This window comes from Leopardus geoffroyi, chromosome E3 (assembly GCF_018350155.1).
Source record: "Leopardus geoffroyi isolate Oge1 chromosome E3, O.geoffroyi_Oge1_pat1.0, whole genome shotgun sequence".
In the NCBI taxonomy this organism is placed as follows: domain Eukaryota; kingdom Metazoa; phylum Chordata; class Mammalia; order Carnivora; family Felidae; genus Leopardus; species Leopardus geoffroyi.
In genome coordinates this window covers 8,400,450-8,966,228 of record NC_059340.1, presented here as the reverse complement: position 1 = coordinate 8,966,228, position 565,779 = coordinate 8,400,450, and the positions used below count along the sequence as shown (strand labels likewise).

The following is a 565,779-nucleotide window of genomic DNA, read 5'->3' as shown; positions in this document are numbered from 1 at the left end:
ACTCCTACACCCAGCAGACGCTCACTGACTTCAGGCTCGCCGGGCACGAGACATGGAAACCTGGCCTCGTGGGGGCTAGGTATGCACAGAAGTAACAAGGGGGCCTTTATGTGATGGAGCAGGAGCTGGTGGGGTGACACTGACCGCTGACCCACTCAGCATGCCTGCTGTCAGGGGCATAAACCTGGGGAACACGGGCTTGGGGACAATCGTCTTGAGCCATGAAATGATGTCCAGTGGGTCCCCACGTCACCTGCTATCAGGCTGAAAAACGGACAAATGGATCCAGGCAGGGGCCTTTTTCTGTCTTGCTAGCTGTTTCACTTTTTCTTTTCTTTTCTTTTTTTTTTTAAGTTTATTTTTGAGAGAGAGAGTGAGCTCGAGCGGGGGAGGTGCAGAGAGAAGGGAACAGAGGATCTGAAGCAGGCTCTGCACTGACAGCACGGAGCCCGACGCTGGGCCCGAACTCACAAACGGTGAGATCACGACCTGAGCTGAAGTCAGACGCTCAACCGACTGAGACCCCCAGGACAAGCCATGGGAACTTGGCTCGCTTCCTGGAGGAAGCTGTCTGAGCCGGCCCAGAGACGGGCATGACCGTCTCCCAGTGGACACGGGATAAAATCAGAGAGCTGGCTTCTGTTCCCGGGTTGGGCTCAGTACAGGAAGAGGACAAAAATGGAGCAGACACCCAGACACCCAGCTGTCCCCTGCAGCAGGAACCCAGGTGGCCCTCGTGGACTGTCACGGGAATGTAGATGGCTCCACCCCCTCCTCCCTGCCCGTGGGTATTTGCACCCCATCTTTGGCACAGGACCCAGCTCCGCTGGGAACACTGGCTCGCACAGAGGGGTCTGAAGGCCTGGGTGGTGCCAGAAGCCAGGCAGGCAGGAAGGGCTGCGAGGCCCCGGAGAGGAGGGAATCAGCTAGTCCTGGAGTCCGGGAGGGGGCTGCTTCTGCATCTGACCCTATCCTCTTAAACTCCCTGGGGGATGTTTCCACCCTGAGCCGCCAAAATGCACCCCAACTTGAGAAGAGGGGTCTCTCTAGGGTCCCAGTCACCCAGTTGGGAGGCCTCTCCCAGGGAGGACAGTCCAGCCAGGGGGGTGGTCTCCTCCACCCTCCCAGGATCCGTTGGTGAATCCCAGGCCAAGGAGAAGGTGCTCCTGGGATCCCCCTGGGGATGTGCTGTTTCAGGGGCCAGAATCTCTGCTTGCTGGGTGGGTCTGAGCCGCCCAGAGTCAGGTCTAAGGTTCCTGTCAAGATGGCCCAGGGGCTCACACGTGATGGTCCCCTTGCCCTGCTGATGCTGTTCCCGCCTCCTGCCACCTTCATGGAGACCCCAAACCCTCCTGGCCCTTCAAGCCCAGCTTGTACGTCTCCCTTCTCCTTGTGGCCACCTGTGACCCCTTCACTGCAAGTTATTTGTCCCCCCTGAATCTCAAGGACTCCAAGAATATTCCCCGGTTGTCCATCCATCCCTAGTGGGGTGAAGGGTCCAAGAAAGACAGACGCGGAGCAGGGGAAACAGACAGGAGACGCAAACCACCCTTGTCAGCCACCCCTGGTCACTCCAGCCCAACCCAGCGAATGCCACCCACAGAGGGCTCGGTGAGTCACAGGAGGGACTGACCCATGGCACAGCACTTACTGGGTCCCAGGAACGAGCCGAACAATTCCCAGACGTGAACCCCTAAATCCTCAGGCAAGCCCATGATAAACTCATTTTACAGATGAAGAAATGGAGGCATGGTGAGAGCCACCAGGGCAGGAAATACAGGGGAAGGGAACCCAGCTTGGGGTGGGGCAGGGAGGGTCTCAGAGCTTGGCTGGCGGGGATGGGGCTGGAGGGCTCCTGGAGGGGACTCAGGGTGCCCAAGGCTCCCACCCCTGCCTCTGATCTAGACAGCAGCTTGGGTGGTCCCCTCACCACCCCCAACTCCCTCCCCCAGCTTCCTCAGCGGGAGGATGGGGCAGGGCTTTCCACTCCTTTCGGAAAGGTTCAGGAGGTTAATGAGAGCCAAGCACGGAACTGCAATCAGGAGATGAACTTCGCGGAAGACAGGAATCTGGATCTGGGCTGAAGGCCAAGGGTGGGGTGGCCAACGGCATCTCTGGTCACGGAGCCTGACTACCCGCTGTCCCAGGGCCACAGCTGAGCCCCTCTGACCAGCCAAGGGCCCCCACGGAATCCCCAAGAATGTCAGAGACCCCTTCTCTTCCACTGCGCACCTGCTCCAATCAGGGTTATTTGGGAAGTGGGCCCTCAGGGCTGACAGACTCTGCTTGTCCCCAACTCACCTGCCTTGAGTCTAAGGCCTGGTTGACAGGGGTAAAGGGGAGAACAGGTTCGGAATCCCACCAGGACCCTGGAGGGATCCCAGGCCTGTGTTAAGGTCCCAAGGCATTAAGAGCGGCACACAGACTGGACCTTGAGTCTCCGTCTTCGGGCTTCGGACATTTATCTCTCGACCTTTCTCCATGTCCCCAGCTGCCTGTTGTCCTTCCCAGGCTGCATGCTGGGCACCGGGGGCAGAAACAGCTTAGCCACAGTCCCTGTCCTAGGGGGCAGAGGGTAGCCAAGACAGAGGGGTGTCCTCTTGGGGGTAAGGAAGCGCTCTGTCCTTGCTGACCAGTCAGGCGGGCCCTTTGGCTGGGGGGGGGGGTTCATGAGGTGGCCGGAATGATGCCAGAGGTGTCCTTCTCTGCCAGACAAGGCTGAAGAATCTGGGCCGGTGGAGGAGACATCTGGTAGGTCCACTGGGCAGAGGTGGGGACAGGCGTGAAATGCCCTGGGAAGGACCTTAAGAGTTGACCCGTTTAGGATTCTACCCTAGGACCTCGTAATTCCGCTCAGAGGTATTTCCCCAAGGGAAGCGAGCACTCGTGTCCAGCAGAAGACACACGAGCTATGTTCACCGCCGTCTTACTCGTGACAGCCCCCAAACTGAACACAGCGCGGGTGTCTCTCCACGGGCCAAGGGAGAAGAAATTGGAGGAAATTGTGGGAAGCCAGGAACACAGTACATTCTGTACGGTTGCATCCATCTGAAGGTCAAAAGCAAGCAGGACTGTCAGGATAGCTGTTGTCTCTGGGGGAGGCAGTGACTGGACGGGGGCACGAGGAAACCAGCTCGGGGCTGGGAATGTCCTAGATCTCCGTCTTGGGGATGGTTACCCAGGTGTATGCATGTGTGAAAAATTAAGCTGCTCGCTCAAGATCTGTGTGGGTTTGGTGGCACCTGGCAGCTCAGGGAAGCGTTAGATTTCTGGGTTGTGGCTCAGGGCGTGATCTCGCGGTTTGTGAGTTCGAGCCCTGCGTCTGGCTTTGTGCTGACAGCTCGGAGCCCGCTTGGGATTCTGTCTCTCCCTCTGCCCCTCCCCAACTCGCTCGCACATGCTGTCTCTCTTTCTCTCTCTTTCTCTCAAAAGTAAATAAACATTAAAAAAGAAGAGATTTGTGTGTTTTACTGTAGGAGAAAGGGTCCGTGTTTATTCATGAGCCTCTATGGACGGCACCACGGCCACGAGGCCCTGACCCAGAGAGGAGCTTGTACCCCACCCCCCACCACGCCCGCCCTCACCATCAGCCAGGCTGCCCCTCCCCCCAGGCGCAGGCCAGAGAGACGTGGGCCAGGAAGAGAGCGCGTGGGGTCCGGCAGGGGAAGAGGGGACAGTCACACAGAAGGTGTAGGAGGACGGTGGAGATCCTGCAGGGGGCAGCTAGGGCAGGAGACCCCAGTGAGGCCGGGGGGCCCGAGTGCCCGCTACACCCCAGAAGCAACCGGAGTGGAGGAGGGGGCGGTGGGGAGCACTGCCCGTGGTTGGGTGTGAGGGGTGCGTTGGAGCCTCCGGGCAGGAGTCAGGCTGAGAACCGGGAGCCGCCTCCACCTCCTGTGTACCCCCCCCCAACCCTGCACCTCCCTTCTTTACCCCAAGACCCCTGGTTCCTGTCAGCCCAGTCAGGGTCCTGTGCGGAGGGGAGAGGGGAGGCGATGGCGCCAGAAGCCACAGCAGGTTTATGTCCTGGCTGCGGCTGCCCTGCTCTCAAGCCAAGTTCCTGTCTCACACATACATCCTTCTCCCCTTGGAGCCGGAAGAGGCCCGGTCGGGGCCCAAGAGGCCAGGGTCTCCCCGCGATCATGCCGTCCCCACAATCTTAGGCCATTTCTGTTCAGGGGACACCCCGAGAGCTGGGCCTGGCCCCTTCATCCCTACTTCCTGGCCCCATCTCTACTCCTTCAAATCCAGCCCGGTGTCACCCCTTCCAGGAAGCCCACTCGGAACACCGCCACCCTGTGTAGGAAGGGTGTGCTTTGGTTTTCTTAGAGGCCCTGGCGGAGATCTGGACCCAAGACCGTGGACTCCTGGCCTTCAGCTTGCAACACCCAGGACTCCTGGTTTCTCACTTGCCTTGCCGTGCCTCAGTTTCCCACTTTGGGGGTGGTGGGAAAGTAGTTTTTACCCACAGGGGCTGAGGCTGAGGGGGTTCACAGAAAGGGGCCTCTGAGCTCCCTGCTGGCAGCCACCCTCTGTCACTGGTGGGATCTCCATGCCCACAGGGTGCCTGAGGGACACCTGTCACCAGCCCTGTGCCTGCCTCGGCCCACCTCGGCTTCTTGCCCGAGACCACTCTCAGCCACTTTGGAAAGCCCAGAGGGACCCGCAGCCTGTTCCCACCCCAGCCCCCAACAAGGGGTCCCTGGGGAGAATTGAGGGGCCATATCGTCCTTCCCTCTGTCCCCACCTCAGTCTGGGGGCTAGGACGTTCCCCTCTCTTTCTGTATTTTCTCTTTCTGACTTCCTGTCTCTCTTGCTCTGTTTCTGAATGTTTTTCTCCACCTATTTCTCTCTCTGTCTTTCACTCCGGGCCGGGTCTTCTCTCTGTCCTGCCAAGGACAAGGACAGGGCCCTGCTAGGAGAGGACAGCTTTGTCAAAGCGACGTTGCAGCTCCTTGTTTATAAAGCAGACGTGATGCCAGCACTTAGTCCCGAGTTGTGCTGTGGATCCAGAGCCGATGAGGCCTGTCCGCAGGGGCTCTGTCTGTGGTTTCCTCATCCCCTCGCACTGAAAAAAGAATGTCCCTGACGTGCTCCGCACTGGAAGGTGCCTCCTGAGGTCTGGTGACATCAGCATGCCGTCTTCACAGCCACTCACTCTATGGGGTGCAACCACCACTGTCCCACTTTACAGATTAGGCAAGTGAGGCCCAGAGAGGCAGAGTTACTCGCCTAAAATCACACAGCAAGTCCTAATGGAGTAGTGGATTCAGGATTTGAACTCAGTGCTACAGCTCCAGTGTCCACACTCTTCACCACGGGCCTCAGTTTTAAAAACCGTATTTAAAAAAAAATTTTTTTTTAATATTTATTTATTTTTGAGAGACAGAGCACGGGTGAGGGAGGGGCAGAGAGAGAAGGAGACACAGAATCCGAAGCAGGCTCCGGACTGTGAGCTGTCAGCACAGAGCCGACGCGGGGCTCGAACCCACGAACCGTGAGATCCTGACCTGAGCTGAAGTCAGCTGCTTAACCGACTGAGCTGCCCCGACGCCCCTTAAAAATTGTATTTAACGCTCTCTGTCTACATGGGGTGGGTGGGGTGTCAAAGCCAGCCGAAAGAGGGGAAGCTGGGAACAGAGCCCCCTCTGGCCTGTGAATGCCCTTCCACCTGCCCCCCCAGACTTCTCATGGCTGTTGAGTCCACACTGCCTGGCACACTGCTTCACTCGGCCCAGAGCCTGCCAGGGCTCCCTGCGGCCCCAGGCTCAGTCCAGAGTCCTGCGCCCGGAATTTGCAGGTGCCCAGCTGGGCCTCTCTGACCTTTGTGTGGGGGCGGCCCTCCCCACCTTCAGCACCTCTGCCCAGCTGCTGGGATCCCCATTCCCTCTCCTTCCTCTGACCCAGTGTCTCAGCACCCCCTTTGAGCTGCAATGCCCGAGTGCCATTGCCCCCGTCCTGTCTCCTCCCCGTAGAAGGGACGGTACCAGCAGCCACTGTGTGGGGGGTGGGGGTGGGGGGTGGCATGACAAGGCCTTTCCTCTGGGCAGTGACAGTTTTCCCCAGGAAGCGCTGTGGGCGTGGGCCTCCAGCTCAGGAAAATCCACAAGGTCTGGTTGGGGCAAATGCAATGGCTCCAAAATATTGAAACCACAAAACCGAAAACAATAGTAAATGTTTACTTAAGTTTCTTCTAGAAGTAACACTCTGTCAGGCCTCACCCACTGTTACACTTAGTATTTTAAAACATGTCACTGCGCGTGAAAACAATTTGTAGGTCACATTTTCTCACTTTGGAAAAATCCCCAAGATTCCCAAGAATGCATGGCGTTTGTAGAAAAATCAAGGCCAGCAGCAAATCACAAGAGCTACTTGTACCCAGATAGCTTCAAAAGCTAAGTTAGAACATTATTTTCAAATATGTTTATTGCCAAAATATACATATAAAGTTGGGGTATATTTGCAATTTTTATTTTTTACTTAAAAAATTTTTTTTCATTTATTTTGAGAGAGAGATAGAGAGCAAAGGAGGGGCAGGCAGAGAGAGGGAGGGGGGGAGAGAGAGAGAATCCCAAGCAGGCTCTGCCCTGTCAGCGCAAAGCCCGACTCGGGGCTTGAACCCGCGAACTGTGAGATCGTGACCTGAGCTGAAATCGAGAGTCGCCTGAGCCACCCAGGTGCCCCTGAACCAATTTTTTTTTTAAGCGCACTCTTCAGCGGTTTCAAGTGCATTCGCATTGTTGGGCAACCCATCTCCAGAACGTTCTCATCTTGCAAAACTGAAACTCTATACCCATGAAACAACAACTCCCCATCCCCCCTCCTTCCACCTTCCGGTCCCTGGCAGCCACCATCCCACTTACTATTTCTAAGAATTTGACGACGCCAGGTATCACATATAAGTAGAAGCATGCCGTGTTTGCCTTTTCATGGCTGGTTGATTTCACCGGGCGTGATGGCCACAAGGTTCATTCGTGTGGTAGCATGTGACCAGATTTCCTTCTTTTCTTTTTTTTAATGTAAACACTACCCCCAACGCGGGGCTCGAACTCACAGCCCTGAGATCAAGAGTTGCATGTTCAGGGCGCCTGGGTGGCTCAGTCGGTTGAACGTCTGACTTTGGCTCAGGTCATGATCTCTCGGTTCGTGAGCTCGAGCCCCATGTCGGGCTCTGTACGGACAGCTCAGAGCCTGGAGCCTGCTTCGGATTCTGTGTCTCCTTCTCTCTCTGCCCCTCCCCTGCTCATGCTCTGTCTGTCTGTCTGTCTCTCTCAACAATAAATAACCTTTTTTTAAAAATTAAAATAAAAAAAAGAGTTGATATTCTCCTCTAGCCTCCAGGAGTCCCTTCTTTGTTTGAGGCAGAATATTCCCGTGAGTGTGCATGCACGCGTGTGTGTAACACATTGTCTCTGTCCATTCTCCTGCCGATGGACATTCAAGTTGCTTCTATCTCTTGGCTATTACCAAAAATGCTGCAATGAGCTTGAAGGTACAGATAGATACCTTTTCAAGACCCTGGTTTCAGTTCTGTTGGCTAGATACCCAGAAGTGGGATTGATGAATCATGTGGTAATTCTATTTTTAATTTTTGGAGGAATCTGGTATGGGTGCGTTTAATCGATTTTGTTCCAGTTTTACAAGGATGTGAGCGACTTATAACCTCGTATTCGTTTTTGGTACACAACACGATGATGTGACACAGGTATGCATTGTGAAGTGATCACCACCAGAAGTTTCCTTAATGCCCACTACCTCACGTAATTATCATTTTTTTTTTTCTTGTGATGAGAACTTTTAAGATCTACGCCCTTTGCGACTTTCAAATACGCTACACGGTATTGTTAATTACAGTCACCAGGCCGTACGGTTAGGTCCTCAGGGCTTATTTGACCTTATGTCTGTTAGTTTGGAACTTTTGACCAGCTTCACTCATTTCATCTGCCCCGCACTGGGTGCATTTTTAAATGTTTTTATTGGGATGTGGAGTGGAGCCCTGGCTGAGGCAGGTGTAAAAATAGCCCCGTGTGTGGGCAAGGCATTCAGCTGCAAGCTGGTGGAGGGGGGGGGGGGTCCCCAAGTAAGACTATTTTTCTATCACTCAATGTCATCTTAAAGTTTTTAAATTCATTTTGACAGAGGGAGAGAAAGCAAGTGGAGGAGGGGCAGAGAAAGGAGACAGAGAGAGAGAGAATCCCAAGCAGACTCCTACTGCCAGGATGGAGTCCTATGTGGGGATCGAACCCACGAACCATGAGATCTTGACCTGAGCCAAAACCAGGAGTCGGACACTTAACCGACTGAGCCACCCAGGCGCCCCATCACTCAATGTAATCTCGATCGAACACTCATTTTTTATCTCAAGGCTGTCCCTTGTCCAGGGCTCTTTCCCTATCCCTGCGGAGCCCGGAGGCCGTCACTGGTCCTGCCGGCCCCTTGCAAGGCTCCTCTGAAGCTCCAACATCCAGACTCTGCAACTCCAACACGTTCTTCTTCCCACCTTTCTGATCCGCTGTGAATTGGCTTTCATGAGCCCTGGGCACTTTTGACTGGCATGGGTCAAGATATTAAAACCTATTTAATGACTGGGCACCTGGGTGACTCTGTCGTTAAGCATCTGACTTTGGCTCAGGTCGTGATCTTACAGTTTGTGAGTTCAAGCCCCATACGGGGTGAGCTTGAGCCCCACACGAGGTGAGCCCTGCTTCTCTCTCTCTCTCTCTCTCAAACAAAACAAAACAAAAACCAAAAGACGTATATTTTATGACTGCTTTGGTATAAAGATGAACACAGTCCTGACTGGACTCATTTGTTATATATTCACTAGATTATATTCATTTTTTTGTCCTTCTAAAACATTTCTGTGGGTTCCTAAAAACAGGTGCGTGGAGATACTCCATGCGCCCGACCACGTGGGGCAGGGGCACAGAAGTTCAGGGTGGGAGGGAGACCCGTATGCTAACGCCTCAAAATGTCAGCCTCCTGCATCTTCCAGCACCCACGTCCACCCACGTCGCTCCTCTGCTCCAAACCTTCTCTCCGCGGGGAGCATTCCCCTCCCACCCGTGACCGCATCATGCACCGCCTCCCCATGCTTCCAGACCAGCTCAGTGTCACAGCCTCCGAGAGATCTCCTGAGCCCACACCACCTCCATACCTCTCATTCATTTCTCCACCCTCCACTTACCCACCCCTGCATGTCCATTTCTTCCCTTCAGCTGTGAACCCCTTGAGGGCACGGACCACAGCTGGCTGTTCTCTGGGTCCCCAGTGCCCAGCAGGCGGCCTGGCACACAGCAGACACTCAGTGAATGCCGAACACATAAGCGGGCGGCCGAGTGAATGAATGAGTGAGTGAGCAAGGAGGATGGGAAAGGAGGGCAGTGGTCTGCTCCACAAAGGGGTCCGCTCTGCAGGCCTCCACAGACGGAGGGTCCGGGCCGATGGGGGAGCCAGGGCTGGGCTCCCCTCCCGGCCCCGCCCTCTGACTCACCCCTCCCCAGAGACCGATTTCTGGGAACACGCCGACAGCTTGGCTGGCCTCCCTGGCTGAATCCTCAGTGTTGACCATGTTCTGCCCCGGGAGTCCCCGCGTTCAGAGGCTGTGCTCCCAGGCTGCAAGGCTAAGGCCAAGGTGGTGCGGAGGGAGAGCAGTCATGTGTCAGCAGGAGGGGCGGGAGCAGCCCCCATACAGCCTCCTCCTTCCTTGTAAAGTGGGTGCGCTGCAGGACGCTGAGCACCCCGCGGGCGTCTCTGGGGGAAAGGGGGTGACAGCACCTGAGGCTCGGGGTGTCACGCGAATCAAATGAGAAACCTGTGTGGGTGGCATCTAGAGGAACCAGGTGGCATCTAGTGGGTGCTAAAGAGATGTCATCCGGGTGCAACATGGCAATTCGAGACCGTGCGGTGAATATCGTCACTCCCGGGGATGCCCGGCCCCTCAAGCCCCTTCCTCTCCGCAAGCCCCTCCTCCCTCCCCCCCCCCCCAACCCATCTTCTGAGGTAGGTCCCTCCCAGGACAGATGTGTGCTGTCATTGGCTTTCCCAGCCCTGTGGTGACCAGGGGGGATGCCACAGTTCAGTGCTTGTGACTCCAACACCCTGGCTTCCGGTGTCAGCGTGAGATGAGGGGTCTGTGGTTAGGGCCGGCGCTGGGGGTGTCTGCACAGAGTCACTTCCGGCATGTGCTTTGGGGCGTTGTTTTCGGCTGGGTGTGGCCTTTGGGCCTGGTTCTCTGGCCCTCCCACAGAATCTGTGACATGCTCAATGGCCTTCTAAGGAATCCCTTTCTGTTTAAATTAGTCAGAGCTGGTTTCTGTTGTTTGGAAGTAGAAACCAGGGCAGTACGGCCCAAAAAAGCTAAGGGGGGAGGGGTTGTGGGTGGTATCATTAAAGGTCTAGCGCCCAGACAAAAGGAGGGTTTGGTCTGTTCATGTTTGCTCTGCGTGGCACAGCACAGCAAGGAGGCCCAGCCCCTCTCTGAAAGCTCCACTCCAGAAAGGCCTGTGACAAACTGGAGGCTTTCTAGGGAGAGTGACCAGGGCAGCGTGGGATCTAGAACTCATGGCAGGGGAGGGGAGCCTGGCTTGGGGCTGAGGCGGCTGGGGAGAACAGCCATGGTTTAGGCTTCGAGGGCCACTCTGGCAGCTCGGAGGGGTGGGGATCCAGGCCTTGTTCACATCTGGAACAGTCTTTGAAGATGGACAGGGCTGCCTGTGGAGGAGGTGGGCTCCCCAGCACTGGGGGTGAGCAGGGACTAGATCCTGAAGTGGACAAGAGAAGCCTGGCTTCAGGGCACCTGGGAGGCTCAGCTGGTTAAGCATCTGACTTCAGTTCAGGTTACGATCTCGCAGTTCGTGGGTTCGAGCCCCGCGTCGGGCTCCGTGCTGACAGCTCAGAGCCTGGAGCCTGCTTCAGATTCCGTGTCTCCCTCTCTCTCTGCCCCCCGCCGGCTCGCACACACACGTGTGCTCTTGCTGTCTCTCACTCTCTCTCAATAGTAAACTCTAAAAACAAATTTTAAAAAATAAAGAAAAACATATATGTCTGCTGTACCATTGTGACAGAGACTGTCTCCAGTAGGCAGTACAAGGAATTAGGGATGTGGATTCGCTGGAGGAGGGGATTTGTGGCTGGGAGAGAAGAAAGACTGACTCTTCATTGAAAGCATTAAAAAATTTTTTTTAATGTTTATTTTGGAGAGAGAGAGAGAGAGAGAGAGACAGAGTGTGAGTTGGGGAGGGGCAGAGAGAGAGGGAGCGAAGAGAGGGAGACACATAATCCGAAGCAGGCTGCAGACTCCCAGCTGTCAGCACAGAGCCGGATGTGGGGCTTGAACCCACAAACTGTGAGATCATGAACTGAGCTGAAGTTGGGTGCTTAACTGACTGAGCCACCCAGGCTCCCCAAATGCATTTTTGTTATGTTTGTTTTTTATGTTTGAGAGAGAGGGGGAGAGAGAGAGAGAGACAGAGACAGAGAGAGAGAGAACAAGTGGGGGAAGGGCAGAGAATAAGGGAGACAGAGGATCTGAAGCAGATTCTGTGCTGACAGCAGAAAGCCCGATGTGGGGCTCGAACTCACAAACCGCGAGCTTGTGACCTGAGCTGCAGACGCTCAACTGACTGAGCCACCTAAGCACCCCTGAAAGCACTTTTTTAAAAAGCAATCTCTACACTCAAGGTGGAGCTTGAACTCAAAACCTCCAGGCCAAGAGTCACATGCTCTACCAACTGAGCCAGCCAGGCACCCTCTTTCTTCTTCTTTTCTTTCTTTTTTTATTTTTATTATTTTTTTTTCAACGTTTATTTATTTTTGGGACAGAGAGAGACAGAGCATGAACGGGGGAGGGGCAGAGAGAGAGGGAGACACAGAATCGGAAACAGGCTCCAGGCTCCGAGCCATCAGCCGAGAGCCCGACACGGGGTTCGAACTCACGGACCGCGAGATCGTGACCTGGCTGAAGTCGGACGCTTAACCGACTGCGCCACCCAGGCGCCCCTCTTTTCTTTCTTTTTAAAGGAAGCATTGTAAATATCCAACGGCTTTTGAACTTGGTAAAGTGTGCGTGTGTTGTACAAATAACAAAATAGGAAAAGAAAACAGAAGGTAAGAGAAAATAGAACCTGTGCTAGGCACCCACACATAGTGTTTCCTGGGCATCCTTGGCAGGTGTCACTGCGCCCTTGTTGCTGGTGATGAAATGAAACCAGCTCATGGCAGTTCAGAAAGCCACCCAGAGTGACCCAGCAAGGGAGTGGTGAAGCTGGGTCTAGGATCCAAGTCTGCAGTGATGTTTCAGACGGTGCCCTCAGAGCCGGAAGGGCGGGGGAGGGGGGACAGATGCCCAGGGCCAGTTATGGCTGTGCCAGTCCCAGGACTGTGACCTCTAGATCTGGGAGAAAACCGCGAGGGGCCAATTCTAGAAACCTGAGCTCCTCATCCAAGTTCCCACATCGGGGGAGGGAGGAGGCGTTAAGTGAGGTGATCACTGAGAAAGCCCCCTCCTGACAAACAGGTTCTCAAAAAGAATCCTGGTCTTTCAGACTCAAATACACTGTCCCCAAAGCTCTGGACTGCCCTGGCTCTGGCTGCCTCCTTCTGTGTCCAGGTGGCTCTAACATAAACACACATATTGTTTGCTAAGTTCGTCCGATTGTTCATTCATTCATCTTACACCTACGCAGCGCGTCCCACGCGTCAGGCTCCGGTGGCCAGGGCTGTCCTCCTCTCGCGTCCCCTGCCCGCGTGTCCCCGCACTTGCCCGCGCCTCTGAGTACACACTAGGGCCCACGGTCCCCGTGCACCTGGGAACTGGCATTGGGACCACGCCCGCCGCCCACACATACCCGTGGCACGGGCCACCTGGCGCCGACCGTAGCCCCCTAGCCCCACGGCGCCCCCGAGCCAGCAGGGCAACAGATCTCGGCGCAGGCCCCGCCCATCCCCCCAGGCAGCCAATGAGCGCGGCGGTCTGGGCCGGCCCCGCCCACTCCGGGGAGCCCCGGCCGCCGATTGGCCCTCCGGGGAACACTGGCCCCCGCACGTGGGGCGGGGGCGGGGGTGAATGAAGTGGAAGCGATTCCCCCGCCCCCGCGCTTACCTCCCGCGCCCGGCGCAGCCCGCCCCCCCGCCCCCCGGCGCCCAGTCCCGCGCTGGCCGCCCGCTGCAGCCGACCCCGGCGTCCGGCTTTCCCGGACCCGCATCCCGCGTCGCGGACCCGCGATGGCCAAGCGCAGCTCGCTGTCCATCCGCATCGTGGAGGGGAAGAACCTGCCCGCCAAGGACATGTGAGCGCTGCCGCGGGTGGGGGCCCCAACTTTCTGGGGAGGGGCGCTGCCCCTTGTGCCTGACCTTTTTGGGGTCCGCACGGCCCGCCCACAAGTGGAGCAGCGGCGAGGGTGTGGCGAGTGTGGCCGCGGTCGGGGACTGGAAGGGAAATGGGGACAGTTAAGATTTGTTGCAGGCACCGGGCAGGGGGTGACAGGGAAGGGCTGTGGACTGGGGAGGGGACGGGGGTCTATAAGGGGCCTTAGTTAGCAGGGAGACAGCGAACGGCGGCTCAAGAAAGGAAGGGTAGAGCTTTAACTGGACAGGGGCTGAGCGTGGGGGAGACCTCGCTAGGAGATGCCTCAGTGAACTGCGGGGGGTGTGGCTGGGGGGCGGTGGGGGTGCCCCCTGGAAACTAGGGGTCTTCCTCAGTAATTCCGAAACCTTTAGTACCCGGGAGTGTGCACCTGAAACACGCCCCCAGGGCGGGGGGCTGTCCCGGGGCTTCCAGCTGCGCGCTGGCGTGGAGGGTGAACCTGTAGGTCAGGAGGCCGGTACCGTGCAAAGATGGGGTGGCTGAGCCATGCGGTGGCTTTACCTCCTCACAACTGCCCAGCAAGGCCGTTCTCATCGTTCCATTTTACAAACAAGGAAACTGAGGCTCAGAGACGTGAAATGCTGGCTCCAAACGGCTGAGCACCATCTTGGGGCCAGGGCTCCTAACCAACACCAACATCTAGGGCTTTCCCTGGTCCCTGGCCAGATTTGAGGAGGTTTTAGGGGCCCCTTGTCCCAGCCCCTTTCTCAGTAGGTTCCAGAGCTGAGTTGCCCCATCCAATCCTTGCCTCCCTCGCATACAGCCTTAGACAGCATCTTATCTCTGAAGCCTCAGTTTCCCCTTCTGTAGACTGGAGGTCAGAATCCCTTAAGCACAGGGGTGTCTGGCTGGCTCAGTCAGTAGAGCATGTGACTCTTGATCTCGGGATTGTGAGTTCTAGCCCCAGGTTGGGTGTAGAGTTCACTTAAAAATGAAATCTTAAAAAAATAAAATAAAATCTCTTAAGCACAAAGCTCCAGGTGCGCTGGCTGCCTGGAGCAGGGTGTGGGGGAAGGGGAGCCCAGAGGCGGCATTGGGTCCAAAGTCTACTGTTGGGAGCCCCCCTCCACACCCCTCCTCTGCCCAACCCCGGCTCCTCAGCAGGCACCTGGATGCGAATGGGGAGGGGTGCAGGAGGCTGGGGCGCGGGCATCTCTCCCATAGGCGCAGTGGCCCCTGGCCCCCGTGAATTTCCCCGCTCTCTCAGCGCCTTGAGCAGTTCTAGTTCAAGGCCCCCTGGGCCAGGCGAGGCCAGACTCAGCAGTTGCTATGGCAATGGGTGAGGGAGGGGGCTGCGAGGGCCATCTCCAGGTGGGTTTCTGAGCTTGTAGGTGGGGCGGGAGCTGAGCCTGTGGTCTCTGGGGAGAGCAGGCAAATGAACTCCGAGGAGGGTCTTAGCCTCCAGGCCCAGCCTCTGAGCACCCCCCTTGCTGGCTCTGGTAACTAGGTCAGCTGGGCCTCCTCTGGCTGGTGGCTGCCGGGAGGAGCATCCCCTCCGTCTGTCACCTCCCCCCCCCCCCCCCCCCCCGCCATCCCCGCAGGCCCTAGTGCCTGGCCATAGGCTTTCCCCAGCCCTGGGTGGTGAAGCCGTGGACTTCGTCTACCAGGGGGCCAAGGTGCCGGCTTCTTTGGCCAGCCCTGCCTCTGCACAGCCGAGGGGCCTTGGGTCTCCTTCCCCGGGGGAGTGGCCACCGAGGCCTGTTGGTTTGCCTCCGGGATCTCTTTCCTTGCCCTGCCCCCCTCCCTACTCACCTCCCCTCACCTCCTTTCCTCCGCCCTCCCCTTAGTGGCTCTGTGGCTCTGACCTGTCACCTGGCTCTTAAATCTAGCTGTGACCCCGCCTCCCGCCCCCCCCCCCCCCCCCCCGCCAGCCTCTCAGGTTGGGCTCTTCCTGGCCCTGCTTTTGCACACGTTTAGGATCTTCTGCCTCCAAACACGCCCCTTCAGAGTCCTCCAGAAAACTCCTGGTCATCCTTCAGGACCCCTCTCAGACGTCCGCTCTGGCTTTCCCTGGTGCCCTCCGGCAGGGCTGTTCATTTGTTGTTTTGTGTCCTCCAGCGGTTTGGGGGCAGTTAGGATGAAGCCCTGGGTGGCAGCTGCTGCTTCTTGGGCAGCCTGGGGGTGAGGGTAGGAACCGGGACACATTCATCTTGGCATTCCTGGGGCTCTGGGGTCGCCTGGTCCACAGTAGTGGGGGGGGAATAAGGGGGGTGGAGGACCTTTCCATTTAATCCTTTTATTTGTCCTATAAAGTAGATATGCTCAATTTGTAGAAGGGGAAACTGAGGCTCAGGGTGTGCAAGTCACCTGCCAAGGCCACACAGCATTTGGGTAGGGAAGTCAGCATTCAAACCCACTCTTTCTGCTGCTGACAAGCCAAGAATCCTGGCTGGACCAAGGTTTCAGGCCTGCTGTGGGGCTCTGTGGGGACTGAGCCTTGCAAATGCCATGCAAATGATTTAGCTCCCGGATGTCAGGGGTTTGAAGATCACCGGAGGCCCCGCACTGAGTGCTGGAGGCAGGGGTGGTGGTGAGCCTGCCTCACTGTGCCTCATCGGCCTGTCTCTTGAGTAGCATCTCTTCCAGCCGGGACTCGCACACCTCTGAGGACGGGGAGCTCACTACCTTTATAGTGGCCCATGTTGACTGAGACTGTTCTAAAGAGGGAGACATCATCACACGGCTGCGGCCTGCCTCCCTGCCACCTCCATTCATGGGCTTTTCGTTCTCTTAAGGGCACAGAGCACAGCTGTGCTCCCCATCACCGACAGCTTTTAGAGCCCACCTGTTCCTGTTTTGTTTCCCTCTACCGTCTCCCATCCTTGGGTGCCTGGGTCAGCCAGACAGGAGCTAAGTCTCATAATGACTGGTGACTGGCTCCCACGCCCAGTGGCCCTGGGGACGGGCCCGGAACTATTTCAGGGTTTGCCCTGATCCTTCCCCTTCCACAGCCTGGAAACTGCCAAAGGCCTAAATATAGAGACCCTGCAAGTAGCCAGGCTGGGGAAGGAGAAGTCAGACAGGGGACCAGCCCAGGGGCCTCATCAGGGCAGAGGGCACTGGGCAGGGCCACAGGTCCCAGCAGCTGGCCAGGGATCGTGGTCGGGCCTCTGGCTTCAGCCCGCTCTTGACACCGGCCCCTCTGCCCCCCTGTGACCCAGCCACCCAGCTCACCCTGCCCCTGCACACGCAGGTCTGTTCCAGCCTCCGGGCCTTTGCCCACTCCAGCGACCTTGCCTGTAACACAAGCCACAGACCTCACTCTTCATTCAGAGATTCATTTGCTGAGTGGGAACTGCGCTGTGGGCAGAGCTGGGCTACAGGGGTGCCAGGGGTGAAGGCAGAGGCGGGGTAGAGGGGGTCCACCCCCCAGAGGCCTCAGCCCACACCGATGTCTCCCTCCTTCGGAGTTCCTGGTGCAAACATGCATGCAGCTGCCGGGGCCCTGCCGCCCAGCCCAGCTCCTGGGGCGCACAGGGCCCTGATTGCTGGAGGCCTAGGGCCCCCTGGCTTTGGGGTGGTGGGATGCAAGCTGGGGTGTTCCCCAGGGGCTCTTTGGAGGAGGGGGCTCCTAAAGGACAAGGGGAGGGGTTACAGGAAGAAGAGCTAAGGCGTCTAGGGCGGTGCCAACATTCACTGAAACTCTCCCACCGGCTGGCCCTCTTCGAAGGTCAGGGCCCGAGGCAGCCGTGAGCCACCGTCGTGGCCCCACTGTGCCGTGTGGGGAACTGAGTCTTGGCAGACATTTCCGGTCAGCATCAGGAGGACCTTTGGAGATGTTTGCATCTCGTGGCTTCCTCTGCAGGAAGGGCCCCTTCTGAGAAGGGAAGCAAGACTTGGAATTTCCCCAACCTCCAACAAGCAAATACACTTCCTTTTAATGGACACTGGGCCTGAAAGGCACTTCTGGAGACAGTCCTCACCCCCTTACTTGCCTGGGACCAGCCCTAGGCCTAGACCACCCCAGGAATCCCCCACCAACGGAGACCAGGGCGCCTGAGCAGTCCCAGGTTGGTCTGCCCCTTCCTTCTTTCCCGGGTGGCTGAGAGCTCGGGGGCAGACTGTTACATTTGTTCATTCATTCGTGTATCCAGGAAACATTCCTGGGACCCCTGTCCTCGCCCCTGGGGGGATGCAGAAGTGGCCCCTGCGCTCAGGTAGTCAGGTGGGGATGGCAGCTGAGGACAGTACTCACGAGCAGTCCCGGGATGGAGAGAAGATGGAGAGTTTGTAGGCAGTGGGACCCAAGGGGAGACCTTACTTCCTGCCTCTGGGACGGGGCAGGGCTCTTGGGGGGGATAGGTGGGGGAGGGGGGAATGGGGGAGGCTGAGGCTGGGAGGTGGGCCTCGCTGTCCAGGCTGGGGAGCAGCAGTAGCAAGGGGTAAGGGTTCAAGGGCTCAGAGGAGAAAAACGGCTGACTTGGGTGTTGAGGATAGGGGTTTCTCCAGCTTGCCCGGGGCTGTTCCTTGGGCACCGTTACAGGGCGGGGTGGGAGGAAAGGGTGGCAGGAAGAGGCATCCATTCATGAGCAGGGGGGGCAGTGAGCCGTTTCTCCCCTTCCCCTGCATCTGGGCAGGGGAGCCTCGGTGCCTCCCACACTGATGGCGGGGCACACGTTTTGGCCTGAGGAGCCTTCAGGCACCAGCCCGGGCCCTGGTACCTCAGACTTGATTGTCTTTCTCCTGGGGTCACCGAGGGGAGGGCTGGGAACCCCTACCCTCACCCTGCCTGCAGCTGGACGCCAGTCCGCCCCTCCCTGGCCTTCTGTCTTGCAGCACCGGCAGCAGCGACCCCTACTGCATCGTGAAGGTGGACAATGAGCCCATCATCAGGTATGGGGGTGGGGGTGGGGGGTAGAAGGGGGAGGTCTTGGAGCATCTAATCCCCTGTCCCCCCCCCGCACCCCCAATGCCCTGACAACACCCGCTTGGAGGGGAAAAAGACCCGACCTCCTCATGCTAATGACTGACCTTGACGCCCATCCAGGGATTATATCCAAGGGCTTCTCACCAACTCTGCCCTTTTTTTTGTTAACGTTTATTTATTTATTTATTTATTTATTAATTATTTTTTATAAACATAGGGGCGCATGTGTCTCTTTGTTTTTTTTTTTATTTATTTTTAATGTTTATTTTTGAGACAGAAAGAGACAGAGCATGAGTGGGGGAGGGTCAGAGAGAGAGGGAGACACAGAATCTGAAACAGGCTCCAGGCTCTGAGCTGTCAGCACAGAGCCAGACACGGGGCTCGAACTCACAGACCGTGAGATCTTGACCTGGGCCCAAGTCGGAAGCTCAACCGACTAAGCCACCCAGGCGCCCCTAACGTTTATTTATTTTTGAGAGACAGAGAGTGAGCGGAGGAGGGGCAGAAAGAGGGAGACACAGACTCCGAAGCAGGCTCCGGGCTCCGAGCTGTCAGCACAGGGCGCGACGTGGGGCTTGAACGCACGAACCGTGAGGTCATAACCTAAGCCGAAGTCGGCCGCTTAACGGACCGAGCCACCCAGGCGCCCCGTTTACAATCTTTACAGCCCTCAAAAGGGACAGAGGATGATGATTAGGACCAGCAGCTGTCATTTACGGAGTACAGCCTGCCGGGCCCTGTGCTACACCTTTTGCAGCCCATTTGAAAACTTACAACGAGCTGGCTGTGATATTATTAAATCGCGTTTGCAGATGAGGAGCCCGGAGGCTCAGAGAGACTAAGTAACCTGCCCAGGGTCACCTACCTAGGAGGTGGCAGATTCGGACTGGAACCCAAATCTGGCAGAGCCCAAAGCCAGAGCTCCTTCCCCCTCCCCGGCCCTTGCTCCCGCTTCCTGAGAGACTCCCACAGTGGTTGTACCCCAGAAAGGCTGCTCCAGCCTGGGGGCCCCAGCCTGTACCCAGAAGGGCCACTTCCCCTGGGTGTGGACAAAAGGGCTCCACGATTCTGGGCAGGGCCTTTGCAGTCTCGTGCCCTCCGTGTCCCGGACTTCGTGGCCAGAGCCGCCCCCCTGTTCCGCCCACCTGAGCGCCCATGGCTGACCGCCAGCCAAGGCTGACAGACTCGCGGTTCTTCCCCCCACTGCAAACAGGACCTCAAGTCTTTTGCCTCATTCCCTCCAAACCACGATACCAAGAGGGGGCAGGCAGGATGGCTCTGGTTGCCTCTGTGACAGACAGGGAAACCGAGGCTCCAGAGTTCAAGTTACCTGAGAAGTGGTTGGGGTGAAGGTGACGCCCTGAGCCTTCATCCGGGTCCTTGGGGGTTTCAGCTCTGCCCCACCCCCACCCCCACATGCCCTGCTGAGTCCCGTGAGCTGAGGGGCACTGCCCTGGGGGTTTGGCCAGAGCTGGGTGAGGCTCTGCCCACGCAAGACCTCTCTGGGTCAGGCTCTGGACCGTGGCTCCCAGGCCCCCCCAGGAGGATTGTCTTGCTCCCGGGTCAACTTGGCCATCCCCCTGTTCCCACCCTTAGTAAGTCTGTTCAGCATCAGGAGCCAGGGTGAGGCTGGGAGGCCGGGCTTCTGGTCCTGGCTCTGCCACTGCCCCGTTATGGGACCGGAGGCCAGCTATGGCCACCTGTGGTCTCAGTGTCCCCAGATGGAAAATGGCCTGATGGATGCGGCCCTGTGCCCTGCCCAGAGCAGCAAGGAAGGTCAGGAAGGAATGATTAATGGTGGGCAGTAGGGTCCAGGACAAGGAAAACCATCCACTGGCAGAGCACTTGTTCCCGGGAGTGGAAGGAGATGTGGGGAAAGGTGGACTTAGGTCACACGGCCCCGTCTTGCCGTGGCCTGGGGCCTGCGGGGGGCCCAGACAGGTGCTGAGGGTCCTCTCCTGTAGGACAGCCACTGTGTGGAAGACCCTGTGCCCGTTCTGGGGTGAGGAGTACCAGGTGCATCTGCCGCCCGCCTTCCACGCGGTGGCCTTCTACGTCATGGATGAGGATGCCCTCAGGTGGGTGGGCCCCCGCTCTTTGGCTGGGGCCCAGACCCCACCACCTGCCCATTTCACTGCTGGGACTGCTGGTCGCTTTGCATCCTCTTTACAGCCTGGCGGGAGGGGGAGCCCAGAAGGGTCTGGAAGGGATCGGAGTTTGAGCGTGTGGGTGTCTGTGGGGGCAGAGGGTTCACTGGGCTCACACCACATCGTACGTGTGCGTGTGCGGGGACACAGGCACGGGTGTGCTGGGCCGCGCGTGGGGGCTGTGAGCTGGAGAACCCACAGAGCATGAGCTCGGCAGATGCGTGGGCACACGTGTCTATCCCCGTGCGCAGAAACGGGGCACATACCCGCGAGAGGGTCCAGAATGCAGGGCCTACGGGAGGGTCACGGGTCCTGCTGCAGTAGGCTCCTGTAAGTGACGAGCGTCAGCCTCCCTGCTTCCCACAGGGCCCCTGAACTGGGCAGGAGGGGGGTCCTGAGCCCCCTGCAGAGCCCTGCCCAGCTCTGGTTCCCTCTTCATCCTCCAGCCGGGACGACGTTATTGGGAAGGTCTGCCTTACCAGGGACACCCTGGCCGCTCACCCTAAGGGTAAGACCCCCGGGAGGGAGCCTGTGGCCCACTCTGGCCTCCCTCCTCTCTTGCCCCGCTGCTCTGCTTGTCCCTGGCCTTCCCCCATCTCAGAGACGCTTCTTCTAGGCTGCTTCAGGGCCCGTGCTCACGGAGAGCCATGTCTGCCCTCCCTAGAAGGGCCTCTGGCCAGCTCCGGCACCCTGGCCTCTGTGCCCTGGGCCCCATTCTGCCCCCGGGCTGGGACGGCACCCCCCTAGGGCCGAGGGGGGCTGCTAGCAGTGGGATCTGAAGCCTCGGCAGGCAGAAGATGGGCCTCTCTATGCTCCGTTGCTGAGGTGTAGAGGCCCCCTCCTCCCAATCGGGCTGGCTCTTTTCTGTACCCCTGGAGTCCCCCCAGCTTGGGCCCCAGTGCCACCGTGTCCTAAGCCTGTGAGGGGTCAGCCTGTGGCTGGGCTGGGCCCCTTTGGTGACTGCCGGGATGCTGACATTGTTTCCAGGGTCAGCTCTTTCCCAGCCTCACTGTGTGACCCGGGGCCTCCTCTGGGCTGGGTCCCTATCCGCCAGGGAGGGTTCAGGCCAGGAGCTCTCAGACAGTACAGGTTCCGCTTGTCTGAGTCCCCGGGACTCTCCCGGGGCCTTCCCGGCACGCACCTGCTCCTGTCTGTGAGGCCGGGCAGGCATGCGGGGGTGGGGGGGACTTTGCTGACTCATGGAGCCTCTTGGCCCCTGCCAGGCCAGAGGCCTTTCCTGCCCGCTGCCCCCACCAGCCCCTCGGGGTCCAGTGGCCCAAGTGATGCTATTCCCTTGCTGCTTCCCCGTCTGGCCTTAGTTCCTCCTCCAGCAGCCCTAGACAAGAGCCATTGTTTTAAGTTGGAGAAACTGAGGACAGAGAAGGCAGTCCCGTCGTGAGTCAGGGTCAGAGCCATCACATGCCTTGTGACACAATAGTAAGGACACGGGGGTCACCGGATTTGGATGCTCATCAAGCCTCTTCCAAGTGCTGTTGCTCAGCTGCTGAGCCTCAGTTTCCTCATCTGTCAGTGGGGACGACAGCCCCCGCCTCACGGAGCTTGAGAGGACCCCGAGGGGCCTGCAGAGGGGGCCGGGTGGCGCCTGGCGGGGCTGAGGGAGAGGGCCAGGCCCCCGGCTGAGCCGCCAGCCCTACAGGTTTCGGCGGATGGGCGCACCTGACGGAGGTCGATCCCGATGAGGAGGTGCAGGGCGAGATCCACCTGCGCCTGGAGGTGGTGCCGGGGCCGCGGGCCCGCCGGCTGCTGCGCTGCTCTGTGCTGGAGGCCAGGTGAGACGGGAGGCGCGGGGGAGCGGGGCGGAGGGCCCCACACAGCTAGGGACACCGGCTAGGACTCCCGGTGTGCCGTCCCCGCCTCCATGTCCTGGCCCTGCACCTCCTCCCACGAGGAGGGCCTCGGACCCGAAGAGGTTTCCTGGGTGACCGCACACGGGAGGCTATGTCTCTTGGAGAAAGGGGTGAGGTTCTAATGGTGGAGCTTCGGGCATCACAGAGGGGACCCCAAACTCTGAACGTGCAGGCCCAGTGCTAAGACTGGGCTTCTGCTGCCTTTAACTCCGGTATGAACTTGACCTGATACGGCGTGGATGTGTAGCGGGGTCCTCAGTGGGGGGGGGGGGGGGGGGGGGGGTGGAAGGAGTTGCTGGAAAACTCCAGATGGGAGGGGTGGGGTTCTCTCCAGGAGGGAGGCTTGGGTGGGAAGGTGGGCCTGAGTCACCTGTGACAGGGTTCCCCCTCCCCCCCCCCACCGGCTATTTTTAGCTGCAGGCTCCCCTCCCTTCTGGGCCTGAGTGTGAGTCACACACGTTCCATGAGAAGCGTCTTCCTTTCTGGCTCCAGCCCACCTCCACAGGGTCCTTGCTTGCCTCTGGGGCGGCAGGGTGGGGAGTGGAACCCCATGTGGGTGGGTGGCTTCCCTGGGAGGAAGATCTCTCTCCTGCAAATGAGGACTGTGGCTCCCCTGGGCTTTATTTTCTGTCCTGGGGCTGGAACGTGGAACAGCCACAAACACATGGAAAACTTGTGGGTGGCCGAGGCTCCAGCCTGGCCTCCACTCAGCAGGTGCCTGGGTGGGAGGAGTGGTCTGTCCAGACCTCTCTGTAAAGTGTGAGGGGCCTTGGCCCCCGCCGCCCCCAGCTCAGACCCTGCTGGGGTCCTGAGAGGCCTACGAAGCTGCCTTTGCTGCAGAGGCAGAAAGAACATTTCTCATCTTTCTGGGCAGGCCCTCAAGGCCAAGCTCTGGGATTCCTATTAGACGGTTCTGAGGAAGAAAAAAAACCAGGCATGAGAGGCTTTGAGCTGAAAATACCAAAAAGAGCAGAAGCCAGTATTTATAGTAGATGGAAGAAGGATGGGCTTTGTTGTTTTGGCGCAAAGGGTCCTGAGCTGGGGGCGCCTGACCGCCCTTGGGCCTTGCAAAGGACCAGCTGTGGAGACAGGGCAGGATGGCCTATCGGGGCTGCTCATGAAACCCCCCTGGCCCTGTGGGGCAGGCCTTCTAGAAGCCCGTGATCTCAATTGTTGGGGCGATCTTCTCCATTCCACTGACAAGGAAACTGAGGCTCAGAGAGGTGGCCCCAGCTCAGTCCTGCCCTGGCAACAGATTGGGGGTGGGGCGGCACAGCCCGGGCTGTTCCACGGATGCGCTCGTCTCCCCCAGTCCCCAGAGCAGCAGCTAGTCCTGCCGAGTCAGAGGATCCCTGGTCTGGTGTGGGTGCCCCCGGAGGCCCATGGGGTGAACGCTGTGGGAATCAGGGTCCAGAAAAGGGAGGGGCGCTGTGCGTAGTTACCCGGCGGGCCCGGATGACCCCCGCAATGGTCATGTGACAAGTGGATGCTCCACTTTCCCCAGGGACCTGGCCCCGAAGGACCGGAATGGTGCCTCTGACCCCTTTGTCCGAGTGCGCTACAGCGGCCGGACACAGGAGACCTCGGTGAGGGGGCTGGGGAGGGGGCAGGCAGGCTCAGGGTCTGGCCTGGGCCCTCATCACCCGGGAGGTCAGGCTGGGACTACGGTCCCACAGAAGAGGCTTGGAAAAGCGGGGTGACCTGTGTGAGGGTGTTAACAGATCCCAGCCCTTCTGGCACCAACCCCTGCAGGCTGGGCCGAGACAACCAGTGTGGGGTTCATCTGCACAGTCCAGCAGCTCCCCGCATGCCTTTCCTCACCTCCAGCAAATAGCTGGGGTGGTGGGCGCAACCCTGGGAGGAGAAGGGGGTGGAGTCTTGGCTTCTCAGTGCCATCTGCTACCTTTTTGCTGTGTGGCCTTGGACAAGTGCCTTACCCACTCTGAGCGCCAATTTCTCCCGGTTTGGGGAAGGTTTGAACGGGAAGTTTATACCTCTCCTGCTGCAAGGCCCCTGCAGGGATCCCACGTGGGGTGTTTGGGGTGGCTGGGCCTTGGGGGGGCCCCTTGGGGTCACCCCACCCCTACTCACCCTGTTTTGGGCAGATCGTGAAGAAATCACGCTACCCACGCTGGAACGAGATGTTTGAGTTTGAGTTGGAGGAGGGGGCCGCGGAGGCGCTGTGTGTGGAAGCCTGGGACTGGGACCTCGTCAGCAGGAATGACTTCTTGGGCAAAGTGAGCACCCTGCCCCTTCTGGCTGCACCTGCCCCGCCTCCATTCCAGCACCACCCCCCTTCTCCCCTCCTCCCCTCCTCCGCCACCCCGCCCTGCTGCTGCTTCAAAGGGGCACTCCCCAGGGCCAGGCACTGGTGCTCAGGGACCCCCGGAAGGGACTCCCCCAAAGGAAGATTCCTTGGCAAGGAAGAGCGCTGAGGGCCCCAGCCCCAGCCCCAGCGCGGCCCCCCTGCCTCTGCCTTGTCCCCAGGTGGTGTTCAATGTCCAGAAACTGTGCGCGGCCCAGAAGGAGGAGGGCTGGTTCCGGCTGCAGCCCGACCAGTCCAAGAATCGGCGGGGAGAGTGAGTGCCTGGGGCTCGGTGGTGGGGCTGGTGGGCTCGGGGGTCCCCAGGGCAGGGGGGCGCGGACAGTGGCTCCAATAGGCGGGGCTGCGTGTGGTGGGGGGAGGGGCTGACGCAGCTCCAGGCTTCTTTCTGCGCTTGCCCGGTGGCCCAGGCTCCGTTATCCTGGCCTATCCTGCCGCCTCGAGCTTCTCACAGCCTTGGACTCAGCCCTGTCCTCCGAGGCAGTCTCCTGCTTTCCACCTTCTGGCAGATTCTGGAACAGGCCTTCAGCCCTTTCCCTTTAAGGGTTTCTCTGCAGACCTCAGACCATAGTTTGAGTCCCCAGAGCTCTGACTCTCCCCCCAAATTCTCCAGGAATAAGGTTGCCAGATAAAATACAAGCTGTCCCCTTAAAGCTGAGTTTCAGACAAACAATGAATAATTTTTAGTGTAAGTATGTCCGTGCGATGTTGGGGACCGACTTCTACCAAAGATATTCAGATTTAACTGGGTTTCTTGTATTTTTACTTTGGTAAATCTGGCAACCCCCTCAAGGAAGCCCTCTGGCCTCCTCGCTCACCACTCAGCCCGGAAGTAGGGGATCGGCAGTGTCCCCCACCTTGGATGGTTCACTCTGTCTCTCTGCAGAGGACCCCAGACCCCCCCATCCCCACCATCAGCGGGGCAGGAGCAGGGCAGGGGCTGAGTCCCGCAGCAGGCATTTCCATAGGACGAGCCGTTTTGGCGGCTTCTACTGTGTATGAGGCCATGTGCTGGTGCATCACTTAGTGAACTGTCCTGTGCTGCTGGACGTGGGGGCCTTAGAGAGGTTAAACCGTGGTCAGCACCCTCCCCAGAAGGGGTCTGAGCAGAGGAGCTTGGTAGTTAGATCCATTATGGCGAGTTGCTTAATCCCCTCGAGCCTCAGTTTCCCCTGGCAGGTTGTTATGACCGTTGGGGATTGTGTATGTGGAGGAGCGGATCTCTGAGAGTTTACAGATTCAAAGCTGGGAGCCCCGCGTGTCCATATGGGTCAAGCGCAGAGTTCAAGGCGCCTAGAAGTGACAGGGAGCCAGGCGGTGAAAATGGGTGGTGTTCCCCTGAGTTTGGAGGCGGGAAGGGCTTTCCAAGCAGAGAGCACCTTGGGGAAAAAGTGGGAGGGGTGCAGTGCAGGGAACCAAGGTGGAGGGCAGGCCCCAAGGGGGAGTATGGAGGCAGTGCGGGAGGGGGCATGGCGCAGGTGGCCTGGGTCCCTGGTGGAGAGGTCACAGGCTGCCCGTTCCAGGGGCAACCTGGGCTCCTTGCAGCTGGAGGTGCGGCTGCGGGACGAGACGGTACTGCCCTCCGGCTGCTACCAGCCCCTGGTGCAGCTGCTGTGCCGTGAGGTGAAGCTGGGCACCCAGGTGAGGGGGCCCCGGGGGAAGGTGGGAGGGTCCAGGGACAGCAGGCCTGTTCTCCCTGTCCTTCTAAACCTGCTCTGAAGAGCAAAACTCTCAGTTCTCAGGATGGTAAGGAATTAACCAATGCCCAGGGCCCCTCGCCATTCTGTGGGAAAGCACCCCTCCCCCTTCCCCGTGGTGGTCCCAGGCCCTCAGAGTGAAGGGTTTGGGTTCCCCTGTGCGTCTTCTGACCCTGCCTCTCCTTGCTGCCTCCTGCAGGGCCCAGGGCAGCTGATAGCACTTATCGAGGAGACAACAAGCACCGAATGCCGCCAGGATGTGGCCACCAACCTGCTCAAACTGTTCCTGGGGCAGGGACTGGCCAAAGACTTTCTGGACCTGCTCTTCCAGCTGGAGCTGGGTCGTACCAGTGAGGCCTGGCAGGGAGTGGCCTGTCTGAGGGTGTGGTGGAGAGGGGAGCCAGGAGCCAAGGACTCCAGAGATGCTGAGAGGGGAGAAATCTGGGAAGTCTTCCTGTAGGAAGTTGCCTGATCTGATTAGGGGGCAAAGGAAAGAGCAAAAGGCAGAGTTGGGGCAGTGGGCTGCGGGCTCCCAAGGTCCTCTGTCCTCCCCAAAGCCTGGTCCCTCTCTCAACCCCCCTACCCACTAGAACCTCTGCTTGTAGGTGAGGCTAACACCCTGTTCCGGAGCAACTCTCTGGCCTCGAAGTCCATGGAGTCTTTTCTGAAGGTGAGGTTGAGTGATATGTGCTCTTTGTTTCATAGATGAGGAGTTTCAGAAGGGCCAAGAAGCAGAGTGGGAGCTTAGATTCCAGTCTCCTGTGTCCAGGGCCCTTTAAGGCTAAGAATTGCCTTCATCCGTCCATGCAGTCATCCTGTGGCAGCAGTGTGTCGCGCCGTCCCCATCGTGTGCCCCGCTCTCTCCTGAGTAGACACAGCAGGCAGATGGTGTAGGGGGTGGCTGGGAGGTCAGCTGCAGGGAGATGGCAGGCAGCTGGAGGTGGGAGACGGGACCAACGCCACTCACCGCCGCCCCCAGGTGGCTGGGATGCGGTATCTGCACGGCGTCCTGGGCCCCATCATTGACAAAGTGTTTGAGGAGAAGAAGTACGTGGAGCTGGACCCCAGCAAAGTGGAAGTCAAGGACGTAGGGTGAGGCCGGGGGCGATCCCTGGGGGCGGGGGTGTCAGGCCCTTTATGCAAATGTATGTTTTTCGCCCTTTCTGCCTGGGCCTGGGTCTACCTTTTCATCGCTCTGCCCACCTGTGCGTTGCCTGTGTGCCCCTGTCTCCGCTGATGCCTTACTGCGCCTGTCTCCAGGAGCCCCTGTGCAGCCGTGTGCACGGGCGCTGACCTCGACCTTCTCTTGCGGGTCCCCTGCGGGCCAACGCAGGTGCTCGGGGCTGCACCGCCCGCAGACAGAGGCCGAGGTGCTGGAGCAGAGCGCGCGGACGCTGCGCGCCCACCTGGCGGCGCTGCTGAGCGCGCTCAGTCGCTCCGTTCGCGCATGCCCCGCCGTGGTCCGCGCCACCTTCCGCCAGCTTTTCCGGCGCGTGCGCGAGCGCTTCCCCAGCGCCCAGCACGAGGTGCGCCCTCTGCCGGTGGGGCCGGGCGGAGGGAAGAAAGCGGTGGGGAAGGGGGCAGCTGTGGCGCCCGGAGGCGCGGTGTTGGGGGGGGGGGGGGGCTTCGAAGCGCCTGGCGGGGTCGTGGGGAGAGGGAGAGGCGGGGACAGCACCAAAACCCAGCGGGCTGTTCCGAGCCCCGGCCTCGGGGAGTCCAGCCCCTGCTCTCCCGCACCCCCTAGAATGTGCCATTCATCGCCGTCACCAGCTTCCTGTGCCTGCGCTTCGTCTCTCCCGCCATCATGGCGCCCAAGCTCTTCCACCTGCGGGAGCGGCACGCGGACGCCCGCACCAGCCGCACCCTGCTCCTGCTGGCCAAGGTGCGGGCCCGTGGACACTGGCGAGATGCCCGACCGGGTGCCCGGGGGGCCCTTGCCTGGACAGCGGTGTGCCCCCCACTGGCTCCAGGAACACCTGTAGCACCGCACTTTATAGTTTGCAAAGCGTTTTCACGGGCACCGATCTCGTGTGGATGAGAAAACGGGTCTCCGAGGGGCAAGAGGTTCCCCAAGGCCGTGTAGCCTGCGTGTGAATAGGGGGCCTTGTAGCTCCAGCTCTACTCACTCCCAGGCTGGGGTCGTCACACCCAGTGGAACTGGCTGATATTAAACTTGCTGTGAAAGGCCAGCCGGTTGGGCTCAAGTAGCCTCGACTGTCGGGTCCCGAAAGGCTTCAGACTCCATGGGGTGCTCGGCGCCGAGTCCCAATGGGGATGGAATGGGCCTGTGAGCAGTGCGTGTGCTGCCTCCACCTCTGCTTCTACAGTGGGGGTAGCACAGATTTGGTGGTGGGGCGGGGGAGGTTGCAGGGGTGGGCCCTTGACCCAGCAGAGCCTGGCCCTCGGCGGCTGTCCCCCCTCAGGCGGTTCAGAACGTGGGCAACATGGACACGCCAGCTTCCAGAGCCAAGGAGGCTTGGATGGAGCCGCTGCAGCCCACCGTGCGCCAGGGCGTGGCCCAGCTGAAGGACTTCATCACCAAGCTGGTGGACATCGAGGAGAAGGAGGGTGAGCTCTCCCGGAGAGAGAAGCCCCGCGCCCCGCGCCCCGCGCAGCCGCCCCAGACACGCGTTTGCTCCGCCCCCCGGCTGGTGGCCCCGCCCACACCGGATCCTCCTCCGGCTCCGCCCACAGCCCTCCAGGTGTCGTCGCCCCGCCCTGTGTTTCCGGTCCCCACCTACCTCTGCGCCTCTCTGGTTGCGTCCACGGCCTCTTGGTCATGTTTGCCCCGCTCCCTGCCCCGTGGCCTTGCCCGCTGCCGCCTGTGCCCCTCGAGGCCCTGCCCCCTGCCTGTTGTTGATGTTTGCTCTGCCCGAGTCCCTGCTTCAGCTTGGTCTCGGCTCACGTTTTGCCCTCCCTCCCTTGCCCGCCAGAGCTGGGCCTGCAGCGGGCGCTGAGCTTGCAGGCGCCGCCGGTGAAGGAGGGGCCGCTCTTCATCCACAGGACCAAGGGCAAGGGTCCCCTCATGTCCTCCTTCAAGAAACTCCACTTTTGCCTCACCACCGAGGCCCTCAGCTTCGCCAAAACGCCCAACTCCAAGGTGGGTGAGGAAGGAGGTGGGCAAGCGGGGGCACCCTGGAGGCACCTGTCCCTCCCTTGGAGCCCATCCCAGGGTCCACTGGGATCAGAGAATAAAGCCGGGCAGGACCCTGTTTGGGTGGCAGCCACAGTATCTCTTAAGACTCACGGGAGGGAAGCTTCTCTTCCCCAAGGGCTGGGGGTGGGGGGACAGTGCTGCAGTGTCAGTCCTGGCTTCCTGGTGCATGAATTGGGTGGGGGGCTGAGGGGTGCTTCCGGGAAATCAAGGAATTAGAGAGGCTCTGGGAGGAGTCCTGGTTTCCAGCTCTAGGAAGGGTCTCAGTCCCTCTGAGCCTTGTTGCCTTGGCCTTCAAGTTGAGGATGATGGTCCCTATGTGCCAGGCTGTTGAGGGTAGAGGAGATGGTCGCTCTGAGGTGCAGCGCCTGGGCCCTGCACGGGGCGGGATCTTGGCCAGTGGAATGACTGAAGGCCCTGGGCTGGTCCCTCTGTGCTTTTCTCCCAGGAGTGGCGGAGGGCATGCTTCTTGGGCAGACCTGCTGACCCCGAGCTGGGCCGACCCGGCCCCCAGTCAGTCAGGCTCTGGGGACAGTCTTCCGGGGATGCCCAATCCAGCCCTGAGCAGTCGATGGGGGAACTGAGCTCCCTGGGTGACTCCTCAGCCTGGGCCTCTCGCTTTCCAGCGTATTCCACTCTAAGCAGCTGCCTGGCCACTGAGTCCCCTCAGGACTTTCTGCAGCCTCAGCAGAGCCCAGCAGGACCTTCCCTCATCCCCCTCTGGGCTCAGCATTGAGCTCTGCCCTGTTGTGGACATACCGCCTATCCCCCTGTGCAGCACCACCCCTGTCTGCCCCCCTCCTGTCTCCCCGCCAGCAGGTGTACCCCAGAATGGGCAGCACATCCTCTGCCCTTTTCTTTTTTTGATTAAAAAAAATTTTTTTTTTAATTTTTTTTTTTTCAACGTTTATTTATTTTTTTGGGACAGAGAGAGGCAGAGCATGAACGGGGGAGGGGCAGAGAGAGAGGGAGACACAGAATCGGAAACAGTCTCCAGGCTCTGAGCCATCAGCCCAGAGCCCGACGCGGGGCTCGAACTCACGGACCGCGAGATCGTGACCTGGCTGAAGTCGGACGCTTAACCGACTGCGCCACCCAGGCGCCCCAAAAAAAAAAAAATTTTTTTTTAATGTGTGCTTATTTCTGAGAGAGAGAGGAGAGAGAGAGAGAGAGAGAGAGAGAGAGAGAGAGAGCATGAGCAGGGGAGGGGCAGCAAGAGAGAGACACAGAATCCGAGGCAGGCTCCAGGCTCTGAACTGTCAGCACAGAGCCTGACGTGGGGCTTGAACTCACGAACCGTGAGATCATGACCTGAGCTGGTCAGACGCTGAACTGAGCCACCCAGGCGCCCCTGATTTTTTAAAATTGAAAAAAAAAAAATTTTTTTTTTAATTTTAGAGACAGCACATGTAAGAGGGGCAGAGGGAGAAAGAATCTTAAGCAGGCTCCACGGTGAGCATGGAGCCTGTGCAGGGCTCGATCCCACAACCCTGGATCATAACCTGAGCCGAAATCAAGAGTCAGATGCTTAACCGACTGAGCCACCCAGGTGCTCCTCCATCCTCTGCCCTTTGGGAGGCTCTGCCCCAAGATGGCTCAGATGTGTGTCCCCAAGTCTCCCCTCCAGGTTTCCCCACTCCCCACTCGTCACTGAGGCCAGCAGGGGTTGGTGGGCTTGGATGCCAGGCTGGGGGGTGTGGGTGCTCTCCAGAGGGCCGCGGGGACTGGTTATTTGTGTGCTAAGGGCCCCGGCAAGCTCTGATGGGAGAGACGAGGGGCTGGGGGCCGCTGGCACAGGCGGAGTTTCAGCAGCTTGGGGGCCCCTCGGGGATGTGGATCTGTTAGGCGCAGAACTCCCCATCATCCCGTTTGTGTCTTACCATATTGGATGACGACAGGAGTGAGAAGGGGCCAGGAGGTGGGTGGTGACTCTTAGAGCTGGGCAAGGTAAAGGCAAGTTGGGAAATTATTCATAAGGGAAAAGGCACAGGGTCTGATCCCGGCAGGTGCTACCTTCCAGCCCTGGGGAATGCTGGGATTCCAGACAATGTTTCCCATGCTCAGACCTCCCGGGGCCGCCGGGAACCCTCGAGAGGCCAGGCATCGGTCACCATCTGTCTGCACTGCATCTGGCCGAGGTCACTCACAGAGCTGGGTCCTCTACGCCAACCCCCGCTGCTGCAGAAAGGGAGACTAAGGCCCAGAACTAGGAAATGGCGGGGCCCCGGCTGGGACCCTGAGTCTGCCCACTCCACCCACTCCAGAAAAGTGCCCTCATCAAGCCGGCCAACATCCGGGCGGCGGAGAAGGTGGAGGAGAAGAGCTTCGGCAGCTCGAACGTCATGCAGCTCATCTACGAGGACGATGCGGGCAAGCCCCAGACGGTCTACCTGCAGTGCAGGGTGGGGGCTGTGGAGGGCCCTGGAGGGGAGGGGCGCTGTGGGAATGGCCACCTGGGGGGCAGCTACACGGAGGCCCCAGGGAGTCCCCTACCCCTTTGTTGGCCACATCGGGTCCAGCAGGGTGTGAGATCCGGTGTGTGTGTGTGTGTGTGTGCGCGTCTCGTGTGTCTGTGTCCTAGACTCGGGGTGCCGTGCCTGCCTTTCCCTGGGCCTGTCCGGTTACCCACATGTAGGTCCCCATGATTTGGAGCTTCGTGTTGTACCTGTTTGCGGGAAACTGGATTTCTGAGTATGTGTGTTGGTGCCTGTGTGTTTGTGTGTGTGTATCAACACGTCATAATCACACGTTTACGGAAGTGTGTGGCCCCGAGTGCGTGACCTCAAACCGCCTTCTCGTCTTTTCATGTATCAACTCATTCACTCATCTAAAAAATACCTGGTGAGCACCTGCAAGGTCCCCGGCTGTTCCCAGCGGTGGGGGTTCAGCGGCAGGCGGAACACAGCCTTGCCCTGGTGGAGCTCGTGTCCCAGGGGAGCAGATGGATGTTAAATAAATATTTAAAATGTCAAATGGTGGCAGTGCCTTCAAGAGCACAAAGGAGACTTCGGGAGGGAAATAGGACGAAGTAGGCTTCGGTGGGGGGAGGACCCCTGACGCGTGGCATTTGAGCAGGGCCACTGTGAAGGAGGGACCATCTAGGGGGGACGCAGGGACCAGGAAGGAAGGCTGAAGTGGGAGGGGTTTGGCTTGTTGTGGGAAGTGACTGTCCCAAGCCACAGGGGGAAACAGTGACAGCAGGGCCACCACGTATCGTCGGCAGGGGGTATGCTGCCCCAAGGACAGCGGAGGGGGCCGGTGGTGGCCGCGGTCCAGCCCACGCTTTGCGCGTTGGCCCACGTGCCTGGGAGTGCCAGGGAGGGAGGGCTTCCCAGAGGGGGTGACCTCTGACCGCCGCCCCCCCGTGTCGCCTGTAGTGCGTGAACGAGCTGAACCAGTGGCTGTCTGCGCTGCGGAAGGTGAGCATCGGCAACCCTGGCCTGCTCGGCTCCTACCACCCTGGCGTCTTCCGCGGGGACAAGTGGAGCTGTTGCCACCAGAAGGACAAGTCAGGTAGGAGAGGAGGCGCGGGCCCCTACCCTGCACCCATCCACGCGGGGCCTGGGAGCCCTGGCTTGCTGGCCTGGCTTGGGGGGCCGCCTGTGCGCCTGCGGGAACTCGCCAGAGGCCGGCCGGCCCCTGCGGGTGCTCCGGGCAAGGAGGGTTCGTGACTGGCTGGTTTGGGAAATGCCGTGTGGTGTGTGTGCCGCGTGAGGGGACACGGAAGGCCCTGTGGTGGCCTGAAGCCCAGTTGGGATCCCGTTTCTAACACCTGTGACCCAGGGCTCCCTAACTCACTTGACAGGAAGCCTTGTCTCGCCCAGTGACCGAGGTTCTTGCAGAACCAGGGTTCCAAGGAACGCGCTTTAGGAATTCCTTGCTGATGAGGGCAAGAGAGGGCCCCGGAGTTCGCAGTCGGGTACCGGAGCTGTGGGCAGGGGGACCCTGGGCACTAGAGGGCTGGCCGGGAGGAGCCTCTGCTAGAACTTTCGGTGATGACGGAAATGGTATGTGTCTGTGCTGCCCGGTACTGAGCACGTGCTGGTCGTGAGCGTGTGTCTAGGCTTGAAATGTGGCTAGTGTGGCCCGGGAACTGAGTTTTAAGTTTGTTTTCTCGTATATAATTTTATTTTAGTATTGCTATTTTTTTAACGTTTAATCGAGAGAGAGCGGGAGCAGGGGAGGGGCAGAGAGAGAGGGGGGCAGAGGATCTGAGGCAGGCGCTGCGCTGACAGAAGAGAGCCCAATGTGGGGCTCGAACCCATAAACCGCGAGATCGTGACTTGAGCCGAAGTCGGATGCTCAACTGACTGAGCCCCCCAGGCGTGGCTAGTGGCTACCCTGTCGCACAGCTCAGTTCTGGAACTGTGACGATCTTCCCTTACCTCCGGCTGCTTCACAAAATTCTTGCTCCCCAGTCACAGAAGAGCCTCAGCCCTTGGAGCCCCCCCGCCTCCAGGCCGGGCCCCTGGAGCCTGGCACGGGAGGCCCTCGGAGGCTGACCCACCCACTCTAGCCCGGGCCCACGTGTGGGACTGAGCAGTGGTGGGTCTTTACAAGGGTGTCGCTGGTCGGTTGGCCTGACCTGGAGCCGTTGGCTTTGACCTTCTTGGTGACAACCCTCGTCACTGGTGAGGGGGGCTCCCCAGGGCACTAGGTGGCAGGGTCTGGTAGCCCATTTTATGGAGGCGGAAACTGAGGCTTACCAAGGGCCAGTACCTCTGCCAAGGTCGTAAAGCCAGCAAGTGGCAGGGCCAGCTCATTCCAAGGCACAAACCCCTCAGCTTCCCTCCTCGTGATCTTACGGTTCCAGGGCACTCCCTTCTTCCTTCCAGAAGGTTGTGCAGCTCCCACGCTCTGCCTTCGTGTGTCCCAGGGCTCAGGAGCGAATCCGAGGGATGAGCTGCTGCCCTCCTGGGGCCCCTGAGCGTATTCCTGTCCCTCTCCCGGCCTCAGTGTCCCCACCTGCACTCCCAGGAAGTTGGACATAAGCTCTCACAGGGCCTGCCCACACCCTGCCCTCTCTGTGCCCCCAGATCTGGGCTGTGACAAGACCCGGTCACGGGTGACCCTGCAGGAGTGGAATGACCCTCTCGATCACGACCTGGAGGCCCAGCTCATCTACCGGCACCTGCTGGGCGTGGAGCCCGCGCTGCGGTGAGGGGGCCCGTGCAGCCCCAGGGAATGTGCCAGGCGAGGCCCAGAGTTGGCACTCGGGCTCAGGGCTGCTCTGTGTGGCTGGTCTCTCCCTTCGCATCAGGCCCGGCACGGGCCTGCCTTTGGTGGCCACACCTGGGGAGGGACACATAGGTCTCTGTGGCATGAGGCACTTAGGGCAAAGGTCCATGGGCTGTGGAAGCCCCAGCCTCCCAGCCTGTCCAGCCTTCCTGTTGTGCCCTCGGGGCTCAGGGGTTGCCCTCGGCCACCTCTCCGAGTTCCTCAGCCACCTCCGTGGTGCCCTGGTTCCCAGCCCTGGCCCCAGCTCCCCAGCTCCCCAGCTCAGGAACCAACGGGATGCCTGCGCCCTACCCCACTGACTCAGAGGCTCTGGAGGACGAGGCCAGCATGGCGATATTTTTAAGCAACCCAGTGTTTCCTGAGAGTACTGCCTCCCCGAGTCTGCGGAATGGGGGCGGTTTTCTCTCCCACACTCCTGTCCCCGGGCCCTGGGGGAGGGGGGCTACGGTCCTCGCTCCTTCACGACTTTTCCTTGTTTCCAGCGGTTAACTCTCTTCCTCAAAACCCTTCAAAGCTCATGCGGTCAGATTAGAACCACTTGCCCCCTTGTGAGCCACAGTCACCAGTAGCCTCCAGGCCACCCTGCAGCCACCTCCTTTCTGCCGGTGCGGCCCTGTCACCAGCTCCCTCTCCACCCCTACTCTGGCCCCCTTGTTCAGGGACGTCATCCTCCACCTCCAAGATGAAGCCACCACCTTGTCTGCTCTGTTCCTGGGACCCACGGTTACCCCCACTTAAGCCAGGAAGTGGCAAAGGTTTGAACCCAAGCAGCCTTGTGTTCGGGTGGTCCCAACACGGGACCAGGGCTCATAGTCCCAATCACAGCACCCTGCCTGGAGAGCCTCTCCCACCTCCAGAACGCCTCGGCCACCCTTCTCATTGCGCCCACCTCCTTGCCACCCACACCACCAGACCTCCTGCCTCACCCGCACCTCTGATCCACTGACACGGTGGCCTGTCCTCAGCCCTGCTGTACCCACTTCCCATGGCTGCTGGTACCAATTACTGGACACTTGGTGGCCAGAAACAATGCAGATGTATTCTCTCGCGGTAAATGTCGAATAAGTAAATGAACAGAGCAGGTGAGGGCCTGGACTGACCCCGCAGGACCTAGAAGGCATCTGAGGAAGAGGACCCCGTTAGATCTTAGCACAGGGACACCTCTCTTCCAAAACAGATCAGGAAGACCATCCAAAGGGCCAAGCCAGTCGAATTCCTAACTAAGGAACTTCAAGCCTGGGGTCCACTTGGCCGCCCACTCTCCCTCTGTGCAAACTCACAGGACTGTACCCGAGAGGGCCCAGGGTGGCCCAGGTCTGGTGGACCCTGGTTAGGAACCGTGCTTGAATTGTCAGTTTCCTATTTCCAGAAGAAAGAAGCTGGTTCCACAGCCAGTTAATAGTGGGGACTTTCAGGCCCCAGTTGGCCCCTTTCCCCAGGGCCCTCTGAAATAGGAGTGGTGCCTTCTGATGACCACCACCCCCCCGCTCCCCCCCCCCCCCCCGCTGCCCTGTTTTGGAAGTGGGGAGGACCAGAGGAGGCTGGAAGAGGAAAAGTGCCAGGGGACCAGGGGACCAAGACCTGGGCCTCTGTTTCTTCCCCACAGACTGAAAGGGTCAGCCCCCCAGTCCCAGGACCCCGTCCAGCTCAGGGGGGTCACCCAGCCTTCCTGGCCAGGGCACCAGGAGCCCTCACTCTGTCCTCCCCCGCAGGGAGAAGCACCGGGAGCTGAGCGCGGGCACAGAGGCGGGCTCTGTGCTCACAGGCCCTGGTGGAGGTAGGTCACCCCCCCGTGTGGACTCTTGCAGGGGCCCGAGCTCCCTTCAGGGCTGCTATGGGCGGGGCCCCACTCCCAGGGGCTCTCTGGCCTTTGGCCCCACCTTGCCCCCATCCCGCATCTGCCTCCAGCCCCTGAGGACCCACTGGCCCAGCTGCTGCAGGTGCTGCGGGACCTCCAGGAGGCCCACAGATCCAGCCCAGCCAGCTCACCGCCTTCGGAGCCCAGCTGCCTCGTGGAGCTGCAGACGTGAGGCCTGCCCCACACTCCCTGCCGCTCCCCCTGACCGGTGCTTGGAGACCCCGCCCCCCGCCCCCATGTGCTTCTGGCTCTTCACTTCAGTCCCCCTTCCTGGGGAGCAAGGCTCAGGGCTCTCCTGGGCTGGGTGAGTCCGAAGGGACCAGGCAGCAGGGGGTCCATTGTCACCCACCTCAAGTCTCTAGGGGACTTGGGGAGCTCCTGCTTCTCCGTGAAGCCTGGCTGCTCCCCGCGGGCCCTGCAGCCCTTGCTGCTACTGGCCCAGACTCTGGGGACCCCTCCTGCCCAGGACAGATCTAGCCAGAAACCACCCCTAGGATGGCCCCTGCCTGTTGGACTGATGCTCCTTGGGCCCAGAGAGGTGGGAGGGGACACGGATCCTAGGAGGCCAGGCCTCGACCTCAGCATCCCCTTCGCTCCTGGCCACCCCCACCTGCTCCCCTGCGGCCACTGCCTGGGCCCCCGGGAGAACTTCGCGGTGCTCTGTCGCTGACAATAAACCTGCTGTGACTGCCTGGCCTCTGGGGTCTTGTGATGGGGGTCGGTGGAGGGAGTGGGCCTGGGGACTCCAGTGGCTCTTGTGGGTGGCCAAGGACTGGGGCCACCAGCATAGCCTTTGTGTATCCCTTCTGTCTCCCACCCCCAAATCCCGGGGGGGATTCCCTCCTCCCCACAACTGTTGTCCCCACCACACCCCTGGGTCCCACGGCTCCATCCCCCACAGGCTCCAGAGCCTGACTTGTCTCCCCTTCCCTTCCTGGCATAGGGGGTGCTGAGGCTGCGCCGCCCCCCGCCCCCCAGCAGCGTCTGTTCTCTGGCTGCTTCCTTAGGGCCTCACACAAGTCTGCACACCTGTTGAATCTCCTTGGGTTTCAAGAACCTTGTGGTCAGGGAGTATGGACCCCAGGGTCTGCTGTGCCCTAATGCAGAGTGAAGGGGAAAGAGGTGTGCACTTAAGGGGCTGCCACAAGTAGAAGCCCAGGCTTTAACCGCATACACGCGGCCCGGTAGTGGCACCCACCACCCTCTCCTCCAAAAGGGTCCTGGGGTGGGGCGGCTGCTGCAGCCCAAAGGGCGTTACAACAAAGTGCCTGGCCATGTACCCCCGCACCCTCAGGGTCTCTCAGGCAGGGAATGAGGTCCCGTTTGGGTGAAAACGACATCCCCTTTTCCCCTCACCCCCGCCCAGAACAGTTAAGTAGCAATCCCTGGTCCAAACTTTCCCAGGATGGCCCAGAAGGGCGGGTTACAGCCTCAGGGCATCGTCACCCTCCTTGCCTTTCATTCCTCCCCACCTACTTAGCCTGTTGTGGCCTGGCTTGCAGGCCGCTGTCTCCACTTCCTCACCCCAGGGGCCCAAAGCTCGAGGAGGAAGCAGCCCCTCCCAGGAAGTGGTGTGGAAGCTCCAGGTTTCCTTGGGGGCTCCTCCGCTGCTGAGGCTTCGGTAGCTTATGGGAGACCCAGGCCCTTGGTTCAGCCAGCTCAGGCAGGGCCTTTAAACAGTAGTAGGGGCGCCTGGGTGGCTCAGTTAAACCTCTGACCTTTAAGTTTCCGACTTTGGCTAGGGTCATGAGCTCCCGTCTCCTGAGTTCAAGCCCCACGTGGGGCCCTCTGCTGTCAGCACAGAGCCACTTTGAATCCTGTCCCCCTACCCCTCTCTCAAAAATATTAAAAAAAAAAAAAGATTAAATTGGCTTTGGGATAGATCTCAACAGCAGTCATTAAAAAGCAAAAACCCCTAAACCGTAGCCTGCCGAATACCAACCAATCAAAACGGACTCCTACACTTGCCCCTCCAAGCTCTTCTCTCCCCCTTGGATACACCTGTCCCCAGCCCTTACCCGCTGTCTGGCTAACAAGAAGCTCAGGCCACAAGCCCCCTTGGCCAGCCAGGGACGGCACAGCCGGGGGCCCGTGGCAGGCGGCCTTGGCGTGGGCTTCACAACCCACTGGCCCGGGGACCGGGAGCCCGTGAGGCGTCTTCCGCCCCCCGCCGGCCACAGCTGCCCACTGCGCCCTGGCTCCACCCTCCGTTCGAGGGCCTCGCTGGGTACTCCGAGGGCACATCTCCAAAGAAGGATCAAGGGGCACGGGGAAGCGGAGAGGGGCACATTGCCGCTTAGCCCGGTGAGGCCCTCTCAGCACCAGCAGAGCAGCTCCCAGCACCGCGAGTGGGGGCCGAAGCACGCCCACAGGGGAACGAGCACACGGAGCCGACTCCGGGTTTACGCATGCGCAGAACCACCAGCCGCCCCCCCCCCTCCCCCGCCGCCTTCGGTCCCATGGGCTTTTCTCGTGCCTGCGGTACATCCTCCAGGCCGATAGGGGGCAATCAGCCGGTCTTCACACGGGTTCGGCCTGGCCGGAGTAACCCGGAAACAGCCTCTAACCCGGAAGAGGTGGTGTTATAGGATTCTGCCGGCGGCGGTGGTGGCGGCTGCGACGCTGAGATGAATGCCCCTCCCGCCTTCGAGTCGTTCTTGCTCTTCGAGGGCGAGAAGAAGTAAGTGGAGGCGGGGCGGGCCGGGGGTCGGAGGGCAGAGTCTGGGGTTCCGCCGGCTCGTCCACTGCCGGGAGGACGGAAGGAGCTTTTACTGGGCGTCCCGTCCGCTTCGCCCTGCGTACGCCAAACTTGATACTGCCCTGCCGGGCGGTGGTGAATGTCTCCATTCTGCAGAGGAGGAAACTGAGGCTCAGAGAGGCTAACTGCCCCGGCACACAGGAAGTGGCGGTCTGTATCGGAACTCAGTACCTGATGCCAGAGTGCTTTTCCTCTGGGATCCGACAGCCTCCTCATTTCTCTTCCTGGCCGCCGCTTTCATCCTCCTGATGCAGCCAGAGTGATGACTCCTGGGCTTTAGTCCGATCTTCACTCGCCCGTGGGGAACCCTGGGTGACCCCTCGCCTGCAGAGGGAAGGAGAAGGGTGTCTCGTGGTCTCAGACTGGACTTGGCTCCTGGATCCCCCACTTAACGTCTCCATACCTTTGGGCAAGTGACTTAATCTGCTTGAAGCCTCCTCTGGAAAATGGGCTTCTTGCTGTATTCAATCACAGGATTTTCTCTTAGGGGAGCTTAACGAGGTAATTTACGGAAAGCCAATTAAGCATCGGCTTTTCCTTCTCTTAACAGCCTGGCATGCAGGGAGGGCTCTGTGGTCTAGCCCTTACCAGCCACTTAGTCTCTCTTGGGAGCAGGGGTTGTCGGCTGGGGCCCATTTTGCCCCCCACGGGGGCTTTGGCAGTGTCTGCATTTTTCGTTGTCATGAAGGGGGTGCTCCTGGCAGTTAGTGAGTAGGGACCAGGGATACCGGTCGTGTCCTGCGGTGTACAAGACAGCCCCCGACAAAAACGAACTATCCGCCCTTAAATGCCAGTGGTGCCAAGGTGGAGGAACTCTGCTTTAGGAACAAGGAACAGTCCCGAGTAGGTGAGGGTCCCGGCAGAATCAGGGCGTAGCCACCCTGCGCTCTGAGTCAGAGGTCTTTATGGTTGAAGAGATTGAGGAAGGCTTCCAGGAGGAGGTAGGACTTGAGCCAGTGTTGAAGGGCAGGGTTTAGACTTGGGGGAGGAGAGACCCTGTTCCCCATCAGTTGCTCTTGTCTCTTCCTAGGATTACCATTAACAAGGACACCAAGGTACCCAATGCCTGTTTGTTCACCATCAACAAAGAAGACCACACGCTAGGAAACATCATTAAATCGTAAGTTCCAAGTCAAAGGCTCTTGGGCAGTGTTTAGGGGGCTCTCTGAGGCAGAGCAGAAATTCCAGATTTCCTGGTCTTTCTGAGCTACTGGAAGATCTGGGTGCTTGTTCTGGCAACTCCCATGTAAACGTGCATTTTCTGCAGGACACTGACCCGTGTCGGTTCACGTAGCCATGTTTCTGTGTTGGCTCATCTAGCTAAGGAAAGGAAGCGAACGCACAGTGAGCCAGAGGAAAGCAGACCTACTTGTGTTTTGGGGCTGGGCACGGAGCAGCAGCCAGGATTAATGGCCCCCCACCCCAGCCACCCCGGTTTGTCACGGTGACCTCAGTAACACCTGGCATGCAAAGATAACACGTGCCAGAGACTGTAACGTACAGAGTAAAGGAAAGAGGTGGGAGAGAGGCTGTGGTGATCTGGCGCCCCTGTGGACAGAGCGCGGATATTGGTTGGTGGGTGTTTGTTTACACCAGTGGGATCCCGGCCAGATGCGATTGCTGTTCTGGCCCAAGGATTTGTTTCACTGCTGAAAAGCACTATCGGTGAGGCCGGGTCTTTCCAAGCTTTGAGGCCCTGGGCAGGAGCCTGCCCGGTCTCCCGGCTGAAAGGAGGAGGTGGACTTGGCCGCCCGTCTTCTCTCTGGCCGAGTCCTGCCCTGAGCCGGGTGGTGGTGCTCAGGCCCTCCTGGGGCCTCGCCGCTCCCATGCAAGGCGAGGCACGTCCCCCGGGCTTCAGTTCACTTCGCCACAGCCTTGCAGAACGGGGCCCTCTGTGTGTGGGCAGCAGCTGCCAGCCCGTGTTGCCCAGAGGACTTCGATTTCTCCCTCTGCTGCCTTTACTGCTCTCATCGGGCTGGAAGCCGGGCTTCGTATTTTGTGTTCTGGTTTACTGAATCCTGGCTGCCTAGGGAGGGCTCTTTTGACTTCCCCTGAGGGAAGTTTTCTGGAAATCCTGCTTACCACGTGGGATTCCCACAGATGTGTTTATGAGAGGCTTCCCCATGTGGTCTATCTTCCAAACGTTTTCTTTCAGGATTTTTTTGGGGAAATCAAGAGCAGGGAGCCACCTGGGGTCAGCCCCCCGGCTGTATTTGCTTCTGGGTTTCAACCCAATGGGAAGATTCCTTGGTTATAGGCCTGGTAATCCCCAGGGGTGGTAGGCTCAGCCTCCCTGCGTCACACTGGCCATCTGTGTGTCCCAGACAGCTGCTGAAGGACCCCCAGGTGCTGTTTGCGGGCTACAAAGTCCCCCACCCCTTGGAGCACAAGATCATCATTCGGGTGCAGACTACACCGGACTACAGCCCCCAGGAGGCCTTCACCAATGCCATCACAGACCTCATCAGCGAGCTCTCGCTGCTGGAAGAGCGATTCCGGGTGAGGAGCCAGCTGTGCAGGGGAGCGGGGATGTTCTCGTGCCCACATCCGGGGCAACCATTGGGGGCAGGTGGTGACAGAGCAGGGATGTGACTATAGTCTCGAGCAAGTGTGGACTAAGGGGTTATGGAGTTGAGGTCTGGAGCCTGCTGTCTGCACGCATGGGTGGGACCTTACTGAGGGCTCCAGGCTTTCCTTGGGTGCTCTTATGGCCCCTTGGGGCTCCTCCCCCAAGTCTTCTCTGTGGTGCCGGCTACTCTGGTTTGTAAGGCCTGGCTGCTTCCAGGGCATTTCTGGAGGGGGCAGCTCATCCTGGGGTGGGGGTCCCATAGTTAGGGGGGATGGCCACACTTGTCCCTGCAGGGGGGCTCAAAGTCTAGACCCAAGATAGAGCGGGAAAGATCCACGGCTTGTCAGATTTTAACATCTGTGTCATCTGCACAGATGGGGTGGGGCCGCTGCTGACTGCCCGGCTCCCAGGAGAGGGGCCAGGGTGGCAGTTCCCTGGCAGACCTCTGTCAGGGACCCTGGGGTTGTGTTCCTGGCACCCAGCCCCGGGCCTCTCTGGCTAAGTGCGCTGCTGCCCCTCTCTGCTCAGGTGGCCATCAAAGACAAGCAAGAAGGCATCGAATAGAAAGCTGGAGGGGTCTTGCTTGGCACCTGCACTGGAACCTTCTCCAGGCCCCAAGTAGAGAGCTGCTTCCCCAGCTTCGGGGACATCCTGGTGAGCCCCTCCCTCCAGAGCCAATGTGTACGTACATAGAGTCTGTTTTACCTTCCAAATAAAAGTGTGGCTGGAAGAGACCTGGTTGTGGGCTAAAGCAAGGTGACCCCACCGCACGTGGATCGCGAGGCTCCATGGAGGTAGATGACCTCTTGCACGGTTACTCTGGGGCTGTATTTCAGAGTGGAAGACTCAGAGTTTTGTCTGAGAAGGTGGCGCGATCCCTCATTCTACACCAACAACTGCAAAGCTGGGGGACGGCCAGGGAGGCAGTGCTTCCAGGAGTCCCTCAGCTGCCAGGCCCGCCTGCCCGTCTCAGACTAGGAACGCCAGACGGGGCCACAAACCGCTCTCCAGTCTTCTCTTAAACAGTAGAGACTTTAATAAAAACATTTGCCGATAAAAAGCTCCCTGTCATTAGCCCCAAAGCTGAATAAGTTAAGTTGTGTCCCTGGTGCTCCGCGACAGGCAGGAGGCCCTGCTCTGGCTACGGTCTCTTCCAGATGGCCACGATATTGGAGTCTGTCAGAGCGGTGAGGTAGGTAAAGGTGGGGTTGGCCACCACTGTGTTCACCATGGTCTTGGTCACCATCTGGCCGAGGGCCCAGGGCTGGGGCCACTTAAGGATCTGGGGGGAAGAGAAGGGGGGCTGGGCTCCTGCTTCCTACACAGCAGTCCCGGCGGCAGGAGAGGGACACACGGTGCCTACCTGCGTCGGGGCGTGCGGAGCTGCCGGCAGTGGAGGCTGCTGGGTCAGGATGTGCCTGACGTCGTAGACCCACACGTTGCCCTCCTCGTCTCCACACAGCACGATGCCCTCATCTGCCAGGACATACACGTTGAGATCAAAGGTGGGGCGGAGCTTCCGGGAGGTGGATGGCAGGATGGGGGGGCGGGGGGAGGCTCACCAGGACAGGTGCTGAGCGAGAAGTAGGCCAGCTTGGTGGGTGACCACTGCAGCCGAGCCAGGACCACCACGGCCAGCGTGGACTGCTTGCCCCGGCCCACCCACGTCTGGCTCCAGCTCCACAGGCAGATGGTGCCCAGGCTGTTCCCCTTGGAGGCTGCGGGCGAGAACTGGGGTTGGGGGAGGCCCTCTCCACATACACTTCTGTTGCATAGCGGGGACCCCTCAGGAGCCCCTAAACCCCAGCCCAGGGAGGGGCGCCTGAGTGGCTCAGTCGGTTAAGCATCCGACTCTTAATCTCAGCCCAGGTCACGATCTTGCAGTTGGGGAGTTTGAGCCCCACGTCGGGCTCTGCACTGATGGTGCAGTGCCTGCCTGGGATTCTGTCTCTCCTCTCTGCCCCTCTCCCGCTTGTGCTCTCTCTCAAAATAAAAAAATTTTAAACCAAAAAACCCAGCCCAGGGAGAAGCGACCCACAAAGGCCTTACCGGGGCCTATCCTTGGTTCTCAGGAAGCCAGGCTGTCCCTGAGCAGGGCTCACTCACCCACGACATCCTCATTCACAAACGCCAGCCCGTCCACTCTCCGCCCAGGTGCCTCCGTGCCCTCGGAGAAGACAAACTCCACCTCACACACCCTGCGGGGCAGCAGCAGATGCCGGTCAGCTACCCCTGCATGGACAGGAGCCGTGTGCCTCTAGACGTGCCCTCTGCCCCAACTAGGAGATGTGACAAAATCTGTCCCGGGCCCTGGAGGGGTTCGGCTTTGCCCTGGAAGGGGAGCCAGCACCTCTGGGGACACGGCCACAGGTGGTGGGAACTCAGGAGCAGGAGGGGCTGGTTCTCCCACCCCATCCTGGGGGGCAGGGCCGGGAATGGTCTGGAGAGGCAGGCAGTTCTGGGCCGGTGCCGGGAGCCAGAGGGTGGTGGGAAGTGACTGCTGCACTTCTCCAAGCTGAGAAGCCTATGGGGTCGACGCTGCTTGGAAAGGCCGCCCGGCAGCTGCCCACGGTCCCCGTGCCACCTGGAGCCAGATAGGCGGCTGAGGAGCAGCAGACCCATCTGAGACGTGGGCCGCCACAGGGCTTGGACCCCAGACAGATGTGGGTGGGCAAAGGGTAGGGGGCAGGCCCAGGGCTTAACCAGGTGTGGCACAGGGCCACCACAGGCACTGGGCCAGACAACTGCTCCAGCCCGTGCTGAAGCTTCTGGGATTTGCCTCCATGTAGCAGCTGCCTCACTCCTGTCACCCACCTCTAAGGTTCTTCCCAGGCCATCGACTGCATTTAGGACAAAATTCACAATCTTACCGGGGCCGACGGCCAGTGGCCCCGGCCAGAGCAACCTCCCCACCTCCTGTGCCATCTCCTCCAGCTTCCCAAGCTGGGCCAGACCTCCCAGGTCAGGCAGCTGTCCCCACCCTGTGCACAGGCTGCTGCCTCTGTGTGAGCACCTCCCCCCTCTGCCTGACTCCCTGCTAGGCTCACATGGTACCTTAGTCTTCCTTTGCACCCGACCTCACACCTTGGGGGTAACGGGCCATCTTTTTTAATGCCTGTCTCTGCCACAAGGCTGTGGGCCCCGCAAGGGCAGGGATGCTATGCTGAGCTCAGTCTCTGGCCTACCAGGTGATACAGATGAGCCCCGCGCCTCCCCATTGCCCTCGAAGGTGAGGTGATCACAGCTCAGAGAAGTGACCTGGCCTGGTCCCCCCCCCCTCCCCACTGAACACCAGGGAAGGAATGGGTCACGAGGCTTTCCTCGAGAGACTGGCAGGAGGTGGGGACAGACCAGACTTGGGAAGAGGCCCCTGAAAACAGCCTCTGGCTGCCCAGAATGGGGCACAGCTTGGGCACCACCCCCCGGCAGACCCGCTCAGGGTCAGACGTCTGGACTGGCCGCGGCCAGGCTTTTGAGGCCTCCCGGGCCGGCCTCACCTCCTCTTCTGAGGCTGGTCCAGCCGCACGTCCCAGCAGCAGCAGCCACCCTCGCAGCCAGCCAGCAGGTAGGCCTCCGGGCAGGACGCCACAGGGCAGAGGCGCAGCGGGATGGAGGCAGCATCGAGTGTGAGCAGCTGGCTGCCGGCAGGTGGGGAAGAGTGTGAGGCTTCGGCCCTGTGTCGGCGCCCCGCCTCCCCCACCCCGCCCCTCAGCATCATCACCTGGCCTGGAATTCATAATCGTGGTTGGGCACCCCGACGTCCCAGAGGATGATCCGCTTGTCATAGGAGGCCGCTGGGCAGGGTATGGGAAGGGGAGAGGCGGCTCTGAGGAGGCCCTGCTCCCTCCCGCGGACTCCATTCCAGGCTGAGGCCGTGGTCACAAGGCCAGCCCGAGGCAGGCCGGGCCACAGCTGGGCCACGGAGGGCTCGAGTGCCTACGCTGCCTACCTCGCCCTAATCTAACGTGCCCCACGGCAGGCAGCCATCTTCTAAGGCCTCTGCTCACACATCACCCTTGTCTGGCTTACCACTCTTGGGGGGGAGGGGTGTCCACCCAGGTCACAGAGCAGCCCAGGCTGTGGGAAAGCTTCAAGGCCATGGAGCAGCTGGGGGCAAAGCCAGGATCTGACGCCCTGTCAGTCGTCCGCAAAGCCACGCTGTTTCTACTACGGCCAGAGCAGAGCGTGGCGCCAGCCATGAAGCCCGCCAGCCGCAGGAGCTCCCTACCGTGCTGGGGAGGGCGCACTGAGGCGTCTGGGTGCTGGGGACACCTCAGGGGTGTGGGAGAGGGTCTTACTGAAGAGGTGGGTCTCGTGGGTGGGGCTGAAGCAGAGGGTGGCGATGGCCTTCTTGTGGGCCCGGATGACTCCGCAGCAGAAGCCAGCACGCACGTGCAGCAGCCGGACCAGGCCCCGCAGGCCTGCAGCCGCCAGCACACTCCAGCGCTTCTTGTGGCCTGCCTGCGTGACCACCGTCAGGGCTGTCCAGGCCACCGAGAAGAACTCCTGGGGGAGAGGAGGGAGAGGGCGTCACTAAGGGGCAGGGCTACGTGCGCACGGTGCCTGCAAGGTCAGGCCTGCGGCACTGAAGCCCGGCAGAACAGAGTCACCTAGCGAGCGGGTGGCCGAGCCTGGGCCCCCAACCCCGGCACTCTGCCCACAGTCCCGCACGAGCAGGGCCCCGGCACTCACCTCGCCAGGCGCCTTGTACTTGTGCAGTACGATGCCCGTCTGGCAGTCTATCACACACACGGCCTCCCCGCCACACGTGGCCACGGTCTGTGATGTGGCCCCTGCCTGCCCTGTTGTGGGGGGTCAGCCTAAGTAAACGCGTTTCCTGTGAGGTTTGCCCCAGCAGCTCCTTCCTGGCCTTGACGACACTTCATGAGCTGTCTCTCGCAGGTCCCCCATCCACCGAGGCGGCCCCCTGACCAGAAAGCTTGTTCCTGCTCGTTCCCTTGGCTGTCACCCTGGCCCTGCCTGCCCCACAAGGATGTACCCTCCTCCCAGGCCGGCTCGAAGGCGCAGGCCCAGAGCTGGGTCTCCAGGTCCCGAGGGCTGTTGTTCTTGCTGTGACATTGCAGAAAGTGCAGGGGCTCCAGGTCCAGGGCAGGCTGTGGGGGCAGAGGTGGGGTTCACAGCTGCCCCAGCCCGCACTCCCTGCCAGCTGCCCAGCTGCTTCCTGGCCCCTGCGAGCTTACCTGGCTGCCATCGGAGCCCATGGGGCTGCCCTCCACGTGGGCCGGTGGGGAGGGGCATCCCCGCTTGCTGGGAGACAAGCTGAGTGAGACGTCACCCGACCGTTTCAAGGCCATCGGTCTGGCCTGTGGAGGGGGTCAAGGCTGGGCTGAGAAGAGCCTGGTGACCATGGGCCCATCTGCCCAGGGCTTCCTTCCTCTGCATCACTCTCCCACGGGTGTAGAAAGCCAGGGTTGGCCCCCAAGGTCAGCTTGAACTCGCCCAGGCATCAGAGGCCATCTCCTGGGCTCATTTCCAGGACCCCTCCCCTTCCCTCCTCTAGTCTCCCTAGGCGGGAAAGGCCAAGACAGGCCTGTGAAGCCTTGACAGCTGCATGATACACCTACCCTGGGCTCCTGGGCGGCTGTGGCTTTTGAAGGCCTCTCCGGGATGCCGGTCTCATGCACCTGGGTCCCACCAGAGGCCACCAGCGCCTCAGAAATCATCTGCACCTACGTGGGGCCGGGACATCAGGAAGCTGGGTACATGCAGTCCTAGGGGCCCCCAGCCCCTCCCCAACTGCTGGCACAAACAGCCTGTGCTTCCCATGTAACCATTAAGTCAGCCTTCCCTGACCCATGCCACTCTCCCATAAAGCCTTATGGCCAGAGGCTTCCAGGGCAGCTGAAGGCATGGGAGCCATAGAGGATCTGGGAGAACCAACTCCCAGCACAGCAGGGTGACGCCATACCCGCCACTGGGTGAACTCGCTGAGGGACTCAGGCCCATAGCGGACGTTCCTGACTGCGGACTTCACAAAGTCAGCCTGGGCCTTCTCTGCCTCCTCCTCTGGGCTCCGTGTGGCCATGAACTTCTCCCAGTGAGCGGTGACCTGCCACCAGAGGGACCAGATTCAAGCCCAGCCCACCCCAGATCTCCTGGACCCTCTGTGGAACCTCTGCATCCAATCTTCTGGCCCCAATTGTCTCCACCTCACTGTCTCCTGGAAGTCTCCCTGAACCACAGCCTTCTTAGCTGCAGCATACACAGTCCTAAACAACCCACACGTGAGCAACAGCCCCAAGGAGAAGCTGGCCCAGAGTAAGGTTACTTGAAAGTGTCTTAGCCTCCCTGGCCGGGCCCCGCCCCCACACCTGGAGAGCCAGACCTCTCAGGACAAGAGATCAAGCACCACTGCCAGGCTCAGAGCAACATGTCAGGCTAGGACATAAAGGCCACTCAGTATCAGGGCAGAGCACTCCCGTGACCCTCTCTCGGGGTTCCCCCAGTGTTGCTCATTCCTCAAGGTCCCCAAGCGTTTCCAAACACCAGAGAAGCCTGCTGGCTCCCTTACCCTGCTGGTCAGCTCCCGGTTTAGATTCTCCACCTGAGAGGAAGTGGAGGAAGCATCCTTGCCATTGACCTTACGGAGCTTGGGCAGGAGAAAGGAGACTTTCAGGTTGTCACTGACCTGGGGGATGAGGGAGAGTGGCTCAGTGTCCACCTGTGGCTCAGCCCAAGCGTGCCGGCCCTGGGTACAGGGCAGGTGGGGGAGGGGGTACCCTACTTACAGTCAGGAAGGGGTTGCCTTCCAGGCTCAGCTCCTCAAGCTGCGGGAATTGACACAAGGCAGTGACGTCTCCCAGCTGGTTGTTGGCGCAGCGGAGGATGCGCAGGTGGGACAGGCCCAGATTGGCGGGCAGCGTCTCCAGCTGGTTGTTGGAAAGGTCCAGCTCTTGCAGCTGCGTCAAGCGGCTCAGGAGCTTGGGGTCCAAGTGCTCCGAGAGCAGCTTCAGGCCAGACAAGCTGGGTGGGGGCAGACAGGGAGGGCTGAGGGGAGGGGAGAGGAGGAGGACCCCCCCCCCCCTCCAGGACAGTCCAGGGTGCCTCCGAAGCCTTTTCCAGCAGAGGATCACCTTCGTGCACAGCTTTTCCTTCTTAAAATCTAATAACTACTTTACAACTGAGTACAGCTGGCACCTCCAGAACGCTTTCCCTCATCCTCTATGGGAACTCCTCTGTGCTGCCCTGGGCCTCGGGAATTAGCTCAACAGGTTGCTCAATACCCTTTCTGCAGGACTGTCTCCCCCTAAGTCCGGGTCCCCTTCAGGGAAAAGGCCACTCAGGGCCCAGCCGGCCCCTCTCATAACGGCAGCCCTGAGTTTGGCCCGAGTGATCAGCCTCCGCCTAACCGACAAGGCGATAACGGGGCCAGGGAGGGAGTGGGCATGGGTCGCAGACTTTCTTCACTCCCAGCGGGCGACGCAGGCCCGGGTGGCGGGCTGTGTGTCCCCCGCCCCCCCCCCCCCGGCCCGGCGGACCCCCGTCGCCCCCGGTCCGCCTCTTACTCCAAGCTCCGGATTTTCCCCAGCCGGTCGCTCTTGGGACGCCCCCGCTGCATGAGCAGCCGCGCCGAGAGGGGGCCCATGGCGAGGAGACGCGACCCGCGCTGGCCGGTCGGCGGCACCGGCGTCCGGCCGAGTCCGTGCCTCCTGGAGACCGAAGTCAACGTCCACGGCTGGCGGAGCTCTGGAGGCGGCGCCGCGCGAGCCCGTCGCTGGCGACGACCGGAAGGAAGCGGCCCGGCGGACCTCGTGCCCCGCGGGCTGACTACGACTCCCAGCGGCCCCCGCGGCCCCGCGCCTGCGCTTTGGCCGCCAGGACGCGGCGATGGCGGCTGCGGCGGTGGCGGCCCCCGAAGTCCTCCGGGAATGCGGCTGCAAGGGCATCCGGACCTGTCTGATCTGCGAGCGGCAGCGCGGAGGTGACCCGCCATGGCAGCACCCCCCGCAGGTGAGGGTTGGGGGAGGGGCCGTGCCATAACTCCCTTCTTCAGATAGGGAAACTGAGGCCCAAACTGGCTACGAAGATGGGCCCCGGTTCAACCCGTGTCAGAGACCCTCGCCGTGGGGGCGTTGCAGGATCAGATGAGTGCTTTGAGGGGGGTTTGGATTGGGGAAGGGGCTGGAGTGGGTGCCATCTGACTGCAGCTCCCCTCTGAGCCCTGGGGGTGGGGGGTAGTGTGACAGCGGACCTCCACGTAACCCCCGTGGGGCCAGGAGCTTCACGGAGTGGGGAGACGAACCGGAAAGAGGAAAGGATGCCGAAAACCAGGCAAGGCGAAGGTCCCAGAAACCGTTGAGCAGAAGTGGGCAAGGAGGAAATTAATTCCTGTTAATTAATGAAAAAGTACTTAGAACCTTTGAGGTGGACGAGGACATTTCCACTGGGGGAGCTGCTTAGATAAAGGCCTGGGGTAGGTGCGTGCGTTTGGAAGGAGGGTGATGCTTGGGGGGGGGTGGTCAGTGGGGCCTGATCACAGAGGGCTCTGTGTGATCTCTGATGGATAGCCTGGATTTGTCCTGAGGGCCATGGAGAGCTGCTGAGGGTTTTAAAGGAAGTGAACACGTGAGTTTTAGAAAGATCCTGGGAGGGGGAGGGGTAGGATAGGAAAGTATGGAGCCTGGGAAGCCAAGGAAGAAACTGTCACAGTGTCCCTGGCAAAAGCTTGGAAGGGTCAGTGGGAAACAGTGTGGTGATTCCTCAGTAAATTAAGAGTAGAATTACTGTATGATCCAGCAATTCTGGGTATACACCCAAAAGAATTGAAAGCAGACACTTGAAGAGAGATTTGTACACCCACATTCACAGCAGCCTCATTCCCAGTAGGTAAAAAGTGGAAGCGATGTAAGCATCCATCAGTGGATGAGTGGATAAACAAAACGTGACACAATATGTACAGTAGAATATTGTGCACCTTAAAAGGGAAGGGCATTCTGACACAACATGAATGAATCCTGAGGTCATTATACTGACTGAAATGTCAGTCACAAAAGGGTAAATGTTGTAGGATTCCACTTATATGAGGTTCAGAGAGTAATCAGATTCTTAGAGTCAGAAAGTAGAATGATGGGTGCCTGGGCCTGGGGGAAAAGAAGGAGTTGTGGTTTAATGGGTACAGAGGTTTGCTTTTACGTGATGAAAAAATGCTGGAGATTGGTGCGCAACGTGAAGGTTTGGTGGTGAAGGCGGTGAATACGTTTTACATATATATATACACGTATACATATGTATATATATATATATACATATATATATGTATACGTATATATATATATATATGTATATACTTACATGTGTACATATAGGTACATATGCGTGTGTACATATACATCCTTTTTTTTTTTCCTTCCGCAATTAAAGCGTGAAAAGTGCCAAAAGTCTGAACTTTGCCTGTGACCATGGGTGTGGAGACACAGGGCACTGTGGGGTAGCACCTGCTCAACTTGATGTCTGTGGGATGAGCAGAAGGTCCAGGATGGCTCCCTAACTGTAACATGTCCGTGTGAAGTGCTAGAAGACAGAGGACAATGGGGTGGGTAGCAACAGGCCATGAAATGCAAAAGGGGAGGGAGCAGAATTAATTGGGCAGGGAGGGCTTCGTGCTGCCACGCCGCTGGGACAGAGTCATGGCCAACCCAGCTGGGAGCTCCGGAGCAGACTGACTGGTAGAGGAGTCCCATGTTGGCTATGAAAAGCCAGACCTGCGCTGAGTCATTGGCCGGGGGCTGCCTGGGACCAGGATGGCCTCTGGCCGAAACCTGGGGCAGATTCTGAAGGCACTGCAGCAGGAGGGGGTCAGCAGGGCACTCCTCCAGGATGACTGGCAAGTTCTCTCCTTCGAAGGGAGATTGAGGCAGTGCCTGTGCAACCACAGAGGAGGGCCGGGCCCGGAGTCCTCCCCACCTCTCCCTCTAGCTGTCCAACGTGCTTGCCCTCTGAACAGCTCCGGGGTCCTTTCCTTTAGACGCTGGGGAGGGGAGGAGACACCCCACAGTGACGCTAGAACAGTGTGAACTCGCGGGCAGCCTTGGGCTGTGTAGCCTTCAGCCGGTTCCTTAACTTCATTCGTCCTGGGTCACCCCATCTTTAAAACAGAACAGAATATGGTTACATGGATGCTCTTCCCACCTACAGCTGAGGAATGTGACAAAGGAGAGGGCCCCAGGCAGGGCTTCTGCATCACTGCCTCTCTCAGCCTAGTCTGGACTCTAGCTGCTTCCCAAAGTGGCACCAGGGGAGGGAGAAGCTCTCGGCAGGGGCCGCTCCTAAGAAGGGGCCTCCGGAAGGTGCACACACAGTGTGAGGAAGGGCTTCGGCGGCTCCAGGTCCCTCGTCTTTCTTTTGCAGAAAACACACCGCTTCATTTACTACTCTGACACTGGCTGGGCCGTGGGGGCTGAGGAGTCTGACTTTGAAGGCTGGGCCTTCCCGTTCCCCGGTGTGACGCTGATAGAGGACTTCGTGACCCGGGAGGAAGAAGCTGAGATGGTACAGCTGATGGACCGGGAGCCTTGGAAGCTCTCCCAGTCTGGACGGAGGAAGCAGGTAGGACGGCCCAGAGCCGGGGACTCCAGGAGGGCCAGGCTGGCTGGTCAGGAGTCACCCTGCTGGGCCCCTGCACACTCCTTGCCCCGTGCCTTGCTCACCTCCCTCCCAGCGCCTCTCTCGGCAGCCACAACCCGTGACACCCCCTCACCAGGGCCGCTAGGGGGCGAGCTCCTCTGACCTTGGGGCTCTGGCAGCTGGGGCGTGGGTGTGCTGGAGGGAGGGGCGGAGGGGGGGCAGAGGAGGGCCCAGCCTGCTCTGCTTCCCCAGACGCACCAGACTCGGTGAGGCGGGGCCGTAAGGCAGACTGGTGCCCAGCTCAGAGGGTTTCTGGAAGGCTGCCGCTCGCCTTCCCACCGAAGTCCTCTCCCCATCCGTTTCGAGATACTTGGGCCTCGGAGTCCTGGGCCTCCTCTTTGTCAGGAATGACAGCCCCTCTTTTCTGCAGCCTTGTCGGCCAGGACCTGAGAGCCATCCATCGGCCGCCTTCTCTCCTTCCCTCCCCCTCCTCTGGGCTTTTCCGTCCCCACTTCGGTGCCTGGCCAGTTATCACACCACTTCCTCTGCTGCTCCTGTGCCCTTTCGTCCCTCGCTATCCTCCTTCCGCTAAACCACAGCCCCCGTCAAGTCTGGCTCCTCTCGCTGGGCACCTCCCAGCCCTGGCTCTCCAACCCTGAGCTGGGCCGTCCTGCTCTGGAGGTCATGCCAACCTCCCCCAAGGTGGCCCTTTTGTGGCTCTCCTTCCAAACCTTCCCTTCCCCCCCTCCCCGCCGGCTCTCCGCCGAGCCCCCTCTGACTCAGAAGATGCTGGCGGGTGTTGCTCCCCTCTCTCCGACGTTAGTTTTGCCTCAACTGGGTCTTTTCCACCAGACTGCCAGTAAGCTCTAGCTCTCTCCTCTGCGGCCCGATTCCTCAGAAGAGTTGTTTATTCCGTCTCCAGCTCCTCTCCTCCTGTTCCGCTTACTGTACTCAGCACTTCCATCCCGGCCTCTGCGCCCTAAGCCCTGTGGCCGACTTTCAGGCTCAGTCCTGGGATCTCTTCTCTTCCAGACGCCCCCTCGCCGGGCTCCATGAGTCACGGCTCTGACACGAGTGTGTGTTTGCGACTCCCACGTTCGTGTCTCTGGCCGGCTTCTCCTATTTGTCAGACGTGAACTGAGCTTTGAGTCTTCATCCCCACCCCCGTGCCCCCCTGTAGTGTCCCCACCTTGGCAAATTCCAGCTTCCATCTGCTCAGGCTGGCGACCGTGGAGCTTTCCAGATTCCTCGCTGTGTCTCATTGGTAATCCCCATCAGCTCTCTTCCTTCAAACATACTCGGGATCTGAGAACACAGCACCCCTACCACTGCCACCCCCTTAGGTCCCAGCCCCCAGATCTGTCACTGGGATTCCCACAGGAGCTTCCCTTACCCCTCTTCTGTCACTTTCCACTGGAGAGGAAGGTGACCCCCATTGACGCCCCCTCAGATGGACTCGCTGCTCTGCTACAAATCCACCAGGCCTTCCACCCCAGCCTGGGCTTCCCCTGCTGCTTGGTGCTCCTGGGATGTCCCCACAGCAGCCTGCTCGGTACTCCTGAGATGCTCCAGCGTCAAGCCCTTCCTTCTAGCCTGCCACCGCCTGGGGGACCCAGCCACTCAGTCGTGCCAAAGCCGGCAGGAGAAAGATGTTTCCACCAGACATTGCCCCCCTCCACTAGAGGGGGACTGCAGGGGCCAGAAGGCGGTGGATAAATGCTCATCCCTTGGGCCACAGGTCTGAGGTGTATTCTAGAAGCTTCCTCCCTAACACTTGTTTTGGGGTTATTTTTTTTAGATAGAACCCACACACTGTAAAATCCGCCCATTTAACACGTACGGTTTGTTTTGGTATATTCATAATGTCACACAGCCATCTCCACTGCCTTACTTCTGGAACGTGCCCATCACCCCAGAGGCAACCTGTACCCATTAGCAGTCGCTCCCCGTTCCCCTGTCCCCTGGCAACCACTAATCTACTTTCTTTCTGCATTTGCCTGTTCTGGATATTTCATGCAAATGGGATTGTATCACATGTGGCCTTTTATGTCGGCTCCTCTCACTGACCATAACGTCGGCCTGTGTCGGTGCTACGCTGTTTGCAGCTGGACAAACAGCTCCTCTGTCATGTGGCTCTGCCACCATTGCTTCATCCATTTGTCCGATTGCGGACACTGGGTTGTTTCCGCTTTCTGGCCATTGTGCCCTAGTGCTGCTTTGAATGCCCACGTGGCAAGTGTCTGCATGGCCGTGTTTTTGGGACTGGGCGTGGAGCTGGGAGTTTGACTCCTGGGCTGTGTGCTAATTTCTCTCTCGTGGTTCTGATCCCCAGCTTCGATCAGCTTGATGAGGCTGCCTCGGGCTAGCCCGCCCTCCCTCGCCGCTCCTTCTACCCACATCCCGACCCCTTGGTCTCCCGTCCCAAAACACCCTACCTGCATATGGGCCTTCTGTCTTTAGCTCTGCTTTCGGGGGCATGTAGTCTAAGACATCCCCCTGAGCACATCACGTCCTTTTCCTGCTTTATTTTCTCCCTTAGCGTTTACCAACGTCTGAGTGTTGGCTGTTTGTCATTGGTGCAGGCCTCCTGCTGCTGGAGAGCAAGATCCTGATCCACGGAGTCAGGAGTTTTTGCTTGTCTTGGTCACCGCGATCGGATTCTTCAGCCCTGGTCTGTGATAGCCATTCCTATAAACTCAAGACGCTTCTCTGCTTCTTTTTTGTCCGCCCCCTTCAGGACTATGGCCCCAAAGTCAACTTTAGGAAACAGAAGCTAAAGACCGCTGGCTTCAGAGGCCTCCCCAGCTTCAGCCGGGAGGTGGTGCGGAGGATGGGCCTGTACCCCATCCTGGAGGACTTCCGGCCCGTGGAGCAGTGTAACCTGGACTACTGCCCTGAGCGGGGCTCGGCCATCGACCCCCACCTGGACGACGCCTGGCTGTGGGGGGAGCGGCTGGTGAGCCTCAACCTCCTGTCCCCGACCGTGCTGTCCATGTCCCGGGAGGCGCCCGGCAGCCTGCTGCTCTGTCTGGCCCCATCCGGCTTCCCGGAGGCCTTGGTGGAGGGTGTGATGGCTCCCAGCAGGTCCGTCCTGTGCCAGGAGGTGGAGGTGGCCGTCCCCTTGCCCCGCCGCTCTCTGCTCGTGCTCACGGGTGCCGCGCGGCACCAGTGGAAACACGCCATCCACCGCAGACACATCGAGGCCCGCCGCGTGTGCGCCACCTTCAGGGAGCTGTCGGCCGAGTTCCGTCCCGGCGGGAGGCAGCAAGAACTGGGGCAGGAACTCCTGCAGATCTCTCTCTCCTTTCAAGGGAGACCTATGTGAGCCACCTCCCCGGGGCCGAGAGCTGGCGCTGGGCCTGGCCAGGGCGCCGGCTCCAGAGTTGACTGCCTGCCAGGACGGAAGGGCGGGAAGCCCAGCACAAGGGGCTTTCTCCCCAGCCAATTAGCTTTTCAGAGAAGACTGCTCAGCACCCTGACATCACGACAGCGTGAGCCCTGCCCGGGAGCTGGTTGTGATGGGAATGCGCCTCGGGTCAGTCCTCTTTGACCCGCGCTGCGGCCACCTGTGTGGCTTGTCACAGTTTGAGGGCAGTGGGATCGTTTGAGCTTAAACACGTTGGTACCACCTGAAACCGTTTTCTCCTTTATCCCTCGCTCTTAATGAAGTTCCCTGATAGCCCATTCTCCAGTCCTTTCATTTGGGAAGTGAGTTGGAGAACAGAATCGACAGAACATTTGAAGTTATGTCCGACTTCAGAGCTGGTGATGGCCTCTGAGCCAGGCTCTGCCCAGGTCATGCTTGACCCCAGGGAGGTGGGCGATGCAATGAGGAGAGGGAAGTCTCCGGAGAGTCTGGTCCCACCTCCCCATCCCATGCTGTTAAAAAGTAGGGGAAGGCGCAGTGTAGTTCGCTTCCTGGCACTGGTGTTTCGTGGGGTGCTCACCTTGGATGCTCAGCCAGCCCTCTTCTGCTTATGAGACAAAATATACTCGCTAGCCACGTGCTCAGTGCCAAACTTTGGAACCAGGACCCCATCGTAGCCCAGAAAGGTTCATGGTAGGCACTGGTCTTCATTCTAGAACCTTCTATCACCTGTCAGGTTGGGGGAGTCACTGGCCACCACACACTGTGAAGTGGCATTGATCTGGAGACCCATGGAGAGGCTGCTGAGTTTCCAGTGGCTATATGAGCCCGGCTGCAGGGCGGGTGGCTCCCTAAGCTCACTTGGAGCAGGAGGGTAGAGGATAGCTTCTTCCCAAGGTCGTGACCCTCCCAGACCCCGCACTGGGCATTTAGATGTAGGCCTGCTGGTGAGCAACGCAGTAGGCTTGCAAGCTGGAGGGGCAGGGGGGTCTACCCCATGGGGCCTGTGAGGCCTTTGCCCTGACAGGCTGGGCCTTGGAGCACCGTGTACGCGGAGCCTGCAAGGTGTTCTGCCAATGAAGGGCTCCACAGGAAACGTACATCTGGGAAACTGCACACCCAGGCCTGCTGGGGAGAGGCCCGTTAGGGCCGGGAGAGCCACTAAGCAAAGCAGCCCACTTCCCCCAGAATCACCCAGTGCTTGCCAGACATCTGACAGTGGGCCCTTCCTCCAGCCCTACCGAGTGCACCTCAGGTCCACCTGGTCCGCACAGTCCACAGAGCCCACCTCGGGACGTGCATCGTGTCACGTTCAAACCGGTGACCCTGCATCGGGTTTGTTCTTGAAACTACACCATGAAGACCATCAGATTCCGTGTGTCCACCTAAGCATCCACTGCTTGCGCCCTCAACTAGGATGGGGCTGGGGATGGCCAGGTTGGGCGGTTCAGCCACTGCCTGAGGGGTAGTAACCCTGTATTTCAGGTGGCCGTTTCTGCAGCCAGCGTGCTCTCAAAACACCACACGTGTGTCGTGCAGACAGTCGTGTCTGTTGCAATGGTCTGACCGTCTCAGGCGACAGGAAGGGATGAGCCTTATGGGATTGTATTCCTGTGGAAGCATCCGCTCTGAGGGTGGCTTCCTGCACGGTCTTCCAGAGTAAGCCAGGGAGAGCTCAGCTGATACTCCTCAGCCTGGCTTGTTTTGAAAGATGTTAAGGAAGCTCAGGGCCATTTGCTTGTTTGGAGCTGGGGGCTGGGAGACGCTGAGCTCTGTTCAGGAAGCATCCTCTGGGTTATCCCTGTTGAGATGGATATCCCTGTTTGTACCGTCCCCAGTAACCGTGGGGGCGCTGGAGACATCGGGGTTGGAAAGCGGGTTCAGCAGGTTCTAAAAGGGTCTAACAAGGAATCCCGGGTCGGTCCCGTGCCACTCACCCCGCTGAGCCCCTACACCCGGCTCTGTGGACCCTACCTCTCCACCTACTGGGGGCAATGAGTCAAGACTTTGATGAGCCTTCTATGGGTTGGCCGCACTCACTGGGAAATGGTCCATGGAGTGGGCTCGCTGGACACAGGCTTCTTTAGACCCGGGGGGCCTTGGAAGTCATCCTCCGGAGCTGCAGCGGCAGGGCCCCCCTCGGCTGGCAGAACCTGTCCATACAGCAGTGTTGGTTGCTTTGCACACCTGATTCCTAGGAGCCGCTAGGTTCAAGGGCCTGCAAGTTAAAAATAATACAAGACATCTTTTCCTAGGTGGAGGCCTCCGTGGAAAACAGTTACAAAACAGAATGGGAGCTTCCTCATGAGTGTCACTGGGCTGTGGGAGGGATTCCTGCTGCCTGGCTGGCTGGACCCCACAGCCACAGGTACCTGGGATGGAAAAGGCGCCGTGAGACCACAGCTTCAGCAGCTCCCCAGCGTTTTCACCTGGGGGATCTGGGGACCTTCAAACCGACCCCTTCAGCACTTAGCCCTGAGGCCGTCTCTTGCAGTGTTTCTGGAAAGGGAGAGCCCGCTGGGGAAGGGAAGCAGCAGGCAGAGATGCCCCATTCTCCCGGGGCCCCGCCAGAAGGGAGCCTCGCAACGTGCCCGGGTCCAGGCCTCCCCACTTGTCCATTCCAGAAAAGTCCACCGCCGTGGCCTGGGGAGACACATGGCCGGTGACCAGCCATCAGGAAGAGGCAGGAGGGGCTTCAGGCGAAGCAGTCTTCCAGGATGCATCAGACACTAGGGGAGAGCCAGGGGCTTCATAGCTTTACCTGTTTATTCAGCTCACTCCAGGGCAACTGTTTTAAAAACCCACACGCGGGACGGGGGTTATGTACACCGCACGTGATCTCCGCAGCGTCATGCAGAATGAGTCAATCAGTGCAAGACGGAACAGCCGCTGACACCCGGGCTCACGCGGTTTTAGCCTCAGCAGGCTTTCCTAGAAGACACTAGGATACGTCCTGCCCTCGCAGTTTCTAAAATAGAAGCACCTGGAGTTTTGAAACTTCTGGTCAGGTATTAAATGGAGACCGTGTTCCGCTCTGGAAAGGGCCCCAGCGTACCTGTGGGGGAGGCTCCGCTCAGAGGAAAATAGGGCAAGCCCATGCCGGCTCCGGGGCGGCCTGCGTGGCCTCACCACCCGGCGGCCGCTGCACTTGGAACGCTTCACAATCAGGTTAAGCCTCCAGAAAGTGACTTTCTAGTTTGTAATGTGCCTTCCCCTCCCCCCAGCCCACCCCGCTGAGTCGTGTCTGCAGCTCCAAATAGCAGCTGGTCCCTCCATCACCCCAGAAGCTCTGGGGCCACCAGGAAGGTTCCCTGCTGACCACCAGTCCCCAGACCATGGTCCTCTCTGTCCCCACAGAAATTCCTCTGCTTGCCCCCTGCCTCTGGGAGCTGGGAGAACGCTCTGGATGAAAGAGAGCAAGAATTACACTCTTCCAATCGTTGTTAAAAACGAGATGTGGCACCTTTCCTGCCCATGTGCCAGTCACAGGTAACCCAGTGTGTAGCCCTGTGCGGTCAGGCCCGAGGCTCTGCCCATGGAGCAGGCATTAACAGCTGGCTCCTAGCTGGAACCGGGGGGTGCTTTCTAGTCTTGGGAGCTTGGCACATCTGGTGCACTTGGGGCGGAGGCACCAGATAGCCCAGGACAGTGAGGCCAGCATGGCCCCTCTTAAAAGGCCCAGGCTGGAGGAAGGGCCTACTGCCCACTCCCAGCCGTGGGGAGAAGCCAGCCTGTCTTGTCCAGGACAGAGTGGCTGTCTTACAGAGACGCAGACACAAAGCAAATACACAGTAAGCCAGACAAGCCTTTTCAACAAGGCCCCAAGAAAGAACAGACATGCACCAGAGAGCAAGCAAATTAACGACAGACATCTGCAGGATGCAAGGAACATGCCCTTTGGAAGATGCCAGGCTCTTGTCCAGGCTCCCACAATGTCCCGACTTAACGGTTGATTCTCGGCACAGCTCCCAGGCAGCCCCTTGGCATTTTGGTTACGTGTTAAGGTTTGTGTCCTCAACAGTGTGTCACATTCCCAGCAACCTCCGCCAGGCCAGCCAGGATTTCTTGGCGTGGGCGACTCAGACCCCACAGAGAGTAAGCTGTCCACAGAAATGCCATCAGAGCATGACGTCCGAGGACTATGAAAAGAAAAGTCTCCCTCTCTAGGTGGCTGTTGGCCAGTGTGGTAAGCCTGGTTTTTGAAAGCAGCTCAGGATGTGGCATGCTTCCCCCTGAGCTGAGCTGTAGTATGTATGTTCATGACCCAAGAACATGGGCTGTGGTCTAATGAAAACAGCAGAACCCACGCTGCACAAGGCCCGGGAAATGTAGGAGCTGGGCCCCTGCGTGGGGCTGGGAGGACTGGGGGTTGCTGCAGGGGAACACTATATGGGGATTCGCCTTCCACTAGAAGCGGGACCCGCATTTGGCCAGGGCCGGCCAATGGCCTTGTCTAAACAGAAAGTCCCCCAGGCTGCCCGCTCCCGCCTCCTGGGGTCACAAGGCAGCAGGGAGACAGGAAGCAGGCTCTGCTTCCTGAGCAAGTGACTTTGGCAGCCATAGCCTGGAGAGGCAGCTGACTTGGGCTCCAAGGCCATTTTGTAGCCCAAACATGGAGAACTCTGGACTTGAGCCCTTTCCCCGACCCAGTGGCTTTGCTGGGTCATTGTGACTGGGCTCCAGGCTGGCTAGAGAGAATTTGAGCCCAGTGTGCCTCAGAGCACCCCTCAGTTAAAAGTCTCCTCAAGAGGGCCTTTCCACGGGATGCCCACAGATGTGCCTTGCCAGCCCCAGCAGGCCTCCATCCTTGGATGTCTTCCCAGGGGCCTGACAAGTCTGATGGCCGGCTGAGCACCGGCAGCACCAGCTGAGCAGACCCATGCTCCAGGTTCCTGCCCTCCTCCTGTGAGCCAGGCCACTGATTCCCCCGAGGGCAGCAGAGGAAACCACCAGGCAAAGCTGTGGGTCTGTACCCCATCTCATCAGACACCCAGCCACCAGGAGACCCACCTCACGTGTCACCGGGCAATCCCTTCTCTGAAACTCTCCGCCCTCCCCTTGCTCTCCCACCTCTGCTGGCCGCCTGTTCCACGTGTCTGAGATTGCCCTTGCCCATGACGCCTGGGTGCTGCCTGGAGCCCTGTCCCCTGCCGCAGAGAATCCCCAGGCCCAAGGACTCAGGTTTTTGTTTTTGTTTTTTGTTTTTTTTTTTTTTTTTTTGCTCTCAGCTCTTGGCAACAGAGTCTCTCTTTTAACTACAGATTTCCACTTTCTGCGGGAGCATCCTCCAGCCAGGTTCTCCGACATGAAGACAGGGACGAGACTTTGGTCTGGAACTTTCTGGCAGTGCCTAGGCAGCCTTGTCAGGAATCCCCACGTTCCCGTGTGATGCTCCCCAGAAGGCAAGCAGCTCATTGCTGGCTCCCGGGGGGTGGGAGGGTGGGGGTGGGGGGGGCTGCTGGCCTGTGCCCGGGGCGCCGCGCCCTCACACGACCTGCAGGCTGCGTTCGTGCCCGTCCAGCTGCACCTTGAGCTTGTGCAGCTCCTCGATCTCGCGGTTATGCCGCTCGGTTTTGTGGCGTACCAGCGAGCGGTAGAAGTGGATGGTGAAGACCACAAAGATGAGACCTACGGGCACCATGATGATGGTGGACACGAGTGCGGCCTGCCAGCCCGTGTGGCCGCCGGGGCCGGGCGGGGGGCCGGGCTGGCGCCGCGCGTCCACGGGCAGGAACTTGATCCAGCAGAGCAGCACCACCTCGGCCAGGAAGAGCAGGATCCCCAGCACGGTCGAGAAGCCCCAGGCCAGCTCGATGTAGGGGTGCATGCGCTCGTGCGGGGACTCGCTGATGGAGTTGAGGTTGTGGATGTTGCTCACGGCCTCCACGTTGGGCAGGATGCACGTGCTGATGAGCAGGGCAAAGAGGTGCACGGCCACCAGCACCGTGGTGCAGGCGCTGAAGGCGATGAGCAGCGGCCGCGGGTACTGGTACTGCGTCTCCAGCTGCACCTCCACCATGGCCACCTGCAACGCAGAGCAGGCGAGGCTGGGCCGGGGTGCCCGCAGCCGCCCCCCCACCTCCCCGTGCCGGGCCCACTCGGGGCAGAGGGCTCCCACCTCACTGTCCACATACTTCCAATTCTCCTGTTTTCTGATGAGCTAAAGGATACATCTCACTAAGGAAGAATCTAGAAAATGCAGGAGAGATTAAAGCACAAGGTGGGGGGCGGTGGGGCTCACCCCCTGGGGGGGCCCTCCCAGCCCAGAACTAAGAGTGTACCTGGGGTACCTGGGGTACCGAGCTCTGACCCAGGAGGCCACCCTTCCCTGGGAACAGGTGGCTTTGCTGCTGACTTAGCTGCAAGACAATGGCTGTTTTTCAAAAACTAAAAGCTAACCTTTCAAAAAGTGAAAAAAAAAAAAAAAAAAGAAAAAAAGAAATCATGGAGGCTCCCGTGGGTCCCCAGGTTCCCAGACTCGGAGGTGCACGCCCAGACAGCCTCACACAGGCCACAGGGTGCAGCTCACAGCCCTAGAAGCCCCGGGGGAGAAGCCCGCATCTCAAAGGCCAGGAATGGAAACAAAAACGAGGGCAACGGTGAGGGGGGGAGGCTGTGGGGAGGGGGCTGGGCTGGGAAAAAAGCTGAGTCATCAACCGCAGTCACAGGAAGCCCGGGCCAATAGGTAATGCCTGAGATGGATAAATCGAGAAACAGCAGTCTGGAGAAAGTTTTTCAGAACGAAGAGCCTGAGGGCGCCGCAGCTGGCCGGGGGTGGGCAGCCAGGGTTGCTGGGGTGGCTTATCTGCCCTGCAGCAGCAGTTTGGTTTTAAACTGCATGCACGTATTCATTTTGATAAAATAAAAAAGACTTTTTTAATTAAAAAAAATTAATTTATTTTGAGAGAGCGAGCACAAGTGACGAAGGAACAGAGCAAAAGGGAGAGAAAGCCCAAGTGGGGGAGGAACTTACAGGGAGGGGGACAGCGAGAATCCCAGGCAGATTCCACACTGTCAGCGCAGAGCCCAATGTGGGGCTCGAACCCACGAACCATGAGATCATGACCTGAGCCGAAACCAAGAGTCAGATGCCTAACCGACTGAGCCACCCAGGTGCCCCCGACAAAAAAAAAAATTTTTAATCCATGACCCCGAGATCAAGAGTCACATGCTCTACCAACTGAACCAGCCAGGTGCCCCAAAACTAATTTTAAATAAAAGGGAAAAATGACCCACAGAGGGAACCAGAAGCCCCAGCCTAGCTCTGTAGTAGTGAATGTCTACAGCCAGTCAGGCAGGATTTGCTCACCACAGGCCCTAAAGGGCATTCACACTACAGGCCGGGCAACGTGGCCCTCCCCCACTTCCCCCAGGGCAGACCCAGGCTACCGAGAACTTCTCCCTCTGTGGCCTGGCATTCCCCTGCCCCTCAGCACAGTGGACCACCCCCAGCGGATGGTGCAGTCCAGGCCTGGCAAGGACTCCGGGGCTCACCAAGGGTCTTCCCCCAGGTGCCCACAGGTAAGAAACCAGACCAGTCAAGGAAGGGGGATGGGGAGGCAGAAAGAGAGAAGGCAGAGGAAGGCTTCTCCACCCACTGTGTTCGCTTCCTAGATCCGAGCCATCTTCTGTTTTTACATTTTTACAAGAAAGACAACTTCACAACTTCTAGCAAGTCCTGCCTCCTAGAGTGAGAGACTCATCCTTTCAGCACAGATGGAACATTTGGTTGGTAAAAAGAAGATACGGCAGTGCCAGTGGACCACAGCTGAACAGAAACTCAGAACTGACCACTGCTCCGTACAGTTGCCACAGGACACGCGTTGAGGGGGTGGTCTTTTCTCAGTGACCCCTGTGGCCTGGGCAGGCTCTCGTTACCACAAAGGACATGGCTCAACAAAAAGGCGTTGTAAAACACAGAGGGCATTGAGGTAAGAAACAAAGATAATTAAAGGGCCTGCAGTAGGAAAGCAGTTTTGTTCAGCCTCATGGAGAGAAAAGGCCGAAAGGCCATTTTTCAATGTGTTTATGCAAAGATTTTATGAGGCAGCCACGGTTCACTGGCTCTCTGTGTTAGCAGAAGGATAAACATGAACAAACGGGCTTAAAGTTAGGCATAAATGCTCGCTGTGGGGCAAAAGAACAGCTTTGCAATTCTAATCGGGGACACCTAGCAAACGGACTCTTCACTTTTTCTTGGCCCGCCCTTGTTCAGCCATGGTTTCCACTGTTGATATCCTATCCGATGATCTGTGTTGGTCTTTTTTCTCGCAAGCTGCTCCACAGTCTGAATAGTTACCTGGCCTGCAGGTGGCGTGTTAATCTAGTGGGCCCACTGCTGCTTTCCCACCCCTGGTTCTGCTGCTTTCCAGTTTTCACCATTACCACTGAATGTCCGGTGCGTATTAGGCCGTGGCCGCCCCCATGAGAGGAACCTTCTAGAAGAGAAGGTGAGGGCACCGCATGGCTTCTGAAGTGTATCCCAGGTTGCTTAAGGAAGCATTTGCTGGTAGAGGAGATGCCCCATAAATGTTGAAGAAACGAACGACTGATCACTGGCAAGTGTGACTGCCATTGCCGAGCTAAGGACAGACAGCAACCTGCAGGATGCATCCAGGCCCTGCCATCCTGGTCTCTGCCTGCGGTCACTATCTTCAACCTAAGAGCACTTCGTACCCCTGCGGGCTGCCGGTAAGTGTCAGACTAGTCCTCCAGAATTCGATCTAGGTTTTAGAACCTTATGCACAGGGCCTTTAAACAAGCAGTTTGGGAGGCTTCAACTTGGGTGAGCCTTTCGTTGGCTGGGGAAGACCGCGAAGCTTCTCAGAGTTTGGAGATTGAGTGTTGGGAAGGCGGGGGTCTAAGAAGACGGCTGCAGACAGGAAGTGACTTCGGAGACCCGGGCCCCGCGCACAAAGGAAACTGTCTTACTGCATCACATCACGCAGCACTTCTCACAGTGTGTTTTCCAGAGTTAAAAACACAAGCGCGAGCCAGACAAACCTAACCTGAGACTATAATTCTGCCATGTGGAAAACAAGCCTTCATAGAGTCGTTTAAACTTCTTACCCGCATTCCGTACAATTAAGCTTGAGAAAACATTCTATCTTTTGCATGTGATGGAAACCACAGGAAGAAAATAACTATATGCCAAAGTTGTGCACCATATGATTTTATGCTTTTGGTGTTATGTTAAAAATAAATAAATAACACAATACAACACAAAAATAAAGCCTTTGCTTTAAACTACTGACCTGGGGGTGCCTGGGTGGCTCAGGTGATTAAGTGTCTGACTCTTAATATTGGCTCAGGTCATGATCTCACGGTTTCTGGGATGGATCCCCAAGTGGGGCTCTGTGCTGACAGACAGCATGGAGCCTGCTTGGGATTCTGTCCGTCTCTGCCCCTCCCCCGCTTGCATGTTTGCTTTCTCTCAAAATAAACATTAAAAAAATTTTTTAAAGGGGCACCTGGGTGGCTCAGTTGGTTAAGCATCCGACTTCAGCTCAGGTCATGATCTCACTGTTCAGAGTTCGAGCCCGGTGTCGGGCTCTGTGCTGACAGCTCAGAGCTTGAAGCCTGTTTCAGATTCTGTTTTCCTCTCTCTCTCTGCCCCTCCCCTAATACTCTCTCTGTCTCTCTCTCAAAAATAAACTTTAAAAAAAGGGGGGGGGGAGGTGCCTAGGTGGCTCAGTCAGTTAAGCATTTGACTTCGGCTCAGGTCATGATCTCGCGGTCCGTGAGTTCGAGCCCCGTGTCGGGCTCTGTGCTGACAGCTCAGAGCCTGGAGCCTGCTTTGGATTCTGTCTCCCTCTTTCTCTGCCCCTCCTTCACATTCTCTCTCTATCTCACTCTCAAAAATAAATAAATAAACTTAAAAAAAAAATTTTTTTTTAAAAGAAAAAAATTATTTCCACTCAATGGAGAAGAAAGAGGGGGTGGCCCTCCCTGCGTTCTCACTCTGAACCCTGGCATCTTCACCTTCTGGGACAATTCCCTGAAGGGATGTGAGTCAGGGACTTTGAGGTCAACCGGTGACATGGCCCTTCTCAGGGCCCGCAGTTTGGCCCAAGACTGACTCCTGTGCTGGGGAATGACTCAGAAGGAAGGCAGTGGCCTGGCAGCCAGGAGTCAGGTCAGAGGCTCTGCTTCGTGACCCCAGAGGCCACATTTGGGGGGCATCTGCGTCCTGAGTTGGGCCAAACTGAGCAAACCCCAATCATTGCAAGAGTCCTGCTCAAATCCTTCAGATTTTCCAAAGTCTTGAGGGGTGCCCAAGGTGGGAGCACACAGGGGGTACTTCTCTCCCTGCATACTGAAGCTATTTTGATTACTCTCAACCTCCTTGCCAGGTAACTGCTTGGGGACCATCCTTGGCGGCCAGCCTGTCTGCCAGTGGGGCCTAGAGGGAGTGCTTTGCTCCCTGAAGCATCATAGGATCTCGACAGCAAAAGCCCATTTGCAGGCCGCGTTCCCCACCACGTGTCTGCACTCACCATAGCGAAGCCTGACAGCAGGGCAGAGGTCCGGCTGGAGGCCTTCAGCTTGGCTCTGCTCAGGTAGAGCTTCCTCCAGGAGAGCGCCTGCACAGAGTGGTGGTTGGACGTGACCAGTTCCAGGTAGCTGCGGCGGACCCAGTCCCGGTAATCCATGCCCTTGTGGCCGGGTTCAGAGCAGGCAGGAGTGGAGGGGTCCACAGGCACGTTGAGCTCAGCGCTCATGGTGGGAGCCAGGCTGGGGGCAGGAGGCAGATACACTCAGGCATCCCAGAGGGTTCCCGGGACCTGGAAAAGCCAGAAGCCAAGCAAGTTGACCTTCTCTGGGACCTGCTGTCTATACCTGACACTGGGGGGTAGTGGGAGTATGGGACCCCGATCCCTAACACAGGACCGTGGGGACCATCTGTGGGAGAGGAGGGTCAGGAGTACACTTCCAGGAACCACCACAGTGTCCACTGTGCCTCCCTCCACAAAGCTAGAATCCGGCCTTCCATCCCTATGTTAGAAAGGCTCCAGTCAAATGTGGGTGAATGGAATTCTAAGGCCAGCCCCAAAGCACCTAAGGAACCTTCCAATCTGTTGCTATCCTCAGGGAACAGGGAGCTATAGCATTTACAGAGACCCTAGGACCTAGTGGCTAGGCCTGGATTTTAATCTACCATGTGATCTTGAGCACGACATCTGAACTTTCTGACCTTGTGCATCTTCAGATGGGGGACATCCCCACCCTTACAAGGCTCTTAAACAAAATAACAGACCCAAAGACTCAAAACTGCTTTTCAGTGTCTAGGGTCCAACCACAAGAAAAAGAAAATAATAATTCCAAACAGCAGCTAATTTCTCAAATCCAATTTAAATTTTAATCAGCGCAGTTCACCCCCCAAAATACTTGGTTTATATAACTGAAGGAAAAGCCACATCCAGGCTGCGGTGGAAACCCTGAGCAAAAGGAAAAGCTGAATCCACCAACTGACATGAGCACATGTCACAGAGAAACGGAGACCAGAGACCTCTGCGGTCATCCCAGGTAGATATCAGGTTTGACAATAACACGGAATGAAAATCAGAAGGGCCGATCTGTCAAGACTTGTGAATTTAAACCCAAATCTCCACTAATCCAAATAGGGGATTGGCGGTCTCATGTGGCCCAAGGGACCGGCCCGCGCAGCAGCACGCCAGGATCGGTTCTAATTAATCTGCAGGACAGACTTCAAGGGCATCGGCACCTCGCAGCTCACTTGGCATCAGATGTGAACTTGTATGTTCAGGCCCGCATAGGCCCCACAAAAAGCCAACCTAAGGCTATTACAAACAGATCAGTGTTTCTAGGTCCCAGGGAGCAGAGCTGGGGGTGGGTAGGTGGTGTAAGGGGTGTTTACCAGGGTCAGTGGCTGTGGAAATGCCCCAAACTTGATCTATCCACACCAATCTCTGAAAGGGTTCTATGGGAGGGTCCTAGAGGTGGAGAAGAGCTCTCTCTTTTGGGGTGCCTTCCTCTTTGTTCTCTACTAGGCTGCAGAGGTACAGCTTTTACTGGCCAACAAGACCCTGGGGAACAGTTCTGTGTTCTCCTATTTCTGCCAGGGGATACCAATTACTAGGTTGTTTCTAGGAAAGTTGGCTTGGGAGCCCTGGTCACTGCCCCATGCCCCTGTCTGCAGCCAGAAGCATTGCTTTCCAGCTCTTCAATCACTGGACCGTCCCTTCCTTCGGGGAGAATTAAGAGAAACGTTGCTCACTAACTAATCCATTGGTTAGCACCAAATAATTTAGAATGGCATCATTTGGAAATTGCCGTTTCCTCTTTTCTTTATCCACACATAACGGAAGCCAGCCAACAGGTATGAGGAAGACAGCATATGGCAGGTGGATGGGTGAAAGGCACAACCTTTGCCCTCACAGAGTATCCATCTCTCCATTCTCCATCCAAAAGACACTTCTTACTGGGCTTTAAGGTCAGACTGCATTTGGTACTTAGGCATCAGAGATGAAAATGGTGAGGATCCTGTGAGTTGGGTGGGGAAGCAACATAAGGGGGGGGATTTTCACCCAATGAGCTAAATGCTGCTTTCGTGGAGGGGGTGTGAGGACAAAGGAGCAACTTTGGCAAGGGAGAAGGTCCCTGCTAGGGAGCAAGGACAGGAGTCAAGGACATAGGTAGTAAAGGCAGTACTTGCAAAGAGGGACCCTCCCTCAAAGACGAGGTTCTGCCCTCATGGGAGGGTTCTGAGAGGCAAGGGACGTGGCAGGAAGGCTGGCTGCAGAGGGAGTCAGGGAAATGTAGGTGGAAAGCAGGATGTGGTAAGTGTGTGGAGCCCAAGGCAGCCCAGGCAGTGTGACCGTGCTGGACTCCATGGTGGTGCCAGGCTGCAGGGGCTTTGAAGGAGCTAGTGAAGGGAGCAGCAGCCTGGGGTCGGTGTGGTCTGGGTGGTTGTCCGCTGAAATGTTTGGCTGCCTGGGAGGAGCAGGAGGACCTGGTTGCCTCCAAAGGGTGAAAAGACAAGCCCAGGGGCCATCAGTGGGCCTGGGCTGGGCTCAAGTTGGAGGGTGGAGAGGGAGGGCTTTGGGGGCAATGAGGGCTGACACTGGCCTCTGGGTAGTGCCTGGGCAGTCTTGGCCCTGAAGATGTCCTCTGAGTGGCAGGGAGTGGAAGGAAGGGCAGGCTGTCCGTCTACTTGGAGCCTGGGTCTTGAGGCAGGCCTGTGGGTCCTGGAGATAGAAAGGCCACTTCCTGCTGAAGGAGTAGCCTGGACTGGATTCATATCCCACCTAACCGTCCCAGTCCAGGTGTCCTACCTTCTGCCAGGCCTCCTCCCCCTGCCCCAGGAGAGGCAGAGTTCTCACACTCTGGGCTGGGGTAGCGGTGGGGTGGGACAAGATGAAAATTGACATCTCTGTCGGGTGACAGAGGCTTCAAAGGATGCCCTCCTGGCTAAACTTCACGGAGGCTTTTTTGTTTGTTTTTTATATATAAGGAGCAGTCAGAAAAAAAAAAAAAAAAAAAAACTCTTGAAGAATAATGGTGTCTCTAAAGATGAGCTATTTATTCTCCTTGGCAGGCCTGCCTGAAACATTTCTAGGCGGTAGGTTTGGGGTTTGCCTGTCTTAACTTCCTTTAAACATCTGGGGCATGAGCAATGGCGAGTCTGACTCCGTCACACCCGCGCGGGGCGGGGGCGCAGGGGCCCCCCGCAGCCTCCACAGGGTTCTCCCAGAAGCGTCTACCTGCATCTCTGTCCCTTCCCCTAGGAAAGCCTCAGTAGAAGCAGGACCCGCACTCGGCCCCTGTTCTGGACTTCCAAGTCTTCTCAGCGCCGCACTCCTCCCAAGGATCCCTTAGGGTTGGGGTCACCTGGCCACCCACCAAATCCGCAGCCACCCCATCCCAAACCAGCCCAGGAGAAAGCCCACCCCCTCCCCCGCGTCGAGTCTCCCATTGCAATTTTGGTCCCCCAACAGGGCGGGGTACCTCCCCCCCCCCCACTCCGCCAACCGCCCCCCACGGCCAGCACTCACCGAGCTGCCCTGCCTGCCGGCCGGCTCCGCTCCCACTCAGGCTTGTGGCATGCGGCGTGGCCGTGTTGCCCCGTGGCCCCGTGGCCCGGCCGGGGCGCTGAGCACGGCCCCCTCCCTCCTTCCGTGCGTCCCGCCGTGTCCCCCCCTCCCCGGCCCCGCCCCCGCGGGCTGCCCCACCCCCGCAGGCCACCGCAGCCGCTGCCAAGGCAACGGCGAGCCGCCGTCACGTGGCTGGCCCTTGGGGGCGCTACGGACCACGTGATCTGGCTGGCCGGGAGGGGAGGAGAGGGGAGGGGCGGGACTCGCTGCCCCTCCTGCCTTACACCCCGGCTTCGGGGATCGGCTTCGGGGATCCGTTCTAGCCAGGACCACCCGGCCGGAAGCCGGGGAGCGGAAACCGGTAAAAGGTGCGCATCTCTCCCGTTTCCCCGGCGGGCGTGCCGTGGGCCACAGTGCACTCGGATTGGCGCTGCCGCGAAGGGGGCCGGAAGCCTGGGCATCCCTCGCTTTCACCATCCTCCCTTCCTTTTCCCCCCAGCCGCGCGGGCGCCCGGCCCTGAGGACGGAACACAGGACGATGTGGTAGCGCTGCTCTGGGTCCCTGGATCTGGACAACAGGTCCAGGACAGGGTGAGCCCTGCTCGGCCCGAGTGCGTGGGTCTGAGTAGAGGAAGGGAGCACAGAATCCCCAGGGTGAGCCGCAAAGGATGCCCAGGACTGGCTGTGGGCCAGGTGGAGGGCTGGGGAGAGACCAGAAGGGCACGCCCCGTGGGGAGAGGGAACAGGTATCCCATTACCAGGCCACAAGGGCGGGTGGGTGTGAGGTGAGTGCGGTAAAGGGCTGGAAGGTGAAGCTCTATTTGGTAAGGGTTCAGGCAGCCACACCCGCTCGCCAGGGTGGACCGTGGCACTCCGTAGAGTGTGTGCAGGAGCTGGTCAGGTGGTCATCCGCAGCACCCCCTACCCACAGGCCCAGGGAGACACTTGGGGTCCTAGGCTGGGTGCAACTTGCTGGGCCCCTGATAGACCTCCACCAAGCTGTTATACTGAGATCTAAAACAGGAACGTTTTTCAGGAAGTGCACACGAATAATTAACGAAGAGGCAGGATGGGTTCATATCAACCCCTGTGCCAGAGGGCCCCTCACAGTCCTTCCTCACAGTCCTTCCTGCGTGCCCTACATAGGATTTTTCCATCTGTCACAACAGCATCTGACAGTGACACATTTATCCAAATGAAAGAAAAATTCCACTCGTGTCAACCAGTCCAAGTTTTCTGACAATTGTAAGAGGAGAGGTTAACGGATGTCAGGCCAAATCCATTAATCTCTCAAGGCGCATTTTAGAGGCCATTGCTGAGAGCCAGAACGACATCTTTTAATCCAGGAAGACACTTAAAAACAGACCACAGCATAGGGAAATCCCAGGGTCTGATTACCGACCTTCCCCCATCAACACACACACATTATAGATGGCTATAGGAAAGGGATCATCTGAATTTCACAGGGCAAAATCCTCAAAAAGCAATAGCTCTTTGTAAAATGATGTGGAAAACAGGAAGACGACACTTTGTAAACTAGAGTAATTGCATCACAGATGAACATTCTTTCCACAACAGAGTCACTTGCTTAAGTTTTCACCGTTGGAGTCTGATCTGACTGCACATCCTTTAGAAGGCTTTCGGTACTAGTCAGTGATGCCTCCACCCTCAAGCACATTTATCCAGCATGTCTGGACAAAAGGAAAATCTAAGTCATAATTACCTGTGCTTTTCAGAGTCCATTTCCTAACCAAACACAGAAAATGGCTCCCTCCCCCTCCACCCCCGCCTAGACGAGTAAGGAAGGTGCTGGCACCATGCTGAAAGGTGGTACAAATTACAATACTAATAGTTGGAGGGCCCCTCAGGTGCACAGGTAGTTGAGCGTGAGTTACACAGAAGTGAGGGAAAGGCTCACAGGGACCAGCCACCCAGTTGGGATGTCTGGGTGACAGTCTGGGCTGTGATTTCCCTAGCTGTTTGGCCATGGCAAGTTGCTCCCTTGCCCAAGGCCTCAGTTTGAAAAAGACCGATTCTTGGAGGCACATCCCGGGGGGCCTATCGCGTTCATCTTCCCCATCAATGCATACCCTTATTCAGCTAAGACTGTGGCCCTGCTGTCCCCTTCCCTGAGTCTTCTCATCCAGAGGGCCTCTCAGCTGCCCTGGACTATGTAACCAGTCCGGACAGTTCTGTCCCCTTGGCCATATGGCTGAGTCCTCGTCACTACCCCTTATGAGATCTTCAGTTCCCATCTCTCACTTTCTGACCCTTTCTCACCCAGTCCTCAGCCGACCACCTCGCTTCCTGGACTCTGCTGAGACCCGCTTTTTGCCCCCAGCCTCCTTTCTGACTCAGCCTGAGCCCTCGCAACCTCTCCTTCCACCACCTTCCACTTCACGCCCAACTTCTCAAGTGACCTGTCCTTACCATCACCTTCTCGGCCCCTCTGCAGCTGCCTGCCAGCATGGTGCTGACTCTGGGACAGATGTCAGCCGTGCCCTTTTCTGTCTTTGGGAACCCATCGTTCCAGCTAGAAACATCTCTTTCCTTGTTCTGGTGACCTCACCTCTGTGCAGTCTCCTCCTCTTCTGTCCCCTAGATGTGGATGTCTCTCCACTTTCCCCTGACTGGTTTCATCCATTCCCCTTGTGCCAAGCAGCCTGTTGACTCCAAATGGTCACCCCAGCCCGGCAGGGCGTGGCCCAAGGGCCCCCACCTCACCATGCTCACAGCTGAATTCCCCATCTTCCCTCACATGCCTTCTCTACATCCTGGGTTACCTGTGTCAGGAAGTCCCAGCAGCTACGCAGCTGGTGACATTACAGATCTGTTATTAATGATTACTCCCATCCCCATCCAGTCCTGTGAAGTCTCCCATTTGTCTCCACAGGTCTCAGACTAATTCAGGCCCTCGTCACCTCTGCACTGTGTTACTGCAAGTGCCTTCCACCTGTCCCCTTCCCATCTAATCTGCACACTACAAAGTGGAGAATTCCCGTCTCTCCCCTGCCCCCACTGAGCCCTTCAGTTTTCCCTGGGGCCTTAGATCAACTCCAGTCCCCTCACCTAGTGACTGAGGGCCATGACAGGGCATCTGCTTCTCCTCGGCTTGGTTTCTTAGAACTCCTGCATTACTGGGCTACCCAGGAGTTCAGCTCAGACCTGCCCTCATCCCCGAGGCCTGGGTCACATGCCACGCTGTACTCTGTGCTGTGTGCAACTGTGCTGACCTTTTTCTTGTCTGTGTCTTATCAGATCTGGAGCTCCTTAAAGGCAAGGCCTGTGTCTTGCTCACCATCGTCCCCACTGCTGAGCCAGGTACACTCAGGAAACCTTCAGATTAAGCTTTCAGTCATGTTCAACAATTTGCTATATTCTGTGGAAAAAGAAAACTGCTTCAGGACTTGCGCCGGGGTGTTCTCTTGACTGAAATATATTAAAATACGGTAACGGTAGCTCACTTTAATCAAGTGTGCCAAAGACTAAACATAAATAAACTTCCACGGGGAGGAGAAGGCACACCTGTCCTCACAACTCTCCTTCCATGCAGCCTCGAAACTGATTTAGCGATATTCCCATTCCCAAAAGCAACATCGCTCCTCTAACTCAATTAAGTAACACGCTTTTTCCAGAAGGGTTAATGTTGAAAACAGGAGAGTAAGCTAGCAACAGTCCTTGATAGGTTAAACCAGTGTTTCCGAAGGGGGGCCTGTGGCAGAATCTGCTGGGGTGCCTGTCCCAAATGCCTGAGCTGCCACGAGGTGGTCTCTGGGGCGCGGCCGGGGAGTCCAGATGTCAGAGGTGGGCTCCGCGGTGGCCGGGGCCCTGGCACCAGTGGCCTCCGGCAGACATGACCACGTGCGCCTGTTCAGGCTCTTCCTGCTGTAGCGGCCATTTTTCTGGTATGAGCAACTTCCCCGCCTGCTTTCCGTCACAGATCTGCTCAGTCACCCCTCATTTATCGAGCACCCGTGGTGTCTCGGGCACTGTGCTGGCACTAGAGGTACAGCAGAGGACAGAACAGGCAGGTCCTTGCTCTCGTGGTGCTCTGAGGTGGGGAGGGGAGGGGTGCTAGTGGGGCAGGGTACAGACCAGTAAACGAGATGGATGCTAGGAAGAGAATGGAACAGAACAGGGTGGGCGGAAAGCTGAGGTCCGACAGCACAGGAAGAGGCAGAGCAAGAGGGGAGTGGGGTACGGACCCGGGCTGAGGCTCCAAAGGGAACCTGAAGCCACAAACCCAGAACACATCAGCGAGGATGGTATTCGAAGCCCGGGTCAGGTTAAGATCTCCTGGGGCCTGGGTGTCGACGACAAAAGGCAGCGCACTGGGTCACCCAAACATATAGAGTTTGAGCAGAGAAGCCAGCCAGGGAAAGGCAGGAAGAAAGGCAGGAGGCAGCACTGTCAGAGATGCTGAGAGTTCAGGCTTCTCTACTGTGCAGATGCCTCCACGGGCTGGATGTGGTGAAACTGAAGGCTTTCAGTTTGGGGGTGAAACCTTGCAGAGGCGGAAGAACTCTGGGATTTGGGCTGAGAAGGGAGGAGATAAATGGCGTGGTAGGTGCAGGAGAACCTGGAACTTTGCTCTGTTGCCACAAATGGGAGACCCCAGAACTGCTGGAGGTTGTTGGGGCGGGGGTGGGGGGACAGTGGCTCCAGCAACAGGGAGGGCGACCAAGGCAGGTGTGTGAAGTCCTGGGGCATGAGGGCTTGGCCTGAACTCCTGCTCTCTCTGCTCTAAGAGAGCTACTCGCTGAAGGGGGAGGTGCTGTAAAAGCACCTTTCAGATGGTGGGAGATGAGCCTGTTCGGGAAGACCTAAGGATGGGTGGGGGGGTGCCGGTTCCCAGGTGACACCTGTGGTCTTGCATGCCAAGCGGGACTGAGGAGTTCAGCTCCTGATGCCCAGTGAGATAAGTACCGTTCACGCAGGGAACACACCAGTCAAGTCCAATCCCCTGCATTAGCAAACACCACTCTCTGGAAGCCCAGGCTCGCTCATACTTGACACATGCACAGCCGTTTCTCATTATTCCTGGTAGTTCCATTCTGCAAAGTCACTGCGAGCACTGAGTGTTAATTAGTGACTGCCCGGCCGCTGCCATCTGGGGAAACATGGGACTTGGTCACGTCAACTGATCAACACATAACCTTGTTTTATGTGTTTGTTCAAAAGCACTCCTGGTTGGGGGTGGCTGGCTGGCTCAGTCAGCAGAGCACACGACTCTTGATCTCGGGGTTGTGAGTTCAAGCCCCACACTAGCTGAAGAGATTAAGAATAAACTCTTTAAAAGATAAACTAAAAAAGCCTTCGTTTATATTGATTCACTAACAACGAACTTGCAGCCAACAGCACTGTAACTCATGCCCGGACAAAGCTTACGTAAGGAAAGCACATCCTGGCCTTCTTGCTCTTAGGACACTAGACAAAATACTTTGAGCACTATGCTTCGGGGCCGTTTTAAAAATGGCAAAATCGGGGCACCTGGGTGGCTCAGTCGATTAAGTGTCCGACTTCGGCTCAGGTCATGATCTCGCGGTCCGTGAGTTTGAGCCCCGCGTCGGGCTCTGTGCTGACAGCTCAGAGCCTGGAGCCTGTTTCAGATTCTGTGTCTCCCCCTCTCTCTCTGACCCTCCCCCATTCATGCTCGGTCTCTCTCTGTCTCAAAAATAAACGTTAAAAAAAATTTAAAAAAAAAAGGCAAAATCAAGAAAAAGCCAAAAAAACTGTTACTAAATGATGTGTTTGAGCTGAACAAGAAAAACAATGTTTTTTCTTGAACTCAGCTGGGAACAGGGCATTAGGCAACTCCGATTTCTTACCACTCTGTGCCTGCAAATGACCACAGAGCACCATGAGTACTGATCTTAGGGTTACAAATAAGTGTTAATGAACAGGAGACTTCACAAACAGAACCTGTGAGTGGGTAAGGGGCAACTATATTTAATTTTTTTTAACGTTTATTCATTTTTGAGAGACAGCATGAGTAGGGGAAGGGCAGAGAGAGAGAGGGAGACACAGAATCTGAAGCAGGCTCCAGGCTCCGAGCCGTCAGCAGAGCCCAATGTGGGGCTCGAACTCACGAACTGTGAGATCATGACCTGAGCCGAAGTCAGACGCTTAACCGGCTGAGCCACCCAGGCGCCCATGGGGGGGCAACTGTATTTAAAATTATCATATATAATCACATGTACGCATGTGCAGGCACGCACCAGGAGGTTACTAAAGAAGCAGCCTTCCTCATCAGGGAAATACAAATCAAAACCACACTGAGATACCACCTCACGCTGCTCAGAGTGGCCAAAATGAACAAATCAGGAGACTATAGATGCTGGAGAGGATGTGGAGAAACGGGAACCCTCTTGCACTGTTGGTGGGAATGCAAACTGGTGCAGCCACTCTGGAAAACAGTGTGGAGGTTCCTCAAAAAATTAAAAATAGATCTACCCTATGACCAGCAATAGCACTGCTAGGAATTTACCCAAGGGATACAGGAGTGCTGATGCACAGGGGCACTTGTACCCCAATGTTTATAGCAGCACTTTCAACAAAAGCCAAATTATGGAAAGAGCCTAAATGTCCATCAACTAAGGAATGGATAAAGAAATTGTGGTTTATATACACCATGGAATACTACGTGGCAATGAGAAAGAATGAAATATGGCCTTTTGTAGCAACGTGGATGGAACTGGAGAGTGTTATGCTAAGTGAAGTAAGTCATACAGAGAAAGAGAGATACCATATGTTTTCATTCTTATGTGGATCCTGAGAAACTTAACAGAAGACCCGGGGGGAGGGGAAGGGAAAAAAAAAAGAGAGGGAGACTCCTAAAAACTGAGAACAAACTGAGGGTTGATGGGGGGTGGGAGGGAGGGGAAAGTGGGTGATGGGCACTGAGGAGGGCACCTGTTGGGACGAGCACTGGGTGTTGCATGGAAACCAATTTGACAATAAATTTCATATTAAAGAAAAAAAAAGCGGCCTTCAGCCTATAGCTCTGGCACTAAAAGAGCAGTGCACGGGCACCCCTTGTCACTAGGTCCGGGCCGCACACAGCGTCTCCCCAGAGCAGCACAGTGCTGTGGTGCAGGAGCTAGAATGGTGGGTTCTGGAGTCACACTGCTGGGATTCAAATGCTAGCTCTACACTTACTGGCTGGGTGACCTGGGCAAGTTTCCAGACCTGTGTTCATGAATCTTGTCTGGTAAACCTATAAGGCCATCTAATCAAAGGACAGAGTATTCTAATATGACTACGTTGGCTGGCGCAGGGCTGTCTCGTTAAGTGGTCAATAAAAGTGTGGGGAGGAAGTCCGAATTCCTGTACCTGAGGTTTCCTGACATGACCAAGTTATGCACACCTGTGTCGATCAATTCCAGAGTTTTCTCCACCCACAACCCAATGAATGAGGACATTACTGAATGATTCCCCCCTCATCATGGCTTTTTTGAGGCGGGGGGGGGGGGGGTTCTCTATCTCCCACTCCCTTCTCAATGATGACACCTAACTGTTCTCTTTTCTCAAACAATACACCGAAGACCAAGAGTCATTCAACCGAAGGTATGACGGCACCTTAAAAATCGCCAGAAATTGCCACAGACATTTCCTAGCTAAGCATCCTCTTCTGAAATGCAGGAAAGGTGCAGAACATAAACCTCCAGTCTGGCACCCTGTTACCTGCTCTGGCACATGCCGCCCCGTCCAACACAATCTGCTCTGCTGTGTCACTAAGCTCTTGGCCAGGTGTACCGGGCAGAGGTGGTGTCAGAACTGGAATCCTTAGGTCTTTGGGTTCCAAGCTCTGGCACCCTCGACAGCCTCCAGGGCAAGCGAACACCCACAAGATCCAGGCTGCAGATTCAAAGCGAGAGTTGTGACACACATCTTGTGGGGAGATAAGGAGACCAACGGCTCAAAGACAGCAGAACAAAAAACCAGCACAGAACTAACCAGCCAGTTCCTGATGAGAGAAACACAGGTTCCAAATGTACAGCCACGGGGCGTGCCCATTTATTAGGGCTGATTTTCCATTTCAGCTTCCTGGGAAAGAAAAATTCCTGTGGCTTGAATTGCTTAAAGGACAGAAGTTATCACAGATGTCGCCCGGCTCAGGGCAGGGCCGGGAAATCCATACCGCAGAAGTGAAAAACAAGTAGAATGTTTCTCAGTTTCCCTTCACTCAAAACCACTATATCTTTAATTCTATCAGACTCCATAAAAGGCACAAAATATACTTAGAAACTTGGAATTGGAGATAAATCATCCAAAAAGTGAGCAAAGGCTCTCATTCACACCATCTCTGTCCCTCCCGCTGGCCTGAAAGGCTGCCCCTGGCCACCTCCCACTTTACTTAGCCCCCCTTTTCTGCAGGATGAAGACACAGCTTTTGGTTACCACCCCCCCACCCCACCCCCCCACTTCTGGTTGGGCCAGGACTCCTCATACTCTGCTCTGGTTCAGCCCAGCCTGGATTCTCAACCTGCTTATTTTTCTCATTTTCCTCAAAGCTCTCTTCACACTCCAAGTCACCCTTCCTATGGCTCGGCCCCCTGGTTAAGCCCCCCATCTCCCCTTGCACACGTGCGGGGCTTCCCGATTCACACCTGTGGACAGGGGGCAGCCAGGCGGCAGCACGTATCACAGGGTACAGTCTGCCCCGCAGCTGAGGGAAATGGCGGTCAAGCACCCTGCGGTGCGCCGTTGGCCCCAGAGCCAAGGCCATTTCCTTCAGCGTGGAAAACAGGTCCATGTTACAGGACCATCCCTGTCACACCATTTCCCAGCCTTCCCTATAGCTTCTGAACAACATTTCACAGGTCTGAACAAAATCTAAGATGTTTCTGCTCTTTACTAAACATTTCTTTCACAGAAGCCTAAACTCATCACTGTCCAAATAGCAGAACAGTGATCAGGGGCAGAAGGTTACGCATCTTCCCCATCAGCAGGAACATGAATGAACTCTGCTTGGCAGCCCTGAGTGTCCAAGAGACAGTGTCCAACAGACGGTCCTCTCTGTCCCACAGGCTCAGCGTCCTGCTGACAGGTGGGGCTGGGAATGATCAGGAGGGCATCCCACTTGCTTCTCTCCAGCAAAGCATTGGGAGGGAAACGGAGTTGAAACACACATTCCTTTTCCCTCGGGTTGTGTGGACAGTTTCCTGAGGTCCTGGTCACAGCATGGGTTAGGCCGCAGAGAGTTGCTACAGCAAACACTGTCATCGACCCATAATGAAGCTGGGCTGCTCCTCCTCCTCCTCCTCCGTTCCAGACGCTTCCTCAGAGCTACTGGATGGCTGCTCCTGGGACTGACTGGATCCTGTAATCACATGACATTTGATTAGAGACATACAAATTCACCCAGAGAAGCAAAGGGCACTTTAAAAATGGAGGAGCACTGAGGAAAAATTAGGATCTACAGTTTGCTCTAGAACAATGCAGAGCTTAGGGGCACCAACCCCTCACCCCCCACAGTAAAAAGTCCTTATATAACTCTTGACTCCCAAAATGTAACTATTAACAGCCCACTGCTGACCAGAAGCCTTATCAATAACGTAAACAGTCCATTAACATATTTTGTATGTTGGGGCGCCTGGGTGACCCAGTCAGTTGGGCGGCCGACTACAGCTCACGTCATGATCTTGGGGTCTGTGAATTCGAGCTCCGCATGGGGCTCTGTGCTGACAGCTCAGAGCCTGGAGCCTGCTTCGGATTCTGTGTCTCCCTCTCTCTGCCCCTTCCCTGCTTGCTGTCTCTCTCTCTCTCAAAAGTAATAAATATTAAAAAAAAATTAAAAAAAACATTTTGTATGTTACGTGCATTGTATACTGTATTCCTACAATAAAGTAAGCTAGAGAGAAAAAATGGTATTAAGAAAATACATTTAGGGGCGCCTGGGTGGCGCAGTCGGTTAAGCGTCCGACTTCAGCCAGGTCACGATCTCGCAGTCCGTGAGTTCGAGCCCCGCGTCGGGTTCTGGGCTGATGGCTCAGAGCCTGGAGCCTGTTTCCGGTTCTGTGTCTCCCTCTCTCTCTGCCCCTCCCCCGTTCATGCTCTGTCTCTCTCTGTCCCAAAAATAAATAAACGTTGAAAAAAAAAAAAAAAAAAAAAAAAAAAAAAAAAAAAAAAAGAAAATACATTTATAGTGCTGCACTGTAAAAAAAAAAAAAAAACCCATGTCTACATGGACCCACGCAGTTCAAACCCAGGTTGTTCAAGGGTCAGCTGTAGTTGTTGCCGTACAGTAGAGCGAGGGGCTAGAGGGGGTCCTCATGTCCATCGGTCCCTCATGCCACTTCTCGGGTATAAAGGGTCAGTCACAGAACTGCTCTACCACTGCTGGCAGGTGGACCTCATCCTTGTGAAGAAGGTCCAGGAGCATTCATAAAGAGAGCCCAACACCCCATCTAGTGGGCCTCACTGTCTTTTTTTGAAAGGCAATTCCTTTCATTTTTAAGGTATTATAAAGTATTTATTAAAAAATTTTTTTTAACATTTATTTATTTTTGAGAGACAAAGGAGACAGAGCATGAGCAGGAAAGGGGCAGAGGAAGGGAGACATAGAATCCGAAGCAAGTTCCAGGCTCCAAGCTATCAGCACAGAGCCTGATGTGGGATCGAATTCACAGACCACAAGATCGTGACCTGAGCCAAAGTCGGACGCTTAACCGACTGAGCCACCCAGGCGCCCCATAAGGTATTTTTTTAATTTATTTTTTTAATTTACATCCAAGTTAGTTAGCATATAGTGCAACAATGGTTTCAGGAGTAGATTCCTTAATGCCCCTTACCCATTTAGCCCATCCCCTCCTCCCACAGCCCCTCCAGCAACCCTGTTTTTCTGCATATCTAAGAGTCTCTTATGGTTTGTCCCCCTCCCTGTTTATACATTATTTTTGCTTCTCTTCCCTTATGTTCATCTGTTTTGTATCTTAAAGTCCTCGTATGAGTGAAGTCATATGATATTTGTCTTTCTCTGACTGACTGATTTCACTTAGCATAATACCCTCCAGTTCCATCCACGTAGTTGCAAATGGCAAGATTGCACTGTTTCTGATTGCCGAGTAATACTCCATTGTATATACAGACCGCATCTTTATTCGTTAATCCATCGATGGACATTTGGACTCTTTCCGTACTTTGGCTACTGTCCATAGTGCTGCTATAAACATTGGGGTGCATGTGCCCCTTCGAAACAGCACACCTGTATCCCTTGGATAAATACCTAGTAGTACAATTGCTGGGTTGTAGGGTAGTTCTATTTTTAATTTTTTGAGGAACCTCCATACTGTTTTCCAGCGTGGCTGCACCAGTTTGCATTCCCACCAACAATGCAAAAGAGATCCTCTTTTCTCCGCATCCTCGCCAAATGTGTCATTGCCTGAGTTGTTAATGTTAGCCATTCTGACAGGCATGAGGTGGTATCTCTTTGTGGTTTTGATATTTATTTCCCCGATGATGAGTGATGTTGAACACTTTTTCATGTGTCGGTTGGCCATTTGGATGTCTTCTTTGGAGAAGTGTCTATTCATGTCTTATGCCCATTTCTTCACTGGATTCTTTGTTTTTTGGATGTTGAGTTTGGTAAGTTCTTTATAGATTTTGGATACTAACCCTTTATCTGATATGTAGTTTGCAAATATCTTCTCCCATTCCATCGGTTGCCTTTTAGTTTTGCCGATTGTTTCCTTCACTGTGCAGAAGCTTTTTATTTCGATGAAGTTCCAACAGTTCATTTTTGCCTTTGTTTCCCTTGCCTCCGGAGACGTGTTGAGTAAGAAGTTGCTGCGGCCAAGATCAAAGAGGTTTTTGCTGCTTTCTCCTCGAGGATTTTGATGGCTTCCTGTCTTACATTGAGGTCTCTCGTCCATTTTGAGTTTATTTTTGTGTCTGGTGTAAGAAAGTGGTCCAGGTTCATTTTTCTGCATGTCGCTGTCCAGTTTTCCCAGGACCACTTGCTGAAGACACTGTCTTTATTCCATTGGATATTCTTTCCTGCTCTGTCAAAAATTAGTTGCCCATACGTTTGTGGGTCCATTTCTGGGTTCTCTATTCTGTTCCGCTGATCTGAGTGTCTGTTCTCGTGCCAGTACCATACTGTCTTGATGATTACAGCTTTGTAATACAGCTTGAAGTCTGCCTCACTGCTTTTTATATGCCCCCCCGCCACCCAGGTCTCTCAACATGGCAGGGCGATGTCCCCGGCCAGCCCTTTAGCATTTAACACTAGGCTGACAATGCTCCTGTGGAGGTCTCAAGCTCTCACTACAGTCCACAAAAGGATTCGAAAACTGTTTTGCAGCGGGCTCTGCCCACAACAAATAGGCCAGCTTCCCGGCTCTTCCCACAGACCCAGAAACCTTCTCTCTTGACACTCCACGTGCAGCTCCGAATTCCAGTGCTTCCCCGGCACGACTGCCGGTTCCCACAGTGCAGCTGAGCTGGCCGACAGCAGAGCAGAGAGACAACTTATTCCCAACTCCTCCTCCTCTCTTCTCTCCACGGGAGCAGGGCAGTGGGCGAGAGCTGGAACAGCAGAGCCAGAGCCACCAAAGCAGCCGGGTCCTCCAGCCCCTTGCGGGCACAGTGGGCTCCCGGGGCCCGCCTACGGACCTCCTCCCTGCAGACGCACAGGAGCTCAGCCCAGCACCCCCAGAGCACAAGGCACCCGGAGCTTTGCTACGCTGTCATCACCGCATCAGACAGAGAGCTTCAAGGCAGGAGGTGTGGGGTGCCTAGGACACAGCAGAGCCTACGATTCACCCGCACGCCCTGGGACACGACACTAAAGAGCACTCACGGCAGTGGGTGGAAACCTCTCAGATTTAATGACTTTCGGGTATTCCTCCTCCTCCTCAACCTCCTGCCAAAAGTACAAACAGTGAGCACTGAACACCTCTCCACGCAGCGCCCTGCTTCACTCTAACAGAAGTCTCTGGACAAGTCCCACGACAAGAGATCCGGTTCGCGGATGAGGAACAGGGTTCAGAGAGATTAAGTAGCTGCTACTCAACGTGTCATAAGCGGTAAGACCCAGGCCTCTAACCTGACTGATTCTCTAGGACTCGGCCTACCTTGCATGCACAAGTGCACAGGGAAACTGAGGCAAAAGAATAACGAGAAGGAGACAGGAGTGAGGTGAGCACACTGAGTGGATAAGCAGGGTGTGGTCTGTGGTCTGTGACTGGAATACCAGTCAGCCTTAGAAAGGGACATCGTGACGCCTGACAGACACCACATGGAGAAAACTTGAGGACACGACACTAAGTGAAATAAGCCAGAGAAAAAGATACCTCTGGGTCCTCTTCTGTGAGGCGCTCAGAGTAGTCCAATTCTCAGAGACGAGAGTAAATGAGCGGTGCGTGCCAGGGGCTGGCAGGAGGGAGAAGGGGGAGTCAGGGTTGAATAGATACAGTTCCCGTTTCACAAGATGAAGAGTTCTGGAGACGGATGGCGGCACCATGAGAAAGTACTTAACACCACTGAACTGGTTAAGATGGTAAATGTTAAGGGGCACCTAGGTGGCTTAGTTGGTTAAGCATCTGACTTCGGCGCAGGTCACGATCTCACGGTTTGTGAGTTCAAGTCCTACATTGGGTGAGCTTGGGCCCTGCTTCTCTCTCTCTGCCCCTCGTGGGGTTCTCTCTCTCTCTCCACCCTCACTCGCACACACTCTCTCAAAAAAAAAAAAAAAAAAAAATAAATAAATGTTATTTCACCACAGTTAAAAAAAAAAGAGAGAGACACGCATACCATGGAAAGACGATGAAAAACTAGAGATGGACTGAAAACCCGGCTCTGAGCCCCAGATGCTAGGGCAGTACCCCTCAGCTCTCTGAGCACATCACTGAACGGAAAAGGACGTTATTTCTATGGCACACGGTGCGATGCCTACAAGACCTTGGGCACTCGGTCTCCACCCTGAAGAACAAGGAGGCAGAGTCTTTGCCGCTTGTAGCCCATTCCCCACATACCAGCTGGGAGTCCTGCTCTAGAACGTGGGCTCCAACACGGAGCCCATATTCTGTCCGTCTCAAGGCTCTCTAAGAACCACCAACCACCCCTGCACAGGTCTGAACACAGGAACACAGGATTTGATCTTCCACTCTGATCTTTTTTTAAAAATTTCTATTTAAACCTATTTTATTTCTACTTTTTATTATTTTTTTAAAGTTATTTTAAGAGAGTGAGCGAGAGACAGCGCACATATGCAGGAGGGACAGAGAGACAGAGAAAGAGAGAATCCCAAGCAGGCTCTGTGCTGTCAGTGTGGAGCCCAACTCGGGGCTCGATCTCACTACCTGTTGAGTTCATGACCGGAGCTGAAATCAAGAGTTAGATGCTCAACCAACTGAGCCATCCAGGTGTCCCTTCAACTCTGATCTTGAAGAAACCGTGAGACGCTGACTAACCTGGGTGTTTGTGCAATGGGTGTTTTGAAAGCCTGAGATGCTAACAAGAAGAGGAGGGCTCGAATCATCCCTTGTGATGGAAAAACCCCTGAAAATGTGGTACCTCACCTAATAGTAAACACAACTGATTTCTATGTGTGGGAAACATGTCAGGTCCTAGAAGCGTCGCTCTCAAAGAGGAGAAACCTAGGAGTCTGGTGCACATTCGAGTCCTTTGGTAATTCAATAAAATTATTTCACTCGCTCCATCTTTCAACGTAGTAAAGAAATAAAAAACGAAGTGCTCATTACTACTGTGTTTAGTATCTAGGACCTAAGAATTCAGAAAGATGCTGTCCCAAATGAAAACAACGAGACACTACAACACACACCCCAGAATGGCTCAATTATGCAAACTGACGCTACCAATTGCTGGCGGGGATGTGCAGCACTGGCAGCTCTCACTTGCTGGAGGGACGGCGACACGGAACAGCAGTTCTGCAGACCATCCGTCCGTTTCTTATGCGGCTACACGCGCTTATCATGTGACCCAGCAATCACCTCCTAGCTACACAGTCAATTGACCTGGAAACACATCCACACAAAAGTCACACATAAGTGTTTGTAGAGGTTTTCATCACGATCACCAGAAACAGAAGGCCACCAAGATGTCCTTTAATAGACGAATGGACAAAGAAACCATGGTGTATCCGTACAACGGAATGGTGGAATATTATTCCACAATAAAAAAGAATGAGCTATAGAGCCGGGCCAAAGCATGGATGGATCTTAAACATATTTCTGAGTGAAAGAAGCCAGTCTGAGAAGGCTGCGTGCTGCAGGACCCCGGCTATCTGGTACTGTGGAACACGGTGAAGAGATCGAGGCTGCCAGGGACTGCGGGTGGCAGGAGGCTGGAGAGGTGAAGCACAGGGGATTCTTTTTAAGGCAGTGAAGCTATTCCGTGTGATACTGTAATAGTGAACACATGACGTCGTGCCTTCGTCAAAACTCACAGAACTTCACAGCACAAAGAATCAATCTTAACGTGTGCAAATGTAAAGAGTTATTTAGGATGTCAAGGATCCCAGGATGAATACAAAAAGTGGCACATGAATCCAACTGTGTAACAAATGGAGGAAACAACCTCTGTGAAGGGGGTGGGGTGCCGCCCCGATGTACTTTTGGATACGGCGGTGTCTGTAAGACCAAAGGCAAAGGAACTGTGCGTAACACTGCACCAGCTGATAAAAGTTGTGTTGCATGGGTAACGGGTTACCAATTCTGAGCCACGATCCACGTCCATCGGAACTGAACAACTGAATAACTGAAAGGTAGGTACTAGGGGCCAGGTTACTCACTGTCACAAGTGGGAGGTTATAGGCAAACAAGTGAGAAGGCTGGAATGATCCATGTGGCAATGAATTAGGGTTGGAGACATCGAGATAAACTCACCTTGAGTGAAATATAGATTAATACGGATGGTTATATATAGAAATAACTATAAAAATGCACTTATACACTGGTCAGTACACGTGCACTTTTCCTTGGCCTACAAACAACCACACCCCAGTAGCGAAGAGCACACCTAACCCCCAGATCTCGGTTTGTACTACCATTCCCCAATAAAACAAACCAAGACTCCTCAGAGAAATGGCTGCTTCTAGGTCTGGGGCAGGAAATACACGAGGTAAGTCTGGAATAGCTTGTAGTGCCAGGAAGGAAGGAAGGAAGGAAGGAAGGAAGGAAGGAAGGAAGGAAGGAAGGAAGGAACAAAGGGAGGCAGGGAGGAAGGGAGGAAGGGAGGAGGGAGGGAGGGAGGGAGGAAGGGAGGGAGGGAGGGAGGGAGGGAGGGAGGAAGGGAGGAGGGAGGGAGGGAGGAAGGGAGGAGGGAGGGAGGGAGGAAGGGAGGAAGGAAGGTAGGAAGGAAGGAAACCCCACCTAAATCCCACAGTAACGGGAGTATGTAAAAGGGACACAGGAGCCAAAGCAAAGTGCCCCCAATGGCCAAAGCTGTAACAATTTGAGTGACAAATAAAGTGGTACTGGATTCGACCTAAAGTATAAAATAAATATCCACAAGTCCATATTGATATAAATAGACAAACAGGGGAGAAGAGACAAATCTGTGAAGGATTTCCAATAATTCATGTAGCATTCCCACCCACACAGAGAGGGTGCATAATCCCCCACTCCATACGTGCGGGCTGCACATAGTGACTTCTTCCCAAAATGTACAGTGTGGGAAGGAGGGAAAAGGAGTAAATTTACAGTAGGCAATCCTGACAAGCACTGCCTCAGCCAGGTGATCAAGGTCAACACATCAACAGTGCCAGTCATCTTGACGGTATACAGCCTTGACATGATGTCATTAAGAATGGAACTTTACCTCTTTGGCCTTCCTCCCCAAAATAAGTAACTCCAGTCTCATCATGAGAAACATATCAGACCAATCCCAATCGAGGGACACTCTACAGGACACCAGACCCTCAAAACTCTCAGAGGCCACAACAAGCAAAGTCTGAGAAACTGTGACTGAATGTAACATGATATCCTGGATGGGATTCTGGAACAAGAAAAAGGCATTAGAGGTGAAAACTAAAGAAGTCTGAATAAAGTATGGACTTTAGCTAATATGTCTATCAATAATTGGTTCATTAATTGTGACAAAGGAACGGTTAACTTCAGATGTTAATAACAAAGGAAGCTGAGTATATGGAAATCCTTTGGACTATTTTTGCACTTTTTCTGTAAATCTAAAACCATGTTAAAAAGTTTTTATTAAAAAAAAAAAAAAAAAAAAAAGGACACTGTACCACATTCATGGAACTGGGATTACGGCTGAATAGTGTTGGGAGGAAGAATTTCTTCTGCCCTTCAAGGTCCCTCTAGCTGGATTAAGAATCAAATTGACATGGGACAGTAATAGGAGAAAATCAAATTTAGTTTTGTCTGTATGGGGAATCCAGACAGATACAAAATTCCAAGAACACGCAACATGAAGGTGTGAGTGACATCCTGAGCATAGGAGAGGGCAGGAGCCTGAGGATACAAAGAGGTGGAAACTCGTTAGCAGGAAGGTAATAGGAGATGTTTGGAAAACAAAGGTTGTCCTATTGTGCAGATAATTTCTTAGGTAATGAGGAATCTCTATTAATAGCTCTCTTCCTGACAGAGCAGGCGGTTGAGGGGGGAGGTAAAGAGCTTTTCCTGAATCTGTTAGGTTTTGGTTGCTTTTAACTTACGAAAACTAGTAACAGGAAACCTCACCAAAATGGAGTTGAGGGGTTTTGGCAGGGGAGGTCTCACACCCTACCATTCAAGGTCAGCTGCAGACCCAACAGGGAGAGATGGGCTTGACTTTGCACGTGTTACTACTCTTCTATCCCAGGCAGAGGAAGAAATGCTTTACTGTGTATCCCCCCAAAAGCCCAGCCACTGAGAAGCCACCATACTTTGAATTCTCAGTTTACTCCACTGGACTTCCAGTTTGTAACGGCCTTCCCAACTTACCCCTGTCCTCTTAAAAAAGCATTACCTCGCCTTTGTTCCCCAGGCTTGCCTATGGTTTTCTGCAGCTTGTCTGCCCCGACTGCAGTTCTTTTCTATTTCCAAATAACCCCCCTTTGGCTGCTAAGATAACTAGCAATTTTTTTAAATGTTTTTATTTATTTTTGAGACAGAGAGAGACAGAGCATGGGCAGGGGAGGGGCAGAGAGAGAGGGACACACAGAATGTGAAGCAGGCTCCAGGCTCTCAGCTGTCAGCCGAGAGCCCAACGCGGGGCGCAAACTCCTGGACTGTGAGATCATGACCTGAGCTGAAGTCAGACGCTCAACCACCTGAGCCACCCAGGCGCCCCAGATTACTAGCAATTTTTATTTTTAAGGTTAACAAACTCAAAATAATGTTCCTGCCAACGTGGCCCATCTTGGGACAGCCCGATCCTGGCTCCTTCAATAGACAACTACATTACAGGATTTAGCAGATTCTATAAACCGAGTAAGCATGTGCAGCACCCTCTGGGAGCAAGGTGGAGGGGACAGTTTGGTTAGGTTGAGGAGGGAGGTTAGGTAAGGCTTTACAAAGAGAGAAAACATGGCAAGAGGAAGGTGGGGGATGACTACAAGCCCTTTGGGCAGAGGGGGATTCAGGGGGCGGGAAAAAGGAAAGAGCACAGAGCCCAGAGCGCATGAAGTGAGGTGGAGAACAGAGGGGTACACCTGGCGAGGGCAGAGAACGGCTGGAAGGGAGTGGCCAGACCCAACTGGTGGAGAGGCTGGAAAGGAAGAATGGGAACGCGGGAGCTGCTGACTAGATCTCAAGCAGGGTCACCTTGTGGGTAAACACGGAACGTGGAGCCGCATCACCTGGGGTCAAATCCTGCCCTGTCCCCTCCCTCCCTCCCTCCGGCTCTGTGGGTGCCAGCACTGTTTGGTGCCTAAGGTCCCTCAACTGTAAACTGGGGATACCACAGTGCCTGTCTCTCAGGGTCGTCGGGAGGATCATGTTAATATTCACAAAGCTCGTACAGCTGGGGGTACATAATAAATTTTCAATAAATGTTAGCTATTGTTGTAATTTTTTTTTAAGTAAACTCTACCCCAGGGCTTGAACTCATGACTCTGAGATCAAGAGTCACATGCTCTACCGACCGAGCCAGCCAGGTGCCCCTGGTATTACATAATGTTAAAAAAGAAAAAAGAAGCCCAAAATTGAGTCATTTGCCGCCCCCAACGACCGCAAACAAGACTTAATGACAGTTTCAACCTATGCCAGGAATGTGACTTTTAAACAGTGGACCTGAAATTTCCAGATCTACACGGGAGAGGTCATCTGAATGATAAACACCCTGCCATTCCCTTTTGCCCTCCCCACAAAGATTTCCCAGCTTGAAACAATCCTTTCTTTTCTTTTGCTTGTATCTTCTTGCCTGACCCTCCTTCCAATAAAAACCTTCCATTTTGTACACCTCCTGGGGGCATCTCTCCACTTGCTAGATGGGATGGTGTCAGTTTCATGAATCGCTTAAAATTAAGCCAATTTGATCCTCAAATTGACTCAGATGAATTTTGTTTGAAGTCACATTCTTATCCATGCGGAGGAACATAAAACTTTTTTTTTTAGTTTATTTATTTATTTTGAGAGAGACAGAGCAAGCAGGGGAGAGACAGAATCCCAGGCAGGCTCTGCACTGTCAGCACAGAGCCCAATGCGAGGCTCGAACTCACAAACCGTGAGATCGTGACCTGAGCCAAAAGCAACAGGCAGACACTTAGCTGACTGAGCCACCCAGGTGCCCCTGGAGGAACAATTTTTTAAAAGCCAGCGCTGGCAAGGATATGGCAGAAGTGTACCCCACTGCATTCTGTAGGTGACAGTAACAACTGGAACTACTCCTTTGGAAAGTAGCGTATTTCAAGAGGCACGGAATCTTTTTAGATTCGATGATCTAGTAATTCCCACTGCTAGAAATGTATCTTAAGGAAATAAACCATAAAGGGGGAAGGGAGACAGGTATATAATAGTCGCTAACGTGTCTTCTAAAGAAGACAAAAACCAAATCAAGCTAATGTCTAACAAAAGGGAAAAAAGTTAGACGTATCATAGCATGTCAACTGCTGGATGTCATCAGTCACTGAAAAAATTAGGAAGGACTGGAAATTCTCACCATATTAAATAAAATAAGCAAAACAGAAAACTGTTCATACACTGTAACTACATACAAATGACACGTGCATGTGGCAAGAGACTGAAGCAAAAGAACAGAAAGAGGCTTTATTAGGATAACATTTGAGCTGTTTCCATTAGTGCTATACTATTGTTTACATAACATTTTAAAATCCAGGAATCTGACTTTATTCACATATTTTAGGAATACTAAGTAAATGCCACTGAGTGTAACTGAAAGGGATACTTTTTATTTTTTGCTTATTTACTTTTTATTTTTTACTTAAAATTTTTTTTTAATTTTAGTTTTTTAATTTTTTTTTTTACATTTTACTTATTTTTGAGAGAGAGAGAGAGAGAGAGCGTGCGCGCACAAGTGGGGGAGGGGCAGAGAGAGAGGGAGACACAGAATCCCAAGCAGGCTCCAGTTTCCAAGCTGTCAGCACAGAGCCTGACACGGGGCTCAAACCCACAAACCATGAAATCATGACCTGAGCCGAAGTCAGATGCTCAACCGACTGAGCCACCCAGGTGCCCCAACTTTTTAAAGTTTATTGGTCTTTGTGATCTCTGTACCCAACGTGGGGCTTGAACTCATGACCCCGAGGTCAAGAGCCACAGGCTCTTCTGACTGAGCCAGTCAGTGCCCCAAAACTAGTATTAACTTTTTAAAAGAACAAATGAAAGAATAGACTAGGAAAAAAAAAAAAAATCCTTCCTTGTACTACTGAATTGTAAGGATGTGGGAAAATATTTGAGACAATGTTATGTGATAAAATTAGAATAACTATAAATATAGCATTTATATAAATGGATTTATATAATATACACTTAAAAACTGGGATTAAAAAACATGTCATTACAGTGTTAAAGTCACTATTTTCAGTAAGGATTAAAGTTTTTTTGTGTGTGTTTTCTTAATGTTTATTGATTTTTTGAGAGAGAGACAGAGCGTGAGTGGGGGAGGGGCAGAGAGAGAGGGAGACACAGAATCCCAAGCAGGCTCCAGGCTCTGAGCTGTCAGCACAGAGCCCGATGAGGGGCTCAAACTCAAACCCCAAGATCATGACCTGAGCCAAAGTCGGAGACTCAACCAACTGAGCCACCCAGGAGCCCTAGGATTAAAGTTTTGACTTTATTCTTTTCTGCATATTCCAAAAATTTTTATTTTTTAAAAGTTATTTATTTTGAAATCCAGAGACAGTGTGAGCAGGGGAGGGGCAGAGAAAGAAAGAGAGAGAGAGAGAGAGAGAGAGAGAGAGAGAGAATCCCAAGCAGGCTCTGCACTGTCAGCACAGAGCCCAATGTGCAGGAACTCACAAAATTGTGAGATCATGACCTGAGCCAAAACTGAGAGTCAGACGCTTCAATGACGAAGCGACCCAGGCCCCCAGATTTCTTTTTTGTAATCGATTAATTTCGAGAAAGAGAGAGCGAGTGAGTGAGCGCAAGTGGCAGGGCTCGAGCTCACAAACCTTGAGATCATGAACTGTCTGCACATTCCAAAAATTTCTAAAATGACCATATATTATCTTTATTCTCAAAAGACACAAACAATACGAATAGTTTCTCAACATAGCGCATATAAGAATTCTGGCACTGAAACAAACAGTTCAATCCAAAACATATATTGAGTTCCTTCTGAACACACCAGTTGACGTGAGTCTTGACCGGGGCAATTTTGTCCCCCCTTCCCCACTGGCAATGTCTGGAGACCTTTTTTTTTTTTTTAAAGTTTTATTTATTTTCAAGAGACCGCATGTGGGGGAGAGGCAGGCAGAGAGAGGGAGACAGAGAATCCCAAGCAGGCTCCGCACCGGCAGTGCAGAGCCTGATGTGGGTGGGACTTGAACTCACAAACCGTGAGACCATGACCTGAGCCAAAATCAAGAGCTGGATGCTCAACCGACTGAGCCACCCAGGCGCCCCAGTCTGGAGACCTTTTTGATTGTCAGTAACCTAGGTAACAGTGGGTCCTACTGGCCTCTAGCAGGTAGAGTTAAACATCCCACAGTGAACAGGATATAGCCCCTCCCAGCAAAGAATTCTTCAGCCCAAAATGTCGATAGCAGGATAGCACAGAGGATGAGAAACTGCTCTTGACATACCTAACAACAAATCACCTGAGGCCACCCTGGGTTTCTTTGATAGGGAGGCCTATGTCAGGACAAGTAACATTGGTGTTAGAACACATCGTTTCAGGAGTTCAAGGTTTCAAAAATCCAGATTGGCTTAATGCCATCCCGTGGTGTTGTTCAGACTGCACTACAGGGTGTCTTCACTGAATTACTGGACCGGCAAGGACAACAAACGGGGAGATTTCCTCGTGAACAACAGAATGAAACTCGTAGCCAGCTGTCCCTTGCTGCTTTTTAGAAGGGCCTAAAAAGCTGGAACGATTTCAGTCCAAGCCCATCAAGAACCCAGCGGTGCACAGAAGCCACCTTGTGGCACAACTCGGTATCACCATATTAAGTTTCTATTCATTTCAATCAGACAACAAGAAGATCTATTTTGTCTTTCACAATGTGAAAAATAAGGAAGGAAACTGAGAAGGCACAGTAAAAGGCACACACACTGTCTTTATGACCAGCACTCTATCCTGCTCACTGGTACCAAGCACACACAACCATGTATTATTACTGATCACTGTTTAGTACGTACAGGTGCTAACTTCACAATTAAGGATAAGAACAGGGCCCATGAATCTGAACAATGATTTTCAAATTTGTCAGTCTGCAGCCCATAGCTGACACAGAATCTGAAAGAAAATTTCACAAATACTTAACCAGAGTGTGATGCACTCTGACAATTTCTAGTCTGTTCTATCGATGTCTGGAAAAATGACAGCTGCAGCCTCAAAACTAACTGCATGACTTAGCGAGTGAAGATCACACCCTCGGCTCGAGAAAACACCGTGTTACTGTGGTGTGACTCCGGGATGTGGCATTATGACAAACATCTGTCTTTTTGATAGAACTGAAGTTTAAGACAGGCGGAGACCCAGGGAGAGGGCACAAGGCTGCTATAAAGAGGCTGGAGGCTCCAGATGAAATCTCCCCGAAAACACTAAAGCCTGCTGTAAGATCTCAAATACACTTCATAGCCTCGGGCAAATTAAAGAAAGGCGACAGAAAACTGTACGGTCAGGTGCACCAAATGTCTAGAAGAGGTTAGAAAAGGAGGATTCAAGAGGCCCCAGCTCTGTGATGGTGCCACTGGTCCCCTTCAATTATAGAAGCGATTACTAAAAAGTTTATATGCCATTCCAAAGACCCAATACAGGTTCGTTCATTAAGTGCAAACTAAAACCTGTTTCTTGTTCTGAAAGAGTTTTTAGACTCACTGGTGAGGGACCACCCCACGCCCCCAAATATGGTAATTATAGCAAGGCATTTGGCAAAGTTAATCAAACTACAGAATTTTAGATCGAGAAAGAGCTTATCAGTTATAAGCTAAAAAAGAAATTTCAAATAAGAGAACCCAGATGTTTGAGGTCAGGGTGAGCCAGAGGGAGAGCTAACTCTAGAACTTACCTCTACTGTACTCACTCCATGATCTCATATTACCACTTAGTTTCTTATGCCACGTCTGTTGGTAAGAGGAAAGAAGAGGGAGTCTGGTTGATTTCTTAGTGGGAGAATTAACTCCACACTAAGAGTGTTAACAAACCAGTTCCTGCCAGCCTACAAGGAGGAACTCTCCTGTGGATGTTAAAGGGCTCTGGCCCCCACCCAGGCTCAGTCTGGTTCAACATTTTTATCAATGACAAGGGAATTATGTTTATCAAATCTGCCTATGACAACATCAGAAAGACATGGTAGGCAACATGCTGATTTCAGGATATGAATTCAAAAGGATTTTGGAACCTGAATCAACAGAGCCAAGAGCACCAAGTTAAAACGCAAAAGAGCTACAGTCCTGTGTTTGAATTAAAAACAAAACAAAACAAAAAACAAATAGAAGGTTCCAGGTAAGATAAAGCAAGCACACGGACTCCTTCTCTCCACTGAATATAGTGACAGGACCTGGACAGAATGATGGACTCTTGAGAAGCAAGCAGACTGCGGAAAAAGACCAGCCTACAAAGTGCCACTGGAACGGTTTGAATTCCTAGGGTTTTTCCCCACTCCAGTATCCCTCAGTCCAGACTCAGATGTTCAACATGCAGAAGTGAAGTCTGAGCTCAGACAGAACACAAGAAACCCTCCGCTTGTAGTCTGAGGAGTAAGAAAGGGGGTTCCCGATGCTCAGAGTAAGGGAAATTCTGTGCTTCTTTGTTCTCCATTCTCTCACACCCTAGCTCCCAGGCCATTCTGCCAGAGTCGCAGCGGCAACAGCAACTGCGGCGGCAACGGGGGCCTGCTGGCACAAACACTTCAAAAGAGGGGAGCCTTTCTCTCCCATCAGAGGAGCTGTGGGTCCTAAGATAGCTGGGCAAGCCTGCCGCTTTCCCCCTCCGCCCTGGATGCAGGGGCAACTGGAGGAAGGACGAACCAGAGTGGTAACTAAAGCCCCGGCTTTCTGCCTGGAGTTCTGAAAAGAAGAGTCCTAGGGATACGGAGAGTACAGGAGCAGTCATGGAGAAAAAGATTAGAACCTCCCGAATCCCTGGGCTCACGCTGACAAGCACCCGTATGGATGTGGCCCTAGTCATCATACCAAATGCTCTGAGAACCCAACCGACACTGGAGCCGCAACCACAACCTACAGAAGGTTGGCGAGAACCAGGCTGCCTGCCTGCTAAAATAAGTATCAACAAGACCAAAGCCTCATGATAGAGTATTCAAAATGCCCAGGATACAGTAGACAGTTACTTGACATATGAAAAATCAGGAAAATCTCGACTTGCACGGGGAAAGACAATCAACAAATGCCAATGCTAAGATGACTTAGATGCTGGAGTAACCAAATACTTTAAAGCAGTTGCTTAGAAATCTTTCCGGGAAGAGTGAACACTCTTGAAATGAATGGAAAGAGAGAAAATTGCAGCTAATAGAAGGCATATAAAGAAGAATCTACTGGAAATTTCAGGACTTTTCTGAAAAAACACAGTAACTGAGATAAAAAAAAAAATCCATTGGAAAGGATCAACAGCAGAATAGATGGCATAGGAAAGAGACAGTTTGAAGTCAGATCAGTAGGAATTATCCAATAGGAAGACCAGAAACAAAAACGATTGAATAAAAATTTTTCCAAAAAAAATTTTTTTTTAATTTAATTTACATCCAAGTTTGCAGCATATGGTGCAACAATGATTTCAGGGGTAGATTCCTTAATGCCTCTTACCCATTTAGTCCATCCCCCCTCCCACAACCCCTCTAGTACCCTCTGTTTGTTCTCCATATTCAAGAGTCTCTCATGTTTTGTCCCCCTCCCTGTTTTTATATTCTTTTTGCTTCCAAAATTTTTCCAAATTTGACAAAAGACAAACAGGCCTACAGACTGGAGTAGCTCAGTGAAATCCAAACAGGATTAAACCAAAGAAATGCATGTGCAGACCCATCATAATCAAACTGTTGACATCTAAAGACAGAAATATTAAAAGCAGCCAGATAAAAATAATGATAGAACAATCTCAATAGTTATAAAATTTTCATCAGAAACCATGCAGGCCACAGAAAGTGGCATGGTATTTCTAAAGTGCTGGAAGAAAAAACTGCCAACCCCAAATTTTTTTTTAAGTTCATCTATTTTAAAGAGGGGTAGGGGGAGAGATTGAGAGTGAGTAAGCGAGTGCAGGTAGGGGAGGGGCAGAGAGAGAGAGAGAGCAGGCTCCACAATGACAGTGAGGAGCTCAAACAGTGAGATCATGACCCAATGTGGGGCTCGGACTCACAAACAGTGAGATCATGACCTAAGCCAAAATCAAGAGTCAGACACTTAACCGACTGAGCCACCAAGGTGCTCCCGAAATTTTATATCTAGTGAGAATGTCCTTCAGGAACAAAGGTGATATAAAGACAGCCTCATATGAAGAAAAGCAAAGAAAATTCACAGCCAGCAGACCTCTTCTAACCAAATGACTGAAGGAAGTTCTTCAGACAGAAAGGAAATGATGCCAGAGGTAAGCTTGGAACATCAGGGACAAAGGAGGAACAACAGAAATGTAACTATCTGGTTACTATTATTATTCTAGACAATTCTCCTCCTGATCTTCAAAATGTACTGGATGATTGAAAACAAAAATAACATTATCCACTAGGGTTTTCAATGTATGTAGATGTAATACTTAAGACAACCGCAATATAAAAGGTCAAGAGACCTATATGGTGACAAGTTTCTACATTCCACTTAAATACCGATTCTAAGTAGACTGTGAAAGGAGTACATATATAGCAAGCTGCAGAGGAACAACTAAAAAGCTAGAAAGAGGGATATAGTTAAAAACACAATACATTAAAGTGAGATAAAAAAATGTTCAAATAATACAAAAGACAGAGAAAAAGAAACAGAGAAATACAGAAGGAACAACAGAAAAACCCCCAACTAAAATGGTAGCCCTAAAATCCAAACATATCAATATAAAAAGGTAGAGACTCTAAGAATGGGGGGGAAAAAAACCCCATGACTCGAACATCTGATATCTACATGAAACATTTATTCAGAAGAAAAAATTTTTTAAGTTTATTAGTGCATTTTATTTTTAAATGTTTATTTATTTATTTTTTTTTAACGTTTTTATTTATTTTTCAGACAGAGAGAGACAGAGCATGAACGGGGGAGGGTCAGAGAGAGAGGGAGACACAGAATCGGAAGCAGGCTCCAGGCTCTGAGCCATCAGCCCAGAGCCTGACGCGGGGCTCGAACTCACGGACCGCGAGATCGTGACCTGGCTGAAGTCAGACGCTTAACCGACTGCGCCACCCAGGCGCCCCTAAATGTTTATTTTTGAGAGAGACAGAGGCACGCGCACAAACAGGGGACGGGCAGAGAGAGAAAGCGAGACATAGAATCTGAAGCAGTCTCCAGGCTCTGAGCTGCCAGCGCAGAGCCTGACACAGGGCACAAACCCACAAACTGTGAGATCATGACCTGAGCTGAAGTCAGACACCCAAGTGACCGAGCCACTCAGGTGCCCCCAAGAAACATTTCCAATATAGGCAGGGTAAAGTCTAAAGGGATGCAAGCACTTTCAGAATGGCAGAGTAAGGATCTCTAAAAATCTGCTCCTCCATAAAAATAATTAAGAACATCAACAATTGTCAAAACCAACTTTTTCAGAACTCTGGAAACGCTCCTTGGATTGTTCAAGAAAAATGGCTGAACCTTGGTAAGTACAGCAAGTTCTGTGGCATTCTAACATCTCTCTCTCACCATATCCAAGGTAGCCCTCATCACCACAGCAGTTGTGGAAGCCAACCGCCTGGCAGCCACTGGAGGAAGTAAACTGTTGGAAGGTCCTCAGAGGTTCCATACTCAGAGCACTGTCCCTACGTGAGCTGTCCAGCTGCTCCCCAGAAACTTCCATTCCCAAGGCTTATCTTCATTCAACCTTAGTGCAAACAGCCCTTTCTCAAGGGTGGTCGTCAAAAACAACCAGTGGCAACTGTTTAACATTGCAGCTGCCTAAGGTATTAACAGTTGGAGCAATCAAGAAATCCATCAAAACCTGAGGAAAAGCTGGGAATTTAGACAGTCACATGCAGAGCTGTGTACATGTCTAAGAAAGACAAGTGATGGTCCTAATCTCACCTCTGGCTGACCTTGAAGCTCTGTGCAAGGAGGGCATGAAGGCTAAAGCAAATTGTGAACCGCCTGCCAAAACGTTGAAGGCATGTTCCTACAGATACATAGAGCCCCTCGGCAAAGGCTGTGAGACTTGGAAGTTCAAAGAAATCTCTACTCTTCAGCTGACCACTAAGCTAACAAAGCAGACTTGAGAAAGAATGCAGGCTTTACAAAATTAGCTCAGGAAATTCACTAAACACTAAATAATAGCAATGACATCACAAAGAAAAAATAAATCACCTAGAGCCAAGGACCTTTCTATATCCTGATGTCATGGGTCCAAGTTACAATACCTCCTTCAATATAACATGAGACTGGCTCGGGGCGCCTGGGTGGCTCAGTCGGTTCAGTGTCCGGCTCTTGATTTTGGCTCAGGTCATGATCCCAGGGTCATGGGATCGAGCCCTGCATCAGGCTTTGCACTGAGTGTGACGCCTGTTTGGGATTCTCTCTCCTTCTTTCTCTCCCCTACTCACACATGCGCTCGCTCCCTCTAAAATAAATAAAACAAAAAACCAAAAACCGTGAGATTGGCTCCTGTGCCCAATCCTCCAGCCCTTGGATCCGTACTGGATGTTCCTGTGGGGGGGGGGGGGGGGAGGAAGAGGGCTGGGAAAGTAATGAGGTGGTTTCTTTCAGGGATGAGGTCCTAGCAATCATATTTCAGTGTTATAAAAGAAATGATTCTAAGAAATGGGGAGGAAGAGTCTAAGACTATACCATACAGAGTGTGTCACGCAGTATATTTACAAACCATAAGGAAACTGATCCTGGAAGGGACGAATCATATTTAGTGTGTCAGTGAAAGTCTGACTTTATCTTAAGACCAAAACTCACAACCGTCTAACCAGGAACCATGCCTAGTCAATCAGGGAACAACCACCAATTCAGTAATGTGTACGCACTTGTCATTTTTTGGTCTCTTAGCATCTTTGGTCCTTTCCATCTGAGGCCCCTCTTTCCCGGGTTCTCAGCTCAGGGGCTCTCAGGGGAGCGGCTGGCACCTCTGGCCATGTGGAGTGCTCAGAGGTGGACAGGACTGGTAGCACTGTGGGACACTGACACGTGACTCACCCCTATTCCTCCTCGTTAACAAAATCTCATCCCAGTCCGGGGTGGCAATGTACCCGGCTCCCAGGGATAAATCACGACAGGTTAAACACGGTCACAACAGTTCGGTTTTCTATTCGTCTAGCCTAATAGCAGCAAGAGATGGCAAAGGGACCAGTGAAATATAAAATGCCATCTGTTGGGCACTTCTGGGGGATCTTCTGCTCTTCTGTTAAAATACCAGCATCCCCTGCACTTCTCTCCCCTTTGGACACAGGTATGATGCCAGGAGCCAGAGCAGCCATCTCACAGCCACAAAGTAAAGGCCAAGAGAAGTGCAGGGGATACTGGGCCTGCCACTCCTGAGCTGCTGAACCACAAGAGGCTGCCACCTACCACCAGATTTCTTATTACGTGAGAGAAATGAACTCTTCTTTGTTTAACTACTGCTAGTTTTCTGTTGCCGTGTTTTGTTTTTTTTTATAGCCCAAAGCATTCTTAACTGACTTGCCAAGTGACTCCATCAGGGCCAAAAAAACACAAAAGCACTTTTGCGAGGGACATCCCCTCAGTCTTTCCTACTGGACAAGAATGAGGCATGGTGCAGCCCCAGGTACCCCACAACCACAGGGAGGACATGCACCTGCCTGAGGACAAGGAGCCAGGGGACAGAGGGAGACAAAGAAGGCCAGTAACATCACTGAGCTCATTTACGAGCCATCCCTGAAGGGAGGTCTGTCCTGACTTAATGCCAGTCAGCATCTTTCTTTTTGCTTACACCATTTAACATTCTGACACTTGCAATTAAATGCGTCCTAACTAATGGAAGTAAGTCCTCGTGTCTTCAGTAGCCAGCCAACCGGCTCCAAACTCTAAATCTCACTCCTGATAGGTGAGAAAGATCCCAACCAAGAAAAGCAGGTACCACTCACCTTCTTTTTGTTTCTTCTGTTCAAGTTTCATCTTCTTTGCCAATAATTTCTTCTCTTTTAACTTCTGGCTACAAATATAAAATAAATCTATTAAGTCCCCCACTACCTTACTATATATTTTAGAAAACCAACAACTACTCATGGAATGTTTAAAGACCTTACAATTACACAAACGCTACAATAATGAAATGGAAGAAATACTTTCTCATGCTTCTGCTACTCCAACACCATCAACATTATCAAGCTGTTTTCTTCTTGAATCAAAATGAAATAACCTTTCAGAGTCTTGAGGTGATTAAAACAATCTCAGAAATATTGGAGAGATTTTTCATTCCAAGATGTTTAGGGACTGTTTTTATTTATTTATTTTTATTTATTTTTTTAGGTGACACTTCATTACAGCCATCAGCAAAGGTCAGATTTCCGAAGCTGGTGAAGGCTGGGCAGCATTTCCATGTGAAATGTTACAGCTTTACAGGTTTTGTTTCTTATTTAATTCTACATGCAGAAACTGGAACATGATAAAAGAAAAAATACAAACAGAAAAAAAGATGTAATCAAGTTGCAACATACAGATGTGCTCTTTAACTACCTTTACTATGCCTATTGAAAAGCAAATGAAAAAGAACTATCTCAATACACGAACAGATTGCCAGAAACAGACTAAGAATTAAGGACCCTTCAGGAGCCCCTGCGCGGCTCAGCTGGTCAAGCGTCTGACTCTTGATTTTGGCACAGGTCATGATCTCATGGTTAGTGAGTTCGAGCCCCACGTTGGGCTCTGTACTGACAGTGTGGAGTCTGCTTGGGATTCTCTCACCCCTTCTCTTTCTGCCCCTACCCTGCTCGTGCTCTCTCTCTCTCAAAATAAATAAATAAAATTAAATAAGTAAGTAAATGAATAAATAAGAATTAAGGACTGTTTTCAGAATCCTGCTCAGCTCTTTAAAGGTCGAGGGAGTATTTATTAAAACACACACACACACATGCAGTCTACACGCTCGCATGATGTCACTGAGGGAGGTCACACACCCTAATTTAAGGAACAAGCTAAGGCAACCTTACTCACAGCATATTGTTAAACTTGGTGTTAAAATACAGAAGGGAAGGAGACCCAGAAATCCATGCGAGCACCAAAGTGCTGACCTGAGCTATGGAGAATCTGTATGGGGGAAGGGGGATGTAGTGGTAGTAAGTGACTTAATGTTTTCTCAGTTATTGGAAGAAAGGCCATTCCTCTACTGGGTAACACCTAAGACCTTGACAGGTCATAAGGTGAACTTCTGACCGCAAGGACGACTCATTCCCCAGCTTTCACATTTCTGCCTTTAAGTTTCATCGGTTATGAGAAGCCACAAAACCCTTACCGCTTTTTTCGGCGCTTTGCTGTCTGCTCTTCTGCAGCAATTTTATTTCTCTCCAGTCTCTTCTGAAACTCTGCATCCAATTTTTGCTGTGAAAAAACACATCATTTAGACACACTCTGGGCTGGGTACGGGAGCTCTGGAAGTCACACCACTGGGGGTGCCATAGGTACATCCGGGTCTCTGGGGCCACTGTAACCATTAAGAGGATGCCCCCAGTATCTGGTTCTCCGATGGCGAAAGTTACTTTGTTCCGTAGGGTGGCAGTCATACACAAAATACGAGAGCATGAGAAGGTGCACACTGTGTATTCCCTGAAGGCAGAGGAAGAATTACCGGCTACGTAGCCAGGGCCTTGGCTAGTGTGACATTGTGATTTATAACAAGAAACGTACACAGCTGACCTTTGAACAACACAGGTTTGAACTGTGCGGGTCCACCTACGTGCGGATTTTTTCGATAAATACAGTCCAGTACTGTATTTTCTCTTCCTCGGGAAGAGAAACATTCTTTTCTCTAGCTTACTTTATTATAAGAATACAGTATATAATACATGTAACCAAATATATGTTAACTGACTACATTATCAGGCTTTGGGTCAATAGTTAAGGCTATTAGAGTTTTAGGAAAGTCAAAAGTTATATACAGATTTTACTGCATAGTGGAGGGGTTGGTGCCCCTAATCACCTGCTAATAGTCAACTGTATTTGGTCTTCATCCATTACTTCTGGAACGTGGTTCCAAAAGCTCCTATAAATTTCCTATTCAAGAGCCACAGGGGCACCTTTTATTATAATACTTAATTATGTTCCCAGTTTCTGAAATAGCTCCCAAGAGAAAGGTGAAATGGTGTCTTTTTTTTATAACAAGCCCCTTTTCAACCACAGGAGTTTAAGTTAACGAGTGAGTTCTGGAAAGCCCTTAAGGAGCAGGGCTGGTCACCAGGGTAACTTTCAGCCCCACCTCCTGTGCTCCAGGGAGGGAGAGGAGCTGCAGGCTGAACTAACTGCCAAATGCCAATGATTTGATCAATTGTGCCTTAGTAGTAATGCCTCCAAACCCCCCAAAAGATGGGGTTCAGATGGTTTCCGAGTTGGTGAACATGTGGAGGGGCTGGGAGGGGACAGAAACTCTGTGCCCCCTTCTTCCACCTGGCTTCTCCTGAGTTCTGTGAGTCCCTCTGAGCAACTTAATTGAACCTGAGGAGGGAGTGGTGGGAGACCTCTAATCCACAGCCAGTCGGTCAGAAGGACAGGGGACAACACCTGGGCCTGGGACTGGCCTTTGAGGTGGTTGGGGGCGGGGAGGCAGTCTCACGGGACTGAGCCCGTTGAACATGTGGCATTGGACGTTCTTGCCTGGTGGATGGCATCAGGATTGAGTTAAACTGTAGGATGCTCAGCTAGAGTCACAGAATTGCTTGGTGTGAGAGAAATCCCCACATACATGGTGACCAGAAGTGTCAGAAGAGGAGCAGAGAACTGAGAGTAGAGGAGACACACAGGAGCACATTTTTCCTTACGGTGACCTGGGCTCATCAGATGGAACAGCCAGAGAGGTGGAACTATGGGATTTTCAAGTCCTAATGATGACAGTCATCAGGTGACTGAATCCACAACTGAATCCACAGGTGGACTGAATCCAGCAAGACAACACCCAGTGCCATCACTGCTACTAAGCACATACATGTGTCACACAGGAATACGTGAGTGTACACACGTCCATACAAAGCCAACCCTTGCCCTTGTTGGCTAATAATTCCCTTCCTAGCAGCTCCCTGTCTCTGAGCCTTTGTTTTCTCACCTATAAAATGGGGAAAAGACCAATTCCTCTCTCCCAGAGCCTTTAGAAAGGATAACATACGATAACCTACTAGAAAGCACTTGTAAACCACAAAGATACAATGATCTAAAATGCCGTCTCTGAGGCGCGTAGGTGGCTCAGTTGGTTAAGCGTCCAACTCCGGTGCGGGTCATGATCTCACAGTTCGTGAGTTTGAGCCCCGCATCGGGTTCTGTGCTGACAGCTCGGAGCCTGGAGGCCTGCTTCGGAGTCTGTGTGTCTCTCTGCCCCTCCCCCACTTGCACTCTCTCTCCCTCTCAAAAAATTAAATTAAATTAAAAAAAATAATAAAATGCCATCTCGTTCTTCTAGTCAAAGCCTTAAAGGTCAACAGAGTAAATAAGGGGCCAGCAGAGGACAAGGTGGCTTCAACCCCTCTGCTGGCCTGCACTGCCAGGGCTGTGTGGCTCTGCTTAGAGTGACGCAGAAACTCTCTGAGAGCAGAGATCATGAAATAAGAGGAGTCAGGATGCCTGGCTGGCTCAGTCCGAAGAACGTGCAACTCTTGATCTCGGGGTGGCGAGTTCCAGCCCCCTGCTGGGTACAGAGATCACTAAAAAAAATAAAATAAAACAGGGTACCTGGGTGGCTTAGTCAGTCGAGCGTCTGACTCTTGATTTCGGCCCAGGGTTGTGGGATGGAGCCCCGAGTTGGGCTCCGCGCTGAGCACAAAGCCTGCTTAAGATTCTCTCCCTCTCCCCCCACTGGGCCCTCTCCCCCACTCACACTCTAAAATAGAAAGTAAAAAATAATAAATAAGTAAATAAGAAAAAAAAGAGAGAAGGGTTTCCTTTCAAGGAACTCAGCTCCGATTAGAGCACCAGAAAGCAAACGACTTAAAAGGAAAAGCATGTGGTCTGTTCACAGCTGGACCGTAAACTCACTCTGCTGCCGGAGCAGCTGCAGCCAACAAGTGACCCACCAGAGCCCCGCCGGGCTTGGCAGGACTTGAGCTCGCCACGAGCTCTTCCAGTAGCGACGCCCTGTTAGTCCCGTGAAAGGTGAGGACACCCTTGCCTCTTTGTTTCTTCTAACCTCAGAGCCTGTCTTTCGCCGTGTGAAATAAGAACCTGCGTGTCTGTGTGGATCCAAGGTCTGTGAAACATTTTTCTGTATTTTCCCTGGGTCTTTAATCGATGAATAAAAACCAGACTAGCTGATGGTAGTTGAGCCAACAGCCTGCTGTTTCCTTCCCTCTACAGTAGTTTCAATATGTAAAGTGGTTTCAAAATGAAGCCAAAGTAGCTTCAGATAGTTTCTACATAGAGTTTTATTCATTCTTGGTAGTGGAAAACCCACTACAGTGACCAGGTAGAGGTGTGACCAGCCACCAGAAACTCCCCCCTAGAATTGAGAATGCCACATCCAGAGGACGGCAGTAGCTGGAGAAGACCCACCAACAGCTGGGGGGCCAAGACAGACGCAGGACAAACAGCAGGTGAAAACCACCATGGCAATGATTCCCTTCTGTTCCAAAATCATAAGGGTATTTTTCAAACTCAGTTTTTGGCCATTCCAGTAAATTTTTACGTATTTTCTTCTGTATCGTATCTATCCCTTTAATAATTTCCCTGGCGTTTTATGTTGGAAAATTTCCAACAGAAAAGTTGAAGGAATCCTACAGTCCGTATACCCACCACTAAATCCTACAGACATTTTGCTACTTGCTTTAGCACATGCCTGTCCACCTATCTATCCCTCTATCCTTCCATCAATCCATCTTATTTCTTTTTAACACATTTCAAAGTAAGTTGCAGACACCAGGACATTTCGCCTCTAAAGATTTAAGCATGCATATCATCAACTAGAGTTTAATATTTGTTAACAGTTTTTGTTTTTTTCCACTTAAGGTAATACATACAATAAAATGATCAAATCTAGAGTGTACAATGTAATCACACCAGAAAGTTCCCTCGTACCTCTTCCTATCCAACTCTCAGAAACAACTATTCTGATTTTTAAAAGATGTTTATTTTGACAGAGCGAGAGAGCTCAAGAGAGAGCTCGAGAGAATCCCAAGCAGCCTCTGCTGTTAGCATAGAGTCAGGTGCGGGGCTTGAACCCACAAACCGTTGAGACCACGACCTGAGTGGAAATCAAGAGTCGAACGCTTAACCAACTAAGTCACCCAGGAGCCCCTGATTTTTTTTTTTTTTTTTTACATACATTAGTTTTCCCTCTTGTAGAACTTCATATAAATGGAATTTTACAGTGTGGTCTCTTTTACGCAAGGCTTCTTTCACTCAGCATATGTTTTAAGAATCATCCACACTGTTGCATATATCAGTTTATTCCTTTTTATTGCTAAGTAGTATTCTATTTTTGTGAATGATTATTTTAATGTTTGTTTGTTTTTGAGAGACAGAGCATGAGCTGGGGACAGGCAGAGACAGAGGGAGACACAGAGTCTGAAACAGGCTCCTGACTCTGAGCTGTCAGCGCAGAGCCTGATGCAGGGCTAGAACTCACAAACTGTGAGATCATGACCTGCATCGAAGTTGGACGCTTAACCAACCGAGCCACCCAGGTACCCCTTGTGAATGATTATTTTAAATTTTTAAAGCATTTTATTTCCTTTATATAGGAAGAAGTTCTACAGTGAGTTAATTTTTTTTTAAGCAAATTATTGGAAAATCACACGCTGTTGCCCAAAGTGGTTTCCTCCTTTATAAAAAGCAAATAAGGGATACCTGGGTGGCTCAGTCAGTTAAGTGTCTGACTATCTCAGCTTAGGTCTTGATCTCAAGGTGGTGACTTCACAATACAAATACATATCATTTTAAAGCATGTGAATCTCTAAAACACACAAACGTATTCCATGAAAAAATAGGCACCATAGTCAGAGTGAGGAAAAGGTCTTACATCGCATGTTGTAAGATTAAGAATGAGAGGCAATCTCTCATGCATGTTAAAAGGAGAAATCAGGGGCGCCTGGGTGGCTCAGTCGGTTGGGCGTCTGACTTCGGCTCGGGTCATGATCTCGCGGTTCACGAGTTCAAGCCCTGTGTCGGGCTCTGTGCTGACAGCTCAGAGCCTGGAGCCTGCTTCGGATTGTGTGTGTGTGTGTGTGTGTGTCTCTCTCTCTCTCTGCCCCTACCCCACTCGTGCTCTGTCTCTCTCTCAAAAATACATAAAAACATTAAAAAAAAATTTTTTTTAATAAAAAATAAAAAAAATTTAAAAAGGAGAAATCAAATGTGGGAAATCACAAAGAATTTGCCAAATAATATTTGGTTTTTATTAATAGCCAGGTTGGAAAATAGAAGAGCCCTAAAACATCAGGATTTTTTCTGATTTTTACTAATAGTCAAGAATAAAATATAAAGGAGCACCTAGAACCACTGCAATAAAAAAACCCCTTAAAATCTTGGGGGCGCCTGGGTGGCTCAGTTGGTTAAGTGTCCACCTTCGGCTCAGGTCATGACTTCACAGTTCATGGGTTCGAGCCCTGCACCAAGCTCTGCACTGACAGTGTGGAGCCTGCTTGGGATTCATTCATTCATTCTCTCTCTCTCTCTCTCTCTCCCTCCTTCCCTCCCTCCCCAACTTGCCCTCTCTCTCTCAAAATAAATAAACTTAAAAAAAAAAAATTTAAAATCTTTGGGGCACCTGGCTGGCTCAGTCAGTAGAGCACGCGACTCTTGATCTCAGGGTCTTGAGTTTGAGCCCCACGTTGGGCATGGAGCCTACCTAAAAACAAGCCCCGCCAAAATTAAAATCTATGAACAAATACAGTGAGATAAGTGTCAAATCTCCAAAAGTCATCATTGAGAGACACAGAAATTTTTAAACAAAAAAAGATAAAAGTTTCTAGAGGGGATAACTAAACACTATAACATCTATTCTCATTCAATTTAAGTGACAGATTCAACTCAATTCTAGTAAAAAAAAAAAAAAAAAAATCCAACACAATTTTTGGTGTGGATAAAATAACTCCAAAACTCTCTCTGAAAAATAAATAAAATAAGCGAAATGTCCAAAGAGCATTTTTTAAGAGCAATAAAAAAGAGGTTTCTGGCCCTTCCAGTCAGGTAGTAAAAACCTTAATAGTTCTTTAAAAAAATTTTTTTTAATGTTTATTTACTTTTGAGAGAGAGAGAGACAGAGCATGAGTGGGGGAGGGACAGAGAGAGGGAGACACAGAATCTGAAGCAGGCTCCAGGCTCTGAGATGTCAGCACAGAGCCAGACGTGGGGCTCGAACTCATGAATTGTGAGATCATGACCTGAGCCAAAGTCGGACACTCAACGGATTGGGCCACCCAGGCATCCCTTATGATACAATTTCTGATTTTATTTTTGAGAAAGAGACAGACACAAAGCATGAGTGGGGGAGGGGCACAGAAAGAGGGAGACACAGAATCTGAAGCAGGCTCCAGGCTCTGAGTTGTCAGCACAGAGCCTGACATGGGGCTGGAACCCACGGACCATGAGATCATGACCTGAGCCAAAGTCGGATCCTTAACCACCTGAGCCACCCAGGTGCCCCTCAATTTCTAACGCCATTCCCAATTCTTATTTGACACCTGTCATGAAGAAATGCCAGTCTCTACGCTAGACAACTCAAAGTAGACACACGCACACACACTATCCACGCTAAACACATAGCTGAATGGAATTATAGGCATTTAGCCAAAAAGAGAACAACAGAATTAGAAATAATAACTCAAGTGATGCGGGACATCTTGCTTTCTATTCCATTTCACGGCAAATGGCCTGGAAGGGAGAGGCGCCTCTGCTGTCCTTTCTGCCCAACTGGAAGTCTCCCTTCTCTCATACATCTCCCAGTGGGAGCATCCTGATGTGCTGAATCTGACCTAGGACTAACCTGGATTTACTTGACGTCTGTTTCCCATGCTGACTTAAGAAGGCAGCCTTCACACCAGGTGTATCTTCTCTTCTTTAAATGCCTCTTCCTGGGGAGCCTGGGTGGCTCCGTTTAGCGCCCAACTCTTAATTTCAGCTTAGGTCATGATCTCATGGTTCCTGAGATCGAGTCCCACATCAGGCTCTGTGTTGCAAGAGCCTGCTTGGGACTCTCTCTTTCTTTAAAAAAAAAAAAGCCAAAAACAGCAGCAGCAGCTTTTTCCTAAAAGTCCCAAGTGTACATTGTCCAAACCCAAGGGCTCAGCCAGCCTTGTCACTCACTGACCTTCTCAGCCATGGCATCCATGTAGTCCTGTCGCTGGTACTCTCTCCGGCGCAGATGCCTGTACACATGGAACTCTCCACTGCCAGCCCCAGCGCTGGAACCTATAGCCAGGAGAGTCCAGAGTTCTTAATGAAATCCAGTTACCGACACGGGTGACCCTTGATCAAAAAGGACCAAAAAAACAAACTAGAAGTAATGGAAAGGACTATGCCCCACTGAACTCCAGAATCTAGCAGTGACTTGCATAGTGTCGGCATCATTAAAGAATTGTTGCATGAATGTTGAAGGGGAAGTCACTAAAAATTCCACCCTAACACAGTAGTAAGAGGAGAAACAGTCTGCAGTTAAGTGACCAGAAACCTAGAAGATCGCTTAAGACCTTTTCCTCCCCTGCCAGATGACTTCACACTTGACACACTAAATTTCTACTGAGCTGAAAAGATGTCCATGTATATTAAAGGAAAAAAGTAGGTTACTAAATAGTATGTGTAGAATGGCCACATTTTTAAAAATCATTTTTCCGGGGTGCCTGGGTGGCTCAGTCGGTTGGGCGTCCGACTTTGGCTCAGGTCATGATCTCACGGTCCCACGGTCCGTGAGTTCGAGCCCCGCGCCGGGCTCTGTGCTGGCTGCTCGGAGCCTGGAGCCTGTGTCGGATTCTGTGTCTCCCTCTCTCTCTGCCCCTCCCCTGTTCACGCTCTGTCTCTCTCTGTCTCAAAAATAAATAAAAAAATTAAAACGTTAAAAAAAAATTAAAAAAAAATAAATAAAAATCATTTTTTCTTACACGAGTGATTTTGACTAGGGGAGTTTAGAAGGCTGTAGCAGCATGCTACAAGGGGAATGATGGAATTATGGGGGTTCAAAATTTTTCAGACCTCTGTTACTTAGTCCTCCTTATAATCAGTATGTTAATTTACAACCACCCAAAATAATAAAGCTATTTCCAGTTAGATTTAAAAAAATATGTTATTTAAACAAGGCAGAAGGGATTCCTGGGTGGCTTGAGCACCTGACCCTGATTTCAGCTCAGTCTTGATCTCACAGTTCCTAGGTTTGAGCACAGAGCCTGCTTAGGAATTTCTCTCTCTCCCTTTGTGCCTCATACCGCTTGCGCTGTTTCTCAAAGTAAATAAATAAACTTTTTTTTTTAAATGCAGAAGAAAATTCTCTAATGCCAAACTGTAAGCAACAATACCCCTTTGCTGTAAGTACAAAGTTACTGAAACAGTGAACTTTTTTTTTCCTATTTTAGATTTAATTAACAAATGCTAACTGCAGGGTTTTTAGATCTATGCTTTAAAAACTATATTTACACACACACACACACACACACACACACGACATTACCCATTACATCTCGAACAAATTCTGGGGGAGGCCGGGGTGCCCATTCACTCATTTTTTCTGGAATCGGAACTGCTTTGTCCTGCAACATTTAAACACAATAGCGTTTTTAAGCACAAACCTGCTGACAATCACATCTCTTAAAACCAAAGCATTTTAACTGGATTGGTGAAGAAAGGCTGCTTTTGCTCCTTGGACCTAAAGCCGATTTTCTTCGCTGCCTTAGATTTACTTCATCCCATACATCTTGGGGTCTACCACAGCCCGTGGCCTTGCCAGGGCTACACTTAACTTTTCAAAACAAAACTCAGAAACGTAACGCACCATTTATGGCTGGAAACTTCTAACCCTAACTCTACTACATGCGGAGTTAACCCTTTCTAGCCAAAGGTGTAAGAGACCTCACCCAATTATTTTTATGACTGAGGGAGTGATTTGCTCCGGGTGGCTCAGCCAAAGCCTTTCTAACAATCAGTGCTGTTTAGAAGTTAATAAACCCTTGTGCTAACCCATGAATGCTATCGTTCCAGTCAACGCTTCTGTTCACAGAAAGTTAAACTCGTAGTGTCTAAAAGCACCCTCATCCGGGCTGGGCTCCAACACAAGGACAGAAGAAGCTCAAGGTCTGCGAGGTAGCCTACTCCTTCCTAAGGGCTGGCCCTGGGGTTCGGGTACTCAGTTCCTAAGTCTGGAGGTGGGAGAGGTGGGCCCGTGGGTCTCCAGCAGCGCCGTAACGGAAGGGGACTCGGAGGAGGAGTCGAACCAGTGCTTCGTCTCACCGGGTTCTTCATGAGCCGCTCCAGCTTGAGCTTCTGCTCTTCTGCCGCATTCTTGGGGATGACGAGCGCTTGTGGCTCTTTCTTGGGCCTCGGCGGCCGCACCGAGGAAGCAGCCGAACTCGCCATGACAGCTTTCCAGTTCCCCACGGCGAGCGGCGGCGGTGGCGGCGCGTACTTATGACGACAGAGCTGCGCGCAAGCGGGGCAAGCGCAGTCTTCTCGCAGGGCGGGGCTGGGGCGGAGTCGCAAGCCGGAAGCATCCTGCTGAATATTCATGAGCTCGTGGCCGAGTAGGTTGTCTTGATCAAAGCTGTTTGCTTTCGTTTCCTGTGTTTGTACAAATCAAGGCAGCCGAGAGCCCAAGTTCCTATGGGAGAGGTGGCCTTGCACGCCCGAGGGTGCGACCCCAGTCGCCCTCTCCAGTCCGCGTACGTGTCGTGGCGCCGCCGGGAGCCCTGCTAATGGCTCTCAGCATCCCCTCCTGCTCCCGGGCCTTTGTCCTGGCCGATCCTCGGGGCTGGTCCACTCTCCCATTTATGACAATCTTATGAGAAAGAGAAAAGGGCCCTTCCCGTCTGGGAGCTGGCTTGGCACTTACAGCTAGACCTTGATGTCCTCCTGTTGGGCGTAAACAATTTCCCAGAACACCGACCTCACACAAGGCATAAACAAGACTGCTCTGTAATCATGTTTGAAAGTAGATGAAAACAGGAATATTGTTGAAACCTCATTCTGGCTCTTATGAGTAACTACTGCTTCTTTAAAGCATTAGCCTCGGTTCACTTTATTTTATTTCTTTTTCTCTATTTTTCCTTTTTCTTTCTTTTCTGTCCCCCCCCCCCCCCCCCCGGTTCTCTTTAAATATTAAGACAGCCAGTCATGGAATTCTGTTGCTTCCTGACAGCACCTAGAGTTAAATCCACTTACTTGAACCCTCCCCCAAATCACTTCACCCAAGCGCAAGTGCTACAAGAAGTCCTCTTTCACACCCCCTTGTTGAAGTCAGTGTAGTCTCCTTTCCTAAAAGAGACAACAGACCCCAATTGTTTTTTCAACTGCAGGTGTATTTCTGCTGGTCCTCACACTTGCTAGTTTTCTCCTGTATTTGTCACCAGCTAAAGAATGGGCATTCTATTCACTGCTGGGCATTCTATTTACTGCTGTATTTCGACATCTGGGGCAAGGACTGGCTCACAGCGAAGGACACAATTAACCTTTGCTGATGACCATGGGATCCTGGGGGCCAGGCACTTCAGATACTAATGTTGCTGCTGTCTGCACAGCCTGCTCATCCAGGCAGCTCTCTCACTGAGTGTCCCAGTCCAGCCAGGTGACCTCGGTGACAGGGTGTTTTGTTAATGCCTTAAGGCTATTCCTGCCCCCCCTGATAGTGGGTGGTTTTCCAGTGCCCAAGGGTGATGAATTAGAAGTCCTTGATTGGCCTATGACTGTCACCGGAACCTAGGGAGAGCCTGACCTGGATGTTGTCATGGACACATGACCTACATCATATACTCCAGCCACCCAGGTACCTCACTTTTCCCCAAACGTACCACACACACAAAAAGACTTTACCTGGAGTGTCTTTCCCTCCCTGGAGAACTGCCCTACACCCTTCTTAACTTTGTTTAAATGCTAACTCCTCCATGAAGCCTCTTCTGATTGCCCCCCTGTTCCCTCCTCCAGGCAGTCAGTTGCTCCCTTCTTGGTGCTCTCCCTGCTCTGGGTCCTGATGGCTGGCATATGGTAGTTAGCACAGCGTGTCCTCACCATCTGCCTACCCACAAGTCTGGGAGGAGGGTTGAGCCAGAATGCCAGCATCTAATCCTGGCCTCGAGTTGAGTGGTGCTTCCAGAATGCTTGCAAAACAGGAATTAGGGAAGGAGGAAGGGGGGCGGGGAGTCAACAATTGCCTGAAAAAATAAAGAAAGAATGGATGTGTCAATGTGATAACCAAGGGACGGATGAATGAATGAAAAAGGAATTTCAGTGAGTCTGAAAAAGAACGAAGGAACACTCAATAAATAAATGGATACTCCAGGAATGAATGAATGCATGAGATAGTGGATCAGCTGAGTTAAGAGCCAGGAGAGCAGCCGTCTCTGTCACCCCTCCACCTCCGGGTCTGGCACAAAGCTGGTGCTTGGCAGATAGCTGCTGGATGGAAGTTAAGTCAGTGAACGGAGTGAATGAGTGCACAAGGGTGGGGGGCATGTGGGTGTGATGGAGCTGGTAATTACAACCTCAGTGTCTAAGCCTAGTCTAAGTGTGTCGACACGCTCATCATCCTGATTTACAGATAAGGAACTGAAGCCCCGAGGGCTGAGTGATTGGCTCAGGATTACACACAGACTCAAACCCAGCACTCTGGCCCTAGGTCTGTGAGGGCCCGATTGATCACGTGACTCGTGGACGGCTGGACCAAGGACCCCAGCAGGCCTTGGTGGGGTCCCTCCATGTGGCACCTTTCTAGGGCCGAGGCCAGATTTGAGGTCCTGCTCCCTGGTGGGAAAGGGTGTCTTTCGGCTTCCACCCCTGGCTGCCCCACAAGAGTGGACTCTGACCCAGAGTGCCTCCTCTGCTGCCACCAGAGGGCAGCAGAGCTCTACCCAGGTGCACCTGCTGGCCTGTGCCCCTGAAGCCCAGGACCCCGGGGGGATGCTTTGGAGTCTGGCAGATCTGGTGCCAAAGTTTGGCTCCACCTATTCCGGAGCGTGGGCTGGGGAAGCAACTTAACCTCTAGAAGGTTGTTCCCTCATGCATGAGTCAGGGCACAAACCCACCCTTGACACTTTCTCGTGAATAAAACGATGTGACGGATGTTCAGTGCCCCGGCATTCAGTGGCCACATATCCCCGTTTGGTGCCAGGATGGAGGGGTTTCTCAGGATGCAGGACTTTCAGTGTTAAAACCAGGAGAATCTCGGGCACACTGGCAAGTTAGTCACCCTAGCCGGGTGGGCACTCCTACTTTTAATCCTTTGAGTTGTGGTTGGTGCTTAAAGAACTGAAACACCAAAAATATTTACGGCTATTCCATAATTTGAGTTTCTCACTGAATTAGTGAGTCAGTGGTCTTCCCACAATGGTCCTGTCAAACATGACAAGAGGAAAGTTCCACCAAGGGGAATAAAAACTAAGGTGGAATACACCCACTTGGGAAAAGAGTTTGTCAGTTTCCTATCAAGATAAACATACATGTACCATATATCCCAGAAATCTCACTCCTAGGGCACCTGGGTGGCTCAGTCAGTTAAGTGTCCGACTTGGGCTCAGGCCATGATCTCACAGTTTGTGGGTTCGAGCCCCACCTTTGGCTCTCTGCTGTCAGCATGGAGCCTGCTTCAGATCCTCTGTCCCCCCTCTCTCTGCCCCTCCCCTGTCTCAAAAATAAATAAACATAAAAAAAAATCTAATCTTGGGGCGCCTGGGTGGCGCAGTCGGTTAAGCGTCCGACTTCAGCCAGGTCACGATCTCGCAGTCCGGGAGTTCGAGCCCCGCGTCGGGCTCTGGGCTGATGGCTCAGAGCCTGGAGCCTGTTTCCGATTCTGTGTCTCCCTCTCTCTCTGCCCCTCCCCCGTTCACGCTCTGTCTCTCTCTGTCCCAAAAAAAATAAATAAACGTTGAAAAAAAAAAATTAAAAAAAAAAAAAAATCTAATCTTGTTTTTTTTAAAGTTGTGTGTGGGGGGTGCCTGGGTGGTGCAGTTGGTTGAGTCTGACTTCAGCTCAAGTCATGACCTCATGGGTCGTGAGTTCAAGCCCCACATCGGGCTCTCTGTTGTCAGCATGGAGCCTGCTTCAGATCCTCTGTCTCTGTCTCTTTCACCCCTCCCCTGCTCGTCCATGCTCTCTCAAAAATAAATAAAAGCATTAAAAAAAAAAAAAAAAAGAATCTCACTCCTAAGCATTACCCTAGAGAAATGAAAATATGCGTCCAGTGAGAGACCTGTATGCAAATACCTATAGTAGCTTGATTCATAATTGCCCCAAACTGGAAGCAACCCAAATGACCATCAAATTGTGATATATCCGTACAGTGATGCAATTCTGAGGAATAAAGCAGAAGGAACTATTGATATTTGCAACCACATGGATGAATTTCAAAAGCATTATGCTTAGTGAATGAAGCCAGGTTTGAAAGACTACAACCTGAATGATTCCATTACTTGACATTTTGGAAAAGCCGAAAACGATGGGGACAGAACACGGATCAGTAGATGGCCAGGGGCCAAGGGAACTTTTGGGGGTGATGAACATGGTGTGTCTGGATTGGGCTTGTGGTTATGTGAACACACACATTTGTCAAACTCATTGAAGTATATGCTTAAATTTTTTTTTTTCAACGTTTATTTATTTTTGGGACAGAGAGAGACAGAGCATGAACGGGGGAGGGGCAGAGAGAGAGGGAGACACAGAATCGGAAATAGGCTCCAGGCTCTGAGCCATCAGCCCAGAGCCCGACGCGGGGCTCGAACTCACGGACCGCGAGATCGTGACCTGGCTGAAGTCGGACGCCCAACCGACTGCGCCACCCAGGCGCCCCTAAATTTTTTTTTTAACGTTTTATTTATTTTTGAGACAGAGAGAGACAGAGCATGAACAGGGGAGGGGCAGAGAGAGAGGGAGACACAGAATCGGAAGCAGGCTCCAGGCTCTGAGCCATCAGCCCAGAGCCCGACGCGGGGCTCGAACTCACGGACCGCGAGATCATGACCTGAGCCGAAGTCGGACGCTTAACCGACTGAGCCACCCAGGCGCCCCTTAAATTTTTTTTTTTAATGTTCACCTCTGAGAGAGAGACAGAGACAGAGCACGAGCGGGGGAGGGGCAGAGAGAGAGGGAGACACAGAATCTGAAGCAGGCTCCAGGCTCTGAGTTGTCAAGCGCTGATCCCAACACGAGGCTCAAACTCACGAGCGGCAAGATCACGACCTGGGCCAAAGTTGGATGCTTAACCGACTAAGCCACCCAGGTGTCCCAGTATATGCTTAAAAAAGATGAATTTGGGGCACCTGGGTGGCTCAGTCGGTTGAGCATTCAACTCTTGATTTCCACTCAGGTCATGATCCCAGAGCTGGGGGATCGAACCCCATGTGGGGCTCCGGGCTGAGTGTGGATGCTTCTTGAGATTCTCTTTCTCTCTCTCCCTCTGCCCCTCTCCCCCACTCACGCTTGCTCTCTCTCTAAAATAAAATAAAATAAAATAAAATAAAATTAAATTAAATTAAATAATTTTAAAAAAGAGTGAATTTAAGGGGTGCCTGGATGGCTCAGTCAGTTAAGTGTCTGACTTTGGCTCAGGTCACGATCTTACCGTTTGTGGATTTGAATTCTGCTGACAGCTCCCAGCCTGAAGCCACTTCAGATTCTGTATTTCCCTCTCTCTCTCTCTCTCTGCCTCTCTCCTGCTTGTGGTCTCTCTCTCTCTCTCAAGAATAATTTTTTTTATGTAAAAAAGGTGAATTTACGGGGCGTCTGGGTGGCTTGGTCAGTTAAGCATCTGACTCGTGATTTTGGCTCAGGTCATGACCTCACGGTTTGTGAATTTGAGCCCCGCATCCGGCTCTGCGTTAACAATGCGGCACCTGCTTGGGATTCTCTCTTTCCCTGTGTCTCTGCCCCTCCCCTACTCATGCTCACTCTCTCTCTAATTAAATAAATCCACGTAAAAAAAAAAATAAAAATGTAAAAAGGTGAATTTGATTGTAAGATAATTATACCCCAGTACATTCGACATAATAAACAGAAGTCACCTGCCAGGTTACAGAGGTGCCAACCCCCTATTGTCTGGGTGGCTTTGGGGAGCACTGCCAGCTTTGAGCCCATCGTGCTCACCTGAGGCAGCTCAAACCCTGTATACGTGCCCTGCTCTGGCCTGTCCAGAGTGGCGCTAAGGGCTCGGGTGGCAGCAATAGGTTTTCCAAAGCCCAGAGGCCAATGTGGATGAAGCCCCCATGTTTCCGCCTCTGGGCCCCACACACCCACAGGCCAGGGTCCTGGCGGCTCCGGCTGAGGCAAGTCAGCACCCAAAGCCCAGGGCTCTCTCTGACCCAGGCCACACTGAGCAATGGTAGGAGGGGCTTAGAGCAGCAGGTGCACAATCCCCATCCTCCAGAGCTCCCCGTCTGACTTACTAAAGTACCTTCCTATTCCTGAACTTGGACTCCTAAGGTTAGGGGACTTCAGTCTGCTGGTTGAAGGACCCAATGGGAGAGATGAATTGCCCTATCTGGGTTGGGCCATCATCTCTCCCCTTCCGACACTATCTGCCCCACCTGTGTCCCACACACCTTCCCTGGGTGGCCGTCCACGAATACATGTGGACCGCCCACAAATCTGCGAAGTTCCACATGCAAGGTCACATTCAAAACACCCCCAGCCCAACGATAATCAGAGTCGCTAACCTTGGCGGGTACCTTCCCATACGCCAGGCTCTTTGTGATGGGGTCCTGTGCAGTATTTCACGCAGAGCTTCACAAAAACCTTCTGAGATAGACACTATTTTAAACTTTTATCTTGTGAGATAGGACACACACGCAGAAAAATGTACGCAGACAAAACACAGCTCGATGAATGAACACAAAGCAAACACCCATACAGCACCATTCCCGTCAAGGGCTAGAACACAGCCCACGGGCCACTCCCAATCGTCCAAATCACGACTCTGTTCCCCCTAGAGGTAACCACTCTTCTGGCTTGAATGGTAATGGCTTCCTCGATTTTCTTAAATCTTTATAGTTTCACCATCTAACCATATGCCTCTAAAACTCATGTGGTCGGTCAGATGTTTGAAACTCGACATGCTCGGAATCAATCAGAACGCACTTTAAATATCTTCCTTCCACTCTGTGTTCACCTGTTTACTTGTTTACTGCCATCAGTTGTCAAAAAGGAGCTCCCTGTTATTCTTTTTGTGTTTGTTTATTGATTCTGAGAAAGACGGAGCGCTTGAGAGTGGGGGAGGGGCAGAGAGAGAATTCCAGGCAGGCTCTGCGCTGGCGATGTGGGGCTTGATTTCGGGAACCATGAGAACATGACCGGAGCCAAAATCAAGAGTCAAACGTTCAACCAACTGAGCCACTCAGGTGCCCCAGCTCTTTATTCTAATGTGGTCAAATTTATCACCATTTCCTTTGGTTAGGGCTTTTTGTGTCCCATTTAATTTTTTTCCTTTTTTTTTTAAATTTAAATTTTACTTAACGTAGAGGGCAATCAGCACTGGTGTCAGGAGTTGAGTTCAGTGATTCCTCACCTACCTACAGCACCCAGAGCTCATCACAATAAGTGCCCTCCTTAGTACCCATCACCCAGTTAGCCCATCCCCCACCCACCTCCCTCCCTCAACCCATAGTCTGTTCTCTGTCATTAAGAGTCTCTTGTGGTTTGTTTCCCTCTCTTCTATTGCCCCCCCCAATCCCGTATGTTCATCTGGTTTTTTTCTTAAATTCCACGTATGAGTGAAATCACATGGTATTTTTCTTTCTCTGATTGGCATATTTTGCTTAGCATAATACATTCTAGCTCCATCCACATCATTGCAAATGGCAAGGTTTCATTCTTTTTTTTTTTTTTTTTTTAATTTTTTTTTTTTTTTTCGACGTTTATTTCTTTTTGGGACAGAGAGAGAGCATGAACGGGGGAGGGGCAGAGAGAGAGGGAGACACAGAATCGGAAACAGGCTCCAGGCTCCGAGCCATCAGCCCAGAACCTGACGCGGGGCTCGAACTCACGGACCGCGAGATCGTGACCTGGCTGAAGTCGGACGCTTAACCGACTGCGCCACCCAGGCGCCCCGGTTTCATTCTTTTTGATGCTCAAGTAATATTCCTATATATATATATATATATATATATATATATATATCGCATCTTCTTTTTCCATTCAACCGTCAATGGACATTTGGGCTCTCTCCATAGTCTGGCCGTTGTTGCTATGAAAATCAGGGCGCATGTATCCCTTCGAGCCTGTATTTTCGTATCCTTTGGATAAATACCTAATAGTGCAATTGCCGGATTGGAGGGTGGTTCTATTTTTAGTTTCTTAAGGAACCTCCATACTGTTCTCCAGAGTGGCTGCACCAGTTTGCACTCCCACCAACCGTGCAAGAGGGCCCCCCTTTCTCCACATCCTCGCCAACACCTGTTGTTTCTTGTGTTGTTCATTTTAGCCATTCTGGCCGGCGTGAGGTGGTATCTCATCGTGGTTTTGATTTGTCTTTCCCTGACGATGAGGGATGTTGAGCATCTTTCCATGTGTCTGTTAGCCATCAGGATGCCTTCTGTGTCCTATGTGAAAGGTTTTTTTTTTTTTTTTTTATGTTTATTTATTTCAGGAAAGAGAGAGAGAAAGAGGCAGGGGGAGGGGCAGAGAGAGAGGAGAGAGAAAACTCTACGAAGGCTCCGAGCTGTCAGTGTAGACCCCCACGTGGGGCTGGATCCTGAGAACCATGAGACCACGGCCTGAGCCAAAATCAAGAGTTGGATGCTTAACTGACTGGGCCGCCCAGGCACCGCTTTTGGTGTCCTACTTTAAGAAATTCTTTTCTTACCCACTCCGTTAGCTTGCCTTTGCCATTTGGATCTGTGATTTACCTAAAACTGTTTCCAGGGCTTGAGGTCAAGTCAAGAACTAATTTCGCTTTCTGGTTATCTCATTATCTGGTTTCCCCAGCATCGCTGACCGGAAAAAACTGCCTTTCCTCACTGTTCTTGTCCTTCCCTTCAGATCTTCCCGACCCGACTTTTATTATGGGCCTTGCCCCTGGAGCATGGCACTCGTGTTGCTTCATGCCCTGGGGCCCACTGGTACTCATGCGGATCCAGAGCTGGTCGCAGAAGGGAGTTAACGTTACATGTGGGGTGCTTGACCGATGGGGACAGGAATTGATGGATAAATGCTTCTGTCTTCCGCTCCTGGAGTGGAAAATTCTGAGATGTGCTCTATGGGGCTTCGCAGAGGGTCCGAGTTGGCTTCAGCCCCAGAACGCCCACAGCGGGGAGCAGCTCAATCAATCTCTCTTGGATTGGCTCTTTCTCTTCCTTGTTTCCATCTTCCTGGTCCCCTACTTTCTGTCACCCTGGGATCACTTCCCAAAATAAATGACTCATCCTTCTGGATGGAACCCAGGCTAAGACAGTTGGTAGTAGAAGTGACTCAAGAAAGCGGCCCCTCAGGATGGGATTGTAGGATTGGGTTGTGCACTGGGCAGGCTGTGGGAGGGGTCAGTGGGGGTGGTGACAACCCCCAGCAGGCAACAGCAGCGTGATCACTCCTGCTGTCTCCTGTGATAGATGGAGCCAAGACCCAGGTGGAAGGTGTGTTCGCTCATGCGCCTTGATGGCACTTGAAAGGCTTAGGAGCAATGGAAAGTGTGAGAAGTATGCTGTGGGCTGTTTCCTGTCAACTGCTTCAGAAGGGCCGAAAGAAGAAAACGCAGGCTCGGGTTGGCCAACCACGAACGAACTCAAGGCAGGCTGCGAAAGTCAGAAGGCATCCAAAGCGACAACGAACCCCAGGTAGACAAGATGGCTCGTCTGGTGCTGGTCATTCAGCTTTTGTCTGAAGCCCCTCCGGTGTCTGTGCATTTGGCTCAGAAACAGGTGTCTACGCAGGAGCAGGGCACAGCTGCACAGAGAATGGAAGTTCAGGTGCGGTCAGAGCACCGTGAGATGGGGGTAGTCTTGGGCATCGCCTCCCCTTCCTGGGGCTCTTGGTAGCAGCTGAATTTGCATGAGCTTTATTTGGAAGCCTTCTACCCTCTGCTGATTCATATGCAGCTCAGGTCAACTCGCACTCTCTGTATTTGCACCTTTGTCTCTTGAAGAAGCTGCCGCAGAGTGGGAGGGGGCCACGTGAGGCACCTGACGATTCTCCCTGCGGAATTTCCTTGTGGGGACACCTCCGCCTCCCCGCCTGGCCCAGTGTGATCAGCAGGGCGGGCGCCCTGTCCTTAACAGCTCCCATCCAGCTGCCCAAGGAAGAGAGGCGACCAGTCGCACAGGCTGCGTCTGTCGTCACCTCTGTCACCTCCAATGGTTGACATTCCCCTCTCACCACCTTCATCCCGTCTCACAGCTCCAAGCTTTGGAAGTACAGCAACTTTGGTTTCAATCCAGGATCTGCCATTTACGGGTTGTCTGACCCTGAGTGAGTCACCCATCTTTCGGAGTCTCGATTCCTTATCTCTAAAATGGGAATAATGACGCCATCTCATGGGATGGCTGTAAGGGCCAATTAAGATCAAATGTGTGAATAGGGCACAAGCTGGCATTCATCTAATGGAGGCTGGACTGTAGTTGCCACCCTCGCCAAGGTCAAGCCTGCCACCTGGGCTTTGCATCCTTTTCTCCCGGGAGAGCCCTGGCTCCACGGGGGAGTTCTTTTTCTGTCGTTCTATCCCTCCTTCCACATATAAACATGTTCCAGACTCGACGTCCCCGTGCAGGGGCTTTCCTTCTCCTCACCATCCAACTTGTGCTTTTTGAAAAGTTTAATTATGGTTATAAAAAACAGTCCTAAGAAGAGCGAATACAAAGTGATTCCCACGTACTCATCACCTGGCTTCAACACCTGTCAACACTTTCGTTTCTGTCCCTGCCCCCACCCCACCCCCACTGGAATATTAGCGAATTCCAGACATCATATTGTCTTATCTGTAAATATTTCTGCATGTGTCCCTAACAAATAAGAACCTTAAAAAAAATCCGTAACACCACTATCACACCTAACAAAATTAACAAGAATTCTTTTATACTTAATACCCAATGTTTTCATATTGCCAATTGTCTCAAAAATGCTGGGTTTTTTTCTTACAGTTGGATGATTTCATTTAGTTCCTACATCTTATCTATGTCAGTTCCCCTCCCTTTTTTTCTTAAAACATTGTTTTTTTTAATCTTTATTTATTTTTGAGAGAGAGACAGCGTGTGAGCGGGGGAGGAGCAGAGAGAGAGGGAGACACAGAATGCAAAGCAGGCTCCAGGCTCTGAGCTGTCAGCATGGAGACCGACACGGGGCTCGAACTCATGAACTGTGAGATCATGACCTGAGCCAAAGTTGGACGCTCAACCGACTGAGCCACCCAGGCACCCCATCCCCTCCCATTTTTCTTTTTCATGACAATTATTTGTTGAAGAAACAGAGTATATATTCCTGTAGATTTTCTCAGTTCTAGATTTGGCTAAATGTGTTCTTTTCTTTTTCTTTTTTAAGTTTATTTTTATTTACTTTGAGAGATAGAGAGCAAGCAGGGGAGGGGCAGAGGGAGAGGGAGACAGAATCCCAAGCAGGCTCCGTGCTGTCAGCACAGAGCCTGACTCAGGGCTCAAACTCATGAACTGTGAGATCATGACCTGAGCCAAAGTCAAGATTAGGATGCTTAACCAACTGAGCCACCCAGGTGCCCCCCCCCCTTTTTTTCCCCAAGTGTTCTTTGACATGTTCATCTATCCCCATATTACAATAATCTTTTAAATAAACTCATATTTAGATCTAGAGACGTGATTGGATTCAAGTTCAATTTTTTTGCTTATTTGTTTGATTCATAAGAAGTTCTATGTTCTTTCCATCATCTCACTTCAGGACTCGCTTTTAGTCATGATAGGATTGATTGGGGGTTAGAAGTTGGCAGGCTAATCCATCCATTATAAAGCTCCAAAAACCTGACCTAATGGTTTTTGCAGCCCGTGGTGGTTGTTCCTGCATCCATTATTTCCCTGAGTGCTATAAGATGTTGAATTTTATCATTCCTTATGCATTTATTAGCTGGTATTTTTCTCTAAAGAGCTTTCCTCATTGCCCATCTGGTTATCTTGTAGAGATAATGCTATCGAAGCTATAACCCACATCTCTTTGGCTGACCTTTGAGTTTACCACGTGCCCTGAGAGCCACACACCTCAGCTGTCCGTGCCTCTCTGCTCCTGTGGATGTGGCACGACAGTTGCCAAGAATCTCACGTATGTTGTAGTCTTAGATCCTGAAGGATATGGGGGCAATGGCAATTCTATGAACTGTGGAGTTGGCTGACTTTTCTTTACCGCCTGAGAAAACTTGAAGGAAGAAAATAACAAGCTCAGGACAGCCAGTGGAACCCAGCACGGAGACAGTGCCTTGATGCAACCCTTGAAGGGACTTCTCATCTCCAGTAGCTGGAGGCGAGTCAGTGCTGAAAACCAGAGCCAGCAGGAGAAGATGGAGAAAAAGCACCAGAGTACTAAGAGTTACTGGCTGAGAAATTTCTAAAATTGATGAAAGGTATGAATCTACATATTTAAGAAGCACAGTAAACCCTAATGGGCTCAATACCGAGCAAACCATACCTTGGCATATCAAAGTCGAACTTCAGTAGACTGAAGAGAGAAAGAGAAAATTCTTAAACAGCCAGAGGAAGAAGGCATTTTAGATTCAGGGAAACAAAGGGGCACCTGGGTGGCTCAGTCAATTAAGCGTCCGACTGCAGTTCAGGTCATGATCTCACGGCTCCTGGGTTCGAGCCCCGTGTCGGGCTGTGTGCTGACAGCTCAGAGCCTGGAGCCTGCCTCGGATTCTGTGTCCGCCCCCCCCCGCCCCTCCCCTGTGCATTCTTTGTCTCTCTCTCTCTCTCTCAAAAATAAATAAAGATTAAAAAAAATATTAAGACATTATGTTAAGAGAAACAAGGGAGACACATAAGACATGATGTGTTGCATGACTCTGCTTATATGAGGTCCCGAGATTTGTCAAATTCAGAGAGACAGAGTGGAATCACCTTTCAGGGGCTGGGAGAGGGGAATGGGGAGCTAGTGTTTAAAGGGGAGAGCGTTTCGGATTGCGAACATGGGCAAGTTCGGGATACTGCCCACGCCTTCCTCCGTAGGGTGATGCTGACAGTGATGATGTGCCAGAAGCAAAGGAAGTTGCCTGATTGCTTCTTTTACTTGTGGTCTCTGGACCTGCCTCAGTCAGATCCCAAACGTACCATCTCCACTATTCGATGACTGCACTGTGTCCATCCAGCCTCGTGACCCGGTGGATCTCACACCATCGCCCTCATGACGGCCGCTCCAGTTCCCTAGACCATGATTCCCAGGGACAGCGCTCCGTTTCTTCCGGAAACCAGTAGTCTGGGTGGTTCTCCACGAAAGAAGCACTCTTCCCCAACACTTCAAACGCTAGAGACAAGAACTTAGTTCCAGTCCGAACACAATGCTGAATCAAAATTATTGTGCAAAACCGGGGCGCTTGGGCGGCTCAGTCGGTGAAGTGCCTCACTTTTGGCCCCGGCTCAGGTCACCGTCACACAGTTCGTGAGTTCGGGCTCCACGTCGGGCTTCCTGATGATGGTGTAGAGCCTGCTTGGGATTCTCTCTCTCCCTGTCTCTCTGCCCCTCCCCTGCTCTCTCTCAAAATAAATAATAAATAAACTTAAAAAATTACTATGCAAAACAGAAAACAAAACTCTGGTGTTTTACGAGAGCAAAACACACTTTCTGAGACATTTAGCATCATTTTTGTGTTTCAAAGAGGACATCTAGTAGACCTGGGAGCAGAGAGGTGAATAGAATGATTAAAACAACAACAACAACAACAACAAAAACACAGCCGGTGGGTAATTTTTCCTCTCCCGTGGCTGGAAACTTGGGCAGGTGCTCTTTGTCCCTTCTGCCTGCTCCTCGAGGGTCCTCTGGTCACTGTAAAGTCGCAGAACATAGTCCCTATTCAGACCAAGTTATGGCTCAACCTCGAACTCACTGAGGGGTGTCAGGCCAGTCTGACAGATTTGGCTGGTAAAGAAACGACCAGACCTTTTTAGATTTGACAGTTTGTCATTTACATAGAGACCAAAAGCGAGTTGGGCAAAAGTATCAATAACCCACGTCCTTGCTCAACAGGATGACACCCAAAACAAAAGACGATAGTGTAACATGAAGAGTTGAGTTTTTCCCACCTTATTTTGTCCCCCCACACCTGCCTCTGGCCGCTTTTAGGATTTTCACTTTATTACTGATCAATTCAATTTGATTGTAATATGTCTTTTTATTTTTATTTTTTTAATGTTTATTTATTTTTAAGACAGAGAGACAGAGCATGAGTGGGGAGGGACAGAGAGAGAGGGAGCCACAGAATCAGAAGCAGGCTCCAGGCTCTGAGCTGTCAGCCCAGAGCCCGATGCGGGGCTCGAACTCACGGACCGCGAGATCATGACCTGAGCTGAAGTCGGACGCTTAATGGACTGAGGCAACCAGGCACCCCTGATTGTGATATGTCTTGATAGAATTTTCTTCGTGTTTCTTGCACTTAGGATTTACGGAGTTTCTTGAATGTGTAGGTTTAGTGTGTTATGAATTTGGAAAAAATTTCAGCCATTATTTCTTCAATATTTTGGTCCCCTTCTCTCTCTCCTCTCCCCTTCTTTGGGGACTCCAAATTCATGGATGTTTAGCAGCCTGAAGTTTTTCTACAGTTCGCTGATGCTCTGTTCATTTTTAAAACAGCTTATCTTATTTAATTTTATTTATTAGCTATTCTTAATTTTTAGTTTTTAAGTAGGCTTCATGTCCACTGTAAGGCTTGAACCCATGACCCTGATAACAAGAGTCACATGCTTTACCAACTGAGCCAGCCAGGCATCCCATTTTATTAATTATTTTATTGTGGATAAATATATATTACTTATATATATATATATATCAAAACACATAGGTATACATTTATATATAAATAATATCTGTTGTATATATAAATAATATCTATCATATATAAAATATATAATTTATATAAATATATATATAGTTTGCCACTTTAACCTTTTTGACTGTAATTCAATGGCATGAATTACGTTCGTGGTGTTGCACAACTGTCACCACACTGTTCCCAGATTTTTTTGTCAGCCCCAACAGAAACTCTGCAGCCTTAAGCAATAATCCCATGCCCTCCTCCACTCAGCCTCTGGTAAACTCTGATCTACTTCCTGTCTCTGTGTAACCCGCAGATTCTAGATATTTCAAATGAGTGTGATCATACAATATTTGTCTTCTCGCGCCTGGGCCGTTAATTTTTATTCAGTTTCCCTCTGGTTAGTTTCTGTTACTCCCCCTCCAAGCTCGCTAATCTGTTCTTTTGCAAGGCCCAGTCTGCTGTTAATCAGGTCTTGGGTATTTTTCTTCTTAGTCCTTGTAATTTTCATCTCTAGAAGCTTGATTTGGGCACTCTGCTTGCTGTATGTTTCACGTTTCTACTTATGGAGTTCACCACTTTGTATAGCTTCTAGACCATGTGGAATCTCATTATAAGAACCATTCCGGATCTCCTTGTCTCCTAATCTACCATCAGTGTCATTTCTGGGTCACTTTTGGTTGATTGTCTTCCTCGTTATGGGTTAAACTTTCTTTTCTCTTCATACGCCTGCTAAGTTTTAACTGGATGTCAGACCTTGTGAGCTGTACCTTGTTGGATGCTGGGTAATTTTTTTTTTTAAGTTTTTCTTTTTTTTTAAGTTTATTTATTTTTAGAGAGAGACAGCATGAGCAGGGGAGGGACAGAGAGAGAGAGGGAGACATAGAATCTTAAGCAGGCTCCAGGCTCTGAGCTGTCAGCACAGAGCCCGATGCGGGGCTTGAACCCACAAACCACGAGATCATGACCTGAGCTGAAGTCGGACCCTTAACCGACTGATCCACCCAGGCACCCCATGGGTATTTTTATATTCTTCTAAGTATCCTTGAGTTTTGTTCTGGGACACTGTTCTGTTACTTGGAGACAATTTGTTCTTTTTTCTTTTTTAATGTTTATTTATTTTTGAGAGAGACACAGAGCGTGAGTGGAGGAGGGGCAGAGAAAGAGAGAGAGGGAGACACAGAACCCTAAGTAGGCTCCAGGCTCTGAGCTGTCAGCACAGAGCCCAACATGAGGCTTAAACCCACGAACTGCGAGATCATGACCTGAGCCAAAGTTGGACACTTAACTGACTGAGCCACCCAGGCGCCCCCAGTTTGTTCCTTTTTTTAATTTAATTTTATTTTTTTTACATTTATTTATTTTTGAGAGACAGAGAGAGACAGAGTGTGAGCAGGGGAGGGACACAGAGAGAGGGAGACACAGAATCCGAAGCAGGCTCCAGGCTCCGAGCTGTCAGCACAGAGCCCGACGCAGGGCTCGAACCAACGAACCACGAGATCGTGACCTGAGCCGAAGTCGGAGTCTTAACCGACTGAGCCACCCAGGCCCCCACCCCCTCCCAGTTTATTCCTTTTAAACTTGAAGTGCTCTTTGGTCTGGGGTTGATTCTCTCCACTGCTGAGGCCACACCGTGCCTTGCACTCTGATGTTCTCTGGACTTGGAGTTTTCCCACTCTGGCTGTTGGACTCATGCACTATTGTTGGCCCCGCGGTGGGTACGGCGCCCTGTTCCCACTGATCCTTCCAGGTGGCTCTCTTCCTGGCCTCTGGTAGTTTCTTCACATCACATACTGCAGGTGCATTCAGTATTCTCAACTGAACGCTCAGGGAGGGCCCTCGGCCGGTCTCCATAATTCTGTCACCATGCAACTTGCTCTTCCCGCTACTTGCCCTGCGGACTGTAGCCATTTGACTTTCTAGATTTCTGCCTCTGCTTCCTCAGCTTTCAGAGGCTGCTGGGCTCTTCCTGGCTCCCCCGTCCCTGCACCGCAGCCTGGAAACCTTCTCCAGGCGGTAATCTGGGACCCTCGTGGGGCTCAGCTCATTTGCTTCCCGTCTGCCAGACATCGCTGTTCCCTCCCGCTGTCCAATGTTCTGCATGGCAGTGAGGATAGAGAGTGAATTTGGTCCATGCTACCCCGTGTTGACTCAGGCAGATGTCTAGAACCTTAGCTTTGTCCTGTCATGAATTGCCATTCATTTTATTTTAATGTTTATTTATTTATTTTTCATGTTCATTTATTTGAGAGGCGGAGCTCGAGCCGGGGAGGGGCAGAGAGAGAGGCAGACAGAGAATCCCAAGCAGGCTCTGTGTTGTCAGTATGGAGCCTGATGTGGGGTTCGAACCCACGAACTGTGAGATCATGACCTGGACTGAAACCAAGAGTCAGTCACTTAACCAACTGAGCCACCTGAGCACCCTCTGTGTTTATTTATTTTTAAACTGTTTTTTTTTTCAACGTTTATTTATTTTTGGGACAGAGAGAGACAGAGCATGAACGGGGGAGGGGCAGAGAGAGAGGGAGACACAGAATCGGAAACAGGCTCCAGGCTCCAAGCCATCAGCCCAGAGCCCGATGCGGGGCTCGAACTCACGGACCGCGAGATCGTGACCTGGCTGAAGTCGGACGCTTAACCGACTACGCCACCCAGGCGCCCCTGTGTTTATTTATTTTTGAGAGAGAGAGAGAGAGAGAGAGCAAGCACAAGCTGGGAAGGGGCAGAGAGAGAGGGAGAGAGAGGTTCTGAAGCAGGCTCCAGGCTCTGAGCTGTCAGCTCTGAGCTGTTGGACCTCACAGAGCCCAACGTGGGGCCCGAACCCACGAACCCCATGAGATCATGACTGAGCTGAAGTTGGATGCTCAACTGACTGAGCCACCCAGGAGCCCCTTGTTTATTTATTTCTTTATCATAGGCACTTTTAGTGTTTATATGCAGATAAATGCAGATACAAATTAATAAAAGCTAAAGTCAGAAAATTCAATTGCACTAATGTTAAGTAAAATTAATAAGAAGTACCAGAGAAGTATGTCAAATACTACATTTAAAAAAGTATCTTGGGGTGCCTGGGTGGCTCATTTGGTAAGCATCCAACTTCGGCTCAGGTCACGATCTCGGGGTCCGTGAGTTCGAGCCCCGCATCGGGCTCTGTGCTGACAGCTCGGAGCCTGGAGCCTGCTTCGGATTCTGTGTCTCCCTCTCTCTCTCTGACCCTCCCCTGCTCATGCTCTGTCTCTCTCTGTCTCAAAAATAAATAAACGTTAACACAAAATTTTTTTTAAAAACCCAAAAAACTATCTCAAGGGGCACCTGGGTGGCTCAGTTGGTTAACTGTCTGAGTTTCGATCTCAGCTCAGGTCTTGATCTTGGGATGGTGAGTTCAAACCCCATGCTGGGCTCCATACTGGGTGTGGAGCCTACTGACAACAAAATAAAACAAAACAAACCATCCCGAGACTGGGGTCGAGGGGGAAAATGGGGAGCTGCTGTTTACTAGGCGTAGAGTTTGAGTCTGGGGTGATGGAACTGTTCTGCAAGGGGTGCTGACAGCAGCTACACAACATGAATATGCTTAATGCCACTGAATTATATCCTTCAAGCGGGTTAAAGTGGTACGTTTGAGGTATACACATCTTACCAAAATAAAAAACCGTGCCGAGAAAACATACATGAAACACCTTCCGTAAGCCCACGGAATGTTTATACTGTTATCCGAGTTCCTCAAGAGCCAGTGTATAAACAGATTCTACCAGCACCCTTGCATAATATACATTTGAGCTGCCCATCCACCCTTATATTTTATTTATAAACTCCATAGTGTCATTTTGGTTGGTGGTATACTTCAGAGTTTAATGAGACACAGCAGAGAAAAATGAGAGCTACAGCCACGGGCACTGAACACATTCTATCTTCCAACGATGGGTACGACAATATCTTTCATCTTGGGGCACCTGGTTGGCTCAGGAGGTGGAGCGTGCAACTCTTGATCCCAGGGTCGTGGGTTCGAACCCCACGTTGGGTGTAGAGATTACTTAAAAATAAAATCTTAAAAAAAAAAAAAATCTGGGGCGCCTGGGTGGCGCAGTCGGTTAAGCGTCCGACTTCAGCCAGGTCACGATCTCGCGGTCCGTGAGTTCGAGCCCCGCGTCGGGCTCTGGGCTGATGGCTCAGAGCCTGGAGCCTGTTTCCGATTCTGTGTCTCCCTCTCTCTCTGCCCCTCCCCCGTTCATCTCTGTCTCTCTCTGTCCCAAAAATAAATAAACGTTGAAAAAAAAAATTAAAAAAAAAATCTTCTATCTCATATGCTCTTTGAGGACCTTACCACTTTTACTACTAAGAGATGCTGAGTCCCTTACCCTTGAATTCTGGGCAGGCTTGTAACCAACCTTGCAGTAGCCATACCGGATGTTTTTCAAGCTTAGGTCATAAGACTGCAATTCAGTTCCTTTCTTTCTAGATTACTCCCTCTGGAGTGGCCTTCTGCCACCTCATAAGCAATGCAACAGCCCTGAGGCCGCCATGTTGTAAGGGAGCCCCAACTACCCCAAGTGGAGAGGCCCTAAGGCTACTGGAAGAGTATGAGAAGGCTGGCCAGCCCTAGCTGCTAGGCTCCAACCACCATTTATTTGCAACTGCGTAAGATACCTGAGCCAGAACCATCCAGCCAAGCCCTTCGTGAATTTCTGATGCGCAGCCACCGTGAGAGATAATAAAATGATTGTTGTTGTTTTATGCCATGAAGCTTTGAGGTGAGTTATTATGCAGCCACAGTCACTAGAACAGACATCGTAAGCTACCTTGAATTCGGTCCAAAAATCTAAATCCATGCATGACCTCCGGGCAGGATTTTAAAGTAACTTAAAAAGAAACTTCCCATTTCCCATTTGACCTCAGCCTTGGTGGAGAACGTGCTGCTGATCATTGTTTTGGGGATCTTGTTCTCTTGTATTTCAGTTTAACCTCCCCTCAGTGAGGCTGTCTTTTTCCATAAATAAGTCATTTCAGAAACACGAAGATTAGCAACTGACAAACCAACCCAAGGTACGGTTATACTGTATTGGGACCTTACAAAGCCTTATTAATTTTGAATATTGGGATCCATGGATTTTCCTAGAAATGGTAAAAGTTAAAGCATTTTATGTGTTTACTCCAGATATTTAAATATTTTGCCTTGGGGCGCCTGGGTGGCTCAGTCAGTTGAATATCTGACTCTTGATTTCGGCTCAGGTCCTGATCTTGTGGTTGCTGAATTCGAGCCCCACTTTGGAGTTTGTGCTGACAGTGAAACATTAAAAAAAAAAAAAGAATTTTGACTTAGTGGGGCACCATCATACATTTATTTTTTAAAACACAAAAATGAAAATCAGAAGTTTAAATATAATATGTATATATGGAGGTTTAAAAAAATTATCTTGAAATTTTACACAAAGAATTTTGTGTAAATTTTTCCTTTTTCAAGCATAGAATTATTTTTGAGATTTGTATGAAGTCTTCTTTAATAACTGCATTTGTAAATTATTTATCTCAGTAGCTTTATTGACATGTAATTCACATATTTACATCTACATTAAAATTCACCTTGGGGCGCCTGGGTGGTGCAGTCGGTTAAGCGTCCGACTTCAGCCAGGTCACGATCTCGCGGTCCGTGAGTTCGAGCCCCGCGTCCGGCTCTGGGCTGATGGCTCAGAGCCTGGAGCCTGTTTCCGATTCTGTGTCTCCCTCTCTCTCTGCCCCTCCCCCGTTCGTGCTCTGTCTCTCTCTGTCCCAAAAATAAAAATAAACGTTGAAAAAAAAAATTAAAAAAAAATTCACCTTAAAAATTGTTTTTAATGTTGATCTATTTAAAAAACTTTTAATGTTTATTTATTTTTGAAAGAGAGATAGACAGAGTCAGGTGGGGACTCTGGGCAGTGGGGGGGGGGGGGGGGGGGGAGAGAGAGAGAGAGAGAGAGAGAGAGAAAGAGACAGACAGACACAGAATCCAAAGCAGGATCCAGGCTCTGAGCTGTCAGCACAGAGACAGATGTGGTGGGGCTTGAACCCACGAACTGTGAGATCATGACCTGAGCCAAAGTCAGACACTCAACCTATTGAGCCACCCAGGTGCCTCTAAAATTCACCCTTTTGAACTGTAACCAGTTCAGTGGTTATCAGTATATTCTCTGAGCTGTGCAACCATCACCATTATCTGACTCCAGAACATTTTCATGGCCCACAGAAGAAATCCTGTACTCAGAGCCATCACTTCCTATTGCCCTCTTCCCCCTGCCAGCCCCTGGCAGCCACTAATCTACTTTCTGTCTCTGTGGATTTGCTTATTCTGGACATTTCAGACTACATGGAATAATTATAATGTGCAGCATTTTGCGTCTGACTTCTTTTCAGCTAGCATAATGTTTCAGGGTTCACCTATGTTGCAGCATGTATCAATACTTCCTCCTTTTTATGGCTGAAGAGTATTCCATCGCATGGTTATAATGTATTTTATTTATCCATTCATCCACCGATGGATATTTTGGTTGTCATCACTTTTTGGTTACTATGAATAACGCTGCTTTGAACATTCATGTTTGCATTTTTGTGTGAACATACGCCTTGAATTCTCTTGGGTATATACCTAGGAGCAGAACTGCTGTGTTATTTGGTAACTCTGAATTACTAAGCTGTTTCCCAAAGTGGCTCTACCATTTTGCATTCCCACAAGCAACATAAAAAAGTTCCCATTTTTCTACACCATTCTTGCCAACACATGGTGTTTTCCAATTTTTTGATTACTGCCGTCCTGGTGGGTGTAAAATGGTATCTCATTGTGGTTTTGATTTGCATTTCCCTAACGACTAATGATGTTGAGCATTTTTTCATGAGCTTATTTGCCACTTGTATATGTTCTTGGGAGAAATGTCTTTCTTTCTTTTTTTTTTTTTTTTTTTTTTTGAGAGAGAGAGAGAGAAAGAGTCTGTGTGTGAATGTGTGTGCGCCTGCACAAGTGGGGGAGGGGCAGAGGGAGAGGGAGAGAGAGAATCTTAAGCAGGATCCTTGCCCAGTGTTGAGCCCAACGCGGGGCTCGATCTCAAGACAGTGAGATCATGACCTGAGCTGAAATCAAGTGTCGGATGCTTAACTGACTGAGCCACCCAGGAGCCCCAGAAATGTCTATTTCGGTACCCATTTTTTCATTTGAGTTATTTATCTTTTTGTTGTTGAGTTGTAAGAGTTCTTTATATATCCTGGATGCTAGACTATTATCAGATAGACTATTTGGAAATAATTTCTCCCATTCTATGTGTTGTGTTTCACTTTCTTTTTCTTAAAACAATCAGTTAATGGGGTGCCTGGGTGACTTGGTTGAGCATCCAACTTCAGCTCAGGTTTGTGGGTTTCAGCCTCACGTTGGGCTTTGTGCTGACAGCATGGAGCCTGCTTTGGATTCTCTGTCTCCCTCTCTCTCTGCCCCTCCCCTACTCACACTCTGTGAGCTTTTCGAAGTAGCTATACCAATTTATAACTCTCCTACTCAACTAAAAATTCTCACTGATCAGTTTTGGTCATGGAAGGTACTGAATGCAGTTTTTGCCAATCTGTTGTGCATAAACGGTAATTTATTTGGTGTGTGTGTGTGTGTGTGTGTGTGTGTTTTATAAATTGCACCAAATTTACCATTTCAGCCAATTTTTTTTTCATTTTAGCCATTTTTAAGTGTACAATTCAGTGGCATTAATGATATTCACAATGTTGTGCAACTATTACCATATCTATGTCCAAAACTTTTCTGTCACCCCACATGGAAATTTTATACACATTAAGCAATAACTTCTCTTCTCCCCCAAGTCCTTGGTAACCCTTCCTCTACTTTCTGTCTCTATGAATTTGCTGGTATCTTTTAAAGCTCCTGAGCACCAAATTTTAATATCAATGAAGTTACAAAATAATCTTCCAATTTACAAAGCTTCAAGTTAAAAGTTAGGACGCAGAAATATACATGGGCATAAAATCCTTTAACTGCTTTCTTTTAATTAGCCCTCTCCAGCCAGTCTGAAACCAGGAGAATAAGGTCGGTGAGAGAACATGCTGAGGGCTTTTCAGATAGTGTGCATCTGATTTCTTATCACGATGCCATCGTTTCTCTGCCACCTCTGAACATTCTATTTCAAATACATGTAAATTGCCTTAACTCTTTTTTTTTTTTTTTTAAAGTAAGCTCTACACTCAACGTGGGGCTTGAACTCATGACCTTGAGATCAGGAGCCACATGCTCTACCAACTGAGCCAGCCAGGCACCCCTGTTTTTACTCTTTAGAGCAGGGTTGTTAACCTGAGGTTCTGAGATGGTTCATGCATAAATCATTCAGTAAGTCCATGAACTTGAATGGGTATAAAATTACATCTTTAACTAACAGCTAGCTAAGAGTTACAATTCTTTAATTGAAGGAGAAACCACAGCAGTATTAGCAGCACCTGTCGCTTTGCCACGGCTAGAAATCAGGGATATTTTCATATCAGATCTCGGTTGTTGCAGAAGCTTCGAAGCATCAATTACACTAGTCATTCTTTGAAATTATGGTACTTATTAGAGCCACTGCTAGAGCTTGCTATTTAAAGCGTTAATAGGGGCACCTGGGTGGCTCAGTCAGTTAAGTGTTTGACGCTTGATATCAGTTCAGGTTCTGATCTCAGGTTCATGAGTTCAAGCCCCTCATTGGCCTCCGTGCTGTGCGTGGAGCCTACTTAAAAAAAAGAAAGAAAGAAAGAAAGAAAAGTGTTAACAAAGAAGCATGTAGCTTGCCGTATCACAGGTTAAAATTCTTATTTGAATTATTTTTTATCTTTTTTAACGTTTATTTATTTATTTTGAGAGAGAGTGTGTGTGAGCACGGGAGAGGCAGAGAGAGAGAGGGAGAGAGAATCCCGAGGAGGCTCCGCACTGCCAGTGCACAGCCCAACGAGGGGCTCAAACTCGTGAGCCGTGAGCTCCTGACTTGAGCCGAAATCAAGAGTCAGATTCTTAACCAACGGAGCCACCCGGGTGCCCCAAATTAGTTTTTAATTGTAGTTACTATTTTGGCTGAATTCCAGTAAAATTTGTTTCCTTTGCAAGTCTATGCATTGTACTTCATGAGGTGTTTTTTTTTTTTTTCCCCCAGATTTTATTTTTAAGTAATCTCTACACCCAACGCGGGGCTCAGACTCACAACCCTGAGATCAAGAGTCGTTGCACATTCCACCGACTGAGCCAGCCAGGTGCCCTGCTTCGTGAGTTTTAGAACATTATTCTGAGCATTATTCTTCATCAGACTACCACAAGGTCTGAGGCACACACGAGATTGAGGACTCTTGGCTTTTTCTACCCACAGGATGGCAATTTGGGCCAGATGAATCTTTTTTCTGGTTTTTGTTTTTTTTTTTTAATGTTTATTTCTGAGACAGAGAGAGACAGAGCATGAGTGGGGGAGGGGCAGAGAGAGAGGGGGACACAGAATCCGAAGCAGGCTCCAGGCTCTGAGCTGTCAGCACAGAGCCTGACGCGGGGCTCAAACTCCCAGACTGCGAGATCATGACCTGAGCCGAAGCCGGAGGCTCAACCGACTGAGCCACCCAGGCGCCCCAGTCTTTTTTCTGTTTTTAAAGGATTTGGGGACACCGACTAAGGTTCATTACTCAAAATCTGCATTAGAGCACTGCTTTGCTGTCTGTTGATACGTATAAGAACCCCCCTAAGTCCCAGGAAATTTTGCATCTTCTATGCCCAAAGGGCTCAAACTTGGCTGTTAGGAGCCCCCCTCCTCCCGGCAGAGGATACTGTTTATTTGAGCCCTAGTTGGCACATCAGTTCTCTTTCTGCAAGTATTTTCACCACCAGGACCATAAAATACTGGCTTTGCATTTTGATGGAGCAGGCACAGGTGTGGACCCTCTGGCCTACCCCAACACACATACCTCCATTCCCATGGCAATGGCCTTGGAGCAAGTTCAGCTTCATGACTGGAGGCAGGACGGAAAGTATCTCCCCGCTTCTTGGTCTGGCAGGTGGGTGGCTGAGTAAGGGAAAACCCACCTCACAGAGTCAGGTCTGGGTGCCCTCCGGAGAGACCCTGAAGCCTTGGTTTAGCCTGGAGCCCTCTGAGACAAGGTCCCTTGGGTGTTGCGCATGGGCCCAGATTTAGCCTGACTGTGTAACGCTCTCGCCTCGGGTGAGATTTCTTCCTTCTCTCCAAGGTGTGGGGAGTGGATTCCGAGTTCTCCACAGCCCCTCTCAGGTGGAACCCTCCAGGTGGGTCCAACTGGCCTCCAAGCCTCAAGCCTGAGTTCCCCTGCCCCCAACCTCCCCCCACCCCATCTCCGCCCCCGCCCCTCCCCCTCCCATCAGTCTATGGATGATCTTCCCTCGATCTCCTCCTCCTCCTCTTTGCCCTGACACAACTCACCGCCCCTCCCCAGACCTCCGCGCCCTCCTGGGCCCCCTGCCCTCATTTCTGCCCCTTCCAATCCCTCCTCCCCCTGCCCCTGACCTTCCGGCCCCAGGATGATCTGTCTAAAATGCAGAACTGACCATCTCTGCTCCCATTTCAAGCTGGCTCTGGTTCCCCAGTGCCTTCAGTTCTGGCCTGGCATTCAAGACCCTCTCACCTGGCTGTTCTGCCCCCCTCCCTGCCCCTCACACCTGGGGCCCCCGGCCCCACCGGTGCCCCAACAGGCAGTCTGGGCACATCTGCCATGTGGTTGCCGTGCATGGGACAGCCCCCTGTCACTGCTCGTCACACTACGATGGGCCTGCCTGGCTGCCTGCCCTGCTACCCTGTGGGCCCCATCTGGCACAGAGTGGGCACCTGAAATGTCCCCCACCCCGCCACAAGAAATGTTGCCGCCAGTGGACAATGACGGTGGTTTCCTCAGGGCCCCAGAGTCTGGGCTTTCTGGAAGCACCATTTTGAGTAGCAGGCCCGAGGGTATCGCCCTGGGGGCCACGCTGCGGAGAGTCCCCTTTCTACTTGACCTCCTGCTGCTGGCCCTTCGTGCCTCTTGGAGAACCCAGGGTGGTCCCCATTCTCTGCTATTCTCCCCCAAATTCATTTTACCCTGGGAACGCCTCAGGAGCAGCACCTGACTTGCCGGTGGGAGGTGGGCGCAGACCCTTCTGCACTTCCGCATGTGCCCCCAGGTCAGCAAAGGTGACGGGCTTCATTCCTTTTGCCCTACTTCCGCATCCAGATTCCTGCTTGGGGGCACTCCAGGGTGGCCCCCTGTGCCAGGAGGGGAGGGTGGGGAGGGCCTGAAGGCCCACACACTTTGGGCTCACGTCTTAACCCCGCCCTGAGGCCACTCTGAACACTTCCAAGGGGCAGTCCCCTCAGGGAACAAGGACGGAGCCCCAGGCTTGGGGTGCTGTCTGGGGCTCAGCATCTTGCTGGAGGGAGGAATGTTCTGGGACTCCAGATGACTGAGAGGCAGAAGGCAGCCAAACAGAGCTCTCACCAGCCCCTGGGCCTCTGCCCAGCTTGAGCCTCACCCCAGATCTCCTCTACTCCAGGCAGGGTGGGACAGACCCCAAACCACCAGGGCCTGGCGGCAAGAGCGCAAAGGGCCCCTGGCCAAATGGATGGAGACGTGGGAGGCCGAGGAACAGGCTGCTCTCCAGAGCATTGGCTTTGCACTCCTCCTTCTGCGAGACGGCAGCAGGAGCACGGCTGTCACTTCCAGGTCATTTTGTGAATCAGGATTGGGTAGCTGCAGCAGCAAAGCCCCGGGAGCCCCATGAGGATCACTGGTCTTGGGGGGGGGGGGTCCCGAAAGGCACATCACTGCAGGCTGTGCAAGGACACAGCTGGGCAGGGGAACCTTGAGTCTGTGGCCCCAGGTGTTTGGATTGAGGGAGGGGCGTGTGCTTTGGCTCAGCAGGAAGGAGATCCTCCCCAGAGGGAGTATTGCCAGAGGGCTGGGGTGCTGTGACCTTGAGCAGGCTGTGCCTCCAGTGGTTGGGGACACAGGAGCCACAGCTGGACCTCTGCCTGCAGGGAAGCATGGGCTGGGGCTGGGGGCGGGAGGGCCTTCAGTCCTCTTCCCAGTTTGAACCTAGGTCAGAGATGGAGACTCAGCCTCCCTGTGCGCTAATGTGGAGGAAACCTGCCCCGTCACCCCCAAGAACACTCTTATTCTCTCTTAGCCAGGGACTACTCCTTATCTTGCCATTCAAGGCCCCCACCATCTTCCCTGAGTCCCTGCCATCAAAGGACTCCTTCTTTCTCCTTTTTCCCCAACCACCACCCTTCATTCTTCCCCCCAAGGGTCTGCTCAGGTCACAGCTCACCCAAAATTCCAATAAAGCCCCCTCCCCGATCCCTTTCCCCCCGGGGCCGTCTCCCTGAGCCCTGCTGTGGGGCCTAGTGCTTTAGCACGGTGTCTCCTTCAGGTCGTCTCCTCGCCGGACTGGGAGCTGGATCCCCTAAGGCAGAGCCGGATCCAGCTGGATCCAGCCACTGTGGGCCTGGATAGGGAAGGGCGGGTGTAGGAGATGGGGATGCCCTGTGTGGTACCCGCCCTCCTTCCCCGCAGTCCCAGAGGAGCGGTGTCCGAGGCCAGGGCAGGAGAAAGGACGACAGGAGAGCCGTGTGCAGTCCCTAAAACAGGCTCTTTAATAACATTTATGTCTTCACTGAAGAGCTTCGCTTTTCCCACCCAGCGCCGGGCTGGGGCCGGCCGGGTCCGCTGGACGGAGGGATGGACGGGTACGGGGGCGACCGCACGGCGCGTCCGGGGGGGGGGGGGCCCAGGGCCTTGGCGCCGCCGCGCGGGGCTAGTAGAAGGAGTACTGGTTCTCGACGGCGCGCGTGCGGCCCCGCGCTCCCTCGCCGGGCGCGGCCTCCGGGGGCTCGTCCGCGCCGCCCCCCGCCGCCTCCAGGAGGCGCTCGGCGCTGTTGCTGCGGCTGCGCGCGCTCAGCGGGCCCTCGGCGGGGCGCGGGGCGGCCGGCGCCGACGCGGCCGAGGACGACGAGGCGGACGAGGACGAGGCGCCGCCCGCCTCCGAGGGCGAGGCGGGCGGGCAGGCGGCGGCGGCCAGGCTGGAGAAGTAGTGCTGGCCCGCCGGCTCGCTCCAGCAGGCGGGGGGCGCGGGCGCGGCGCTGGGCGAGGGCCCCGGGGCTGCGGCGGGAGAGCGCGGGCGCGTCAGGGTCCGGCCGGGCACCCTCGGCCGCCCCCCGCCCCCCCACGCGGGGACGCGGAGTGCCGGGTAGCCTGGGATCACACCCGGGGCCAGGACTCGCATTCAGGTCTCCCGGCTCCGGTCCCCCATCCCTGGGTCCCTAACGTCCCAGGTACACACAAACCTGCGCGTGCTGGCCACCCTCACCACCCCCCTCGACACTTCCTTCAGCAGCTCGGCGCCGCCGAGCCCCACCTGTGCAGGTGTCTAGGGACCCCCGCAGCGCCGCCTCCGGGCGACCTCCTTCCGCCTGCCCGGAATCACTCCGGACCTGGCCCCGGGCTGCCATCTCCTCCCAACCCCGATGGCCCAGAGTGCTTACAACCGCCCAAGACCTGGCGCTCCTCCGACCCGGACTGGCAGTGCCGCGCCCACCTGTGGGTGACTCCCTCTGCCCACCGCCCACCTGTCTACACAGGCCCACTGGGGGAGCCTTACCGGGTGGGGGGCCCTGGGCCCGCACGTAGCTGCGTAGGGTGATATCTGCAGAGCCCCCTGACTCCAGGGGGATCGGGTGGGTGTGGAAGTGGCGCAGCATGTCAAGCACAGACTGGAACCACAGGTGCTGCACGTGGCACTGCCCGTGGCTGTTCAAGGACAGGCGCAGGTGCTGTGGACACAGGTGGGTACGGTCAGTGGTGGGGTCCTGGACTAGCCAGCGGCTTCGCAAGCGCCTCTGGGGGGCACTGGGAACACGGGGTCTCGAAGAGGCCACATGGGGCTGTGTCAGAGCGGGGACACCGCACACGTGAGCCCCCTCTTAGGGGGTTACCCCTGTAGTAAGGATGGGGAAGGAGGGCAACAGAGCCAGGCTGGGACTGAAGGGAGCCATGCATTCGTCCCTGTGCTAGACGCACCCACATCATGCCCTCCACACCCCATCTCTCGTCTCCACTAGCCCTCGAGGGTCGAGATACAGCCCCCATGTTAGAGATGGGGAAACTGAGGCACTGGGAGGGACTCGCCCACAGTCACAGGGCACCCAGCTGGGAAGAGAACTCATTTGTGTGATTCTCCCACCCCAGCAGGGAGCGGTCGGCTGTTATTCCTGTAGAGTCCGAGCCCAGAGGGTAGAAACAACCCTGAGTCCAGCTGGGGAGGAGTGACCACATCTTGCTTCCCAATTGTGCTGTCGCAGGAGCCCCTGAAGCACGAGGGATAGCGCTGGTTCCTCCTGGGTCTCCAGAGGAGCCCACATGTGACAGGTGCCTCAGGGAGAGGAGACACAGGCCTGTGGTCTCTAGTGGTGAGCCACAGGTCTCTGGCCTCAGCCTTATTTTGCTCAATGTGTGTACTACAGGAGGAAGGGTGGTTGTCTGGGGGGTGGCGGGAGAGTGTAGCAAGAGAGCCAGCGACAGGAGGGTTTCAGGGTACGCCCAGGAGAGGAAACAGGCCTGGCCTCCTACATAAAGGACAGAGAAGCCCCGTGAAGAAGTTCTGCCACTCAGCAGGGCCAGAAGTTGCCAGAACAGTGTGAGCGAACCCAGGGAGCATCAATGGCAGCCTAGGGCAGGGGCTCAGCCGGAGAGGAAAAGCATAGTGGGTCCTACTATAGCCTCAAGTCTGGGCAGGGCCTTGGGGGGCAGGGGCCCAGGCAGAGCGTCTCAGTTTTCAGGACATATTACCCGAAGATGGAGAGAGCTGCCTAGGAAGACAGGGGTCTTTCTTCCTAGGAGGTGTGCAAGCAGCAGGCTGGGGGTCCTGCTCTATCCCACGACTAACACGTCAAATGCTGGACAGTCACCCTGCTCTGATGGGGCAGCAGATGGGATGAGTTCAAGGCTGGGTCACGCTCTCGGAAGGAGAGGAGCCTCCCACTCTGCTTCACCACCTCCCAACTCCCTTCCCCCACTGATGTCCCACAGGGGACCGGACACGGTCCTAGCCTCTGGCTTGGGTAGGAGTCAGACCCAGGCCCTCCAGGGAGTCTGTGTGGGGCAGTGCTGGCCCGGAAGGTAAACTTCAGGCTGCCAGGGACGGGCGTTAAGTGCCTGGTTGCCAGAGGAACTGGGAAGGGCAGCTGCTTTCCAAGGAGGTGTCCCCCGGGGAGGCGCCGTCTCTTTCATGGCGGGGCCGGCGCTGCCGAGGAGAGATGCCCAGGGAGCCGGGGGAGGGCCTGTGGCAGGCCAACCAGGGGTTGGGGCACTGACCACCAATGCAGGCCTGGAGCAGGAGTCCTGGGGTGCCCCCTCCTCCAGCAGGGACTGACGGGAACCGTGTCCTGGGAGGAGCCGGGGCCAGGTCTGTTTCCTTATCGGAAACTTGGGATGGTTGGGGGGAGTGGGATGGGGTTCCTGCCCATTCTGGTCACATTGTAGCCACAAACCACCCCTCCCCGCCCCAACGTTCTGTCATATTTTCCTTTGCACTTTAGGTCATTGTTAGCACACAGTACCCTTCCTCAGGAGCCCCCCCATCTGGATGCATGGCCACTCCCTTGCTGTGCCCTGTTTGGACCTCCCTTCTGCTCGTCTTCCCCTCGAGGATTCTCCATTCACTGCATGCCTTGGGTCACTGACCCCTTATTCTGGCTGGTGGGGTCAGGAGCACCCCCCGGCCCTAAGACCCTGCATGGCAGCCCTCTGGCCCAGTCCTCCTCCTCCTCCTTTGCTGCCTGGCTCTTCAGGGCCCCACCTGCGTGCGGTTCTGTGACCCTGGGCCTGCCACCGGTCTGGCTCAGAGCCAGGGCCCGGGAGGGCTTGGGGAACTGACCTGAGCAGGGAAGAAGAGAGCCGTGTGGGGGTGGGTGGGGCAGGAGGGCCTTGGTTGACTCCGCTCTGCACCAATGTGGCGGAGACCCTCAGAAGTCTCAGTGGTAAGCGATCCGCAAGGTACAGGGTCAAATTTAAACTCTCAGAAGGGCCCGGCCTCCTGTGGGCTCAGCCAAAACATGGGTGGCTTCCCCATGTGGACAATGAAGAAGCCACATCTGGGGCTGACTGCAGCCCTCAGAGGGGTGGGGGGGGGGGGGAAAGGTGGGGTGAGGGCATGCCTGTGGGCAGTCATGCCCCGCCTGTACCGCGGAGCCTGCTCCTGGCACCTCCTTAGCACCTCTCCCTTCCAGCGGGCCACTCGGCCTCTGTGTGCCACCTCCCCTGCCCTGACTTGCCTTGGCCTTGCCCTGGAAGTTGAAGGTCAGCACGTACTCCCCAGGCCGAGTCTCGCTCTGGCGGATCACGAAGAGGCCGTGGCTCCGGGGTCCTCCCGCTAGCACCAGCTGAGCCGCCCTGACCCGTGACAACGTGCCGTGGAACCAGGGGTAGTCGGAGAGTTCCAGCTCAGGCTCGGCCTCAGGCTCTGCCTCCGCTCCCTCCTCCCCTGGGAGAGGACGACAGCGTGAGGGGCATGGGGGAGTGGACGGGAGGCGGTGGCGGGGGGTAAGTAAATGAGAGGTGATGCGACAGCTTGTTGGGTATTTGCACATAAAATGCTGTTTGAATGATCTTAGAACAGGGCAGGGCACCAACCCAACCCACTAGTTCAGCATATGAGGTAAACTGAGGCACAGGGCAACCAATGATCCTGGAGTCACTCTGTAAGTCGGCAACAAACCTGGGAACGAGTCAAGTCTCCTCGTCCCCCACTCCTGGTTCCAACCCTTTACAAGCATGTTCCATGGAACCCAGGGCTTGTGGGAGGGGTCAAGTAGGACTTGCCTACTGAGTTGTTGAGCACTGGACCCCGTGGCGTGAAATGTCATGACTTCTGAGGCTCAGGAATGGCCTTAGAGGGAGTCCAGGGGCCTCTGAGGCCTGGGGTGGGGGTCCAGGAAGGAGGGCCGGGGACAGAACCCCACACCCACTGCACCTGTGTTACTGCTGTCCCTGCCTCTGCCACCCGGGGATTCCAGGGTCTCCAGGAAGGTCTCCAGCGGGACGTGGACCAGGGACTCCCCAATGCCATCTCGAGCTCGGCTGTGTGGAGCTGTCACCACGGCTGCCGTTGTCTCTGGGGGCCGGGGCAGGTCCCCTGCTGGAGAGAAGTGGCCATCCGGGAACACCCACCCCCTCCAGCCCTGCCCTCCGCTACCCCCGCCAGTTCGGCCCCCACCTACCGTCAGTCAGAAGCTCACAGCTGCAGGAGGCTACTCGGCTGGCCAGACAGCCTCCCCGGGCACAGGACGGCTCGGCGTCTTCCTCGCTGTCCCTGTGAAGGCAGGAAAGCACAACCGCGTCCTGCCACGGGACTTGGACCCCAGCCACCGGCTGCTCAGGGAGCCATGCCCCGGCTGACAACGGCAGCCCTCTCCTGCTGGCCTGGGTCCCTCTGCCTCCACATCCCTCTGTCACACCATCAGCTCACTGTCTGGCCACCACGTACACGACTAGGCCATATGGACGGCTCGCCAAGTGGGTGCAGTCTTCCTCCTGGGACCCCAGGGGGTGTCCCTCAGACGATGGCAGGGCACGGTGGTAGGCGGGGCCCTGGGCGGCTCCCTTCCCTGCCCCGGCCTTTGTCTCCCTGTCCGTGACATGAGGCATCTGGGACCCTGCCAGCTCGAAAATGCTGCAAAGTGAGGGTCACCTTCACAGGGGCTGGGGGAAGAGTTTGCAGACCAGATGGCTGGGACGGTGGCAAGGGAGGGATTACAGCCACTTTGGGGATCGGGGGGCCTGGGAGGCACTCAGGCCTTTAATTGTGCTTCTTCAAATGAAGCTGTTAATTAGAAAGCAGCAGCCCCTCCCCCCGGGCCTGGCTCACCCCATTAGCCAGACAAGCTGCTGCCAAGTGCTCCGGGGTTGGCCAGCCTGCCCCTCCTACTCCTGGCCTCAGAGTCTCTCCTGGATCATGCAGCCAGCCTCCCTGCTGCTCCTCCCCACACAGCTGACCGTAGCTGCCCTCTGCCTATGACTAGCCATGGCTCCCCGCTGCCCCCAACTTCCCAGGCTCTCATCAAAGTCGCCCTCATCAACTCTACTTCCAGCAACCCGGAGGGCTCGACATTCCCCGCAAGTCCCAGGCGCTCACACACCTCACACCTTTCGCCGAGCAGTCCCCTCTGCCTGGCTCAGGCCTGCTCTTCCTTTACGTTTCAGAAGAGGTGAGTCCTTCTACCAGCACGCCTTCTCTGAGCCCCAGGGCTGGGTTCGGGGCCTTGCCTCTGTTCCCCCACCCCTGGCCCTTTGGGCTCTCCCCATCACTGCCCATCTCCTAGTGGTCTCAGACTACCCTGGAGTGGGGACAAGCATCAGTCTAACCTTCTCCCAGGTCCCGAGGCCCTGGCCCTGTGCAGTAGGCTTCAAAGAGCCTGTTGGGGGTGGGGAACGACGTGAGCCTGGCCGGCAGCACCAACATGGACAGGACTGCCGTGAGCAAAGCCCAGCTTCCAAGCTCAGCCCCCGCCCTCGCTGGAAACCTCATCCCCTAAGGGGAACCAAGGGTACTACCCAGCCAGGCCCCCACCCCATCTACCCATCTGAGGGCCACCTGGGGCACTCACCCGGGGTCCACACAGCCCTGGATGTCAGCCACCCACGAGTGCTTCTGCAGTGAGTCGATGGTCTCCAGGATATATTCGGCTCCATTCTCTACCTGGGGAGGGGGTAGCCAGGAGTCCCGGTCTGTTAGTGCCCTCAGCCAAGGGCTCCAGACTCCGGGACAAATGGCTCATCCCGCCCCTCCATCACGGGGGCTCACTGGTGCGGGCAGCAGGGAAGACAGCGGGGTCACCATCGGGTAGCACCCCAAGCCCAGGTCAGGGTCCTGGGGTGGAGCCTTGGCCACACTTTCGGCAGCCCCTCCCTCCAGAGCCTGCCAGTGGGGATCACCCGGGGCGATGTCCGGCCCTGCTGACCACAGTTCCTTGGGCCCTGGGGACGCAGCCTCTGAGGAAGCCATGCTGGCCATGGAAGGGACGTACCCTGGCACCCCAGAGATGGAGTAAAAGAGTGTCACGGCCCTTAAGTGAATGAAGGGCCAGCTGGCCTAGCACATCGAGTCGAGGGGCTCCCACACCTTAGCGCCTGGAGGGGCAGAGAGGAGGAGGAAGCCCTTGCTGTGGTCCAAAGTGCAATTCTGCACATCTGTCACCTGAGGACCTCTTCCCAGCAGCCCTGTGAGGGGGGCGGTATGTTTTCCCCATTTGATGGCGAAGACTGAGGGTCAGAGAGGTCAGCTGACTTGTTCACACCAGCACTCAGTGGCAGCGCTGGGACCTGACCCCAGATTTCCGTGATGCCAAGGCCCCGAGCTCTCAGCCTGCAGTGTGTGCGTCTCGGTTAAAAAGCAGTTGCAGACTCCCGGCATCTTAGAGCTGGTGGTGGTGGTGGGGTTTAAGTCCTGTCTCGACAGATGGGGAAACTGAGGCCCAGAGCGGAGCTGGCAGGTGAGCCCCTCTGCCTCGGGGCTCCCAGGCACAGTCAGAAGCACAGTGGCCAGCCAGCTGTCAGGAGTGAGGCTCTGGGCCTGTCTCGCCCAGCAGACAAGAATGCCAGGCAGGGAGGGACTACCTTCTCAGCCCCTGGCCTGGGGTGACTCAGGGTAGGGGCTTGGCAAACATTTGCTAAACGAATAAGGGAGTTTGTGACTAAACAAACAGGGCCAAGTAAAACATAAACCCGACGAGGAGCCTAGAGAGGGGGGTGGGAGCTTCATGTAGCTTTGGGTGGGTGGAACTGGGCCTCCTTGGGGACTTGGCCTCACAAACACCCTCCAGTGCTTCGAGGAGGCACAGGGCCACAGCGCTGGCAGCCTGGAGCTGTGTCCTCAGCAACCCCAGCGGGCCACCCTGGTACCGTGGAGCCTGGGAAAAAGGACGAGCTGCCCCCAGACCTACTGGGGTGCCTCTCCCGCCCACCCTCAATGCCTTTGTGCCCTCCGTGGGGCCAGGCAGGTTCCCACACTCCAGTGCCCTGCGACAGGGGCATTTGCATAACTGCTGCAGACTACGGGGTGGGGACATGCTGGTTCCAGTTGGGGAAGGGAGGCGAGGAAGTGAAACTCAGAGGAGCTTCAAGGGGTCAGGAGGAAATGGGAATGGGGCGGGGGGGCAGATGGTGGGTGATACCCAGAGCCCACGGTGCTAGAGCCCAGGCCTGGGTTCGAGTCCTAGCTGTGTGCTAGACATCGGGGTAGGGTCCTGGGCCTCCCCACCAGGGCTGCCTCCCCGTGCCCTGCTGCTGGCTCCTTACCCTCACCACCCGCAGCCCTTCCACCCCCACCCCGGCAGTGGCCTCAGCAGAGGTGGCGTGGGGCAGCCAGAGGATCTGTGAGGTTGGGGGTGGGGCTCACCTTGAGCACAAACGTGTTGTCCTTCTCTGGCATCTCCAGGGGCATGGTCGTGCGGACCTCAATGATGGCCGAGAGAGGGATGCTGACCTTGGGCCTGGAAGCCTGGGAGACAAGGGGAAGGGGCGGTGAGAGAGTCACCCGGGGCCTTCGGACACCCTCGCTGCCCTCCCACCTCTCGGAGGTCAGAGCAGCCCTGGGCACAGAGGTGCTCTGAACTCCATTTTCCACCGATGGCTACATTGAGGGGGTTTCTGGGAAACAAGGGACCTCCCCCCATAGTTACAGGGCAAGTCACAGACAGCTGGAGCTGACACCGGCGTCTCCCACCTCTGAGCCCTGAGGGGAAAATCACCCAGGCTGCCCTTCTGCAGCCCTTCTACCCACCACATCTGTGGTTCTCACATTTTTGACCTTGACCCATAGTAAGAAATAGATTTGACATCGTGACCCGGCACATACATGCTGAGGTAAAAAGATCTCTGAAACGAACATTTGACAGACAATATTCCCCCTGACTGTGTGTGATGGAGGGAGGGATCTTCTGGTCTGTCTTAGTTCATTTAGGGAAAAAATGCTCGTCCCCCCCTTTAGACTACACTTTCCAGAGCCTGGCTCTGGAGTCCCTGACTTAGAACAGGGATCCCGGAGCTGGGCAGGGCCATGTCCCCGGGGGGAGGAAAAGGGACCAGTGTGGGGTTTAACCAAGGTGAGCCATCAGGTCTCCGGGGGAGGGCCACCCTGTGCCTGGCCCCGCCCCACTCTGCTCCAAAGCTCCTGGCCATGGCCCTAAAGTCCCCCCGGGCTGGCTTGAGACTGGGCTTCCCGGCAGGGCTTGGGCTCCAGAATAGGGACTTTCTCAGGAGGAAAGGGAAGGGCCACATGCTGGGTGGGCAGGCTGATGGGAATTCCTGGTAGCACTGGCTGCCATCTAGCGGGCGCGGGCTGGTGGGACTTGGAGCAGGGACCGAGGGCCTCGGCTGACCAGGGCAGGCCATCGTGCCAGCCAGTGGAGCAGGGGCGTGTGGTCCTGCAGGGCAGGCCTGGCCTGGGGGCTTCAGCTGGATTCCCCTGCCTGGCATCTGAACTGCGTCTGTCCTGGCCCAGCGGCCTTTGACCCCGCTGCAGCCACACCTCCCCATTCCTCTTCCCTGGCCAGAGCTGTCAGGCTGTGTCGCACCTCCACCCTTTGCTCCCTCAGCTCGTGTGCCTCCGGAGAGGCCCGTCCCGGGGGCTCTGCTCCTGGTGGACACTTCTGCAGCCCGAGCTTCCCCTCCTTAGGGCCCCCAGAGTATCCAGTGCTTGCCCCACTGAAGTTGACCGTCTGGTCCTGCACATACAGGTTTCCTGATGGCTCCCCAACAGCACGGGCCAGGCCCACTGCTGCCGGGGCCCCCAGGGCTGGCCTGGCAAAGGGCTATGGTGGGGGGGACCTGAGGTCTAGGAGGCTTCCTGCAGGATGAGGGAGCAGGAGGCCAGAGACTTGACTCATGGGGCTGTGAGAGGGAAGTCTGAGGATCCCAGGAAAAAGTCCCTGAGCCTGCGGACTCCGTGCTCCTGTGCTCCAAGGGTGCAGCTAGGCCTCCAGGAGCAGGAGATCTGGCCCAGGGGTGGGTGAACAGGACTAAAAGGCATTGGGAAGGGGTGTCAGCAGGGATGCCCTGTGGGGCTCACACACCCTGGGAGCCAACACATTTGGGGGACCTGACCTGAGCCCTGACCATAGTATTATCTACCTTCTATGGGGTTCACTTCCGAATTCACAAACACTTCGTTGGAAAAAGCAGGGTCTGAGGCCAGATCAGGGGCTAGGAACCCACCCGTCTGCCTTCCTCAGAGCTGGGAAAGTGACCCTTCAGGAGCTCTGCCCTCTGTCAGTGGTGAATGGTGGGCTCCAGAGAGACTAACAGAGAGGCCCCATCTCCTGTACGTCCTCCCCCCAAGGGCTGCAGACACTGCTATTTATGGCCAGGCAGCTGTGACTGCCACTCAGGCCCAGAGGCTTTGGAGCCCTGGGCCTCTGCCCCTGCCCTTTGGGCAACTCTGGGCAAGCCCCACCCCCCTCCCCCACTTGCCAGGCCTTGGTCTGTCTGACAAGCGGTGGAGCTGGGCATAGTGGTCAGTGATTTCTCTCAAGGGGCCTAACGGTGGGGGCCTGGCAGGGGAAAAAACCCTCGGGAAGTCGGGGTGTTTGGACTCAAGGAGAAAGCTCTTCAGGGAGTAAGCGTGTCCCTGGGAAGTCACCTCTCCAGAGTCCACGCAGCTCGTGGGCACCGAGCCTTGGGGAGCCCACGCCCTGTACCTCCGGTGGAGAGAGGCCAGGAGGCAGTGGGGAGAGATAGACCGGGAGATGGAGAAGGCGAGAGGCTCAGGGTGACTAAAGGTGCCTGGGAGTAGAGTAGGCCTGGGGTGGGGGCTGAGGGCCTGGGTGGTTCCTGGGGATGCTGCCAGCTGCTGCACCAGCACGACCTCCCACCTTTCCGAATCTCCTAGCACACACGCGGCTCCCACCTCCACGCTCCCTCATTCTAGGGACCACCAGGGTGGTGGGTATAATTAGCCCGGCTCTGCCACCCACCAGCAGTGTGCCTTTGGGCAGGCCACACCTCCTCTCTGAGCATTCCTTTGTTCTCTGTTCTGTGACCTGGGGACCACAATGCCCACCCTGCAGGGGTCTTGGCGGGGGATGAGACTGCGCACCAGGCTTAGGCCTGGGCGGGCCGCATGCCCTTGGAAAGTGGGCCGCTGTTACTACAATGCTTCCCACTTTCCAAATAGGGCAGGTGTGCCCCCTGGAGGAGGCCTATAGCTGCCCCCCGGGGCTCCCATGGAGAGCCCCCAAGTTGGGGAGGGGCCGGGTGCACTCAGGTGAGCAGCAATGCTGGTGACAGCGAGAAGCTCAGCTTTCAAAGCCTGAAAAGGGCCAGAAAAGGGCCGGCCAGCAGGGGCTGGGCGGCGCTGGGGACCAACACATTTCAGGCACCCTCTCTGTGCCACTGTCACCCTGTCTGGGAGGCTCCAGCCACCCAGAGGCCCCAGATGAAGGATGGAAGAGGGCAGACAGCCAGGCAGTGTGGCCCGGAAGCCAGCCCCTGGCACCCGCAGCCGCCCCCCTGGTCGGGGCTGGCGCTCACCTTGGGCGGCACGAAAAACTCCAGGCGGAAGCGCTCGCCGGCCACGGCCCTGCGCAGGAGCAGGCGGCACTTCTGCCACTGGGCGGTGCCCCCCGGGCCCGCGGCCGCGTCGTCGGCCACCATGAAGCGCAGCGCGCCCTCGCGCTGGATGTCCACCAGCTCCACCTTGGCCGCCAGCGTCCGCGACAGCCGCAGGCGCCGTGTCCACTTGTCTCGCGGCTCGGCCGGGGGCTCGGCGGCCCGCGGGGCGGCGCTAGCGTCGGGCTCCGGGGAGGTGCGCCGGTGCCACATGTCGCGCACGCCGTCCACGACGCACAGGCTCATGTTGCGCAGCGAGAAGCCCTTGCGGACGCGGGCCTTGGCGGCCGCCTGCGTCGACACGTCCTCGGAGCTCCGCGAGTGGCCATACGCCGCCGCCTTGAGCGCCGCGGGCCCCGCCGGCTCGGGCTCCATGGCCTCGGGGTGCTCGGCCACCCCCCGAGGCGCCGGTCCGGCCACCAGCACGCGGCGCACCTCCTCGCCGAAGACGTCCAGGAAGTTGGCGGCGAAGTGGCGCGAGAAGGAGGCGCCGGCGTCGGGCGTGTCGTAGGCCGGGTTGTCCCGCAGGAAGCGGCAGAACTTGTGCGCGAAGTCCACGGCGGCCGCCTGCGCGTGCAGCTCACAGAACTGCCGCCAGTCGGGGACCGGGGCGGGGGCGGCGGCGGCGGCGGCGGGGCCGGAGGCGGCACCATTCATGGCTCCCGTCCCATCGCAGCCCCCTGCGGCTGTGGGCGACAAGAGTGCGGAGTGACCCTGTGACCACAGCGCAAACTACTCGGCCCCTCTTCCCACCCCCCCCCTCCCCCCGCCCCCAGGGCTCCCTGGGGCTGTGTGTGTGTTGAGGTTGGGGGGGGGGGCTACGTCCTGTGGCCATTCGGAGCAGAGAGAGAGGCGCGTCTGCAGGAGGGAGCCCCCTCCCCGCAGTCATACCCTTCAAAGAGCATTCTCAAGGTCATTTCTGGGGCTGGTGAAAGAGGCTGGGGTGCCAGGTGCCTTGATTTGGGTCCCTATGAGCTTCCTGTTGTCTAGCATCCCAAGCTAACCTCTATCCGAGGGCCTCCGAAGGCAGTGGGGCAGGAAGAAGTCAAGTGCAATAGGCGCGGCTCTGCCTTTGAAATATGCCAAGAACCCAACCTTTCCTCCACTCCTCATCATCCAGGCTGCCGCCCAGGGGCCCACGTGACCCTTTCTCTGGCCTCCAGTACTTGAGCAGCCTCTTCACCGGTCCCCCGGAACCTGACCTCACCCCCGAATCATCTGTTCTCCACCCAGACACCCAGTCATCACTCCTAAAACAAGACAGATCAGGTCCCTCCTTTGCTCCAAATCCTGCATTGGCTCCCATTCCACTCAAGAGAAAAAGCAGAAGTCCTACTCATAACCACCTAGGCCTCACATGATCTGCCTCTACTTACCTCACTGAGCTTATCTCCCGCCACTCTGCTCTGGCTGCTGTTGGGTCCAGCCCCAGGGCCTTTGCACTTGCAATCCTCTCTTGCACTTGCCTGGAATATTCTTTTCCCCCACACTCCCTCACCTCCTTCAGGTTTCTGCTCATATACCATCTTGTCCACCAGCCTTCCCCAACCCCCACTCCACTGAGAGGAAGGAAGATTCCTGCTCCACTCAGTGCTGGTGTCTCCACACCCTTTGGCTGCTTACTACTCTCCACGATGCTTATCCTCTCTGATATATCATTGATTCCACTGCTTGGTTGTGTTGTCCTATCCCCAACTGCCCGCCACGGCCTTCCCCTGAGAATGCAGTATTTTTTTTTTTTTTTCAACGTTTATTTATTTTTGGGACAGAGAGAGACAGAGCATGAACGGGGGAGGGGCAGAGAGAGAGGGAGACACAGAATCGGAAACAGGCTCCAGGCTCTGAGCCATCAGCCCAGAGCCCGACGTGGGGCTCGAACTCACGGACCGCGAGATCGTGACCTGGCTGAAGTCGGATGCTTCACCGACTGCGCCACCCAGGCGCCCCAGAGAATGCAGTATTTTAAGTGGCTGTGTCCCCAGTGCCGGGCACATGGAGGCACAGTAAACACTGAATGAATGGCGGTGGATCAGTTGGAGGAGCACACGGCTCTTGATCTCAGGGTCGTGAGTTCGAGCCCTACGTTGGCCCACAGGCACGTCACAGCTGTCACTGCCTAAGCCCTCGCATGGGGCCCAAGAACATGCAGCTTGTTAGTGATCGACCGGGGGTTCTCACCCTGACTCCAGGACTCGTGGGTCACCTGGTATGGATAAAGTAGGGCCGATTTGGGGGTGCCTGGGTGGCTCGGTCAGTTAAGCATTAGACTTCAGCTCAGATCATGATCTCACGGTCTGTGAGTTCGAGCCCCACATTGGGCTCTGTGCTGGCAACACAGAGCCCGCTTTGGATGCTCTGTTCTTGTCTCTCTCTCTCCCTCCTTCTCTCTCTCAAAATAAAGAAGCTTCAAGAGAAAAGTAGGAGCCAACTTTTCGTGCTGGCACCGAAGGCACTGCCCTCTCAGGTCTCTCTCCACCCCCGGAGCCTGCACTCTCTATTGTGTTCCCACCTTCTAGAATCCTGTTCCCTCCAGAGCTCCCATCCAAACCTGGTTTTCCTAAAGAGGCTCCAACACAGGGATCCCAGCTGTCTCGTCAGCCAGCTTTCTCCTGCTCCCAGGCCCATCCAGCCTTCATCACTCTGAATCGCCACCCTACTGGTGTGGCCAGTCATTTGGGCGGCCTTGCTTCCTTGTCCCCCAAGGTGGCCATCACCCGTGGGGGCACAGAGCAAGCTCATTGTGTGTACGTACATAGTCCACCCCTGACCCCAGGCCAGGGTGAAAATTACCAGTGGAGAATAAGTGGGGTAATGTGGTCCTGCCCTGCCTTGGGGAGCCCCTGTCTGAGGGGGCCAGCCTGGTGTTAGGGGAATTGAGACGGAGGGTCAAGCCCTCACCTGTCTTCCCAGGATCCCCCACGTTACCCAGCATGGCCTTTCCCTCACAGCTCCTGGGAGCATCATCTCATCTCTCCTCTGGGATCCAAACTCTGTAATTAAACGCCTGGTAAAAATAGCTGCCCCACTTCTGTGAGATCATCCGCGGGGGCTCTGGGCCATAGGGCACTGTGGGAATTCCCTCTCACCTTGGGGCAACCTCGGCCATCGATCTGCAGTCAATAACCACAGGGCAGCCCCAGGGAGGAAACGGGCCACTTGATGAGGCACTTAGCACAGAGGACAGTTTTCCAAACCAGCGGTCTGCTCAGCGACTCCTGCCCCCGCACTGCGGAAGAGGGTAGCGAGGAGTTAGGAGGGTTTCCCGGAGGAGGTGGGGTCTGCGATGGCCTTTATGGCGGCGAAGAGGGAGGAGAACAAAGAGTGACCTCACTGTAGGCAAGAACAATAACTCGGAGGCTGACTTTCAGGACATAGGGGAAGGGGCTGGGGGAGAACGGGGGCTGAGGCACCCATAATTAATCCAGGGGCACTTCCTCCAGGAAGCCTTCCCTGACCTCCCCCACCCACGTGGCATGAGGATCTCCTCCAAGCTCCCACAGTCCCCTCCGGTATGCCCCTCGGGAAAGGTGCCAATGACAGGGTGCTCCAGGTGTCTGTTTCCATGTCTGCCCCCCCCCCCCCCCCATCCAGCATAGACACTCCTTGGGGGCAGAAGACAGGCCTGAGTCATAATGCCAGGAATGAGGGCGGAGGTGGGAACACACCTGCCACTACCAGCAAGGCCTCCAGGGAAGGTGGAGAGACAAGGCCTTGGCCTGACCTGCCAAGGGGGTAAGTTTTGGGGGGTGGGGGTGGGGAGAAAGCCCGGCGGCTAAGCCGGTGAGGCTCTGTTCCTGTTGTTCCAAGCCCATCCACTTACCCCATGTGGTTGTGCTCCCCACAGGTGGGAGTGCTCCCTGCTTCTCCCCCTGTACCATGAGGGCGGTCAGAGTGGATGACACAGCAGCCTGGGAAGGGCTAGCACCGAATCCAGCACCGAATGTGAACACCCGTTTGCCCCACAGGGGAACAGGGCGCAGGGAGGAAATCAGTCCCGGTGCGCCTCTTTGCACATCAATCCCTGGTCCTCCCTGTTCTTCCTGCTGCTTGGAGGGGACAGAGTGGAGGCACGGGGCCCTGAGGGGAGGCTCTCACAGCGTGGGTCCCAGCTAGCCCTCACTGGAGATAGGGGTGGACCTCAAGAGAAGAATCTGTCAAGGGTATGGTGGCTGTGGCCACGTCCTAGGCAGAGACTGGACTGCCTTGATCTCCCCTACCCACCCCTGCTCGCTGGCCAGGAGCCTATGGGCCTCAGTGTCCCCCGGGTCTAGCCAGGGCTACATAGAAAGGACAGGGGTTGGGCATGGAGAGGTAAGTGACAAACAGCGGGGCCAGCAGGGAGCCCCCACACTAGCTACAGACAGGGAGACAGAGGCCCAGACGTGGCTGTCTGCAAAGAGAAGGCTGCAAGCCATACAGAAGAGGCCTCGGCCTTGGCAGGAGCAGTGAGGTACTGTCCCCAACTGAACTGCCCTTGGAGCCAAAATGGGGGATGAGACCAAGTGCAGGGATCTTGGCCGACCTAGGCTCAAAGCCTGACCCCACTGCTCTCTGGGTGAGTGACGATGACCACAACTCCCACCTCTGAGCCTGTTTTTTCACTTTAAAATGGGGGTAAGGGGTGTCCCTTCCTGGAAGGACAGCACAGGAGGCGGACTCTGCAATGTTATAATCCATGGGCGGCCACGGGCAGAGCCGGGGTCCTCCCTAACTTCGGGTGCAGTCAGGAGGCCTTTCCAGCCCTCTCCAGGGACCAGCCAGTGTCACCCAATGAATGAGATGGGGCCCTCTCCCATTCTGCAGGTGACCAGACCCCAACGTGGGAAAAGCTGAGCCCAGCGATCCTGGAAGCAGGGTGGATGAACTCACCCTGGCCCCCACTGTCTGGCTCGCCTGGAAGGTTTATGGATGAATCCAGATGGCCCTGGGCTCTCCCTCCTCCAGTGGCCCCCTGGTCCTGGCCTGTGCCAGTCTCCTGCCTGAACAGCTGTCCTCACTCTACTGACTACTCAAATTCTACTTGGCGTTTAGACTGTAAAACCTCTTCTTCCAGGAAGCCTTCTCCCTACACTGGCCCTCCCTCCCCGAGCTCCCATGGTCCCTGTGGTCCTTGGCCCTCTTGTTTCCATGGGCAGAGTCCCAGTTCCTCCTGTGGCCCCATACAGCCAGAAGAGACCTGCTGAGTCGGTGCGGGAGGGCACTGGAGGACTGGGCTCTGTCTCAGGCCAGGCTCTGTGTCTCCTCAGGCTTCCCCACCAGTAAAATGGGGCGCTGGAGCGGTGGCCTCTAAGGCCTGGGACTATTACGGCCCTTGGACACTGAAGACTGGGGCCTCACTGTCACCCCCCTGGGACCAGGGACGGGCAGGGGTTGCTTCTTCTCTGAGGACTGGGGCTGGAGACAAAGGGCACCCACCCAGGTAGACCACCCTCCCCTGATCCATCACTCGGGGGGTTTCCGAGGCTCAGCCGGCCTGTCTGCCTCCTGGTTTTCATTCTCATTTCACCAGGGCCAGAGCGGGAAGGGAGGGGGCTTCAGGGAGGAAGCCTAATCAAGTCCCTGCCTGTCACTTTTCCAAGCCACGAACTCTCCTAAGCCTGCGGCCAGGAACCCAGATGGGAGACCCTACCCCCACCCGGTTAGCCGCCTGGGAGAGGGGGCAGCTGGCCTTCCGGTAGTAAAAATAGCACTCACAATTGGAATAGAAAAAAGGCCAGTCATCAGCCCCTGCCACACGCAGTTCCGGACCCCACGGCCAGGTCATGCCTTAAAATATTGATGAGGCAGCCTGGCCACCCCCGCTAATGGGCTGACGACCAATCGATCCAACTCGCGGAGGACCTCTGCTCCGCCGGAACAGGAGGCACCGGCCTGGCCCACGACCTGCAGGGGCCTCACGGCCTTGTTTGTGGGAGCCCCAGCTGGGGGTTTTACCATCACGGAAGGCAGTCTGCCCCTAGGGAAGGGAAGGAGGCCCTGCAGCGCAAACTAGCCACCCAGTACCCTGCAAAGGTGTCCTGGGGGGCAAGCTTCTTCATCGCCAAGGTCCTCGACCCTTCGCCTGCACCCTCGCTCAGCTCCGTGCTTGGAGAGCACCCAGACGGCCAAGCGCCAGGAGGGGTGGTGAGGGTCAGAACTAAGGGCGCTCTGTTTTGCACCGGGTGAGCAGTGCTCCCCTCCCCTCCCCCTTCCCCACTCACGCTGGGGAAGCTTGTGGTCTCTACCGGGGCCCCCCCAGCACCAGAAGAGGAGACAAGGCCTCACGGGGCCTCAACCATGCCCACTGTTGTCTTCTCCTCCGGGCTTCCTGACCCGGCTACCCCGACCCCACACGTTCCTTCTGTCCTCCATCCTGCTCTCCTTCCAACTGACCTCCTGGCCTCCGTGGGACAGTCCCCTCCAGCCCCGCCTCTGCACCCCTCCCTTCACAGGATGCAGACAACCTCTGGGCTGTTCCTTCAGCCAGCGGTGCCGTCTGCCTACTGGCTGCCTGAGTCTGTCCTGCGGACGGAGGCTCAGAGTACACGGGGCACATTCTCTGCGTCACTGCTGGGGCCTCGGGCCTTGGCTCTAGAGTCTAGTCCCCGCCCCACCCACCCCCAGAGCGCGTCCTCATCTTCTTGGGGCAGGCCCTGAACCAGGGCCTCCTTGGGAGGAGGCGGCTGGAATTCCCCGCCCTCCCCGCACAGAATATCCGTGCTCACCCCACGACCCTGGAGGGGCAGAAATGGGTGTGATTTCTGGTCTTAACAACCTCGAACCTGCTGGGACTTTGCTGCAGAGTTGGTGTGGGAGGAGGGCGCTCTGGCTAGTGACAGGGACAGGTGCAGGTTAAGAGCCCTTGGGATTCTGGCCCTGTATGGGTGGCGGTGGCGGGGGGGGGTTCCCTTAGGTGGCCCTGGCTTTTCTTAAAAAAATTTTTTTTTAATGTTTATTTTTGAGAGAGACAGAGACAGAGTGTGAGTAGGGGAGATGCAGAGAGAGAGGGAGACATAGAATCTGAAGCAGACTCCAAGCTCCGAGCTGTCAGCACAGAGCCTGACGTGGGGCTCAAACCCACGAACCATGAGATCATGACCTGAGCCCAAGTTGGACGCTTAACTGCTCAGGCACCCGGGTCCTGGCTTTTCTGAGCAGCAGTTTCTACAGCCGTGAAGGGACCAACAACCATGCTGCTCTCCCACATGGGCTGCTTCCTGGCCCAAGGCCCATGCTGAGGAGCAGCGCTGGGAGGCAGCTCTGTGCCCAGGGTTTCCCCATGCCTATCATACACTCCCGGCCTTTCCCACTGTGGGGTGGTGAAAACCCTTCTGCTGAGCCCCCGGGCTTCCACTGATGCCCCCAACCCTGGACGAACTCTGGGACCCATAGACCCCCAGTCCTTGGGGCTTCCATAGCTGCCCCCCTCACAGAGGTCCCACTGCTTGGGCGTCCACATCTGATCATCTGACACGTGGGACAGTGGAGAAGGTTAAAAGCCTGAGATCGGGAGCCAGTGCGTCTGGGTTTGAGTCCCAGCTCCACAGCTTCCTAGGGCCTCAGTTTCCTCATCTGTTAAAGGGCTCAGAGGGCCATCACAGGATTAAATAACTGGGGGGGTGGGGGGGGGTGGGCACCTGGCTGGCTCAGTCAGTGGAACATGCAACTCTTGACCTTGGGATTGTGAGTTTGAGCCCCACACCTGGTGCAGAGATTACTTGAAAATAAATTTTAAAGGGGCGCCTGGGTGGCTCAGTCGGTTGAGTGTCTGACTCTCGGTTTCGGCTCAGGTCATGATCTCACATTTCGTGGGATCAAGGCCCGTGTGGGGCTCCGCACTGACAATGTGGACCTTGTTTGGGATTCTCCCTTTCTCTCTGCTTCTCCCCTCCCTGTCTCTCCCAAATACACTCTCCCTCCCTCCCTCCCTCAGTAAATAAAACTTAAAAAAAAAAAATCTTAAAAAAAAAAGTAAATGGTTTAAAGATCAAAAGTCTTCTGCTTCTACTTACTAAATGTTCTGTATCCATTCCCTCTTTTCCTCTCACTGCTCTGAGTAGATGGCTAGAGGCCTCCTCCCTGGCCTCCCTGTTTCCCACTGACCCCTCCAACCCTCAACAAATCCAGGCTCTGCAGTGTGGCCAAGGTCTTTTCCTAGAACCCACATCCAACTGGGCTACGCCCCTGTTTCAAACCCTTCTTCTTCTTCTTCTTCTTTTTTTTTAAAATGTTTATTCATTTTTGGGGTGCCTGGGTGGCTCAGTCGGCAAAGCGTCCAACTTCAGCTCAGGTTGTGATCTCGTGGTTTATGGGTTCGAGCCCCACATTGGGCCCTGTGCTGACAGCTCAGAGCCTGGAACCTGCTTTGGATTCTGTGTCTGTTTCTCTCTGCCCCTCTTCCACTCGTACTCTGTCTCTCAAAAATAAATAAACATTTTAAAAAATGTTTAAAAAAACGTAGGCCTCAAACTCACAAACCGTGAAGTCATGACCTGAACTCAAGTCAGATTGTCAGCCTTCAATCAACTGAGCCACCCAAGATGCCCCTCAAACCCTTCTCCCCTCACACCTTCCCGGCCAGGAGGACAGGATTTGCCCATTGCACAGATGAAGAAATTAAGTGCTGCAAGGGAGGTGACTAGCCTCTCGTTCACTGGATGTGTGCTGGCTTCCCACTGTATGTCAGCAGCCATGCTGGTGGGTCTGGGGTCACAGAATGGGCAAGAAGGGAGTGTCCAGCAGAGTTCACACCTGTCTGCGGCATGTGCTACTCACAACAGGGCCCTGTCCCTGGGAAGCTCTCCTTTGAGGGCATTCATGGTGGGCGTGGGGGACCTAGGCCCCGCCTCCCGAGAGGAGATGCCCACCGTGAGAAGCGGCACTCTGACAGAGTGGAGGGCAGGAGAGTCCAGAGCTGGGCCTTGCAGGAAACAGAAGTCAGAAGGGCAGGCAGCAGGGCCCAGGACAATAAGCTAGGCTGGGGCCTGGGGCGTTAGAGGGAAGCCCATCTTTCTTCAGGAGCACCTGGTGCTGGACAGCTCCTGGACAGGCTCTGTAGGTGGAATGCAGGCTGGGATGGCTCCAGCTGTACTAGTACAGAGCGGGGGCACCCCCTCTCCAGCCTTGGCCTAAGCCTCAAAGGTCTCTCCCTCTCTCTCAGTGCCATGGATCTCACCTAGGTCCGGATTCATACCCTTCCCAGACCTCCCTGGCCTGGCCCCTGAAACCTGCGAGACGCTCTCAACCCCCGCCACCCAGCCCACCTGTCTGCCTTCTGGCTTTTTCATGACACACATACCAGTGACTCCTGAGACCTTCAGTCCCTCCCCTCAGTTCTGAGATACTCTGGGTACCACAGATGCTTATACGGCTTCCTTGGGTCTTTCTCCAAGCACCTGAACTCCCAGCCTGGCTGATCACCAGGCGCCTCAAACTCACCACCTCCAAGTTCTATTACATCTTCGTCCTCCAACCCCTGCTTGTTCTCTGCTCGGAGTCTCAGCATCCAGCCAGGCATTGCCCCGCCTGCTCCCACTCCTCTGCCCCAGTAGCTGCCTGGCCACTGAGCCCATGGAGGCCTTGGGAACGCCCCCTTGGTCCTGTCCCCGCCTCCACCCTCCCTCTCCTGCCCCTCTACAATAGCACCAGACCATGAACCCCCTGCAGATGTTATACGCACCCCCAGGTGGGCCCTATACATAGAGGGTCCGAAGTATCTGGAGAATGGAGCCCAAATCCTGCATCACCCAGAGGAGTCAAAAAATACTATACTCCTACACACTGATGCTCTGCCCAAAGAGGTGCTGGCTGTAACCTCCTCTAGACAAGGAGGCACACTCCCTTGGGATAGAGTGCGGACATAAAAACAGACCTAGCCAGGTGAGAAGGGAAGAGAAACTTCCCCAAGGCTCCAAGGCGGACCCTGCCCTTGGAGCCACGTGAACAAATGAGGAGCAGGAAGTGAGGTGGGCTCCAAGACTGGACCAAGAACCCCATGTGGACAGCAGCCGGGAGGCTCAAGACACCTACGCCCCATTTCCCTACAACCCAGGGTAGGTAGTGCAAGAGGTAACAATGAGGCTTTTGTCAGACACGAGTGGTTTGGAGGCCTGGCTTGTTGGTTGAGTGACTCTGGCCGAGTCATTTCACTTCCCTTAAACTGTTTCTTTCTCTGTAAAACGGTGGTAGTTAATAGTAACAAACCCACAGGGTTATTGTAAAGACTACACGAGAAACAGCAGGACGCCCTCAGCTTGGCACATCGACTCAAAACCAAATGCTCAGCCTTGGTGGAATACCACCCTTAGGTATGTACGTATGGATTCTCCTTGGAGACCCACTAAGTAGGTAGGAAGGGTTTAGAAAATTTAGACACAATTTTCACAGTAGGTAAGAGGAAAAGCATGCACAGATGAACCCTCAATTACTTCGAACCATTCCATTAACCTGCTTCGGAATCTCTTGCCCACCATCATTCATTCATGCCCTCTAGGGGGAGAGAGGAGTAAAAGGGAACAGTTTGTGGGAAACTCTGCCTTCCAGACCCCCATGAACACCCTGACTCATGCCAGCCTCCCAGCACTGCCCCTACTGCCAGACCTCTCCCAAAGTTCCTAGAGCTAGAAGGTTCTAATCAGTCCCCTGACCAATGGCCTCCTGGATGGAGCAGGGAGGTTAGGAGGGAAGAGATCTGGTTAAAGTGGGGGCAGAGTCGGGGAGGTTTCAGATCATGTCCCCGGTAGAGACAGCTTAGGGGAACCTCCCCTCGCTCCTGCTGCTGCCCTCACTCACCCCACGACCGGTGGCCTGTGTTGAAGCGGACAACTCTTACTGGTCCCCCAGCTAGGAGATAGGCGGCACAGTCTCCATTTTACAAGGTAGATAATGGAGGCTCAAAGTGCAGAAGTTGGGGTCAACCCAGGTTTGACTCCCACCCCTGAGGTTCTCCCCTGCACCAAGTCGGTGTGAACACAGATTCTGGCTTATCCATGTTCAGTTACTCCTGAGGCTGGCAGCCGGACCGGCCTTGCGCGGTTCCTAAGGGACCCCCGTCACTGTAGCCTTCTCCCTCTGAGGACCTCACTTCGTGGGCTGATGGGGGCCGGGCCGGGTCCCAGCCTCTGCCTGGCCTTGGCGCGGTTCCCGGGCCCCGCGCGGCCCGTAGGTTCATCAATGGTTGAGGCCGAAGGGCCTGAATGGAGGGCATGAACCCGCCCCTTCTTAAAGGAGCCGGCCTCTCGGGCACCCTCCACGGTCCTCCCCACTATCGAGGGCGGTCGGAGAGCTCCCGGGGTGGGCGGGCCGAACTGGGGACCGTGAGAAAGATGGCCTGGGCCGAATGGAGGGCGTGCCGGCCCGGTGACTGTGGACTGGATAGGGTCCTCTCGGGGCTCGTACCCTCCTTCCAGGTGGGCCCGCCCCCCGCCCTCGCAGCCAAGGGAAGAGTCTCGGTCTCCCTTGCGACGCTCCCGGGCCAGAGACCCCTCCTCCAGGGGGCCCGCTGAGCTCGCCCCACCACTCGGCCTGGGCCCTAGGAGGGGGCGGGGGCGCAGCTGCTCCGGAGGCGGCTCGGCCCCTCCCGCCCAGCCCGGGAGGGGGTCGGCTAGTGGGTCCCCGCTGGGGACGCATCTCCTCCGTCGCGCTCCCTCCCACCCGCGCACACAAAGACGACACGCGCGGACCAGGGCGCGTGCGGCCGCGCTTCCCCGGGCAGCCGTGCGCACACACACGCACGCCCTCAGGGACGGACCGGGTCTGGGGAGATGGACGAGGGAACTGAGGACGAGCAGGCCGTACCTACAGGCGCGCAGCTGCGACCGGGCGGGCCGGGGCGCCGGCGGAGCGCTGCCCCGACCGCGGCCCGGCTCTCGGGGCCCGGCGGCTCATGGCCCGCGGCGGGTTCGGGCTCTCTCCCGGCGGGCGCCGGCGTCGGCTGCGGCTCCTCCTTCCCTCGTCCGCAACCTCGAAGGCTCGTGCGCTCCTCGCGGGCCCTGCGCGGCCCCGGCTCGGCGGTCCCGGCGGCCGAGCCCCGCGCGCTGCGAGCTCAGCCCGGCGCCGCGCGCGCCCCGCCCGCTCCCCCTCCGCCCCCCGCCCGCGCGGCGCGCGCCTCCTCGGCCCCGCCCCCGGCGCGGGCCCCGCCCCCCGCCCGCCTCGGGCCGCGTCGGCCCCGCCCCCGTCGCGCCCCCAGCCCTTAGCGGAGCCTGAACCTCGCCCGCTGCTGGTGTTAGCCTCCGTGGGGCTGCTGCGGCGGCGGCGACAGAGTGCTGGGGCTCAGGGACTTAGGAACTGGCCGGCAGCCGCCTGTTTTGGGGCGAAAGTCTCCCCCTCGCGGAAGCGTGCCCCGGGAGCGCGGCGGGTGGGGTCCGGGTGGGTGGCCTGAATAGTGGGGTGTATGGGGGCGTAGGCGCCCCTTGGAGATGGGCCTCCAGCGGGGGCCGCCGCCGTCTTGGACCCCTCCGCCTCGGGAACAATGGGAGCCTCGAGGAGGCCCAGATGTCGCAACAGGGGAAGTCGACGTCTGGTTCTCATAAATCCCCAGGGCGAGCACCACGCCCTCTCTTCTCCGCCCTCCCCTTGCCGGAAATAGCCCAAGGGCTAGAGGGCGGGGAAGACCCAAGCAGGGCCCCATCTATGCACCTTCACAGTGATGGGGAGACTGAGGGCTCCCGGAGAGATCTTCAGAGGTCAAATGGGTGGGACACAGCCCTGGCTTTTTCACCCCTGCTGGGTTCTGCAGCCCCCAAAGCCCAAGGCAGAGATTAGGGCCAAGACCACTCTGGCTAAGAAAACAGACTCCTGCTGGTCTTTGCAGAGCAATTATGGACTGACCCCTCACAAGCTGGGGCCTCCAAGAGGCTAGCAGGGGTCCAGGGGGAGTGGGAGGGCAGCTCAGAGATCAGACCTATTGCTTGCTCCCGGGGAGAGGAGGGTGCTGGAACTCCTTCTCCCCTCCTCTCCTGTGCCAAGCCCTCCACCCCTGTAGGGGAGGTGAGATCAGTTCTCCCTGCCCTTACTAAACCTTCCGCAGCCCCACCTCTGACAGTTCTGTGGTCGGCCATGGTCTCCCTACTAGCCGCGAGTGCCTCCATCCGTTGTCCTTTTCCACCCCTAATGACCTCTGATCTTTGTACAGAGCCCTCTAACCTTTCTCAAAGCCATTTCACATCTCTGATTTCCACGGAAGCAGGACAGGCAAGGAAACGCTTTTATCCCAATCTTGTGGATGGGAAGGGTGGGGCCTAGAGAGGAGCCTTGGGCTGGTGAAGGTGGAGACTGGCCTGGAGCCCTTACCTTCTGCCCCCCAGCCCTGGACTGCCCTCTTCAGGGGTGCTGAAGTAAGTCAGGTGTCATCCGAGGTCCTGGTACCTGGTCTCTTCCCTTCCACATCCAGACCAGCTGCCCCCTCAGCAGGACCTGGCTAACAGACACTTAATGAAAGCTTAGACGTGGACCAGCTATCGATTGGAGCTGCGCAGAGGCCTGTACTCCTGGCTGGCGACCAGGAGGTCTATGAATGAAGCCGGCACAGCTGCGGGAGTGTGTGTGGGTGGCCTGGCTATGGTCCCCCTCCACCCTTCTGGGAGATGGGAGGGCCTGGCCCCCATAGACTAACCTGGTTCCTCCAAGTAGTGAGCTGAGCTCTGCTGATGGGCTGTCATCGGCCAGGGAGGGTCCTGGGATTTGGAGCCCTGGGCAGGACAATTGCTCTGATCTCCAGGGAGGAGGAAGCGAGGAGAAGCCGGCTGCTTGGTGACTCTGACCCATAAGAGGAACCAGTGGGAAACAGTGGAAGGAGGGTGGAGGGTGTTGGTGATTGGCCAAGAGCAGCTTTGTCGTGGGGACAGGAATGAGAGTCAGGGAGGACAGGTTCATCATCTGGGGTCCCTGAGGGCAGGAGCCTCTGGGGCCTTGGAGGAAGGTCTGATGGGGCAGGTGCTGAGGGTTGGACCCCAGGGTCCTGAACTCTAGTGTCCAGGACTAAAACGGAGACAAGGACCGTACAGGGGTCTCTGGCCTGGTGGACTGTGGAGCGGTAGCTGGGTGTGGAGCCAGCTTTGAGGCCAGCTGGCCAGTGGGGCCTTCACAAACCAAAAGGAGGCCCCTTGGTCTGGGTGGGAAGGGACCCATATGAATAGAGCTGGGCTGGGGCGGACCTGTGGCTCAGGGGGTCCCCATGCAAAGCTGGTACTCAGGAGGCTTGGTGGGCATGGCCAGCAGGGGCCCAAGGGAAAGTGGCAGAGAGTGCATGGCTCCAGGGCTCGCAGAAAGGGATTCCCCAGAAGCTGACATCGCACATGCATCACGCGTCACACATCCAAATGCAGCCTGACAGATAGTTTTGGTTTTTTTTTAAAGAGATAGATTTCTCTTCTTGATTGGGTTGCTTATCTGCTCAAGAGAACTCAGACTTTGTGGATTTTGGTTCCCGCAAAGGTCTGGACCCACTCACGGAATTCCTGGGGGATGGGAAAAGGAAGAGACATCCCACGTCCTGGGGGGCCATGCCTGAAACGAGCAGAGCAGCTGGAAGGTCTGGCCACAGCTCCCAGGCACGTGGCTGCGGGCACCCACCAGCCTCCTGTACCCCGGGAGTCACAGAACATGGGCACCAGAGTCGCTGCAACCATGTGTTTATTTGAAATGTGCAAAGCTGAACACGCGAGTGCAAATCTAACCTAGGAGGATTGGCCAGTGGCCCCAAGGTGGCCATGCAACGATGGCCCGTGGCCAGTTCTGCTTGGCTGAGAAAAACACCTGGGCCCCTTGGACCAGTCCTTGGGTCTGAAGACCCTGAAGCCCAGGGGCTCACTGGAGACCCATCCTTGCCTAGAAGCCAAAATAGCTTGCTAAAGAAGAAAGCAAAAATCACAGTGGGTCTGGGGGCAGGAAGGAGGTCATGGAAAACTATCCCGTGCCTGCCGGGGCCTCCCCTTCGTGGGGTGGGGTGGGGACTCAAAGCCTGCTGGCCTGTTAGGAAGGGCCCTCTATCTCTTGGGGAGTGGTGGTAGATCCTAGGGGGGCCCTAGGGGATCCCAGAGTCTGGCACAGAAAGACCCATGGGTTCCCAGCTGGATTAACCATGGCCAGAATCAGTGAGGACTCCATCAGCATCATAACTGGGAGGTGACTGCCACCAGGCCTGATGGCCAGGCTGTGGGTGGCGCCCCTAAGATGGGGCTGAGGGGGCCCCTTGGACCTTAGCCTGGCTGGGCCTTGGGGGCTTTTTGGACCTAGGGGGCCCGATATGGCTAAGACATTCTTTTAAGGGGGCACAGTGGGGGGGGAACCTGGACCTCTGGCACCGGTAGGTGGTTTCTTAGGGGAATTCTCCAGGGAAGTCTAAATCATTAGAAGCAGCTGAACAAGCAGGGGGGCGGAATGCAGCCATCACTGTCGTGTCGGGGGGGCCCCCGGGGACTCATTGCCACAAGTCACCGGCGGCTGCCCCATTGTCATTCTCGTGGAACTTGTGCAGGTGATCAGCGAACCTGTTGGGGACAGAAACCTTTGCTGAGACCGAGTGTGAAAAGGAGAGAAGTGCTTGTGTGTGTGTGGAGGGGGGCACGGGGATCCCCAGGGGGCGTGCACCATGTGACAGGGTAGGTGCTGGGGAGCCGGGGGTGGGGGGCAGGTGAGGGGCTGGGGGTGGGGAACAGGGGAGGAGCTCGGTGGGGCTGGGGGGCTCAGTGCAGGGCTGTGGTGGGACTCGGGTGACGTCCTCACTTCTTAGCGCAGAAGGTGGCACAGTCCCTCTCCATGCTTTCGCTCCACGCCAGCTTGTAGAGCACCTGGCCAGGCAGAGACACAGTGAGCCGTCTGTCCTGCCTCACCCCCACTCCTGCCGTCTACCCCCAGACCCTGGGCCTGGCTTCCCGGCGGCACATGACGGTTCTCACGGCCCAGACCCCAGGGCGGGAGGGCCTCAGAGATGCCCCTGTGCCCACTTGTGTCACACACGGCCAGGCGGGCCTGGACACGGAGGCACGGTCCTTAACATTGTAACCTATTGGCCCTGGGGTGGGAGTTGGAGCCCAGGCTAACCATGGAGGGGCCTTGCTGGGGACGGGAGTCCCCGAGGCCGGAGCCTTCCGCAGGCACGCCCTACTCTCTCCGATTCCCTGACTCAGCGGACTTGCAGACATCATTAGGCCGTGCCCTCTAACTGGACCATCACTCTGCATCGGAAGAGATTCAGTTCAAGACGTCCCTGTCGTGCAGCCCACCTGGCTGGCCCTTAGTAGAGTTTTCAGTTTTCTTTCCTGCCTGCCTCAGGCTTCCACAGTGGCCATTCTAGGCCCCCGAGCCCCTCTAGGCCCGGCCCCTGGATGGAGTCAGCCAGGCTGTTTCCACAGAGCAAGCACCTGGGCTGCAGCCCCAGCCAGAGGGAGAGAAGGGGCGAGAAGTGGCCAAGGGTAGACGGTGTGGCTTAGGGTTGGCCCAGGGTGCCAGGCCACGATAATAGGGACCCCGCTGCCCTTGGAGGTCCGGGAAGCATGGTGAAGGCAGTCCTGGCTGCCTGCCTGGATACTCACCAGGAAGACCAAGCAATGCAGGAACAGTGTGTAGAAGAAGCCAATGGTGCGTGCTATCTTATTGGAGAGAACCAGTCGTCCCTGGGGAGCAACAAGGTGTGGAGTGGGGAGGGGACAGGCCTCATCCACCCCTGGAGGGCCGCCCTGGGTTCCTGCACAGAGGGACCCCCGGCAGCGAGAGGAGGGGAGGGCAGGCAGCGGGGCTGAGAAATCGGGCCCCAGGAGTGCTAAGGAATGGCGCCCCCTGCGGCACCATTCCAGAACCTACCATGAATGGTGCTACCAAGAGGAGCTGTCCTGGACAGGGAGGGACCCTGTTCTAGGTCCCACAGCCACTCACGGCAGGGCCTGTGAGGGGTGAGTGGGGTCCCTGGGGCCTCTCCAGACTGGACGGAGGGCAGGTGTCTTTGGAGGCCCAGAGTCAGAGGTTCGGCTGGGCGTGGAGGAGGGGACTCACCATGCTGAGTGTGGCCTTGTCCCAAGGGCTCAGGCTCAGGTACTTCCGCTGCCGCTCCTGAAGGGGGGGAGATGATGAGGAGAGGACCCCGAGGGTCCCACAGGCCCCGGCGTGCCGCAGAGAGGGACCGTGCCCTGCCGTTCCTGCAGAACCCCAGGGGGCTGCCGGGGGCCTCCCTGGTGTCCCGTTCCACTCAGCGGCACATCTAGGCTCACCCGACCCCTGTGTGAGCAACTCCCGCCATAGCTGCCTCCCTCTGCCCTCTTCGGAGGCCCATTCTCCCTGGCAGGGTCTCTGCAGCCAGAGACGGGGGCCTCCCGGAGGCCCCTTGACATGGGGAGCTCTGTGCTTGTCTGCCTGACCCCCGAGCGTGCACGTGGGGTTCACCCACTCGCTGTCACGCATCCCCACCGAGCTGTCAGATATTCTGGGCGCCCTTGGCCTGCCTGGCGTGGACCCTGGGCCTCCACGGCACCAAAGCAGGCACAGAGGCCACGCCGGTGGTCTGGGGTGTGTGTGGGGCCGTGGGGCCGAGCGCAGGGCGAGGCCGGGCCTGAGCCAACAGACCAGGGCTGGTGGCGTGGGGAGTGAGGGCAGGCTGAGGCCCGGTCAGCTGGTAGGTCCTCCGGGCTTCCCTGCAGCCCCCATAGCCGGGCCAGTGAGGGCGTCTGCCCTGCTCTGAGGCCGGGCTCACGCACCCGCCTGCTGAAGGAGGAGAAGGGGTCCAGGCGCTCCTCATACTGGGAGGAGTACCGCAGCTCTGTGTCGTCACTGCTGCCACTCTGCAGGAAGAGGAGAGACCCAGTCACCAAGGGCCCAGCAGGGAGGCCAGGGATAAGGCTCTGTGGCTGGCAGGATCACCCGGGAGCCTCAGTTCCTCATCAGCACAGCGGAGGCGAGGGAGGGGCCCCGCACCCTAGAGCTGGGAGTGGGCTGGGTGACAGCAGGCTGGGGCCACATGTCTAGGAGCATTGCCACGGGGGTCTGGGCCACCGGACTCCGGGCAGGTAGTGGGAACTAAAAGCCCAGTCTGGAGCTGGAACGCCCAGCACAGGCAGGGCTGGACCAGTGCAGGGAAGTGGGTTTGGAAGGGGTTCGCTGGGAGCGTGCAGGGTGGCCGGGGGGCATGGGCGGGCACCTTAGAGGTGAGATGGTCACACTCGCCCCAGCCGGGGGCACTGGGTACATGGCGCTAGTTTGCACAGAGTCTGAGCGCCCTCTGCTGGCCTGAGTACAGTTCCAACAGGTACAGTGGGCGATCGTGGCTGAGGCTCTTGTCCTAGGGTGGCCCCCGCCGGGACCCTTCCACAGGCCACTCTGTCTCCCTACGGTCACAAAGGGTTTCCTCGCACGAGGAGGTCCCGTGTGAAGCCAAGGGGCTGAGAGAAGCCAGGGAGGGCACTCCGAGGCTCAGAATGGAATAGGTGTTTGTTCTGCTGTTCTGGATTGTTTTTGGGGGTATTGGAGCCAATTCGTTTTTGTTTTTGTTTTTGTTTTTTAAAGAATGTAAGTTTAAAACCTATGGATTCCCCAGGGCCTATCCTGCAGGTTAAAATCCTTGGACCCTAAGATCAACTAGGAGATCACTCCCACTTCTTGGAGGGGTCACCCGGGCCCAGGGGTGGGCCCCCGCCTCTTGTAGCACCTTACCACCTCCCGACTGCTTCTGATGAATGCACCTGCACAAAGGCTCCGCTGTGGGGGGCTCTCCCCGGCTTAGGGAGGACTGCCGGTAGGCAGGGCAGGCTGGATGGCCTCTGAGGGCTCCTATGCCCAGTGCTGCCCAGCAGGTCACTCTCTCCAACCCTCTGGCCTTGGAGGGCCCCGTCGACCCCTCTCCCTGCCTGGGCCTACACCTGGGGCTGAAATCGGGGAGGGCGCTTACACGGCCCGGGTAGCTCTGCAGGAACTTGATCTTCTCAAAGAGCTTGATGTTGTCGGCACGCAAACTGTCCAGCTCGCTCTGCAGGGCTTGGATGGTGTGCTGGGCCAGGCGGTTCTCCTGGGGGCAGGCGGGCAGGTAGGCAGTGGGCAGGTGGGCGGGCAGGCAGGGCCCGCGGTGGAAGGGGAGGTGGGGGGTGGAGAGGCCACCAGGCTGGCACAAGTATTCCTCCATCTACCTGGAGCCCCTTCTTTGCCTGTGGCTATCTCCCTGACCTTCTAGACTCTGGCAAGTCCCCCTTCTCCTCCTGTGACCCACCCTGAACCAAAGTTGGACACTCAACTGACTGAGCCACCCAGATGCCCCTATAAAGCTATATATTTTTTAATGTTTTATTTATTTTGAGAGACAGAGAATGAGCAAGGAAGGGGCAGAGAGGGAGGGAGAGAGAATCCCAAGCAGGCTCCACACTGTCAGCGCAGAGCTTGATGCGGGGCTCGAACTCATGACCCACGAACTCATGACCTGAGCTGAAATCAAGAGTCGGACACTTAAACCGCCCAGGCGCCCCTGGTGCCATCAACCTTTAAAAAACCGTCAAGATGTAATTTGTATAATAAACGCCACTGTCTTCAAGTATATGGTTCAGTTTTCTAAAACATAGGCACAGTGTGATGAAACCGTCCCCACCATCCCATTTCACAATATCCTTATTACCCCAACAGGAAACTCCAAACCCATCGGTCATTCCCTCTTCCTGTCTCTTTCGATTTGCCTATTCTGGACACTTCGTATAAACGGAATCATACACTATGTGATTTTAACGTTTGCCCATCCAGGAGCAAACGAGAGGGGACCTTATTTGTCAGCTTATTCCAATGCTTAAGTCGCTGTTTCCTTCATACTGTTAACAATTCAAACGGGACTAAAAAGTATGTGGGAATAGGCTGGCTCCGTATGGAATTGCCAAATGATCCAGGAATCCCACTTCTGAGTATCTACCGGGCAAGAGCTGAAAGCAGGGACTCGAGGAAATCTTGGTCCGCCCGTGTTCATGGCAGCATCGTTCACAGGCACCAAAAGATGGGCGCAAAGCAAGGGACCGCTGATGGATGAATGGATGACCAACACTTGGTCTAGAGCACAACAGAATACTACTCAGGAAGGAAGGGCATTCTGACATCTGCGACAGCATGGATGGACCTTGAGGACATTATGGCCAGTGAAATAAGCCAGTGCACAAACAAATACTGTACGATTCCACTTAGGTTTGGTCCCCGGCGTAGTCAAATGACAGACACAGAGAGTAGAAGGGTGGCTAGCGGGGGCTGGGGGGACGTGAGGTTAGTGTTCAATGGGGGACAGAGTTTCTGTTTGGGAAGATGAACAGAATTCCGGAGATGGACGGTGGTGATGTTCGTCCAACGCCGTGAATGTACTTGATGCCCCTGAACTGAACACTTAAAAATGGTTAAGATGGTAAATGTTATGTTATGTGTGTTTCGCCACAATTTTTAAAAAGTAAGTCCCTTAATTAAAAAAAAAACTGGATTTTTAAAGCAAAAGGTGGAATTCTAGAAAACATTTTTCCTCCCATTTAATCTATTTTTAAGACCTCCTGTTAAGGGCTGCATAGGATTCCACTGTGCGGCTGTCCCTGGTCCCCAGGGAGAGTGTTTCCAGCCTGTGCTGTGAGGGGAGCAGTCCCGACCATCTTTGTTTGAAGCCTCTAGCTGCGGAGCCCAGATCACAGGAGGTCCTGTTGGATCGGGCCCACCCTTGGACCCGCGGTGGGCGCTCATTGAACACCGGCCTCCCCTTGGCCCGAGCCTGAAAATCCCATGGGGGCAACCGTGGGTTTGGAGAGGAAAGGTCTAGAAACTCCCTCATCAGCTCAAACAGTGACTCTCCCTGGCTCCTGCCTGCACTGGACAAGATCGGGGATGACCTGGGCTGGCTCTGTGGGGAGGGGAGTCCGCAGGGTCCCCAAGGCCAGGATGGTGCCACCTCCCAGTATGCCTCTGGTCTGTCACTGGGCCCTCTGCAGTCTAGTTCCAGCGTTTACCCCCTCGGTGGGGGGGTGGGGGGGGGTGGGGGAAACGCCCTGGCCTGGGACTTTGTGTCCAGGATATTCCTTGCTCATGCCCCTTTCACTTCCTCCCTGACCCCACTCTCGTTTCCTGTTCCCCTTTCCGGAACCACAGCCGTCCTGCTGGCACCGCAGTCGCCATCCAAGAGTCAGCAGCACCCACGGGGAGGCGCCTCACGGTAAAGGTCACTTTTGCAGACCACCCCTACCTCACGGCACGCCTCCAGGAAGGCCCCTCAGCCTGGCGCTCTCCCCATCCTTACAGAGCTCCTCAACAGTTCCAGATTGTTCCCCCTTACAGGGCTCCAAGACCTCGCTCTCTCCAACCTGCTCTTGTCTCCGGTCCCCCACCTGATTTAGATGTTTCTTCCAGGACAATGGTGACCACCCCCCAGTCATCTTCTGGGGCCAAGTTCTGTCCCGAATTGGCTGCCGAGTGGCCCTTCTTTTTTTTTTTTTTTTTTTTTTTCAACGTTTATTTATTTTTGGGACAGAGAGAGACAGAGTATGAATGGGGGAGGGGCAGAGAGAGAGGGAGACACAGAATCGGAAACAGGCTCCAGGCTCTGAGCCATCAGCCCAGAGCCCCACGCGGGGCTCGAACTCACGGACCGCGAGATCGTGACCTGGCTGAAGTCGGACGCTTAACCGACTGCGCCACCCAGGCGCCCCCCGAGTGGCCCTTCTTACGCTCCCTTCGGACCGTGTCACTGCCCTGCTTAAGTCCTCGGGCAGCGCCCCCGCCTGCCAGTAGGGCACTCTGCGTCTTAGGGCACAGCCTTTCTGGTTTTGTTGGCCGCTTAATCTCCTCTACTATCCTTTCAAAGTCCAGCGTGGCATAACCTCCTCCAGGAAGCCCTCCCAGACTGCACGGAACACATCTAACCCCTCTGAGGTGACACCCCCCTCCTCTCCAAGCGTGTGTGTCCCCCACTGCGTCCTCAGGTCCAAGGGGTGTAAGGGAGGGAAGAACGTGACTCACGGCCTCCAGCTCCTGGTTCCGGGCACGGAAGCGCTCCCTCTGGCTGGAGATGATGGAAAGCAGCGAGTCTACCTGGCCCTCGGGGAGGGTGCCGCTGGCTGGTGCCGAGGGGCCTAGGGTGTAGGGGGAGAGTGTCCTGGGGTGGTGGGAGGCAGAACCCACCAGCGGGCCCTCAGCTGGAGCAGCCCCAGCTCTGACGGAGCTCTGGCCAAGTGCCATGAGGGCAGAGGCATAGGTGTGTGAGCACAAGGTGCTGGGCGGTTGGGGAAACAGAGGGTGGCCAACAGAAGAGGTGCGACAGGGAACAGGGATCCTGGGAGGGGAGGGCCACGCTGTCTGAGGGTCAGGCCCCAAAGCCCCCTCCTCATTCCTCTGTACTTGAGTCTGAGACCCCTGCATCTGTCAGACTCGGGCCCCGGTTCCTGGGGAAGCAAAGGGACGCTGAAGGTGCCGGGAAGCCACGAGAGCCCCCGCTCCAGCGTCCTGGCCCCGGAGCCCTGGGTTCCGCCTCAATACCGAGACCGGAGGAGGCCACCTCCCCGGCAGCGCAGGGGGCTCCCTGACAGCATCTCAGCGCTGAGGCCTCCCGTGGGGAGCTGTCGACAGGCCACTGGCAGGGCAGAGGGGGTCAGGGTCCTAGGAGGGGATGTCAAGCTAAGGCACAGAAGGGCGGGTAGGGGGGACTCAGCCCCCTCGTTTAGGTTGCTGCTGCATTGCTGGGCTGGGGGACCCTGACCTCTGAGGAAGGGGAGTGCCCTTTAGGGATCAGCGCTCAGACTGTAGCACCTCTCCTCTCCCTGCTCCTGCCCCGCGCATCGCTGCCTGGGAGACAGGTCAGCCCGTGCTTACCGTAGAACAGGGCAGTGGCCTCCTTGATGGGCTCTGGGATCTTCTCCAGGCCGTGCTCAGCGGCGCCCTGCAGGGGAGAGGAAGAGGCTCCTCCATACGTGCTACCGAACAGATGGGGGGCAAGGCCCAGGCGGGGCGGCCTGGCGGCAGGGCTGGGCACGCTGGTGGCCACGAGAGGCCTGGAGAGGGTGCCTTACGTGGGCCGCCAAAGGGAAGGCTGGGCCTTAAATTGACCCCGAGGCGGGAGCTCAGCGGCGGTGCTGTCACGGGGCCACTCGGCCCTGCCCGCCAGCCTGCTGGGTGACCTGGGCCGGCCCGGCTGCTCTCGCCGAGCCCCATTTCTTCATCTATAAAATGAGGTGGGGGACAGAGCAGAGTGACTTCCAACGGCCCTGTGTCCCAGCCTTCCATGCTCTTGCGGCCTCAGTCCTCTAGCTGTGGGATGGCTGGGTGAGCCCACAGCTCCCAGGGCCCAGTTCCAAGCCGGCGCCTGGACACAGGGTGCCTCGTGCCAGCTCCAGGAAGCCTGCCCCCCGTGCCCTGTGGTCCGGCGTCCCGGAACCGGGCCTTTGCGGTGACGTGTGCAGGCGATGCTCAGAGGCTGTGGGTGACAGCCCCCGCGGGCCTTGTGGGGGCTGGTGGACACCAGCTGCCTGAGGACCGGGCTGGTCAACCTGCAGAGTTGCAACTTCCGAGACTCAAAGCCTGGGGCAGGCGGTGAGGGGGCAGGGTGGAGGGAGGGGGTGGGCTCACCTCGGCGTCTGGCCGCTGAATGGACTGGATGGTACTGAGGTCCTGCTCCAAGCGGGCAATCAGGTCCCTCTGCTCAGCGGCCGTGGCCATGGCCTCGGTGACGTGGGCTTGCAGATCCGCGCAGCGCCCTGTGCCAGAGGAAGACGTGGTCGTCAGAGGGAGCCTGGTGTGGCCCGTGCCGCCTCTCCAACCCACAGCCTGTGCCGCTGCCTAAGGCACCACCGTTAGGCCAACCAGCGAGGCCAGGGGTGCTCCTGGCTCTAAGAACTCATTACGCGGGGACGGGAAGGAGCCCAGGTCGGGGATGCGGGAGGAACGGGTCCACTCTGGCCCTGCCGTGACCAGCCTGGCCAGTCCCTGGCCCGCTCCAGGCCTCGCTTTGCCTCTGTCAAGCAAGACAAGGAGGTGGAACCCGGCAAACCCCACGTTCCTCCCAGGGCCGGTGCCTCCCAGAGCGAGGCCTCGGGGTAGGAGTCAGAGAGAAAGGTATCAGCAGGCGGTAGGAGGCGCAGGGGTGGGCAGGCCCCCAGCAGATCCAGCAGGAGGTGGGGGAGTGAGGGGTCCCACCTCTGGAGCTCAAGGCCAGACTTGCTTGGCCTCTTCCTCAACAGGCTCTGGCCCAGTGAGGGGGGTGGGCTGGCCCCCCAAGAAACCTCTGATCCACCCACGTGCCACCCAAGTGTCTTCGCAACGGCGCCAATCTAAAATAATTTTGTGTGGAGACTTTCCTGTCCTTCTGGAGGGTGGGAGATATTGGGGAGATCTAATCCAGGCCCTGGTGGGTGCCATCAGCTGTCAGTGGCAGGGGGGACGGCGGGGGCCCGGGGGCCAGCCGACCTGAGCTTGAGGTCTGGCTCTACTCCTGGTTGGCTGCGACTCTGGGCAGCAGCATGGCCCTGTCTGGGCCTCAACAGAGAAGGTGCTGGAGGCCTGAGGCCCTGGGCGCTGTCCTCTGGGATAGACCGCATGGCCACCAGGGGGCACTGTGACACCAGAAATGCCCAAAGGCTCGAGGCTATGGGCAGTGTCAGGAGAACTGCCCGTCCTCTCCCCATCACAGTGATTCGCCCGTCAATCACTGTGCCGCCTGCTGACCTGCTGGCCAACCTGGCCTTGGCCATGCTCAGCGTCCCGCGCTGGGGGGGGGGGGGGGTGGGCAGCTGACCCCACCCCTACCTGCTCCATCTCCCGGGGGCCCACTGCACGCCCGAATTCTTTACACATCTCCTAACAATTCAATCAGGCAGAAAAGGCGATCCCCATTTTATAGATGAAAAACTGAGGCCTCTTGGTCCAGGCTCAAACCTAAGGGGGTCCACTCCTGGCCATGTCGGAGCCCTTCCCCACCGCAGGGTCTGCACCGGTTCAGGCCCTGAATGGCCTTCTTCCTTCAGACGTCGGTACCCGGCAGGTAGGTGAAAGTGAGGGTCGGGGGGGCGGGGGGGAGGGGAGGGGGTTGGGGGAAGAGGCTGGATCTGAGGGCAGGGTCAGGTCATGGAGGGAGAGCTGTGGGGGTGGGGGGGCAGGGTTGGGGTCTGGCCTTCGGGCCGTAGGCCTTGGGGACAGAAGGGACAGAGACGCCAGCAAGAGGATTCCTTGATCTGCCACCGGCGTGTGGCCATTCCAGCACGGTCCTGGTCAGGCCCCTGGGGTAAGGACGATCTGCAGCTCCTGGAACCCGTGGTGGGCACGGGGGAGCGGAGGGGGCGCCCCGCCCAGGTTTCCTGTGCCTTCGTGCCTGTGCCCGCTGCTGTGGGTGTGGGCACACGTTCCCTGCCCACGCACACACGTGACACTGGGCACGTGAGGGGCCCTGACAGCAAACCCTGTGTTCTGGGCCGCCCCAGACGCTGGGTCCGCCACCGAGGGGACCGCTGCGGGGGGGGGGGGGGGGGGGGAGGGGCGCAAAGCTGGGTGTTGGGAGTGGCCGTCCCCGAAGCGGTGGCTCTGTGCAGATCTGAGGGCTGGCGGGCACGCGCTCGCAGCGGACTCGGTGGACCGCTGCCCCTGGGGCGCGGGGAAGAGGCTGGGCACGGCGGGCCAGAGGAGGGGAAGGGGTAAGGCTGAAGGATGGCCCCGGGTGTGGTGGGACACGGGAGGCCCCAGAGCCAGGACCTGGACGCCGTCGAGGAGCCCAGCCAGACCCTGGCGGCGAACCGTCGCTCCACGCCGCGGGGACGAGAATGACCGCGTGGGCATCCCCAAAGGAGGGACCTCAGTTACAGACCCCACTTGGCACTTGGGACACAGAGTCCCGAGCCACTTAAATCTGCTACGTGAGGGTCCCCTGGCTGCCACCTCCTTGCTTTCCTCTGCCTCCTCTACCGGGGCAAGGAGCATCTCAGACCAAGAAGTTAGGGGTCACCTCTCTGGTGGCCACTCAGTGGTATCAAGGGAGGTCTGAGCCGGATTCTGGCAGAACTGGGCTTGAGTTCTGGCCCAGGGACAAGGCAGGAGAAGGTACTGGAGACAGTTGTGACCCCTTCGTCATACAGAACCCAGGGGGGGAAGCCCGTGCCTGAAACTGGCTCCCCAAGTGGGGAAGGGGAGAGCAGCAGCGTCGTTTGGCTTTGGTGAGTACAAGGTGCCAGTGGACCGGCTGAGGGGTCGTGTGGATGGGGGAGGGGGACCCGTGGCCGGAGGCAGGGAGAGCTCAGCAACCCCAGCCACCCACCCGCCCCCACCCCCCCGCCGGGTCCCACCCCCAGGGCGGCAAAAATGGAAGCCCAGAGAGAGCTGCCGTGAGAATGGCCAGAATCTTCAGGAACGCGGACGCGTTCAGGGGTGTCCCAGAAAAGACCCAGAGAGGAGGTGGCAGGAAGCGGGGGGGGGGGGAATCAGGAGGAAGCGTGCCAAAGTGCCAAGGTGAATAGTGACTGTCAGTGAGTTAAGGAGGGGTCACCGGCGTCTCAAGAAAGGCTGAGCAAGGAGGCCGAGGGAAGCCACTGGTCAAGGGGTGGTGGAGCGGGAGCGGCAGGGGTGTGGAGGGACCTGGGGACAAGCCCACTCCGGACAGACACCGGATGGTGCCGTGCAGTGGGCAGAACCTGGAGCAGGAGGCACACAGGATGCTGTATCTAAGAATGAGGGGGAAGCTTCTGGAGAGGGAGAGGCTGGGCAGGGGGAGGTGTGGGGACAGGGGTGACTGATAGAGGAATGCCTGTGTGTGAGCCAGACAGCCTCCCCCCACGAAAGTTCGGGGGACCTCGTCCTTCTGGGAGAATCCGGGAAGGCTTCCTGGAGGGTGCACTTCCCAGAGGGGAGAAAGAAATCCAAGCAACATCAAGGTCAAGACTTAAGGAGACTGGACTATGACTTAAAATCGAGGCACGATTTCGGACTGTGGGCCGATTAAATGCGCAACTTATCACAACTGGACGGCAGGCCCCGGGTGTGGTGCCCACAGCTTTCTCGGGGTGGGGGACCCCACGTCATTCCACCAGCCACTTGCGAGCCAGGTGGGAGTGCCGGGGCTGCTCGTCACACACCGTCTCTGCACCTGTCTGTCCCCACAGGTGCCCAGAGATGAGCGCTGAGGGCTCCCCTCCCCTCCCCCTGCCCCCACTCCCAGGCCAGAGGACCCTAGCCTGTGAGCGCCTTCTCTCCCGTGCCATCGGCTCTTGTGCTCCTGTCCACAAATACACCAGCGTGTTGACCTTGTTCTGGAACACACACACACACACACACACACTCCTCTTGACTCCACTTCCCAAGTGTCCTTAAACCTTTCCCGTCTGACTTGGACGCCCACCATGCCAACTGTCCTCGCCGGGGTGGCCGATGACGTCGCACACACTGCTGTGTCCCCAGCCCCCGTCTTACTGACCCACCAGCACCTGGCTTCTCAGGCCTCCTGCCCCCCCTTGCCTGTGCCGCCCCTTCTCCCTGCTCAGCTCTCAACACTGAGGCACCCGGAGCTGGCCCCGCACGCCACTGTCCCGTCCCTTCCCTCTGGCCACCTTGCGTGCCTCTGAAAGCTGGTAACTCTCCAGCGTGTCGTCCAGGCCGCTCCTCTCGCTGAGTTCACTGTGCGGAGTCCAAACAGGTCCAGCCTGAAGGCCGATCCCCCCCGCCCCCCAAGCCTGCCTCACCCCAGCTGGACCCCCTTTGCACAGCCCAGGAGGTGGTATCCTCGGGGCGGTGGGAGCAGAGGCCGGGCCACCCGTGAGTGGCCCGGCCCAATTCCCTGGGGGCCACCCTTGCTCCTTCTCTATGACTCCTTTCATCTAATCTGTCTCAAGTGCCATCTTCGGCCCTACCATCAAAACACGTCCAGACTCCAATCACTTTTCACGGCCGCTGCCAGCAGGTGCCGGTCGTCGGCTCTCGTCATTATGGTGACAGCTTCCTCACTGACTTCCCCTCTTCCACCCCCACCCCTACAATCACAAAGCAGCAGTCAGAAAGCCTTTGAAACAGTGAGATCAGACCACCTTCTGTTCACACCGTCCAATGGGCCCTACAACCCTCAGAGTAATAGCCAAAACTCTACAACGGCCTCCGAGGCCTTCCTTGCCGTGCCCTGTCCTCGTCTCTCTGACCTGGTTGCCTCCCACTCTTTCCCTTGGCGGCCGTGCTCCAGCTCGTCTGGCTCCCAGGCACATCGACACCACAGGACCTTTGCACTTACTGTTTCCCCTCTTCCTGGAATGTTCTGACCTCAGGCATCGGCCATAGTTCATTCCCTCCCCTCTGTCAAGACTCTGTTCACATGTTAGGTTCTTGAGGAGGCCTACCCTGACCTCCTGGTTTAAAACTGTAACTCCTCTACTTGATTTTCCAGTTGTCCTCCTTCCCTTGTTTCTGTCCCATAACACTTATCGCTGTCTAAAGCACTGTGGAATTCTCTTACTTATTATGTCTACCGTCTGACAGCCCCCACTAAAAGGCAAGCTCCTTGTTTGTCCCCTGCTATCACTGCAGTGCCCAGATCAGTGGCACACAGTTAGCCCTTAATGCCTACTAGCCGACGGGCTGAGTTTGGTCCCCCCCAGCGGGGAAGCACCCATTCCTTTCGGTGGAAAGTTGCAAAGGGATTTCCGGGGCCACAGTCTCCCAGGTTGGGTCACAGGTGGCTGGACACAGGCAGCGAGGGCCTGGCATGGCCAGCTGGTCTCTGCTGGTCCCACCACCTGATAACTGCCCAGGCCTCACCCAGAATCCTCTGGGCCATGCCCTGAACTGGGACTGCGGATCCATTTTTGACTTGGGCGCATGCCGCCTCTCGCTCTCGTGTGCCCTCCCTGCCTCCTGCAGATGGCTCTTCCCGCTTCAAGGCCACTCCCCATCAAGGTCTCCTGCCTTTTCCCAAGCCGGTGCTCCGGTGCCCCCTCAATGCCAATTACAGGCCCGGGCCTGGGCTGTGGTTGTGCACCTGCTCTGCCTCCCCTCTGGGCCGTGAACCACTTGAGGCTGCCGGACTCCTAGCCCGGAGCGTGTCCCCGGCACAGGGCAGTTGTCAGTGATGATCTGCTGACTAAGCCCGTGAAGGACTGGAGAGAGAGCTGCTGGGTGTGGGGGACCCTGCCGCCCCACCTGTGTGCCCGCCGTGTATCACTGGGCATCACTGGCGGTGGTCAGGCCGCAGCCACTGGTGCTCTGGCTAACCCGCCAGAGGGCCCGGCCCTGCGTAGGGTCCCCTCCCGCCCCGGCACAAGGTGGACACAACTGTGACCAGAGGGAGCTTCTCCAGCCACTAAATCCAATGACATGACACCCACATCAACAGCTACAACTGCCACGTCCCGAGTGCCCGCCGTGGGTTGGGCGCTGCGCCTACAGGTGCCATCGCTCGGTCCCCCCCCACCCCTCAGCGGCCCTTCGAGTCCGGCGTTGTTATATCCCCTTCAAAGAGACAGAAATGGAATCTCAAAGAAGCTAAAACTCATTCATTCTTTGAGAAAGGGTTTCCTGAGCATTGACCGGGACTTGCCCAAGGCCACCACCAGCCAGCTGGTAAGAGAAGACGCTGGGAGTCCCGTGCGTTGCCACTTGACCGATGCCTCACTGGAAGGTGAGTGGGGTCCTCCAACCTCACTCCCTGGAGCCCCCTCCCCGCCCCCCGTTCCACTGTCCCAACAGAACAGCCTTTTACCTGTTCACAAACCAATTTCCTGGAAAAAAAAGAAAAAAACCCTTGCTAGTGACATCCTGGAAGAGGTGCTAAGTTCCGAATGCCCCAGACTGTGCACGCGCCCTGCTTCCCGCTTCTACTAAATTGGCTCACCCCACACTGGGTGGGCCAGATGCAGATCAAGGGCCTGGTGACCGGAAGCCCCCCACCAACATCAAAACAGCTCTCCGGGGCCCTCTGGGCTCTCAGCTCGGCCCCCCACACCCCTGCCCCCTCACAGGAACCAATGCCGCGCCCAAGCGGAGACCAGCAAGCCGCGTGCCCCCCCAGAGCCGGCACGCTGGGCCTGCGGAGGAGGCAGGCCGTACCCCAAACACAAGCAGACAGGATCACGGCGGATGGCTCGCACACTCTAATACCTCCTGCGGCCCCTTGGACAACGCGGGCTTGAATCGCGCGGGTCCACTTAGACGGCGGGTGTTTTGAATAGCACCGTACCGCACACATATTTTCTCCTCCTTAGGATTTTCGTAACAACGTTTTTTTCTCTAGCTGACTTTATTGTAAGAATACAGCGTATCATACATATAAATACAAAACGTGTTCAGCGACTACATTACCGGAAAGGTTTCGGGTCAACGGTAGGCCATTAGTAGTTATGTTTTGGGGGAGTCCAGAGTTATGCGCGGATTTTCGACTACATGGCGGGGGGGGGGGGTCGGCGCCCCAAACCTCCGTGTTTTCCAAGGCTCAACCGTTGCTTCACCCCCTGTATCACCGACCGTGTTTCCTCCGGGCATCAAACAAGGCACATCAATGCTCAGACTCACTTAACTGTAGGGGGAGGAGGGAGGCTGGGGGCCCAGCCGGGAGTAGGGCCACCCCCCCCTCCCCAGTCGCAGTCCCTCCTCTGCCTTAGGAACTGGCAGTTTGCAAAACGAGTCAGGCCGACCAAACCACGGGGAGCAGCAGTTTTGCTTAATTAAATCTCCCTTTAAAAGCACCTGGGGAGACTTTCTGGGTTAAGAGATTTTGTGCCAAGTGTTTTTTTAGTTTTTTAATTTTTTTACATTTTACATTTTAATTTAGTTACCAGATCTTTGAAGGGGGACGGGGCATACATAAACTAGCAATCTGCTAAAAGTCGCAGATAATGTTAGCTGAATCAGACTTCAAGTTTGTCAAAGTCAGACGGACAGAGCTCTGTTGGTTTTAGGCACATTTCTCCCATCTGTGGGGGCAGACATTTGGGGACAGCTCTAGATGCGCTCAGGTCCCTGAGTGACCAGATGAGGCTCAGGGCTGCCGGGAGTGCCCGGCCTTGGTGCGGGACCGTCTTGTGCTGGGGGGCTCCTCCCACTGGAGGCAGGATCGCTGAGGCTCCTGTGTCACATTAGGAGCGTCTCATTCCGAAACCTACAAATTAATGCACAACAAACTAATCACGCCCCCGCCCCCCGTCACACATGGGTGAGGAATGGCCAATTCTTTTCCAACCTTCTAGATTTCAAGATCAGAAACCAGCCAACTCTGCGGAGCTCTCTTGCCTCCAGCCTCGAGCGCTGGCTGGAGACCCCTTCTCAGGAGCCCGATCATTCCAGAAACCCACAGACATCACTTCCTCCTTCCTCTTCCCACTCACTTGCTCGCATTAACCAGTGCCCCTGGCTTATCCTTCATGTCGCGATTCAGGGACAAGGCGAGAGATCCCCACAGAGCAGGCAAAGCCAGGCCACCGGCTGAGTGCTGGCTGCTCTGAAGACGTACCTGGCCGCGGCCCTGGGGCCCCTGAGCCCCGCTTACTGGGCTGCTACCGTCAGCCTAGTGCCTCGCTCAGCGCTGCCGACTACCATTCCTGGTCCTCAAACAGCAAGGGTGACAACAGCAAGCGGGGACGCAGACCCGGATGCAGACCCGGTGGAGAGCAGAGAGCGGGGCCAGCTGGTGGGCAGAGCCCCGCGCATCCCGCCCCACGCCAGGTTTCTGCCGACACCTTTCATCGGGGACACTGGGAGGCGGAGGGATGACGATACTTTTTTTATTTTAGAGAGACAGAGAGAGAGAGCACGAGCAGGGGAGAGGGGCAGAGAGAGAGAGAGAGCGAGAATCCCAAGCAGACTCCACACTCAGCAAAATCCCAACGCGCGGCGCGATCCCCCGACCCCTGGGATCACGAGCCGAAATCAAGAGCCAGACGCTCAACCGACTGAGCCACCCAGGCGCCCCCGGAATGGCAGTCCCCGAGGTGCCCTTTGGACACAGAATGACAGTGTTTGCTGCTTCTCCTCAGGCCGGGGCACTTTAAATAAACACAACCCACACATTCTTGTGTTTGTATAAAAGATATTTACTTCAATTATCACACCTAGGGTGCTAGTGAATAATAATAATACATGGTGTGAGTTTCATACAGTGATATTGCTTCTCCATATCATATAGGGACCGTTGTACAGTGCTGAGAACAGACATCGTATGGCTAACCAAAGACAGAAGGGACGACGTCGAGGGGCCGACGGGTGCCTCCCCCACCCCCACGCCAGCTGGATCAACTTTTGACTCTTAATGTCCAAAACAAATAGCAAGAAAAAAAAAAATGTTACCAGAGATGGGTCACAGCAACACAACAGAGGCTTCTCAAAGCTATTTGTACAAAAACGACGCCTTTTTTTTTTTTTTCGTTTGTTTTTTGTTTTTGTTTTTGGTCAATCGGGTCTCTGTGAGGATTTAAAAAAAAAAAAAAAGGTCTGTGATTGTATTAACAAACGAGCTCTAAAAACATCTAAGACTTAGTGCGTTACAGAAAATATAAAATACTGCTAAAATGTAAGACACCACGATACACTGGGGGGTTGGGGGGGCGGTGAGCTGAGCTTATGAAGAGTTTTCCGGAAGAAGTCCGCCACTCTGCGAGCGAGCTTGTCTTGTGCTGTGTTAGTAGTCTGGGCAGGAGCGTGGCGCTCCCCGCTCTCGCGGCAAGTAGTCATTGCACATTGCAAAGAGCTAGGTCTTACTCAGTGGAAAGGGACGTGGGGAAACCCACCTTTTCTGCTGCTGCTGTTTTTTTTCCCCCCACTTGTATTTGCTAACGAGTTGTTCTCAAACGCGGTAAAGAGTTTTGCACGAATCCTCACGTCTCCAAAATGCACAGCATTTTCTGAGGGGTCTCGGTGGGACAGGAGAGGCCCGTTTTCCCCAGGAAAGAGGCAGAAAACGGCTCAAGAGAGAAATGCATAGACTGATTCGAGAGAAATGAGAACTCTTTGGGGCGCGGGGCGGGGGAGATGGGGGCGGTTATTTCATCGGAGGGCTTTCTTTCAGAGATGAGGACAGAATCAGGACCCCCGACAATTTCAGAGAAGGGAAGTCATGGCACAGAAAGCGAGTCGGAGTTGGGGGGGGCCCTCTGGGAGCGGGGGTCAGCCGCGCGGCCCCACCTGGACCTCGGCCTGGCGGGCAGCCCCCTTCTCCTGGGCCCCACCCCACCTTCACACCCGATTAGCAAGCAACGGGCTGTGTTAGGCTGTGTTACTCCCTCTAAGCTTCAGAGCTTCACCGCATTAAGGGGGGAGGGGTTCCCCCCCCACCTCGCTGGTGTGGGTCCTCAAGCCACAGCCGGACCAGAATACACTGTTGCTTCGCAAGATGCAAGACGGTTTTGACCAACTTTGTGTGCAAGGAAAACCACCACAATCACAACAAGAAAAGCCAACAGAACACAGCAACCCACGCGAGCCTTGCAAGGAACCGCTCTCTCCCTCGGAAGCCACGGTCTCCACCAGGCCGCTGCCGCGCCGCCCTCTCTGACCAGGGCTCGCTGAAACTTCATGAACCCAGAAGTCTTAACCAGAGGCTCTAGGAGGCTTTGGGGAACTGAACTTTGCTTTTCTACGTCTCTGCAGCTCCTTGCACTGAGTGTTCTTCTTCAACTCCCTCGTTTAAAAAAGTTAGACACGCGGAGACCGCTAGTTTTTGAGTGGCTACTCTGGACACAGATGTCTGATTCTGCTGGAGAAGCCCCCTCTGGCCCCCCAGTCGAATCCCCAGACCCTTCGGTTCTTTTGGGGACTGGGGGGCGGCGGAGGGGGGGGAGAGGGCAGGAGGCAGAAGACAGTAACCACTGGAGTGATAGCAAGAAGCATTTATAACAACAACAACAACAACAACAACAACACAAAACAACAATACACTCCTGATAAGTACTTAAATGATTAACCTAACAATAAATAGAAGAGGATAGAAATAATTTTTTTTTTTTTCTTCTCAAGGAAACATCCTTTTATAATTCTCCTCACGCACGCTGGCAGGTCAGTAGCAGTCAATCCATCTCAACAAGAAAAGGTTAAGTGCTGGAAGGGATGGCTGTGGTCTCACACTTGGGAGGGTTCTGAGCTGCTGGGTCACAAACACCACCACCCCCGCCCTCCCGCCCCCCCCCCCCCCAGCCAGCGGTTCCAGCAGGTGCCTGGGGGGGGGCCCTGTGCACCTGCACACCTCGCTCGGTGGTCAGTAAGAGGCAGGCTGAGATGGGGGGGGGGTGGGGGGATGCTGGGGAGGCCTGTTTTCCCTTCAGTTCATGAACAAACGGAACTACAGTGAACATGCTCACCCACAACCTGAATCGTCCTGGTCTAAAGCTTACTTCGAGTTCATTTGGTGTGCAATACATTATCTCTTAAAAATGAAGAAAAATGATTTCTATTGCACAGAGCTTTTTACACATAGTCATCTACTTAAGTGCTTTCTGTTTAAAGCAAACTACAAAAAAAAAAAAAAAAAAAAGGAAGGGGGGGCAGAGAAAGAAAAAGACAAAGAAGGGAAAATGAAAAGGGAGAGGAACTTTCGAACAAAAGCAGCCCCGTGCCACTTCGATGCATCTTGCTGAATGGTGTCTGGTTTCACCAACGGAAGTCCCAACGCTTCCGTACACACTGTGCTTCTGATTATTTTTTCCATAGGGATGTAGCCGTGACATTGGGATATAAGGCACCTTTCCTTTCTGATCACAGAAAGCTTGATACATAGCATATAGCATTATTTTGTGGTAGAAATGAAAGCCTAAACACTACAGAAAACGACAGTAACAAGACTACACTTAACGTTATTGGAGAAGCGAAAATGATCCATGGAAAGCAACTCAAAGGTATTTTAAAAGGTTAATACCAGGGGGATGGGGAAGTGCACATTTATGCATAGCCTAATGCCTTTCTCTCACTAGCCTTTTTTAGGTTTCTTCGCCTACAATGCCCAACTTTTCAAGTTAGCATTCCGGAGGAGACTAGGCGCTTTGGAAATGTCTTGTTAAAGCTAAATGTCACTTCATGCAAAAATGAGAATGGAGATACCGCTGACGGCGTGGTCACGGTATCTTTGGAGGGGAGGTGGAGGAAGGGCCGCAGGGCCTGGGCAGGTGGGGGCAGGTCCCCTGAGAGGAGAGCGCCCGGGGAACCTGCCTTTCCTTCTTCCCTCAGCAGGATGAGGCTCCAGGGCTGCTGGGGCAGGGAGCTCGGGCGGAGCTCATTTCCTGCCCAGCTCACTGCTCTCCACGCCCCTCCTCTGCCTTCCGGATTCACCCCCTGGGTTTGGGCCTCCAGTTTTCAGCACATCTGTAAAGGGTTCACAGGCTGGATCTTTTCGGAACTTTCATTGGGAACTGGTTTTCTTCTCCTGATGGTTTTCATCTACAAAAAGGCAGGAACTGATGGGAATGGAAAGATTTTTGTCAAACTGGACCCTTCTCTCAGCAAACGTTCCGGGCAATGGGACCGTATCACGTTGGAGTCCCAGGCCACCATCTTGCCACTTGGGGTGGGAGCTCTGCCCTGGGTACAGGGGTGGGGGTGGTGGTCACGAAGGCTCTCCTGTTGCCACCGAGGCGCAGACGAAACTACAAAAAGCATCGGGGGGGGGACTTCTAAGTGCGAGCTTTCCCGGCAGATGCGCAAGCAGGCGATCATGGCACAAATCTTTAGTTAGGCTCCCGGGTCGTTCCGGCAGGAGAATACTCTGGCCACCAGAGAGGGCGCACCCACATCTAACCGGCGGCTTGGGGAGCTGTTTTTGTTTTTGTTTTTTTTTTTTCTTCCTTCCTCTGCACTGCATAGAAACTGGCATGTTCTTTTGGGAAGAGTCACGTGATTGAAGACTGGGTTTGTGGACTGGAGAACACCATCTCCTCTCCTGACCTTGAGAGGCTTCCGAAGGAGGTCTCGCGGTGGGGCTGAAATCAGAGCCTCCCTGTGCCAGAGACAATAAAGGCAGAGTTCCCCAACGCCAGGTAGGGGTCCTGGGGAAGTGTCCTCACGTGGCCATGTAGGGGCAGCCCAGGGCAAGGGAAAAACGGCTTTGATGGAGCTCAACAGCTGAGCAGGAACGGACAGAAAGCAAAGGCAGGCCAAAGACAAGGCCCTCTGAGGCCCGAGACCGCCCCCGCCAGCAAAGGAAACAGCTGTCAGAGCGTCAGGAACAGGTGGAAGTCGAGAGAAAAATCCATGTGCCTCGTGGAGCACAGCTGTCCGTCCATGTTGCGCTCACAAGAGAGAAGAGGCGGAAGGAGCCTGCCCGCCAGGCCAAGACACTCAGGAAGGCCGCGCCTCTAAGCGCTTTCCCTCTCTCCCGCGCCGGAGTCCACTCGGGCCTCGCGGTTCTGAGGGGCTTGGGGTGGGGAGTAGCATCGAGTGGGAGCACAGGTCAGTGAGGTAGAAGGGGACGGAGGAGGAGTGTGCTGACGAGGGAGGACACCCAGGGAGGGAAGCAGACCTCCCGTCCTTCCCAGGGAGGGAAGGGACGTGGCTAACCCGAACCTCGCCTTGCTACGTCTCCCCTGCACGGCTGGCTTACTGGCCTCAGAAAGTGGGGGCTCGGGATGGCTGAGGGCGGACTCTTGTTTCCACAGGCCTGTCCAGAGGCGCCCGGCAGAGTGCATTTAAGGCAACGGCCGCTGTCCCCCAGCTCCAGGTGTAGTCGGTCACGAACACCGGTTCACTTTGTGCTAATCCCAGAAGGGCGTGCATACACCTCCCCCCCCCCTCCCCACACCGGCTCCTCTGCTACTTTCAGGGAGGTTTGTTTTTCTAAGGAGGAATGAGAAACATTGCATAGAATGTCAACAGGGTTCATTGATCACCGTGCCAGAGGGGGCAGGCGTTCAGGAGGAACCCCAGTTCGCCTGCAGCCGGGAAGGCACCGGCCTGTGGACTGAGCCGTCCGGTGACTCTTGTCCCGACCTCTTAGGGCACGACTGGGGCATGATCTTAGGGCAACGAGCCGACACCAGAGCTTTCCCTCGGATTAGAGTACAACCTGCCTTCTGCTTGGTTTCCTCATGAGCCGCACGACTGACGTGGCTCCGGGCCGGTGGGGGGAAGGGGGGGGCGCGGCGGTACATGGGGAGGGTCTCCCATGGCCAGAGAGAGCACAAACACTCAACCCCAAGCTCTGTAGCACTCTGGGTCTGGACCACCAACCAGCGGACCCAAACGTCCACATCGGAGGGGATGAGTTTTAAATGGGGAGAACGACGAAGATGCCAAAAAGAAGGAGACTGGGCAGGGAGGCACCTGTGCTTTGGAAGCACAGGGAACCGGCCCCGGGGAGGCAACCGTCATCTTTTTGCCTCAGTCACTCTCACAGACACAGCGGCCATGGTTTGATGGTGGTCATACGGGTCAAGATCCTGGCATTTCCTGGAGACTTCTCCAAGCCTGCATCCCGGGACAGTCTGCTGACCACGAGCCACCTTATGTTGTGATGTTCCTCACGCAGGTCGGCTCTGAGCATACTCGAGTTGAGCTGGATGGCTACGGCAATCCTTTCTGAAGATCAGTCTGGCGGACAGAGATCCCGGACGGGCCGACTGATCCAGAAGTTCAAGGCTGGCGGTCGCCTGGGAGCCAGATGGTGGAGGCGAGCGGGCACAGGTCTAGGACGGAGCCCACACGCCTTCCGCCTCCGATCCCACAAAGGGAGTGTGGCTGGAACCAAGGGTCAAGAGGCCGAACGCGAACGCGGATTTTACACCGAACCTCCACTTAGCCAGCTAAGTAATGGCAAAACCCTTAAGTTATGAACACTGCCTCCAATTAACAAAAAGAAGCCATTTAAAATGGTATAATGGAGCTTGTAATTAAGTGTTAGTGTTTTATACGGAACCGCTTTCCCCAGGGGAGAGGTACAAATCAGCTTTTTAAACTGATGGAGCGTAAAGAGGAGGTCGGCTGCCTGTGGGGGCTACAGCTTGGAATGCCAGCCAGCTGAAGGTAAGCCCCCCCGGAGAGGATGCTGTTCAAGGCACTTGAATATTGCTTATCAAGATGAAAGATCAACCCTTAGACTCACACTGAGGTGCAACGAGGAGGGGGGACACTCCCCCGACCCCCTGACAGGTTTCTGTTATATAGTGGCAGCTCTTAGAAGTATTACAGTGAAAGCTTAACACAAAAGATCATAGGGTTGGGATCACGATAAAAAAAAATATATATAAATAGAGAAAAAATACAAACACAGAACCGCAAGCAAACTTTAACCAACTGATTGTATCGAGCACCCAGATGTAAGTCTGGCAAAAAAGGTAGAGCGGAAGTCAACATAAACCTAGTTTAAAAACCACCACCACCACCATCACCACCACCATCACCAAAACCCAACAAAAATGACTAAATCGCTTGGAAGAGCCAAAGTGGCTGTTTTAGACTGTTACTATTTGGCCACGAGGATGGACAAATCTATACTTTTTTCAGTTCCCTCGGATTTAACGCCTTGGTAAATAACAGTCATGCCTTGAAAACTTAAAACACTACCCTAATATTTCTGGTTAACACCCTGCTTTTCATTGCAATGAAAAATCAGATATTTAGAGATTCATCACACATGATGACACGATTCCCTCGAGGTTTTCGTGGAGAGGACACCACAGTACTGTCAGGGGCTCTGCTACTCACTGTCCTGGGGGGGGGGGGTCACTAATGCAAACTCGCTCTTCTTAATGCACCTGAATCGAGCCAGATGTTAATCTGTTTCCCCTTAAGCTCCTCCATTTTGAATTCTCTTCTCACTGAACCAGGTATCGAGTTCAGAGATGATACGACCATCAAAAGGCAAATAGCCTGCCTCCCAGCCTCCTAGAGCCTTCTGAAAACTTCTTATTCATGAAAAGGCATTGTCTTTAGTGTAGTGACTCTTAAATTTGTGAAAACTTTAACTAAGTGCTGCAGTTGCAGGTTAAAGGACTGTAAATGAACTACGTAATTTCTAAAACATCATGCAAGAAATGTGGTTTCACATCTTACAGTCAAAGTCCTACAAGTTAATTAATACAAGCACACTGAGGTGTAATAGCGGGGGCATACCTTGAAAATTATAACTCCCTCCCACCCCCCCATCAAAAAAAAAAAAAAGGTAATATTAATTAAACTTAAGAAATAATGAATGCACCATTAAAATGCCATCCAAAGATGTTGACCTAAGACAAAGGTTTCAATGATACACAATACGGTCAAAAAGTTTTCAATCAGTAATATACAGTATGACAACTACATCTTGTAAATTATACCCAATACTGCCGGCAGTCTATCCCTCTAAAGAATATTTGCCCCTTTCATCCCTTCCTAACAATCAGATAATAAAATACAGCACCTATAAATAAGCAAAAAAAAATATATATATATACCGAAATCATCTATTGTTAGTTTAAAGATATGGCAATAAAGGAGTCTAAATTAGCAAACTTGTAGAAGCCATAACTGATAAAACAGCTTATTGAAAAAAGGTGGCAGTAATGCACTCTATGTGTGCACAGGTACTTAAGAAAATACACAGACGTATAAAATTGCACACACGCACACACGCACACTCTCACCCACCTCTATTCTCACGCGTATACACATAGACAACAGGAGGAATCAGAGACAAGTTAGACTTCAGGTTTGTACTTAGACTGCCCTACACTGTGCATAAAAGAACTGTTCCAAGAGGCAGAATGAATGAAGGGTCGATGGATGGTCTGGTCTGGAAGTGAAGAGCAACAACGTTTTGGTGGGAGTGTGGGCCATCTCTACAGGGGTGAGGGCAAGAGCCCGGACTGCCACGTTCTCTCCGCTGCAGGGAAGGAAGCTTCCCACGACGGTCAACAGTCCTCAGTGCTTGTGGTGGGAAGAGCGGGAGAGAGAGAGAGAGAGAGTGCGCGTGCGCCAGAGCCTGCCGGGCCCGGGGAGCGGCGGCCCCTGGTGGGGCTCAGTCCATCAGGCGCCCGGGAGAGTGCTGAGAGGTGTGCTGCCTTCTGTGCCAAGGGAAGCCTGCTGACCACGCGGGGCGGGACCCCTGCGGCCCGGCCCCCCCCCCCCCCCCCCCCCAAGCTGCCTGCTGCCACCTCGGCGGCCCACTCTTTCCTGCTTCCTTTACACGCTCGCACGTGTGCGGACTCACTAACGCAGACGTAGACACCATAAATTAAAACAGAATGAACGGGGGACATGCTACAGTTCTAACTTGTCTCCTAACCTCCGAGATATGAGGTCTGATCAGCGTGCTCTGCGGTTAGAGGTTAAAAAGCAGATTATAAAATACCTAGATTCGGATCTTTTCTTTTTGTCCTGATTTGGCCTAGAATGGAGTGTATTAAACAGACCCTGGCCAGCAAAAGCCCAGAGCCAGTTAAAGCTATGGATCATGTGCACTACATGTCAGGATTCTATTCACGTACAAGAAAACACTACGTCAGCTACCACAAAATCAGATCGTTTCCTGATGTGACTTCTCTTTCTGTTAAAAAATATGTGGAGTAAATGTGTTTTATTTTAATTCAAAGTTTCAAACGAGAAGATTCTTTACTTGAAAATATTTAGGAATCCAAACTAGTGTGTTTAGAGTCGGTTTGACTGTGCAATCTCTTAGTGGCAACTGAACAGCTACAAAAACTTTCTTTTTTTAATTTTTCTGAAAAATCCCCCCTCCCACCCCCCCTTTTTTTTTTCCTGGTTTAAGAAGATAATAGTGTATTATCGCTCTGAAGCCATTAGATGGCAGATAAAAAGCCCCCTTTTAATATGTGGGTTTGATTTTTTTTTTTTTTTAAAGCCCACACGAAAGAGGAGGGCGCAAGGCAAAGCTGTAAGAGTTATTCCAGAACCTGTGGAAATCACTTAGGGCAATAAAAAAAACACTTCAGGGTACAAAAAAGCTCGACTACACATTTCCGTTTTCTTCCTTGAAAACACGACATAGATTGGGCTTAATGCTCCTTTGTTTTCTATATGCACCTTGGCCTATGGCGATTTTGCCCTGTGGCCCGCAGGGCGGTTAAGTGCGCAACACGGTCCAGGCCGCGGAGTCGGCGCCCGCCCCTCTGCCCGGCCCAGCCCTGCCCAGCTCAGCTCGGCTCGGCTCGGCCCAGCTCGGCTCGGCCCGGCTCGGTTCGGCCAGACGCGGCTTAGCTCGGCCCGGCCCAGCTCGGCCCGGCTCGGCTCGGCCCGACTCTGCTCGGCTCGGCTCGGCGGGACGGGCGGGCAGCGCCCTCTCAGAACTCCCATTCGATGGGCTCCTCCCGGCTGGCGGCCTTCTCCAGGCGGTGGATTATGCTGTTCAAGTTCGCGGCCTTCTTCTTCCTCAAGGGGTTGTCTCGAGAGTCCCTGGCGCCCGCCGCCTCCGGGAGGCCGAAGAGGCTCTGCAGCGAGCTGGCCCTGCGGGCGGCCGCCGGCGCGCTGGTGCTTGGCAAAGCGGAACTCCTGTCGGCGCCGTCCCGGGCCCGGCAGGGGCCCTCCGCCGGCGGGGCGGCTGAGGTAGCGGCGTCCTCCCCGGCCGCGGGCGCGGCGGCGGCGGCGGCGGCGGCGGCGGGGTTTGGCACGGGCCCCGGGCCGTCGGCGGGGCCCTCGGGCGGCGGCGGCGGCGGCGGCGGAGGGGGCGGCGGCGGCGCCCGGGGCCGGCCCTCGTCGTCCGCGTCGTCCGGGGCCGGGGCCCCCGAGGGCGGCGGATGCGCCTTCTCCGCCGGCCTGGGCGGCTCCTCCCGCTCCTCCGGGGCCGCGGCCGCGGCCGCGTCGGCCGGCCCTCCCTGAGACTTGGCGGCGGCCGCGGGGCCGCCCGACTCCTCGGCGTCCGCGGCGCTCGGGCCCTCGGCGGCCTCCACGCCGTCGCAGCTGTCGCCCTCCGAGCTGGGCGCGGCTCGGCCGCTTCGGGCCGACGGGGAGTCGCTGGCCCCGGCCTGGCCCTGGCTCCCGGCCTGAATCTCCTCAATGAACAGTTCTCTGCGGATCCGAGACCTGCGAGACACAAGCGGAGCGGCGCCGTGAGCAGGGGGCGGCCGTGCGCGCGCTCGGAGCCGCGGGGGACCCCTCCCCAGCCAGGCAGGGCGCCCCGCCCCCGGCGTCACCCCCCACGCCAGGCCCGGGCCTCGCCCCCGCCACCTCCCAAACTCAGTGCCTTTGCCGGAGTCGCCCCTCGCGGCCGGTGCCAGGCCCCTCTTTTCAGGGAGGATGGCGCGCCAGGGTTACTTGTTCAATGGCACTTTTCCTGCATCTCCTGTCCCACCCCACCTCCAATCGCGCTGTGAATGGCGCGGCCCACCCTTCGCGCACCCCAGGCCCGGCATGGTGCTTGGTACACGGTCTTAAATGAGGACCGAACTAACAAATGGAAATGCAGAATGGATGGTAGCCACGGCTTCCTCACCGGGACTTTGGGTAGTCGCCCAAAGTGTCTGAGCCACAGGTCAGGGGTCAAGGCCCGGGCAGGCTTCTCCCAGATTATGTTTCAACCAATTCCCTCCTTTAAGAGGAGACCAGGGAAGGGTCACTTTTGAACAAGCAGGAAGGAGACCAGACACGCGCTCCAACACAGCAAGCGTGTTATAATCAAGCTCCCATACTTTGTTGGGTGTGAAGGGAACAGCTGCACACGGGCCCTGGCCGTCCCTGGTTTGGGACGTCATGAAACGGCTCTTGTTAAGTCTGCTTTTGTGCCTGCGTTTCTCCTTCATCTTGCCCACTGTACTAGGCTCGATGAGAAGTCTCTCTAGGTGGTTCCAAAGAGCTGAAAAAGCCTCTGATTAATGTGCCAACTGTTAGTGGAAAAGCATCCTCAGGTCAAGTTAGCACTAAGCCCACTGTCTTGCAGAAAGAAACCGGGCCTTGGGCTAGGCATGCATAAAAATATTTTCTGCAGTACACAGACCCCAGCGAAGGTAACCTGTTTCGAGAGTCCACTATATGCCAGGTCTTGTGTTGGAGGATGGCAGCGTTGAAGCCACCGGGACTCTGGCTGCAGTTTAGTCCAGTGTATCAGAACCCTGATGGCACTGATGTGTCAACACTTATTTGCTCCCTGCAGAGGACTCTTGTCCAGAGGATGGTTTCTGAGCCAGAGCTTCAGGGTGAGGTCCTAAAGCACCCCCCCCTCCCGAAGTTCTCAGGGGTAACAGAAGACTTTCCTCCCTCTCTGGGCTCCCATGGGAGCCTATGAAGTGGGAGCCCCTGCCGTCAGGTTCCTGGATGCTGTGCTGTGAGGGCAGGCCTGTCTGCTGCCTCTCAGGCTCCTTGGCAAAGAATGCCAGCTGGGGTGAACACCTAATCCCATCCCACCCTGGCTGGGGAGGTGGGAGGCCAGACAGGCAGACCTGTGGGTTGTACCTCTGAGCCCCAGGGGTAGACTCGCCCCAGAACGGAGCACAGGCTCTGTGGAACCAGGCAAACCTGGGTTTGTAAACTTACTAGCTCTGCAACATGGCAAAAATTCCTGAACCTTTTGGAGCCTCTCCGTATGATCTGAAAATCATGGAGAATAGTTTCTTCCTTGCAGAGATGTTAGGAATAAAATATTAATGCATAATATGGGACACAAAGTAGACCCCGAAAAAAAGGGCACTGTTCTGACCATCCAGCTGCCTCTTGAATGCCACAATCCCCGTTGTAAATGCTAAGGCTGAGGTCAAGGGGCTGCGGGGCGGGAAGGGACAGCTTCATGCCTGTGGCCTGGCATCCTGGCCGCCCCCCTCCGCAGCTGGGTGAACCCGTGTAACCTCTGTCTGGAAAGTGGGGCCGGTAGCACCGCACTCCGCTGCCGATCAGAGGATCTGATGAGACAACACACATGATGCTCCCGGCTCGGTGCCTGGCACACGTTCTATGCTCAGGCGACAGGAGACATCATCTTTCCTCGCCTAGATTTGTCTCCACGTCTGTGAGGAATATCCTCTTCTGAGCTAGAAACACCAGGTCCCGGGAGCAGAGAGCCACGTAAGGCGAGGTTTGCAGGGCGCCACGGTATTTAGGGTTCAGAAGAGTTTCTACTGGGTAGACCTGTTCTTCCGGGAGGAGACCAGGTGTCCTGTGACACCCTGTTCTGGCATTCCTGGTCATGTGCCCGGATAAATGGTCACCCTAAGATACTTCTAATTCCTTGAGGGTGAAATGGTAAGAGGAAGCAAAGTTTTACTCTTTTGATGGGGGTGAAAATCGATCTCCAACCCCCCCCCCTGCCCCACCACTATTCCCTGTGGGTTCCCGTGGGCAGGAGAAAAAAAAAGTCAACTTCTCCTGTTTAATTAACTCCTGCAGAATATGAGAGACATCTCCTCCCTTAGGAACTCAGTGTGTGTGTCAGGGGCCTTGGTGGCTCAGTCTGTTAAGTGTCTGACTCTTGGTTTCCGCTCAGGTCATGATCTCCTGGTTTGTGGGTTCGAGCCCTGTGTCCGGCTCTGTGCTGATAATGTGGAGCCTGCCTGGGATTCTCTCTCTCTGCCCCTCCCCTGCGTGCTCTCTCTCTCTCTCTCAAAATAAATCAGCATTTTAAGAAAAAGGAAAGGAACTCTGTGCATGTGTGCTAAGTGCTGCTGTGTGCCAGTTCTTGTAAGAAGCTCTGGGGTCTACCGGGCTGGTCTCTGCTGGAAGCATCTAGTTGGAAGAGCTAAAAGCCATGGAGGGGGTGTGCTCTCCGTCTGAATCTCTGCTCTGCACTTTGCCTCCCGGGTGACCCAAGTGACCTCAGTTCTTGGGGCTTTATGCCAATTCTGAATGACCTAGGGCTCACTTCTCATCTGATCTATTTTGTGGCTTATAAAATTCTTCTCAGTTCTTTTGTCAAGACCCTGCACATCTCCTACCTCTTGCAGAAGATCTTTCCAGATCTCGGCAGCTGAAGTGAATCTCTGCCCTAGGTTCTTCCGTTTGTCAGCCTGGCCAGCTTTGTTACGGTTATTTTTGCAAGAAAACATTTACTGAGCATCCACTCTAGATCTCCATCTGAGCTCATTTCCTAAGTTTTGAGGTTCTCTTCCTCCTTCTCCTCTCTCCCCCTTCTGTCTTTACTTTCGTGGTGTATGGTTGACCCTGGTCCTGTTAAATGCACACATGGGGCGTCTCCACAGTGAGCAGCTGACCACCTGTACTGCGATGGGCGTTACACAGTTGCCAGGAAGGCGAGTGACCAAAGCTAAGAAACCGGGTGAGAGCGTGCCCCGGCCAGGAGGCAGTGACTGTCGTTCAGCTGAGGCCTGTAGGGGAGGGTCTGGGGAACGAGGTGACCCCAGCAGGGCCAGGGGAAATGTTTTGGAGGTGTTTTGGGTAACAGGTGGCAACCCGACCCAGATAACTCCGCCGTCTCCAGGGTTCCCGTGCTTGCACTGAAGTGGACGTCGCTTGGGGCGCCTGGGTGGCTCAGTCAGTTAAGCATCCGACTCTGGCTCAGGTCATGATCTCGAGCTTTGTGAGTTCAAACCCCTCAGAGCCTGGAGCCTGCTTTGGATTCTGTGTCGCCCTCTCTCTGCCCCCCCATCCCCCACTCCTGCTCTGTGTGTCCCTCTCTCAAAAATAAACATTAAAAAAAAAAAAGCGAACATAGTTGCAGAAGACTCAAAAGAACATATTCGAACGCACCTTTGTGTCTAGAAAGTAAAAATGGGATTGCATAACACCTGGCGGGGAGAGGCTCCGGTGATCCTCTGCCCAGGATTCCGTTCATTCGCCTTCATTTCACTTGTTTCCCGCTCTCAGAGCTTCCGTCCAGGTGGAGGGAGCTCCGCCATTGCAACTGCTAGCCTCGCTCTGCCTCTGTTCTTATCTCATCGGTAGATTGAGGATGAATAAGCTGGCTGTGCTCAGTTCGTGTCCCGTCTTTGACCTCGCGGGGGCCAGGCCGCGCCCGGGAGGCCGGCTGGGGACAGTGCTGCCATCGTGGCTCCCCTTGCCTGGTTCCAGGGGTCAGGCAGCAGGTCTGTCTGGCTCTCACACTAAGCTACAAATGCTTACTTAGCTTTCACCGGCAATAAAGGTACTGTTTTGGGTCCCATCTAATATTTTCAAAGTCCCCACTTTGTTTAGCACCTGGTGGGAGGGGGGGTGGTTACCAGGGCGGCTTGGGAAGCTGCAGCAGAACCTAACAGGTAAGGCAGGGCCCAGTCCGAGACACCGGTCCCTGTGGTCCCCGGCTGCCTGGGATATACTCTGTTGCCCGACACCTGTCTCAGGTGAGTAACCATGAGGGCTCCGCCCGCACTGGCCACCTGCGTGTGCTTGTCCCCTGGGTAGAACGAGGAGCCCCCGACTTAGTTTTGTTGGGCCCTAGAGACAATGATGTTCTGATGACAACCAGCAGTTTGAGACAGTCACTTCAGGGCATTAAACAAGCAGGGATTTCCATCAGGCCACCGGGAAGTCCCGGTTTCTAGCGGCAGGAAGTCTCGGTTGCAGCTACGATCGACAATTCATTGTGTGTGGGTGTCATGACCTAATCCAAACATTTTACCCCAGTCGGCTTCATTCTGCGGGAGAGCACTAGGCCCTAAGCTGACACGCCTAGGTCAGGTATTTCGCCTGAGTGAGTTTTATGTCTTTCATCTGTAAAATGCAGGGAAGGGGCACCTGAGTGGCTCAGTCGGTTGAGCGTCCGACTCGATTTCGGCTCAGGGCTTGATCTTCTGGTTCGTGGGATGGGGCCCCACGCCGGGCTCTGCAATGACGACGTGCAGCTTGCTTGGGATTCTCTCTCCTCTCTCTCTCTCTCTCTCCGCCTCTCCCCTCCTCGTGCGCTCTCTCTCTCAAAATAAATACTTGGCTCAGTGTCTGGAGATCTGGTGGGTGCTCGATAAATCTCATTAATTTGACCGGAAACAAATCAGGCTGATTTGTAAAAGAACCTTTGGGTCTGCACTAAGACAGGCTCGCTGCTATGGAACCGCGGCCGCCTACACTCTCCCTCACTAAGTGATCTCGTTTTCCTGGCACAGCAGACAGACGTGGATCGTCCCTAATGACGTGATCCTCCACCCTGGGAGCTAAAATCTCCAACGAAACAGAAAAAGCCAAACTAACCGACCCAGCACCAGGCTTTCAGTCCCCAGCCCGCCAGGGCCAAGTCCCCAGAACGTCAGCCCGCTGCACCGTTCGTGGCCCTTCCCTGCAGGACAGACGGGCCGCCTCCCAGGGGCCGACGGCGCACCGCTCTCTCGGAGCCCGGACTGACGGCGCCGAGGGCCGGACCAAGCCAGGACGTACCTGTAATTGTGGAACCAGTTGATGACGGTGCTGGTTTTCAAGTTGAGCTGGGTGGCGAGTTCCTCGATGGTTTTTGGTGACGGGTATGGCTTTTGCTGATACGCTCGCTTCAGAGCTTCTTTCTCTTCAGGAGCCAGCACCACGCGGGGTTTCTTCAGCTGGTGCTGGGGCTGCGGGCTGGCGCCCTGGCTGTAGTCGATGCCAACGGAGGGGGGCTCGCAGGGCTGGCTGTCGCTGACCGAGCTGTGCCGCCGCTTCATGTAGGCTGGGGGAGGGAGAGAAGGCGGATTGAGGTGCAGGCCCAGCCGGGGGATGAGCCCGGGCCCCTGACCCCCAAGAGCGCCACAGGGCGCTGCCGGCTCACACTCGTGTGTACGTCGTGGCAGCCGGCCGTTCGGCCCCGCTCTTCCAAGAGCGTCTCGGAACCCCTGGGCCAGAACCGTTCTGAAACCCAGCCCACGTTCGCCAAGCGCCTGCTCTGTGGGAACACGACGTCGCCGGCTGGCCCTGCCTGGCGGCTCGGCGGGGGACGCGGGGAAGCGCGGTGAGGGAGATACCAAGGGAGGGAGGTACCCAGCTCAGCCCGGGGAGGGGTCAAGGGAGGCTTCCTAGGAGAGATGGTGTTTAGGCTGGATCTTGAAGGCCAAGGGTGATTAACCAGAAAAAGAGATGATGAGGTAGGAGGTGGAAGGAGACTGTCCTGGAAAGTGGGGCCGGCAGGTGTGAAAAAGAGGGCACAAGGGCACGAGACAGCACAATTCCAGAGTGTGTGTGTGTGTGCGCGTGCGCGTGCCCGCGTGCGCCTGGGGTGTGGAGGGGGAGGGAGGAGCCGGAGAGACGGGCAGTGTCGGGGTAGGCGGGAAGTTTGGACTTTACCTCAGAGGCAGAGGGAAGGAACGAAAAGGTTTTAGTCGGGAATGGTCTGATCAGCTGCATGCGTTTTGGAAAGGCTGTTCTGGCTGCAGTTTGGAGGATGGAGCGGATGGCAGGGCTGGCAGGAAGGTGCTCCGTTAGGAGGTAAGAATGAAAAAGATCTGAACTGGGGCAGTGGTGGTGGGACTGGAGAAAAGTCCAGAGGGTGTGGAGATGGTAAGGGCCAGAGCTGACAGGACGGTGGGGGGGGGGGGGGGGCAGACTGACGCAGGAGGGGCTGAGGAGGGCGGAGGAGCCCCCGGTCCCAGGCTGGGAAGTGAGGAGGGTGCTCGTGTCTCTGGGTTGGGCGCCACGGAAGAAGGGAGAAGACGGTGGTTCGTCTTGGAACTGTGGAGTCGGAGGGGTCTCTGGGTTGCCCACCTGGAGATGGCCTGTGGGCAGTGAGACAGGTAGGTACGCAGCCTAGAAGAACGGCTGGGCCAGAGAGAGGGATTTTGGACCACAAGAACACAAACTGTGGTTGTGGTCCGTGCCGTTGGTGAGAAAGACGGGGGCTGGGAACGGAACCCTGGGACGTCCACAGGCAGAGAGCACCCCCATGAAGAAGCAGCCACGAGGGATCCAGAGACGGGAGGAAAACCAGGAGACAACGGTGGGAGAGACGATGAGATCTACAGTGTCAGTGCTGCAGTGAGTCTGACAAGGACCCCGGACACCCTCTGGCTTTAGGAGATAACCAGAGACTGGGGGAAGCAGGCAGAGCAGGGCTGTGGGAGCAGAAGAATCCAGGTGGCTGTAGGCCGAGTAGCGAATGGGAGGTGAGGAGGTGAAGGCAGTGAGCACGAGTTGCTATTTTAAGACGCCTGAATGTAAAAGAACAGCGAGAGACAGGCTAGTTTCTAGAAGGGCCGAGGGTGGATCTGAGGCTGAGAGCGAGCTGATCGTGTTTCCAAGCTGAGGGGCGAGAGCTGGCGGTACAGGTGAGAGAGATGATCGTTGCAGGTGCACCAGGATGGCGTCTGAACAGGACAGGCGGGGAGGGCTGGAGGCACAGACCAGCTTATAGGGGCTGTGGCGGGGAAGGCTGGTGGCTGGCATTTTCCTGCTGAAGTAGGAAGGCAGGAGTGATGATCTGAAGTGATGGGAAAGGAAGGAGTCTTGGAGGGGTAGAGGAGAGCGGTGGAGAAAACAGGCAGAGCACGAACCCGAGGTTGGGATCTGCAGGGGGACGGGGAATGGGAAGGCGGGAAAGAGATGGCTGTGTCTGGGACAATGGCAGGAGGAGGTAAGGGCACCAGGTAGCAAAATGATGGGGACAAGGGTGGGAACAGGGATCGGCGGGCCTGGAGGCAGAATGAGCCATGAAACATGAGAGACGTGGAAAGACAGAAGGACAGCAGAACGTGCTCAGTGAGTGGGGTGCCTGAGTTTAGTCTCTGAGAAGTAGAGTAGTCGTGGGTGACAGCAAGACTTGGGGAAAAGCCCAGGGTTAAGGAGATCAAAGAACTTGAGGCCTGGCCCTGGACGGGGTCTGAGGGTCTTAAAACACCCCTGAATGAGGTGGGACGTGGGTACGGAGGAAGGCAGCAATCCAGGGGCCATGGTCTTGAGAAAAAGTCCAGTAGTGCGGGGTGGGGGGGGGGGCGGCTGGAGAGGGCTTGGCGCTTCAGGGAACATGCACCTGCCCTGGGGGACTTGCCCTTGTCCTTGCTTTTGGGGACAAGCAGGGTCCTTGTGCCCTTGATATGGCTTTTTACTGTGGAAGGACTGCAGGGGGGAGCAGTGGGCAGCAGTGAAGTAAAGGGGACGTGCCTCCAGATTCAAGTTCTCTGTTCTCTCTGTGCTGTTGGGGCTTCATCTGCCCCGTCTGTCCTTATGCATCACCTGTCCCCAGCTATGCTTCAAGTTAAAAACCATTCGGGCTTGAGCCAATAAGTCATCCATAGTGATCTTTCTAGTGGATTAGCTTGGTTGGAATAGAGTCTGCAAATCCTTGAAAACTTCTTAAAACTGATGGAAGATGGGAGGTAATATTACTGAATAGGAGGAGCGGAGCGGCCAGCATCTGAGATGGGATCCTCCCACGTATGCGGTGGGAGAGGGGTCATTGCCGCCCGTGCGTACAGGGGAAGAAACCGAGGCCTAGAGAAGTGAAATGCTGGGCTTCAGGTCACACAGCTGGTAAGTGACAGGACTGAGGTCTGACCCAAGTCCGTGCTGGGCAGTGCTGCTTGCCTTGAGCTGCCCGATGGTGGCCAGTGCCCCAGTCCCGCAGCACGGGAGCACACCCTTCAGCGGCACTGATGTTCAGGTCTCAAAAAAATGTTACAGGAGAAGACTATGGATTGTCAGGGTCCATCTGTAGCCACCAGGAAGAGATACCGATGAGCTAGCCCACGCTGTACGGGCGCACGTCTAGGGGCTGGTGGCTGTGTGGACAGGTTGGTTCAAGGGCCGTCTCGTGAAGGGACGGAAAGCAAGAAGGCAGACCAGGATGGAGACAAAAGTTTATGAAGAAGGAAAAAGAGCAATAAAAGATTCGAGCTAACGGGAGAAGCAGCAAAATCTTTCTGGAAGAGAGGGAAGCACGACGCACGTGTGCACCCCACAGTCTGGATCACCCGGTGCTCACTTTTTCATAGAGTCCAGCCTGGGAGCAGGATGGACTTTCATCTGCTTTAGAGGAACCCAACTTATTTTAAGAACTGTGACATACGGAGCACTTAGGTGTGCTGGTGGTTAAGTTCCGTACATTCTTTCTAATGCTCACAAACCTGAAGGAGGTCATATTACCATCCCCTTTCTACAGATGCAGAAACTTAGACTAAGGAGTTACTTAACTAACTTGCCATTTTATGACTGACCTAGGACACAGCTGAGAAGGCAAATCTTCCCCCAAAGAAAACGAAAATCATACTGTCAGTGGCCAGAAAGAAATGAGCCTGGTCTGCCGGCCGCTCCCACTGGGTGGACGGCCGGTAATCGGCAGAAATCCCAGGGAAGTGCTATGCTCGGGGTCACCCACTGGGGTGAAGGCTCCTCCGGTGAGCATCCCTACTAGAGGGAGAAGACAGTGGGGCCACAGCCGCTTTTAGGGAACTTGGGACGTGGGGAGGGGCCTGGGCCTGGCTGAAACAGTAACTCCTTTGTAACACAAGATGGCGCCCAGAGCCCGTGCGGAAAGAAGGAGGCCTGAGCCGCCCCCCAGAGATCTACCTGTGGGGGCAAGGGTCCTTTCCTAGTGGCCTAGGAGAAGCACGCCAGGGTGGCAGAACCAGGGCTGTCCCCCTCGTGACACCTGCAGCGACGGGAGGCTGTGCAGGAGGTGGCCTCGGAGGGCCGGCCACAGGGAGGGGGTTCCCCAGCACAGGGCAGGGTGGCCTCATGGAGCTCAAGGTGGCAGGCCCCGCCCCTTGACAACGCAGAGAGCTCTAACATTGCTTGGGTGAGTACTGATAAGTGTCGCAACTCGGTGATGGATATATGGGGTTCACGATGCCATTCTACGTCTTTATTTGAAATTTCCCCAAGGGGGACATGTTAAAAAAACTTTTGGGGGTGATGCGGCACCAGGCGTCACATCATGTGCAGCTGCCCGAAGGGCCTATGTCAGAGCCGTGGTCTACGCACCGGGAGGCAGGCCAGGGTCCACTGGAGGGCCCTGGGTGGGGTGGAAGGCTGCTGACAGGGCTGATTCTGGACAGAAGGCCGCACAACACACATCTGAGAGCACCAGCTTCAGAGCCTGATGGCCCGTGAGTCCGGGTGCCGACTCCCTACTTATTAGGCCAGCGGCTGAAAGCAGACAAGTCTCATAACGCGAGGGCCTCATCTCTCCTAGATAATATGCCTACGCTAGACGGAGCTGTGTGGACTGAGTCAAGTTGGGGTGCCGCGCCAAACAGGAGCCTCAGGACCCGAAGTCTCCGTCTTTAGACAAGGCCTGACCCCACAGAGCTCTGGGAAGAGACATCAGAGGTGCCTGCTTCCTCCTGGAGCTCCAGCCCTGGCTGGGTGACAACAGTGCCACTAGGCCGGCGGCGAACAGCGGACTCCCTTGGTGAACTCGGGACGCAAGCCTGGGCTTGGTGCCTGGCCCCCGGCTCAGACACGCACGCCTCAGCCACGTGGGTGGGTGGTGCCTCGTTCCCACATCTGAGGGACTCGGGTTCGACCACTCCGTGAGCTCAGGCCACCGTGCCCTCCGCGGGGAGGAGCAGCAGGTACCAGTACAGACCAGAAGACAGAGAAGACATTCCTTGCCACCACCAAGGTGCCCCTGCTTTGGGATTTCTCCCGTGTTGTGGCCTCCGGGGCGCGGGAAGAATGCCGATCAGCATCCGAGAGGGCTCCAGATGCGCACGGAAAGAACAGCCACGCTTGGCCCTCAAGGAGGCTAATCCCACGCAGCCCCACAGCCCATCAAGTAACAGCAAGAGGGATCTGTTCTGGCTGGAATGTGCTCTTCCGGTGACCAGGCGGGGTGACCTTAACGGAGGCACCTGGCTTCTCTGAACGCGGGTTTCCTTATCTACAAATGTGTTTATAAATGAGCTTTCTGATAAGACGGGAGACGGAAGGCCCTGGCTGGTGGTCCACATGCAAGAGACAGAGCTCCCCAGGCGCCCAGCAAGGCAAAGACAAGAAACAAATGGGCCGCCACCGAGTGCTGTGACGCTCAGCACACGCTCGCAGGTGGCCTGAAACAAGAAAAGGGCTACGCTGACCGTCAGGGCGACCATGAGGAACTCTCAGAGTGCCCCCCTCAATGCTAAAACGTATTTGGGTTCAGTCGGCTGGGTAGAAAAGTCACAAACCTTCCCAGTCCTCTTAGGTACTCCTCCATCGATAACTGTCAGAAGAGACCCCCTCCCCCCCCGCCCTGCCTGAGGGCCCTTCGGCCACAGATCAGTGCCCTTCGCTGCTCTGCGCGGAGGCTTTAGAAGCGACGGTGCGTCTGTACACGAGAAAGCAACGAGCCGGGGCAGGCGCCGGGGCTTACCTTTCTTTTCCATCCGTTTCATGTCCATCAACTTCTCCACGTTGTTGGGGTCATTCAGCCATAGCTGCATCCGGACGAAGGGCTCCCGTCCCTTCAGACTGAGCTTGTGCCAGGGTTTTGGGCGAGCAAGGAGGTCGGAGACGGAGCCTTGGGTGAGCCCCAAGATGGTCTCCCCAAATAAGCGCTGACCTGGCGACAAAACGGAACGGAGAGAGACGTCACTACAGAGACCCAGGGGTCTGGAAGGACAAGGTTAAATTCAGGCACCGGTTGAAAGACCCAGAGTCTGGTCAGCTGGGTCCCGCCTCGGAGCGAGCACTTGTTAGAAAGAGCTCTTCAGCCAGACTTGTGACGAACTCCACTGGTGACGGAGACAGTATCACTCCCGCGTGCTGCTGGCACACAACGACGTCTCTCGCAAAAAAGCCTTCAGGCTCTGGAGGCACCGAGGCCTGGATGACACGGGCAGCGCTTATCAGAGGTGGTTAATCCCTCACCCAAGCTCAGGAGGTTAATAGCACACGGGGAGCCCTCTCTTATACAACCTCAAACCACAGGGCTGTCTGGCTCCTTTCACGATTAGCAAGGTTATCCGGTCTTGCTGAGAAAACAGGCCACTTGACCCAAGGTCACAGCAGGAAAGAGAAGGAGAAAGAGCCCCTTAGCGCCGTTTTTCTGAAAAGCAGGCCATTTCCAATTCTAAAGTCTATTCCCGCAGTCTCAGCTGCCTCTGCTGACTGGAGCTCAAAGGCGATCGCCACCCCTTCCTCGAAGCCTTTTCTCCGAGGCCGTGGTGGGCAGCCCGCTCCCCAGGCCGATCAGAGGGAATTCTGCTCTGGAGAGCACAGCGACCCCAGGGCTGCTGGGTTCGTCAGAGGCTTCAAGAGAAAATTTCTCTTCTCTGAGAGCCATTCAGCCTCGGGTGAAGAGGGGCCGGCACTTTTGAAGGCGCAAATGAGAATGCGGCACAACCTGAATGACCAGATGGGTTCGGAACGTGACTAACAGGACTTATTAGGCGGAAACGGAGACTGGGATCAGACAGGCCGGCGCTAACCACACAGAGTAGGGAACACGACACCTGGTCCCCGAGCGGCAGGGTGACCGCGGATGACAGGCTCATGGGCTCCCGTCTTCGAGAGGGAAACACCACCCCCTGTGCTCCCAGGGCAGGTGTGAGCAACGGTGGAGTACCTCCTTGGAAAAAAGCGGGGGCTTCAGGGGCTCCCGGGGGGGCTCAGTGAATTCAGCGTCTGACTTCAGTTCAGGTCGTGATCTCCCAGTTCGGGAGTTCCAGCCCCGCCTCGGGCTCTGTGCTGTCAGCACAGAGCCTGCTTTGGACCCTCTGTGTCCCTCTGTCTCTGCCCCTCCCCTGCTCGCACGCATGCACCCTCTTTCTCTCAAAAATAAACGTTAAGAAAAAAGAGCAGCCCTTCAAGTGGAAGTTTACAGCCTGGAAAGCACTGGATTTGAGATACTATTATTTTTTGTTTCCATCATTTTCACTTAGGGATACATGTACCGATTTCGTAAACCTGTGGTTCCCTGCATTTCAAACTCACAGGGCCTATAAGCGTCCTAAGTCCTCACCAGAGTTTTGCTGTGGTAGTTTTAAATAAATTCTATCTAATTCTCATCTGGCAAATGAATCTCATTTACATTCCAAGGAGCTTGGGATGGTCAGGAAAATGATATATGTATACACGGCTAGTTACTACTTGCTTGACCCAGCCAGTCGTATGGCGGGGGGGATTATTCTTGGAACTCTGTATTGCTTCTAGAGGGTTCGCAGCGGTGGCTCTCAATCATTTTTGGGTCACAGACCCACTTGAGAACCCGAGGGACGCTACCTACCCTCTCCCGATAAAATGTGTGCACGCACATACTCTGCTTATGATCTCAAGAGACTGACCCCCGAACGTCTCAAGATCTCAAGCCAGAGGTTGAGGATGCCTGGGTGTGACAGCTGCATAATTCAGCAGTAATTTGGCCCCCTCAGTGCCCACTCAGAGACCCCCAGCAGGGGAGATGGGCTTTTCCTCGGAGAAGCTAGGACCGGCTAGAGCTACCACTGTGCTGGCTTCTCAGCTCCACGGTGGCCCTTCTCTGGAGCTCTTCCGGAAGTTCCTGCTCTAAGAGGAGGCAGTCATCTCTCTGGAGAAGTTTCACCCCTGAGAGCACTGATTCACGCATCACACGGCATTGGCGGTGCATGCCCAACACCGGCTGAAACTCCAGCAAGGATGGAGACATGGACGGGAAGGCCAAGGTGGAGACTTTCACATTCGTGATCTCACGACTGCGACCTTGCAACTTAGCCGTGGGCTAACGGCAGAGTTGTCTTCAGCCGCTTGCCCACATTTACAGAAAACGACACTTCCTGTGAGGGGGTGGGCGGCAATAAGATATCGGGCCTGCTTCTCTGGACTCGTGATGGGACTGTGAGGTAGGGGAGGACCCAGGTCTGGGAATCCCTGCGTATTTCGATCATTGATGAACATATGGGGCTTCACAGCCATTTCATTTCTGTGAATTAACTTCATTAAAAACGTTCCCGGCTGACACCGTTTCTTCCCTTGTTCTGGTTTGCGCAAGCGGTGGGGTAAAGAACCTCGACCAGGCAAGCTGGCCACCTAACCCCTCCACCACACAAACTTCCCCGGACTTCACTGCTCCTTCCTTCTTGTGCTCTCCCCTGGGAGAAACAGACACGTAGGGCCCCTCTGCAAATTCCAGCCGCTCTTCGGGGTTGTCTCAACACGCACCGCACACAACAGTGTTCCTTCCGTTGACCCTTACACTCGGGAAGTAAGGACGGCGTGTTTGGGGACAGGCTGTTTCCATTCTCTGGGTGTCTACGACCAGGAGAATCCCATCTGGTCGATGCTGTACCATGGGGGCACGGAAGTTTAAAATGACCAAACACTCTTAGTATTCCGACAGACAGAGCCACCGCCCGTGTGCCCCAGAGGCTTCAGAGAGAGCTGCCTTGGGTGGTGCACGCACGAAGCAAAATGGCCTGGGTCTGGGGCTGAGCCCCAGTGACCGGGGTGGTGAGCTCAGTTCCACCGAGGCTACTGCCTCCCAGTGGAGGGCCTGGGGAAGGGAGCCGGCTTCCTGGAGCAGCAGGGAGGACAGTAATAGACTATTAGCTGCCAGGCGTAGTGCGAAGCAATGGCTTCTGCTCATAAGCCCCGTCGGGCATTGCCGTCCCAGATTTACAGGGGAGGCTCTGAGAGTGGCTTGCTCAGGATCACAGACACAGTAAGAGGAAGAGCTGAGATGTGAACCCTGTCTGTGGATTCTTCCAGCATGCCATCCGGATGCTGCTCCCGCTCGGCAGAGCCCGTGAGGACCGGGGGGTTGCATCGGGCATGCCCTGGTCAGGGAGCACGGGCGTTGGCTGAGACGCGCCGGGGAGGGAGCAGGCTGGGACCGATCGCCCTCGGGAGCCCTGGTATTCACAACTGGAGGGTGTTTTACGTCCTTAGCGATGGCTTACAAACGTTTAAACTCACTGGCTGGTCCCTGCACCCATTCTTCCAGAAACCACCGGGAAGCCACCCGCCGCCCCCAACGTGGCAGCCGGGGAGGGCACCTACCGAGGTTGTTGTCTGTCAGCACCTCCTTGACTCTCTTGGTTATGCCGTAGGTGTCCAGCTCGGGAGACATGGCCACCAGCTCTTGAATGCTGAGGGCCGAGTGTCCGGAGAGAGGCAGTGGCGTGGCGGGCTGGGAGTCTGAGGCGGGCGGGTCGCTGGGCTCCGGAGGCTTGCCGTCCTTATTTGTCTCGATGGGGGGACAGGGCTGTTGGACCAGTTCAGTCAAGCTCTTCACTGATTCGCTAGAGCTCATCGGCGACTCGGGCGCAGGGCTGCAGCTGGCAGAGGTCTTTGGAGTGCTTTCTGTAATGAAAGGACACGAAAATCTGAGGCTGAAAATAGCCGTCTTTCACCATGAGCATTACTTTCCTCACCCAGGAAATACATTCAACGCCTGTGCAAGAAGACAGCATGGCGAGCCACTGGGTCTATGGCCTGAGAGAAACTTCATCTTCTGCATTAAAAAATGAAAAAACAAACAAGAACCCTGAAAACCGCGACAGAAGAAAAACTAGAGGTCTGAACAAAAGGGATCTGAAGGCTTAAGACAAGGGCATCCTGTTGCGAAACTGCTGTCGTATTAACCATGGGCCATCACGGTCAGGACGTCTTCCGGCGGGACCCCGTGATTCCAGAATTCAGAAGTCCCTCGGCTAAATTATAATCTGCATCTTATATTCTGTCCCTAATTTTCAGAACAAAATGAACGGGTGGATTATTTTAAATGAGGGCGGCCCACGACGTGTGGTTAGGAAGGCCCCAGAAGAGGAGACCTAAGGCCTCGGCCGCTGGCCCCAGGGGGGCCTCCCCCCCGTGCTGAGTCCTGGGACTCCCTGTGGGTTCTTGCTGTGATCCCAGAGGGCTCCACAGCACCCAGCCTGGAGGGGACCGACAGAAGAGAAGCACTCACTCTGCTCCCTGTCAAACCCCAGGACGTGCTTCTGAAGGCCAAGCTCTGTCACACACGCTGGCATCGGGAGATGGGGCCAGAGTGGCAGTCGGGTCTCCATGCTCTCCCTTCTGTCCTGGTCCGGGTGCCCAGTAGGGAGCGCCAGCCCGTGCCACCCGTGAAACCCAGCCTCCATTGGAGTCCTAGGATGTCTGGAATGAAGGCTTTGGCCATTTCCTAATTACCAAATACACAGAAAGGCTGTGCCCGGGAGGAAAACGCAGAGTGAGATAGCGCTAAGGTCCTATTCGAGGTAAAGTCAGCTGATGGCTCGGTGTCTTGGGACAGGCTCCCTCTTGCCGCCTCCCATCAAGCCTGGCACATAGCAAGAGCCCATGTGCCACGTGTGAGGGGCCAGGCCAGGTCCTGTCACTTGGGCTGTATGGCCTCAGAGAGATAAGTCTCAGGAAGCAGGCCCCTCATGGGACATCAGAGCACCTGGGTGGCCCCCAAAACACTCGCTACCTGATTAGACAAAATGTGACATGGAGTATTGACTGAATTTCAATTGGCCATAGAAGTGGAGTGTCCTTTGCTGGACATGTCACATCCAAGATAGCAACCTGGATCAGACGCAGGATAACGACCTATTCTGAGCTCAACAAGATGGGAGATGTATTCTGAATACAAGGGATGTTTTGTGTAAATACCTAGAAAAAATCCCAAATGAAACAACTTCAATTCAACCAGTGAACCTGTTTATTATCCTAAACAGGACCAGGGTTCCACCATCACATAAACCTGTGTCCTCAACTTGGAAATTCTGGTTTAAAAAAAAAAACAAAAAACAACCCGCTGGTTTGTAAAAGATGTAAAAGAGCTAGACGTAAACAGCAGAAATGATCCGTATAAATCTTGAAGGCAATATGAATCCTACAAATCGGATTTCTTCTCTCTGCTCACCTCCGGGTCATCGTACAACTGGATATAAAACCCAGCAAATGTTATTTTTGTTTCAGAAGCAGCAAAGAAATTGTACTGTAAATTTGCCCCGATTCACCCATGCGAGGGACCGATGTGGCAGACCATCCATCTTGCTCACTGCAGACTGTCAAGGATGGCATGAATCCCCACATGATAAACAGATTCCTTCTCAGGTTTGTGTCCTGTAACCCACAGCAAGGTCAAAAGCATGGCTGCCTGGCTAACAAACCGCATGGTGCCACCGCCTGGTGCTTCCCCTGTTTTGTCTGGTGCCGGCCGAGACCGAGCTCCCGAATCACCGGACGGCGGTGCGTTTCTTTCTCGCAGGCATTCCCGGCCAGTACTCGTGTGGATTTTTGCCATGCAGAAGCCCTGAGAGAACCGAACAGAGGCACTGGCCGCACGTTACTGGCGTCCCTCTGCACTCCCAACCATGGCTGCAGACAAAGGCAAGGCCCTCAAGATCAAACCCCCACCCACGCTGGGCTTGGAAATGTACCGGGAAAGTGCCGCTGGGCGGGTTTGCATTGGATCTCCACTCTGTGTCGAAACTGCAACTGACAACTCGAAGCGGAGTGCTCTTTCCGGGGGACAACGATTCACGGACCGACACGTGCACACACATGCCACTGCGCTCTTGGGTCACGGAAAACAGACTGGGCCCACGTGTTTGGCTAGGCACGGACAGATGCAATGGCAAATGGCCCCGTGGGAGACGCCACAAATCCTTACACAGAGAGCATCACGTTGGAAAGGGAGTCATTTCTTTAGAAAGCTGTTTCCAGGAAGCCCTACGCTCCAGCGGCCGGACCGGCATCACAGCGGCTAATGAAGCAGAACCAAGCCCGTTTTGGTGGGAGCACCACAGAGACAGGCTCTAGAGCCCCTGGCAAGGTGGCCTGGCCCCTGGGTGCAGGAAGGACAGGTGGTTGCCTGTCCTTGATCATCTTGACAGAATAAGAAACGTTGTCAACAGAAAAGGATAGTACTTTTTTTGTTTTCCCCCAAATCACCAAATGGAGGCCTCTGACTAAAACAATACTTTTTTTTTTTAAGAGAGAGAGAGAGAGAGAGAGACAGAGCACGAGCAGGGGAGGGGCAAAGAGAGAGGGAGATACAGAATCCGAAGCAGCTCCGGGCTCTAGGCTGTCAGCACAGGGCCCGAATCGGGGCTCGAGCCCACAAACCAGGAGATCATGACCTGAGCCGAAGTCGGATGCTTCACCGACTGAGCCACCCAGGCGCCCCTAAACCCATACTTTTTTGGAGGAATAAGGCTTTCTTCCACTCCACGTAATTACAAGTAATTTAAAAAACAAAAAAAGGAGGAGTCCTGGGCTTGGCATGAAGATACGAACTTGGGGGTAGGGCTACCTCTGTTAGCCAGCCGTTTTAACATGAGTGGGATTCTCAACTTCTTGGAACATCCTGGTTTCCTCATCTGGAAAATGCAGACAGCGTCGTAGTGAGGAATGAACCTGGCACATGGTTGGTGCTAAGAAACAAAACCCAAGTTGGATGTTCTGTTTTTTTTTGTTTTTTTTTTTTCTTTTCAAAGCAGTTATTAGGGGCATCGATCGGGCTGGCTCCTTTGGAAGAGCGTGTGACTCTTCATCTTGGAATTTTGAGTTTAAGCCCCACACTGGGTATAGAGATTACTTAGAAATAAAAGCTTTAGGAAAAAAAAAAATAAAAGCAGTTATTAAATTGTATTGAAATACATTTGTTTACATAAAGGGAACCTACATTCAGTATAAATCTCCTCCTGATCACTGCTGTTTCTTCCACAGTTCCTGGTGGATACCATGGAGATAAGATTCTGGCAAAGGTAAGACTGTAGGGGCATAAAGCAGATCAGGGTGGCGGGCAGGACTAGACTACAAAGGGGTCCCAGGGAATTCTGCGGGGGGGGGGGGGGGCGCGGAGATGATGGGATTCTTCTGTGTCTTGATTGCCAGAACTCACGGGACACTTCCATGAGCCAAGAGTGAATTCTGCTGTATGTACATTACACTTTGGCACCAAGTTGCTGAGGACAAAGTTCTGGAAAGAATGAGATGTCATTCCCTTCATTCTTTCACCCGCTCCATAATCTGCTGAGTCAGGCCACTGGGCATATATATGGTGGTCGCCTGGTCAGAGGTGGTCCTGCCCCCTTGGGGCTCATGCCTAGTGGGGAGACGGCCATTCGACAGAAGTACCTAAAGGGCAGTGGGGGTTCTGAGGTAGGACAGGGGGCAGTGGGCAGGCAGGGGACACTGATGTGGCATGAGGATCAGAGAGGTCCCCGGGAGGGGGATGCCTCAGGTGCGCTTCAGGCACGAGCAGGAGTTAGCCAGGTGAGTCGCGAGAGGCGGGAGTGGCAAGGGAGGTGTAGACTACTCCGGACATCTGGTGGGCTGAGGCACGAGTGAAATGTCGTGTAGCAAGAATATGAAGCAAAGAGAGGCCCCCTGAGGCTGGCCGGAGCAGGGGGCTTTGAACGGGCCCCGATGTCTGCTGTGACCCTCACGCACTTGGGAGCCAGGGCGAGGTCTGTTAGAAAGTGGGCCTACCCTTCACCCCAGCGGTGCTTCTCTTCTGGGGACTCAGAGCGGCCACTAGGATGTGTATTGAGGCCTCATGTGGAAGAACACAAGACTGGGAACAGGGCCCGTCGCTGGGAGACCGGGTCTCCAGATTGTGGCATGTTGATACAACATACTGCGTGCTATGTAAGCAGCGGCGAGGACGTCAGGGCTGGGGCCACACATACCGGCACCCGGAGTATGCTGGGGGAGCCCACAAAGCAAGGGACAGAATGAAACAGAGCGTAACGTTTGTGTACGTTGAGGTCCCATACGTACTTTACGTTTTGCATGGCTACGTAGATACGTAGAGGCGAGGATTTAAAATCATGCATGGAAACTGGGGCGCTTGGGTGGCTCAGTCGGTTGAGCGTCCGACTTCAGTTCAGGGTCATGATCTCACTATTCGTAGGTTCGAGCCCCACATCAGGCTCTGTGCTGACAGCTCAGAGCCCGCTTCAGATTCTGTATCTCCCTCTCTCTCTGCCCCCACCTCCCCCAAGCATGCTCTGTCTCTGCCTCTCAAAGATGAATAAACGTTAAAAAAACTTAAGGAATAAAATAAATAAAATCATGCACAGGAACGATAAACAGCAAATCCAGGAGGGGTGGCCTTCAAGGACCAATGAGATTAGGGAGAGGGATTCAACTCTATCTTTGAGGTTTTGTTTCTCTTACAAATAAAGGATTGGATGGTGGCCAAATGGTAAGGGTAAAGTTGGGTGTTGGAACATGGGTGCTTACTGCGTTATTCTGGGATTTTAAATATCACAGGCCTAATGTCAAAAAATAAGAAACCAATTCAGCTCCCTATTGCTTCAGAGGGGGAGAACGAACTTGCGAGCAGTGAGGCTGGGGGCTGGGGTCTTGTGGAGGCTGCAGTGCTGTAGGGGGAGAGCGGGTGCTGGCCCGCAAAGCAGACAGGCAGTGGGGTGGGGAGAAATATCTAGGTTCAAGACAGATGGAGGGGATGATATGGGGAGTGGATGGAGGAAGAGGGAAGAAACAGGGGTGCTTTCCACGGTGGGGTCTGGGTACCTGGACAGAGTGCTATTCACTCTGGTGAGCGCCTTAACAGCAGGAGCCTTAATAGCGGGTGCCTTAACAGCAGGAGCACCTTGGGGTGGGGTGGGGTGGGAGTGAGACCATATTAAGAAGGCTTATGTTACCATCATTTGTAAGAGCAGCTACCACTGAAGCTAACATCATTTCTCACGCGTTCCCTGTGTGCCAGGCTCTGGGCTAAGGCTCACGAGAATGCCCGACTGCACTCCTTGAAAGGACCAGAAGGGACATCCATGTTCCTCTTTTCACAGATATAAGACGTCATGTTCAGCGACACAGCTGGGAACCAGTCTGTATTCATAATAGGCCACCTATATAGTGGGGCCATGCCTGCACCCGCGTGTCCTTTCGTGGCAGAAGAACCGGGCCTGCCTTCCAGGACACAGCTGCTCTGCGATCCGTGTCAACATGTGCGAGTCTCAGAAACATGGCGGTCAGGGCCAAAAAGCCAACCCACTACTGGGGTGAGGGAAAGGAACCAAAATGTAGTTAGCAGCGAGAGAAGGGCGTTTACACCCGGCTGCATCAAATTCTCCTGATGGCCCCGCGATGGGAATATAAATCCTGCAACTCCAGGTAGGGAAACTGAGGCTCAGACCGGCAACATGAGTTGTCCAGACCACGCTGGATGGAGGAGGATCCGAACCAGATTGAGAGTAGAAACTCTCCACATTTCCACTGTCCTTTGTCTGGCAATTACGGAAGTATAAGCATAGGCATGCTTTCATTCATTCATTCATTTGCTCGCTCGCTCGCTCAAGCATTCTGAAAGCACCCACTCTGTGTCATGCACTCCGCTGGCACTGGGGATAAGTGAGAATCAGACACCCATCTTGCTTTCAAGGCATCTATAGCCAGGAGGGCGGGGACAATTGGAAATGGGTCGTCTGCATATTTGAAAAGCCCAGCCACAGAGTTCACGTATCCAATTTTGACAGCAATAGTAAGGTGTTACATTAAAAAGTGATCCATGTGGATTAGGGTTTTTTTTTTTTTTTTCTTTTTTGCAAGGCTTCGAATCTTACACAAGAGTAGCTTGTAAGATTACAAGAAAGATACAGAAAGCAGAGACAGTGACGCGAGCCCCTATGAAACACACGAGGCATTCAGGAACTATAAAAGGATTATGAAAAACATTATATTCCAAAAACAGCAGGCAAACAACAGCTGCCTTAAGTTTCCCATACAAGCCAACTGAAAATCCTCGCCCGCCATGATTTCCAGAGACAAATCTCTCTGCAGTTTATCCGATCCGCTGTTTAAATTTCCATACCCAGCCCTCTATCTGCAGTAATAATAACCCAAATTCCATTTAGTGTTCATTTGAGCAGTCAGGATAAAGTCGTTTCTTATTATCTCCCCACTGTGTAAAAAACAGCTTGAAGGTAGGAAGTCAGCAAGCATTTTCACCAAAAAGTAATTATTGTAAGTGACATTTTTACTGCTGGCATGCCATAAGGCGAACTGTGCATTCAGAAGGACAAGTTGCTGAAACAAAATGACAGGGTACTCTGTGACATTCTGACAAGAACCCAAACATTATTTAACTGGTGGCCGGTCTGATGCACTACTTTTCATTATGTCCATAGTTTAGGCTTTGAGCCCCTGCCAAGCCAGGAAATTCCAAGTGACTACAAAGACAGACAAGTATGGAAAGATGGGAGAGCGGAGGGAGAAGATGGGGGGGGAGTGGTTGGCCAAACGGAGCCGGGGTGCAGCGTGGTTGTGGTCCGGCACGTGGAAATGTGAGCAAGAGGGAATCAAGGAGAAGATACAAGGGGGGTGTAGGGGAGAGGCAGAGAGTGGAAGACGGAGCCACGGGGGGACGGCAGCCTCGGCAGCTGCGGCCGTACAGTGGGGCGAGGACGTGCAGAAGGTTCTGGAGTGCCCGGTGCCGGCACCCTGGGTCCAGCGGGAGCTCTGGTGGCCTGGAAGGACCCTACCCGGCTGCAGGCCCTCCCGGCTGGCGGTGCTGACAGCTTCCGGGGCCACAACAGCGTGACCACTGGTCTGCAACACTTCTCAGTGGAGTTCGGATGTGGGTTGTGTGACGGAGCCACTGCACCCGAGCCGAAGCGTGGGGACTCCTCACTTTCCTCCACGAGACGCACCACCCCTCTGAACAGCAAGGCTCATTTGCCCTCCTGTGTTTAGCCAGAAATGGACCAGGCCTGCACCACACCTCTTAGGATGTCCCCAACGCCACGCCCTGTCCCAGCGGCAGGGGGCGGTGTAGACGGGCTCCTCAGCCCCGATCCCTGCCTCCGGGGCTCACAGCAGATGCTCGTGGCCCCTCAGGACTACCGCCGACTTCTCCAGGCCAGCAGAAAACGTGGAATTGTTTGTTTTTGAGTATGAGCAGCCTTTTGATGGATTAGCACGGGCTTGAAACCAAATACACGGATACTTGAATAGATGTCAGAGCTTTCCACACGCGTCCTACCACGTCCCTGGACATTTTCTACCGAGAAAGAACCGGAAGTAATCTAACTACATACTAACCACATCCATGCTACAAAACAGCCTTCTTTCTGAGGGTCGAGGCCTGCGTCTGATACCCCAGGGGAGGAAGTAAAGGGCCCTCCCCAGACCCCATTCCCGAGGGTCTCCCCCACCCACAGGAAGGTCCATTCTCAAACAGCTGGCGGCATTGAGCATCAGCACACAACGTGCCCTCCTTGGGCTGGCAACACGCTTCGGCTCCAAGCCAACCCTGCCTTATATCGCTGAAACTCCCAGCAAACCTGCCAAATCATTCGTTTTTTTCCAATGGCAGAAAGGAGTAACTGGAGGAAGGTTTGGGGCAGGAACCGCTGGGGAGGACCCTCTGCTGTCCTCCCTGGGAGGACCCAGGAAAGGAAAGTGTCTCCGTCGGTCCTGGTTTCTTCTGTAATAGGGAACATCTGTGCTTTCTCTCCCACAAACCCGGATCCGACTGGGTCGCGCTGGCCAGGATAGAAGCGAGGGTGGGAAAAGACGGCAGCCCCAGCACGCAGCAGGTACTGAGCTGCGAGTGTGAACAGAACATTTCTAATGCCTGCCTAAGGAACTCTTACAGTGACATTAAAGCCCAAATCCTTTACTTGTTAACTGAGAAAAGTAAAACAACTAAAATAAAATAAAAGCAAGGTTATTTAACTTGAGCCACGTAGAGCTTACCTCCCCAAACTTGACTTCTAGGCCACTTGAAGAGAGGGCCTGGGCTTTCCATTCAATGAGGGGGCCCTCTAAGTGCCAGGCAGGGTGCTAGGGGACGGGGGCACGGTCGTGAGCCAGGAAGACTTCATTAAGCAAGTCACGGTCACAAAGACCCTGAGACGAGGGCGGGATGGAGGCGCCTGGGGGCACCGTGACCCCGAAACTGAGGCTGGGTGGGTGTGGAGGAGAGGCCGTGGTATGCCAAGGCCTGGGTGTAGAGGAGATGGGGGCAGGGTCACACACTAAGAAGGTGGGACCCTAGGGAAGGGCGTGAAGCAGGGAAGGGAGTGTCCCAGCCGGAAGTGCCATCTGGGACGATGGCTCTGAGGCTTGGGCCAGGGTGGGGACTGAGGGAATGGAAAGAAAAAAATTCTGCGAGACACTTAGGAAACAGAAACTGTGTGTGTGTGTGCACGTGTGCATCTGTGCGCACACACTCGACTGTGTGTCTGGGAGGGTGCGTAAGAGGGAGAGAAGGACCGAGCAGGGCTGCCAGGGTTTGGCTCAGATGACCAGGGTTACAGGCTTGCTGTTCACCGAAAGGAGCAGTCCTGGGGAGACAAGGCTGAGTTCAAGGTTGGGTGCATTTCACTGGAGGTGGCCCTGAGTTCTTGGGTCTGGTGGTGGCGGTCCACCTGCGGTGGGAGGAGATGGGAGGCAGACGGTCGCTGCACACGCAGGTGCGGGAGATGCTAGCCTCCGTGACCGCTGCCTCGCGGTCACCCAGAGACCCGCGGATGTTCGGCTCCTCCCGTCCGACACCGTCCTGTGCCTGCCTCATTCTCCAGACTGTTTTGCACTCTCCTTTCTCCCCACACTGGGGAAGCACACGGGGGAGAGACGTTCTCAGCAACCCTGGGCTGACCCAGCTGTGGCAGAGCCAGGGAGGGCTCGGCGGAAAATTCGGGGCACCTGTCTGCCCTCTCCCAGGGATCCTCGTATTTGTGGTGCACGTTGTACAAGCTCTTGAGGAAATGCGCACATCAAAAGCAGAGTTTGGGAATTCAGCGTTCATTTAATTCAGTTCAAAATTAAAAACCCTTCTTAAATCACAATTCGCCTTTTGCAGTGAACCCGGTCTGGCGAAAGTTTGCACTGGGCGACACGGTTGGCCCTGCTTCGGAGCTCGGTGATCTCCCGGCTTCCAGCTTTTCTGCAGATCTATACTGATTTAGAAATAATGCTTTCAAATTACCTTCAATAACCTTATTACCGAACCAGCTGTGTGTATGAACACTTATCAATGCGTCCCTGTGCATTAAGAGAAAATGTATGTCATACAAACAGTCTAAATATATATTACTGAGATGGGAAAAAAACAAACCCTCTAGTTAAATTGCTTTGCTGTAATCAAAGATTAATCACTCTGAGCGCGTGTGAGTGTGTGTGCCCGCGTCCTTGCTTTTTCTCCAGGGTTCCGTTTCTGGCTTTGGGCAAACCTGTCCATCCTTCACCGATATTCATATTCTCCGGCAGACCGGTCACACCGCTGTTCCGAGGGTGGAATTAGTTTTCCCGGATTTCTGAGAGTTGGAGGTGGTTTTGGATATTGGTTTATTTCTGCGCCTTCTAGGCCTGCAGCTCAGAAACCCTCCTGTCCCCAGGCGCATGGTGGACAGCAGGCTTCGAAGCGTCCATATGTGCAGAGGCGCTAAGCGCCTGCCCCGAGAGCAGCCTGTCCCTGCTCAGTAACACTGCCAGGCAGCCTGGCATGTGGGTAATGATGTTTGGGCTGTGACGGAATGTTCCTCAGAGGATCCAGGGCCGATGGCAGGCGCCAAATGTGACGGTGTGGTGGGCCGGGACCCGGCTTTCCAACAGCACGCAGGTGGGTGAATGGGTCTGGCCCCACATGGGCACCGGGCCGTGCCGAGCAGAACCAGTAACGTCTCGTCGTACACGATGGTATTAGAAAAGCTATTAAGGTACGTTCTTTTACACATCCTCCTAATCTCTCCATACTGCTTTACTTAATTTGTGATGAAATTGTTGAGAAAGGGTACTTAATGTAGGACAGTCAGTAAAAGTAATTTATCATCTTCCCGCTTCGGTGCTCACGTTATCAGCGAACTCATTTTCTGCATGCATCATGCAATCAGCCTATTATTTGCATATTAATCAGGCAGTGGACCATGAAAGAACTGTATCCCAGCCAAACGCCGCACTATCTCAGGAGAAACACTCCGTAATTATCATACATCAGTGTTATGATGTGGTAATTGATTATAACATCTTTCTGCTGCCCCTGGGGAGCCCCTCTGCTCACCCAGCTCCAGGCACTCTGGACAGATTGTTCTTTTCCTCCCCAAAACCGAGTCACCGCTGCTGTTTTCGCCGACTGCTATTTCCGTGGAGTATCGATTCTCTCTTCCAATTTTGGGAGGTATTTAAACCACGTGGAACGCAACTGACCGTAACTCATGGACGAGCAGGTCTAGCCACGAGGAAGGCACGTCCCTCTGGACTCCGTGTTCTCTCTCTCTCTCTCTGTCTCTCTCTCTCTCCTCCCTCAGCTTTTGGCTTTGGAGGTGCTGCTGAAGCTTCCAAGGAAGTTTCCTTATCAGACAAAATGCCCCAACTTCAGTCCCTCCTTGTTGCAAAGTTGGTACAAAGGCAGTTCGGCTGCTTTATTTAAGTGCCAAATGACAGACTAATTTTGGTCCTCTCATAAAGGACAAACCCAACATCTGCCAATTCAGACTCAGACTATATTTGGGAATCCAGTTCCAAAGGGAAGAGCAAAACACAAAATCAAGATGAAGCTGGTGATGGAGCCTCCTGGTTCGCTCTGTATCGGAGCCCCCCCTCCTCACTTCTCGTGCAGACCCTGAGCGTGGCCCAGGGGCCAGTCGTAAGGGGCTGGGGCTCGGGTCCCTGGCTGGCTCAGGGCTCCCAGCAGGGAGAGGGCCAGACAGCTGAAGGGCAGGGCTATCCTTCAGGAAGGGAAAGGGCCCTGCACCACTGTGTGTATTTTCTGTGCATGAAGACGGGAAGGGTTTCAGAGCAGCACCGACCTGTATCCCCGGCTGGATGGATTATATACGTTCCATTGCAAACTGCATAAAGTCGGGTCCGGCTCTGCCACTGATTTGTCGCTGGCTTCTCTCCTCTTCTCCTGCCCAACTCCTGGCTGAAATACAAGGGACGCGTCCCGGGGTAATGGAGGGATCTGCTTTTCCTATTGTTTCTTTAGTCTTGGATCTGCTTTTCTGTATTTATTCAAATTTATAATTTGGATCCGGTTTTGTTTCTGGTTTTGAAATGTGGCCTTGGCTTCTCTCTGAGCATGTCGTTCCAGGCACCAACCCTTTACCCATGCGGGGGGGGGGGGGGGGGGGGGGGACAGAGCCCTCGGGGCTGAGTGACAGCTCGCCTGGGCCCAGCTCCATGGCAGTAGGGCCGCTGGCCTCAGGACCACGGTCGCTTTTTCCATCTTCTTGACTGAGGGCAAATCACCGCTCATCTCTGAGCCTTGGTTTTCTCCATCCGTAAGATGGGGGAAATCACTTCCCCTTACCGATGGAGGATTAAAGGTATCAGCTCTGTGCAGGGCACACAGAAGATACAAACACGCGTGTTTTCTCCTTTGTCCTGAGGATAGACACGCGTGTCGGCTCCTTCGTCTTTCCCTGGAACCAAACCACTGAAAGCCCAAGTCCTCACTTGCTCCTACGACCTACTTTTGCTTCTTGCACCGAATGCCCAACGGACTGTAAATTCTGATTTCCGAAGAAAGCCTAAAGGGGAGAGAAGGGAGACGCGTCCAGAGGCCCGTGACGAGGCTCCGCAAGGGCTTTCTCTCAAAGGCGATTTAGGCGGTGCCCGCACGGAGGTCCAGGTGGAGTAACCAAGGGAACCCGAGTGGGACGGCACGGCTCACCCGTGCCGACGGTCGGTCACCCCTATATCCCGGCAGGGTGGCCGGGTTCCATGCCGCTCGGCCCCAGATGGCATGGGTGACAGAACCTGCAGCCTTTCCTCTGGAAGCTCAGGATTTGGGGTCAACTTTACAGGATGGTAGACGGGCAGGCAGCTTCCCAAGACCGATGGCATTTCCGAGAAGCCGGGAGTCTGGAGAGCTGCACGCAGCTTCCCCTGCAGCAGACCCTGGCTGCCGGCTTCCACCCAGTGATGTTCGCGCCTGACGAGCTCCACCCCAGGAGCGAGCGGCTGGACTGCTTTCCTGTTTGAAAGCGGGAGGCCTGACGTTCTGTGTGTGCACACGTGTATCATTCACGTATACGCGGGTAACATGTAACAGAAGTGTAGCAGCAGAAGTAAATGTTCCAACGGCGGCCCCTGTTCTTTTTATTTCCTTTTAAACAGAGTTTGAATCTTTTTTAAGTTTATATATTTTGAGACAGAGAGAGAGAGAGAGAGAGAGAGAGAGAGCGCGCGCGCATGAGTGGGGGAGGGGCAGAGAGAGAGAGAGAGAGAGAGAGAGAGAATATCCCAAGCAGGCTCCACACTGTCGGCGCAGAGCCCAATGCGGGGCTTGAACTCGCGAACCGTGAGATTGTGGTCCGAGCCAGTATCAAAAGTCGGTCGCTGAACCGAATGAGCCACCCAGGTGCCCCCAGCGGGCCCGGTTCTGAAAGGCTTTTGTACACAAAGTCATTTAAAGCTCCCAACAGCCTGGGAGACAGGTCCCGTATTTGCCCCATTTTACAGAAGAAGAATCTGAGACAGAGAAGTCGGGGCACTTGCCCAAGGCCGCACCGTCGCTCGGCGGCAGAGGCCAGACGAGCCCTCGGCAGTCGGCTGAGCCCGCTGCGCACACGGCCGCTCACACGCACTCGAGGCTGGTCACTGCAGGGCAGGTGCTTAGGTTTTGCTGTTGAAATCAATGGAAATATTTCTCACCAGTGACTGGTTAAATAAGATACCGTATATCCAGATATGGGACTTCCCTATAGCTGTAAAAAGAGGAGCAGATTCTTTGCATACTGGGCTAACAAGTACCTGCTACATATTGCTGCTCGCGGAGAGCAAGACACGGCACCTGGACGCCTGCAGGCTTCCTTCTGTGCAGAACAGTATCTCGTTACAGGGACCGTCTGCAGGAAACGGGATAGGACGGTCTCCGGGGAGGGCGGCTGGAAGACGGGGGGTTTTGGGAGGGTGGGCAACTCATTATTTTTCTCAATTAAATGTTTACTTATTTTTTTTGAAACATTTTGCTTTTAAATTCTTTTTAATGTTCATCTACCTTTGAGAGACAGAGAGAGAGCACGAGCATGGGAGGAGCAGAGAGAGAGGGAGACACGGAATCCGAAGCAGGCTCCAGGCTCTGAGCTGTCAGCACAGAGCCCGACGCGGGGCTCGAACCCACGAGCCACGAGATCATGACCTGAGCCGAAGTCCGACGCTCAACCGACTGAGTCACCCAGGTGCCCCAATGTTTACTCATTTCTCAGACAGAGCGTGTGTGAGCACAGGAGAAACAGAGAACGTGACGTGGGGCCTGAACTCAAGAACCATGAGAGCACGACCAGAGCCGAAGTCAGACGCTTCACCAGCGGAGATCAACTCATTTTTAAAAAAGGGGTGTAAACTCTTTGAAAGCTTGCATTTTATACTCATGGTGTACACTTCATTTATTCAAGAAAACCCCACAAGTCATCATTTTTTAACAAAGTCCAATCTCTTACCCTGAGTTGCTCTCCCTCTGTCTCTTTTTTGGAGAGGTAATGGTGGCAAATCCCACTCTAGGAACAGAGACTTTGGGGGCTGATTTACAAAGGAGCAGTCTTTCCCAGGAACGGTGAGGCTGACGTCTGCTGCCTGAGAGCGAACCCCATGCGGGGCCTGCAGGTACAGTGTGCTCCGGGTGAAGGCAGGCGGGGCCGGGCCTCCACTCTCCCCCTGCCCTCCTCATTAACATTGCAGAGGGGGCTGCTTCCGGGTCACATGGCCAGACTCCCGTGGTGAATTCCCACAAAGCGGCGAGTGCACACGCACCAGGGGGAGCTGACAACAAGTCCCATTTCGAGGGGGCTCAAGAGAGGGCCCCCTCCTGTCCTGTGGCGTGGCCGAGGCCCCTCCTGCGTTTGCTGTGCCCGGCCTGCATCTCATCATTCTTGAAGGGTTAGCTCTAGAATGCCCAAACCCCCTGTCACCTGAGCTCAGCTGAGACAAGGCTGACAATTTTTGAAAGACATTAATTAGAAGGCAATTCACAGAGCAGTTTCCTAGACCGTCTGGGCTGGCCCAGGGGATATCTCGCTCTTGGCAGAGCAAGTTACTCCACTGCACCCAAGGTGAGAAAGGAACTTTCTAGGCCCTGGTGGGACATTCCCTAAGCCCTGCCTCAGCTGAGGGCCCCAGGCCTGGTGGCTCTGGGGCATGTGCTCCTCGGGCTCACAGCCTCCTCAGCCTACCCTGTGTGAACAAGGCCCTTCCCCATACAGGGCCAAATGACCTTTGGGTTTTGGGCCATCATCGTCCACCTCCTCTCCCTCTCTGCCTCTGAGCCCCCTAAGCCTATCCTGTAGCCCTGGACAATTTCTTCTTGAACTGTTCCCCCCTCCCCCGCCTGCACATATTCAGCCACTGCTAATGCCATCTCCGTGCCCTGCATACTGGAGGCTATGCCGCTGGCCGAGTCTCAACCCCTCACCTGCCCCTCCCACGGTCCAGCGGCGGGAAGTTCTTTCCTGCTTATTTCTTGGTTCCAGGAACCAGGTGGTCCAGCGGCTCAGCTCTGAGGTCAGGAGTTTCTTCCCTCCATCCTCTGATCTCTTCGGACGGGGTGGGTGAGAACTCAGGAGGGCTGTGCCACTGATCACGGGCCTCAGCCCCCCTCCTCTCAAGAAAGAGCCACCGGGGGGGGGGTGGGTAGGGGTGAGGAGAAGCACTTTGGTAGGAGAGGCAGCAGGTACACATCGCAGGCCCAACAACACCGGGGAAGGGGCGGGGCAGGTCGCCAAGGTCCCCCTGAAAGAGCACGGAGCCTCCCTTCTGTCCCACCGTCCACACTTTTCTCCTCCTCCTCCTCGTTCTTTTTCTTCTTTTTTTAAGTTTATTTATTTATTTTGAGAGACAGAGAAAGAGTGAGTAGGTGAGGGGCAGAGAGAGAGGGGGGGAGAGAGAGAGAGAGAGAGAGAGAGAATCCCAAGCAGGCCCTGCACTGTCAGCAAAAGGAGCCGGATGCGGAGCTCGAACTCACGAACCGTGAGATCATGACCTGAGACAAAGCCAAGAGTCGGATGTTTAACTGACTGAGCCCCCCAGGCGCCTGCACACTTTTCTTCTTACCACACAAGCCTCAAGGCAGCACAGCCAATGGTAGACTACACACAGGAAAGACCAAATGCTCCCAGGATCTACTTTCCTACTGTCGTTTTAAAAGGAAAACAAACCAAAAAAAAAGCCCTCTGCGTCAGGGGCTTCTCACCCTTTTCAAAGGTTCTGCACATGCCATGTGCTTCCCTGTCTATGAACTTTGTACTTGCAACGTTCTCCTCCCTGACCCCTTAGCCCTTTACGGCCCAGTCCCTCCGTGGGGCTCCCTCAGCGTCGCGGGGCCTGCACCCACACATACCGACAATAGGAAGGCAGGCTGTGTCTGAATCCAGAAACCTGTCTTTTCTGACCTTAGAACAGTTATTCCTTTATCACGGCGTTCTTGATATAACAAAGCATCCGAACGCAGGTTGCAACCAAGAAAGAAAGGCACGCATGGCACACTGAGTTCTCTTGGCCACACTGCGTCGATGAGTGGGTGCACAAGGCCGAGCCCCGAGCCAAATGATCAGCAGCGGCCCACCCTCTGCTCAGGGAAGGGCACTCTCTAGTTCATAGGTGACTTTCCAGAATCCTCTTTTGTTTTCGATCTGTTCTCTGTGGCCAGGTATAAATCAGTTATATACAAATCTTTTCAGGGGTTAGAAAAATTCTTCTTAGAGAGAACCGACAGTTACGATCACTGATTTATTTCGATGGAAGAGAAAGAAAAAAAAATCAAATCAAATCTAGTCTAAGGCACTAAACTGAGGCACTAAAACTGACAAGTTTTAGATACTGCCATGGAATTTTCTGGCGGTCCCTATTAACAAGCTATCCAAATGCCTGCCCGAGAATCCCACTGCTGAGTTCAAAGCACTAAAACCCTGGACAGATTTTCCTGGTCATCTCACGGGCACCAAGCAAGAGTCATTCTGCGTATCACACAGGAATGTTGGCCCGTCCCTAACCGGGGGCTGTGGCCACGGGTCTCTCCTGGGTGTGTGAGGCCACCCACGTTCAAAACACTGTGGCAGCTGTCTCCTCGGGAGGCAGCTGCCGCTCTGCTGACTGACAACAGTCAGCCATGGGATTCTCCACGGGTGCAGAGGACCTGGAACCCACAGCTCCGGACTCACATGCTGGGAAAAAACTGGATGTTGCAGAATTAATCCGAGGAGACTGGGGCATGCTTTGGCTTATGCGGTTTGCAATAATCCATCTGAAGGGTGGTGTGGAAGCTTATTAACTGCAGTAACAAAATGCTTTCGTGTTCAAAAGTTACGCTCTGTAATGTAATGACTAACATCGCATCCAGGAAAATCTGTTCCTTTCCCTTTTTCCCTCCCCCTTTTAGATCGTCTCTTGTCTCCTTCCTTCCCTTGGGGCAAAGAGATTAATCACACCAAGGAACTGTGAATATAAAATGAGCTGTAGGGAACGAAAATGGAAAAAAAAAAAAAAAAAAAACACAAAAAACCCCAGCGGTTTACCAGATCGTATCTGCCTACGGATCTATGTACCTACCTACCTACCTACACACGTGCCCTCACACAACCCCCTTCCGTGCATCTTGAGGTTTTCTTCCCTTTAAAAGAAAGCCTGCTACCTGATCAGCAAGGACTGGAGGCCACACTCAGGGGAAACAACCCTTACAGGGCCCCTCCCTTCATCCGTAAGTGCTTTCTTTTGCTTCCCCAGAGCATGGCGATCGCTAAGCAGCGAGGTCAGCTGATGCCTGGTGCCTGGGATGGAAGACCGACAACAGGAAGAAGCAGAGAACCAATCCCCAAAGGACTATCTCCCACTAAGTTTGCCGTATGAGGTCAAACACGACCCCGTGCAGAACCACCGGCTCGCCTCCCCCAAGGCACTGCGAACTCCGAAAGAAGCCAACTCAAAAACGTTTGTAGGCAACTAGACTGCCTGGAAACCTCAACGAGTACCTGATCGGAAGTTCTGGCCTTTAAAAACCTATCTATCTATCTATCTACCTATCTATCTATCTATTAAAAGTTAACTCATGTGATCAACACGGGACCCTCTGCTCTATCTATCTATCTATTAAAAGTTAACTCATGTGATCAACACGGGACCCTCTGCTCTCCTAACTCTTCGTCAAGGCCCCAACAGCTTCCAAGAAAAAGCGCAGGCCGCCAGCAGAAAATGGCATTGACCCTCCTGACTGCCCGAGGCCATCACCCCAATGCTCAGATCATCCAAGGAACATTCAGGAACGGTTCCGTTCAAGAAGAGGAAGGGGCGATGTAATGAAAAGTTCGGTCTCTCTCTCTCCTCGTAAAGCTTATCAGCAAGCTTGACGTGCAGATCATTAAGGAAAACGGAGACCCCGAGGGGCAGCAGCGCCTGGCACGGAGAGGCAGGCAGGGAGCCTTTAGTGAGGCAAGCAGACTCCTGTGTCAGCAGCTTGCTGTTCAGATGAGTGAGGCCACTCCACTCCCGGGCATCTTATCGCCATGGTAACTGAGCACAGAGTCCTGCGCTGGGCCCACGCATTCTCTGCCTCACTGCTGGGCCGTGGACAGAAGGCCGGGCTTCCAAAGCCCTTCCACACCTGGGAGGCTACTCTGGCCACTAGGCCGGCCCAGGGCCCGGGCTGCTCAGACGTGGAGTGTTTCTCCCCGGCATCCAGGAACGAACCAACCTAGGCTTGGAATTACCTTCCCACAGCCATCTGTTTCTACCACGCTGAGCCACCTCTGGCACGGGCCTCATGGAGTCACTGCCAAGGACAGCACCTTTCTGGGCCTGGGGGCCTTGGGGAAGGAGTCCATGGTAGCCGCGGTGAGAACAGAGAACTCGAATCCTGGGGAAATCCTGGAACCGGAGGCTTTGCTAACGTGCCTCTGGGGCAGCACGGCTTCACTGGAGGCTTCCTCACAGACGCTCATTTTCTACTCTGTCGAGGAAGACTCTGGCGTCCCCTCTGGGCATCCATCCCAATGATACAGCGATACTCATCATTACAAAATAATTCTCTTTCTCAAATCTAAATCCCACAAAGTGAAAAGCTCTGCTACTTTGACTTTTAGAAATACTCCTGAAAAGAGACCACTGGTAGTAAAGAGGTTTCACGCGAGAAAAACTACCACCCACAATCTTGCCGCAGTGATCATCTTTCTTTGAACGTCGACGAGCGCCTTTTCTTGTCTTTGTGATCCAGAGAAACGTTTTTGCTTAGCGACTGTCATATTAAAAAATTTGTACTTTCCTACAATGTAGGAAATATTTTTCCACCTTTTCCCCCACAATCCCCACAATGAGTGTTTCTACTGACGACTTCCCTATTGCTGACTGCCCATGGGTGCGATGGGCAAGCGGTCTATAATCCGTCGTCTCCCATTTTGCCGGGATGACACAGGGAGAGGCCCGCCTGCCACCTCTTCACAGAAACTGCTGGAAAGTTCTTTGGTGCTCATTTTGATCCAGAGGCTCCCTGCCTCCGCCAATCTGCAGACTCTCCAAGAGTCTTACACATTGCTTTATTTTATAAAGTAATTTGACATCTTATTACAAATACCACTTACGTCTCTCTGAGGGGCCCAGCGTGGTTTCCCTATGTCGGAAATGTGACAACGGACCTTCCAGCACAACAGCAAATACCTGCCATACGATAAAGAGCGAGAGGCCATTCTTCAAGGATGTGTTCGCACATGGAGAAGATTTTGGCATCGATCATGACTGACTAGGAGCTGCGGGAGAGCTCCTGTTTTCTTTAGGAACAAGTGATTTAAAAAAAAAATTTTTTTTAATGTTTTTGAGAGAGAGAGAGAGAGAGAGAGAGAGAGAGAGAGAGAGAGTATGAACATGGGAAGAACAGAGAGAGAGGGAGACACAGAATCTGAAGCAGGCTCCAGGCTCTGAGCTGTCAGCACAGAGCCAGACACGGGGCTTGGACTCATGAACCCTGAGATCACGACCTGAGCCGAAGGCAGAGGCTTAACCGACTAAGCCACCCAGGAGCCCCAGGAACAAGTGATTTTGATCTAAAATACGTTCGTCACGATCTGCCGAGTGTAGTCCTAACTCTGTTGGGCAGCAAATACTCTCGGAGAGTTTAAGGGGAGGCCAACTTTCCGCTGGGGCAAGAGGCGAGGCGAATTTTCCATGCAAACGTCTGTGAAGCTCTGGCACAAACAAGTCTGTGCATTATTTGCCCTGATGTATCTGGGATGCGAGCCGGCGCTCCGTTAAGTTCTCTGGGACTCGCTACTTCAGTTGACCTACCCAGACATGAGGGGGGGAAGGAAGTACGTGTGGTCCCTCTTCAGGTGGACAAACCACTCCATTCAGAGGTCCGGCCAAGAAGACCAACGATTTGGGTAAGACACCGACTTCCACCCCCCGTTTTGGTCAAAATCAAAGGGAAGCACCCAAAATGCAAACTCAACCAGGCCCTTTGCGGCCGACACCCCGCTCGGGGCGCATCTGTGTGCGGTTCGGTGTCTCTCAGGCTGCTGCCCAGCTGTTCCGTGTGCTACGCACGTTTTCCCTCATAAAACTTGCAGCAGGCTGGCGGGCTTCGTGCCCCTCCCTTAGCTCTGAGTTTTCAATGAATCGATGGGATATGGAGGCTAATCTGTGTGTTTAGAAAAATAAAAGCGAACAGAGGAGCAGCTCAAGACACTGGCTGTTCCCGGAAGCCGGGCAAGCAAGGCTCCGAGCTCACGGAAGCACAGGGTGGACGTGTGACGACGGCCAGGAGCACGGTGCCGCCGCAAGGGGTCCGCAGAGCAGAAACACCGGCTCAAAGGCCCCGGGGCTCCACACGCCAACCGGAAGGTGCCAGGTGTCTCGGCCGGCCGGCACTGCAGGCCTTCCTCCCTCCACCCACCTCTAGGCTGGATTCCCACCCTCAGCCCTTACTGGCTTCCTTCGTCCCCATCCTTCTTGCTTGAAGGTGGCCCCAAGGTCTTCTGGATGGACTCAACTTCTGCCTGCCCGTGACCCTGCCGGGAGAGGCCCAGTCCCCTCCTGTTAGAATGGAAGCGCCCGCGAGTGCAGAATCTATCTCTGGCTTGGACCCCAGCCCCCGGTCCTGAGCACCCAGAAGCCACAGGTCGATGAAAGAATTTGGTGGCGAGCAGGAAAATGCCGGAGGAAACCCTCACGCAGCTGCTAACTCTCCCTGTGTCCGTTAGAAACCAGGACCACGAGGAATCCAGTGTGCCAGCCGCATATGGTGTTTTCGGCTCACCGAATCCAGAACCAGGGATCCTCGGAGACCCCCCGCTACAGACCAGAGGACAGGGAAACGTAGAGGGAGGGAAGTATTCCACACAAAACAACAGAAATCGCTAGTTACCTGAACTCACGCAGCCCTGCTGCTGGGGGTCCTGTAGTGACGTCACAGAATGGAGGACTGAATAAGACAAAGGGTTACAATTAAATGAGGAAACAAACCCCAGGGGTTTAAAACTTCCTAACACACCGAGCATAGCAGAGCGTAGACGGCATAAAGTTCCCAAAGGTCCCGCTCCCTACAGGGGGGGCCGGAACTCGGGGTCCACGCAGGCAGAAGCTGGAGCCCGTTGTATCTTTCACCTCTGTGTCTCTGGCTGATTTCCTTTCCTGATTCCCTGATTTAGCTACTTGACTTTTACCTATATTTATGTACAAACAGCATTTTCCTAATTAGTAACTCATTTTCTGCTGCTTGTAAAATTAGCTAGGCACAGCTTTCTGTCTCCGAAAAACTAAAGTCAGTCCCATGGCAACAGGTTGTGGAGGAAGGGGACAGTTCTCCGCCCCCAGGCGCTGGCCAACAGTCCAGGGCGCGGCTGGTGGCCTCGCCACCCCCTGCATACATTTCCCTTCCCCCCATCTGCAGGAGCCCAGGGAGGGGCTGCCCTTACCTGGCCCTTGCTGTTGCCCTTGGACAGGCAGGACACCCTGGCCCAGCTCGCCGTTCAGCCAGAGCTGCATCCGGATGAAGGGTTCTCGGCCTTTCTGGGTCAGCTTGCTCCAAGGCTTCGGCCGGGACAGCATGTCACTGACACTGCCCTGGGACAGGCCCAGTACCTGGTGGGGCAACCAAAGACATGCATCGGTGCCCAGGATTTAGTGTGAGGCCACCAAATGCTTTAGTGATGCACACATGGCCACGGAGAGGTGGGGACGGATGACACCCAAGCGAGGGCTCCAGGGGCTGAGCGCGGAACCCCTGCCCGGTGGATGGCGCCAGCCTGGGGTTGGGGAATCAGCGCGTCACAGGCCCCGGTGGGCGGAGGCCCTGGCTTGGGGAGCCCTAGTTACAGTCACAGCTTTCTACTCCCAGGGAGAGGAGCGGTGGGAGGAGGAGGGGAGGGGATCTCGCCCAGGGCCTCCGTCCTGCCAAGGCCTCGGGGGCGGCATCCCGACAGCCCGAGGAGGAAGCGCTGAAAGCTTGCTCCTTGCCCGGAGGTGCCAGGAAAGGCTGAGGTGCCGGGGCCAAGGACCCCTTTAGTGGCCAGAGCGGCGGGGGCCGGCGGGGTGCGGGAGGCCGGTCTTCTTTGTGGCGCTGGGCCGGGCTGGCACCGAGAAAGGTTTGCTCTCTCTGACCGCATCCTGCTCGGCAGTGGGGGCCCAGAGGTGAGCCGGTGGCGATGGGGGCGCCAGCCTGGGAGTGAAACTCACTGCAGACAACCGACAAATTGCACGTACATGCCCGAGTTTTCTTAACGCTCACATATGGCCATACATATGTATGGGCACAAACACCCCCCACAGGACACAGATGCAGCCCAGAGATATTTAGGGGCTGCGTTCGATCACTCTTTTGAAAAGTTCTCAAGTTCCAGAATAAACTGCACTCACGGGCCAAACAAGTTCAACGCTATTAAGTCTCTGCTAAATTTAAGGCATGAGCACAAATGTCTATTTAAATGTTCTCAAATGATATTTTTACAACACTGAACTAGAAATTTCAAGGGACTTGAAATTCTCATCCTCACTTCTATCCGCCCCATCACCTTTTGTAAAATCAGGACAAAGAAATCACAATCAGATATTGTAAGGATCCACCGCATGGTTCGGCGCAAACGCGGAGCGGAAGGCAGGACAATGCAGGGCAGGGAGGGCCGGGAGGCAGGAGGGGAGACCCCCGCGTGGGGGTTCCTCAGAGGCCACTGTTGACCCCACCACATACCCCTCGGGGGGGCTGCCTTTCAGGGGAGTGGAGCGCTTCTCCTTATGCTCGGTAATGACTTAATCTGAAACAACGCTGGGGTATTACGTTTACCTTCTTTTTTACAGGCCTGGTAAATCCCCATTATCGAGAAACTGTTACCGGGAAGTGCCTGGCACAGAAAGGGTCTGGGGGCTCATTCGGAAATCACTGACTTTCGTGAGCCAGGGAGGGAAGGGGTGGAAGCAGGGGCTTTGCGGGCCAGTTGCGGGCATGGCAGTTGTGCCCGGGGTCACCTCTAGCTGTGTATTCTGGGCAGGTCACTTCACCGATCTGGCTGACAGGACCCAGGAAAATGCTAAATTGGGAGACAGGTACGATTATGCCTATCACGTGACATGAGCTTCTCCTGTCACATGCATCTTCCTTCTCTAGGTCTCTCTGTGGGATCAGAGCTTTTTTGGCCAAAAAAGCCTGCAGAGTTGTGTCTGGGCCACCCTGGGCAGAGAGACGGGACTTGAACTCAGGCACCGGCCGGCTGGGGGCACGTAGTTTCAACTTTCCTGAGCTGCACTTTCCTTATCTGTCAAATGGCGACTGTCCGCACCCTCACGTGTCACTGGGAGCCTAAAGGAGCATGGTGGGTGACACGGCCTAGCCCAGAGTCTCGCCCCAGGTGGGGCGAACAGTGGAACGTTCATCGGCCGGCCTCTCCGGAAGTCTGGGAGTGGATAAATCTTTCTGCCCCGTGGCTCACTGAATGGGGCGACGGCCACGTCCTCCAGACAGATGCTGCCAGATAGCAGCGAAAAGAGACGAGAACGCCCAGGTCCCCGAGTCCGCCCCCTTACCTTCTCCCCGAAGATCCTTTGGCAGATGCCGTTCTTGGCCAGCTTCTCTTTCACCTGCCGGGTGAGCTCGATGGTGTCCACCTCCTGGTACATGTAGACCTCATACTGCTCCGGGGTCAGCGGAGGGACCGAGGGCTTGGCGGGCTTGGACATGGGCACGATCGGGGAGGAGGGCAGGGGGCTGTTCTGGGGCGTCTCGCTGCGGCTGGCTCCGGTCAGGCTCAGCTCCGAGCTCTGGGAGTACGGCGACTCGGCACTGGGCCACTCCTTCCAGTACTCTGACGACGAGGGTCCCTGGAGCTGGCCGCGCTCCGCCCGCGGCTGGCCGCCACCGCCCTTCTCCTTCGCGCTGCTGGCTTCTTCCAGCTTGGTGTCCTCGGGAGGAACGGCGCTCTTCCTCTCCGGCTGGACGGTGCTCCACCAGTGGTCTTTCCACACGCCGCTGCGGCCCAGCTCGTTCTTCACGTGTCTCAGGACGCCCTGTGCAGACTCGGCCGCTCCCTGGAGGTCCAGCCCGGGCGCGTCCTGGGACTCTTTTTTGAGGGCCGGGGGGTTGGGCAGAGCGGAGGCGCTGGCGTCGGGGGCGGACGGGGGCTTCTTCAGGGAGAGGGCGAGCGGAGGGTAGCTGGACACGGACGACATGGGCGAGGAGGGTATCAACTTGGGGGTCAGGATGGCAATGTCGGCCTGGGACAGTGGCGCTGGCTTTAAGGCGGGGTCGAGGGCGGCCTGCTGGGCCTCCATTTCGCGGCGGGCCTGCTGCAGGATGGAGCGGATGGCGTCGTCCGAGCTCCCGCTGCTGGATGCGGAAGAAGGCTGGGCCGGCTCTGCTGCACGGAGCAAACACGGAGGTGAGATGGCGGCGGGACCGTTCCCAGCAGGTGGGAACATGATGCTTTCCCTCCGCTCCGGTCTAACCTGCCCCGCCCACAACACGCGGATTAGCCGGGAGACCCGAGCTGCTCTGCCCTGCCATCGTTTCCTCCGTCAGCGAACCACGCGTGCGTCTGTCCAGGCAGGGACGGACAGACTAACATCACCGCTCCGAGACCGCTGGCCTCTATTCTGCACCATCTGAAAGGGTTCATTATCCTGGGGTGTCACGGGGGCGGGGGGGGGGGGGAAGCGGGCCAACACCCGGGGATGTGCCGTCACCCCTGGTGATTTTTTTTTTTTTAAATCCTTGATGATTTGTAAGCAGTAATTTTGTGCGCTAAATTCCAAAATTGTAGTGGCTTCGTCAAACTTCAGAAACCTAATTTCTGTTAACGGTTGTGGTGTGAGACCAGAGTCTCCAGTGATAAATGGCCGCGTCTGGGTTGGCTCACATTTATTTTCCTCTGGGCAGGGGACGGTGGTGTGGCCAGCAATAGAGAGCCCCAGGATGGTGGCGGGGGACAGCGGGTAGGCCCTGGTCCAGAACCGGGGGCCGCGACCTTGGGGGGGATCGCGGGGCACTGCTAGGCCTCAGGATTTCCGTCTGCAAGCTTGGGATGGGGACTGGTCTAGATCAAGGGCTCCTGACTAGGGCTGTGCCCCAGAACCGCCCATTGGGCTTGTTAAAACGCACATGCCCAGGCCCCAGCCCTGAAGTGTCTGACTGAGTAGGCAGGTGGGGGCCTGGACCAGCACCACATTAAAAAAAAAAATTTTTGTTTTGGGGCGCCTGGGTGGCGCAGTCGGTTGAGCGTCCGACTTCAGCCAGGTCACGATCTCGCGGTCCGTGAGTTCGAGCCCCGCGTCAGGCTCTGGGCTGAGGGCTCAGAGCCTGGAGCCTGTTTCCGATTCTGTGTCTCCCTCTCTCTCTGCCCCTCCCCCGTTCATGCTCTGTCTCTCTCTGTCCCAAAAATAAATAAACGTTGAAAAAAAAAATTAAAAAAAAAAAAATTTTTTTTTTAAAAGTTTATGTATTTCGAGAGAGACAGAGAGAGCGAGTGGGAAGGGACACAGAGAGAAAATCCCAAGCAGGCTCCTCACTGTCAGCACAGAGCCCAATGTGGGGCTCGAACTCATGAACTGTGAGATCATGACCTGAGCTGAAACCAAGAGTTGGACGCTCGAACCAACCGAGCCACCCAGGCACCCCAGCACCCAGCGCTCCCAGATGACTGTGGAGCAAGGCCCTGGCTGAGAAGCACGGAACTGAACCCCGCCCCCACATCTGCTCTAAGACACCTTCACATCTGGGGGAAGGAATCACATTAAGCCGGCTCCTTACCCACGTTAATGGGGCCGAAAAATGCTTCAGATACCAGAGACAACCTTTTAGGCCTCTCGGGGACTTGGTTTCACTGGGTGACAGAAGGCCCTCCTCCTCTAGCGCACACGACCGGGGGCAGGCAGGCACAACTGCGGCTCGCGGAAGGGGGCAGGGCATGGCTCGAGCCACCCCTCAAAGTGGGCCTTTCCGCTCTCAATTTGGGGCTATCTCCCCCTGCAGGGGAGCCACCCAGACGAGGGGCCGGCTTAAACGTCCACTCTGGTCTTGAGAGTAGGAACCGCACCAAAGGGAAGAAGGTCCACCTACGGTCAGGCTTGAGGCCTCACGGGCCAGTCCCCCACCCACCGCTCTGGGGTCCCTGCAAGGAGGCAGAGGGGAAAGTGCCGGGACAGGAGCTGAGGGACGAGGATTTGCATCTAGGACCTGCCATTTAATGTACCTGGGCATACCGTTCTCCCTTGGAGCCCGAGTTTGCTAACCAAGCATAGCAGGCTAACAAAATCCGTCTTCCGGGGCGGTGGTGAGGACTCGCTTTGAGTAGGATGGGAGGCAGGTAAAGACGCCAAGCCCAGGCCTGGTTCCCAGAAGGGAGCCCCGAGCTCACCTCTGAATACGTCATGTGGGAATGGGGTGGCCTGGGGAGAAGGCCCAGTGGCCAGGTCTGCGGTGGAAGGGCTCTGCGGAGCAGGGGTTTCGTGGGGACGGGGCGGGTGTGTGTCCACACGTTGAACCCCAGAGCGAGAGAACTCAGGCACTCAGTCTCCTCTCCGGCAGAGGGTCTGGGCTGAACCTACAGCACCGTGTGCCTCTCAATTCCAACTCAGCGGGGGCGCGGGAGCTCCGAGGGCCGGTTCCTGAGGCCGACCTCCTGCACTCAGACACCCCTCCCCAGCCGCGTTCATCCCGTGAAGGAGCTTAGGATTTATTTTCTGGCCGCTCTTTTTCAGTGTTTGGTCAAGTATATATCCAAATAACGAAGCCTGGGTGGCATTTAAAGAAGGAAATCTGATACCAACTATTTGTTCACTTGTTTAAGTCAAGGAGGGTCTAGGCCGAGGGTACGTTCTTGAGTCAAGTGCTAGGAAACGACATTATAAAAAGAGCGGTCACTAGTGGCAACATTCAGATCACACAGACCTGTTTCCGTCCGTGCTTGCCCAAATGCCTGAAAACATACACTGTTGTTTTTGTTTTCGTTTTCTTTGTTTTTTTTTTTAAGATTAATTACTGCTAACCAGAACCCTTAGGACAATTCTTCTGAGTTTGGAAGGCAGTGGTCAAAAAAGTGGAATCCGTACCAGTTTTCTGCACCTGCAGCTCTCTTTTGGCTTGTTCCAGGATGGACTTGATTGCTTCATCGGACCCGGTCTCGGAGGCTCGGATCCGGGTCGTGATGTTACCTGCAGGGAGAAGCCATACCAATGACATCAAGCCCACCCGTGGAACAACAACCAAAAAATCAGTGCTGCACGAAGATGTCATTCTGATCAATAGCTCCCGAGTTGAGGCCGGTGACGGTTACGGAGGCAGGCGTGGCCTCCCCTTTACCCGTATCTGCTGTGCGTGCAACTTCACAGCAGGTACTGCGGCCCCGCGAAGGAAGGGCTCCTGCTAAATCTCCCTGGTGTTATCTGGCCAGAGGTACAAGCTCTCACGTTTACCCAAACTGGACGGCACCCATGGGCTGGAGCCAGGGAGAGCACATCACTTAATCCGGCACAAAAACAGACGAGGGACTAAAAGGCAGTGGTGCCTGTGAGCCCTTTAAACGCAGCCTCAACGGCTGTCTTGGCCTGGGACTACGCTCGAGGTTCTGTGCGCCTGTGGGACGCCGGGATCGCAAAGAGCAGAGATGGGAGAGGAGGGGGCAGGGCTGAGGCTGATCGCCTATCGGTCATTTGCACGTACAAGGTGAAGAGGGTGAAGATTTAACATTTCGGCTCTATCATCCCATGCCGGGTCTTAAAAATTCGTGAACGAGGACAGAAGCCTGTAGAGATTCCCTCCAGGGCAAGAATTCCGTCTCTGGGTCACAGGGGGACGCTCTGCAGAGTAGCCACGTGCACAGAGGCACCGAAGCTACTGCGGCCCGGGGGCGGGGGCGGGGGCGGGGGGGGGGGGGAGCTGGCCCCAGTTCTTTCTGGAAGCCTTCCGCGTATTTTCATCCTCCACTTCCCTGCTAAGTAAGGCCACCGCCGCACCAAACCACTGCCAGACAAGCACACCGCTGGGGCGCGGCCCCTGTGAAGATGCAGCGCCCAGGAGCACAGTGGGGGTTGGCTCGCCAGGGCCCAGAGGAGAACCGATAATGACACTGGGGATCTGTCCACTCCGTAGCACCTTTAACGTATTTCAGAGTTAAAAGGAAGTACAAGGAAGCAGCAGTATCTCATTGCCTCGGTCACCTGATTTTTCTCAGAGCGGAAGTCGTTAGCTCTTGGCTGCCTCTGAGAAAACGGGGAAAGGTGTAATTTGCACCTGAGCGGGGGCTGGGCTGGTCCGGGGTGGGGGTGGGGGTGGGGGCTGGTTCTTAGCGGTGCTTCCCCGCCTCACCTCTTGCGCACCCAGTAGGGTGCGGGCAGCTGGGGAGGAAGGGACCGTGCGTACTTGAACCCGTGCTTTGTTTTATACTTACTAGCTGTTTTTCCATCAGGTTCCAGGCCAGAATCACACTGGACAGTTTTAACCCAAATGCACAGCTAAGGACATGCTGCTTCCTAGGTTTTTACTAACTGCAAAGAAAAACACCTGCCTGCGACATACCTTCAGACCCATTTCTTCGTTTCGGTACTTCCTGAAATAGTCTGTTCAGGCTCTGGCCTGGATTCTCTGTTGAAAAACAAGTGTGGTAAGAACAAAACAATCAGGGGGACGGTGGCGTTGACGCTATGGGCTGTGTGACATGACGTCTGAGCCTCCTGTCACTACAGAATGGGCTCAGGGCTTCCTGTACGCCTCGGGAGGTACTAGAAACTTCGAGAGGCCCTTCCCTGGCTGGCCGGCCCACAGAGGCCAAGGCCCTGCTGTGGAAGATCAGACAGACCTAAGGAGTGGCCCACGGCACCGAAGCCGTGAGGGTCAAAGGGAGGGGGCACCGCCTGCCGCCGAGCGCGTCGCCCACCAGCCCCCGGCACAAAGCTCACATTAATCATCCAAAGACAGTCAATTTCAGTTAACATCGCCACAGAAAGCTCAACGTGCCCTGTGCAAATCGACGCTCCCGGAAGCGTCTCCCTTCCCTGTTTGCTGCGTCTCCAGTGTGTCTGGTAAGACTACCCTTCTCTACCACTGCTGGTCGAGCGGAATGATCCCGTCGTTCGGGAGGGAAGGGGATTCTTTCAATCAGGGGTAGGAGTGGCTGTCATATTTGTGGAGGGTGGGGGAGGAAGGCGGTTTTCATAGAGCTTTCACGGATCTTACTCAAGGCAGGCTGGTGTCTGGCTGGTTTTGGCTAAAGGAACCACTAACGGAAGGTCACACCGGGAGAGAGCTGGCCACGGGACACACCCCCCGTGTGCGTGGGAAGAGGAGGGGCACGTGGCTGCCGCTGCTGTGCTGGGGCCGGGCGCTACCCGAGGGCTCCTCCCACGTGAGGCCAGCGCCCACCACCAATGGGACCGCTGGACGCGACACGCGTCGGGACGTTGTACAGGATGCGATTCCGTCCGACTTGACGGGTGGCACTTTAGTTCTGAGTTTACTACATGCGGGGGGGCTGAGCGAGTGTCAGAGGCCAGGCCCCCCGTATCTGTCGGCTCCGGCTCATGCCGCCGACCTTCGGACCCCAGAGATGGTAGCGGCGAACGGAATTTTACCTGCTGTGACGCACGGACGTTTCAGCTCACACGCACGCGCACGCGCACTCACACACAACTCCGTGCCGGGCTCGCACGCTGGCACCACCCCGCGAGAGCCTCTCACCTCTTTGTCTGCCTTGGATGCTGCGAAGAGCCAGGATGTTCTGCTCGTCCGAGAGGAACTGCTTCATCTTGTGAAAGGGCTCCTTGCCGCGAACGGTCAGTTTATTCCATGGCTTGGGCCGGGCCAGAATCTCGCTCACGGACCCTTGAGACAGTCCCAAGACATAGTGTCCGAAAATGCGCTGTCCGATATTGTGCTTGATCAACTGTTCCTTCACCTGCCGGGCGATTTCCGCAGTGTCTATCTCCTCGCCCTCGGAGACGCTCCCAGCACTTTCTGACTGGCTGGGAGACGGGGCCATGCCATTTACATCTGGGCTTTGTTGTAATGGACTTTGGGAAGATATGGAGTTTGTGCTGTATGGACCTGTTGAAAAAATCACGCTTGTGCTTCCTGCTTCCTGCATGGCCTTGGAGTAGAAGGACTGCATTAGCTGTCGCTGGAGGAGAGAGTTTAGTGCAAATTTTCCCGTAGAAGCCAGGGGCAGGCTGGGGCTTGCCAGGGATGAGCTGAAAAAGTCTTGCGTTAACCCCGTTGGTGAGAACTGGTGTGTACCATTAGTATTGGAAGCCTGCTCCCCCGTGTTGCGGGGCAACTGAGGAGGAGGGGAGGCCGGCAAAGGTCCAGGACGCTGACTCTCAGGCTGGTCTTTCCCTTTTCTCCTGGCTGACCCTACAAGGAAGGGCAAACATAATGCATTATGGGGGATTCAAAAGGGAAAAAAAACCAAGACCAAAATGCAGAGTTTGCCCCACAAAAGGGAAAAAAAAAAAACCAAAAAGTGCAGATTTTACAAGGGCCAATGAGGTGTGTTGGTCTGTTTTTCAATTGAATTTTTAAATTAGCCAAACGAGGCCCCCCGAAACAAGCAACATGCATTTCATGTTTGCACCTTTCTTGTACGTTGCAGCCTGGAGAGTCCCCTCGACATAGATTTAAAGTCCTAAAGTGACAAGGAGCCGGTACCACACACAGTAAAGAGTCGACAGGTCGCGGGGCCTCTGATTGGGCCGCTAGCATTCGAGCTATTACCAGAAGGGCCCCACCTGAGGAGCAGCAAACACTGACATTTTGGGACCAACGGGTTCTCTCACACCACTTGCTCTGAGGCGAATGCACTGTACCGAGTCCACTCGATCGAAGGCACGCACATTTTAAGAACGAAATATCATCGGAGCCCGAGACACTGTTAAACGGTTTACCAGCTGCCAAAACCAGAAGCAGTCAGTGACGCCACCATTTTGGGACGAGCAAAGAAAGGCTAAGGATGGGGGATGCGCTCCCAAGGAAAACCTGACGAAGGAAGAAAAGCTCCACTGAGGCTGGAAGGGCCGGGCCTCCGCAAGCAGCCCCGGAAACACCACAAGAGAGAGAGGCCGCACAACTGGGAAAAGACCAGAAAAGCCAACATCCTCCGAGTGTCCCTCCTGGATGTCCTGCAACACTGGCTCTAACTGACCTCCGCAGGCGCTCTGCGGCCACACATCCGGCCTTGACCATCTTTAAGCGGGGCGGGGAGGGGAGGGGAGGAGCAGTGAGGAGGACCAGGAGGAGACCAAGCACTCATTAGTCAAGGCTGTCATCAACCGGTGATGTTCCCGTCATGCATCGGCCCAGACTCACGGTTCACCTTCCTCTTCCTCGACCCCCGGAAGGGACCGAGCACGGCACGCGATGCCGTCCACCTACCGCTCAGGTCGCTGTTGGAGATGCGCAGCGCGGCATTCTCGGACTGCAGCGAGCGGTTCTTCTCCAGCAGCAGCACCTCCAGGGGCTTGGATGCGTCCTAGATGGGGCAGAGCAGGGCTCACCGCGGGGCCGGCCACCCTCCCGCTCCCCGGGGCCACCAGAACCCCACACCCCCTGCTCTGATGGCTCGTGCGCCCGACTCGGCTGACTCCGATACGTTACAGAGATCTGCCTTCCCCTGAAGATGGTCACGCGCACGTGGGAAACGCTCGAGTTCCTTTCCAAAGGAATGCGTTCCACCTGGAGCTTTTACGTCTTCTTTTACGTCCACGTGGCTTCTAGACAACTAATCATGTTCTATTCCGTCCCCACGTCCAGGGAGTCTAGACCTGTGTCTCATCGGGCATTAGAACTGGCTGTCCGAAGGTCACTGCAGAGGTTACCAGCCCCAAAGAGTCAGCTGCCGTCTGGGCATCAGGAGTGGGCTTCTGTTTGGTGCCTCAAAGTCTACGCGGCCACCAGGTAGACAATGTGCCGCTGTCATCTTGCCCCGTCCCTTTTCCACGTGAGGCAGCAGATAATAAAAGCCAGTCCATTTTGGGCGGGTCTCTGACATAATCTAAGACTGTTTTTAGCCACGTTCTTAGTGCCCGCCCGAGTTAAATCACAGTGTCACGTGAACTGAGTTACCAGTTTGGAAAACACTGACTCTTCTCTTCTTGCCTCTTTTTACATGAAAGATAACGTGCCTGAACTTGCTTAAGGTTCCTGAGAAATCACTCGTCAGCTGCAGGTGGGAGGTTTCATAGACATTTCGAGCTCGTGATGCTCGCCCGGGGACGGACGAGTGAGCACGGCGAGGTGACCCTCGCACACACTGAAAGCAAATGAGACCGTGTACCTGTGTCCCAGCTCCCTCGGACGGTGCAAACTCCATGGATTTCAGAATGCTGTGAAGAGCAAGACAGAGCAGTCATTTCCCCCGCGTACCTTTGACGACCGCCACACTCACGAGCACTGACATCAGTTTCCTGCACTCCAGGAACCGAGGAACCGAGAGCTCTAACCACCTCCCTGGCAGCATTATCATCTGATAGTGTCTCTAGAATAGCTATTCAACTAGCAGTTGGCCCGCAAAAGTTTCTTGCCCAGCATGTAAATCATTCCATATGGAATCACACCAGGGCTGTTCAGAGTATAATTTTAAAGTTGAACACAGACATAACATTGTTGCAAGTGGAATGTATTTGTCAAGCGTACAGGGAATGTTAAGGTTGTAAGAAGGAAGCCAGGGAGAGAAAGCTCATCCCTCCTACCTGCTCCCGGGGCCAGACGCTCGCTTGGTGCCTGGCACCTGGGCCCCGGGGGAAATGGTCAAAGAGCAAGTCCCAAGTTGGATGGCTCACAGGCTGGTCGCAGACCTACTCTGTAGCCCCTGGCGGTGTGGGGGAGCAGGACTATTTCTCCTTTGTCCTCCTTATCACTGAAATCACTTCGTCCAGGCCTGTTTCAACAAGTCCCACAGCCGAGTTGAGTGCAGGTGCCCAGAACCACTATTTAAGGGGACACCTTTTCCTTTCTGTGAGTCCACATGGCCCCAGGAGCTCGGGAAGGTGAGTGAGAGCCTCCGTAGTCCCAGGCAGTGGGCCACCTGTGCTCTCCCAGAGTTCTTATGGCTGTGACTCTGGCCCCTGCCCTCTTTAAGCTCCACGGAAGTGTCAGAGAGAGAGCATGGTGTAAAAATGCCCAGGGCCCCAGGAGACCACGCTCTGCCATTGCCACCGTGGCAGCCAGTAAGGAGCTGACGGCTTAGTTTATCTGTGGTTATATCTTCAGAGTGGCCCTCGTCACGTAGACTAAGAAAACAGGAACGGAAGAGCAGCTGCGGGGAGGGGTGGAGCGGGGGGGAGGGAACCTCATAATTTTATTTTATGGTGAGCTATTGAAAATAATAAGAACTCAGGGCCCCACTGCATCAGCCAGGAGAGAAGTGACGAGCAGTCTGGAACTCGTCTTTTTTTATGGCCTTTGTGTGCGCAACTATATTCTTGTCTGAGATCTTTAAGATCGTGTAACAGAAGACCGGAGTGAGTCTATGAGCTTAGACCCCAAACACCAGTATCTTTTCAATTTATTCAGCAAATCTTTACCGATGACCTATTAGGTGCCTGGCACTCGAGAGGATCGGAGCCACTCCGCCCCTCACCCGTGTGGACTCCGTCGGCTGTCATGTGCGTAGAAGACAAAATCCAAAGAGTGTGTGAAAGTGAAAACCTGGTGGGCCCCCTGGCGGCAGAAACCCCATTGGGCTGGAGACGGGGTCTGTCTCAGGAGGAGTCAGTGTCTCACAAGGGCCTGGAAGGAGCAGGGTGTTTTACAGACCACCAAGGTGGGCAGGGAGCCCGTGGAGGGGACGGGGACGGGGACTGAGGCGTGTGTTTGGGAGGGCACTTGGGTTGAACACGTGTCAGCAGCAAAGCCATCCCAATGGGGCGTTCGGATGCAGACGTGGGGCTGAGGTGGGGCCTTGGTGCGCGCAGGTGCGACAGAAAGGGCCTCCGGGAATACGGGTGCGGTTCTGGGAGGGGCCGGGGGCCGGCGTGCAGCGACTGGGCTGGGGGCGAAGGCCTCCGCATCAGAGTTTTCTGACTCGACACTAGAAGGCACACAATGTTTCCTTTTGCGTGGGAGGAAGAGAGGGAGGAGGGGACGTGGGGACGGGAGAGGCAGATCTAGAAGGCCGGATGGGTAAGTAACAAATGCCCCACGGCTGGATCTGCGTGTCGGCAGGTGTACCGGTGGCCACGGAGGGGTTGCGAGGGGCGAGACCGTGCGGGGAGAGCCGCGCTGGGCGTGGGGCTGGGGAGCCGCCTGCAGGCAACTCCCTTGGGAGGCCGGAAGCACTCGTGGCCCAGCCAGGGCGACGGGAGACCTGGTGGCAAGAAGGTCAAAGAGGCCTTCCGGTGGGCATTTTTGGCAAACCCGAGGGATCATTAAGAATACAAAGAACAGCATGGCGAGGGGGTGTGGCCTATTTTAAAAGGAGAAGTTAAAAATGTCAGCAAGAGAGAGGAGCCGGTGGGTTGGCAGGGGAGGGGGAGGGGGCCCGAGGTGCAGGGGGAGGGTCAGCCCGGAGAGGCGGGAGGGAGATGCCGGGATCAGAGCAGGGATCCGAAGGCCAAGGGGGAGACTGTGGGACACCAGGAGGTTCTGTGGAGGGGTTGGTGGGGAGCAGGAGGACCCTCATTCCTCTCCAGCGGAGAGCACAGGCCTGGAGGGCCGGGTGGCTGTCTTCGCAGTGTTTGAGGGCCCAGCCACGGAGGCAGGGACGCTCAGGGACAGACTCTGCAGCCAGACTGGGGGAGAAGAGGGCCCTTTGCACTGTGGGGGCTGCCCATGAACTCCAGGGCTGGGCGACCTTGGCGGGGGGGGGGGGGGGGGCAGGGAGTCTGAGATGGCAGGGGGAGGCAGGGAGGCCGGGCGTGGGGAGGGGACTTCACCTTGAGAGTGTAAACGTTAGCACTGGAGGGGTGACAGGCTTTTAGCTGTTGCCTCTCGGAGGGGAAACTGGACACTGGGAGAAAAAGTCCTGGCACCTGCAGGTGGGCAGGGGGTGGGAGGCCATGGGAACTCTTTCGACGGGAAAGCATTTCCCTGCTCTGCTCCCGTTCAGGGAATTTCTGTCTGCAACACGGCCCTGTGTTTTATAATTGCTTGAAAGGCAACGTCTCCCTTGATTCTGTGCGTGCTGGCCTACTTTAAACACGCAGAGTTTTATGGAAAGTCCGGAGAATTCAGGCACAGGCCTGAGTGTAAACGCCCACGGCTCTGGGCGGCCCGGGGCAAGGACCCGTGGCTGGTCCCCCCACCCATTCCTGGTGCAGAGTCTCCTGAGCAAATGTCGCTGAGGAGCCCCGACTGGCGGGTGGCCGAGCAGGCGTCTCCACACTTACCTTAGTTCCTTCTTCACTTCCTCATAGTCAGCCTGTCCTTTGAGTTTTTCTTCCAGTTGCTGCAAACAGAGGCACTTTATTAGTGGCTGTGTCTGAAACAGGTGGGAGGACTTGGCTACGAAACAAATGTCTGTGCACCCCCCCCAAATTCGTGTATCGCATCCCGACCCCCAAGGTGATGGTGTGAGGAGGTGGGGTCTTCGGGGGTGACGGGGGCGTGAGGGGGGAGCCCCATGGATGAGATCAGCACCCTCATCAAAGAGACCCCGCAGAGCTCCCTTGCCCTGCTAGGAATGTGAGGACACAGTGGGCGGACAGACGGCAGTCTGTGAACCAGGAGAGGAGCCCTCACCGTATGCGGAATTTGCCAGAGCCTTGATGCTGGACTTCCCAGCCTCCAGAACTCTGAGAATAAAATGTTTGTGGCTTAAACCCCTGGTTTAGGATGTCGTGTTATGGCAGCCTGTGTGGACTGGGACAGCCATCGCCGACTGCACTCCCTCTAAGCCATCCAGCCGTCCCTGAGGGGGAACACCGGCACCTAGAAATGAATGGTGGTGACACGTGGGGTCGCCTTTTGGCCCTCACGCTTCCGGTCCGGCGCGCGCGCGCGTGCGTGTGTTTGTGTGTGTGTGTGTGTGAACGGGCACGGTCGGGTGTGAGTGGGCCCGCGTGCAGGCGTGGTCACACACAGTGTAGCATAAAACTTAACCGAGGTGGGACAAGGCTTTACGTAAATGGAAAACAGAACAAGAAAAGGCCATTTTGTATGAAATACCGTGAAGTGGCAAACAGGACGGAGAGAAGTTCTCAGCACTTTAAAATCAGCGCGTGGCTTTTCCCGAAATATACTAGGCAAGCTGACACAGGCAGTCAGTCGCATGTCAACACCAGAGCTGACAAGGGGTTCGAGCCCTTTGTCGTGGAGCGCTGGCATCAGGAAAGAAGAGCATTTGTACTCCCAGACCCCCCGCCCCCCCAGATGTGGGCATTTTAGGAGGGGAGACCCATTGAGCTGGTCGGTCTTTCTGTCGGAATCCCACGGGAGGACCCTCGGAGGGCAGCTGGCCAGCAGGGCCAAGGCGGGGCACAGCCGACTCCCTGGCCCCCGAGTGCCCTTCAGAGGGAGGGCGAGGTGACACGCTCCCCTGATAGGATGACGCTCTGACGTGCTCCATCAGGGTCTGCGAACTCACGGGGCATTGATGTAATCGGTTTGCACAGAGCTCTGCAGGGCTTTCTTGCCAGGAGAGGCCGTTAGCTGTGGGTGGTGGGCAGAGGGCGCGCTCCTCCGTGAGGGTGTTTGGACTAGTTTGCTTTTGACCCCCCGCAAAGGGGAAGGAGACAGACCCAGCTGGGGCAGGGGATGGCGGACGATTTAGCAGGTTTCCGGGCCTGGGGGGGAATCGACAGCGCCTTCCCATCTACAGGGTTCTGCGTGGCCAGCCACGACCACAGCTACAGTTTAAGTCCGGCTGAGAATGTTCTAGAGTTTGGGGAGGACATGCCCATCCGGCCCATCGGGCCGGATGCTCAACGTGCATCTCAATCTGCCTGCTGTTCAAGGATTCGGGTGTTCTGTAAGCTAAACTCATTTCGCTCCTCTTTTCCTGTCGTCTTTGCTGGCAGTTTCTTGTGTATTTCCACGGTGTAAAACTGCTCTGCCCTAGTTCCTTTTTATGACCCCTTGTCAACTTCCTAACGGTTTCTCGTCCTAGTCAAACGGCGTCCTAGTCAAATGGCGGTAGCATACAGTCATATTCCCACACCAGGGTCTCTGCAGGTGCTCTTGAAGAAGCGATTATTTCACTCCCCTACGATCGAGTGCAGGGAGCACTCCCGGACAAAAGGTGATCTGGCACCAGGCCGGACTTCAGGGAGGCTGCGTTTGGGACACACGCACAACTTGGTCGTGTTCAGGGAACACGAGACAGACAGGAGGGAGGGCAGGGAGAGGGGAAAATACGGAGCGCTTCCGAACCCGGTGCGGCACGGAACCTGGAGTCAGTTCCGTCACTCCTGAGCTGGACACCTTGGGGCTCGGTAATGAGTGTTTCATCTGTGAAATACGGGAAGGGCAGCAACAACCTCAAAGGGCCGAGCAGAAGAGCACGGGGCAAGGTCCTGGTGCAGATGAGGCGCCACAGGGCCTTTGATGTGGGGCTGTCATCACGGCCCAGCCTCCCAGGGAGCATGGCTTTGCAGACCTGTGATGGGCCCTAATTAGAAGGTTTTAGGACCGGAGCTGTGTAACTTGGTCGGATGTGACATTTTTCGCTGAGAACTGAATAGCTTTTGCTGAAATTTGTCACCCCCCTGGGGGCATCTCAATCAAGAAGAACCCAAGACCGCATCTGTAAACCTCTGATGTTCATTTCTTTGGGCAGATGATTGGATGCGGGCTGGCGGGGCCGCCTGACAGAGCCTGTCCTGACCCGTGAGGACCTCGAGCCCGTCTTCACCACGGTCTCTGGGGAGTGTGATGTCCCCAGAGCCATACTCGTAGTGGCGTGAAGGGGCAGGAGGCACACGGCCTGTGGTACCAGATATGCCCACCGTGGAAAAAAGATCAATGGTCCTCTGCTTGGGCTTCAGGCCAGAAACTCCCTGCTGGGTGCCTGCAAAGTCTAGTTTCCAAAACTTTCAATCTGGAAAGGCAACAGGTGCTCCGTCTGTCGTTCTCTGTGGAGGAAGGCTCCGCTCCGATTTCGCTGGTGCTCCTCGGGGTGGGCCGGGTTCCGTGCCCCAAACGCGATCTCATTTAACGGTGGCATCGCTTCTGCAGAGGTGGCTGTCTGCCCAGAGAGCAAACGTGTCACTGGGTTCTACCATCAGACCTAGTTAGAGCAGAGGCCGGCCGCACCTGTCGGTAATTCCAGGAGGAACCGAGAAGGTGCGTGTGCTGAGGCCAGACCAGGCGCTCACTGGAAGCCTGGGCTCCGGAGCCCGACAGGTCAGGGCCAAGGCCTGGCTCTGCCACTTAGTTGCGGGGTGACCTTTAACAAGACACTGAACTCAGTTTCTTCATGTATAAAACGGGGGTCTTGGTGCACACGGTATAGTGGTTTGGCGAGGACTGGAGGAAATAATGCTAAGTGCTTGGCACGCGGCGAAACGCTTCGCACATGGTTGTTACCGTTGCCGTGGTTGCTAGGACTTTAACCCTGGGGGGTGGTACTGAATAGACTGTATGATTCTGGAAGGGACTCTCCGGTTCTGAATCCAGGGGCTCCCCTTATGGAGTTCTCCACATCCCAGCTCCCCGGCAGACCCACGGAGGAGGAGCACGGGTGCCCGGGGCAGCGCTGGCCGTGAAGTGCCGGTGACAGGCAGGCAGCGCATCTGGTGTGTGCAGCACCTGGGAACCAGGGTATCTTCTCGAAAAGGTGCTTGGCAAAGGAACCCGCCTGGGCTCTAACAGAGAGGTGAGAAAAGGTCAAGGGTCAGAGATGGGCTGCTGGCCCACTCCTGGCCTGCAAGGGTGTCCCCTTGGGTGAGGGGCTCACGCCTGTCGGGCCTCACGCTCCTCATCTGGACGACGGGTTTTCAAAGGGCCGCGGCGAGGACACGCAGGACACACAAGTGCCCCTCTGAGAGGACCACGTGACGTGGGTCACGTCCGTTCAGTGACAGGGAGCACACACGTCGTTCCGGGAGCTCAGGAGGTGCTCGTCAAATTATCTTGAATTGCTAGACGAATTAATTATCCAGAGGAAGTGCTTAAGAACCTGGCTAAGCCTTGAAGAATTAAGGAAATTTAATTTGAAACGCAAGGCATACCGGCGTGTGGCAGATGGGTGCCACGTTTATAAAAGACGCCTCTTACTCAAGTTCTGACACGCCTGCCCCCTGTTTTAGGGCCGCCAAATGAAGGGGCCTCTGAGGCAGAGACCCTCGGCAAGGCCCTTCTTCTGGCCGGCACAGCAGGGGTCGGGCAGTAATGTATCTCTGCCCCAACAGAGACGGTGGGCCGGTCAGGTGGGGGCACTGCCGTGGGCAGACGCCTCCGTCTTTCCTCCGGAGATGGTCAGAGCCAGGCTTTCAGCCGTGTTTTCTTAGGAGCGACAGCGCCGGCCAGGGGCATCAGGGTGTGACCCCTGTCTTCACGGGGACCACCAGTCACGAATGAGGAGGTGTGACTGGGCTCCCGGTCCAGGGCAGTGGCGGTGGGGGCGGCGGCGGGGGGGGGGGGGTCTGAGGCCCAGCCCCTCAGGTAGACACTGCATGTCTGAGGTCCAGGCTTAGGATTCCACCTGCACGGGGAGCCCGTTTGGTCTCCACGGTTCCTATCGAATTTAGGATCTACAGATGATGGGTGTGGCGGGGTGGGGGGAAGCCCAGAGGGCCCGAGGGCACAAGGCCAGGCCGTGGAGGGGCAGTGACAGTTATACTGGAGGGCTCGCTCCCGGCACGGGTCACTGCCAGTTTCCACGAGCTGTGGTCCAGGTGTGACCTAGGCAGCCAACTCCTTCTCATGGAATGGCGCCATCACAGACCAGGAGGGCCCAGGCTCCGTGCTCAGGCCGCCTGGACATTGCCCGTCATGGTCAGCTAGGTGTGCCGCGATCCGGGGCGGCCTTCAGGTGAAACGCCTCGGTCCATCTCCAGGTGGCCAGGGGCACGGGTGTCCTGCCAAGAGGACGCGTCGTAGGTTCCCGTAAGTAATCAGCTCCTGAAAACGTTTCCAGTAATGGGTCCGGGTTTACAGCCACTCTGGAGGAGCCCACTCGTGGCCTCCCACTCCTACCTCCATCCTCACGTGGACCTCGAGGCCGCTAGCATGGAGCCCCTCAGGTTTTCAGAGACTGAGTCCAGCGTGCTTTCCCCCGGGGCCTCGCCGCCGCGGCCGCGCAGATCGCCTCTGCTTCCCGCACCGGGGCCACCTTTGCCTCCTCTTCCCCACGGAAACCCCCTTCTTTCCTCTCCCTGACTCTGTGCTCACAGCGTCTTCAAGATCCAGCCAGGACGGGGCGCCTGGGTGGCGCAGTCGGTTAAGCGTCCGACTTCAGCCAGGTCACGATCTCGCGGTCCGTGAGTTCGAGCCCCGCGTCGGGCTCTGGGCTGATGGCTCAGAGCCTGGAGCCTGTTTCCGATTCTGTGTCTCCCTCTCTCTCTGCCCCTCCCCCGTTCATGCTCTGTCTCTCTCTGTCCCAAAAATAAATAAATGTTGAAAAAAAAAAAATTAAAAAAAAAAAAGATCCAGCCAGGACAAGGCCGTGGGGAGCTCGGTCCCGGGCTCCCTGCTGTCGGGACGTTTGAGGTTCGGGCTCGCCTGTGCCATCCAGGCTAAGTCAGTCCTGCTGGTGGGCAGGCGTGTGCACGGGCCTCTCTTCACCTCAGTGACCTCCTCTCCGTGAGACCGGATCACCATCACGCCTGCTCGTGTGGTGAGCCCGAGACATCGGTGGGACGCTCACCGAAACAGGACGGAAGGCGGCCTCAGGGAAGAGTAAATCCGCTGCCGGGCGAGGGAACCTACGTGCCAAAGAGGCAGCGTCCAGGATCAAAGGTGCCAAGTGAGTCTACGGAAGTGGTTGTTTCTTTTTTCCTGGCCCAACCCCCCGAGGGACAAGGCGAGCTCCACGGTGGCTCAGCAGAACCTTGCAGGAGATGGGGGTGAGGGGAACAGAGGGTTGGGAAGGCATGTGGTTTGGAGACAGCCTCCCCCAGGTGATGCTAATACACCTGCCCACCACCCCCTTAGTGGGAAGTACTCATCTTTAAAAAATATACCTTCTCCTAATGGGAGAATGGCATTCTTTTAGCTAGCCTTTCTTATAAATAGCCATTTTAAATGGAAGCTATTTATCGGGAGCTTTATTTTCTGTGCTTTAGCAAGTAGAGTGCAGGTGACTGCCTAATTATACTGCCTCCGTACTGAAGTGCTCCAACAGAAGACCACAGAATAGAGTTATCGAAAATAGCCGGCTTGTAATGGCAGTCGGGTTAGTTCGTTAATTACAAATACAGAATTGGCCCGGACAAGTGGCACTGTGCTTGAGCACTTGTCAGGTGAGACAGGAAGAAACATCACCCACGTCTGAGCGTGTTTCGCCGTCTAAGACTAGAGGGTATGCCGCTGCGCGTGGAGAGCGATGCGTTTAGGGTGGATCTGGCTCGAGAAAGCAGAGCACGGCGGGAAGAGAGACTGGAAAACATCCACCTGTCCATTTATCCTCACACAGTTGCCAATCGATCGTCGAGGCAAAGGGAGGAAATACTGGTTGCGAGAGATGGAGAGTTTCAAGGTGTCAGAGAAAGCGAACCAGTGAGTCCCCAGACACGGTCCATTTCAGTGCTACCACCAAGAAGTACTGTACTGGTCGAGAAACCCCAAGAAGCCGCAGCGTAAAGGCTCTGCCCGCTATGCCTTGTGCCCTGTGGGATCAGCCCCACACCCTACCGGTGACTGCCATCAGGCACAGGAGCATCTGTCTCAAAGACCATCGCCAACATGCATGGCCAAACCACGCCCGATGTCAAGCAGCTGAGCCGGGCCGGAAGCCTCGGCATCCTCAAGCGGCGGTCCCGATTCGAGCCCCACGCGCCGCGTCCCAGGGTCCCCCAGAGCTGAACGACACGGCCCAAGAAGGAAGAGGCTGCGGTGGGGCGGGAGAGGGAGGAGGAAGAAAGGAAAGCCCCAGGGCAAGCTCAGGTGTGGCTCCTGGCTGCTTCCGAGGGACCGCTGCTGGGTGGGAGACCCGCCCCCTGCCACCACTGCGGAAGCGGCAAGCCGCCCATTTGACAGGTCTCATTCCTATTTTCTTCATAATTGTATTGCTGTTTAGTTTAGATTTGAGACTATAAATTATACACATCAGGAAAAAAAAAAAAGCCCCGGGAAGGGAACTGGTTCAATTAACCTCGTTCCTTTGGGTGAGGGAGGCATAGAGGCGTTCTTTGGGGGATGCTGATGCCTTTTGCGTGCGGGTTCAATATTGGGGAGATCTTCACTCCTGGTGACAAGGGGTTAAGATAATTAGAATCAGAGTCTTGTTACTAGAGGATATGTTTTGATTATTAGATCAGATGAAGATAAGGGAGCGGTAATTTTGGAAGAAGTATTGCCAAATTGTTTCATTAACTGCACCGTATTAAAGAATTCCCCCAAGATACGGATAAAGAACATTAATTTGTGAAACTGCGTTTCATTTTTTTTTTTGAGAAGGCAAACATTAAAACGTTAACTGATTTAGAAGAAATTGCTCTATAATAAAAAATGTAAGGTCTATAGCCTCCCTCTCATAGTCAAATGCGGGATTGTATCTGAGTCAGACCCCTTAACTGTAACAAAGGAGAGGAAGGCAAATTATCTAATAATAATGCCACTGCTGGGGTCAGAAATGGCTATAACATGAGAAAATTAAATTTAATCTAGAAATAAAAAATGAGTGCCAGTGCTCACTGGGCAGGCTGACGGGAGAGTAAGAAACTCAGAAGAAATAAATGCCACGGGCTGATGACAAATGTGACCGGGTCCTCAACCCTCTCCCCAAAGTCGGCAGGACCGGCTCTTCCGAGGGACCCAGGCACCCAGCGGTTCCTCGGACAGTGAGTGAAATCCACCCCGAAGGGGCCAGGAAGAGACCAGAGGGGGAGGTACGGTGGGGGCCCTGAGTCAGCGAGGTCAGGCCAGCGAGCTGACGGGAGCACAGAACCTGTTGGAAACTCGGCTCTGGGTCAGAGACACGGTCGTGCGCTGGGAAGGAAAATGTCAGTTTTTTAAAAAAAATCCAGGGGGCGCCTGGGTGGCGCAGTCGGTTGAGCGTCCGACTTCAGCCAGGTCACGATCTCGCGGTCCGTGAGTTCGAGCCCCGCGTCGGGCTCTGGGCTGATGGCTCAGAGCCTGGAGCCTGCTTCGGATTCTGTGTCTTCCTCTCTCTCTGCCCCTCCCCCGTTCATGCTCTGTCTCTCTCTGTCCCAAAAATAAATAAATGTTGAAAAAAAAAATTAAAAAAAAAAAAAAAATCCAAACGGGCCTAACTACGCCTTGGAAGTACCTTCTATAAGAAAAAGTTTTCCTGATGTTTTTGTATAACTCATCTGGATGTACTGCATTTAGTATACGGACGGCTGTGCTCGGCCGTCATTCATGTGCTCTGCACACGCACGCGGGGCAGGGCGGGAGGCCCGGGAGGGCATCGCCCAGGCTGGGGAGGCACGGCGGAGCGGGGGCACATCTGGCCCAGGAGCTGGGCCCACACGTCACTAGTCCTGTCACTTAGCGTCAAACAAGCTACCTCCGAGGCCCCGTGGCTCTCTGGGGCACCACAAACCTAGGGTGCGAGGATTACCTTCACGTTACATTAGCTGCAACAGGCTGGAAATAAATCAAGTGCAATTATTTTTAAAAAGTATACTAAAAGGTTGGCAGAGCTGGACAAAGGGCACGTCTGTGCAGACAGCTTGTGACCAACCCTTCACCAGCAAGTGCGCAAAGTGGCAGTCTGACATCCCGGGCTGGGAAGCATGGCCACGGGTGGGCGCAGGATGGGGCCCTTCTACCAAGCGCTGCCTGCAAGGGATGGCCCATCGAGGGCAGTGCCGTCCGGGCAAGAGCTGGTAAGGGTTCAAAGGCACTCTCCCCGTCTTGGGCCCCAGGACCCTGCTTCTAGCTCCCTCACGGAGGCTCAAGGTTGCCCTACTTGCGGTCAGTCCCAGACAAGATGCTTTCCAGAAGGATCTGACGGCCCCGGTGCACCCAGGCTTCTGACAGACGTGTCCAGGGGATCCTCACTGTTCCCACAGGAGGGAAAAACGCTTGTTGACGGCTGGAGTTCAGACCAAGAAAAACCTAAGCGGTCACTTTGGCTTCCTGACGGAGAACAAGTTCTCACCGTGACCCGTGCAGATTGCAAACATGAGATCTACTCATTGCAACAGCCAAGACGGGGCAAACGAATAAGGTGGCTTCCGGGACAAGGGCTCCCGCCACGGTCACTACACCCGGCACGTGCCCCCGATGCCGGGGACAGAAGCAACCCACTGAGGGGAGCCAGAAGCGCCGCGCCAGTCGCCCCCCCCCCCCCCCCCCCCCCCCCCCCCCCAGGGCCGTGTGCGGAGGAAGGCGGGGCAGTGGGCAGGCTCGCGGGTCCAGCCCTCCCTCGGCCTGCGGCCCCCTCGGCGCCCTTACTTTGAGCGTGCTGTTCTTGGCACTCAGCTGCTGCTCGAGCTGGGAGATCTGGCTGGCCGAGTTCTCCCGCAGCTTCGTGAGGCTGGCCTGGAGTCTCTGCACGTCCTCCACCAGCTGGGCGATCTCCCGCTCTTTGGCGGCCAACTCCACTTCCAGGCTGGAGCGGGTCAGCACCTCTATGGCCTGCTCCTGCGGAGGAGAAAGGAAATGACAAAGCCCCCCGGGGTTCGGGCAGGGCTTGGGCAAGAACACGCAGGTAGAGGGAGGCGGATGGTGAGCTCAGGGTGAGGCGTGACCTCCTGCCTCCGCCCGGACCCGCCAACACCCTCCCTGCACCACCTTCCTGTCTGCACGGCAAATGCGCCTGGATTCGACCGGCGGACAAGGGTTTACTGGGTGCCCACCAGGAGTCGGGCGTACAGTGAGCACAGGACAACGGTCCCTGTCGTTACGGAGCATCCAGCCAGCGGGAGGAGGCTGGGCGTGCGAGCCGCATCAGATGTGTTGGCTGATAGCATAAGCGTGTTGGGCGGCAACCAGGCCATCAGGAGACTGAAGCGGGGGCGGGGCCCGGGGTCAGACTTGGGCGAGGTGGTGGGGTTTTACTGATTTGCGTTTTTTTAAAGCTTATTTATTTTTGAGAGAGAGAGAGAGAGCGCATGTGCGTGCAAGTGGGGGAGGGGCAGAGAGAGAGAAAGAGACAGAGACAGAGACAGAGACGCCTAAGCAGGCTCTGCACCACCAGCGCAGAGCCTGACAGGGGGCTTGGACCCACGGACCGTGAGATCACGACCCGAGCCAGAATCAAGAGTCAGAGGCTTAATGGCCTGAGCCACCCCGTTGCCCCGGCAGTGGGGTTTTAATAAGATGGTCAGGAAAAGCCCCGTTGACATTGTGACACCTGTGCAAAGATCTGAATAAGGTGACAGAAAGGGTCCAGCTGTGTGCTGGGGGCATGAGCGGGGGAGGGGCAGACAGAGAGGGAGAGAGAGAATCCCAAGCAGGCTCCACACTGCCAGCAGAGCCCGACGCGGGGCTCCAGACCCACGAGCCTTGAGATCATGCCCTGAACCGAAACCAAGAGTCAGACGCTCAACTGACCGAGCCGCCCGGGTGCCCCCACTTCTCGGGGATGGAAAACACTAGCGGCTACAGCCCCAGCCGGCAGATGCAGCCAATCCATCCCACGCACGATGTGCTGGTCACCGACTTCTCACGTTGGGGGACAGCCCGTCGCCAGGGAAATAATTTTTCATATCTACTGCCCCCTCCCCAGGAAGTTAAGGACTTTTGTCACTTAAGAATGTCAAGTTCTGTGTGTAAAGGAGTGACTCTTTTCTGTTTCTTTGGTTTGTGTCGTATTATAAAGTGGGTTCACTTCCTCCTGACTTCTGGCAGACGTGCACATGGCCCTAGCGAGCGTCTTCCCGCCAGCTTATTTAAAGGGCGCGTGCTGTCCAGATCAGCTCTGTCCAGAGTGTGCTCCCTGGCCTGGTGCCAGCTCACAGACTGTTGCTGATACAGTGAGACACGCAGAGAAATGCAGAGTGAGCATTTAGAAACTTGCACAGCAGTTCGCCACGGCTGTGACGCTCTTACTGTCTTTTGTAAAACCATCGGTCTGCAACGGATCGGCAGCGAATAAGCAAACAAGCCGTCCTTGGCCACAGAGAGTTTGGGGAGCACCACGCCAGCCAACAACCAAGGTCAGGAGCCACGGGGACCCGAGACAAGTCCTCCTGGCAACGCCAGGGGTTAGGGCCTGGGACACTAGTGACAGAAACACCTGGGAGCCGTGAGAGGGAGAGGCGGGGGTGGAGGGTTGGCAGGAGTTGTCAGAAGGAAGAGGGGCTCCATTTGAGGGTGGGGGCACCACAGGAGGGCAGAGAGGTCAGAAAGAGCAGGGACAGGGCATAAGGGGGAGTGACTGATGCCAGGCCAGCTTGAAAAGGACCGAGCCCGCTGCCACCTGATGGTGACCGACTGCTCAGAAGGGTGGCCAGAGGCGCCTTGAGGTGGCGGGCTTGGGGACACAATGCAAGGGATATCTGGGGAGGTCAGACTTACGGGGAGTAAAGACTGAGCCACAATATCTAATTTACTTATCAATTTTCCAACCTGAGGGATGCCAGCCATAACAACGGTTTCGAGTGCTCTTGGGGAGAGCTGGTAAAACAAGCCAAATCGGGGGATCCGGGATTTTAAGCAGGCAAGTGCAAGTTCACAGACCAGGGATCAGTGGCTCACATGATATGTGTAAAAACAGCAGCTCTCACTGCCGAACCCGGATTCAGGCTGGGGACCTGGGGGCAGGCAGTCCCAGAGGGCCATCTTCTCAACGCCAGGGTCCTAGTCTGGCCTGGCCACAAGCTGGCCGTGTGAGACCTTGGGCACATCAGCTATGTCTCAGGCACCCAGGCCAGATTCCTCATTCATAACACAGCCAAAGCCATTTGTGTCTTACATAAGCTAAATGAGATGAGATCATCCACCCAAATCAGTAAGACCTTGGAAATGAGACAGAAAAGAGCATTCTACTTGAAGCCCAAACGTGGCTCACTTCCTGGCTGTCCCATCATGAAGACACACGACACGGGAGATAGGAAGAAGCAGACAAGGGCCCAGGAGACGGTCACAAGGAGGGTCAGCACCACCGGCTCCCTCGTGTCCGTCTGGGCCTCAATTCAGTTGCACCCGAGTCACTTGGGGGCTTCAGAAAATGTATGGGTTCTGGGCTCAACCCTGGAGACACAGGCTCAGGGAGTGTGGGGTAGGACCCAGGAAACTCCCCGGCGAGTCTGATGGGGTTCAGGGTCAGGACTCTGGCTCGGACAAGCCTCTCAAGGAAGGAACAGAAGCTGACTTCTCCAAGTCTGACAAGAGGCCCGGGTGGGCACCACAACCAGGTCCCCAGAGTCTGTCCCAGCAGGGACGTACCCACGACTCTGGGCTTCCACGACCCAGAGGGGGTCCTACGCTCTTCACGGGTGCCAGGTGTTGGGGGCGGGGGCTCTGACAGCTCAGGAGCCAGGAGAGGATGTGAAAATACTCTGCAGAGTCTAAAAACATTACAGGGACACCGGGTGGCTCAGTCGGTTGAATGTCTGACTTTGGCTCAGGTCTCGATCCGAGGTTTGTGAATTTGAGCCCCACATCGGGCTTTGTGCTGACAGCGTGGAGCCCGCTTCAGATTCTCTGTGCCCCTCTCTCTGCCCCTCTTCCACTTGCACTCTCTCTAAACTAAACATTAACAAAATAAATAAACATTATAAAAAGAGGGTGCCTGGGTGGTTCAGTCAGTTAAGTGTCTGACTCTTGATTTCAGCTCAAGGTCATGGTCTCACAGTTTTGTGAGTCTGAGGCCCACGTGGGGCTCTGGAGCTGGCAGCACGGAGCCCGCTTGGGATTCTCTCTGCCCTTCCCCCACTCACACGGTCTCTCTCTCCAAAAAAACAAAACAAAACAAACAAACAAACAAAAACACAACTTAAATGACCATAAAAGCAGAAGCTACTGGTGGAGGACCCCAATGAGTTATGTCCCTTTGAGCTCCGTTCACCCCCCCCCCTCCCCAGCTGCCCGCGTCGGAGTCCTGGATAAGCTACGTAATGACCTCTTTTTATCCAGCGGCCGTTTCCATATCAAATAGGGATGAGATGCCAGAGCCCCATGCAAGACAGGGAAAGTCAGGGAAGATCGAACTGTGAAACGAAGGTGCACCTAGGACCCGAGACTCAGAGACAGATGCCTGAACCCAGGCTAATACCTTACTTACATTTACTCCCGCAGGGGAAAGATGAGGCCACAGGGACCTCAGCTGTACTTCTCTTTCCTACCGACCCCCCGTATTTCTGCCAACACCAAGTGGCCAAAGTAGGCAGACTCCATCGGGTAGAGTCACCTGGTAGGTTCGCCTGCTAGATGCGTTTTCTACTGTTATGGTTTGTTTAGGTTCAAGGGGTGGTCTGAGGTGGTGTCCCAGAGCCCTGGACTAATACTGGTCTATAACTACTTGACAAAGGACCTGAATATGTCCCGTCTCATTCAACGCACACGAAGGAGAGTAGCTTGACGTGGGGGAGAAAGAATGCGTTCCGGAGTAGGACAACTTAGGATCAAGTTCTGCTTGGGCGTCTTCTAGCTCTGTGACCTTGGGTACATTACTTAACTCCTCTGGGCCCGTTCCCTTACTTGTAAAACGAGGATAATAAAACCTACCTCTAATGACTGCGGTGTCTTGAGGCATAAACGAGACAACCATATAAAGCCCCAGTGAGGCCCCTCACGCAGAGCTAGAGCTCGCCGAGAGACGGCTCACCTTCCAGAACAGGCGATTCCGTTAAGACACCCAACGGATCGGTTTTGGCTTTTGCTAGATCTATAGACTCTACTGTTTCTCTGCCGAGTCCTGCCAGCCAAGCCCAACAGATATTTTCCCGCTGGCCCCGTTTCCTATGTTTGCTCCCCGACCGGCTGGGGCTGGGGCTGGAGCTACTGGGAACGCACACCCGGGGGGAGCCCTGGCAGGCCCGCTCCTGGAAGGCTGAACCGGAGCCATGTAAACACTGCACTTAGCCCATGATGAAGTGTTTAAGCGCCTCAAGGACCCACAACTGACTCTACCTGCAAAAACATTCATTTCCTCCTGAAATGTTTTGGTTGCTACAGTCCAGGATGGTGCCAGAAAGCCCTTCAATCAAAAACCTTTAGCTCAGGAGCCCCGTGTAGACACGGAGCATGGACAGCTTTCTCGAGAGAACCCAAGGTGACCACAGAGGCTGAGAGACGCCAAACCGGCTCCTTCCTCGAGGGCTTCCCCTTGCCTCAGTGTGGCGCTGGGTCCAGGGAGGTACACTTGGATCAGGGGACGGTGACAGAGCCCATGGGACACTTCAGGTAAAATTAATATCAGGGTCCGTGAAGTTGGGATGGCCCCTTGAGTGAAGAATTTTTCTGTTTTCGGAAACACTTAAATCATGTTTTAGTTAATATTAATTAATTAATATTATTATTTTAAGTGATTTTTAAAAATGTTTATTTCTGAGAGAGGGAGAGCGCGCGCAAGTGGGGGAGGGACAGAGAGAGCGGGACAGAGTATGCGAGGTGGGCTCACTGATAGCTGAGAGTCCAACGCGGGGCTTGAACTCATGAACCGTGAGATCACGTCCTGAGCCAAAGTCGGACATTTAACCGACTGAGTCATCAGGTGCCCCTAATGAATTAATTTTAAAAATTAAACGTTAACTTAAGGAAAGAATACGAAAACCCATTCTTTTTTTTTTTTTTAATTTTTTTAGCGCTCATTTTTTTTTGAGAGAGACAGAGAGAAAGAGAGAGAGAGAGAGAGAGAGAGAGAGAGAGAGAGATGGAGTGTGAGCAGGGGAGGGGCACAGAGAGAGGGAGACACAGAATCCGAAGCAGGCTCCAGGCTCTGAGCTGTCAGCACAGAGCCGGACCTGGGGCTTGAGCACCAACTGAGAGATCATGACCTGAGCCGAAGTCGGATGTTTAACCGACTGAGCCAACTGGGTGCCCGAAAATCCGTTCATAAAAAGGGGTCCTAGCACTAAAACTAGGTTTGCTCCTAGGGAATAATTTTACAAAGACCCAGTCGAGTCCTGGCTTAGCCCCTGCGGGGCCCAGCGTTCTGGGGCAAGGGGTTCACAGTCCAGAACTTCCGCTTCCTCATCTAGGTAAAGAAATGAAACACCCGCCTCACAGGTGAAGTAGAAGAATGGCTGTCCGGCCGACGTGTGAGTTATCACAGCAGCAAGGCTCCTGGTTAGACTGTGCCCTCTCTGGAAGGGCCTGGCACCTCCCCCCTGACCCCCCTGCTCTCCCACCGTCCACTGCGGGTCCTGGCACACGGCAGGCACCCTGTAACTCTTTGTTAAAGAAAAGGACACTTATAAGCATAATTCACCCACCACAGGTGACAGGAGCTGAAGGGCCTCAGGGCCACTCACTCCTACTCTGCACACGAGGACACTGACGCTGCACAAGTTTGACTACCTGAGGTCTGTGAGTAAACAGGTTACGAGTCAGCGCTTTGGACCCAGGGCTCCCGGATCAGAGATGGTGAGGCCAGCCACAGTAAGAGGAACCGCTGAAGCCGAATGACACAGATTACGGGTCAGGCCTTGTTCTAAGCTACTTGCTCGTAAGAATGTCCTGGAACCCTTACAAAACCAGTGATGAAACCCAGGCTCAGGGAAGGCAAGTTCCTTGCCCCAAGTCACACAGCTAACGAAAGGCGGGTCTGACCCCAGGGGCGTGGCTCCAATATCCGGGTCTTAATTCCGTGCTGCCCTAAGTCACTGCTCAGAGCCCAGAAGGCGAGAGCCTGTAATCTGATAGGTCCAAGCTGCCTTGCTCGAGCTGGGAAAAGTTCCGGCTAAGAACAATTTTTACTAATCTTAGAAAAATCCAGAAGCAAAGAAGGGACCGAGACGAGTGCCTCGCTCCTTCGGAATGCTGGCACTTCCAGAGAGATTCTGCCATTACGCAGACTCAGAGCGCGTTAACTGTGTTATTACTTCTTTGGCCCGCCCTGCTCATCGCCAACTGTTTTCTCACTCTGGAAGGACACATCGAGGTGGAGACCCAACCTCCAATTTTCCAATGTGATTCTGGCAAGGCTCTTGTTTCACACCCCCACCCCCCTGCCAGCCGTCTCCCCACAGGCCTAGCCAGGAAGGCACTCCCTCTGGGAGTGAGGGGGATCTCCCGCCTCGGCCTCTACGCTGGGCTGGCGACCGGGTAGCACTGATGCGCCATCGGCATAGTCCTTCCTCTGACCCTAACGAGTCCCGTCCCCAGACTGTCCGAAGCATTCCCGACCAACACAGCACCGGTTCAACTGTTTTCCCCCAGATGCAACATCCGTGAGCAAAGGCAAGCAGCTGTAGCACAGAGGTGCAGACGCGAGGCACACAGAGTCCCCACGGGGCCGGGCTACCCACCACGTCCGGCGCCTTCTGGATCTGCGAGGCCAGCTGGAGAGAGTGGTTGGCCGACGAGAGCTGTTCCCTCAAGGTCTCCGCCTCTCTCTGAGCCACCTCTGCCCTCTGAAGGAAATGAAAAGAGTGAGAAGAGAAAGTACATTCAGTTTAACAACTGACAATTATTACAAGAACATTCATCAATTCATGCCTGACTGACTATAATTGATTTTCCTAAACACTCAACCTAATAAATGCTAGAAAAAAAACATAGAATGTGATGGATTTTTATTTTAAACAGTACAAGGAAGAAATAATTGAGCGATTATGACAGTAATTTAACGCTAGGAGCAAGGAATCCCCTGCTGATACTAATGCTCCGGCCCACTGAATTTCCCAGACTGAATAAATACAAGTGGAAATAGAGTCTTTTGATTCAATTTCTCTCTATTCTCATAGACCAAGAAGATTTTATTGCAGGATCACTCCTGGGAGTAATTCTCACGGGTAAACAGTGAATTAAAGACACTTTGGCATTCTCTTCCTAAAAACACGCACAATGTTGTGGTTGTTTTCCTTCGGCAAGTATTTCCATAAACGTCCAGGGTGTAAATGTCACTTCTTTTGTGAGGTCCAGGCTTATTTCAACACATTTAACCCTTCACCTGACCAAGCCGGCCGAGGCCGGCACCCCCAGGCAGCCGGGGCAACCCGGGGCGGCGGCCGGGCCCACTCGGGGTGAGGAGCCAACCGCAGGAAGGGGGCTGAGGAGGAAAGGGTGGACCCCTCTTTGCAGGTCATTCCCAGACGAGGCGACCAATGCTACCGGATGGCAGAGCAGGATTTCCCACCGGACGAGACTGGGACACGCCAGTGCCCGCCGCCCGCGAAGGCGCCGGGGAGCGGCGCAACCGGGGCAAGTTGCCTCTGCCCACGACGCCTCCACCGTCCCCGCCAGAACTGGGGACACAGTCACCTTCTCAGGGACCTCGCGGGGATTAGCGTCCGCCGAAGTATACTGTGCTCACAGCTCATCCGCGAGCGTCTCGTGAACGGGCTCGTCCCGATTCTACAATCACGAGGCAGACGGAACTCTGAGACGGGGGAGAACGGCAGGCAGTCCTGGGCGTGCGGGCTGGGAGATCGCGCGCCGCTTCTTTCCACCGGCCTCACGTCGCGCCGACAGAAGAGATGAACGAGGAAAGCCCGGCCGAGCAGGGCTATTCTGTGTGTTTTCCGATTTTGCGGCGCGACAGCACGTGTCAACTAATTGCTGAAAGAACTGAAGGGAATCGGGGAGTGAGCCCGATCAATGGAGCTGGCGGAGGGAGGGGCGGACGGGTCCGGCGGCCTGGAGCGGTTCTCTGACGCACGATCGTTCTGCGAAATCTATCTCTGCGCGCAAATTCGGGTATTTCTAACGGCAACAGAAATTGGTGCTGATGGCCGCCTGCCTTGCTCCTCCGGGGGCGCCCGGAGCCTCACCCCATCTAATTCACATGGCGCCTGGCCAGGCCCCGCTGAGCTCACACAGCCGCCGCCCACGCTCTGCTCCAAACAGAATCCGGGACGGCCTGTCGGGAAAGGCGACAATGTGACCGGCGTGGCGACGATAGCAGGGGTGATTTCTGGCTCACTTTCTGCAGAGAGTCTCCTCTTCAGTGAGGAAGAGTTCCAGATGCGCCCCTCCGAGTTTTTCCGATAATCGTGTCGTTACTACTGAAAAGTTTTCCCTTCCTTTTCTGGTAGGCAGAACCCTGGGGCATAAAATCTCCACAACTCTGCCAGGAATGAGGTGTTCTTTGACATGTTTCTAGTATCTCTGACTAGGAAAACTATTCCTTAGCCGAGTGGAGAAGCTGTTCCGGGAGCAGCCAGTGAGGCCGCACCACCACCCTGCCCCGCCTGGGAGTGTTCTGGAACCAGCAGAGCTCAGGCAGGCCTGGGCGACGGGTTCACGTCAAGGCTCTCATACGGGCATTTAGCTGCCCCCCGCGCTGGGCGGCTCATGGAACAAGGGATCTGGCTGTTGAGGATTTTCTCCTCGGCTTGTGGAATTTCTTCAGAGCTTCTGCACCTCGTTCTGTTTCCAAGTTCGTGTGCAGAGTCACTCTGTGGCCTGTCCATGCTGGTCACGGCCTTTTCTCACTTGGCTTGACTTGGTTACTTCAGGGCAGCGTTTTGACGATTTGGAATTTTTAGGATTTGTTTAGGATTTACACCCCGAGGACATCAAAAACAACACAACACAACACAAAACAGTTGAGGTGGCTTGTGCAGCTAAACAGGCACAAAGCAGACTAAAAAAAAAAAAAAAAAAAAGAAAAAGCAGGCCTAAGAGCAGCTGAAGGAGTGGGAGCAGCCGGGCAGAATTAGTTCCTGTAGTTGGAAATTCAGGCCCATCGCCGGCGCTGAGGCAGAAAAGAAGGGGCGCTGGGCTGGGTCAGTGCCGCGCGATCACCTGTTTGCAGGGCCTCCGTCTTCCCGAGGACGGCGATCCAACCGGATCAAGGGTTTCTAAGAACCGGCATCAGCCATGGCAGGCGGAAGGCGGTGGTGTTTTCTGACCCGGAACCCCAGACACGGAGCCGCGGCTGCCACGAGACCCCTGACTCCCTGTGTCCGGTGACGGGCTCCCTCGCTCCAACCCGCCCGGCTCAGGCAAAGCTGCGGGGGCGAGGCCGCGGTTCTGGCTGGCAGATCACCCGGGGGTGATCGAGGGGCCGCCCTGTGATGAGAACGGCGCCTCGCCAAGCCTGAGCTGCTCCCCTGAGACGCTTCCTTTGCTGGCTGTTGCTTACTTTCGGTACTTCCCTGGGAGGGGAGAGTAAACACCGAGAGCACAGGGGACAGCGAGGGAGGAGGTCACATGAATGAATGGGGACACGGCCCGCATCTGCCGGTAACCTGGATACAAACACAGAAGCAGCCGCCTCACCGGCTCTCACAGGCCAACGGAGGACCCAAGAGGTAACATGAGCCAAGGGCCTAACAGTGCCCACCTTGTGGGGACAGGGGTCTAATCAAACAGGAAAGATGACCAGACACTGTAGGCGGTCTTCAGCAGTCACTTGGAAGGCGGGAGGTGGCTAGAAGCACTTTGTTTCAAGAATTCTTCTGTCAGTCACGATACCAGAAAGAAGTGACAATACCCACGCGTGTGACACTGGCTGGCCCAAGTCACAGCTCTGCGTCTTGGGAAGGGCAGCCTGAACCGGGTGTCCGGGGTATCTCCTCATCCTAAACGAAGGCCTAAGGGGAGCCCCCCTCCCCCCCCCCCCAGCTCCTCAAGGGCTCCCGAAGGGCCCCAGGAAGGGCAGTATAAGAAAGCTTTTCCCTAAGCTCCGCCCCTGAAGTCGGACACATTAGAATGTGAATATACGATGCTGACAGCTATTTCCAGATCTTCAAGTCTGAAAAATTTGATTCACAAAATGTGGAGGAGAGGCATGGCGGGGTGGGACAGAGAGAGCGGGCGAGGGCAGACACAGAGAGGGTGGCTGCGGCTGGTGGGGCCAGCGAAGGCTCACGGGAAGGGCTGGCGAGGCCAGGCACAACCTGGTGTGGGACGCAGGCTCCAGGCCCACGTAAAGGCGGCTCTGGTTGGGCGTTCTCTAGGGAGGCGTGTCTTCTCCTCCCAGTACCATGGTTGAGACAAGTCGGAATCCAATCCGTTTCCCAGTTTACCCATTTCAGGTGTAGCCTTTGGGGGTCCCTGGTTTTCAACAGTGGTGGTGGTGGTGGGTGTCGGATCCAGTGTTCTTCCATCTTGGTCCCGGTCTTTGTGTCTTGTCCCCCTCTGTATGTGTCGCCATGAAAACCCAGGCTCGGGGCCACCAGAGATGAGCAAGTCTCTCCAGTGACGGAGCAGCCACACGAGCCGGCAATGGACTGAGCCTCCAGGTAGACCTACGGCGTCCCAGAGGTGGGCCCTGGATCGGAACAGGGGTCTGTTAGCCGGCAGCCCTCCTTGAATTACGTTGCTAAGGCTGCTGGAACGAATTACTACAAATTCAGTTGCTTTTAGCAACACAAATTTATTATCTTTGTTCGGAGTCTGCACTGGGGCTCACTGGGCTAAGATCAAGGTGTGGGCAGGACTGGGTTGCCGAGGCTCTGGGGGAGAATCGGTTTTCCTACCACTCCTTGCTTCTGGAGGCCACCCAGACTCCTTGGCAGTGGCCCCTTCCTCCATCTTCAAAGCCAGCCTATCGCCCTGACGTGGACTCTTCTGCCTCTGGGGACCCTATGATTATGCCGGGTGCACTCACACACACCTGGGTCATCTCCCCACCTCAAGGTCAGCTGTTAACAGCCTTAACCCACCCCTCCCCCCTTGCCAGGTACACTACTATATTCACAAGTTGTGGGGTTTGGGAAGCGGCATCTTTTGGGGCCATTTTTCTGGTCACCATGCTCAAGGGCAAATAACCCCACATTTGGACAATTTCAAGGAGAAGGCAAGCTCTCCTGGGGGATGACCTCTCGGCCTGCTCCCCACAAGGCCCTGTACTCTGGAGGGAGGGGATAAAAGAGAGGGGGAGGCTGGCAAGGCCAACAAGTGAGCCTTCCTATGGGATGGACTCCATTGCTTTGGAAAGTGCACACCAACCAAAGTCATCCTTCTGGGCAATACCCACACGCGACTCTGGAGAACAGCCAGAACCCCAGAGATGACCCTGCTTCAGTGGTTCTGCAGAAGGGAAGTCAGAAAGGTCCTCTATACACCAGACAGGAGACACTTCTTGCCATGTGTCCCAAGGTGGCCCTGTGCTGGTGACTGGAGTCCCTCTGTAGACCTACCTAACTCTAAGACTCCTGTATTAGGATGAGTTAGAAATGGGCTACAGACAGCGACACTAGGGAACCTGTCAACCTCAAGAAAACTTCAATGCGGCGAGGTAACACTGTTAAACATCACACAACTCCCAACCCAGCGGCCTATCCCTTGTAGATATTAGTTTTGCTCCAAAAGACCCAAAGGCTTAGCTAAAATCGTAATAACAATTCTGAGGATAAGCATACTACCTCCTGGCACACCCACTTATTTTAAGTCTAGGAACTATAGTCTCAGAAACTTTAAATACCTGCAAAAAATGGCAGAATCTTATTAAAAACAACCTAGAATTACAAGGGCCATTATGAGGAAGGATCTAGTTAGATAAGATCATTTAAGAAGTGCACTTGAAAGTCAGGGCCCCCAAATCAAACAAACAGAATAGGATACCAACTGAATTGGTGAGCAGAAGCCTCCGAAATGCTTCCAAATTCCAAAGTGGCTTCACCGAGAGGTTCATCGCAAGAGGCTAGTTAATCACGGAACACAGGTTTATCCACTCTTGGCTTCCTTTTACGGAGGAACCAAAGGTATTTGGGTCTACCGGTAAAACACGTTTTGTGCTACACTGAAAAATTTATGAGAAAGTATGCTTCTAGAAATTATACGTTGCATTTACAAATCTGCTGAGCCACAGAATGCTGATGTAAAAGTTCCCAATAACTTACTTCTTCATTGCCACTAGAAATGAAAAGTTTCTAAGGGTTAAAAATTCTAATATATGTAATGAAGCTACTAGAAATAATAAAGGAAACATCTCCATAGGTAAAGAAAGTAAGAGGTGTGTTTTTACTCAAAGAAGGTATGAGGAAAGGAAAGGCTTTTGTGTTGAGGGAAAAGAAAGGCATTTTGGCTTAAAGTGAAGCTGTTTATTTCACAATGGGAAAGAGGGAAAACGTATGGCAAAATCTGAATGTAAAAGAGAAAGTTGTAGATTTGTGGAAAATAAGTCTTTGGAAGGAGATTGTCATGTCTGGTCGAGCCAGCTATGATTAGAATACGTTTAATAAAGTTAAATGGCTTTTAACATCAAAAGTAATACGGTGCAAAATTACAATTTGGTTTTCTCTCTTTTAAAAGGACAATGTTTGGGGTGCATGGGTGGCGGTTAAGTCGCTTAAGTGTCTGACTCTTGACTTCGGCTCAGGTCATGATCTCATGATTTGTGAGACTGAGCCTCATGTTGGGCTCTGTGCTGACAGCGTGGAGCTTGCTTGGGATTCTCTCTCTCCCTCTCTCTCAAAAAAAGACAAGCTTAAAAATATTAAAAAAATAAAAAAAGGACAAAGTTTTCTTGAACTATTGGTTGCTCTTTTTTAAATTCTTATTGTTTTTAACGTTTTTATTTACTTTTGAGAGACAGCATGAGCAGGGGAGGGGCAGAGAGAGAGAGAGGGAGACACAGAATCGAAAGCAGGCTCCAGGCTCTGAGTTGTCAGTCCAGAGCCCGATGCGGGGCTTGAACACGATATGTGAGATCATGACCTGAGCTGCAGTTGGACGCTTTACCCACTGAGCCACCCAGGCGCCCCTGGTTGCTCTTGATAAGATATTGTAAAAGGCTCTTCCTTACCTTTTAAGTTATCTGCCCGGAAAACAAAGATTTTGTGTCTTGTCAAAGTAATTTCCTGGGTCTTTATTATTAGGTCTTTGATTCCTTAAGAAAGCTGAGTCTTCTCTATTAAAAGAGCTAAGGTTTTATTTATTTATTTATGTTTATTTATGTATTTATGCATGTATGTATTTATTTATTTTTATTTTTAAACAACTATTTAACTTCCTGTATTTGCCTTCAAGGTCTTCAGTCGTCACTGTGGTTAAATAGATGAGTAAATATTGTGTCACTGTGACCTATGATCCTACTTGACCAAGTGTTTTAAAATCTTTTGATTTTTTAAATAAACTTCTAAGAATCAAATGCTAAATGAACCCTTTAAAAACAAATGTTTTTTAATGTTTATTTATTTTTGAGAGAGAAACTGAGTGCAAGGGGGGAGGAGCAGAGAGAGAGGGAAACACAGAATCCAAAGCAGGCTCCAGGCTCTGGGCTGTCAGCCCAGAGCCCGATGCAGGATGCAAACTCACAAGCCACAAGATTGTGACCTGAGCCAAAGTCAGATGCTTAACCGACTGAACCACCCTGGGGCCCCTAAATGAACTCTTTTTAACTTTCAACTAACTTTGAGATTTTTCAGAGAGGCCCTTGGACATCTCAACAGATTTGTTCTCTCACCTTACAAAAAGGGAGATGTTAAACTACCTTGGCTTGTTTGGTATGTTAAATCACAAAGGAAGTGTTGTCAAAATATAATACTAAACCTTCTTTATTTGCATAGGTATGTAAGAGTTGCAGAAATGCATGACATTCCTAGAAATCTGTTTGTTCTCGTATTATGTCATGATTCCAGTTATTATCTTAAAACGTCATACATCACGGAAATAACTACAATTCCTTATCAAGTGAACTCTCAGCCGATCTTTAACAATGGACACTTTTAAGTCTCTGCCATTTACAGAAAGTTACTGTCTTACTCAGATGCTTTTGCAAACGTTTTCCTACAAAAGTGTTTCGTCTTCACGGGGCTTCATGCAAAGAACTTTGACAAGTCCAGATTTCAGATAAGTTCAAGGTCATAAAACTGAACTGCGCAAGAATTTTCAGAACTAATGAGGAAAAAAAAGAAAAAACCGAATTCAAGCAGAATGAGGACTAATAACAAGGAAATGGACCAGCTGAGGAGGATGACTGTAATTTTTATGACTTCCTGTTTGAAACACTGATGTTTCGTTTTTCCAGATAGAAGGAAACTTTTCTCACACAGCAATTTGGTAAAGTATACCTTTGTAAACAAAGATGAAACATTTACTTTTTCTCCTGAGCTGATCCCTCTGGAACTCAGAAACTTTAAAGTTTTCTTTTCATGGCAATATAATTAGTTATTTGCATAAGTTCAATGAGAACGTGTTATCCTTGTAACAGGACACAACTGGAAATATTGGCTGTATTACCAAGGCTTTGACTCACTTGTCGTATTTGAGAGAGACAGGCCTAGACTCAGATATGACCAGACAGCTTCAAGGAACTGAGACTGACTGTATGGGCCCAATAAATAAAGCCCCTTAAAAAAAAAAAAAAAGTCAACCTGGTACTTTGCTTACATAGTTCTAGCTTTGAAACCATGGAGAAGCTTACGTGGTCGGTCACTGTTCTCGCTGCACTTAACCAGGCCGAACTGAATGTAAAATTACTTTTGCTGGGATTATCCGTAGTGCAAAAAGAATAGGGGTAATCGCAGAGAGAAAAATGATGCTTGCACCTTTGTAGGTATCAGATTCTAATCCTGTTAATTGTCTTTGAGGTTTTGTGATAGACCCAAAAACTGGACTGGATCCTGAATACTTCTGGTTTCCTCAAGTATCTGACCCTGACTCTTGAAACTAACGTTTCTAATTATCTCCTACCCTTCTGATTTGGAATCATTAGGAACAAAGACTGCCCCTGAGGGACACCTGGAAGCGACTAGGCCAGGTCCTCCTGTCTGGATGGCAGCCAGGGTCTAGGGACCTGAAGCTTCCCTACACTCCTCACAGCTAAAGAAGGCGCCCCCTGGCAGCTGGTCTTGTAGGATCACTGGAGATCCTCTGCATCAAATGACTGGGGAGAGAAGCAGTGGACATCTGTGTAGACTGCTTCTGCCCAAGATGCTGGATGGAGACCTCAGACTTTAACTGAATGTGAAACTCTTTCTTCTTCCTTTTCATTCCTGGATCTGGCATTCGTCTGGGGAGACAGCACCACCATCCCTATCTCCTAGGCCATTACTGGGTTGGGGGCGGAGGGTAAACCTTTGCCTTTCAGGCTGCTGGGTTTGTTATAAAAAAAAAACTCCTACCTGGGCATTAACGGCGTCACCTTAGTGGAAATGCTTTGTGCCCCGACAGGACTGATCTCTATCTGGGGGTGGTTACCATTCTCCCTGGGCCCACGAAGGCCTGGCTGGCTGGCACATAACTGGGCAGAGCCTCTTAGGGTTATCGAAAGTGCCCCTAACTGTCTACAGACCGAGACACCTCATCGGTCAGCCCCTGAATTTAGAGTTGGGAAGGACCCGTTGGGAGGTCTCTGTGAGTCAGGATCTGCTTCCTTCGGCTGGGGCCTACTACCCTGGTTAGCAGTAAATTCAAATGATGCTGTGACCAGGAACCTCTCCTTACTCATGAAAGTACCGGGCACTCTGCTGCTTAAGCAACAACTGCTCAGCAAAGATCCTTAGGCTCTCTGGCCAAGGTTGTTCTGATAAGAGAATAGGCCTTGATCATGTTCTGGCTGAACGAGGGGTCTGTGCTGGGGTCAACATCGCTTATGCACCTGGATGAACACTTCAGGGAAAGCAGAAACTCATTTACATAAAACCACAGTGGAGCAAGCCGCCAGGCTTAGACAAGCAACTCTTTCAACAGGATCTCTCTTTGACTTCCTTGATTTTGAGTAGTTTGGGTCTTGGGGACCACAGCTCCAAAGTGCATTCCAGACACTGGGAATTCTCCTGCTTCTAATAATCACAGTAACTTCCCCGGTGCGCTGTCTTCCCTCAAAAGTTTTAAACGCATGTTCGAAACCACTAACCGCCAAGCAAATGATCTCGCAAAGACTGGAATGAATGTCAGGAAAGGAACGAAGAGAATGACCCACTAAGAAACTGTGAGCCTGAGGTCATGACTCTGTGACCACCATAGGAATTCTGCAAAAACCACCATGACCTGGGAATGTCGCACACATCAAAGCTGCGAGAACGACAGAGCGGTGGCTCAAAATGGCACTGACGCCTTAAATTTCGATCGCGTCTCTCAGGATGAGGGTCTGATCGAAAGGGGGGAGTTTTGCTGGAGCACCTGGATGGCTCAGCTGGTTAAGCATCTGACTCCCCATTTCCGCTCAAGTCATGATCTCACGATTCGTGAGTTTGAGTCCTGCATCCGTCTCACCGCTGACAGTGCAGTCTGCTTGGGATTCTCTCTCTCTGCCCCTCTCTGTGCCCGCACTCTTTCAAAACAAGCAAACATTAAAAAAAAAAAAAAAAAAAAAAAAGGGAGGAACTGTTAGAAAAGAGACAACAGGCCCCAAATGGAGTCCCTTGTGTCAAGCCCCAAGTCAGCAAACCAAGACTGAAGATCTTAACCTAGCTGCAGTGTCAGCCTCTCCTGGGAATGTGACCTTTAACCCGTCAATCTGGAATTTCCTGGTCAGCGCTAGTGACGTCATCTGCCCACAGGACAGGCCCCTCCCGGCCCCTGCAGGAAGGTGACCTTGCCTGAAGCAATCCACTCTTTCCTTGTCCTTCCCTTTTCTGCCTAGAAAAGCCTTCCATTTGGCACAGCTCCTCAGAGCTCCTTTCTGCCTGCTAGATGGGGTGCCGCCCGATTCATGAATCCTCGGGTAGAAAGTCGGTAGGACTGAGTAAAAAGCCAGAAAGGTCTTTAAAATGTCCTCAGCGAATGCGTTTTTCCAGGAGTGTTCTCTCAGGTGTGTGAATTACTACCCTCATTCTATAGATGGGGAAACACACTGGGAGCCTGGGGGTTCATTCAAGGCCGCAGCGGGGGCGGGGGGGGTGTCTGGGACTCCAGCCCAGGTGTTCCCTGCTGGAACACAGAAACGCTGGTGGAAGAAAGTGCCATGCCTTTCTTGTGGCTCTCTGCAATCTTCTCCACCCTTGACTCTTGCCTCAGTGAAGATGAACCGGGCTTCCCAACTAGACTTCGAGGGGCGGCCCTCGCGGCGGGGCAGTCTCCTCCAGAAGGACGAGGCGGGTTAGCGGGAAGAGGGCCGCCCCCCCGGGACTCTGTGCGGCCGGCTGCTCACACCAGAGCCACTCGGAAGGGCTCCCAGGTGAAGGCGCAGCTGGCCAAGTGACAGAACGGCGGAGGTCCCAGGCGGTTTGACACGGTCGCGAAGCACAGAGTTGTGGCTTCTTGTTCACCACGAGGTCTCGAAAGTTCTGGACCCTCACTGCCCCCTATTAAGGCGGAGCACTAATGCAAGTGCCTTGGAGTTTAACAAACAGGTGTAAGCAGGACCTGGGGCCGCCGGCCGCCGACAGCTCTTCGGCTTTTCCACGATAGAAACACGAGCGCTTCAGCGATAAAACAGCGTCAGGTCTCGGTAGAACATTTTGACTATAAACCTGGTGCAAAAATAATGTTATATGCCAATGAACTAGGAAATTGCTCCTCCTGGGGATCTCCCTTGATGGGAAAGGCGGCCGAACCAGATGTCTGGCTGCGCCTGCACGGGCGCGTGGCTCCGGCGGCCCCTCCTCCAGCCCCGCCGCCTCCTCTCCGCTGGGACCACCTCAGCTCAGGCCCGAGTCATCGCGGCCTGGATGTATCACGACAGCTGCTCACGGCTCTCCTGGCTTCCGTTCTCTCTGCTCCCATCCGTTCTCTGATGTTTCGCCAGGGTGATCCTTCTAGAACGTAAGTCCGACGCCTCGCTCCCGGTGATTCTCCGCCGTTCTCCGACAGAGCCCCTCCCCCGAACCTGGATCTAGACCCCCTCCTGGGGGCCCACTCTCCCACCCAGCACCCCCTCGTCCTAGCCTTACGGAATGGCCTGGAACCCGCAGAGCTCGCCGCGCCCTTCGGTGCCACCTGTAACACCGTCTTCCTCGTGGCCACCTGGGGAATTTTTCTCCTTGTCAAGCCGTCAAGTCGTCGAGCGCGATCCCTCCTTCTGTTCCTCTGTGTCTGCTCCCGCACCTCACACCCTCAGTGAGGGCTGGCCCGCATCTGCCTTCACAGCTCTGGTGGCAGGCAGCTCCGGGCACCTCTGGAGAGCCAGGACTGAGAGAGGGCTTCTCTACGTTGGAGTAGGTTCCCTCCCACCAGCCTCCGAGCTTGGCCGTGGCCATGCGTTCCAGGCACACTTTTCCTCACAGTGTGGTTTCCAGGATATATGGGAATTCCCTGGGCATGGCCGGACTGCTGGAGACCGATGCAGAGACTCTACCTCCTTCGTTCTGGAAACTCTATCTCTATTAATGCAGCCTCTTGGCAGCCACATCATCAGGCTACAGCTCACCCTTAGTCGTCGCTCGGAACTCCCCTATACTTCTCCCGTGCCCACCATGCTGGCATTTCCCTAGCGCGGGACTTTGTAATTCTCCCATCAAATCAGTGCTACTTTGGCAACTGTGGAAGCTAACATTTTATCTATGGACCTACTTTTCACTTGGGCGTTTTAACCTCTAACCTTCAAAACACTCGTGCAGAGAACCACCAGTTCTCGTTCCCTCCCCTTCTTTCTCACGTTATAAAAAAAGGTTTAAACATTAAACATTTTAATGGTGGTAAAATACAAACAAAATACACCGTCTTAACCAATCTTTAAGCGTATGCTTCAGCAGTGTTAAGAACTTTCCCGTTGTCGTGTGACCAGTCTCCACAAGCTTTTCATCTCGCATCTTAGTTTGCAGAGCTCATCTCGCTTCTTTCCTTTTCTTTTTTTAAAGAGATATAAGCAGTTAAGAGACTTGCCCGAGGCTACATGGCCAGCAAATACCAGACTCCCGGACCCGAACCAAGTGTCACTCTGGAGTTGCCCCGTTTCTCCACAGTCCTGCCTCGTGTCTCCCAGGACTGAGGTCCCTCCAGGTGGCCCTCAGCACTTTCAAGTGCACCGACCCCGCCAAACTTCTTCAGTTCCTGGGGGCTGCCTCGGAGACGGTACGAGACAGCCAGGCTCGATACCCCCAGGACGAGGCTCTCTGTTTAACAAACCGGAGCCTACCCTAAAGTGCCATCAAAACGACGGGCACGCCCAAGATGGGCCCGGGAACAAATCTGAGATGTGCAAATGGCAGCTGTCTCGCGGAGAAGGTCAACTCTCTCCAGCAACTACTCCCGAGTTAAGGTCGCTGCAAAGTTGAGCCGTGCTGTGTAAAAGCAAAGGGGCCAAAGCAAATTCGTTCAGCAAATAAAGGTAAACAAATGCTCAAGCGCCTTCGTGAGGTGAAGCAGAAACAGTGCCTCACAGCAAGGAGTGGTGGGGGCGGGTGCGTTGGGAGCTGGGACGGTCTGCAGGAAAGGCCAAGTGAACGCTGGTCCCGCGTCCCTGGCTCTGGGTGTGGCGGTGAGGAGCACGGGCCCTACCCCTGGCTCTGTGCCTGAGCAGCCGTGACCTCAGTTTCCTTGTCTGTAAGATGGGAGTCGTAACAGCACTGACCCCGGCGGGCTGCCCTGAGGGTTCAGCGACTCCGTTCGTGTGAAGTGCTCAGAACAGAGCCAGGCACAGAAGAAGTTACTACTAGGATCAGGAGAACTAACGCGCGAAGATTCTAGCTCGGGTGACTCATTCCGTGCCTCTCTATTGCGGGCCTTCTATGGCCCAGGCCCAGGATCCTCAGCGGTGAGTCTGAGTGCGCAACGCCGAACCCGCACAGTTTCCTTCCAGAATAAAGGGCATCCACAAACCCCCAGATCGCTCCCATGTGTGAACGGACTTCCGTATTCCAGTCAGACTCCGGGGCGTTTTTACTGGACAGGATGGACAAGGACACGCTTTCCTGAGCACGTGCCAAGCTGCGGGCCGGCAGTGCCAGCCGCCAGGAGGCCGCTGGCCTGCGGAACTCTCGTGTGGTAGAATGCGGGGACCGCAGATCCGGGGAGGGTTTTCATCCTATGGGGGGCTGCACCTGCCCAGGCCACCCGAGGCAAACCGCTAAGCAAACCGCTAAGCTCTCCTGTGCTCTCGGGGTGGCTACCCTGCTGTGAACCGAGTGGGGAGAGGCCGCAGCCTGTGGCCTCCTGGGGCTGAGATCCATCCCAGCTCTGGGCGCGTCTCCTCGCTCATAAAGGAAATAAACAGGAGAGCCCTTCTCTCCAAAGCAGCAGCATCATTTGTGAATGTGGAATGTTTTACTGCTCTGTGGAGTCCCCGGGGGGAAGTCAGGGGTTCTGCAGGGTGGCCCAAGTCTTTCCAGGCAGCTGAGGGTTTAGAGCCCCCCCCGTACTGTGTGGTGTTCCTTTCCGGACACGGTGCCGGGTACTTTCCCCAAAGCATCTGTGACGACTTAAATACCAGGCGGGAGGGGGCTGTGCATCCAAAGGCAGGGGTAGAGACCTCTTTGCGGTGCGAGTCACCGCGACAAAGTCTGGGGCATGACGGCCGCCACGGGAGCCGAGACGGATGTTTGAGGGATTGGTTAAGAAAAAGGACCAGCAGCGGCCACCCTGAAGTGAATTCTCAGCACGGAGTCTGGGGCGCTGGGACCACACCAAACACTTTGCCCAGGAGAGCACTTCTCAGGGCATCAGAAGAAGCGTCGACATGGACAGTTGTTATGTAAAAAAATACAAGAGTAACCGGCCTGCTAACTCAGAGAGAAATGTCTTGCAAGATGACAGAAGTGGCTATGCTGTGGTGACTTTAAGTCCGAGGCCGTGAAGCATCCTACCTGGTTTGCTCTTTCAAGGTCCGTCATGATCATTTCAATTTCGTCGGCCCTGGAAAGGTGAGAGAGAGAGAGAGAGAGAGACCGCTGTTAGTTGGCAACGGGCGGGCTCAGGGTGACCACGGCTCCCAGCTGGCCACAATGACCCGCCGTCACACAGGCCAGAGTCCCTGGCGCTGGGGAAGCGAGGGGTTGTGTGGACCTGCCCATCGGGAAGAGGTGTGCTTGAGTTGTGGGGAAGGCCGCCCTGTCCGTGGGTGGGGGTGGGGCTCCCAATCTCGTCAGGGAGACAGAGCCAGGAAAAGATAGGTTAAGATGTGTCCTTTCAGGAGAAAAGGGAACCCTCGTTGGGGTTCAGGGCCCGCTCCGGCGGGGGACCCCTGACTCCACACTCCATGTGGGCCGGAACCCTCTGTTGCCTACCGGCCCCAGTCTCCTGCTCCGTGCTCTACGGCAGGTCCTGCCACGAGGCTGTGCCCACCACCTGCCCTGGCCACCCATCAGCCCAGGGCCCCGCGTTCCGACGGCAAACGCCACTCGTGGGCCCGCAGTGAGCCTGTGCTGTCTCCCTGGCTTGCCCTCCGCTCCTGGGACCCTCATCTGCTTCTGCCCCCACCCCCAGCACTTCCCAACCCCTCCTAGCTGCTCCATCTCAGGGGAGTGGCAGGGCTTTGAGTTTACAGGTTAGAGGTGAGGTCCCCACGCACTGGGAGCGGGGTCTCCTTCACTCTCATCCCTGGAGCTTCACAGGGCTTGGCCTCGGGCCTGGCTACTCCCTGGGGCAGCTCAGGGCACCCGTAACGGGCCCAGCTCCAAGAGGGTTCTTCTGTCCCTGAAGCCTGCCCGTCTGGCCCTAACCACCCACCCCTAATACGAGGAGTTAGCCAAACGGTACTCAGGCCCTGGTTTTTGCTGTTTGCTGCATCTGGGCTCCCTCTGGCCCGGGGGCTTTTCCAGACTGCAGTGGAAGGAACACTGATTTGAGGCAACCGTATCAGCGCCCAGCCGCCTGAATGGGGTAACCGATGCCTTGTGATCGGGTTCAACGCTCTTTATAAACCTGTTTGAAATAGTATCCTGCTTTCAGATGGTCTGAAAAAAAAAAAAAAGTTCCTAAGCAACTCATAAAATGGCTTAGAGACACAAAGCTATTTTTAGGGTGGCTCTGTGAAGAAGACAGTGTCTCGGGGCCCCTGCAGCCAAGTGCTGGGTACGAGGGGGCGGGCCGGGGTGGCTTAAATTACGAAACATCTCAGCGCATCATCTCAACTGGAAACCGCCGAGACCTCAAGGAAAAATGGCAGGGCCATAGAAAAGAGAGTCTGCTGACTACAGAGGGTAAAGAAACCAATGTAAGTGTTGAGGGTCTTAAACATAACTGCCTGACAGTACTGACAGGTGCCATCCTGACCACCTGCCGATGATGTGCCAAGTTCACTGGGTTCAAGATGAAATAGCGAACTTTTCCCAAGGCAAATCCTAACTTTTTTTAAACACTTTTTTTAATGTTTATTTTTGAGAGAGAGAGAGAGAGAGAGAGAGAGAGCGCGCGTCAGAGAGAGCATGAGCAGGGGGAGGGGCAGAGAGAGAGAGGGAGACACAGAATCGGAAGCAGGCTCCAGGCTCTGAGCTGTCAGCACAGAGCCCGACGAGGAGCTTGAACTCACAAATCATGACCTGAGCCCAAGTTGGACGTTTAACCGACTGAGCCACCCAGGCGCCCCAGGCAAATCCCAACTTTTAAACACAGGTTGGAACTTAAATCAGACGGTTATTCATCATGTATTTAGGAAATTCAGGTATACATGGCAGATTTCCCCGGCTATGGGCATGGCTCATTCATTCCCTCGCTCGTTCTGCAACCATTTCCCAACAGCTGCCAGCATCTGGCCCTGGCCGGGGACTATAGGACGGGCACACGTGGACACGGCTCCTGCACACTTGGTGGGTGCTGCACATGCATGGGAGAAGAGCGGACACGCGTGGCTGCTGGGTACCCAGACCAGCTATGCTGGCAACCACGCCTCACTTCTCCCTTGGACAGATCAGGTTGGGGAATGGCTTGGGTGGAGGAAGCCCAGGTCCTGAGCCCGTGCCGCTGAGGGTTTTCCCCAGAATTCTCCTGCTGGGTCTCCCACGCACCCACATCTCCTTCCGTGTCTCCACGTCCCACAATCTTTGCTTTGCACCTGCCGTCTCTCTAGCCTTTCCTGCTGCCTTCCGGTCGGTTCTTTGGTCTGACCCAAGTGTGGCTGCACCCACCCTGGAACATTTCTCATTTGCTCCTTAGTTTGCTTATTCTGTTCTTCATACTCGGTGTTGCCAGTTCATGAGGTTTTTGATCACTCCTTGCTTTTGCTTCACACAGCGGATACACTGTTGGGTTGGGGGTTGGTCTTCCAGAGGGGTGTTTTCCTCTGGGGCTGTTTACCCCCGGAGGACCAGCTACTCTTTATCTGGCAGGGAAGGTGGAGGGAGGAGAGAGGGCGGGCTTTGCTGTGTGTCTCTCAAGGTGAATTGGAGCAGAAAGGTGCATGGCGGGGGGTTCAACGCATTTTTGCCGTGTGTGTAGGGAGGGGATGACTCCAGGCCCCCAGAGCCCTCACTGGTAACTCCCTTCCACCGGGAGAAGTCTCCGGCCAGGGCTTCCACTTTAATTCTCAGAGGGAAGCCGTATGAAGAGGAGCGGTGGTCCCCCTGGGTGCAGTTCCCCAGTCCTGGGGGTCTGGAGACACGGGGTAGACGTGTGGCTGCCTGGGGGGGGGGGGGGGGGGGGGTCACTGGGCCACCGTCGCCTGTTTTCAGCCATTCCTCACTTCTCACCTGGCCGCTGCCAGTGGCCAAGGGGCCGGTTCAGGGTCGGATACACACTGGAGCTAGAGAACAGAGGGGTTCCCAGGGGCCTGGCTTTACCTACAGGCAGGGATGGGTAAGGCTGGCACCCGTGGGGGCTGGGAAGTGGCATCCAGATCCTGCTTGGTTTAGGGGACGTGGGTGGAACTTGACAACCTCCTCACAAACACAGACTCTCTGGATTTCTTCTCAGAAAGCGAATAGTTTTGGATATTCGTTAGTATACCTAACATCCAGGAAATAGTGCATCATCTCCAAAAGATTTCAAGTCACTTCTAGAAAGATTAGTCACATTGAAACAGGAAGGTGCCTTCTTGGCAGGCTGCGGCAATCCCTGGAAATGAATTTCAACTTTTTCCATCTTCTGGTCAGTTTCACCTCGGTTACTAAGCAACCGCTAAATGGACCAAAATATTGAACCTGATAACAACTACCTCACTTACCTTTCATTCTGTGAGCAGCTCTCAGGTTTCCACAGCTTTCAAATGATAATCACAACACTGAGTTCTGCTGGTAACAAGTAGGGAGGGGGGTGGTGGCTATTCAATACCAGGTATCCTGATGACAGTGGGGCCTGGCTGCTACAGGTTCCCATTCACAGAATGGACCCGAAACCACAGGAGGACACAATGGAAGGAACCAGGGATGCCGGGGGTGAGGAAAGGTTCGGATTCTTATTTTACAAGTCTGTAGGCTCCTGATTGGCTTTTCCAAGGGGCATACCTCTTAAGAGGTCAAAGAAGACACAACTAGTTGGCTACTGATGTGTGGTCAGGGCTTCTGAAGACAGAAAGCGTGGCCATTGGCATTTGTAGACAAGGACCAAGATGGCGGGCTCTCAGATGCGTGTGCTGGTCTCATCTGAGGACACATCTGCTGCTGAGCCTACAAGTCTACTCCCCTCCCAACGGCTGCCCCCAGCCCCCAACAAAATTAATCCTACCGGACACACTGCCCTCAGCAGTAAGTATTAGGAAAACGCCCAGGGCTCATACCACAAGTAGAAATGTTATCTGAAAAGCACAGTAATGAGCAAAATGGCATGTGCTTTCACGGCACGAGTGTCAACGATATTCCAGAGGTTTCTTGTCCTTTTCATTCTGAAGGCTCACCGACCACGTCAGGGTCTGGAACCTGACATTAGCCTAAAATCATTTATTTTCTCCAAAGTCCATAATAACCGCACGTACTGTCTGCCCAGCAAAACTATTTATTATAAAAATTTGGTTCTCTCACCTTTTTACGAGCTGACAAAACAGCTTTCACTGATCTACTAACCTGTACTGCGTTATGCTCTGCTCTCACTTCACAAAGCAGATAATTTGTGCTCGGCCTAGAATGTGCAGTTCGTCCAATCCATTCCCCACAGATCATTTCAGGGTCCTCTCTGGGCTAGCACACAACTTTTATGAGGAACTTGAAGGGATGCGGTCAGTGACGGAAGACAAACTATACCCACACTAGAAATTCCGTATTTACTTTCGTACTTAGCCTCCCCAAGCGCTAAGGGATGGCATCAGGGCAAGGTTGGCACAGATTGCAACAGCAACGAATCACAACCACATTGGGAGCTGTTAAAACAAAGCGTACCTACAGGGCAGTTGGAAAAGCGTCCGGGGCAACCTTCAGATCAGTATGTCTTCTTGGACCCAAGTCAAGAGCCAGTAGTCTCAACACTAGACTGTAAAGTTCTTGGACACCAGAAGAAGTATCTAAAGATTAATTCTCCCTGCTTTAAAAATTAAAAACACATTTTCATTTTTTGAGAGAGAGAGTACGAGTGCAGGCAGGAGAGAGGCAGAGAGAGAGAGGCAGAGAGAGAGAGGGAGAGACAGAGAATCTCCAGCAGGCTCTGTGTGGTCAGTGCAGAGCCCAACTCGGGGCTCGATCGCGTGAAACGCGGGATCATGACCTGAGCTGAAATCGAGAGTTGGGTGCCCACCCGGCCGAGCCACCCAGGTGCCCCGCAAATGCAACTTTAAAAAGCTGTAGGATGTTTAATAAGGTGACTCTCCCCCTCCACCCGGACACTGCATGTGCTGGCCTCCGCTGTCAGGAAGGTGGTCAGTCACTGGTCACCCAGGCCAGGCTCTCTTAGCACAGGAGGCAGAGATACAGGAGTGGGGCTCACTGGCCTGGGTTCAGAAATAACACGCAGGAAAGGGAAAAAGAGGTGGCTAGAGGGCCAGGTGCGGAAGAAGGCTTCCTGGCCGTGGTCTGGAATTCCCTAAATTGGGGGCAGAATTTCTCAGGAAAGGTCTCTCCCTGCCCCTGCACGGGCACACAGCCGAGGACCTGCGCGCGGCACAGGCACCCGATGCCAAGAGGAAAGGCTGGTCTGCAGAGGATCGTGTGACAAGCCGGGGCAAGGCTGTGCCCAGAGAAGGCGGCACCGTGCCCTCCTCCGGGACGGGCACCACTCGCTCGGACTCAGGTGTGGGGGATCTCCACTCAATAACGCCTACTGAGCATGTTCTACGTGCCCCGTCGGAGAGGGACACAAATGTCCCCGTGCCGAGTGCACAGTGCCTAATGGCGTCTGCCTTAACTGCTAGTGCATAGGACACACCCTGCCTGTCCTACGAACTCAGAAATATGCACCCACTAGGACCCTGTCACCCACCGCCTACTCAGCTGGGGGGGGCGGACGCAGGGACATGAAGAGACCCCAATGATTTGGGGTGTAACTTGGTACAGTAATAGCCCGCCGAGGGACCGTGTCTCCTCTGCAGACAGGGGGAGGGACAGTCTCACAGGTGAGGGGCCATCTGGTCTACATCCCGGAGGATAAAGAGGTGTCTGCGGGCACAGAACGGTGGGGCAGAGGGCGGAACAGCCTTCCAGCCAGAGAAAAGGCTCATAACACGGTAGATGCCGGTTCAACTTCGTGAACGGCTTTCTGGTTGCTCTCTTGGCTTTCGGGGTGTCCTGTCCCTCACGTGCACGTGACAGGACGGTCTCCTCCTGCCCTTTTATCTCTCTTCGTTCCCTCGGATGGTGGCGGTGGCCTGTGCTTCCGGAACCACGTGACATAGCGAGGCGGTGGTGGGGACCCCCGCCTGGTGTCTGGCTTTGAGGGTGATGCATCGAATGTTCCACCGTTAAGCGCGTTGCTCACTGTGGACCTTAAATATATGTGTTTTTATTTTGTTAATGAAATATCCAACTGTTTCTATTTTATTAAGACTTTTTAATAAAAGACAGATATTGATTTCGTTAAGTGCCTTTTAAGCATTTATGAAGTGAATTAAATGGGTTTTCTCCTCTGACTTGCTAAAATGGTAAATTACACTGACAGTTATTTGCCCCTGTTTGTGGTGTATCACACGGTTATGTGTTCCTGATTTCTACGTGCTGATATTTTATTTAGTGTTTTTTTCATAAATACTTACGTAGGAGCTTTGCTTGCAGTTTCTTTTATCTTATCTTTGCCAAAGTGAAGTCATAACAGATTTGACGGTATTGCTTTTTTTTTTTTTTTTTTAAAGATTTTGTTTTCAAGAAATTTCTACACCCAACCATGGGGCTCGAACTCGTGACCCTGAGATCAAGGGTCACGTGCTCTACCGACTGAGGCAGCCAGGTGCCCTGATGCCACTGCTCTTAAAAAACCCAAACCAAATTCCCTTTGTACGGCCTGCATGCCGTTGTTGGGCACAAGAGCCCTGGGGTGCCTGTACCCGCCGCCCACTACCCCCAGGTGGCAGTACCCCGGCCACCATCTCTCGGGGAGGGTCCGTCCAGCCCTTCCTCTCCCATGAGGTCTGTGGCCTCTTTTGCCCGGACTAGCCCTTCCCTCCACTGCATTCCCATGGCAGTTTGTGGTCAAATCTAGTCTGCTGGCCACCAGTCAGCCTTGGTTGGCACCATGGATTCCAGGAGCTTCTTTTTGGCTTGTTCCCTCCCAATGAGGTCCAAATGAGGCCCAATGAGGTCTGTCTTTTGGGCCAGAGGCCCCTCACTCATCCCCTCAGGGGCCCTGACCCTGCAGGGAACAGAGCCGATTGCAGACCTGCCTCCCATAAACACCTGGGCTCCTTTTCCACATTTCCCACGTTTCAAACAACCAAGTCTTCCAACCCAAGAGACTTGCTGGGGTTCATCCTTCTTGCGGAGAAACCTGCCAGCAACACGCGTCCCATGTAAATTTCCTTCTGTAGCTCATTTAACTAACACTTCATGGCTTCTTCAGTCCTGTTCCTTGGGACTATGCTTGTCCCTACAGCTGTCCCCTCTGCTGAGGTCCTGATGGATGGCTGCAGTCACCACCCAGGTCTCAGCTCTAGTGGCTGTCCTCCGAAAGGCCTCCCAGCAGCCCCACTCCCCATTGTCCCTTCGCCTTATTTTTATCGCACTTACTCTGGACTCAAAGTATCTTATTCATATATTGATCACTTATTTATTCACCGCTATAATCTCAGCGAACACAGCAGGTGCACACTAAAACACCGGTTGACTCAACATGCAAATTAACCATGACATCTGTGTGTTACGTGAAGTCCTCTTGGCACTTGACAGGCAGCAGCCGGTGGGCTGGTATTTTAAAGAGCAGACGGTTGGGGCGCCCGGGTGGTTCCGTCGGTTGAGTGTCTGACTCTAGATTGCTGCTTGGGTCATGACCCCAGGGTCGTGAGTTCCGGCTCCACGTTGGGTTCCGAGCTGAGTGTGGGGCCTGCTTAGGATTCTCTCTCTGTTTCCCTCTGCCCCTCTCCCTGACTCGAGCTCTCTCTCTCTCAAAGCAAAACAAAAAAGAGCAGAGGGTGTAGGGGTATTTTGTCAAACTGTAAATATGACTTATTATTTTTTTTTAATGTTTATTTATTTTTTGAGAGATGGAGCGTGAGTGGAGGAGGGGCAGAGAGAGAGGGACACACAGAATCGGAAGCAGGCTCCAGGCTCTGAGCTGTCAGCACAGAGCCCGACGTGGGGCTTGAACTCATGAATTATGAGATCATGACCTGAGCCGAAGTCAGGCACTTAACCGACTGAGCCGCCCAGGCGCCCCATGTAAATATGACTCTTAAGGAAAGAGTCTGTAAGTTGCTTTTGCAGACTTAAGTTCTTGGCACTTTTCATAGCCTTTGAAAAAAGGGACAACAATCTCCTGGAGAAAAAAAATATGCAAAGACCCAGAGTTAGGCTTCCTTCTTCTACTAGACCGGGAGTTCCCCAAGGCAGGGCCAGTCGTCCTGGCTCCCAGCGTATCTGTGTGCCTGGCACAGAGCTGGGCATAAATCGCGACTCAGCAGACACTGACTGGGAGGGCAAGTGGAGAGGAGGAGAGTGTTCTCTGGGGAGAGGTTTTCTGGACAACCCTCTTGTGTGTGACCAGACCGATCTTTCATGTTCCACTGGTGTTAAGCTATCTCTGCTCTGGCAGAATCGGAGGGCAGGGGAGAAGCCACTTGGCTCCCTTCCAAGCCTCTGATCAAACGTGTCACTCCAGAGCGGACCCATCCCTCCCCAGTCAAATCAAGGGCCTGAGCAGAGAGATGGCCGCAGCACTTAACCTCCAGGTCAAACCTTCCGGAAACAGTGGTTTTTAGTCTTATTGGAAATGAAATCATGTCGAGGCAGTGAAACGGCCAGACCATCACCTCTGTCTACACGGAAATTAACCACAATTGGTTTGTTTTTTTTCCTGACCATTCTATTTAAATTTAAACGATACAACAAGTAACAAAATCAATTTCAGTTAGACTCCTCCTGTCGATCCCAAACGGGAAGAAAATTTCCCTTCCTGCCCCATTCTTTGGCGGACTCGGTTTCATGAAATGATTTAAATAAAACCCTCCTTTAGGTTAATCTGGTTCTAGCTGACCCACGAAGTGGTCTGCACAAGGTTTGCCAAACCGACAAGGACAGCTCCGGCAGGCCGGTCACTCGCCAGTGTGTATGACCCTCGGTGTGATCAGAAACAGCCTGTGACTGTCACTCAGGCTTCAGTCATCTCTGGGCAGGGACGTGGGACAGCTGTAGCCGAGAATTAGGTTATGAGATTGCACAATTCATTCTGCTTTTGCTACCGAGACCATCCAAAGCCTCTTGGGATGAGTGTCGGGATTAAACTTTGGATGCCTCTTGTCATTTCTCTCGAGTTGAAACACTGTTGCCCTCAGAGCAGCCGGAAGCAGGGTGGATAGGAACATCCTCTTCTCTCCTCAAATCAAGGGCCCGGGGGTCCCAAGTAGGATGGAGGTACTGGAGGTAAAATGGGGGAAACTGTGGTCTGGAGAAGCCCAGGAGTGTGGCCAGGAGAGCAAACAGGCTCGAATTCTTCCCCGCTGCCGTTTTAGCTGTTTGACCTTGGGCAGACTTTTGAGCTTGACAGCCATCTGCTTAGCAGGAATAATACGGCCTTTCTCAAAGAAGCTGGAATGAGGATAAAGTAAGAGCTCTGCTGGAGCGGAAAAGGGCTCGGAAACCACCAAGACCACGCACATACCCAGGCTCATTGTCGTGCGTGAAAAACAGGATCTTTCCCGCTCAGCCGATTTTCAGTACCTGAGAACATTACAAGGTACTCAAGCCGACCCATGAAGCGGCTTTTGCCAACAATTTCCAGTCTGAATCTGATCAAGCCTCCAGGTTCAACTACACACTTAGAGGAATTACGGAGGACAGAAGAACATGCTCGGCTACACCCGGGGATGCTGCTGGCAAAATCTGGACCGTGGGAAAACTCTTCAGGACAAATGAGCCAGTTTTTTTTATGCAGGTAGATTGCAGGGAAGAGGAAAAGGGATGAAGGGGGATCTGGAAAATGAACGAGGCTTAAAGGTGTACCAACCAATTCCAACATCTGGATTTTACTTGAATCCCGGGTCCAACAAATTAAAAAAAATCAAACCATCTAGGATTGGGCGCAACTGGAGATTTAAGTATTGATGACATTAAGAAATTAGCTTTTGATCCGGTGATAGTATTGTGGTTACATTAAAGAAGAGTCTAGGGGCGTCTTGCTGGCTCAGTGGGCGGAGTGTGCAACTCTTGGTCGTGAGTTCGAGCCCCGTGTTGGGAGAAGAGGTTACTTAAAAAATATATAAAATCTTAAACACACACACACACACACACACACACACACACACACACACACACACACAAGGAGTCTTTATGTGACGTATATATGCTAAAACAGAAGTGAAGGGAAAGGATTCTGGAAGAGCCTCAAGATAAAACTGGGGTGGAAGGAGGCAGAGGAGACAGGCGGTCATGAAGGGGGTGGCCACAACTATACGACAGGAACCTCGGGGTCCTGTCCTCTACTGTGTGTGGGAAATTTAACATAAAAAGGAATGCCCCCCTCCCCAATAAAAAGTATAAGTAAAGAAAGCAACTCACAGCAGGGGGGGGGGGGGGGCGGGCCTCTGTGCTGGAAGTCTGGCTCTGCCCAGACTCAGCGCTTTGCAGACTTTGGGGAAGTCAGTTTACCTCCCAGAATCTCAACTGACTCCCTCAGCAAAGGGGAGGAATGAACTCCGTAAGACAGACATGACTGAAACGTCACATATGAGTATTTGTCTTTGATACAGAAAAAAGACTGCTGAGAACAGAGAACGGGAGGACAATGAATTCTGGGGGGGGGGGACGCCCCCGTCCCACGCACCCCTCACGGCTCACTGAGCGCCCCTGCCTCCCAGGAGCGGCACCATCAGTACGAGGGCCCTTCGGCAGAGACCATCCCGGCAGCACTGAGGACCCAGGTTGCTGCCTGTTTGCTTTCAGACTTTTAAAAAAATGTTTGGGGAGGGCCCGCTGTTACGTCACTTTTCACATATACATTTTAAACGTCTTCTGCACTATTCAGCGTGGAATCTGTCAGCGCAACTTTCCAGCAGCTGGAGCACCGCTTCCCCCATTTGAGCCTGGCTCTTCTAGAACCGGCCTGCAGACTTTGTTTCCCTTTCCCTGTTTACTTGACCTGCAGGTGCCCTGCCTACCACCGACAGGTGCTGGCCAAGCGAGGGACTGCTCCAGAGAATCATCAGATTCCTGCCACCGTCCCTGCTTCCCCCATCTCCGCGTACAGGGCATGTGCGGCCAGTGGGAACCACAGGCCTACAGGAGAAAACTGCTCGTACTTCCCAGGTGGGGAAACTGAGGCCCAGGGTGGAGGAGTGACAGAGGAGCTGGCCGGTGAGCGGCCGGCCTAGGGCAAGAGCCCTGCTTTCATTCCTCAGTGTAACGGATCCTAATGACCCCTCCTCTCCCCTAAGTACTACTCGGTAGGAAACGCTAAGAGAAGGCTTGGTGGCAGAGAAGCTAAAACTAAGAATAAAAAAGATCTCCAGTTGCACCCCGGTTCTTACTCTCGGCTCCCTCCCCCTCCTCACCTCCAAGCCCAAGGCCGAGGCAACTTCCCCAGGCCCATCTCAGGCCCGGCCTCCTTGCAAACCTTCCTGGCCCCTGGTCTTTCCCCAGCAAATCCAACACTCAGCTCCACTGGAGGCTGCGGAGGCCCCTCCGGTGTTTGTCCCCAACCCCCTCCCCCTCGAGTGGCCCGCACTCCAGCCAGCTGGTGGTTGCCTCCGCCCTGCGCCCTGCGGGGCTGGGAAGTGAAACTCGAGGCCGCAGCACACTCAGGAAAGACTGCATCCTTCCTCTTCCTCTCGCTGGCACCAAAAGTCTGCATTTCGGCAGCGTAAGTGCCTTTTTTAGGGCAACTTGAAAATGAATAATTCAGCGGTTCCTATTCTCCTTGTGAAGTGTTAGACAAACAATTCAGACGGGGCCAGACTTGCTGGCCCCACGAAGACCGTCCCTTCCCTTCATTCTGACATCATCGGACTTGGCCATGAATCTTTAAGAACACCCTCCATCCTGTCTAATCACTAAAATACCACAAAGGAAGTTCACAATACTTAGACGCGGGGGAAAAAAATAGAAAGGTTAATTGCAACATAAAGTTTTCCCTCGTAGCCAAGCAAACAGTACATCAGTCACAGTAATACGGAACTCTTTAAAAACCCTATGTATGGAATGTCTTAGTCACGTCGGGTTACTGAATAGTCGAGCCTTTTTATTCAAATCCGAGCCTTAAAAGTATCTTCCCCATAGAGCTTTACCCTTGAACTCCCAGGGTCCACCCTCAGAGCCTCAGTGATTCTGCGGGTTGTGTTAAAGCCACTTGCAATCTTTTTTGGAGGTAGGTATGATGACAATTTTGCGTTAAACAAACAACCTTCCCGGTCTTATTACAGAATTGATTTTGGAAGGGAGGCTTATTAGCCAAGCCAAACCCTCTTTCACATGCTCATGGTTGGAAAACCTCAGCTGATGTTATCTCGAGGCCCTGCCATCAGGAAGACATGTGCAGCAAAAAGCTGCCTTTCGGCCCAGCTATGCTTGTGATCGCTGATGTACAATGCCATTGTAATTCCGGACAGGAAATTGGATTTGGTCGCTTTTCAAATGACAGGGTAGGGGGCTCCCAGGTTCAACCCTTCTGAGAAGGACCCTGAGTACCCAGATGATAAATCCCTGAGTTTAGTGAAAGTGAAAACAATGTTAATGGTAAGAGCCTATCTGTCTATGTCTGTCACCCATTGGCATCTACCTGGCATGCTTCAAGTCTGTGAAAAGTACTTACCACGAGCTAGAGAACAAAGGATTCTTATTGGGGCACCTGGCTGGCTCGGTCCGAGAAGCACGCAACTTGTTTTTTTTAATTTTTTTAATGTTTATTTATTTTTGAGAGAGAGGGGCAGAAAGAGAGAGAGAAAGAGAGATACACAGAATCGGAAGCAGATCTAGACTCTGAGCTCTCAGCACAGAGCCCGACGTGGGGCTCAAGCCCACAAACTGTGAGATCATGACCTGAGCCGAAGTCGGACGCTTACCCAACTGAGCCACCCAGGTGCCTCTTGGGGCCGTGAGTTTGAGTCCCATGTCGGATGTAGAGATTCCTTAATCAATGAAGACTCAAAAGGGGCACCTGGGAGGCCCAGGCGGTTAAGTGCCCAACTCTTGATCTCAGGTCATGATCGCACAGTTTGTGGGTTCGAGCCCTGCATCTCACTGGTTGTGGGTTCGAGCCCCGTGCTGACAGTGGGAAGCCTGTTTGGGATCCTCTCTCTCTGCCCTCTCCTGCTCGTGCGCGCACACGGTCTTTCTCTCTCAAAATAAATGAACTTAAAAAAAAAAAAAAGGATTTTTATTTCTAGTCAATAATCCTGCTACATAGCACTGCTTTGTGAAGATAGCAGGTAATCTCTGGAAAATCCAAATAACTTGGAAGAATTCACAGCTGGAGTCTGTAGGCTCAAGAGTATCGCATCCAAGAGTGAGCCTCATTGCAGGGGGAGCGGCAAAGGTTAATGCAGTGTGCTGTCACTTGCTGCTATGTGTGATGTGTCACGTAATTACGCACAGTCTGGTAAGAGAATCAAAACCAAATGGATGCTGGGGCACCTGGATGGCTCAGTCAGGCGAGTGTCCGACTTTGGCTCAGGTCACGATCTCAACAGTTCGTGAGTTCGAGCCCCGCGTCGGGCCCTGGGCTGACAGCTCAGAGCCTGGAGCCTGCTTCGGATTCTGTGTCTCCCTCTCTCTCTGCCCCTCCCCCACTCATGCTCTGTCTCTCTCTCTCTCTCTCTCTCAAGCATAAATAAACATTAAAAAAAATGGATGCTCTTTTTTTAAAGGTTTCAGAAGGGCTCCATGGTTCTGCATCTGACGGAAGATTCCAGTAAGAAAAGGAGACACAGAGTGGGGCTGGGCTGAAGGACTGGGGACACTCCAGGAGTCAATTAAGCTTCCTGGCCCTCTTCCTTAAATAGATCAGAGAGTATATGACAGATACTAAGGATTGGAGAAAAGTCCAGCATCCACAATAAAGGAAAATGTTAAAAGAAGGGTCACATCAGCAAATGGAACCAGGCCAAGTTCACCTATAAACGTAAAATACGTATTTGAAGAAAACGCCAAATCTAACAAAATGCAGTAGAAACCCACTTGGAGGCAGAAGGTGAACCTTGACGAGATGTCTTTAAAAGGCCCAGGTATGGTTTTGAACCACAGCAGCCAATATGCTATGCAGAAAATAACTTTCCAGACAAGTAAGTCACACTAAAAGGCACAGTAAATAATAAAACACAACAAGCTTGCACTTGTCTTAAGTCCGGAGGCAGGAAAATCTATAAAATATGTAATATAAAAATGGAAAGAGACACAGTACACAGAACATAATCCTACTGGAGTTTGTCCTACACCACTCGGAGCCTATGGCACAGTTCAGGGGTTCCTATCACGTGGAGTCTGAAAACCAGGTCATGGTTGAGTTGAAACGGGGAAGTCGCGAGATTGTCTAGCGTGATCAGGACAGATCCTCGGAACCAAGAGGCTCCAGGAGGATCAGATGAACCGGTTCTCACAAAAGGGTGCAAATTCCCCGTCTGTGGGTAACACAGTCACCTGCTCACCAAATCTAAGGGATTCACTTGAGTAAATGAGCAGAGATAACCCAGGAATTCAGCAGAACCCCGTGGTTTTTGGTATAGACACACACACACGAAAGATGAAACTCCCACGTACCAGTAAGAAGCATCCAGAAAACGAAAGCTCTATCTCGTCTACAACAGGGATACGGGTATTAAACACGTGGGAATTAAAATAACATGGTATAGGGGCGCCTGGGTGGCGCAGTCGGTTCAGCGTCCGACTGCAGCCAGGTCACGATCTCGCGGTCCGGGAGTTCGAGCCCCGCGTCGGGCTCTGGGCTGATGGCTCAGAGCCTGGAGCCTGTTTCCGATTCTGTGTCTCCCTCTCTCTCTGCCCCTCCCCCGTTCATGCTCTGTCTCTCTCTGTCCCAAAAATAAATAAACGTTGAAAAAAAAAAATTAAAAAAAAAATAAATAAAATAACATGGTATAAATTCCACCTGTAGAAAATTGAATCACAAGATGCTAATGGCAAAGTTAATGACAGCGCTTCTTAACTTGCAGTTGCATTCAAGGTAAACATAAATTCAGCTCCCAAGCTGATTTAGAAAACTTGGTGAAATGACAAGATGTGTACAGAAAAATCAGGCGATCGAAATACCAAAGGTTTTTTTTAAACCAAAAACCAAAAACTAACCAAAACAAAACAAAACAAAAAAGAACAAAAAAATTCCAACAACAGCAAACTGGGTGTACAGGATTATCAAAATAGAAAACAGAGAGACATTGGCAAACAGTATGGTGCTTACTAGAATGAAAAGTTAGATCAACAGAACGCCATTCCAGACGGGAGTCCAGATACGTATGCAATTTACCCCTGATTTGCCCAGTGCTAAATACTGGGTGAAGGGATCGTCCACACTATTGAATAAACTGGATATTCACATGAAGAACAATAAACAGACACGCATCTCACCCTCATATTCTAGAACAAATTCCAAAGAGGTGGAAGATATAATAAGTCATAAAATGATACTCAGAAAATGGACTAGAAAGGAAAGCCCATTTTCTATTATTGAAACCACATTGAAAACTATTAACGATAAGCTTGATGGGACCCATCTCATATAAACCAGATATAATACCTCTGGACACTGAAATCACTAAAACTGAAATAAAAGAACATCAATTACTAGGTAAAAGTCTCTACAAATGTGAGTAATTAAAATCCAGAATACCTGTAGAATCACCCCCCTGTTCCCACCGTAGTCATGTTCTTGGGATAGAACGAAATGGAGTCAACGAGGAGACGGGAATGTGCTGACTTCCGTGCTACCACGTAGAAAGCTCAACACGTACGAGGTCCCACCTAGAGGGCAGGGAGGAGGTGGGAATCACTGTAGCCCACCTCTCATCTTCTGGATTTGGCACAGGAGGTCTGAGTCAAGTCGTGTTCGTTCCCCGGGCCCGACTGGAGCTCTGGGCTTACACCTCGGAAATTTGGGTTGGGGGTGGGGAGGGGAGAAAACTTAGCCGCGCCAGCGGTCCCTTCCTCTGCTGAGCGACATCCTATGAAAGCGTAACACGGCATCTCTTTCCCTCTGATGATCTCTCTTTCTGAAACGTATTTTAAGGAGCTGTTTTTCTAAACAAAAAGTCACTGTGAAAACCCCAAACCGAGATGCTCGCAACTCGGGCCCGGGTACGTAAGCCCTAACGCGTCGAGAGAAGAAAATAAAAATTTGCCATCGAAATGACAGATGGGCAGATGAGGTGTTACAGAAACTGGAAATGATGTCAAGCCGAAGGAACAAAGGACAGACACCAAGTGGAATGTCCTGAGCCCGCCCAGTCATACGCGCATGCCCGCTGCCGTGGGCATCTGAGATGCGTCCAACTGTCTGTTTTCGAGAAGAAAACTGGTTAGGCGGAGACAAAACACGTCTCGGGTTTTATCTCTTACGATTAAGAGGGCCAGTTATTTCACTGCCAACAACAGAGACGGGCCTGGTGCAAGTCAGACATGTTAGTAATGATGGCGGCCGCTACTGTTGCCTGAACCCTGGCAGAGGGACCACCGGACACTTTACGCCAGTTAACTCCTGGGAGCTCACGTGGAGGCAGACCCATTCACGGGCCACGGAACCCAGGCCACGGCGGAGTGCCTGCTGTTCACCGGCAAGTAGAACCGGGTGAGCCCCCAGATTTGGGCTGCGCGTGCTCGGGCCTCCTCTCCACAGGGTCTGCCAGGCACGTTTAACTAAGCTTTCGGTAGAGAAGTACGAACTGCTTGAAAGATACACACGTTCACACAGGGGGTTCCAAAGTCCTTTTTCGTTTATCCTGGCGATGGATTCGAAGCTGGACAGAGATGGGGCTAAACGTGGGTCCGGCCTGCCGAGCACAGAAGGACTGACCAGATAGGTTCTCATTCAACTGGAGGCTCAAAATTCAGAAAAGGGTACGGTCAAAAGTGCCTCTCTCCCTGCCCCCAGGTCCCCCTCAAAAGTGCCTCTCTCCCTACCCCCATGTCCCCCTTTAGAGCCAGTGTTTGAATTTACAAGCGCACAGAGCACATTAAAAGAGCGAGGTTCTGAACCTTGCGTTTTCCACTTAATTACGTATGTTGGCGATCTCCCCACAGCAGTGCAGAAGGGGCTTCTGCATTCGTTGAGTAACAGAAGACTAACTTAGCAAGCAGAGCGCACATACATTCCAGAAGACCAGAAGCAGAAGAGTTTCTGCTGTCTGCAACACGTCCTGCCCCTAGCGCTCGGGTGTCACGAGGACCCTGGGGCTGTCACAGGCCGCCGAGTGAACTCCGCCGCCAGGCTCGAACCTACACCTGGCTGTGCGTCCTAAGAATTATGAATCACCAAAGCCCTCCTTTGCTACTTTTGCACTTGGCATTGGGACTCCCCAATGGGAGAAGTGCGAAGGACTGCCAGAGATGGCACGGCAGGGCCTCATGGAGCCGACCGCCCATCACAGAGCCAGCTGTGGCCATCACCCACGTGTGTGCCCCTCCCCCGTGCTGGCTCTCACGCTATGCTAATGTTCCACGCATCTTTAGACCTTCCAGTACGGGGACTCTGTGACTAGGAGAATCCTAAGGGCGAGGCCACGAAATGATGCGGAGAAGTGTCTGCTCCTCCTGGGAACATTAGCTCATGGATTATCCAAACACTGATGGACATCTCGCTGGGTGCCAGGCACGGTCACAGACCCTCGGAACCCAGACGTGAGCCCTCAAGGAGCTCCTGGTCCGGTACGGCGGATGGGACGACCAGACACCCGAGTCTGACACGGTGCGGGCCCGGGGAGGGAAGCGCCCGAGCCCTGGGCACAGACGAGGGGCTCCGGAGGAGACACCACGGTTCCCTTATCGTTATTTGGACAACTCTTTCCTCAAACCCAAAATGACAATTAAACCAGAATGACTGGCTTGGAGTTTTCCAGAGTGTGGTCACCAGATGCCACGTGTGTGGGAGGGCCGCAGAGCTGTGGGTCCCATCCCAGACCCACTGAGTCAGAACTACGGGATGTGGCCCAGGAAGCTGCATGTTCAACCACGCCTCCGAGGAACCTTAGTCAAGGTCAGGGGTCCAGGACCTGCGTGATGAGGGGCAGGGCACTGAATTCCAACGCGTCTGGAGTTGGGGCAGAGCTAGGTCGATGATCTTACACGGCATCGGAAGGCACAGACGTGTTCCACTCCTCCCTCCCACCGTACATTCCTGTCCTTCTAGGAGACACCCGGACCTGCCCTGTATTTTCTGATCTGAACATATTGGGGAAGTTCTACACTTCAGCATGAGCCTCCTCATGTTGGGGCTGGGTCGAAGGACCCCCATTTAAGTCATCTCTGCATAAATGTCCACATTAAAAGACAAGTAGCGAGTGAAGCACACAGGGGGTGGATGGGATACACACACAGAATGGAGCCCCCGCTCCGGGCTTTTACATTTCATTGGCAACCAAGCGGCTTTCCCTGGCCATCCGTGGAAGCCGGCCAGGCTCTCTCCCTGCCGTCCGCCTTCCTTAACTTGCTTTAGTTTTCTCAGCAGCACTTGAACACTTGACCCCACCCAAACTTTTCATTATATGGCAATCTGCTTGGAGATGGCCTCCAGGAGAGCAGAGGCTTTGCTGTCATTCACTCTGTGAGGACCGAGCAGGCCTTGTTCTGGGACACTGGGGACACAGTAGCAAATGAGATCACAGGACTAGAGAACCTGTATTCTAGCAAGGAGAGAGACCGTCGGCAAGTCAGGAAACAAAGGCAGTGCCGGAAGGAGAGAAATGAAAAGGGACGAGAGGACAGAGACTGCCAGGAGGGGAGAAGGCCGCCTGCGTGGCGAGCTGCAGGTCTGGAAGGACCCACCACCTTTGATTCCTGGAGAGACGGGAGGCCCTTTCCAGGTTCTGTGAGCAGTGCCACGGCCAACTTGCAAAGTGACGGGATCCCTTCGGCGGCTGTCTTGCCAGGTTTGATGGGAAGATCGGAAGTTTGACTTTGGGTGAAGCCTGCGATGTCTTTATTAAGGATGGCTGCCAAGCCTGGAGGGGAGGGGAGAGGTCTGAGCCGGAAACATGCGGGGGTCATCGGCGTGTGGCTGGGACTTAAGGTGATGGCGGGGAGTGGACCTCTCAGGGACGCGGGAAGCAAGTGTAAAGACTGAGCCCCGAGGCTGCTCCCTGTGCCCGTGAGTGCCAAGCACACAGGAGGCACCCCAGCAGATCATTACTGGGTAGATCAATGTTCAAAATAACCCCTGACATGGGTGTGTGTGTGTGGGGGGGGTAATGCCTCGATTTTGATGAAAGGAGGAAGGTCCTTTAGCTCAGATGAAAATACGTTTACACCTTCCCCTCGTTAGGAAAATCAGCCGCAGACTTTCTGATGCACATTCTCTCACTGTGGCTCACTTGCATTCACGCCCCGTGTTATGCTAATGGTGTGCGAGGCAAGCTAACCCCCACCTTGCTTCTTCCCGCAGGGGTCCAGGCACGTGAGGTGCACACCCAGGGGGGCAGGCAGGCATCCACCATCCCTAGAGGAAGGGTCTGTCAGACACAATCAGAACTGTGCGTGTACGGATGCGGACAATACCTCCTCCAGCCCCAACTGTTTCGTGGCTGGGAGAGGTGGGTTTGACGAAAGCCACACAGGCTGTTATTAAAAGCCCACGTAATGTGGCAAGCACTGTGCGAAGTTCTAGGGCAAAGCACTAGGGGGCACCAGTCGTGGCCCTCGGGATGCTGCCAGTCTCATGTCGACGCTGACCCTCTCTTGTGCCGTGGTCCCCTCCGACAGTCTAGTAAGAGAATGTGGACCTCTTCCTGGAAAAATGTTTTAAAAATATGTATGTTTACTAAGGAAAACACTTCTTTTGAAGTGCAGTTACTATAGTACTTAAAACAATACCCGAATTTGGGAGATAGTAACACACGTTCTTTATCGAAGCGTGAAATAAGGAATCTGGTGGTGGCTCTCAGAACCACGGGCTATTTGAGGGATCAACAATTGTAATGTGATGGAAAATACGATTTCCACTTGCAACCAAGTCACAGGTTCCTATTCTGTTTTTTTTTTAATTAATTTTTTTAAAGTTTATTTATTCACCTTGAGAGAGAGAGAGGGTGCAAGTCGGGGAGGGAGAGAGAGAGGGAGACAGAATCCCAAGCGGGCTCTGCACCGTCAGCGCAAAGCCTGATGTGGGGCTCGAACTCACAAACCCTGAGATCACGACCTGAGCCGAAGTTGAACGATTAACCGACTGAGCCACCCAGGCGCCCCTCTTATTTCTGGTTTGTTGACCTCACTTGCAAGGGAAGGAAATGCTACATCATAGTCAGATGTTAGTGAAAATAAAGATGTATGTTTTCTGGGGGGGGGGGGGGGGGGGTCCAAATTCACGGTCCCCTCCCACCTGGAATCCTCTCCCTGGAACGAGAGACCAGATCCCCTCTTAACATGCACGCAGAGGCTGGTGCAGGTAAGTGTGGGCACAGGAACGGGATGTGGAGGGGCAGGGATCTGCTTCTGGAGAAAGGCTGGTGACGATGCGCTGGGATGTCAGAGCACGGTGAGCCTGGAAAGGCCCGAGATTCTACGAGGGGAGTGATCATCAGATTCGGCATGAAATGAGGCGGTGAAGGCCGGGCTGACTCACGAAGCCTGTCGCGCACTACGTCATGATTTTTCAGCAGAGGCAAGAGAGAGCCATGGAAAGATTTTAAGGAGGACAGATTTTAACGGGATAAGATTTACATTTCAGGAAGATACTTTCAGCAGACACTTGGAGGATGGATTAGTCCAGGGAGAAATTGGCAGCAAGGAGATCCATTGGGAAGATACTAACGTAGCAGGGCCAAGAGACGAAAAGAGCCAAATGATTATAGTGAAAAGGGAGGGATGCAGAATGTCTCAAGGAGGTGGAATTAATATGGCGTAGATAGCAGGGATGGTAAGAGGCAGGAAGGACCCTCTGTCTCTGGAATAAAGGAGGACCCTGTTTGCCTTAAGTGGGAAGAAAAGCTGTCTGCAGGGAAGTCACGGACAGTGAGGTCACTTGAATTTGAGATGCCCATGAAAGAACTGTCTGGAAAGGAGATGGAGCTGAAAATATAGAGCTTTCTCTACTGGGGTTCTCAACTTTTTCTTATTGCTCCGTCAGGACTCTTTATATATAGATAGACATCTGTCATAGACAATGCAAATATTTTTTGTCAGTTTATCAATCAACCAATTCGCAGAAAGCTGTGAATTTCCCTGATTTCCACGTTTGGCCTCACGCTTCGAAAGGTTTTTCCCACCCCCACATCATATAGGTAGCCATCTAAAGTTTCTCCTAGTGTTTTTATGTTTTTTTACACTCACATATTCAAAACATCTAGACTTGATTCTAGATGGGGCTCAGCTCTGACTCTTGTCTTTTACATAGTTGGCCAATTATTCTGACACCACCTACTGAAAACTCCACCCTTCTCTAACTTATTTAAACTCATGCAACTTTTACAGACAGCGTTTTCTAAAACCAATCCTTAATTTCAAAACTTTCACTAATATACAGAGCTACCAGCAAAAAAAAAAAAAAAAAAAAAAAAATCATATGCCTACACACAGAACTGACCATTTGATGTAAGTGGTACTTTTTCCATTATTGATGGTTAATTCCTTCCTTCCTTTTTTTTTTTTTTTTTAGTAGGCTTCATGCCCAGAGTGGAGTCCAACACAGGGCTTGAACTCACAACCCTGAGATCAAGACCAGAGCTGAAATCAACGGTTGGACACTTAACAGACTGAGCCACCCACGTGCCCCCGGATTCTGGATTTGTAACTACACTTGTGCTTCCCAGGGAAAAACGGGAGTGTCCAGTAATCTTTCTGCTCGGTAAGTCCTAAAAATCGTACAGCTTTCTTAAGGGTTGAGAAGAGCGCACGAGTACATCAAAGCGAGGACAAACGTTGAAAAGATAAATGAAAAGGTAAAAATATAGGCTAGCCAATAAAATTTTGAGAGTAGGCTGCTTTAGTGCTCCAGGCTATCTTGAGAAGTTTCCAAACACCACATCATTTCCTTTTTGCCCCCCCTCCCGATTCCTTTAGGTTTACCTTTAGGGAAATTAGAGGGCGCACGTGCGGTCGTTTGGGGTTAATCCTCACTGATGCTGAATGCCCTGAGTCTTTGCTTGTTCATCAGAGCATTAAATCTGAAAGCTCAGGAGAGCAGTGCAGCCAGGCTGCAACAGTGAAGCTATAAAGTTCTGCATTAAAAATTCATATCGCAGGCTCGCCTCGGAACTCGGCTCTGGCTGAAAGGAGAGCTGACGGGGAAATATGAGACACCCCACTGTCTTTCTGGCAATTGGAGACATTCCTCAACAAACAGCACCTCAGGAAGGGAATGAAAGGGCAAACAGGCCGTGAAGGAAATCAATGAGTTCAATTATCTCGCTCGCGCTTACTCTCCTATAGGAAACTTTTCATTCTTAAGGCTGGTTCCAAAAAGTTTTTTTTTTTGTTTTTTTTTTTGTTTTTTTTTTTACCATATCCCAAAACCAGAGCCCTAGACATCCTTGCTGGTGCCCAGATGTTTGGCACCTCTCTTAATTTGTTTTACAACAGCCCAGAGAGCCCCGAAATTCTCCAAGCCACACGGGCTGAGATGTCTCCTGGAGTCTGAGTCGCCTCGATGCGCGGCCGGCGGGGACCACACGCGAACGACTTGCTCTCGCGTCGGGAGGTGGGCCTGCGCACATGTGGCATTTAGGTTTCAGCAGAGCTGCTCGGCGGTTATGAACCTCCAGAGGTTAAGGCATCAACAGCTCTGCAATAGCATGTGCTCGGAGCTTTCTGCACCCCACCCCCCTCACCCCCGCCTTAGCCGCGCCCACAGGGTAACTGGCTACGAGTCCCTTAGGACGATGACTCCCACAGCCACAGCGTGCTGACGTGGACCAAGAGGCACAGACACACCGACTCTCATAAGGTCAACACAGATAAAGGATGGGGCCCTTCAGGGCTGGGAAAGACCTCAGGCTGGGGGAACTCGGCCACCATTTTTTCCGACGGGCCAGGCAGGACGCGAGGGGCCTGGTAGGCGACAGTGGTGGTGACCGCGAGCCCCGTTTGCCGAGGGTCCGTGTGCAGATACCGCGGCAGGCACTTTCTACGGGCATTACTTCATTCCGCTGGTGAGGAAACTCAGGCCCGGGTACAGAAACGGAGCGCCCGAGGCCGGGGCTCTCCTCCTCCTGCTCCCAGAGTGTCTTCCCTGGAGACCACTCCACAAACAGGCTGCAGGGGCCCAGCTGGCACACAGGATGGGGGATCCAGGTTCTGGGAAGCAAGGGGGGGATAAAGTGAAGAGGCCAAAAAGGGAGCAGGCTCCTCAATGCCGCCCGTTGCCATCGGCCCAATCTGCTCGTTTTACTAGTCAGCACACAGCTACTGCTGAGGGACGGGACTCTGAGGGGCCACACCGGTGACAGAGCTGGGGCCGGAACCCAGGGTCTCCTGACAACAGGCCTAGCCCCTTCCACCGCCCACTGACCAGAGGAGGCCGGGACGTCTGTCAGTGTCACAGAGCAGCAGTCTGGTGGCGAGGCCAGTGCCACAGGAGCCCTCGGAGCATTCTGGGAGTCCAGACTCTCCCGTCTGGTGACGCCACAGGGAAGCCACCTAAAAATGCGACAGCCACTGGCAGGATAAAGAGGCACAGAAAGATGGAGTGTGTCTGGAGTGTTCTAGTTTTAACCTGCAAGGCAAGGAGGGCAGTGTAATGAATCAGGCTCACAAACAACAGGGAAATTAACGAGGAACTATCCCACGGCACACCTATTTGATGGAATACTGCACTGCCCGCTTTTAGTTTCTGAAGGATGGTTAATGACACAAAAGAAACACTTAGATGTCAAGTAAAACAAAAAACAAACAACCAACAGCCTAGAAGTGAAAAGTGCCTATCCATCTGATGCCGTCTGTAAAAGACAACAGAATTAATAAACCACGGTCTAGAAAAAAAGACAGGAAGGAATATGCCAAAGCGTTAACAAGTTATCTCTGCATCATGAGATGACGCCTGATGACCTCTATTTTCTAAAACCATTTAAAATTTTCTAAATTTGGTATAATCCACAGGCAGGACTTTTGTAATTACAAATATTGTGTCATATAAAAGGGGTTGATCTTCACCGATCTGGGGGCAGTCCGTGGGAAGAAGAATCTCTCGCCTCTCCCAGCCCTCCTGCTTCCCTTCCAAAGGGCTGTCGACCGGTCGGCGTGCATCCGATCACATTCTCCTCTGCCACCTGGGGAGCGGGGAGGCACTGGAGGAGAAGTGCTGCGTCATGGTGACCCGCGTGGTCACAGACCTCCCGCAGAGAGCCAGAAATGTGTGGCCCTCGGAGGAATTCCACTAGGGGCAGGAACTGGCGTGTGTTCTCTAGGCTGGGCCTCTGTAAGGCTTCTTCTTGAAGCCCTCTCGTGGTTTAGATGGCTCCCTCTCTCTTCCTAGAAGCCACCAGGTCCCTTAGGTTGTCCTGCCAGAGTGTCCTTGATGTCCATGGTCAGGGTCCAAGCCCTGTGCTACTCAGACCTCATCTACCTGTCGTCAAGGTGAAGGCTCATGCTGATTTAGTACATCGATCAAAGTCTCTCTCTTGATGACGTACCTGTGACCGTGCTGACGCGCAGATGAGGGTCATCGTTGGGGCGCCTGCGTGGCTCCATTGGTTAAGTGTCCAACTTTGGCTCACATCATGATCTCACGGTTCCATGAGTTCGAGCCCTGCGTCAGGCTCTGTGCTGACAGTGTAGAGTCCGCTTTGGAATCTCGGTCTCCCTCTCTCTCTGCCCCTCCCCCACTCTCAAAAATGAAAAAAAGAAAGAAGATGAGGTCCCTCTTCGGAGGCAGTTCAGTTGACATTTGTCAACTTACAGGTGTTCTTACAGGTCATTAGATACACCTTGATGGCCACAAATTGATGATTTTCTCCAACGGTCCCCAAACCTGTTTCCTTGAGTTTCAAACTGTGAGCTCCTCAAGATTTACCTTTATAGAGAATCAGGAAAACTTCAAGGGTCTCTAAAAACACAACATTTTGAGCCTGGGTGGCTCAGTCGGTTGAGCTTCCAACTTCAGCTCAGGTCATGATCTCACAGTTCATGGGTTCGAGCCCTGCATCAGGCCCTGTGCTGACGGCTCAGAGCCTGGAGCCTGTTTCGGATTCTGTGTCTCCCTCTCTCTCTCTCTCTGCCCTTCTCTACTCGCACTGTCTGTTTCTCAAAAATAAATAAACGTTAAAAAAAATTTTTTTAAAAATGCACAAAATTTTTGTGAATGCCCGCCGAACCCAGATGACAATCGAGGAATAATGCTTTTCCCCTACAATACCGTCTCCAAGGATGCTGTATGAATATGATCACTATCTCTCCATCCGTAAACATGTTATATACACACACCACATACGGGATCGCCCTCTGTACCGTATATATATGCGTGTTTTAGCGTACAGAGCACAGCGTGTGAGCCCATGTGCGGATCCCATCTGGAACCGCCCGCCCCCTTCACTCTGCCGTTCTGGTAGGTGACACAACGCCTGACATTTTAACACAGGCCTTTAGGAAGATTAGCTGAAGGCGGGAGGCGTAGAGATTGCTGGTTCTCACTGCTGCCACGTAATTTCCAGCTGCATCTGGAGTCCACGGAACAGGTGAAGAATCCTTGGCACTCAGAGGAAATTCTACATGGATTTGAAAACACGAAGCCACCCCCTCCTTCCCGTGCAGCGCCCTGGGCTGGGAAATCTCCAGATCTGGGCTGTGCTGCTTTAGAGATGCTGCTGTTGCTGCAGAAGCCAAGGAAAGCCTTTTAGGGCTCACCCAGGCATCGGATTTTAGGTGTGAAGTGAAATACTTGTACAGGGATGGAAAATCCCAGGAATTCTACAAAATGCACATTTATACTCTTTGGGAGATAAGCTACAGAAAAAAAAAAAAAAGTCCTCAGCTGTTCCCTGCAAGTGTGACTTGGTTGCCTCTAAGGTTGAAGGGACAGGAGGGTTCTTTATTCAAGCCCATCCCCACGAAACCATGAAAGAAGCTGCCTGTTTTTAGGGAAATTAATCTAACCAGGATAATTACAGCAACTCGTACTGGAAATTGATGACTCATCAAAAAGACAGGAAGTAGAAAATGTTCCGTTCTTAAAGGTACAGCAGAGAGAGTCCGTTCAGACACTAAAGTTGGTATTTGCAAATGCAACTGGGGGATGAAGATGTGTCCCGCAGGATCATCAAAATACTAGTGTGGTTCTCAGGCTTTGTCGGTTGGGCTCTACCTGGCCCAGGTTTCTAAGTTTTTCACGTGGCAACGTAAAAAAATAAATACGAGAGCGACCAGTCTGGAAGGGCCGGTAGGGTGGGGCTTGTGGGGAGCGGAGGCTTGAAACTCTCCTGGAAACCTCTCACCTGGCGCTCTCTTAAGAAGGCAGCACCAGAACGGGACTTTGTGGGCCACCATGGCAGTGTGTGAACTGCCCTGGATTCTGAGTGTGCGCAAAAACCACCGCGAAAGAGTCCAGGGCGATCTGTGTGCAGGGAAGGTGTCTATACCACGGCCACTCACTGGCACACCATCTGCACTTCCTACCTGGGCGTCGTGTCTGGAGCCGTCCCTCGTCAAATTGCCTCTCGGGGCCTCTGTGCCCCGCTGCTGGGCATTCCCTACCTCTATGATGCGGGGTACGGGCTCCCCTCAACCATTCCATAAAGCCCTAAGCCAGGCTCACTTGGGAAGGTTTCCTTTCTCAGAGCACACTGCGTTTTGTGAGAAAGCACTGGTTACAGACATGCGATAAAGAAAATACTCTCCTATCAACCCAAGTGAAGTTCCCCATAAATGTCTCTTTTGTAATATACTAGGTAAGTATGTGTATATACAATGTAGTTCTTTTAAAGAAGCACACAGGAAAGGAATAGAACACGAGTAACCTTAAGAAATGTGCATTTTTTCTGGCAGGAGAGGTTTGGTAGGTTCAAATTCTCCTAAGACTAACATTAGCTGTTAAAAAAAAAAAAAAAAAAAAAAATAGAGCATTTCAGTGTAATCAGGTATTTTCTTTCATCGGAGGCTCAGAGTCACAGACCCCAAGCTGAAGGGGATGGAACAAGCCGTCTGTATGTGTTAGCACCGAAGCTACTTTTGCAACCGGCATTCGGGGGACAGACCAAAGAGGTAGGTGGCCGTGGACTTGCACTTGAGAAAAGAAGAGGAAGAAAAAAAAGGGAATTCCTGCACTGGTGCCCAGGACGCTAGTCTGGGAGGGTAACCCCCTCCTGCGGTGTGAGGTGCCAGCCCAGCCACCAGCCCAGGTGAACAGCTGCAGCAGGCGAGCCAGAAGCGAGGCAGGCTTCTCTCTGGGGCCAGATGCCACGCGCCGAAACGAAGCCCGCCCGCCCGCCCCCACGGCCATCCTGGGAACTGTCTAAAGTCCACACGCTGTGCTTGGCTGCAATCTCCGAGGCAAAGTCGGTCAGGGTGCTACATCTCCATTTGCTAACACAAGTGGGGTGAGCTGAGCTGCACCTCTGAGAAAGGAGGGATCTTTTTAACTAAAAAAAAAAAAAAAAAAAAAAAAAAAAAGCAGAGAAATAATTCATTTATTTAACCCAGAAACGGTTATAATCTGCAACCCTGCAATCCTCTTACACAACTGTTTTGGCAAACCCCCCTGTGTTCCGACAAATATTAAACTGTGCTTGCCATTTGTCTAAGGAACCTCGCATTAATAAACATGAAGAAGAACACTTTTACCTCCCACTCTCAATGACGGGACAAAACAAAGACCAGCTGTATTCATCAATGGGTCCTTGTTCTGCACATAAAGGCTAATTACATTTTGCTTCAAGCCTACACATGGAAAACTTTACTGCTGCTGTCCCTGACAAAGTCAGCCTGCGCTGTCCCAGCTGACGCAGGGCGGTGACCGCACACAATGAACCAGGCTCTCTCGGAACAGCCCTGGTGCCTTCGACCTGCAGGCTTCTTTCCAAAACGGGGGTGAGGGAGGGTCACCCCGGTGACATCCCCCGGTGACGGAAAGGCAGAGGCAACGTGGGCTCTTCAAATCCCATTGGGATTTGGGGCCATTAACGTCAACCTTCCCTGAGGACGGCTAATTTCAGAAACGCACAGCAAGCCCTACCGTGAGCTTGCTGGGCATAGGTTCTTTTTGGCGACAATAGAGTGGCTGATGGCCGGGGCGGGCTGTCACCGCGCTGGGGGCTGCCCGCGCACCTTCCCGTTACCCTGCACAGCCAGCCGGTCTCTTGACCGCCACTGTGCCCGCCCGTTGCAGGGTGAGGGCAGCGGGAGTGGTGGGCAGCGAGCTCCCCCAAGGACACATGGAGAGTCGTGGACCCCGCGACCCGCTCCGGGTCAGCCTTCTCCAAAGCCCCCACCCACTTCCTGCATTTTCTGTAACAAGTATTTAAGAATCCCTACTGTCACAGAGAGAAAATAAATTGTTGTGAGACATTTTAAGACCATTTGTGAAAAGACTTGCCCCTGGAGGGCTTATATTCATAGGTATTGATGAAAAGACATCGAGTCTAATGAGATACATGGAGGGTGGGCGTGAGGGCGGGACAAACGTTTCCCAGAAAACAGAAGAGGGGAGGGACGCGGAGGGGGAAGCTTCCATCTACATGGGATCTCCAAGACTGAAGCAACCCCCTGAAAGCTACAAGAAAGTAGTGATTATTAACTCAGTCCATTCTCCACATTTTTTGCGGATTACTTACTCTGGGAACCATGTACAGTAAGTGTTTGGCCCTAGGCTGCCTTTTTGTCAACAGCTAGTCCATTTCTGACTTGGGAAACGACCGAGCCCTGTGGGGGCCTGAGTCCACCCCCTTCCCCTCCCCCGGCCCCACACACACTGCGCCCACCTTGCCCCGTCCCCATGTCCGGCACTTCTGGCTGGCTCCCCAGGTCAGCGTGGCTGCCCTGTGTTTTCATTCCCTTTGCCTCCAGCAGCCCCTGGCTGGAACTCATCTTTCAACCTCAAACCACACGTCACCCCCTTCAGGAAGGCTTCCCTGATTACCCTTTCCTTTTGTTCAAGCTGGGTGGACTTCCCACTGGCCTCTGCGGAGTCTGGCCATGAGAGTCCTGGCACCAGGAAGGGGGGAGGGTGAGGTCAGGAGTCCTCTCAATGCTGCCGCATTGCCTCTGTGGTTTCCCTGCTCCCTGCCCCGGGCTGAGTGCACCGGGCTGAGTGCACCGTCTGGTTTCCGTGGACACCCTGACAGCACAGGGCCTGTCACAGCAGTGATCACACCGGATTGCAATGGCTCCCCACCCCCACCCTGCTGAGCCTTCTTTCTCAGGGCTTCCAGAGCCCAGCTAAGTGCCAAGCACAGAAGAGGCCTCCAGGAATGTCTGCTGCGCCAACGAGTGGATCTATTCTGAGTCGTGCCCATCACGAGAGTTAGGCTTTTTCTCTCCACGCACAGCCGTATATGCCACACCTCTGGCTCCCTTCTCATCACCGGAGAAGGTGAGAATTTCCTGCTCGGATCCCGGGAGGGGACGCACCCCAAGAGTGCCCACGGCCCCATAAGCAGTTTTTAACAATAGCCACAGTCCCAAAGCAAAGCATTTTTACACAACAGAATAAGCAACTCTCATACTTTTTGATACTACGTTCCGCTTCCTGTAGTTTGGTGAAAGTGAGCAAGTAACACATAGATTTTCATTTATATGGGGAAAACACCTTTTTGGCCTTAAGACATGCGGATACAAAGAGAAAGAGTCTGGAGACGTTTCTCACTGAGCCCACACCAGTTACAACCACCCGGTTTCTCGTCAGATGCCAGTAGGGTTGGAGCCTAGGAGAGGTCTAGGGCCTCTGAGGCTCCCCCCGGTGACCTTGCCGATTCAGGGGACCCAAGATTTAATGTTCTTACCTATAAAATGACAGAGCGGGCTGCTTAGGAAAAGCCCAGGAGTCAATGCACCTGTGAACAGTAACTAGAAAAACACTTTAGACTCAAAATCGTCCTCGTCATCTTAAGAGGTACCTCTGACCCTGTTCTAGGGAGCCGATTCCCCTGAGAGCAGGGCCCTGTCCTTGGATAACTGGCGGTTCTGGGTGAGAGAAGCGAGTCCTTCCCCAGCGTCAGCCCGGCCTCTAGCAAGGTCGGACAGGGTGGGGACAGACAATGAGAGACACTGCCTCTCTGGCCTGTCTCCCAGTTGCCCCCCGGGCCACCATATTCTCAACCAAAGAAATGGAAACCTGTGAGCAGGGGACATTTAAGTCCTTCCTACATGGCTGTTTTCTGCTGCGTCGCTTCCTCAACCCTGAAAACAAACCGATTAAATGGACACACGTTTTCTACGTGGCCTTTAGAAGCCCAGTAAAAAATTATGAATGTGAACCAGGGGCCAGTACTTAGCAATCATGTGACAAGTGGCATTATCTGCTGTCATTTCCGAACAGTTTCGGTAGACGCTATGTGTCACCAGGCCGTTTCTCTCCCCTAAGTAGGTGGACGTTCGTGACTAACAGCATCTCCCCAGCGTGCCCCGCGAGGACACGGTAGGAGACATCGGCTTCTGAAAGTCAAGCTTTTGTAACACTCTCAGAGCAGTGGCTTTCAAAAGAAAATTCTGATTGAGATCCACTGGAAGAACTACATTCTACACTGTGGCCCAGTAAGTGTACGTTTACATTTTTACAGTTAGACACACGATTAACCCAAAAGGGTCACAAAACAATACCCGACTTTCCTGTGTGCCACGAGCCATGATATCTTCGACTCTATTCGGTTATTTTGTTTTCTATTGAATTTTACTGCCCAACTGGCTGGTCGCCACTCACTAAATGGATTTCACCACTGTGACACCCAGTTTCAAAAACGCTAGCTTAGAGGCACTCAGAGACTGGTTGTACGAGCTTTTACATGCGTAGTAATGCAAACTTTGGTTAATTATAGAAACACAAGATGTATCTATGTCTTCCAGAAAGAGGTGTGGTTTGCTAAAAATAAAATATTGAAAACTAGTGAAATAAATAGATCACCACCGAAGTCACTATGAATTTTGTCAGTGAGTAAACTGATGTTACTAAGAAGGCATGGGCCAGAGGACCAGAAGGAACTATTTTAGAAAGGAAATGCTATAAACTGAGGACTGTATCAGATGGAACAGATACCGATTGACCTCTGTATCAGATGAAAATATTGTAACTTATAAAACTGGAATTTACTGAGAAAAACAACTACTATTCTACTTAGTAGATAAGGTCCAGACAGAAAGGATAGAAAAACAAAGATGGCGGACTGGCAGAGTAAGGAAGCCGGACGCGGATACCAGGGAACATCAGGGTGACAGCAGTTGAAACGGCTTCTGCGGAGCTTACATCTAGAGGGGCGAAGGGGAGACGGCTCTGCACGTTTGCCACATCCCGTCGACAGCGACGCCCAGGTTGGGGAAGTTAATAGCAGAGCCTCCAGGTCTCAAAGTGAAATCTCAACCAGCTATCCCACCCCTTAGAGCCAGCTCGTTCTACCTCACCTGAAGCCACACTTTAGCACACTGACAGGAGAGGGAACGTCCACGGGGATTAGATATGCCAACAGGCCGAGTCGCCGAGACTGAGGAAGGTATTTAGTCTTTGTGCGGGAATTCTGGGCTCACGATCAGAGTTGGTTTTGAGCACCAGGCCTGGGTAGGTGGGCGCTCACAGTCTGGAGCTACTAACTCACACAGAGCAAAGGCAAAGAGCCCACCGAGAGAGGCCCCGTGAGCAACAGGCCCAGCAGCAACCTTGAAGGCCGAGGGCGAGTGTGATGGGACAGAGGGACGACCTATGCAGAACAGGAGCCTCGGAGGGGGTGCACTATTCAGAGCCCCTGCCCGCTACCCAGAAGGCCCGCTGTGGGAGCACAGCAGGAGGACACGGGTCTCTAAGGGAGACAGGAGGACCCTCCCAGGACAGGAGAAGGCGAACCAACGCCTTGCCTGGTGCCGCCTGTCTGGACTTCGGCAGAGGAGAGCATGGCTAGGGACAACGTCTGTTGCTTCTCCACCTCTCTTGACTTATGTCAATACTATTCCTTCTTTTCTGGTGTTCTGCAGGGAGAGCGGGCTGGAACAGGTGTCCCTGTGGCAGATCACACACTTCCTTCCGCCACAGCCACCTGTGACATACCTGCCCAAATGCACGCATTCCCGACGTATACACAGACGTGTATACGTGTATACATTCCCGATGTGTGCACAGAGATGCCCGGTGTCCTAAGGTAGGAGTTGAATAAATACATCCATGTGGGAGCCAAGGACCCAGACACAGGGAAAGGTGACGTGATTTGCACAGACCAAGCTCCACAAAACGTCTCCTGTATCACATCTTCTGTAAGTTGCCTTTTCCCCAAGTTTTCTTAGAAAAAGGCACATGTTGAGGAGGCTTCACACTAATTAAAGACAAAAGTTTCAGCGTTCTGAGAGCACCAGAGATTACGGTCACATCGTGGGGAGTAAACTGACGCCAGGAGTTCACGGGGGTGCTGCTGTGTTCCTCACGGCGGCTCTGAGGCCAAGCACCTCCTGAATCCCGTACCGCTTGGCAAAAGCTGACAGACAGGAGGGCAGAGCCGGGGGAATTTTCTATGGATTAGCAAAATACAGGTGACACCTGACCGAAAGCATGCAGACAGAGGAAGTCAGGCAGAGACTTACTTGGCAGTAATTTCTTCATCGTATTTGGTTTTCAGGTCAAATAATTCTGTTCGGGTTTTTTCCAGGGCTGAAAGGCAGAGGACACAAAGCCGTAATGTAAGATGCCAGTTGTCCGAATTAAATTAAAAAAGCGAAAATATACAAGCAATATATTCTCATCTGAGGAGTCGAAGATAATGCAAATGCACAGAAGTTCCAAAAACCCCCTTTCTTTTCCATTTCATCCACGCACCTCCTGGGAGAGAACGCCGGTTACTAGCTCGGTGTGCAGATTTCCTGCCTTTATGTGTATTTTATTGCTTAAAAAAATATTTCCATACATAACCGCATATATACATATTTCCACCTCTGCATAAATAGGATGCTACAAATATATTCTGAGACTTGTTCTTTTCCTTTAGCAGAAAGGCATGAAAAACTCTCCAGGTCAGGACATAGGCAGTAACAATTAGCTTTCGTACAGAGCTTGCCAAATGCCCGGCACCTCAGGACCCGCAGAAGCGAAGGTTCTGGGGTAAGGATACTTAGATACTCCAAAACAGGCCACTCCCACCCAGCTGGCTCCCCCCCAGAGGCAATTTACATTCCCATCAATACCGCCAGTGTAGCAATGGTGCCTCTACGCTCACCAACACCGGATAGTATCAATTAAAAAAAAATTCTTTTGACAGTCTGACGGGCAAAACGATCTTTCCCGGATTTAATGAGCATCTCCCTGCCTGGGAAGAATGGTTAACTTTTTTTTTTTTTTTTTTCATATGTGTACTGGCCATGTGCATTTTTTCCGCAAACCGCCTGTTTGCGTCTCTAGCCCCTGCTTCTATTGGACTGTTTATCTCTTTTTCTTGATGTGTTACTGGTTTTTAGGAGGTCTCTAGATTTGCGGGGGGGGGGGGGGGGGGGTATTATTCACGTGTCTGTAAATGTGCTGTGACTACACAGCACAGCACTCGGTCGGGTGGTTTTCACTTGGATTCTGAGGTCGTCCAATATTTTTGCCCCCACGTTTCAATTCATTATATCGTGCGGTTTCCCTTTCAGAAAAAAAAAAAAAAAAAAAAAAAAAAGGAAAAAGACAGAGAAGAAAAAAGAAGTGTAAAGAAACGATAAAAACTGTTAGCACACCCTTTTTTTGGTGTCTTAAATTTGAAAGGTCTGCCATGAGTGTTCTTAATTTCGCTCAGGGTGGAAATAAGTGGTTGGTTTTTTGTTTTTTTTTTTCTTTCCTATTATTGTTCCAAATGAAATGTCAGTCCCTGACAGTTTGGTGATTTAGATGTGTTTGTTGGAAAAGGCGCAGGAAAGAAAGGATGGCTTGTGGAAGGATGAAAATGGAATTCAGATCCTCCCGCTTCCGACACCAACAACTCGGGGTGGGCGGCTAATGAAGGGAAGGCGGAGGCGCTGGGGGCTCCGAGGAGTCACTGCTTCGGGGCAACCGGGAGACGGCCCGGAGTGCCCCCTAACTCCGGCCTGCCCTGGACGGACTTTATTAGGATGACGGACAGCACACCTGTCTGCAGAGTCTGGACTTTGTGCTCCGCTTCCTCCAGCTTTGAGGTGGTGGACATCTGTGTCTCCTGCAGCTTTCTGGAAAGGAAGAGAACAAAGCCAAGCTGGTCATCTCGTTTCCCAACGTGAAGGTCTCGTGTGCTCTGCAGCTCGGTGACCAGCAGCTGGCGAGAGGCACACAATCGGTGGCCACTGACGGTGGGCGCGCGCCCGCTCCCTGATCTTTAGCGCCCCGACTCTGCACCCACGTAGGACCGAATGTGCAGGGTGCATCCTGACGTGTGCTAACTGACGCAGCCGGTTATCTTAAATGTGACTTGTTCTTCAAATGCCAGATATTAAAAAAAAACAACAACAACAACAAAAAAACCAACCATCATCACGAACTCATTGTTTTCTGAAGTTACCCAAGAAGAATGATACATTTACATTTTGCTGACACAATGAAGGAATTTGTTGGGATAAAGGATGTGCTAATAGATGTGACAGCTGTTCCATGTCTGTTATAATGGAATGCAGATGTGACCGTAATACCTAATGGGTGGTTCTCAATGTCTGAACCCAACATCCCCAGATTTACATTTCCCCTGATCTCCAAATGAATTCCCTGGTCAATAAATAGCATTCCTTTCTCCTCATCTGCAGAGGATGTCTAAAAATAAGTTTATTATTTTTACATCATATGAATAGAACACACGCGCTCATACTAACGAACCTGGGAATATAGAAAAGTAGAAATTACAGTGTTAAAAAAAAAAAAAATCACCCAAATCTCCATCACCTATGGAAAAAGCCTGCTCGTGTTTTTCGCATATTCTAATGATAAAACTAATAGAGGCTCCAAGTTAAAAAAAAACAAACAAAAACAAAACACATGCACAAATATAGACACTCCGATGTAATATACGAGAGCGTAACATACACTCCCCGCCCCTTTGAACACAAAAGGGATCACAGCCCACCAGGCATTCTTGCTCTTCTCCTCATTTCCACACTCTGGAAACATTCTTCCTCATTCTTATTAAATAATTAACGTAACCAGCCTCTGTGGACACTTAGCTAGTTTATCGCCTCTTTCTACTAAACAGTTCTGCAGTGATCATTATGTAGATATTGCCGTGTAATTCTGAGACGGAATCTGTCGGATGAAATGCTAACAGAGGATGTATATGGTCACAGAGTAGATGCAACGTGTTGTTGTTGTTCTGATATTGAGAAACTTCCCCTCCCAAAAAACCTCACTAACTTAAACTCTTGCTAACAATACACGTTTGTTTTCCTGTGCCAACACTGGATAAAATTAAGCCTAATTTTCCTGCTGAGTAAAGCCGAGCATTTCTCTTTGTATGAACTATCTGTACATCTCCTTGGTCCACTTTGTAGCGCTCAATTTTCCCTATTAATTTCTAAGAGCTCTTATGTGGTGCAAAAATTTCTTCCCACTTTTTTAATTTTAATTTTTATTTTTTTTCTTCCCAGTTTTTTGATGCTTTTAAAATGTTTGGGGGCGCCTGGGTGGCGCAGTCGGTTGAGCGTCCGACTTCGGCCAGGTCACGATCTCACGGTCCGTGAGTTCGAGCCCCGCGTCAGGCTCTGGGCTGATGGCTCGGAGCCTGGAGCCTGTTTCTGATTCTGTGTCTCCCTCTCTCTCTGCCCCTCCCCCGTTCATGCTCTGTCTCTCTCTGTCCCAAAAATAAATAAAATGTTGAAAAAAAATTTAAAAAAAAAAAAAAAAATAAAATGTTTATTGTGAGGGGAGCCTGGGTGGTTCAGTGGGTTCAGTGTCTGACTTCGGCTCAGGTCATGATCTCACGGTTCGTGGGTTCGAGCCCCGCGTCGGGCTCTGTGCTGACAGCTCAGAGCCTGGAGCCTGCTTCCGATTCTGTGTCTCCCCTCTCTCTGCCCCTCCCCTGCTCGCGCTCTGTCTTTCTCTCTCTCTCAAAAATAAATAAACATTAAAAAAAAGAAAAAAAATGTTTATTATTTATTTTTTTAAAAATTCGGTTTTCAATTAGAAATACCTACTCCAAAGTTACTAAAAACAAAATACTGCCTAAGTTTTCTTCCGGTATGTCCATGATTTAATGATTGATATTTAAACCCGAGAGCCATTTCAATTTCTTGGTTGTAAAGAATGAGATGGAAAAAAAAAATCTGTTTTCATCCTCCACCCTGAGTGGTCAGCCCATCGCTTCCCACTTTAAATATAACTCATCCTTTTACCTAGTTTGAAAAGTCAACTTAATAATATCAAATTCCTGGATGAATTTACTTCCACAATTTTCTAACTTTGCTCTGTGCAGCTGTAATCACACTGCATGTGATTCTGTATCATGCATTTTTCACTCCATATCATGCTGGATGCGTTTGCATTTCTGGTCTTAATGCAAATTCTACATGACTATTATTGTAAGGGCTGCATACTGTTTCAGTTGGGGGTGGCCCCTCTTTACCCCCCATGTCTCTTTGGCAGAGGGCATTTTGATTGCTCGCACCCCGCCCCCACACCCTAGCATCAGTAACACGGTAAGAAACTGCTGTGGCCATAAAGTGCTCTCCTGGGAAGCACATTTAGGCTGGGTCAAGAATCTGCTCATCTTGGGGCGCCTGGGTGCCTCAGTGGGTTAAGCATCTGAGTCTTCCTTTTGGCTCAGGTCATGATCTCATGGTGAGTTCGAGCCCTGTACCTGCCCCTGTGTTGAGCTCTGCGCTGACAGTGTGGAGCCTGCTTGGGATTCTCTCTCTCTGCCCCTTCCCCACTCGTGCTCTCTCTCTCAAAATAAATAAGCAAACCTAAAAAAAAAAAAAAAAAAGTCTGCTCACCTTTCAGAACCTGGACTCTCTCCCTGGCTCCCTTCTTTCCTGGCCCTGCTCTCCCAGGCCCCGAGGGACTGGCCTTGGTCCCGCAGCCAGGACTTTGGGAGGCGACACAGGAGCATAAAGGGAGGCCAGGGCTGGAGCAGGGGGTTGGGCTCTGGTCCCACCTCTGGGTGACTAGCCGGGACAGCGTGGGCAGATCCCTAAACTGAAGCCCGGTTTCTCGATCTGGAAAATGAGACCGTCCCCTCTTGAGGAATGTTCTGGGCACTCAGTGAGACACCGGGAGGGCGTGGCACACAATGAGTAGGCACTGGGTGAGTGAATTGGGTCTTGTTAGTTTTCATCAGTTTTTACAAGAAATCTAACCTGCATGAAACTGTCCTAACAATATTAAACTCCCCCGTTTGTGGAAAAGCTCTGGGCGAGGCAGGCCACCAGAAATCCAACGCCCACAGCAGATGGATGGTGCACTAACATATTTTACTGATATCAGCTGTTCGATATATGAAGCACTGTGAGGTAAAGAAAAGGAGGCAAAAAAAAAAAAAAAAAAAAAAAAAAAAAGCAAGCAACCAACCAACCAAACAAAACCCCAAGATTTGTGGGTGATGTCAAATATCCAAATTCTTTTCAGAAGGTGTCAGGCGTTGAGCCTGCATCCAAGGGCTTCCCACAGAGGGCGAACCGTCATTCCCTGTCATCTCGCTTTCTGCTCAATCCCCGGTCCCAGGTGACCCCAACGGACATACTGTGGCCCCTTAACTACCTGACACCATCCACCTGTTGGGAAAGACCAACGACGGTCACTCAAGGTAATCCGACAGATCATAGAGTAAGGGACGCCTTTATCCTTCAAACAAAATTCTGCTGAGAGCCCCACAGAACTGCGCTGGTCTCACAGGCCCATCTTCAATACTTCTCGCAAAGTCGGGGCACCTGGGTGGCTCTGTCAGTCGAGCGTCTGACTTTTGATTTCAGCTCAGGTCATGATCTCAGGGTTCGTGAGTTCGAGCCGTATGTCGGGCTCTGTGCTGACAGTGTGGAGCCTGCCTGGGATTCTCTGTCTCCCTCTCTCTCTGTCCCTTCCCTCATTCTTTCTCTCAAAATAAATAAATAAACTTAAAAAAAACAAAAACAGATACTTCTTGCATTGTGAACTTGGGAGGTAAAAAAAACGTCAAGTGCGGGCAGATGCTGACAGACACTCACCTCTCCTTTTCTGCAAAATCATTTTGTAACTTTTGTTCCTTTTCGAGAGCTATAGTCTCCGCTTGGTTCTTCAGAGTCTGTTCATATTCTCGGATTTTTTCTTTAAGTGCTTTTATCGTAACCTCTGCAGAAAGGGGAAAAAACGACGGTGACACAGGAGCCACAATTCCATGAGGTGACACACACGGGGCTTTTGTAACCGGCTAGGATCGCTGTGTTTTAAACTTTGGCTCCTCAACCCTGACACAAAATCAATGGTTACGAGTCCCTTCGGAGACCTTTTACTCCCTGAATGTTAAATTGAACTTTAAACATTTAGGCTGGGAGGATCAATGGATTTTGCCCAGAAGAAGAGCTATCGTTTCTCCAATACAACTTTAAAAAAAAAGGGGGGGGGTCGATGGTAACATAGAATATCATCTTATTGATGAGCTTCAAATTAGTCCTCTACCAAGGGAAGATTAATAATGTTTTTGTGTGGTTGAAGTCTTTCTCTAAAGAAAACAGTTCATGATTGTGCGTGCGTTTTGGAGGAAGCGGTTTTAGCCAAAGTCAGGCGGGTCCACAGACCTCCCCGGCCGTGGGCTCAGCAGGGATGGAACACTACGTGCCAGGTGGGTGCGGCGCAGATCTCTGCTAGAAGGGCGCAGCTGCAGCCTGGGTGCCAAGGGCACCCTCCCCCAGGCCGGAGTCTGGCGGGTGGGGGCTGTGTGTGCGGGGCAGGTGGCACAGGGCCCCGGGGGAGCCACATCTGAGGGAGAGCGAGTGCCAGGCGCACGGGCGGCAGTGCTGGATGACGGAGGAGCCCTGCGGTGCTCAGTGCTGGGGACACAAGGGCCCTCCGGGGGCAGGGCCGTCCCTGGAAAGTCCAGCCCTCCCCCTGCCCCCCCTGAGTGCATGTTTACAGCCCTCGCTTTCACTACCCAAAATGGAAACGCCGGGGCAGATGTAACGAACAGGGCGGGGTCCTGCCTCAGACCCCTGGCTGGCTCACTGCACCTGCTCCCTCCCACAGGTACCCGCATATCGCCCTCTGTGCCAGACAGTCCCGGGCAGGGCACTGTGGTCCCAGCTCCAAGGAGAGGCGAGCTCCTGGGCAACCACGCCTGCCGTGCATAGATCACCTCGTAGAAGGCCAGGCCGAGGAAGGGCTGAGGCACAAACGAACGGAGGAGGCCAGGCAGGCTGACCGGAGAGGCCCAGGTAGGGCTTGTGACAACGAGGCTCGGGGTCCAGGCCGCAGCGCTGGCTGCCAGGTCTTTGCCCAAGTGACAGGGGCCCCTGGCCATTCGGGTTGTAGCCCACATCCACGCTTACTCCCTGCGCTGCACGGACGTGCCGGCTGAGGCAGGTGCACACCGCTGGGCGGTCAGCACCCGTGTGGCTTAGTGGGTAAGAGCGAACGGCTCTTTTGTTAAGAGAAGCAATTGGCCCTTTTCATTAAGTGGAACCCAAAGGGTTCTCCTTAGAGGGAGAGAGAGGAAATTAAAACCAGTGACCCCGTCAGGGCATCTGAAAGAAAAAGAGGGGGCTTTCTGCCTTTGGGGCTGGCTGTTCGGGGCCTGAAAGAAACACTCTGAGACCCTAATGGCTAGTGATACATACACGTCACTGTCGACCCACAGTGACAAAGCCAAAGTTGGGCAGGAATGAACACTTCCCAAGCGGACACCGCGACAGGTCAACTCTGTAAACACATGCGTGTTCTTTTACGTCAATGATCTCTGTGGCCGTGGGAACGTCTAGCACATCTGCCTTTCACAATTGGTTGGAAAGATCTACACAGCCCGCGGACCTCCGTGCTCCGTCCAATGCGGTTTCTCTGTGTGACACAGCTATGCTCCTTCCAGAGGAGTCTGCGGCACTAGCTGGAGGCTCCCACTCTGTCTGAGGAGGTCTCTTTGCCATCCCCACCAGGGGTGGGCTGCTCGCCGGCCGACCGACGCTAAGCCAGGGGCCAGCTTGTCCTGGAGCCCCTGGGGCCCCTCTGGGTCCAGGACGGCCCCCTGGGTGTGTCCCAGCAGGATCCCCTACGTGTGAGCCCAGGAGGAGGAAGAACAGCCTGGCAGAGAGAGGATCCCAGCGCTCTGCTCTAACCAGCTGTGCCTGGGCGCCAATGGCCTCATCTTTAAATGGCGGGGAGAGTTCCAGCACGGGAGAGAGAGATGCCTTTCCCGCAACTTTCTCAGTCTACACCACGGTGGCGATGATAAAAACAAATGATGTACACCCCACCTTTCCAAATCAAAATCCCTGTGTACTGGGAAGTAAAGAGAGGAAGTTGACATTTTTTTGGATGTTGGGAAAATCGGTAAAGATATCAATAAATAAAGAAGCGGGGGGAGTGGGAATTTCTAGAAAAAAACAACAGTGCCTAAGAGTCATTAATATTCGCTGAGTGTTGGGAAAAGTGCTAAACGCCTCCCCAGCACCCCATGTAAGCCTACCCCAATCCTAAGAGGTCAGTATGCAAAAGGAGGATTTTCAAGAGGTGAGATCACGTGATCACTTGCTCAAGGTCTCAGAGGTACACAGTGGCATCGAAGGCTCTCAAACCAGGTCTGTTTGCCTCCGGAGTCTTTGTCTTAAGTTATTTCATTTAAAAAAGCCCATCAGGGGCACCTGGGTGGTTCAGTTGGTTAAGCACCCAACTTCGGCTCTGGTCATGATCTCGCAGTTCATGAGTTCGAGCCCCGCATCGGGCTCTGTGCTGACAGCTCGGAGCCTGGAACCTGTTTTGGATTCTGTGTCTCCCTCTCTCTCTGCCCCCTGCTCACGCTCTGTCTCTCCATCTCTCTCAAAGTCTCTCAAAGATAAATAAATCCTAAAAAAAAAAATGGTTTTTTTTTAAATAATATAAAAAAAAACCCCATCAGAGGGGTGCCTGGGTGGCCCAGTCAGTTAAGCGCCCAACTTTGGCTCAGGTCATGAGCTCACAGTTCGTTGAGTTCGAGTCCCGTGTGGGGCTCTGTGCTGACAGCTCGGAGCCTGGAACCGGGTTCAGATTCTGTGTCTCCCTCTCTCTCTGCCCCTCCCCTGCTCAGACTCTGTCTCTGTCTCTCTCTCAAAAATAAACATTAAAAAAAATTTAAAAAAGAAAAAGCCCATCAGATGAGGCCTCTGGGGAGGAGGACACCCCACACTCAGTTACAGTTCCTCGCTGGGCAACTGGCCACCGGGGCGCTGACAGAGCTGTGTGGTGGGGGAAGGGGGCCACGCAGAGCCCCGGGCCCCCCCGCACGTCTTCCAATGAAACGAAATCGAACTACAGAAAACACACAGGGCGGGCCTGTCAAAATGAGATGTCAGGGGTCACGGGAGGGAAAAAAGAAGCACCTCCTCTTGGACAGTGTGGCACCCATACCCGGATGTATGCATTTACAGCTTCTCTCTCACCTGCGTGTGGGGGCGGGGCGGGGGAGGCAGCACCTTCTCGCACCTGAATCCCAGCCCACTCAGTCCAACACCTCCCTGTCAAGCGGGACGAAGCTGTGTGGATGCGCCCCAAAGGCTCGCTGCTCCCTGTGGAGCCGGATGGAGGCGGGGCCTCGGCTGGTTCCGTCCCCCCACTACGGGGGAAGGGGGGCAATCTCGGGACTGCGCCTCGAAGCCTGTCTCGCGGTCTCAGAGCTAAAGGACACTTCAAGGCCCTTCAACAAGTAATCCCGTGTCCAGCCCTCGGGGCGTCTTAGACCCACTAAGGGGGAGACCTCTAAGTCGCCCAAGCAGTCGGCCTCCCGCACCCAGCTCCTCCCGCATCTGCTTCGAGAAGGAGCTGAACACAGCTGGATTTTAGGTGCAGGGGGGACTCTGTCCTTCCCTGACAGGAAAAGCCGGGCAACCTCTGCCCTCTCTGCCGGGGCTGACGGCCGGGCGGCCACGCCACGGGGTTGTTCCCTTTCATTAAACTCGTAACAAACAGGCGCCGCCGACAAGGGGACGGTGGAGCTTAGGCACGCGGGCTTGAAGGATGCGTCTGAAGCCTTCATGTCCCAGCAGCCATCGCTAACTGACTTCCTGGACGGGGCCCTTTGATCACAAGCTGGCTCTCTGGCAGGTGTCGCCCGCAGGCGACACGGTGGCCTTTTGAAAGGCGGATCCTATGGCAGGATGATCCAGAAAGAATGTTAAAGAATCCCGGCTGGTCCTGTCACAGGGCCAGAAAATCATACGTAGCTATGGCGCTGAGGAAAAGTTCCACCTCCCAACAGCTAAGCGTCACCATTCTCTCTCTTCAATGACGCCGATGGGGGCCCCACCGGCCTTCGCGTTGTGTAGCCCGGTTCGAGCTCAGCTCGTCGCAACAGGGTGGGGAAGGCAACTAGCAGCAGGGAAGAAAGAAAGAAAAGACAGAGCGGAGCGCACAGTGCGTCTCCCACCAACCTTGGTTTTTCACTTCAGCGAATTCCTTGTTGTACTCTTCCAGAGTTTCCCGCAGCTTCTGGTTCTCTGTTTCAATGTCGTGCAGACGCTGCACTTTGAGCTGGAGTTGCTGCCCGAGGTCCAGAGCTGGCACGGGATCTGCGGGAGGGGAAAAGGCGCGTCACCCCCACTCTGGACACAAGACGAGCCACTTTCACGGTCACACGGAGGCTCGGGGCAGGCCAACCGGGGTGCCCAGGGAGTCGGCCCCCCACCCCCTGCCACTGGCTCCCCACGGGCTGCCACCGCTTGCCAGAGGCCAAGGCACCTGTGGCCTCAACACCCCCTGTCCGCCCCCCAGCCCCCGGCGGAGCCCCGGGCCCCACGGCTGGCTGGTTGGGGTCGCTCCTCTGCGGCCTACCAAGGACGTGTGCGCAGAGCCACCCCCCGGGGCCGCAGCGTATGGACTCGGCCTGGGAACGGCTGGGATTTGCCCACTGCTCCGGCATGGTATGACACCGGAAGGACTTCTCGGTCCTTGATCTGACGGACGGGAAGGGGATGCATGTGGTGACGGCAAGTGGAGGAGCCCCGGGAAGTCAACCCCGTACCGAGAGCCGCGCCTGCAGGATGGACAGTGTGTGCGGAGGTCCCGTAAGCCTCAAGTTTCCCTTAATTCTTACGAAGTTGGAAATAACACCTGATACTCCGAGAGCGTCTTGCCGTCACGAGATACCCTGATGGACATTATCTCACTCGAGCCTCACAGCAATCACGGGAAGAGGATGTGCGGGCCAAAGCGCCGGTAAGCGCAGGGACTTGCCCGAGGCTTCCCGGCTAGTGAGCGGACAGAAAGAACTCGAACCCAGTCTGTTAACTCCATGTGACCATCCTCCCAGTGAGGAAGGTTCCCTGGTGGAGCGGAGGACATCAACGAGGGCTTCCTACGAGGCCACCCTATATAGGGCATGATGGCTCCCCATCGCCGTCCTCCTTTACCAGGGAAGGGTGCTCCGAGGGGGAGTCAGGGCTCAGCACGTGGTGATCTGGCTTCTGCTTTTCCTGAGACACAGCTGGTGACCTGGCCCAGTGTGAGCCTGCCCAGGCCAGCGGGCCAGCCAGCAGGCGGAAGGGGGAGGGAGCACCGCACTCCTGATTATAGTAGGGACGGGACGAGACAGCACCTGGGCTGGCTAGGTGAGGTCCCGTGGCCAATTCAACGTACAACCTGCCATCAGATTTACTTACAAAAAACTGGATTTTAACCTAAAATTAGAGATTGCAGACACACGGAATTGAAAATACAGACTCCTGGTCTTTGACTTTATCTTTAATTCAGCCCGAGATGGAGAGGCGTTAAATGTTCTTCTGGCGTCGATCGGATCTTTTGTTTCTCCTTCTGCCTAAAAGGCACGTCTGGGCACCTGCTGGGCACCAGCGGAACACTCTGCCCTAGCGTTCTCGGCCCCGTCAGAGAGAAGTATCTAAGTCCGCTGGGCTTAGAAGAGATTATTGAAGATATTTCTGGAATGGACGCCAGCATCACTTGTGAGGTGGCTGCGAAGATTTAGTCTCTGGTTGAGGAATGCTAAACACCGAGCCCAGTGGATCCGCAAGGGTGTATATTCAAGAGCTCACTTAATTTTCAAATACCAGAGTCATTAATTTTTCAGACCACCCTCAGTTCCTGGAAGCGAGGGTAGATCTCCCCTGCCTCAGTCGGCCAGTCCGCCGGGAGCCAGGAACTCCGTGAGATGCCAACGCCTTTGCAGAGTTTACAAAAGGCAGGCTCTGGGATCTGTCCAGCACAACAGTGGGCCTGCGCGTGGGGCTTAACATAACACTGTCCATCACGTGACGCCCCTGGCCACTGGGCATTTATTCTGTGTGTATATACAGTTTATGACTACACCACTTTCTCATTTGTGGCTTTTCATTCTTATTTTAATCAGCATTAAAATATTTACATTCAATTAGGTTTCAAAAGCTATTTTGGGGAAAATGGTTCCTTCGAAGTAGGGGTAGCAATAGCACTAGAGACTGAATTCCTCAGAACATTCCAGGTGCAGTTTTTTGGTTGTGTCTGTTCATTTCAAGATCTTTCCAGGGTATGCTCCTATGCGCCCCACACTCCCCCAACCTCTACCTTTTTTACCCTTCTCCCTATGGCCTCACACTGGGCCACTGGCCTGCAGAAAACAGTCTGCCCACAGCCACCTTCGTATACAACTACAATGTGAACTTGACCCCGAGGTCAGAGAAGGATTGAGAAGAAGGAGAACTGTTGCACTTCGACAAAATTCTATTAACGTTCGCACATGTAGGCTTTGTGGCACAACAGCCAGCACAAATTATATTTTTGAAGAACCAAGCTAGTATACTGCCCTTTCCTTCCCTAAAATTTCTGTCGACAACTTTTCTAGCCCATTCCTTTTAAAAGGCCAAGACCCACTGTGTCTGTTTCGAATAGAAAATCGCTTCTCTCGTTCGATCGAGCGAGGAACTCAGTGACATATAAAAATAACGTGCACGTTATCAAGTGAATGGTAACTAGACCTTTAGACGAATTTTCAAAGCCTTCTATTGTAAATGAAAATTCTGGCAATCTCATAATTATTCATTAGGCATGTATATTTAATTTAACACTATTAAAGGTTAATGCCTAAGTAGCAAAACTGGTCACAGAATAAAGAATGAACTGAATGTTCCAACATCCCCGTGCATTAAGCTTCAAACTTTACTACAGTACAGCTGGATGGCTATATGCCTACAGCATTTGAATATTGTTTTGGATTATGTAAAAGGCGTTGCTAAAGTACCTCTTAGGCTTAATTTTTATTACTTGTATTAAAGGAACAGCTAATTACCACATGACAATATAATGACTCTAGCATGTTTGGGCTGGAGACCAAAACAATGAATCCCGACATGCCAAACCCCAACCTGCATGTTAATCTAGGGGAAATCATGGCTTTTTGTCTTGTTAATGACTCCCCGTGCCATTAAACCCCACACAAGCATTGTTGGGTCTCATTCTGAACGTCACAAGCCTCCAACCTCAGCAGCTCAATTAGGGAATTGTCTGGGGGAGGCCAGAGAACACACCCGAGCGAGGAACAGGAACACAGCAAATCCTGCAACCCGGCTGCCGGGCCTCCTCCAACTCCACACGCTTTACTGTCAGTTCCATCCACCCAACGTGACAAACTTGCCAAGTGTTTTACAGACATCCAATAGTTAATTCCTAAGACACTCTTGGAGGCATTGCATAGCTCAACACGCAGCCCCAGCCCCGGACTCAGAACAACTACAACAAACAACAACAATACCATCACCTGTATTTATTCAGCACCTTCTCCCAAGTACTTGTAACAGGACCCCATTAATTCCAGCATCACAGTCAGAGGGGAGAGGGGGCGCCGGCATCCCACCCGGGGACAGGGGGAGGAGAGACGCCACCTGGGCAAACAGGCACGCACAATTCTAATTAAGATTTCTGCTTCCCGAACCACCAGTCACCTAAATTACACTGTCTCGTCGAGTACTAATTTAACAAGTATTTCCTACTCATCTGTCTGCGCCAGGCCCGGCCCAGGTGAGGCACTGGACAGGGCATTCAGCTGATTCAGCTGGGACCATGCCTCACAGTAGAGAGAAAGCAAGTTCACAAATGACAAAGGGAAAGCAAGGAGGGCCACCCGGAAGATGGGATGAGGGGAAGACCACTCCCAGATGGAGAAACTGGCAAAGGTAACCTTTTTTTTTTTTTTTTTTTTTTTTTTAAAGAGGAGACAGAATTTTGACCCATGGAGACCGTGGTGCGATTAGTCCTTGTGGAAGATGCAGCAAAGGGAAGATCAAGGAGCAGAGAAGTGCCAGGCACGGCCAAAGGAACACTTCAGTCCGAATGCAGGCACCCACGTACATTCTATGACGTCAGGAATGTTCTAGGTGCTGGCGGGGGTGGGAGGGGGGAATTACGGTGGCAAAAAGACAAAATCCTTGCTCCCAAGGCTTGGCATTCTACTGAAGTGTAGGAAACCGACAAAAAAAGCAAAACTAAACAAAACAGAATACTTTCAAGTACTGCCAAGCAGGAGTAAGAGAGGAAACAGGGTGTGGGAACGGGGAATGGGTCCTGGAGACAGACGGACAGGGAGGGCCTCTTGGAAGAGGTGACGTGGAGATTAAGATCTGTGTGGCAAAAGGGAGAAACTCTGAAGCTTCTTGGCAGAAGGAAGGGCAGTGCAAAGGCCCAGAGGTGAGTATGAATGTGGCATATTCCAGGCCCAGAGGGAAGCCGGTAAGGCTGCAACGAAGGGGAGAGAGTAACTGGGGACACGTCGTCAGTGAGGCCTGTGCTCAAGGATACGAACAAAGTTAAGGAGAGAAATAAAAGATATAAAGAAGAATCAAATTGAATTCCGGAGCTGAAAACACCATGTTTGAAGTGCCCTCCTGGTGAGGTGCAGTAGGTAGCACGTTGGTCTCTTAAAAATACAATGTCTGAACCAAGTCTGTATTCAACTGTACTCCCGATGGGAAAACCCACCAGAGAAGAGGCTTCTTCCGAGGTGAGCCACTGGGGCATGAGAAGAAAACTGCAGGACGTTGAACCAAAAAAAGTTTTGTCGGTTTAGTGGTGAAGTATTTAAGAGTTTTACGCTTAAAGAGGAGTTATACACTTTTCTTTTGAAAATTCAAGAGTTCCAAATTAGCTGCCCTGATCGCTGATGGCAAATGGCTATCAGTAATTGCTGCCTGAGAGGCATTTCTGAAAAAACAAACACATAAACTATGTCTTTGAAGTGGATGTGAAGGTTTAACACTTAGTGGCAAAAAAACCACTTCTTGAAAGATACTCATGCTATAGTGACAGCATTTTAGTAGCAGATATTTGGAAACATTCTCATCATCGTCTAAACTTATTCAGGGGTGCCTGGGTGGCTCAGCTGGTTAAGCATGTGACTTCGGCTCAGGTCATGATCTCACAACTCGTGGGTTCGAGCCCTGCGTCGGGCTCTGTGCTGACAGCTCAGGGCCTGGATCCCGTTTTGGATCCTGTGTCTCTGTCTCTCTCTGCCCCTCCCCTGCTCGTGCTCTGTCCCTCTCTCTCTCAAAAGTAAATAAACATAAAAAAAAATAAACTTGTGGTCAAAGACAACATCCTTTACAAAAATGTCTCAACCACTAAAAATTTCTGCAAAAAACGCAAAGAGGCAGGATAATATGGGGGAGGGGAGAGATCAGCTAATAAAAACAGAACCAGAAATGACAAGAGATAATGGGATTTGTTGACAAAAACTAAAACAGCTATTATAAGTCTGCTTGAGGATTTAAAGAAAAATAAGAACACACTAAGGAGAGAAATGGAAGATACAAAGAAGAGAATGGAATTCTAGAGCTTGAAATACAACATCAGAAATGAAAAAATTCCCTAGACTTGGCTTAACACTGGATTAGACACTGCAAAAGAAAAAAAGATTAGTAAATTCAAAGACAAGATCATAGAAACTGTCTGAACAGAAACATGAAGAAAAGACTGAAACAAAAGTTACTAAAACCTCAGCAACCTGTGGAATGGTATCAGGTAATCTAACATACCTGTCCTAGAGAGGAGCAGCAGGTGTATTTGAAGAAATAGTGGTGAAATTTTCCAAATCTGGTAAAAGTTATAAAGCTAAAACTCCAAGAAACTCAACAAACTACAAACATGATAAACACAGAACACCAATAAACATAATCAAACTGCTGGAAAGAAGAATAAAAAGGCAATCTTAAAAGCCAGAGAAAAGAAGACTCATTCTATACAGGGGAAGAAAGATACAACTAACTGGAGATGTCCTGTCAGAAATAAAGTGGGTCAGTCCTGAGAGAAAAAAAAACAAAACCCAGAGTTGCCAACATACAGTTTTATACCCAACTAAAATACCTTTCAGAAATGTAAGGTAGAGGTTTTTCCCTCCCCCCACTATTTTAAATGAACAAAGGGTGGCAGAATTCACTGTCAGTGTACCTATACTATAAGAAAAATGAAAGAAAATGGTGCCAGATGGAAACCTGGATGTGCACAAAGGAATAAACAACACCAGAAATTATAATTATGTAGGTGAAAATAAAATACTACTTTTTTCATTTTCAATTTCCTGAAAAGACTATTTAAAAGCAAAAACAGTAGCACTCGGTTTGGCAGCACATGGAATGATACAGAGAAGATCGCATGGCCTCCATGCAAGGATGACCCACAAATTCATGAATGTTCCATATTTTTTTAACATGAAAAAAAAGAAAAAATAGTAACACCGTATTGTTGGGTTATAACCAATGTAGAAGTAAAATGAATAGTGATACACAAAGGACTGGAGGGAGAAAATAAGTGTCCTAGAAGATTCTTACACTGTATGTAAAATAGTATAATATTATTTGAAGGTACAGTGTAATAAATTAAAGATGCTGACTGTAAAGCCTAAGTAATCACTAAGAAAATAAGACAAAGAGTTATAGCTAATAAGACAATTGGGGAGATAAAATAAGATCATAAAAATAATCAAATGAAAGTAGAAAAATATAACAAAAACACGTAACACAAGTAGAAAACAGTGAGATGGAAGATTTAAACCCAACTTTACCTATAATTACATCAAATGTAAAAGATCTAACATTCCACTTAAAAAGAAGATTATTGGACTAGATAATAAAGGAAGGCATAGCTGTTTACAAGAAATGCAAGTTAAACATAATAACAAAAATAGGTTAATAGGAAAAGGGCAGAAAAAGATATAGTATGAAAACACTAATCAAAAGAAAACTGGAGTGCCTAAATTAAAATCAAAGGAAACTTGAGGACATGAAATATTACTAGGGATAAAGAAAACCACTGTACAAAACTTAGAGAACTGAATCACTGACAAGCTATCACAATCCTAAAGATATACACACCCCAAAACGAAGCTTCAAAAGCATGAATCAAAAATTGAAAGAAGTGAAAGGAGAAAAAAAAAGCATATTAATGAAGGCTTCAAAACTCTGTTCTCACTAACAGGACAACTAGATACAAAATCAGTATGGATACAAAATGCTTGAACAACACTATCAACCAACCTGACCTGATTACCATTTATAGAACACTCCACTCAAAAACTACAGAATATTCATTCTCTTCAAGTGCACACACTCATAGGGACAGAACATATACTAGATCATAAAATAAGCCTTGATAAATTTAAAGGAACAGAAATCATGCAATGCATGTCTTGCAACCACAATGGAATAAATCAATGATCTAACCCCTCAACACCACTTTAAGAAAGCTGATAAAGACGAGTGGATATAACCCAAAGTAAATAGAAATTAGTAAATAATAAGAACAGAGAGTAATAAAACTTAAATGGGCGGGGGGGGAGGAGAAAAAGTAAGGCAAGCAAAAACTGGTTCTTAAGAAAATAATCACTATAATTGAGAAGACTCTAGCCAGAATGATCAAAGGGAAAAAAGAGAGAATCCACAAATTCTAAGATCAGGAATGAAAAAGGGGGCATCACTACACATCCAACAGATATTTGAAAGATAACAAAATATTATGAATAGCATTACGCCAATAAACTGGATAATTTACATGAAATGAATCATTTCTTGAAAAATTACCAAAACAGGCCTAAGAGGAAATAAAAAATCTTAATAGTCATATAAATGTTAAAGATGTTAAATTTGTAATGAAAAACCTTGCACCAAAGAAAACCCCAGGCACAGACAGATTCACTGGTAAACTAGAGAAGTTTTAGGGAAGAATAATAGATATCTTCCATAAACCCTTTCAGCAAATAGGGGAAGAGGCAGCACTTCTCAATTCATCTTGTAAGACCAGCATTATCTTGATACCAAAACTCAATAAAGAGTTTAAAAGGAAAAAAAAAAAAAACAAAAACAAAAAACAACCAAACAAGCAAAAAAACTAAAGTCCTATATTCCTTATGAACTTCAATGCTAAAGTCCTTAATAAAATATTAGGAAACTGAATCCAGCTAATTCATAACAAAGTTAAGATTTATCCTAGGAATATTAGGCTGGATTAACATTAAGCAACGAATCAAATGATTTCACCATATTAATAAAGGAGAAAAATCGTATGATCATCTCAACAGATGCAGGAAAAAATCTGACAAAATTCAATATTCACTCATGACAAAAACTCTCAGCAAACTAGGAATAGAAGGGCATTTTCTCAACCTTATAAAAAGAGTCTACAACCCACCCCCCCCACCCCCCCCAGTTAATATCATACTTAATGGTGAAAGACTGAATGCTTTTCCATCAAGTTGGGACCAATGTGATATGTCTGCTTTCTCTACTTCTGTTCACTGTCATACTTGAGGTCCTAGCCAGTACAAAAGAAAAAAAAAAAAAAAAAAAAAGGCAGAGGGGGTGGGGAAGCAAGAAAAAGAAATATTTGATACTACAGATTGGAAACCAATGTGGATACAGAAAACTTCAGTTAACACTGTCAACTGATTTGACCTGATATTTATGGAACATGCTGCCCAACAACTACAATCTCTTCAGGATGGAATGTCCTAAGGAATCTACAAAAACAACCTTCGAGAATAAGTGAGTTTGAAAAAGCCACGGACACAGTATTATTATATAAAAATTAACTGCATTAAAAAAAGTTTATTTATTTTTGAAATAAAGAGCATGAGCGGGGGGAGGGTCAGAGAGAGAGAGAGAGAGAAGATGAATGAACGAGTGAATGAATCCCAAGCAGGCTCTGTGCCGTCAGTGTAGATTCCAGCATTGGGCTCGATCCCATGAACTGGGAGATCAAGACCTGAGCTGAAATTAAGAGCGGGATGCTCAACCGATTGAGCCACCCAGGCACTGCTAAAAATTAACTGCATTTCTATATAAAAATGACAACTGGAAAAGAAGATTATGAAGAAAACCCTATTTTCTATATCATCCAAAAACATGACCAACTTGGGGATACGCTGGACAAGATACGTGCCAGGTTACTATGTTGAAAACTATAAACTATTGGTGAGGGACATTACAGAAGACCTAAATAAATAAACCATGCTTGAACTGAAAGATTTCGATTGGGGTAAGTTATCAATTTTCCTCAGATTATCGACAGATACAGTGGAACCTTGATAAAAGTCCTTGGAAACACGTTTGTAAAAATTGACAAATTAAATCTGTAATTTATACTGAAATTCACCTAGCCAAAACAATTTTTAAAAAGAAGACCAAAGATAAAGAACTTATATTACCTGATTTTAAGACTGATAAGCCACAGTAACCAAGATAGTGTGACATTAACGTAAGGAAAGATACACAGATCAATGGAGTAAAATAGAGGCTCCAGAAAAATATCTCACACATAGCGTCCATTAATGTTCAATGAAACTTGGCCCAACCTCACACCATACATGAAAGTTAACTCAAAATGTTTACAGGCCTAGAGGTAAAAGATAAAATCATACCACTTCACTCAAAAAACACAAGAGAAGAAAATTATAACTAAAGCAGTGACTCCTCAGAACATAAAAAGGAACAACCAACAAATAATAATAACCTGGACTTTATTAAAATAAAACCTTATCCTCATATGGGGAAAAAACATTTGCAGTGCATATATTTGAGAAAGGACTTGTATCTAGAATATGTTAAACATTTACAACTCAGTACCACATTCCTTTTTTTCTTTTTTTTTTTTTTTTAACGGGCAAAAGATTTTAAACCTTAGTGAAGATCTAAGAATGACCAAAAGGCACATGAAAAAATAGCATCATCAGTCGTCAGGAAAATGCTAATTAAAATCGCAACAAAACACGCCATGTGGAAAGTCGAAGAGACCGAAAGGAACAACTGATGGAGGGAACATGGAGCAAATGCAACTCCTTCTGGTTTCTCACTGGGGATAAAACGACACCGCTACTTGGAAAAGGACAGTTTGGCAGTTTCCTATCAAGCTAACCACAACCTGCCCTAGGTCCGAGCAATTCTAGCCCTAAATTCTAGCCCGTTTAAAATGTCCAGGGGAGCCTGGGTGGCTCAGTTGGGTAAGCATCTGACTCTTGATTCCGGCTCAGGTCATGATCTCGCGGTTTGAGGGTTCAAGCCCCACATCGGGCTCTGATAGTGCGGAGCCTGCTTGGGATTCTGTCCCCCGTCTCTCTGTTGCTCCTCTACATACGCGTGCGTGCGTTCTCTCTCTCAAAATAAATCATAAATAAACGAAATGTACATGAGTGCTTATAGCGGGCCAAATACAACAGCCCCACGCTGGAAACAACCTGAATGTCCGTCAGCAGACGGATGGATAAGCACGTTGTACTATCCCATAGAGTGGAACACCATTCCGCAATGACAAGGAAAGGACTGTGATACGGACGAATGACACAGATGAATCCCCAGCATGCCATGCTGAGGGGAGGAAGCCAGACACATCAGAGAACATACCCAAAGACTCCCTTTATGCGAAATGCCAGAAATGGCCAATCTCATCGAAAGCGACAGAAAGCAGATCAGCGGTTGTTGGGGTCCGAGATCATCAGGGAACTTTTGAGGCGATGGATATGATCCATATCCAGGCTCTGAGGGTGGCCACACTATCAAATTATATACATAAAACGGGTGCGTTTTATCATATGCAAATCATGCCTCCATCAAGTTGACTTTGAAGTATGATTTTTTTCATGAGAGCAAAGTTTTATGTACTGCTGATAAAATACAAATGTGAAGTTGCTTTTACTCTTCACCACATCCTTCTAATTCCATTTTTAGCATATGTCTTACAGCGTATTTAATACGTTTCTGTAATTACATGTGTGTTATCATTTAAACAAGTACATACATAAGCATACGCTGGGGGTATGAATTCAGGATTTGGGGTACATGAACAAAAGCGGTTTGGACACCACTGACTTAGACCTGTCTGGCTGCTGTGCCGGACAGGAGAAGGGGGAGCAAAGAGACAGGAGAGGTCCCAGTGGCCTGGATGAGGGTGGTGACGGCTGATGTGCATCAGGCCAAATTTGGGATACCCTCTGGAGGCCGGGTCAGCAGGACTTACTGATGGACTGATACAGGCGTGAGGGAAAGAAAGGATTCCAGGCTGACTCCCTGGGTGATGCTCTTTCCCTTCCTCAAAGGTTGGGGGGGGGGGGGGGCGCGGGGGAGGGGCAGGGAATCAACCGGTGGAATTTGGGTGCATAACACACATTGGAAGTCCCTTAGGGAGGGGCACCTGGGTGGTTCAGTCAGGTTGAGCGTCAGAACTCTTGATTTCAGCTCATGGTTCATGAGATCAAGGCCCGCATCAAGCTCTGGGCTAATGGCACAGAGCCTGCTTTGGATTTTCTCCCTCTCTCTCTGCCCCTCCCCTGCTCATGATCTCTCTCTCGCTCTCTCAAAATAAATAAACAAACTTAAAAAGAAAAGTCACTTAGGGAGAGAATGTAAATGGTGAAAAGAAAAAGGCTAAGCAGAGACTGGGATCTGTCCCCCCATTCAGAGCCTGGCCAGGAAGAGAGGCGGCCGTGACGCTGGGGGAGGGTCGCAGGTGGTCGTGGGGGTCGGGGGGTGGTCAGCAGGCATTACCGACTCTCAAGAGTCTTAGAGAGGTGGCCAGTGGCTGAAGACGTCCCCCTCCTCTGATCACGTGTATTTTCTCGCGCACCAGGAGGGGTGCGGAGATCAGGGTGGAAAGACGGTATGAATAGTACCCGTATGGGGAAGAGGGCGATGAGGCTGGGGCCGGTCCATGCTCCTTACGCTTTGCGTAAACTGACTTCCCTGGTCTTCCTCTCCTTTTGAGTTCTCTGAGTCACCATAAAAGCAGCCCTGGCGCGCTCCCATAAAACGTGGCAGTCTTGGTGCAGGGAACTTCTGGAGGGAGGAGGATGCCACGGGACTTGATGGAGAGCGAGCAGCAGAGGCTGGGAAGAAGGGCTTCCGATTGGCTGGGGCCGACTGGCTGGGGCCGATTGGCTGGGGCGGAGGTGCGCCGGGGAGGGTGTGGACAGGCTGGTGGCGAGCTGCTTCTCCACATACACCGCGAGGGCTGGAAAGAACGACCTTGCTAAATCCAAGCCCACGTCTGCGCAGAGAGCTCCGCGGGCGACGGGGCCCCCCGCCACCATCGGAGGGCGAATGTGCCCCTGTGAGTGCCATCCCTGCGATGACATCACAGCGTGGCAGACGCTACTTTTCGCCGGGGCACTCTAGGCTAATGTAATCATACGATTACATAATTAACCCAGCTGTCTCATTAAGAAAATCAACTGGAATTCAGGGCATAATTAGTCATACAGCAATTAGCATGCTGATGAGCAACTGATGAAAAGCTGTCTAGATATGAAGTGTGCCAGGACCACCCCGGCTATGGCTAAGGGGGGAAGAGGCGCCACACCTCCCCACGCCAGGGAACCCAGGATCCCCAAGTCCCGGCTCGCGAGTTCCCGCACGGGGACGAGGGACCGGGAAAGGAACGGGCAGGGACAGCCCAGGAGAGGAGGGCAGCGTGCAGAAGTGGCGGCCGGCACTCCGACGCCCATCTTGTCACGTTCGCCTTTCTTTAAAACGTAGCCGATTCCTCAGCTCACAGACCTATGATGGTGAGGCTCGTCAGGCCCCACGTTTGTTTGAGGCTGGCCAGGGAGGGCAGAGAATCTCCACCCTGTCTGGTTTACAGTCACCTGTGCTGGGCAGAGCAGAACTGTCCCTCGTCCTCTGGTCCCCAGGCTGCTTCGGGACCAGCTCTGGCCCTGCACCCAGAGGGGAGACAGGAGGGCATCTGAAACCCACAGGCTTCATATCTTGGCTGCAGCCCTAGTTCGTCCTCTGGCCTGTTAGGGTGCTGGTGGCTGATTCTTGCGTGTGAATGAAAATGTCTTATGAAGGTAAACTGAAAATGTGCAAAGGGGATCCTGAGGTTACAGAGTTCTCTCTGGAGGGGCCTGGGCACCGGCTGGGCTGCCAACACCAGGAGACCTAGAATACACGGACTGGAGCAGCCTCACAGGATCAGGCTGGAGCGGCCACATCTGTAAGGTCTTAAAAAATGCCACCAAGTGGCACGTCCTTTTAAAGCTTGATATGAGAAGCCAGGGGTGTTTCTAACTAAATCCTAAGATCTCACCTCTTTTTTTTCCAGCAGTCTTGCAATTGGGATCCTGGAGTCGGGGGGGGGGGGGGGGGGGGGGAGGGGACAGGCAGGGAAAGGAGAAGGGAAGTAACAGTATTTTTCAATGTTAACTGACAGTGTGGTATCCTCACTTGGAACCAGCGTGATGGGCCCAGATGACCAGATTAGTACTGTCTTCTTATGCAGGAGCATTACAAAGCAGTTCTTAAAAACGATGACGAACTCCTTTATTTCTAGATCCTCAAACGCTGGGCAGGCGGGGATATTTACACCAGCGCAGGTATTCCCCGAGGGCAAATGAAAACCTCCCGGAGGAGCCCCCTGGAGGCATGTCGATGGGTTCCGAACACAGGGTGGCCTCTCTCCGGCTAGCTCTCTTCCGAGACTTCTGCAAACTACCGCCTCAACTTACACCTGCAGGCCAGTGATTCCGCGGAAACAAAGTGAGAGCGGGCAGTCATGAAACATGGAGTTCTAGCGGCGTGTCATGAGTCAATGAATATTTTATATCACTGGTAATGTGCTTCCTAAGATTTAAATCTTAAAATAAACCCTTCCAGGCACTGCCTTTGTGTTTGAAGGGTTTGTGTCTGGAGGACCTAGACCACATCTTAGCAAGGAGTGAAAGATGATTCCCTGTCGGGCTGGCCCCAGATGAAGGCAAGAAGGCGATGCGAGCTTTTGCGGGGAGGCTCTCCCGATGCACCGGCACCCAAAGCCTTGAGAGGCACAGGCGGGAGCTCCTCCCACTCTTTTTCTCCTTTCTCAACTTAGAAAACAAAACAAAAAAATGTCCGAGGTGCTTCTGAGACAGAAGAGTCACAGTTGTGCTTCCCACCAATTGAGAAGTGTCGCACAGATACTCAACTGACAAGGGCTTAAGTTCTTATCTGTGATCCACTAATAAGGGCTATTCACAAACTAAGATCGTGATTATTTTCCTGATTTATGCTTCCCCCCCAGGTCCCCCCTCACCCCGTTGTCGGGATAAATACATGCTCATTGTTTAAAAAAAAAAAAAGAAAAACCTGAAGAGTCTCAAGAAGCAAGAGCCAGTCGCTCAGGTGAGGTAAATTTCTGGCAGATTACGCGAATCATCATAATTTTTCTCAGAGGACAGTAACGTGCCAGCTATCTCAGAGCCTTGAGGTGGTCATTCCAGAATATTTCCAGCCGTCTGAGAGGATCCCCCTTTAAGAGAAACTTATTTCTCCGTTGACTACAGTTAGGGATGGACGCTGCCAGTTTCACTATGGGAGTGTTTTCTCAAAGGCCGTGTGGTCCCCCCGCTGCTCGAAAAGGAGCCACCCAGGAAGGGCCAAGCCTCGACTACCTTTGTATGTCGGGTGTATGCGCCAGGCAGGCACACAGCAGACGGCCAGGAGGTGCTGGCCGAGGGAACGTGTTTTGGGACTTCTCACACAGCACACCTTGAGCCTCTCTGCACACACTCGGGGTCACTGTTGTTGACGGATATTCACTGAACTTGGCCCTCACCCACAGATCCCCATGCAGAAGGACGCAAGGCTCCGGAGGGAGCCGGCCGCAGAGGGACTCCCCATCTGGGGGGGCCTTGCCCAGGTGTCCTTACCAAGTCACGTTGTTGGCAGATGGCTACCATGAAGCTCTTCTCCGTATGGCTAATCATCAGCAAGTAATAAATATAAATATGAATCTCAATCAGAGGTGTATTAAAATAAAAAGATCTTAGCTCTGTCTGAGTGTAAGCTACCCCTATCTGCTCACCATCAACATGAGGATATAAAAATCCGTCTGTGACAAAATTGACAGATGAAGCCATCTAGACTGACGCAGTAAAATCCTAACTTATTTATGAATCAAAATGTAAATCTGCTCTCCTACTGCCATGACATTGACGATAAAGCCAAAGGCCACTTTCAATTAGGACAACGATCAGAGACGATAAGAGAACCAGGAAGAGAGATTAATCCTCCGAACTTGTCTGTTGGTCCTCCTTTTAAGTAATACACCAGAGGGAACCACGGAAACAAGTCCTGAAGGAAATCGCACCGCGCTCACCGAGTCCAGGCGAGGACTGCCCTGGTGGCCTTCCTCAACCATCCACCGTACCTCCTACACGCAGGTGAAATCTGTCCATTTCCTCTAATCTCACTCCTGCCACCTGAAACCAAAGGACCTCATCTCTCGCACCCCAGATCCCCTCGGGACACCTCTGTAATCTGCTGTCCTACCCGTATAGTCGGGATGACTTTTTTGTTACACGCATCTGATCGTGGCATTTCCATGCTCACGAGCCATGCTTGGTTTCTCGGTCAGACAAAGTCCAGAACCCTTCACATAACCTACCAGGCCCCCACCTGCCTTTGCAGCTGGGTGACCATACTGGTGTGTGACCTTTACTTGGGCGTTAACTATTAGCGCCCCTTTGACCAGTGAACCCAGCGCCCCCTAAACCAGTGTCTTGGTTTAGATGACATTACTGCCCTCTCCTTGTGCTCGCCAAGCTGGGACCCTGCCCAGTCCTTTCCAATCTACACTTCATGCCCAATGGGCTCTGTCTCCAAAGTTGTCACACCCACGCTACAATGACTATGTGTGTGATTACTTTTAACGCCCACGTTCCCAGCACCCTCTGAAGCCCACGAGAACGGGGAAGCCATGTGGCTGATTTGCTCCCGGCTCTACCCCTGGGACTCAGCATGGTTCCTGCGACACAGGGAGGGGCCAGCTTTTGAGGTGCTGACCCACTGACTAATCAGTGGGAGGTGGGGCGGGGGAGGTCACAGCAGTGCGGAAAGAGAGTGCTCTGGCTGAAGTAAGCAGGGTATTTCCGATAAAAAGCATCTTAAGATACTCTCCGAATTGACCAGAGAATGCAGAACAGTCTGGTGGCAAATGAGGAAGAAAGCAAGGATGGGGGTCCTAACTATTTTAACTGTTTGGCGGAATCCGCGGGACAATTACAGATTTAAAAGTTTATTCCGTGTCTTTAGCACGAATGAACTTTGGGGAAGAGAAATAGCATGATCTGGGATTCGGGATGTCGAAGATGAACAAGAAGGAAGAACCAGGGCTCCGATGTTACTTCTCCTCCAGAGCTGAGCGACACCACTGCACGAGAGGGGGGCAGGAGGGGGAGGGGGTGGGCACAGGGATTTCCAGCAGGGCGGCTGGGAAACCAAACACGGGTTCCGGACGTCAGTCCCTAAGAGGCGCATGTGCCGATCTGCTGAACCCGGAATGCTAAGGGTCTTATAAATGTCTAGGCAGGCAGGGGAATCTGTATGGAATGATACGAAAGCAAAAGGAGGCTCAGACAGGTATCACATGGCTACGGCTCAACGCATGATACGCTCTGCTCTCTTGCAATCCGGGTTGTTAGGACTTGCCAGAGTGCTCTCCCTCAGTGAGAGTGCCGCTCTAGGGAGCACGGTTCAGCGTGAACAATTAAGAGACCGCAAAACCTCAGAAAACGTTCTGAAGAAACAATTTGACCCTTTCGTTTATTCCCTCAACCAATATTTGGGGAGTTTCTGCTACGTGGCAGGCACTGGGGTAGACACTAGGAAAATGAGGAGGGACAGAAGGGAAACCAGCAGAGCATCAAGTAGCTATAACAGGGGCCAACCCACAGGGCGCAGGGAGCGGGTGTGTGTGTGGGAGACAGAGGCACATCTAAGCCGGACCTGGGACGTCAGGCAATGGTGTCTCAAGTGAATCTGGAGGAGTAAGCGATCGGTCTGGCCTGCCTGCAGGGTGAAGACCAACCCCTCCTTGCAAGCTCAGAGACTCGCTTTGAGGCAGCGTAGACGCGAGGAGGGTGGCCTGAAGTACGAAATGGAGAGCAAAAGCTGGGGTGGAGAGACGTGGATGGAATCCAGAACATTCTGGAGACAGCATGGCCAGGGCTCGGTGACCCCGTGCTCCGGCGTGAGCAGCTGGGTGGAAGGTGGTACTGCTCGCTGAGAGAGGAAACGCAAGGAGGAGCCAGTTTGCTCCGGACACAGTGGGTGGTTTCGGGGTACCCGTATCATCCCAGTGGGGATGCGCAGGGGCTACCGGGTATTCAGGCTGAACCTCAGGAGTCGGGACTGAGACGAGGTTGAGCTTCAGGAGCCACCGGTGTGACCCCTGGTGGCTCTCGGACGACGGGCCCCTCGGGCCATGTAACACACTGCACCTGTGATACGCCAGGCTCTGCTCCAGGTGCTGGGCATAGAGCGACAACGCAAAGCTAAACTCACGGGGCCTTCCTTCCAATAGAGCCAACAGGTGAGAAACAAGGAAAAGACAGAAACAAGTAAGATTTCGGGCAGGGGGTCCGTGCGGGGCAGGGGGTGGTTCTGTCAGGCTTCCAGGCCAGCCTCCTTGGCCGGTGGGACCTTGGCTCCCCCTCTTCCTGGAGCCACCTGGTCGGCTCTTCCTGGGCTCCTGGAACTGGGCCACGTGACGCAGGGCCGAAATCCCCATCCCGCTATTCTCGGGAGCGTCCTTCACTTTTCTGACAGTGTAAGTTGCTGTTTCTTGCGACTACAACTCAACACGCCCCGCCAACGTTTCTGGGTTCAGCTGGATCGAAGCCTGAAGCGCACAGACAGTTAAGACACCCTGACTCCCCGCAACTGCGTGACTGTCAGTAAATGCAACGCTATTGACCAGGCCCTTCCTGGAAGCCTCAGCCGCAGGATTACTTCATCTGGGCAGTAAGCAGACTTCAACACACAGGTAGAATGCTCCAAGCTCCATTCCAAGGCACTTGTTAGAGCCATCAGGCCATGGCATTTGTAAAGGAAGAAATACCTGGGAGGGGGGCAAAAGGGATCGACGTGGCAGGTCGACGAACTTCAATGGACTTTTACTCTAACAGAAAACATCAAACGTCGTTTGCTCCTACCATCTGAAATTGAAACTGCCAAGCTGGGATTCTCTGGCCAAAAACGATCATTATGAAGAGTATCATCAATATGGGAAAAAATGCTTCTGGGACGGTAGTAAGCAAGAAAAGCAAAATATAAATACATGCCCATGTTACAATCAAAATTCTGTAAAAATTATCTATGTCTCTGCGTGAGTCCTCTTTCCCTTGCTCAGGCAAAGAGGAGTTTTGGTAATAAATAAATAAATAAAAATAAGAAATCTCTTCTTGGTTTATGGGAAATAAAGACAGAAAATAATTTCAGAAAGAGAAATCCAATAGACTGCCCAGTTGAGAAACTTCACTAAGGGAAAACTCAGGTACAAATGGACGTGTAAGAAAGAGAGTGTACGTTATTTAGAAAACAGTAGTGAAAGGCTCTCTGGGTCTCTGGCGAAGACAAAATAAGCCTGTCCCCTTTCAACTAAGTCACCAACACAAAACTTGCAAAAGAAAATGCAAACAGGCCCAACACGCGGCCGATTCCCGAGACGTAGTGCACGTAAGCCATCGAATGATCCAGTTACTGTGAAGGAGCCTCTTTGTGAGCCCCAGCCAGAGTCTTCAGGGAACCCCTAGGGGGATACAAACTCTTGCAGAAAATCAACAGGCTAGAATTTGGAACCTAGGGCTGGATGTGCTCCTAAGACCGTGAGAAGTTCAAAGAAAACCATTCTCATCACTAGGCTGTTCCCCACCTTATTCCATTTTCCAGATGAGGAAGCTGAGGTCCAGAGAAGAAAAAGAATGTGGCCAAGACCTCACAATAGGCCCTGGGAGGAGAATCTCTACCTCCCTCCTTTTTGTCCAAAGCGTCCAGAATGTTTTCCGCCACCTTTAGCTTGGTGTGGCCTCCATTAACCCCCACTCCCGGAGGGGACAGCAGAGCCAATGGTGAACCTGAACTGGAGTCCAAGTACAGACACCAAGGAGACATGCTTCTGCTCTGCCTTGTTAAAAGTGGCTCCAGTAATGCCAGCAATGTTCAAAGGATTGCTAGGAGCAAGTGAGCAACTCCAGTAGCTGGGGAGGGGAGGGTGGTGATAACTGGGCTTTCTTGGTCAAAAGAGGAGGACATTCAAACTGCTTTCCTAATTTTCTGATCTGAGCCTTCCCAGGACTGAGCTGGGACCCACGTGATCATGACCATCACTACCCCATGGGTTCCTGGTGAGGGCAACACCCAGAAAGAGAGGACGAGTGGGACCCATGGCTCAAGGTGCCCTAAAATCTGCCTCACTTTTCTAAAATAAGGAATGAAAAGCCATCGCTTCTCTGAATGCCCAGCAAGCATCATTAAAAATTTAACTCCTTAGTTTCTTTAAAGGAAAGAACCCACATATGTGGTCAACAGGCCACCCCTTGCCCTTGGCTATCACCCTTCAGTGAAAGACTTGCCCAGAGGCTGCGGATTCCCTGGATGACCTGGGAGGGAGGAAGCGTTCCAGGTGCCCCATTAGGGCCACTCCTGAAAGCGGAATCGGCCAGCCCAGAACCGTGAACGTTCACAATGTCTACGTAGCACACACATGGGTTCTATTTCTTCTCTGGGAATGTGTAGCCTTTTATACCAAAGAGAAAGGTAGCCCCACGGATTCGAGTCTCTGCATTTACAAAGGCATCAAAGGGAAGCTATCTGATTAACTTCAGCAAATATGCAGCTGATGTCCGTACCCAACCAAAGTCTGGGTTTTGGAGACTCCATAGTCCCAGAATTCCCTGTTTCCTGGGGGAGATGCCATCGCTGGTATAATTCCCTTAGAGAAGCTGAGAAGAGTGAGCCCAAGACCCACCACCTCGCCAACACACAGCGCCCACTGGTGGGCCGGGTGAGCGTAGGGGCTTACCTGGAACGTCAATCAATCTTTTGTAGACATTCAAGAAGGCTGCCTCAGCTTCTTTGCTTCTTTTACTCAGTGCATCAATCTGAAAGGCGATGGAAGAAGGAAAAGAAAAACAAAGAGCTTAAAATGTGTCAAGAGGTAATTTAGAAATCATCACACATCTAGTGAGTTCCCACGGCAAACAGAAGTCTGATTTGTTCACGAAAATGCCGGACAGCTGGGCCTTCCTCTCGGGGAAGATGGCTGCAAACACACGAAAGGGAGACCATCCACGTGGCCCGGTTGGCGAAGGGGACGAGGCAGGAGCGGTGCTGTGCAATTATGTGGCCATTTGTGACACTCGGTCCCACTGCCCAGCTGAGTGGGGACTCCCCACAGAGGAAGACGGTCCCTTTCCTTCCTCTGCCAGTGGTTACTGGGAGCCGACCGTAGGCGGACACCGTGTGGGAGGCGAGGGCAGAGTGACAGCTCCCAGCCACAGGAGCTGTGGTCCGGTAGGGGAAACAGGTGACTGAATCCCCGCCGGGAAAGCGCTGGGTAAGCAGAGGCATAGGGACACTGAGAAAGGGCCATCAAGCAGGAAAGCGAGTGACCATCCAAGAGTAGTTCACCAGATGGGAAGGAGAGAGACTGTGTGAAAAGGGAGGGACCTATTCAAACACCTGGAGCAAAACTCTTAAAATCTGGGGGTTCATACATCCTCCTTAGGAATTTAATGAGGGGTGCCTCACAATTCTTAGACATACTTCTGCCTAATTTTATGAGGGTGGCTCAGTCAGTTGAGCACCTGACTCTTGATTTCGGCTCAGGTCACGATCTCATGGCTTGTGGGATCGAGCCCCGCGTTGGGCTCTGCGCTGAGTGCGGAACCTGCTTGGGATTCTCTCTCTCTGCCCCTCCACCTACCGCCCACCCCCCGTCTCACATGAACACTCTCTCTCTCTCTCTCAAAGTAAATAAATACACTTTAAAAAGTAAAAGAATTCTATGAAAGCCAAGGACCCTCCTCCTAGAAACACACGCACACGTGGTTATGTGCTCTCCTTAGAGCGCTCGCATGTCCTCTTGTGTTGTGGCCCTGGAATCCAGATCAACAACCCACGGATGGGCTGTCACCACACCAGGGAACATGGGGGTCTGCTGGGGTGGGAACGTGGATACGTGGGTAACAGGAGTGGGCAGGTGAGCAGGTCAGATGGCGAAAGGCCAGCAGTGCACGTAGGAGTGACCATTCCGGGGTCTGTGCCCTCACCCAGTGAGCGATGGCAACCATAGGGATTGGGGAAAAGGGGCCAATCGGGGAGAATGGGGTCAAACCGAGTTGATACGAGGAGGCACAGAGGAGGCAGGCAAGTCAAGGACGGCGCCCAGGTTTCTAGCTTAGGCACCAGGCTAGTTTCTGTGACAGTGGCCAGCATCAGTTTGTCTCGTGACTTAACCCGGATGAGCCAGCAGAAAGTCTGTTCATCAAAGAAAGGGAATGCATGAAACTCCTAAATATGCCGGACACACATCCAGAGAGCCTCTGATTGCTGGATGAACTCAGTACGTTATTTTGCTCACAGAACACACTTGTTGAGACATCAGATCACTTTTTACACCTGAAGCATGCAGGATACTACACGCACGGGGTTCATATTGGCTCAGGAAAAGGACACTAAATTACATACTCCTTCTGTCCCCTCGCAGAATTATACCGTCTCCAGTGTTATTAAAGAGGCAAAAGGATGTGGCTTAATTACAGGGTCTCTCGTGGGAGCCAACCAACAATTTGTTCGGGCCGAGAGAGGCCACCTGAGGTAGGACTGGAAGATGCTGGGGAGCAGGACCCAAGGGCTGGCGGGGGACAGGTCTCCGGAAGCCCAATGCAGAGCAGGCACGCCAGCGGTTCCAGCTTCCAGCACGCTGTGCCCCCAAATTCCCGTTTGGAGTCAGCTGTCTGGAACTCAGACACACGTCCCCCCGTAAAACGAGAGTGGGATTTAGGTGCTGGGGAAGTGTCTGGAGAAACCCGAAGGACTACTTAAAAGTGACAAGATAGTTCTCTCTTTATTTTTAAATTTTTTTTTTTTCAACCTTTATTTATTTTTGGGACAGAGAGAGACAGAGCATGAACGGGGGAGGGGCAGAGAGAGAGGGAGACACAGAATCGGAAACAGGCTCCAGGCTCTGAGCCATCAGCCCAGAGCCCGACGCGGGGCTCGAACTCACAGACCGCGAGATCGCGACCTGGCTGAAGTCGGACGCCCAACCGACTGCGCCACCCAGGCGCCCCTCTCTCTTTATTTTTAAAATAAAACATTTCTCCCCCCTCCCGAGTGTTAGCAATTCATGCTCATTGAGTCATTAGAAAAATACCGAAAGAGAGAGAGAGAGAGGGAGAGAAATAAAAATCCGAATTCTGCCACTCTCTAGTAGAAGTCATCCCCTGGTCTCTAGTTCCCTTCAAAATTTTTTTTTCTAATTGAAAACAACATACAGTTGAATGAAATGTAGTCACAGAGGCAAATTATAGAGACCAGAAAGTAGACGAGTGGTTGTCTGGGGCCAGGGAGGATGGGGGGTTTGGAGAATGATGGCTTAGGGGTGCCGGGTTTCTTTTTGGGGTGATGAAATGCTCTACAGTTAATTGTGGAAATGGTTGCACATTGACTATATTGACTATATTCAAAGTCAATGGGCTGTGGACTTTAAATGAGTGAGTTATATGGCACGTGAATTATATCTCAATAAAGCTGTTAAAATATGTGTATTTGAAATTAAATCATACGTAAAATTTTACACTGTGCTTTCGTAACCTAAAAATCTTTTTCGATATCTATTGCAAGATTTGGAAAATGTGTTAACAGTACCGATTTCTTCTGTATCCGACTACTCCATACGTAGATGGTTTGAGGAAAAGTGGAGTTACCTCTTCAGATGTCTGCAACACTGCCTGTGCTCTGGATCTTTCTGTTCCCTCTGGGGAGCAACGTGCTCACGGGGAGCAGAGTTTCTGCCCAGAAAACAGGGCAGATGTCCTGCCTGTTCTTTGTACCTCTCGACACCAACAGAGGCTTCTCCGCCCAACTCAAGACGCACCTAGCGAGGATCCCTCGCTTTCCAGGTATTCTGACCAAGGGTACAAAGGGTAGCTGCCCCTGTGGTAGGCAAAGGATAGGATGTGGAAGGATCCTGAAATGTGGTCCTGTCTCTCCAACCTGGGTTGTTGATGGGGAGGGAGGTGGGAATGGGGTTGGTAATTTACACAGCAAACTTGGGGACTGTTATGGGTTGAACTGTGTCCCCTCAAAGATGTTGAAGTCCTGATTCCCAATACTTGTCAATGTGACCTTATTTGGAAATAAGGCCTTTGCAGGTGATCAAGGTAAGAGGAGGTTATTGGGGGGAAGCCTAATTCAATATGACCCTGTCATATAGACGGGGAGCTTAGGGCACAGAGACAAACATCCAGGGAGGACCCCATGTGGACACAAAGGCAGAGACCGGGGTGATAAACACTGAAGTCTGACAGAAAACCACCAGAAGCCAGGAGAGAGGCTGGGGACAGATTCTCCCTCATAGCCTCAGAAGGAACCCATACTGCCCACACCTTGATCTTGGCCTTCTAGTCCCCAGAAGCGTGAGTTGTTTAAACTGGTCAGTGTGGTACCTGCTCACGGCAGCTCCAGCAGATTAACACAGGGACCATGATTCTGAGCTCTCTTCCTGTGTGTCCCCTTTCCACAAATGCAAGAAAATTCAAAGCCCACCCTGGGAGAACGAGGTCAGGGCAATGAGCTTAATTAATTCATTAAGCAGCTGGACTGACTACAAGGCGATGAGCACTCCACACGTGGTTGAGTTTCTACTTGATGAGGGACCCTACCCAGCCCCTCCGTACGATCTCCGAACCCGGAAGAATGTGTTGGTTCTGGGAATGATGCTACTCTCTATTCTCATTCACTCTCTTGACGCCCGTATGGTCAGCACCCTCATCCACGACCAGCGCTGGAGTCTGCATTTCGGTCAATCCTCTGTCCCAGCTCCGTGGTGGGATTCCCCTCGCTGCGGCCAGGCACTTCCTCGTGCTTCTGCGTACTAGACTACCCCTTGCTCGCATCCCCGCTGCTGGAGACCTATCCACGCTTGGAGAGACGGCGGCTGCCGGGTTCCCGTGGCTGGCAGGGCTCTGAGTTTGGAGGGCGAAGGGGGGCCCCGGGGCTGGGCTGGGGGTGATGGCGCCCACCTGCCAGGACGGAGCGGGCAGATGAGCTCACGGGGGTAAGGAGGCTCAGTGCCTGGCCCGGGGAAGGGCTGGCTTTGTCACGTTCCAGAGCTTTCCTGGGGTATCCATGCAGTTACGGCCCGGGACGCGGGGCCATCTCCCTTTAGCATTCTGTGAGTGAGGCGGAGAGGGACAGTGTCGTCCTCGTCCCCAAACTGCTCCCCTCTCCACGCCTGTCTGCTGCAGGTGCTCAGGTGTGTGCACTGCCTGCCTTTGTGACCTTGAGCCAGGCCCTCAGCAGGCAGCCCCGAGGAGGTCTGATCAGGTCTTCCAGCAGATAACTGGAAGGAGGATCCAGGTCAGACACTCTGACTACGCAGTGTGCAGAGATAGCCTGAGGTAGAGTCTGCCTGCCATCCCCGCCCCCTCAAAGCCATTGTGAGCGAGGTCAAGGTCAGGGGTGGCGGAGCTGGGCCAGGTCTGGAGCAGCTCTGGTTGCACTCAAGCCCTGGCCCTGGGGAAAACCTGTTCGGCTCCAGGGATCAGCCTCACCTCCTGCCACGCCCGGTTACTCCCTGTTCCCTGAATACTCGAGCAATTTCCCCGCAGCCTGGAAGGCGCCTCCTTGGAATGTTCCTCTGATCCTCGAGGCTCCACTGACCCATCTCCCCGCTGCCTGTGGGACACACCCATCACCACATGGGATTGTCTGGAAGTTCCAGGACTGCGGATGAGGCTCCCTCTGGAGATCCTGGGTTCCTTGAGAGCCCGCACTATGCTTTTTGCCTCAACTGCCTTTCCTCCTGACTGGCGCACGGCAGGTGTCTGATATCTTCTTATTGTACGAGTGGCCACGTGCCTCAAGTGAGCACCAGCTTCACCTGCCGAAGTGAGCAGGCAGTTAGGGGATCCCGTTTTAAATCTACATGAAAATGCTTAGTAATGTAAAGAGTTCTTTGGAAAGTATGGTTCATGTGCTGATGTGACGACAGCCACTTGGCTGGGGCCCGCGCTCGAAGCCTCTCTCCCCACGGCAGCCGCCCGACAGCGCCCTCCTGCGGTGGGCCGTGCATCCTCAGCGGCAGGAAGCGGGGGGGGGGGGGGGGGGGGGGGGGGGCCGCTGCTCGGCAGGTCCCCGGACCCACCGGTTACCCCCTCAGCAACGACATGCTCACCGTGCGGACTTTGGCTTTTCTGTAATAAGAATTAAAGCTAAAGATACAAGTGTATTGGAAGGGAGCTTATTCTGAATCTGAAACAACCCATCCTTGCCTACAGTCATACGCACACTCAGGCCAGGTTGGGAGGGTTTTGGGGATCACCTGTGTGACCCCTGAAACCGGGAGGGGGTGAGCAGGTGCCTGGGCACAGGGGCGCCAGCAGAACCGCACTGTGGGGTTTTGGGGGTCGTGCGGGTTCTCGACTTGTTGCTGCCGTGACCGTCACCCTCCCTGTGTGACGGAGAGCAGGCCGCGGCAGTGGCAGCGTGCTTGTGGCGGGCGCTTTCCTGCCCCCCCTGACGTCAGGTTTGACCACGTGAGCTGCTCTGGCCGACGCAATACAAGTGACAGGGTCAGGCGCCATGCCCAAGTTTAAGATTAAAAAAGCAATCTAGTGGTTCAGCCACAGCACGGCACTCTTTTCTTCTGTCGTGAGGCCAGTGTGACCTGACAGGAGCCAGTTTTTCCACTGGGGTCTCCTAATGAGGACCACACACGGTCCGCGGGCCGGCAGTCGGCCCACGGCCCGTATTATATGGACCAGAAGCAATCTGTTGCCGTAGGCCACTGAGACTTGGGGTTGTTACTGTAGCACGATCTAGTCAAGCTGTCTGTTATCAGTCCCGGGGTGGTCACACTGCTAAGATAGCACAAAGTAAAAACAAGGACCAAATCCCCAATATCGTGAGGGCCAAAGGATATTTTATATTATTTTTACCGTGGGCAGGGCGGGGGAGGGTCGTATCAAAGTAGAAAGGGCACAGGACTTGAAACCACTAGACTGGATGGACGACAGGGCTCCGTTCGTGCATTTGGGAATGTTAAGCCAGCCACGTACCCTCTGCCTCTCTGCATTTTGTTTTCTATGCCTACGAGAAGGGAACGGCCGGAACGCCTGTCTTACAGGAGCCCTGGAGAATCAAATGAGACAGAAGATCTAACGGCGTGGAGCTCTTGGTGAGCTGGTTCTCAGGGCTGGGGATAATCACTGACCCGTGATGTACCTAGAAGGGGAATGAAACATCTTGCAAATATCATCTAAATTACGTGTCCGCTTTCAGAGGGTCAGTCGGAAGAGAATTTACACACTCAAGGCATCCGTTTTTGTACAAACCGCCACGCCACTTTTAAAAGAAGCAACCTGTTCCGACTGGCCCCTATGTGACACGCACAGGGTGCGCTCTCACTCTTAGGGGCATGCTGATGTCTTCAGGTGACGTTCCCTGCGGAAATCCCTCAGTCGCCTGTGACTTGGAACACTGACGGGTCTGAGGCGTTGGGGGCTGTTACTTGAATTTGCGATAGGATTCTCCTGTTTGCCGCTGGGGAAGGGAATGGGGGGTGGGGGGGAACGAGCACAGGCCTGAATTTTAACCGGAAGATGCTTTGCTTAGAGGTGGAAAAAGGACGGAACGGTGTAATATTTACAGATGTATAAATCCCCCTTGACGACCAGCCTTAACCATCAATCAAGTAACAAGTTCTGTTCGTTTGGCCTCAGAAATCGATCTCAGAACTATCTCCTTCCTGCCTTTGACGCTTCAGACTTAATTGACACCCCCCCCCCCCCCCCCGCCCCCATGACTTCCAGTTCGGATGCTGCAGACCCATGCCTGGCGGATCTCCAGAACTGTGGCCTGCCACGGAGTATGGTGTGTCCTTCTCAGGGCCCCTGGGTCCCTGTCCCAGAACCCAGAAAAAACACAGAGCCACTCTGCCCTGGTGGCTTCTCCTCACTCCCAGACTACAGTCCACACTCCTCAGGCTGAGGCCCCAAAGCCCTTCCCAGGGCGGCCCGTGCTTCACCCTGCTGACTTCACCTCCCACGAAGTCCCAGCACTGACCAGGCTTCTCCACACCAAGCCCCGGTCCCCTCGACACGCCACGCCCCTCCAGGCCTCTAGGTCTTTGTACACTAGGTCCTCTGGCTGGAATGCTCTTCACCTATGGGGGAGTCCAGCTCTCTTTCTCGAGCCAGTCTCAGTGACGCCTCCTTTGCGGTGTCCTCCTGATTTCCCGGGCGCCACTGGTCACTCGGTCCCTGTGCCACCTGGGCTCTTTGCAAATCCCTCTCTGCACACTTCCCACACCATGTGATGATGACTCACGTCCACGAGCTTCCTCCCCACCACCCTGTGGTCTATCCCAGGCCAGGGGCAGGGGCACAGGCGCCTTCCTCTCTTTACCCCAGCGCCCGGGTCCCAACGGATGCGGGAGGCTGCCTGGGGAGCATCTGTGAATGGATGCGGGTAGGTTCCAGGCAGAAACGGCTGATGGGCTAAGGGACTCCTCGTAATGCACTGCTGCATCCTGCGGCATTGGTAACCGTAGCATCAGACTGGAGGAGGCGGCTTCCTATAATTAAGAGCTTCAGGGGGGCTTTTACCGTGCCCCATTTAGTCTAGTCTAAAAAGCGGGAAGCCATGAGAGCCCAGTTCGGGCCTAGTTTAGGGAAGCGCTAACTTCCTTGTCGGAACAAGGCAGCCCTGGGGAAGTGGCAGCAGCGGAGGAAAGTGGTGGGGCGGGGGTGGGGGGTGTGGGGGGCGGTTGGGGTAAATAACCAGGTGATGAAATCACCAGGTGATGTCGTCTCTAAAACGGGAGAAAATAAGACCTCTTCGTAGGTTTTAGGTAAACAGTAACAAGGAATGTGCCCGTAACTGGGCCGAGCACTTGGGAGGCGCAGGATACCCTCGCTGTTATTATGACAGCGCGCACCCTGCTTGTACACTGGTGGCCTCGGTCTGGGTGCCACACCTGTCGCACGCCGCGCTCAGAGACAAGGAAGCCATTCCTCGGTGCGGTGAGCAGGTTGCTGCGGGCGCCTGGCCCTGCCCCGCTGGGCTGCCACCCCCCACGGGCCACACGCGGGTACCCCGTCACGCCAGCCGTGAGGCCCAGGTACAGACAACGGTGTGGGCTTTTTACAAGGGCCTAGGGATCACCAAAAACATACGAGACGGAAGGACTGGTCCTCGTGCTCCCCCAGTGTTGTGTTTCCTGAAATGCAAAGGCTCATCTTTCCAGGGTGCCGCCCGGGGCCCTGCCAGGCACAGGTGGTAGGTACGGTGGTGGCACACAGGGCTGAGGGCCTGGGTATGGCGTGGGAAGAAGAAGGGTGAGTCCCGGCCCCAGCACTAACACAGGTGTGCTACCTCAGCCACCGAATTAACCTCTGTGCCTCAGTTTCCTTGTCTGCAAAGTGGGGAGAATCAGCCTTGGTTGCTGTGAATGGTGATGCGGTTGCCAGATCGGTAACGCCGCTTCTCAGATGCGGAAACCGACCAAGTCTGGAGCCAGGCCCCTAAAGGACGCCACTAAGCATATGACGACACCCAGCACAGCACCCTGGGGCTTGCACGGGGCCCGGGGCCGTGCAGTCAGTGCAAAGAAACGTGCGCTTTGAAGGAACAGAGACGCCGGTCTGAGGTCGGCCCTAGCGCGTGCTTGCCGGATGGTCTGGAGTGGGGGTTACTTAAACTACGCCTTGGTCTCTTCATCTGTCTAGTGAATAACCTGCTCCTTGCTGGGCTGTGAAAATCAACTATGAGAATCTCCCATATCAAGCAGCCGGCAGAATCTGGAGTGTACAGAATCTGAGAAAACATTGGTGACTTTCTAGAAAAAGTCCAAATGCAGCATTCTCTTGCCACCACGCCACAGGCCGTCTTCCTCTGTTTCAAGTCTTGGGGGACGGAGACGCTTAAACAACACCTACGATGCCGTGGCGGCAATGGCACGCCCACAAACACCCCCTAGCCTGCACCCTGGGAATTCCCAAGCTAATGAGTTAGGAATAAACACGGGCCATTCACAGAATCTTCGGATCGATGTGCCCTGCTGGCCTTTAGGCCGACAAGGACCAGCAAGAGCTTCAGGGACGAGAACAGTTCTGTCTCGCTCTCCGTCTTTTGATTGGAGGAGTCACGTGGAATAACCGGAAGTCAACGGAGAATGACCCAGATCCTGTCCAAAAGAGATGCGGGCGTGGCCCCAGCTTTGGAGTTCTCGTTTGAAATGAACACGGCCACGTAAAAGGAAGGTATACGTTTTGTAAAGCAAGATCACAGCGGCAGAGAGCATATTTGCTGTGAGCCACGTGGGAGACACGAGAGGACCCCGGGGCGGAGGGAGCCCCTCTTCTGGCGCCCAGGCTGCCTTTGGAGCAACGTGGAAGGAGGAGAGACTGGGAACGCGCCCACGTGGGAGCCCAGCTGCCCACCTGCCCCCCGCCAGCCCAGCAGCCATCACCAGCTTTCTTTGTCAAGGTCACATTCCTTCATGACCTCCAACTCGCAGACAGACACCAGTGAGGAAGCATCACATCCGGGATACTCCGCGTGGCAGGGAATTAATTATAGGAAACGCCTTCTCCAGTCTGTTACTGCAAAGTTACCAAGTGGACAAGATTCGCTGGAAATCCCCACACGGCTGGAAGCGGGATGGACAAATCCCACAGGACGCTTTCAGTTAGGAAGCAATCCAGCGTAGACGTGGGTAACACCACGCAGTTGCTTCCTACATAACCGATGGAATATTCTGTAACCACCCGCCTCCCGCCTGGCCCAAGTCTCTAAGAGAAGGCAACCGGAGAGGCCCGGAGAAGATCGTGTCACGAAGGACAGGTGGGGAAATAAAGGTGTGGGGCCACAGGGAAGGGATCTGTGGCAGAGAACAGCAGGACAATTACGGCAGAGACGATGAAAGCAGTAACCGGCAGTTAGTCCTCTCTTTCCTTTACCGTTTGCCACGCACATCTGACCTTCCGGCTGTCAGCACGCTCTGAAGGGCTGCTGTGGGCAAGGACGATGAGCTGTCTTCTCTCCCCCGACTGCAAAACCAGGCCCAACAGGTAGAGGCTACGAGGCAGGGTCGCAGCTTCCCAGCAGGAAAGCCTCTGCCAAGAGCAGGGCGCCCCTGAGGTGGACCGTCTGGCTGCCCGAATTCCTTCCTGGTTTGTTCAGCCCTTCACTTGGGCAACAGGGTCATTTAAGCGGTGGCTGACGTGTGCCTGGCGTTGTGCTAGCCTATCCTCTGGGGGCTCAGCCGACCCCCGCCCAAACCTCACAGATAAATCACAGTGGGGCCGTGGAGGGGGCCGAATGCCTACCCGAGGTTTTCTTCCTTTTCTTTTCCTACGTGACGCTTTTCAAACACAGTTTTTATGAACAGGATATATATGTATAGAGAAAAAAAAAATCTTAAAGATATAAAAACACATATAGTGTTCAGCAAGGTTCCACAATACAAGATCAATACACAAAAATCGATGGTCTTTCTATCCACTAGCCATAAACCATCTCAAAGTGAGATTTTAAAATGTCCACGGACTGGGAGACTTAATATTGTTAAGATGGCAAAAGTCCCAAATTCGATCTACAGATTTGGCGCAATGCCTGTCAAAACCCCAGCCAGCTTCGTGGCAGAAACTGGCAAGATGATCCTTAAGATTCGTATTGAAATGCAAGGGGTCCGGGGGCGCCTGAGTGGCTCAGTCGGTTAAGCGGCCAACTTCGGTTCAGGTCACGATCTCCCGGTCTGTGAGTTTGAGCCCCGCGTCGGGCTCTGTGCTGACAGCTCAGAGCCTGGAACCTGTTTCAGATTCTGTGTCTCCCTGTCTCTGACCCTCCCCCATTCATGCTCTGTTCTCTCTCTGTCTCAAAAATAAATAAACGTTAAAAAAAAAAAAAAAAAAAAAGAAATGCAAGGGGTCTAAAACAGCCGAAACATTCTCAAGAAAGAAAACCAAAGGTGGGGGAACTCACACTTATCAATCTCAAAACTCACCGCGAAGCTACATTAATCAAGAATGTGTGGTACTGGCGGGCGCGTGGGTGGCTCGGTCGGTTAAGCGCGCGACTTCGGCTCAGGTCCTGATCTTGCGGTCCATGAGTTCGAGACCATATCTGGCTCTCTGCTGACAGCTCAGAGCCTGGAGCCTGCTTTGGATTCTGTCTCCCTCTCTGCCCCTCCCCCCACTCATGCTGCTTCTCTCTCTCTCTCTCTCTCTCTCTCTCTCTCAAAAGTGAATACACATTAAAAAAAAAAAAAAGAATGTGTGGTATTGGCATAAGGGCAGACATGCCATTAGATCAGTGGAACAGAATTGAGAGTCTGGAAATAACCTTTCACATTGTAGTTAACTGAGTTTTGACAAGGGTGAAAAGACAATTCAGTGGGGAAAGAATTTTTGACAGACAACGCAGAGATACACTGAATATCCACACGCCAAACAAGGAAGCCGGACCCCTACTTCACACCGTACGTGGAAATTAACTCAAAATGTATCAGACACCAAAATATAAGAGCTAAAACTGCAAAACCCTTATAAGGAAACACCACTGTAAACCTTTGTGGCTTTCAGTACAATACCAAAAGCATAAACAACAAAAGAAAAACAGGTAAATTGGATTTCATCACATTTAAAACTTGTGTGCTTCAAAGGACGCTATCAGGAAAACGAAAGAACCCACAGATTGGGATCCCAGAACATTTTTGCAAATCACGTATCTGACGAGGGATTAGTATAGAGAATAAATAAAGACCTCTTACAACTCAACAAAGAGACAAACTACTGAATTTAAAGATAGACAAAAGATCCGAATAGACATTTCTCCAAAGAAGATATGCAAATGGCCAATAAGCACATGAAAAGATGCTCAACGTCCGTAGTTATTAGGGAAATGCAAATCAAAACCCCTAATCAATGAGATACCGCTTCATATCCACTAGGCTATAGAGGTAAGTGTTAGAGAGGATGGAGAGAAACTGGAACCCTCATACACCAGCGATGGAAATGTAAAATGAGGCACTTTGGAAAACACCCTGGCAATTCGTCAAACAGCTGAACACAGAGTTACCATATTATACAGCAATTCCACTCCTGGGTACATATCCAAGAGAAAGGAAACCGTGAATCTGTGCAAAAAACTTGCGTATGAATGTTCACACCAGCATACTCACAACAGCCAAAAGGCGTCAGAAACCCAAATGGCCATCACATCAACCGACAATGGATTAAAAAAACATGGCGTATCGATACGATGGATTATTATTCAGCCATTAAAAGGAATGAAGCACTGACACAGGATACGACACGGATAAATCTTGAAACCGTGATGCTGGGTGAAAGGAGTCAGTCACAAAAGACCACACAGTGGACGATTTCATTTAAGTGAAATGTTGAGGGGGGTCAACCCCTGCAGAGACAGAAAGGCAGTCAATTCGTGGTTGCCTGGGTGGGGGGAGGATGGGGAGTGTAAATGGGTATAGGGTTTCTTTTCTCGGGTGATGGAAATGTTCTGGAATCAGGCGGTGGTGATGGCGGCACAACTTGGAGAATGTCCTAACCACCATTTAATTTCAAAAAGAAAATAAAAATAGAAACGACAGAAAGTGTTAAGAATGCAGTGAAAAGTAGGTCTCCTTCCCATGCACATCCACCTTCACCCAGCTGCCTGGCTGACAGGCCGAGACCATCTTGTGCATCTTTCCAGAAATATTTTACGCATTTACAAGCATCTGTATACACACGTCGTCGTCCCTTTCAAAAAAAGGCAAACGGTAGGATGTTACAGATCCTGTTCTGTACCTCGTGTTGTGAACACTTACGGAAGAGAAGAGTGAACTTCCTCGTGGTGGGAGGGCCGGGGCTTAGTGGGGAAGGGGAGCCTGCACAGAGACAGGGTGTGCTGCCTTCCAGAAAAGTCGGGGTGCTGCTGTGCCCGTAGCCAGGGCAGCTGGGAGGCAGGGCCTGGGGGCTAAGCCAGGGCCCCCGGTTTTATGCTGTAAGGTTGGGGACGGCAATCAGGAGGTGACCCCAAGTGATCACTCTGGATGGGAAGGCAGCTCTGAGGGAAAGAGAAGAAGGAAGCTGTGTGTCGAGAAGGAGGCAGCCGAAGAGGGGGCGCCTGGGTGGCTCAGCTGGTTCAGTGAGTTCGAACCACCTGTGTATGAACCACCCGCGTCGGGCTTTGCTCTCACAGCACGGAGCCTGCTTGGGATTCCATCTCCCTCTCTCTCTTCCCCTTCTCTGCTCAGTCTCCTCTGTCTCATAGACAGACAGACAGACAGATACACAGATAGACAGACAGCCAAAATGAACGAATGAACAAACAAGTGCAGTGGGGGAGGCCGGATTCCCAGGGTCTCTTGGCAGAAGTGGGTCTCTCAGAGATCTGTGGCCAGGGTGACTGGCGGCTGGCTGAGGACATGCTCTCTCCTTCCACTCCCTCCTCTCTCCAAGGGCTGCGCTCAGAGTCCGCAGGCTTCAGCGGAACGTCTTCTCCAGGTTACTCTCCCTTCCCACTAGGGGGCTCAGCTAGCGTGAGCTTCCGGGTGGGCCCGACTCGACTCTTACCCCCTTCTCCTGCCACTCTGGGTCCTCACGATGGCAGCGGATGAGGCCGAGGAACAGCCAGGAGGGGAGCTGGGCGGTCACTGGGCTACTTGGCCGGGTTGCCTTTTCCTGGCTGGCAACTTGGAAGGCTCTGGAAGTTGTAGTTACATGAAACAATGGTCCGTGCCCCCTTCCGTGGCGGTGAGAGGAATGCGTATCTGCCTGAGTCCAAACACCTGGGTTCCAACCTATAACCCTGCTCAGGCCACTCGCGACCCCGACGGTTGTTGTGACGCTTGTCTGTGCACGTGGCTAACAAGCGTGTGGCTGATAGTCACCGCAGGGGTGGGCTCCCGCCATCCGGGAATACTTGCTAGAGATGGTATTTAGTGACATGCAGGTGGCACATGGCTGGCCACAACGAGGCTCCAGGGAGCCACAGATCCCAGGACAGGTGGGACCAAGAGACGGTGACAGGGGAGGCGTCAAGGGCATGGAGCTGGGGGCGAGGGGTGGGGCACAGACCTCACTCCCGGGAACCTACTCTGCTCCTCAAGTTCACGGCCATCCTCCCGTCCTGTCGCTCTGGTTGGCGATAACGTCGCTAAGCACAAGGTCGTGGGTAAGGCTGTGTGAGATCGCGGAAATGGGAGCTTACAGACGTAAAATGCTGTGCAAATGATTCCCAGCGAAGGGAGCAGTGGCACGACTGTAATAGACCGAGGGAGAGATGGCATGTAGGCAAACTCGTCTGAGCTCTCAGCCAGTATCAGCATCTCTCAGCCCTCCGGGGGCCCCGCACACACCTTCGCAGTCCTCCTTTGGACCATCTGGTCCTTGGTGTCAGTTTCATTTAAGAAATTACTGCATTAAATTGATGGAACATGAGTAAAACCTAATTAACATCCAGATTGAGTTTTTCCAAGGAAGAGAGCTCTGCAGAAAATAAAATACCCTAATAATTTAAATTCCACAGTATTCAAATAAATACTATATGACTATTACAAGTTGGATAACTTTAGTCCAGAAAAAATAAATTAGACAAATACTACTTCTAATCATCATTTGAAGCTATTTCCCCCAATCCTTCATGTTTATCACATGAGGAAAGAGAGGCAGTGGGAGGGCCACTGACATGGTGAAAGTCAAGGTCATGGTAAGTCAGGCCTCAAACCCAGGCCTTGTAACTCTGGGCCCTTATCTTCATATCACAGCTGCCTCTTGGTATCACATGGTTCCCCGCAAAGTTCTGGAAGTGTAAGCAGACAGAATGGGGTCTCTTTTATGGACAGAGAATACTTCTGATTTATACACTGGGGGTGTTAACTCTCCATCTCTCCATCCATCCATCCACTTACTCATCCATCCATCTACCCACCCATCCGTCCATCCACTTGCTCATCTATACATCCAACTCACACATCCACCCATGTATCTACCCACCCATCTATCCATCCACCCACCCACCCATCCATCCATCCACTTGCTCATCCATCCATCCATCCATCCATCCTTCCATCCATCCATCCACACACTCATCCATCCATCCATCCACCCACTTGTTCGCCCATCCATCCATCCATCCATCCATCCATCCATCCATCCACACACTCATCCATCCATCCATCAATCCACCCATCCACTTGCTCATCTATATATCCAACTCACGCATCCACCCATGTATCTACCCACCCATCCATCCATCCATCCACTTGCTCATCCATCCATCCACCCACCCATCCATTCACCCACCCCCACCCATCCCTCATTTACTATCTGCCATCTGAGGACACAGATCCTGCTCAGCTATTAAGCACCATGAAAGCAGCTTAATTACCTACAACTAGAGACCACAGTCTAGGTCAGGTCCAGACTGGCACAGAGTAGGTGTTCAGTAAATACTAACTGAATGAAAGAATAAATTAGTAAACCCTGACCTCTGGAAGCTTAGTCTGGAAGGAGAGACTAATATAAAGAGTGTGACATGAGTCAGTGACCAGGGTCATCTCCCGGCTGCGAAGAGAGTGGTGGAGCAGCCGAGGAGGTGGCCTCTGCCAAGGTGACCCCCACTCAGCTGGCAACACAATCACTCTGGTGGCTCCATCAGCAGGGGCTCCCTGACACAGAGCCTGTCTCCCCAGCTGTTGAGGAGCAGAAGGGCAGTGGGCGAGTCCTGGGGCTCCCTCTGGGTACAGCACATGGGACCTCGAATTCCTGACCTGTGACCCTCTGGTCTCTAGAGGCTCTGGAGCCAACACAGCATTTTCCTCTCTTATTCTAGAGCTCTTTGCCTCCTTGCTCCATGTCAACTCAGTTCATCTGAGTTCAACCAGTGCTTCCTGGGGCCCCGCCGCGTGCCAGGCTCGGGGAGACCGGAATCTCCATGTCCTTCTCCGGGAGCAGGGTCTGCCGGTGAACCCTGCAGGGGGACCCCGAGTTCGGGGCGGGGGGGGAACTGCCTTGGGGCCTCCGGCAGAGGCAGATGAGAGCCGAGGAGGGCCCACCGCACGCGGGTCCACGCTGGAAACATCCAAGAGCTCTACTGACGGTTACCGAGAGGATGTTAAAAATAATTATCCACTGAAAATATTAGATTTGCTCTGGATTGTTCATTACATACAATGGCTTAATAGGACTTTTATTGAATAGCTGCAGAGCTCTGGGCCGAAATCAATTTGCCATACACTCGGAGTTTTGATGTATGCTGTTGACTTCCACAACGCAGAGCAATTTGTAATAGCTTTGGCTCACTGTTGTTTTCAAAGCTCCTGCTACATCACAAGCATTTATGTCTGACCACAAAATTACATTTATTCAACAGAAAGCAGCTCCGGGTCTTTAAGAGGTTAACTTCTGGAGTGCTTGGCTGCGGTCCAGCCCCGTTGGAGGGGCGGCCCCGGCGCAGAGGCCCACGCGGTGGCGGCAGCGCCGGGCGGGCGGCCGTGATTAATGGACTGCTGAGTGCGCCCCTTTCCACATGCACACGGCTCGCTCCCCTGCTTCCATAGATCACGGGCTTAGCCTCAACATATCTGACTGAAATTGAATTTGGCTTCTCTCTCAACCGTTCATTTCCTATGTTAGGCAAGGTTATATCCTTTTCTGCATGAGCAGAAGCAAACCAGCTGCAGCTTCGGAGGGGAAAATGTGTTTTCAATTAGGAAGCTGGCCTGAATATTGAACCACAGCCCTACCGCTCCCCTAATTGAGCCGTCACGGAGGGAGCCTCCAGGAAGACACCGTGTGCACCCGGTCTTCGGACCGCGCCGTGAGGTCATTAAAACGCTGTCGCCGTCACCACCGTGGCCACAACTACCAACGCACGTGAAAAGGCCTACAAGTCCGACGATGGCCGTGTGGGGTGAGAAACAAGGTCCCCACGGGGAAAGCGGACAGCCGGCGCCTGCCAGTGTCCTCGGGGGTGCCCGGTCTGTTCCACGCTCACCTGTCCGGGACACGGGGTCCCAACTCACAGATGGCCCTGCCGTCTCCCCGGGGGGAGAAGCGGCCTTGCTGCTCCTGTGGGTCACTCAGGAACCTGGCAGGGAGCCTGGCACACAGCACTCGAGGAGTACTCAGTAACAGGGGAAGGACGGCTCGGTAAGGCCAGGAAGAGGGTATGAAGTCGAAGAGAAGGAAAAAGCTAGAAGCTCAGGCTGGGGCGGCAGGAAGAGGAACGAAGGAGGCAGACGCTCAGGTCCTTAAGGAGGGACATGGTGTTTCTAGGTGAGGAACGGCGGAAGGTTCCAATAGCCGAGGCCGTGACTTTAGGAGAAGGTCAGGGGCGGGAAACCACAGGGGCATGCTCAGGGACAGTCGATGGACCAGTCTGGCTGGAGCAGAAGCCACGGACCGAAAGCCCGGAAAGACTGCAAGCTGAACCACGGAGCCCCCTCCCCGCCAGTCTCAGGTGCTCGAGCGGGCAGCGCCATAGAGCGTAACCTGGAGAGGAGGCACCCGCGCAGGGAACCCAGCCCAGTGGGCAGCCATGCAGGAGAACCACGCGTGGACTCTGTCCAATTCCAGCTTCTCGGGCCCTGCCCCGGGCAGCTGAACCAGAACCTCGGTGGGAGGAGCCCGGGGAGCAGAATTTCTGGGAACACGTGGGTGATTCTCATGCAGCCCTGTTGGCCCCTCTGAGGACCCACCTGAGGAACCAGAGTCCGGTCCAACTTTCTGACACAGTCCCGCCCATGGCACTCAGCGCAGCCCTCGCTAAGTGTAGGCGTGACGGGGACCCGAAGGATGAATGGGTAAGAGCTGACCGCCTCCCTGACCTTGGTCCTCTGGCCCTGTTTGAACACTCTTAGCGACAGGAAACTCACTACCTTAGAGGACAGCTCATTCCATTTCTGAGCGGCTCTAACTGCTGACAAATGTCCTCTTCTATTCTGCTGATGACGGTCAACCCAAGGGTTAGTCCGCTGAGTCATACTGGACTTCAGAGCTACGGGGCTTCTCGCCGACCATCTCGCTCACCCGCTCATTTTACAGATGAGCGAAGTCAGGCGGAAGGAGGCCTGAGCTGCCCGAGGTTACCGGAGAGTGAGCGGCAGTGCCCGGGGCCAACTCCCAGGTCCTTCCAAGTCCCTGGGAAATGTTCTTTGGAATAAAGTCCTTGGACGTTCTGGCTTTATTTAGACATGGCCTTTAGATCTAAAAGCTTAAGTATGTAACAGGGCCACAGACATGGGCTACAGAACATCCTCAAAACTCTTAGTTCCTCTTAACGAATTCATAGAATATTTACCCACCGTTAATCCATTTCAGCTACTGGTGGATGGCAAATGGTTCCCAAGGGTGTTCGGGGGCCTCCGAGTGCTCTGGCCTTCCTCCCTCCCTCGTCCCCTCAGCCTTCCGGGCACCGGGAGCACCGCCCCTGCTCGGCCTGCTCTGCCTCACGCTCCTTCCCCAGCCCCAAGCTCGTCACCATCTGACATCACTCCTCGTCTTTATTACGCTTCCCTTCCCCGGAACGTGGGCTTCAAGGTAGCAGGGGCTTTGTCAACTGTATCCAGGGTTATATCCTTGGCTCCCGGTTGGCCCCGAGCTGTACATACTCAGAGAGTTTCACCGCATGAAGAAATAAACAGGTATCAGAGAGGCGGTGTGGAGTTTCACACGGCCTGGCCGCGGCTCTGAGTACTGTCGGTAGGTCACGCACACAGTGGGCCTTCGGGAGGACGGCAAGTTTCAAAAGATGACTTTGGCCGTCCGTGTGGGCCATGGAGCAGGGGACACAGGCGTGAAGCCCCCGTCTTCAGTTAACCAGGGCCCCCCACTCCTCCCAGGAGTACAGATCAAGTTGTGGCAAAGCGTCTGCACGCGGGGGTATTTACATACGTGTGAGACACAGCACGGCGGGCAGAATCCACACAGGAGGGGCTGGTCAGAAGAGGGGGGCCGGAGGGATACTTGCAAAGCACGTTACGCGGCACCAACGCCTGAGGTTCTTATCAAAGACCGGGGAGGGTGACTGAGATGATGGAGGGCAGGTGCCCCCTCCCTGTTCCCCGAGCAGTATCGGACGGTACCAACGTGGGTCTCAGCCCTGCCGTGACCACCCGTGCGACTCTGGGTGGGTACTTTTCCTCTCTGGGCGTAGCTTTGCCATCTGTGAAATAAGGATAGTGCTGCCCCCTGGCCCTCACCCATCTAGTGGACACCTACTGCATGCTCGCTAGGGCCAGGCAGTGGGTCTACAAGGCCACGCAGACACAGAAAGTCTGGAGAGAGTGGTGGACACAGACAAACCCACAAAGACAATGAGAAAAGCACTCCGGACAAAGGGACCAGGTGCTACAAGAGGAAGAGTTAGAACACCGTGGTTTGGACTGGCAGGCAGGGACCTCTTGATGGCATGACACCTGAAGAAAGCACCAAAAAGTGAGTAAGACGGGGCTGGGCGGAGGGCAGGACGTAGCCAGGCCAGGCACCCTGAAGGCTGAGGTCGGGGTTCCGTGCTTGCCTCGAGGGCAGTGGAGCCACAGAAGGGCAGTAAGCAGGAAGGGACCCGCTCCTGGCTGATGCGTGGAGCTAAGGTGGGGGTGGAGCGGGCAGGGGCCGGAACAGAGAACAGGGGTCTCAGTGGCAAACGATGGCTTTGGACGCGCTGTGGGGAGTAGGGATGGTAAGATGTGGGCAGATGAGGACGGCGGGAGGAAGGATGGCGAGTGGGGTGGACGGGAGGGAGCGGGTGTCCTAGATTTCCAGCCGAGGCTGCCGAGCGGACTGCGGAGCCATTGCTGAGAAGGGAAAGGAGGCAGCCGGAGACCCCCGCAGGTATGGGAGCTGGAGACGGGAGGGCTGTGGGCGAAGAGTCCTTTCCGGTGGAATACCTAAGGGGTAATATGCAAGAGGCAGTCTCGTGAGCCTGGAACACAAAGGAGAAGACCGAGTTAGAGACAGACGTGTGAGTTTCCAGCAGACGGGTCCCGGGAGATCGCACAGCACAGGACGCCGTCATTCAGAGGTCTGAATGCAGAGGAGCTGCCCAAGAAGACTAAAAATCAATAGGCAGAGAAGTAGACGGAAAGTCTGGAAGGCATGATATCGTGGGATGTCAAAAGGGAACACATGGAGAGGAGCTGCCGGGAGGCCTGAATGTCCCTGACATGAGAGAGCCGAGGACCACAGGGGTCAAGGGAGAGGGGGCAGACGGCCAGACCGGGGTGGGTCCGAGAGTAATGGGCACACGGGGGTGGAGACAGCTCTCTGGAGAAGCCCGGCCAACAAGGCTGGGAGACACGGGCGCCAGGAGTTGGTTAAGCGTCTGACTCTCGATTTCGGCTCTGGTCGTGATGTCACGGTTTGTGAGCGTTTGAGCCCCGCGCCGGCCTTCGCACTAACAGTGCGGAGCCTGCTTGAGATGCTCCCTCTCTCTGTGCCCCAGCCCCACTCGCACTCTCTCTGTCTCTCTCAATATAAATAAACTTTAAAAGAAAATTAAAAGAAAAAAAAAAGAAGGCGGCAGCTTGGGGACAAGGGAGGCACTTGCCCACTCACTCTGTCTCAAGATGGAACATACCAGTGCTTACAGAATGCAGATGAGCAGAGACTGAAGACCCAGGACAGGGGTCCCCGCAGGGCTGTGGCTCCTGTGAGGGCAAGAGAGGAGGGTTCCAGAGCCCACGTGGAGGGACCGGTATTTGAGGAAGGGGCAGAGCCTTGCCAGTGCCGTGTAGACGGTGTGAGCACGTGCTTGGAAAGCACTTAGCACACAGCACTTGACTTGCTTGGTGTCCCACAAACGTCATGGCGAACACCATTCACAACTGTGCTTCCCCCCCTGGCCCTCCCAGGTGCACGGCCTCCCCAGAAGCACCCACTTGCCGGGAGAGGAAAATTCGTCTTGGACAAAATGCAAAGGGGAGGGAAGATACTTGGTTCCTCCCGTGCAAAACTGTAACCACGCAGCCACCGCCTTCTAAGGGCGATTATTTCTTCTCCAAAGAAACAGCTCATGCTTACAAAAGAATACATCGGGTATAATTAACGAAACGAGCACCTGGGAGCAGGGACGCTTCCGTGACCTTTGAAACTTCGCCTGTGCCTCGCTATGATAACCTCTATTCTGAATTTCCTGTTTAGCTCTTCCTTTACGGTTTCACTGTATCATAAAGGGACACACGTACCCCTGAACGACGTCGGCGCGGTAGTGCGCGTTTTCACGTCGTTAACTTTCTCTTGCTACGCTGTATTCCATCGTATGAATGTACCGCGTTTGACGTGCTCCTTTCTACTGCTGATGGAAAGTGGGCTGTGTCGGCTTGCTTACTCATTTCCAACACTCCTGAACGTGCTTCCTGGGGCCCACGTTTCAGCTTATTTAGGACATATTCTTAGGAGTGGAACTGCTGTGTCAAGGTGAACGTGCTTCTTAAGCTTTAGTATCTGATGCCAGACTGGTCTCCAGAATGGCTACACAATTTACAGTCCTATCTTGAGTTTTGGAGTTTGGCCAACCTGGCAGATAGGAGGAAGCTGCGATGAAATCATTTGAATTTGCGTTTTTCTGCTCATAAGGCTGGGTATCTTTTCATATACTTAGTGACCATTCTGATTTTCCCCTCTGAGGATGCCGTTCGTGGCTTTTGTCCCCCTTTCCTATGTCTTTTTCTTATTAACGGGCCAAATTTTAAAATATTTTCTGAATATTAATCCTTTGTTACCTAAGTGTGTGGCAACTGTCTCCTCCTGGTTTGTGACTCGCGGCCAAAGATCCCTCCCCTCTCTCCCCACCCATGACCTATTCACAGTCTGGCCCTGGGGAGCACTGTTCATGTCAGAGACATTCGGTCTTTACGTTAAGTCTGAATCTTTATTACAAGTTTCCAACAGATACTGTAAAATGTCTTCAGAAAGGTGGAGCATTTTCCTACACAGTCTGTGGGTTCGAGCCCCCATCCGGCTCTGTGCTGACAGCTCAGAGCCTGGAGCCTGCTTCAGATTCTGTGTCTCCTTCTCTCTCTGCTCCTCCCCCACCTTCTCTCAAAAATAAACAAACATTAAGAAAAACAAAAACAAAAAAACTTACACGTTAAAATGTTAATGCGGTTAAATGTAACAATTTCTTCCTTTACGGTTTCTTATTTAAGAAATCCTCCCCAACCCCAAGTCATCATTATCTATATTTTCTTCTAAAAGGCTTCAAGTGTTGCCTTAAGTCTTCACCTGTAGTTTGTGTTTGCGTATGGTGTGAGGTATGGATCTCACTCAATTGCAAAAAGGGAACCAATTATTGGGGGAACCATTACTGAGAAATCCACCCTTACCTCACCGATCTACAGTCCCATCTCTGCAATACTCGTGGCTTCTATGGGTGCAGATGTCAGTTCCTGATCTTTTATTTTGTCCCATTACTGTATTTATATTTATCCCTGTGCCAATCACTGTAGCTTTTCATCATCATCTGGCAGGGCAAAGCCTCCATTTTGCTCTGCTCTTTTTTAAATGTTTATTGATTTTTGAGAGACAGAGAAGGAGGGGGGCAGGGAGACAGGGAGGATCTCTGCGGGAGAGGATCTGAAGCAGGCTCCATGCTGACGGTAGAGTCCGATGCTGGGCTCGAGCTCACAAACCATGAGATCACGACCTGAGCTGAAACATCAGGTGCTTAAACGACTGAGCCACCAAGGTGTCCCATCTTGTTCGTATTTAATACGACCTTCACCATTACTGACCACTTGTTCTTGCTTTCTCACTTCTGGAATCAGTTTTTCAAGTTTTCTGAAAAGTACTATTGGAATTTTGATTGGAATGACAATGACTCCCTCTAATCGACTTGAGGGAAATTGATTATCTTTAATAACAGTGGGAATTTCTATCCTTGGAATACTTTCTCTCTCTCTCTCCATTTAAGTCCTCTTTAATGTCTTTCATGTTAAATAAATGATCTACTTTTCTCCAGGAAGAGTTAGTTCCTATGCATGATTATCTTTACTTCTAGGTAGGCTTTATTTTTTGTTGCTAACTCTAGTTGTGTCGTTTCTCACTTTGCTGTCCATGTAGAAGTATGTCATTTCTTTTGCATATTGATTTTGTATCTAGCAACCTTGTTTAATAATTGAGGCTCACTTGGAAAATGACAGTTTTGTTCCTTCTCTGACAATACTTGATCTCTTTCTTGCCTACCATGCTAGCTAAGACTTCCAGGACAATGTTAAATAAAAGCAGTAATAGTACACATTCTTTTCTTGCTCCTGATTTTTAAGGGATCTTTTTTAATATCACAGAACATAATGATCGACATAGGCTTTTGGCAAATACTTTTCCCCAGATTAAAGACATTCTCCTCTATATCAGTTGGCTGGTAGTTTTGTTTTGTTTTGTTTTGTTTTGAAATCATGAATGGATGCTGAATTTTATCAAATTCTTTTCCTAGAACTATTATGATAATTTTTTCTTTAATCTGCTAATGACATTAATATACACTAATACATTTTTCTAATGTTAAACCAAACGGTATTCTTGACATACATGGAACTTGATGGATTCCATTTGTGAATACTCTTTTAAGGACTTCTGGATATCTATTCATGAATACGACTGACTTTGAATTTTCTTTTCTCGTACTATTCTTTACCGGTTTGGGTATCAAGGTGACACTAGCTTCGCAAAAAGAGTTAGGGAGTGTTCTTTCTTTTTTTATTTTCTAAAGGAGCCTGCAAAAGATTAGAACGTGTCTGTTTCATGGATGATGGACAGAACACTCCCTAAAAGCACCCATACCTGATGGGAATACTTCTGTAATAGTTACAAGGCTACTCAGGGTTTCTACTTCTTCTTTAATCAGCTTTAGTGCATTCTGGTATTCCGGAAATGTGTCCATGTTGTCTAGGTTTTAAAATGTTATTGGCATGAAATTGACTGTAATATTCCCTTACTATCTTTTTAATCTCTGCTGCAGCTGCAACATTATCCCTATCTCCATTACTAACATTTTCTTTCTTGATTTAGGAAGAAAGGTGGGTTGTCTATTGTAGTAGCCTCTTCAAAGAACCAGTTTTGGGGCTGTTTCTCTCTTCGGTCTTTTTATTATTATTATTGTTATTATTATATTTTTATTATTATTTATATTTGTTATTTCCTTCTTCCTGTTTCGAGTTTATTCTGTTGTACTTCTCTAACTTTCTGAGCTAGATGCTGAGCTCACAGAGTTTCAGTCTTTCATTTCCTTTCTGATACAAGCGCCTAAGTTATTTCCTAAGAGGATTTTCTTCTCTGAGAACACCTGGCTTAAGCATCCCAGCTCCCCAACAGCCAAGAGGAGTAGGCTCTAAGGCCACTCCTTCCCAGCTCAACCTTTTATACCAGGACCCCAGTCAGGGAGCGAAGCACGGAGAGGGGGAGACAAGTTACAAGACTTAGCACTTTCCTAGAGAGTGGGTCACTTTACTGAAGAGACTGTCTAAATTACTAGATTAAGATAAGTCTTAAATTGGATCGACCATCTAGGTTATTCCCCTTCCCCACACTGATCTGTTGGCCAGGCTCGTGAAACACACAAACTTAGGTATAGCAATCAACCAGTCAATCAAATTTCAGGGAGTGAAATGTGAAGACTTTGTTATAATAACTCTGAGTGACCATTACGATCCATAGTATTCCCTACTATTCAACCAGCTGTATAAGTACAGTTATTTACTAGTTTCTTTTTTCTTTTCTTTTTTTTTTTTTAAAGTTTATTCATTCATTTTGAGAGAGAGAGAGAACACACTGGGGAGAGGCAGGGCAGGGCAGAGAGAGAGAGAAGGAGAGAGAATCCCAAGCAGACTCTCTGCTGTCAGTGCAGAGCCCAATGTGGGGCTCGATCCCACAAACTGTGAGATCAGGACCTGAGCTGAAATCAAGAGTCAGGTGCTTAACTGACTGAGCCACCCAGGCGCCCCTCATTTCTTTTAAGGGTATGTTCCGAGCAGACTTTCTGGCGTACCTTTTTCCTTATTAATACAATACAACCCGACGAGAGGATGGAGGCAAAATGTTTTAAAAACCACCTCCAGAGGAACCTTACTGCTCCATCATCTATTCTGTAGCCATTGTTGAGAGCCTCAAGACTTTTGAGCTTCTGCTGTGCCCGGTGCTGGGAAACAACGGCCAACAAGCCCAGGCACAGTGGTTGCCCTCACACGTTTTACAGGCTAAAGAGGACGAAGGACAAAGGGACAGGCGGTGCTCAGGCATGACGACAAACGTGTCGAAGCCATGCGCGTGCAATGGGAACACGTGTAGAAGGGGCGTGGCCTATCATTTGGGGCTCAGGGGACACCTTCCTTGAGGAAGGGGCGCCCAAGCTGAAGGAGCCAGGTAAGGAAGCGGTTCTGCCTGTGCCAAGGCCCGGGGGCCAGTGAGGATGCCCCAAACACCAGGGCCTGGCAGAAATTCAGAATGGCGTGTATCCAGCGATAGGGGTTAGGAGTGAGAAGAGTCTAGAAAGGCAAGCGGCCGCCCAAGCATGCGGGTCTCATCTGCCTGGAAGGTGCCTGGATTTACACGGAGGACCACCAGGAAACACTGAAGGGGGTGACGGTCCTCTGGCTAGGCTAACGTCTCTCAGGACAGTCTGACACACCACGGATACATGAATGTCTAGTTGTCCGAACACTTTATCTCATTCTTTGGTTTTTTTCTTTCAGGGACCTCCACCAGCAAAGTGATCTACACAAATTCGAAGGCAAAGAACGTGTTCTCACCAACACCATAGGCTGTTCCAGGGGAAACTCTAGCACTGGGGGATACACTCCAAGAATATATCCAATAAATAAAATCGCGTGCAACGGACACTGACAAAGGATACGAAAGCAATCCTCTGATTAGAGAGGGCAGCTCTGTAGAAACACAGGCCGAATGGATCCTGCTTCATTGGAGCACCAAGGCTTGCTGCCTTCTGGCCTTACTCGTCGGAAAACCGACCCTGTACATGTGGTCCCCGTCTGCAGCTGCCCTCTGCTAGGAGAGTTCTTTCTTCAGAAACAAGTAGCATTTAGTCCTTTCTACTCAAATTAGCTTACTAGAAAGCACAGATTATTTCACATAAACAGAGCAATTAGCAGAGGCTTGGTAAATATTAGCGGTGCTATAAAAATATTTATTTTTCCAATAGCCTTTTAAAAAATAGGCAGATAAGAAATCTGGATGTCTCTCAGGCATTTCAAAATTAATATATCCAGAACCACAGCCATCACCCCATTCAGAATGTGGGGCAATCTATAATAAGTGTGTTAAATTCTCTTTTAAAAAAAATTTTTTTAATGTTTATTTTATTTTTGAGTGAGAGAGAGAGAGAGAGAGACCATGCGAGCGAGCGCAGGCAGGAGGGGGTAGGGGCAGAGAGAGAGGAGGACACAGAATCTGAAGCAGGCTCCAGGCTCTGAGCTGTCGGCACAGAGCCCGACATGGGGCTCGAACTCACAAACCGTGAGATCATGATCTGAGCTGAAGTTGGATGCTTAACCAACTGAGCCACCCGGGTGACCCAAGTGTGTTAAATTCTTAAAAATGACAGGGTGTAGAGGCAGTGTTTTATATTAAAAGAGAGATGTGTGTGTGTGTGTGTGTGTACGTATATATATGTGGATGTATACATATATGTACACACACACACACACACACACACACACACACGCATATACATATAATACATACACCCACCCATCCCTAAATCCAATGCATGAACCTGACTGAACCCCAGTTCCAGGGCAGGGCAGTTATAAAAGACATTTTGGGAATAACTGGGAGATAGATTTGGGACCAAATATTAGGTATCGTGGCGCGTTACTTTCCCGGGTGAGATACTCAGGGTTACTGTGGTATTACCGGGGCACCTTACTTTTAGGAGACACAAGCATGGATGTGTTTAGGGGCACAGAGCGGGGCCACCTCAAAAGGGCAGGGGGAGCAAAATGGCAGCAAGCGGCGAGGCTGGGGAGGGCGTACGCGGGCCCGTCACGCTAGCCTCTCCGCTTTTAGGCGGATTGGGAATTTTTCAGCAAGAAGGAGAAACAAGCAAACACCCCCAAAACGGCACCCTGAGCTGCTGCGGCTGCAGAAATACTAAGCCACCGGGCCTCACGAAAGCCGCTGAACAGGGAAAAGAAGAGATGAGATCAATGTGGGCAGGTGTAAGGAGACGGTCTCGCTCAGAAAACGAGGCCCGGAGATGCAGTTCTGAGGAAAGGCAGTTCGTGTCCTTCCGGCCCTGGGACAGTGATAGCCTCTGAGCCTCGGGGAGCCGAGCGCGGGAGGGCTTCCTGCGGCAGGAGATGGTGAGCAGAGAAGGGCCCTCTGCTGCGTCCCTCCTGAAACCTTCGGCGGTGCCAACGGTGCCCACTGCGCTTCCTGCACGGCCCCCCTGCCCTCTGGGGTCACCTGGAGAATCTGCCAAAGGGCAGCCCCCGCCCCCTCCTCTGGAGCCCCGGGCCCAGGATGCCGGCCTCCTTCACTGCGGGGCCGAGAAGGCCCGCCCTGAACCTGCCGTCTCACTTGCGCAGGTCCGGCCCCCCTCCCCGCGTTCTCTGGGCATCGGGAAGTGGCCCAAACATAGAATCCCACGATCCTACCAATCTGGGTCCTCTGGAGGGCTCTGAAAAAGTCTTGTCCCCTCTCCTCAGTATTACCACTGCTGCCATCATTCCAACGGGAGAAGCGAAGAGCTGGGAACGGGTAACTCCGCAACTATCACAAAATTCCCGGTGTTCTCAAATTCACCGGGACCACACAAAGGGCCATGAAGGAGCTGGAGCGTCACCCACCTCGACCGCTCACGTCTCCAAGGGCTGTCCGCCATCTTGTCAGACGGCGCGGTCCCGGTCTGGAAGGACCCGACAGAGAGCTCTTGCTTATACTGAGCCCAAATGGACTCCTCGTGGCTGTTGCCAGCCTCAAGCAAGTGACGATCCCTCTTCCCTCAGTAGCTGGGCGCGGAGGCACCGGCCTGCCCCACCGCATCCTCCCCACACAGGAGGCCTCCTGGCGGCTGCAGCCCCAGGCTAACTCCGGGAACCAGCGAGCCTGAGGACGTGCGGGCTCCCAGAGGCCGCGGTGTGGACAAACTCAGTCCACCGTGGGAAGCGCGCAGGCCGCCTCGCCCCTGGATCCACCACACCTTCTTCCATTGCGGACACGGCTTCGCTTTCCACGCGGGCTTTAATGGAGGACCCAGTGGAAACATCACCCCGGGAAGCACAAAATCCACATGACATTGAGTTAGTGCGGCTGGGAGGGTTCCATCTGGGCAAGCCCCTTCTGTCAATGGCATTTACTTAATGAGAATAAAAAGAAAGCGCGATGAACTACGAAGGGTGGCTCAGGGTATAAAATAAACATAAATGCTTACCTCCCCCTGGAAGCTCTTCAGCAGCGGCGCTACCTGCTTGCGCAAATCCTGGAGAGGGGCGCGTCAGGAAACAGCCATCGGAGAAGGAAAGAGAAGGGAAACATTCGTTAAGTCCTCCTATCAAAACAGCTTTGAATTCAGTGATGACTGCCACTAGATAAAGCAATCTTGGTCCCTCCCCTGTCCGTTTCCTTCGTTCGGACAACATAAATCACGCCGACCGGCGCTCTGTCGTTTAAATGAACTTCCTCGAGAATACCATTAGATTTTATTTCCACCCCGTCCAGGTTAGACGCACCTCACCCCCCAGTGCGCTAGGGACGCAAGTTTTTGCTCGTATTGGTCTGAGGTAACCTGCTTAGCATAAAACAGGAGTTATGGTGTAGATTGGACTGAAAAGGTGTCTGAAAAGGATCTGGGGTCCCCGTGTCGCATTTTAGCTGTTGCCTTAGAGCGCTGTCACTCACTAGGAGATACATCTGTTTGGAAGCCATGTCTGACACGGTCAGTGGAAATTTCATCCCAAGCCACCAGTCCACATTTTAAGACGATGGAACAGCCCAGAGGGAAGTCGGTATGAGTCTCCTTGAGAAGATTCTCTTTGAAATGAAATAACTGGCTGCGGCACAACGTAGCGATCGTCGTCAACACTACTGTATCGTAAACTTCAAAGCTGCGGGGAGACTAGATCTGAACTGTTCTCAACGCAACAAGGAAATGACAATCACGCGACGTGATAAAGGCGGTAGCTCGCGCTGTTACAGCAACGATGGGGCAAAATACAAACGTGCCGAACCAACACACCAGACGCCTCCGACTCCCACGACGTCGTGTCAGTTGTAACGACAAGTCAATGACGTGAGGCACGGACATCTGAGGTGTTCACTGAGCCCGACCTACGCGCCAGATCGGATTTAGTAAGTCTGGACCAAAGCCAGGTATCCGCGTACTTCCGGGTTCCGGGCCTTAAGCACACGCCAACGGATACTGACTAGACCGGTGAGGACTGGACATGTGCCAACCAACCCAGAACACAAGAAGAAGGCAAAGCATTCTGTCAGGAGCCCCGGGGATGGCCTCCCCGAAGAGGGGATCAAGTGTAATCCACATGGGTAGTATTGCTCCTGACACACGGCAAGTACTTAATAGTATGAATGACTTTTTATTATTATGAGTAACATCGCCATTACCATTCAGGGAAAAGCTTTCTCGCAAATTTAAAAAAAGTTATTTATTTATTTATTTATTTATTTATTTATTTTAAAATTTATTTTATTTATTATTTTTTTATTCATTTTATATTTATTTTATTTATTTTTGAGAGACAGACCACGAGGAAGAGAGGGGGACACAGAATCCGAAGCAGGCTCCAGCTCCGAGCTGTCAGCACAGAGCCTGACGCGGGGCTCGAACCCACAAATTGCGAGATCGTGACCCGAGCCGAGGTCGGTTGCTCAACCGACTGAGCCACCCGGGCGCCCCTCTAGCAAAATTAGAGTTACCCTAAATCGATCGGAGTGCACAGAAGACAGCCTTTTCTGGCATCGGGATTTTCAAGCATCACTTGAAGGTGGATGAGGAGGGAATTCACGGACCCCGGAAGGGGTGGGGGCTGAGCGCCCGGCCTCTCCCGCTCTGGGGTGCTGGGATGGTCCAAGTAGCCTGGCCCTGGGCCTGCTCGCCACCCCCCCCCCCCCCGCCGAGGTGAGCCGTCCTTGTCAGCTGCACGTCTGGCACCTGCTCGCTCTTTCAGCGACTGACTGACAGCGTTTTGTGCTCCTTTAGCCAAGCACCTGAGCCAAAGGGCCCTTCGGTCGTAAGCTCGGGCCCACCTCACTCACTCGCCGAGCCGAGCACTATTAGGGAGCACTATCAGCAAGGGCGGCTCCGGGTATTTAGTGCTCCAGTGTCCTTGGTGGTTTTCCTCTGGACCAGGGCCCCTACCCCTCCTGGGTCGTGAGGCCTTCCGAGAATCTGAGGAAAGCGAGCGATGCTTCCCTCAGGGATACTGTCCGGCAAATCACCCCACCGTGGCCTTCCTAAAGCCAGAACCCAGAACCCAGGTTAGGACCCTGAGGAACCCTTGCCCCCGCCTGAATTGTCACTTAAAGCAACTGAATTTAAGAATTCAGTTCCTCGGTGGCAGGAGCTACCTTTCAAGTGCTCGGCAGCCACGGGAGGCTGGCGGCCATCGTGCCAGATGCCAGACGCGGAGCACCTCCCTCACTGCAGAGTCGGCCATGAGTCGGGGCTGTACCATCAGCACTGGGCCAGACACAGCTAACCCACGTTATTCTGGATTGTAACCCCGCCAAGGTATCTGATCAAGAAGTATCCAGTTTCCCTTTTAATTATACGTCTTCCTCTAAGTTGCGTTCCTACAGGTGACGCCAGTGTTTCCGTGGAGAAGTCCGTACTTTTGCTCCTCCCCAGGACACGGGTGGAGCGCTCCCGAGGGCCACCGTCCACAGCGTGCCCCTGCCACGGGCTGGGGGACCTTTCTGCCACCTGCTGAATTCCTCAGCATCCAAAGACCCTGATCCTTTGCAAATGCTCATGTGGAGGTGGAAATGCATCATCTTCCGTGTTTCTGCGCCAAGTTCGACGACCAAAACCAATCAGACTCTTCACCAGGCTCTTCCTAAATAAATAAGGCCATCTGTGCTAGGCCCACTGTCGGCCCCCAGGGACGCCCACGTCCTGATCCCCGGGACCTGTGGCTCTATTAGGCTACATGGTAAAAGGGACTCTGCAGATGGCAGCCGGGGGCCCTGAGTCTGGGAGACGCGCCTGGATCCCAAGCGAGCCGGAGGCAGGAGGGAGGAGGGTGAGAGCCCGAGAGGGTGTGACGGTGAAAGCGGGGGTCAGAATGACAGGGGTGGACGCCAAGAGGCACAGGCGGCCGGGGAAGCTGCAGGCGCCTAGAGGATGATTCTCCCTGGAGCTTCTTTTTTTTTTTTTTTTTTTTTTAAATGTTTATTTATTTTTGAGACAGAGCATGAGCAGGGAAGGGGCAGAGAGAGAGGGAGACACAGAATCAGAAGCAGGCTCCAGGCTCTGAGCTGTCAGCACAGAGCCCGACGCGGGGCTCGAACTCACGGACCGCGAGATCATGACCTGCGCCGAAGTCGGACGCTTAACCGACTGAGCCGCCCAGGCGCCCCTCCCTGGAGCTTCTGAGAGAATACAGCTCTGCCAACACCTGGCTTCAGCCCCGTGGCACCAGTGTTGGCCTTCTGATCCCCGGCACTGCTGGATGAGGAGTTTCTGATGTTTTGAGCCAGCAGGTCCACGGTGCAGCCACAGGAGACCCTACTACGACACCGTCTCACTTAGCCCGTGCCCCCCTCGGGAGGACGCAGCACAGAGGACGAAAAGGGCGAGGAACGAGGGGAGATCACCTCTGGGTCCCGGGCAGGGTCAGGGGTAAAAGCCTACGTTGCGACCGCGAGGAATGAGCCACGCTTCTTTGGCAGAAACCCGCGACCACGGGTAATGACGCGGAGGTCTGGGGTGGAGGCGGGGAGAGCCCGGGGACTCTGGGCTGACCCCCTTCCCTCCCCCCCCCCCTCCCCGAGGCCAGGCCAGGCAGGCAGGACGGGCGCCCGGCACCACTCTGGTTACAGACCGCAGACGCAAGAGGATGGGAAGGTGACGGGCTAATGAGGTGTGGCTGTAGTCTCCGGTGTTCTCGCCGGGCAGCCCGGCACTAGGGTGCGCATCCCAGCGGGTAAAGAGCTGGCGAACTTTCCCGAGGCGGCACTGGCACGGTTCGCGGCATGCAAGCTCCGCTTTCACGCGCGCGCGGGGCGAGTCCCCCTCTCCGAGGCCACAGAGCCACGCGAATCTACTATGTACAAGCAAGATGTAAACAGCTCGAGGACGGGAACTCAGCGTGATGCCCATCTCACGACCGCTGCAGGGACGGCCCTTGGCTTTCCAGGGAGCTATGGCTGAGCCCCCGCCCCACCGGCAGGTAGTCGGGGGGCTCTGGGGGCAGGCGGCGGGCCTGCCTTGCCGGTCCGACGGCCGGAGGCACCTGCTGGGCCTCGGACTCTGGAGAGGGGACTCCCCAGGCTTTCAACGGGTCTAGATCTGGGCCTGCAGAACCGAGGCAGCCAGGCCCCGGTGTCCGTCACAGGATGTGTTTCCTGTCGCTTCCCACTGGGAGTCTGTAAGGGCAGGAGCGATCCTGTTCCTTCGGGACCGAGGGCTGCTTGAGGGCAGGGAATGGGTTGTAGTCCTTCCCACAGTCCCACATCCCGCACCTCCAGCACCCGAGCGGGGCTGGATGATACTTTGCCAGGGACGTCTAGGTGTGGGACGCTTCAAAACTCCAGAGGTTGGGGGCGCCTGGGTGGCTTAGTCAGTTAAGAGTCCGACTCTTGATTTTGGCTCGGGTCACGACCTCACAGTTCACGAGATTGCGCCCACGGTCAGTGCAGAGCCTGCTTGGGATTCTCTCTCTCTCTCTCTCTCTCTCTCTCTCTCTCTCTCTCTCTCTCCGCCCCCCCCCCCCCGGCCCTGCTCATGCTCGCTCTCTCCAAGTAAATAAATAAATAACATAACAAAACAAAACAAAAGGGTGGACTGAGGAAGCCGGTCACATTCAGGGGTCAGTCCCACTCCCTGGGGGCACAGGGGGAGGGCGGCGGGTGCGGCCCGGCCTGAGGCACACGGTGCCCTCTGCAGCCCACGGCCTGGTTGCGGCCCAGAGAGCGGACGTGACGTCGGGCTGCACTTCCAGGAGCACTGATCTCAGTCTCCTGTGTGTCCGGCAGGGGCCCGGCACACAGGCGGGACTCGAAAGACATGGGGTGGGTGCAAGCGAGAGAGAGAGAGAGAGAGAGAGAGAGAGAGAGAGCGCGGCTGAACGCCCCGTCCGAGCGCATCAAGACCCGGGCGCGTGAGAGGGGGCCTGCTGCAGGGCCCGGTCCGCAGTCCAGGCCAGCGCCGCCGCCGCCAAAATCCGGGTGCCAACCTCCTAGGTGACTTAGAACTCTCCAAAGCCATGTTGAAAAAGCAAAAAGAACCAGATGAAATGAATATCTCCCCAATATTTTCATTTCCTGCCCCATCAATATAGAAGTTATTAACAGAGAACAGATACTTCTGCTACTAAGCTTTTGACAGCTGGGGGGCATTTTACGCCCCGGCACATCTCTCTTTGGACCGGCCGCGTGTCAAGTGCCACCCGCCGCCCCCCAGCCCCCACCTCATGGAGCAGCCCAGGGCCGATTCACAAATCGGGGGTCTCCTGGGAGAGAGGCTCGGGGCTAGCCAGCTCTCGCTCTCTCAGCCGGTCGGAGGCAGACGTGAAAGAACAGGAATGGAGAGAAGCAGGAGGAGAGCGGGGACAGCAGAGGTCAGGAGGAGGCGGTTCCAAGAGGGAGAAGGTGCTCGCTTCTATCAAACGGCATCACAGACGTGAGGCTCGCGGAAAGCTCTGGATTCGGCCGCCAGGGAGGTCCCGGGAATGCCGAGCGCCCCCTGAATGCAGTTGGGGGTGGAAGCCAACCTGTGAGGGGCTGAGGGGCTGGGGCTCTGAGCTCTCAGGAGAGAGGTGGGAAGGGGTGGGGGGAGCAGGTCTCGGGCCGAGTTGACAACAGTTCTCACTGAGCACGCCCTACGCACCGAGCGCTGCGGCAGGGACCTCAGACGTGCTAGCGTCACCGCTGTTCGCAACAGTCCTGCCGACAGAAGGGACGGACCCCTCCATTTCACAGATAAGGACACCTGAGGCTCAGCAGGGGAGGAGCACTTGTCCAAGGTGCCACAGCCAGAAAGGAGGACGTGACCCCAGCTCTCCAAGGCCCGTGCCACGGTGACATTTTGTACAGGAGTCAATCGCCTTGACCAGGTGTGGGCACAGGGATGACATCTGGGGGCCACCTGGACGGGGATATGGAGTCGGGGACTCATCTGTCACTCAAGAGTCTTATAATGGGCCCAAACTCTGAGGGGAAATGGTAAAACTGGACGGGGTCAGAGAATGTAAAAGGTGGCGGGGCCGAGGCATCTGGCACCACCGTGGAGGACAGAAGAGGCAGGGAGAGGGGGTGAGGGCACAGAGGCCTTGGTGCGGGGTCCGGATGGTACAAGACCCGGGCACCCTGGAGTCGAACCCACAGAACGGCGCCTCTTACCAGGCTTGCCTCAGTCCACCCCACACCCCGCCGACCCGGGTCTGGGCCTGCCTCACGAAAACACCAGCTGTGAGAAGTAGAGGAGATGACCGAAGTATTCCTGAGTTCTGGCGCTGCATTCTGGGAAGGCAAAGAGAGCCGAGCCTCCCATCGTGACCGTAAAGGAAGTAAACTCATCTCCACTGTCCCTGCTGTAAGCAACCCGCTGTATTCTCGCAATTATTCCTCCGGGAACAGTCCCGTCGCGTGACAGACTTGCTTAAAGAACCTCTTGAGATGTTAAAGCTGGATGTGTGTGTCGGCACTTACGCGTGTACATATGTTTCAACAGCTCTAGAGAGGGGCGCCCGGGTGGCTCAGTCGGTTAAGTGTCCAGCTCCTGATTTTGGCTCAGGGCATGATCTCACGGTCCGTGAGTTCGAGCCCCGCGTCGGGCTCTGTGCTGACAGCTCAGAGCCCGGAGCCTGTTTCGGATTCTGTGTCTCCCTCTCTCTGACCCTCCCCTGTTCATGCTCTGTCTCTCTCTGTCTCAAAAATAAATAAACGTTGGGGCGCCTGGGTGGCTCAGTCGGTTAGGCGTCCGACTTCAGCTCAGGTCACGATCTCGCAGTCCGTGAGTTCGAGCCCCGCGTCAGGCTCTGGGCTGATGGCTCAGAGCCTGGAGCCTGCTTCCGATTCTGTGTCTCCCTCTCTCTCCGCCCCTCCCCTGTTCATGCTCTGTCTCTCTCTGTCTCAAAAATAAATTAAAAAAAAAAGTTAAAAAAAATTTTTTTAAATAAATAAAGGTTAAAAAATTAAAAAAAAAAAAAAAAAGAAAACCTTAATAATTTAGGGGTACCCACTTCACCCAGTGACAGGCTCTCCAGTGCGGTTTTCGATTCGCTTTGATTCTGTACCATTTATTGAGCAAAGGCAGCAGGCATCTTAATGCACAGAGTGACATCCTCGAGACTGTTACTATCGATGTCTGTTGGCAAAGCCAGAAAGGCGCATTTCAACCTCCTCTCCCCCGCGTTCATTCCAAATAATAAGCGATGTTTATCGAGAGACGCTTCTAGGCGGAGAGGATTTTCGTTGTTCTCCACACCACGGATTCGCAGCTCATGTTTTAGATCGGAAAGCTGAATGGAGGAAACTTTCTGGGTCATGACGATCCTTGGAGAAAATCGTTCTGATTTAAAAGCCCCAAACAAAACAAAACAAAACAAAACAAGACCACCACGTGGCACTCAGCGGCCCCACTTGTGAGCTACAAGTGGAAGACGTCCCAAAACGCAGCGTGTGGCGCTGGCTTTCTGCCCATTCGGGGCATTTGGATGGTTTCTGGAAGGCTCTGTTCCCACTTTGGGGCCTGGTATTTGCTCTACCGTTCCCAGGGCCGGGCTTATCACAGAATCTCGTACCACAGATTGGGCACTGGTGGCCACCAAGGTCTACCTCTGTGTCCAGGAAAAGAATGGTGCCCAGGACACGGCTGTTTAGGCTTTGAAGGACAAGCAGGTGAAGGGGGACAGCCTGGCTGTCGCGGCTGAACGAAAAGAGGCTGTGAATCACAAACACATCTTCCATCATAAAACGGTGCCTATTTTCAAAATATCGCATGGTCCTGATTTTTCAGGATGTTTTACTCAATTGCACAACATCCCTTTCGCTTCGGCTCCGCGGTGTTAACTCATGTGTACTTCTGTGAAATGACACCGTAACACTCACAGCTGTCTAGCTGCGTCCCTCAGAGGTACCTCATCCTCTATGGTGGTGGCCCAGGAGTGGGTCCTGTCTTCTCTGGGGGGACAGCACGGCCTTCCCAGGACTACTGGGCAGGGGGGCGGGGGGGGGGGGACAGTGGAGGCGCTGGGCCAGGTCGCCTCTGAAAGGCTCGACCAGGGCTGTCACAGGATCTGTCAGGGACCCAGCCGGCGGAAGCAGTGGCTACCCTTGGGCGACTGTTTCAGAACCACCTTGGCTCAGGGCCACCCTCCATGCTCCCCTCTCCACTCAGTTCACATTTTTAGAAGATTTTTAATGTTTATTTTTATTTTTGAGAGAGACAGAGAAAGAAACAAGTGTGAGCGGGGAAGGAGCAGAGAGAGGGAGACCCAGAATCCAAAGCGGGCTCCAGGCTCCGAGCTGTCAGCAGAGAGCCCGACGCGGGGCTCGAACCCACGGACCGTGAGATCATGACCTGAGCCGAAGTCAGATGCTTAATCGACTAAGCCACCCAGGCTCCCCCGTTTCAGTTCACATTTTGCTGGCTGTGTTTGGATGGTGAAAGGTGGGAGGGGAATAACGCCTGCTAGAGGCCAGGCTAAAGTAGGAGACTGGCTTGCACTGAAAACCCTCGAAATGCTTACGCATGCATCAGCTGAATGCATGTTACACACCCACCTGGGGCTGAAAAAGTGATCTCCAAATGAGTTTACTCACCCCCCCGTTTCCCCCTTCCTACTCTGGCCTCCAAGGGAGAAAATACTCATTTGAAAACGTTTTAGGTATATGTTCAGTATATGGCGGAGTAAAATGTAGTATCATCGTAAAATGTAGTATCGTCGCACGTAAGATGTACCACGATTTTATGCCACAGCAAGGAAAAGGTGTTGCTTATAAAACTGAAGTCACTGGGGCGCCAGGTGGCTCAGTCGGTTACGTATCCGACTTCAGCTCAGGTTGCGATCTTGGCAGTTTGTGACTTAGGGCCCCGCGCTGGGCGCTGTGCTGACAGCTCAGAGCCTGGAGCCTGCTTCGGATTCTGGGTCTCCCTCTCTCTCTGCCCCTCCCCTCCCTCACGCTGAGAATGAGAAAGGACAAGTGTGCCGGTCGTTGGCACAGAGGGACGATGGCGCACCGGGGTTCACGGTACTCCTCACCCTATCTTGTGTATGTTTGAAACAGAAAGTGTTTTTAGATTTCACTCTGATCCCAGGGAACAGGCAGGGGGAGACTCATGAGGTTGGGGGGGAGGGTCCGTTCGCTCTTAGATCACAAGGTGCCAGCCAGTCACCCGTCACCTCCATCAGGTTAACCTGGAAATCGAAGGGTCAACTGGTCCAATCTCCGACCTGTCTGTGGTGTCCCGGCCACGCGGCTTGCCCTCCCAAGGCCACTCCCGTCCCCTCCCGGGTCAGTCATGGTGTCAGGATGCGCCTCGTTGTGGATCACAGATTTCAAACACCGAGCTGGCGTGTCTTCCCTCTGGACCAAATGCCCCCCCAACCATTGTTGTGAGACCCCCTCGGCAAAGCCCTCCTGCCTCCGGAGGGTACAAACGCTCAGATTCTAGCTGTGAGAGGTACAGCTGACACAGAAGCTGGATAGGGGTAACTGGATGGGCTCATTTCCTTTGGACACCAAGAAACCCCTATCCCGAGGATTTTCTTTTTTTTTTTAATTTTTTTTTTTCAACGTTTATTTATTTTTGGGACAGAGAGAGACAGAGCACGAACGGGGGAGGGGCAGAGAGAGAGGGAGACACAGAATCGGAAACAGGCTCCAGGCTCTGAGCCATCAGCCCAGAGCCCGACGCGGGGCTCGAACTCACAGACCGCGAGATCGTGACCTGGCTGAAGTTGGACGCTTAACCGACTGCGCCACCCAGGCGCCCCCCGAGGATTTTCTTAAAGAAAAATACAAATACGTTTATTTTCCGAAATGGGGCCCACCGTTTAAAAGTACATTAACACACACTAAGTACAGCACTAGGTGAGAGAAAAATACTGCAGGTTAACGGAACCATAGCTTTGCTGAGAAGTAATCGGAAATTGGGGATTTATTTTTTTCCAACCAAGATCCTCATCGGACTGAATGGAGAACATAGGGTCTCTTTTGTCCATCTTAAAGCCGAAATGCTGAAGACAGACTGTTCAAAAACATTGGGCTACTGATTCTTTCTTCTGAGGGCTTTGGGGTTCTCAAATATCCTGATGCTGTCTGAACCATCCTTATCAGCAAAGAAAAACCCACGTGATGCACCATACCAAAGGCTGGCCTTATGGACGGTCACAGAACAGTCTGCTTTCGTACTGACAAGCCATCTCTTCTACAAATACGTCTATGCATGTCTGTCCGGTGTATTTTTATAAGGTCCCGGTGGCACCAATGAAAGAATCGTAATTATCCGTAAAAGAAAAAAATGTTCTTGGCCTTTATTTCCCTGGACGCCACTTAGATTTAAGGAATTTCTCCCTTACCGCGTCCGGCGGATCACGGCCCAGGTGTGCAGGTTCTTCTGAACCCAGACAACATATATCGTACGATGCACACGCTGTCCAGCTCGACTTAAGGTACAGTTCGGTGAAGAGGGAAGTTTCTCTCTGTGCCGCGATACTGAAACCGCTTCCCGACGCAGCATCGGAAGGTGAATCACGCGGCTATCAATGGAGCACCCTACTTTTGGTGACTTTTAGAGATGAACACGTACTCCCTGCAGTCCTTGTGATAGAAAAAGGTAATGTTAAATGGCATTTAAACTGAAGTGTTAAATAAAAAATATGTTTCTATACAACAGCAGACAGTATGTCCTGGCAATTTCTCAAAGATTGTAGTTCACAGATTTGAGAAAATTCCATTAGCTTTAATTATTTATCAGCAGTCAATTTAGATTACTGTTCTTGACCTATTTTTACAGTGTATGGGCCACCCGGCAATGAAATAAATGAATAGTCCTTTTCTACAGTGGCTGATTTTCTGAAATAATAGAAATCTAGTTTAAGGAAGGGAATGGAACCCCAAACATGTAATTACCACAATATATAACCTGCCACGCTGCCTTTGTAGCTGGATAAAGTGCACATCTTTGTGAGTTTTTTGGTTATTAAATGAGATTATCTTGAAAGGGATAAACTCACTCATGCTATAATTTCTTCCCATTTAAATTTCTTTGCTCCATTTAAAGCATGTTCTGTATCTTGGCAAAAAGTCTCTACCACTGATGGATATGCCTTAAGCACTGTGCCTAATGAAACCGCGTAATGGGAAGGCCCGGCTTTGCGGAGCCGGAGGGGAGCGTCTGCGGGGCTCGAGGGGAGGGTTCCCGGTGGGGAGTGCCGAGGGCCAGCCGCGGGCACGGGAAGGCAGAGGGGGCCACCGCTGGGTCCCTGGGCAAGAGCAAGTGATGTCCTTCCTTCGAAGACTCGTTTGATGATGAGAAGTGGCAGGTTTATCAGACTGGTACGCTTGAACTTGGACCTAAGGTGATAAGGGCTGAGGACGGTGCCCAGATTCGAGACACAGAGGCCCTGCTTTGAAGGAAAAACACATAGTGCCTCGTGGCGGCCCAGGAGTTACGGGACAGCCCAAAGGTCGCCAAGCCAGTGGTTCTCAGAGTGAGGTCTGGGGACTCCCGGCTCCCCGAGATCCTTCCAAGGGTCCACGAGCTCCCAACTATTTTTGTGATTCGCCTTTTCCACTCTCATTGTCTCCCGAATGTCCGTGGAGTTTTCCGGATGCTCTGTGATGCGTGATGAGGTCATCACTCTGATGTGATGGCACGTGGGCTTGTGTCTTCTTGTGCTTTAAAGAGTCTCAGTTTCGATCTCTAACACACCACTGCTGATGGATATGCACCCCGACACAAAAGCTCTCTGGAGTCAATTTTAAGAGACCAAGATGTTTGAGATACGGCAGCTCTAAGGTTTCTAGGCTTGGGGCAGAGACGTGCATCTGGCGGCCGGCAGGTCAAGGCTGTCTGAGGATCTGCTGGCGTCCCAGGAACCAGCTGGGCCGGCCAGCCGCCTCGGGGCCCCAAAGCCCTCCCCCAGCGTCCCGTGGCGCCCGCCGGCCTGAGGGCTTGGAAACGCTGGCTGTCACAGCCTGGGCTGGCGTCTGCCCTGCCCGGGGGCACAGGGACTTCCTGCCAGGGCTTTGGGGGGCCTGGGGAAGAGGCAACCTCAGGTTCCTCCAACCAGTATTCTAAATACCTCTGATTTGCCTTTAGGTCACTTCTGAATAAATGCTCATGCCCAAACCCTTGGTTTTATTTCAGAACTTTGAAAACACCGCTGTGATTTGTTTACGTATCTACACATCACTGGGTTCTGAGTTTGTCAAAGAGAGGAACCACGTGTTGGACGTCTAACCCACTACAAAACCGTTCAAGCCTTTACTACGGGCCAGGAGTGAGCTCGTCGCTGCCTTCGTGGGGTTTATATTCTGTGTGAAAGATGAATCGAGTCCGGATTCCCAGCAGACAGCAGAGGGGCCACGCACACCCCAAGTCTGCTCCCGGGGCCACCGACGGTGTGCAGCCTGCGGACTGAGTAAGAAAACGAGTAGATGCTCAGACGCATCATCAGCACCCTGACCTTTTATGGGGTCATGTACCAGACAGGGGACCTGCCCCAGAGGTGTCTTTTTACCCTGGGGCCTCCTCAAAAGAACCAGGAAGCGTGACCGTACACACGCGCCCACCGTGTTAATTCACACCAGGCCTTAGGCCCTGTGGACATTGAGACAAAGGGGCTACTTGGGATTAGAATGTAGGTGAATCTGTCAGTTTGGTGCTTCTACTTCTGGGAGTTTATCCATAAGGATGGCCACAGACGTAGGCAGAGATTTATGGGCAGGAATGTTTAGCATGTCCTGTTTAGAAAAGAGAAAAATCAGAAATAATACAGAGGCCAACGGTATGGGGGTTACTTGTTAAATCCGAGTAAAGCAATAAAATGGCACGCTAGGTAGCCAGTAAAAGATCTTTCAAAGGACAGTCAATACTGTTGCCATTAAATAATGCACCGTTGCCATTTTTCCACCAGATATTTGTTGGGTGGCTATTACGGGCCCTCGGGTGCTGTTACTGGAGCTCCTTCAGTTGTGAGCCAGACCACTGGGCTCCTGTGCCACCTGGGGGCTCCTGTCTAGGGGGTGGGAGACACTAGTCAAATGTTGGTGCTGTGAAGGGGAATCGCGTGGTGCTGGGGGTCGGGGTGTCCTAAGGGGCAAACGTGGCCTGGGACAGCAGGGGGCGCTCCACGGACCAAGAGGCACCAAGCCCAGATCCGTAGGACAAGCAGGGGCTACAGAAGGAAAGAGAAGCCACAGACGACACAGGGTTTAGAGTATGACCCCCATGTGGGTAAAAATGAATAAACATACATATAATGTGTTTGGGGGACGGAGTTACAGCATATTCGTCACTTCTTTGCCCTTAAATGATTCGCATCCTCTTGACAGGAAAAACATTCTTTTGAAAATCGAGGATGGGGATCAGATAATAGTTTAAAAAGTAAGAGGGGTTGTTAAGGTTTACCCTCCGCTGCTCCTCAATGGCAGAATCTCCGGACACAGTTGACATCCACGCGGCCAAGTGAGCGGCCGAGCGTTAATCAGTCTACGCACGGCCCACAGAGAAAAGAAATACTCTGCCTGCTAACACGTGGCCAAACTACACATATTTCTCTATGGAAAAATTATTTGATAAGTGCAGTAAGTGTTAGCAGGAAATCTACTGATCTGCCGTTTGTTCTACATTTTTTCATGTATATAAAATACTCTGGTTTGCGGAAAACCGTGCTACAAAGCAGGATGCACGGCATGATCTTTATTGTTTTAAAATATGTAACATTCATGAACAAGAGGAGACTGGAAAGATCTAAAAGCAACGCGCTAACATTTATGTCTAGGATTACGCGTGATCTCTTTCTTTTTTTTTTTTTTTTTTTTTTAAATTTTTTTAACGTTTATTTATTTTTGAGACAGAGAGAGACAGAGCATGAACGGGGGAGGGGCAGAGAGAGAGGGAGACACAGAATCGGAAGCGGGCTCCAGGCTCTGAGCCATCAGCCCAGAACCTGATGTGGGGCTCGAACTCACGGACCGTGAGATCGTGACCTGAGCCGAAGTCGGACGCTTAACCAACTGAGCCACCCAGGCGCCCCTCTATTTCTTTCTTTACGCTCTATGCAGATTTCTATAATCAACACTCACGAAGTCACAGATCTCAGACAATATTGGGGAGACTTAAAACATCATTGTAAACCAACAGCAAAGGGGCAGGAAGAGCCCACACCGCACGCGGATCCCAGACAGGGATGCTGGCGCTCAGCGGGCAAATCACCCGACAAATGCCAAAGACAGACAGAGAAGATTTAAAACCAGATCTCGAACATACCACCCCTCTTCCCAGTTCTGGTCTCCGTTTTGTTTCCCCACCTGAAGGCCTTACTTTCAATTTATTCATCATTTGTGTGCAACGAGCTTACCTAAAATTCAGCGTCATGGAAAAGATATACCTTCATCCAAACTTAATAATCAGCGCATATTGTTATTAATATTTACTTGCTTCACAGAGCTGCTCAGAGGAGTAATTAATAATAAACGACAGGAAAATCTACCCGCAGACACAGAGCACACTGTAAGTGCTTTCTCAGAAACCCGTTCACACGCACGCATGTCAACAGAGGCAGGGGCCTCCGTCTGCACGGTCCCGCTCTTTAGTGGCCGAACAAGGTACTTGGTGACCCCCGTGCAACCAGGAGGCCCCAGTGACGTGGGATCAAACCAGGGGCTTTATGATCATTCCTTGTATTTTCGCTTTTGGAAAAGACTACAGAGCCAAGGGCATGTGAAATGCAGGCCATCATTTCTTAATTTCTAAACGGAATTATTTATATCATACTGCTGGAAACCAAGTCTAAGAAACATATGTGAGTCAGCAGGCAACTGGGGAATTTGTACCTTTGGAATCAGATTTGATGTCTAAAGACACTCAGAGGCTTCCCAAGTGGATTACCTCAGCCAAGCAATTAAGGGGAAACAAAGGCTTCCAGGGCAAAGACAGACTTTCTGGCCCCCCTGGACTTCGGCATCCCAAACACGTGGCAGAATAGCACCGCTCGGCTCCAGGAAGGAGACCAGACTTCATCCTGCCACCAAAGGATGTCCTTGGAGGCCTCCAGGAAGCATCTCCTTAGTTTCTTCCAGTCTTATCCAGCAGGTGGGGCACCTGGGTGGCTCTGTCCTTAGTGAAGCGTCCAACTTCGGCTCAGGTCATGATCTCACGGTTCGTGAGTTCGAGTCCCACGTCCGGGCTCTGCACTGACAGCCGAGAGCCTGGAGTCAGCTTTGGATTCTGTGTCTCCCTCTCTCCCTCTCTGCCCCTCCGCTGCGTGTGCTCTTTCTCTCTCTCTCAAAAATAAATAAAACCTTAAAAAATTAAAAAAAAAAAAAAAAGAAGTCTGCTGGGTATTGATGGGTACACGCCACACTGCGGTCCCAGGCTGACGTGCCATTTCAAAATTTGCACATTTCACGGGAAATCTGGGCAGGGAAACGTGGTGTGTCAGGGGAGCAAAGGGCATACCCAGTGTCCCTTTGGGATGTGTCCCCTTGTGGCGCTGTAAAGGTAGCTTCTAAAGCCATCCGTGACGGCAACCTACCACGAAGGCCGTCGAATTTGGTTTGTACCAGGCCCACTGCCCAGGAAGTGCCAGGACCTGGACGGCAAGACCGAGACCCAGCTTGGAAACCGCTGGACTTCAGGAAAAAAGGCAAGGTGCTCACTTTTAATCCTGTCCCTGGAAATGGAGCCAGGATTCACACCAGACTCTGTGACAGATGAAAGCGGAACAGTGTGCATCTGGGTCACTCGGGGGAAAAAGCAGAGCCCTGTGGTCCCGGTGTGGGACGGACAAAATACAAAACACACAAAACATACTGGGTCTGGACCTGGGTCCAGAAAACTGCTAATGCTTAGAGGATGACCAGGCTTCTGGTCAACGAGTGGCCTTAAAACCCTTCTGGAATTCCTCTAGCAATCCTGCTCAGGCCTGTTACCAAATGCTGACTTTGACACAGTTCTGGAATTTTTTTTTTCTAAATAGTCACCACTGCTTCTTTGTAAGCGAAACAATTCAGGAAAGAGATACAGCTTAACGAATTCTATATCTCTTGGCCGGTGCCGTTGGCCCTGCTAGATGAATCATAGAGAAGTCCATAAATGTCGAGAGCATTTACACAGGCTTTTCCTTTATTACCTTATATGGTGAATATAGATCTATTTATCTCTAATCAACTCAACATGAGCTTTAGCGTTTTCCCTACCTTACTGCCTTTCTGAAAAAGGTCTCTTGCTCTACGACTGAGCCACACGCGGCAGCACACCCAGTGACAATACTGATATTCATAACCTGGGGCTGGCTTTTTTTTTTTTTTTTTTTTTTGTATGAGGACAGAATGTTTTACATCGGTAAATATTTGAGGTAGGTCAAAATCCCTAGCTATTTACATTCTTGCTACATCGGAGCCGAACGTCATAGGGCTAGAAGGCTTTCCGCAAGAATTTAACCTGAACCAGTTTTCTCCCTCAAGGAATCATGTTTCTTATCACACATTCGGGAATCAGCTAAAAAATAGTGGTTGGGGCTGATTTTTTTTTTTTTTTTTTTTTTGACATACTCCTTAAAGAGATAAATATCAAAAATATTTTCGGGTTTCCAAAAGCTGACTGCAGGGAAATTCCATGAGTGGCTAAGTCAGTTTAAGAACGCTCTGAGCAATGCTTACTGCCTGCATTCATTCGTTCATTCATTCATTCACTCCTGTCTGTCGTATTTCATATTCATTTCATACTTCCCCTCGTGACAACAGCAAAGTCTTCGGCTATAACCTCTAAAAGACGCTGAAGGCCTGCCAGAGATCCGTGAAGGAAACTGGCTGTGTAGACCTGGGATCAAACATGCATCTGTCCGACCTCAGATTAAGAGGATTCACCTGCAGATGTGCATATCATTACATTCCATCAGGTGGCTCCTTGAGAATCTATGGACACAAAAAGGTGTCTGTTGGGAAGGTCTGTATATTTGGAGGACCGCTGGGAGGTCTGTTTATATAAAAATAACGTGAAATCAACAATATGGCGACCTGCGCTTAAAACTTCATTTGGTAAAATTATCTGGGAATACCCTTTACCGGTCATCCAAAGTTAACTGCAACAAAACATGTATTTTAAATTCAAGTGTCCAGGCAAACTAATAACTGCTCCCTGCCCCCCACCATATGCTTTGCAAGGGGGGGGGGGGCGTAACTCAGTCTCCTGCCTGGCTGGCTCTACACGGTAGTTCTCTTACATAGAGGAGTTAACGAAAACAGGCAGAAAAGGCTGTCTTTGTCTCCCAAATGCCACCAACATCCGAAGAGAGCAGCAAAGCTTTCCAGAAAGACATTTCTTGGTGGTCTTGGGGAGTTTAGGGGACTCTGTGGTTTCTGCCAGGCAGAGGATCACGGAATCAGAGCGCACCCTTCTCCAAACGTCCCCTGCATGCGGAGTCCTGGGCTTGTCCGCCCTCTTACGACTCTCTCTCTGGAACACAGGGCTCTTAGCCGATTCCGACTCCATGGTAGGAATGCCGGGAGAGCAGATGGCAACGTGGGTATACTCTATACTATAAAGCGATATATCCAGAGAGGGGTTCTCCCCCACAAAACATCCTTGGGAGGGGCCGTAGGAATAAAGTTTAATAAAATATAACACACGCCTCGGGCCGAGCAAGGTAAACCGACAGTCTGACTGGCATCTTCTGGAATAGTCCTCAGGTTAGCAAGTCACAGGTGCTTACACACGTGAACCCCTCCTTCTCTGCCCGCCCAGGGGCTCCATCAGTATTCACCTGAGCCTCTTTGGGATCCTCTTTATCGTGCAGACATGCATGATGATGCACATACAAACAAGTCAACAAACAACTCTATCACCTGGGAGCCCCTGCCCCTTCCAGGCTATGGCCTTACAGATGGCCCTTACTGGGTGTGGCCTTATAGATGAGACGCCCAACACACACGGTCCCCAAATATAGATTTGATTCCAGAAATGCTGTGCATGCTTCAGTCGCTCTGTGAAGCGCCCTTCCTTACGTAAGCACATCTGCAAAGTCATCCTTATGGAAAATTTCAAATCAGCCTGGGCTGGAACTCCAGCTCTGGTGTGTCGTGGCTGTGTGAATTCAGCTCCTTGCTAGGATTTCATCTCTCTGAACATCAGGTTTTCCCCCATCGGGTAGAAATGATCCTCCCAGCCTTACAAGAACAGTGTTCGACACAAAGCAGGAATCCAGTGAATATTTCGGAATGAATAGGAACGCGGTAGGTCCTTGAGGTAGCTGTTACCGGGACGATGACAGGGATGGGACCCCGTTACTGCGCGTGCACTACGCGGAGCCCCTCAACTTCTCCCATTTTTTTTTTAACTTTTGTTTTAAGGTTTATTTATTTTTGAGAGAGGAGAGACAGAGCATGAGCAGGGGAGGGGCAGAGAGAGAGGGAGACACAGGATCCGAAGCAGGCTCCGGGCTCTGAGCCGTCAACACAGAGCCCGACGTGGGGCTCGAACTCACGGACCGCGAGATCATGACCTGAGCCGAAGTCGGACGCCTAACGGACTGAGCCACCCAGGCGCCCCTCTGCCATCTTCTACCCAAGTGGTCTGCAAAGCGCTCCTCTGTGGCAGGTAGGCGCTTAGGTAGTCTAACCCGATTGGCGGCAAGGCTGTTACTTCTCCCAGGCACTCAATCAAGAACCTGGCATTTACTGGGTGTTCGCCCCATGCTGGTGGCTCCGGGGCAGCCAGCAGTATCTCAACAGCCCCTCTCGCTCGAGCTCCTCCCGAAGCCATCCCTAAGGCTGCCAAAGGCAGCTCATGGCGTCTTAGGCAGGGCTTGGCTAAGAGGGCTTTTCCCAAGCAGAACTTTCTGAAGGTGATCTCTGCTCGTTTGTGGCCGGGAAGGTCCGTTAATGTCACCAGTTTCCCCCACTGTAACCCCAAACTCGGTGCCTGGCCCTCTCCTCCCAGATGGTGTGGGAATGACTTCCGATGCCCTCCCTGTGGGCACTTGGCATTTTTGTATCAGGCTAAGGGAGGCCACTCACCTCACTTTTTCTTTTTTAAGACGCGCGCTATTCTGAGAGGCTAGATCAGTGTGACCTTTCGTTTCCAAGCTCCCTGTGTATGCTGGAGACACCCTCTTTCTATGTCTTAACATGCACCAAAGAGAGATTAAGCTAAATGAGGCATGCCATTCACGAAGGCTCACTGAAATTATGCCTGCTAATCTCTTAAATGGCAAGAACATTATGCAATACAAAAGGAATCTTAGTAATTCTAAAGCTTTTACCCAACTGAGAAAGTCTAAATTTACAGAAACATGCTAGAGGTAAAGAAGGTCAAGAAGCCTGCCCCAACTGCCCCCCACGCGGCGTGGAGAAACAGACCCCAGGGTAAGTGAGAAGGGGTGGAGAGAGGAGGGCGGAGGGCACAGGGCACAAGGCCGGGGTCCAGACCTGGCCCCGGCCATCAGTTCACTTGCAGAAAGAGGCTCCTCTCCCTGGTCTGGACCGAGCCATTTCCTGAGGCTTCTCAGACTGAGCTGATCTGCTGCCCCCGCAGAGCCTTTCTGTAGCGTGGACTTTTGGGTGTTGGGGGACGCCTGGCCACATCCCACGAGGCGTTCTAGGGGCATCCTTCACGAGACCTGCGCCATGGCAGGCCCTCTCCTGGGCTCTCTCGCGCAAGCATCAGAACAGCCCTTCAGGCGTGCAGAACGATGCTCACTGTGGAGACAGGAAATCTGAGGCTCGGAGAGGCCGTGTTTCACCTGAGGCCACTTGGCTGTAACGCAAATTCAGGGGCCAGCTGGTGCCAAAGCCACGACGCTGCGCCGGGCGATGCCTAAGCAAGCCAAGTCTTTGCACACGCTCATTCTGGTTAAGCCCTGGGCTGCTGGAGTGCGCATGTCCGAAGGGTCCCTGAACTGTGCTGAGCGATCAAGAACCCCACCGACTCCTGATTCGCCACCTGCGAGCCCGTGTCCAGCAGGTGGGAGAAAATCCTGGCAAGGGCCCGTCTGCACAAAGCCATGCTTTCACACAACCCTATCCTAGTCTCTCCTCCTGAAATAGTATTTCGTCCAGCTTCAACGTGCAATTTGACGGGTGCTATGTGTTATGGTCCTACATGGGACTTGTCCTACTCCAGGTTAGGAACGGAGCCTCACCCCGGCACGCAAGCTCACAGCAGAGCAGGACAGCGTGAGAATTCGCATTCAGGTGCTCGTGCCAACGGGGACTGAGCACGGTCACTCTGACTGCAGGGCGCGGCGGTGCACGCGGGGCCCGCTCCCCCTTCTACCTGGAAGCCGGCACAAGGCACGAGGGTGTGTGTGCAAATCATGACACGGCGAGGGGGGGTGGGGGGCCGACGACACAGGAAAGAAAGGCACAGGGAAAACACGATGGAGGCTCAAGAGAGAGAAAGCCTTTCTCGGATCAAAGAAGGATAAAAGGACAATAGGACGAGGCCACGGAGACTGGTATGAGCTCGGAGAGAGCAGCGGGGTTAAAGGTCAGAGGTGAAGATGGAGAGGGCAGCCAGGCCAGTGAGGAGAGTCTACTCCTCTGACCAGGTTAGCGGCAGGGATGGGGCGACCGGCCCCAAGACAGCTCACCGCCTTACGGTGACAGCAACGAAATCAAAAAGAAATCCACGTCGACGTGGAGAATCTGGAAAAGCAAAGAGAGGCCTCTGTCTGCAGCCTGGTCCACACTGATAGGGCGGGGACTTGGGTTCCTGCGCCCCCAGTTTCTTGCCCGGGGAGCTGCTGATGACACTTAATCGGACGTGCGGGGCGGTTTTTATTCCACTCCCGCCACACACGTCTTGTTCTAGATTCAACCTGTTTCTGAGGAGGATGGGCCAGACTCATTCACGAGAACCTTCTCTTCCCTGAGAAAAAAAATCTGTCGTCCCTGGATGACACCATGTACCCTGAAAATGTTGCCCTTTAAGAAAGTGTAGCACTCGAGACGCCTGGTGCACGAGAGATATTAAAAAAAAAAAAATGTTTTTATTCATTTTTGACAGAGGAAGAGACAGAGCATGGGCAGGGGAGGGGCAGAGAGAGAGGGAGACGCAGAATCTGAAGCAGGCTCCAGGCTGTCAGCACAGAGCCCGACGCGGGGCTCGAACCCACCAACCGTGAGATCATGACCTGAGCCCAAGTCGTACGCTAAGCTGACTGAGCCACCCAGCCGCCTCTCGAGAGAGTCTAGTAAGACTTCCCTGTTTCAAAAGTACCAAGAGAACGGGCCCCGTCGTTAAAAAACACAAGTTAGCAACCAGAGCGCCCAAAGCTGGTCCAAACCAAGGGAGACAGACCTCGTGCCGATCTGTTTTCTTCTCCCAGGCAGGAAGGAGGAAGACTGAAACCAAACCCGGGCGGCTTTCTCTGCGTGGCTACAGCGTCCCCCGGAACCTTGCACTTCCCGCTTCCCCAGGTCCGCAGCGATCACCTCGCCCTTAAGCTCCCGTGGCCTTATTTTCCGAGCTCATCTTCCATCATCTGCAAAAATCCGACTGCCTGGCTCAACTCCTCTACGGGCCCCCCCCCCCCCCATTCCTGGCTCTCTTTCTCTTTGGGATCCTTTGCAGCTGCTCTTTCTTCAGGGAAAGGGCCTCAGAGAGGCTGCACCGCCTGCACCTCTAGGAACAGGTTCCGGAAGGGAGATACTGAGAACCATAACGTTAGCAGGGAGCTCGGCAGGGAGGCAGGGGATGCGTCCCCGGGAGTATTCCGTGGGTCCTATCTGACTCTATCCAAGGCCAAGTTCTGTGTGACCGCGACACAGGGAAACTCGGAGACTGCCAGGGACTCCCGTGGGAGGCTGAGGAGGGCTGTGCCAGGACAACCTGCAGAATCCTGCCCGTGACAAGCAGTAGACCACCCACCCCTGCCAAATCCAGCAGGATTTAATGTTTATTTATTGGGGGGGGGGGCGCAGGGAGAGAGAGAGAGAGAGAGAGAGAGAGAGAGAGAGAGACAGAGAATCTCATGCAGGCTCTGTGCTGACAGCACAGACGTGGGGTTTGATCACAAACTGTGAGATCGTGACCTGAGCCAAAATCCAGTGTAGGAAGCTTAATCCACAGAGCTGCCCAGGCGTCCCACTGCCAGTATTTTTATGGCCAGCGAGCTGGGAGTGGTTTTTATGCTTTTCAATGATTACATTTCAGAGGGTTGGAGAAGTAACTACATAATATCCTTATTTTGCCTCTCGGGCAGCCAGGCCTACCATATTTAGCACCTGGGCCTTTAAGAGAAAGTTTGGGGGGCGCCTGGGTGGCTCGGTTGAGCGACCGACTTCGGCTCAGGTCACGATCTCGAGGTTGGTGGGTTCCAAAGCCCCGCATCGGGCTCTGCGCTGACAGCTCGGAGCCTGGAGCCTGCTTCGGATTCTGTGTCTCCTTCCCTCTGCCCCTCCCCGACGAGAGCTATGTCTCTGTCTCTCAAAGATGAATAAATGTTAAAAAAAAAAAATTTTTTTTTTAAAGAGAAAGTTTGGGGCCCCTGATTTGTTCCCTCGTTCTTCTCTTCACTCGCCACCCCACTCGCCTGTCGCAGGTGTGCGCACCTGTGAGGAGGAGTGTGGCTTCGCTTCGGGGAAATGAGGCCGACTGGGAGGAGCCAGGAGACCGGAGCACCTCAATGGGCAGCACCCTCCGGCCTCAGTTTCCCCACTTGGGTAGGACCCAGCAAATGAGATGTGGGATATGAATCTCTCCTTCAAGAGCTCAGAACGTTCTGGAGATGAAAGCTGATTGTCACTGGTGCTTATTTACGAGCTGATTTATCACCAAAATTTATTTTCTCTTCTTGTAAACGTTGAAGCCTGACGTTCTCTCCAAGTCCACACAAATATAGAATGCGTGTGAGGATTTGCTCAGCTGCCAGGCAGATGATTCGAGCAGCCTAACCCGTGCTCCCACGATCCAATTTCATCCCTGGGTCAGGCTAACCGCCCCCGCCCCCCACTTGTCCCTCGTGAAGCCCGTGTGCTGGGGGTGGACGCTGCCCGGCCCGCTGGACACGGCTTACCCGGGCCACACTCTGCCATTTGGAAAACCTTCCCGACTGTGCCCAGATGTGTGTGACAGGAGACAAAGGATTGAGCCCTATTTTTTTTAGGAAACCCAGACTGTCTATGCATCTTGTAACACAAGGCAGAGAGAAATTCAGGGAGAAGGGTGATGTTTCACATTCGAGGTCATTCTAAAGCTGGGGTCGCAATTTGAGATTAATTTAAGTGACACTGTGGTGACCTTATTACCTCGTGAGTCCTGGTCATTTAATGTAACGGCCTGGGAGGCCACTCTGAGAGCGAGGAACCAGAGCCTGGAGAAGCTCAGGGTGGCCTGATGGGAGTGGCGGGGCTGGCATGGGCCCCAGGCCTCTGGGGGGGGGCCTGCTCTGTCCACAGGAGCCCCTTCCTCCAATCCCGAGACCCTCCAACATGGTCGCTATCGTTTGCAAATACGAGGCTGGTGGTCAGCCCCTCCCAGGGCACTTTCTGACTAGCCAGAAAATAACCTCCTTTATTAGGATAGCTTCTGCCGGTCCCCCGAAACCAAAGTATGTCTCTAACAGCATGGAGACACGTGCCAGCCCCTTCTACCTGTGGCACTGTGTCCCAGGCGGTGGACCTGTTAGATATGGGGGGGAGGGGGGGAGGGACAGAGACCTTCCCTCGAAGGACCAGATGACTCTCACTGGATGGTCCCTCCGTGGGGGGCCACAGCTCCCATCTCCCTTCCAAGGAGGGAAAGGACTCCACACTTCTAATACGGCGTATGTGACGGGAGGGAGTGGCCAGGAAGCCCAGAGATGCTGTCAGAGCCACAGAGCGCCCTCATTTCCCTGGGGCCCCCCAAATAATCCAACAGGGAGCCCCGTCCAGACACCCAAGCAGACCTCACGTCAGCCTCAAGCCAAGAGGGGACGGAGCTCTGAGAGGGCTGTGGCCCCCCCAGCAAGGTGTCTTTGGACCACAACAGCCGGGGAGGCCACCACCTGGAATTGTACTCATGCTGGGGAGGACCGCACAAGACCTGGGAGCCCCGGAAGGGCAAGACCCTGCAAGAAAACAGGAGGCGAAATATGCCAGGAAGGAACAGCACCACCCCAAACGCCACGGCCACGGAGGCGAGGGAGAAGGGACCGAAAGCCAAAGTTCCCTCCCTGCCCCGGACTCAAGCTGTGACACAGAAGCTGCAACCACACACCCTTTCACTTTGCACAACACTTCTCTGACCATCAGTCAAACGCCTGTAAGTGAGTCTCATTTTTCTATTCACGTCAGTAGTGAGCGGATAGCGAGGTCTCTAACTTGAGCACATGGGTTGGTGAAAAAACTCAAAGGTGCAGAAAGAGCATTTCCATTCTCCATCCTTAAAGCTAAATAAACAAGAGATTTTCAGTTAGAAGACAAGGAACCCCCAAATTAAACAACTTTGTTCCCGGGGGAGAGGGCGACTGGAGCTCCCGGGAGTACCCAAGACAAACGCCCACGGTCGGTCCCCCTCCGGCCGGAGTCTGGTGGGCAGGTGGGCACAGTCATTCTTGAAAGACCCCAAGCCGTCCCACGGATTCTCCAAGCGAGGGCTGCAGGACATCGGTCGAAAGCGAGTGCTCAGAAACATCTTGCCCTCAGTACGGATGAACCCCAACCCATCGGCACCATGGGGAACTGCACTCGCCCCACCGAGTGAACTCTTCACGGGTGTGCGGACGGCTGGCTGCGGGAGGGAACTGGGTGCAGGTCAAGCAACGGGACATCTTGTGCTCCCGCCTCCACACGAGGACCGGGATGAAGCTGGGTCAAGCCGGCGCACTTGGCAAAACATTTGGAAGCAGTTTCACCGACAAGTTGCCTGTGAGAGATCCTGCACACAGAGTCCGAGTTCTATTTTAGTGCCAACATCGGGAAATGAGCTTAAGACACATGTGTCTCAAGGCGGGGCGGCTGCTTTTCCAAACAGCTCAAAATAGAGACTCTTTAAAACACGCTCACACGACATTGACAAAACCAACAGGCCCTGGGTTGGGACAAAGGATTCCATTTTCTTACCAAACTTAAAGGCTTCAAAAGCTATAGAGTTTTCAACCAGACCCAATTCAATACGTTCATCAAGTAATCTGAAACCAAGCAGCTGGACCACTCACAGGGCAGCACAGACCGCCGGGCCAAGTGCAATCTTGGACGCAACTGGGCCCACCAGTGGCCATGCTGCCGATGAACCCATCGTCCTCTGTCGGGGGGTCTCCTCAGGCAATTTGTCACGGGCCTCAGCGGAGCAGAAACCACACTCAGACACTCTAATTGTGGGGTGCTCTCTCGAAGCGGTGGCCAGCCCGCTGTCTGGATGTAGCCAACATAAATCAAAGGACGTCAGCTCCCGGGCTGGTGTATTTGCTGGAGAACCGAGATCTCAAAGTAATCTTCTGACACTTGACATCGATGGAGTTCAAGGGGCCATGCGCAGGCACAGCCGGCAGCTCCTGCTGAGGCCAGGAGGAGGGGAACCTCAGAGGAGATGAGGGCTGCTTCTCTGGACGAACACCCAGGAGGCCCTAGGGACCGGCCGCCTCCCCCTTCCTGACAATCAGATCGCCCGCTTTGAGCCGGCGCGGGGACAGCAGGTGCCCCGACACATAGGTCTCGATGGCACGACAGAAGCCAACGTGCCTTTTCTGAATGTCTGCAGAACCGGGAGGAAGCTGATGGGCTGGGCTCGAGGAGGGAAACGCTCCTGCCCGAGGGCCAAGAGGAAACACACGGCAAAGCCCTGCCATAAACCAGAGAGGTCAAGGGCCTTCATCAGCTGTCATCTATCATGCCCTCAAGAGAACAACTCCCCAGGACTTCTAGAAAGGAGGAAGAAAGAGCTGGGTGCTGACACCCACACAAGCAAGGCCCCCTGCCGGCAGGTGCTGTGATGCATCCTGGGAAGCGTGTCCCCCGACCGCCCTCCCCTACCCAGGGCAGCTAGGGTACCATGTGCCAAGGCTGCGTGCTTCGTTCCAAAACGCCCGTTTTCACCAGGAATCGGTTTACCTTCAGGAAGACTGAAGTCGGGAAAGCCGCCCCTCCCTCTCCATCCTTCCTGAAACTTCATGGGCCTAAGCGGAAAAGCTGCTCTGCCACAGCAGGAGGTAGATGAAGACTACGGGTGCCTTCCAGGCCGTCCTGGGGGAACGCTCGACCGGGGTCTGTCCTATATTGGGACGCCTCCATCCCGGGGGGGGCAGGAAGTGGCTGCCTCATCCGTGCACCCCAGGCTCAGCTCCGCAGTGGGCACTCTGGACACCCCAGAAATGTGGGGAAGCGGAGAGCTATCTTTACAAGGCTCATGGCTCTGTGCCAGGTCCCGGGGTGGGGCCGGGGCGGGGGGTGCACGGCCAGGACGACACAGTAATTGAGCGGCGCCTGCTCCGCGGCCGGGGAGCCCCAGGGCTGCGGGTGGGGAGGCCAGGCCAGTGAGAGCTGCTCTGGGCGGGGGGGGGGGCGGGGGGGGGGGGGCGGCAGGGCCCCACAGCGCTGGGCGGGGTCGGCCTTATGACCAGACACTCTGACCCACAGTCAACCCTCCCTGCGATCCTCAGGCGGGAAGGGAGAGCCGAGGCCTGTCAGCAAAGCCTCGCCCTGGAGCCCGGCTCTCAGCTGCGCTTGGCTGGCTTCCTCTGTCAGGGGCCGGGTGGCTTCGAGCAGCTTCCTAACTACGAGTCTGTTCTTCTCGTCTGCGGGATGGGGAGGACAGAAGGCAAGCGCCCAGATACGGACAACACAGGGGAGGGCTGAAGCGCATACAGAGGGAAGTTTCTAGAGCAGGCTGCTTTGGACAGGCACACGGAAGGGGGTGTGAGATTTTTCTGGGTGGTTTTTATTGGTGGACATCGGATGGCAAGGCCGTGGTAGAGGAGAAAGAGGAGACAGCGAGGGGGCCGTATCGACAAGTCACAGAAAGAAAGAAGGAAAAAAGGATGCCGGGACAGGAAGAAGGGAGGCAGAACGAAAGCTCTGCATTTGGGGATGCTCACTTCATCTTCTCCCCTTGTGTGTGTGCTTCAGCACCACCACCTCCAGATCCGCCCCAGGGCCCCTCCGGGCTTGGTCACGCCAAGCGAGGCAGAGGCGAACCAGAAAAAAACGCCTTGCCGCAATATGCCTGAGCAGCTGGGGCTGGCTGCCAGAGGCACAGGCTGCCGTCCACCCGGAAGGCCCGGAGCGGGGACTCCTCCAGGGTCAGCTGGGCCTGAGAGCACGGGACCCAGTTTGGAGCAGCACTCCCTCCGCCCTCTCTCCCAGTGCCGACCCGGAGCAGAGGACGGCGACTCCCGAAGTGCCCAGTCACCCTCCGGCCACCCTCCGAGGCACGGCCTCCCTGGGAGTCCTCCTCCCCAAGAAGGTCAGACATCGCCACCAAAATGTAAAAAAAGGCAGATGGCCCTGCAGCTCTTGGATAAATATGAATAAGCGCTGCCAAGCTGACTGCAAACTACCCACCAATCTGCTAAGTCCCCATAAACACAAATCGCTCTGTGTTCACCAGGGTGTCGTCTTGCCTACGGGCCCAGGGCCAGACCCATGTGCTTTTCAAACATCAACACGAGTTTTGTACAAGTAAATCTAATCTTTGACAACTGCGGCCTAAGGACATTTTATCACAGTCGGCAAGGTTCTTTTTTGGCACTTGATTTTCTATTTGGTGATCGAGATCACTTCCCAAGGCAAGTGTGGCTGGAAGTTCTGACAACGTTGATCAGAAGTGACCCTTCACTCAGATCAGAGAGATGTGATTAGGGTCATTTAGTCAAAAGGCAGAAGGCCGTAATTTAAGCCAAACAGGTTCAGAGGGTGCCGACTTAGGAGAAGAAGAAATCTAGACTCGTTACTTTTTAAAAGAACGGCAGAAAGAACAGGAAGGAGCCGATGAGGTACACGGTATATGCTATGTCACGGCGTGTGGTTTCTCCAGCTTATACAAACAGGAGGAAATCAGCTAGGGTGGCTTTAACGGGCTCTCTCGGGAGGATGTGAGGCGGCGTCCTGAACGATCTGGGAAAAACGGCAGTGGGGAGGGGGGTGCCTGGAGATCCCGACCCCCAACGGTTCCCAATAACAGTCCATCAGCAGTCACCAAAGCCACCCGGTTCCTACGGTTTCTCTTCTGGATAAATGAGTTCTTAAATGCCCTCCACCAACGAAAGCAAAGCCCTCTGTAACATCCTCGGGAGGCAGATAACAAGTAGTACCGGAAGGCAAGAACAGAGAGAGCCAACGCCTTCGGCCCAGGTCTAAATCCAACTGTCTGGGCAAAGAAAGCCAATTAAAGGTGCGCAAGGCTGGCCGAGGTGTCCCGGAGAGACTGCTAAGATGATAACCAGCAGAGCTCTAGATAAAATAAAAGCTAAGAAAAAATAAAATCAAAGCGACTCGTAAGGCATGATGGAGAGAAAAATGAATGAACCTGAGGCCTTTAGAAGATGAGCTTGGTGAGCCTGGTAATGTGCTGATGAGGGAGGCGAGTGCCACGTGGTTGCTCCCAGGCTGTAGGCCGGGGCGGCTCAGTGGGCGACGCAGCCACCACCAGGGAGGCAGAGAGCCCGAGCAAGCGGAGATCACTATGTTGGCTTTGGACACTCTGACACACAGAGACACTGGGTAAATGGACCCAGAGCTGGTCGGGCTGGGAGCTGAGGGACAGAGAGAGTAAGTGATGCCCTCGTAAAGTCCCAGCCCGCTGAACAGACACACAGGTGTAAAGGGCCAGTGTGTGCTCCCAGGAGCACCATGATGACAGAGAGAGGGGACCTCAGGGAACCAGGGAGGGGTGCATTCTCAGCTGAAGGCATGCGGAAGACAAGGCCCGAGGGTGTCTTCTGCACTTGGAGACACGGTCCAGGGACGGCGGCCGAGGCCAGAGGAAGGGACTGGGGACATAGTGGGCAGTAAGGAGAGGATGCCACAGAGAGGGAAAAGCTGAAACCCGGATGAAACCCCGAGCTGACTGCGGTCGGCACAGCAAGCCCAGCCCAACTTGGGAGGTCAGAGGTCCCCAGATTTGAAGACTGGGGTATTATATACATACATACATACATACATACATACATACATACATACATATATATATACTGTATTATTCTCTACTGAAAATGGAACTACGTTACTTTCTAATGGCATATAATTGCCATAAACAAAGAAACCCCTCAAATGATACAAGAGCAAAGTCTTGTTAACCCATCGAGAGTTTGATGAATCACCTTCCAGACACAGCCACGACCATCTGACTTTTCGTTTTCGTGTCTGAGTTTACCTCTCCAGCCAAGCTGAAATAAGAGAACTAAATCAGTGTCATCCTATGGGCCATATGGCCAATTGGAAAATGTCTATTTACTCCAATTTACAACCATGTACTGAGCCTCGACACACCCTTGATGGGCACTGGGCACATGGTCCTTGGGAAGCCACCAGCCAGTGTATGAGGTGAGGTGACAACCGGCACCCAGCTCACTAGCCGGCCACCGCCTTTCTGTGGTCCTAAGTTCCCAAATCAAAAACAAGGAGGTGAGAGTCTAGGTTAGTGATTTGCAAACCTTTTTTTAAATATTTTTGGTTGTAGAAAACTATTTTCAAACAAAACTTTACACAGATGTGGTACCTGGGTGTGTGCGGGCAAAGATGGAACTACTCTGGTGGAAGATGGGGAGGCCGGTAAGGCCAGCCCCCTCCCCACTTCCCCAGGAGCTTCAAAACACTGAGCGGGAAACCTCCACGCTAGAGGAGCTGGCTTTCCTCCAGTGACCCTCTCCGACTGCGTCCACGCTTAACCTGGGACACAGACCACGAGTGCTGTCTCGGCAGTGACCTCGGCACTTGGCCTGGGTGCCTGGCTTCTCTTGGGGACAACATTTCAGCTGCCACTGTGGAGCGCTTCAACTGCTCCGCCCACGGTGGCGGGAGGGAGGGGAACCCACCGTTTGTTTCGAACGCTATCTGCGTCTCCGCAGCGTTTTTCTTAGGTATTCTTTTTAATGTCATGAAACCAGAAGTGCTGAATCTCATGAGCCACCCGGGGAAGCGCTGCCTCTCTGAGCTGGGTGGGGGTGGGGAGGGGACACGGCCCCAGCAGCACCTGGACAGCCCGGCAAGTTCACCCCGTCCCGGAGGCTCAGGCAGCATTTGGCGTGGCTCAGTGCAAACACACACTGAAAGGAAAAGGGGATTCCGAAATCCCCGTGGCTTTCGTCCTGCGACTTCTGCTGGCCGCCCTCTCCCCAGGGTTTCCACCAGCAACGTCAGCAGCGTTGCCCGGTGCAAAGGCTGAGGAGCTGGGGGATTGAGAAGGGAAGAAATACAGCCGGTGGTTCTCCCCGACCACACGTTGGGTAGTCCTGCTTCTTGGTACCCTTAGCAGCTACTTTACTTACCTGGCCTTCTTCAAGTTCACTTTCTCCACGTACCCCGTTGACTCTTATTTGCATGCAGTTGCTATTCTAACACAAAACCTTTCACTCCGACCCTCGTCTACTCCGGATGCACCCAGAACCATCTACCAAAGGGAAGACGGAGCGCCGAGCGGCCAAATGGGCTTTCCCTCGTACTGCACGGCCCCGGGCCCAATGAAGCCGGACGGCTCCTCGTCTGTCACCGGGGACGTAACCACACGAACTTGGAGAGGCTCTGGGGCAGACGAGCACGCATGTGTGCCGAATGAACTTAAGGTCACTGCCCTGTACCTGTTCTTCCCGGCAGGGCTGGGGCTGCAGGAACCACCCCGGGGGTGGCCGCCCTCCACCCCTCAGCCTCTCCCCAGTGTGGCTCGTCTCCGCCGTGGTGAGGCTGTCGTCGTCGTCGTCACTCCCCGGAGCACAGGAACCCACACACAAACTACAGCCACAGAAAGCAGGTGCGGAGAGACACGACGGGTGTCCTTTAAGGGGAGCCACGCTCTGCCCCAATCTACCCACGCGGCTGCCTTTCTGCCCTCCATGCACCTGGCGGTGGGGGTGACGGAGGAGATGAGAACGCGAGCAGCTGGAGGAAACCAGGCTGGGGTCACCGCCCTCCGGCCGCGCCTCCACCCACCGTGTGCACCCAGGACGTCTCTGTGCCAGGCTCAGCTTCCATCAGGCGCCAGCACTGGGCCTCCTCACCCGCAAACGGCCTTCGAACTCCTAAACACGAGGACCTTCAGCTAAAATTCACACTGAGCACGGCCAGTGGTTTGGGTTTGAGTGTGGGCTCTGCCCCTGGGCGGCTCCGTGACCTTCCCTGAGAGCCTGGAAACTTCCCTGATGCTTCGGGGCCTGTGTTTTCCCATCTGTGAAATCCAGAGATGATTACCCACCCCACCGGGACGCCGTGAGGTGGAATAAAATAATAGCGGCTGCAGAGCACCGAGCGCTGTGCCTAACATAAAGCCAGCCACCACTCCTGCTATTACTGTCGTCATCAGCACCGCCCGGCACAGGCAAGGTCGTAGGCGAGGCGCCAGTGGGGATGCCGTGTGGGATCTGACACCACCACCCAGGGTCTCTGGTTCTTTAGGAGGAGCGGGGCCCTCGGCCACGCACGGAGGCAGGATGGAGTGAGGAAGGTACTGTGGGAGGGGAGGGGGGCCTGGGAAGGTCACAGAGGGGCAGGCGGCCCGGCTGGGCCTTGGAAGGTGGGCAGGATGTCGACAGGCGGAAGGAGAGGAACGAGCAAGCCCAAAGGCCCCGGAACGTGGGAGCCCTCGCTTCCAGAGGGGACCCCGGCGTCCCGAGCACAGGGAGCCTGGCGCATCTGGGCCGAGGCCGAGTCTGTCTGGTACTGGGCTGTGGGACCCATCGTCGCCAAGAGCCCCGGGGTGCCTGTCAGGGTGTGGAGGCCTCAGTCCAAACGTGCTGGGATGCAGGGAAGATCACGAGCACGATGGTGACAGGAAGGGCTGGCCGGGCCACCTCCCAGAGACCTGGGAACCGTGAGAGGTCTGCAGGGCCAGCCACGTGAGGGACGGGAGGGTGCGTGAGCAGGGCTGTGGAGTTGGGAGTGACGGAAAAACCGCAGTGGAGATGTGAGACTGGGGGAAGAGGTCTGAGGCAGGAGGTGCAGAGGAGGAGAAGTTGGTGAGGACCCAGCCAGGAGGGCTGCCGCTGACGAGGAAGAGATTTCAGGCGAGGTGAGGCCCCGCCGTGGTGCGGGCACCGCAAATAAAGCTTCGAGCTTTCACAGCCAGGCAGGGTGACGCTTTCTTCACAGCTCACCCCGGACTTCAGGGTTCAGCCCGGATTTCCCACCTCCCACCCCAGCCCCCGCTGGGATGATGCAGGCCGTGAAGACAGCGCTCGGGACACCTGGGAGACGCCGGGGCTGACGCGTGGGCGGGGGGGGGGGGGGGGGAGGGGGCAGATTCTCCCAGCGGGACCTCCACCGTTTCTGACCTTGGCTTTTCTGGCCAACAGTTATTTCGAACTTATTCCCAACATAAAATACATCACACGTTTGTTTTTAGCCTGCGACAGGAATACGAGGGCGCCAGACCGATTCTGTTGCTTTCGTGTATTCTATCGGACCTGCCACCAGAGTCCCCAGTCGGCCTCCGAGAAGCCCTCGGGCAGGTGCTCTGTGCCACCACGGCGGTGACCAAGGAAGACACTGTCCCTGTCCTTGCCTCTTGTAAGGGAGCCTGAGGGGCTCCGCCGTCACGTGGAGTAATCAGGATAAAGGCCCCTAACACTCAGGAGACAAATTTCTTTTTGATTAAAAAATAAATGTCCAAAAGCTCTGAAATGACTCTGATCCATGACAGACTTCGAGACAAGCAGTGTTTCCACACTGATCAGCTCTCCCACTTGAGGACATGACAACCCATCAGTAACCACTGCCACGACGTGACTATGCGCACGGCGCCCCCCGCCTTTCGAATCTCACCATTAAAGAGGCACCTGGCGGTGGGCCACGTGGCCCACGCTCGTCCATTCTATGTGTGCGGCACCTGCCACGTGCGGGGCACTGTGTCCGGGCGAGGGGACTTAACTGGGGAGGAAGCATGACGAACCCCACACGAGGGCTGCTGCCACTCGTCGGAGGCATCATCCTGCACAGAAGTCAGAGCTCCAGGGTGGCAGGGACCCGAGCTGAGCCGTGAGCGACGCGTATGGACGAATAAGGCAGAGTGCAGGAAGTGGCAGGGAGGGGACAGACCGGAGGCTCCACAGAGGTCGGCAAGGCTGGAGACGGGCTTGGGGTCGGAAGGAGCCGGATTTGTCCTGCATCTATAACCTCACGTTCCGGATGGGGAAGAGGTCCACAAAGACATCTGCTCCGGACCAGCAGGCTCTATTGGTCTCCAGAGCTCAGCCCGGGTCCTTCACGGAGGCAGACGAGGCGGAGTGACAGCGGGGGCTCTGTGACAGAGACCAGCTCGGACCCAGGCTCTGTCATGCATGTCCCAGGGCGTCGGGAAGCGCCCTGGCCTCATCCCCCCTAGGAGGATCCAGTAAAAGGCCAAGCGTAGCTCAGAAGAGGTATTTGGAAAATGCTGCTTGTTTTCTCTTAGGTGAGTCACGAGGCAGGTTTTTTTGTTCAATCAACCAGGAGCTCAAACACTTTCGGGTTTTCTTTCCTTGTGGAAAAGAGCTTTGCATTCTAAGTAATAAGTAAATGCCCTGCAAACAAGCTCGTGGAACAAAACAAGGAAAAGCACTAAATTCAACCTTCTTCTTAGAAGAAGAGAGAACTAAGGTCAACTGAGGAAATTTTACAAAAATATTAAGTTCTGACTTCAAGTGCGTCGTTATGAATTGCAATCACCGAGTGCTGTGATCACTTGTGCAAAATGACACAGGCGAGCAGGAACCACTTTGTATCCGGAAGCATCCCTGCACCGTCTGCCAGGGCCTCTGGTTCACATGTCGACAGTTCACCCAGCTCCACGCTTCTGTGGGACACCCACCAGCCTCGGCAGCCACCGGGCCTGAGACGGCCTGGACCCTCCTCCCAGGACGGCACCTCGGGGGCCAACGCCACAGAGGCACTTTGGAGGATTACTGTTCAGGGGCCTTACTCCGGGGAAATGTTTCCCGAAAACGTTCTAGAAAGTAGGGGTGCCTGAGTGGCTTAGTCGGTTTAGCGTCTGACTTTGACTCAGGTCATGATCTCACGGTTCGTAGGTTCAAGCCCCGCGTCGGGCTCTGTGCTGGCAGCTCAGAGCCTGGAGTCTGCCTCAGATTCTGTGTCTCCCTCTCTCTCTCTGCCCTTCCCCGACTCGTACTCTCTCTCCCAATAAATAAATAAATAGATAGATAAATTTTTTCAGCGTTCTAGAAAGTACACTTCTGCAGCCCTCACGCACAGCTGTTGAAGCAACCGGTGTGGGCACCTGCTCCGATGAACAAGGAGGCTCTGCGAGGCTCACGACCATGCTGGCGCTCTCGGCCTTGTAATTCCTGTTGGCCCCGCTCAGCAGCACCCCCGCCATCATTTACCGGGCACCGTACTTTGAACCCTGCACGGTGCCTCCTGTTGTTTTATGGGATCATCTCATTCAATCCCTGTAACAGGGAGGCGGCTCCTGCCGTCATTCACATTTTACAGACGGAGGGATGTGAGATCAGGGCACGTCCCCAAGGTCGCCGGGCCGGCCGGTGGCAGTCAGGCCAGGGCCTCGGGCCACCTGGCTCCAGGGCCCGAGCTCTCAGTGTCTGTCCCACAAAATGCAGCAAGTCGCCTCCCCTGCGTCTCGCCGCTCGTTCCAGAAGGACGGTGAGGTCGGCAGTGCCCGTGGCATCCGAATGTCACATGCGGTAGTGCCGCCTCAGAGCCACCGCCGTAACCTGGGAGGGGCGTCTCCCGAAGGCCGGCGGCTCCTCCTGGCCCCGGCTCCCAGGCTGGGCCCGCGGTGCAGGTACCGGCAGCATCTGGGGCCCAGCACTTCCTGGGTTCCCATCTGATCCGCCCCTGAACCCCGGGGGCCTGGCTGTGTCCCCACCCCGGCGCGGGAAGCCCTTCCCAGCGCCGCGGCGTCTCCCCTGGTCGGCCAGCAGCAGGGCGGCGCGGAACCGAAGGTGAAAGTATCTGAAAGCCAAGACTATAGACTGTATACACATAGCAATTTGTTACTGTGAAAAACCATCTGTTTCTCGGTATTACAATCCTCAGAGGGCAAATTATAGCTAGCGTTCAACATAAAACATCAATTTAAACCATCAACTATTCATAATTTCAATTCTTTATTGGAAACCAAGGACATAAATGTCAGGGAATAAAGCAATATTTCTTTTATTAACTGTTCCATTCATCTGGCTATTAAATAAAACCAGGGCCCCAATAAATGGCAGGAGTCCTTGCCTGACAGCCACACCAAATAGCTCTATAATTCTCAGACGGTTTAAAACAACGAAAACTGCATTATTTGAAAAGTTAGAAACTTTAATATATAATAAAATTAAGATTAATGCGATCTTAATACCTTGCGAAACTGTTTGCAGTGCCCTCGTATTCAAATGTATTTCTTCTCGCACGCACGTTTTATTTTTAACAGTGTTCATTTTGTCCTGAGAACGCACCGGTTTTACGACCAGGTTCTGCAGATGCCAAGCACCCCCAGCATTTTTCACTGATGTCTAGCTTTCCCAGGCGGGGGCCACCTCCCGCTGCGGGGCCTGCGCCATGTGAAAGTGTGGCGCTCGGGTGGGGGGGGGGGTGCATGGCCTTGAAAACCCAGTCCCACGGGACACTCACGAAAAAGGTTAAGTAAAAACAGCCCAATAGGGTACAGGGCATGTTGCTGTCGGAAGCAATTTTTTTAAATGTTTATTTTTGAGAGACAGACACACACACACACACACACACAGAATGAGCGGGGGAGGGGCAGAGAGAAGAGCCAAAGGGGGCTCTGTGCTGCCAACAGCAAGCCCAAGGCGGGGCTCGACCTCACGAACCACGAAATCACGACCCGAGCCGAAGTCGGACGCTCAACCGACTGAGCCACCCAGGCGCCCCACGAGCAATTTTTTTAAGAGGACAATATGAGCATTTGAGAACGAAGGCCACAAAAGAGGGAAGGAAATATTTACTGAGCACCCTTTGTGCACGAGGACCTGCACACCCAACCATCCTGCAGTGTGGCTACAATGCATGGATTAGGAAACAGGTTTAGAAAGGTGAACCACCCGCCCGCCCTACTCCTGGGAGGCGCACCTATGCGCCAACCAGCAAGGAAATCAGGACAAATTAAGACGCGGGGCCCACGCCCAACACCTTCCAGCCCACTGGCCACGATGACTCCTAAGTGGCTGTTGAGTGTGAACAACAGCAACAGGTGTGGGGCGTCAGGGGCACCAAGAGACTTCACGTCTCAGCCCACAGAGGGAGGGAGGGAGGGAGGGACGGCCGCCGGTGGGGGCAGCAGGCCAGGCTCCCAGGGGAAGAGGCTGCCCATGGGCTTGCTTTCACTTTTTCTTTTTCAAGGTTTGCTTTCTAAAACAGAGGCTGCCACCCTCAGAATAATCGCTTTAAGGAGAATACATGTGACAGCATTCAAGAGTTCATATCCGGAACACCTACAGTCCACACTGCGTCCGAGCAGAGCCACATTCTCTGGGCTGCGCCGTCTGGGTGAGGGGAGCACTTTGGGGAACCGCGGTGTCCGCAGCGCTGCCGTTGGGATGAAGGGCGAGGCCAGCAGGGGCTTCTCCGCCCAGGAGCACACAGCAGGCCTCACTCCTGCTTTTTGCGGACGCTGACAACCCTCCCACCTCTGGAAGAAGAGAAATCTCTGAGGGCAAACCCTTTTTTATTGGTGTGTTATTGGCCATAGCTGACTCATGCCTTTTAGCCTGAAATGCAGGTAATAAAGAGAAAATCCAGCCATCAGCAGGCAAGAAGATACCTGCACAGATATACTTGCATAAGCCTCTCGGGGTTCGGTTTTCTTCCTTTCCTGCCACTTTCAGATTGCAGGTCATTCTGGTGAATACAGAAAACAATTGCCGACTTTCCCTCCTGCGAATGTGACCAGGCAACATTCCTGGTTTCATTAGAGTCTCGAGACTCGAGACTTCAGAGTTCCTGACATCTGTATCCACGACTTAGATACCACTCAGAATCTTCTAGATGTAATTTCTATAAACACGCATCTGTCAGGAGAGTGACGGAGAGCCCCTCCTGGGAATGGCCCGCCACCCTCATTCGGCCACTAAGCAATTGGTGGTTCCGTGAAGCTCAGGCCAGACTCGCTGTCTGTGTCCTGAGTTGATCTCCATCATTTATCAAACCGATATTCCGGGGCCTGCTACGGGCCAGGCACTATGGCAGATACAGAAACGAAACAAGTGTTTGTATTCACGGAACTTACATCCTAATGGGGAAACATAGGTGTCGAACAGATAGATGATGTGTCGGGAGACAGTTAAATGCAATGGAGAAAATACAGCCGAGTAAGGGAGGGGGGCCGGGGGCCATAGTGCCGGGTCAGGAGTCCCAAAAAGGAGCAGGGAAGTGTTCGCGCCACAGACCTACCGTTGCTCAGCTCCTGGAGCAAGTGAGGGGTGTCTGTAGCGCCCCCTAGGCCAAGCCGGCCGTTCACACGTTATTTTTCTGTTTATTTTCAAAATTCCAAGACACAGAATATAACTTGGTGGCTCAAAATCAGAAAACAAAAACTCTGGGGTTTAAGTACCGAGAAAATTGTATCCAAAGGCTGGATTAGGAGAGAGAAGAGAAAGGACCAGTGCACTCATCTTGGGGAGAAAGCCCTGAACGATGCAGGGAGCTGTGGCTCCCGGGACCTCCCGGACCACAGAGTTAACCCTGAGGACTGGCTGGCAGGGCAACGTACACAGTGAAGAGCTGACGAAGGGCACAGGGAGGCCATCAACACCACAGCAGCTGTCCCTCGGGTCAGAAGAGGGGAGAAGCCAAAGTCTCAGGGCCCAGGAACCAAACTACCACTTGCTCTGCTCCAGTGCCAGGCAGAGAACCGGTCTGATCTGCTAACACACAAGTGCTTACTCTGTAAGGTCTTGTATTCTTGAGAGGCAGCAGGATAGAAGCCCTTTTTTTATCGCGATGTTAATCACACCACCCTCGGCCTGGAGCGCCCCTGTGGGTCCCTGCTTCACGAGCTTAGGGCTGGACCAAAGCCCCTCCATTCAGCCGGTGAGTCCCTGCGCACCGCACTCCCGCACCTCCCACTGGGCCTGGCATCCACAGACTGCCCAAAACACACTGGCTGAATGAACACAATGAGTGAGGACATAAGAAACCGGGGCCCAGTGACGGGGGACAATCTTGCCCAAACACACAGGCTGATTAAGGACCACTGGGGAGTCAATCCCGAGGAATCTTCTCTTTGGAGCTGTTTCTGAGTTGTTATTCTATGGGCGAGACCTTAGACGTGATCCTTTTAACCCAACACTTGATTTATAATAGTACACTGATAATTAATTATAAGGCTTATCTGACTGCAATTCAAAATCCAATAACATCAATTTCTCACGCTATTGCGTGAACTCGGGCTTCTGCCAAACATTCAAACTTCTAAGCACTACCAAATTCAAACTTGGTTCTGCCTCTGTGTGAGATAACCTGCTCAGGGGGAAAGCCCCCGGGGTCTCCCCGTCAAGCCCCTCTTCTCTCCAGGGGCCCTAGACACCGGCCTGCCCCAGGGGGCCCCCGCCTGCTCCTCCAGCCCAGAACCCAATTTTCCAGCCTCACAGGCTAGGGCACGCCGGTGTCTCTCCACTCATCACCTGGAACATTTTCTGCGTAGTAAAAGCACTCCTCCTCTGAGAGCTTACATCTGTACGGCTTGTCCAGGAGCTAAGTCCCTCTGCAATTAAATGGGCACTCCCGGCTTTATGGGAAAGGGCGGATAGCCCCTCTGTAACTTGTAATCATCAGTCATTATTCCCCCCACCAGAAGATCTAGCCAGGTAGTCCGCTGGTATTTACTGAGCACCTATTACATCCCAGGCTCTGTGCTGGGGGCTGGAGGTGCAGCCGTGAAATGACCATAAAGGGTCCCTTTGCTCTCCTGGGACTAACGTTCCAGCCTGTCTGCGTAGACAGGCAGAAAAGGGAAACAATATGCGAGACAACGTGTGCCAGTGTCACAGGATAAGGATCTGAGCCTGGGGTGTGAGCACTGGGGACTCCCGGGGCCAGGGCGGGGGCAGGGGAAGGAACGGCAGGGCACAGCCTGGGGCAGGTGCTGGGCTGGCACCGGCCGTGGCTCAGTGAGCGAGGCCCAGGGTGCCCCTCTCACGGGGCCCCGTGGCCCAGGGGAAGGTGGCTGTAGGGTCTGAGCTGCGTGGGTTAAGGGGAAGTGAAAAGCAAGAAAGGAAAAGCGTATTCAAATTCTAGTTTCGGTATCCACTCAAGGGAGCCGAGGCTAATTTAAACAATTCTCTGTAATGTGAGTTACGGTGACTTCTGTTTCCTCCGAACTGTGATGCGCGGGACAGGTGTACAAAGCGGGACGCGGGATGCGCACACCTCGGGCGTGATGAGGCGCGGCAGACGGACCGACGCCAGTTTAGAGCGTGTCGGCCCGTGTGATCACGCCACCGTCCTAAATGCCACAACGCCGCCACGTTCACACTAGTCCTCAGCTCCTTGGTGGCTGCCCGGAAAGAGTAAGGGAAAGAGTCAAGGCTGATCGCAGGAATGCTCATTACAGCTCTCTGGAAAGCCCTCGGGCTATCATTTCTACAAGTTTTGGCTTTTAGGGGAAATTCATTTCAAACGCCTGCTCCCGTCTGGGTTTTTAAATTAAAATTGCTCTGCATATTTTTGGCTCCCAATCCCCATCTCTCAGAGACCAACCTTTCTTCTCTTTGATTCAGAGTATTTAAAAGAATACTGCACTGGGAAAATTCGCTCTCCGACTTGGGGGAAAAAAAAAAAAAAAAAAACCCAACGAAAAACCAGAACTCTTCCATTGCTGTAAGAGAATATCATAAAAAAATGTTTATATTTACAAGGCAAATGATAGATTGGGGGGAAATGTCTGTAATACATAAGAGACGAAGAATTAAATACCATTCACTCTGAAAGCCAGTGAGAACCAAGACAAAGCAAGCAACTCGCGAGAAAAATGGGCAACGAAGGTCAAGAGGCAGTTTACACGAGAGACGCCACGGGCTGAGACACGCCAAAGGACCAACCTGACTGCTGACTGATGAAATGTGAACTTGAAGCAATATATATATATTTTTTACTCGTGGAAGACGTAGCAGCAGGCACATGGCCAGTACTGGTGGGGTGTGAGGAAAAGGACAGTCCCACTGTCTCTTCTGTGACCTGGTGAGGAGTGACAACTGAGGGGATGCCATTTTGGTGACTGAGAGAACCAGCAAAAGGAAACCACATGCGAATCTTACGGCCCAGTGATTTCGCACCTAAGTAAATCCATCCGCAAGCAGTTCCTGCACCAAGGGTCAAGGGCTCATGTACAAAGATGCCCGCCGCAGCATGGACTTGTCCCACGGACATTTATGTGCCACCTACTGCGTGCAACACGCTCTTCCCGGTGCCTGAGTGACCTTGTGAACAAAAGAGAAGATCCTGGTCTTTATGTTCAAATAGGGGAAAACAACCATCAAAATAAATAGGCACATGCTATGTAATTAATAGTGGTGACCTCAGAAACATGGGACAGAGAGGGGACTTTACCTTTTTCTTAGGTTACGCGAATCTGCAAGTGGTTTCATGTTTATGAGCATGTTAATTTTGTGATAGAACATTTTGTAAATAAAAGAGCCCCTGCCACACAATGGCTAACAGCTAGTTGACTTCAGGAGGGTCTCTGTGTCCCACGGATCGGGGGCAGCTGACCACCTTCATCTGCCACGGTCACCACGGCAGGAAAGGCAAGCGCCACTCGAAAACTTCCCCCGTCCACGCCCCAAAACGCTCCCTCTTGGTGGCTGAACCCCAGGACCTGAAAACACTCCCTCTTCCCTCCTGTCCTTTCCATTTGTGTATTACACACGTAATGTACAAATGCATTCTTATTATACGATTTAAGAAAGACTGAGAAATAAAATAGCAAAAGCCCCTCCTTGCCCTTCTGAGCTGTCACCACGGCCACCAGCTCTCCTGACACAAAAGGCACTTTTTAAAGTGAATGATCCTCTCCCGAGCTGAAAAGGCCAACCTGTAATATATCTACATCTATATTTAGATTATAGAATTAGATCCCAATTTAGCTGACTTTCATCTCAGAGCGTGTGATGTTTCCCAGGACGGCCTGAATTAGATTTCCTACTAGTTAGAATTTCCTGTAAGCTGGGATTAAAAGCTCTCGTTTCCTAGTTTCTATCTTAATCATTATACCGCACTTCAAATTTCTTGAGAACTTTTGAAAATATTAATATGGCATTTCATCTCCTAACAATCTATAAGAGATGAAGAGAGAATTGAAAAACGCTCACCACTGTGGTTTACGGAAAAGAGCACTGAACTGAGATTTTGGGAGAGCTGGTTCCGTGGCCCCGGCCTCTGGTCAAGCCACTCATCCCTTCCGGGTCGGATTCCTAATCTTCCAAATGAGGGTTTGGGGCCAGGGGAAAAGTGTGCCAGAGCCTGTCCCATAAGGGAGTCTGGGAAGACCGTTTCGCTTTCCTCCTTCCTGTAAACCTTTTTCCAATTCCACGGGCTTCTGTGGGTGCTGGTAACATTCCTGCTCTGGGTGCTGATGACAAGGACATGGTCAGTTTGGGGACACTGGGTGAGTGTGCACTTAACGAAGTGAGCTTGCTTCCTGTGGGTGTGTCTAGCAAACCTAATCCAAACGGTCAAAGCGAAAGGTAGGGGACTCGTGCGGCCCCCAATGTTCCAATCAGCAGACCGCGTCCTGGCACTGGCTTGTCGGGGTTGAGGCCAGCCTCTCCTAGGAAACGAGTGCCTTCCAGGGGCTGGGCCAAGAGCAGGAGATGTGTCCTGCCCGGGCCGCAGAGCCACGGGCGGGAGCCGATGTCACCTGGGGGCCGGGGACACGGAGCGGGGAAGGTTACGAGGCGACTTGAGGCCACACAGGAAACCCGAAGGCACCCGGCTGGGGGAAGCAGGCCCAGCTGTGCGGACACCCAGAAACGCTCCACCGGCCTGAGCGCCTGGACAAGGACAGAGGAGGAATCTCCTCCTTCCCTCCTGAATCACGCCCCAGGCGCACAAGCAGGGACTTCAGCTGCCTGAAGAGCAATCCTCTAACGCCCCGGTATCAGTTTTAGAATCAAATAAAGGAAGGCGGTAGCTGGTTACATTGGTCAGTCATGAGATCCAGAGCTTGTCACCCTACGGTCACTGATGAGAACGCTGTCCGGGTCAGTGGAGTCATGACAGGAAGTCATGACTCCTTGAAGGCGTGAGGCCGCATCTCCGCATGTGGAGAAGGGAACGGGCTCCCGACGCCCAATGGGGGCCGGTGCACACCGGGCTGAAGGAGACGGCGGCCCCGCGCTGGGTCAGGGTCCTGCCCTGAAGTTCTAGAAACGAAACTAAGGGCTGTGAGGAGCAAGGGAGCCTCTCCCCGTCTTGGCGGCTCAACGCAAGGTCACGGGTACACAGGATGCGCCGAGGGCATCGTTCCACCGCGCGAACGCAGCCGAAGCAGGTCGCCGGCAGAGCCGAAGTCCAGGGAGAGCCAGGATGTGCACATGCGCGAGGGTCGGAGGACTCCCGGGCGCCGGCTCCGAGGGGCTCCGCCCTCTTCCAGGCTGTTTGTGGCGTGGGCTCCGTGAGACAGCCCCCACCCCCACCCCGATCTTCACCCAGACAGCATCAGATGCTCTTATCGGTAGCCAAGAAAATTCTCATAAACCTCCCTGTCCCAAAACAGTATGTACCTAAGAAGAGGGAACCAAGAACCTTCAGACAGGCAGAGTTCTCTGTTTCTAACGATCACGATTTTCTACGCCACATTTGCCCTGCATCTAAAATCAGAACGTGTCTCCCACACCTCGTAAATCCAGACACAAACCAGTACCAGAGGAGCTGTGCTCTTCCCACACAAATACTCCGTTTTTAGCTCATGGATAGTAGGAGTCACGTGACCCATCTGGTCGCCCTCTTTGCACTGGATGCTAGGAAGCTCAAGTAGGGACCGCTTCTCGCCGCTATGAAGCATACGAGGCCTGGAACCAGAACTGGATGGTTACCCAGCTTTGGGCCCCATCACTGTTTTCCCCTCCCTTTGTTTCTTCTTCCTTCCCCACTCGCTCCCAGCCCCGCCGCCTTGTTCGTTCTCTCTGTGAAATCTTTTTGAAAGCAGACAGAACGCGATCGGGACGGGAATAGCGTCGTGGCAAAAGCATGGTTGTAGGGTCAGATGAGCCGGGGCTCAGTATCAGCTCTACTGCTTACCAGCCCCACCACCTTGGGAGGCCAGGGCCCTCTCTGAGCCTCACCCTCTCCTCAGATGCAAAAGGGGGAAAGGATCTTTCCACGGTTGTCGTGAGCGTTTAATTGGCTGACATGCATGCACGTGCTCAGCCTGGTGCCTGGCACAAAGCAGGTGCTTCAGAAAACTCCCGTTTTTTCACTGCCCCTCCTCCCGGATCCTCTCTCCTCCAAACAAGGCAAAACTGGTGGAGATCCCACCCCAAGTCCCCAGACAGCCCCAAGGAGGTCAGCTGACCCAAGGGCCGGTCTGGACCGGGAACGCGAAAGCTCGAGATGCTCGGCAGAGGCCTGGGGAGACCACGTCCCACTCTTGGAGATCAGGCTCCGCGTTCCTGGGAACATAGCCCCTAGCCGATGCTCCTGTGCCCCCATCTGGCTGTATGTGAGCGAGTGTTTCCCTCAGTGACCACAGGTCAGGCCCCACGGCCATGGCCAACTAGGTATGGCAAAAACGCCTGGTCTCCAAAGCATCTGTAATAGAAGTGCTGAAAGTCAAGTCCACTTCTTGTGAACACTCTGCCCCATGTTTTCTAGCCCAGGCCCCCTGGCCCCCATCACTCAACAGGATTCTGGGCCATTTTCTGCAACGGCCAGTCCAGGCTGGTTTGGGAAAATAAAGACAAACTTGAATCTGGACAAGCACAGCGATGACAAAGGCCAATCTGCTGCTAAGAGCATCACGGAACACATTTGAAACCCAAATACAAATGCTTCAGATTATGCCCCAGCAGGAACATCCATTTTAATTTATGGCACGTAAACTGAAAGTTCTTTCCCACGTCTGCTCATGGAGGTTTTCAAAAGTATGATCGATCCCACGACCAACTCCGGCGAGAGGACAGGGATGAACTAAGGCAAAGGCGAGAGGCCCGTCTATACCGTGGAATCCTGACTCGGGGGGCCAGGGACGTCGGGGGCAGAGAAAAGGACTTCAGTATGAGCCCAGGCCAAACACCTCATTTTCCAAGGTAAATGCTCATTTCAATGGATACATTTAAGTAGGCTCCAGGAGCATACACTGCACACATTTTCCAACTAAAGATAGAAACTATGCTTAAAAAGCTAATTTGGTATTTTTAGAAGTTTGGGTTTCTTTGATCCGGCCAAAAGAGGCTTAAAATTCAACTTCCAACTATTTTAGTCTCTGCTTCACAACTTCGAAATAGCTGGTACATCTTAAGTTCCTTTCAACCACTGAAAGCAGATGATTCTATAAACCCTCACGCTGAAAATGCAGGAAATTCGGCCGAGAATCCAGGACCAACCTGGCATCAGATTTTGCTTTATTGTGAGGATTCCACTTGTGTAAAAATGGAGGTGAAATTTCAGAAAGTAGGAGCTGGTCACTTTTGTTTCCAAAACAACTCCAGGTCCCTCATCTGAGCTCCAGCTTTCCGTTTCTCAGGCTCAGGGAAATCCGGATTGTACTCAGTCCACGTGGTGTGCCTTCCTTAGGGGACCGAGGGCCGCCAGCTGCCGGGTGCTCACGGCCACCGTGGTGGCCGGGACAGTCCTCTTGACCGAGAACGGAAGGGGGATGACAGGGGGTCAAGGCCACAGAGCCGGTGAGCTGCAGAGCCGAGGTCAGCCTCCGGATCTGCTCCTCCACACCTCTGCCTCCCGCTCGGACCGTAGGGATATCCGGGAAAGGGCCGAAAGGTTCTAGGTGCTCCTCCTGTGCCCTCACCACCCATGTGTCCAGGGTTCGGAGCCACTTAAAAAGCAATGGCAAGCCTGGACAGGGTTGACCAGGAGTTCCGTGTGAACCATGGTCTTGGTCTTTTGATTCTCATATTTCAATAGTCATTTGATATGGGAATCACCTACCATTTAATTTTTATGTGAAGACGGGGGTGGGGGGTGGGGGGGGGGAGGCTAAAACCCCAAGGCATTACAAATCTTTAAGGACTTACCATGAGGTTACATCCTGATAAAATTGTTAAGTTGAAGATATCCTAAGTGGAAAACGTATTTAACACACTTAACCTACCAAGCACCAGAGCGTAGCAGCCTCGCCTACCTTAAACGTGCTCGGGACACCTACGATAGCCGGCAGTTGAGCAAAAATCACCTCGCACAAAGCCTACTGGCCAATGGAGCGTTGAACGTCTCATGGAAGGTACCAGATGCCGCACGGAAGGCGAGAAGCAGAGCGGCTGCCTGGGCACAGGAGGGCCGGCGGTGCGTGGCTGGCTGGCTGGCTGGGGGCTGTGGCTGTCGCTGCCCAGCACTGCGAGGCACCAAGCGCTCCACCGCCAGCCCGGGAAGGAAAGGCCGAAATTCAACATTCAAAGTACGGTTTCTCCTGAATGCGTTATCACGCTGGCAAAGTGGAAAAATCCTAAGTGGAGCCGCTGTAAGTCGGGACCGTCTGTGCGGTTACCCCAAGTAACAGAAGAATTTTCGAACTGCATTACCCCAAGGATTTTGTGGCTGTCCCAGCCCTGCTACCTCATTTTACAGATGAGGAAACAGGTCCAGAGAGAGGAAATGACTTGTCTAGGATAAATTCTGATTATTTGTTTCTGGGGACCCTTTACATATCTTTTCAGAAAGTGTGCTGCGCATATTGTCCCTTCATATGGCGCGGATCATTCCGAGGATGTGGCTTAATTACACACAATTCAGCTAATAGAATGTGTGCTTGTGGTTTTACCATCGACAGATATGTGCCCCAGCTAAGCAAGTGGAGTTTATTTCTTTAAAGCATTTGCAGACCATTATTTGCAAAAGAATTGTGCTCAATGAACATTACACAAACAAGAAGCTTTTAAAAGCTTCTAAAACCCGCAGTTTTGAATCTTTCCCACTGGAGACGGAATCCAAATTGTCAACTAGTATCGGGTAGACTGTGGTGTTTCAGAAGCTGTTAAGGCTTTATTAGACTTTGAAAAAGACACTTAGCTAAGTCGCAAATGTGTTAAGTGGAAAAAGATTCAAACGGTCCCTTTCTGAAGGCAGCTGGGCCCCACGTCGTGGGGCTGGGTATCGGTGCCAGGATGGGCTTATTAAGTGCCTCTTGGATGGGTGGGGACATCCTGGCATGAGGCCAGCACAGAGGAGATGCTCACGCAAGAGTCTGTGGTCTTGTCCTTCTGCGAAGAAGTTTCTCTGGATCCACTCAAACCATCCTCAGATCCTCCAGCTGGAATTAGTCTCTCATTTTGGGGTTTTAATACCATTCTGCCACCCATTACATCATAATAGAATACTTATGTGTATATATATATACTATATACTATACTGCCAACATGGAGCCCGACTCGGGGCTCGAACTCACGAACCCTGAGATCGTGACCTGAGCCAAAACCAAGAGTCGGAGGCTTAACCCACTAAGCCACCCAGCGCCCCTTGAATATGCTGTGTTTTCTAAAATAGCATGCCGTAAAACCACATGCCTGTCTTCAGGTCTGCCCCCTGCCCAGCACCGTGGCGCTCCCAAAGCGGGGGTCGGCTCTGGGCCCGGTGCACCTGGTGCCCAGCACAGACGACCCTGCGAGCCCACAAGAACTAGCCCGCATGGCTCCAGACACAGGGGTGCTTCCCGGGCTTCTGGCTTCTCCCTAACTCTCAGCGGCAGGTGGTACGTCTTCCGCACATCCTCGGGGCGTCCTCTGGTTGCCGGGGTTTTACGCGGCTCCCTCGTCTGGCCTCTACCACATCAGTAACCAACGCTTTACTTGCCCTTACCCCGTGCCAGCCTCTCTTCTAAATGCTTTACCTGCGTTAACTCACGGAAAGCTCGCAACAGTGTCCCAGTCCCTCCCTTTCTCAGATGGGGACACCAAGGCACGGTGACGTGCCCGAGTCACGGTGCAGTGAAAGTGTGGGAGCGGAGTGCAAACCCAGGCGAGCTGGTTCCTCGTGTCAGGGCGGCGCGGCGCTGTGTGCTCATGGGGACCTGGTCTGTGTCCTCGTGGATGCCCAGAACATCCCAGGAAAACCAGGTGTTACACCCGCTTCCTCCCTGACCTCTCACGGTGACGGTCACAGACAGGTCCTCGTTCACGGCCTCGGAAGGACACTTTTGAAAGGGATGATTCCGATTTGTGAACACGTTAACAGCTAGAAGAATTATCTGGTATCTTCCCTGCTTAAAGAATGCAGAGGTATCCTCTCCCCAGAGACGCGAGACCGCTAATACTTCAAAACGCTGAGACGGCTTACGACATGATTAAATCTCTCATTTTTATTATGTCCCAACAGATCTGTTTTAGATAGGTCACCTTAGTGATGCACTGAAGTTGTATTCTGCGTGGATTCCATTTATAATTGATAGCTCATCAGGGCCCACTGTGTAATCACTGTGGGCACCGCACTGATGCCTGTCTTCCTGAACCCGCAACCCAGGCTGATGAGTTCAGGCTACTGCGCAGGTTTGGGGGGGTGTCACAGCTTTGCTCCTTGGGATATTTTTTGGCAACATCTGCAAAGCTGAGTTGGCAAAGCAACCCTAACCATGCGCTATTTGTGGGAGGTACAATTCCTCGCGCAAAGACCTGCCATTCCTGACCACATGCCGCGGCAAAAACACAGGAACGACTCTTCCGTTTGACTAGAAAAAGGTTCGTCGATGTCAGAGCCAGGCTTGACACAGAACGAAAGGTGAAAGGGTGAAGGCGGTCAGGGCTCTGCCAGAATCCATGATCACCATCAACCCGTGTGCACGCGCACACGCCTACCATTAAACCCTATGTGTGCACGCGATCAAATTCAACACAAATACATCAACACCAATAAACTACACACGCACGCGCTAACACACACACACACACACACACACACACACACTTTGGGAAGGGAAAGCACCCACCCCCCGCCCCTGCTCCTTGGAAATGAATCCAGTCCCTGTGATTTGGTGGAGATAAGCTTGCTTCACAATCTCTTCTATTTCATTTGCAGGCCTGTAGGAAAGAGATGTCCTCTGCTCTGGGCCAAATGAAACTGTCCTCCATGTGGAGCCTGTGACCAGACAGGGTGGGCTGGCAGACTCCACGGCCCCTCCCAACCCCAACACGACACTCCGCTGCCTGGGGACGGTCTGAAGGCACTGAGGTGTGCTTGCTGATGTGGGATCCGTGCAAAACCATCAAAACCACTTAAAACAGGATTTCCAACATGTGTCTCTGGGAGTTGTGGCTTCCAGAACTCCTGATCAAAAGAGGAGGCGGACAGAAGAGTATGGGAAACTCTGGACAAAGCAAGCTAGCCTTCTCTTTCTTGGGCTTCTCACAAGGTGTATGTGTTCTGCACACGATTCTACACCCTGAGCCGATAGCAACAGCAATGGCAGTGAGAACAACAGCGAACACACACACACACACACACACACACACACACGCCAGGTCCTGGTGTGAGTATTTCACTTGTGTGACCTCAGCTGCTTCTCCTAACAAGCCAGTGAGGCAAGGTCTTCAAAGACAGTGAGTGGAAGTGGCTGCCTAAGGAAAGTGCTGGGGCCACAATCCACAGCCGGGGGTCTGGCTCCCCACCCCTGCCCTCTTTAACCACGGCCCCGTGCTGCTTCCCGGGCCTCTAGGCAAATGGACAAAACACCAAGCGAAGGATTAGCGCCATCGGAGCCTGCAACTTCGGAGTGCGGTGTTGCCCAAAGCAACCTGGTCACGAAGGCTTTTCTCCCAAGAATGCCATCTACAACCCATCTGGAACAGACTTAGGGAAATAATCCCTCGGGCCGATTGGCTGTTTGGAGCGGGGGGGGGGGGGGGGGGGGGGGGGGTGGCGGTAGTCCTCAGTCCCCAAACCTGGATCCAGATTCCTGCCCTACCATTTCATGGGTGTCCCTGAACTTCAAGTCCTTTGCATGTGGAATTGGGACAAAAATGGCCAACTTACACCACAGGTGAGAAGAGGCAGTAAAACTACAGGAAGGGCCTGTGCTAGTTGGTAATAAAGGACTGGCTTTGCCGTGGTTACTAGCCCATCAGTGGGGAATCGGCAAGTTAGTGACCCAAGTGGGACTAGACTCAGGTCTCCTGCTCCGTCCCCAACCCTGCACTTCCCCTTTCTTCCACGTAATGCCCTCCGCCCGAGGTCCAGCCCACGAACCAGCAACAACCCCCTCTCAAGAGAGAGAAGAGGAAAGAAGAAGGACTGAAAGCCGATCCCCAGACACAGGGATGAACTACTGAGTCCAACACAGGGGGCGGGATCTGGGTCTGTCTCGTTCACCACGTCCACACCGGCTCACGGCGTGGGAGCCCCATCTCGGACAGGCACCGAGCAGGCGAGCAAACGCGTGGATGGGTGAACGATTCACCAACATGATTCTTCCTCCACCTGATTAGCAGCAAAATATCGGCTGTCCACACACAGGGGAGAGAGGGGACGGTTTCGGAGACGCTGGAGGGTCGACCACAGAGCAAGTGTCAGCAGAGAGAACCAGAAGGCACAGATGACCACAGCTCAGGCAAGGACAAGAGTCCCAGAAGGGGCACACGGGGACACCACAAACACAGGAAAAAGGCACAGATGACAGCCAGACCGAAAGAGCAAGTGCTTTCGGGCCAAATCAGAAATCTGAGATTGATAAATATGGTAAGAGGACTATTCCTCGTAACGAAGGGAAGAAGCCCAGAACCCTGAAAGCCCTGGAGAAATCCACTTGTCCCAGAAAAGAATATCCGGCACGCTGGTGCCACCCTCTTAGGCATGACGGGGCACACATGAAAACATCCATTTCCACGCGCCTGCGAACCGGCATCCATGGCGCACGAGGACAACAGAGAAGATAAACGACAATTTGTTATCTTCGGTCTCCGCGGGCTGCTAAAAACATCCACTACGCGCAAATGTTAGATGAATACACAATAAGCTTTAGCTGAAATCGAGATCAAATTTCATGATCAAAAAACGTAAACGGGAGATCCCAAAAGGGCAGAGCAATTTGAGACTCTGCTCAGGGACATTTTGGTTTCGTTCCCGCCGTTTCTGTGCAGTCACATTTAAGTTTTTACTGCCAGATGGAAACGGGGGTTTTTCAGGCAAGACGAATACAGGAAAATATGAACAAGATGAGACCAACGTGTGTTCTTTCAGTTCTTCGGACTTCTATTTCCCAGCCGTGTGCTGTTGGGGGGGAGAGCGTAGGGCTGCTGTTGTTAATTCGTTTGTTTCCTGATTACAGAAGTAATATATGCCATGGTAATATACCCTTAAGGCATAGAAAAGTATTAATGAAGAAGAAAAATTTGGGGCGCCTGGGTGGCTCAGTCGGTTGCTTGAGCGTCCGACTTCGGCTCACGTCGTGATCTCACGGTTCGTGGGTTTCGAGCCCCATGTTGGGCTCTCTGCTGTCAGCACAGAGCCTGTTTTGGATTCTCTGTCTCCTTCTTTCTCTGCCCCTTCCCTGCTCACACTCTCTCTCAAAAATAAACAAACATTTAAAAGAAGAAGAAGAAGAAGAAGAAGAAGAAGAAGGGGAGGAGGAGGAGGAGGAGGAGGAGGAAAAAGAAGAAGAAGAAGAAAAATTACTCTAAGTTCCTCCCCCAAGGCACTCACTCCCCATTCCGGCACAGAACGGTGCATCTCTTCTGCCTGTTTCTTTTATAATTGTAATAATCTGCTGTATGGACTTTCTAAGCTGCTTGTTTTGTTGAAGCCTGCCCAGACATTACAAACTCTCTCTGCAAACATAATTTTTGATGGCTGTAGAACACGTCAAAGAATGGCTGCTCCTGGCTGCTTTTTAAAACATACTGCTTTAGTTGTTTGAATACTAATCAATATTGTGACGGAGCGAACAAACAGATAATAATATGCCCTGCAAATCTCCATGTGGGGCTGTGGCGTGCAAGGCTTCCCAAACGGCTTGGGCCAATGATATTTTAACAGAAGAATGATTGTAACAATAACGAGCAATATTTATAGTTAGTTTAACAACTTATAAAGCATTTTCATGTGCGTTAAGCTTGTTCAACCCTCGCAGCAATGTTGTAGGGGAGTTCTTTTTATGTCTACTTTACAGACAGTGAAAAACCAAGGATTCGAGGTTCAACGACTGTCCCGCGGTCACACTGCCAGAAGTGACACGGGACACGGACGTGGGACCTGCCTCCGGATCAAGGGTTCCCACATCAACACCCAGAAACAGAAGGCCAGCCTGTCTACTGCGTGGCTCTGCCTGGTGGCATCTTGCAAGGCTCTCACTAGTCCTCCTCCCTCCCCTGATCCCTCCTCCCGCACCCCTACATCCAACCACTCCCAAGGCTCCGTCTACATTGCACAGAAAGGCCCTGGTCAAACGCACCTTTTTCCACAGGGCACAATGGTTGACAAATAAGGGACCTTTAGCAGACACGGGGTGGAGGGAATCTCCTGACTCCATACACTCTGCTCTGTTACAACAACACACTGTCTGCCCTACGATGGAATTAGAGTCGTGGCAAATGCACAGAAAAAAAAAAAAATATCGTCCAGCTCACTGAATTCTCTTTACATGATCATGCTCTTAAAAATAACAGACAGGGGCGCCTGAGTGGCTCAGTCAGTTGAGCGTCCGACTCAATTTCGGCTCAGATCACGATCCCAGGGTCGTGGGATTAAGCCCCGTGTTGGGCTTCCCCACTGATTCGGGATCGTTCTCTCTCTCTCTCTCTCTCTCTCTCTCTCTCTCTCTCTCTCCTTCTGCTCCTCTCCCCAGCTTGTGCTCTCTCTTGCTCCCTCAAAAATTAAAAACTAAAAAATAAAAAACGTATTTCAAGGGCTTATTATGCATTTTATCGGAAGCCAGGACATCTACGACTTCCCCTGGTTAAGAATAAGAATCTTGCAATTAATCATCCAATTAATTTTCAATTCTCCTTTTACAAAATGAATCTCATTAGCGAAACGTGGAGTGGGGCAAGACAAACACAAGACACCTCGCCATAGGCTAAAAAAGCTCGTGAACGTGAATGGGAAAGAACGTTAGGGTCAACACGGTAACTGTGGTTGAGGGCAGAAGCAGCACGTCGCCGGGGCCGCCTCGAACAACCCGGCAGCCATAAAACGTTCCCTACAATTCATCTTAAGGGACTATGCTATTATAAAGCAAGCATGCCAATTTAAGGCGTCTTGATGACATTCGCGTCTTATTAAAACAGCCAACCTATTCTTTTAAAATGAACAATGGTATTCTGAAAAGCATTGCAGAATTAATCTAGTTATTGCCCTATAAAGAGTCAAGCACATAACTATGTTTTAAAGGGTCCACAGGTTGTACCATGTTCAAACAGAGAACAGGCCCATGATAAAATCCTCAACAGAACACTTCCCCATTAATTAAGCAATGAAAACAGCAGCCTCCCCAAATCGAGCAGGAACAAACAAGAAAGCAAAGAATACACGTCTTGTGAGGGGGCAAAAGACTACACGCACACAAAGAAATGAAAGGCAATGTGCCTCCACCCTCGGTATAATCGGTTTCAACAGAAATAATTAGGGAGCTCGACCTGGGCTCCCTGGTTTCCTCACGCTGCTCTAAAGAACAGAAAGAACCCCTCGGTGCCCAGGCAAACGGGAGCACCCTCTGGTCTGCCCTAGAAAGAACGAGAGGAAAAGCTTGACGCCTGGGAGAAGAGAATCGGATTCTTCTCCGACGGGATGGGGTAAAAAGGCATATCCAACAGACCGAGGTGACCAAAGACAGACAACTCAGAAATGGTGATGCCAGGCAAAAACTCGTGGTGTAACCACGCGCCTTCCCATCTCTCTCTCTCTCTCTCTCTTTCTCTCTCTCTCTCTCTCACACACACACACACACACACACACACACACACACACACACACCCTCAGATGAGGTGAACACTGGAAAAAAGGGGGAAAAGTCTGTTTTCTCCTTAAAGGAAAGGCATCATCTCCCTATGATGTGAAAAAAGTTCCCCGCTGGACAGATGCCCCAGTTAAAATCTCAGTGCCACCCCAGATCCCTTTTGATCATCCCTCCCACTGAACCAAGTTCTCTAGATACTTCCTCCTCCTCAGTGTCCTCGAACCTGGCTCGGGCCTCAGCCCAGGCCCTCTCTGCTGGCTCTCAGGGAGGCCCCGGTCACACCACACCCCATTCCCCCATCTCCAGGCTGCGACTTTAACCACAACAACAATCGTGTGAGTTAATTGTAGCGGGTGTTCCGGACCTGTGTGCCACCCGGGGGCTCAAGCACCTCGTCCCACCTAATCATGGCAACCAACTTCAAAGGACGGTGTCAGAAGTGTCCCATTTTACGGACAAGGACACTGAGGTTTAGAGGTTCAGTGACTCTCTTGGGGACGAGAACGAGTAAATGGCAGGCCAGGATCCTGGCCTTAACCCATTTCCCACTTAACAAGGCCTGGTAAATGGCTTCGTAAATGCCAGAGCCTTCCAAAAAGTCTCTTTTCTTGTTGCAGAGTTCAGCATTTTCTTACTATTTTCAAATTATCAAGTAATAACGTTCTCACTATAGAAAATTTGAAAAATATAGAAAGGCCTCACAAAGAAATTTTTTAGAAATCAAACAATCTCACACCATCCAGAAATAAGCCCCGCGAAGACTATTTTCTTCCCTTCTTTTTTCTACGTACTTATGCGCACCAGCCCTTGTGTTTATGTAATGGGCATTTGCATGTGCTCGTGTTCTGTTTATATTTTTGCATATTTTTCTCTCATAAAACTAAGGTGACGCAGCTTCTATAGTTCTTGCTTTGGGTTAGATCGTGGTCATTTTCCATATTATTAAATATTCTTGGAAAAACAGCATCAGTTACATCCATTTCAATGAACGGATTTTAACACAATTTACCGACCTCCTACACCAAACAGGAGGCTGTTCCCGGCTTATTAGTGTTACAAATAACACTATAACAAACATTGTTGTTCATAAAGCTTGGGCCACATTTCTAATTCTGAGGACGGAGTCTCAAAAAATAGGTTTGGTGGGTCAGTGGAGTATCGTTTTCAAGGGAACTGTCTTCAGAAAGGTCTGACAATCCTCTTAAGGCCATCCCACAAAGTTTTCCAGAAGAAGCTGAGTCCATACCCCAACTCGATTTGCTCCAACTGATCTACTTAACCCACTGAGTCACGAACTATCTATTCTTTCACGAGTCAGGTTACAAACTCTAGAGTATCTGGCATCACATGCCGATAAGTTAGCTGGTGATAAATATAACCAGTTATCTGCAAAAGGCCGTTCCTGATACAGAAATGGAAATGACCTAAGCCTGGCGTCGCTGAGGGCGCGGGGCGACCAGGACACCGCGATTCTCATGTCAGACGTGGCCTGGGCGCTCTGTCCCGTCTGCGAGGGGTGCGGACGTGGCAGTGGGGACTCCCCGTCCTCCCACGCTGCTCTTTTCTGTTCGACTCTAGAAACAAGGCTGGAGAAGGAACGGATGCTTTAGGGAGAGGTTAAGCCGTGACTCTCGGCTCTAGCACAGTCGGCCTCCTGTGGGCAGCGCAAACCCTCAGGGTCCGAGCCTGGGGCCCTGCTCCCTCGGCCTCCCCCGCAGGCTGACCCAGCTGTCTGTCCCTGGCCAGAGGGGACCCAGGAGTAAGGATGGGGACTGTGTCCGGGTGGGAGAGGGGCCCCCACTGCGTGTTCTCTGAGACGCCAGGCTGTGGAGGTGAGCAGCAGGTGGCAGGCCTGGGCGAGCGCCTCAGTTTCCCCATCTGTGAAACAGGTATGCTGCTCTGCTGGCCTCAGAGGCAGTTGGAGATACTCATGAAGGGAATAAATGTAAAGTGCTCCCCGTGGCGAAGGTAAGTGGCGAACATCTGCTACTGTCGTCGTTGAGAAGCGACACGTTCCTTTTCCCTCACGGCTTCGGCTTCGTGGCAGCGGCACAGCCAGGCCCACCCCCTCCCCCAATCCTGCATTTAAACAGCTTCCCCACGGGGTGCCTGGGTGGCTCAGTCGGTTGAGCGGCCGACTTCGGCTCAGGTCATGACCTCGCGGTCCGTGAGTTTGAGCCCCGCGTCGGGCTCTGGGCTGACAGCTCGGAGCCTGGAGCCTGTTTCGGATTCTGTGTCTCCCTCTCTCTGACCCTCCCCCGTTCATGCTCTGTCTCTCTCTGTCTCAAAAATAAATATACATTAAAAAAAAAATTTTTTTTAAATAAACAGCTTCCCCACAGCAGTTACTTCTGTGTGACGGGTTTCTTACTTGGGAAGACCTCGGGCACCGGCGTCAGGAAGCCTGAGGGCCGTGGAGCCGTGAGTGTGTCCCAGCGTCCCTCTAGGCCGCAGCGGCCTCGCCCTCCAGGGGTGACAGCATGGCACCTGCACGGTCAGGCCGTTTCAGGCACGTTACGTTCGGTAACACATAAAGGAACCTAAGGTGGCGAGTGTTACGCCCGGCAAATAATAAGGATGGCGATGATAAAACTAGCGTAACAACCCTTCGCTGAAGTTAGGATGTGAAAAGACGGTGACCTCATTGGTCGGTTTTCTGGAAGCAAGAGCCTAAAACCCTCCCGAAGTGCTGAACACGCAGAGAATCAAAGGCTGACACACAACGCCAAGCTCCAGCTCCACTATTACGTGAGAAGTGAGCCAACGCCTTTTTTTGGGGTTCCCAGGAGAAGACTCCGGAGAGCCGGGGCGGTGCCCCCCGCCCCCCCGCCTCCAGTCGCCACCGTCGTGACACAAAACAGACATCACCAGATTCAACTGTTTGGCACCGGGATGAGCCCCAGGCCGAGAGCCCAGCTGATCCAGGCCTTACCTATATTTGGTACATGATGTCAACCTAGAACATCTTCTTCTTTCACATTTAATAAACCAGCTCAACACATCATCGCTCACCCCCCAGCGAACTCATTTTGAAACTCTGAAGGCGGCAGGGGTACACCTCACATTTCTTACTAAAAGAGAAGTGGCTTTAACTTTTAACACCGCACCGGTGACACATGAATTGCCACAAATACCTTTAAAAAAGAGGGAGGGCCGATTCCCACACCAACTCGCTTTACGATTCCACGGACAAGGAGGCCGACAGCGAACACACCGGGAAGATTTTTCTCCTAATAAGCACCCTTCGACGAGAAGCTACCAATTATGAAAACCAGAAATGCATTTAAAAATGTTTCGGATTGCACCAAGTGGGATGCCGGCCGTGTTTATTTCTCGCTTATTTGAAAGGGAGGGGGAACAAGGAGGGTAAAATTCCCTTTTCCTTCTCTAACAAGATGGGTCACAATTTCCAAACATCAATCAATCAGTGAGCTGGGGGGTGTGGGGGGAGGGGAAGAGGAAATGACTGGGGAGCCCCTACTGCACCTTCCAGAACCGCAGGAAGCCAGGAAGCCCGGAGGCACTGCCCCCACCCTCCCACCTCCTCACACATGGAGACCAGGCGGCCCAGCTGGAAATGGGCATCGTGCCCCAAGTGCAGGGTTTGCCCATTTATTTAACCACCCAGCAAACATCTCCGCGGTGCCCGCGTGCTGGGAACACAGAGATGAGTAAAATGGCCCCATCTGAGGAGTCCACACCAGCAACTACACAAGTGCAGAGGTGGAAAACCCAACAGGCGGGGTTGCGGGTGGCGGGGGGGGGTGGTTAGCAGGGAGGCCAGGAGGCTCCAGACAGAGTTCTATTTAAAAAAAAAAAAAAAAAAAAAAAAAAGTTTTATTTATTGCTGAAAAAGAATGAGTGGGGGACAAAGTATCCTAAGCAGGCTCTGCACTGGGAGCAGAGAGCCCGATGCGGGGCTCGAACCCACGAAGCACGAGATCAAGACCTGAGCCAAAGTCGGACACAACCGACTGAGTCACCCAGGCGCCCCTCCAAACAGATTTCTGAGACAGATACTACCTGAACCAAGTCACAAACGACTAGCAGAAGTGAGGGAAGAGGCAGGTGGCAGCCAGGGAGGGGAGCTGGTCCATACAGAAGGTCACCTGTGCAGGCGCACAGGCCGGGAACAGGATGGCAATGCCGAGGAACCTACGGGTGGTTCAGCCTGAGCGCAATGTCTGCTAAATGCAGGCAGGAAGCTGGTCAGAGGCCAGATCTCGGAGGGCCTCCGGTCTCTGCTAATGTTAGCCTTCGTTCCTGAAGCAGACGCTCCCTGAAGTGTGTCCTGTGTTTCTGTAACAGGGGCTCTCACTTAGCTGGCAGGTGGGGCTGGTTAAGACACAGACTGCTGGGCCACCCCCAGAGTTTCCAATTCGGTATTCAGGTGAGGGGAGGCTGCTGGTCTGGGACCACCCTAAGAGAACCACTGTTCTACAGAACAAGGGGTCAGCGCAGCAAATCTGGCCCATGGCCTGTTTTATTTTTCTATGTAAAATTTTATTGGGGGGCGCCTGGGTGGTTCAGTTGTTGAGAATCGGACTTTGGCTCAGATCACGATCTCGGGGTTCGTGAGTTCGAGCACTGTGTGGGGCTCTGTGCCGACAGCTCAGAGCCTGGAGCCTGCTTCGGATTCTGTGTCTCCCTCTCTCTCTCTGTGGCCCTCCCCTGCTGGAGCTCTGTCTCTCAAAAACGGGTAAGTGTTAAAAAAATAAAATAAAATAAAATAAAATTTTATTGGAACATGCCCACCATTTACATATTGTCTATGGCTACTTTACAACAGACCCAAGTGGCTGCAAAAGAGACCACACGACCTACGGAGCCCACGGTATTTTACCACCTGGCCCTTCACAGTGAAGGTTTGCTCACCCCTGCTATCGGATGCTCGCAGGTGATGAGAAAAAGAAAATAATGATTTTACAGTCAATTAATTTAGGAAGATATTGAATTAATTGATGTTCAGCAGGATTTTTTTCTGCAGGGCTTTTCAGGGCCTTTAATAGCTAGAGTTGTTTTTCTGGGGCTGGTGCTCCCAGGAACACAGCATTGGTCCATGCGACGCCCCTAAAGGATTCTAATCGAGGAGGTTCGTTGACCGAAGTGCATCTTAGGGGGATCACTCCAGGGGCAGATTGGAAAGAAATGTAACTGTAGGTAAGGAGACCAGTTAGGTGGTTGCTATGGTAACTGTGCGAGATAATAGGCACTAGGGCAGAGGTCAGCAAACTTTTTCTGGAAAGGGCTTTGCGGGCCATATGTCTCTGTTGCAACTACTCGGCTCTGTCCTGGCAGCAGAAAAGGAGGCGCAGACAGCAGGTAAACAAATGAGCATGGCTGTGTTCCAATAAAACTTTATTTACAGAGTCTCGCATGGGACGATGGACGGTGGTGACGATTACACGGTATGAATGTTCTTAATGCACCAACCTGTACACTCAAAATGGTTAAAGTGGTAAATTTTGTGTTAGGTACATTTTATTGCAATTAAAAAAAAAAAAAAAAGACTTTATTTGTGGACACTGTCATTTGAATTTCCTAACTTACGTTATCATTGTCTTCTTTTGTTTTCTTTTAACCATTTAGAAGTGGAAATGCCATTGTGAGCGGGCAGGGCAGGCCAACAGGAGGTGGCCGTCCCCCACGCTACGCACTGGGCATAAAGAGGACCCAAGAGATTCGAGGGTCGGGCAGGAGCTCCAATCAGGAACTGGTGGCTGGCTGAGGGGGAAGGCGGAATCTGGGCCTCTGTTCCCCCGCCCTCCCCATCAAGGTCTGGAAATCGTGGAAGGCAATTCGAGGGGGTGGCAGGCAGGCAGGCAGGCAGGCAGGCCAGAGGATGCCCAGCCAACACGTGAAAGGCAACGTCCGGGGCCCGAGACCGGAGCCTGTCCCGAATTGTCAGGTCCTGGTAGATATGCTCAGAAGACACCAGCACCCCCAGAGAGGCCCCCACTCCAGGCTGCCAGCCACTGGGGGTCATCGGTCTCTCCCAAGGGCCCCTGTCTGCCTCTGGGGACTCGGCCTTCTCCTCTCAGAAGCCCCTTCCTCGGTGACTATACCTGCAGACCACTCCCCAGCAGAAAAAGAAAATATTCGGCCTTGCCCAACATGAATTATTGCTGTGAAATGCAACCAGGGATCAGGGGTTAATTAATGACCAATGCCTCTGACACAATCTGTGGGGGAGGCCACGACAGGGATTTTTAAATTTCCAATCTGCTCTGGGCTGGTATTTTTATAAAATACAACAAAAATGCCACTTGGATGTCACTGTAATGTCAAGATGCTATAAACGTTTTTAAATGTCTGCTCTGAATTTCTATGCTTCTCTAGCTGGAGGCCGGTTAACGACCGGTTAACTGGCCCTCGGGCCACACTCTGACACACTTTGAGTGGCACACTGGCCTAGAACATGCCTCCTGAAGTTTCTGCTGAAAACAGAGCAAAATGTACAACCAAATCAGGCCACCAGGCCTGCTTCCCCGGGGACGAACCTTACTGCGCCAGCAGGAGGAAAACCACCTGCTGGGGGTCAGCGACCGGCAGAGAACAGACACTGTGCCCCGTGCGTCTAGGGCACGGGTCAGACCCCAGGGCCACCACTGAGTTAGTACCAGAAGGTGAGGTGGGGACCCAGCAATGCAAACCCAGCACCAGCCCCCAGGGCCTCTCAAGGAACTGGCGGGGCCAGGACCCTCCTCCGTCATTAAAAAGAGATCAGACAACCCTAACGCCGAACACCTACAAAACAGGCGACATTCAAAGGCTACTCCTTATCGTAAAGGCCAACGTTTATCGTAAAATCCCAAGGCATGTCGTCCCCCTGTGAGAAGTCGATTCTTGAAGTGTGTCTGGGGCACAGAGGGAACGCGCTGCTCACTCCATACGGGCGGCCGTGGGTTTCCCATTGAAGAGACGTGACTGCAAATCATTTTAGAAAACGCTCAACAACTAATTGTCATTACAATACCCAGTTTACACAGGCAAAATAATGGACAAATATCACCATGTAATAGAATAGTACAAAAATGGTAATTTTACTATGGAAAGTTGGAACTTGCCATTTCAAATCAGCAGGAGCTTTGAAGTGGGCATTACTGACGATGTGAATATAGTAATTGGGGCTGATTTCTTGGCGCCTGGCCGCATCTGGCTGCCTGGCGTCCTGTGAGTTAATTATAGCTCTGTTAACAGAGCAGGAACACTTTGCAAAAAGACACAGAGATAAAACTCAGCTCAGGTCTCTCTGCAGATGAGGCAAAATGTGAATGTTTTGGCTAGGGACCTGGTCACCAGACAGCGCTCTCAATTTCTTAAAGCGACAGCTCAAAGAAAACACAGCCATTTTATTGCGAGGGGTCAACGATCCTCGGGAGCCAAACTTTTGGAGGGTGTCCTTGCTAACCCCAAATTTGTCTTCGTACTTTCCTCACTGTCGATGTACTCCCGAAGTAAGTCATCTCAGTATACATCCAAAAATATTTAATTTACTGCTTGAAAAGTTTCCTTAAAAAAAAAAAAAAAAAACCCAAAGAAATCAAAATATGTGATTCTCCCCAAATTAGCTCTAGCCACAGACTGAGACAATTATTTCACTGTAGGCTTTTTAAAAATCCTTCTTTTCTTTAATTTTAGAGACTTTGCCGTGTTCTTTAAAATTTAAGGGGGATTCTTGCCATCCCCACCCCAAGTCGCCGCCTCCCCGCACGCCCCGTCCCGAGCAGCTCCCTTCCTCGGGAACCCCGTGGATGTGCGCACGGCATTAGCTTATGGATTTACAGGGAAAATATTCGAGCTCGAGGTCACTCCCGGGTGAGTGAGGTCGTTCTGGCGTGAAGTCAGTCAAGTTTTAAATCTGTCACCAAAGCATTTAAAATAAAGGTCGCTGCTTTCTTGCTCTTCGGCCTGCTTCCACCTTCCTCCCCCACCAGATCTCTCCGTTCAGCTCAAAACACGGACAACACACCCCGGCGCTCCCCGTGGTTCCCTTTGCTCTGCATCTTTGGCTGTTCACCGCCAAGCCCGTGGGGAAACCGGACCCTTCGGTCTCTCTTGACACTTGTGCCAGCCCTCCGGCGGTGGCGCGGGGCGGCCAAGGCTGGAGTCTGCAGAGCCCGGTGCAGATCCCCGCCGACTGGCCCTGGGCAAGCTCTTGAACGCTCTCGACTGTCCTCAGCTGTAGAGGTAAGGCAGCGAGGTCTGCCTCGGACGACCACAGGGGACACACGCAAGAGGCCTGGCACAGCCCTTGGCTTTGGTGTTGAGTAAATGAGGCAGGCTATCCACTGCCCCCTGCCTGGCCCAGACCCGCACCTCTGGCTCCTCCCTCTTGCCCACAGAATCTACGCGTGCTTCTGCCCAGAGCCCTGGGCTGCAGCAGCTCTCACGATCCCCCCTCCCCCGCCCCGGGGACCCCAGGCCCGTGCAGAACGTCTGCTCCATGAGGGAAGGGCAGCTGTGGCACGCCGGCCCCTCGCACAGAGCCCAACACACAGGAGACGCTCGACGAAGGCAGAGTTTCCGTGGGTCCTTGTGCAATTTCAAACAGCAATAAATTAACTCGTAGAGATAATCTACAAAAGGTATCAGGGGGAATTTACTCACAATTTAAATAAAATTATTAATGACTGTTTTGATTTGTTTTATTTTCCTGGCAATGAACTCTGAATTCCACCGAATGGCTTCAGCCGTGTGATGCTTTGTATCTAAATGATAGTGGATGTGTCGAAAGCGAACATATCCTGGAGCTGAGCCGGGGCCCAGCCGGGGCTGGAGCGGGCTGCGGTCCAAGGCCCTCGGTGGCTCTGCCGGGCACGCCGACCCCACTCCCGCACACACCTGCACCTGCCCCACGGGCTCGTTAGTCTCTGGCGACCATGAGCTGGACCAGCAGTTGCAAAGCGGGCACGGGGTGGGGAGCACCCAGGAGCGACAGCACTTTGGGAAAGTACAGCGCCCCCATCCTTTTCTCTCTGACATTTGGGCTTAACTCGGGGTAACGGAAGAAGCAGGGCGACCCTGACCCGTGTGCTCCTCCCCAGGTCAAACCACAGGGCCTCGCTCCAGAAAACAGGCCCTCTCGTCTCACGCCTGGCAGGCAGGAGTGGGGCGCAGAAGGCACCGACGTGGCAGTGTGGGGGCCCTGGCTCTCCCGGGGGCAACGCGGACACGTGCACCTGCTCTCTGGTCAGGCCCAGGTGTGTGCTGGGGGCCAAATGGATGCGCAAGAGGGAAGAGCGCCAACCAAAAAGCATAGGATTTCACTGAAAACAAAAACAGAGTCACCCACAGGCAGACACAGCGTGGCAAGTGACGACAAAGCAGAGGCGATGTGGAGACACTGTCCGCTCGGTGGGGGCCCGGTAGAAAGATGAAGGCCCAGCTCCTAGGCTCGATCTGGTAACTCACTGAAGTGCAACCACGAGCATCCGTGCAGTGGGAGGGGTGGACCAGATCAGGGGTCCCAAGTGGGGGATTCACTGGCCGCCACCGGAAAGCAGACGTGAGTCTGGCCCAAAGAGAGCGTTCCTAACAGTGATAGGCGGTCGGTCACTCTCCTCGGCTCGCACGGGTCCGTCTGCCCAGACCACCCACCTCCCTGGGGAGTTCGGGGAGTGAGCCAGGACCTAAGCACCCGGCATTTCCCCCATTTGTTCCCCACCTTCCAGCGGGCGGGCTTAGGTCACTAACACCAGCGAGACTCCTGAGGCACACAGGATCTGCCTTGGGAAAAGCGGTTTTGTTTCCTTCGTTCTGGGGGCCGATAATAACCCCCCCGACTCTATCACGTAGGGCTCAGACGGTCCCTCTCTGTGGGGCCGGGGCTCCCTCCTGTGCCTCTGACAGGTCAACCGCCTGCTCTCCAGGCCTCGATCACTCACACCCGGAATGGCCTGGCACCTGGAGAAAAAGCAAGTTTTCTTACCTGAGTCACAGCACGGGCAGAGGGCTTGGCAAGAACCTGTTAGCGGCTCAAGTTGTGGTATCGTTGGATTAGACATGGTCTACTTGAAATAACAAGGAACGTGAATTCCCATCGAGTGAGGGCTGGCCGAACATATCAGGACGAGCCAAGCCCGGGGTCACTATGCAGCCATGGGAGGCACAGAGGCCAGGCCAGAACAGACTGGACAGATGTCCCAACGCACCAGCTCAGAGGAGGGCTTGTACGTGCTACGACCCCCAAGTCCCCGGCACGTAGTAGGTGCTTTCCAACCTTATGGAGCAAAACTTGAGCCTGTGCGTGCATTCAGAGATACCGCAGATACGGTTTGCAAAATGTTCACGGTTGTTATCTTGAGATGGCAGAACTGGGGAGGACTTTTTGTGTCTTCACTAATTGAATGTTTTGCAACTAGCCTGTTCGACCCTCATAATGAGAAAAAGAAAACAAAGCTTTTTTTGTTTCTCTTCCCCATCTTGCAAAGCAGAGGTGTGCTCTATACAGGCAGATTTCGTAGATCCCCGAAGGACAGCAAAGGGTATCTCATCCACAAAGAGAATCAACAAAGAGTCGCCATCAGTCTGTCTCTGTGCAATGCAAGAGCGTTAACGATATTTTTGTAAGTTACTTATTCACTCACTCTCCCATATTTACTGTAACGGTCGCACGGCGGGCGTTGCGCGGTGTGGTGCATACGACAGTGGTCGAGATTACATTCTGAACCTCTAAAAGCCAAAAGGAGCCCACAAACGTAGTCACTGCCTCTTGTTGTTGTTTCCAACTAAAAATTCAGGCTCTGAAGGGACAGGGCTCCCACCCTACTACCGGTCCTCCTACTCCTTTCACTCCCGGTGTCTCTGAGGCCGGCTCCTCACTCGGCATCTGCCCTTGACACACGATAACTGAAAGCAGCCGGCTTGAGAGGACCCACTGCAACCAGAAGATGTCCACAGATGGGCCGCGTCCAGCCACGTGCACGTAGGGAAGCACCTACTACCCAGTTAGGTGGCTTGTTCGCTTTTCTGCGATTCCCGTGCGTGCCCATTTGCCGGGCTGGGAAGGAGAGTCACGGCCGCCAGACACCCGTGGGCAGAGCGCTAAGCTAACGACGAGCAGGGACGTGGCGGTGATGATTTAATCACAGCAATTCTAGAACGGGCAGACTCCCACACCGGCTGAATGGCCAGCAAGCCAGCGGGGTCGAGATCTGAACCCAGGTCCACGCGGCTCCGCAGCCACGCAGCCACGCACAGCGCACGTCGCACACTGGCTCTCGGCAGGCCGGGGCTGCTCACCTGCAAAGGCGAAGCGGCAGGGGAAGCAAAGCCGGCGGCCAGGATCTCTGGGAAGAGATGCTGCTCGCTTTCTGCCCTAAGACGTGTGTTCCGCCGAGCGACAGGAGGACATTTCGGCCGGCTGTCTGGAGTAGGCCACCGCCACTGCAAGGGAACATCCGCTTGAAATGATACTGAATACGAGTTGGGACCAAAAACACACACCTGCGGGAGCTGGGCCTTTTGGAGTGAGAGTTCAGAAAAACTTTTGTTCCGTTTCACTTATTCCGTGAAAGCAAATCTATGAGCCAACGTGTCTGCATTACAGACAGGCTGCTTTCCTGCTGGGAATTTTCCTGTCCTGACCGTGAGGCCCCACCCTGTTAACTTTGGGAGTTGTCTTTCTCTCCCTTAGTCAGACTTTTTTGGAAGTCCTCCAGCCCTCAAGCTAAACCTGCCATACCCTAAAAAGGTAGGTGAACAGTGTGCTTCTAGGACTGGAGTCTCTTTCTCCACCTACTGGAACAGAAGTCGGATAGTTTTCGGGAAGCAGTATGTGTCGGCAGGTCTGATAAACTACCCTTAAAACTACCACCCACCAGCAACACTGACGACGGGGCAGGGGCTTTGCCTGGTCTGTGACGTGACGAGTCATTCTCAGCATTTTCTAGGCTTTAAAAAAAAATTTTTTTTTTAAGTTGATTTATTCATTTGGAGAGAGAGAGACAAAGAGAGTGAGCTGGGGAGGGGAAGAGAGAGAGGAAGAGAGAGAATCCCACACAGGCTCCGCACTGTCTTTGTGGGGCTCAAACTCACGGCCTGTGAGATCATGACGTGAGCCGAAACCACCAGTTGGGCGCTTAACACACTGAGCCACCCAGGCACCCCTACATTTTCTAGTCTTTTAAGGTTTGCAGTCAACTCTGAAATTTAGTAACGCAAATTGCCCCTCAGCACCGATGATGAGTCCAGAGGCTTAGGTGGGGGGTGATTAAGAACTCAGAATTCTTGAAAGAACGTTATCTGTTGACGAGTTAACACAATAAAGGCTTCCTTACTGAGCTGTGATCCTCACGTGAAATGAAGCCAGCCAAGCTCAGGAATGTCTAAGACGTCAAAACCACTGGATAAGAGGGGCGCCTGGTGGCTCAGTCAGTTAAAGCATCAGACTTCAGCTCAGGTCATGATCTCCCGGTTAGTGAGTTCAAGCCCAGCGTCGGGCTCTGTGCTGACAGCTCACAGCCTGGAGCCTGATTCTGTGTCTCCCTGTCTCTCTGCCCCTCCCCAGCTTGTGTGCTCTCTCTCTCTCTCTCTCCCTCTCTCTCAAATAAATACTTAAAATTTTTTTAAAAGTTAAAAAAAAAAAAACAACTACCAGATAAGACAGGCAGCAAACCTATGGCGTCAAACCGGAAAACTACCATCTCAGCAAGAAAGAAATTCCAGGAGCTTGAGGAAACTGATTTCAAGAAACAGATGCCATTGAGATACTTGGTTTTTTGAAGCGCACGCTTACCGTACGGAACAAAGTTGCTACATATTTCTTCCGTTTTCACCTTGAAGATGCTCCGGGGACGATGCGCAAAGACAGGGTCCACAGGGGTACCCCACCACGTCCCCAGTGCCGTGGCCAAGGCCACCCTGTGCCAGTCCCGGGGACAGAGGAGGCTGGCAAGAGCAATTCCCCGGCTTTCCCTTCAAACCAAACTCCTGCGGCAAAAAGTGGGTAGGAGGGGGACGCCAGCGGGGCTCCTGGGTCCCCCCTCCTCTGAGTGAGCTGGCCAGCTCCTGCAGCCTGTCAGGGGCTGAGGCTCCACCAGGCCTCAGGTTGACAGGAACAAGCTGCCCCACTGGCTGCTTCCATGGAAACGAGGTCAGATTGGCAACAAGCCCCAGCTTTAAAAGAGCCACCTGCCTCAAGGAAGCCCGGCGGGCCGCCCTTTTCCTTCTGCCTTTCCAAATCTGCAGCGGAGACGTGCGGAGCGGCTGGGCCCGAGGGAGCACACACCCCGCCCGCGTGTCCCTAGGTCCTCTGAGGGCCTGTCGTGCGATTCCGGGGAGAACAGTGGCCCTCTCTGGGCCTTGGTTTTCTCCCGAAGAACTTCACACGGTGGGCTTCCGACCGCTCCACGCTGCCACCCTCTCTCTCTGTCCCCCACAGACACACTCAGCGGCGAGGGAGGGGGGTCTGGACCACTCAGTGCACATTTGTATTCTAGCATTTACCCAACCAGCCAATCCGGCCAAGGACCGAGGAGGATCCGTACCTTCCCGGAGCTTACGATCGAAGCCGGAGAAAGCACCTCCCATGAAACTGAATGACAAAATAAGGATATATCAGAAGAACATCTAGAGTTCAGAGACCAGAGGGAGCCAGACACCTGTTTTACTGCCCAGCTGCTCGTGAGTAACTGACAGACGGCAGCCTGCCCTCCTGCCACACCTGTGACACCTGTGCCTCCACGAACGCACCGCAGGCTGGCCTCACCCCCCCGCCCCCACCCCGCCACCTCGGCCGCGGGGACCGGGGTCTTCACAGAGCGGATCTCTGGGTGAGCCTGTTTCCGACGACAGCGCTCACATCCTTCCTTCCTTGTGACACAAAGCAGAAGCCAGCCAGCTTTACCAACACCAACCAAGCCCTCCTTCTTCAAGGAAGACGGCTCTCGCTCACAACGACGGTGGACAGGCAACGCAGAGGAATGGCAGCACGTCGCCCCAATCATCCTGCGTAAGGGTGGAAAGCACACGTGCCCACCTCCCTGTGAGGCCAATGATGAGGATGAGGATGAGGATGAGGATGAGGCAGGATTGGGTGTGAGGCTGTGCGTAGCTTTACGCCCCTCGTGGGGCTTGAACTCACAACTCCAAGATCAAGTCGTGTGCTCTTCCGACCGGGCCAGCCAGGTGCCCTGGCTGTGTGCGGTTCCAACGGCCCAGGGGACTGGATCCTGGGAATCCTGAGCTAAGGGGAGTCCAACCAGTTTTGCCAATCCCTCCCTGCTGTGGTACGTCCATGCAAGGGAATTCGAGTGGGCCCTCCTTTAAGGAGACAGAAAGTATTGACACCTTTCACCAGCGTGGCTAAGGGACAGAAGCCAGACTCAAAGGCTGTATGAGCCATTTACCTGGCACTCTGGAAAATGTAAAATTATGGGAACAGAAAACAGACCAGGCGTCGCCATGGGCTAGGGACGGGGTTAGAGGCTGATGACAAAGAGGCGTGAAAGAATCTGGCACTGCTCAGTGGTCAGGCGGCCCCTAACGGTACACGGCTCAAAATTCAGAGGCAGACGCCCTAACACGGGTGAATTTTACCGAGCGTAAACCTGACCTTAAAAAAAAAAAAAATCTCTCCCCAAGTGAAGAATTGATTTTACACTAATATCTCCACGCTGTTCCCAGAAAAGGGATTACAGCGTAACCAAAAACAGGTCACAGCGTTTCTCACCGACTGATAACATTCAAGCCCCATGAGTAGCTAGACCGGGACAGGCGCTACTAATGATTATAATTACTTCACTTATTCACCCTTCTCCTGGCCTTTTACGGGGACGGGGGGCAGGAGGGGTTAAGGGTGGGTAGAACAGAGAGAGAATCTGCTCAACTTAAGATGGTCTCCCATTATTTATAAAAACTTCGGTGCCTGCTAAACTCACATCGGCTAGAAAGCACTGGGGAGGAGGAAACGTGTGATATCATAACATCACCACTAACGTCATTCATGGGAAAACAGGACACTGGCCAGGCGCCTCGGGCCACCGGTGCCTCGCTCCGTGCTGCGGGGGTGAGAGAGCAGGGATGCAGAACACGGCTCTGGGGCCAGGCTGGCAGGCTGGGACCCTGCACGGCCACATCCCAGCCGGGCGGCTTGGTGCCAGCGAGGCCTCATCCCCCTCCTCGGCACGCTGGGGGTGAGGACAGCCTGCCTCAGAGGCTTGTTGGGACAAGCGCTCGGGGCGCGTGTGCAGGGCACGTTAGCACAGTGCCCGGGTGTGATGTGCGAGCCCCGAGCGCCGGCGTCCGTGATTACTGTTACCACCATGCTTTGGGTACCACAGAGACCACTGCCACCAAATCCTCCTCTGGGTGGGGGCCTCCCAGACACGGTTTCTGGCCTCCACACGCTCCGGGCATCCTGCCGCAGCCCCTCCGAGGGAGGAGAGTTCCAGCCCGTGGCTCCTCCCCCCTCCGGGACTCCGCACGGTGCCCTCGCACCCCGCCACCCGGGACATCTCAATAACCCCGGCCTACCCCAAAGCCGGGGCAGTGGGCAGTCTCTGGCCAAAAGGAATTCCGTGGAATCCTGGCACCGCCCCTGTACAGTGCTGAGGCCTCAGCCAGTCACGGAGCCCTGGGCTGGAAACCCCAGAAAATGCTTCCAAATCTTCACAATTTAGGACAACACCCCTTTCCACGAGGCTTTCCTGAACGCCGCGAGGGAGGGTTCCCAGCTGCCCTCCAGAAGGGACAGCACTGATGTCACGGAGGGCTCGTGACTGACCCCCCCTCCCCGCCCCCCGCCTGTCCTGGCCACCCCTGGGTCTCAGGTGGCCACTCTGCACACGCTCCCTGCACGTCGACAGTGTCGTGGGGCTTCGGAGAAAGGCAAATGAAAGCCGGAGCTGCCTCACGGCCCGGCAGGAAAAGGCGTCTACATCTTCACGGAGGAAGAGGCCACCCCAACCGGGGAGACCGAGGGAGCCTGGGTGCCCCAACCCAGAACGAGCTCCCCAAGCAAGAACTGGCAGGTGCTGGTTGTAAATGCAGGTCCCCGGGCCCTTCCCAGGAGATCACGGCTCACTATGCGCGGGGTGGGGCCCAGGGACAGTATTTTTAACAAGCACACACCCAGGAGATTTTTATGATTCGCTAAGTTAGGAAAATACCGACAGAGGGTGGTGGCTCCTGCGTGACGGGAAGCAAAGCTGATTTCTTCACCATTAAAACCAGGAGAGGTGAGAAACGTGCTGGGTACTGTATAGTTTCAAGAGCATGGGGGCCAGCGTGAGCAGGCGAAGCGACAGGAAACCCCAAGGCAAGGAAGCCGGTGGGACCACAGGGTTGGTCACCCGGGGAACTCCTCCACGGGTCCTGTGCCATCCTGAACAGGACCCCCACCGTGTCCTTCTGCACGCCTGGAGGGCAGGCACCACCCCACATCCGTGACCGCCACGTCCTGGTTTGCTTCGCCAAATCCCTCTGCCGTCACATTCTCGGCCATCTCAAACCTTGCCCTCTCCCCACCCCCTAGCACTCGGCCCCCCTGCTCACCCCTCAAGGACAATTTCTTCTCCTACTTCCCCAGGAGAGTCCGTGTCACTACCCGGAACTTGTCTTCGCTTCTGGCCGATTCCCTATTATCCACCTGAACTCACTCCTGCCCTCTAGCCGGGGAGCCCGGTCCCTCTTCCCACTTCTGTGACTCAGACCTTCCTTCAGAATGACGCCCCTGGTCTCATGGGCTCTCGCTCTCCCCACCCACCGCCACCTAGACGCAAGCTCAGGTCCCCCTAAGGGTGGGGAAAACCACCCCCTGAAACCTTGTCGTTCTGGCCACTGCCTGCCTCTTTCCTGCCCTTCTCAGCCAAGCATTTCCCAAGTTCACGGTCTCTGCTTCCACAATCCCACGATTGGATTCCATATCCACATTTCCCGGAACACGTTCCTACGTTCTGGCTTGCCATCGCCTCCACTCAGAGGTAAGCATCGAGAGGGCAGGCATTTGGGGTATTCTGTTCACTGCCGTGTCCTTGGGGACTGGGACAGTGCCTGGCACAGAAAAGGTACACAACAGGCACTTGCTGTATGAATACGACATAACCGTGGCTTGCTCGCTTACTCATAGAGCATGCTGCTTCTCGCCGGGCCCATGAGAGCAGCGTCTCACATGTTCTGGCTCCACCTCTGTTCCTGGAACATCCATGTGCTTGACCACGGCGCGTGGCACCGACCCCGCAGCACGTAAACCTGGCCACATCCCTTCTACGTGTGCGCCCTGTGACCACCTGGCAGAGGGAGGCCCACGCTCCCCAGCCCTGCCCTGGAGTCTCTCCACCGGGCCAGTGCCCACCCCACCTGCCGCGGGCCGTTCGCCCCTGGTGACAGTCCCACACTGGCCCAGGCCGGGTCAGGGCTCCTGCCTCTCCCACGGACCCCTCCTCTTTGCCCCAGGCGTCCACGGGGCGCCACCCCCTCCATTTGCCAATCACTACTCTTCACTGAAATGTTCCATTTCCACACCGATCTCCGGCCGGATCAGGGGTGGCCTGGGGGAACTCCGGGGACCCCCAGCACCTCTCTCATGGCACAGGACTGAGGAAGGGCTAACTGAGGCGGGCCTCAGCCATCCGTGCCCCTGGTTCCGCACGTCCAAACTGCCCCCGCAGGTGGCGTCCGGATCCCTTCCCCCTCCCGGGCCAGGGTGATGCCGTTCTCGCCTCGACTCCTCCAGGACACGGCAAACCCAACTGCACTTTGGCCAGAAGCGACTTGAAACAAACCCGAAAGTTTACTTTGGAAAGGAGTTAATAATAAAAGTTGGAAGGCGTCTTTGGGACGATAAACACCTCCTTTCTCCTTTCTTCCAGCTTCTGGCACAGCACCTTCCCCTGGTGGAAATGCTTTCTGGGACACAACCGCAAGGCTCACGCCGATGGGGCCACCAAGTCCAAGGGCAGGGGGTGGACGGAGAGGGGGAAGAAAACTCCACAGGAAGCCAGAGAATGTGTTTCTCATCTACTGAAAGCAGGAACACCACTTCTATAATCTGCTCTCGTCGTTCTTGGAAGAGTCACGAGAGGCTCCCCTCTGAGAGCTGCGTTTTTACAAGTTGGACACTCATGAAACCCTTGCACCTCACCAGGCGGCCTGAGGTATGCCCCCTCAAGTTTCCAGAAGTGCAGAAGTACAAGGAACAGAAGTTACTCCATTAAGTGTAGAAGGTTGTCAGAGCAGGCACGACGGGAATAAACATCTCTGAGAATGAAGTGATGTTATTAACGAAAAGAAGGCACTTTAAAGGATGTCTAAATAGCCAGGACTCTAAAATAAGCAGAAACAAAGAAAACTGCCATTTCTTTTCATCCTAAGGTAGGGGGAAGTCAAAGGTTTTCGAGCTTATACAGCACAACTGGACTTTTCGGATCGTAGCGTGAACCCTGTTAAATTCTGCATTTTTAAACACAACACCCTCCTTTGAACAATGACCTATAAGCCATCTCACAAAGGACTGAGGGCTACAGACTTCCTGATAAACATATTAAGGCTCCCCGGGGGGGGGACAGGGGGGAGCCAATCCCTCCTCTGATTGGCCGCAGTCATTTCAATGGGCTGAGACATATTTTATATTGAAAACTTTATTGACCAGCTAATGAGAGTCAGGGAAAGAGAAGGTCAGACGTCGCAAATAAAGCAAACTTCTTCAGAAAACCATGAATGGCCTTTCCGGCTTTTTCACTACCACAGAAGTCACTTTTTAAAATTTTGTAATAAAAAACCAGAAATAATTCTTCTTCTCGTCATTTCGAAGTAAAGCTCTGAACGTTTTCCTAACTTAGAGCTTAGAAGACACAATGATTATTTTTAAATGTCTAGTTAAAAATTAGAAAGTCTCAAAGGTAAGCCACAAGTATGTGAAACTCACCCTGAGCATTTCTATTTCTGGTCAAGCACCAAATAGGGTTCTAAATGAATGAATATATTCATCTTCACTTATAACAAAAACAGCCAAATGCATTTACAAAATTAAAAAATTACTAAAAGAGAAATTCTTATTTTCTGTGTCTCATGAAACCTAGAGAAAATTATATAGAAATTAGTCTGATCTAAAGATCAGGCTCATTTTCTCCTGCCGGTTTTAATCCAAAGAAGAAAGAAAGGAAATAAAAGTCTATTAAGAAATCCACAACAGCTGATAATGTGGGGAGACAGACTTAACATTGTTTGCTTAAGAGAAAGGTAAATAGCCCCAAATTCTTTTTAAAAAAACCTAAATCATTATTTTTTTTTAAGGAAAATGTCCACTTAAAATATAAATACTAACAAAGGCTCTGTATTTTTTTTTCAAGATCTTCAGAATCCCTGGAATAATGCCTCTGCCAACTAAAACACCTACTATGAATTTAGTAATGGGTTATGCAAACATAAATTACGAGGCCAGACATTTTAAAAGGAAAAAAAAGGTGATTTATTGACGTGCTGGAGACACGGCAGGATAGAAGCACTATTTCAATTTTCCATATATTCCTCAACACTGCAGATGTATTAATGCGAAAAGAATTTCAAATAAAAATGACTCTCAGCTCTTCTGGTTCTAACATATCAGTTCAGTCACTTGAAAAGGGTTACCAAGGAACTCACTTCTTGCACTTAAAATCAAGGAACTGAATACAGTGAATCTAATTTGAAGTACAAATAGATTCGAAAGAAAAAGAAAAAAAAAATAGGTAACTGTTTCCCTTGCCTTAAAGGAGCAAAGAGAATTAAACCGTAAGTTCTGTTCTCCACGGTATTAGCCCAACCTGTCCAGATCAAATTTTTTACTATTAACTTCACTCCTATTCACAGATCATTGGCAGGGGGTGGGGGGGTGGGGGGGGTGGGGGGGGGGGGTGGAGAGTCATATCACTGTGGGAACCAGCATTTTTTCTTTGCTGTGGCAAATTAATCATTTCAATATATATGAAATGCTTTTCCTGGCTTGTTTATATATAAACAAAATAAATAAAAATTTCCTCGTCGTCACTGACTTTTAATTAAAGGAAACAGAAGCTATCACCCTTTCCCGAATAGGTCATGGGAACTGCATCGGCTGATGAAAATCCCTGAACACACATCAACAGAAAAGGGATCTTCATTTTTCTTCACCGTGCCAACGGTTGACAGCTTCACAAATGGTCATTTTCGAAAGCACACGTAACTGGCTGAACAAGCCTGTCTCAAAAACAGGCCGGAAAACGCTCTACTAATAAAGGGCGCACATTTTAAAATGCAAACATGAGAAGAACATCTCTGTATCTTGGCCTCGTGCGTTCCTCCCCAGAGGAGGCTGACCCGGGCTCGTACGTGCACACTCACACACGCACGCACGCACACACGCACACAGGCTATGGGCTCCCGGCACTTTGATTATGTGAACACACCTGGCCCCAGGGAAACAGGCTGAGACCAGCCCCATATTTCAGACAAACCAAACAGCCAATAGACAGTAATGGCTTTAAGCTACTGATGGCCTGGGCCAAAAATGAAGAACCACTTAATCTTCTGAACGAAACTGTCAATGTTGGGAGGCATGCAGCCGACCTTTCCCCCTGATCTTAATCACAGCCACCTATGATAACAGAGCGGGGTTTATTTTTGTGCCTGGCTCCAGACTACAATGATCAATCCTTCAGTTGGGACCATGCCGTGTCCACACCATGAACGAGAGCAAGTTAAGAGGGTACCGTTTTCACGGATCCCTGCAGTCACGCACTGAATGAAATTCACCTAAGATCTAAATGAAGTGATTCCATCAGAACTCTCAACACTTTATAAAGTCTCTCCAAACGAATCTACACATTCAGTGGGATCCCAGTACAAATGCCGATGGAATTTTTAGAATGGAAGTGAATAAATGATTCTAGAAAGTCATGCAGAAGTACAATCTAGATCATTCTGAAGAGCAGTGAGGACACTGCTCTCTACAGGATGCCCAGCCTTGGCAGTGAGACTGGGGAAAGGTGGACCCCACGGTAAATGGTTCTGGGATGAGGGGCTCTCAACGGACAGGAGCAAATCAGAGCATCACACAAACACATTACAGGCCTAACGTTAAAAGCGACACCAAAAAACTATTGAAAGAAAACACAGGAGGGGCGCCTGGCTGGCTCGGTCAGAAGAGCATGCGACTCTTGATCTTGGGGTTGTGAGTTCGAGCCTCATGCTGGGTACAGAGATTACTTAAGTTTAAAAAAAAAAAACTTAAAAAGAAAGAAAAGAAAACACAGGAGACTGTCTTTATGACATCAGCAGCATAGGGAAGACTTCTGAAATAAGATACAGAAAGAATGTAAACTTCACATCTAAAACTGGAAAACATTCGTCTGCACTAAAATTAAAATCTTCCAGCGACAAATGACACTAGAAACATAGAGAAAAGACCGGCCACGGCCGGGGAGGAAATACCAGCAAAGCACACACAACAGAAGGTCCCGATTGAGAGTATTAAAACTGCCCACAGATCGGTGAGAAAATAGTCAAGGGCCAAGGAGATAAAATGAGCAAAGGAGATGAGCAGTTAAAACACAAAAGACGACACCGTGCAGGCGAGTCATTCATTGTCCAAGAGAGTGCTCACCCACATCGGAAATGAGGAAATAACAGCAAAAATCAGTGAGGACCTGGCCGGAAGCTCGCCGGTGGGGGTAACGGCGTGCGCCACTGAGAGCGACTCTGTGGCCCACGGAGCTTTTCAAGCTGCGACCAGCGACGGCACCTCTGGATGTCCCCACCCCACAGAACTCCCCAGCACGAGCACCATGGCCAGTCAGTCCACGGCATCATAAGGAAAGAGTGTCAGCCGTGACCAGAAACCCACCTGCTGCCTCAGTGGCAACGGCTGCCATCTGCTGTGGTTCCCACACACGGCAGAACACCGGGGGGTCACGGCTCAAGCGAATACGCGAGGTGCATACAGGCAGCACACAGGACTAACTCTCCGACACGTGAAAAAGGCCAGGGGTCAAAGGACATATACGTACATAGCAAGATACGGTTTGTACAGCACGGTTTGTATAAATAGTAAAATCTGTGTACGCACACAATATCCACTGCTTACGAGGGCATAAACGTCGCCATGAATGCAAAAAGCGGACGGAAAGGAAACATCGGTTTTAGGATGGGGTTTACAGCTAAGGAAGAAGGTAGGAGAAGGAACAGAGGTAGGATCTGAGCTGTGAGTGTAAGGTGTTATTCCTATTCGAAAAAACAGGCATCAGAAGCAAATGGGCAAAATGTCAACATGGACCCGATCTTCAGGAAGGGCAAGAAAGTGTTGTTTTCCCCACTTCTCGGGATGCTAGGAATATTTCATAGAAAAAAAATAATTAAACCCAGGTACACAGCTTGGTGTACAAAAGGACTAAGTCACTGCAGGTAATATCCTGCGTGAGGCCCGTGAGTGGGGCCTGGGGGAGGCAGGAGGGCACAGACCTTCCAGGTCTTTCTGCCTCAGTGGCTACTCCCTCAGACGAGTTCTTAAAAGAAACACGGGACAGGGTCTGTTTGACGCAAAATGTCTTTAGGGGTGAAATGTGTCCCGTACCTTCCGAACGCGGTCCTTGTGGCACAGCGTTGCGGGTGGCGAGGAACGTATCAGGGGCTGGGGTCGGGAAGAGCCGGACCGTGGCCGGACGTCAGGATACCTGTCCCAGAGGCTCTTAGCGGCGGCCTCCTCGAAGCACCCCAAGTGCAGACTCAGCGGATGGATGAATAAGTATGAGGTCAAATCAGGGGGGGCCCAGCCGGCCTTCTGAAGCTAGAACGGTGACCTTTCAAATGTGAAGGAGGGAACCACAGGGGGGGTGGGGAGGGGTCCCGCAGCTGGAAGCTGCATCAGGCTGCAGTGATCCAGGCTCGTTCACCCGCTAAGTGCACTGGGAAGTGTAGCTGCTGGGGAGCCTGGGGCAGGGGAGGGAGGCTCTGCGTGCCGGGACTGTAGCCGCCAGAGCTCGTAAGTGCTCCCCAAGGACCTGCTCTGGCACAGCCCTGCGGCCAGTCGGCCCGGACTGGAAATCTCCAGCCAGCTTCTCCACTTATTAGCTGTGGTCCTTCCCCCCGCCCCTTCTCCTCTCTGAGCCTCAGTTTCCCGCTCTTTGCAACGGGGATATTTCACAGGCATCCTGTGTCAAATGAGCCGATACATCTAAAGCGTTCAGAACACTGTTCGGCACGTGGTGAAGTGCTCAGTAAGTGGCAGCTGCTGTTACTGGCTGTTACACACTGCTGTGTCCCTGCAGCGACCGGAGCCCTCGAAACAGAGCCGCCCGGGGACACCCACTGCACACCCAGTGGGATCGCCATGACTCTCAGCTGCACGCAAAATGAACTCAGAACAGAAAACCCCAAGAGGGTAAAGCAGGCGAGGCCTGCGAAGAAAGGGCCGCACCTAAGTCTGGAGGAGCCACGGGGAGGGTGTGCAGGAGCGAGCTGGGGGCGCTTTCCGGAGGTCCGGTGCTCGGCCACACAGCATCACGCCGTTGCTCCTTTCTCAGATCCAACGACAGAAGAGACCTCGCTTGCTTGCATCAGAAACGCAGGCCCTGGCGGAGCCAGAATCAGGATCCAAGTGTCCAGATTCCCGAAAAACACACTCTTTAACTCTATCGACCGTATCATGAGGTCTTCTGGAAAAAATAGCGGGCTACAGACAAAATTACCGTGCTCCGCACGGCGGGCTCGTAACGCTCCTTGTAAACTTACTGTTTTTACGCAACTCAGGTTTGCCAGTTAAAACCCAGAGTGGGCACATTACTGCATCATCAACGTTCAGGGATTAGTTGCACCCACCCCAGCCCGCAGCCCCCTGCCCCCGACCAATGAAAGAAAAACTCGAGACAACAAATCTCAGGGTTGGTGGGATGGCAGGTGTCTTTGCTTGACTGACGTAACTTCAAGACACAAGGGGAAACTTTGCTGTGCTCCGGTTTACGATAAATCCCAGCATGTCAGCTGCTGACTCCTCCCTGGGCACACTCCCACAGAACACACACACACACACACACACACACACACACACACACACACACACGCGCGCGCTGTAGGAGTGCGTCACTTCAGAGTAATACTCAAAGTCGGTACTGTTTTCTACTAATGGAAGAGGCGCCGCTCACAGTTAAGTGGCGAAAAGTCAGTTTCTAGAAGCTAAAAGGAGACAGAGCAGCACAGTGGTTAGGGTCTCATTCTCGGGAGCCTGCTGCCCGGTAGGCCGGTGGCTGACGCGCGCTTAAGTGGCACTAACGGCACCCGCATCCTGGGGCGACAGCGAGGGGTCGTGAAGCTGGCATAATGCTGAGCTCTTGGGAAACAACGAAGTGTCAGTAAACGAGAGTTCGCCACAATTCCGACCAAAACATACGGCCTTCACGTTCAGCTGCCTTACAACCTGCACACAACCGGGGTGCCTGTTGAGAAGACCGTCCCGAGAATGACCTCCCTCCATTCAACATGCGTTTGGGCTGAGGTCACCGTTACAGACTGGAAAGACGCGTTCTGTGCCACTTGGGAAGAATGGCTTCCACAGAGCAAGTCCAGGGGCAAGGACTTGCCCCATGAACAGCCACGCTCAGCCAAAGGGAGAGAAAACGACCGTCTCTGTACAGAAACTGCTTTTCTTTCACTCAATCGACTCAAGTCCGCACTAGAAACTGGGTCTGTAGTTTTACCCTGAGCTTTTAAGAGTACTTTGAAAATTTTATTGTTCATTTATAGCTTTAAAATATGCGTGTGGGGGCGCCTGGCCGGCTCAGTGGGAAGAGTGTGTGACTCTTGAGCTCAGGGATGTGAGTTCAAGCCCCAAGCTGGGTGTAGAGATTATTAAAAAAAAAAACAAAAAAAAAACCAAAAACAAAAACAAACGAACAAACTTAAAAATAAAACACATTAGTGACCACAATTTCTCCTTTCAGAAGATTAGATTTTAATAACGCACATACAACATGCCGTTTATGAAGCCTCTACTATTTGCCAAGGTTATTCTGGATTATTCTACAACATGTTGTCTGACTCATAAGAACTCCGGGAGAGTTGTCATCACTCCCCGTGTTTGGACGAGAAGATGGGGGCCCAGAGAGGTCATACAACTCAGCATGGTCCCGACTAAACTTCATACCGCGTGAATCCAATTACAGGCTTTTCCTTTTGACACTTACTTGTCTGTTATACTTAAAATAGTCCTTTAAAGACTGCCAGACACACAAGGAGACGACACGCGGGCTCAGGAAGGAAAGGGAACGCCAGCCCCATCCACGTTTCGGGGAGTGACCTGGACAGATGGCCCCACGGGGTTCACAGCTTGAAGGAAGCGTGGCCTGGGGCGGGGCGGCGGGTGGTGCGCTCTCTGACGCCACCCTGCCACCCCTTGGTCCGGGCTCCTGGGTCACCAACACATCAAACTCAGAGATTAATTCTTCACTGATTACCTAAGAAGTCACTTTTCTGGGCCAAAGCAACTGAACGAAATAAGGCAACTCTCATACTCAGAGGTCCATTGACCGAACTGTCTAATGTCCAAAGTGAATAGCATCCTGGTCTCAGAAATTAGAGGGACCGATCTGTGGTTGGAAAGTAACTGAGTATCAGGAATAAACAAAGATGACCAGGCTTCAACCTAAAAGGAACTTGACAGACCCCCCCCACCACCACCACCACTAACAACTTGCCCAAGTTCATCCTCTGTGGGGAGATACAAAGGGCCATTGTCCATCTTTGATTCAAAAAGCTGCCCGAACTCTCTGAAGAACCCTCACCCCATCCATACTCACCTGCTACCTTAGTGTCCTGTTTCAGTTCTGACCACCACCTTTAGGTACCCTGCGTGCCAGGTGCTTGCTGTGTTTACTTGGCCACTGTCTGCCTGCCCCCTAGGAGAGCTGGAACCTTCTCTCAGTGCCTGCTGTCTCCCCGAACCTCAGATTGCCCCTGGCTCCTGGCAAGGGCTCAGAACTACTTGTAGAAGGGAGCGAGGGAGAAAAGAACACAACACAGAAATGTTTACTGAGCACCTACTATATGCTCTGTTTACCTGAATTCATTTCACCTGCCTAGTAACCGGGACCCGATTAGTTCCGTGTATATACATGGGTCCAAATCTCAGAATGCTCAGTGACCTTGGTCAAAATCACCTGACCCGAATGTCTGCTCCACTCCTGGTGTGGGGCTGGACATTTACCTTCAAGGAATCTCACACACTTCTCACATGACCCCTGCATGCATGACCCCACATGCATGAAGGATGCATGATATATTTCTGCAGAAGAAGCTGAAGTTTCTGTCCCGATGCTACTGAGATCAACATGCGAATGAGCGATGGAGCTAGCTAGCACTGGATTCTCTCTCAAATGGTCCGTGCTCAAGCTAACTCCTCTGCGCCGGGCCTCCCCAATGGCTTGGGGTCTGCTGCAGGATCTGGCAGGGACGCAGGGAGGAAATAGGGCCACCAGCCATTTACTGACCGGGGCTGAATTCGGTGCGATTTGCACCCATTACTCCATCACGCTCGAGGGCAGGTTTTCTCTCTGAGGGACCCCAAAGAAACGAGGAAATAACCTCTTGGGTTGATAAACTGGCTTAAAGAGTTTAATTGGTAACAGTTAAAAATCTCACTTTTAATCTTTAAACTTTTCCTAGTTAAAGTCTTATGATAACTTAACGGTGGGTGATTCTAGAATGATTAAACGTCCAAGTTTATTATTTGAGCTTTATCATTTTGCCAGATACCGGAGTGGCCCTTTAGGAACCAAGTCGTTACCGCCGAAAGGAAAAATTCACCAGATACTTCTGGGGGGGAGGGGGGGGAGGGAGGGAGGGTTTCTATGGAGTATCAGAGAGAACAAATGAATAATTTCCTACCCCCACAAAGAGCGGCATTAACAAAACAAAGTTAAATTGAGAGAAAAGTCACATACCGCAAAGTTTACCCTTTTAACGTGTGCAGTTCAGTCGTGTCTGACATTGTCCCAAAGTTGTGCCACTGCTACCACTAGCCAATGCCCGAACGTTTCCACCATCCCAGAAAGAAACCTTGTGTTATTAGTCACACACACACACACACACACACACACACACACACACACACACACACCCGGGCCACTTCTCCACTTTCTGCCTCTTCGGCTTTGCCTCTTTCTTGACATTTTATAGACACGGGATCAGGAGGCATTTCGTGTCTGGCTTCTTCTACTCTGTGTAATGTTTTCCAAGTTCATCCCTCTTGGAGCAGATGTCACTGCTTCATCCCTGTTGACAGCTGAATAACGTTCCTTTGTATGGACAGGCCACACTTTGTTTATCAACTCATCCCTCGGGGGACATTGGGGTTGCTGCTACTTTTTGGCTCTTTTGAATTATGCTGCTGTGAGCATTCGTGTGCAAGTTTTTGGGTGGACCTGTTCTCCATTCTTTTGAGTATATACACACACCTAGAAGTAGAAAGGGTGGGCCGCAGGGTGACGCTATGTGTAACATTTTGAAGAACTGCCAAGGAAAGGCGTTTCTTGAGTTCCTTTTTTAAAAAGTTCTATACACAAAAAAATAATAAAACTGAAGCATCAAATAAAATTTTACGAGCTGCCTGTCTGAGAAATGAATCTTGCAGGGTAATTTGCATTTTTAAGAATTCTCTTTTGTAAAGGAAAGATTTCCGAAGCAAATGCTATAAATATGGTAAGGCTTTTTCATGCTATGGTCGTCATCAAGTGCTCATTGTATCCAAAGTGCATGGCTCAAAACAAAGGCCTTGCCCATCAGAAGTGGGGCGGGGGGCGGGGCCTGGGTGGCTCAGTCAATTAAGCTTCCGACTTTCGGCTCAGGTCATGATCTCATGGCTCCGGGGGTTCGAGCCCCGCGTCGGGCTCTGTGCTGACAGCTCAGAGCCTGGAGCCTGCTTCCAATTCTGTGTCTCCCTCTCTCCCTGCCCCTTCCCTGCTTGCACTCTGTCTCCCCCTCTCTCTGCACCCCCGCCCCCCCCCCCGCACTCTGTCTCTGTCTCTCTCTCAAAATAAATAAATAAATAAATAAATAAATAAATAAATAAATAAATAAATACTAAAAAAAAAAAAAAGTGAGAGAGGGGCACCTAGGTGGCTTAGTCAGTTAAGTGTCCAACTCTTGATCTCAACTCAGGTCTGCAATTCACGGTCGTGAGTTCAAGCCCCACATTGGGTTCTGTGCCAGGCATGAAGCCTACTTAAGAAAAAAAAAAAAGAAGCAGGAGAGAGTCATTCTACCAGAGCTGCTGCAGGTTCCTGGACCCCCAACATGAGAAGTGTGTCGGCGGCGGGGGCTGTCCAGCTGGTGCCCAGCCCGCCTCCCTGGCCTGCCAGGCTTATAAGCCTCCTCCCCCATCACTGAGGGGCACGTCTGGCCCGCCCAGCTCTGTGAAAACCAGTCTGTCAATCGGCACTGTGGGTCTTCGATAAACCCACCGCTCCCACGTCCGACGAGACATGAGGAAACGTATGCCGGTGTTTCAGGCCTTTTGCGTGCATCGGTGGTAGATTCTTACAAGGACAGAGGCACGAAACAAAAGCTGAGTGGTCACTGAAGAGCCGCACGGCCTCCGGACTCCGTCCGTTTGCAGAAGACGAAGAGCGGAGAATTCGCTCGCTACTCAGCACAAACGTTCCCAGTAGCTGCTAATAACGTCTCCGCACCGCTTTATAGTTTAAGACGCACAGGGGGTCACGTGTGAGGGCCCCCCCCCCCGCCCCGACTCCACGATGCAGTAAGAGATGCCGGAAGCGCCCGGCCCCCCTCCAGCACCACGCAGGGCACGGACGCCCCTGCTGCTCACTGAGACCCGGCCACGCGGGCTCCAGGCGGCCCGTGCAGGACGTGTCCATTTGAGTTGCAACTTTATTTTTAAGTGACTCTCTTTTTCCAGGCTGAGTCACTCCCTGCAGTGTCTATATAAAGGCTGTAGAGGCAGTGACTAAATGCATTTGGGCCTGGGCCACAACTATATATTACTCCCCCCATCCCCCGGCCTGCTGGCTCCTCCTCTCACGGGGAGCACGGAAGGACTCACAGAGTTGGCAGTGTCGTCCTCACCTCGGCCACAGGGGACTGGGTGACCTGCGTGTGAGGGACACGACGCTGGGGCACACGCTTTCTCATTTCATTCCGAGGGTGCATCCTGATCAACAACTAGATGGCTGTGGCTTTCCTGAAGAAGGTGTCCCCTCCTGGGCCCCCCTGGGTCCCCCCTGCCGGAGGTGGGAAGGGATCCACAGCCCTAGTACGGTTGTACGGAGGGACAGCACGAGATTCCTTTCCAGGTGGTACCCCAAGATGACTCCTGACTTTTGGTGACAGTTTCCCAAGAATGAAAAATTCAGAGCAGCGAACCAAGAAGGGGCGAACCAAGATTCTGCCACTCAGGAAATGAATGCCAGCGAGCAGGCGGTCAGGTCAGCCTTGAAGACAATGTTCCCTGTCAGGGAGCCGGGTGTGCGGCTGGCATCGGGCCCAGGACCACCTTCCAGCGTGGATGGTGAGTGAGGGAGGGGCGGTCAGTCCCGGTGTCGACCCCAGGCAGCTGTGCCCACGACAGTCAGGGCCGTGACAGGAGAAGACACGCCATGGCACTCGGGCAGGAGGGATGCGGAAAACTACGACCCCGACGATGACCGCCGTGGGCCGGGTTTCACGACGATTAACGCTCTCGAGGGCAAGACATGTCGAGGTACAAGTACGTCGGGACAAAAATGACCATCAAGAGTCCCTAAACGGCAGCCCCAGTTGACATGGCCCCTTTTATAGGAAACATGAATCAACCTGGCCAAGTTGGGCAGACAAGTGCCTAAGACCGACTCCGGGGTAGCAGCTGGACACAGACAGGGCAGAAGTGAGTTCTGAGGGTGGTTCTGTGATGAAATCGCTGCGCCCCTGCTCCCTGCTTCCCCTCCCTGCCCCCCATGAAGGATGGTTCCTCCCTCCCTGAAAAGAGCAGGAACAGAACAAAACAAAGCCCATGCTCCTTGTAGAATGGAGTCTGACACTGAGGACCTTTCTTCTGAGAGTCGAGCATTCCATCCAAATAGCATGGCGGTGAGCTGGGCCTGCTGTCCCCCTGCAGGCGCCCTGGGACCTCCCTGGAAGGGCCCGCGCCTCACTCAGCCTCAGAGCCCGGCAGTTAAGAGCACGGACTCAGTGGCCACACCGCCTGGGCTCACGTCACCGCCTGGCCAAGTAGTGGAAAACTTAACTGATGGGAGAACAAGAAAAAGGAATCCCTGAGTGGAATCGTGAAACCCTAGCGCTGTCCCAGACTTTCCAGAAATGACTGTTTCCAGGAGTGTGGAGCGGGCCCGGCCTCCCAGGGCCAGTTGTGGGCAGTGCCCACGTGCTTCCACGTCCCTGCTGATCCAGTCCGCAGTCGGCTTCATTGACTGCGAATGCCATCCGAGGCCTCAAAGGTCATCCCGGCCTGTACCTGGGATCTCCAATCAGGGCAAGAGCAAAGCAGAGGCGAGCACTTTGTGGCATACCATCTTCAAGAAAGCCACCACCGCCCTTCCTGCACGTACTGCCACCAGCCTAACCTCCCCCTTCACCACCCTCCTCCTGGCTCCCACCCCTACCCCCAGCGCCCTCCAGATGTGGCACACTGAGGCTGCAGATGTGCATCTCGGGGACTGTGTTCTAGGCCAGGGGCCTCCGGGTGAGCTCCAACGGGTCCAGGAGAAACTATGCAAGCGCGTGCATTTCTCAGGGGAGGAAGGAGGCCCTTAACACCCACCGGTGTTTCAGAGACTGAGAACCGAGGCCCAACAGGGGCCCTGTCGACCTACAACAAGGGTTACTGAGGCACATGGGGCTGAGACCTTGACCACGGATAGAAGAGTGTTTCTGGGGGGGAAAGTCTACATTCAGAAGATTCCAATTATAACATCTTAGCACTTAACATGCCAGATCAAGATGTTCAACTTGCTGGTAAGAAAGATAAGGAACTCTTTAAGAACAAGGATAGGGTTGTATCCTCAGGGCGGAACCATCTGGCACATGGAAGGTGTTCCAAAAATATTTGCAAAATGATTACCTGTCACCACAAACCAACTTCTGAAATACTACGAGCTGAAACTACCTGCATTTGTTGTGGGTTTTTTTTTTTTAATGTTTATTTATTTATTTTGAGAGACACAGAGAAAGAGAGAGAAAATGCTCGCACGAGCAGGGGAGGGGCAGAGAGAGAGGGAGAGAGAATCCCAAGCAGGCTCCATGCTGTCAGCACAGAGCCCCACTCAGGGCTCAATCCCATGAACCGTGAGACCATGACCTGAGCTGAAATCAAGAGGCGGATGCTCAACAGACTGAGCCCCCCAGGAGCCCCCTTGTTGTGTCTTTTTTTTTTTTTTTTTTAAGTTCCCTGAGCTGGCTTTGAGAAGCAGAAATCAACTACATCTAATGTGCTCCGTACTCTATGTCCCAAGCTCATACTGGTAACAAACACGCCCTGGACTTGAGGTTCCAGGCTTGTGTGGAGCCCTCCACACGCTCACGCACACACACAAATACACAACATATGCATGCATACACACACACACACACACACACAGCAACCCCTGTGAGCTGGGCCCTATCATCACACTTTTGACAGGTGACAACGCTGAGACTCTGGGAGGTGAAGTAATTCACCAGTGCCACGAAGCAGTAAGCCACCGGAGGTGATACACACGGAAAGTGACAGAATATAGAAATATCCCCCCAGTCTTTTATGTTTACCTAATCAATTATTAATCCAATAGGGAAGGGATGTTTCATTCCAAAATTAAAATTAAAAACCATTTTTCTTTGAAAGGGGCTTTTTTGTTTGTTTGTTTTGAATCAGAACAATGTCTAACACTTTTTTTTGGAGTAATTGCAACCATCTTCAAATTGACCACAATTTGGGGGTTAAAAAGATGTAAGCAGTAATATCAACTGACCGTGAAGGGATTAATCTAATGACACAAAATGGAAACTTAAAAGAACAAATGCACCATACACGAAAAACCTTCAGGGCTCTGGCCACCGCGGCACCTGTCACTCTGTGCTCCCGGGGCTCGTCCCGTGTGGAAGGACCTGCCCGCTGGCTCTGAGGCCTCCCGCACAGCCCCCCTTTCCCTCTGGACTTGAGCTTCCCCAGCTACCCGTGGGCAGGGCCAGGTTGGAAAACAGAAACTCCCTGTTGGGAGACCAGCACGCTCGCCTCTGACTTTTCTCTGGTGCCCTCATCCTGCATAGTAGATTCACTAGACATTCGACGGACGCTAGGAGCGCATTATCTTCTTCCCCAGAACACAGAGGGGGGACTCCCGCGTGCTCATCAGCAATCAGCACACTAGGTGCAAACCAGTCACAGCGCTGGCCACCCGCCCTGGAACGAGAGCCTCGTCCTCACTCGGCCAACTTTCTGAGGTGTGGAGATCCTGGTCTGTGTCCCCCTAAGGTAGATGCCTCTCCTGCCAATGAGCCAATTTTTTTTTTTTTGAACCCCTGAGAACAAGTTCTAAGCAACCTTCACTTTTATGTCCAATCTCTCAAAGAGTTTCCTCGACGGTAAGTGTGAATTGATTCCCTCCGTTGCTGAACGATCCGCCCAGCAGTGTAGTCACAAGAGGGGACCGATGTTAGAAAACTGTGGGGGCCCCTCTGCACTGTGACCCCAAACAGACAATTCAATATCCCCTGTGGACCCCAGGCCCCGCACTCACTAGAGTCCCGACACGTGCCACCAGACCCCCACACACATGTACCCTCCCCCTCCACGAACCCCGGAGGACTTGGCTATAGCTACGCCCCCACCCCCGTTCTGGCCTCACGTGGCTTCACTATTTACACGGGATTCTGGCCGGCTGGTGGCATCAGTGAACCTCTCTCCCCTATCAGTTCTCGCCTCAGGGTTCCCACAGGGACCCCACACAGATGTCATGGAGGGTCCTGGGATAGAAAGAGCCGAGGGAAGGGGTGGGAGCCGCAGGGGGCGTCACCCTTCCCGGCTTCCTGGAAATTCCTGTTGCAGCGAGACTCTCCTCATTGCAGCAAGAGTAGCCTGAGTGAGCACTAGCCTGGACCAGCTGGCAGAGGCCAGGAGCGAGCAGCACAGAAACCTTCTGTCCCCTTCCGGGTGTTTCTGGGCCTCTCTTCTCTACGGAAGACAGGGTCTAAAACTGTGCTCTGGAAAGAAATGCTCCAAATGGCATTTATGAACCACACTGCTTCTCCCCCAAGCCTCTTCCAGTGACTGAGATTAGGAGATAAAACGCTACGTGTTTCGGAGGGGGAGGGCTCTTCAAGCTGTGTGAGCTGGTCTCCCATTTCCATGTCAGGGGAGGGGCCGTACCCTCAGTGGCCGGAGGGGAACGCACCCCCTCGGTGGGCCCCCGCCCCCACAGCTGACAGGAGCCTGGGACTCGGAACATCCAGGAATCCGGGTCTCTGCTGCTCTTCACAGTACCGACCACGGGGCAGATTGTGTTTACTGAATTGTCTGCTGCCTCGGAAGGACGACCTTGACCTTCTGTTTTAGATTTTCCAAGGAAAATGGTCACCAAGGGAAGGGCAGTAAGAACACGGGGCAGAGGACGGCAGCTCACTACGGGAACGGTGCGAAGGGTGGCTCGAGGGACAGATGTGAAGGGCGCCGGCCAGGGGAAAACAGGAGTCAAGGACAAGGATGAGAGCTCGGGAAACCCCACAGTGAGACCCTCCAGGAAGGCCTGCTCTGAAGTGGCCTTAGAGAAGGAAAGTCATTAGAGGAAGGCAGTCCTGGATCCTGTCTTTACTCAACACAGAGCAGAGCGGATCCCCGATACCACGTGGAAGGCGGTAACCAGGCCCGAATCTCTACAAAGTGCACCTGTGCTTGGATAGGACGGGAAGATCCACGTTTAAGGGAGGGGGTGAGGGCAAGCAGTGCATCTAAAATTTAAAGCCCTTAGGTGGGTCTGCCCCTAAAGCCCCCTTTCTTCCCGCTGGGCTGTCGTGTTTTCTCCCCAAATATTTATTCTGAAAACAGAGGGTTAATGATTTGTTTCCCAAAATGACTCACAATAGCACACCCCCTCAAGCAGCAAGCTAGACGGTACACTTGACACGGGTCTGCCCTTGAAAGTTCCAATCACGCATCATTTTTCAGGAATATTATGAAAGTCTGGGGCATGCCTCCCAGAAAGCAGCTTTCCTTCCAGACCTGATCCTTTGTCCTGCACGGAAGAACGTGGGCAGTCCGCTCTCGCCTGACGGGAGGGTGCAGGAGGCTGGGGCGAGAGCCCGCGGCCCGAGAACCATCGTGGGCCAGCCTGGCAGAAGCTCCCGGAAAGCAATTCCCACGTCTGTCCAATGGTCTCTAAAACCCTCCTTGCTTTTCGTTTCTTACAAACCCTTGGACAGGGACCGGGGGAACCAGGGGCCTCGAAAACAGACTGGGAAAATGCTGCCCGAGGCCCTCTGAACACGGCCTTTCAAACGTGTACTTACAAGAAAAAAAGAGGAGCCCACGAGGAGCACATTTCCAGTGCCCTTTAAAGCGTATTTCAGGAAACAGAGGCGTTTAACAGGCCCTACCGGACTAAATGTCTGTTCGACAAGAAGGATCGGCACATCGCGTCCTCAGAAGTGTGCAGCCTCAGACAGGGCAGCAGGGAAGGGGCCCTCTGAGGACCCCCTGCACCCCCTCCCGCTACGCCCTCGTGCTCGGGGCTCCTGCTAACAGGAGTGGGCACGGAGCGTGGGGGCCGGAGCCCCGAATGGGCCACGCAGCCGGCCACGTGCTCTCGCACACCCAAGGGGGTCAGCAGGCGCATCTGGAATTAGCTCGTGCTCTCCTGCGTTCAGACAACCGACCGACGCCCGAGGGCCCCCAGCCCGCCGCGAGGCAACGCAGTCTGCTGGGGGCGAAATGCTTACAAACACAGCTTCTGAATATGTCCGAGGGCAGGGAGACCCCTCTCAAAGACACCTGGACGGTCCTGCGGCCTCACCTCTGGAGTGTTCTTCTTGAACTCTCGGCTCTGCTCGATAAGCCGCTTTCTGGACTGCTCGCTTTCATCTTGCCGGTTCGCCAGTACTGTTGCGGTGGCATCGAGTTCCCTCTGTCGAGAGAGACACAAAGGAAGACAAGGTTGTCACTGCTGCTTCGTACCAGAGGGGATCGTATCTGCATTCGACCAGAACCCGGGAGAGGCCCCCCCGTGGCTCTGGGAGTTATCAACTCCCGGGCAGAGGAGGGGCTGGGGCCGCAGAGGGGAGTGGACACACTCGGGCAGTTGCCATCGCCCCGTGCGCACGTCCCGGAACACCACGCTCCCCCGGCTCGATGTGCCGTGGGTCCACACGCACCTCACAAATGACTGCTTCGGGGACAGAACACGCAGACACGTTTTTCTTTGCTAAAGCCAGCGTCAGCCCAATGCCCTGATGCCGTCTAACATACTTATTTTTATTTGGAGACAGAGAAAGAGAGCGTGAGCTGGGGAGGGGCTAGGAGTGCGAATCCCAAGCAAGTTCCACACTGTCAGCACAGGGCCAGATGCGGGACTCGCACCCATGAACTGCGAGATCACGACCTGAACCGAAATCAAGAGATGGACGCGTAACCCACTGAGCCACCCAGGCGCTCCTGGTTTCTGTTCTTAGCAAGCTTTCCCTCTTGCCGAGTCTCTGTGCCCTGATGACTCTGCTTTACTCTGGGCTTCTCGCTGGGGCGTGCTATTCGTCTGTCTTCAACAGTGTGGGCCTGGGGGCTTGTGTGCTGATAACTGGGTCTGCTTTCATTTAACAGTACATATTGTGGGTTTCAGAAAGGTGAGGTATCATGCCCATAACCTGTGACTAGTTTTCAGGAGGGACCTTTACGGGGCAAATTCCAAGAATAATGATTTGCAGGATGCAGTCAACTTTGGGAATGGGCACCTGGTAACAACAGCTATTCTCAAGCTACTGTCCTTGCATTGAAACTCTGAGAGCCACCAGGGCCGGGTGCCCTGTAAGAAGAGGACCTCGGCTCACACGACAAAATAACGCTCAGAGCATCAGAGAACCTGTGCCCTGGCCTCGGAAATTCTGGGAGGAGCTGCCAACAGGATCCGTTTCAAACAAGCCTGCAGCAGATGGGCCCAGAGTGGTGTCCCAAGCCGACAGCAGGGGCACAAGGACACGCTGCCGTAGCCACCAAAAGGCCCATTTTCTTGCCCAGCGGCCTCAGTTACTAAAGACACACACTGGCATCTTCTGCTTAGGATTCGATGTGGCTGTTGCACATGGCTTCTCCGTGGTATGCCCCATCCCCTGGGACCCAGCAGGGCAAGGACCCAATTGAGGACTGAAAAGCGAGGCAAATCAGACACAGAGATCCTTCCACAGACATCCGGGAAGCACGTGAGTCTCCCCCCGCTCCCCCTCCCCCACCCCCACCCCTATGAGGTTTCACCTGCTTCCCTTTTTGGCGGAAGTAACCGGAGGAGTTTGGTGGGGCCTCCTGATGGGCACTTCACTTGTACAGTATGGGGCGGGTCACTGCCAGAGAGGACGACAGGGCGCTGGAGCCACATCCAGCGTGGTGTCGACTTGGAAATCATAAGACGGTTTTTACTGGGGGGGTGGGGGGTGGGGAGGGGGAGACACTCCCCACCGCACTCTCTCTCCCCTGTCGTGTTTCTGGCATTACAGCAAATCTTGAGCAAACAAGTCCAAAAGAATAACATGGGCTAGAATTCAAGAACAGATGTCAAAGCTACTGCAGAAAAGAGGGAAACACTGCACATTTTGATAGACCACATTTGAAACACATCCCAGTCGAGTGAAGGCAGGGAAAAAAGAGCAACCGAAACGAATGTGGTGATGCGGGGATGGAGACGGAGAAGAGAGAGCAATCGCAGATAAGCAGAAGGCTTTTCAAAAATATAAACAATCTGGTAAGGAGGAGGACTTAGACGGCTATATTTAAGCAGCAGGAGCAGAAGTTATAAAAGGAGGCTTCAAGAAGTGGGGAGAAACGCCAATATTGAAACATGACAGAGAAAGTAGAGTTGATGTTTTGTTCTAATCGCCCGCAGATGCAGAAAACTTGGGCACTGACTGCTTCCAACGAGGACCTAAATTCCAGGGCGGGGGGGGTGCTGTCACCCAATCAGCCATAACGGCTGGACGGTGGGGGGCACAGAGGGGACTGTGGTCCCAGCCCTGACCCCCACCTTCCCACCTAGAGGGACGAGCGCGGGGACAGTGGGGCAATGCTGCGGAAGACGTGACAGAGCACACGGTCCCCTCGGGTCCCTGCACGCCCCACACGCTGAAGTCCGACCCAGCCCACAAGATCCACGGGCACATCCATCAGAAAACCCCACCAAGGAGGGCTGAGTCTGAGACAGGACCCTTGATACAAGGCAGCGAACCCACCTTTGTCATGGGGCCACAGGGCCAGTGAGCCTGGGGTGACGTACTGCTGGCAGTCGGGGACCCCCCAGGGGGCCGCCACACTCCCTTCCCCACGCGTGCAGACATACGCAGGTCCACATGAGAAACCAACGCCGGTCTCCAGATTTAATACCGTGCCTCCGCCCGCCAGCACAGAAACCGACCAGCACCGCCAAGGAGGACAGGCTGGGCTTGCCCGGCCCCGGGGTCTGGTTGGTCAGACTTAGCGCTCGCGATCTTTGACCAGGTCCCTTACAAAACCACCAAGAGGTTTTCTGAAGGACACGGAGGCTTTGTACGGTTGTTGGGACGACGCAGAGAAGAGACGGCTATTAAACATAAGCCAAATACTGTTTTATTATCTACCCGGCCCGCCTATGCTCAAAGTGTCAAATACAATGACACATTAACAAGGGAATTTAATGTGTTTACGGGAGGTGGCGGTGGGGGCCTAAAATACAGAACCCTCAGTCCCGGAGTCACTGGTCACGTGTAAAAAAGAGCGTGGAGGGTCCCCACACCTGAAAGGCACTCAAAACTCGCCAAGAGAAAACAAAAACCAAAAACCCACACCTGGGAATCAACCAGTGTCCAACGAGAGCGTGTTGGCATATCCACTCAAGGATCATTCTGCAATGGTAAGAAAAAGTCCTACATGTGCTAGGAGATGGGCTGATCTTTGAGATATATTTAAGCAAAAAGAGCAAAGTGCAAGAACAATGCCAGGATTGTTTAAAAGAGTATCTATACATATGCTTGCATAAGCTTTGATTGTCTCCAGAATGATACAAAAGACACTTGTAACTGCTTGGCTCTGAGAAGGCGCTGGGGGGGGGGGGGGGGGGGGGGAGGGGGAAGGGGGAGGCGGAACCTACCCTTCAGTGTCCAGCTGACCCTCGAAGAACATGGGTTTGAACTGCATGGGCCGCTTAGACGCGGGGGTTTTTTATAGCACAGTACTGTAAATATATTTTCTCTTCCTTATGATTTTCTTCGGAACGTTTTCTTTTCCCTTTATTGTAGGAATATGGTATATGATACGTAGGGCATACAAAGTACGAGTTAATCGACTCTTTATGTTATAGGTCAGGCTTCCAGTCAACAGTAGGCTCTGAGTAGTTAAGGTTCAGGGGGAGTCAAACGTTGAATGTGGATCTTTGACCAGCCGGGGGTCAGCACCCCTAATCCCCCCATTGTTCAAGGGTCAATTGTACCTCTTTTGACTATTCTAGCCATGTGCATGCATTATTACCCAATTCGAAACACTGTATTGTTAACTTTTTAAATCCTGCTGATGTGAAAAATACACACATATATTGTTCTAGAAACATATTTTACATCGTGCGGCCCATAATACACATGTTCATGGCCCGCATGTCCCCCTGCCCAGCAGCAGAGGCCTGGAATAGATGAGCTCTTGACTCACTCTGGTAACTCAAAAACCGAGGCAAGCACGTCCTTTGTCAAAACAACAGCTGTTTCTTGCACAACGCGTCGCACACTGGCCAGTCTCCGGGCTTGTGAACGAGGAGGAGGTGGCCAGTTACAGAAAACGCCGCTCACCCAGGCCAGAGCTTTCCCAGGGAATGGCAACGATTTAGAAATATTCTCCCGCTGGAAACAGCCAACAGCCCCAAGTCCAAAGTCATGGGAAGTTGGCAGGGCTGGTGGCGAACCGGCGGGCTCTGAACACCCGGGCACTTTCAACTAGGCTGGAAGTGGTGGAAATTGTCCTGGGTGAGTGTCTCACAAGGACAGGCACCTGGAGGCAGAAACTGCGGTTTTCTTTCAAAGTCATCGTGTGGCAGCCGATGCCAGGAGGTGATGAGGCCCAGTGTTGGAACCTGAGGCCCCGTGTGCACGGGCACGCCCCCTGCTATAAGGCGGGTAGGCTCCCGCAGAGCCGTGGACGCCTGTAGTCCTGCCTTCCTCTCTGGCGAGAACTTCTGGCAGGCTTTCCCTCCCATTTCTGACAGATCCTCAAAGGGCAAAGTGCCTAAATTTTAACTTTCTCTCTGCCTGAACTCCAGCCTCTCAACCAAGTATTAAAGATTTATCAAACACAAGAAACAGGGGCGCCTGGGTGGCTCGGTCGGTTGAGCGCCCGACTTCGGCTCAGGACATGATCTCAAGGCTTGTGAGTTCGAGCCCCGCGTTGGGCTCTGTGCCGACAGTGCGAAGCCTGATTGGGATTCTCTCTCCCTCCGCGCTCTCTCTCTCTCTCTCTCTCTCAAAATAAATAAGCTTAACACACACACACACACACACACACACACACACACACACGAAATAAAATGTGACCACAAGCCTATTTAAAAGAAAATTTTCCCAAATAAAACAGGTCTTAATAACCTCAGTGATCAATTTGAAATCAATTTAAAGTAGGTATACCTGCCGTTTGTCTGTATTGAACTGGGGGGGTACCTGCAGTGCTTTTGGGAGACTCCTCTCATAAAGTCCCGTTGCCAGGTCCTCAAGGGCTCCCTGTTCCTCCTGGGCCCAGGGAGGTGAGCCCTCTCCCCCAGCACCCTTGGGGTGGCCGGAAAACATACCTGGCCAACTGCCTCCACAAGGCAAATAAGCATTCTCTGCTTATTGTCTGTAACTTTAATTGAAAGGTCGTTCATCTGGTATTTCCTTTGGGTTTACCTGTCAAGCTAATCAAACAGCAGATCACGTATACGAATCCAAAATGGCTTTATCGGTGAAACCAAGAGGACCCGTACAAAAAGGGAGCGGCAACCCCGGTCTCTGCATGGGGTGGTCCCAGGGCTTTTTCTGCTTCATTTCCAGCAACAGGGTCATTTGGACAACTGCAGGAAGTGGGTAAGAGCCCCAGCCCACCTACCAGCCGCCTCCGCCCAGCCCCCTACACAGAACAGCTTTAGACTCCTCAGACAGTGGCCTCAGAGCAACCCGGCCGGGAATCCAGACTCCATCCCAGCGGCAACCTGTGTGGTTTTGGTCCAATGACATTCCCTCTCTGGAGGGAATTAAGATAAAGCATGTTCAATTCGGGGCACGGGACGTGCTCCATCAAGGGGAGTTTTTCTGTACTGTAAGAGCCACGCACTTGACCTCAGGCCTGAACTCAGTCTGCCACCAGTGTCTCCAACCAGGTCGGGGGCTCCAGAGAAGGCACGGATGAGTCAGAAGCCGACCCTGACCTCCAGCTGCCCACTGTCCAGCGGAGGAAACCAGGCAGGCACGGAAAAGCAACAGGACAGAAGGGCCTGGCCCAGTGGAACCAAAAGAGAACAGGGGTTAGAAAAGGGAGAATATAAGTTCCAGCGAGAAAGCCCTATGAGCGTTCGCAGAAGATGCCCATCTTGGCTGGGGGCTGTGGGAGGGATGGGCTCAATCCCCATTACCCTCCCCCTCCTCCTCTTCCCCTCACTGAGTCCCTGGCACAACCTGGGTAGGGGGGGAGGGCGGTTGCTGTCAGAGACCAAGAATAGGGGCTCAGAGGAACCAGGAGCCTGGTCAGGCCCCCCCAGGGTAGGGGTGGCAGGGACACAAGAGGAACACGCCAATATGGAAATAACTGGGTTCAAATAGAAACATGGGAGGCTGCTTTCCCAGACATGTCCACCAACAGCGACCAAGACACCCACCGTAAGTGGACAGGTACGTGTGCACACGTTTCATTTGCTCATATGTACACAAGACGCCTCTGGAAGAGATATGGGTACCACCCCGTATCCTGGGGAGGAGAACGAGGGGCGGGGGGGGGGGTGGCTTTTACTTTCCCCCCTTTATACCTTTTGAATTTGAGCACCTAACTGTAATGTCTTCTGCTAAAAAGTATGCATTTCTCTCTCCAAATCTCAGTTTTTCCCTACAATGAGACGCAGGCTCTGGTGGACGGATAGGCCGGCTGACTGCCCCCCCCCACCCCGTTTCCCAGAGTGGTGCTCCCCGTGGAGCTGCGGAAAGTGCATTTTGTTCCGTCCGTGGGTGTGTGCACCGACAATGCACGGTATTTCAAGGAGAACCTTGCAGAAGTCCTGAAGCAAACGCCCCTGCTTTCACTTACTTTGTAAGTTTCGGCAGAGGACCGAGTCTGAGGCTGTGTTTCTCGGGTGCCCTTTTCAGACCCTTGGTTCTCACCCATCGCTTTCCCCGCGCACGATCCGCAGTTCACTGAGAGTCCCACCAAAGTCTGAATCGTGGCTACGGGGCTGTCAGGCGGTGGCAGCCAGGGGCCGGGGGTGAGCACTCCCGCTCGGGAAGCCCTACGTGCCGCCGGTTAGACAGACCTCCAGCGGGGACCCTGGGGGGCACTGAACGGTGGAAAACAGCACACCTAAAGGCAGGAAGGCAGGGATCCTGGAGTGCACCCGGACACAAGACTCAGGCACCCTTTATTCCCTGGGAGCACCAATGACCTCTCTGAGCCGAGGGGAGCTGTAAAGGTGGCCAGGACAAGCACACACCCTCCCGGGGAGGCAGGAGAGGGGATCTGAGCGCGTCAGTCCTAGGGGGCCTCGGATAAGACCATGGCACACTGGCTTTCCTCTACTGTCCCCAGAGGGCTGGGTCCCCTCCCTCCCTCAGACCCTCAGCGTCAGCTGTTCCCTCCACTTGGGAGACCTATCCCTGCTCCCCTCCATCAAACTGTCAGAGCAGCTCCGTTTGAACACCATTTCCCCAGCCCCCAGCCCCTCCCACCCGCCTCCGGAAGAGACTGTAAGGTATGAGCCCAGCTCTCTGAACTGTGCCTCGTGGCAGTGACCCTGGTTTGCAAAAGGGTCTGCAATGCTGCATTTGCGTGCAAGTGTGTGAGATCAGCGCGTCTCCCGATGGGCTGTAAGCTCCAGTAGGGCTCGCCTTCTGCTCACTGGAGAGTTCCCAGCACTTCGCATGGCAGTGGGGCACATCACAGGTAGGCACTCAATATTTGCTAAATGAAAGGGTAAGCTTAAGAAAGAAGGAAAGGAAAAATAAAAAGCAAAATATACAGGAAGGGGGCAGAAATTTAACAACTCTGCAAGGCTTCCTTACAGTCGGAAAGAGAGGCTGCAAGCAAAAGGCTGGCCCAAGCACTGAGGCCTTGAATGGTACAGAATGTTTGGGAACAGTTCAGGAGACTGTGGGGGCTGAGGAGGAACAGGGGGTCAGCTGACAGAGCCAGCTTCTTAAAGGCAAGATGGATGGGGAAGGAGGCGTGGGGGGCCTGGAGGAGACCCACACTCCCCTCTTGCTCAGCCTCAAAGGATCCTGGGTCGAGCCCTAAAATGGCACCATTTTACGAGAATTAGGATCGTTTGCCCACGAGGGACTCCTCCCTGCTGGAGCCGCCCTAGCAAGCTCTCCTAGCGGCCTAGGAAACAACTTTCATTGAGCCCCCTCCTAAGAATGCGGAATGGGAAAACAGTGGTGGGAAAGTCCATCCTGACAGTGCTTTGGGGAAATCAGGCAGCAGCAAAGCAGATATGGGGTTCGCTGCTGGGGCTCTTCCCCTGCCTATGAGAAGGGCCTGCATGTGCCCCCTCTTTGTGTCCACATGCCCCCAAGAAGGAGATCCCAGGAGGGGTCCAGGGGAGGGAATGCTCTTCCCAGGGCACCCAGTACAGAGCCCAGCTCCTAGCAGGGACTCAGTAAACGCTGGCCACAGAGAAGTGAGCTCTCTGGGTTAATCACACCCTGTGGCTCTTCAACTCAGGGAACAAAGAAGCGGGCGGGTGAACAGGCAAGGGACTGCCTACAGTTCAGGTTTCTAGCTCGCTGGGGGCTGAATCCAAAACACTACGCATTCCAGCCAGCCGTCTTCTCCCACCTTAGAGGGGGACGCAGCCTCCCGGCCGGGTCCCCAGGGCACAGGTGATGTACTCACAGCACGGGTTTCCCACCATGAGAGTGGGTCCTGCTCCCCTGTACCCCGGACAGAGACAGGGACAGGGACAGATAGGAGGTGCCTATGGGGCGGTGTATTGGGGGACCGGTGTGCCTATGGACCTGTTAGCTCTGCGACCAGCCGGGCTCTCTAACCTAAACCGGGGACACTAATACACATCTCACAGGGCTGTCATGAGGATTGAATAAGATAAAATGCCCGGGACGACGCAATGGTAGTTCCTCTTCTCCTCTCCCTATTCAAGCTGACCCCACCTCGTATGAAGATTATTTCCTCGTGCTGCTCTCGCTCTAAAGATGCTATTGTTCATCTAATATGTACTCAACAGTTCTCAATTCTGGGACACAACTTGGTATTCATTCCTGATCTAGGAAATTCAAGTAAAAAGATTTACTCCAACACAGACTTCCTCCCTGTCACGGTTCCATCTACAGACTCCACCACTGGGGATGGCAGGGGCAAGGTTTCTCGGTGTATGCTTTTTATTTTTACTTTTAAAGCAGGCTCTGTGCCCACTGTGGAGCCCCACACGGGGCTTAAACTCACAACCCTGACATCAAGACCGGAGCTGAGATCAAGAGTCGGACGCTTAGGGGACTGAGCCACCCAGGCACCCCCTCGGTATCTACCTTCAAATGGAAATTCAATTTTGAACCAAGTGAATGCGTTACCGACTCAGAAAATAAAAATAAATAAAGGGACCTAACAAAGGCTACCAGCACAAAGTTTTTATACAAGCCCTTTTGTGAATTCCTCGGGATTGAGAAATCTCAATAGAGCACCGAGATCTTGTTTTTTGTTGTTCCTCACCCTGCTGAAAACCCACTATGCAAAGACAAAAATGCCAGATGTATCCCACAAGCATTGCACTACATATAATACTTGCCAGACTCTCATTTAAACAGTGAGACGTGAGAGACGGCGTCTCAGTGATGCATAATGAAATACAGACGGATCGGAGCACCGGTGTGGCAAAGAGTAGGTCCGCGTGGCCCGGGGCCGGTGCAGGGAGAGGACAGGATGGTTTTAACCTGGACGAGAAGGCTCCTGCTTTACATATTGACCAAACCATAGGAAATTGCTGACACTTGCCCAGTTTTGAGCTACAAAAATAAATGTCTGTTTCGTAAGGAGCCTTCTTTACCATTCTCTTTGGCTAGATCACAAAACAAAACTAAACTCTGCCCAGCAGCCTCCACCGAACAGCAGAGTGCTGACCCCCTCCCACCTTGGACTTCTCCAGGGCGCCCAGAGAACCCTTCCTCCGCTCGTAGCCCCTCCACCTTGTCCTTGCTAATTATCTCGTTTGCTTTCTCTCCCGGGGAGAAGCGAGAGCCTCCTTGTCTGAATACCTGGTCTTCTGCCTCCTCTGTGTTCCCCTGCAGGACCCACACTGGGGGCCAGGGAGGGCCAATGAAGTCTGACCTATTGGCACCCCCCGGCCGCGCGCGCGCGCGCGCACACACACACACACACACACACACACACACACCGTGGGCCTTGGGATGAACTTGAAAGAGAAGCAGTCACAGGAGCTTTGCTACTCCCATGTCACAGATGAGGAGACCGAGGCAGGGCACGTCTGTGACTCCCCCTTGCTAACAAAGGCCCAGGGAATCGCTCCCTCCACTCCGTGACTCCCGTTCTTCTTACACTTAGTGCACATTGGGAGACTTATTCTAAAACCAAATGAGAACTTGTTACAATTTTAAAACGTCCACGTCCACGAAGGTTGATCCCGGAGGGGCTGTGGTCTAGTTCAAGGGAACTACCCCGCTGCTCTCTGGCTGCAGGACAGGAGGTGAGTGTCAGAGAGAACAGAAGCCCCGAAACCCCCACAGCTGCATTCAGGATGCCGGCAGATCTGTAGCAGGCTGGCCTGTCAACCAAGTAATTGGACCCAGGGACCAATTAATTGAGGAGAATGAATGAGACTGCACTATCCCAATGACAGCCACTAGCCACATGTGGCTATGTCCACTTAAGATAAATTAGAAATTCAGTTTCTGTTACAGTAGCCACACTCCAAGAGCCAGTGGCCAACTATATTTGATGACACAGATAAAGACCATTCCATCAATGCAGGAAGTTCCACCACACACTGCTGGTCTAGAATGACTCTCCAGGGTCCCAGGGTGATGCTGTTAACTGTTACAAGACTGATACTTAACACACTGATGAAACTGACGATAAGCTGTTTGGGGGGGGGGGGATTGGCCCAAAGTACCCCACCAAGGGATCAGGGGCCAAGCCGAGTTCTGAACCCAGACCTGGGAGACCATCTCCATGGAAGCTGAGGCTCTCAGCAGTAAACCACGCAGACACCCCTTCCCCGTGTCCCAGCTTAACGCACTTGACTTTCTCCAGCAAATAGGGGGTAAGGTCACGGGCTCAAAATTAGGCAGGGACACGAACAGCATGTTTTAATCTCAAAAAATAATGATGCCACTGCCAGAAGGAATAGCTCCGATCTCATGTATGCTGGTAAACGCTTTTCTCCTAAAGTATTTGTTTCAGAAATAAAGCCCTTAATTTGAATGCTTTAGGAGCCAAAATTTCTGTCTGTTGAAAATATTTGTTTCTATTGTTTGGCAGGAATCAATTTGTTAGGGCACCAGCCACCCTGGCAACGGCTCCCTTCCCCTTCCCTGGAAAAGAGCTTGGCGGCAAAGCCATCCGCCGCCCTGCAGCTCTCGCTCGCTCTCTCTGTTTGGGCGATCCCGGCCACAAACATCTGCCGGCACAGACACAGAGGCTGTGAATCGAGCCAACCAGCCAGTGCTTGCTGGGGCTGAGCCGCTTTGGGGGTTATTAGGAATAGATGACTGGGCTTGGCGGGCAATCAGCTGAATTTGATTTGCAGAATGAGAGTCCATTTCGCTTAATTATCTTGCAGGCGGTCCAAGACGGGTCACCCAAACGGTGGGCGACTGGCCCACATAGCCCCCATCCCTTGGGGCATCCATGAGGTCTAGGGAGCGAGCAGCTGGACAATTTCTGGTGACCAGGCTCCATCCTGGCTACAAGAATTAGGTCACCAAGACACCCTGAGCCTTGGTTTTCTCATCTGTAAAAGATCCCACCTACCCTGGCTCACGGGGGTTGTCGGAAGACATCATGGCATGAAGGAGGAGAAAAACTCCTGTAAGTTAAAAAGGTTCCACAAAAACGGGAGCTCTTTTTCTCCTCTGCAAGGGTAAAGTATCCTCCAACTTCCTCACTTAGCTCCCTTTTTTGAATGCTACGGGGGCGGGGGGGTGGGGTGTGCGCTTAAGAGACAGATCATGAAAGTTAAAAGCTATCACAGTTATAGGTGAAGTGCTAATAACTTCATTTTGAAAGTGTCAGGTTGGGTGTTTTTTTTTTGTTTTTTTTTTTGCCAAATCACAGCTGTGGCTTGCACGAGAACTCCACCTGTAGCTGTGTTCCCTTCTCACGTTTTAATTAGCAAATAAAACCCCGAAAAGCTCTCCAAATGTTTTTCGCCTGGAATTTATCAGCAAAAGTTAGAAGAATGCCGAAGTGGCTCCTGGGGGAAACCGAACGTGTAACAGGCATCTATCAACGACTCAGACCAGCTTCCCTTGGAACGGCTGGTGTCGGGCCCAGGGATGTCACCTCGGAGCCAGCTTTGATTTTATCTCTGCAGTTAATTTTCGAGGCTTTCGGTGCCACGTTCAGCGAGCAAGGTTTACAACATCCTGCCACTGGCGGAGACCTGCTGCCAGCCAGATGGCCCCGCAGAACGACACTCGCATGGCAGAGAAGGTGAATGTCGTGATTCCTCCGCTCTCCCCTGGCACCGGTGCTGCTGGCCGCAGTCAGGAAACCTGGGTGCTGGGCACCGACAGGTGACGCTGCAGGCGGGCTCCCCGGGCCCACAGCGGAAGTGTGACGTTAGGGGGGCCACTTGAATCCTCCGAGAGTTTCACCTCTAGCTGCGCCAGATGCACGGGACGCCCAGGGAGGAAGAGGGGCTGCTCCCAGTCTGCCCACTCTGGGCGCTGGAAATGACGACCCCGCCCTCAGCTGCCCTCCATCTGGCCTGGGGAGCTTTCTGAAAAATAGCTGGAGGGACGCATTAACTCAGACTTTACAAGGCGCTAACTATCGAACACACACAATTGAGAAACAGGATTACGACCAACTACTACTATGTGAGGGGGTTCTCATACTTAACCCAAATCCAGCTCGCTCAGCCAGCGCGGCGGCCCCCCAATACCCTCCCAGCTCTGACCCGGCACGAACAGCCCTCTCTTCATCCCAGGGCCACATGGGGCGCGAGGGAAAGGTTCTTGAGGCAGGAAAGTAATGCCAATTACAAGGCGTTCTGATCTGTGACTGCTCCAAGTTCAGGTTCTTGGCACCGGTTTTCCCCCCCTCACACCACGTTGTCATTTTTTTTTTAATTTCTTTTAATGTTTATTTATTTTTGAGAGAGAGAAAGAGAGAGAGAGGGGCAGGGAGGGGCAGGAAGAGAGGGAGACACAGAATCCGAAACAGGCTCCAGGCTCTGACCTGCCAGCACAGAGCCCGATGTGGGGCTCGAACTCACAAACCGTGAGATCATGACCCGAGCTGAAGTCAGATGCCTAACCGACTGAGCCACCCAGGCGCCCCTCGTGTTGTCACCTTTCAATCGCACAGACGCTGCTTATTTCAGCCTAGGAATGACATTTCTCTAACGCATGTTCTTGGTTCTCTATCGGTTGTGTCCCTTGTGACTTGTCGAGGGGCGAAGGGGACCAGAGGGTTCTAGTTTGGCGGCGAAAGGCAGCTCCCAGTAGAGGGTGATCTACAAAAGGGCACCTCCTACCCCACCCCACCGGGCCCTCTCAGCGGTACCAGCCAGGGGCCCAGGCACCGGGGCATCGCCTGGGCAGCATCAGGAAGGAGCTCGGGCCAAGCGGCCTCGGTTACGCTCTCTGGTTACTTCCCTGCCCGGGCCATTCCATCGCAGGCAGGAGGCCACAGGCAGTGAGGTTTCAGCAGAGGGCCAGCGTCCTTCCGTGCCAGCGTTCACATCCGATGCTGCGAGCTAATGCAAGCACAAAGGAAGTATTGCCACAGATCCGAAACGATAATCGAGATCGCCAATGATGGCAAACGAAAACAACCAATTATGTTCGGTACACTCTACTAATTCTGGAAGCTACAGCAACACAGTTACTTTATCAAGATGTTCCACAAGAGCTGAGACAAAAGAGGATTTCCTGGTTTACTCCTGGCTACCCTCCCGCCCCGAAGCGTCTGCTTAATGGGTTTCACCGGATTTCTATACACCTGTATTTCACTTAAGGAGCTGTACGTAACCACCAAGCCAACAGCCCAGCACGTGTGGTTGCGGCGCGAACACCCGGACTGGGGAGGGGAGGTCCGAGGGGATCCCTCACAAGAGAGGCCACGACCGGTTTCAGAGACAGCCGGACCACGTTTGCACACTTATGCCAAACAAGGGCCGCAGAGACCAAAGGCCTCGCTCCTGGGGACACTACACGGGCCGAATGCGCCAGGAAACCGCTGCTCTCCCGCCCAGCCGCTGGGTCAACGTACAATGCACCTGTCAGAGGAAGCCCCTCGTGGGAAAGACCGGGCACAAAAGGCGCAACAAACCGCACTGGTGCGCAGACAGCTTCCGAGCCGGGGACACAACCGGACGACTGTCACGGCAGAGCTACAGGACCGGTATCCAGACCACCTGGGAGCGGACAGGAAGGGAGGGGACTTCCTGTCGGCAGGGCTGGGACAACGTCACAGGTGAGGCAACAAGAGGCGGCCTTGAGGGGTGGGGGAAGAGGCTCCATGGAGGGGGAAGGGGGCGCGAAGGAGGTTTCCAGAAGGCCTAGAGTGGGCAGAGGTAAGAAAACCAGCCGCAGCTCCAGCGGACAGACTCAGGTTCTACATCCCTTGTTGCCCGAACCGCCACACTGACCCCACAACACGGTCGTTACGGCCGTCCCACCCTTACCTCCACGGTGGCCTTACCTCGGTCCCCCGACCGAGAACACACAGCGATGCATCGAGATTTTAAAGGCATGATTTTCTGCCCCTAAATCTGCTCCTTCCACTCCAGCAGAAAACTCAAAGGGGCAACAGGCTTGGGGCTGACTCGGGGACAGCTGGCTCCCAAGGGCACGGAGGGAAAGAACTCGAGGCCTCCCTCCTCTTCTAAAGTTCCGTGATTAGGTCTTAACTGTGGAGCAGGTGAAGCCGGTCTCCCCTTCCATCGGCCGGGGGCAGGCGGAGCGCCCTCAGCTCGTTGCTGCCAGATCTGCTTTGAGAAAAGGCAAGGACAGCGGGGTCTCGAGTGCCAAAGCCACCCGTTATTCGCTGGGTCACTAAGAAAGAAGCGGGGGGTGGATCGAGGAACAGACCGGGGGCACCTAACGAGGCCCCGCAAGTGCATCTGACGCTGCGTTGAGTCAACGCGTTGTCGACTCTCGGAAGCGATTAGTGATCAATGCAGGTCTTTAGAAAGACCGTTCTGGCGGCCACAGGAAGGATGGATTGGAAGGAGGACAGGCTGAGTAAGAGCAGGCCCTGCAGTTCCGCAAAGAAGCCACGGGGACAAGGGACACGGGTCCCCAAGGGTGAGAGATGTCCCGCCTGAACGCCTGTGGGGCAGACAGCTGCCCAGGGAAGTCTGCAATGAGATAAAGGAAAAAGAAAGAAACCAGAGCTGTCTCTAAATTAATCCTGAATCAGCTTCAGTGGATAAAGTAAATACAGGAAGCAGCCCCAAGAAGAGAAAATAGGATCTACTAGAATGGAATTCGCCTAGCATCAAACAGCGGTGGAGACCTGCCCAGCCCAGCTGCGGCCAACGCCTGCTCGTGGACCCCACCCCCGCGCTTTAAATGTTCACGGGGGTCCCGGAGCCAATCGGCGTGGGACCTGTCAAATCCGACTCCTGGAATAAAAATGGAAAGGCCGAGTGGCAGCCGTAACATGGAATTTCCTTGTTTTTATTAGTTTAAGGCTCTTAAAGAGTAACTTTTACATTGGGGAAAACTTTTCAAATATGTACTACTTGAAACTTAGATCCAGTTACTTCTCACATGTTTCCAATCACTCTGCTTGCCAATTTTACTAGTTATCAGAAGACATTTGCGGTTTAAAGCAGGGGAATGGGCTTCCCCCTCCCAGTACATCTGCCCTTTCCCGGGGTGACCTCACCCCGCTGGATCCCCAAGCCGGCCGGCTGCCAGAAAGGCCCAATGGGGCAGCCCGGGGAGTGCTACTGGGTCTCACAGCTGGAGGACAGAGCCTTGGCGGTGCAGGGACACCTGAGTAAGGATTGTTTTTTTTCAAACACTGGTAAAGCCCAGCTTGTTGCCACGTGGATGTATCCAGGAACACGCGTCGCTTACTCAATTTTCAATCCCTGCAGCTAAGGCCACCATGGAGGCTTGGGGACCATAATGGGCTGGCCGTGCTACATCCTGGCCGTTACTCAGAGCTGAGGCCGGGCGGAAAGAGTGAACGGCTCACGATGGCCCGCGTGTGATCTTTAAACCAGCAAATCTCCTAGTTCTTCACCGCGAGGCCCTTGTCTGTTCTTGTGACGCTCACCTAGCACACCCAGGAGTGGCTACGCTTTCAAGGGGGTCAGACCACAGAGGTCTCCTGTCCAATGGCCTGCAGCTCCGCGTTGTGGCCCAGAGAACAGAGACGGGCAGAGGGAGTTTGAAACCTCACTGAAAACAAAATGAAACACACACACACACACACACACACACACACACACACGTGTCCTAAATAGTTGGCTTGATGTAAATTCAGAGCAAGGCCTAGTAAGACGACAGGTGCACTGGGTGTGCGGGCTGGAAGGAGGCTGTGCCTCCTGTGTGCTCTTTACTGCACACGTGGTCACGGGAGCGCCACTTCCTGCCGATCCACGTCCACTCGGGGGCCCCAGGGAGCTGGGCTGCATCTTGGCGGGGCCTGCCTGCCGGCCTGTGGGCATAAAGAATAGTACTGACTCCTCCTGAGAGATCATGGGGTTGGGGGGGGGTGGCAAATGGCTATCGGTCTGCACCTTCCCCATCAACGCCAAAAGGCAAGCGAATCCTCTCAAGTGACAAACTTCAGATGTAGTTTGTTAGGGACAGGCTCCAAATTTCCGGCATCAACATTTATTTTTAATCGAGCCGATTTTTTTTTTTTTTTTTTTTTTTTTTCATTTCGAAACCTGTTAATTCCATGACTGAGAATTCATCAAGTTTCAGGCTGGAATTAATTTTAGCAACCGCTTTGTACCAAAAATATTAGTAGATGGAGCTGTGGAACTGGCCTCCTTCGCACACTGTCATTGCCAAGTCTGTGTGTTCACGTTCCTTTCGGAGAGTGTGGTTCACGCCAACAGAGTTCTGAAGTCGGCAAGCTCTGTCCCCTCCCGAGGAGCACGCAGGGCTGTGGAAGCGGGGCTGGCCATCTGCTCGCCGGCCCTTCTTACACACAGCTGTGTCCCCTCCCCACCCAGGGTGGGGACTGTCACCGAACACACCCATCCGCCTTTCACCGAAGGCACAAGGATGACACACGTAATCTGGGTGGGAGCCTGTCCCCAGGGTGACAGGTAGGGCTTTATTCTCACATCTGCCCGCTTGCTGACCTTCTTCCCGAACCTCACCCCCGCGAGTAAGTGTGCCCGCCTGGGAGGCCGCCCGCACGAGTGAGAGAGCTCCACGTCGGGAGGCTGTCGACTGGCGTCCGCCCTCCCGAGACAGGCTATCTGGCTTCATTTTATTGGTGATACAAGAAAACATGGCCCCTGAGTCGGCAGGGACGGCCTTGCACACACTGCCCCCAGTGTCACCACCACAATCCGGCAACAGTAACCACCTCTGATTCTGCCTAAAGGCCTAATCCCCGTGACACCTCTTAGGTGTCCTGCAGGTTGCTGCACGGAGCTGCTCGGGTTCCACTGTGAAGGGTTCAGAATTTCGGGGCCTCAGTCCTTCCTCCCCTAGAATTGTAAGGACACGAGTTCTTCTTGTCGCCCGGAGGCTGAGCCCAGCCGGTCACGCAGCAAAGCTTACTGACACCCCTCCCCACGGACAAGCACTCTCCGCTGAACAGAACACCCCCATCGCAGCCATACCAAAGCTTCAGGTTCCTTTTGTCCAAATATAATCCACACCCAACACCCCCGGTCTCTTCTTTGGGCCACACCAGTCCTCGAAGAGCAGCCAGTACCCAGGGCCAGGCTCGCCCCGGCTACCAGGCCCGAAGGGCTTTGCCATCGGGATTCCCACCCACCGTGGCTTGTAAGGGGGGGGGGGGGGCTCACGGATTAGCTCCACCTTTTCCTTCATGTCGCCAGGAAAAGCGATGCCCACGTAACTTCTACACTGTCCAGCATCTAAGGAACCTGGAAAGCTGGCTGGAGCTCAGCCTGGGATGGAACTTGGCTCGTGCGGCTCAGCAAGGCCACCATCCTCCCTGCACGAGGACGTAACCCAGACAGGGACTGCCCGGGGGAGCACACTGCAGGGCTGCGGGGACTACGCTGTAGTTTAACAATCAAACCGGGGCCTCACCTTCAGGGCTCTTTGCTCCAGGGACACCCTTCAGGAGCCCCCACGCTGCTTAAACGCTCCTCCTCCCCAGGAGCACCCCCCCCCCTCCGCCTCGTATGATTTATCCATTGGGAGTCTCATTTAAGACCAGCATTCAAGCCTGCCATCACTTATGAATCGGAGGGCCTGCCAAAGTCCAAACCCCGCTCTGCACTCGGTGCTCCATTGCCAGAGCATTTCCAGTCTTCAGAGCCTGGGCCATAATTCACACAGTTACACGTCTGAATGAAATTCTGGTCACACCTTGCATAACTTTCTGGAGAACTAGAATACCTCCAGACTTGTTAGCAGATTTAAATTAAAAACAACAACAACAACAACAACAACAACAACAAAACAGGGGCCCCTTGCATGGCTCGGTCGGTTAAGCGTCTGTTTGACTCTTGATTTCGGCTCACATCGTGATCTCGCGGTTCGTGGGTTCAAGCCCCACGTTCGAGCTCTGCTCTGATGGCACAGGACCTTCTTGGGATTCTCTCTCTCTTTGTCCCTTCCTCACTCACACTGTCTCTCTCAAAATAAATCAACATTAAACACACACACACACACACACACACAATCCCCATATAAAACATTTTCCTACCAGGCAACCTCACCATGGTGACGAGGCCCCATACCCGTACAACCTCCTAAGTGTGCAAAGCACAGACATGGGCCCAAACAGTAGCGTGGATTTTGGAGCAAAGAGTGTGCCCCTTATTTACAGCATCTCCAAAGCAATGCAGGCTCTAACTTGAATATATATTTCACACAGTACCAAAACTTTTAAATATCCACGAGAAGATTTCATTTTTATAGGCAATAAACATTAAATCTAAAGGGCTAGAACATAAAAAGTGTTTTAATGCTATATAAATCACCTTTCCCTAGACAGACTAAATCTCCGAAGGTTTTAAGGACTGCAGTATAAATTTTTATGGCAAATTATCTACATAGAAATTATCTGCATGAGATGTGCATTCCTGTCTCATTTACATAGTGCTGACAATCTTTTCCGCCCCTACAGCCAATCCAGTTCGGGGGACTCCAACAAACAGGGGAAATACAAGAGCCCGACCCAGGCGGGGATCCCCCCTTCCTCCTCTGTGCCCGTTGAGCCTACCTTCGATGCAACGAGGTCTATGCATCATTCCACAAAAGTGTCTGGCTAACCTTCAGCCCAAATGGGTATGGCTGCCCCAAGGATGAAAGGAACATTCACAGGCTGGGCCCCAGGTATGCTTCCCGCCAAGTTTCTTGTGGGCCAGGGCCAGCCTGCTCGATGCCCCCGGAACTGGTGTTGTAAGAACTTTCTATGTACGAGGCAAGTCTTTCGCACATGGTTTTGTCTTCCACGTGAACATTTGCAAAGGAATCCCTATCGAAGTAGAAATTAGGACCATTCTATCAAAGATAAATGGGATCATGTTAGGAAGCAACATTTTCTTATATGGTGAGTTATAAAATTTACAACCTGCCACCCAAAATGCAAGGAGACTGACAGTTTCTATTCCCTCTTAAGAGTTATTTTCTTGGGAATGCAAGCTGGTGCAGCCACTCTGGAAAACAGTATGAAGGTTCCTCAAAAAACTAAAAATAGAACTACCCTAGGACCCAGCAACTGCACTACTAGGCATTTATCCATGGGATACAGGCGTGCTGTTTCAAAGAGACACAGGCACCCCCATGTTTATAGCAGCACTACCGACAATAGCCAAAGTATGGAAAGAGCCCAAATGTCCACCGATGGATGAATGCATAAAGAAGATGTGGTCTATATACACAATGGAGTATTACTCGGCAATCAAAAAGAATGAAATCTTGCCATTTGCAACTACGTGGATGGAACTGGAGGGTATTATGCTAAGTGAAATCAGTCACAGAAAGACAAAAATCATATGACTTCACTCATATGAGGACTTTTAGAGACAAAACAGATGAACATAAGGGAAGGGAAATAAAAATAATATAAAAACAGGGAGGGAGACAAAACAGAAGAGACTCATAAATATGGAGAACAAACTGAGGGTTACTGGAGGGGTTGTGGCGGGGGGATGGGCTAAATGGGTAAGGGGCACTAAGGAATCTACCCATGAAATCATTGTTGCACAATATGCTAACTAATTTGGATGTAAATTAAAAAAAAATTAAATTAAATTAAATTTTTTTTAAAAAGTTATTTTCTGGGGACGCCTGGGTGGCTCAGTCCATTGAGCGTCCAACTTCGGCTCAGGTCATGATCTCATGACTCTTGAGTTCGAGCTCCACATCGGGCTCTGTGCTGACAGCTCAGAGTCTGGAGCCTGCTTCGGGTTCTGTGGCTCCCTCTCTCTCTGCCCCTCCCCCACTTGCATTCTGTCTCTCAAAAATGAATAAATATTTAAAAAATTAAAAATTAAAAAAAAGACTTATTTTCTGGTAACAGAACAAGAAGTAACAGTAAACATCCCTGCTTTCTGGCCTGCTATTAATCTTAGCCGTCCGAGGAAGGAAAAAGAGAGGTTTCTGGAAATATTCTCTGTATTGGTTTTATCCACATAATAAATATTAAAGTTAATTTTTTGTGCCTCTCATCTAGGATGGTTTTAGGTCCTTTAATGGTCTAAAAATTTAAATACCGCTCTCCTTCATATTCTTGCAGGGCCTAATTAAACAAAAATAGATCTAGCACCACAGAATTCTGCACAAGAAATGAGAAAGGGAAGAAGTATTTTGGCAAAGGGGCACCCATTTTAACGGACTCTCGCTCGAATGTAGACGCGTTAACAAGGGCCTGACGGCAAGGGAAAGGACACTTTAAGAGCATTTTTCAATTAAACAGTCACTTTCTCCTGAAATAAAAATCCACACAGATTTTTAGGCTGCATATAACAGAGTAATGACGAGCCCATTTCCTCTGGCTCATTACAAAATTTTCTTGTTGAAGTGACAGTTTCTGCCCTGGACGGCTAAATGAGGGTAATTAGAAGCCCACAGTAAGTTTCGAAAAACAGAACCACCAGAAGACGCTCCAGAATATGGTACCACAGCGCTATGCTTTGCAAATGAAGGCGCTAACATTTTCTCTCCAGATTAAACGACACTTGATGCCAGCTAAAGGCAGCTTGTGTATCTTATTTAAAATGTGCTAAACCATTACCAAATGGGAGAGAAAGGAGCAACACCAAAACCTAAGATGAAAAGAATCTGACTGACAAACTGCCTCTCAGAGCTGTTTTCTCAAGGGGTCCACCGTCCTCCGCTTGCCACTGGTCAGCTCAGAGCGAGGAAAGGGACGGGACGTGGACGGCCTCGCCATTTAGACCCATGAAGGATGCTCCTGGCGTCTGACTCCTTCAAAGAGCACCGGGTGAGTCCCTCGCCTCTGGTGGGTCCGTTTGTGGGGACAAAAAGCTAAAATGAGCCCTGCCAATACCCACACGGGGCTTCCAGTCTACGGTCTATGTGAAACAAAATAAGGCAACCCTGCTCATCCACAGCAGCAGCAACAAAGCCTTACATAGGATACACTTTAGCATTTACTGACACTATGCAGTGGAAGAGACGATGAAAAAAATGAGCAGGTGTTCTCTGTACAGAAATTCAACGCCCACACCAACTGGTTTAAAAACCCAAATGTCACAATGCCTTTGAATTTGGGGGGGGGGGGATAAAAACTGCGGACTACCACCCCAAATTTAATATCTGAACCCAACAGCCCCAAATTTGGAAATCAAATGCCACCGTCTCCTTGATTCCTTCTCTGTTCTCCCCTGCCTGTCCTCTGTGTCACATGGCACATGGCACATTCTGTGCGGCTTTCAGTTATTAGTGGGTCCTCTTGGCCCTACTAAACACAGCTCCTAGGAGATGGGGGCTGTCTTATTTTCCCTCGGACTCCCCCAAAGCCCCTAGCACAGGTCAGAAATACACGCCCATCATCAAGTGAATCTTCATCCGATGTGCATTCTTAGAAGGTCCGACTCTGGGGGCTCATTTTAAACAGCCAACTTCCCTGGGGTAGAGTTCTCAATGAATGATTGCACCAAGTGTGTCTGGTGTCTACACCTAACAGTTAAATATCTTCGAGAAAAGAATCACAGGATCTGCAGCAAAGGTGAAAGATCTTTCCATAGGAAAATGTTCAAAACCCGATACAAAAACATTAAAAAAAAAATAGCAAAAAAAAAAAAAAAAAATCTGCTAAGTGATCTAACGCTAAATAAGAATGAAGACATCCTACTTAAGTGACAAAAGAGGAGTCGAAAATAAGAAGCAAGCAGCAGCTTAGACAATGTCAAACCACACTTCAGAAATAAAAAAGACCTCACAGCGTGTCAAGTGAGAGGGGGCAGGTGGCAGTGACCACAGCCGTGGAAAAGTCCGAGGTTAACGAGCCCAGTTCACGAAGTATATAAGGACTTAAAAATTCGAAGAAATGCAATTCAGAAAACAGGAAAGTAGATTTGTGTTCTAGCAGGGAGAATATACACAAAAGAGACTGGAGCTCACGTTTCTCTCTTAAGAGACCCTCCCTTTTGCCCCAGACTAACCCACAAAAGCAGCAACTTAAAAATGTAAGGCACGTGTATCGCTCTGACCCCAGTAAATCCAGCGCAGGGCTCTTCCAGGGGCTTCGCCCCCTCCAGCCCTGACTCCCGCCCAGGAGAGTAGGCTCGGCTGTCCGGCCAGGTTGGACCCAAGGCAGGAGAGATGAGGCTTCCGGGGATAAGAGCACTCCTGTCGGTCTGCTCTGACCAAGCTCTCGTGTCCCCATTTGGGTCACTGTCTGGACCTTTGTTACCTCTGGAACCGCCGCCCTGCCCTTCTCTGACCAGTGCCCACTTACCCCACTGTGCCAGGATGGGGTTCCTGCTCTGAGCCGACAGCGTCCCCAGCGCCCCCACTCTTTAGGTCCCTGAACACTGCCAGCTTCAGGTCTCCTTGTCCTGCCTGCCTGTCATCCACGTGAGGCCGCCCTGGTGCGAAAACCTGTTCATCTGTGACCCCGTTTTTCCTAGCACTCTCTTCTTCTAGTCCTTTCCTGCCACTGGCTTTCCTTCTCCCCAGATCATTTGGGACGCCCCACTTTCAGGATTTACTTTCAGGGCGGCTGTCTCTCTACTACAAAGACCCTGGTATCCCATCTGGGCTGAGCAGGGGTAGGAAAGCTTGGATCTCCAGAAAACAGAGCATCTCCAATCACTATTTATGACAGGAGGTTCACGCCACCCTGCATGCAGCCAGCAATACTGTATTTGCAACGGCAGAGTTCCTCCTAAGAAATTATTTCCTGAACACTTCACTATTTCATGAATCCTTGAAAGCTGAAAGTGAGTACAAAACGAAAGGAAGGGGGAAAACAAAACCCAAAAGCTAATGTGCGCCTGGAGACCAAGTCGTGGCACAGAGTAAAAGACCTGGATTGGAATGGCACAGCCACCCTCGGGGGACAAATTCTCTCTCTGAGCATCAATTTCCTAATCCGCAAAACAGGAGTGATACTAAGCGTATGGGGTTTTGTGAGAACTGATTCAATTCAGCAAGCTTTAATGACCGTCTCCTGTGTGCCGGATCCCGGGGAGAAGGACTGAGCCTCGTTCATTCATTCGTCTGTTCGCGCAGTTTGGGAAGTGAAATCACCACAGGGAACACGATCTTCAGCCTGACGGTGTATAGGGGAAAGGGCAGTAAACCAGTTAAGTGTTAAGGACTTTTATTTACAAGCAAACACGAATATAAGCACGTGTATGTAAATCCGAAAGCTAACATGAGTTTAGTTTAACAGCCAGGGGAATTAAATGAGACGAAACATGTTGCCAGGCACAAGGAAAACACTTACGAATGTTTAGTGAGGGGTGTGTGGGTGGCTCGGTCAGTGGAGTGTCCGACTCTGGATTTCTGGATTTCAGCTCAGGTCATGATCTCATGGCTAATGAGGTCGAGCCCCCATCGGTCTCCACACTAGCAGTGCGGACGGGGCCTGACTGGGATTCTCTCTCTCTCTCTCTCTCTCTCTGCCCACCCCCCCCCCCCCCCCCCACCGCCCAGCTCATTCTCTTTCTTTCTTTCAAAGGAAATAAATAAACTTGAAGAAAAAAAGTTTGGTGAACTGTCTTTCAGTGAGCTTTCTCCTGGAAATCCCTAAATTCAACTCTATATAACTTAACACATCAGTTATTTAGCCTTGCGTGTGCTCTCCTGTAGTGAGCGTACTGAGGTCCCCATGACCGCTGAGCTGCACATAAGCCAAAAGACACCTAAGAACTGAAAGCTTCTAAGCAAAATCAAGGTCGTTGTCATCACTAGGTACTGTTTGGTTTGGGTACTAAGAGTAAGAAATGCCGTTTGAGAACAAATGCGGCTCAGGAGCTTGTACTGAGCAGTGGTTGAGGGTCCCGCCCCACTCGCTGGCTCCTCCCAGAGGCCCCCGTCAGGGCCGGGGGGGGGGGGGGGGGTTGTCCGTGGCCCAGGGTCCATGCAGGTGGTCTCAAGGCTGATGCCAGTGTCTTGGGTGGCTCTCGCCCTCTTTGTCAACACACAGTTCAGAGGGGAAGGGACGGAGGACTGGGCGGTTACAAAGAGGGGAAGGGGGGAGGCAGTGCTGCCAGGACCCCCAACACCCCAAGTTGGGGCCTCCCTCTCCGAATCTGAGTCACAGAGCTCCTTTAGAGCCTCACCTCCAGCGTCCACCAGCCCAGAGGCGACCCCCCCACCCTGCCGTGATCCCGTTCGCAAGAACACCTATTCTTGGGCACAACTGCTTTCCCGGATCTGTGCCCGGGACGGGGTGGGGGCCGCACTGTGGCAGAGTCCCGGGGTCCCAGAGTCCCGAAACCCCAGCAGGGCAGGAAACGTGTGAGCCTCAGGCTGCCTCCAAATCCCAACAGGGCACAGGTGACCCAGAGCCAGCAGGAGGAAAGGGACGGCAGTGGCCGTGTGCGGGGCCTCCCACAAAAGCCAGAGCCCACCTGACCACCGCCCCCCCTCGGCGGGGGGGGGGGGGGGGGGGGGAGGGGGCGCTGCTGCATCCTTGGGGACAAAAATCCAACTTCAGCCAGGCTGGGGTCCACACTTACAAGACCGGGACCTTCCAAACCCACACTGCCCGTGGGGGTCCTCACACGGGACTGTAAGCGTTCAGTGAGCAGTTTGGGAGGGGGGTACTGTTGGGCGCCCCCGCCAGGAGTGCCGAGTGTGGCTGAGTCAACAGAAGAGTCAGCGCAAAGAGCCGGCGCCCCTCGCAAGGGGAGTCCCTGCAGGCTCCCGAGGCTGGGACTGAGGCTGGGACTGACGTCCGGCAAGGCCTCTGGGCTCACGCCCACACAGAGACCTGGGTCTGTCAGGAGACAGGAGAGGCCTGAGCAACTTCACCTGCCACTCCCGGAGTGTCTTCCCAGGGGGTCACAGGGATCCTGGGGCCAGAACCGCTACCAGCGCCTCACTTTCCTCCTCGTGAGGGATGACTCAGTTGGAAGACGCGAAGAGCTCAGACCAGTCCCCGGCGCACAGAGCAAACATCCCCTAAGCGTGAGCCCGGGTTTTCCGTCAGAAAGAGCCAGGCAAAACATCCTTGGAACGCATGGACATTTACCGGCTAATCCACAAGATACAGAGAGGACGTCCTGACGGCACCGAGCTGGGCCTTGAAGGGCCAGGGAATTCTGAGGTCTTCGATGCCTTCTCTCTCCCCTCTTCCCCTTCGGCCCGGCCACGGGAGGGACTGCTTCTCCTACAGCGTCCATCCAGAGGCCTCGAGATCCCCCCCACGACTGTCACCACTGACAAACCACTGTCCTCTCTGCCTGAATGCTGTCCAGGGGGATGTGGGCACTCGCCGCGTGCACCGCCCCCCGAGGAGGGCAGGGCGCCCCTGTACCTGAAGCTATCGATGCTCCTCGGGGGACTGGAAGATTTCTCCCCGCCTCCAGCCAAAGGAAACAGACCTCAAAACGCCGGCCACATGAAAGACTCGTGTGTAAAAATAATTCAGTTCAACAAGTATTTCCGCTACATGCAAATCACAGAAGTAGGCGCTGCAGAGGGCACACACACACAGAAGAGAGGAAGCTGGTGCTTCAAAGCGCCTGAAACCCAGTGAGGAAGCGAGGAGACCAGAGTGAGCGGAACGCTCCAGAGAAGAGCATTCTGTGGCTCTGGCACCACCACAACTAGGCAGAAGTGGAGCCCAGCATTCCAGAAGGCAAGGGGGAAAACGGCTTCAAATCACTGAAGATCTCATTAGAACAAATCCCCTGTTTATCCAACATCTGTGGTGTCACTGTGTAAATATCCATTAAAGTGCCAAATCAAGTATTAAGCACTTCTATGCTAAAGTCAATGTTCTATAATGCACAGGACTTTGCAAAAAGGAGGGGGGGAAAGGACATTAAACAGAATTAACGGTAATCCATGAAATTGACAACCGCGTGTATTCCGTTCTCAGAGCCCCACCTAAAAGCTCTGATCTGCTCTCCTGGAGAAGCCTGCTTTCCCAGGCACTCCTCGCAGGAGACTGTGCAACACTCACCTACCCTGCCCGGGGGTTGAACAATCACCTTTCCAAAACTGCACCTGGTCTCTGAGACGAGCCCCCTCCCCCCTACCCCCTCCCTGGAGCACACTGCCTTCCCTACCCCTCTACAAACCAGCTCTGCGGCAATTACAGGGCAGAGAAAAGCACATATCAAACCGTGGGAGAAAAGCAAGGAGTTCTGGCATCAGATTATTTCTGGGAATCTATCAGGAGGACTCTTAACTACAGATAAGACAAGAGATCTCGAGGTCTGTGGCCAGGGACTCCATTCCCCCGAATTTCTCAATAGCATCTGGCACACCGTGGGGGCTCTCTAACATGAGCTAATAAAAGCACAACAATAAACAGAAGTAGCCTTCTGAACTAAAGCCAACTCTGTCTGCATGTACATATTATAAAAATCGCACGCAAGCCAACAATTTCTATATTATGTTAGTTTCATCCCAATATAATTTCAATAGCTCTATTGTAAACAGAAATTACTGGCAGAGTTCTGATTAAAAAGATGGCAACATTCCGTATTCAGACCGTGTGACAGACTCACCCCGTAATATAAATAACTTGATCAAAAAACAAACAAACAAACAAACAAAAAAACCCCCAGGGTGATGAGCACCATTCCTCCACACAAAAAATCGGTGAGATAGAAAGATTAAATGAACAACCATCCCCTTCACAGCCTAAAAATTTTAAAACTGAGCCTGTAAGGTTGGGGCTGGGAATCAGTCAATGATCTGGATTCTCTGGTCCCCGTCTGCAGCGACTCAGAGCTTTGTTGTTAAACAACAAAGGGGACATAACACCACACAGAGGTGCTGTTTCTTAGAACAGGGGGGCTTCACAAGCCTGATTCTCAAATCCCAGGATATCCTGAGGTGGGGGATTCCGGGCCTCCAGAGACTCCAGAGGTCACCAGGTCATCACGAAAGGAAGATCCCGATCAAGGAGCCCGGCTGGGAGCAGGGACCACACACACTGTGGTGCGTGGTTGGCTCCTCCTGGAACACCCGCCTCAGTGGCTCCTGTCCCGAGCACCTACACGCAGCTCTGCACAGGGTCCCGAGTTTCCGGGTTTCAAAGTCGAAGGGTAATGGGAGGCGCCCCCAGACTCAGGTTCTGAGTGGGAGACCAGGAAGGGCAGGCACCCTGACTTCATTTCCATGCACGGCTTCCCTGGCGATCCTTTTTTTTTCCTACAATGAAGTCGCACCAATGGTATTTGATGACCGTTGCAAATTTTCTTTTTTTTTTTTTTTTTTCAAATTTCAGGAAAATAGGTCTCTGAAACGAGACACTTAGGGTAAGTAGGGTAAACTGAAAGCTGTGGGGGGGGGGGGGGGCTGGCTCCAGGGCGTCACCGTCAGCTGGTCATCAGCCCTCTAGCAGGGACTAGGAACTAGCCACTGGCGCCTCACCGAGTTAGTGGGCTGGCTTACACGCGTGCTCACGTATTTACTAGCCTCATCGGCCTCTTCCATTCCCCAACCCTGTAAGGCAGTAACCATAGAGTGACACGGACCAGCCCTTCCGGACCAAGCACCGTGCTAAGCATTGTCGCCCTGGGAGTCCGCACTGAGACCCCATCTCCGCCCTGGGCGGGGGGGTCCTTTCTCAGACAAGGACGCTGGCTCAGAGATGGCGAGAACCATGCCCTGGACCCCACGGCCAGGGCCCAGCTCTGCCAGGTTTCTGAACCAACCTCTCCATCCCCAGATGGCCTGCCTCTCCAGAGGGCAGGGGACAAGGCTATCACAGAAGATGCTCGTCAGCAGGACCCTGCCACTGTGTTTTCCCGCAGAGATGAGGGCAGGCTCCACGTCCATCCTCCTCCCCCCAGCTCGGGGCCTGGTGCCAAGGGCCGCCCGCGGTGGGCGGTCAAGGCCGGCAAGGGCGTGATTATCCTCGTGGCTCCTTCGCCCACTGGCGCGCTGCGCTTGCTCCGAAGCACAGGGTCACTTGGCCCCCTTTTGGGAACTGATTTTCTGTGTTAGATTCCGACTGTGACTCAGTTCCAGTGTGACAAAGTGACTCGGCCGTCCTGCAGAAGCGCAGGAAGGAGCCAACGTCATTCTTTTTCCCCACTCTGTCTTCACAAACCCCCCCTTCCGGGAGGTTTCTGGATGCCCGAGTGACGCGGAGTTGTTGGTTCCCTTTTCTCTGCAGACCGAATCCCCGATCACATGATTCGGTGGCCCAACAGGTTCTGTCAAATTGCTGAAAAGGCAGAAGAAATTCCTGACAAATCAGGAGCGTCAGAAAATCAATTCCCAGATGCCATGTAATTCACTGACAAGCCCACCGGGGCATTAGTATTGAATGGGAACGGATTTCTTTTCTTAAAAAGGACCAAGATAAGAGCAAGAAACATATTTACATTTTGTCTGCAGAGCCAGGCTCTCGAGCCGGCAAGCAGGAGTAACGAGAACAGCTCGTCACAAACAACTCGGGCCTGCCAGCGATGAAAATTAATGGCAAGGTAAAGAGCTTCTTTTGATGCTGGAAGGGCTCCAGTAAAAACTGGTCTGTACATGGGAACACGGTGTCAGACTAACAGAGAATCAGCTTGTCTGACTTGTGGTTTTCTTGACAACATTCATCTTCCCTTGGCCTGATACAGGGCAATTAGTGCTTGTCAGCTGAATCATGTGTTATTAAGATCATTCAGGCATTTTTTAATTACGGTTAGCGAGACAGACAGTAATGAGATCTCCAGCAACTTAAACTTCCCACTTCCTTTTCAGATAAATCTTAAGCTGCCTTGTTTCTCCCCCCACCCCAGTGATGTTTCAAAAGAATTGTTTATTCCTGCAGGTAGGTACACGCAACCCAGCCCCGGCTTCCCCTACGCCACATAAAACATCAACTGCTGGGGGGCACCCCCCAATCGATGAGACAAAGACATCTTTCTCGAACATCTGCTCCCTCTGCCGGGACGCGGGGACGGGCGATCTCTGCTCGAGGAAATGCTCTTTGCAGGGGGACCGTGTTCCGGAGAACTCTCGATCTGCAGACCTTCCAACCCTGGGCGGGCCCTTGCTCGGCTAGTCTCTCTCCCGTCCCTATAAAGGGTCACAGCCTGTGCTTGATCTGACACGAGCCCAGTCCTCCGTCCAAAAGCTGCTTTTCTCGATTAGCTCTTCCAGTCACGTGACGCCAAAACCCCAGGAAGCATAAAAATGATTTAATTTGCTTTTATAGTCTATATTTCATTCGATTTGCTTTTAAATTAACAATTCTCAAAAAGGTTAAGGTATAGTCTCTGGTTCAACTTGAATCTGGGTTCATAATTTTTGTCTTTTTAAATGCTCCCTTTACATCGATATTTCATGGAGGGAGTAATTTCCTTTCCTGGGAGATTTCAAATTTTTATGGTCCCAGTTCTTTCTCTTTATACAGCCAGGAGCCAACGTGACTTCTGAGCTATTTCTGGTGCACCATCTGTTTCTTTACGAGGCCAGCGAGAGGGGTCTGGGGGATGCGCGATAAGGAGGAAAGGCCCCCAAAGCCCACTCTTGCGGGGGACACGCACCCTCCTCAAAAATCCTTCCTGAGGTGGCCGCTTCTAGGGAATACAGACTTCCAAATGTCTCCCAAGAAGCTTCGATCACCAGTCAACACACTGGAACCGAACTTCCTGAAGGCAAGTTCTCCAAACCTTTATGACCCATTCCTAGGAGTATTTTTGCGAAAGCCATTTTTAAAAATCCTTTTCCTAAGTTTGCTCAAAATGTTCCTTTCGGTGGCACGCGTTATATAACGCATCCTGGATATTCTTGTGCTTTGAGTCCTGTGGGCCTTTAGTTGCTTTTGAAAGCCAGCCTTTTCCTGTAGGTTTTTATACAATCCTGGACTGATGTGCACTATAGTCCACAAACACGTCCTTTTCTTCCCCCAGAAGTCACCTGTCCAGTCCGAGGCGACTTCTGTTTGTCATCGCCCGCCACCGAGGTTCATCAGCAGGGGAAAAGGAGAGCAGGATCCTACAGTCCCACACATGCACACACGTACCCCAACGCAACAGCGGCCTTGGCCTGTGCTTCGTGACCATGGTTCACCCAGCCGGGTGCCTTCTGTGCAGCCACTGTGATTCCTCTGGTCAAGGACTGATCCTGAAGGCAAATCAATGCCTGTATCCGGAATCGCACCAGGGACCCTACAGGCGACCTGCTTGGCACCCAGGGAGCCCACTTTTACCTTCCGGCAAGGCGAGGCCATGGAAGAGGTGGACCACGCTGGTTCTCAGAAGACAGCATGCCCCCCGCCCCCATCTCGGCGAGCCAGGGGAACCCACTGTGGGGGGTCACACTGACTCAGGAGACCACTGGCTGGGCCTCCAGACTCAGACCTCCGGAATGGGAGGCAGCAAGCCCAAGAAAACTCTGAAGGCCACCAGAGCCATGGTAAGACCGGTTCCATCCAGGTAAGAGCAGCCACATCCAGTAAGACCACCATCGGGTAAAACCAGTTTCATCCAGGTAAGGCCAGCCTCATCCATGTAAGACCACCTTCATCAGGAAAGAACAGCCTCATCAGGTAAGCCCAGCCTCATCCAGGAAGAAGCTAACAGCCCCTGAGAAAGGAACTCTGACATTCCAATGGTTAGAATGTACTTATCTAGAAGAATAAAGCAGAAAGCGATGGTATTTTAAAGGGCCAGAAACTAGATACAAGACGGGGAAAAGGGAGGGAGGGACCCACCCCGTTTTCAGTGTCCCTGCACAGGGTGGATGACTTAGAAACATTTTTACATAAAAGCCATCAGGAAGGGACACAAGAGGGACAGGGAGGGCATCAAGGTCCCCCAAAGCTGCCAGATGGTGCCCTGCATTCCCATGAGCAGCCCCATGCCCTCTCCCTGGGCTCAGCTCAACAGCACAAGTCGGCCCCGAGGGGGTGGAGGAGCTGTGCCTTATAAGAGTTTGAAAAAGCCCCAGCACACTGTCTAGATTTGCATCACTTACACGGAAAGGACAGGGCCGGGATGCCCGAAGAGAACGCAGACGGGCCTCCTACCCTCCCGGGACTTGGAAGAAAAGTTTCTTCTATTTAAAAACCTGCAAGCTGCTGGTTCATCTCTCTGCGTTGTAAAAAATTAATTGTATTAAAAAGCATCAGTTTGTTTCTGTGATGAGGCAACCACACTGTTCCGGACAGAACCGCGTGGAGCCCGGCCGCATCCAGGCTAGAGCGGCACCCCCGGGGCCTCCGGGCCGCTGCCAGGCCGGCCGCCCGCTGGCTAACAGGTTGCTGCCACTCTTCTTCCTTTGGCCCCGCCTACATCTTGCCAGCCTTCGCTGTGCTCCCTTAGTTGCCTCGACTCCTCAAACTGCCAGAATGTTTGCTTCAAATACCATCTCGCTAAGATGCCAGTACCTGCTGCTTGCTGGTTGTGAGGTCAGTCCCTAAGTAGACCCATTGCTTTTCAGATGGCATGCACCGAAAGCCACGGCCAGGTTCATAAGAGGAAGTGGTGCTGGTTCAGGTTGGAGGGGAGGGAGGGGAGGGGGAGGGAGGGAAGAGACAGGGAGGACGCTCCCTCGTGCGGGGGTGGTAGCCCACAGTAACGGATTTTACTCTCTCTTCTGACTCCATGCTTCAGTGCTCGCTTCCACACTCCCATGCAAGAGAAGGTGGTCTGTTTTGCTTTGGCTTCTGCATCCCTTAGGCGCATACTATCTGCACAACTGGAACGATCAGGAAAGAACCAGAACTCAAGGCAGACTCCATGGTGGGGACAGCTACATGGGCATGGGGGGGTAAGCCGGCAGCGCTCATCACGTTCACAGATGCCCCCGTCCGTGGACCCCGCCACTCGCCTTGCAGGAACATACCCTGCAGACATACGTGTAACCGTGTCAAATGGCGTGTGTACAAAGCTGTTCGAGGCGGTGCTGTCGGAACAGCAAGGACTGGAAGCAACCCAAGTATCTATCGATGGGGACCTGGGTGCATCGAATACGGCCATCTATAGCAGGGAATATCCTGCCACTTTGGGAGAGGGATATGGAGGAAGGGCCGGAGATCGAATTTGCTTCTGTCGCATTTGGAAAGTCTAAGCAGTTAATTTTTTTTTTTTTTTTTTTTTTTAATTAAAAAGCAAGGTATAGAAGACTGGGCATAGCATGCTAGACTTTGTGTACATAGAGGATAATGACATAATTTCATATTTGCTTCTGTGCATATAAAGAAATTCTGGGGGCGCCTGAGTGGCTCAGTCGGTTGAGCATCCGACTTCGGCTCAGGTCATGATCTCACAGCTCGTGAGTTTGAGCCCCGTGTCGGGCTCTGTGCCGACAGCTCAGAGCCTGGAGCCTGCTTCTGCTTCTGTGTCTCCCTCTCTCTCTGCCCCTAACCCACTCGCATTCTGTCTCTGTCTCTGTCAAAAATAAATAAACATTAAAAAAAAAAAAAAGAAATTCTGGAAGGATACTCAAAGAAATCAGCAATAGTAGGGGCGGGGAGGGCAGACAGGAGCCTTTTGTTTCGGAACCATGGGATTGTTACTTGGAAATAGGCAATACAAGGAATTTAGTGCAACTGCTGCTATAAAAATGGTCCGACTTTTCTGGAAAGTTCGGGGAATAGGTACCCACAGTCTTAAAAATATACTCACACTACTCACTCAGCATGGCTTTTAGGAACTTAACCTAAAGAAATAATCACACATCAGGAACAATCATCAAAAACACACATAGATGTAGAAGGATGTTCATCCCGGTGCCTAAATATAGTAAATGTCTAAAGTACTAAAAAGCAGAAAAAGAAAAGATCAATTTAATGCAATATGGGGCATGCTGTACTAAATGTAACTTCAACGAACAGCATACTAATTTCCTTCAACTAACATGGAAAAATAATCTTTTTTTTTTTCATTTTGTTAAAAAACATTTACTTATTTTTTGAGTGAGAGAGAACAAGAGAGTGCTATCAGGGGAAGAGCAGAGAGAGAGAATCTCAAGCAGGCTCTGTGCTCTCGGCACAGAGCCCGACAAGAGGCTCGATCCCACGAAGTGTGAGTTCGTGACTGGGCAAGATCAAGAGCCAGAGGCTTAACCAACTGAGCCCTGCAGGCACCCCTCGGAGAGATATTCTTAACATCACAGGAAACTCTCCACTGGGGAAAGATCAGGAAAGCTAGTTACACAACAGTTTCCAAAGTGTTATACCACTCACCTAGCTTTATGTTTACATAAACGAGGTTTCTGGAAGGACGTTTGCCAAAATGTGAACAGTAATAGGACCAGTGGTGACTTTTGCTTCCTTTGTGTTATATTTTTGCAGTTGCTTCATTTTTACTAGCCTTTCTCACTTCTGAAAATCAGAGAGACAAAGTCATTTCCATTTTGCCAAGAAAAATTAAAGAGCCCACATAAAGAGTTGCTTTTTTTTCTCTCTCTCTCTCGGGCAGAATGCTAAGGCCCACATAATAATGAAGGAAACCTCGAAGGCCAGAACGAGAAGAGCACTCGGCCAGGGCACAGACGTTGTGCCCGAGCACCAGGCAGGAGGAGGGTCTCCCTCTCACGGGCCCTGACCGACCTCAGGCCAGGTGTTCTTTCCCCAGGAAATAGAAGTGGTCAACAGAAACCAGAACCCGAAGAGCAAACACAACACCAGGGGCTCAAATGGGGAGCTGGAGGAGCAGAAGGGTTTTCATCCTCCCTTCCCTTCCCTTCTATGTTTGGCACAAACAGTTCTTTGGCTTTATTATAGGGCAGTGTGACAAAAATACATTCTAGCGGCAATTAAACACCATGTCTAACAGTCAAGTGTTTTCAGTTAATAAAGGGCTCTGCTTATAATAAGAGAAATCACTGTCTAATTCAAAGCGGCTGAAATCTAAGCCCTCACCCTGGTTTCTGAGCGATTAGCGGTATTTTTTAAAAACGAGAAGAACCATCACCACCCCACCAAAGGCATGGCACACAGTTTATTGGATCTGAGAGTGTGAACTTGTAACCAAAGTGGCCTGGGTTTGGAACCTAGCTTTACTACTTAATGAAAAACTGCCCCAAACAAGTTCACCTTTCCAATATCCCCCCTTTCCTTGCCGGTAAAACAGGGAGACCCTGTTGCTAAGTCCCCCTGCAAGATGCCGGGACCCGGCAGCAAAGACAACAGGCCCCAGTTAGCCTCATTTCCCCTTCTCGACCTTTTCCTAACCATTTCTGGCCAGAACTGTTAAGCACGGAAATAGTCTAGCCCCTGGCACCGGGTGGGCCCCATTCAAGGGGCCCAATAAAGTCCAGCGACAGAGGCTACGAATGCACGATGCATGCATTCTGGAAGCTCTGGGGTAGGCAGGCCCCTTCTAGTGTCAGGAAGCAGGAGTTCAAATGCCCTGGAAGTCTACTCAAGGGTCCCAAATGCTTTCATTTAGGTAAAAGTGAGTTCAATGGTCTTACACATGACATCGACCTCAACCAAGTTTGTCGGTCTGGCTTCGGGTACCTTGAACCTCTGCCTTCGACCACAGGTCCCCCTGGTTTCTCTTTCACTGCCAGGCTGGATGCACGGCCTGGCAGCGGAGGTCGGGCTCGGTGGGGGGGGGACAGGGGACAGGGCAGCCCGCGGGCCTGTCGCTAACCAGCCGGGGACTCAGGGCCGGGGTCCGGACGGCCCCGTGAGGGCCCCAGAGGACTCCGCCCCCCACCTCCCCGAACCGCACTCAGGATCCAAAGGGATCACAATCCCACGAGTTCCCAACTCAGCCCTGCGCGGCGGCCCACATCATGGCTACTTCCTTCCTCCTCCGTGTGCCTCGTTCCTCTCCGCCGCCGGTCAGGTTCACGGGCTCCTGGCTAGCACCTCGAGAGGAGTCCGAGGGCTCCCGGGGAACTCAGACTCCTCGTGTAACTCAGACTCCTCGTGCTTCAGCTGCTTTTTAAGTAAAAGGTAGATAATGCTACCTGCCTTCCTTTCACCTTTAAGGATGTTGTCAGGATTAATTGAACGGGGCCAAGTAAGCTCTTATTTCCTCAGAGAGAGACACTGAGTAAGTAACAGGGTATTATTCTATCAACGGCCTGCTTTAATGTCACCCCCCACAACGGGCACGAAAGGAATGTACCATTTCACTCCCATCCTGACTGCAATAATCCTAATTCAATTAAGCCAGAAATCACATTCTGAGCAGCAACTCCTATCTCAGGGACAATAGGAAACCATTACGGTGCACGGCCTGGACGATACGAAATATAATTTATGGTTTACTTTTGCCGAGGCATCCCGAATATTCTAAGGAAATTCGGGCGTTATGGGTTCTCGTCACTTAGCAGTTCGCCTGTCCTCATTTTTCTGTAGAAGATTCACCAGTAGTGAACAGAAACAGTGGCAAGAGGCATAATCCAAGGAGGAAACACACCTTAAAGTTGCCTTTTAAAAATGGAGACAATCCTAAAAAGTGTCACCTAACTCCCAACATGTAAAAGGAGAGAACATAAAGATTCTTCAACAGAAACAATTAAAGTCACCCTAATTTTAGTATTCTGCAAGTGAGCAGATGAGAGGTATGCACATAAAACACCACAATCTTGAAAAGTTTACGCTCTAAGTACGATAGGTTACCATTCGCACAGATATATATTATATATATATATATATAATATATACATATAAATAAATAGCATACATTGCTTTATTTAAAAAAAATTTTTTTTTTATTTTAGAGAGAAAGGTGGGGAGGGGAGGAAGTGAGCAGGGGAGAGGGGCAGAGGGAGAGAGAGAATCCCAAGCAGGCTCCCGACGACCCTGGGATCAATCAATCAATCCATCCCACGACCCTGGGATCATGACCTGAGCTGAAATCAGGAGTTGGACACTCAATCAACTGAGCCACTCAGGCGCCCCCACCACCACACGGAACAGCGCCCCCCACTCAGCTTCACCAAACTTTAACATTCCGCCATCCTTGCTATTTTTAAAGGAATAAAATATACTCGGAGACCCCTCCTCAATCCCATTTTCTCCCTCCCTCCCCCAAAATAATCACTTCCCAGAATTTGCCGCTGGCCCTTCTCAAGAAATCTCTCTACATTTTCTAGCTCTTTAAGATCCCACTGACAACATAAGGTATGGTTTTGCACGTTTCACACAGAGATAGGGACGGCGCTGTGCACACCCTTCAGCGGGCCTTCCGGGCTCCACACGGTGTCTGCAAGGTCCAGCCGCGTGTGGCCTGTCCTCCAGAACAGCCCTGGATGACGGCGACACGCCTCCGGGACCCCGATGTGCTTTCCAACCGTTCGCTCCGGGATGCCGCCATGACCGTTCTCGTAAGCGTCTCCCCAGGACATCGCTAAGAGTGCTCCAGGATACAAGCGCCTTCTACACCTCACTGCCAAGTGGTCATTCCGGTTCACGTGCCCACCGACGGGACGGAGGTCACACCGTGAGCCCTCGGTATATTCAGACTTCAAATCTTGCCCTTCTGATGGGTGTGTAAAAGGGCGGAGGGGCCTTACTTTTGAAAGCCATCCCCTCACCGGGAACAACCCCTCTTGGTCCTCACTAGGGGACCCATTCACAGGGAGCCGGGGCCTGTGTTCTGATGAGCCAGGTGGCCCCACAGTGCCGGCAGTCAGACCACAGGAGGGTGAACGCCACTGTCTCCCGAGCCCTGGAAGCTAGGATCGCAGACTAACACCCAGCAAGGAGAGGGGCTCAGACGGCAGGTGCAACTATGATGCACTGTGGGATTCTGAGAAGAAAATGTCAAGAGAGGGGGGACGTCGGGCTCTGAGCCCCAGCCCCTCCAAGCAGACAGATGAGTCCAGCGATGTAAACATCTGTAGAACTGATAGGTGCAAGGCACTGACTAGGCAAGGATTTTTTTTTTTAATTCTTATTTACAGACTTCACAAGCATCTATCCTGAAATCACTCATTACCAACTCAAAAAAAAAAAGCAAAACTCTCTACCCTCACAGCTTTATCTGAACAACTGTAACAGGAAAAATGAAAACTTTACCGTGAGGGGGGAAAAATCTGGCGAAACCAGCTCTGCCACTTAAGGTTAGGTATGTACCGCTGTTCATATTCTCGAGGTTTCCTCAAGAAACAATCTGACAAGATTCCCTAGCTTCTCTCACCCATTAATTTTTAGACAAGAGTTTAGGTTGGGTGGAGAAGAACCAGCCTTGACCGAATTAGCAGTTTCTTTCCGTCCCCTGGACACCCCCCTCTGGACCGGGAGGTCGATGAGCCACCTACCGAAATGAGACATCAGCCGCGCCGGGCTACCTGACCTCGAAAGTTCTGTGGGGCCGAGAGGACACAGGGATCGAACGGCTGCAAGGTGCTCCAGCCCCCTCCAGGGTGAAGGAGGATGGGGGGCACAGGCTTCCACCAGGAAGGCCATCTCGGGAGGGGCTCGAGAGGGTTCGGGGAGGGTAGGCCCAAGACGGAGGGACAAAGGCCCGGCTGCCCAGGGGGTGGTGGCCCCAAGTCGTCCGCCTCCCTCCCACTGTCCTCTGTGGGCAGTGAGACTACGGGGGAAGGAGCACTTGCAGGGGCAGCGGTGTTCAGATTTAGGGGCGGCCAGGGGAAGCCAGCAGAAACCTGAACGAGGTTTCTTATCCTATGCCCTCTGGCCCGTGTGCCCACAGTAGCCACCCCCTCACAGGAGCCTCCTGACCTTGGCTGACCTTGTGCCATGCCATTTTCCTCCCACCCCTGGTCATTCCCTTCCTGACTCCTTTGCCGAGTTCTCTGCCTCCAGTGTGCCCAGCGCTGCCCACGCCTGCCCTCAGCCCTTGGCTCTCCTGCCTTTAAATTCCATCCCTCGGGAACTCATTCACTCACCACCAGGCCTGAGGACCTGGGGCCTGTCCTGACTTCCCCTCCGCCCCCTTCAGTCCTTGTATCTATGCAGCACCTACTACGCGCCAGGCACCGTCCTGGACACGGGGAGTTCGGCACAGAAGGGACAGCCCTGCCCGGTGTCTTGAACACTTCTGCTGATTCGAGAGGTCTGTGAGACCACCCCTCCGGCCCTCTGGGTTTTTGACCCAGACCTTGATTCACATCCCAGTCATGCCCAAGGGCACACCTGGGCTCATCCTAGTCTCCTCCCTCCCCTGCCCCCGAAAAACAGGTACCGTGTCCTCTGACTCTTTCTCACCTCTGACATCGGCCACGGGCCCTCTTAACCTTGGATCCAGGCTCCAGGCCCTCCACCCACTCAGCTCTCCAAAGCTGGACGTCTTCCTGACCCACCACTGCGGCCATCGTGCCGCCCTCCTGCGCGAAGTCTCCAATGGTCGGTTGGCCCCCCCCCCCCCCATCACCACCCCTGGGTCCCCAGGCCCGGTACTCTTCCACTGGGCCCCAAGCTCCCTGACTCCCTTTCCGATCCAGCCACGGCATCCCCAAGTTTACTGGCCCTGCTCGTGTGCGCGCCCCTTCCCAAGACCCCGCCCCCTTCCCTGCTGGCCACGTGATCCTACCCTTCACCTCCCACTTCAGACGGTGCCTCCTCCCAGAAGCCTTTCCCCACAGCTCCGGTACCAGTGGCCCTTCTCCTGTTGCTTCCCAAAGCACGAATTGTCTGTCCCCCTGGAGTTCTGTGCTGCTCAGGAGATTTCCTGCAGTCAACATGGCTGACTTTTCCCCCAAACAGCCCATCGCCCAGTTAAGGGAACACCCCCTGAGAGTGGGACAGGGTCGCAGACGTCATGGATCTAGTGCTCCACACAGGGAGCACCAACAGCTCGCACCGTGCAGGGTAAGATGGACTGAGCAGGGGAGGTCGGCCCACAACTGGGGCAGAGGTGCAGGGCTGGAGGGGAAGAGACAGGAGAGGGGCAAATTCAAGACGCCCCCAGCGACACCAGAGGAGGTGTCGAGGCCAAGGCTCAGTGGGCGAGCAGGAGGACAGAAGCCAGCTCTGCACAGGGGGGAAGCACGGATGAGGCTAGCCTCAGCCCAACTGAAGGGAAGTGGGGCCACCGAGCAACCAAGCCCACAGGACTGACTTCCAACGCACTGGCACTGATGCGGCATTAAAGGTTGAAGCCGCAAGTGAGTGATTAGTTGGCTTAAAAAGAGAAGAGCAAATTTATCTGAAGTCTGAGCTTCTGGACACACCCCGAGATGAAGGTCCAGAGAGGAAGGCCAGCAGGATGAGCATTGGTCAGCTGATGCACTGGCTGGCTTCTGTGATGTGCGCCCCCACCCCCCAGGTGTCAGGGAGGACGCACACAGTGTGTGGCTCAGAATCTCGCCAGTGTCCTATGTGCCTGTCCTCACCCCCTAGCCTTCCCCCCCTCTTCCCTGGCGGCAGCGCCTCACATCTGCCACAGCCGTGCCACTTGGCACGCCGGGTATGACTTCACCCTGGTCACTGCCAGCACCCCCAGGACGTGCAGGCGCGTCGCCGTGGCTAGGGCTGGGAGACTCGCCTCTTGGTGGCCAGACTTGAAATCAACAGTCCGCCATTAAAACTGAGCTTCCGAAGGGCCACCTGAACCACTGGACTGCTGTCCCCACCCCCACCCCCACCCCGAGCTGGCTCCACCGCGCACATTCTGGAAGGCATCTCTGTGGAAGAGACCGCCATGCTCTTCTCTGCTTTGTAAACTTAAGCATTCTGAAGAAAACAGAGCTAAGAGGCTTGTGGAAACACAGAGCACGTTAATTATCACCATGGAAAATCAAACCACACTGAAACTTCAAATCTAACTTTTATGAAACTTTGTGAACCTTCTCATATGCCAATCTCCCCCACAGGCCCCCCGTGGTGCCTTCTCTAGAAGCTTTGAAGTCAGAGGACAAAGTAGAATCACCTTTACGTCAACGTTTTACGGCTTGGGCTGTCTGGAATGTCTCAGGGTTGAAATTCTCACGATTCCATTTGCCAGCAGCAACGTACGGAGTTGTGGATTGCATCAGCCACGAACGATCAGCAAACAACTACGCCTGCTCGTTTATCTACTCCGGTTTAATTTGAGCCCTTAAAATAAATGTTCACGTCTGCAACAAAGGGTCTGATGTGATTTTTTTTTTTTGTCTGCAGACTATCAAACGAGCACTCCAAAGCTCTTCCTTTGGTAGATTTCAAGGTCGTTTGCTTCGCCAAGGTCTCACAAAAGCAAGTGTTTTCCTTTGGAACCGCTAAAATCTAAGTCCCGTGAGGGCAGGGGCCGTCACAATCCCCAGCTCCTAGCATTGTGCCCGGCTCTCCCTAACAAGCGGTACAGACGAACTTCATGAAGGAGCGAATGAACCTCGCTGGTTCGTGGCCATCATGAACTGCACTCGGGACATCCGTGCCCTTGCAAGGCGTACGCACGGGCTTCCTCCGTTCGTGAATGTCTGGGTTCACAGACTACGCACAAGTGTGTAAACCCAGGCCGGCTGCCCCTAGGAGGACAGGCAACGTGACACAGGCTACGTGGCTGCTTGCAGCTGACGGTCCGATGCCCCCCTCTGCCCCGTCCTGCCCACGTGCACCAGACACCCAGCCCTGTACAGCACCAACCATGACAGGGCTTAACTAACATCAGACTTTAACACCGCTCTCTGCCAAGGGGCTCTTCTGTCATCTGAAAATAATATACTAAATTATACAGGATGTCTAATAAACATTTAACGGCATGAGAAACACAATAACTCCACAAAGTGCAATTCTTAAAGGCACAGAGGCCACTGCAACTGAAAGAAAGAAAAGATTTAACTCGAGCTGATCTGCATGAACATCAGTGCCTCTACAGCATCCAGAAATATGTTCTCAAAAGGTCATGTGCATAAGCATCCACTGTGAAGAATAAAAACAGTTGTTCTGGGTTTCTTGACAAATAAGAATAACCACTCTGTAATACAAGCAATTGCCGGTGGGCATGTGTAGCCAAACAAGCAGGGCTTTGTGCACCTGGCCCTCGCCACCCAAACACCACAGCAGGGCGCGTGGAAGGACAGGGCAGACAGGAGACTCGGACCTCGGATCCCAGGAGGCTCCAGCCTTCTCTCCCCTCTTGTGGGGTTGAGGCTGTGGGCAAAGACTCAGCCCTCTGGCTTTCCGCTTCTTCATGATAAACTCTCAGAGGACTGGTCTCATTTGGGGGATTCTACAAAGCCTTTCAGACAAACGATACTATCCATCGTGAATACTGTTTAGAAACTAGTATTTTCCAGTTTTAAAAAGTTTTTTTAAAGTTTACTTATTTACTTATTACTTACTTATTTTGAGACAGAATCCCAAGCAGGTTCCATGCTGTCGGCGCAGAGCCGGACCATGAGATCATGACCTGAGCCAAAACCAAGAGTTGGACGCTTAACCGACTTGAGCCACCCAGGTACCTCTCATTGTTTTTAGAATTAAGGTGGCTCACGAAATACACTCCCCATCTTGAAGCACCCACAGATGAGATATTAAGTTTAAATAACTTATTAAAAATAAGTGCCATCATTACGGAAACACAAATCAAAACCACAAGGAAATCTTACCCTCACACCCATTAAGGATGGCAATCAAAACATAAATAAATAAATAAATAAATAAATAAATAAATAAATAACCAGGGGTACCTGGGTGGCTCAGTTGGTTGAGCGTCCAACTTTGGCTCAGGCCATTATCTCACGGTTTGTGAGTTCAAGCCCCGCATCGGGTTCTCTGCTGTCAGCACAGAGCCCACTTCAGGTCCTCTGTCCCTGTCCGTCTGCCCCTCTCCTCACACTCTCTCAAAAATAAATAAACATCAACACACACACAACACACACACACACACACACACACACACACACACACACACACAGAAAATAAGCACTGGTGAAGTAATGCAATGAGACCTTGTGCACCGTGGGTGGGATTGCAAACTGGTGCGGCCGCTGTGGAAAACAGTATAACCATTTCTCAAAATACCAAAAATAGAACCAACATATGATCCAGCAAACCTCTGGGTATATACTCTGGGTATATACTCAAAAGAACTGAAAGCAGGGTCTCAAAGAGTTATCTGCACGTCAATGTTCACAGCAGCGTTACAAAAGCGACCCGAGCGTCCGCCCATGGAGGAATGAATAAGCAAAGTGTGGTCTATCCATACGACGGAATACTACTCAGCCTTAAAAAGGAAAAGCGTTATGTCATGTGCTACAACCAGGATCAACCTTGAGGACGTTGTGTTGAGCGAAATAAGCCAGTCGCAAAAAGTCAAACACTGTTACGATTCCACTGACACGAACACCTACAGTAGTCCTCCATAGACGCGGAAAGCACCGTGGTTGCCCGCAGACGGGGGATGGGGAGTTAGTGTTCCGTGGGGACAGAGTTTTAGTCTCACAAGATGAAGAGCATTCTGGAGATGGTGGTAATGGTTTGCCCAATAGCGTGAATGTGCTTAACGCCACTGAGCAATACAGTTAAAAATAGTGAAGACAGTATCTTCTCTGTGTACTTCACAATTTTAAAAATTAGGAGAAAAAAGTCTGCCATCACATACACATTACGTGTGCCTCCTGACGGTCTGACGGAAATGCATGCCATCACCTACGGAAGGATCTAGCCCCCCACCCCCGCCCCCCAAAAAAGCTCAAATGTGATCTTCCGAAATAGACATAGATGCGGGGCGGGGGTGAGAAAGGGGGGGGGGTGTTCTGGTCAATTAAAAGAATGAAAAGACTAAGATGCATGAACCAATCACAATGTGACGATCTTACTTGGTTCCTGAATCGGATTTTCTTTAATTATGATATTTATGGGAAAATGGAAATTTGGGTATTTGAGTAGTTGATATTAATGATTTTTTTTTTTTTTTTTTGCCATCTGGGGGGAAATATGATAATGGATTGTGGTTACATTAAAAAAAAGTCCTTATCTTTTAAAGATACACACTGAAATATTTATGGATGAAACAAGATCCACTGTCTGGGATTTGTTTCAAAATTAAGTTGGGGTGGGGAATGAGAACATACAGCTAAAACGAGGTTGGCTGTGAGCAGATAATTATGGAAGCTGGATAATGGGTACAAAAGGATTCATTATGCTCTTCTGTTTGGGTATATATTTGAATTTAGAACCAAATTTTCCAAATACACTGAACGATATAGGGTATTTATCCTTTCTGAATTTTAAACTTCAGATGTGACATATCCAAACACATACCTGGCACCTATATATCTAAGAAAACCAACACAACAGTTGCCCCCACACCGCCCCTGGCAATGGAACAATTTAAGGGCATACTTGGGTTGCAAATTATACCAGGATTTTAAATCTGCCCCTCAATGCAAATTAGGTCAGTATAATCACTCAAAAAGAGGGAAAACCCACCCTTTACAGGCAACCCAAAGGGAAAGGGGGCAGGTCCTGAGCCCGCCCAGCTGGAAGGCATCTCTGAGCACCTTCTGAGCCTGTTAGTGGGGCTGGTGTTGAGACGGTCACATGTCACGGGCAGCTGTTCTCTGTCAAGCTGAAGGGCAATTGCAGGCTGGAAGGGCAGGCAAATAATTCCACGGATGGCCTGGTGTGATTTGTAAAGTGAGCCAAACCGAACGCAGATACCATCTACTGTATGATGGGATTTGTTCCATAAACGTACCAGAATGTAAGCTCCTTAAGGGCAAGAATTACCTTGACCTCTCCCCACCAACCCCAGAACCAAGAAAGAGGGTCTGGCCCATGGCCAGGTGCTCAATACGGGCTTCCTGAGTTACTGGTTGCTTGAATAGATGTCATAAATACATATATTTGTAGGGAAATATCCAAAGGAAATGAATCACAACGTTCACGGTATAGGACTCTGGTAGTGGGATTATGGGTGATCGACACAGGGCTACCCCCCACCCCCCACCCCCTGGACATGTGCAAATCTCACGCATGCTCCAAGGCCCAGCAGGACCATTACCACCACTCAGGACCTTCTGTCCACCCAGCCCCCTAGCACTGAGCTCCCAGCCCTATGCCTGGCTCATCCTCCTGCAGTGAAGGCAGGAGCTCCTGGACGCACAGCCAGTACCTGAACGAGCTCTGAAGCCCCAGTATCTGGCGCAGAGCCAGGCAGTTCATTAAATTCAAATGACCGAAACATCTCAGTCCCAAAAGACTGGGGCGACAGTGGATTGCAAATGTTGACCCCTGTTAGCTGGCCCTAAACACTAACCCACTGAACGTGGAAACCGATCTTCCACGTACAGAATCAACTACTACACAGAGTTTCAGATGATCGGCACAAGCGAGAGGAGGGGAATCCGAGGCACACACAATGATCCGCCAGGACAGAAACGGGATGATCAGGAGCACAGGTTCCACTACCAGGTGGATGCAGCCGAAGTCCAACATTCAAACTCCCACGGCCGGCAGGGATGAGGCAGGGCACACCCTCGCGCAAGCAGAATCGGTCAACACAAGGCACGTGCCTACCTCCTCCTGCAACCAAGCCCAAGTGGCCAACTCCAAAGCAAGTCAGAGCCTCGAACATCCAGAGACTCGGGATTTTGAGTCAGAGGAACTAGCACAACTCCTGGGTCGTAGCAGTAACTAGCCCGGGACCCTAGGGCAGGTGCAGCAGCAAAGGACCTGGGGCAGAGTTCTGAGTCAAAGCCCCTTTCCTCCCGTGACGCCCACAGACTGACTCAGTAGGGTGCCACACGGTAGAAACTCCTTCCTCACACCGTTGCTTTCTTTTTTTGAGGTATGATGTTGGATATATGTTGCTTAAAAAGAATAAACACGTTATCTTTTAGAGATACACATCGAAATACTTGCGGGGAAGTATGATGTCCTTTCCAAAATTCAAGTAAGTGGGGGCAGAGATGAAACCAGGCATAATGTTAGGTCCTAACTTTGTAAAGCTGGTTGAGGGGTAGGAACACGGAGGTTTCGTTCTAGTTGCCTCTCGACTTTGGGGTCCTTTTGAAATTTTTCTTAAGTGCACTTCAAACTACCAAGCAGCAGCACAGCAGCAATGCTAACTTCTTCAAGGACAGTTGGTAACACATCTAGGGCCTCTCCAAAAAAAAAGAAGAAAAAAGAGGAGGGGAGGAGAGGAAGGAGGTGGGGTGGAGGGAGTAAAAGAAAGAGAAAGGAAGGGGGAAAAAAAAATCCACTACTGTCTTTAAGACACTGCCCATAAAGCTTGTGGTAGCAGAAAGAGAAGAGAAGAGAAGAGAAGAGAAGAGAAGAGAAGAGAAGAGAAGAGAAGAGAAGAGAAAAGAAAAGGAAAGAAAGGAAAAGAAAAAAAAAGAACAGCGTGGCTCACTAAGAGGGGAGTTTATTGAACAAGTAAGTTATCAAATCAGCGGAGAAAACAAGCCATGTCAGTATTAGATCATTAAATCAGCATTCTGGCAAAAAACAATATTTCCAAACATTCTGATGACAGCTGGATCAAACCCGCCAATACTTGACAGTAATAAATACAGTTCTTTGGGAAGAGAACTAGGGAGTGACCTTACAGTTCCACTGAAATATGCCAAATAAGGGAAGCTCGGAGCTGCAGGAAATGGAAAAGACCAGCTAATATTTGGCAAGCTTCCTTTATGATCAACAAATTAAAATGTTAAGGAAGCAATTTGTTGAGAAAAGATATTTTTAAAAGGAGCTGAATCATGCAGGTTCAGCCCCGGATATGGTCAATTGGTAATTTTAAATCATTTTGTAAAAGTTAATGTTTTCAGCCCCCAGCAATCACATTGAAGACATCACCGAGTTAATCATAGACCCGCCTCCCTCCCAGCTCAGGTGGAGGCAGGGCCACCCGGACTCCAGCGGCTGGGGCTTGGCTTACCCCCAGTGCACAGTGACTGCAAAGTCAGCTGCCATTGGAGGCGCTTTGACGAGAGGAAGAGAAACACGAATGCAGCCCGAGTCCAGCTTTAGGTTTCCAAAGACACTGGACGCCAATCCATCTTCAATCATTAGCCATCTGACCCACTTTGGATCTAGAAAGCCTAGGGTTACTGGATTTCTTCAAGGGGAGAAAGAAAAAAAAAAAAAAAAAAAGGAGCAGTGTACTGGTTTCCACGATCCAGGAATAAATAGCAAGACCTTCTTGGGATTAAAAAGCCATTCCCATACTAGGGGCCAAGGTGTACCTTCATTAAGCAGCCACGGTTCACATGGTGGGGGGAGTGGGGGAGGGAGGGGACAGACTTTATAAATAGTGGCTCACGTGACTGATAAGTCAATGAAGAAGAAAAAGTCCAGGGAGGGGCCGGGAGGAGGTGCTCTCTTATGCGGGAAGGAACACCAGACCTGCGTCCTGAAGGAAGTAAAACCAACTGAAGCAAACCCAAGTCAGCCTCTGAGATGGAACCCCTGCCACCACTACCCCAAAAACAGAAAATGAAACGCTTCTGGCGACACTTCTGTCCATTTGCTTGGTAACAAGCTGCTTCAGCTTTGTCGTAACCTTGAGGAATCTAGATAACGGCATTTTTTTTTTCTTAAATTCAAGCTCCCTGGTAATGAGTCCCGCTCCTGGGTGTAACAACTGAAACACAGTGTCCAGTGTTCAAAATAGTCTGTTCTGGGCCCAGCACTGCACTGAGTGGAGGGCCGGAGCTGTGCACTCCGGGCATTCGGTTAAAATGCTGGCCTGGGGCCACAGATGCCTGACCTGACCCCTGAAGGGCTGCACTATCCGGAATGGCCCTGAGTGGCCGACAAGACCACGCCCAGGCAAAGGCTGGCTCCAAGGAAGGGGGCACTCGGCTCCTGTAAAAACCACCAGCACCAGGTGCCCACCACGAGGGACGAGCCTGACTGGAGAAAACACGTAGGGGGGCAAATTCACTGCTGTCCACACGGTTCACTCCAAGTCGACTGAGCTGGAGGTTCCAGAATTTCCCGGGACTTAGTTCTACCAGCTGGCCAAAGGCATTTTACTAGTCCCCACCCAGAATGGAGAAGAGAACTCCCTTCTGTGTTGAAGTTCATTAACAGCTGGCCTCGAGCAAGGGAAGGTCGCCTCTGCCACCTTCGGGGTCAGACTAGGGACCCCCACTGCTCCACCGAGACAGAGGTCAGGTCAACAGGTCCTGCAAGGACATTTCGTGACTTTAGTCCCGTTCCCATAGTCTCCGTGCAAAGCTGGCTAGGGGCCCCGCTGGATACGCGACATCCAGGCCACCATGCTCCGCGTGGAGAAAGGGGACAGGGGCACTCGACCCACCCAAAACACCTGCAGACGCCCACGGAGCCGAGAGGGCCTCCAGGTGCTCACCCGGCCCGGACATTCAGACAACTCGCTCCCGGACCCGGAATCCTCGCTTGCTAAGCCAGCCCGGTGAAGCGGGTCTCCGAAAAGCACCCGGAACTACAGCTAAGGGGGGAAAAAATCCCCGCAAAAAACCCCCCAGAACACCTCCTTGCAATTATGCAAAGCCATGGGAAGGATGAAGTCATCCTGAGCCAAGTCGAGGTAAGGGGGCGACAGCCCTGTTGGGGCAGAAGTCGGGGGCAGAGGGGCAGACAAGCCCTGTCCACCCCTCACACATTTCAGAGAAGACGGTCCCTCGGCTTAAAGGAGCCGGCGTATTAATCCTCACTGGCTAACTGCCATCTTCTCGCTTCACCTGACTCCAACCTCACTCTGCTTTATTTAATTCAAAACAGCTGATTTCAGAGGTGTTCATCCTCATTTTTCATTCTAGTCCACATCTTTCCAAAAGCTGACTATTAAGAGCGGTGAAAGGCCTTTCTGTGTTGAAAACATCTTTTATGTGTTGAAAGTGGATGAAAGCCATGCATTTTGACTCCTGGAAAATAAAAAATAAATAAATAAATAAAATTTTTTTTTTAAAAAGCACTTCTTTTTATTTCTACGGATATTTCAAAAATGACATTTACTGAATGCTATGCCTATAATATGCGAGGCACCGCGGGAGGTGCGGGAGGCCCGGGAGCGTCAGAGCCCTGCACAGCCCCTGCGCTGCTGAAGGCCTACAAGAGGCGCCAAACGAGGACCCAGGCGACCGACACCGGGTGCAATGAGAGCAGAAACCGGGGGCAGGCCCGGAGGGCCCGGGGGCTTTAGAGGAGGGCAGATTCTGTCTGCTGGAGGGGATCGGAAGGGCTCCGGTCAAACAGAAACAGGAACTGGAGCTGGGCAGGGCTTGAGAGGCTGGGGGAGAAGGACGGGAGAGGGTGCTCCTGGGAGAAGACAGAGGCATGACCGAGGAGGGCCGGTTCAAAGGCCCAGGGGCCTGGTACAGCCGGCACGTGTGGGAGTCGAGGAGGTGGAGGTCAAGGAGGATGAGGCCTGAGGAGGGATCCCTGAGTTAATTTGGCTTCAGGAAAGCAGTTTCGGTTTGACACTGAAGAAGGGCCCAGAAAGAACGAACAGGAAAGCTCGTAAGCTTCTTCTCCCGGGGGGTCCGGAGGAGGCTTTTCCTCAAGGGCCCGAGCAACAGTGGCTACGGCAGCGTGACCGGCTGCCCCCCCCCCCCCCCCCCCCCCCCCGTCGTGGAAACTGGAGAAACGGTTGAACTTCATCTAACTGGGGCAACTTTTGAAGTCACTAACCGCAAGGAGGAAGCATTCCCTTCGGGCCTGCAGGAAACAGATTGCATTGCTGCGTCTGTCCCGGCTCGGAGAGGCCCAGCCTTCTCAAGGCTTTCCGAGGACCCGTCTGCTCGGGCCACCCTTCTGTGAAGCCCGCCTCCTTCCCACATCCACGAGCCTTCTTGACGGGCCCATTTTTAGAGCCTTCAATTAGAGAATGGGAAACAGCGGCCTGGGTAAACAATTAAGGTCAGGGAGGAGAATGGATGGACACACAACTCTAATGAGGTAAACAAATTGCAACCGTGGAATAACATTCTGGTCATTACGCATCGTGACAACTTAAAGCTTACTGGTTACTTGCACGCTTCCTGCTGACCCAAGCTGTTTCTCACAAGGCGGGGGGGAGAACACGGAGAAGGCGCCAGACTCAGTGTTGGAACTTAAATTATAAAATCCCTGCGGAAACACTGAGGACTCTCCCACTGTGCCACCTGCAGGTGCCCTAAGCCTCGTGAGTTCGAGCCCCACGCTGGGCATAGAGATCACTTAAATAAAATAAACTTTAAAAAAAGGTGGGGGGGAAGGAGAGAAAACGGGAGAGGGAGGATTGTACCGCAATCCAAAGTGAGTCTGTTTTTAGTCCTTTTGAGCATGTGTGCGTGTGAATAAAAACGGGTGGGAGCACGTTGCTGCGAATGAGGTGCCATTTCTTGGTCCAGCAAGGGTGTAGGGTTAATAATAGCTCCTGTTTACAGAGCGGCTCCCTGCCGGCACCTCACATCTACCCCCTCGTTTTGTTTTTGTAACCACCCAGCCAAGAAGGTCTAGCCTCGTACAGGTGAGGGAGGTGAGGGTGTGCGGCCAGGCAACCAGTAACCCATACAGGCAGGACTGGAAGCCGTGCCCCCCCTCCCAGCACGGCCAAGGCCCCTACGGTAAGGAGACGGCTGTTCTCGGCAGTTCCTGAAGCAGCTCTGAAGACAATCCCAGCATGTGCTCCCCATGTGTCACTCACTGGCAGCCTGGCTCCCTGGGAGCAGCTCCCAAAAGATCGCTGTGAAAGACAAAACTGGTGTTTCCTTCAAAACCGGTGTCCTCATGGAAAGCCTCAGCCCGTCCATAAATTCGGGCCTCTTGAAAACGTGTGAGTTCCAGGTTAATGTGGCAGACCGACACATGCGTCATCTCTGCACCCTCGGCAGCAGTAAGGTCTGAACTCACAGGACACAGAGGAGAGGGGAGGGAGCAAAAGGGAAGCCCCCGAACGTGAGGGGCTGGAAGGTGGCTGGACCAGCCACACCGCAGCCTCAAGAGAGCAGAGGAAGCTTACGGCCTGACCTCAAGATGGGACCCAATATGCAGTAAGGTCATCTGTTCCACAGAACTTGGGACAGGGAGCGGCAGGGGCTTGGCAAGGTGGGGGCGCAAGGTGGGCAAAATGCCATTCAGAGGAGCAGGCAGACCCCTCCCCCACCTCAAGCAGCCTGGGACCTCCCCCCACCTCACCCCCATCAGCAGAAGACTGAAATTGCTCTCTGCCACATGCAGGGGGACTGAGTGAACATCCCAGGCCCTTCCCCGGCCTGGGCACTGGAAAACCGGCAATCAGCTGTCTCGCCCCCAACCTCCCCTCCCTGCAGGGAAACCAAGGGCCCCTTGCTAAAGAAACTGTCAGCTCAAAAGTAAAGAGCCACAGACACTGACACATCAGGGACTCCCCCCCCAAAAAACACCTGACTGATCTCTTACAGGGAAGGCCACCACCTGTCAACTGTCCCCAACCCTGCGCCCCCTCCCCCCCCACTCTATATAAGCATGCTGATGCCTTGCTCTTAAGTATGGACAGATGACAGAAATGTCACCAGGCATTTGACGAAACCTCTAACTGGGACCAAGACAAAGAGAAAAAAAAAAAAGAAAAGAGACGAATCAACAGGAGAAGGGATAAATAAAATTGGCCCAGTCACACAACTGGGTACCAACATCAGAGAAAATAGAGACCACATTTCCTGCAACATCACAGATGAATCTCCGTGACACAATAGTCAAAAAAGTAAGTGCCAGCAGTCGGCATGCCAAATGATACCATTTTTACAGAGCTCAAAACCAAGCAAGAGTAAATACCACAGCATATACACATTTGCGATAAACGACATTATTTTAAGGCTATGACATAACAGATACAGAACTGAGGACAGGGGTCGCCTGTCTGGATAAGGAGGCAGAGAAACAGGAGGGAGTCTCCCGGTGGATGCAAATTATTGGGGATGTTCTTGGGTTCAAGAGAGAGGACGGGAGAGACGTTTGTGGATTTTAGTTACTACCCTTTGTGACCAAAATGTGTTCCATCCAATTGTTTACAGATATTAAATAAGACGGATTTTAAAAAGTAAAAAAATGAAGAGAAGTCAACGAAGACAAGAGAACTTTTAAAAGAAACCGTGGTGAATGCAGCCGGTGAGATCAAAAAGGACCCTTCGGGTAGGAACAAGAGTAGGGCGTAAGAATGTAACATTCAGAGAACAAGAAAGAAAACTCAGAAGTTACAACCACGACAGATAAAAGTACAGGAAGATTGGACGGTTGAACAGTTCTCCCAGATACATCAAAAAAGACAAAGACATGAAAAATGGAAGGGGAGAAAAATGGCCAGATTCGGCCACGAGGCCCAGCGCCTGCATAACGAGCTCTGGAGGACAGAGAACGAGGCCCACCCCGAGGAGAACCGTCACGATCCCGGAGAACAGGAGGCGAAGATCAGGGCTCTAAACGGTGTCACAGAGAAACGGCAAAGGATGGGAAACGAGACTGTCCTTGACCAGGGGAGCCACGTCTTTGACTTGCGAGGGTGGAATTCTAGAATTCTATGCTCGGCAACCATCTTTATCAGGAAGCTACTGGAGGAGATTCCCCAAATGAGAGAAAGACAAAATCGCAGAATTCAGGAGACAGGGATCCAAAGCAGGAGGGGGAAAGGGTGGCCCAAGATGATGGGGAAGGGGACCAGGAGGAAAGTGGGGGGCCCTGTGCCAGGCAGCAGCCCGTCCCAGCAGGAGAAGGACAAGGGACCAGGAGGGGGCTCCCAAAGAAAAGATGAACCCCTACCTACCTGATGTTTTAAGAGATACGTGTTGCTGGAAAAGAGTTTGGGGGTAAATTAGACCTTGTACACAGAAACTCCTATTTCCATAGTCGTAGCTATCCAAATGCCCAATACTTGAAAATCAGTTGAGCAGAGAAACAGGGCCACTCTGCAGGGGCCCCATGGTGAGGCCTCCACCGCACCTGCCGGTCCCAGTCCCACGGCACCCCACCAGCAAGCAATGCCCACGCTAAAACCTGGGGACCAGGTGCAGAAGCCAGCTGCGTAGACAGAGAACAGTTCCAGGGTGCAGGTGCTGACCGTGGGGAGAGGTGGGCAGGGGGCCGGGGCTGGTCCTTTTCTCATACTGATAGAATCGGGGTAAAAACTGAAAATAAAGTGCTTTGAAAGAAAGAAAACCTGCAAAAACAATGACTACCGTTAGGCCGTTTTTATTTTAAAATGAAATACATTCAAAAGGACGGACAACCTTCTTTTTTTTTCTTTTTCTGGTTCCTTCAACACTCCACACCGTGATAACCATAAGGATCACATGGAAGAGTGTTTATTCTGCCTTCACAACTGTTTTTCCTCCCAAGCTTCTCATCCCTTACCCTTTCCTTTTTTTTGTTTTTGTTTTTTTTTTTTTATTTTACTTATTTTTAGGTAAAGTCTATGCCAGTGTGGGGCTCAAACTCACAACCCAAAAGATCACGGGTTGCACACTCCTCCAACTGAGCCAGTCAGGTGCCCTCCCTGACCATTTTCTTAAAAAATTTTTAAGTGTTTATCTATTTTGAGAGAGAGAGACAGAGTGAGCAAGGGAGGGGCAGAGAGACAGGGAGGGAGAGAATCCCAAGTTGGCTCCGCACCGTGAGCACGAAGCCCGATGTGGGGCTCGAACTCAGGAACCGTGAGAGCATGACCTGAGCTGAAACCAAGAGTCGGACGCTTCACGGACTGAGCCGCCCAGGCACCACCCCCCCCCCCCAACACCCTGACCATTTTCTCAAGGCAGAACCTAGGAGCTCTGCTCCAACCTGGGCTGGAAATGTCAGGTGGAGGGGGCTCCCAGCCTCCCACTTCCCCAGAGGCTGCCGGGAGCGGCTGGGACCGAAAGCCCAGGAGGCCTTTCCTGTAGCCCCGGGCCCAGCCGGGCACCCGGGAGCACCTATGTCTCAGGGGAGCCTCGAGCCCCTACCAGGCACGGAATTCCTTTTCCTTATCATCCAAGATTTCTCCCCAGTAAACTTTCTGACTTTGCTCCTGAAATCCCTAGGGGCTGCTGCATGTTCTGTAAAACGATTTCACCATTTCCTCCAAATTTTGTCTTCCTCTTACATACCTAAAAGTCAGACCCAAGTGCGCTTTATAGGAACTGCCTACATTCAAAATCCAGGCAACAGTGCCAGTCCGTTAGAGATTACATGATCCAGGAGGGAGGGAACGCTAATATTAGCCACTCTGCCCCTCTCCCATCCCCCCACGGCGGCTCCCCTTCAGAAAAGGACAGGGCTGACTACATAACAGCCCAGATCTGCCGCCAAGGAAGAAACACCTACTTGGAAACAGCCTTCCAGATCCTGGCCAAGAAAACAAAACTCAGAGCCTGACACGTAAGTCACATGGCAAGCTGCTGGGTCCTGCTGGTCGCTGTCAGCAACCACCGGAGACAAAAAAAAAAAACCCAAAAGATGCCTTGCGCGTTGCTCTACACGCACTCTCTTTTCTATCTGCTGTGCATTCGAGAGGCTGCTAGGATGGATTGTTCTCATCCTTCGAGGTAGGCACATTCCCCAGGCACACAGCCTCGCTGTACCGACACGGTCCCTTTTGAACAAAACTGGGCCCCCGGAGAGGCCCAGCAGGCCAAGGAAACAGGAGGAGAAAATTCAATCACTAGTCCCAACCGACACCGGAGAATCCTTTGGCCATCTGGATCTGAAAGGACTTCCACTTTCAAAGTCCTCCTCTCCGTAGGAAGTTCGCCACCAAATATTAAAAGCCCAAGGTGCCAAGCACTGCATGACTCACGTTTTTCATTTGCCCGCTGAACGTCTGACGTGCAAGCTACTCACGCCCAGGAGCAGGCTTTTGCCTTAAAAATGCAATTATTCAAACTGAATTGGGTCTAATGTGGAAGCAGATATTTTTAATCTTCTAAGGCAGAACAGTCTTTGGGGAAAAAAGCGTAAAAGAAAAATACCAACGCCACAACATCAGTACGTACCCGGTGAGCCAGACGGCCCAGGCATCCCTGCCGCCCTGACGACGGGACATCTCGGTCTGGGTTACTACCACTATTACTCTTTTCAGAGAAGGCGGTCTCTTCTGGCGAGCTGCCTCCCCCGTAATACCTTCCTTGACTTTTTCAGGCTAAACCAACCAAGGATCGTGGATCAGGCACCGTCCTAAGCGGAGTCTTAACAAAACCCTTACGAAGTGAGAGTAGTTTTACTATCACCCTTGTACAGAGGAAGCAGGTTAAGGGCCCAAGGTCACATGCCTCATAAATGGAAGAGCAAAGGTTCCAAGTCAGAAGGGTCGGCCGCCCAGGCCAGCGTGCCCTCGGCCGGCAGGGCAGGCAGCTGACGGCTTCTGGGCGCATCCGAAGGCAGGCCACCCAGAAAACCCCACGTTCTCACACCGAGAGCCACCATTTCCAGATGACGGTACATCGTGGGCCCGGCACAACGAGCGGAAGAAAGGCGCCCCAAAGTTCAACTTCCAAGTGAGTGTCTTCGGTCTCGGCCCCGACATTTGCTACAGCGCAGGAGAAAATACGCCTCCTCCACAGGGATGGTCGGCACAGGGGTCTAAACAGAACCTAACTTGGGGCACCTGGGTGGCGCAGTCGGTTAAGCGTCCGACTTCAGCCAGGTCACGATCTCGCGGTCCGTGAGTTCGAGCCCCGCGTCGGGCTCTGGGCTGATGGCTCAGAGCCTGGAGCCTGTTTCCGATTCTGTGTCTCCCTCTCTCTCTGCCCCTCCCCCGTTCATGCTCTGTCTCTCTCTGTCCCAAAAATAAACGTTGAAAAAAAAAATTTTTTTAAACAGAACCTAACTTAATCACTTAGTGGCTCGGGCTAAGCATAATGAAGGTCAGTGCCGAAATCCGTCCCGCATCCGTACATTCCTCAACAGTCTGCATGCAGAAACTGCCCCCGCACGACACAGCCCGGGGCCTGCAATTCTTTTGTCTTTCTGGTCTTCTGCTCCCAAGTGGACAGCCAGTCCTACCTCGAGGACGTCCCTTGCCTTCTTCCGATTTGTTGTTTTAACGTGTTAGGACCTTGAGAAGCAGATGATCGATACTATTAGAAGCGTGTGTACAAGAGGAGCTGGGTGGAAGCGAGGCTTGGGAGGGGGCAAGAGAGGCGCCCTTGGAGAGCCATCCCCTGGCAGCTCAGCCCCCTGACTGCTACCTGTGTTCTGGAAAGCTCATCGGAGCAGATAAGGGAAGCGTCATTCTCTTAAAATATGAATTAAATGAAACCAACCCTCCCTTTTAAGGATCTAGCCCAGTGCTTCTCAAATTCTAATGTGTCTATGAATCACCTGGGGAATCTCATAAAAATGCAGATTCTGACTCAGGAGGTCTGGCTGGGGCCTGACATTCTGCACTTCTAACAAGCTCCCAGGGGATGCCCAAACGGGTTTGTGGACCTCTTTGAGTAGCGAGGGTCTACGTTAGAACAGCGCTGTCCAGCAGAAACATAATAGACCCATTTTAACTGTTCTCGCAGTTAGCCCCAGGTCTAGCTAGCTGGCCTCCTCCATGCCGTCCCCCAGAATTCCTGGGTGTTAGCTGGGAAGTGATCAGAATTTTAGCTGTGCATGAATTTTAGTTGGATATTCAACCGCTGTCAATTCATAATCAGTCCATACTGTACCCTATTCCTATCATGAGAAACTTTTAAAAGGTACCAATACCCACCCCAAACTAGCAGAATCAGAATCCCTGAGGGTGGCCCATGCCCAGGGGGATCTGCGGCCCAGGACATCAGAGGCAGGGAGCCCCAGGAAAACAGGTGTGGCTGGAGAGAAGACCCCGAGGTTGCCTAAGGGGCCTCAGTGCACCCCTTCAAGCCCTCTACCCACCAAACTCAGTGACTGACAAGCTGTGGCCTAACTCTCCCCCCTCAGGGGCAAGGGATCAGCTAATACCCTGGGGCCCAGGCCGAGGGGATCAGGGGTCACAAGGAAAAACAATCTGAAGGAGAGGAAACACTAGACAAAAGAAATCAACCAGCCCAGCAACCTGCACAGATGAAGCAGAGTTCATGGATCCGAACTGAAACGGATGCAGCCAAAACGAGCAGAGAGGAGACGGGCTGGTGTTAATAGGACAGAGATACTGACTTTAGAAACGGAGAGGAAAAAATAAATACAGGAGTGGGTCTTAATCATTTCAGGAATAATCTGGATTCTGAATTTCAGGAAAAGAAAATAGATGGCATAATTATAAAATCCAGCAGAGGGGGAAAAAAAAAAAATCAACCCAATCAAACATTGCAAGGAAAGATACCCTCCCGAAAATAATGGTAAAAAGAAAACATAAAATAATACTCCAGAAGTGCTAATATAATCACAATTACCCTAAATGTATGCCAGTTAAATTTACTAATCAAAGACAGACTCTCAACCTGGGTTTAAAAAACAAGATCTGGGGTGCCTGGGTGGCTCAGTAGGTTAAGTGTCCGACTTCAGCTCAGGTCACGATCTCGGAGTTTGTGGATTCAAGCCCCGCATCAGGCTCTGTGCTGACAGCTCAGAACCTGGAGCCTGCTTTGGATTCTGTGTCTCCCTCTGTCTCTGCTCCTCCCCAACTCATGCTCTGTCTGTCTGTCTCTCTCTCTCTCAAAAATAAATAAACATTAAAAAAATAAGAAATAAATTAAAAAACAAGATCCCACATCGTATATCTAAAATAAAACACATTTATTTTATTTTATTTTTTTAATTTTTTTTTTCAACGTTTATTTATTTTTGGGACAGAGAGAGACAGAGCATGAACAGGGGAGGGGCAGAGAGAGAGGGAGACACAGAATCGGAAATAGGCTCCAGGCTCTGAGCCATCAGCCCAGAGTCTGACGCGGGGCTCGAACTCACGGACCGCGAGATCGTGACCTGGCTGAAGTCGGACGCTTAACCGACTGCGCCACCCAGGCGCCCCTACAATAAAACACATTTAAAGCAAAAGGATCTGGAAAGACTGAAAATCTGGACAGAAGAGAAAAAAGCTTTATCGGGCACACAGAAACTAAAAACAAAAGAATAAACAAAATTACTGTAGCATCAACACAAATAGAATGTAAGGTGGAAAAAACATCATAAAAGAGGAAGAAAGAGGCTGCACAGACACCAGGAAAAGAAACTGTTAATCAGGAAGATGTAAAGACCGTGCTCGTATGTGCATCTAACAATATAGCCTTAACATTCTATAATAAAACAGCTGTCAAAACTATGGGAAGAAAATTAGCAGAGGCGTAGAAGAATTAAGTACCACAGATAAGCTCAAAATAATACATAGAAAATTCTATCCTCAAACAAAAAACACATTATTTTTGAGCACATATGGAACATTCCAAGTGCAAATGCCATAGGGTCTCTTAAATATCTATTCCAAAGAAATCGGCATTCACGTGAACTATGCTCTCTGGCCATATGCAATCAAAACAGACATCAACAGAATAAAAAGTTTTTGTTTTGTTTTGTTCTTTGACAGAGAGAGCTCGTGAGCATGCATACGAGCAGGGGAGAGGGGCAGAGAGAGTGACAGAAACTCAAGCTGGCTCCACGTTTAGTGAGGAGTCAGACACGGGGTTCGATCCCATGACCCGGGGATTACGACCTGAGCCAAAATCAAGAGTGGGACACTCAACGGACTGAGCCAACCAGGCGCCCCCAAGAAGTTTTTGTTTGTTTGTTTTTTGTTTTTTGTTTTTTTAATGTCAAAAATCCAGGGGCCCTGGCTGGCTCAGTTGGTAGAGCACGTGACTCCTAATCTCAAGGTTGTGAGTTCAAGCTCCACGTTGGGCGTGGAGCCCACGATCAATCAATAAAATAAATGTCAAAAATCTAGGAAAGACATTCAATTAACTAACCCTTGGGTTACAGGGGGAAATTACAAAACGAATACAAAATTACAAAGTGAATAAAAATGAAAGCACTAACTGTCAGTTTATGGAGCAGTGCTAAGGCAATTTTTAGAAATATTACGGCTTTCAATACACTCATCAGAAAACGATAAAGAATTTAAACTATTAAAAGCTGAACTTTCAAAAAAAGACGTTTGGAAAAAAGAGTGCCCTCTAAGAGGAGTGAAATAAAGGAGAAAAATCAGTGACGCAAAAGAAAAAAAAAAAAGGACAAAGAGGGCAAGAAGGGCAAAAGGCAGGTTTCGTTTAAGAACTCGTAAGACAAACCAAACTCTACAGGAGACCGAAAAGAAGTCACAGAGACGTTCAGACATACAGAATCTAGAAAGAAAACGCGAAGCAGCTAGCACTAAAACAACAGATTTACACAAATCATGAAAATATTATGAACACTCATACAAGAATAAGTGTTAAAACCACGATGAGGGGCGCCTGGGTGGCGCAGTCGGTTAAGCGTCCGACTTCAGCCAGGTCACGATCTCGCGGTCCGTGAGTTCAAGCCCCGCGTCGGGCTCTGGGCTGATGGCTCAGAGCCTGGAGCCTGTTTCCGATTCTGTGTCTCCCTCTCTCTCTGCCCCTCCCCCGTTCATGCTCTGTCTCTCTCTGTCCCAAAAATAAATAAACGTTGAAAAAAAAAAAACAATCTTTCTTAAAAAAAAAATAAATAAAAAAAATAATAAAACCACGATGAAATGGACATATTTCTAGAAAGTTATAAAACGCCCAGATTGGTCTACAAAAGGAAGAGTCAGACTAATAAAGAGAGTGAGACGGTAAACGCTTGCTGGCCACACTCAGTCTCGGGACCCACGGCAGGACAGGGGGAGCCCGATCACACTGAAGCTACAGGCGTTCCTCATCTCATAGAAATGATCCCAAAACAAGTTTAACCTATTTTACACGAGACCCGTATAGTTTCAATTCCAACTAGGTAAGGGTAAGAAAAGTATAGGCCGATTTGATTGGGAAACACAGATGTCAAAACTATGCATCAAATCCAACCATATTTTAAAATTCAAGACACAGTTGGCCCCACAATGCACTGCATGATCTGGCCTCAAAGCATCCATCACTGTAATGCAATTTATCACATGCATGGACTAAGGGATCAAAATCGCATGGCCATGAATAGATTTTAAGAAAAAGTATTTGCTAAAGGTCAACACCTAATTATTATTAAAAAAAAAAAAAAAAAAAAACTCTCAGAAAAGGAAGGGAAAGGAGGGGCGCCTGGGTGGCGCAGTCGGTTGAGCATCCGACTTCAGCCAGGTCACGATCTCGCGGTCTGTGAGTTCGAGCCCCGCGTCAGGCTCTGGGCTGATGGCTCAGAGCCTGGAGCCTGTTTCCGATTCTGTGTCTCCCTCTCTCTCTGCCTCTCCCCCGTTCATGCTCTGTCTCTCCCTGTCCCCCAAAAAATAAATAAACGTTGAAAAAAAAATTAAAAAAAAAAAAAAAAAGGAAGGGAAAGGGAATCAAGGTAATTGCTTAACCTGTTTCAGGCATCTACCAAAAATTCCCTTGAGACCAGGAAAGAGCAGGCCACCATCACTAAACCACTATGCGACGGAGTCCTTGAGTTTCTGGCCAACAAAACAAGCCACTCTGATTCAAGGAGTGGAAGGAAAGAGGTAAACAAAAGAGTCACTTTTTTTGCATATGATATTATCCCCAGGGAAAGGTAACAGAGTCAAGGTAATCAGTAAAACTAGAAAGAGACTCTCAGCAAGCCTGCCAGTTTCAAAATCGGCAAACAAAACCAGTTGTTTTTCTTCCATACCACAATCATCAATCAGAAGAAAAAAAAAAATGTTTTTAAATAAGACACTGGTCACAACACCACAAAAACTGTAAAGGACTAGAAATTAATTAAATAAAGATTTCACAAAACCTTTTTGGAGGAGGAAGACCTAAATAAATGGAGAAGTATCTTTGTTCAAGGATGGGACAACTTAAAAGGTCTTCATTTCCCCCCTGCCCCCAAATTAACCTGTAGATTTCATCCAAATGCAATAGAGACTCCAGCAGAACTTGAGGGGGAACCAGACAGATATGTGCATCAAAGAACAATAGACCTTGAGTCGCCAAGGTGCTTTGAAAAAGAGCCAAAGAGGATAAATTCACGTGATCAGAAATTAAAACACATAAAAAGCCACCGTAAAATGGTGTGGTGCCAGTGCAAGAAGAAACAAATAGGGGGCAGAACAAAAGAATGACCCTAGAAGCATCCCCACGTGTATATGAGGCCCTGACGTACAAGAGACTCAGCTCCCAAAATCACAGGGTAGGAGACAAAACAACTGTTCAGCAATGTTGGAAAACCTGGCTACCTCTCTGTACAAAAACCATTCCCAACCTAAAGATCTAAACGAGGAAGACCAATGTTTGATAGTTATGTGACATAGCCATCAAAATACGAGTATCTTTGGGGCACCTGGCTGGCTCACTTGGTAGAGCATGAGACTCCTGATCTCAGGGTTATGAGTTCAAGCCCCACGTTGGGCATAAAGATTACTTAATAAACTTTAAAAGAGAAAAAAAAGACAGGGGGCCCCTTGGGTGGCTCGGTCGATTGGGCACCCAACTTCAGCTCAGGTGACGATCTCACTGTTTGTGGGTTTGAGCCCACAGTTCAGAGCCTGCAGCCTGCTTCGTTTGGATTCTGTGTTTCCCTCTCTCTCTGCCCCTCCCCGGCTTGTGCTCTGTCTCCCTCTCAAAAATGAAAACCAACCAAAAATGAATTAGAAAAGAATTCATTTTTAAAGAAGCATTAAAAAAAAAAAAAAAAAGTACATGATTATCTTCGTGATTCCGAATGGGGAAAGATGTTCTCAAGAGGGAAATCACACACCAAACATGCGGGGGAAAATCGGATAGATTGGAGTTCATCAAAATTAAGTTTTTTTTACATATCGAAGGACACTACAGACAAATCAACAAAAGAGACTGGGAAAGATTATTTGCAACAGCAAAAACCAACAAAGGATTAGCATGCAAAACATACAAAGAACTCTTACAAATCAACAAAAAAAAAAGTAAATCATTAAAAAAAAAAAAAAAAAAAAAAAATACTATATGACCAGACAATTTACAGAAGGGTAAATCTGAAAATCTTAGAAGTATAAAAGAGGTAGGTACCAAGTATGAACCTTACCGGTGATTAGAGAAGAATCACACAACGCTGAAGTACCACTTTAAAACCATCAGAATGGCAAAAAGTCTCCAGGAAGTGCTGACACGAATGTGGAGAGAGCAGTGGTGCCTCTGCTCTGGGAAGCAATCTGGCAGCACTTAGTGAAATTAACAGCCCTTTTCACTCTGGACTCAGCAACCCACTCCTGGACCAGCCATCATGCCCTGTGCGTTAAGGATGCCAGAGGCACTGGGGTATTTATTAGAGACCACAATGTGGAGCCACCCCCACGGAAATGGACCCAGAAGCCGGGCGGTGCTAAGAACTGAACTTATGTCCCCCAAATTCATATGCTGAAGTCCTAGCCCTTGAAGTGATGGCATCTGGAGGTGGGTCTTTCGAAGGTCATGAGGGTGGGGTCCCCGCGATGGCATTAGCAACCTTGTAAAGAGACACCAGGGTGCTCCCTCACTCTCTCTCAGGCCCGTCTGTCGCCTGGAGGATACAGCAGTCTGAAAGCCAGGAAGAGGACGCTCACCAGGAATGCAATCTGCAGGCACCCTGACCTTGGACTTTCAGCCTCCAGAGCTGTGAGAAATAAAATGTGTGTCGTTTAAGCCGCCCAGTCTAGAGTATCTTGTTAGATCAGCCTGAGCGAACCAAGACAAGTGGATTCTTCAGATGGAATCCAATGCAGCCATCATGAAGGACGACCCAACTGTGTAGGGAGGAACATGGTCAGATCTCCAAGCCAGTGACGAGTGAAAAGGAGGGACAAAGATGTACAGCACATCACCAGACAGGAGTTAAGCTACTTATACCTACAAAGCAGGGCGCCCAGTTCACAAGAATACAGCTGTGTAGAGGCACACTAAACACCAGCATAGGGCGGGAGGGCCAGCGTCTAGAAATGGGGGTGGAGCCTAAAGGAAGAAAAACTTACTAAGATGAATCATGTGTGCTGTGAACTGATGAGTGATGAGGGTGAGACACACACACACACACATACCCCCAGAGGCAGACAGAAAACAGGGGTCTGGATTTTCCTGCCCATCTCGTACAAATCGGTGTTAAAACTCTTACACTTTGACTTAAGGATTTCAACGTTTAACACCATAAAACAATCGGCCGGATGTTCCTAAACTTTGAAAATTACAACGAGCTGAGTTGGTGACAGCCCTCCGTGTCAATTCCACACCTATCTGAATCGACAGACCCTCGCAGAACACACACACACACACACACACACACACACAGCTGAAAAAGATTTGGTATTTTGCCTTAACTTCTGGAACCTGTCAATTTCATTCACAATTTACACCAGCTTCTAATTATACTTAACTGAATATTAACCATTCTAATTGCTTAATGCTTTATTGGCTCCATGCAAAGTATCGAGGGACATCTGGCTGGGCAAATGGGACCCTGCCTGCTGCTAGGAGAGACAGCTTGGAGCAGCACACACTCCTCCTCATGCTCTCATGTCTACCCTCACCTAGAACCAGAGTATCTCAAAAGCAGGACTAGTAAGTCCACACCAGCAAAGCAGCCAAAAGAAACTTTCTACCATCCGGATTTTAACCGTCACACTCCTATTTCCAATCACAGAAAGTTGGGGGCAGGGTGACTGCAAGACTGAGGGCCCAGGCCCCTTCCACATTCCTGCTCCGCGTCCCCTGCATTGCACACTGTCCTGCCCCCCAACCCCCACCGGCCCGCCAATGCTTAGATTGGTGGCAGCTGGCCCTGGAGCCCCTTTGCCCACAGGCACGTTCATGGGCTTTGTCCTGGCTCATCTCCTTTTATGAGAGAAGCAGCACTTTTCCAGCAGCAACCCTGACATCCCCTGCCTCTCTGGCCAGAACTAAGGGCAACCCCCACCCCGCCTGGCCACAGGGAAGGCCCTGCCAGGACAGTTTAGACAAACATCTGGTTTCGCCCCGGTGCGGGGAAGAGTGAGGAGGCAGGCGGGCGCAGAGGGGAGAGACCCCGGGTGGGCCACCAACAGCATCTGCCGTTAGCCAAACACACGGCCTGCTCACGCGTCCATCTGTCTCTCACGCTGGTTCCAAAGTGGGGCAGCTCCACCACGCAAGGAACCCGACGAGGCGGCCGGAGGGAGACCAGAGCAGGAAAAGGTGCAGCGGCCCAGGCATTAGATGAGCACCTGGAGAACAAACAGGAGCCGCACCCAAGACGTCAAACAGCAGCAGGCTCGGAAACGGGAACACAGAGTCCCCATATGTGACCCAGCATTCCTACTCCTGGGCGTGTACCGAAAAAAGCCGAAAACGCTTCGCACAGAAACTTGCACACAGACAGGTGTTCGCAACGGCATGATTCGTAAAAGCCCCAAAGCGGAAACGATCCAAATGCCCACCGTTTACGAAAGGATCATCAGGTGTCGTATACCCACACCGCGGGATCTCATTCGGCCATAAAAGGAATGAAGAATGGATACACAATACGACGTGTGTGAACACAGAAGATAACTACACCGAATGAAAGAAGCCAGACACAAAAGGCCACGTGTTGTAGGGTTCCATTTACATGTGAAATATCCAGAACAGGGAAATCCATGGAGGCAGAAAGTAGAGTGATGGTTACACAGAGCCTCGGGCGGGAAGGGGCAGGGGGAGGCGCAGGGCAGATGCAGGGGTCACGGCTAACAGGTACGAGCCTCTTGCTGGAGGGTGGAAAATGTTCTGGAATTCGACTGTGGTGACAGTTGCCCAACATGATGAACACACCCCACAAACTGAACTGCACACTTTAAAAAGGTGAATACACTGGATTTTATATGAATTTGATCTTAAAAAACAAAAAGTAACAAATGAGTGCCTGGCTGACTCTGTCTTGATCTCGGGGTGATGAGTTCAAGCCCCATGCTGGACATAAGAGCTTACATTTAAAAACATTTAGAAATTTAAAAAAAAGTAACAACACAGGTATGGGCGTCGTGTGCAGGGAGCTGTCCTCTGAAGCGTGTTCAATAGAAAAAAAAGTGTTCCAAGAGCACTCTGTACCAGGACATCCCCCAACCAAAATGTAAACCTAGTCGTATACTCAAAATGTTTTCAGGTCACACTGTCCCTTAAAAAACAGAAATCTGTAAGACGTTTAGACATCCTATTGGCCCTCGCCCTAACCCAAATATCAGCCTCAGCTCAAGCTTCCGGAAGCAGGGGCTCCTCGGCCAGCGCGTCTGCTCTGTACACCCAATGGGGAACACACTGGAAACCTCAGAGATGGCATTAAAAAAAAAAAAAAAATCTCTCTATTTGAGGCATAAGAATCCGCTTTTGGAAAAACGCCCTAAGCCTCTCATATAAACAGCAGGCATCTCACAGACACAGGACACTGGCCACTGAATTCCATACGCAGGCACCTCTGTTTCAAGTCCCTTCCAAGGAGCCTCCCGGCAAGAACAGCTGGATGGCAGGTGTGCCTGGGGCAGGGAAGGCAGGCGGGCAGGCGGGCAGCTGTGCCGGGACATGGCGGAAGGGCCCGACCCCCCTCCTCCCTCGTGGGAACGCTGCATCCCCATTCTGGAAGGGGCTGCACAGCCCCCATCGGGAGACGTGGGTGTTTTAGAGGCAGCCGTCAACTCGGCTATTTCTTAGCTGGACCCCTTCCCTCCTCCTGAGGCAAAGTAAAACCACCACCATGTGCAAAGTTGGGGGGGGGGGGGGCAGACTTTCTGGAAAGTCCACAAACACACACTCTGTCCTGGGGTCTGAGGCTCTCGGTTTCCTGGTCCCAGAAGCCCTGCATGTGGGCCACCTGGAAATAACACCACCACGCAGTAACCTTTTTAAACCTGCTTCCACCTTCCTTGTTCACCCCAGAGTGGTTCTCACACCTTTTCTTTTCGCTGCAAACCATCTCTGCGGCTCTTTGACACTCCGCGTTCACCTGGGAGCGGCCTCCCTCCCGCATCCCAGAAGAATGTCACAACAGGGCCCTCCGCTTCCCCTGGCACCCCAAGCTTACAAAGAAGAGTCCTTCCCTTCAACCTGGAAACAAGTTCGAGCCTTTGCATCCCCAAACAACCCTCCCACACCTGCACTTCCCACGCGTCTCACACCCCGCACCTCGCACCTCAGCGGAGGGGTGGGATTGGAAGGCGCCCTGGGCAACCCAGGGGCAGGCGACCTGTCCCTGGGGCGCCGTGGCTCCCATGCTGAACGGAAAGTGGCCCTCCCGATAGCCAGCAGGCATGAACCCCCACCAGGACCTGCCTGACTTGCCACCAGGTATCACGCTATAATTAGTCATTGTAATTGAAGCCGAACGTAATTAATTACATAATTTCGAAGTGTTCAAGTTTAATTCCATTAAAATTACATCATGAAACTGGGGAATTACAAAGGATTACCGACAAAAAGCAAATAGGGATGAATAAAGGAACTCCAGACTGACTCCCTGCACGTCTGAGTCACGCCCAACGCTCAAGAACAGGATAGTAGTGACCGCACCTGCCTTTAATAAACCCGTGGGGCCCAGCCAGGCGGCAGGGTGCAAGGGCTGCCTCTCGAAGGGCCAGCCCCAGGTGACACCAGCCTGCCGGACGCCCGGGGTCCAATGGACCCAGAAGGCCCTCCCTGCGCCGCTCCCCGCCCCTCCCCCACTCAGGTTCCTCTGCTGACACCTCGCCCATAGGTGGCCCCTTCTCAGCCAAGGCACCACGACCCCACGGGCCCTGCCCCAAAATTCCAGGGCCCAGGTTCTGTCTGCCCTCTTCCTTACCCCACACCCTCGGGCCAGGATCTTCTCTCCTGTCCCTCCCCACCTCTCACCAGAACTGTGCCTTCCACACACCCCTCCCACTGTCTTTACCACCCCTCCTGCCTCACTCTGGTCAGCCCTTCTGATGACTCCGTGGGGCTGTGCGCCGAGGTCCTGCTCTGTCTGCTCCACGGCCCTGGGCACGGGCAATACGTCATGGATGTATTCCGTACCTTCGCTCTCCATCTCCCTGCTAGAAGGTAGGTCCCCTGAAGGCCGGGGTTTCCCCACTGTTCTGGTCATTAGAATGCTGTGCTACAACTCTGCTTGGCCCACAGGAGATGAAATCAGTCAAGGGAGCAGGACAGCCAAGGACCACCTTTCCAGGACCCAGGCCTTATAACCCTGACACCTGGGGATACGGGGTGTCCTGCAGTTCATCGACCAGCAGGCTGGGGACCCGTTCCTCTTGGCACCCCAGGGGTGATCAGGCACCGTGGAGACACTCTTGAGGAATGAACGAATGGCCCCAACGGTCTGTGCAAAAAAGGAGTCACTCCAAAACAAACCAAACTGCCAGCAACTTCGCTCAAACACGCTGCATTATTTCCAAGCCGGCTGCACCTTGTAGGTTTTCTTTTTAAATTTGTAAAACTTCATTACAAAAAAAGCTGCATCGTCCCAAAAAAACCAGACACGCAAAAACAGTCATCTGAATCCAGAGTAGCCTAGAAGCTCCGTTTTTCCATGATAATGTCCTCGACTAAAGTAAGCTGAGATCTAAGGAGTATCACCTGGCCAGACTTTCTTCTCTTCGGGACAGATGCTCACCCGCAGACCCCTTACAAAGCCAGCCTCTCGCCAAACACACCCCAACAATGCCTTCCATGTGTAACTGAGGACAGAGCCCTGGTGTGGCTGGTGCTGGCAGGTGATACTGCACGGATCTGAACCCAGCATCACTGCTGTGCCTCAATCGGCCAGACTCCCAGGGGCTCAGCGAGCGGGGATTTTGTCTTGGCCATCCAGGGTGAAAACACAAATATTAGGCTCTCACAGCAAATTGTTCCCCAACACCAGCTCAGGTCCCATGTCTCAGAGACCAGCCCTGGTTAGGTTCGCGCTCCCCAGCCACCGCAGCTGAACAGGGCACAGCCTCTGGGCCACCAGCTCCTTCCCTCCCTCCCCGTGGCCCAGGTCCCAGGATCAGGCCTCTCTCCTGCCTCCCATTTCCCCAGATCTCTTCCGCCGCCATTTGCTGGATGCACAGACAGGGCACAGAGGATAGCAGGGGACACAGAAAGGAGGGCTACCTTCAGCTTGAGGCCATCACTGCACCCCAGGTACCAACCAGATAAAGTTTGCTGATGGGAAGATTCATTGCCAGCCAAGGAGGATCGGATTACCTTCTCTTTGATGCTCCATCGCTAGGACTCTGAGTCTCAAGGCAGGGGAGGCTCTAGAAAGGCTCACAAATCCACCAAGGTCTCCCACAGAAGGTGTCCACCCGCCGAGGTCAACTCAGGTACGTACACATCCACCACCCCAGGCTTCATTTTCATCCCGGGTGACTCACACTAAGTGACTTCCCCACCCCAAACTCATCCTAGGGCTGGGTGGGGGGAGTGGTCCATGGACAGGGGCCTGCTCCTGAGTCCCCCCACCGCAGCGCCTCATCACGAGGACCCTGCGGCTTCTGCAGAGCCGGCCTCGTGAACAGCAGGGATCAGCAGGAAAGCCATGGGCCCAGGAATCAGCTACCGCTCTTGGGCTCCGGGCTTCTCACCTGACCAGCTGGGTCCTCTGGCCTCCGCGGGGCTGCTGTGTGTGCACGACGGGAAAGAAGTTAAGGGCCCACACCGCATCTGCCCCTAGTCGATACTCAGGAAATGATAGCTGTTAGCGTATATTTAACAACAGCAACAACAACAAAACCGGTTTCAGCCTCTGCCTCGTCACCAGTGGTCATAAGACCAGCTATGATAACGTGCGATCCACATTACCAGCAGCGACGCTGTCCTTCTCTTGCCCCTCGACTGAAACATCACAGGAGTCCGGGCCCCAGGGCCGGGAAGTTAAGATTCAGGCGGGGGTCCCCCAGTTGAGATCGGCTCTCCAGCCCTCCCCACCTCAAATGAGAGGCCAGCCTCTCGACACCGACTGAAAGGCATACAAACCTTCCACCAGCTTCAAACCCCGCGATTCAACTCCTCACCTGTGCCTTCAACGGCAGCCTCTCCACTGAGCTCCGCCCTCCTCCTCCCCAGGGCTCAGCCCCTGAACTCCCACCGGACCTCCCCAATCCCACAGACCCCGCAGGGAACACACCCTCTGCCCTTGGCAGGGGTGGCTCCTCTCCCTCCTCCCCGTCCCTGTGGACACCGCCCCCCACCCAGGCTGGGCCCTGGGGTCTGTGGCTCCTCAGAGCCCCTGCAAGCCTTGCTTCCCCCAAACCCATGCAAATGTTTCTGCAGCCAGACAGTGACGTCACCTTCACAAAAATATCCTAGGTACTTTCTTTGTAAATGAAGAAACAGAGAAAGGCAGGCAGGCTACGGAGGCCACTGCTCCGCCCCGGGGCTGGTCCGAGGCCTCTGCCCAGCTGCACGCCAGGCCCACGGGGCGGCTTCCAGGGGCTGCGCACATTCTCGACCCTTCTCCAGTGCTGACACCCGGACCTTCGGGCCTCCTGCTGCTTGCTTTCTTGTGCACGGGTTGGGTTCTAATCATTACGGTGCGCACTTTCCCCATTCACAGGGGGAAGTTTCCTCCCATTCAGGCCCTGGGCAGAGTCAAAGAATAAATCTCTGTCAGAGGATTGTTCTGCCTAATTCTATTTTTAAAAATGTGGATTTTTTTTTTATGTTTTATGTACCACAAATACAATTACATATACTTTAACCAATGTACACGTCACTTCGCAAAGACGGAATAAATGGAAATAAACAAGAAATCCATGTTCTGTCGCGATTACGTATATGGCTATCAGTAGCTTTCAAAACACAACCGTTTTCTATACCTATCTACTTTGCACAATCCAAAAACGGATCCCGTTTGCTTTCTTAAATGAACTAGCTGAACTAGTCTTAAATCCGAATATATGGGGCTGCCCCCTTGAAAAAGGCCAATGGCTCTCCTGCAGCAGGACTTACTGGAGGCTACAGCCACAGGGCAGGATGAAACAGGTGCATAACAACACAAGGTGGAGAACAGGAGCGTGAATGGTTAAGGAGAGCCGGAAGCTATGGCGGATGCTACGTGGGGTCCATCAGAAACACCAAAGGGGGGGGGGCCTGGGTGGCACAGTCGGTTAGGCGTCCGACTTCAGCCAGGTCACGATCTCGCGGTCCGTGAGTTCGAGCCCCGCATCAGGCTCTGGGCTGACGGCTCAGAGCCTGGAGCCTGCTTCCGATTCTGTGTCTCCCTCTCTCTCTGCCCCTCCCCCGTTCATGCTCTGTCTCTCTCTGTCCCAAAAATGAATAAACGTTGAAAAAAAAAAATTTAAAAAAAAAAAAAGAAACACCAAAGAGGGAGGCAGACCTTAGAGACCACCGGCCACCCTCCAACTGTTCTGCTGGCAGTGGTGAGGGGTGGGGGGGGGGGTCCCCAGTTTGGACTCCCTTCCTCTACAGCCCTCCATCAACTCATAGCACACAGCTCCGTCACAGCCAATGCCCGCGGCCCGCTCCCCAGGATGGGAAGTGCTGGAATCCCACCCTGCATCACCAGCGCCTGGTGCACGGGGCTCCCACGGCTGTTAAAAGGAAGGAAAAAAGGAGCGCGTGAAATAAGGTTTGATGCTCAGATGTGCACAGGGAGGACGAGAGCGTTCTCCCAAATTGAGCATGAATCTGGGATCCTTCTAAGTGGGGCAAAAGGTTTAGGTAAGGCAGGACCAACCATCAAGGACTCTGTCTGCCGAAGGAAAGTGGTCTCCATTCTACACCCAAGTGAGCCACTATAGGAGAGAGAACAGCATGACGGGATCAATGATTTGGGAAGATTAATCTGGCAGCCACATCTATGATGGGTTGCGACCTGTTTTGAACACTTTTGAAACAAGTAAAAGCTACATATTCAGTCCTCATGTGCTAGAAAGATCTGGCTCTCATATACAACAAGCAGCCCCCAACACTAACTGCAAACACACGCACAAGAGATTCATTAAAACATCCTTGCGGCGTAAAATGGCAGCATAATTGCACACCAACACAGAGCAAAGTGAAGCAATCACCAACGATTTCTCACTCCCCTGACAATGACCTTTTAGCCACAACTGGCAATACCCTCCCTCTCTCAATTCCATGCCAATGGTGACAAATTTGAGAAGTGGGGAGAAGAGAGATGACTGAGGGGTCCCCCGGGATGACCCACTCCAGGTAATGACTTCCTGACTGCCTAGTACCGCTCTCCAGGCTGTTGGCACTCACCGGCCCCTTAGGCTCACCTGCAACTGTGAGGTCCATGGCGGACCAAGTCACCTGGATGGGCGCCTTGCAGCAGCCTGGGCTTCCCATCTGGCTCCTGGGTCCCACACATGCCTACGGAACAGAAGCCTATGGCCTCCAGACCTGACTCTGTCCCCCACTTGGCTGATCGCTGTGACGGCACATGGGATTATGTAAGCAAGAAACCGAGGCACAGCTGAAACGAAGCCATTCCAGTAAATTAATGTTTCCACGAATGCTCCTAAAGTCAGTTTTCACTTTCAAAATCATACACCTTAGAACATCTCTGCCGTGTGAACAAGACGGGAAGGTGGAAATTGATCCGTAGGTCTTCTTATAATTTTAGTTGTAATTTCTGCATGCTGGTGACTCAAAATCTTTCCCCTTTAAAAGGTTCGTGTTCTTTTTTTTTTTTTTTTAATGTTTATTTATTTTTGAGACAGAGAGAGACAGAGCATGAGCAGGGAGGGGGCAGAGAGAGAGGGAGACACAGAATCCGAAGCAGGCTCCAGGCTCTGAGCCGTCAGCACACAGCCCGACGCAGGGCTCGAACTCATGAACTGTGAGATCATGACCTGAGCCGAAGTCGGACACTCAACCAACTGAGCCACCCAGGCGCCCCTAAAAGGTTAGTGTTCTATGGGCAGTAGCTATCTATGCGCTCAGTGAGGGCAGGGCAGAGCAATGTGAAACAGAAGTAATTCACCATAGGCAGAACCACGTGGGTTCAAGTTCTAGGTCAACTACTATGGTGAAAAACAGAAAATAAAGGACGTGTTTCACCATTATCTGCCACACCTTGTGGAATGAAGCAAAAATGGTGATAGGAGCAACAGAATGTTCCTATTTTCAGGGTAAGGGGGGAAAAAGAAGTCTTTCCCAAACCTAATCAAAAAAATTAAATGCACAATTCCCTCCAGCAAGAATTTTATTTTTAATTTTCATTTACATAGCTCTCTTTCTTCCAAGAATCTCAAAATAATGGAGCTCCACAAATACTTAGCAAAAAAAATAAAATAAAACAATTATAAAACAACAGTTGTCACAACAGGACAGGCTTGGCAGGGCAGGAGCTCAGAAGGGCAAGAAGCAGCAGGCAGAGGTGACGGAGGGGGTGACAGCAGGGGTGACAGCAGGCACTTAGGGCAGCACCTCAAAGGCCCTTCCTGCTCTTGCTTGCAGCTTTGGGCTTTTCAAGACACGGATCTACCTTTGGTGTCGTTTATTAGCTTTTTTATTCTGACCCAAATAACGCTCTTTCCCCTAAAAACAGGAGGGAGGGCGGTAATCAAGGTCCAATATATCATCAGAACTGAGATGCCTAAAATGACTTCATATTCTTTTTGGTCTTAAAAACTATGTGAGGAAATAAAATATTAAAAATGTATTGGGGGGAAAGAACCAATGTGAGACAAACTGTCTTTTAGGGGGAAATTGGGAATAAGCTTTTAAGCTAGTTGTTTTTGGTTTGTTGGTTTTTGTTTTTTTTTTTTTTCCAGCTGAGTGGACAGGATCTGAACATCTTACATTTAGCAAAAAGCTGTCAACACCCAAATAAAATCTTAATGACAGTCAGAATGGCATTCCATTTCTTGCAATTTCGCAATGTTCCCTTAAAAAAGAGCTAATTTGTCAATTTGTTTTTCCCTTAACCAAATTCAGGATAGCTCGCAACCATATATAACTTTTTTTAAAAACGTTAACTCATTTAACTTTTTGAATAAACACAGCCAAATACAAAGATGTCTTTAAGAAAACAACCCTCATGCTGATATACTCAGGATGCTGCTAAAACACGCTTCAGAGTAAGTTCTGACAATTTCTTCCAACGTTGTTCGTAAATCACAGTCAAAAGCATCGAAGGTTTCAACTGTCGGCCGAGTGGGCCCCACTGTGGTGTCTGGGGCTTTACAGAGGTGTGGGCCAGGCACCTGGGAGGCTCAGTCGCTTAAGCGGCTGACTCCTGATCTCTGCTCAGGTCATGACCTCACCGATCACGGGTTCAAGCCCTGTGCCTGGTTCTGTGCTGACAGCGTGGAGCCTGCTTGGGATTCTCTCTCTGCCCCTCCCCGGCTCACTTGAGGTCCCACACACACTCTCTCTCTCTCTTAAAACAAATAAACTTAAAAAATAAAAAAATAAATTTTAAAAAAAGGGGATGGGGGCCAACTCATTTTCACAAATGCTTCAGTGAAGAGCAGTAGAATCTATTCAGTTCCATGTAAATCCTCTACCTGGCTATTTTTCCAGGTACTTTGTGATGCTGGGTAAATTCTGGGGAGGAATGAACACCCCCAACCTCGCTCCTCTCCAGCCACCTGTCTGACGGGGGTCCTGAGGAAGGCGGGGGTGGGGGTTCACGTCTGAGGAGCTTCCCCAGGCTGCCCTTGGCCCAGGGCTCTGACACACACAAAAATTCTGCCAACTGCCCTGGGCCTCCTGCAGCAAGGAAGAGCCTTCAGATTCAAATGAAGAAAATGACAAGATTTATTTCGTGCACTGACATCATCCTATCAGAATTTAATTACAGCAAGAATTAGAATTATTTTTATTAGAGAGTTGTTTACTTTTCCAAGGAAAGGTCCTTGATGGGTTTTGCAACAAATTAGATGGCTTTCAGAAACTGCTGTTGGCCCTCATTATGTTTTTTAACGGTGTCATATTATGTGAGCAGGGTAGCACTTGTCCTTTTTAAAAATCTAAGGCACTTCAAAGCTGCTTCTACCAATGAAGGCGACGCCATGGGTCCCCCCACACACCCACCCATCCCAGGTAACTTCCTGCAGGGACATCTCCTGCCCAGCCAAAGACCTCTCCCTACCTCCTTAGAATACGGCTGAAAATTGGGACTGATTACAGCCCAGCAAATCCAGAACTGTGACAGGACCCACAGCTCAATACAAATCTTGGCTGTCCTCTTCAATAAAATCAACACGTAAACACAAACCAAAACCTAGTCCTTAACCATGCAGCAAAACCAGGCTATTTAGCGGGCTTTGAAAACGAGAATAGGAAACATGACTAAGATATTTCAGAGAGCCCCGCCACTGACATTTTGTTGAAATATCCCAAACTTGGGGCAGTTTTTTTTTTTTTTTGGTTGCTATGTGACTTTATATCCCTAAATGTCGAGTTTGTAGGAACAGTAATTTCTCTGTGAATTCTAAATCATTACCAGGGTGTAATAAAATGTATCCAAATGCTCATGTCAATAAATGTTTATTAAATCAGAAATCACAAATGAATTCACAACTTCTTTGCTATAAAAGCTATATAACAGATATTAAATCGCTTGTCTAATTATACCATTCAAGTTCCTTTTTCACTCCACGATCTGCACATGCATAGTTCTCTCGGGTGTCCGGGCAGACACAGGCATCTAGTTCCGAAAATGCCCAGCACGACTGGAACGTCCAGGTAAACAGTAGTGAGGCACAATGAGAGGTCATGGGGCCCCTCTTCAAACAGCTTCAACAAAACAAATGGCCATAAGTAAAAAGTGTCTCTGTGCTATGCTATAATAAGATTCAAACACAGGATTCCAAGAATTCCACCTGTTTCCAATTAGATACCAGAATTGCTTTGAGTGTTTAAACTACATTCACTTGCTACTTATACAAAACAATTCTTCCGGGTTTTTTTGAACGTTTTAAGTATGTTAAAATAAGATTAAGGGTCTGGTTTAAACAATCAGAGGCAGGGGAATTTCAGTTGAAACCAAAACTGTCTCTCTGCAGCCATAATGCAGAGCTTCAGACAAAACAATAGAACAAGATAACGAATTTCTATCTCTGACAGTTCCTTGTAAAAATCAGACTTTTCATAGGAAAAGCAATTATATACACACACTTTCATACGTTAAATGACTGTAAATAGGTTTTTAAATAATTTCTCAAATAGTGTGTGATCCTATATATTAAAGTAACTTTCAGGTAGGGATTTGTGTTACAGGCCGGCGGATGCACCTGCCTTTTTAAAAACGGGAAATTTACAGGACATCAAATGTGAACTGTGTGAAATGGAAGCACAGGTACGAATTTGGCCTAGCTCTGCAGGATTTTTTCACAGGACGAATTTCTCTCTTTAAAAATGTGCAAGCTTCCCTCTAACAAATCTGTCCTTCCTTCGTTTCACTGAGGATGTTCGCGGCGCCTTATACAATGAGCTGAAACGGATACAGATTTTCTACCTCGAGCCTCGTTTTCTCTCCTAAGACGGACCCTGAGCACAGCCCTGGGAGCAGTTCTGCTGGTTGACTGCTACAGGTGGACCCAGAAGGGGGGAGGACGGGAGGGAATCACAGGCCATCCCTTCCGCACAGCTCCTGCAGAAACCCTGCTGGGTTTGTTTTAATTGTACACAACAGGACAGGGGACTTTTTCAACAGCCTGTAAAAGTCTCGGGGCCTCCATAGGCTCACCAGACAACATTTTTAAGGTTAGCTCAGTGGATGAGGAGAGAGTGATTCCGGAGGGGATTGGCAATTTGTCCCCTGGCCCTTCCAACCCCCTCCTGCAGCTAACTACTGGCAAGAGCTGTGTGAAACTGGGGAAGGAGGCAAAGGGAGACTCCACGGACCCAACTGTATCAGAGGCTGTTGTGTAACCCCAGCCCTTCACCGCCTTGCACCTTTAAAAGACAAAAACAGAAAAACCACACAGAGTTTCACACAGAGAAAAAAACTTTAATCCACTGACAATGACCCCCTCCCACACGCCATCTCAAAGACACTGATATTAAAAGAGCCAAGAAAACAAAGACAGCAGCTGTGTAGAAGCCCTTGATTTGTTTACTAGATGGGATACATACTGTAATCAAAATAATACACTTCTGGGGAATACTTCCCTAACAGGGAAACGCAAAATAAAAGCTATCAGAGAAACGGACTTTGGGCAAAACTGGAATTATTTTCTGATTTTGACAAAGGGGAAAATGTTTAAAGTTAACTTTTGCAGAGACTCCTTAAAGGGGAACACCAGTCACCATGGAAGAATAACGCCCCGAAGGGAAGCGGGTCGTTGGCAGGCCCCATCCCCAAAAGCTTCACTCACACAGAGTTACGAGAGCTTGTTTTAGAAAGTGTCCTCTTTTCAAACATGTATTTAAAAGGCAAATTTATACAATGGTGTTTTTCTTGTCTTAAAAAAAAAAAAAAAAAAACCTGGTTTTTTTACAAGTCTGGGATAGGATAAAAACTTGTCCAACTAGTCTTATTAGCAACACCGAAGCACTGACACTTCCATACCACAAGCCTTTGGGACTGAAAAGGAAACGAAATAGAGCCCGATCTTCACAAACTCTCTTTCTGGGCACCCAGTCCACGTCCCAGGGCAGCTTTAAGACCACGCCGAGGGACCAGAACTCAGCCCGCGCTCACTGGGGGGCAGCAGGGGCATGGGAGGGACACACAACCATCTTGTCACCAGCAAACCCGCTGAGGTCTCCAACCTGGGTCTGAGTCTAGCTCAGAGAGGGTCTCTTTACCCTCAGGTGGCGATGCCACAACCCACGGGTTCTGGAAAGATGAGAAGAGCCTGAAACTAATGAATTCTCTCTTCTCAAACTGCAGTCTCATCGGCTCACTTAACTGTCTATGGGAACAGAGATGACGTTAAACTGGATACCAACTCAATAGGCCTCTTCAGGGCCCAGAGAAAGAACCAGTTTAGCCTTCTGCTTGAACTTTGACATTCCATAGTCAAATGAAGTTTTTCAAACCTGTCAAGAAGGGGCAGAAAATCATCTCAGCCCCAATCTTCACCTACCACCAAAAGCTAAAGGAAGCTCCATACAGACAATGATAATGATGCTCGCTCACGTAATTTTGTTTGCAAGATCAACACCTTAAAGCTCATTCACATAAACGGACAAGGAACCTTCCAGGCTGATCCTGGAGTTACACAGTTAAATATCCTCATGATATCCCAAAGAAGCTCATCACTGGCAGGTTGTGGGGTGTCAAAGAGATCCTAAAATCTAATACCTTTCTGGAAACCGAATCGACCTCCCACGCAGTTTTTTTGCCAAAAAAAAAAAAAAAAAAAATGCTTAAAAAATAAACTTCATGGATGTTCAGCTAAATGTCACATTTAGGAAGACAAGGAAAAAAAAAATTAAGGTTTGTCTCTTCAAAATTCCACAACGGGTTTTACAGTAAGCACAGGAATTAAATTATGGTAAAAGGGAGCTATTTTTACTAAAACAGGGTAGACCAATTTATCAAAAATGCCATTCGGCTGTGTTCATTACATTCAGGAATCTAATTTACACAATAGACACTTTGGAGTAATCTATTTTAGTCAATAAATACTCAAACTCCTTTAAGTTTTAATCTTATCGAAAATACATATTTCACATAGTCTTCTTCCTAGTTAAGCGAGAAATCTGAAGAAATTTCATAACGACTATGAGTCTGTTTTATCGTTCTTACGTAGGCAGGAACAGAAAACAAGCATATACAATTAAAGTTGTCAGACCCCATTTATATAGGTTTTAATCCAATCCGCTTCATTTCATCCAAGGCTGCATCTGGAGTTCATTTGCTTCCCTCCTAAAAGTACTGTAGGTCACTATCACCAGTCCTCCGGGTTAGGAAAGTTCGGCCAAGTTTACCTTCCCGCACACCTTAAAGCAGGGCGCCGCGGCCGTCCCCAAGGGACGCTGGGCGACCCCCGCGGTACCAGGCCTCCCCGGGGCCCTTCGGAGCCGAAGACCGACCTCCTCTCCCGCGCCCCCACGCCCCCCCACCCCCACCCCCGCATCGCTCTTCTGACCCACACGCCGCTCACCTTCAACTTGGCTCCGGCTACGCACAACATCCACCTGGCGGGGTCCCGGGGCCGTCCAGGCGCGGCGGGCGCGGAGCCGGCAGATTCGGGGCGAACCCCGAGGGCGCGCGGCTCCTCTGGGTCTGGGGTGACAGGCAGAAACGCGCCCCCTGGGCACAGCGGCAGCACCGGAGCCGGACGGGGAGCCCCGGCACGATCCCCCAGCAACGCCCCGGGCTCGGCGCGCGGACCACGGCCCGGCACACCACAGTCCAGGGGGGCCCCCGGGGCTTTGCTTTCGAGAAGCCGGCCCGAGGCGGCATTTCGGACGGGACCCGCCGCGCGCTCCATCGAGCCCCGCGGACCCTGTTGGGAGGACAGGGCCTCGGAGGAGAGCGCCAGAGCGGAGCCGGCGGGTCACCGGGGGCCGCGGGAGCCTCGGGGCTCGGGCCGCCCGGACCGGCGGCGGGGAGGAAGCGTCCCCCCACCCGGGTAGACGGCGCGCCAGGGCGCAGCGCGGGGCCTGAGCTCGGGGAAAGTTGCTGCCCTCCGCCCGCACCGGCTCCCGCCGGGCGCTCCGACCCTCGGGCTCCGCGCGCGGGGTGCCCGCCGCCCCTCGCAAGTTTACCCCCAAGCACCCCTACCCGCGTCTCCGGCCGCGGAGGGGCCGGTCCGCGCCACTCGTGCAGGCACACAAAAGAGCCGGGCGGCTGCGGGTGGCCCCGGGGCGCCCGTCCGGACGTAAACAAACCCCGGGGTCCGCGCGGAGACCCCCACGCCGGGTGCGGGAGCGGCGGCGCGGCCCCGGCCCGCTGACAGCCCCGGCGCGGCGGCCGGGGCCCGGGCCGGCCGGGGCCGGGGCGCGCGGACGCCCGGCCGCCCGCCCGGCCACCCGCCCGCCTGGCCGGAGCCGGGCCGCGCCGCCGCCGCCGCCGCCGGTGGCCGCTCTGACCCTCCCCCGAGCCGGCGGCACCACAGCGCCACCAGCCCCAGCTCCGCCGCGCCGGCGGCAGTGGCGGCGGCGGCTCCTCCTGGAGAGGCAGGCGCTTCACCCCCCACAGCAACTCCCCACAAACTTTCCCCGGGAATACGGCGGGCCGGGGGCGCGGGGCGCGCGGCCGGGCGCCGCCGCCGGGCCGCAGCCCCCTCCCGGCGCAGCGCCCGCCGCCGCCGCCGCCCGCCGCCGCCCGCTCCCCGCTCGCGCGCGCACCCCGCGGGCCGCCGGGGCCGCCCCCCTCCCCGGTCCCGCGGCGGCGGCGGCGGCGGTGGCGGCGGCGCAGGGCCGGGGGGGCGCCCGGGGTGGGGGCCGACACCGGGGGCAGCGGTGGCGGCGGCGGCTCCCGGCGCCATCTTGGGCTGATCGATGAATTGAACAAAGAGGATCAATTTCTGATCAAGCGAGTTATCAATGGGGGCCGGGGAGCGAGAGGGACTTGTCCCCGACTCGGCCCCGCTTTCCCCGGCACCCCCCTCCTCCCCGCCGCCGCGGCCCCCCGGCGGCCGGGCAGCCCGGGGCCCCGGGGGAGGCCGCGACCGCCCGCAGCCCCCACCCCCGGGCGAGAGGCCGAGCGAGCAGAAGCCTGACCTGCAGCTGCTGTAAATCAAAGCGCTTCCAATATTGAAACATCGATCCCACATTGGCCGCCATCTTGAGACATATTGAGACGGAGTGAGAGGCTGATAGAGAGGGGGCTGGAGTTCAGGAGCCGCCAGGAGGCAGCAGGCGGGCGGCGCCAAAACCCGGCCTGGAGCCGGCCGCCGCCGCCGCCACGGAGGACGCGGACTCCTCCTCACGGCGCCGCCGCAGCCATGGCGAGCCCGAGCCGGAGCCGGAGTCGGAGCCCGAGGGCGCGGCGGCCGCCGCGGGGCCTGGAGCGCGCGGCCCCTGCCCCCTCCCCCCGGCGCCCGGCGCCGGGCCCGCGACCCCCGCCCCTCCCGGGCCCCCGGCCCCAGCGGGCGGCGGCCCCCGGCCCGGCCCCGAGGGGGCGCTGGAGGGCGGCGGGAGGGGCTCCGGGGCCCCGCGGGAGGCCCCGGGCCGGGCTCACCTGGGGCTGGCTTCGGGCCCCTGGGGGTCGCGGGGGCCGCCGGCGGCCGAGCGCAGCCCTTCGGGGGCCCTGAGTCCCGGGCTTTCGGCCGCGTCCGGGCGGGCGCCTGAGCCGCGCCGCTTTCGCTCGCCCTCCTGCGGGCCCCGAGCGCGCGGAGCCGCCGCGACCACCTGCCCGAGCCCCGAGCGCCGACCCCGCGCAAACCGGGCCCACGGCGGCCGCGCGTGTGCGAGGCGGACTGGCGGGCGGCTGAGGCGCACCCACCTCCCCGGGGCCCCAGCCGGACCCCGGTCGAGCCTGCCAGGGACAGCGTTTGAGGTTGGGGGGAGTGGAGTTGGGGTGAAACCAGCCCTGACCCTGCTGTCGCTGCACACGTTAACGCCCCGAACGGTGGCAGCGCGGTCCCCGCGCCGCGCCGCCACGCACCCGCAAGCCGGGTGGCCAGGGGTCCTAGCTGCGCCAGCTTAGGCCACGACAGGAAAAGTCTTGGCGCACCGTTGTGTATGCCCCGCACCGCTTCGGCGGAACAGCCTTGGAAACTTCCTGTAGTTCAGACACTCCGGTTTTCACTCCTTTTGGCGCAGAAACTTGGAAGGTGTAGGTGCACTTACAACAAAGTATGGTCCCTGGTTTACAGAAATGCTAGCATTTAAACCCCAGAGTCAATTCGCTTTTGATTTCTTTTTTCGCAGAAACCTGGCAAAAGCACCCCGTTTTATGATCGTCATGTTTAATTGATTATACACACGTGTGAGTTTGACTTCCCAGCAGGAATACTGTACTTTTATTCCCCCGCACTTCATTTGACGTGTGATTACATCCCCAAATTCCTTAATCTTGAAAATTATATGTAAATAAAATTCGGGTGGGATACGAAATAAAACGTCTAAGGATAGAACCGCTTTTCAACTGAGTTCGAGGGCTTAGCGCTGATCATTGGGGTGAACGGAAGCAGTTTTGAATGAAGGGCCTGGAAATGAAAGGCCACGAGATTTAGAGAACACACGTGCCCCCAGGTCTCGGCCCGCGAAGAACCTCAGTTCCGTCAGTGCGTGACTGGCTCCTGAGGTCGGCCGGCGGCGGGCGGGGGTGGGGGTCCCTCGGCGTCCCCATCGCAGCTTCGCCCAGCAGAGGGGGCAGGAAGCAGGTGGGTGGGAGCGCGCGAGCGCAGGGCAGGGGCGCCGCGAGCCTCCGCGGCAGATGCTGTGACGCCGCGCGGGGCAGGGCACTGGCGACCTCGGGAACGCCGAGGACCGCCTCGGTGTGGGGCGCCCGAGCCCGCGCGCGCAGTCGGCAGGCGGCCGCGCTGCAGCTCCGACCGCGCCGCCCGGTAGAGGGCAGCGGCGCCCCGACACTAGCGTCCTCGGGTCCCCGCGCACGTGCCCACCCGCGCGCCCCGCGCCTGGCCACGCCCTGTCCCGGAGCCAGGCCCCAGGCGGGAAACTGCACTGCCACCTCAAGGGATCCCTGTCCCGACGAAATACCACCTCTAATGATTCCCACCCCCTCCAGGCCCGGTATCCCAACACTTGGGGGTACGTCTGCGCTCCTCTCCTATTCGTGCGGTGGCAGGCAGGCGAGACCTCGCAATTGCCCTGAAGGTGGCCAGACAAATAAAATGTGCAGGGGCTTAAAAAAAAAAAAAAAACAGAAAACCCCCAACACTTCCCGTAGGGAAGGCTCAAGGAAGGATCAGGGAAATGGTTTGGATTTGGTGCAGATGTTCTCAATCTAATTATCGTGTCGATCCCCTGGGTTTGAACCAAAAAAAAAAAAAAAAAAAAAAGTGAAATATATATGACCTGTGTAATACTCCAGAAGTACATCTGGTTGGAATTCAGGGTTCTGAATCCACTGCAATATTTTAGAAATGAATTTGATGAGTATTAGATACCCTTGTTACATTTCTGGTTATGTTTAGGTTATTTGCATGCTAACTTGACTTCGTAGAGAAATAATACATTGACTGGCCCAGAGGTCAAGCTCTATTTAAAGAACATGTAGGTTTTTTTCTTCCAGAGTTTTGCCTTATACTAGGCTTCTTGCTCTCTGGGCATTGGGGGGGGGGGGGGGGAGGGGGGAGGGGGGGGGAGCGGGTAGACAAAAGTTAGGAATGACTTTGCCAACACCACAAAATGTTACCACTTTAAAATGGCATTCAGAACAAACCACTGATCAAAAATTATCTTAGCCGAGTTAAGTGATCAGCAGAGACCTAGAAAGCTTGTAAAAGTACATTTCCTTTTTCTTGAGTGTAGACATAGAATCAGAATAAATTGCATCTATTCCTAAAGGCGGTTTTGTTTTGTTTTTTTTCTGCTTGACTTTGTCTCATCATTGTAGAAGGTTAGGAGGACTCTCTTGGACATCCAAATACAGTAAATCCATGAATGTGGGTTTTGTATAAAATAGTTAGAAAATGGAAAGCCTTTAGGACCTAGATCTCCATTAGCACCCACAAAGACAATAAAATGATGGCTAGCCTCCCCCCCCCCCCCCCCCAACAAAGTGTGAGAAAAAGGTTAGGAAGATAACTGACCCACTACACAGAAGCAACAGGACTAAAAGTCATTCCCTAACAATGGAGCAGGAGGAAAACAACCCAGGGCCATTCTTTGTACCTTTTGATGTTCAGGCTCTCCCTTTAGGGAAAGAAAGCTCACAGGTCCCAAGTTTATGATGAATTCTCCATCCCTAACTTTCAAAAATCAAGCCCCAAGTAATCAGAATGGGGGAGTGGGAGAGTGACCTGAGTGTTCCTGACCCCTTTAAATGAAATACAGCTTAGCACCAAACAAGGCAGCTAACAACTAGGATCTGAGCCCAGACTTCCAAAATTTCCTTTCTGACCCTGTTTTATTTTGCCTGAGAAAAATACAGTGGCCGTCTTAGGGGCAATGATAATACTAGTAAATGTAACTTAGAAGGTTGTAAAGCACTTTTGGAAGTTCAGGCTCTCCTACCCTCCTGGTATTGGGGGACCCTCCTAGCTCCTGACATCGACACGTAATTGATTAAATCCTAAGGTGAAAATTGGCAAAATCTCTAAAACACCCGGTGGATTGATGGTGACTAAATTGGTCCTCTTTGGTAGCCACCAAGAAAGGAAAAGACCTTACCTTGTTTTCTAAAAATTCTGGTTTAGTAATTGTTCTGATACCCTTTAACCTAATCTTTTGAAGGAATTAACCATCAAGACATTCTTCCAATGTCTTATAATGTAGAGCATTAGAAAAAACAAAACAAAACCAAAAAAAGCCATAGTCTTTATCTCTCATAAGAGAGTTTTTATGTTCTGAGATCTTATTTATTTATAAGGGACTCATAAAACGAAGTTTCACCTAGAAACTTTATCTCCAGAAAAAGCTGGAAAATAGTCTGAACTCCACAAATAATGATGAAAAAATTCAGAGATTCTTGTATCACATGTGATAGGCTTTAAAAGAAAACTTTACAAGAGAGGCCTTCTGAAAGCTTCATTCACTTTCTGGATATTTTTGCATCCAAATCAGAACTGGTTTGGGGGCACCTGGGTAGCTCAGTCGGTTAAGCATCCGACTTCAGCTCAGGTCACGATCTCACGGTTTGTAGGTTTGAGCCCCATGTCAGGCTCTGTACTGACAGCTCAGAGCCTGGAGCCTCCTTCAGATTCTGTGTCTCCCTCTCTCTCTGCCCCTCCCCTGCTTGCACTCTGTCTCTCTCTCTCTCTCTCAAAAAATAAAGTAAACATCAAAAATTTAAAAAAAAAAAACTGGTTTTGAAGAGTATTCGGCAAGAAATATTTCAGATAGGCAGAGACAGAACATACTGCTAAGTGTTTTACATCATAAATTTATTCCCAAACAAACATAAAGGCATGCCTACTCTGTGGGGCATGGGTAAAAACGAATCGTACTCCTAATAAGTCACACAGGAATCTCAATTTCACAAAGACAGAAGTTGAAAATTATACCAAGGTATTCATTCAAGCTGACTGAATTTGAAATGTTTTAAATTTAGGAATATCTAAGGCCAGACAGAAGTTTTGAGACACTTTAAATTTGAAGAGGCCTTTTCCTTAAATCAAAAGAGTATGAATAACAGAAGGAAATTACTTTGTCTTCCTTTTGTCTTTGGCGACTGCCTTCCAGAACAATTTGGCATAGATGACTGGAATAAATAAAAGGAAGGTTCCAGATTCTTTTTTTTTTTTTTTTTTTTTGAGCTCAAGAAAACCAAACTACTTTTAATTGTTTTGTTTTTTAAATAATGCTTTCTGTTAATTATTTCTAAGTACACCATTCACTGTACTATGTAAATACCCACCGAATAAAAGTACACATTTTGCTACATGTAATTACATGCATAGTACATAATTCGTCTCCATCCGCCAAGTGTACGTGTAGTTATATAATTGTACCAAGAACCTGCCGAACTTGTAAGATCAAACTATAATGACTTGTAAGCAGTAGGCTCTCCGCCTCACCACCCCTCTCGGCCTCTCTCTGGTGACAGCATCTCTCAGGCTCCGAGACCCTTTTAGAAATCTTCAAAGACTTAATTTCTGGCCCACCGTTTAATTTTGCCTTACACTTCTGGACAGCATATGCCGACGCCACTAACTGTAGGTATCTTTCTGCACCTCTAATGATTACGTTCTGCGGTCCCCCGCTCCTCTTAAACGAGAAAGCTTGTAGCTGGAGCTTTTCGGTTGGAGTTCGGTCTTACCCTTGGAAAACACAGCTAGCTTCATACTCCCAAGCCCCGAGGACAGACCTGGGGCATCTCATCACCCAACAATTCCCTTCAACCCCACCTTACCAGCCACGCCCCCTCCCCCACCGCAGCCTCCTTTGACCAAACTTCTATTCTCATATAAATTTGCTGGAAATGTTGAGTGTATTAGGATAACACATCTCACTTCTCCCTTTTTGCCTCTTCCGCATCTTAAAATGCCCATGGAAATGTCATATTACATATTTCCTGTACACAGTGGCAATAAATGCCTTCCTATGTGACTCTCACTGATGTCATTGCTGAATCACTAGAAATTAATAGTGTACCTCGTCAGTAGCTTGAAAGGGCTTGAAATATGTAAGGTATTGTATAAATATCATTATTATCTTGCTTAATGTAAAGTTCACATTCTGTGCTAAGACCTTATATTAATTCCTTTTCTTTTCTCCTGGGAGATATGAGCCATATGCATTCTATTTATATTGACCTTTCATTATTAATATTGCTCTTACAATATCAGTTTGCCATCCAATATTTTAAACACACAACTACATCTCCGGTGCCAGGACATCCACAGTAGATACATGTGTTGTTTTTTTGTTGAAAAATTGCATTTACAACATGAAGCAAAATATTGTTTTGTTTCTCCGCAAGATCATTTATGACACATCTCTGCAGTTATATGGTTGGAGTTGAATGAAGATTTGTTTTCATGAAATGTAATTAGATTTTCTTTTGTCATGAGCACTGTCAGATTGGATATTATTTTTTTTCCCGGGTAAATGTGGTTTGGAAGTTCCCGAAAGCTTGTTTTCCACTGGAAAATAGGGAAGCTGATCTTTCTAGCAGTGAGGAAAAAACTTTCTTCATTCCCTCGAGCTCCATTCACACTAAATATTTGATCTAATGTCAGTTTTTGAGGATCTGTATTATAATATCTTTAGAGCTTTAAGTCGCTAGCAGAATCCCATTGGATGTCAAAATTTTGTGTGTGTGTGAGACACAGAAAAAAGAAGGAGGAAAGTGGGCCTCTAATCTAGCAACTGTTTTTTCTAATTAAAATATTCACACACACACGTGTCATCTGAAAAGTCGAAACGTTAAATAAAAGAATGAAATGCAAATATCCTCAGCACAGAAGTATTTCTGGTAACAAAACAAGCAAAATAAAAAATAAACAAACAAAAAAAAAGACGGACCGACCTAAAGTGTCCAACAATACAGAAACGTCCAATAACACAGAAATGATGAAATATTGTATAGCCATTAAAAGTCATGCTTGTAAAATATGTAATGAGACGAGAAAGTGTTTATTATATAAGCAGAAAATAGGCCATAGCGTGACCCCAACTGCAAAGAACAGCATATTTTGTCTTCGTATAAAATGCAGTAAGAACATACACGACAATGTTAACAGCAGATGCCTCTAGACAGCGACTGAATGGGTAAGTTTTATCTTCTTTAACATTTCTGTATTTTGTATAATTTCTACATGAGCATATGCTGTCTTTATAATACAGGAAAATAGTGAATATTGTTCAAAATAAGGCTGGCGGAAAGGGCTGGCCTGTCATTTTTTAAGCGGTAATTTAACTCTAACCAGAAGGGGTAGCATGACCTAGTGATTAAAATAGACAATTGAAAACAGAGGGAAAATCATGTCCTAATTTTGCCACTGAGTCACTGACTTTGCCTCAGGTTTCCTCCCTGTAAAATAGGAATAATTAATACTTTCTTGTAAAATGCTTTTGAGCTCTCCGACGAGAGATCCCATAAAGGTACAAAGTGTTGTTCTATTAATGCTAATTGAAGTGGATATAAAATACAAAGGCACTCGAGAAAAACTGCAGTTGTTACGGTCGGTGGAAGAAGGCACTGTAGATGCCCTGCCAAATGCCAAACTGTGGCTGTGTGGGTTCCCTGTGCTCTTTATAAAAGTTGTTTTGGGGGCAGATAAGGATGTCACCAACAATGCTGTCTAATCACCAAACACTGTTGAGCAAAGTGCTGTGTCACACACTATAAAGAAGCAGAGAAGCAGTGGACAAGATCCCTGCCCTTAGAAGCTTACAGTTCTGTTGGGAGTAGGTCCATAACGATAGTAAAAAAAAAATATAGCAATCTTTTTTCAACATGGAAAAAAAAAAAGCAACAATTCAACTTGAGCAGAAGGCAATACGTACAAAAGAAACTGATGAAGTGGGAATACGTGCCGTAGCATTAGCTTTTTAAAAACATTACAAAAAAAATTTTTTTTTCAACGTTTATTTATTTTTGGGACAGAGAGAGACAGAGCATGAACAGGGGAGGGGCAGAGAGAGAGGGAGACACAGAATCGGAAACAGGCTCCAGGCTCTGAGCCATCAGCCCAGAGCCCGACGCGGGGCTCGAACTCCCGGACCGCGAGATCGTGACCTGGCTGAAGTCAGACGCTTAACCGACTGCGCCACCCAGGCGCCCCTAAAAACATATTTTTAAAGGAATCTCTACCCCCAATGTGGGGCTCGAACTCACGACCCCGAGATCAAGAGTCGCGTGCTGAGCCAGCCAGGTGCCCCCATCACACTAGCTTTGATCTGAGCAGTGAAGGGAGATGCCCCTGTCAGTTCAGATGAGCAGAGGACTTCAGAAATGTTGGGGTGTTGGCCAGGGAAGGAGGTAAGAGGTGGTAAGAAAGATGCAGTGTGTTAGGAGTCAGGAAAAGCACGCACGATGCCCACGAAGGAGGGGAACAGTGAGTGGGTTGTTTCAGCTGGGAGCCCAGGAGGTGGAGAGCAGACTGGCATGTTAAAGGCTTGGCCAGATGGGAAGACGCTGGTGGCATCGCCGAAGGGGCAAGTGGGGACTCTGCCATTTTGGAAGATGGGCCACAGAGCTGCCGGCCACGTGCTGTTCCTGTGAACACGTGAGCCCCCGTTTCCAATTCACCGTGCCAGAAACACCCTTGCCTTAGCAGTCAGCATTTGAGCAGTAGGGCTCAGGAGAGGCGGTTCGCGCTGAAGCCAGCAGCCAGAGGGTCAGATGTGGGTTCAAATTCTAGTAAAGAACGTTTTGCCCTTGAGCATGTTCTTGAACCTCGCCGAGTCTCAGTCTCCACCAGAGACGTGCCCACCTCCTTGCGTGCGGTGCCGATGAAATCAGAAAATGTACATAAAATGCTTTGAGCTCTACCTGCGTGGACTAAGCACCCAGTAAGAGCGAGCCACTGTTTCATTTACATCCACGTACCCTAACTTGGCGTCTCTGCATTCACACGGATATAATACCATTTTAGAGACAAGCAGACTGAGCTTCTGGGCACCAGTCGTTTGGTGAACAGGTTGGATGTCTTGGCCAGGTGGCCAAGCTCCTGCTCAAATTTCTGACCACCCCTTGATGACGGGATCTCAGCTGCCCGCTCCCAAATGCCTTTCAGAAGCGATGGATGCTTTTCTGCATTTATTCCTCCCGAAGATATTTATTGAAGGCCTACTGTGTGCCAAGTCCCGGCGCCTTCTCCACAGGATGGTTGAGCACCATGGGAAGAAATCCCAGAGCGAGGGAGAACGGCCCCTCACAGCCTTCTCACCCTCTGCCACATCAGCCATGTCATTGCTAGTTAAATGCCTTCTCCTTCCCCAACATACATTCTTCAGGCCACAGAGCACTGTAATCCTTCAGCCTTTTTTGGCAACGTAAGCACTTATCACCAGAATGAAGTCTTTGGTAGGTCTGACCTTGGCAAAGGCTACTCTCGTCCTCAGCGTCAAGGCCTGTTTCCCCCCAGACCTTTTATTTCAGAAATCAGGGCTGAGACCACAACCATATACAGAGAAGCAAAGTTTCCCGCTTGCCCAAATGTGATGTGAAATGAAGTCAGCTCAAATCTACAAATGCTCCCAATCAGGCTGGTGTGGGGTGTGTGTGTGTGTGTGTGTGTGTGTGTGTGTGCGCACGCGTGCTGGGGGCAGGTGGAAAGGCAAGGTGGGGGTGTATATAAAGCCAAATGAAATGCGGTAGCCTTTTGCCTTTGGAGAAAGTTTAAAATCTGGCTGAAAAGACACTGGAAACACGTAATTGGTTCCATCGTACAGGCTCTTTGATGTGCATGAGGAAATATCCGATGCTGGCAAAGGCCCGGAACACCCCAAATGCACGCAGGTCCATTGCTGTCGCTGGTAGATAGTGCTCTGGGGACATCAGGGTCTGAGGCACCCAGCCCCATTCTGACACAGCCATGCACCTCCCTTAGACTTCTCTCCCATTTGGAGACTCCTGAGGTCAGGCGTCCAACACCCCCCCCCACCCACCCGCCACCCCAGTAAAACATATTCATGGAAACTCTTGCAAGAGGTTGGGAATAGAGCCATAAAGGGTATCCTATTATCTACTGATGTCCTGAGGGTGAAAAGGCCAGATTGAAAGTCACAAGCCTGGAAGAGTCATCTTTGTCTGTAAAACCACCAAATAACAACAATTATTATCCAGGGAGCACCTGCCATCTGTCCTGAGCCATACAAAGCTTTTATCTCCGATCTTCACAGCAGGTTTGCAAGCAGGAAGCATTTTGCATATAAGAAAGCCGGGGATCGGAGAGGCAAGGAGACTTCTCCAGTGTCTGGTCTTACTGCTTGGCCCTAGACCTACCTGCAGCTGCCCCGTCACCCCCAGGCCCCTGCCTGGTCCGTTGGAACCCACCTGGGACATGGGGACAGGCAGCCTCTCTGTCACCCCTTCAGGAAGTCCTGGGTATTGCCTTCCCCGGGACGGATGCCTTCATCTTACCTTACAGCAGCCTGCTTGCCAGGAGTCCTCCCCGATGTCTCCGGACATTTCTCTGCGGCAGTAGAGGCTCCAGACACCCTGGTCCAGGGCATCTATAATAAAGATTGATAACCTGACCTTGGTCTTGAATGAGACATCGATTGCAAATGAGAGGCGTCGGGGAGAGTCCAAAGTCCCCTTAAGTACAGGAAGACTGGATGTTTGGCAATCCGGGCGGCTGGAGAGAGGGGTGTGTTTTTCTAGCCAGCATTGGGATTCTCCTCGCCGATTGCCCAGGGGCTTCTCACTTCTTCACGTTCGGGGAGTCTGATCTAATGGACTGTCTGGGGAAATATCTGATCAACAATCCAGTTCTGGCTACAAGTGTGGCTGGGAGGGTGGGGTCACGGGTTCGCTATCAGAGGCGGTTCAGTAAAGCGATTACAAGTCATTCCAAGTTGGGTATCCTACCCTCTCTCCTTCCTAAATGTAACGCTGACTTGTGAGTGGGAGGTGGGATTAGTTTACACAAGCTCTGTTGATCCGATGGCATTTTATTACCGACCAAGGCGGACCAGGTGGTGGGGTTTGGTTTTGTTTTCTTTTGGAACAGCTCTGCGTGTTACTGTCGAGCCGGTCTCTCCCACCCCCACCTTTAGACGCTGTGTTTTCCTTCCCCAACAGGCTCCCTTCGAGAAAAAAAGAGAACTGACCCCCCTGGCCCCTCTCGCTGTCCTCTGTAGCCTGATCTATTTAAGACACGTTCTCTTCAAACAGATCCTGTCCCAGTTTCTCCGAGGGCTGCCTCTTCCTCCCCTGCCCTCCGCCACCGCTGCCGTGAGCATTTGACACCAGCTCAGGAATCTCGTAGCTTCTCGCCTTTCCATTCCCAGAGGAATTTGTTATTCAACACTTCAAAGCGGAGACTTGTTTGCACCTCTTGTTTCAAACAATAGACCAAATTTCCTGTCGCTGCTTCTCTTAAAAACTGCCTGCCTCACGCTCCCGGGAGCAATTGCAGCAGCGACTCGACTGATGAAGAAAAGAGCTAAGTCCTCACCCACCCATCTTCTCAGAGGAGACAGGGCCACGGGCGGGGTGGAGTGGGGGGGGGTGGACAGGGAAGATCACAGGCTTGGACCTCAGAGGAGGGGGCAGATCCGTGTGCAAACCCTAGGCTCGAAGCCAGGCGACTTTGAGCCGGTTCCTTAACCTCTCTGAGTCTTTGTGGCCTCACCTGTCACATCTGCACCATAGCTAACCTATCCCGTGGGGCTGTCGTGAATTGTGCTGAAATGAGGCAGCAAACTCCTGCCTTGCGATGGAAGTTAAGAGCACATTCCCTGCTTCTCTGCCGCCCGGATTCAAGTCCTAGCTGCGGCATGATCTTTCTCTGCGTCCCTGGGCTCAAATTGCTTGAACTCTGTGCCTGCCCTTCCTTATCTGTAAAATAGAACTAATTACCGTGCCTACCTTGTGGGATTAAAGAAAACATCAGACTTGGGCTCAGACCTCACCCAGTCAAGATTTACTCTCCCTCAGCAACCCTATTTTACATTCTTCTGCCTGTAATTCTTTTCTTTGCTATTACAGTTTTTGTTTAGCAGCCCAGATCCGTCATAGAACGTTCCTAGCCCATCGGGAGTGGAATATTTGTTCATACTTCCTTGTTCCAGGAGTATGGTTTTTGCTTAACTCCAGGATGATGACACTACCCCTGGGATCGGAATGGGGGTTTAGGGTGGGGAAACTCTTCTGTATGATACTGCAATAGTCCATACATGACCTTATGCACATGTCGAAACTCATAGAAAATACACCACTAAGAGTTAGCCCTTATGTAAACTGTGGACTTTGGTTCATAATAACATATCAGTATGGGTTCTTCACCGTAACAAATGTACTATGTGATAATGCAAGGTGTTAATGATAGTGGAGACTGGGGGGCGGGGAGGGAGGCATATGGGAATTCTCTGTGCTATCTGCTCAGATTGTCTGTACAACTAAAACTCTTCTCGGGGCGCCTGGGTGGCGCAGTCGGTTAAACGTCCGACTTCAGCCAGGTCACGATCTCGCGGTCCGTGAGTTCGAGCCCTGCGTCGGGCTCTGGGCTGATGGCTCGGAGCCTGGAGCCTGTTTCCGATTCTGTGTCTCCCTCTCTCTCTGCCCCTCCCCCGTTCATGCTCTGTCTCTCTCTGTCCCAAAAATAAATAAACGTTGAAAAAAAAAAATTAAAAAAAAAAAAAAACTCTTCTCAAAAATAAAGTTGCTTTTTAAAAAAAATTTTTTTAAGTTTATTTGAGAGACACAGAGACAGTGCAAGCGGGGGAGGGGCAGAGAGAGACGAAGAGAGAGAGAATCCCAAGCAGGCTCCGCACTGCCAGTGCAGAGCCTGATGCGGGGCTCGATCCCACGTCAGATCATGACCTGAGCCAAAATCAAGAGTCAGATGCTTAACTGACTGAGCCACCCAGACGCCCCATAAAGCTGCTTTTTTTTTCTTTTTTTTTTTTTTTTTTTTTATATTTTTTTTTTTTTTCAATGTTTATTTATTTTTGGGACAGAGAGAGACAGAGCATGAACGGGGGAGGGGCAGAGAGAGAGGGAGACACAGAATCGGAAACAGGCTCCAGGCTCTGAGCCATCAGCCCAGAGCCCGACGCGGGGCTCGAACTCACGGACCGCGAGATCGTGACCTGGCTGAAGTCGGACGTTTAACCGACTGCGCCACCCAGGCGCCCCAAGCTGCTTTTTTTTTAAGTTTATTTATTTATTTTGAGAGAGAGAGAGTGCAAGAGCACACACATGCACACACACATGTGAGCAGGGGAGGGGCAGAGAGAGAGAGTAGGAGGAGAATCCTCCTGTAGGCTCTGAACTGTCAGCACAGAGCCCGACACAGGGCTCAGTCTCACGAACCGTGAGGTCATGATCTGAGCTGAAATCAAGAGTCAGAGTCGGGCACCTAACCGACTAAGCCACCCAGGCACCCCTCAAAACTAAAGCTTCTTGATGAAAAAAGAAAAAGGTGAGGCAGGTTCTGTTGCATACTGTTACCCTCCCAACACACTCACAAATAGGGACCAGCAGCCAGGAAGTGACAGCATCATGCTGTATGGGTGACCCAAAATTAACAACTCTTTTCTTGTGGGCAGGTCCCATGCTAATGGCTCACAGTGAATCAGCTTTGCCCCTGGAGGTAGAGACCCAGACTGGAGGCTTTCTCAGGGGTCTCAGGATCAAGGTCCCTTCAATGTCTCCTGGGTTCTGGAGTAGATAGTGCTGGGAGTGGAGGTCCCTTACTTATCTCCTTGTCCCGAGTTCACCAGAGCAAGGGATCGTCTGTCATTTCCTACCTTTTGAGTCCTGGGCTCTTCTGTAACCAGTTAATGGACTTGTCTTTCTCAGGCTCTTGAGCCACTGGCCTCATCATCCTGCCTTGCAAGATATGGCTCTGTGGTCGAGTGAATCCCTGAAACTTCTCTCTGGTCCAAAGCCTCTGAAGTGCAAACTCAACGAGAAAAAGCAATTGAATCTCATGGAATTAAAGCAGCCTTCCAGGGGCTCCTGGGTGGCTCAGTCAGTTAAGTGTCCAGCTTCAGCTCGGATCATGATCTCAGGGTTCGTGAGTTCAAGCCCCACATCTGCACTGTGAGTGCAGAGCCTGTTTGGGATTCTCTGTCTCCCTCTCTCTCTGCCCCTCCCTGCACCCCCTCTCAAAATAAATAAATAAATAAATAAATAAATAAATAAATAAATAACTTAAAAAATAAATAAACAAAACAGCCTCCCCACCCAACACAAATCCCCCAGAGCAACGGAGGTCTGGTTACTTAGTGTCTTGAGGCCAATAACCCTGGAGTAAAAAGCAACCACAAAAAGGAAGGCAGAAACTCCAAAAACATATTTTAAATACAGACAGAAACTTCCCCCAGCGTATCCTGTCTGGTTGCCAAGACCCCAAACTCTTACCCTGGGAGACTGAGTTTTCAAGGCACGTCACCGATTAATAAAACCATCGATTTAGATACACTCACACAGCGTATCATGGAAGGGGGTTGGCACCGAAACTGTTATCAGGCGCTAAGATTGCTAAGATCCGACGAAAGCCAAACCGTAAGGCAATGGCATTTGATGTGAACTGTGGCGTTGGGATTAGAGTAGGTAATTATCACAAGTTGTGTTAGCAGCACGATTTAGTGGAGAAAACACAAAATGGTGACGCAGAACAGTGGGGCCAGATCAGGCCCTGCCACTCGCGGGCTGTGCCAGCCCTTCCAGCCTCTCTGTTCTCATCTGCAAAATGGGCACAGCCACGCACCGGCTGCAGAGAGTATTTGGGATAGGAGACGTCCAGCGTCTGGGAAGGCACCTAGCACATGCACCAGCACAGTCTGGTTTCTGTCCCCGACACACGGTTGTAGATCTTTATGAAAGATGTTCCCCGTAAAATTTCACCCGAGCCCAGTAAGATGGAGTAGTGAAAAATAACATGGAACGAGGCATCAGTGACATCTTCTGTATCTTGCTTTGTGTTTCCAAGCTCCTGGTGTAAATAATTTACAGGGTTAAAAATGAGTTACCAGCAGGTTTTTGAAGGACAGAAGAAAATTCTTTCTAAAATGAGGGATAGTCTTCATAATGAGGGACTACTGAGTGGAGGAAAAATTTAGAATTTAGACCAGCATCTTTTACATAGTTATTAATCTAGTTGGAGAGGATCTTTAATAATTAAATGATATTACTGCAATATAAGTGATATTTTATTAAGCTTAAATGAAATGTGCATTTAGGAACTTAACTTGAAACATCGCCTGCTTTGTTATTCTATTTTTCATAATTGCATATGTTTGGAAATTATGTTTTCTTTTCTGCACTGGATTATCTGCCTATGTACTTAGCCTTTTGCTTTATTTATAGGAATGTTGTTTCTCGTGTTATAAGGAAATTGATATGAAAGCTGCAAATGACAGACCCCAAAGTTAGCTTCAAGTCTCTGACTAATCGCTAATGAAATATCCATAATTGATGAGGAAGAAATCATAAATTGCAATGAAACACAACTTCATTTCATAAATGCCTCCTGTTCGCTTGACAGCTTGGGAAATTTCTTTGTCGTTTTGGAAATCAATACAACAGACAGCCAAACACCAGACGTCGCGGCTCAGCCTGAGACGAAATAAAAGATTGAAAACCCCTCCATCACCAGCTGTCAATTGCTGAAGATCATATTGCTGAACGCAATAAATTTTTTTCTCCATCCAAACATTACTCAGCCTCCGTGAACTCTCGTTAAGGGCCAGATGCACACACATTATGGCTGTGAATTCGCAGCACAGAGAACAGGACAGCTGGTAGTTATCTGGTTAGTTGATCGATAAGGACAGGACAGGCTGGTGACGAACCTCCACCATTACCACCCCCGCCCTCCCGCCCTCCCTATCCCATTTTGGGACTGAGCTATGCACTCTGACTACCCAAACAGCACGGATTAACCAGCTCTCCTGACTTTTTCTTCCTTCTTCCACACCTCCAAGTTCCCAGCAGATCACACCTATGGAATGATGCATCCCAACTCCTGGAAATCTTAGCCTGTCTTCCTTCCAACAGTTCAGAGTTATGCTCACTGACTCCCCCCCCCACCCCCACCCCACCCCACAGCCACTCTCCGCCTTTAATCCCCTGCCCTATGCTCAGGGTGGCCACTTTGCCAGGGTCCCTTGCACTCTGGCTTCCCTGTGGCTCCAGCTGTCACAACCCTCCCCCTGCCCCTTCCGGCCTGGGGTAGTGACAGCTTCCTGCTGCTGGTAATCTCAGGGGGCCCAACACCCCTTGTTGGCTCCCTCATTCTTGCCCACACCTTGTACCTAGTCCCTGGTTAACTTCCCTTGACTCATCTGCGTTTGACGCTTGTTTTCTGGTAGGCCCCTGACTGATACAGCAGGAATTCAAAATATATATGTCACTTACATTACATGAATGAAAAGGGATAAAGAGAACACCTATGCACTCAGCAAAGCGATATTCAGGTAGGATTTCGTTCATTTTAGCCCCCCTGTTGTCAGTATGCATAATACCAAGCTTTTAAAGTGCCCCTAGTTTGCTTGTCTTTTCTGCTAACCCTTAGCAGCAGCGAGGCTGGGAAAGGGGTCTGTCTTCCTCCCTCTTGCTGTTTTGTCTCTCAGGGTCTGAAGCTCTGTCAATGGTGATGTGTTGAATGAATGAAAGCGTCGACCAATCTTATTCATCAAGACCATCTCTTGCTGGGGCCGAGGCAGTGGTCCTGTGCAGTTCTGATCTGAGGGCATTTAGCTCAGAGGATTAAGGGAGAAGCCACTAAGGTAACATGCTAGCAGGCTAGGACCCCTGTTTCCTGAAGCCCATAGAATAGCATAGGGCAGTTAAGGATCACAGACTCTCTTGCAAATGGCTCATGGGGTTTCCTGGGAAGCCTCCTCTCCAGGGACACCTGTGGTTTCTGAGCCTGGCTGGGGATTGAGAAAGGTATTTCTGCAAAGTAGGTCTGTAGCTGGGGCCCTAGGGTCAGAACTCATGGCCTTCCCCCCCCCACCGCCAGAGAGAAGGAAGCCCAGAGGCCAGCTGAATGATCACCTTTTCCACCTAAAGAGTTGGGGGTCAGTTCATACGCTTCAAATCTTGAAAGTTGAGCTCACTTGGAAATGGTCAGCACCGAAAGGACGGGGCAGAGAGGGGAGAACAACACAGGCTTCAGAGCAGGGCATGACCAGGCTCCACGGCTGTCCAGCTGGGCGGCTGCAGGCGAGTGGCCGACACTGAGTGGGGGGTCTCCCGACCTGCAAAGTGGCGGTGATTCCATAGGCCCTCGGCACCGTGGGCTTAGCGCTTGTGGGTTCCGGGATTTGGGACCAACCCTGAAGGTCTGTGATCTGCGCTGTTGTGCAGTTTCGCGGGATGCCAACAGGCAGGTGCATGGGGGCTGGTCATTTCGCCAAAGAGTCATCTAACAGATGGTCCGGCCTCCGTACTGGGCTTTCACACACCGCCGTGGACCTGTTTGGAGGGGTAGAGCTATGCATGCTACGGTATATTTCGTAGCTTTGTGCTTTGGAGGAAGGATGAGTTCAAAAACACGTGGTAGGGAATCGGCAAACAAGTGTCTCAAGCCCTCTGGCCAAGTTGAAAGGCGGCGCCCCCCCAGAGGGTATGGTCAGGGTGGACTCCTCCTCCAGGCTGGGCTGGGCCGTACCAGGTCTTAGGTGGGGCTGGAAAAGAGGAGATGAGAAGGGGTTAAGAAGTCAGGTGTACATGGCCTCGCTCCCGCTTTCAGCTTCTAAGTCATGGACAGCATGATAGACATCAGGTGGCTGGATGCTGGCCTCATGTTCAGAAAGAAAGGAAGAAGGGGACCCGTGGCCCGGGCCTCTGTGCTTTCCATGTCCCTTCCATTCTGTCAATCTCGGCTTCTGTATTCTCAGGTGCACAGGACATAGGGACCAAATCATCCACTTGACATGCGCAGGGCCACCTGAGCGAGCGTCTTGAAGCTCTCTGGCGTGGCCTGCCTCCTGCTAACCTTTTAGCTTCGCCTCCATTTCCCCTTGAGTTGAACCTCTCAGCCCCCACGACCATCTCAGCCCCACAGTCACCACTCTAGCCACACCAGACTCTTCCCAGCTTCCCCGCCCCCCGCCCCCGACCGCCCACCCCACCACACCCACAGTATAGCATCAGCGGCTCCCTCGCGGCCAGCACCCACTCTGATTGGTCAGAGCCCTTCTATTCCGATGGACCAGTCGCTAGCATTTTCTAACACCAGACACCAGACTTGTCACTGACTCCGTTCTTTGCCCAGAGTTTAACCACCAGCGCAAGGGGCAGGCAAGTCTCCCTGCCAGGAGTTCGGTCAGCCACTCCCCGGGATGGGCAGGTGGCCCCAACTCTCAAGGCCAACGCCATCCTTTGGCCCCAAATCCACGACACACAGATTCCATCGCAGAGTCGAAAGTTATCTGCAATCTGTCTAAACATACTTCGGTGACTTTTCCGTTTCTGCCCCTGGACTGAGCTGTCTGAGGACAGGGGCCTCGCCTCATATCTCTTTGTATCCCCCTCACCTCCAAGTCGGACACAGAGTAGGTGTTTAATAGACACTTGACGAAGGCAGGAGGCAGGTTCACGCTTCAGTTGAGAGTCCAAGGTCAAGAGATCATGAGTCGATCCTACAGTGCTCCTCATTTTTAGGGGCTTCCTTGGAATTTAAGAATGGGAGAGCCATGGCAGCCACCACCATTTACTGGTGGCCAGGGGAGCGCTGAGCGCCTTCCAAACATCTGGCGCCGGTGTGAAAGGAGCCGGGAGAGGCCTGGAGCCAGCATTAGGCCATCAGAGAGCTCTGAACCTGATAAAATCCTGACAGTCCCAGAAGCCAAGCCGGACTGGGGTGTGAGATCATCAGATGCCTGAGATACTTGAACCAACTTGTTCACAGCCTTCCCCGGTCATGTTTTTCATAATTCATGATTCACATGAGATTTTTAACAACAAAAACACTCAGATTAAATTTTTATATGAGATGTTTTTCACTCCTTATACAAGCGTTATCAACCATTTTGATCAGAAAAAAAGAAAAAAAAAACACTTCTGCCCACTTCCATAATTATTTAAGGATTTTTTTTTTTTAACTTGTTTTTCTACTTAATTTGATTTGGAGACAGGAACTCTGGGCAGTAGAAGGTGGCTTTAAATTGTGGCTTCTCAGGTGACTCAGGCAATTCGATGATCCAATTTGCTTTCACGGGTGGGACAGAACATCATGTATTATTTACCAAAAGAAAGAAAAAAAAAGCTTCAGCAAATACCCTAAAGTCAGTTTCCCTTCTTTTCTGCTGAAAGCGTATTTAAAGGGATAGCCTATCTTTTTCTATTCCACCCAGATGTTTTTCAGCGGTTTATGGGCAGAACCAACAAGGGACAAGAGAGACCCATCTCTTTGAGTAAAACGTTGGCTTCCCCAATTCTCCAATCACGCTCGTTGTTAGTACCGTCTTAAAACCCTCCGCTGATCTTATTTTCTCAATTATCACGGCCCTGCTGCTTCCTCGAGGGTGAGCCTTGTGCCCAAATGCCTTCAAACGGCAGCAGGGGAGAAAAAACTAAAGATTCAAAAACAAGGAGGGACGAAAGTTATGTTCTGTGGATTGTATCTCCATTTTCAGAACGCTTTAAAAGGGGCGCCTGGGTGGCTCAGTCGGGTAAGCGTCCACTCTTGGTTTCGGCTCAGGTGGTGATCTCACGGTACCTGAGTCCGAGCCCCACGTCAGGCTCCGCGCTGTCCCGGCTGCTTGGGATTCTGTCTCTCCTTCTCTGTCTCCCTTTCTCTCTGCCCCTCCACCATTTGTGCTGTCTCTGTCTTTCTCAAAATAAAAAAATAAACTTTTTTTAAAAAGGAATATTTTAAAAGAAGAAAAACACAAGGAAGAAACAGGAGAGAATGCAAGGATTACGTTCCTCCTTCTTGTGCCAGAAATGTGCTATAACGCAGCTATTTTAAAGATTATCCCTAGAACGGTCCTTTCAAAACAAGTCTGCCTTTTTTTTTTTTTTTTAATATTTTTAAAGTAACCTCTACCCCCTGGGGTGCCTGGGTGAGCTCAGTCGGTTAAGCATCTGACTCTTGATCTCAGTCTGTAAAGTGTCTGACTCATGATCTCACGGTTCGTGAGTTCAAACCCTGTATCGGGCTCCTTGATGACAAGACAGAGCCTGCTTGGGATTCTGTCTCTCCCTCTCTCTTCCCCTCCCTTGCCCTGACTCTCTCTCTGTCTCTCTCTCTCAAAATAAGTAAATCAACTTCCTGACATTAAAAAAAGAGTAAATTCTACCCCCAGTGTGGGGCTCGAACCGACAACTCTGAGATCAAGAGTTGTGTGCTCCACTGACAGAGCCAGCCAGGTGCCCCATACATCTGCCTTCTTTTGTTTTATCTGTGCTGTGAGGCCAGGGGGACAGGCTTACTCCTTGGAGGTGAGGCTTCTCGCTGTCAGCGGTGGAAAGCAGGTCTCCAGGCTTTTGGAAGAGCAACATGGTGAATGATGGGGGTAGTGCCCAGACCCTCCCTCCAGGGCTGATACCCTCAGGCTTCCTGCTTCTGGGAGTGCTCGTGGCCCCCAGTGCTCAGCTGAATGCTTTCTCAAGGACTGTCCTTCCCCAAAGACGGCCATGTTGCTCAAGGTCATGCTCCTTCCTGGGGGGACAACCTCCAACTCAAGAGGCCTAAGCCCCCTTGCCTCCAATGTGGCAAGTCTCCTGGGTCAACTCAGTTCCGAAGGTCACCACAGGAGTGGCTGAGGCCTTTTCATGACTGCATCCCAGCCCAACCCTTCCTCCCGCATCAACCTGCTTCCCTCAAAAGTACGGATCCAGAACTACTGAGCCGTGGCCAGTAGACTTCCTGCCCGTGAATCTCTCCTTCAGAATCTGCTTCTAGGAGAAACTGACCTACTGCGGGCAGGGAGGTGGTGACCGGAAATTGGCTGCTCAGGGGACCAGGAGTACCTATCAAGGGCGAATCTCTAGGAACACGACTGATGACTCTTGGGCCAGGAAGTACCCTCGTGTTGCTTCTTCTTTTCTTTTGTCAACAGCTTTACTGGGATAAATTCACGTACCACACCCTCTACCCATTTAGATTGGATCATCTTCTTGTGTTTGGCCTACTCACTGAGGTCTACAACCATCAACCCTCCCTTTAATAAGTTTTTAGAGGGCCACCCGGGTGGCTCCGTCGGTTGGGTGTCCGACTTCGGCTCAGGTCATGATCTCACAGCTCGTGGGTTCAAGCCCCGCATCGGGTCTGTGCTGACAGCTCAGAGCCTGGAGGCTGCTTTGGATTCTGTGTCTCCCTCTCTCTCTGCCCCTCCCCTGCTCACACTCTGTGCCTCTCTCTCTCTCTCTCTCTCTCGAAAATAAATAAACATTAAAAAAAAGTTTATAGGGCATTTTCACCACCCCAAAGAGAAACCCCATACCCGTGATCAGTCCCTCCCTATCCTTCTCTGATCCCTCAGTCCCAGCCCCCGGCAACCACTAACTGCTTTCTGTCTCTCTGTAGATTTGCCTCTTCTGGACGTTTCTTATAAATGGCCTCATACGATCTGTGGTCCTTTGCGTCTGACTTCTTTCATTTGGCATAGTGTTCTCAAGGCTCGCCCACATTGGAGCGTGCATCATTCCTTTCTCTGGCTGAATGATATTCTGCTGTGTGGGCACACCACATTTTGTTTATCTCTTCATTAAGTGATGGACATTTGGGCTGTTTCCACTGCTTGGCGATTGTGAATCACCCTGCTGTTTGTGTATGAGTGTCTGCGGGACTGTATGTTTTCCCTTCTTTTGAGTATGTACCTAGGAAAGGGAATGCCGGGTCATAGGTTAACTCAATGTTTAACCTTTTGATTAACGGCAGACTGTTTTCCAAAGCAGCCGCAGCCTGTGACATTCCCACCAGCATGGTAACCCTCATGCTTCTTCTTCTTTTTTTTTTTTTTTTTTTTTTTGGAGAGATAGAGACATAGCAGGGGAGGGGCGGAGAGAGAGGGAGACACAGAATCTGAAAGAGGCTCCAGGCTCTGAGCTGTCAGCACAGAGCCCAGTGCGGGGCTCGAACTCATGAACTGTGAGATCATGACCTGAGCTGAAGTCGGATGCTTAACCAACTGAGCCACCCAGGTGCCCCCTCATGCTTCTTGACTAGGTTTTCCTGTAGGGCGGGGGGGGGGTCTTTCTGGGGTGTTCATCCTTGATTCTCTCCCCATCTTCACCGATGACCCATTTCCAATGATCTTTATCTTTATAATCCTTAAGGCTCATCTGAAATCTCACCTCCTCTACGAAGCCCTCCCTGATTACCTCAGCTCTCTTCTCTCTGCGTACTGCTTTCTTTCTCTTGGTGGTACCACGTGGGGAGGGGCCCTGTGCCTGGTCCACCTCTGTGCCCCCCCGCATCAGACCCGGTACCTGGCAAGAGGAGGGAAACCTCTGAAAAATGCTTGCTGGACCAGGTGGATGGAGTTCAATGTGGATGGGGAGTGAGCAGGAGTTTGCTGAGCTTGGAGAATGGAGGGAGCCTCAGGCAACAAAGGACAACTGGGCAGAAGCAACATCTTGTTCACCGATTCCTGTGGCCGTGGCCGGGCAGTTTCCTGTGGGCACAATAACATTCTTGTAACTTACTCTGTTTTGTTCACCTTGACTGTGGAAGGGAACTTGGGCTGTGTTTTCAGAAGCCCACTGACCACACTAGCCCCAGCCTCCGTGGAGACCTTTTGGGGTTGGGCTTTCCAAAGCAGCACGACCCCCAAGAGGGCCCCAGTGGCCTCAGCGAGCAGTGTCCCCACGGTTCATCACAAAACCGAAAGCCACTGTTCTACAGGGAGAGAAGCTGGGAAGCCTCGGCAGGGTTGGGGCTGCTGCAGAGGGGGCTCTCTGACTCCATTCCCGCCTTCCCTTGTCCAAGCCAACCAGGACCCCCGGGGGACTAACTCACCGCGTCACAGAATCACAGAAGTGTAGGAACTTGGGGCTGGCGGACATGCCAAAGTTCAGCCAGACTTATGGGGGCTCCTGGGATCAGCAGTGTTGGCATGGCCTGGAGGCCGTGTGGAAACACAGTCTTAGGTCCTACCTTGGGCCCCGTCAAGATCTGCATTTTCACAAGGTCCCCGGGGTGTTTGAGGGGCTCATTAAAGGACACGTGCCTCCCTGTTGCGCCCTCACCCTTCCTGAGGAGCCTGGTGCATCTCTCTGGGTGCTGCTAGAAGGTTCCCCCCTCTAAGGTCCTAGCAACACACCTTGGAGCCATTCATGGCAGGCTTGATCTCTCCCACATGAGACCCATCAGTAGGGGCGGGACCGTCTTGCGACTCGTGAGCTGAGCTGGTAAGATTGTTCCTGAAGAGTGCAACAGGCTTCTCCGAAGTGGTGTGAACACGCCTGCCTGGAAGTTCCCGGGAATAGAGGAAATGGGGCAGAAGGCAGCTTTCGGAGTTGCATGTACCTGTTGGACCCAGGCAAGGTGGAATCCCCTGCCAGCAAGTTTGGCCTTGTGCAGGTATTCAGAAGAAAACCGTAAACATGCTTGGCCTCCTCATCCAAAGGCTGCTGGAGGTTAGTTCGCAGATACATAATTACCGTGCAAGCGTTCCGCGAAAGACAGAAGCGTCAGCACACCCATTTTACAGATCGGTAAAAGGGGGCACGCGGAGACTGACACCTCGCTCAGAGGCACCAGGGCTCAACCTGGAGTCGGAACAGGGAGCCTGGTCTGCCAGCCTCTGGCTCCGGCCAGCAGAGATGGGTAGCGGCGACTTCGGTCATCGGTTAGCCGGGACTGATTCTGCGACTGAGCGTTTGCCCAGAGAATGCGGTTTAGATAAACTCCTAGATGCACACGAGATGGAAATCGAGACGGAGCGGGAGCATATACCTCACTTCTGCCCACAAGAGATGCGACACATTTTCATAGCTGAAATTTACATAGTTCTTTATTCATGAAATTATGAACAGCTGCTATTTTGTTGCTTCCCAAGAAGAGTTGAAAAGGCAGCAGAGAAGAGAACAGACACGCTAGGCAAACTCCATCTGCCCCTTGAGTCTAACACTTTCTTCCCCGCAGATAGCAGACAATGGGGTTACCAGATGTCATTGCCTGCTTGGGAAGGACCCAGCAGTTCTGTGTGACCGTCAGCCAGCCAGCGCAGGCGATGCCTTCTCGGCCTCTGAAAATTATAAAGGTGACGGGTCTGTCCACGTCTCAACGGCCGTGTTCCAAGACAGGCTCTTCCCGAAGGCATGCTGATTCCTTTAAAGCGGCGGATTCGCAGGGCAACTTCAGAAACGTCGCCCGGTCTGGACCCACGTCCACTCACCCTGGCTTCCTCCTGGCTTTTGAGGGGGGCTTTTACGGTGCCCAAGTCTCCTACGTTCTTGGGCCCTCCGGGGATTCTGGAAGGTCAGTGATCATCTCTCACCATGGGGCGGGACACGGAACCCAGACCCCTGCACCGACGGCATGAGGTCACCCAGCCAGTGGGGTCAGGTTCTCATCACGTTTGTGTCCACAGAGTGGGAGAGCGTGGACTGAATGTCCTGAGTAGGTCCTCTGGCCCTCCTCGGCACCGTGAGGCACCCTGTTTCCCACCGCGAGTGTCCCTGGAAGCACATCCTGGCCCCCCAGGCCCCACTGTCGCCTCACACGGTTCTCTGACCAAACTCCACTTGGACACCTGTGTGTCTGCATCCCGTGAGGTCACCCAAAGTTCTCCTCCTCAGCCTCCTGTCGCAGCGGGCACTGAATGCCAGAAACATCACGACTGTCTCGCCCTTTCCCTACATTTGTCTCTGGACCTTTATTCCAGAGGCCACAGTATGGCTCTCCCAGGGCCACTCAGGACAGAACGCTCTGGAAGGTCATCCAGCAGAAAGAAGCTGGGGCGGATCCAGATGAAAGGGCCCCCGGCCAATCTCGGGGATCCCTCTTGGCTTGTCGGTGTGAGAAAAGCCAGCAGCCATTTTGCACACTGGTTAACGGGGAGGGTGTGTTTTTCTTGTTGTTGTTGTTGTTTTTTTTTTTTTTTTTTCCGGAGAGCCGCCTGCCTGTCCACACCTTGAGGCTGAAATTAAAGCAGGGAGGAGCACATTCTGAAAGATGTCGTAAGAGAGATCAATTACCCCACTTTCTTTGCCAATGCAAGCCCTGGGCTGCCATCTCCGAAAGTCAGAATACCAGGAGGGTGACAAGAGGGTATCGTCTTATCTCCTTATAGCTGTTTATGCTTTGTCTCTCGCTGTCTCCGAATAGGAGAGAAAGGGAAAGTGAGCTGGGAAGCTCTGTGTCTCTTTTTGCCTGACCAGAGACCCTTCAGGGCTGGGGCATGACCTCCAAATCCAGGATTCTAGTTCTGGGCAAGCACCGGCGATCTTTGACATGACCCTCGGGGCTTTGATCTTTATCAAGGCGAGGAAGGAAAGTCAGATATTATTTTGTCTCCTATCAGGTTCTGATAATTAAAGAGACGGAGCCCCAGGCAATTAGTCTGCCCCTTGAGAGGCCCCTTTCTGGTGAGGAGTTAGCAAGCACCCGGCTACCACCCACTGGGCAAGAAAGGGGGATCCACTGTCTGGAGATAGACTTCCGGGGTGACAGCCAAGCTCTCTTGCCTGGGAGTCATCCTGGGGACAGAGGGGCCCAGGGGCCAAGGGGTCAGGCGCCATGTTGCAGTTCCGGATGCTTCCCCTCCGTTCGTCAGCAATGTGGCCTTGGGCCGGTCACTTCAATTCTCCCGCGTTGGGCGCATCTCAACTGTGGCGATGTGTATGCAGGCACTTTACAAGCTGCACATCCGGATGCAGCTAAAGACTTTCTCACGGGGAGGAGGGCGGTGGATGGATGTCCGCCTTGACCCGGAAGGCCGGACCTCCATGCTCTGTGGGGGTCTTGCCAGAAGTCCTCAGTCCATCCCGTCAGTGGACAAATAGGACACCCGTGCGGAGCAAGTCGGCAGGGTGGACGTGGAGAGCTGCCATCGGGGAGAATCAACGGAGGCTTCCAGTTCCAAGCCGGTGCGGTTGCCCCACGCTGCCCCGGCTTGGGCTGTGATCTTGTCGCCTGGAAGAGAGGTAGACGTGCTCAGCCCTGGGCAAAAAACCCAAGGGCCTGTTGGCACCCACACTGGAAGGGCTTTTCCTGGCGGCCAGCACCATGGTGAAACGGTAATGGTGCTCCAGGTTGCTGTCACCCCTAAACCCTCCCCTCGGATCAGGAGAGATGGCACTCAGATGGCAGAGGGCCAGCCCAGGCCCAAATCTGCAGGCGTTCTGGCGTCCAGGCTCCAGGACCTCCGTGCCTGACGTTCATGTACTTGGGAGCGCGAATCCGCGGCCAAGCCCCCAACGAACAACGCTCCACAGCTGCCCGGCTGGGCCCTCTGTGTCCCTCTTTGAGACGGTCTCCCACTTAGAGAGAAGTTGAAAGTTCACCTGGCCTCTTCTCCGAGACACATAGTAGCAAAATAAGTGGAAGAAAGTTAACAAATGGTTTCATCAAAGCCCTAACTCAACCAGGAGATATGTACAAGGCTGGCTTCTCCTTTCTAAGCAATTCAGAGTGACCGTCACACCCCTGCCCACAGGCTGCCCCGAGGAATCAGGTCAGAGGTCCATCTGCGAGCCTGCTACGGGTGCCCCCCCCCCCCCCCCGTTGCCAGGGTGAGGCCGGAGCTGGTGTGGAGGGGGCTGTTCCAGGCCCAACAGACCGTCAGTATGTTGGGGGCTGTGGGGGCCTTGGCATTCTGACCCGCATGTGCCATAGCTGGAAACCAAGCCCGGCATGAGGGGCTGAGCCTGGTGAACGGGACCCCGTGGGCCTTAGAACCCTGGACAAGAGGAACGTTCCCGCCCGGCCTTTGGGACAGGGCAGCCACGGAGACTGCAGCCACCTCGAAGAGGCACGGGGCTCCCGGCTCTGGGTCGAACTTGATGAAAGCCCTGCCCTGGGGCCCCCATCGCCGTCGGGTCCATGGGTGCCCGGACCTGAGGTGAGAGAAGAGACCCGGGACAGCTTTCCTGTCCTGTTTCCAAGGCTGACCGCCCTCTCCCCTGAGACCTGTCTGCCGTCTGAGGCGGCGGGAGGAGAGGGAAATGAGGGAGGAGAAAGAGGGGGGAGGGGGCAGGAGGGGGAGAGCCTCGACTGGGCAGGGGGGGCTCGGGGGAGCGGGGTGGGCTGCATGTTCACGCCCGCCGCGCCCTGTGGTGGGCAGCCCCCTGCCTCTCTGCCAAAGCCCCCCGGCCCTCGCCGGGGACGGGTCCTCGGGCTTCCCTGCAGCCTGCCAACAGCCCAGCCTTGCCGACAGCCTTTTTCGCGTTCTGCTCTTTTCTGAAGCTTCCATTCAAACGCTTTTAGCACAGATGCCTCATGCATCAGTCCAATGCTAAAAAGATGCAGTAAGTGAAATTTTTGCCATATGTTAATACACATGTTTTAGTTTCCATAAATGCTCAACGTGGTTTTTATGGTACTCGGAATGGTGGTGTTTATACTGTTTTGAGGGGCTTTGAATTCAAATGTGCAAATGATTTTTTACAAGATGTGATTCAAGGACGAGCTACAGTTGGGGTCGCCTGCCATCCAGATGGAGGAGGCTCCTGGTTGCCGTGAGCCTCGCGCTCCTGACGCGGGGGCAAAGCCCTGCTGTCCCTGGCTCCTCGCTTGTGTGGGGGGGGGTTGGGGGTTGGGGGGGCGGGGGGATGGGGGCTGGTTCGGTTAAGCGTCCGACTCTCAGTTTCAGCTCAGGTCATGATCTCACCGGTTGTGAGTTCGAGCCCCGATATCAACGCAGAGCCTGCTTCGGATTCTCAGTCTCTTCCTCTCTCTGCCCATTCCCCGCTCATGCTCTCTCTCTCTCTCAAAATAAATAAATATTAAAAAAAAAAAAATCTCCTTCCCCTATATGCCCACCTGGAAATTCTCTACTGATCCCTTAAAGCCCAGCTTCTGCCTTCCCTGACCGGTCCTGCCCCACCTGCCCTGTCCAGCTACTCTGCCTGGACACATGTGTTTCACATGTATTTTACGACAGGCCCTCCTTTGGCCACGGACCTCTCCCTCCGAGCTCTCTCAGGACAGACCTGTGCCCTTTATGTGACTCTCCCCAGAGGCTGGCCCAGGAGGCCCACAGAAGGCAGCAAGCAAGGAAGAGAGGGGTGGTGCCTGGCCCGGGGACCCAGAGCAGAACTGGGGTGCGGCCCAGCTTTTCCCATCTCCCTCCTGCCCAGGGGTCCCCGGGAGGAGCTGAGCTGGGCCGTGACTCACAGCTCCCTGCCGTCGGCCCAGCGGCGGGAAGGGTCCACAGCCCGCCTCAGGCAGGCCAGGCCCCCACCCCTCGCCCCGCCACCACTCTGCAGGACAGAACAGTGCGGGGGTATAGGGGTTACCAGACCGGTGCCAGGCTCTGGGAATCACCCCAGTGGAGTGAGGACGTCTCTGACGGCACCAATGCTCGGCTAGTCCTGGGAGGCAGAGGTGTCCTTGAGGGTGTCCTCCGAGGGTGCCCGAGGGGAGCCACAGGGCTCCCGGCCACCCGGCTGGAGTGTCCCAGGGTCTGCGCCTGCTGTCTGGATACCAGCCCTTCCCCCTGGAGCTCCATGCCAGGGCGCTTCTGTTCTCAGTCTCCCCCTGAGAGTTTGCCCTCACATGTCCAGATTTGTTCACGCCAACATCTCAGGCTTGGTGCCTTCCGTGGGGAGAGCTGATATGTTCTGGGGAAGCCCGGGGGTGTGTGCATGAACACGGCAGGGGGCGTCTCTGTTGTTTTAACCGAGCGTCCCTGAGATTTGGAAATAGGTTAACTCCCCTCCTTGGCAGCGGGCTTTTTCCCAGGGGATCGAGGGGCGAAGGGACGTAATCTCGGAGCCCCAGTTCCTTCAGGGGGATTCGTATATAGGTTGCCTGTAATTATAGGTCGATAATGATATAATTTATAGTATGTATATCATCATTTGTGAGTGACTGGGCAAGCTGGCAGCCGGGGAGGGTGCAACCATGTCATAAGCTCATAAAAAGGTAATTATATTTCTTTCTGATCTAGCTTTCGCCTACCTGGCCAGGCTGGGGAATTGAGAAATGGGTGATGATGGCTGAACGCAGGGATTGCTGGAGGTTCAATAAATGTGGGCAGCCGCCTTTTTTTTTTTTGGTCTGGAAGTGGGGTCTGACTTGGGGCCAGGAAAACTGTGGGAAGGGATCCCACAAGGGGTCCCAGTTTAACCCAGAGAGGGGCCCCAGAAAGAGAGAGCATGGCCAGATGACTCAGGGTCTGTGCAGTGGGGAGCAGTGTCTGTATGAATTCACAAGATCCCTTGATCTCCTAAGACCACCCTCCCCTCCAAAAAAAAAAAAAAAAAAACGGTTGCTCTCAGGAGGAGACTCAGGAGACAGTCTTTCTCATTGTCTCTCTGGCCCTGGGGCAGTTCTGAGGCTGGAGACGCTTGTCATGTTTTCCAAGCTTGATGGAATCTCCCGGAATTTAGATCTGGATGCAGTTTGGTTGGGGTTTGGAGCGATGGTTGGGGGAGATTGGGTTTTATCTGCACCCCATCGCCCATTCTCAGTAATAAGTGCAGCTGCAGAAAACCCTTGGCCTGAGATATAATAGTGTAATGTAATTACAGTAATGATACTTTGTAGTTCTATAGCGCCTTTCATCTGTGGACCTCCAGGTCCTTTATAAACATTAATTAATTCCCATAACTCGGCGATGAGGTAGGTAAGTATCATCATCCCCATTTCGCAGATGAGAAAGCCAAGACACAAAGAGGGTAAACGATTAGCTCAAGTCGCCCCGAGAGCCCACTGGGTCTAGTTGGCAGGGGGCTGAGAGGTCCGTTCTCCCGAGCTGGGTCACCCACCGTTGGAGGGAGGATCGCGGGTGTCCTGGGGCGTCCCTCTGCAGGTACTCCAGGGATATGTGTGGTGCCTGCCTCCAGAAGAGGTCAGGTGGATGTCCCTTGTGTGCCCACACCCTGGCCTTGGGGACCAGGGAGGTCTCTGAAGTCATTTGGATCTGTAGGGGTTCCCAGCAGGTTGATCCTTGAAAGAGAATCTCTGGAATGAGCTCGCCCTGTATCGGACGAGTGGAACCCTGTCCCGAGCTCTTCTCATCGCTGCTCATTCCGTAATGCCTCCTTTTCACCACCAACCCAAGCCAGGTGACACATCACACCGAGCCCACATTTATTTTTCAACACCTGCTAGGTACCGAGATCCGAGTTGCCCCCTGAGAGGACTTGGTGTAATAGAAAGACATCTTGTTGGAAATGAAAAACTAACAACAAAATCAAGTCTGGCCCAGGCTCTGTTCCTTGATAGCTGTGTGACCTTGGCCAAATCACTTTCCCTCTCTGGGCCCTGCTTTCTCACCCGCGGATGAAGGGAGATGCAGGTCATCATTTATTACCTTCTCTGGGTGACGTTCTGTAATTTCTCACCTCCCACTCGGATGGCAGGGTGGCCAACCAGTGTGGGTTCCCTTCCTCCCCTCCCCATCCCCGGTCCACCCCCTAAACTTTCTGAATCAAGGGCCAGCTCACAAACCTTCAGTCATTTCTCTAGGCCTGCAAGGAATCCATACCTCTGAACCTGTCATTCAAGGCTTTGCATGAGCTGTCCCAACTCCCCAGTTCAGCCCGGGTCTCCCATCATGAACCCTTGGCTCAGCCAGACCCATTTTGTCTCCAAACAGGCCATGATTGTTTTTGACTCCACAGCTTTGGCCATACCACGTTCTCTATTTTCTGTGTACGTTTGAGGGTGACTTCCAGTCACCACTGTGTTGGATACTGGATTACAATCCTGTCGTTCCTCAAACTCAGCTCACACCTTTCATGGTTTAGGAGATGGCCGCCTGAAGCGCAAATGGGAATTTGGGCTGCATTACTAGAGGCCTAGTATCCCATAAAAAGGGAGGTGACCGTTCTGTTCTCCAGAACTGAGTGCTTTGAAAGAAGAAGCAGGCCGATGAGGGAGCTCTGTCGTGTGTGGAACAGTAAGGGAACCCACAGTCATTTTCCTGGGGGGAAAACTTGGTGGGGCCGGAGACCCTCCCTCCCCTGAAAGAAAGATGGTTCTTTGAGGTCACAAAGGGCCCACAGGCAGAGCTTCCAGGAAGCAGGGGTTCAGTTCAATGTAAGGAAGAGCATTTTTCCCCACGGGAGCTGCTGGGAAATGTGATGGGGTAATCAGTTGTCTGACGCTGTCAGCCGGGTGGCCCCCCGAAGGGCCCAGGACAGCAGCCCTCCCGGTGTGAGCTCCCAGCCTCCTGCCCAGTAAGTACTTCCCTGGGTCCCTCATGCTCCTGGTGGGTGTTCTTAAAGAAAGGACGGAAAAGTGTTGCCTGACCTGTCAGACAACATTCCAAGACAACAGACTCCAGCAGCAGAGCCCTGTCTGGGTTCTCGGGTCCTCACGGAGCGCCAACTCCTTGCTAGGCGCTCCCCTGTCTCTTACCCCGGTGGCGATGCAGTGTTGGCAGTTTTTCCGTCCCTGCCGGACCCCGGAGGACAGACCGCAGAGCTCAGGATCAGGAGAGTTAGGTTTTGAGTCTCCGCTGAGCTCCTTTACTAGCTGTGTGGCCTCAGGGAAGTTACTTAACCTTTCTGGGTCTTGGATTCTGAGCGTAATTGTGTCTGCCTCCACAGGTGGGTATGAGGTTGAACTAGGCTGCGAGACAGAATTACAAACTGTCTGCCATTTCCGGGGGGGCAGGGGGGAGGCAGGGGTGGGGGGGCGGGAGAGACCATTCTCAGAGGAGGGAAAGGGCCCAGGGGATGACGGTAGGACTGGGGGTGAGGGCGGCGTGAGGAAGGGAAGGATTGGCCAGGGAAGGGCTAGATGAAGAGGAAGCCCCCATCTTCCTCATGCAACCCCCACCCAGCATAGTGGCATAAGGCCAACCACGCCAGGGGCTGGACGGTGGAAATCGGGATGTGCTCACAGGCGTCCAGTGAGAAAATTCCTCACTGCCCCGAGATCCTGATAGCATCGGTCCAATCCATTCATTTCACGGGCACCTCTTAAATGCCAAGGACTGTCTGGGCACTGGGGATGCAGTAATTAACAAAACAGAGTCCCCGCCACTCTGGCTCTTATATTCAGGCCCGGGAAGACAGAGAGTAAACAAAAGAAAACAATTAATAAAGAACAGAATATCTGGGAATGTTCAGAGCTGTGAAGAACTGAGGGGTGCTGCTTTACAAACGGGGTGTGCAGGGAGGGCCTCTGAAGAGCTGACTGGTAAGCAGAGACCTGCTTGTCCTAAGAAGATAAGCCCTGGGGATGTTGAGAGGACGAATCTCCCAGACAGAGGGACAGCAGGTGCAAGGGCCCTGAGGCAGGGCAAGGCTCTGGCTATGCCCAGGTTGGGGCGCACAAGCAGACCAAAGCCCTGAAAAGGGCAAGCTTCGATCGATGTTGAGCTGGCCCTGCCCCCGGCTTGCTATGTGACACAGATAACATTTTTTCCCTCCCTGGGCTCTATTTCTCTCTCTGCATAACGAAGGATCGGCCTGAGCTCCAAGGGTTGGGTTCTAACATGCGTGACCTTGAAATCTGGCAACCAGAAAATGCGCCCACGGTGTGGGGATAAGGATAGAGTGGAGAGTTGGGAAACGGCCCACACAGAAGGGGCTTAGCAGTGGCAGAGAGATGCCCCGTGGACCCTTAGACTCTAAGCCCCTCGCTCTGCCTGGTTTCAGTTGCTGCAGACACTGGTGGCCAGGTAGAGTTTTACCTGGCACAGCTATCTGTGCAGTTTGCTCAGATCAGGCTTGTTACCCGAGAGACCTCTCGGTCTGGGTGGGCGTTGCGGGGAGGTGGCCTGAGAGTCCTTGAAAACCAGCCAGCCCGTAGCGAGGCACCAGGGCAAGCAAGGACTTATTCCAAGGAGGCCCTCTCCTTGGGGGCCGGCCACCTCCTCCCGGGGTGTTCTCGTAAGTTGCCAGAGAAGACCCCCGAGCCCAGCCTCTCAGCTCTAACGAGGGGGCCTTTGGCGGCCAAGTGTCAGGCCACCTGGACGGGGCCTTTAGGAAGTCCCCTGCTCTCTGAGCTGAAGCTTCTTCTTCTAGAAAGCTGAGAAACAGCTCATTCTGATCTCGCTGGGCTCCACCTGTAGATTTAAGCCAGACTCAAGTAAGACCGTGCATGTGGGGAGCCCTTGGTGAATTTGATGATCCTATGGCCTGGTTGGTTTTCACTAGGAGAATGACCCAGGACCCAAATCGGGGCCCCTGGACTTCTTACTCTCCTTTCGCCCTTTGGACCAGGCTGCCGTCTGATGGCCGGGGTGCCCCGCATAGGCCTGCCACTCTGTCCGTCCCTTTGCCTTTCTGCAGCCTTAAGTTGTCACAGCTGTGTGCCTTTTACTGCAAGGAGCCATTCCAGGCCCCTTAAATCGGTGCTTTTCAAACCTAACGTGCGCATGACTCATGGGCAGGGGAACTCGTTAACATCAGCGCCCTGGTGCAGTAGGTCGGGGCACTGGCGATCTGGCACCAGGGACCCCCGCATCTCTAACTAGCGCCCAGTGTTTAAGAAAACATTATCCAATGACACTTGTTAAATCTGGTTAGCAAGGCTTTATTCAAGGGGAGGCAATGGACTGTCACGCTAGGTCTTGGGACCACCGCAATGGGGTCTTGCAGTCGGGGAGGGAGGTTTGGGTCACCTCCAATGACAATGAGAGGTGGGGACCCAGAGCCAAGAAGCAGGGTGGGGTTTGTGATAGAAAATTACTCACGGGAAGCACCAGGGGTAAGGGGGATTGTGGCTAAACTGACCCTAACAGGATTCTTGCCAAAGGCAGGCCAGGGTGTCCCCATCCCGGGGGAGGGCGGAAGGGGGTGAGGAATTTAGTCAGATACCGAGGGTGATCAGATATGGAGAATGGGGGATTCTGGTTAAACTGACTTAGCAGGATTCTTGTTAAAACTGGACAGCGCCCGGATGGCTCAGTCAGCTCAGCGTTCAACTTCGGCTCGGGTCGTGATCTCGCGGTTCGTGAGTTCGAGCCCCGCGTCGGGCTCTGTGCTGACAGCTCGGAGCCCGGAGCCTGCTTCGGATTCCGTGTCTCCTTCTGTCTCTGCCCCTTTGCCACTCATTCTCTCCCTCTCTCTCTCTCTCTCTCAAAAATAAATAAAGCGTTAAAAAAATTGGACAATGCAGAAACAAACATGGCAGGCTAAAAGTGAGGGCCTAGTTGAAAAAGAGTTAGGAGAGTCCGAATACACTTTGGTCCAGGACAGAATCTGTCACTCAAGCTGCAGGTATAGGGACCCCTCTTTGAGTAGAAAACCACAGACATTTGAAATTCAACATATCAAAGACAGGGTTCAGAGTCTTCCCTTCCACACCCTCCCCTGCCCCTTATCCTATATTCCCCAGGGCACTGACAAACACTACCATCATTCTCTTCTTCTCCAGGGCTTTTTTTTTTTTTTTTTTTTTTAAAGGTGTACGTTTCATACAATAAAATGTACCCATTTTAAGTTCATTTTGCTACTTGTACACACTCATGTAACCATCACCCCCATCAGGTTCTAGAACTTTCTCCCTTTGAGTTCTAGAACTTTCTATAACCCCCAAAAGTTCCCTTTTGCTGTTGATATCCGTCATCTGCAGCCAACCTTCTCAAGGCCTTTGCTCTTACATAGGTCTTTCCCACTCGTGGGCCAACACGCCGTGGTATACCCTCCCTTGACCCCACGCGCTTTCCCATCAGAACAAGGTGGGCTGGATTTGACTGTTGACCTACGGTGCCTTTAATTTTTTTTTTTTTTTTTTTTTTAGTGTTTATTTATTTTTGAGAGAGAGAGAGAAAGAGAGACCAAGAGAGGGGCAGAGAGAGGAGACACAGAATCCGAAGCAGGCTCCGGGCTCTGAGCTGTCAGCACAGAGCCCGACGCGGGGCTTGAACTCAAGAACTGTGAGACCATGACCTGAACCGAAGTCGGACGCTTAACTGACTGAGCCACCAACCTATGGTGCCTTTGAAGGCAGGGATTGAATCTTGTTTTCTTATCATATCCTTCACAGTCAAGAGACACTTACTGAAGGAACCAGTGTTAATTTCTGAGGCCCCAACTTTCCTGTTGTTTACGCATTGTTAAATGAATAGATGCTTGTCTACCTGGAATGTGAATATTCATCTGTTTCCATAGATACCTGGTCGTAATGACTAATTAAACAAAAAAAGGGTTTTTTCTATTTTATTATCTCTCTGGTATGTATGTTTCCCAACCTTTTATTTTTATTTTATTCACATTTTTTCTTTTTGAAAGGGGAAACATGACCAGTCTTTTATGGCTTTAATAAAGACTGCACAGGGGCACCTGAGTGGCTCAGTTGATTAAGTGTCCGACTCTTGGTTTCAGCTCAGGTCATACCCTCATGGTTCGTGAGTTTGAGCCCTGCGCCGGGATCTGCCCTGACAGTGCAGAGCCTGCTTGGGATTCTCTCTCTCCCTCTCTCTCTGACCCTCCCGTGCTCATTCTCTCTCTCTCTCTCAAAATAAATAAAAACTTTTTTAAAAAGACATTAAAAAAAACCAAAACACTTCATCGAGTTCAGGCTTTTCCTTTATAATGTGGTCTTTAGTGTTTATTCTCAAAGACGACACCGGGTGAAAATCTCTTCCCTTCACCATTTCAGAAATTTTATTCATTTGTTCATCAAACTGGCCCTGTGGGCTCTGGGGAAGGGTAAATATGACCCAGTTAGTTGGGGAGGCAGATAAGCAGAGACCCAGGGCTCACTGTGACATTTGCTGGGATGCAGGGGAGCCCAAGAGGTGCTCGAAACACAGAAGAGGGAGTATCTACCCTAGAGGGGTCACAGCTGGACTTTGAAACTACATTTGTTTTTTTTATTTTCTTTTACGTTTTTTTTTAACGTTTGTTTATTTTTTGGAGAGAGAGAGAGAGACAGAGTGCGAGCAGGGGAGGGGCAGAGAGAGAGGGAGACACAGAATCCGAAGCGGGCTCCAGGCTCCGAGCTGTCAGCACAGAGCCCGAGGTGGGGGGGCTCGAACTCACGAACCGCGAGATCATGACCTGAGCCGAAGTCGGACGCTCAACCGACGGAGCCACCCAGGCGCCCCGAAGCTGCATTTTGTTTTGAAGGATGAATAGGAGTTCACAAAGTGAGCATCCTGGAAGGCATGTGGGTGGAAACGGCAGTGGGAGCCAAGCTCCCGCTAGCAAATAGTGGATATTTGTTAGATATTTGTGCCTTTGCTGCAACCCCATGAGGTAAGAATCGTTATTATCCTCACTTTTCAGGTATGGCCGTCAAGGTGGAGTGAAGTTCAGCAACTTGCTCAAATTCACGCACCGAAAGACTTGTACTTGACATTGCCAGGATCCGCAGCCCCGCGGCTGGACTCCAGAGCCAAGTTCCTCGCTACTATTCCACCCTACACAGGCGATGCCGAAACGTGAAACGTCGAGAGGCTGGAGGGTAGGGGGTTAGGTATAAATGGGAGCAGAGACAAGGAAAGTTTTTCAGAATTTTGAGAGGTCCCAAACGCTGGGCTGATGAGTTTGGACATCTTGCAGGCAGTGGGGAGTCATTTAAGGACTGAGATGGGAGAGACATGAGAGCAATTTGCGTTACGGACCACTGCCCAGGCAGCAGTTTGGCGTATGGACGGGAGGGGCAGAGGCTGGAGGCAGAGGAGCCTAGGAAAGGAAGGTGAGGATCCCCAGGCAGTGTGGGGAGGACAGAGGGGAGGAGCAGGCTAGGAGCACAGTAAATGGAGAAGGAAGTGGATGAGGTACCCAACAGCCCGCAGAATCCAGACGCTGGGTTTGCTTTCCTCCCTCCCTGTGGATTGACTCGAGTGGAGGTGAGCCTGGCCCCACAAGGAACACTCTCCCTGGCGAGGCCACTGGCCGGTGCCCAAGGTCACAACAGAGCCGTCTTCGCCATTCCGAGGCGGCCATCGGGATCGCTGAGCTCAGCATCGCGGCCCTGAAATACGGGTCTAGGGGGTGTGGCTCCCTGGGGAACGGCACCCTCCTTTTCTCACACTTGGGTCCGTAGGATCTGGGCTCAGGCAGGTGGCCTAGGCACAGACAGCTAGGTCCCGTGCCCGGAGACCCTGCCGCCATGTGTCCCAGCTGGGGCCCGGGCCGTCCTTGTTATATGTCCCCATCACAGAGCCAACAAAGCTTGGGGGCTGGGGGGCCGGGGGTCCTCTCTGCACTGGTGCCAGTTGACAGCCTGCCTCCCCACAAAGGTGGCCAGAGGTCCCGAGGAAGACCCCTTCCTCACCCGCCACGCACACCCATTTCTGCTTGGGGGAGCTCTGAGTGCCAAAATCAGGTTGGGTGGACAGATTAGGAACTTCACCTTGAAACTGAATTTGCACCTTCCTTTTACTTCGGTTGTGTGGTTCCGGGTGTGTTGGTGGGGATTCTGGGTGGCCACGGTCACTTCTGGGAAACTGACTCACTCCTCCTGCCACACTGCAGCCAGAAGAAATGGCCCACCTGTCTTCTGCAGTTACCACATTATCTTGTGATACAGCGACAAGTACAGGTGATCTCGGAACCACACAGGTTTGAACTGCATGGGTCCGCTTATGCACGGACTTTTTTTTTTTTTTTAATAAATACGGGACTGGACTATACTTGT

At 53.0% G+C, this 565,779-nt stretch overlaps 8 protein-coding genes, 3 long non-coding RNA genes and 2 other non-coding genes across 41 annotated transcripts; 5 read left to right on the top strand and 8 right to left on the bottom strand.

Moving 5' to 3' along the window:
• The first annotated feature begins 13,047 nt into the window (after positions 1–13,047).
• On the top strand, positions 13,048–37,214 carry RASA4B (RAS p21 protein activator 4B). 6 transcript variants are annotated; one of them, XM_045461952.1, is made up of 22 exons: positions 13,165–13,289; positions 17,172–17,376; positions 18,143–18,199; positions 20,203–20,311; positions 20,827–20,888; positions 22,038–22,170; positions 23,753–23,834; positions 24,354–24,485; positions 24,736–24,827; positions 26,095–26,212; positions 26,468–26,618; positions 26,874–26,938; positions 27,248–27,360; positions 27,602–27,794; positions 28,013–28,150; positions 28,692–28,836; positions 29,202–29,368; positions 31,687–31,824; positions 32,800–32,935; positions 34,459–34,579; positions 36,373–36,437; positions 36,569–37,214. In XM_045461952.1, the coding sequence occupies exons 3-22, from the start codon at positions 18,184–18,186 to the stop codon at positions 36,688–36,690; spliced, it is 2,298 nt and encodes a 765-aa protein (XP_045317908.1). In that variant the 5' UTR covers positions 13,165–13,289; positions 17,172–17,376; positions 18,143–18,183; the 3' UTR covers positions 36,691–37,214. The 6 variants fall into 6 exon arrangements, with proteins under 6 accessions (XP_045317905.1, XP_045317906.1, XP_045317909.1 ...); XM_045461954.1 differs by having other exon boundaries at positions 20,198–20,311; XM_045461949.1 differs by lacking the exon at positions 17,172–17,376 and having other exon boundaries at positions 13,048–13,289; positions 20,198–20,311.
• Positions 37,215–39,066: 1,852 nt separating this feature from the next.
• Positions 39,067–42,579, top strand: POLR2J (RNA polymerase II subunit J). Its single transcript, XM_045461966.1, has 4 exons — positions 39,067–39,198; positions 40,307–40,396; positions 41,601–41,775; positions 42,374–42,579. Exons 1-4 carry the CDS (start codon positions 39,146–39,148, stop codon positions 42,407–42,409), a joined length of 354 nt encoding a protein of 117 aa, XP_045317922.1. The 5' UTR covers positions 39,067–39,145; the 3' UTR covers positions 42,410–42,579.
• On the bottom strand, positions 40,082–49,607 carry LRWD1 (leucine rich repeats and WD repeat domain containing 1). 5 transcript variants are annotated; one of them, XM_045461955.1, is made up of 15 exons: positions 49,372–49,599; positions 48,595–48,829; positions 48,378–48,494; positions 47,775–47,915; positions 47,431–47,535; positions 47,047–47,169; positions 46,845–46,959; positions 46,538–46,647; positions 46,144–46,351; positions 45,567–45,639; positions 45,343–45,486; positions 43,952–44,043; positions 43,408–43,563; positions 43,209–43,321; positions 40,082–40,596 (listed from the first exon to the last, which is right to left on the bottom strand). In XM_045461955.1, the coding sequence occupies exons 1-15, from the start codon at positions 49,449–49,451 to the stop codon at positions 40,390–40,392; spliced, it is 2,019 nt and encodes a 672-aa protein (XP_045317911.1). In that variant the 5' UTR covers positions 49,452–49,599; the 3' UTR covers positions 40,082–40,389. The 5 variants fall into 5 exon arrangements, with proteins under 5 accessions (XP_045317911.1, XP_045317912.1, XP_045317916.1 ...); XM_045461956.1 differs by having other exon boundaries at positions 45,343–45,483; positions 49,372–49,598; XM_045461959.1 differs by lacking the exon at positions 40,082–40,596 and adding an exon at positions 42,864–43,127 and having other exon boundaries at positions 45,343–45,483; positions 49,372–49,607.
• A 47-nt stretch (positions 49,608–49,654) lies between these two features.
• On the top strand, positions 49,655–56,113 carry ALKBH4 (alkB homolog 4, lysine demethylase). The gene is made up of 3 exons (XM_045461961.1): positions 49,655–49,816; positions 52,214–52,411; positions 55,167–56,113. The coding sequence occupies exons 1-3, from the start codon at positions 49,694–49,696 to the stop codon at positions 55,752–55,754; spliced, it is 909 nt and encodes a 302-aa protein (XP_045317917.1). The 5' UTR covers positions 49,655–49,693; the 3' UTR covers positions 55,755–56,113.
• A 2,431-nt stretch (positions 56,114–58,544) lies between these two features.
• Positions 58,545–77,911, bottom strand: ORAI2 (ORAI calcium release-activated calcium modulator 2). Of its 2 annotated transcripts, XM_045461963.1 has the most exons (4): positions 77,534–77,911; positions 73,084–73,229; positions 66,293–66,580; positions 58,545–61,821 (listed from the first exon to the last, which is right to left on the bottom strand). In XM_045461963.1, exons 3-4 carry the CDS (start codon positions 66,515–66,517, stop codon positions 61,282–61,284), a joined length of 765 nt encoding a protein of 254 aa, XP_045317919.1. In that variant the 5' UTR covers positions 66,518–66,580; positions 73,084–73,229; positions 77,534–77,911; the 3' UTR covers positions 58,545–61,281. The 2 variants fall into 2 exon arrangements, with proteins under 2 accessions (XP_045317919.1, XP_045317918.1); XM_045461962.1 differs by lacking the exons at positions 73,084–73,229; positions 77,534–77,911 and adding an exon at positions 69,812–70,074.
• Positions 77,912–78,686: 775 nt separating this feature from the next.
• On the bottom strand, positions 78,687–110,400 carry PRKRIP1 (PRKR interacting protein 1). Of its 2 annotated transcripts, XM_045461965.1 has the most exons (7): positions 110,110–110,400; positions 109,334–109,412; positions 107,984–108,084; positions 100,994–101,079; positions 99,627–99,694; positions 96,699–96,705; positions 78,687–79,165 (listed from the first exon to the last, which is right to left on the bottom strand). In XM_045461965.1, the coding sequence occupies exons 1-7, from the start codon at positions 110,383–110,385 to the stop codon at positions 79,072–79,074; spliced, it is 711 nt and encodes a 236-aa protein (XP_045317921.1). In that variant the 5' UTR covers positions 110,386–110,400; the 3' UTR covers positions 78,687–79,071. The 2 variants fall into 2 exon arrangements, with proteins under 2 accessions (XP_045317921.1, XP_045317920.1); XM_045461964.1 differs by lacking the exon at positions 96,699–96,705 and having other exon boundaries at positions 78,687–79,172.
• A 26,968-nt stretch (positions 110,401–137,368) lies between these two features.
• Positions 137,369–162,120, bottom strand: SH2B2 (SH2B adaptor protein 2). Of its 6 annotated transcripts, none has more exons than XM_045461938.1 (10): positions 161,988–162,004; positions 151,483–151,622; positions 148,319–149,082; positions 145,188–145,289; positions 143,398–143,489; positions 142,012–142,103; positions 141,765–141,929; positions 141,067–141,275; positions 138,396–138,567; positions 137,369–137,896 (listed from the first exon to the last, which is right to left on the bottom strand). In XM_045461938.1, the coding sequence occupies exons 3-10, from the start codon at positions 149,051–149,053 to the stop codon at positions 137,553–137,555; spliced, it is 1,911 nt and encodes a 636-aa protein (XP_045317894.1). In that variant the 5' UTR covers positions 149,054–149,082; positions 151,483–151,622; positions 161,988–162,004; the 3' UTR covers positions 137,369–137,552. The 6 variants fall into 6 exon arrangements, with proteins under 6 accessions (XP_045317894.1, XP_045317893.1, XP_045317890.1 ...); XM_045461937.1 differs by lacking the exon at positions 161,988–162,004 and adding an exon at positions 160,172–160,459; XM_045461934.1 differs by lacking the exon at positions 151,483–151,622 and having other exon boundaries at positions 161,988–162,120.
• An 868-nt stretch (positions 162,121–162,988) lies between these two features.
• On the bottom strand, positions 162,989–539,247 carry CUX1 (cut like homeobox 1). Of its 13 annotated transcripts, XM_045461929.1 has the most exons (25): positions 527,697–527,804; positions 527,074–527,195; positions 449,929–450,039; positions 361,868–361,915; positions 333,270–333,348; positions 313,403–313,540; positions 309,020–309,143; positions 304,992–305,068; positions 303,479–303,545; positions 270,998–271,046; positions 256,727–256,831; positions 249,765–249,953; positions 240,632–240,690; positions 237,580–237,628; positions 236,679–236,775; positions 234,990–235,661; positions 233,832–233,897; positions 232,367–232,468; positions 228,848–229,677; positions 226,747–226,912; positions 226,197–226,253; positions 204,944–205,246; positions 201,342–201,530; positions 195,467–195,731; positions 189,245–190,240 (listed from the first exon to the last, which is right to left on the bottom strand). In XM_045461929.1, the coding sequence occupies exons 2-25, from the start codon at positions 527,101–527,103 to the stop codon at positions 189,502–189,504; spliced, it is 4,611 nt and encodes a 1,536-aa protein (XP_045317885.1). In that variant the 5' UTR covers positions 527,104–527,195; positions 527,697–527,804; the 3' UTR covers positions 189,245–189,501. The 13 variants fall into 13 exon arrangements, with proteins under 13 accessions (XP_045317888.1, XP_045317889.1, XP_045317887.1 ...); XM_045461928.1 differs by lacking the exons at positions 527,074–527,195; positions 527,697–527,804 and adding an exon at positions 538,578–539,247; XM_045461926.1 differs by lacking the exons at positions 527,074–527,195; positions 527,697–527,804 and adding an exon at positions 528,638–528,917 and having other exon boundaries at positions 249,765–249,947.
• Positions 291,127–299,630, bottom strand: LOC123589604. The gene is made up of 2 exons (XR_006708418.1): positions 294,285–299,630; positions 291,127–294,070 (listed from the first exon to the last, which is right to left on the bottom strand). It is a non-coding gene; the product is annotated as an uncharacterized LOC123589604 (long non-coding RNA).
• Positions 319,552–319,653, top strand: LOC123589846. Its single transcript, XR_006708491.1, has one exon. It is a non-coding gene; the product is annotated as a U6 spliceosomal RNA (small nuclear RNA).
• LOC123589603 lies at positions 421,765–423,323 on the bottom strand. The gene is made up of 2 exons (XR_006708417.1): positions 422,958–423,323; positions 421,765–421,912 (listed from the first exon to the last, which is right to left on the bottom strand). It is a non-coding gene; the product is annotated as an uncharacterized LOC123589603 (long non-coding RNA).
• LOC123589602 lies at positions 495,486–506,564 on the bottom strand. The gene is made up of 3 exons (XR_006708416.1): positions 504,879–506,564; positions 501,452–504,646; positions 495,486–497,989 (listed from the first exon to the last, which is right to left on the bottom strand). It is a non-coding gene; the product is annotated as an uncharacterized LOC123589602 (long non-coding RNA).
• Positions 510,409–510,481, top strand: TRNAR-CCU. Its single transcript has one exon. It is a non-coding gene; the product is annotated as a tRNA-Arg (tRNA).
• Positions 539,248–565,779: the final 26,532 nt, after the last annotated feature.

Bases quoted from the DNA above. Each gene is read 5' to 3' on its own strand.
- RASA4B (XM_045461949.1), top strand. From the start codon at position 13,225: ATGGCCAAGCGCAGCTCGCTGTCCATCCGCATCGTGGAGGGGAAGAAC. The intron at 18,200-20,197 runs GTATGGGGGTGG...CCTCTCCTGTAG, and splicing joins GACAATGAGCCCATCATCAG to GACAGCCACTGTGTGGAAGA. The intron at 27,795-28,012 runs GTGCGCCCTCTG...CGCACCCCCTAG, and splicing joins TCCCCAGCGCCCAGCACGAG to AATGTGCCATTCATCGCCGT.
- POLR2J (XM_045461966.1), top strand. From the start codon at position 39,146: ATGAATGCCCCTCCCGCCTTCGAGTCGTTCTTGCTCTTCGAGGGCGAG. The intron at 40,397-41,600 runs GTAAGTTCCAAG...TGTGTGTCCCAG, and splicing joins CTAGGAAACATCATTAAATC to ACAGCTGCTGAAGGACCCCC. The intron at 41,776-42,373 runs GTGAGGAGCCAG...CTCTCTGCTCAG, and splicing joins TGCTGGAAGAGCGATTCCGG to GTGGCCATCAAAGACAAGCA.
- LRWD1 (XM_045461955.1), bottom strand. From the start codon at position 49,451: ATGGGCCCCCTCTCGGCGCGGCTGCTCATGCAGCGGGGGCGTCCCAAG. The intron at 44,044-45,342 runs GTGAGGCCGGCC...GCTGCCCCGCAG, and splicing joins GACCAGCCTCAGAAGAGGAG to GGTGTGTGAGGTGGAGTTTG. The intron at 43,564-43,951 runs GTGAGTGAGCCC...TCTCGCCCGCAG, and splicing joins TGTGAATGAGGATGTCGTGG to CCTCCAAGGGGAACAGCCTG.
- ALKBH4 (XM_045461961.1), top strand. From the start codon at position 49,694: ATGGCGGCTGCGGCGGTGGCGGCCCCCGAAGTCCTCCGGGAATGCGGC. The intron at 49,817-52,213 runs GTGAGGGTTGGG...TTTCTTTTGCAG, and splicing joins CATGGCAGCACCCCCCGCAG to AAAACACACCGCTTCATTTA. The intron at 52,412-55,166 runs GTAGGACGGCCC...CGCCCCCTTCAG, and splicing joins AGTCTGGACGGAGGAAGCAG to GACTATGGCCCCAAAGTCAA.
- ORAI2 (XM_045461963.1), bottom strand. From the start codon at position 66,517: ATGAGCGCTGAGCTCAACGTGCCTGTGGACCCCTCCACTCCTGCCTGC. The intron at 61,822-66,292 runs GTGAGTGCAGAC...TCTGCGTTGCAG, and splicing joins TGCTGTCAGGCTTCGCTATG to GTGGCCATGGTGGAGGTGCA.
- PRKRIP1 (XM_045461965.1), bottom strand. From the start codon at position 110,385: ATGAATATTCAGCAGGATGCTTCCGGCTTGCGACTCCGCCCCAGCCCC. The intron at 108,085-109,333 runs GTAATGTCGTGT...TCCTGGCTATAG, and splicing joins ATTTGTTCGAGATGTAATGG to GTTCCAGCGCTGGGGCTGGC. The intron at 99,695-100,993 runs GTAAGGGTTTTG...TTATATTTGTAG, and splicing joins GCAAAGCGCCGAAAAAAGCG to CCAGAAGTTAAAAGAGAAGA.
- SH2B2 (XM_045461934.1), bottom strand. From the start codon at position 162,033: ATGACAGCCCATCAGCAGAGCTCAGCTCACTACTTGGAGGAACCAG. The intron at 149,083-161,987 runs GTTAGTCTATGG...TGTCGCCCACAG, and splicing joins TCACTACTTGGAGGAACCAG to CCGCAGGGGGCTGCGATGGG. The intron at 138,568-141,066 runs GCAAGTCAGGGC...CTGTGTCCACAG, and splicing joins ACTTCCAGGGCAAGGCCAAG to CACCTGCGCCTGTCCTTGAA.
- CUX1 (XM_045461923.1), bottom strand. From the start codon at position 452,449: ATGTCTGCACGCGTGGGGAAGGGAGTGTGGCGGCCCCCTGGGGGGTCC. The intron at 249,954-256,726 runs GTGGGTAGCCCG...TCTCCTCCGCAG, and splicing joins TCCAGAAGGCGCCGGACGTG to GAGCAGGCCATAGAGGTGCT. The intron at 229,678-232,366 runs GTACGGATTCCA...TGCTCCGTGCAG, and splicing joins GCTGCAGGTGCAGAAAACTG to CAGAGCCGGCCCAGCCTTCT.